Source organism: Megalobrama amblycephala, linkage group LG1, assembly GCF_018812025.1.
Source record: "Megalobrama amblycephala isolate DHTTF-2021 linkage group LG1, ASM1881202v1, whole genome shotgun sequence".
NCBI classification, from domain to species: Eukaryota; Metazoa; Chordata; class Actinopteri; order Cypriniformes; family Xenocyprididae; genus Megalobrama; species Megalobrama amblycephala.
In genome coordinates this window covers 49,945,506-50,515,488 of record NC_063044.1, presented here as the reverse complement: position 1 = coordinate 50,515,488, position 569,983 = coordinate 49,945,506, and the positions used below count along the sequence as shown (strand labels likewise).

General features: G+C 37.1%; 26 protein-coding genes, 3 long non-coding RNA genes, 2 other non-coding genes and 1 pseudogene across 78 annotated transcripts in view; 14 read left to right on the top strand and 18 right to left on the bottom strand.

The window, feature by feature from the left end:
• mpst (mercaptopyruvate sulfurtransferase) overlaps positions 1-2,161 on the bottom strand; it is a 2,860-nt gene extending 699 nt beyond the window's left edge. The window contains exon 1 of the mRNA XM_048199374.1: positions 1,534-2,161. Within this exon, the coding sequence (XP_048055331.1) occupies positions 1,534-2,122 (589 nt within the window). The 5' untranslated portion in view covers positions 2,123-2,161. The remainder of the gene's footprint in view (positions 1-1,533) is intronic.
• Positions 2,162-2,364: 203 nt separating this feature from the next.
• Positions 2,365-2,436, top strand: trnac-gca. The gene has a single exon. It is a non-coding gene; the product is annotated as a tRNA-Cys (tRNA).
• A 1,657-nt stretch (positions 2,437-4,093) lies between these two features.
• si:ch211-256m1.8 lies at positions 4,094-10,827 on the bottom strand. The gene is made up of 3 exons (XM_048199363.1): positions 10,515-10,827; positions 9,993-10,391; positions 4,094-8,530 (listed from the first exon to the last, which is right to left on the bottom strand). Exons 2-3 carry the CDS (start codon positions 10,260-10,262, stop codon positions 4,652-4,654), a joined length of 4,149 nt encoding a protein of 1,382 aa, XP_048055320.1. The 5' UTR covers positions 10,263-10,391; positions 10,515-10,827; the 3' UTR covers positions 4,094-4,651.
• Positions 10,828-16,152: 5,325 nt separating this feature from the next.
• Positions 16,153-18,794, top strand: LOC125273715 (MIEF1 upstream open reading frame protein-like). Of its 2 annotated transcripts, XM_048199350.1 has the most exons (3): positions 16,208-16,297; positions 17,097-17,280; positions 18,538-18,794. In XM_048199350.1, exon 3 carries the CDS (start codon positions 18,582-18,584, stop codon positions 18,792-18,794), a length of 213 nt encoding a protein of 70 aa, XP_048055307.1. In that variant the 5' UTR covers positions 16,208-16,297; positions 17,097-17,280; positions 18,538-18,581. The 2 variants fall into 2 exon arrangements, with proteins under 2 accessions (XP_048055297.1, XP_048055307.1); XM_048199340.1 differs by lacking the exon at positions 17,097-17,280 and having other exon boundaries at positions 16,153-16,297.
• Positions 18,795-20,126: 1,332 nt separating this feature from the next.
• mief1 (mitochondrial elongation factor 1) lies at positions 20,127-23,060 on the top strand. The gene is given in 5 exon segments (XM_048199312.1): positions 20,127-20,273; positions 20,401-20,581; positions 21,294-21,556; positions 21,958-22,240; positions 22,243-23,060. Coding segments are annotated over 5 exon segments (1,407 nt in total). The 3' UTR covers positions 22,776-23,060.
• Positions 23,061-25,447: 2,387 nt separating this feature from the next.
• napsa (napsin A aspartic peptidase) lies at positions 25,448-32,366 on the bottom strand. The gene is made up of 9 exons (XM_048199325.1): positions 32,160-32,366; positions 30,041-30,233; positions 29,825-29,948; positions 29,628-29,746; positions 28,545-28,744; positions 27,881-28,003; positions 27,517-27,661; positions 27,234-27,332; positions 25,448-26,163 (listed from the first exon to the last, which is right to left on the bottom strand). The coding sequence occupies exons 1-9, from the start codon at positions 32,225-32,227 to the stop codon at positions 26,002-26,004; spliced, it is 1,233 nt and encodes a 410-aa protein (XP_048055282.1). The 5' UTR covers positions 32,228-32,366; the 3' UTR covers positions 25,448-26,001.
• A 130-nt stretch (positions 32,367-32,496) lies between these two features.
• On the top strand, positions 32,497-43,632 carry chadla (chondroadherin-like a). Of its 2 annotated transcripts, none has more exons than XM_048199290.1 (10): positions 32,497-32,538; positions 37,600-37,787; positions 39,194-39,388; positions 39,519-39,674; positions 39,896-40,041; positions 40,164-40,402; positions 41,271-41,548; positions 41,702-42,394; positions 42,554-42,720; positions 42,805-43,632. In XM_048199290.1, the coding sequence occupies exons 1-10, from the start codon at positions 32,532-32,534 to the stop codon at positions 43,181-43,183; spliced, it is 2,448 nt and encodes an 815-aa protein (XP_048055247.1). In that variant the 5' UTR covers positions 32,497-32,531; the 3' UTR covers positions 43,184-43,632. The 2 variants fall into 2 exon arrangements, with proteins under 2 accessions (XP_048055247.1, XP_048055256.1); XM_048199299.1 differs by lacking the exon at positions 32,497-32,538 and adding an exon at positions 34,494-34,665.
• Positions 43,633-44,454: 822 nt separating this feature from the next.
• On the top strand, positions 44,455-44,526 carry trnaq-cug. Its single transcript has one exon. It is a non-coding gene; the product is annotated as a tRNA-Gln (tRNA).
• A 135-nt stretch (positions 44,527-44,661) lies between these two features.
• On the top strand, positions 44,662-48,009 carry rbx1 (ring-box 1, E3 ubiquitin protein ligase). Its single transcript, XM_048199276.1, has 5 exons — positions 44,662-44,816; positions 46,865-46,943; positions 47,084-47,154; positions 47,246-47,331; positions 47,795-48,009. Exons 1-5 carry the CDS (start codon positions 44,739-44,741, stop codon positions 47,805-47,807), a joined length of 327 nt encoding a protein of 108 aa, XP_048055233.1. The 5' UTR covers positions 44,662-44,738; the 3' UTR covers positions 47,808-48,009.
• A 1,445-nt stretch (positions 48,010-49,454) lies between these two features.
• st13 (ST13 Hsp70 interacting protein) lies at positions 49,455-62,873 on the bottom strand. The gene is made up of 13 exons (XM_048199262.1): positions 62,714-62,873; positions 62,258-62,409; positions 61,890-61,941; positions 59,106-59,190; positions 58,274-58,347; positions 56,008-56,074; positions 55,807-55,891; positions 55,608-55,718; positions 55,406-55,508; positions 51,465-51,581; positions 51,322-51,379; positions 51,063-51,154; positions 49,455-50,425 (listed from the first exon to the last, which is right to left on the bottom strand). The coding sequence occupies exons 2-13, from the start codon at positions 62,365-62,367 to the stop codon at positions 50,294-50,296; spliced, it is 1,086 nt and encodes a 361-aa protein (XP_048055219.1). The 5' UTR covers positions 62,368-62,409; positions 62,714-62,873; the 3' UTR covers positions 49,455-50,293.
• Positions 62,874-63,697: 824 nt separating this feature from the next.
• Positions 63,698-81,199, top strand: xpnpep3 (X-prolyl aminopeptidase 3, mitochondrial). The gene is made up of 10 exons (XM_048199251.1): positions 63,698-64,006; positions 66,300-66,422; positions 67,394-67,807; positions 67,889-68,070; positions 69,628-69,690; positions 72,858-72,971; positions 73,186-73,271; positions 73,388-73,571; positions 76,655-76,775; positions 80,800-81,199. The coding sequence occupies exons 1-10, from the start codon at positions 63,937-63,939 to the stop codon at positions 80,970-80,972; spliced, it is 1,530 nt and encodes a 509-aa protein (XP_048055208.1). The 5' UTR covers positions 63,698-63,936; the 3' UTR covers positions 80,973-81,199.
• Positions 81,200-85,205: 4,006 nt separating this feature from the next.
• On the top strand, positions 85,206-133,147 carry ep300b (E1A binding protein p300 b). 14 transcript variants are annotated; one of them, XM_048199115.1, is made up of 30 exons: positions 85,206-87,256; positions 89,177-89,760; positions 94,036-94,197; positions 94,866-95,103; positions 95,194-95,307; positions 95,550-95,777; positions 99,226-99,325; positions 99,416-99,547; positions 101,474-101,591; positions 101,876-102,044; positions 102,660-102,758; positions 102,857-102,945; positions 103,036-103,188; positions 104,280-104,738; positions 111,110-111,334; positions 111,466-111,625; positions 115,172-115,323; positions 119,196-119,435; positions 120,255-120,343; positions 123,975-124,085; positions 124,268-124,324; positions 124,441-124,518; positions 124,930-124,997; positions 125,254-125,404; positions 126,579-126,725; positions 126,846-127,125; positions 127,256-127,423; positions 128,466-128,627; positions 128,708-128,989; positions 129,122-133,147. In XM_048199115.1, exons 1-30 carry the CDS (start codon positions 87,163-87,165, stop codon positions 131,987-131,989), a joined length of 7,977 nt encoding a protein of 2,658 aa, XP_048055072.1. In that variant the 5' UTR covers positions 85,206-87,162; the 3' UTR covers positions 131,990-133,147. The 14 variants fall into 14 exon arrangements, with proteins under 14 accessions (XP_048055072.1, XP_048055122.1, XP_048055136.1 ...); XM_048199165.1 differs by having other exon boundaries at positions 85,207-87,256; positions 94,863-95,103; positions 101,876-101,963; XM_048199179.1 differs by having other exon boundaries at positions 85,208-87,256; positions 94,863-95,103; positions 101,876-101,963; positions 102,660-102,737.
• LOC125273663 lies at positions 124,150-125,420 on the bottom strand. The gene is made up of 2 exons (XR_007186117.1): positions 125,283-125,420; positions 124,150-124,489 (listed from the first exon to the last, which is right to left on the bottom strand). It is a non-coding gene; the product is annotated as an uncharacterized LOC125273663 (long non-coding RNA).
• On the bottom strand, positions 132,172-139,132 carry cbx7a (chromobox homolog 7a). The gene is made up of 6 exons (XM_048199219.1): positions 138,819-139,132; positions 137,726-137,769; positions 136,700-136,765; positions 136,515-136,581; positions 135,789-136,140; positions 132,172-135,106 (listed from the first exon to the last, which is right to left on the bottom strand). The coding sequence occupies exons 1-6, from the start codon at positions 138,885-138,887 to the stop codon at positions 134,508-134,510; spliced, it is 1,197 nt and encodes a 398-aa protein (XP_048055176.1). The 5' UTR covers positions 138,888-139,132; the 3' UTR covers positions 132,172-134,507.
• A 4,107-nt stretch (positions 139,133-143,239) lies between these two features.
• desi1a (desumoylating isopeptidase 1a) lies at positions 143,240-149,416 on the top strand. Its single transcript, XM_048199232.1, has 6 exons — positions 143,240-143,607; positions 144,294-144,315; positions 144,571-144,640; positions 144,920-145,029; positions 145,186-145,308; positions 149,046-149,416. Exons 1-6 carry the CDS (start codon positions 143,517-143,519, stop codon positions 149,137-149,139), a joined length of 510 nt encoding a protein of 169 aa, XP_048055189.1. The 5' UTR covers positions 143,240-143,516; the 3' UTR covers positions 149,140-149,416.
• A 31,356-nt stretch (positions 149,417-180,772) lies between these two features.
• Positions 180,773-183,340, bottom strand: LOC125250091. The gene is made up of 3 exons (XR_007180717.1): positions 182,853-183,340; positions 182,089-182,301; positions 180,773-181,971 (listed from the first exon to the last, which is right to left on the bottom strand). It is a non-coding gene; the product is annotated as an uncharacterized LOC125250091 (long non-coding RNA).
• A 4,094-nt stretch (positions 183,341-187,434) lies between these two features.
• LOC125269049 lies at positions 187,435-190,285 on the top strand (annotated as a pseudogene).
• A 10,024-nt stretch (positions 190,286-200,309) lies between these two features.
• Positions 200,310-295,384, top strand: LOC125273580 (protein shisa-9). Of its 2 annotated transcripts, XM_048199079.1 has the most exons (5): positions 200,310-201,061; positions 202,174-203,350; positions 247,636-247,751; positions 281,017-281,127; positions 287,725-295,384. In XM_048199079.1, exons 2-5 carry the CDS (start codon positions 202,806-202,808, stop codon positions 288,189-288,191), a joined length of 1,239 nt encoding a protein of 412 aa, XP_048055036.1. In that variant the 5' UTR covers positions 200,310-201,061; positions 202,174-202,805; the 3' UTR covers positions 288,192-295,384. The 2 variants fall into 2 exon arrangements, with proteins under 2 accessions (XP_048055036.1, XP_048055045.1); XM_048199088.1 differs by lacking the exon at positions 281,017-281,127.
• A 13,229-nt stretch (positions 295,385-308,613) lies between these two features.
• mrtfaa (myocardin related transcription factor Aa) lies at positions 308,614-370,014 on the bottom strand. 9 transcript variants are annotated; one of them, XM_048199049.1, is made up of 19 exons: positions 369,887-370,014; positions 366,898-366,960; positions 360,609-360,779; positions 336,347-336,412; positions 325,880-325,935; positions 325,696-325,771; positions 325,378-325,539; positions 323,030-323,190; positions 319,633-319,770; positions 318,217-318,467; positions 317,235-317,403; positions 316,739-317,113; positions 314,589-315,137; positions 314,043-314,243; positions 313,837-313,953; positions 312,630-312,779; positions 310,517-310,591; positions 310,206-310,263; positions 308,614-310,100 (listed from the first exon to the last, which is right to left on the bottom strand). In XM_048199049.1, exons 3-19 carry the CDS (start codon positions 360,763-360,765, stop codon positions 309,568-309,570), a joined length of 3,294 nt encoding a protein of 1,097 aa, XP_048055006.1. In that variant the 5' UTR covers positions 360,766-360,779; positions 366,898-366,960; positions 369,887-370,014; the 3' UTR covers positions 308,614-309,567. The 9 variants fall into 9 exon arrangements, with proteins under 9 accessions (XP_048055006.1, XP_048055024.1, XP_048054967.1 ...); XM_048199067.1 differs by having other exon boundaries at positions 314,043-314,246; positions 314,589-315,104; XM_048199010.1 differs by having other exon boundaries at positions 314,043-314,246; positions 366,883-366,960; positions 369,887-370,013.
• A 648-nt stretch (positions 370,015-370,662) lies between these two features.
• Positions 370,663-385,268, bottom strand: slc25a17 (solute carrier family 25 member 17). The gene is made up of 9 exons (XM_048198988.1): positions 385,029-385,268; positions 383,640-383,700; positions 383,479-383,545; positions 383,198-383,349; positions 381,401-381,517; positions 381,158-381,306; positions 379,309-379,404; positions 372,586-372,671; positions 370,663-372,418 (listed from the first exon to the last, which is right to left on the bottom strand). Exons 1-9 carry the CDS (start codon positions 385,101-385,103, stop codon positions 372,268-372,270), a joined length of 954 nt encoding a protein of 317 aa, XP_048054945.1. The 5' UTR covers positions 385,104-385,268; the 3' UTR covers positions 370,663-372,267.
• A 172-nt stretch (positions 385,269-385,440) lies between these two features.
• On the top strand, positions 385,441-389,198 carry LOC125273519 (GTPase IMAP family member 9). Its single transcript, XM_048198978.1, has 4 exons — positions 385,441-386,134; positions 386,417-386,540; positions 386,765-386,842; positions 388,208-389,198. Exons 2-4 carry the CDS (start codon positions 386,438-386,440, stop codon positions 389,041-389,043), a joined length of 1,017 nt encoding a protein of 338 aa, XP_048054935.1. The 5' UTR covers positions 385,441-386,134; positions 386,417-386,437; the 3' UTR covers positions 389,044-389,198.
• Positions 389,199-393,399: 4,201 nt separating this feature from the next.
• Positions 393,400-397,490, top strand: zmp:0000001062 (GTPase IMAP family member 7). Its single transcript, XM_048198965.1, has 4 exons — positions 393,400-393,638; positions 393,769-393,854; positions 393,973-394,032; positions 396,101-397,490. Exons 2-4 carry the CDS (start codon positions 393,773-393,775, stop codon positions 396,952-396,954), a joined length of 996 nt encoding a protein of 331 aa, XP_048054922.1. The 5' UTR covers positions 393,400-393,638; positions 393,769-393,772; the 3' UTR covers positions 396,955-397,490.
• An 886-nt stretch (positions 397,491-398,376) lies between these two features.
• zmp:0000000912 (interferon-induced very large GTPase 1) lies at positions 398,377-408,033 on the bottom strand. 4 transcript variants are annotated; one of them, XM_048198928.1, is made up of 5 exons: positions 407,734-408,033; positions 404,974-405,041; positions 404,712-404,786; positions 403,911-403,942; positions 398,377-403,472 (listed from the first exon to the last, which is right to left on the bottom strand). In XM_048198928.1, exons 3-5 carry the CDS (start codon positions 404,749-404,751, stop codon positions 398,739-398,741), a joined length of 4,806 nt encoding a protein of 1,601 aa, XP_048054885.1. In that variant the 5' UTR covers positions 404,752-404,786; positions 404,974-405,041; positions 407,734-408,033; the 3' UTR covers positions 398,377-398,738. The 4 variants fall into 4 exon arrangements, with proteins under 4 accessions (XP_048054885.1, XP_048054909.1, XP_048054902.1 ...); XM_048198952.1 differs by having other exon boundaries at positions 398,377-403,469; XM_048198945.1 differs by lacking the exon at positions 407,734-408,033 and adding an exon at positions 405,170-406,685.
• A 2,633-nt stretch (positions 408,034-410,666) lies between these two features.
• Positions 410,667-420,435, bottom strand: LOC125273429 (nuclear body protein SP140-like protein). 6 transcript variants are annotated; one of them, XM_048198801.1, is made up of 13 exons: positions 420,145-420,435; positions 419,901-419,999; positions 419,626-419,774; positions 419,289-419,342; positions 418,303-418,336; positions 418,003-418,152; positions 414,978-415,111; positions 411,791-411,859; positions 411,544-411,659; positions 411,361-411,460; positions 411,150-411,209; positions 410,910-411,050; positions 410,667-410,794 (listed from the first exon to the last, which is right to left on the bottom strand). In XM_048198801.1, exons 1-13 carry the CDS (start codon positions 420,242-420,244, stop codon positions 410,726-410,728), a joined length of 1,275 nt encoding a protein of 424 aa, XP_048054758.1. In that variant the 5' UTR covers positions 420,245-420,435; the 3' UTR covers positions 410,667-410,725. The 6 variants fall into 6 exon arrangements, with proteins under 6 accessions (XP_048054758.1, XP_048054751.1, XP_048054735.1 ...); XM_048198794.1 differs by having other exon boundaries at positions 411,544-411,662; positions 420,145-420,434; XM_048198778.1 differs by having other exon boundaries at positions 411,361-411,463; positions 411,544-411,662; positions 420,145-420,433.
• A 9,580-nt stretch (positions 420,436-430,015) lies between these two features.
• Positions 430,016-450,837, bottom strand: LOC125268982 (dentin sialophosphoprotein-like). Its single transcript, XM_048191689.1, has 26 exons — positions 450,589-450,837; positions 447,327-447,541; positions 447,063-447,167; positions 446,839-446,972; positions 446,545-446,592; positions 446,374-446,424; positions 446,215-446,245; positions 443,694-443,942; positions 442,322-442,368; positions 440,714-440,795; positions 440,149-440,501; positions 438,476-438,537; positions 437,796-438,040; positions 437,523-437,618; positions 437,261-437,394; positions 437,017-437,064; positions 436,849-436,899; positions 436,703-436,733; positions 436,439-436,591; positions 434,608-434,741; positions 434,421-434,489; positions 434,172-434,287; positions 433,988-434,087; positions 431,817-431,876; positions 431,573-431,716; positions 430,016-431,452 (listed from the first exon to the last, which is right to left on the bottom strand). Exons 1-26 carry the CDS (start codon positions 450,600-450,602, stop codon positions 431,372-431,374), a joined length of 2,853 nt encoding a protein of 950 aa, XP_048047646.1. The 5' UTR covers positions 450,603-450,837; the 3' UTR covers positions 430,016-431,371.
• On the top strand, positions 448,057-448,956 carry LOC125273488. The gene is made up of 2 exons (XR_007186080.1): positions 448,057-448,281; positions 448,821-448,956. It is a non-coding gene; the product is annotated as an uncharacterized LOC125273488 (long non-coding RNA).
• A 502-nt stretch (positions 450,838-451,339) lies between the features above and the next one.
• On the bottom strand, positions 451,340-459,674 carry LOC125273458 (nuclear body protein SP140-like). Of its 4 annotated transcripts, none has more exons than XM_048198844.1 (13): positions 459,377-459,674; positions 459,150-459,248; positions 458,864-458,997; positions 458,592-458,645; positions 458,438-458,471; positions 458,151-458,291; positions 456,900-457,033; positions 456,737-456,805; positions 456,524-456,639; positions 456,339-456,438; positions 452,101-452,160; positions 451,857-452,000; positions 451,340-451,736 (listed from the first exon to the last, which is right to left on the bottom strand). In XM_048198844.1, exons 1-13 carry the CDS (start codon positions 459,471-459,473, stop codon positions 451,656-451,658), a joined length of 1,263 nt encoding a protein of 420 aa, XP_048054801.1. In that variant the 5' UTR covers positions 459,474-459,674; the 3' UTR covers positions 451,340-451,655. The 4 variants fall into 4 exon arrangements, with proteins under 4 accessions (XP_048054801.1, XP_048054790.1, XP_048054819.1 ...); XM_048198833.1 differs by having other exon boundaries at positions 456,339-456,441; positions 459,377-459,672; XM_048198862.1 differs by having other exon boundaries at positions 456,339-456,441; positions 459,146-459,248; positions 459,377-459,391.
• Positions 459,675-462,014: 2,340 nt separating this feature from the next.
• Positions 462,015-472,790, bottom strand: si:dkey-68o6.8. 3 transcript variants are annotated; one of them, XM_048198906.1, is made up of 8 exons: positions 472,122-472,790; positions 471,320-471,473; positions 464,327-464,489; positions 464,081-464,246; positions 463,758-463,946; positions 463,153-463,260; positions 462,417-462,553; positions 462,015-462,149 (listed from the first exon to the last, which is right to left on the bottom strand). In XM_048198906.1, the coding sequence occupies exons 2-8, from the start codon at positions 471,460-471,462 to the stop codon at positions 462,096-462,098; spliced, it is 960 nt and encodes a 319-aa protein (XP_048054863.1). In that variant the 5' UTR covers positions 471,463-471,473; positions 472,122-472,790; the 3' UTR covers positions 462,015-462,095. The 3 variants fall into 3 exon arrangements, with proteins under 3 accessions (XP_048054863.1, XP_048054855.1, XP_048054846.1); XM_048198898.1 differs by having other exon boundaries at positions 464,327-464,492; positions 472,148-472,790; XM_048198889.1 differs by having other exon boundaries at positions 464,327-464,492; positions 472,122-472,789.
• Positions 472,791-485,082: 12,292 nt separating this feature from the next.
• LOC125273390 lies at positions 485,083-505,862 on the bottom strand. 10 transcript variants are annotated; one of them, XM_048198758.1, is made up of 24 exons: positions 505,711-505,862; positions 505,078-505,239; positions 504,771-504,872; positions 504,494-504,627; positions 504,232-504,279; positions 503,878-503,928; positions 501,745-501,795; positions 501,627-501,651; positions 501,358-501,549; positions 500,726-500,859; positions 500,561-500,629; positions 500,348-500,466; positions 500,165-500,267; positions 498,392-498,451; positions 498,148-498,291; positions 497,956-498,027; positions 487,531-487,657; positions 487,274-487,413; positions 487,117-487,185; positions 486,682-486,809; positions 486,471-486,579; positions 486,271-486,345; positions 485,932-486,075; positions 485,083-485,722 (listed from the first exon to the last, which is right to left on the bottom strand). In XM_048198758.1, the coding sequence occupies exons 2-24, from the start codon at positions 505,214-505,216 to the stop codon at positions 485,642-485,644; spliced, it is 2,316 nt and encodes a 771-aa protein (XP_048054715.1). In that variant the 5' UTR covers positions 505,217-505,239; positions 505,711-505,862; the 3' UTR covers positions 485,083-485,641. The 10 variants fall into 10 exon arrangements, with proteins under 10 accessions (XP_048054715.1, XP_048054696.1, XP_048054660.1 ...); XM_048198739.1 differs by having other exon boundaries at positions 485,084-485,722; positions 500,165-500,264; positions 501,745-501,807; XM_048198703.1 differs by lacking the exon at positions 505,711-505,862 and adding an exon at positions 505,524-505,619 and having other exon boundaries at positions 485,084-485,722; positions 501,745-501,807.
• Positions 505,863-506,900: 1,038 nt separating this feature from the next.
• si:dkey-68o6.5 lies at positions 506,901-515,561 on the bottom strand. Its single transcript, XM_048198876.1, has 9 exons — positions 515,387-515,561; positions 511,847-512,025; positions 511,495-511,593; positions 511,156-511,307; positions 511,000-511,047; positions 510,591-510,774; positions 508,485-508,531; positions 507,944-508,025; positions 506,901-507,425 (listed from the first exon to the last, which is right to left on the bottom strand). The coding sequence occupies exons 2-9, from the start codon at positions 512,010-512,012 to the stop codon at positions 507,070-507,072; spliced, it is 1,134 nt and encodes a 377-aa protein (XP_048054833.1). The 5' UTR covers positions 512,013-512,025; positions 515,387-515,561; the 3' UTR covers positions 506,901-507,069.
• Positions 515,562-521,097: 5,536 nt separating this feature from the next.
• Positions 521,098-533,934, bottom strand: LOC125273382 (nuclear body protein SP140-like protein). 2 transcript variants are annotated; one of them, XM_048198663.1, is made up of 16 exons: positions 533,777-533,934; positions 533,405-533,578; positions 531,915-532,089; positions 531,459-531,659; positions 531,250-531,369; positions 531,029-531,162; positions 527,043-527,099; positions 526,911-526,959; positions 526,620-526,832; positions 526,363-526,502; positions 526,206-526,274; positions 523,106-523,233; positions 522,899-523,007; positions 522,697-522,771; positions 522,356-522,499; positions 521,098-522,098 (listed from the first exon to the last, which is right to left on the bottom strand). In XM_048198663.1, the coding sequence occupies exons 2-16, from the start codon at positions 533,564-533,566 to the stop codon at positions 522,018-522,020; spliced, it is 1,857 nt and encodes a 618-aa protein (XP_048054620.1). In that variant the 5' UTR covers positions 533,567-533,578; positions 533,777-533,934; the 3' UTR covers positions 521,098-522,017. The 2 variants fall into 2 exon arrangements, with proteins under 2 accessions (XP_048054620.1, XP_048054629.1); XM_048198672.1 differs by having other exon boundaries at positions 526,620-526,826.
• Positions 533,935-553,041: 19,107 nt separating this feature from the next.
• On the bottom strand, positions 553,042-559,288 carry dnal4a (dynein, axonemal, light chain 4a). The gene is made up of 4 exons (XM_048198650.1): positions 559,137-559,288; positions 557,346-557,428; positions 553,697-553,780; positions 553,042-553,486 (listed from the first exon to the last, which is right to left on the bottom strand). The coding sequence occupies exons 2-4, from the start codon at positions 557,415-557,417 to the stop codon at positions 553,322-553,324; spliced, it is 321 nt and encodes a 106-aa protein (XP_048054607.1). The 5' UTR covers positions 557,418-557,428; positions 559,137-559,288; the 3' UTR covers positions 553,042-553,321.
• Between the last annotated feature and the right edge of the window lie 10,695 nt (positions 559,289-569,983).

Here is a 569,983-nt window from a genome sequence, read left to right as displayed (position 1 = left end):
TTGCAAAGAGTAAAAGTGATAACGTGCATGCATGCATTCATAGACTGAAAGCATCTGCCTTAATTTTCATAACTCCATTCTTCTGTTTTGAGCCAAAATATACTTTTGTAATGTCATACAGTGGTACATAAAATATCTAAACATTCTTAAATCAAGATATTACTTGAGAAGCAGAATGACTTAATATATTAAAGGTGCAATATGTAATATTTTTGCAGTAAAATATCCAAAAACCACTAGGCCAGTGTTATATATTTTGTTCACTTGAGTACTTACAATATCCCAAATGTTTCCAATTATTTGTAAATCGTGAGAAAATTGCAATTTTAACAACGGCTCTGGGACGTGTGAGGAGTCGCCTGTCAATTGCGTCATACCCGCGTTACTCTCAGTTTCCTGTTTTATTTTGTAGAAACCATGGAAACACCAAAGACGCCTTTATATTTACATGTTTTAAAAGACAAGGGAACAACTGTTTACATTTATAGACAGAAAACAAATTGTTGTTATATAGCTCAACACGTTTAGTCTTATTGTTTAAATCTAATTTTCTTAATTTTTTGCGAGTACCATGCTTTACCATGCCTCAGAGAAAAAGCTTTTTTGTGAAGTAGCTAACATAGCATAATCAGATGCAGCTTTAATTTTAGTAACAATAATACAGCATTTTCTCCATCATACAATATGTTTTAAAATTAATTGCATGCCATTTATCAACACAAGCCATCCAGCATTTAATATGATATTCTAAAATCGATCTGTCTTACTGCAGTGTGAAACAAGTGTCTGGTAGCAGGCGCCGAACGTTATAGTAACGTTATAACATTTTCAACACACTCAAATGTATCTAATATGATAAACAGAGCTGTTACCTCATACTCATGACCGGAAAAGTGGAAGCAGCGCCAGCGACTGTGGCATAATAAAAGTCCCGCTGCTCGTGAGGCGTGTGTTGAGCAATCGCTCCAGCGGCCTCGTTCAGCTCCCACAACACTCAGTCCTGCTCTGCTTCATACTACAGTAACGTTAATAATCGCATCCATGAACATGATTTCTTCCCGAGTCCAATCCATATTCTTTTGCACCGGCTGTGAGGTGAAGACCACATGTCCCAAGATTCCGCGCTCAAACTTGGCGTCATCAAGCTACGCCTTTGTTTTGAATAGGCCTCTAGCGGACAGAAAATCTTACATATTGCACCTTTAAGTCTAATTAACTGAAAAATGTAGCAAAATTAAGTGAGTTTATGCTTAAAACTAGAAAAAATAGCTGCCAACGGGGTGAGAAAGATACACTTAATTCAAAGGGAAAACAAGATTATTTGTCTTACCCTATTTGCAGTTTTTTTTTTTCTTTTTTTAAGCATAAACTTACAATTTTGATACATTTTTCAGAAAACAAGACTTAATATTTTGTCATTTTCATGACGTCATTTTTATTTCTCCTCAAGTAAACATATCTTAATTTAATAATGTTTAGATATTAGTACTGGGAAATAATTGTCTAACATGACAACTAACAATCCATACTTACTTGGCCTTGGCTCTGGTTCAACACCACGAAATCGTCCATTGGCTCTGGCGTCGACTACTTGAAATGCATTGGTTTTAATGTTGTTCAAAACGTCTTCATAAGTTTTGACCCAGGACTTGTTAAAGGACGATTTGAAGTCGGCACGCGCTGGTTTACTATATTGGTCGGTAACGGGATGACCCTCCCTTAACCAGTTCTTTAACCCCCCGTCCAGAACCGACACGGAATTGTGCCCAAACACCCTAAACATCCACCACACCCGTGGCGCAGAGAACGAGCCAAAGTCGCTGGCATCGTAAACAACGACATGAGTGTTGTTCCCTATTCCCAGATTACCCACATAGTCTGCAAACTCGCCCTCGGGAGGAAGCATGTGATCAAACTCTGAGCTTTTGTCACAACACTCGTCGATGTCGAAAAACGAAGCTCCGGGAATGTGAGTTTGTTCGAACTCGGCCCTGGGGTTGCGTTTCATTTTAGGTAAATACCAAGATGCATCTAATATCCGCAGATTTGGTCCCACTCGGTTGCTTTTGACAGCGTCCGCGAGCCATCGCGCCGCTACGAGAGCTCGAGTTTGAGCAGCCATGTCACTCGCGCGCACCCCTACAGTACAACCTCTCGACGGCAGTCTATGCCAACATAGCGAGCAATGAATCAGGGCTCAAATATAACCATGGTGTGATATTTTGTTGACTGGAAAAGGGAGAATCTAAAAAATTAATTTCTTACTCATTTAACTTCATATTTACAATCTTTTTTGGGTTTTATTTGAAATATGACAAACAGCAACGCGAATATATGGTAGAGAAATCCTTTGCTGAACCGCAAGGGGGTATAGCTCAGTGGTAGAGCATTTGACTGCAGATCAAGAGGTCCCCGGTTCAAATCCGGGTGCCCCCTGGTAAAGTTTTTGTTTTTTTCTGTTTTGTCTTTTTGTATCTTCAGTGATCAATGCATTTAGTAATTAAACACAAAATATCCACCATTAGCAGCTATCTGACCTAAACTGGGTTCTAATTGGTTCATTGTATCTAAACTTAATTGGCAATCACTTGTTGACGCTATTAAGGTGTGCTGAAAATCTTTTACAAACCTGGGCCAAGTTTAAACCAGTAACCAGGCATCACAGCTGGCAAAGGGGCATGTCTGACTTTGACATGTATATATTGCCATTATTATGTAATCAAAATAAAAATTATTATTGCTGGTCTTCAATGATAATGTCAAGTTACTTTAATGTATTTGCACCAAAAATGATAAGGATTTATGCTGATATTATCCAAAACCACAATTTGCCAGGGGTGTTTCCAAACTTTTGGAGGGCAGTGTACATTGTAATGCCATTTAGTAAAAACACTTAAGCCGCGCACACACTTAACGATTGTAAGGCCGATTATGAATGTAAATTGATACTTATGACTGATCGCGCTCAAACGCGTCCAGTCAGAGCCAGTTGCGTTCAGTCGGCGATTACAGTCGGTGTTCAAATTCCATGTGTAAGTATTTAAATCTGCTTCAGTCGCAGGAAACAATCGCTGTATGTTGAGCACAGTCTTAAGAATGTTTTAGCTAGTCGTTAAATGTGTGCCCGGCTTTAGTATTAAATATTTGATTGCATAGAATTAAGTGATTTGATTTTTTTTTTTTTTTTAAGTTTGTAAGTTTTATTTCTTTTCCTTTTTTCTTTTTTTTTGACAAATGCATGACTGGATGTCAAAAAAGTTAACTCCATTCGAAAGATAAATATTCTTCTTTTCTTAACAGTATAGAAATGCAAGAAGCACATCAGAAATACAACAATGTTGGAAAGAATTAAGTGCAAGTGATGTTTTAATGGATGCAAAGGGTTAATAGTGCAAGGTTTATGAAACATATGAACTTCAAATGCCTGCACTGTGATGATTGTAGAATATAATGGTTTAGCTCTCAGTAGAAGAGGGGTGACAGACAGTTAAGCTTTTCTAACCAACCTATTTCATTCATTTGTTTTATCTCGATTTAGCTGTGTCATGTCCCAATATTTTTCAAATGAGGATGCTTCAAGCTATATATTGTAGAATAATCTTTAATTAGATTTTTTTTGTTTTGTTGTTTATGCTTACTTCCCTTATGTGACATCTGTGAGTTGGAGAAAGAAGCGCTGTTTTCTTTCACTGAGTGTTGTCAGTTTGTGAAAGACTTTTTTTTTTTAGCTTGTCACAAGGTATGCAGTTCAGTGGGAGTCATGAGAATAAAATTACATAGTCAGTTTTGAAGGTTTTAGCACTTCTCTAATCCTTTTAGATACTGATCAAAATGAACTGTTTAGTGGTTTTCATGCTTTTGAGGTTTCAGTAGAATTATCAGTCTGCATTTGATTACTATAGTGTTTAATGTGCTCTCTTGCTTATCAGTCAAGTGTTAAAATATTTCATTTAAAATATTTGACCAGCTACATGACAAGAATTGAAGTTATATCACATATTTTGTATGGCCATGACAAGCTTATTCTTGTTTTTGGTTTAATGAGCTAAGAGTTTAATGATAAAACAAATAAAATACAATAAGGATGATTTATCTGCATTTTATTATTATACATTGAAAGAATGTTATAAGAGTTTTATAATACAATTTTTATAAATCAGTAAGCCAGTTTGTAATGCATTCATATAATATTTTAGGAAAGTATTAAATCAGAAAAGAGAAGCAAAGATGATACAGAGATAGAGATAAAAAAAAATGAAATGCAGTGTTTTAATATGTAAGTATGGTATTTAAAATTCTGAAATACTCTGAAAGGTACATCAGTTCTTGCAAACAAACATTTAATCTTAGCTAAAACAAAGTCTGTAAATACAATAAGTATAGCAGAAACTGATTTACACCAAAAAATATGTAAATCAAACAATGAATCAAGGCCAGCTCCACATAAAATATTCTGTTGTCAGAAAACAATCTGTAATGTATTGTAGTTATAGTATAACTTTTATTTCAAGATTTCATATCTTTATTCTTGCTAAAATTCTTAAGAGTATATTTGGCATTGATTCCATACATTATATGTCAAGCTAAAACCCTGTAACTGTCAATATAAATACTGAGTATCCTGTGTTTGTAGAAAGTCCATATATACCATTTATGGCATAAACTTTTTGGCTTTCAGTCTGGGTATGATTTGCATGTCCCTGACATCATTGTGCTGCAGAAGCCAGCACAGGTATCTCTCTGTGCCCATACCCCATCCACTCGTTAGAAGTGGGATGACTTGACGCATGTTGATGTACCATTTGTATGAGTCCTCTGGTACGGCATGGTGTTGTAAGGCCTCTCGTACCATTTCAGGTGTAGAGTGACGTTCCCCAAGCCCTACTGTCTCTCCTAACCCCAAGAGAAGGTCAGCTGCCTTGGCTTTGCTCCTCCCTGAACCTTCAATATATGCTTGGTAGAAGGGCACTCCAAGATGGTCCATTTCTGTCAGCCAAACAGCTCCTCCATACTTTTTAATTAGGACTTTTTCTCCCTTTCGTGTTAGCTTCCTGCCAAACTGTGGTTGTCCCTCCTGAACCCACTCAAGGCAATCAGAGGATGGCATAATGCTAATGGCTTGATCCAAGGGTACTCTTGGAAGAGGTTTTTCTAAGTTCTTCAGTAGTTCTTTGGCATGAGATAGTGTTCCAGCTGTGTTTAAGATAATGTCAGAATGTTCCTTTACCATTGCCTGAGTCAAATGGGCAACATAGCCTTCAGCTACACTCATGGCAACATCCATGTCACCCAGAAGCTCGCATTCCACATGGTAGAACTGGTTGAGATGTGTAGCGTCTGGATCTTCCCCTCTGAAACTGGGGGACACGTAGTAAGCACCAGGAAGACCATCATGAAACCTCATATAGTACTCTAAAACAAACTGCATAGAGTCTGCCAGATATACATCTTGGCCCAACATGTTGACAAACACAGGCTCAGAATCTGACCCCAGACCCATTGGAGAGGAAATTGTGTCAGTTGTGATAGGTGTCAGTGCATAAGCATACTTGCATTTCTTGTTGAAGTACTCAACTGTGCTGTGAAATAGGGTGTTTTGGATTTGAAAGAGATTGCGATACCATTTGCTCTTGATGGCTAATGCAGCATGAGTTTGGGGGTCTTCCCAGGACTGAGGTGGAGTAGTCCTTGTTATCTTGGTGTGGATCTCTGTAAGGTCCTCTTTGTTAGCTGGAGGACCATCTATGGATGTTACATATCCTGTGTAAGTTGGGCAGAACTGAGAAGCCACGACAGGGTGTTTGGGGGCATTAGGTTGAGGAACTAATGGAATCAGTTTGGCATGGGCATAATCAAATTCAAACCCTTCAAATATGAGAGCTACACCATGGCCATTCATTCCTTCTTGCACAAGATGAGCAACTTTTCGTGTTGCCACAAGTAGGGCTGTATAGTCACTCTCATTCAGACGGAAGATGTCACTGGTAAGAGGTTTTCTTGGCACTAGAACTGTAAGGCCTGGTGTATTTGGAAAAGGAGTAAGGAAGGCTACATGTTCATTATCTTCCCAGACACGCCACTGTTGCTCTTCACCACGGATAATGCGAGGGAAAAGGCCGGTATCAGAAGGATCCCCGTGAAAGTCAAAGCAAGAAGGGGCATTGGGTGTCGGGAGTCGAGAGCGAATCTTTGCCTGCACCTGGTCAAGAATGGTATCTTCACATCGTGGACCACTTTTGGAGCTACAGTATCCAGGGTCATAAGGATTGAACTCCATTTCCTCAGCTAATTGAGGTTTCCATTTTGGTTCTAGGTCATGGAGAGGCAAGACTTTGATGTAAGCTGGCTTGTCAAGTTCTGGCATGGACACAAGGGCACAACGATGCACACCAAGTTTCTCGCAAAGGAGATTGGCAACAGTCTGTGCCCCCTGCATCATCGCTATGTAGTCAGGTAACACTAACTGAAAGATGCTACTCGGTCCATTAATAGTCTTCCGAGTGAGAACAGTGGCTCCTGGGGTCCAAGGATTAGGCTGTAGTTGAGCTACGAATTCATCAGTCTCCCAAATCACATTCATAAACTCCTTCTTAGGTCTTAAAACCTCAATTCGAGGAATGCCATTGACCAGTGAACCAACAAACATGACCCCAGCATTGGTTTCAATAACGGCTTCACCGTGATGGTCTACAGCAATAATTCCTGCACACTTTTCTTCCAGGTCGTTGTGGATAACTTCTCGACAAGCCTGTCTGAGACTGTAACCTTTGAGGTTGTATAAGCTGGCTACTTTGTGAGCAACTGTTTGGCGTAAGAAGGCATCACCATCACCAGAGCATGTCACGGCAAGTATCTCATCAGCATAAATTCCAGCCCCAACTATAGCAGTGTCACCGACTCTGCCTTTCCACTTGCCAACTAAACCTCCGGTGGATGTGGCTGCTGCTAACTTACCCCACTTATCCAGCGCAACTGCACCTACAGTTTGAGGATGGTTATTCTTGCTATAACCTAACTTCATAAGCAACTCCTTGTATCTTATGTCGGTGTCAAAGTACTCAGATTTCAATGTTGTTTCTTTCTCTCCAAGACTGTCTACAAACTCTTCAGCACCTTCTCCAATCAGCAACGAGTGCACACTCTTTTCCATAACACAGCGGGCTGCTTTTATTGGGTTTTTCACTCTTCGCAGGCAAGCCACAGATCCAGAGTTCTTCCCATGTCCATCCACAATGGTGGCTTCCATTTCATGCTCCCCATCTCGGTTATATACTGATCCCTTACCAGCATTAAACAAGAAACAGTCCTCCAACGCAACTACGCTTCTTTGTACTGCATCCAGACTACTACCTCCATGAAAAAGCACTTTTGCTCCAAGAGTTAGAGCTGTTTGAAGGGCAAATTCGATGGCCCCAATCACCTTCTGATTTAACATCATTTCCTCTCCTGCCCCACCGTGGATCACTAAAGTGAAATCTGGCTTCATGGTTTTGTTGTGTCCTTTTTGCTCCACAGCACTGACTGCATCATCCGCTGAAGATCCATTTACTAGTTTTTCTTCATTGTCTTGCAGGAGACATTCAATGGCTCCCATCTGCCCTGCAATGGCATACCTTAGTGCCAGAAGCATTACTAGTTTTAGATTGAACTCAAGTCTTCCTTTGAGATTTCCCAGGACATTGGCAAAAGTACCCTTCCCATTCAGGACTAGACGTACTTTGTCTTTCCTGCCTAGATACGTGACGGCCAGCTGGTCTGTAGCATAGACGTTACCTACAGCACACTCAACTCCCTCCATTAGATCTGATCCTGTCAAGTAAATCGAAGGGCATCCAAAAGGTTCAAGAAACTTCTTGAGTGGGTTATCTTGAGACATAGATCTGCGCAGGGCTGCCAGATGAGGCCCCACTCCAAGGCCAAGTTTTGTAGCTTTGATGAGGTTTTTATGCTCTAAAAAGGCAAGGTGAAAGAGATGGAAAAGCTCATTTGTGTACTGGGGAACATTGTCGGGGCCAATGCAGGATGCCAGTGCTGTAACAAGCTGGTGAGATCTCATAGTTGTGGAGTATGTGGGATCACAGCGGCCGTGTTTGAAGTGACGCATGTGAGTAGGTGTAACCATGATAAGGCTAGTAGCTGTATCCCCAAGTGTTTGCCTCAAGGACAGCTGCAAAGTGAAATTAATCCATGCATCATATAGACCTCTGTGACCCCTTAAGGTGGTGAACACATCTGGGTAAGATGAAATTTCAAAAGTCATGACGGACTGGCTAGCTTGTAGAAGACTAGGAACAGACTGATTCGGCACAGTAATGCCTTTCAATGGCACTTTCAGAGGTTTAGGGAGAAGAGTACCAGCATTTGAGGATGTACCTAACCCATTGGTTTGGGTGTTTATTATTTCTATGTTTTCAGATTCCGAGAGCTGCCACAGACGTTCAACGACAAGTCCAGCTACCATTCCATCTAGGGCACAATGCTCAAACAACATGCCTGCTTGGCCATCTTTAAAAACCACCAAGTTCACCACCTGTTGATGAAGATGGTAAATAGTTATGTCATTCTTCCATTCATATCTAAACATTACAGCCATTTGAGTCTGATTTAGCATTACAATAGGAAATCATTTAACCCATTAATTTCAATAGTACTTGATTTTATCTTTTAAAGGTGCCCTAGAACGTGTTTTCACAAGATGTAATATAAGTCTAAGGTGTCCCCTGAATGTGTCTGTGAAGTTTCAGCTCAAAATACCCCATAGATTTTTTTAAATTAATTTTTTTAACTGCCTATTTTGGGGCATCATTATAAATGCGCCGATTCAGGCTGCTGCCCCTTTAATTCCTCGCGCTCCCTGCCCCTGAGCTCGCGACTGCCTTAAACAGCATAAGCAAAGTTCACACGGATAATATAACCCTCAAAATGGATCTTTACAAAATGTTCATCATGCATGCTGCATGCATGCATCGGATCGTGTGAGTAAAGTATTTATTTGGATGTTTACATTTGATTCTGAATGAGTTTAAGGCTGTGCTCTGTGGCTAAAGCTAACATTACACACTGTTGGAGAGATTTATAAAGAATGAAGTTGTGTTTATGAATTATACAGACCGCAAGTGTTTAATAATGAAAATAGCGACGGCTCTTGTCTCCGGGAATACAGTAGAAAACAATGGTAACTTTAACCACATTTAACAGTACATTAGCAACATGCTAACGAAACATTTAAAAAGACAATTTACACATATCACTAAATATATCACGATATAATGGATCATGTCAGTTATTATTTGCTCCATCTGCCATTTTTCGCTATTGTTCTTGCTTGCTTACCTAGTCTGATGATTCTGCTGTGCACAGATCCAGACGTCCTGCCCTTGTCTAATGCCTTGAACATGGGCTGGCATATGCAAATATTTGGGGTGTACATATTAATGATCCCGACTGTTACGTAACAGTCGGTGTTATGTTGAGATTCGCCTGTTCTTTGGAGGTCTTTTAAACAAATGAGATTTACATAATAAGGAGGAAACAATGGAGTTGTTCTCACTGTATGTCATTTCCATGTACTGAACTTTTGTTATTCAACTATTCCAAGGTAAATTCAATTTTCGATTCTATGGCACCTTTAAAAACGTTTAAACATTTAAATACGTTTTAAAAAAAATTAAATTAGCAGCAGGGTTGTGCATTATTCAGAACTGATTTGCATGGTCGAAGGGCACATAATTATTAATGCACAATTTGTGTTTCTTTGAAGAGCAGAAAAGTACATTTGTGTCATTTTAATAAAAATTCCAATTCAACTTCATGTTGGACACCAATCCAATTAAAATTCCAAAACATGGAATTTAAAAAGTGATGGAATTCTTCATTTCTGAAATTTGTCAAATACCAATTAGCATAGGAAATTATGATTACTGCAAAACAGTACTAATTATAAGGTTCTATTTGTATAAACATCCTTTTTTTTTTTTTTTTTTTTTACATACCTTATCATAGTATCTCAAACATCTGCCATCTTTCTCCCCTAGTCGGACTGTATTAAGTATTTCTGCAAGATCAGCTGGAGCTGGGCGGTCTTCCAGGGAAACAGCCAGAATGGCACTCTCCATCATTTCAAGTGAAACTGCTGCTTCACCCCCTGCCTTTAAGATATCCATTCTCACAGAATGCCAGGTTTGGCGATGAAGAGAAGACAGACCACATATAGTGCAGGAGTCTTGTTCTGGGGCCGCTTCTGGGTGACTCATTGCATGCATAAGTTGGGCGTAGATGTCATTGAGAGGCAAAGGAGAAAGAGATTCCCTTGAACTTTGTTTCCATAAAATTTGAATCGGAAATATACCCCCTTGACAGGTCAATATGGCGTGAAGACTGTCTGGGTATGTCTGGAACATTAAGGCCAAGAAAATTAAACATTTAGATGAGTGAAATATGTAATTAATATAAGTTTTACTTTTTTAATGTAACTGAAAATAGTAAAAGTCGGAGGTTAATTGAAAAAAAAATACCTTTAGCTCATCCTGGCCCTTGCCTGGTAGGCGGCTAGCTGCAAAAACCTGTGACTGTTGCGTTCGCTCAGTTGGTACATCCCCTTCCACCAGCCATGGTTCACTGTACAGCTTAGCAGCTGCCCACAGCAGGGCCGTAGCCCGCTCTATCTGCGCGAACTCCCCCTTTAGCTTAGAGGAGGGCAGGACAGAAGGAATAGCAGTGGAAGTAGGCAGGGGATCGTAGCAGGAGAGCAGCCTCTTTTTGAATTCCTCAGTTACCCAGTTCTCACGTCCAAATGCATGTTCCTTCAGGTGTTTTTGGACTTCCTGGAGTGCATCTCTCTGCTGAAAGAGGGCAGTTTTATAGTGTTGGTACTGGTCAGGATTTAAGGTGAGCTGAAGCACCCGGCTAGCTTCCTGGAGAGTAACATCCAGTTCTGGAATTGGATAATCAGGTAACGCCATCCTGCAGAGTAGAGGATAAAACATAAAACTTTATACCACATGCTTAAGTTGTGTCATGTGATTTAAATTTGATACCATGTTTGTATGATTACACCCAGTGTATTTTCTCAGGGTACATGTAACACATGACTTTTTTTGTAATGTGTAATTCAATAATTTCATTACATGGCTTAATAAATTGTCTTATTTACAGCACAAAAGTCTCAGTGTGGTTTGGTAATGTACTTTAACTCTACAAATGTTTCAAAGGCAAACAACACATTTAAAGATGAATGTACATGATGACTTGATGGCATTTACACATTCTAAACATAGATACTCCAAATTAACTTCTGTCAGGATACTTTTTGGTCATTTGGCCATGATGGGAATAGGATGCTATTTGTATAGCCAGTTGTCATGGGAATATGTCTCATGCTGCATGTTCCTAGTTGTTTAATTCAATTTTGGCTGATTTAATCACGCTCCGTCTCTTTTTGTAACTCTTGTAATGCTGCCTTTCTTTTTTCCATTTATGGACCCTGGTGACATGGAAGTTCACTCTAGGTGACCTTGATCACGTCATGTGATTGATTACTACTGAATTCATTCACTTTAAATCAGAACAACACCCATGTAAGTACGATTTTGAGACAGCTGTATTTTCTGCAAGAAAAACTACATTTCATGACTTTTTCTCTGCCGTATATACAGGGAGTGCAGAATTATTAGGCAAGTTGATTTTCTGATCATATTTTTTTCCCAAGCACATTTTACCAATTCCAATCCACATCAATCTTAATAACTACTATTAATATTGTTTTTAATCATTTATAAGTGATATATAATTGTTCATGAAGGCTGGAAATGAAAAATGCCTTATATTCAGGTGTGCAGAATTATTAGGCAAGTTTTCTTTTACAGGCAAAATGAGCCAAAAAAGAGATTTAACTCAGACTGAAAAGTCAAAAATTATTAAATACTCATGAGAAGGACGCAATACTAATGCAATACTAGAAATTGCAAAGTTAAAGCATGACCAAGGGACAGCAAAATGCTCATTGGGTCAGCGGGGTCAGACAACAACAGGTGGAAAAGAAAAGACACATGTTAACTGCAAAATAATTAAGAATTAAGGTGAAGAATTAAGTGTGAAACCATCAGGAACCCTTTAGTCTCCAGCGCCACCATTTTCCAGAGCTGCAACCTACCTGGAGTCTCCAGAAGTGCAAGGTGTTAGGATCTCAGAGACTTAGGTTAGCTAAAGAATCCTAAAAAATGACCTGCACTTGATAAGAATCACAAGCTGAAGTGTTATAAAATACATGAAGACTGGGTTTTAATAGGGCTTATAGACAGACAGATTGAGAGTGACTCCTGAAGGACCAGCACCACATCCTCTTGTACCACTGTTTGAAGAATTTATCCAGAATCTGGCAGTAAGGTGTGGGAGTTTACTTTTAGTCCATCTAACTTATCCATCTCTAGTCTCTGAGATCCTGAGACCTTGCACTTCTGGAGACTCCAGGTAGGTTGCAGTTCTGGAAAATGGTGGCGCTGGAGACTAAAGGGTTCCTGATGGTTTCACACATAATTCTTAATTATTTTGCAGTTAACGTGTCTTTTCTTTTCCACCTGTTTTTGTCTGACCCCGCTGACCCAATGAGCATTTTGCTGTCCCTTGGTCATGCTTTAACTTTGCAATTTCTAGTATTGCATTAGTATTGCGTCCTTCTCATGAGTATTTAATAATTTTTGACTTTTCAGTCTGAGTTAAATCTCTTTTTTGGCTCATTTTGCCTGTAAAAGAAAACTTGCCTAATAATTCTGCACACCTGAATATAAGGCATTTTTCATTTCCAGCCTTCATGAACAATTATATATCACTTATAAATGATTAAAAACAATATTAATAGTAGTTATTAAGATTGATGTGGATTGGAATTGGTAAAATGTGCTTGGGAAAAAAATATATATATATATATATATATATATATATATATATATATACACACATTATTTTTAATAAAATCTACATTTACATACTCCTTATTCAAAAAAGAATTATACAATATTCTTATAAAAGTAATTGCCTGCAAAACATGGCACTGTCTTGCTTAAAACAGCTTGAACCATCCTATACCAGGCCAGGTTGTGAAATTTGATAAATTAAGCCAGTTAAGACAAACCAAACAAGATAGTTTGTTGAAGATTTTTTTTTTTTTTTTTTTTTTTTGCAAGGAACTTAATACTTTTTACATACAGATTTGTTATTCTAATGTATGCATGTATGTTTTTTTTTTTTTTTTTTTTTTTTTTTCCAGTATTTCTCAAAATATTTTTCAATCACAAATGAAGCCAGGATATATTTGTATACATTTTCTAAAAGAAAAAAAGATTTTGTTTGTTTTGTGGCTGTCCAAACAAATACTAAACAAACTAACTAACTAACTAACTAACTAACTAACTAACAAATAAACAAAACAAAAAAAAAACATCAAACCACTGATCTTGAAAGAAAAAAATCCAACAACATTTAAGCTGTATATTGCAAGTAAGTTGATGTCTGTTTTTAGAAGAAAAAAAAGCAAGAAAGTAAAATCATGACCTCACAATGCATAATTACAGAATTGTGAGGGCAAATGAATGAGCTTCCAGATTGAGCTTCCATCTACCATTCATTTATTGATTTAAAACACAACTGGCTCTGTGTACATCAGTTTTTAAATGTTCAGATGTATTATTGAATAATATACATTTTTATATATAGTACACTAACAAATCATTGCACATAGTGGTTTAAAGTTTGGTTGACACCATTTTCTGATTTTCAGTGCAAAGTTATTTAAATTTTCTTTCCAACAAACTTTTGTATTTTAATATCTGAAAAGAAACATTAAGCAAAAAACAATATATGAACATTTAACTCACCTCAGAGCAGTAAAGACTTCCAAAGTATATGTCGACTAGTCAATGCGATGAGAGCTAGTGTGCAACAACCTTTTGTCGCAGTGAACAAACAAGAAGAGGACCGTAATCTGAACCTAGTGATTCCAATTAAGGAATTTAATTTCCTGTCTCCCAATAGACATGGTCAGTATAACAGGAATATTGTCACACTGACATTCCTTTTCTTTATATGCAATAAAAGAGTATCAGCCTTATTTATAATTTCTACAACTGAAAACCATTTTTGATACTACAGTTTTATTCTGACTCCAGCTGAAGCTATTTTAAAGTCAAGTCTATATAAATTGACCTTTCTAGATTTTCTGTGTGGATGATCTTTATTAGTATGCATGCTTTAAACAGATTTGCTACTGTATATACAGGTGTGTTGATTTGTTGTGTGGTGTTTTGATGTAATGTAATATTTGTTTTTATATCCATTTACATTTTTTTCATGATTGGTCAGCACTTTGAGCTATGAAGTAGTTGTAAAGTGCTTTATAAATAGAGGAAATGAAAGGAATGAAATGTAACGGTGTGTTCAATGACAGTCTTGTTCTCTGTAGATTATTAATCTGATGCCCTATGCACACATATCATTTTCTTTCTGCATTCACATCCTGCCGTCATTCAGAATAACCTGCAAAATGTGATTAGACTTTAAGTTGAATTAGCTCAGTCTTACTTTATATTCTCATTCATCAGTTTTAGGATATCATATTATGACAGTAATATAATCTGGACATTTAGGTAACTTTTGCACACTGTAATCAGGTTGTCTGTAAAGGACATTGAAGTTTCATTATCTCACTAAAAGACATCAGATGGTAGATGAAGGATTAGGAGTTCCTAACAGACATGGAAGCCTAAAACATGTCATGTGATGTGCTGTGTGGTGATGATTTCTGTTGTGTGCGAGTGTCTCCTGCTATCTGAACAAAGAATGTATTGAGCGAGTAATCTTGTGTGTCTCACGTGAGGAAGGCCAAATTATTTTTTAGTGAAATTGCAGGTGCCCTTTGTTATCAGACATCCAGATAATGAACAACTGTGACATTCAGGCTGAACACGTCCTGATCAGGCATACCTTGAAAAATTGTGCTATATTATTATGTTGTTACATTATTCCTCTTTTAGTGTTTCTTGAATTTGAAGATTGGGTTCCTGAGTGCTTCCTGTGAATCTTAGAACACACTTTCACTCGTTTTTGTTTGTTTGTTTTAACTTGTCAACTAACAAAGTCCATTAATCGTTTGTACAGATTCTGTATTTAATATAGCATGTTACATTTTTGGAAGAAAAAAAAAATCTTATTCATTTGTTTTGGTAAGGCTAGTTTCATAAGCAATCTAAATGATAATGCATAATTTGACACAATTATAGTCTGTTTAGAAAGGAACAATAAAAAATATTTTTGATATTTACCTCTTTTGTTTTTCACACATGAAATTTTATATTTCACTTTGATTGTTTGGCATGATCGTTTGACAACTTTTGATAAAACTTCAGGTCAGAATTATTCTTTGTTGACTGTGTTGTAATATAAAGACTCAAATATGTAATTTCACACAGTAAATATTGAAATGTTTTGTTTATAATTACTCTTTTCATAATAGAGATTCAATATTTAAGATTTAATGTCTGGATAAGAGTAAAATAAAACACATAAAAAGCATTTTAAAGTTTCACACAATAAATAATGAAGTGTTTTATGTTTATAATTACTATTTTCATAATAGAGATTTATTATTTAAGATTTAAAGTCTGGATACCCAGGCGAAAAAATACTATAGTAAAGTACTTGAATTAATTTGTTGTGGTAATTCTATAGTTGCTGTTAATATAACAACTATAGTAATAAAAACAAACTACTTTACCCAATACTGTACTAAATTTTCTACAACTAAAGGGTATATTATACTACAATGAATACACTACAGTTTACTGTAGTAAAACTAAAGTATACTACAGTATTTTTTACAGTTTATCAGTTCACTATAGTTTATGCTGCAGTATGCTGTAGCGTTCATTAATAAAGTGTTGTAAATACTATTATGTATACAGTATTCTTCAATTTACTATAGTATGGTTCAAAAACACTATAGTATTTACTATAAATGACTATAGTATTTTTTCACCTGGATAAGGGTAAAATAAAAGCATTTTAAAGGTATTAAAAAACAATATTTTATTTTTAAAAACCCATGATACATTGTAGAAAGTCCCGAAATACACTGGTAATGCCAACTAAATAGTCAGCACACTATTTTTGAGCCACAGCCCCTGTTACAAACCGGAAGTATTCACTAATTATCTTCTTCCGGAGCGGCATTTGGTCGACCCTTCACTGAATGCTGATCTCCTCCACCCTTGACAAGCCAAACATTAATTTCCTGTCTAATTCAAACGTGAGTAAAAGTTTCTGTTGTCTCCGGATATGAGTTTATAGAACATGTGATACCTGAGCGGTTAAGATTATTGGCACATTTACACAGTTAAAGAAGGTCACTGGAGATGAGGCTAGCTAACGGTAGCGTGCAAAATAACTGCAGCTCTGCTTGTAAACGTCTCGTTTTCATACACAGTTACCCGGAGATATCGTTATTACTGTACAAACTATTGTTTTTATTTTCACCTGATATTCCTGAATATTAAGTGTGGAGCAGGTTTTATTGCACTGGGAATCGCAGTAGTTAAAAGGCGATAGTTCAGTCAGCTTATTCAGGTATCAATCAAGGCATTCAAATGTGATGCATATATTTTTAAAAACACCAACATTTTATGATCATAAGTGACTAGTGCTGTGATGTTGCACGCTTCGTTACAGGGTCATATGACTGATAATGTGGTCAAGAAGCCGCACGCGCCAGCACTGGTCTGGTACAATAATAATGTGTTTTGTTTTGAGTTTGAAGAAGAGCGCTGAATTGTGGTCATTTGAATGCGGTTTGGGTGTGTCAGCTGTTTATTACTGAATCTCTGATAGCATTATGACCGCATTTACCACAACACTTTGGTGTGTTCAGTGACCTGTTGTCGTCCATCCAAAGGGTGGTATTAAAGTCACCATGAAATTGAATTAAATTCTTGTTTTTTATGGAATATTGCAGTGTTTATTCTAACTGATTTAACTGTGCACATCATTATTTTATTAAATTCTCGTGCCCTCATAATCCTTAATCAAAATAATTTCCCTCCCTCTTTCAGTGACATCTCTTCTCTGATGATGTGTTTACTGGCGTGAGGGCGGGGCAACCTGTCACTCACATGACATCACAGCAATAGCAAACCACAACCACAAAATCAAGTCTCTCCTTACATTGTTTTCTTATTCAAGAAGCCGTTTCACTTGGATATACGTCTAGGGTTGCAAAGGGGCAGAAAGTTTCCGGTAAATTCCACGAGAATTTTGGAAATATTCCAATTTGGAAACTTAACAGGAATTTATGGGAATTTACGGGAATTAATTGGAAATTGGGAAATTTATATATCGTATACAAACATAAATAACATAAATTTATATAATATACAAACATAAATATAAACATTTTGTTTGGTCATAACATTAATTAATTCTAATTTAGTAAATATGTAAAATAAATATTTTTATTGCAGCAATTGTTATGTGTTTATTTCAGTGTCACATGATCCTTCAGAAATCATTCTAATATGCTGATTTGATACTCAGTTATTATCAGTGTTGTAAACAGTTGCGCTGCTTAATTTTTTTTGGAACCTGTAATACTTTTTTTTAGGATTCATTGATGAATAAAAAGTTAAAAAGAACAGCATTTATTCAAAATAGAAATCTTTTCTAACAATATCACTTTAATATCACTTTTTGTTTTATCAATTTCACACATCCTTGCTGAATAAAAGTATTAATTTCTTTCAAAAAAAAAAAAAAAAATTACTGACCCCAAAATGTTGACTGGTAGTTTATATTGTTACAAAATATTTTTATTTTAAATAAATGCTGTTCTTTACATTTTTATTTATCAAAGAATCCTGAAAAAAGTATCACAGGTTATAAAAAATATTAAGCAGCACAACTGTTTCCAACATTGATAATTGAGTATCTAATCATCATATTTGACTGATTTCTGAAGGATCATGTGACACTGAAGACTGGAGTAATGATGCTGAAAATTCAGCTTTGCATCACAGAAATAAATTACATTTTAATGTATAATAAAATAGAAAACCATTATTTTAAATTGTAGTTATGTTTCACAATATTACTGTTTTTTTCTGTATTTTTGATCAAATGTGCATGTTATGGACTGGGGGAATGCCCTATGGGGAATGCACAGTGCGTGCAGGGGGTGTGGCCTCAATAGCCTTGCAGAAAATAGTGTGCTGTGTGAATGTCAGGGTAAAAATTCAACTGAAATTGCATTAAATCTGGTTGTTTTAACCAAAATTATGCTGCAAGATGTTTTTTTTTCAACTACATTTAAGTACCCTGTTATAGGCTAACCTGTAATTTTGCAAATTCCCTGTTTATTCCAATGAATTCCCATATATTCCCGTTAATTCCCATGGAAAGTTTACAGCTTTGAAAACCTATATACTTCAGAATAGGGAAGAAAAGGCTATTGCAACTTCCGTTTCATGCCGGCTTTAAAGTGTGCATCTTCTTTTCCAGGTGCGTGTGAGACATCTGTCTCTGCCCGCTCTGAACCCTCCCTGATGGGCGGCTGGTCCCGCAGTGCCGTGCTGCAGCTGTACCGAGCTCTGCTCCGTGCAGGTCAACACCTACAGTACACCGACCGCGATTACTACCGGCGTGCAGTGACCCGAGAGTTCAGACGCTGTCAGACCCTCAACGCCCCAGCAGAGAGGGAGGACGCGCTGAAGAGAGGCCAGTTCTTCCTCAACAGCAGGCTGGGCGGCTTGGTGTAGAAGAAGTGGCCCATCAGCACCAGACAGTCTGCCTGAAAGCCGGTAAAATGAGCATTTCTGCATTTGAAACATTGTTGGCAGCTTGCAGCCGCAGGAGGTGAATGTCTATACTGGGGTTGTTATCATTAACTACAACTGTTAAAAACATTTTTGTTAATTGGAATGAGGCTGAAATAAAATATGAATATTAGGTGAAAAACTGAAATGAATTCAAAATTAGAAATATTGCATTGGCACCTGAATTGAAGCACTAAAATTGCTCCCTGGAAATAAATAAAAGATCAAATAAAAATACCTAAATAGACATATTTAATCATGACAAAGGCACATAACAACATTGCTAAAAAATTAAACTGAAATTAAAATGAAAACTGAAAAAAATAAAAACAAAAGCTAATTTAAAATATTAATAAAACTTTAAAAAAAAAGAGCTTAATGTTAAGGATTTTTTCTGGTTCAGATTTTTACTGGCCCAGCTAGTGAATAAAAATAGTTAATTGTTTTTATTTTTAACCCACGTAACCTCTTATTTGAATATATACAGTTATGACAACAAAACTAGACTGGTATAATTTTACAATTCCTGATATTACAGCAAAAACTGCTAGCATATCTAATATGAAGTTCAAACATTATGAAAGACAAGTAAACAGTCAGTAATAAAAGAACAAATAAACAAATTACAAGCGATGGCACAAATAAAGTAAAGCAATGAAATAAACAGTGCTTTAAGATTTTCAGGTAGGTCTAACAGTAGTGTTCATGTAAGAAATATTACAGAAATGGAATAATCAAATGTAAAATAACACTGGATACAGTCTTCATTGTATAAATTAAATATTAATCCTTATTAAAGCTACAAAAGTGATTCAATGAAGAGCAGTGAGTGATTTTTCTTTTTCTTTTGGTGTTTGATTAACATTAAGGACACAGGGATATTTGGCTGCTGTCACTTTAAGACCTCATGCACCTCTACTGTATATTGATGCACATCTGGTTTCTATCAGCTGTTAACATTTTTAATATATTTAACATATTTCACAATTGACCAATTACAAATTCCCAAACTGCCCCGATTGTCTTTCACGCTGGCCATCAGGCAGTCCTTATTGTCGCCATACTGTGTCTAAACTTCTGACCAATAACAACACAAGCTATTTTTTGACATAACTGGAACATGTCATGTGACATTGTGACTCACGTGATGTCACCACTAAGTAAACTGCATGTAAGCTCTGCATCTTACACAACTTATAGTTGATGAAAAAATCCATTTCTTGTCTTTTCTTTTCCTGCTTTCTTGCTCCATCTCAGAGAGAGAGGGAAAGATCGATGGCAGGAGTGAACGGGGATCGGAAGGGGAAGAAAGACGACAATGGGCTTGGGACAGCGATCGACTTTGTGCTCTCAAACGCAAAGCTGGTGCTGGGAGTCGGGGGAGCAGCCATGCTCGGGATCGCCACACTGGCGGTCAAAAGAGTGAGTACAGGAACATGATGTAATGCTGTCCTAAGGAATCACATTTCCTGTGATCTTCATGTGTATATGATGATATTGTTATTATTATAATTATTATAGGTTTATAATTAAGTTTGGTTTGTCTCAGATGTACGATCGGGCTCTCAGTGCCCCATCCAGTCCCACTAAAGCCGAACCGTCAGGACGGAGAAGCTGGGAGGAGCCGAGCTGGCTGGGGTCGTCGCCACGGACGTTGAACCATGACATGAAACAGAACATCAGCCGCTCTCTACAGACGCTCCCTACCTCCTCCAGCTCCTTCAAGCCAGGTAATAAATCTCTTCAATGCAAAGACCATGAGACAACTTGTGCCTTTCAATTCCCTGATGACCTCAAAATGTCAGTTACCCCTTATTTTAAATTTAATTCTGTTTTATTTCATATTATTGAATTAAGAATTTTCATAGATTTGAGGAAAGTTATTTTTTCATTTTCATTCTTTTGAATGTTTAATTTATTTATTTTTAATCCTGGGCCACCATGGACATGGTTTATCCCTAGTTTATCCTATCCTAACCTGTATCCTTATTGTTTACCAGGCTTGTACATAACGGAGTGTCTTCTCTACTTGCTCAGTGGGTATTTAAACCCTTCCTTAACTAACACACTGTAGGTTTCTGTAGCCCCTTTATTCGTTTTCTGGGCGTTAAGGATGTGCATAATCATTTTGACTAATTGGTGAGTTATCAATGAATTATCAATGTCAAGTAAGCAATGGAAATATTCAGAATCTACCTCACTAATCAGTCAGCTGTTGAATGATTAGTTCACCATCCTGTGCCATCTCTCCTCCATCATAGCCCAAGCCTAGTATCAATCTGTGTGTGAAAAACTAAAGATTGTGTTGTTTTAGGCTGTGTGTTGTGATTGAGTAGAATGAATCTACCAGGTGTTGACCTTTGGAAGGTGTTTGATTAATTAAATATGCTAGATCAATGCCATTTAAGTCTGTTTTATGTTTTCTTCTGCTTTTTATTTTAGATTCTTTACATCGTGTTATGGGTCGTGGTGGCGGCAGCTCTGGTAAGGCTGAACTCCAGAGGGCACGGCTGCGTCTCTCACTGCAGGAACACCTCTGGGCCTTTTTTCATGAGCGAGTGGCGATCCCCTCGGACGAGCAGGCCGTAGCTCGCCGTGCCGCGTTGGATATCTGTGCGGAGCTCCGAGTGTTCCTCCATGCCAAACTACCTGATATGCCATTACGAGAAATGTACCTGAGCGGCAGTCTGTATGACGACCTCCAGGTGAGAACAGAGGGGAAACATTCAGAAGGGTTTTTCACACTGCATTTAACCCTGGGTTATCGTTGTTCTAAACACCGCTTTTAACCCAGGGTAAAGGAACGTTTCACACTTGTAATTTAGAGGTTTGGGTTAGCACCGGGGTTATGAAATCCTGCTCCGGAGCAGGGTTAGCACCGCTTTTGTGGTGTCAAACTTGTAGAGTGTGAAACGATACAGCGTTAGAATGTTACAGCTAGACGCTTAGCAACCGACTAATCGAGTACTCGTATTTACCTGCTTTGTTCATTTACGGAAACACTGTGCGTTGTATATAAACAGTAAATTCAGCGTTTCAGAGGGAAAATGTCAAATGCTGACAATTTTTGTGTAAGCAGTGACATGTTTTTTCATTTTATTTTTAGGTGGTGACTGCTGATCACGCCCAGCTGATGGTACCCATGATCCTTGAGAAGAATCTCTGGTCACCCATTCCTGGTGAGGACACCATCATGAACGTTCCAGGCTTCTGGCTGGTTCGTCGGGAAAACCTTGAGTACTTCCCGCGTGGAAGCAGTTACTGGGACCGTTGCATGGTGGGTGGTTACCTTTCCCCAAAGAGCGTCCTAGAAGTTTTCGAGAAGCTCGTCGCCGGCTCCATCAACTGGCCCGCCATCGGTAGCGTTTTAGATTACGTCATTCGACCCGTGTCCCATCGGAAACGCTTACGCTAGAAGTGCAGTACGAAATGGACCGTCGCCTTTACGTGGACTTCCTCCCGTTGCTTGTTATGGAGGACGGTGTCTCGCTGATCGCCAAACCGCATCGATTGGCTGCCGAACGGCACGAGAACCTGTGGCGGCAAAGTTTTCGCGTGGCGGAAACGGCAAAGTTACGTGCCCTCGATCAGGAAGATGGCGGGTGCCGTTGCGCATGTCTTAAAGTTGTTAAAGCCGTGTGTAAACTGAATCCAGCGTTAACACGATTAAATGCAAGCCAGCTTACTAACGCAATCCTCCTTCTGAGCGAACAGGAGGGTGATTGGACTCAGGAAGCACTTGCTGACCGTTTTATGCAGCTGCTTCGTGCACTAGTGGGACACCTAGAGGCTGGGAGGCTACCTAGCATCTTAAATCTCAAAGTCAATCTGTTCTGTGAGCTAACGCCACAGGAAATAGACGAACTGGGATACACGCTTTACTGCGCATTGTCCGACCCAGAGAGCCTTTTGAGAACTGTTTAACAACTCATGCACAAACACTACCACAGTTTGGTCCACAGTTCATACACAAACCAAAACAATGGCAATGTTTTCACGTGTGTCCTGTTCTGAGTAGATCAGTAACCTCAGTTGTTTTTCTATTATACCATCAGCAGTTATTTTCAGGTACTATGAACTCATCTGTTGGTCATATTTTATATGGCCCTTCATATATCATTTAGGTGTTTTTTAGCTTTCTTAATGCACAGTGAAGTGGCATGAAGGCTATATATCTAGTGGAGGATCCGATTCGAACTTCATTGATCAGTATGTGATATTCATTATGAATTCGGGCACTGTCATCCCATGTTTCCGTTAAATGCTTTGAAATTCCATGGAGGTAATTTGGCATGTTACATTGATAAATTCATGGTTTTATGTTCTCTTGTTTTTTTGTTATGTGGCACATGGTTCAGTATTTCCTTGCTTTGTTCATGAATGCTTACAGATTATTTCTGTCCATTATTCAAAATTAATTGCAAAGAAAAACAAAGTAAAAAAAAAAAAAAAAAGCAATTTATAGTGTTGTCAGAAGTATCGACTGCGATACCAAGTCGGTAATGAAATTTTAAAAATGTGACGCTTTGAGCGCTGAGCAGCGGATTCGTAAACACCTCTGATTGGCCTTTGTTTTGATGCGCTCATCAGACATGTCTGTGATTGGCTACACTGATCAGCGTTGATCATTGTAGCCAATCACATACATATCTGATGAGCACATGAACACAATGGCCAATCAGAGGTGTTTACGAATCCACTCAACAGCGCTCAAAGCGCCATATTTGTAAAATTTCATTACCGACTTTGTATTGCGGTTGGTTCTTTTGACAGCACATTTTACTAGTATTATAAGCAGTGCTAATGGAGTAATGTTATGTAAGCATTTTCATTTGTTGGTAATGTAGCATACATTGCTTTTCTTCATACTCTTAAAGGTCGCTCATAGAAATGTGATGAAACGGGTTATTAGACACTGCTGAAATGAGAAGCTAAACACCTGAATTAATCATCAAAAAATTTTTTAAATGACTTTAGAATGGCTAAACAAAGAGCAGATGTGATTTTTATTGTATTGAAGCTGCCTGATAAACCAAGACAACCCATGCAGACCTCCTTAAATCTGTAGAATCATTTAAAAGATTTAGGAAAACAGAAATGGAAGGATGTTTCCCCTCTTGTCTATATATTGTATGAGGATGTGTGGGCTATAAGGAATGTTTGGATGAACCGAAAGGTATTGTGTGCAAAAGATGTACAATAGCCTAATAAAACAGAGACATTTTAGTATTTTTGTACTGATTGTACAGATGTAACCAAAAATAGGTGTGAAACTATTTATGTATGTCTTGTTATGATCATACTTTGTGCTTGGAGCGTGTCGTTTGATAGAACAAAATATAAAATAGGCTACATCTCTGCTATGAAACGCCAAAACTCACAGCCAGGAGATCACGTGTACCGAAGTATTTATTTTGCTTGTGTAACCGGAGCACCTGTGTCAACCTGTGTAATGTAGCAGATAGACATTTATCTAGCGAAATGATATGAAAGAGCAGCACCGAATCCAAAGTATATCTGCTAGTGGAGTTCAGTTCAGCCTAGAACTTTGCATGTGATGCTTCTGTACTTGTTTCTTTATTTCCTGATGATTTTTATTTTTATTAAACAGCACTTTGTATCATTTATTCTGTAGGAGTGATTTGTGCCTCTGGTCTCTGTGCTGCAATACAGAGAAAAGGATGAAAATAAAAAAAATAAAATGGAGTAAAACTGTTTTACAGTGTTATTGTGATATTTGTTCAAGTCTTTAATTCAATGAGTTCAGTTATTCCAATAGCTGATATACAGCACTGCGCTGATGTTTGGGGGTTTGGGGGCTGATCTTTTTTTTTTTTAATGAAATTAATACTTTTATTCAGCAAGGATGCATTAAATTGATCAAATTAACAGGGAATATTTTTATTTTTATTTATATATTTATTTTTAAAAAGCATACAGGATTTCAAAAATGTAAAAAAAAAAATTGTACTGACCCCAAACTTGGTAGTGTATGTTCACAATCACATACAGTTTTCATGACTTTGAAATTAGATCTGTTGAAGGGAAATCAAATTAACTTCAGTGGAATGACAGAAGTTCAGCCTAAGGTAAGAATTATAAAACAACATTTGTTGCGGTTGTTCATGTTAGAGATTGATATGGTGGCACATCAGACTGTCAAATTGAATGTCCCATGTGTCATATGATGGACATTTTGCCTGTCTCTCTTTCTGTAGGGTTAGAGATGCAATCAAATGAAATCAGCTTTAGAAATATCTTGTTTATATATATATATATATAAAAACTCCAGTTTGTAATCAGCCATTTCTAAATCTAATTTTATTATTTATATAAAGCTATTTGAGGAACTTCTACAAATAAAGATCTGGAAAAAAACCCTGCTTGTACTGGTTTTCCCCCACATTGGATTCAACAAATCACATTCTAGCAATTTAGTTCAGTTCTCAGACAACTTGTTTATGGCAATGACCACTTTATGACATTTCCCTGTGTCTTTACAAGACATTAACTTCCTTGAACTTACTTTGAAAACTTTAACAGTTGACAGCCATCGAAATACAATGTTTGAGCTAAACACAAACCAAACAAGCAACTACAAACAAAAACAAACTTTATTTAACTCCACATTTGGAAGACGTTTTGCAGCAATTTGTAGTTCAATGATTAGACAAAGCTGACCAACACTACTTGGTTTCTTAATTAACTAGAAAGTTCACTTCAGTTTGAGTAATCGAGTATGATATACCAGTGTCAACATTATCAAAATGATACACATACAGAAGTCAACTGACAAAAGAAAACTCAAATACACAAGTTACAAAACTAGAACTCTACCAGCAATTTAATCCATCTTTATTAAATTTACTACAAAATTATTAATAGCTGAAGTATAAAAATAAAAATGCATAGTTTGTCTCCATCTATTGAAATTTAGTGCAAAATAAAAACACAATAAGGCTTCAAGGGGAAGTAGAGAGACCCTAGCTAATCAAGTTTCAATCTTGAAAAAGTACAAACATTTGTTAATGTCCTCACGTTGATGCTGCAGATTTCAAATGGCAATACATTTTTAAACAAAACAGTGGTTTCAGTATAGCTAATGGTCCATTAGATCCAGTACAATGCCATAATGTCATTCCCTCTCTGTTCACTTGGCAGGAGCAAAGGCCACGCGGTCCGCCTCCCTGTCAAACACAGTGTAGTAGCGGCCGATGAACACGTCTCCCAGAATCCACAGCGGCCCGGCGGGAGGCGGGATATCCATGGCCATAAAGCCAGACAGACAAACACTCATACCAAAATGAGTCACCTGCGAAGAGAGAGAAATAAGCTAAATTGATTTCAATTATTCACTTGAAATGTAACTTGCTGATTTTTCCACTTTGTATTGTTACAATGTCAGTAGTATATGTAAATGAACAATTTTTACTCATCCTCAATGTTGCCTAGAATCAGAGAAATTGTCATTTATTTGTCAGCAAAAGTCCACCGGATGACACGTTTTGATGACTTTTGACAGCTTCAGGGCTTTCATGAACACTACAGATTATACTTAAGCATTTTTGTATCCCCGACCACCAGTGTGGAGTATAATGCATTACTAAGTAATTAATTACAGGAATTTAATTACTTTTTTTTTAAATGGTGAAAATGGTACACTATGACAACAGCTTTCTTACCTGTACACGGCGGTGTTTTACTTCAGGCAGAACTGACAGAATGTCAAAACTTTTAGTTTTCCACTCCCCTTAGCCTAAAACACTGTGTTCATGGTCATTCAGTTTGAAATGTTAACTACAAACACTGACGTTTTTCAGATTTCCAGTTGTGGCTTTCTCTCCGTATTTACGATTCTTTTCAGCCTTTTCCCACTGCCTAAATACAACGAGCTGAATCCTTCACTGGAAACCAAAGTAACTCACTCCCACTAAACATTTACTCCTCGAATTCTTGCACCCGGGAACAATGCAAGTCGACTGCGACTCCATTATGACTTAAAGTTTACTAAGAAGTACTTCCTACTAAAGCAAGGCAGTATTTGACTCTGGTCAAGCGTATCCATAGCAGACTGGTGGGAGTGGCCTTGGACGGCAACATGTCCAGTGCATTATGGGTGTTGCAGTTTTCCTACCTATTTGGGATACAACAGCCATTTTCCCCCCTTTGTTTTCTCTAGTCCAGTAGCACAGATTTCAAAAACGTTTCCGCCTTTCTACTGTATAAGCAACAAAGTTTTATTGAAAGCCCATTTTGCCAGGGGTGAAGTACCCCTTTAATGTTGCATTAATTTCAGAAGTAGTAGTAATCTAGAATGTCCCATTTCTAACCTCAGCAGACTAAAAGGAAACCCCAGCAGATTCTGTAAAGAGGGGGACGTACCTGCAGAACATAGTCCTTTCCAGTTAAGTTGAACATCTGCCCTCCCAGGCTCAAGGAAACAACGGGAAGTGATGGAATCTTCTTACAGTCAATCCAGTACTACAGAGGAGGAAACACATCAAAATCTTTACATTTGTCCCACTATGTGCAAAAATAAACACATAAAATAAATCATTCAAAATATTAAGTGTCATTGACAAATATATCTTCTTCTTCTAGACTTTTTAAAACCCACAGGAACCCTGTATATATGTTTTGATATTTTAGCTGGAGTTCTCCTCACCTCTCCCATAAGCAGTGGTATGGCTCCGATAGCTTTCTGCAGGGCCCGCACCTCTTGAACCGGCCCTGTAATCATTGACGTTCCTGTGTCAACAATTGCCTGGCATCCACTTTTGCAGAGGGTAAGAGTGCCACCCACCTTAACCCTGCAGGACAATGACCAATATATGCAACGAGTTACTACTACAAATACAATTTGTCTCAGTTTCCAACCATCATAGAGATTGAACCCCAAAATATTGTTGATAATCTGGTAAACCAAAATCAATCAAGTCTCTCCGTCTAAAATGAGGGCTCATCCTTGAGCACAATCTTTGAAAAGCCACAGTCTTGGCTGTTGAAACACAGTAATGGTGATCACATACTCATCCATCTTTATCTGCCAGTAGGCTTTTCGCGTGACATTGACGTAATGCAGATCGCCATCGAAATACTGCTTGTCAAAACCTCCCAGCATCAGCTCACCTCCAACCTCACCGGCAGGGTCCCTGCACACAACATTTATTAATAAGATTTACCATCTTCATTATGCCATTGCGACGACTTTTAGTTTTTACACACATTCAAAGACATTTGGTCACCAAAATGTCACAAAATGTCACACGTTTGTCACAAATCATTCAGTTAGTAAAAGAAGCTTTTTATACAGACAGAACAATCCACTATTGTGTGATAAATTGGCCATAACATGCACATGCGTTTTGGAAACTAAGGAGGGGGTGGCACTGCTATGCAAACCGTAATGAGAGTCATGAGTTACCGTTTAACAAGAATAAATACAATTCTTTCATGCACAAGGTCAAAATATCAGTCTACATTTACGGTCACATTCTTCAACACTATGAAACTAAAATGGAGAAGAAAATAGAGGAACCTCAGATATGGGAAACAAGGTCATTTCTGAGTTCCTTCCCAAACTGTCCTATTACGATATTAAATGTCCACCGATTGGCTAAAAGATCTGAAAAACAAGTAAAACGAAACTTGAAATTGAGTACTGTGACCCAAGAGCAGAAGAGAGAGCCTTACCGGTTGATATAAAAAGAGAAGATATTCTGGGGCAGGATTTTGGCAGCCATGGCCGTGTCAAACACTGGCGTAATCCCATCTACAGAAATGGCGGGGTATGCCATTCCCAGGACGCCATCAAAACGTGCCACCGCGAACACAATCCCAGGCTGTTTAACCGCCTCTGCAAACTGCTGGTCTGGCACCTTCAGCCCTGCCAACTACAGACAGAAACAAATTCACTGATGGTCAAAAGTTTTAAAATGTAATTATTCCTGTGTTGTCAAGTCTTCAGTGTCACATGATCCTTCAAATATTATTCTAATATTCTGAATTGATGCTCAAGAAACATTTCTGATTATTATCAATGTTGAAAACAGTTGTGCTGCACCAATAATAATCAGGCACTAAATCAGCATATTAGAATGATTTCTGAAGGATCATGTGACACTAAAGACTGGAGTAATGATGCTGAAAATTCAGCTTGAACATCAATGGAATAAATTACATTTTAAAATATTTATTAAACTAGAAAATAGTTATTTTAAAATGTAATAATATTTCACAATATCACCGTTTTTACTGTGTTTTTGATCAAATAAATTTAGCTTTGGTGAGCAGAAGAGACTAATGCAAAATTGTTTTAATTATTTCAAACTTTTGACCGCCAGTGTAAATATTAGATGAAAAACCTAAACTTAAAAGAAAATTAAAAATGCTTCTTTGGAAGTGAAAAACTGGAGAACCAAAAAAAAATAAAAAAATAAATCAAGTTCAAACTATTAAAAATAGAAAATATTAAAAAGAAAGCATTAAAATGAAAACTGAAAATATAAAAATAAAAGCCAAGATATTAATAAATACTAGAATATTAAATAAATGATACTAAAAATAAGACTGGCGTCAGCAATGGCAACATTATTGGTTCATTTCTAAACAAGTTCAAAAGAAGACAACTTGAATTTTAATAAGTTTCTTACATAAAGCTATCAGATTTCTTTGAAGACCTGTAATATAGCATTGGAGTCAGTTTTATGATGCTTTTATGGTGCTTTCCTTGTTATTTTGAAGCTATTACAGCTTTCATGAACTGTCTTTACTCACAGTGACTGTATCCTGACTGATGAAGCCAGAGAGACTCCCTCTGCCGTACTGGATCGAGAACGCTGTGCCATTCTGGACGTACGTGCTTGACTTCTTAGAGTTGTAGCGATGGTGCAACCCTGACAGACAGTGAAAGAACAAAGTTACTAAAGAAAAATCAAATACAGATCAATACAATCATTCAAAACATCACTCACAGCACGCTATATCCAGGTAGGAGCAATGGATAGATGGAACCCAGAGGTTGGATGATCCAGTGTCAAACAGCACAGTGAAGTCCTGAGGAGGGGTTCCAATACTGATCACTCCAAAATACTGGGCCTGAAGAGGGAGAAAGGACAACCGGACTAGTTATATGCCTTATGCAAGAACCAAAAGCATAAAACAAGAGATACAATACCACATTCTCTTACATCCATGAAGTTGGTGAGTTTCTCTACAGGTGGTGGTAGTTGTGTTGTTGTTGGTGGTGGTCGTGTTGTTGTGTTAGGGGCTGTAAATTTGACTTTGGAGGTTTTCTCTCTGGCCATGGATTTGATCTCATCAATAGTCCTCCCATTGTCTGCCAACATGCGGCGCACAGTGCGCGTCTTGTACAGAGGAATTCTAGAGATACAGCAGCGAGAAAGCAAATAAGCATCCGAGCGTGTGCACCTGCTTCCAGTTGTATCTATAAAACTGTCACAAAATGATTTCCATCATTACAAAGGCGTTGCTATGTTTTTGCTATGGTGTCGAAGTAATTATTCCAGATAACAAAAATATGTTCCAAAGAATGTTTTGCTAACATTCCCATCAGGTTATAAAAACCTTATTTCAGAACGTCCTCTAACCATCTAAATGTTTTAAAAACATTTTTTCTTGGTTATGCGAACAATATGGGAACATTCCCTTTTATACATTTGCAAACATTATGGGAATGTTATAATTGAATGTTCTCTGAAAGCAAGTAGTAACATTTAAAAAAAAAAAAAAAAAAAAAAGTTAAACTTTAAAAGGATTAATTCACTTTCAAATAAAATTTTCCTGATAATTTACTCACCCCCATGTCATCCAAGATGTTCATGTCTTTCTTTCTTCAGTCAAAAAGAAATGAAGGTTTTTGATGAAAACATTCCAGGATTTTTCTCCTTATAGTGGACTTCAATGGTCTCCAAACGGTTGAAGGTCAAAATTACAGTTTCAGTGCAGCTTCAAAGGGCTTTAAGTGATACCAGACGAGGAATATGGGTCTTATCTAGCGAAACGATCGGTCACTTTCTAAAAAAAATAAAAAAAAATAATAAAAAATATATATATATATACACTTTTTAACCACAAATGCTCGTCTTGCACTGCTCTGCGTCACGCATTACATAATCACATGGAAAGGTCACGTGTGGCGTAGGTGGAAGTACCGCGGTAGGGCGAAAAACTCATTTTCTCCTCCAACTTCAAAACTGTCTAAATTTTTTGTAAAGGCCGTTTGACTTAGTCCTTGCACGTTTGCTTTGTAAACACTGGATCGGTACTTTCACCTACGTCATGCGTGACCTTTCCAACGTGATTACATCATGCGTGGCAGATCGCAGTGCAAGACAAGCATTTGTGGTTTTATATATATATATATATATTTTAGAAAGTGACCGATCGTTTTGCTAGATAAGACCCTTATTCCTCGTCTGGTATCATTTAAAGCCATTTGAAGCTGCACTGAAACTGTAATTTTGACTTTCAACCGTTTGGAGTCCATTGAAGTCCACTATAAGGAGAAAAATCCTGGAATGTTTTCATCAAAAACCTTAATTTCTTTTCGACTGAAGAAAGAAAGACATGAACATCTTGGATGACATGGGGGCGAGTAAATTATCAGGAAATTTTCATTCAGAAGTGAGCTAATCCTTTCATTGAACGCCCAACTAAAACGTTTTGTTCATAACTTTGAGTGAACCTTGCCAGAACTTTAGTTGCGCTTACCAATTCATGAATCGTTCAGACTGATTTTGTGAACTTCATTAAAAAGATCCGAATCTTGAAAATGACTCGTTCGTGAATCGGACATGGCTACGTCAAAATAATATAACGCTTCGATTGTAATCAAAGAAACTATCAAAACTGTGATGCCAGATTATTTTATTATAAATAAGCGTTTCAGTTTGTTGCGTCGCTCGTTTGCATTAGACCAAGTTACACAATGTCGCACTGCAGTTCACACATCTAACTGTTCACTCGCTCGTGTTAGTTCAACTTCCTGATCCAGAGCACCAGTTGATGCTATAGTAAGCTTTTACACAAAACGTCCCAAGCAGCACTGTTTATTGCAGCATGACTAATATTAAGAAATATAATACGTCGAATTTGTTGATTTAAGACTTTAATTTTATTGCAATACAGACAAAATTAAAATACAGCGAAAGTTAATGTGCATATTCATCATGGTGCTGTTTAAGATTTAGAAAGTAAACTCTTTCATGAATAGTTACGTATTTATGTAAATAAGTGCAAGAAACACAAAACGCGCTTCCATCGATAATAAATAAGAGAATGCATTACCTGAATATTGCTTGGCTGTCCCCAATTAACAGCCAAATTAAAAACGCGAACAGGTGAAAGTGATTCATTCTCTGATCTTTAAAATAAATAAACAGTTTTACTTCTTCAGATCAAAAACAAAATTCAGGTTTGTTTGCAGAAGCAATTCTGAGGTACGTTTTGCACCGCCGCCCCTTGAGAGCAACTTATATATCCGCAAGTTCCTCTCGGAGAGCTTCGTGCAAGTTCGGGGCTTTCCGTTCATTCTTAGACCTGATTGGCTAGCAGCACTGATGTAACACTACTATTGGGTCAAATACAAATCAGTCAAATTCAATTTCACACCCGCTTCATCAACATCTGACTGCTGAAATGTGGTAAAACTGGTTTACAATGACAGGTGTGTTTATGATTTAGTATATTTAAATGTGTGCCTAGATCTCAAGCAAACACGACAAATTTCAACAATCAGTGCATTTCTCTGTTTACAATCCAAGTAGGCCTATGTAAATGATGATGACAAAGAAATATGCTTCCTCTTTTTCGTTGCGGATTATGGCAGTAACCAAAGGAGGAAGTGAAGTAGGCCTAACCAACAAAACCTAAACGCAATTTTTTTCTCCCTCAGTTATTTTAACAAATGATAGGCCTAGCCTACTACATTACAAACGACTGCATTTTGTTTTTCTTGACTTGTAATGATAATATGGCCCCTGCTGGTAGATGCCAGAACTACACCTTCATTTCACGAGCAACTTTCTTCAGTCATTCAAATGTTTAATTGATGGAATTAAATTTATATAAAAAAAAAAATTTCATTTCCTTACTTTTTCTTTTTTTTTCAGGGAGGTTTTAAAAGTGATGTATAAAGAATGTGTGAATGCCGTAAAACAGTTAGCAATTATGCTGTAATAAAGGTCTGTTGGTTAACATTTTTTTCTGTACCCTAAATATTATATTTTCGAGTATGTTTTGTAATTTGCGGTCAGCTGAAATATTTCTGAAAGCATGAAAAAATATGCATGGGGGAGAGCAGGGACGAAAGTACCATTTTTCACAAAAATGTAATTTTAAAATGTAATGTTTTAGACAGCAATATATTTTTGCTGTGGTCAATAACTACAAGTGTGGTCTATCAATACCAGGTGATATTTTGTACAAATGTAGAACGGCTTCAGTATAATTTCACTTTGAGCATAAATTGCACATTGTTACTTTCGACCCGGTCAGGTGGGTCAATAACACAACAATACAAGCTAGATTTTTTGTGTAAGTCTTGTTTTTATTAAATATAGCTACCTGACTATGACCTTGTTAATATGTAACTGCAAACATAGTTTGTCTTTTATCTTTGCAAAAAACAAAAAAACAAAACAAAAAAAAACCCATATATATATATATATATATATATATATATATATATATATATATATATATATTTATATTTATAAAATTACATTTTCATTTTTTAATTGAGAATTTCAGGGGGGGCAATGTCAATTTATTTTTTGTTGAAAACATTTTTTCAACAGTGTGAAAAATGAAAATTAAATTAAATTAGAATAATATAAATTCTCAACATAATGTAGCAGTAGTCATGTTTCCAATCCAGCTGTTTTTATGCATACATTCAAAATATGCATAAAAACATCTGAATAGAAACACTGCAAATTCAGAGGTGGGTGTGCAAAAGCTAAGGAATGGCTAAAAACTAAATGTGACTATGGTAAATGTAAACAGTTTGAGTGAATAAATGGTGAGAAATCAGCAACAGAATATGTCCAGAAACGTCCTCTCATGAACATCCGGCTGAATCAGACCTCTGTCTGTCTTTCTGACCCTCACTTTTGACATATTCTGCTAGTATAATATGACACATACATGTTTTAATAAATGCTGCAACGCAGAGAAAGTCACCACACTTGCAGTGGGACAAAAGAAACACTTGTTGCACTGCATCGGGAGAAAAAAAAGTGTTACTTTCATCCCGACAGGAACTCCTGATATTTAAACCCTATTTACTTACTGAAAAACTTTAGGATGTGTTACTCATTATAACTTATTATTGTGACACGTGAAATGAAAAACACAACTTATTTTCTGGACCGTGGGGGATAACCAAATGATAGCTATTTGCAGCTCCGTCAACGGTTTCGTGCTGAACTATGGAATGCACATCAGGTAGACACGGGCTTGGAGGAAGAATGCAGGAATGCATGGACTAAACCTGGGGAAAGAGCTGTCTATGGGAAAGAGGCGTGCCTGTGTAAGAGGCCAGCGCTGTACAGCCAATCATCACTATCTGACGCCATGCGTTTAACAGACGCACCTCCCAGTCCCAGCCTATATCTATATCACAGGCTATAGATGCAGATGCAGACCCTAACGCCAAGTTTAGTTGCAAAAACCTGTAATGGAAAGTAACACAAGAAAATATTTCCTCAGTAACAGCAAATGATCCCTGAACTTTTACCATTCTGTGATTATATATAACTCTCAAGGATTTGGGGAAAGTGTTGCATCAGAGGTGAGTTTTTTCTCCATTCATTTCTACATCTCTGAAATAATAATATTTTTTTTTATTTACAATTTAATATCAGTCCACTTAAAATGTTTTCCATCTCATCAAGACATAGGCTACCACAATTATTGGTTAAAGGTTCACATTCATTATTAATGAAATCCTCTGAATTAGCATAAGATTTTAAAAATGGAAATGAGTAAAACAGTTCTTTGTCTTTCTCTATCCATTCACTAAAGGTTGGAGACACTGTGAAATGTGGTACCACTGTGTTAATTTGAACAGAGCAGAATGGGATCAGAGGTCAAAATGCAAGAATTTATCAATGTCGTTTAAAAACCAAAAAATCAGCCTATATATATTGTGTTTGGGTTGAAATAAGAATAAAACCTGTAAAATAATTCAAAGGACTGTAAAACTGTTCTCATGTTAATTTTGTTGATCACTCAAAGGCTTGGGGTCAGTAATTTTTAAAAAGAAATTAATAGGTATACTTTTAATTAGCAAAGATGAATTAAATTGTGACAGAAATTCTATTTTAAAAAAAAATGCTGTTCTTTTGAACTTTCCTTATTTCGTCAGTCATGCGCGCTAACCACTCTGTCACAGGCAGGAAGATCTTTAATTTCAGTCATCATGTTTTCAGGTCTTTTCAAGTTTGATTTTGACTAGCGTATTCGTACTGTTCGTAACGGTTCACGGGGCAAATTCTAAATGGAATGTCCTTCTTCCGAAGTGCATGACGTGCAAAGGAAGCGGCGTGATTATCTTTAGCTATCTTTAGCTAGCTGCGTCAGTTTGCGCACTCACATTGGCAGCCTTTGTTTTGTTTTTTTTCTCTAAAGAGACTCTGCCTCCCTTGCCTTGACTGATGGCAGAAGCCGTACAACACACAAACATCAGAAATTCAAAGAAATTAAATGTTTTATTTTATTTTAAATTTTATTTAGTACAATTTGTATAACCATGGATGGACCTATATATACATATAAAAATGATTATGCAATTTAGCTTATTGGGTTCATATTCTATTCACATCTGCTTGCTGGTATATAATATGCATTATCAATTATTTAAAAAAAAAATTCTAGTAGTTTACAGCAGAAACAGCAACAAACGATCGTGCACAGTAAAATCCACAGAGTTAAATCAGCTCTGCTCAGATAACATTTGGTCCCTCTCTGAATAGTGTTAAAATAACACTGAAGCAGAGTTAAAGTTAATGAGATAATTAAGCTATTAATTCAGGGATGATTTCAATTAAATGGTTTTTGCTAAAGTCACTTGTAGTTCTTGTGTTTCTCTTTTCTTCAGTTATTCTGCTTGTTAACAGCAGGTGTTCATCATTAATCTTCAATCATCCCTGAATTAATAGCTTAATTATCTCATTAACTTTAACTCTGCTTCAGTGTTATTTTAACACTATTCAAAGAGGGACCAAATGTTATCTGAGCAGAGTTGATTTAACTCTGTGGATGGCACCTGGCACAAATGCTGGCAGCTGATACATAAAAATGTATAATAATAATAATAGTAACTCTTTACTTTAGGGTCTTTTTAACTAGTTGCTTATTAGCATGCATATTACTAGAATATTGGCTATTTATGAGTACTTGTTAAGCACATATTATTCTGCATGACCTTATTCTACATTCTTAATCCAATACCTAAACTTAACAACTACCTTATTAACTATTAATAAGCAGTAAATTAGGATTTTATTGAGGGAAAAATCGTAGTTAATAGTTTATATGTGTTCCATATACTAAAGTGTTACCATAATAATAATATTAATATTAATAATAATACAATTATGGCAACTTAGCCTCATCATTTTAAAACACCAACGCACGCCACTGAGAACAGAGTAGTTTTTACGAGCAAACAGCAGAAATGACGAAAAAGACAGTGGCAGCTGTCATGAACTCTAGCATGACTGGGGATGCCACCGGAAGTGGCATTGTGACCTGCCGCTGCCAGTAAGAGTGCCAGCCCCTGCTGAAAAAGTATCAGCAGCACAACTGTTTTCAACATTGATAATAATTAGAACAGTTTCTTGAGCATCAAATCAGTATATTAGAATGATTTCTGAAAGATCATGTGACACTGAAGACTGGAGTAATGATGCTGCAACTGTATATGGTATTCTGTTCTTTACACAACTTGAGTCATTTAAAGACATTATCTTTGACACACTTTGTCCTATATAAGAAACTTCCGGAAGGTCTCTTCTCATCTGCAACGCTGTTGAATTTTCCTGTGGACTATTCTTTTGGCAGGGTCACTTGTGTCTCATAATAATAACTTATAATAACTCATAATAAACACTTCTACACATGATTCACTGTCATAGTTTATAGTGATAGTACTAAGTATGCGTATGCGCTAGTGGATATTTGATGTATTGTTGACCTTCATGACCTTAGACACAGCAGAATAAATGCATAAGAATAAAGTTAAACCTGACTAATTCTTTCTCTACAAAAGTAAGTAACTATGATTTCATAGTCATTATATAATACAAGAGGGATTGCAAATCCACCCCCTTTAAAGTAATAAAAAAAGTATATTTCATCAGTATATTTACATCAGTATATTTTTTACATATTTGTCAAATAAATGCAGACTTGTAGCCTTGGCAAGCATACTTCTTTCAAAACTCGTACTAGCCCCAATATTTTTAATAGTAGTGTAATTTTTCATTTTTATAAAATGTATTACTTTGAGAATGTTTATGTACATATAAATAAATGGACAGGCTAAATTCTTTACATGTGAAAGAATATGCCTACTGCACCTGTATAGAAAATGTAAAAATAACAACCACAAAAAAGCATTTAAGTCTTTGAATATGTATTTAAAACAACTTTTCTATTATCTTGTCATATTTTGTTCTTTCCATTATGTTCAAATGCAAATAATAATCTGTTCCCATTGCAGTCGTACAGTTGGAGGAGGTCGCTGCCATGACACTGATAGTAGCATCATGTCTGCTTCTGTTTCTAATGACCTCTGTGCCTGCGGGTCAGGCTGCGAAGTGTCCGCGCGTCTGCGTTTGTGACAACACAAAGCTCACTGTGACGTGTGCAGGGAAGAATCTCACACATATTCCACCTACTATAAACGAGGTGAGTGTGACTTTCCACATTTATTAAAGAAACCACATGAAAACAATGCTTGTTTCTTAAAATCTTTTTCATAGTTCATTGAATGATCTCTTAGAAGTTTGGTTTTGCAGAAGTCTGCATAGTCTCCACCATTAAAACAACCAGAAGATGCATGAAACTACATGAGACATGCACACTGAGCATTCAAATGGATTCAGGAGGAATAAAGAAATGTTTGAATTTATTTATTTTATATCTTGCCATCCTGGAACACAGGAACACAACCAACAATACTCAGCGAACACAACAACGTATAATGCAAATGAGGCTGAACTCTGAACAAAGGAACCTAAGGACTTAAAGGGATATTTCACTCAAAAATGAAAATTATGCCATGACTTACTCACCCTCAAGCCATCCTAGGTGTATATGACTACCTTCTTTCAGACAAAAATAATCAGAGATATATTTATAAATATCTTGGCTTTTCCGAGCATTATAATGGTAGTGAATGGAGGCATAATTTTAATTTTTGGGTGAACTATACTATCCTATTCGCATACACTGCCCTCCAAAAGTTTGGAAACACCCCTGGCAAAGTGTGGTTTTGGACAATATCTGCATAAATCCTTATCATTTTTTGGTGCAAATACATTACAGTAACTTGACAATATCATTGAAGACCAGCAATAATAATTTTCATTTTGATTACATAATAATGGCAATATATACATGTCAAAGTCAGACATGCCCCTTTGCCAGCTGTGATGCCTGGTTACTGGTTTAAACTTGGCCCAGGTTTGTAAAAGATTTTGGGGTCAGCACACCTTAATAGCTTCAACAATTGATTGCCAATTAAGTTTAGATACAATGAACCAATTAGAACCCAGTTTAGGTCAGATAGCTGCTAATGGTGGATATTTTGATGAATCGAAAATTTAAGTTTTTTCTATGTATAAACTGTTTATATAATAAAATATGTTTTCGTAGTTTGTTGTCCCTTAAATGTACAAAATTATCACAAATTAAAAAGGATTCATGCCAATATTGTCCAAAACCCCACTTTTCTAGGGCTTTTCCAAACTTTTGGAGGGTATGGGTGAACTACACATATGGTTAGATAATGAACTGGTCAGAACCCTTCAGAACTTCTGTTAAGGAAACAGTAAACATTGAAGCTCCCTGGTTTTCACGGTGCATTGTGGGACCTTTTAGAGAGTGAATGGTTCAGTTGACTGGAAGGATTTTGTGATTGGGACAGCTCTTAAAACGGCCAACTCCCTGATCAGTGCCCTGACTACTGAACTAGGGAGCTGATTGAGATTTACTCTAAACATGTCTGTGACACATATAGGATCTGTTAGCATTATTATGAGCATGGGGATCAACATCTTCATATGCAGTATTTGTAAATGTCTTTATTTCAGATCACAGTGAAACTGGACCTGAAGAGGAATAATCTTGGGGAACTGGCTAAAAGTGCCTTCAAACACACCCCCTATCTGACCCACCTGAACCTGCAGGGGTGCAGTATCCAGTCTGTACGAGAGGGGGCGTTCCGGGGACTTTCTCGTTTGGTGCAGCTTGACCTCACTAACAACAACATTGCCATCCTCTACCAGGTTTGTGGTGCTGGTATCTTCTTTGAAATGTGTTAATTTTAGATGAATGGCGTTATTATTGTTCTAAACCTGACTGTTAGACTATTTGTGTGTGTTTTTATCAATGTTTGTACTCTCTCCCCTCCTGTAGGAATCATTTGATGGTTTATCATCACTGAAGCAGTTGTATTTAGACCGGAACCGGATTGAAGAGATCCACCCTGGAGCGTTTGCTGCGTTAAACTCTTTAAACCTGCTCTCCCTCACTCATAACCAGCTAGTCTACATCCCTAACATGGCATTCCAGGTAATAATAATAAAATGAGCATCAAATCAGCATATTAGAATAATTTCTGAATGATCATGTGACACTGAAGACTGGAGTAATGATGCTGATCTGAGTAATGAGTAATAAATAATGATCTGAATTTATACTGATTTTGATGGTTTGGTTTGAAAGGTTAATGTGATTTTTGACATGTAAATCATTTTCTAACTGAATAATTCCCACAAATCTGTGTCCCCCAGGGTATGTTAAATATCCAGTTGTTGCGTTTGAGTTATAACTCCCTAAATAATCTTGCGACAGAAGCCTTTGCTGGTCTTCTTGCACTTACGCACTTAAACCTGGACCATAATGAACTCCAGTACTTTCCTACCAAAACAATGACCAGGTAACACCCTCAACCACTGAATTTTATTTTATTTTGGCACAGAAATTGGCAAACAATGTTAAATACTGTTGATGATGTTAGATATACTCTGGTATTCTCACTGTTATCTCTCTTTGTCTCAGATTGGTGGAGTTGACTCATCTAGAGCTGAGTTTTAACCCCATGACATATCTGGTGGAGGAGAGCGTGTCGATGCCAAAACTCACACATCTGTCTTTGAACCACATGGCCCTACAGGACCTGTCTGAGTCGGCTCTGTCTCTGTCTCCCTTTATCTCTCATGTGGACCTGAGCTACAACCAGCTCCCTTACATACAGGCCCTCACAGGGTCCTCACAGCTAACCAGCCTTAACCTCACCGGTAACCATGAATAGTCAAGTCACCTTTATTTATATATCGCTTTTTACAATGCAGATTGTGTCAAAGCAGCTTTACATTGATAACTGGTACATAATTTTTGCTGCACAGCAGCTCTTAAAGAATAGTGTCAATGCAGGCAGATCAAAGCACTGTTGAATAAATGTCAAGAATACTGTTGAATATCCAATGTCAAGTCAAATGTCAAGTGTCCCCAACTAAGCAAGCCAAAGGCGACAGCGGCAAGGAACCCAAACTCCAACAGGTGACATCAGGTGGCAAACAGGTGGCAAACAAGTGGCAAATAGGTGTAAAATGGAGAAAAAAAAAACCTTGGGAGAAACCAGGCTTAGTCGGGGGGCCAGTTCTCCTCTGGTGAACAGTGCTTTGTTACGAATCAGGTTGCTATCATAAGTCTGATAGGATCGCAACAATCAAAGTATTTATTTCAGTTCCATCCAGTTGAGGATCTTATTCATCATACAGCATTGCCAGTGTTCTCTCAGTATTTAGTTAACAACACCACTGCTTTGGCTCTGAGGGCCCAATATACTCATCTTTGATAACTATTTTGACTGTTTGTTTGGGATTTTTCTTTTTTTTCTTTTTTTTTTTTCTTTTTTTTGCAAAGTACTAATGCTACCCAGATGGAAATTATAACTATTCCAAAAAACAATTGTCCGGACCTTAGCTGGGAAGGAAATATAGAGACCGGATCTCTTGGAATTCTAATTAAATACCCCTGTTGTATATTGTTTTTTCTTACATTTCAATTGCTATAATTCTGAAGAGTATGTGATTTTATTAATTTAAAATATCTCATAATTCATAGATTTCAAAATAAGACTGTGAAGTGATCTCTCTCCTTCAGGGAACCCCATCAGATGCACATGTTTACTGCAAGGGCTGAAGAAATGGGCGCTGAGCTCAGGAATCAAGCTCTATGGGGCCTGTGCTTGGCCGCCACATCTCTCAGATGAACCTTTAGAAAATGTTCAAGAACAAGATCTCCGCTGCAGACCACAGGATGAGTTGATGCCGGATGTGAATGATAAAGAAGGAAAAGAAGAAGATGGAGTGCGAGAAAAGACCGTGCCAACAGCCAAGCCACAGAAAAAGAGCAAATGCCCAAAGAATTGCCAGTGTGAGGTAAGAAAAGGTTGGAGAAGTGTGAAGGGAATCTTAGTTATTTATTCGTAATTTACTAGATTTCTTATTCTGGTCTGTTAATGTAAAAACAAACGTATTCTAAATGTCCGTCTCATCCCATTTTCTGTTCTCCTTACTCTCATCACTATCAAGTCTGCAGCTCAGCACGCTACATGTGAAGACCGTGGTCACACTAAAGTGCCCACTGGTTTTCCTGGCAACACTCTTCTGCTTGACATGCGTGGCAACCATTTCCATTATCTACCTAGCAACAGTTTTCCTGGTGTCCCCAAGGTGGTGTCCCTTCACCTGGATGGCTGTAAGATTCATGAGATTGAGGGTGGAGCTTTCCAGGGCATGAAGGGGTTAATGTACCTCTACCTGTCCGACAACCAACTGTCCTCCCTGGACGCAAAAGCCTTTGAAGGTGCCCATGAGATCATGTACCTTCACCTAGAAGGCAATAAGCTCGCTCAGTTTCCTTCTTCAGCTGCACTAGCTCGCATTCCCAAACTCCTCGAGCTGCATCTGGAGAGAAACCTCATAGCTAAACTAGAGCCTTCAGGGCTCCTTTCCACAGTCCCTCAGCTGACAGGCCTCTACCTCAACAATAACGCCATCGCAACCATAGTGCCAAAAGCTCTGGATCCAGCACCCAAGCTGGACGTTCTTCATCTCAAAGCTAATGTGCTAACGGAAGTGCCGAGTGATGCGCTAGGCCACGCCCCTCTTTTATCCGAGATCCACCTCTCAGGGAATCTGATTCGCTGGATTGGGCCAAAAGCATTCCAGGTGGTGGCTGGAAGTCTAAAGCACCTGCACATTGATAAAATGGGTCTTCAAAAGGTAGAGGAAATGCTGTGCTGTTTTTAATGACAAACTACACAAGATATTTTATTGCATGCATTATTGAATGCTAAAGAATCAACAGTTAATCCTTGCTTTTACTCATCTCTGTAATGGACAATGTTCTCTCTCTTTCTTCTTTTTAATTTGTGGTTGTAGATGAGTGCGAGGTCTCTGGCAGGGTTTGGTCCTGGTCTGCTGTCTTTGTCTCTGGAAGAGAATCAGTTAGAGGAGTTGCCTGACCTTTCACCTCTTACTGGCCTTCAAAGCCTCACGCTCAACAAAAATCCACTAATGTGTGACTGCAAATTGCTACCTTTTTATAGGTGAGATGCATACCAGTGAAATTCATATTCATCCATCCATCCATCCATCCATCCATCCATCCATCCAAACTCTCTTTCTTTCAGATGGTTGGAGAATGCAAGCCTGAAGGTTGAGGCTGTGTGCGGTTACCCCCCTGAGCTGCGAGGTCAGGCCGTGATAGACGCGGTCATCTTTAAGAACTGCTCTAAAGAAAATACTCATTCCTTCAATGAGACCTCTATCCCCACCAAAGCCCCTAAACCCAACAAGCCCAAACCCATGCAGACCACAGCAAAGGCCAGACCCATACCATCTGAATCTAACCCTAAACCAACAAAGATAGCAGCGCCAAAGAAAAATGAGTCCAACGAACTCAAACCAGTGCGAGTCCCGAAGAGAACCAGGCCAAACAAAAAAAAAAAAGAGGAAGGCAACCAAGGATTAAATTATCATGGAAATGAGCCGTTGAGTTTTTTTATTTAAACTAAATATTTTACTGTGTGCAGAGGTGGGTAGTAACAAAGTACATTTACTTTGTTACATTTACTTGAGTACATTTTTGGAAAATTTTTACTTTTTAGAGTAGATTTAAATGTGGGTAATTTTACTTGAGTACATTTCTAATGAAAAATCTATAGTTTTACTTCGCTACAATGCACATTTTATCATTGTTTTTATTCAGATGTTCAGCGGTTATGAGCGCAAGCACATGTAAAAAGTTTAAAAACTTTTCTTTCAAATGTAGCTGAATACGTTATTATTATACAAGAATGATATTTGGGCTACAGATGCCAGAAATAATGCTAGTCTCTATTGTGTAATATTGTGAAATAAACAGTAATATTGTGAAATATTATTACAATTTAAAATAACCATTTTCTATTTGAATATATTTTACAAAGTAATTTATTCCTGTGATGGTAAAGCTGAATTTTCAGCATCATTACTCCAGTCTTCAGTGTCACATGATCCTTCAGAAATCATTCTAATATGATGATTTGCTGATGAGACATTTCTGATTATTATCAATGTTGATTCCTTGACGAATAGAAAGTTCAAAAGAACAGCATTTATCTGAAATACAAAGCTTTTGAAACATTATACATTTGATTATACCATTCAACAGTAATGTTACGTTATCTAATAAAAAAAAAGAAAAAAAAAAAGAACGCCAACGGATACAATAGGTGCCTCCGCATCTTCGGTGCTTGGCCCCTAAATATAGCTGCAAGCAGCAATTACGGGGCCAAGCACAAAAACGACACAAGAAGCCAGCCAACATACAGTAACGTTAACTATTAAGATTATTACTTCTACAAATATTTCTACAAGTACTTGTACACTTTTACTCGAGTAGTTTTTGGATACTCTAACCTTACCCACCTCTGACTGTGTGGTAGTATTGCTGTTGATTTGGTTATGAGTAAAGCTAATAAAGATATAGTCACCACCACTATATTCTGTGTTTACATCCACTGATCATAAATTGTGCAATTTATTTTAGGGCAAAACAAAAATAATAATCTGTGAACCATTCCAGCAAAAGCTGTTTAGGCACATGTCTTTATTCATAAATATGACTTTTCATAATATCAAGTGTGTGTATATTCAAATAAATCATATATTTAAAAAAAGTGTTCTGAATTTCCTTACAGATCTATTTAGACGACATCTTAATTTAAAATACGACGAAATGACTATTTCAGCAGCTTAGTTTGTTTAAATACGGACATATTCAACGCAGATGTCCATCTGGTTCCATGGTGTAATGGTTAGCACTCTGGACTCTGAATCCAGCGATCCGAGTTCAAATCTCGGTGGAACCTAATGTTTTCCATTTACACACAAAACAGTATAGTCTACTTTACTTTAGATATGTTGAGAAAAGTAACTTTTGGATATAGCAATATGGTTTAATATAAGCAGAATCCGATAAAGACGCAGTATTGCTTTATTTTAATGATAACCTATCGCTGATTACTAAACTGAGGAACGATGCGATCTCCCTAACTCTCGCGAGATCAGACCCTTAGCAAACATGGCGGCTGCGATGGATGTGGACACCCCAAGTGGAGCCAACAGTGGAGCCAGTAAGAAGCGTTTTGAAGTGAAAAAGGTAACGAATTGAGAAGACAGTGTTAAGAATTGATCATAAGTATAAATACATTTTATTAAAGTCTAGTTAACATTTAAACTCTCCCATGTTGGCGTGTTCTTAATCCCCGGTTAGCATTAGCGGCGCTGCTCTTACACATCACCGCATCATTTTCTGTCAGTGACTGTGTGCTTTTTTTATTATTACAAACAGCTTTTAATATGACCCGAGAATATGTAGAATCCGATATCAAGCAGGCACATGTAACGCGGGGGTTCCTCACGCTTCTTATTTGAATTCTAGTAAAGTCTGCAGCGTAATCCGAGAGATTATTAAACCAGGCCACTAGAAAGGAAGCATTGGTGGGGAATTTAGCGAGCTGCCCTCCGAGACATAGGCATGTTCCAAACGTTCTGTCGTAGACTCATCATGGAATCGAATGGGACGTTCGATTCGATCCTTTTTACATCATAGGCGCCTTCCGAACGTTCAGTTCAAACGGTTGTGGTCTTCGTCTGAACACTTTTTGAACTTGTACCAGAGTAGTTCCGTGCTATTATTTTAAGTACAATGGACATGTTAACCATTCAGTACCATGGTGTATATTAAAGTATCATGATATCGCCATTCAAATTCTCTCAGTTTTGTCATGTATTTCCTGATCTTTGTGTATAGATTGCTGATCTGTGATAGTAGTTTTATTTCCTGATTAATTAACATTTACATATAGAGATCCAACATGGTCTCCTGGGAAAACTTAAAGGGTTAGTTCAGCCAAAAATGAAAATTCTGTGTTTAATTACTCACCCTCATGTCGTTCCACATCCGTAGGACCTTCGTTAATCTTCAGAACACAAATTAAGATATTTTTGATAAAATCCGATGATTCAGTGAGGCCTGCATTGACAGCAAGATAATTAACACTTTCAATGCCCAGAAAGCTACTAAAGACATATTAAAACAGTTCATGTAACTACAGTGGTTCAACTTTAATATTATGAAGCGACGAGAATAGTTTTTGTACACCAAAACAAAATAACGACTTTATTCAACAATATCTAGTGATAAGTGATTTCAAAACACCGCTTCATGAAGCTTCGAAGCTTTATGAATCTGTTTCGAATCAGTGGTTCGGAGTGTGTTTCAAACTGCCAAATTCACGTGAACCATTAAAGTTTAAAAACACAACGTAACGAAGCCTCATTTACCGAAATCATGTGACTTTGATGCTCTGAACCACTGATTTGAAATAAATGGTTTGTAAAGCTTCGAAGCTTCATGAAGCAGGGTTTTGAAATCACCCATCATTAGATACTGTGAAATAAAGTCGCTATTTTTATTTTTTTTTGGAGCACAAAATGTATTCTCGTCGCTTCATAACATTAAGATTGAACCACTGTAGTCACATGAACTGTTTTAAATACGTCTTTAGTAGCTTTCTGGACATTAAAAGTGTTAATTATCTTGCTGTCAATGCAGGCCTCACTGAGCCATCGATTTTATCAAAAATATCTTAATTTATGTTCTGAAGATGAACGAAGGTCTTACGGGTGTGGAATAGCATGAGGGTGAGTAATTAATGACAGCATTTTTGGCTGAACTAACTCTTTTAGGAGGTGGTGATTTAAATTGTGCAACAAAAAAAAAAAGTATGAGAGCTTTTTTTCCACCACAGATTCCACCAGTTGTCTTTTTATCTCACAATTTTGAATTTTTCTCAGAATTTTGAGCTAATTTCTTGCAATTTCAAGTTTATAGTTCTGACTTTTTAGGTATGAACTCGGAATTGCGAGAAAAAAACGTAGAATTGCGAGTTTATATTTTTACAATTCTGAGTTTTTTCCTCACAATTGTGAGATATAAATTTGGAATAGTGAGAGGAAAAAAATCACAATTGCCTGTTGTTATTCTGTGGCAAAAGCAAGCCTCCATAAAAAACATATAGGTCCACCAGTAATCCCATCCCTAAACATAACTAGGGCATTACAAATATATACAAATGAGATAAAATTCACCAAAATGGAAAAGTAGTCAGGAATTTTAACACCATTGTTCTGTTTCTCTTGTAGTGGAATGCGGTGGCTCTGTGGGCTTGGGACATTGTGGTGGACAACTGTGCCATTTGTAGAAATCACATTATGGACCTCTGTAAGTACCAACTCACATTTGGTCTTTGTGATTTCATCTCATTCTTTTTGTTTCTTGTTTAACACACTATAAACTGCTATTAAGTCAGTGGCCATGGTCATTTAAGTCCAGTTCATTTTTATCACTTGTATTTCCTTCAGGTATAGAGTGTCAGGCCAATCAGGCTTCAGCTACATCAGAGGAGTGTACAGTGGCCTGGGGAGTCTGCAATGTGAGTATTAACACTAAAACACACACACACACACAGCTTGAGCTCTAGGTCTGTTCATTTTGGTTCTAACGGTGTGCTTTTGGTTCTGCAGCACGCGTTTCATTTCCACTGCATCTCTCGCTGGCTGAAGACCAGACAGGTGTGTCCCCTGGACAACAGAGAGTGGGAGTTTCAGAAGTAAGTGATTTAGTTTCTTCCTTAAAATAGTGGCAGTCCAAGGAAGTGTATTAATAGAGAGTCCCAGTTGACTTTAAAGCCATGAAACAGAAGGTGCAATAGTCTTTTCTCCTCTGTGACATATATTTGAGTGAAATGGCTTCTCGAACAAGGAAAAAATGTAGGGCGGGACTTGATTTCGTCCATGGGGGATTGATTGGATGGGTGTGGTTTGCTATTGCTGTGATGTCATGTGAGTTGTCCCGCCCTCACGTCAGTAAAACAAGTCATCAGAGAAGAGATGTCGCTGACAGAGGAGGGGAAGGTATTTTGATTAAAGGTTACACAAGGGCTTTTAAATTCCCCCATTATTATTATCATCACTGGAAAGTGATAATGCATTGGTGTTCCTGACATGTCTTTTGTTGGTTGTAAATGTTGACACTTGTGTTATTGCTGATCTAATGCTGCTCTGTTTTTACAGGTATGGCCATTAGAAGCATCTGGTGTAGCAGCCCAGTGTTTGTGTTTCAGATCCAGGAATTTTCTTCAGATGCATTTTTGTTTAGATGTCATCATTCTCTCCATATTAAAGACCGACTGGTCAACATTGGAATTATTATGCTTGATGTTTTTTTATTTCTGTGCTGTGTGCACCATTTGAAGCTGTAAATTGTCAATAAAGTCCCTCTAAATACAGCTCTGTCAGTTATAATATTTCTATAATGCAGGTGCATCCTATTCGAACACATAACTTAGATATTTCTATGCTGTTATTTAAATGATGGCTTGATGTAAGAGATTTGAAAAACCCAGCTGCTTCATCTCTTGTGCAAAATAATAATAAAAATAATGTGGATAGAATTATCAGATTATGAGTTCTGATCTGATAAATTGAAGTGATGGAAGCAGGCTCTAGATCGGTGCACAAGTGAATAGATCCCGATATAATTCTGTATCTATTACATGTGTAAATATACCGTATATTACTGAACACTAAAGGTCCGTTTACATTAAGGACTATAACAATAAAGATACAGTTCTACAAATGATTGAAATTCCACACACCACAACTAAAACGATAGCGCTAGAATCACTTTCAGAACGATTCTTCCAGCTGATGAACTTTTAAAACATGAGAATCCGCCCTGCTTTAAAGAGCTCATGCTTTTTAAAGCAACAGACGACATAATTGCAGCGCAGGTTTATAATAAACAGAGCAATATCATCTGCTGGTGTGGATGATAATATAGTTATATCGTTATAGTTATCTTTCTTGTGTAAATGGGCCTTAAAGGATTAGTTCACTTCAAAATTAAAATTACCCCAAGCTTTACTCACCCTCAAGCCATCCTGGTAAATGACTTTCTACTTTCTGATGAACACAATCGGAGAAATATTAATATCCTGATTCGTCCAAGCTTTAAAATGGCTGTGAATGTGGGCAGTGAAAGATTGAAGCTGAAGAAAGTGCATCCATCCAAAGCAGAATGTACTCCACACGGCTCCGGGGGGTTAATAAAATCCTTCTGAAGCAAAGCGATGCATTTGTGTAAGAAAAATATCCACATTTAACAAGTTATGAAGTAAAATATCTAGCTTCCGCCAGACCGCAAATTACGAAAAAAGTGTAACTGAAGTCGCGTCGGTTACGCTTTTTTTCGCAAGTCATACGGAAGGCGTAGGACGTAGCGTAAGTGTTTTGAACTGCAAGAGGCATTACACTTGTTACACTACTTAATAACTTGTTAATCTTTCATTTTAAAGTGAACTTATCCTTTAAAGCAGGGATTCCTAATTGTGCCCTGTCTTCTCGATCTGTGCAAGAAAATATTTGGCTTATTATAAATGTGCCTTTTAACATTAGCACACAATATAAGCATCAGGAAAAAAAATAGCGTTCATTTCAACAAACCTTACATTTAGTCACAAATATTTGTGCATCCATCCCACTGAGCGAAAGTAAGCATCAATAATCATCTTACCTGGATAGTTCACCCAAAATGAAAACTCTGTCATTATTTCATCAACTCGTCGCTTCAAACCTGTTTGACTTTATTTCTTAAATAAATTAGCCTGCTGACTTCCTTTATATGAAAAAAAAAATCTTAATCTAAAATTTCAAGGCAGTAAATAAACACATCTTAGATTTGCAACAACCAAAATGTTTATTGAATTAAATCATCATGAAATTCCACACAAGATGCAAATTTGTCACAATAATAAAGTTGTTCATAATTGAATTTTCACTTCTTTTTTTTTTTAATTGATGAGAGACAGAAAGCAATGCCAGGTGATATTGAGGGTGAGGAGAATGAATGAAAAAATAAAGAACAAAAACATTATTCAAAAACATTTGAAAGGAACACCCATGATATCTAAACAGGACATGACTGACTGATTGCTTTGGAGAGGAAATAAGTATGAATATAGTCAAGACCCCAAGAATGTTATGAAACCAGATCTCCAGTCCGCCAGATAAGACCACAAACAAACTATCTACCAAACTGAACGAATAAAGGTGATGATAATAAGACTAAATCCCTGGAATGATTAGCTGCAGAATGGACATGTTTGTTAAATCCGCTTTGTCTATGCAGCTAGAATAGTCTCTCAAATCCAGAATCTGTGATGATCTGAAGACCAGGATCGTAAGTGCTAAATATGTTAGCCTCTGTGAAGAGCACAAAATAGTTTATCCCCAAAGCGTTTCAAGAATAAACCCAATTCTTAAAGTTCATGCTTCACTCACGCAACCCCCGCCCCCCACCCCCCAAAAAAGCGCCCCATCTCTCTGATCTTGTTCCGATACTCTTTCATAGTTTCTTCTGCTTTCATCAGCACAGTCCAGACTCATCTAAAACCAGTAACTCTAGTTCAACGGCTCCTAAGTTAAGTACTGTTGGTAATTTATGGCAAGAAACCCAGTGAGAAAAAGCTACAGCAGAGTATTGGAACTGGACACGAACTCTTTGGGCCCTTTTTAGGGCTGCTGGCCACCAAACTTGGAGCTGAGTTTGTTGATCAGGGCCATGATCTTGGGGTTGCCCTGGTACTTGGCGATGTTGGCGGGGTTCTGCGCCACATCCTGGAACGCTGCCATCACTTCTGGGTCCTGGAAAATGAGAATGCATTAACAATTTACCATCATGTAAACAAATATAGTCAGCTGAGATGCTCAGGAATGTCAGACACATGAGAGGTTATTATGGACACTTATGAATCAGATCCAATACTATATGGCTGGCCCAAGTAACCCAAAGTATGAGTAATAGTGATTAACCACATTCACATTTTCCAAAGTGTTATACAAATAACAAGTTCATCAGATAAACAATCTTAATGGTTACACTGAGTTGAACAATGTCAATTTATTAAAAGTGACAGCAATAGAAATAAAATTGTTCACTCAGCAGTGAAATAAGAATCAATTTACACCCTTGTTCAAAAGTTTGGGATCAGATTTTTCTTTCTCTTCATAAGAGCAATACCTAGCCAATCAAATATTTAACAGCTGAGCTTCACAAGAAAAGTGTCTATCAAACTTTCCATGACTTCTAAACTTTTGTAGTTTGAGATGACTTCTCCAGGCCTGGAAAATTTTTTTTTTAATCCCCTGATAATTCAATGTTTTGTGGCATAGTGATTAATAAGGAAACTTAAAAATGGCACTTCCTGCTGTAGTCTATGCAATTGTTAAAATGTTTTAAACCTCACTGTCCTGCTGCTCAGCAGTATGTGGTTCATTTTACCTGCATGGCCATGAGAACCTCAGGGTCATTAAATAGCTCGTTAAGTCCAGGCATTCCAAACGGAGGAGCTCCACCTGGGAAACCAGCACCTCCTGAAGGATCAGAACAAATGGCAACATCAATCCATAGATTTTCAAATGATGTAACAGAACCATTCAGTGCGTAAGAGGAGAGAGAGAAGTGCTGAATTATTTTAATAGTGCAGTTTTCTGAATAAAACATGGTTTATTATATAAATAAATAGTTTAATGGAAGATACCTGGGAATCCTGGGAATCCTCCATGTGCCCCTCCGGCTTGTTGTCTGGCTTCCTCTTCCTGCACACACAGACGCACTTTAACAGGACCAACTCTGCAGGAAATGATGATTCAGTGGATTGATGCAAATCTATTCATTTCTTACCCTCTGTGCTCTCTCATGCTCCTCCCTCGCTTTCTTCACTCGTTCTTGCCGCGCTCTGATCTCCCGTTCCTCTCGTTTGCGTTCGTATTTGCGCCGGTGCTCAATGATTTTGTTGGCCTGTGAGCGAGAGGTGGGATCAAATGAGACACACTGAAGTTTTTTTTTCCCAGTAGGATTTTTTTAAAGAAAACAAAATTACTATTACTTACATAAGTGATTTAAAAAAAATGCTATTTAAATGCTATGATCTATTCATTTTTTTAAATATTAAAAGTGGAATTCAATAATTTTCTTTGTCATGTGACAAGAAAATTGTAAAACAAGAAACTGTATTACACAAAAGACCCCTGTGGTCCATCATGACTATATTAAGATTAAGAAATCTCTTAAAAATACTAAATAATTTGACAATATTACACAAGTTTAGTTCATGAACATTTTTAAAAACACTATGATGTATTTAGAGTCATTAAATAAAATCTTAAAACTGAAACTATTACTTAAGTAATAGTTACTTAATTATTTAAAAAAGACAAAACAAGCATGTAAAATAGCCAAAACAACAACAAAAAAAAAAAAAAAAAAATCAAGATACTTATTATTTGGTTATTTTTTATAACAAATGTACAGGGTTTGGACAATGAAACTGAAACACTGGCTAATATAGTGTTGGAGGAATCACACCTATATGGTCAATCTTCACTGATCACACATTCCATCAGTAAGAGCAGATTGTGAAGGTTGAATTAGCAGAGCGACAGCACAGCTGCACATAAAATATTGCAATACACACAACATCATGAGAGACATATCAGAGTTCAGAAGAGGACAAATTGTTGGTGCGCATCTTGCTGACTCATCTGAGACCAGGAGTGCATTTCCCGTACAATGACGTAACTCACTGCTTTGCTACCACAGTTCGATGCATCGTTGAACAAATCAACTAGTCACGACTGTTTCCCGAAACAGTTTGTCGTCATTTATCCTAACCCTAACCCTGTCGTTCAGCCATGTTGGTGAATGATGTAATTATTTATTTAACCCTTGTGCGGTCTTCGTTTGGGAAGTACACTCAGGGTCTTCGGGGTCTCCACAGACCCCAGGCAACAAAATGCTAGTTTTTTTTAAACAAATGTAATTTTACTCTGTTTATTAATGTTTTTACTCCATGTTTGTGCAGTTTTTGGAGTATTTACCTTATTTTTTAAATTTATATAAATAAATTTAAAAAATATTTTTTTTAAATAGGTTTTTATACAAAAACAGCTTTTTATGTAAAATTCACTTTATAAAAGACCCACATTTCTAAATTTCATTCATGTGGATAACATGGATAATTTGACATGGTTTAGTGTAAGATTTTTGCCCATCTTTTGGAAAATGCAGTTATAAAAGTAAAAAAAAAACTATCATTTTTAGATGGTAGATGGCTGCAGAGCTCCACTATTTGCTATGTGCTATTTGACTGATTGAAAGACATCAAGTATTCTTCAGTTGGATTCATATCTAAATATTCTGAAATCACCATTATAACAATAAAGGCTACTTTTTGTCAAAGTTTAGTATTTTTTGTAATGAAAAAAATCAGTTTTTCAATATTGTTACATTATGATGAGACCCCGCTTAGAAATTGGACAAAATTCATCCTCAAAATCAACATTTTTGAAAAACTTTTTTTTTTTCAGTACAAAAAAATGCTAAACTTTGACAAAAAGTAATTTTTATTGTCTTTTATTGTCATAATTGTGATTTCATAATATTTAGATATAAATCCAACTGAAAAAAACTTGTGAAAAGATGTCTTTCAGTCAGTCAAATAACACATAGCAAATAGTGGAGCTCTGCAGCCATCTACTGGTAAAAGTGATATTTTTTTTACTTTTAAAACTGCATTTTCCAAAAAATGGGCAAAAATCTTACACTAAACCACGTCACATTATCCCTGTTATTCCCATGAATGAAAATGTGGGTCTCTTATAAAGTGAATTTTACATAATAAGCTGTTTTTGTATAAAAAAATATTTATTTATTTATTTTTATACATTTAAAAGATATGACAAATCCTCCAAAAACTGCACAAATATGAAGTAAAAACATTAATAAACAGAGTAAAATTACATTTGTTTTTTAAAAAACATTTTGTTGCCTGGGGTCTGTGGAGACCCCGAAGACCCTGAGTGTGACCCTTTTTTTACACTAACATAAAAACAAGATATCACTAGAAAGTCTAGATCTAGAAAGTGTTAACAACTGTACAAAGTTTCATGTCATTTGGACAAAGAGAACTTTTTTTTTATATAAGCAAACGTCGTTTGGGGTCTGTGCAGACCCCAAAGACCCTATAAGGGTTAAATTAATCCGTTTGAGATCGAATTAATGCTAGATTTTTTTTTTATAAATTAAGGACATGGCATCTGAGAACTAATTCTCATTTATTTTGCTTTATTTCCTGATTCATAGGCTCGTTCTTACGTACCAGAGCACGTACACACGTGCACTCTTCAAAAACGGTGCTTAAAATCTCTTGACAAACTAAATTATGTAAATGACATTTGTATATATTCAAAATAAAAGATATATATTGTACTTAATGTCAGCTTGCTTATTTTGCTCAAGATAACGATTTATTAAGTCCACATGTCATAAAAACAAGAAACTATGCTTCTAACCACATCTCGAGAGCTGTTGTTCCAACCACACAAGTTTGCGATGCAGTTTGCGAATATTCATTTAAATAATGGTATCAGGAAACACCAAAGCATTGAACTATGTTAGTAATGACGGAACTTGCGATGTTAGTTGGCTAATGATGCTTTTGGAAAACGTACCCCAGGACATCAAGTCTTTCTGGTGGTGTATGGATGCTATGGTGTCCAAATCACTGCAGAATGAAATGTGCACCTCGAGTCTCCTGTTTCCACTAAAACTGTTCATCTGGAGCTCCACAGGGTCAGTATTCATGGTCGGGCTGCTACAGCCAAACCTTTGGCCACTCGTGCCAGTGCCAAATGTAGGTTTCATTAATGCCAACAGAGCAAATCTTGTGAAACATGTATTGTTCTCTGATGAGTCCACCTTCACTGTCTTTCTCACTTCCGTGATAGCAATGTGTGGAGAAGCCCCAAAGAAACTGAACACCCGGACTGTTGCTGCCCAGAGTGAAGCATGGAGGTGGATCAGTGATGGTTTTGGCTGCAATATCAAGGAATTCCCTAAGGTGCTTGATGGGCGCGTCACTGCCAAGGACTATCGAACCATTCTGGAGGATGGTGTGCACCTAATGGTTCAAACATTGTATTTTGAGGTATTTTGGAGGAGCAAGTCAGAAAATGTTTTCCTCCAACAGCATCACACCTGGCCATTGTTCTGGAAGAGGAATGGCTCAAAATCCCTCTGGCCATGATGAAAGTCTTGTGTCTGTCATTCCCAAGACGAATTGACGCTGTATTGGAGGCCCTACACCGGGGTGGCGAACGTCGGTCCTGGAGAGCCCCAGTCCTGCAGATTTTGCTTCAACCCTAATCAAACCCACCTGAACAAGCTAATCAAGGTCTGAAGGGATACTAGGAAGCTACAGGCAGGCGAGTTTTTATCAGGGTTGGAGCTGAACTCTATAGGACTGTGGCTCTCCAGGACTGGAGTTCGCCACCCCTGCCCTACACAATACTAATAAATTATTGTGGTCTAAAACTAGGTGTTTCAGTTTCATCGTCTAACCCCTGTACATCTTTCTAGTTATGCCAAGCTATAAAATATTTTATCTGGTAGAAATAAGGGTTGGGGGTTGCCTTCAAATATTGTTGTATTCAATGGGGAGCCTTGAAATTAAAAAGGATAGAGGGTTCTCTAGATGGCAGTTACCACAACTGTTCTCCAAAAAATAGTAACACCAGCTTAATGTCTCTGTGGAAGAATCATAAACAAGAGTTCGGCACAGATACCTTTGGTTGGACTTCTTTCAGCATGGAACTGGCCTCATCATCATAGTCCAGCTTACAGGCCATCGCCAGGTCTCGAGCGGCTTCCTCCCAATGGCCAAGCAACCTGCAAGAATGAGAGATCTTCATCAACACTGAGCACAACAAGTGAAGTGTCAAGCCAGAAATTATGTCTCTTGCATGAAAATGTACTGCAGCGTGTTACCTGTGTGCCTTCCCCCGCCATTTATAAGGCTGGGCTGAGTCTGGGTTGATGTCGATGGCTCTGTCACAGTCTCTGATGGCAGCGTTGGGTTTCTGCATCTTCACATAAACACTGAAAGACACGAACAAATACAGGCAATTAGCACCACAGCCAATCACAAATCAGGACCGTAAAAACCAAAGCATCGATTGGTTGATACCTGGCTCTTTTGGCGTACAAAATGGCCAATTTTGGGTTGAGTTTGATGGCCTCCGTGAAGAGGTCTAGAGCTTTCTGTAGGTCACCTAAAAAGGTTTGCATGTTTTGTTGAACCCCATGATTTTATCATGAATTATTACCACAACTAAGGAAATGTACACTATGATTACATTATTATAATTTCAAGTAAGAGGCAGCTCACCATCTCCCAGCACTCCGATGGCTTCCATCTTCTTCTCATTGGCCTGGTCAATCATCTCATCTGTGACCTGAGATTAAAGAAAGCGGTTCCATCATCCCGTTTGTTTAATTTCACTTTAGACTAAGAGCATGATTAAAGCCTTTAACAATCTTTGATCACAAGCAGATACAGTAAATAATCTGTCATTTACAACAACATTTTTGAAAGAGCAACCCAACACAAAAGTCTTGGCATCAATGGTTGTCTACAATGAATAAGGGAACATTTACAACCTCACAATGTTTAAACAGCTTTGCCATTAATTTAAGGGGCTCTCATCCAGTCAAATTATAATGTTAGTCAAGGCTTGCTTAAAAACTCATTTAGTTTCTCATGACCATTTTCTTCCCTCTATTTGTCCCATTTTGTGCTACAGAACCTTTAAATGTAGGGTAGGCATTTTTTTTTTTAGAAACACTTTTTTGTTATTCTGGTTAAAACTCTATTCACATCCTGATAGCAATCAAAAAGAGAAGTGGCTTAAATACTAAAACTGGTGCCACTAAGTTCTACAGAAGTTGGCGCCTGCACTTGATTTAGTTACACTGTTTGTTTTTTTTAAATCATAAAAAGGTAATTTAATCATATTACTATTGTTTTGCATTAACAAGTGCAGATAAAATTAACTTATTAACAGTAATGTGCAAAAACATTTTTATAAACATTCTACTCTTATTAAATGTTCCATACTGAACTGACCGACAGCTTCAGTGATTATAAAAGGAGAGCTCTTTACTTGCTTTCTGTGCAATTCAGTCACACTTTGAAGAAGTTTATGTTTTTCATAAACTGCTTACGGAAAAAATGGAACTGATGCTAAGTTCATTCCGTAATAGAATAAGGAAGGCGTAGGACATACTGCGTAAACTTTTTGCAGAATACGAAAGTGTGGTTTTGGCAAAAGCACTTGGAAGGCGATAATTTGTTTATATAAAGCATATACATTTACATTTTTTTTTTTCGAAAATAGTTTCACTAGATAAGACCCTTATTCCTCGTCTGGTATCGTTTAAAGCCCTTTGAAGCTGCACTGAAATTGTAATTTTGACCTTCAACCATTTGGTGCCCATTGAAGTCCACTATAAGGAGAAAATCCTGGAATGTTTTCATCAAAAACCTTAATTTCTTTTCGACTGAAGAAAGAAAGACATGAACATCTTGGATGACATGGGGGTGAGTAAATTATCAAGAAAATTTTATTTGAAAGAGAACCAATCCTTTAAAAAGTCCTTGAAAAGTTTGCATGAACCCTGAAATTAATAATGTAAAAGCATTTGAGTATTTCTGCCACAATACCATGTTTTCAGTAAGCGTTACTACATTAATCCATGGTGATCTGTGGACTGGAGCTCGCTATTGCCAGCCTCTCTAAAATTGTCTTCCCTAGCTTTAAGACTTCTATGTAAACACCTTTGCATGTGAAATGAGTAACTGTGGTTTGCTGCACTGCTAACTAATCCAGAAAACCGTGACTCAAGTTTCTGAACACAAAAGGTTCTGTTGAGGTGTAAATGTGGGCGGTCACATGTTCATGTACTTATCCGTCAAAGTCAAAACACTGCATTTATCAGTTCATCAGGTCTTTTTTCTGATTTCTGTAACCTAAAATGACTGAATTTGCAGCAGCTTGTCCTAAATATTGCAGCAATAATTGTATATTTTGTCTATTTTTTTTGGGATTAGAAATGCACCAATAATCAGTATGTATTTATGTAGTTAGTGTTAGTAATAGTAAGAGCAATTACTGAAATAATGCACAAAGCAAGTGGTGAAACAAACTTTGCTGACAATACATAATTGTGCTACACACAGATGCTTGTACAATGTAACTAATTGCAAATTATACATTTCAAATGTTTTATATTAGTATTTTAATGTTTTGGCATTTAACACATATTATAGTTGTGATATTGATTTTGCAATTTTTAGAAAATTGTATAATTGTTTAGATAATATTACTTCCCCCCTCCCCCCTCAGATTAACTTTTTTTCAGAAACAAGGAAAAATGCAAGCTGCCACAAATAATTCAGCGATTGCTTGAATTTGCATTAATTGCATTAATTGCAAGATCACAAAATCCTGGAGGGACTGACTTTGAGTTTGGCACATATAGTATCATAGCACAAATAACTCCCATCTCAAAGGATAATGGAAATGTATATTTTTCATAATACGAGCCCTGTATTGCTACAAATAAAATGCCCATTGTGCACTCATTGCATTTACCTCTAGGTTCTCGTAATCGCCCATCTCCTGAGGAACATCTGTGTCAGGCTCAATCACTCCTTCATTTTCGATTTCTGGAGAAATTAATACCAGTTCATGTTCACATAACAGCTTAATGTAACAATAAGAAACAGTTGTTACAAAAAAAAAGCATATTTTCCATCATTGCACCATAATAAATAAATACACACATAAAGAACTACTTTTATTTAGCAAGAATACATTAAATTGATCAAAAATGACAGTAAAGACGTTTATGTTACAAAAGATTTCAAATAAATGATGTTCTATTGAACTTTCTATTCATCAAACGTATCACGGTTTCCAAAAAATATTAAGCTGTTTTCAACATTTATAGTAATCAGAAATGTTTCTTGAGCATCTAATCGCATATTAGAATGATTTAAACGGTTACTAATCAAAACATCAGTGACTATTGCGACTAGAGTGTCTTCTAACAGGTTCTTTACCTTCAGAAGTTTAGATATTACATTACCTCTACAGTCAAAAATTCTCATGCTCTATTTTAAGGCTCCATGATACTGCAAACAGGCTTTGATGTGGCTTTAAAGGTTAATTTTAGAGCCTGGACATCAACATCACGTCAAACTCTGCTGGCATCTGTTTCGTTGTCTACTAATTGCCCTAGACTGAATATCAAAAAACAAGGCTGATGCTGCCATAGAGTGAAAAATCGTGGTGACATCAGCAATAACTAAAAAAAGTTTAGAGCCATTACCAAGCCATAAAAAAAGACCAGAGCGATGACATATCAAGATGGCATATGAGGAGCAAACAAAAGATATTAAAGGAGATATTAGAGTCAACATACCCACTTCACTCTCTTCAGTCTCAGATGGCGGGGCAGGTTCGGGTTCTGAAGCTGATTTGGGGGCCCCATCACATGGACAGCTTCCCTAGAAGCAAATGAAAACGCAGACAACGGCAATCTTTTAGTAGATTAACTTCATAAAACAGCCCTGCCACAGTAGGAGCACAAATCAATGACAGCATCACATATGATTTCTTGTAATAAATTTGATCCCTGCAATACTAAATATATACCGTAAAAGGTGCACCAGATCATTTTTTGTTTACACTTTGCATCTATTATTCATCATCCAAGGACCAAAACTGATCTTGAAATTTATACGAACACATTTCCAGTGGATGCGTACAATTCCCCCCCAACTGAACTGCAAGACATGACTCTCTCTCTCTCTCTCTCTCTCTCTCTCTCTCTCTCTCACACACACACACACACACATTGTATATATACATATATATATATATATATATATATATATACACACACAAACTCGATTCCAAAAAAGTTGGGACATTGTACAAATTGTGAATAAAAAAGGAATGCAATAATTTACAAATCTCATAAGCTTATATTTTATTCACAATAGAATATAGATAACATATCAAATGTTGAAAGTGAGACATTTTTAAATGTCATGCCAAATATTGGCTCATTTTGGATTTCATGAGAGCTACACATTCCAAAAAAGTTGGGACAGGTAGAAATAAGAGGCCGGAAAAATTAAATGTACATAAGGAACAGCTGGAGGACCAATTTGCAACTTATTAGGTCAATTGGCAACATGATTGGGTATAAAAAGAGCCTCTCAGAGTGGCAGTGTCTCTCAGAAGTCAAGATGGGCAGAGGATCACCAATTCCCCCAATGCTGTGGCGAAAAATAGTGGAGCAATATCAGAAAGGAGTTTCTCAGAGAAAAATTGCAAAGAGTTTAAAGTTATCATCATCTACAGTGCATAATATCATCCAAAGATTCAGAGAATCTGGATCAATCTCTGTGCGTAAGGGTCAAGGCCGGAAAACCATACTGGATGCCCGTGATCTTCGGGCCCTTAGACGGCACTGCATCACATACAGGAATGCTACTCTAATGAAAATCACAACATGGGCTCAGAAATACTTCCAGAAAACATTGTCGGTGAACACAATCCACCGTGCCATTCGCTGTTGCCGGCTAAAACTCTATAGGTCAAAAAAGAAGCCATATCTAAACATGATCCAGAAGCGCAGACGTTTTCTCTGGGCCAAGGCTCATTTAAAATGGACTGTGGCAAAGTGGAAAACTGTTCTGTGGTCAGACGAATCAAAATTTGAAGTTCTTTTTGGAAAACTGGGAGGCCATGTCATCCGGACTAAAGAGGACAAGGACAACCCAAGTTGTCATCAGCGCTCAGTTCAGAAGCCTGCATCTCTGATGGTATGGGGTTGCATGAGTGCGTGTGGCATGGGCAGCTTACACATCTGGAAAGGCACCATCAATGCTGAAAGGTATATTCAAGTTCTAGAACAACATATGCTCCCATCCAGACGTCATCTCTTTCAGGGAAGACCTTGCATTTTCCAACATGACAATGCCAGACCACATACTGCATCAATTACAACATCATGACTGTGTAGAAGAAGTATCCAGGTACTGAAATGGCCAGCCTGCAGTCCAGATCTTTCACCCATAGAAAACATTTGGCGCATCATAAAGAGGAAGATGCGACAAAGAAGACCTAAGACAGTTGAGCAACTAGAAGCCTGTATTAGACAAGAATGGGACAACATTCCTATTCCTAAACTTCAGCAACTTGTCTCCTCAGTCCCCAGACGTTTGCAGACTGTTATAACAAGAAGAGGGGATTTAAAATCAACTTATTTTTCCCTTAAAATGATACATTTTCTCAGTTTAAACATTTGATATGTCATCTATGTTGTATTCTGAATAAAATATTGAAATGTGACACTTCCACATCATTGCATTCTGTTTTTATTCAGAATATGTATAGTGTCCCAACGTTTTTGGAATTGGGTTTATATATATGAATATAATATGAGTCATTCCACGAAACCAGTATGATTTGAGTCCCTCTGACCTTTTTCAGTGTATTATCTATTGGGTCACCAAAATATATTTTTAAAAGCTTTTTATATTAATTGAAATGTCTCCTTTAGTAATGTTTAAAAACCATGACATACATTTTATCTCGATATTAGAGATTATTTTGTTTTTTGTCAGTTGACACCACCTATTTTGTCATGTCCCTCAAGGCCTTCTATGAAAGTGTACTTGGGATATGAATAATAAGATGAGAAATAAAGTCCATACATTTTGCCATTCCCATAAATATCCATCTGTGCTTTTTTGCTGGTAATGTTTTTTTTTCTAAGTAAATTCATGATTATTCATTAAAATCACATTATTTAGTTCTGTGCCTCAGTAACCCCTCAACCCTGTTACACAAACCATTCTTCAAGACATGACTCTCTCGCTCTCTCTCTCTCACACACACACACATAATATATCATATTATATATTATATGTATATATATGTATGTATGTATGTATATATATATATATATATATATATATATATATATATATATATATATATATATATATATATATATATATATATATATATATATATATATATGAATGAATATAATATAGGTTATTTCATTACTTCAATTTTTCTTTCATTAAATCATTTCATTATTTCCATCCTCATGCTGTTTATTGTTTATTTTATTTATTTATTTGAAGGCGAGTAATAATGCCAGTGAATTATTGATTTCTTTTCCTACCTTGCATGATGAGCTGTCATTCTTTGATGGTATTGGTACGTTTGCTCCCATTCTATAATAAAGTAACATACTTGCATTTTATTATTGTCATACAGGGATCATGCTTTATGTGTCTGTGTGCTCCAATAAAAGGGATAAAGCTGGAACTTTCTGGGAGCCACATGTCATGCAGGATGTGGGTGTGACTGCTCACACACAAGCATTAAACTTTGGCATAGAAACCTACATTATTACACAATGTATTTCGTGCTTTATCATTATTATCATCATGAAAAACATAACATTTGGATTCAATTCTGAATGCAAAACTATAAACAACAACACACACACACAAACAAACAAACAACTCAGATGCATAAGTCACTGACCCCTGCAGCCAGGTCTTAAAGAAGCTCATCTCTGGCAGATGCAGGATAGATGGGTTCTCTTTGCACAGCTGCACGAAGGCCTTTAACTCCGACACTTTCCGTGAGTCCATATTTCACAACAGGATTCCAACACAAGCAGAGAAATCAATGTGCTGGAAAACAAGGAAGCGTGCATTATTATTCCCGTCATTTGACGTGTCCGATCATCGCCAGAGCTTAATACATTATGCGTAGTCCCAAAGCCAAAAACGCCAAGGAGCTGTCTAATGCAACAGTGCAGTAAATAACCAGTAATTAGCGGTGTACGGGATTAACGCACGCGCTGCATAGAAGCTTCTGGAAATAATTCGCGAGGAAGCGCGATTTGTTAAACAAGCGTGGTATTTTAATCATTCTTTTATTCAGCTGTCTTAATAAACGTTGATTTAAGAATAAAATAAAACATTAATGCTGTACCTGAAAGAGCAAAGTGCCTAAAACGCGCTTCCCCGAGAGCGATTTTGAGGGTCGCGAGATTGAACTCGCTCTGCACGCGCCAGTCAGTGAACGCGAGACTCTGAATTTTGAGCAGGCGCGAATTAAACCACCTACTACTACGACAAAACCAAAACAACAGGGGTCCTTCTGGCATCGCGTTCATTTTTGAGTAAAATATGCAACATGTTCAAGACTCACTTTACTGCTGTGGGTCATGAATGCGAAAATAAAAATGATATTTATTTTGTAAACCTTATTTTTGTCCTTATTTTTCAAATATCACATTCATAAATGTAAATTTTCAAAGCGCAAACCTTTTTTTAAGATTTAAACATGAGATGAAAATGTATTTTGACTAAAAACCTGAAAGCTTTAAGCACTTAATCTGGACTGAAAAACTGTTGTACTCTGGCATATTGTTTTATTGTTATACGACAATGATGACAAGTGTTGTTACTGTTTTTTTCTTTCAAGCATTTAATAATAATAAAAACTTTACTGCTGTGGGTAAATGTACTCCTTATCTTAAAAACTGTTTTAATTAATAATATTTGACTAAATTCTATACATTTACTAATCGCAAATGAATTTGTCATCAAAACTCATCTGAATAAAACCCCATCAACACCCTTTCGTTTTGCTTTTTAATGTATGGTTTCCATAATTATGTCCCAATGTCATTAATATCATGTGATTCAAATGTTACCTATTTCATATACACAAAAATACATAAATATATATTTAGCGAGAATAAAATGTATTTTTTAATTTCTAAAACTAAATTGCAACAAAACAACAATAAACTTGAAACCAAATAAATAAATGTGTAACCACGTAATGTTTGTCTCCTAATGTAACGCTACTTAGAAGGGTCTTCCTTCATTCAGAGGCGCAGATTGTAGCTGTCATGACAGAGCTGTCCAATCAGAGCGGTGGAGCCGCTCCCAATCCACCAATACGCGCTCAGAGACTTACATGAGCAGTGACACTAATGTCACCTTCCACGCGATCATGCTCACATGTGGATGAGTGAATGTGAAAAAGAGTTACATGTTACACGCATTGCTCCTTCAGTATGTTACCTTTCGGTTAACAGTCCGAAGTCACTTCGGTTCCTGTCTTTGTAATGCACACGGTTGCGCGAAGGTGTTCTCTCTCATGGTGAAAGCTGAGCTGGTCAGGAATCTCGTGCACTCGCGACAATGTTGTATTCCAGCAGCGGTGCAGTGAGAGCCGCCGTCCTGTGCGTTACCCGCTCTCACTGGAGTCCAGGTAATGCACTACACTCATACTTAGATCTGTTGTCCATTAAAATGTGTTGTTTTAATTCATATAGCTGGGTGTTGAGAACATGGCAGGAACATTGCTGCTGTGTGTGTGAAGTCATTCATTGTGCATAAACATTTTCAGTTTTCTTTCTCCACATCTAAAACCCAAATTAATATGTTTATGAATAGGCACAAAAGTATAAATTACACACTGGAAATCACCACCTCCTAGACCTCTAATACAGATTCTGTAGGGCACTTTTGTTCCTCAACAGATCTTCAATTAGTAGTAGTTCATGTTAAAGGATTAGTCCACTTTCAAATAAAATTTTCCTGATAATTTACTCACCCCCATGTCATCCAAGATGTTCATGTCTGTCTTTCTTCAGTCGAAAAGAAATTAAAGTTTTTGATGAAAACATTCCAGGATTTTTCTTCTTATAGTGGACTTCAATGGACTCCAAACGGTTGAAGGTCAAAATTACAGTTTCAGTGCAGCTTCAAAGGGCTTTAAGTGATACCAGACGAGGAATAAGGGTCTTATCTAGTGAAACGATCAGTCATTTTTAAAAAAAAATCCAAATGTATATGCTTTATAAACACAATTCCGCCATTCCGCCTTCCATATTCTTCAAAAAGCTTACGCTGTATATCCTACGCCTTCCCTATTCAACTTACGGAAAAAATTAAACTGGCGCCGCGTTCGTTCCGTAAGTAGAATAGGGAAGGCGTAGGACATTCAGCGTACGCTTTTTGAAGAATTCGGAAAGCGGAAGCACGTGCAAGGCAATCATTTGTGTTTATAAAGTATATACAGTTGTATTTTTTTTAGAAAATGAGCGATCGTTTCGCTAGATAAGACCCTTATTCCTCGTCTGGTATCGTTTAAAACCCTTTGAAGCTGCACTGAAACTGTAATTTTGACCTTCAACCGTTTGGAGTCCATTGAAGTCCACTATAAGAAGAAAAATCCTGGAATGTTTTCATCAAAAACTTTAATTTCTTTTCGACTGAAGAAAGACAGACATGAACATCTTGGATGACATGGGGGTGAGTAAATTATCAGGAAAATTTTATTTGAAAGTGAACTAATCCTTTAAATGTCAAAGTCAATGTTACATCAAAGTTGACCCTGTTTATTGTCTTATTATCTTAATGTTAACTGGTATGAATAATTGTGAACAATAAATAAGTGCATGCATGGTATTCCAAAGAAAACATAAGCGTTTGTAAACCTTTTATAAAAGTATAGTAATTTGCTTTACTTTTGAAACAACTTTCCTTTTTGACTGATGTTGATGTTCATTTGAAAGACAGACATTTCTCTTATTTTTTTAACACCTCAGCTCTCATATGTGACCCTGGACCACATAACCGTAAGCTCCAGTCCATAAATAATCTTTTCATTGATGTATGGTTTGTTAGGATAGGACAATATTTGGCCGAGATATAACTATTTGAAAATCTGTAATCTGAGGGTGTAAAAAATCAAAATATTGAGAAAATCGCTCTTAAAGTTGTCCAAATGAAGTCCTTAGCAATGCATATCCACTCACAAAAATACATTTTTGATATATTTAAGGTAGGAAATTTACAAAATATCTTCATGGAACATGATTTTTACTTAATATTCTATTGATTTTTGGCATAAAAGAAAAATCAATAATTTTGACCCATACAATGTATTGTTGGCTATTGCTACAAATATACGTGTGATTTATGACTGGTCCAGGGTCACAAATAGGGAAATCTCTTCACAATCATTAATACTTAAATTAATACTTTTATTAAGCAAGGATTCATTGAATTGATCGAAAGTGGCAGTTAATATTTTCTGTGTGAATTCAAATGAATGAAATTTCATCATAGAATCCTGATGAAAAACTATTACGGTTTCCACAAAAATATTAAGCATCTGTTTTCAACATTGATAATAATAATAATAAATGTTTCTTGAGCATCAAATCATTGTATTAGAATGATTTCTGAAGGATCATGTGACACTGAAGACTGGAGTAAATTCAGCTTTCATTACAGGAATAAATTAAATTGTAAAATATTTTCAGTGTCAAATAGACAACAGTTATTTTAAATTGTAATAATGCTTCACAACATTACTGTTTTTTTACTGTATTTATTATCAAATATATAATGCAACCTTGGTGAGCATAAAAGACTTCTTTTAAAAACAAAAAATTTAACCGATCCCAAAATTTTGAACAGAAGTGTACATCAAATTACAGAAGTAAAATAGGTTGCAAACTGTGTTTTTTTTTTGGTTTTGTTTTGTTGTACAGGGTCTGTGTGGTGTTCATGCAGGAGTGTGTCTGTGAAAACAGGGGGATGGAAAACCAAGAAAGTTCCTCAGAGATACCTGGGACAGCCAAGCCCGTACACACACCCTCACCTCATCAAACATGGTGAGAAAAAACAAGTTTGGTCTCCATTTCAACTCTTTTCATTTGAAGTCAAAATCTTATGACTTTCTTAATGTTTGTTCTTGGTCTTATCATTAATGATTATCTTTACACATTATTCCAAAGAAGAAAAAGTTTAACATCTTGCTCCACCTCTGAAACCTTTGGTTGATGTCACTTAGACCATGCAGGCAATTGGTTTATAGAGTCAAATAGCTATTTAGCCCTTGTTTTAGGTTGTTTTAGCCCTTTGTTTTAATGTTCTAGGTAATACAGCCTTTACAAATAGAGATATATCGGCCTATAATCGGTATCGGCAGATAAAAGCCAATTTTCACACTATCTGTTATCGGCGGAAAGTTTAAAAATAGCCGATAGTCAGGGCCGATATATATCCTGTCAATCAAAAGAGGGCAAGAAAATGCACTGAATTTGTGCAGAAAATGCTAAGAAACCAGTCTGATGTTCAATATTAATAGTAATTATATGAATTTATAACATTTAAAAAGTAATCTTCAGAATTTAGTTAATGTGTGTTAATATTAATTTTAGTAATGTGTTTGTTCATAACTGATACCAGTTACTCTGAAACAAGTTGATGAAATGGAGAGAATAAAGTTTTTATTTGCATTTCTTTCAAAATATAATAATAAAAAATATAATGATTAATTATTAAATTAAATTATCATTAATTTAAAAGACCTCAAACTATCGGTATCTTTATCTGTATCGGCAGATAACGCTCTGAATAATCGGTATTGGTGGAAGAAATTTAGTAATTTAGTATCTGTGCATCTCTATTTACAAATTTTTTAATTTAAGTAACTCAATGTAGATTAACATTAATTAATAAAACACAATTTTTTATTTTTTTTTGTCATCGAATATTCTGTTTCACTTAGAAATACACTACTGTTAAAAAGTTTGGGGTCAGTAAGATTTTTTTTAAGACCTTGCAAATGTTCCTCTCATAGGTGAGGTGACGCCAGGTCTCACCCAGACGGAGTTTGAGTTCCGCCGGCAGCGCTTGGCGTCTCTGATTGAGATGCAGGCAGAGCGACTAACAGGTTCTGGAGCCTCTTCAAACTCCTCCCACATTGTCATCGTCCTATCGCATCCCATTCGCTACATGACCAATGACATCCCTTACCCGTTCCACCAGCACCAGGACTTCCTGTACCTGACAGGAATTATGGAGCCGGACAGCGCGCTGGTGATGTACGGATCGGGTAAGCCGGACCAGGCTGTGTTGTTTGTGCCACGGCGAGACCCGGCCCGAGAGCTTTGGGACGGGCCTCGCTCGGGGAAAGATGGAGCAGCTGCTTTAACGGGTCTAGAGCGGGTTCACAGCACAGAGGAACTGGGTGTATTGCTAAAAAGCATAAAAGGTAAAAGAAAACAGGTGTACATTTACATGCTTTCAAGGTTTACATTTGCATCAGTAGCTTACTCTTTTCTCTTTCTCTTAGGAGGAACTATATGGTACGACAGCTCTCAGCCTTGCCATCCTCGGTTACACCAAAGTCATGTGCACCCCCTATTGGAAGGACAGCTGACGAAGTCTCTCCGACCTCTCACTCATTCCCTCAGAGCCATTAAGAGCCCAGCAGAGGTCGCTCTGATGAAGGAGGCAGGACGGATCACTGCCCAGGTCATAAATCCTTAATAACAGTACTGTATGTTGTGGCAAATTAAAGGGTTAGTTCACCCAAAAATGAAAATTCTGTCATTAATTACTCACCCTCATGCCGTTCCACACCCGTAAGACCTTCATTAATCTTCAGAACACAAATTAAGATATTTTTGATGAAATCTGATGGCTCAGTGAGGCCTGCATAGCCAGCAATGACACTTCCTCTCTCAAGATCCATTAATTTACTAAAAACATAAAAACAAAACATAACATAAAAACAAAATAATGACTTATATAGTGATGGCCGATTTCAAAACACTGCTGCAGATCGTTATGAATCATCGCGTCGAATCATGATTCAGATCGTGTGTCAAACTGCTGAAATCATGTGACTTTGGCGATCCGAACAGCTGATTTGATACACTGATTCATAACGCTCCGATGCTTCATGAAGCATTGTTTTGAAATCGGCCATCACTATATAAGTCGTTATTTTGTTTTTTTTGGCGCTCCAAAAATATTCTCGTCGCTTTATAATATTAATATTGAACCACTGTACTCACATGAACTGATTTAAATATGTTTTTAGTACATTAATGGATCTTGAGAGAGGAAATGTCATTGCTCCCTATGCAGGCCTCACGGAGCCATCGGATTTCAACAAAAATGTCTTAATTTGTGTTCTGAAGATTAACGAAGGTCTTACGGGTGTGAAACGGCATGAGGGTGAGTAATAAATGACATTATTTTCATTTTTGGGTGAACTAACCCTTTAATAAGAAAAATAAGTTGTTTGTGTAAAGATTGATCATTTCGGTTATGAGAGACTTGATGAAAGTATTTAAAGGGTTAGTTCACCCAAAAATGAAAATTCTGTCATTTATTACTCACCCTCATGTCGTTCCACACCCATAAGACCTTTGTTCATCTTCGGAAATGAAGATATCTTTGATGAAATCTGAGAGCTTTTTGTCTCTCCATTGACAGTTTGCACAACTACCACTTTCAAGCTCAAATTAGTCCATAAGTAATCCATGTGACCCAAGTGGTTTAACCTCGATTTTATGAAATGACATGAGTACTTTGTTTGCAAAAAAACATAATTCACCATTTTATTTACAAAATATTATTCTCCAACGCATGTTCACAAGAGCACCATGTCACAAGTGTGTTGTGTTGAATCGAGAGCAGACATTTTTGCATAAACGAGTGTTGGAGATTAATATTTTGTAAATAAAGTGATAAATTAAGCTTTTTTTTGCGCAAAGTACTTGCGTCACTTCATAAAACTGAGGTTAAACCACTGGAGTCACATGGATTACTTTAATGATGTCTTTACTACCTGTCTGGGGCTTAAAAGTAGTAGTTGCGTAGGCTGTCAATGGAGGGACAGAAAGCTCTCAGATTTCATTAAAAATATCTTCATTTGTGTTCTTAAGATGAACGAAAGTCTTACAGGTTTGGAATGATATGAGGATGAGTAATTGACAGAAATTTCATTTTTGGGTCAACTAACCCTTTAAATTTGCCTGAGGAGACAAAACGTGCTATATTGAGCTATGTGTTTATCTTCAGGCATTTAAGAAGACGATGGCCATGTCAAGAGGAGACATTGATGAGGCTGTTCTCTATGCAAAGGTGAGCCGAGGGACTAAATGCATGAATGCACACACAAACAGTCAATTTGAACAAAATATTCTAATGTGTTTTGCAACCTGTACCCTGTTATATGGGTGTTTCATAAACTTTCAGCATTTTTCTGTCCCTGGGTAGGCCTGTCATGATCGTGAATTCTGTTTTGACAATTAATTGTCATACAAATAATTGTGATTAACAATATGTTTTTTTTTTTTTACTTGCGTATACACGTAGAATCGCATATAATACAGTGATGCAAATTTTATAAAACATGCCCATATGGTTTACTTTAATGCTGTGAAATATAATATAATATAATATAACAATGTAACATAATATAATGCTATCTAATTAAATCCACAAATGTTCATTTTGTATGAAAAAAGACCTTTACAGGTGCTGGTCATATAATTAGAATATCATCAAAAAGTTGATTTATTTCACTAATTCCATTCAAAAAGTGAAACTTGTATATTATATTCATTCATTACACACAGACTGATATATTTCAAATGTTTATTTCTTTTAATTTTGATGATTATAACTGACAACTAAGGAAAATCCCAAATTCAGTATCTCAGAAAATTAGAATATTACTTAAGACCAATACAAAGAAAGGATTTTTAGAAATCTTGGCCAACTGAAAAGTATGAACATGAAAAGTATGAGCATGTACAGCACTCAATACTTGTTGGGGCTCCTTTTGCCTGAATTACTGCAGCAATGCGGCGTGGCATGGAGTCGATCAGTCTGTGGCACTGCTCAGGTGTTATGAGAGCCCAGGTTGCTCTAATAGTGGCCTTCTGCATTGTTGGGTCTGGCATATCGCATCTTCCTCTTCACAATACCCCAAAGATTTTCTATGGGGTTAAGGTCAGGCAAGTTTGCTGGCCAAGTAAGAACAGGGATACCATGGTCCTTAAACCAGGTACTGGTAGCTTTGGCACTGTGTGCAGGTGCCAAGTCCTGTTGGAAAATGAAATCTGCATCTCCATAAAGTTGGTCAGCAGCAGGAAGCATGAAGTGCTTGAAAACTTCCTGGTATACGGCTGCGTTGACCTTGGACCTCAGAAAACACAGTGGACCAACACCAGCAGATGACATGGCACCCCAAACCATCACTGACTGTGGAAACTTTACACTGGACCTCAAGCAACGTGGATTGTGTGCCTCTCCTCTCTTCCTTCAGACTCTGGGACCCTGATTTCCAAAGGAAATGCAAAATTTACTTTCATCAGAGAACAAAACTTTGGACCACTCAGCAGCAGTCCAGTCCTTTTTGTCTTTAGCCGCTTCTGACGCTGTCTGTTGTTCAAGAGTGGCTTGACACAAGGAATGCGACAGCTGAAACCCATGTCTTGCATACGTCTGTGCGTAGTGGTTCTTGAAGCACTGACTCCAGCTGCAGTCCACTCTTTGTAAATCTCCCCCACATTTTTGAATGGGTTTTGTTTCACAATCCTCTCCAGGGTGCGGTTATCCCTTAGCCTGGTAATACCAGACTCTGCTACTTCACTTTGCTTCGTAGACAGAGTCTGGAATGGCATAATAGAGAAGTGTTTTCTCTCTCGCTAGGGGACGCTTGTCTGAAGTTTAAAATCATTGGTTACCCGTAAGCCAATCAGATACGTTTAGTTATGACGTATGTTATCCGCCTGTACAGCCGCATCGAAGCACAGACATCATGCATCGAACTCAAATCTATGATTGAACTTCCACTGTAAACCTGTTGTAAACACATGATGATGTGAGCGAAATACCGGAGTGAACATGGCTGTAAACGACTTTTGCAGATTATGCGAAGTTAATGCATCCCGAAGTTTGCATCCCGTGTCTCGTTTCCCATTTCCGCGGTCGTTTCGGTTTTCGATTTCTCTAACCTACAATGTAAAACTCGGCGCTTAGCATCTACGTCACGGCTCTCAGCCCGCCCTCTGTTCGTTGATTGGCCCGGCTGTTTCCAGACCGGTGGCAAACACAAAGCTCTGACGCTGTATCAGACTGAGTACAGAAGCGAAATGAAATTGAGCGGAAGTAGGAAGTCTGACGTAGTCAGGCTAGTTATCCCTATTGCTTGTACACTTTTTTTTCTACCACATCTTTTCCTTCCCTTCGCCTCTCTATTAATGTGCTTGGACACAGAGCTCTGTGAACAGCAAGCCTCTTTTGCAATGACCTTTTGTGTCTTGCCCTCCTTGTGGAACGTGTCAATGGTCATCTTTTGGACAACTGTCAAGTCAGCAGTCTTCCCCATGATTGTGTAGCCTACAGAACTAGACTGAGAGACCATTTAAAGGCCTTTGCAGGTGTTTTGAGTTAATTAGCTGATTAGAGTGTGGCACCAGCTGTCTTCAATATTGAACCTTTTCACAATATTCTAATTTTCTGAGATACTGAATTTGGGATTTTCCTTAGTTGTCAGTTATAATCATCAAAATTAAAAGAAATAAACATTTTAAATATATCAGTCTGTGTGTAATGAATTAATATAATATACAAGTTTCACTTTTTGAATGGAATTAGTGAAATAAATCAACTTTTTGACAATATTCTAATTATATGACCAGCACCTGTATATACTATAACTGTCTTTTTTTTAAATATTCTTTGGTAAAATGTCATACAAAATAAATGGCACAATTATTGCAGTTATCTAAAGTAATTGTGATTAGACTGAATAACCATGATCAGGGGCTGCATTCACAAAACATCTTAAGACTAAAACTAGCTCCCAACTTGCCAATTTAGGAGAAACTCTTAAAAATAATGGCCGTGTCAGTCGTAAATTTTTGCTCTTAGAGCATTTCACAGAGTGTTTTAGTGCTAAAACTAGCTCCTAAATCAGTGAAGAGTTAGGAGTAGTCAAGACTCAAGAGGCCAGTATAAGTATATTTGTGTTATTTATTTTTAAGCCTTTCAGAAGTTTTTGTAGCTCTGAAATGTTGGGGTAGAATTACTTTGTAAAGTTGCCATTGTTTGGCCATTGTGCAGCACAGAGGTAATGGAGCGTCTGAGAACTGAAAATGTACCACAGAAACACAAATGACGTCAGCGAGCTCTTGGAGAGTCAAATCTTAGTGTACTCTGTGTCCAGCGCACATGCTGACTAACATCTCTGCCTTCTCTCTTCCTTTCTCTTCTGTTTCTCTTTTTGGCTTTCCGTATAGTTTGATTATGAATGCCGTGCTCATGGCGCGAACTTCCTGGCATATCCGCCTGTGGTTGCTGGTGGAAACCGAGCCAACACACTTCATTACATCAACAACAATCAAATAGTGAAGGTGAAGTGCCAAACACACTCATAATCATTAATGGAGCGGGAGGGAGAGTCTACAACTGATTCATAAGATAAACAAGGATGAAACTTGAAGTCTCTCTTCCTTATTTCTCTTGTTCTATATAAGCTTTGTGTGCATGTTTAGTTTTCACAAGGCAAATGTACGATACACACGACAAAATATTATCACAATATTGAACTAACTCTTTCTTTCTCAGGATGGAGAAATGGTCTTGCTGGATGGGGGCTGTGAATATTTCGGTTATGTGAGCGACATCACACGCACTTGGCCGGTGAATGGAAAGTAAGTCTGACTTTCAACAGAACTCTCATTGTCTCAGACGTAACGTGGCTTTAATTTCATGCTATTAGTAAGTAATCAATCAGCGCTCCAGTCCTTGCTCCATGTGCCGTCTCCAGGTTCAGTCCTGCTCAGAGAGAGCTGTATGAGGCCGTGCTGGAGGTGCAGTTGGCCTGTCTGTCTCAGTGCAATCCTGGCGTCAGTCTGGACTATATTTATTCCACCATGCTCGCGCTGTTGGCCCGGCAGCTCAAAGAGCTCGGGATCGTCCCACAAAGCACCAGTGATACAGACACACTGAAGGTACCCTGACTTAGGGAAAGTTCACCCCAAAATTAATTTTTGGATGTTATTTACTCAAATCAAATATCAGCAGATACCATCTTAAATTAAATATTAGCAAAATCACACATTAAATCATGATTAAAATGTAATTTGTGATGGCCAGGACTACTTGAGCAACAACTTGGGGCTTGAGGGCTTTTTTTTACTAAGCAAAAGGTTTGGGGTAGGACAATATACTTTTTAAATTTAACTTTAATCAATTATTTTTAATATATTCAGTTGATCAAAAGTGAAAATAAAGTCATTTATAATCTTACAAAAGATTTCTATTTCAGATAATCAAAGGATCTTTAAAAAATGTATGATGGTTTCCACAAATATATGAAGCAGCACAGCTGTTTTCAACATTGATAATATTAATAAATAATCAAATCATCATATTTGAATGATTTCTGAAGGATCATGTGACACTGAAGACTGGAGTAATGATGCTGAAAATTCCGTCGCAAGAAGAAATTACATTTTAAAATATATTCAAATAGAAAACATTTATTTTAAATTGTAATAATATTTCAGAACTGTACTGTATTACAATATTACAATTAAATGCAGCTTTGGTGAGCATAAGAGACTTCTTTCTTTCAAAAACTGACACCAAACGTTTGTATATTTTTAGTGTCGGTGCTTAAGATAGAGTTTTTCCTTGCTGAAGGTATTACAATAACAGTCAACACTAAAAGTTCCAAGATTTTGCGGATTTCATTCATTTTTTAATAGAACCAAAGCCATTTTACAGACATTAAAGGTGCCATCGAACGTTTTTTTTAAAAGATGTAATATAAGTCTAAGGTGTCCCCTGAATGTGTCTGTGAAGTTTCAGCTCAAAATACCCCATAGATTTTTTTTAATAAATTTTTTTAACTGCCTATTTTGCGGCATCATTAAATATGAGCCGATTTATGCTGTGCGGCCCCTTTAAATCTCGTGCTCTCCGCCCACAGAGCTCACGCTTGCCTTAAACAGTGCATAAACAAAGTTCACACAGCTAATATAACCCTCAAATGGATCTTTACAAAGTGTCCGTCATGCATGCAGCATGTATGCGTCGGATCATGCGAGTATAGTATTTATTTGGATGTTTACACATTTGATTCTGAATGAATTTGAGGCTGTGCTCTGTGGCTAAAGCTAACATTACACACTGTTGGAGAGATTTATAAAGAATGAAGTTGTTTATGAATTATACATACTGCAAGTCTTTAATAATGAAAATAGCGACGGCTCTTGTCTCCGTGAATACAGTAATAAACGATGGTAACTTTAACCACATTTAACAGTACATTAGCAACATGCTAACGAAACATTTAGAAAGACAATTCACAAATATCTCTAAAAATATCATGTAATCATGGATCATGTCAGTTATTATTGCTCCATCTGCCATTTTTCATCATGGGCTGGCATATGCAAATATTGGGGGCGTACATATTAATGATCCGACTGTTACGTAACAGTCAGTGTTATGTTGAGATTCACCTGTTCTTCGGAGGTCTTTTAAACAAATGAGATTTATATAAGAAGGAGGAAACAATGGAGTTTGAGACTCACTGTATGTCTTTTCCATGTACTGAACTCTTGTTATTTAACTATGCCAAGATAAATTCAATTTTTAATTCTAGGGCACCTTTAAAGCAGTTCTTTTCTAACGAATTTGCCCACTTTCAACTAGACATTTTAAGAAAATGAATATGATAATTTTATGCAAAAACAAAACAAAAAACAATTAAATATTTAGCCTGTTTATTTGTTGAATATCTGTGATTTTAAAAGTCTGTGCTTTTAAAAAAAAAAATCTGTGTATAGATGTAAATGGACATCTTTTGTTGTTTGAGTATCATATCTTACATGCTTTATTTTGTTTGGTCAATCCAGCTTTTTTGAACACAAAAATGCATCCTATGTAAACATCATCCAATGCCCAAAGTAGATTTTGGTTTGCATTAACATAATATGTTGCATTAACATAATATACGTGTGTACTGTGTGTTTTTATTATGTATATATAAATACAAACACATTCATGTATATATTTAAGAAATATTTACATGTGTATATATATTTATATGTATATATAATTTATATATTTAATATATAAATTCTATACATTTTTGTTAAATATATGCATGCATGTGTATTTATATATACATGATAAACATACACAGTACACGCGTATATTATGTTAACACAAACTTTTATTTTGGATGCAAATAATTGGATTAATTGTTTGACAGCACTAGTTTTTATGCACATATCTCCATGACATGAATTTCATCATCAGCACAGTAGGTGCGTACTTAACATGCACAGACAGATTTTCTCTGTAGTTTGCAAGTGCTCATTTGAATGTTTTGCCAATAATTAGTTTGTCCACAAGGTTGAAAGACCGGAAGAACAACAACAAAAAATTACTGGAGATGGCAACAACAATAGACACACATTAACAAGGATTTAAGAGAAACTCACAACTCTATTTTAAACGAGAACTTTTTTTTCAGTCATAATTTTTTGAGAGAAAATAGCGCAGACAATAATGAAACTTTCTAGTGTGCACGTGTCGACCGCATACGATTGATTCTTGTTTGTCTTATAATCGGTTGTGATTCTTCAAAGTATGTATTAACATATACTGAAAAATGTGTCACGGGACCAACCTTATACCAACCTGAGATTCAGGTTCACAGCACTGAACACCAGGAATTCGAGGCGTTCTTTATTTATTTAAATGAACTTCCTTAAAGCTCCGTGGTCAGGAAATGACTATAAGTCTTCCTGCCCAATTTAAATGCCAAAGATCTGCACCACTTACAATGTCTGTAAAGCACCATACTGCTATGAAAGCTTAATTTCACTTAATGCTGTTTATGAGGCCAACAAACCAACATGTTGGTCAGTTAAGCCTGTTGCGACTGTGACTGTGTGCGCTTATTTCAGTTTAAATCAGTTTTCCAGTTCAGAGTTTTGTGACTGATCACATTACATGCTCTCAATTTTGTTGTTTTTCTCAATGGATGTCTGCTCTCTTCTTTTTTTTCCTCTTCCAGGCTGCACGGCAGTTTTGCCCCCATCACGTGGGTCACTATCTGGGAATGGACGTTCATGACACCCCTGAGCTGTCCCGTTCACAACCGCTGCAGCCTGGCATGGTGATCACAATAGAGCCAGGTAGAGTTTACTTTTAATAAAAACAGTGGTAACAAGTGGAGGAAAATGGAGATATCCACAGAATAAGAGAAAAAATGTCTTGTTGTGCATTTGAATGTCAGAATCGGAATGCAAAAAATCGAAGGCGGCCTTTAAAGATGTTTATAGTTGCAAGTCATTAAACGGGCAGAATGGACTGATGAATCCTGTGATGATTACCCTACTTTTAAACAGTTAGTTCACCCAAAAATTAAAATTATGTCACTTATTACTCACCCTCATGTCGTTCCACACCTGTAAGACCTTCGTTCATCTTCGGAACACAAATTAAGATATTTTTGATGAAATCTGATGGCTCAGTGAGGCTTCTATTGAGAGCAAAGCCAATTTGTAACTCTCAAGATCCATAAAGGTACTAAAAACATATTTGAAACAGTTTATGTGAATTCAGTGGTTCAATATTAATATTATAAAGCGACAAGATTACTTTTTGTGCGTCAATAACCCCCCCGAAATAACGACTTTTCAACAATATCTATGGGCCGATTTAAAACACTGCTTCATGAAGCTTCTGAGCTTTATGAATCTTTTGTGTCGAATCAGTGATTCGGATCTCCTATCAAACGGCTAAACTGAAGAAATCACGTGACTTTGGCGCTCCGATTCACTGATTCGATTCGTAAAGCTCTGAAGCATTGTTTTGAAATTGGCCCATAAAGATATTGTTGAAAAGTCTTTATTTTGTATTTTTGGCACACAAAAAGTATTCTTGTCGCTTTATAATATTAAGATAGAACCACTGTACTCACATGAACTGATTTAAATATGTTTTTAGTACTTTTGTGGATCTTGAGAGTTTGAATGGCTTTGCTCTCAATAGAGGCCCCACTGAGCCATCGGATTTCATCAACAATATCTTAAATTGTGTTCTGAAGATGAACAAAGGTCTTACGGGTGTAGAACGACATGAGGGTGAGTAATAAATGACAGAATTTTGGGTGAACTAACCCTTTAAAGCACGAATTTGAAATAAACAGTAGATCTACATAATGTTCACATGCAGTTCATAGGGGACATAATGTATTTGCCCTACACTTACAGCATGAAAAAAGTCAGAAAGGTGGGATATACAGGTGCTGGTCATATAATTAGAATATCGTGAAAAAGTGCTTTTTTTTTTTTTATTGTAAATTATTTTAAAAAATGAAACTTTCATTTATTCTAGATTCCCTACATGTAAAGTAAAACATTTCAAATGTTTTTTTTTTTTGTTTGTTTTTGTTTTTGTTTTTTTGTTTTTTGTTGATTAGAGCGTACAGCTCATGAAAGTCCAAAATCCAGCATCTCAAAATATTAGAATATTTACATTTGAGTTTCATTAAATGACCATCCCTACAGTATAAATTCCGGGTATCTCTTGTTCTTTGAAACCACACTAATGGGGAAGACTGCTGACTTGGCAATCATTGACACCCTCCACAAAGAGAGTAAGTCACAGAAGGTCATTACTGAATGGGGTGGCTGTTTACAGAGTGAAATATCAAAGCATATCGAATGCAAAGTTGACTAGAAGGAAGAAATTGGGTAGGCAAAGGTGCACAAGCAACAGGGATGACCACAAGCTTGAGAATACTGTCAAGTAAAGCCGATTCAAACACTTGAGAGAGCTTCACAATGAGTCAAATGAAGCCGGAGTCAGCGCATCAAGAGTCACCACACTCAGACATCTTCAGGAAAAGGACTACCATGCCACTTCTGAAACAGAAACAACGTCAGAAGCATCTTACCTGGGCTAAGGAGAAAAAGAGCTGGACAGTGAACAGTGGTCGAAAGTCCTCTTTTCAGATAAAAGTAAATTTTGCATTTCATGTTGAAATCATGGTCCCAGAGTCTGAAGGAAGACTGGAGAGGCACAGAATCCAAGCTGCTTGAAGTCTAGTGTGAAGTTTCTAAAGTCAGTAATGATTTGGGGGGGCCGTGACGTCTGCTGGTGTTGGTCCATTGTGTTTTATCAAGTGCAAAGTCCATGCAGCCATCTTCCAGGAGATTTTGGAGCACTTTATGCTTCCATCTGCTGACAAGCTTTATGGAGATGCTGATTTCCTTTTCCAGCAGGACTTTAGCACCTGCCCACAGTGCAAAAACCACTTCCAAGTGGTTTGCTGACCATGATATTACTGTGCTTTATTGGCCAGCCAACATGCCTGACCCCTGAATCTATGGGATATTTTCAAGAGAAAGATGAGAAACAGTCGATCCAACAATATACAGATGATCTGAAGGCTCAATAGTGCCTCAGCAGTGCCACAGGCTGATCACTTCCATGCCACACTTCACTGATGCTGTAATTTGTGCTAGGAGCAAGTTATTTGCTGTAATATGTGCTGCTGACCAAGTATTGAGTGCACAAATGAACATACTTTAAAGAACTTGAACTTTTCTGTTTTGAAAACCCATTTTTTGATTGATCTTAGGAAATATTCTAATATTTTGAGATACTGGATTTTGGACTTTAATGAGCTGTACGCTCTAATCATCAAAATTTAAAAAAAAAAAAACTTTTGAAATGTTTTACTTTACATGTAGGGAATCTTGAATATATGAAAGTTTCATTTTTAAAAATAATTTACAATAAAAAAATGAACTTTTTGATGATATTCTAATTATATGACCAGCACCTGTATACTCGGCATTCTGAGGAAAAAAGGCAATTCAGATTTTTCTTCTTAGAATCGTGAGGTAAAAATCTCGGAATTGGGAGGGGAAAAAAGTCCGAATTATGAGATATACACTCGAAATGAATACTGTTAAACTGTCATTTTCTGCCATCAGGTAGGCTCCACCCCCAAAAAACACATAATCACTGTTTGCAAACATCCAAATGTTCATCATCTGTTCATCAACGAATGCTTTCTAGCAGTCAGTTTATTAAGATAATTGGGTGAAGTTTCATTTCATGCTTTCTGCTACACCTCCTAGGCGTGATTGATTTGTAGCACCTCAAACTTGCATTCATCCATCCACAATAATTATTTACCATTCAGTCTTTGTTTTTTTGCCCATAATTCTACCCTTTTCATTTTACTTGCCTGTGTCAGATGTGGCTTTTTCTTGCATGGAGTAACCTTCATCCCTCAAAACAACAACAGACTGATGCGTTTCTAGAAAATTAGTTTCTTTTGCCAATTTTTAAAACCAAATTTACTTGTGACTTGTAATGCAAGTTTATTGATGAACTGTGGAAATGACAATACAGTTACTGAAGTATTTCCAGTAACTGTAGTGTCATTTCCACAGTTCATCGAGCAGCACAATCATTTTCAACTGAGCTTTCAATAATAAGAAAAGTTTCTCAAGTAGCAAATTTGAACATTTTTAGAATGATTTCTTAAGGACAAGGTCGAGGTAACAGTGTTTTCAAAATAATGGCTTCTGAAAATGAGGCTTTGCCATCGGAAATTAAAATAATAATAATAAAAATATCAAATAAAAAAGGCATTCTCTCCAGTGTTGTTATTGTTTACTAAAACTGTTTTTAATTGAGATAAAGCTGAAATAAAATACAAGTATTAGATGAAAACCTTAAACCTAAAAAACTAAAAACGAAAATTACAACTTTTGAAGGTTGAAGTACACTGTAAAAAAGAATTGTTGGTTTAACTTGGAAAAAGTAAGTTTCCTGGTTGTCTTAAAATTTTGAGTTCATTGAAATTAAAAATTTGAGTTAATACAATGAAGGCGATTGGTTTAATCAACAGAAACTCAAAATATTATGTTATCTGAACTACATTAATTATCTAACTTTGAACATAAGTGTATATATAACAAATAAAATTAATAGTAAATCAATAATAACAGTAAAGGGTAATAATACGGATAAATCGCAGGTATGTATCTTGAATGCACTGTAATGACTGTTGAACTTTCACATACTAGTCAAAGTAACATTCAACTTCTTAGCATTTGAGCTCTACTGCACACACACAAAAAAAAAAGTTAGTGAAACATAAGCTCTAAACTCTCTTCTCTTGCTCCCATAACCCAGGACTGTACATCAGCGAGGACGACAGCTCATGTCCAGAGCGATTCCGGGGTCTCGGGGTACGAATCGAGGATGACGTGGTGATCCGAGACCATGGGGGACCCCTCATCCTGTCTGCACACACCCCGAAATCCATCGCTGAGGTGGAGAGAGCTTGCGCACAAGGAGAGGACTGAAAGGAAAGAGTAAAAGATAGCAAATCCTTCCAGAATGAGTCTGTTTCTCTCATTTTTCATTAATACCAAACTCAGGAGGTCTGGATCTCACAGAACTTGCTCCAGTTATGTATTGAATCTGGAGGATTAAAGGGATAGTTCACCCAAAAATGAAAATGCTGTCATCATATACTCCCTTTGAATACCATAGTAGGAAAAAAATACTATGTCAATGTCAATGGGGGGGTGATATCTGCTTGGTTACAAACATTCTTCCAAATATCTTCCTTTGTGTTCAACAGAACAAAGAGATTTATACAGGTTTGGAACAACTTGAAGGGGAATAAATGATGACAGAATTTTCATTTTTGGGTGAACTACCTCTTTAAGAGCCGAATGTGTCTTGGACTGCGTGCAACGTCTCCCTGATAGCCAGTTCACTCCTACGCTAGCTAATTGGTTCTGATGGGTCATGTTTTTGTATTTGCACACCTATGTTCTAGGATGAGGGCTTATAGGAGACTTAATGAGGTCAGATGGAGAAACAAACAGATGACTGTGATTTAATGAGCATGGTAAACCATTTATGTTTGTGAGAGAACTGATCTGTTTCAATGTGAGATTCTGTACTTGTGATTGAGTATGACTTGAGTATGTTTGTCTGCTGTGGTTTTTATTGTTATGTATGTGCTTTTTTACTGTTGTCAAAATAAATTTATAGTTATTGATTGTTGCTGTAGTTTGTAAAGCCACCTTTATTGCTATAGTGTTGTGTACAGTGGAGATTGTTTCAAAGCAGTGATAAACATGAAAATAACAGAATTGATGAACAAACCAACAAGAATCAAACTTCATCAAATATGAGACATTCAAAAAGACAACAGTGTCTTTATTCAGTTCAGTTCAATAACTGTAAAGTTTATCAATTATGAAATTAGTTCAATTCATAAGCAGTGTTGGGGTAACACATTACAAGTAACTTTAGTTAAGTAATCAGATTACTTTTTCAAGTAACTAGTAAAGTAATGCATTACTTTTTCAATTTACAACAAAATATCTAAGTTACTTTTTCACATTTATTGACTGACAGCTCTCCTTTCACCATGTTGAGAAATAAAGAGCAGCGGTGTTGTGTGCGCTGTGTAAATATGATGGTTATTGTAGTTCTAGATTAAATGTGAGCATGCATTTACTCATCTCACTTGCACGAAAACATTCAGTATTCCTCAAAATGAAATAAAAACAGTGAAATGCAATCTCAGATTTATATGCAAACCTGTAATAATTAACTATATTAAATTACACAAATATACTTTATGTATTTAATCTCACTTTATGAACCAATGTCTTTGCTGCAGACCTTCAATGATCTAATTCAACCAACATAAAGTATAAATTACTTTATATTAAATTTAGAAATGAAAGAGTTCAACTTCTTCCTGTATCCTATTCCTCTTTAATCCAGAATGGCAGCACAGCTGAAAGGTTTGTTTGAGCTGCGCCCTCTACTGTACAGGTGTAAATATGCATTTCCTCCATCCCAAGGCTTATTTATTTCACTTTTGGTTTGAAAGAGCCTTTACATTTGCCAGAAATAGAACTTTTTTGTTATTAAAAAACAAACAAGCAAGCCCAGCCCAGGAGAGAATGAGTAACGCAAAAATAATGTAACATACTTTTCATAACAAGTAACTAAGTAACGCAATTAGTTACCTTTTAGGGAGTAATGCAATATTGCAATGCATTACTTTTAAAAAAGTAACTTTCCCCAACACTGGCTATAAGCAGCTGTACAGAAGACAACGGTCATTATTCAGCTCGAGTCCGTTCAATGTTGATTCAGGTCAGATGTGGCAAAATTCATCAATTATGAAACGAATTCCATTTCACTAGTCAATTACATAATTACTCACTGAATAGATTCTTCGCAAAAATAGGACATTTTTGATTCAGCACATATTCTAAATTCAGTTGAAAGTTTTAATAACTCCATAACATTTCTGGTGTAGCCAATAGTTATAGTTATATACTAACATTACTTGGTTTTAAGGCAGAGTAGTTTACTATTAAAAGTCAAAGTAAAAGTTATGAAGAATGAAGTCTAAAATATGTATAGTGCTGTTCACAATACATACACATATCCTCAGTAAGGTTGGAAATGGGAAAAACTCCATAAGAACATCAGAATTTGTTTTGGGCTGCTGTATTTTTGTGAATCTGACCAAATAATACATGTTGCAGATTCTAGCAAGCGTGAATCAGAATCTAGAGAGTTAATAACATCACCAGAAACTAGGGTGATCTAAACAGCATATTTTAAATTATGAATAAGCATGTTCTGATTCAGCTGAACTTGTTTGAGCTTAGCTGACTCATAATGCCCACTGTCTAAGTGGGCTTTGTGATGCTCTAAAAAAGCCGCTCAATGGGTGTATAAGTTTTTGAACAGAAGTGATTTTGAATGCTGTCTAGGCAGGCAGCTCATTGAGTTTTGGAGTTTTTTTTACTCTAAACATGCTAAGATGCACCAAAATGTGGTCTATATTTTGAGTTTTCTGAACTAAGCTGACTCAGAATGTGTAGATGACGCCCAAAAAGTAGGTCTAGGTAGGCATCGCACTAGGTTTTTGACAAAAATGCATTAATGCCTGGGTAAGCAAATGAGGCCCGGAAATGCGGTCTAGGTAGGCCACTCACTAGATATTGAGGTTTTTGAGCTGAATTGACTCTTAATAGGCTTATGATGCCCCAAAAATGCTGTCTAGTTAAGCAATGTCTCCGAGCTGAGTGGACTATGAAGGTTTCCTTGAGATCCAAAAATGCATTCTAGGTAGGCAGCTCACTGTGTTTTGGAGTTTTTGAGCTGGATTGACTGAGCATGCTTATGATGCCCCAGAATGTTCCTAGGTTTTCAGATTTTTGAGCTGAGCTCAGTCAGAATGTGCAGAAAGTTCTCAAAAAGTATGTCTAGGTGGGGAGCTCACTAGGTTGTGAGACACAACTCTCAGCTGAGATGACTTGCAATCAGTTTATGCCCAGAAAATGCTGAGTAAGTAACTTTTTGAGCTAAATTCACTATGAATTGAATATGCATATGATGCCCAAAATGATGGCTACATAGTCAGTTCCCTTGATTTTAAGACACAATCTCTCAGCTTGCGCTCGTAATGCGCTCATGCCCAAAAATGTGGTATAGGTAATCAACGTTCGAGCTAAGCCGAATCCGCTTATGACATCAAAAATGCTGTCTAGGTTTGAAGACCACAAGGTTTTTTGCGAAACAGCCCTTGAACTCAAATGACTAGTATGATGTCCAGCAACGCTGCTGTTTTTAGACACAAAATGCATCCCAATTTGTGTACCTGTGCACTATTCTGTCATCTTGTAGTATTAATAGTTTTTCTATTCATAGTTTTTCAGTGTTTTCACACTGAAAATCCCCCCACCCCCCCAAAGGGAGCCCAATAAATACCCAGGTGATGCACTTAATTAACCAAAAAAAAAAAAAAGTAAGTGTGGAACCTTGGACACTTCATGCACTCAACTGTTGTAGCTTTACTATCAGACTATGATGCTGAATTACAAAATAACCATGTATACACACAGTTTAGTAGTGCAAAGTATATAATGCATGATTTGGGACACACTCAGCTGAGATGATTCGCAGTATGGCCAAAAACGCTGTCTAGGTTGAAAGCCCATGCAAGATTTTTAACATGAATTGACTTTGAACTCATTTATAATGCTGTCTACATAGACAAGTCTCTATGTTTTTGAGTGTTTTGAGCTGAGCTCAATCAGACCACACCAAAGGAGCCCCTAATGCTGGGTATGCAACTTGAAATGTTTGAGCTGAACTGACTCAGAACACGACGATGCCCAAAATGCTGGTTGCATATTCAGTTCCCCTGGTTGTGGGACACAATCCTTCAACTGAGATGATTCGTAATGTGGTCATGCCCAAAAAAAGCTGTCTAGTTTTTGAACTAAGCTGACTATGAATGTGCTTATGATGTCCAAAAATACCATCTAGGTTGGAAGCTTACTAGGCTTAGCGAGAAAGCCTCTGAACTGAGACCATTGCTTGTTCTCTATTGCACTTCATTAGGGCACTTGACCCCTGGGCTTCACTGTCCCTCCTCCAGGTAGAATGCCAAGTCGAGTAATATGTTTCTGCTGAACAAGTCATTTCACTGTTAGTGACTCCATCATCTGACGATGCTTGGACGCCGTCTTGCACCCGCCCAGAAAAGTCGCAACTCCGAAACAGTACGGAAGCAGCACTGTCCGGGAAATCCCGATCGCCATCTCCCCCTCCACCCCCCTTTACTAATGTTACCGCACCTCCAACCTTCCCTCCCCCCAGCCAGAGGAGTAGAAACAACAAGCCGCCATTTTGTTTGTGCGGAGAGAGTGAAGGAGGCAGGAGCGACCGAAAAAAAAAGCCACTCGAGCGCCGACCACTGCGACTCTGAGCGCCGCCGGCTCCGTCCTCGCGGATCCAAACCGGATAAAACACAACCCGGGTGATTAGCGGAGGAAACGGAGGGAGATTATAGATTCTTCAGTGTGGAAATAAAAAAAGCAGACCGGGTTTGCCTTTCTTTTTCTGTTCTTTTTTTTTAAACGAGGCGGAAGAGGGCAATACATTTAAACGAAGGGAAGCTCGTCAGGGGGAAAAGGAAAATAACAGCGTCACGAAGTGGGAATATCTGTGAAATTACATCGCCGGTTGCTGGTGGACGACAGCGAAAGTGGGAAAAATTGCAGGAACTGTGCAAAAGAAGGGAGAAATTTAAAAGGGATGAACGCGCAGGGGGGTTCACAGCATCACAAAGCCTATGAAAGGGGTTTGAGGACCCCCAGATTTTGGGGGGTGCAGCTGGCAATATCACCCGGATCGGCAGATGCTTCAGACCCGAAATATTACTGAAGTCCACCTCGGTTCGGTTCATTCTATTTTCGACCCACTGCTGTTCCTCTCGCTCTTTCTTTAATGCTCCGCAAGGCTCTTCGTGCAGTGACAAATTATTCTTATTTGCTCGATGTGACAGTGCATTGAAATACAAGCAAATGCATTGACCAACTTCACTTGATTCCCATTCTTTAGTTCGTGGCGTGCACACAGCGAACTGCGAGACAACATCTTCTTGCACTTCAGACGAATTGCATACATGTTCTGTCCATCAGACAGCCACTTTTGAAATCATTTCTTTGCATTTTTTTGCATGCACGAGCTGTGCGCAGTGCAGGGTGGTCTCGTGAAGCAATGGTCAGAGATTTCCTGCAAACACTTTTAACTCGTGCAGTGGACACATTCACACAGAGGGCGCACGAGCCATATTCAGATGTGAATGCACAATAAACCATTTAACTTGACACTTTGAAGTGTTGTTGCAAAATACTAAGACATGGACACTTAAATATGCAAGTTGTCTGGAATCCTCTGAAGTGGTAGCTCGTGCATTCAAACTCAAGTCATTTCAGTCCTTGGATGCACATTTCTCGTGTTATTTATTCTGCAAAGAGGAGGAAACTTTTACATTCATATGATTGCTTAATTCTATTACGATTTTCAAGTATTTATTTGTTCTCTCTATCCAACTTGATTACTTGGGAGGAAATAAAGACGTCGGCGAAGGAGATTCATGTCAATTTTAAGGAGCTCGATGGACTTTTAATCAAAGTAAAGTGATGCTGTTTGAGAATTGCACATGCTACAATGCAAAGCGAGAAGGAATTCTGAATCTTATTGTTTGCTTATAAGCATTGCATGAAGTCGCACCGGAGTGAGTTCGCTTTCTCGTACACAACGCCTTAAAAAAAACCCCAACACTTCAGTTCGCCGCCGACAATGGCGGAAAAGACGGATGCAAGCAGCGAGGATAAATCTTGGGAAAATTGCTCAGTCGCCGAGGAGGCTACGTGAGTTTGCGGCGAGCTTGCATGACCGTCTGTCCCTCCCTTCACCTCCTCCATTCGGAAATATACTTTGAGGAACTAAAGACTAGAAAATCTTAAAAGGGAGCATTAAAGGTGGACTGAACATTGAAGCATTGCATTGCATGCATGTATCGTCCCATGAAAGGGAAACGGGAATACGTCCGGAGCTCGTGAACGAGGAGATTTCATTCGCACATCGGCTCGCGACTGCACAGGAAGGGCTATCCTACGCGGGATATATGCATTAACACTAAACCGGAGGAAAACTATGGCCGATAATGTGCTGGACTCCGGTCCGCCTTCAGCTAAGAGGCCTAAATTGTCTTCCCCGGCTCTGTCGGTCTCCGCGAGCGATGGAAACGGTAAATAATAATGTTCACGCGCTGCGGTGTGCGGCGTATCTCGCGCCTGCACACCGCCGCCGTTCGCGTGCATGTATGAATAAACACACGCGACGTGTGTTTTTAAGAGCTTTCTTTGCTTGTATTTGTTTGTTTGCATCATCCTCGGTATTTAAATAACTTCGCAGCATAGCTAGCAGGCTAATTTGCCCAGTGGTTTCATTTGAAGTTGATGAGGTGCGTTACAAAACTGTTTGTGCTCGATCGTCTGAGTGTGCAAAATAGTAGGCAGTGTTTTTCCGGGTATACGTTACACAAACTTTTGGCGTTGTGCGATGTCGAGAGTTGGGGTTGGTGTCAAAGGTTTATGAGGTGATGCATTTTGAGCTTGTCAGGAAAGGAAAACTCGACATACACGCGTTATAAATCACGTCGCTTTACTGACACACGGTTGGGAACGACGTCGAGATCACTTCTTATCAAGTTGCTTCACATTTAGTGTGTACTAAGTAGTTGACAAACCAGTGTTTGCGAGTTTCTAATAAACACTAAGCGGTAGATGCTGCCTCATCTAACTGGTTTTTCTATATCTTAAACTAGCTTAAGGTGGTTTGCTGGTCTTCCTGTCTGACCAGAGGACCACCCTAGGCTGGTTTAAGCAGTTTTTCTAGCAGAGTTTAATGTCTAGAAATCAAAGTTTGGTCATATTGTCTTATGCACTGTAGAGATCCACAATACAGTGTTTTAATGGTTGCTGTTATGCTTTTATATATATTTACTAATATCAAATAAGGTGAATTTGAGTCAACATTATATAAAAAAAGAAGCTTTTGATAACTGAAAATAAGTTTGGGATGTTTGGGGTAAGTTGTGCCACTGTTTATGTTGTCTTGTATGCACTGAGAAATGAGATGTTATGCAAAATGAATACTTGGGATTTTATTCCAGAGTTATTTTATTGCTGTCTATCCACCGTTTCTTAAAGATACCCATAAACCAGCCATAAATAGGTTATTTTAATATTCAGAATATTCATATTTCATTTTTAGAAATTTTAAATTCTATAGATTTTTTTTTTTCTTTTCTCCTATGCATTTCTTGAAATAATCATGCATTAAAAAAAAACATTTTTAAATATAAGGTGACATGACAAATTAAGACTTTTAGATTAAGGGGTTAACATATTACCTTACTCTTACCTATCCCATCCATTAAAAGGGTTATCCGTAGATTTTAAAACAGACTGATGACCTTAACAGAAGTGTTTTTTAACGTTTTTGTCTATGATGATAATCTCAAAACTCAAATCTAAATATTGTATAATTACTTGGCTGATAAATTAATCTATCATTATTGTCGAGACTGCATTCAAGAGTTTTCTTGCTTCTTATATAGAGTATGTTGCATGTGCAAGTTGTTAGTGCGTTGCTGTTATCAGGACTTGCCATTATGTAGGAAAAGGCCCCCATTTTGTCCCACTTGTCCATTGTTGTGCCATGCCATGTGTTTTTTATTAGTATGAACCATTAGGACATGCACACACCGGCTCTACTATATGAGGCGATAATCTCAGTTTTTTTTCTCGTCACGAGAGCTGTCATAATCTTGCAGTTTTCTCACCATCAGCTGAGATTCGTTAAATTTCACTGGTCAGTTTGTGTAGATTTCTTGCTGTGTGGTGTCTGATAGACCGAGATACTGAGCAGTCTAACTTTACATTAGAGACGTTGTCCATTTATTGTGTAGTATTATTTAATCTCATCAGGTTAATCTCAGTCTGCAAACTCACAACTTGGGTAAAATATGTTTTCTTTTGCTGTGGCTTTGCTGAAAAGGTCTCATTTTTTGGGCACACTATAATTATTCTCTAATGGATCTAATTATGAGTGATTTTTCTGTGAGCGACAACCTGGTTAAAGTCTGTTTTTCTCCATCTTTTAGATTTCGGCTCTCTATTTGACCTGGAGCATGACCTCCCAGATGAGCTCATTAACTCCTCCGACCTGGGCCTTCCTAACGGGATGGACCCCAGCCAGTTGCACACCAGTCTGGGAGGCGGAGGGATGTCAGGTCCTCTGGGCGGCTCGGGCCAGGACACTGCGGCCAAACACAAGCACCTGTCTGAGCTCCTCCGCCCTGGCGCCCCTCCATCCACCTCCACAGCCACCAGCAGCCCCGGTAACGCGGCCTCCCTGGGGATGATGGGAGGTCTGGGCGGCGGCCCGGTTACTCAGGGACTGGGTGGCCCTCAACAGCAGCAGCCTGGCATGATGCAGCAGCCTGGCATGGTGTCGGGAATGAACCGGGGCATGATGGGCACCCAGAAAGGGAACGGACAGCCGCAGAGCATGATGGGAGGGCAGATGATGAATGGTGCACCCAGAATGGGCTACGCCAATGTGAACATGAATGCGGGCATGGCTGGTAACGGGAACATGTTGCCCGACTCTCTGCAGCAGCAGAACGCAGGGCAGCAGATGGCGCAGGCAGCAATGAGACCGCAGCAACCAGGAACAGTGAACAAGGTAACCTGTGAACAATACTATAGTGAGACAAGTATGCATCCATGCACTTCAGACAGTGGAGTGCACACAAAACTTTAAAGCTAACTCATTACACTTCTGTAATCCGACATGTTTCTGAATGAAAGATCTATATTTTCCACTAGGTGTCAATATCTGTATCTTTATCTGTTAAAATATCAAAATAATCTGTATTTGGAAAAACAGAAAGTGAGCAGGGTCTAAACTGGAAGTTCGTAAAATTACATGAAGCTTGTTTTAATTCTGTTCCCTTTATAGTTTTATTTAACAAATATGTCTTGTATAATAAATATTTTTATTACAAATATCTTCTGATTAAAACAATAACATTAAAAGTTGTATAAAAGGGCAGTGTTGGGGGTAATGCTATTGACTGACAGCTCTCCTGTCCCCATGTTGAGAGAAATCGGGAGTAAGTGCAGAGGCGTTGTGTGCTCTGTGTAAATATGATGGTTATTCTAGACTAAATGTGAGCGTACATTTACTCATTTATTCGTCTGTAATCCAGAATGGCAGCACAGCTGAAAGGCTTGTTTGTATGAACTGCGCCCTCCACTGTACAGGCGTGAATTTCATTTCCTTCAGCCTGAGGCTTATTCATGTCACTGTTGGTGTGAATGGGCCTTAAAGTTATCACGCATATTACTGGACTTGTGGTGAACAATTCATCCGTGCAAGTTAATACACCGAAAAAAAATTGTTTGTCGTGGTAATCTTTAATCAAAATCTGAAAAGTTACTTCCGGTCTGGAATGGCGTTCCTTCCCTGATGATGCCAGTTTGACGGCTTGGGTTGAAAACGTATAAACCACTCCCCTCCAACCATTAGTCTGCTATGAGCGAGAGATGGAGAGGAGGAGCGCTAAAGTAAAACCCTGCCCTCTATTCAATATTTCATTTCACTTGGTAATACGTCGCAACACTGGAGAAAAATTGTTTGCAACTTCTGGTTCACGGGGACTTTAAAATTAGCCTTTTTGTTGTTGTTATAAAAACAAACAAACCGCGCAGCCGAGATGAGGAAAAAGTAACGCAAAAGTAATTCATTACTTTCCATAAAAAGAAACTAAGTAACACAAATGGTTACTTTTTTAGGGAGTAACGCAAAAGTAACTTTCCCCAACACTGTAAAAGGGTACAAAATTCCAGAGGAATGTTGTGTACAGAGTTATATCAGGACAATCATCCCCAACCTCAAATAAGAGGATTCTAAATAAACTAGATAAGAGAACATGGAAGTTGAAAGAAAATATTCAGTGGTTGAAAATTGCTAAAACAACTATTACTATTTATACAAATGCAAATCTGAACAAAGTATAAAGAATACAAAATTCTTACTGGCTCCGGGAGAGAGTGAGACGGAGAAACTTGTATCACCTCGTACAAGATTTAAAACCTTTTAAAAAGACATGTCAAGTAGTAGAAAATGTGTATGATTCAGTATCTAAAGGCTGGAATACACTGCTCGACTTTAAAACGCTAGTCATTTTACACTTGCCGACTTTGTAAATAGTTACAGAGGAAAAACTGGGCATCATACGCTAAACGACATGTAGGATCACACACTATCAGACTTTCAAGACATTACGAACAACACACACTCGCGCAGAAACGCGTCTTGTTGCTAGGCGACACGTGACAAATGACAATATCTGTTCTAAAATTGGCTCAGGCCCTTTTTACGCTAGTGCTTTTTCGTTTTGAAATGACGTTTTAAAATGAAAAGATCCTTGTCTATACTTCAGTTTCAGAAACAATCTCCGTCTACACTACTCGACCGAAAACGCATGTCACGTGATCTTTAATGCACACTGGGCATGCGCATACTAGAGTTGTCAAAAGTACCGACTTCGGTACCAATCGGTACTGAAATTTAAAAAATGTGACGCTTTGAGCGCTGTTGAGCGGATTCGTAAACACCCCTGATTGGCCGTTGTGTTGACGCGCTCATCGGATATGCCTGTGATTGGCTACAATGATCAACGCATGGGAGCGTTTGAAAGCACACGGAAGTGTTTGAATTTGAAAGCGTTTTGAAAGTGGGAGCGCGAGCGATTGAAAGCAGGTGTCTAACAGTGGACCGATTCATGATAGACGCCTGCTTTGAAACGCTCCCGTGTGTATCTGTGTAAGCGCTTAGTGAAGAGATTTATTGATGACTATTTACAACGTTTTTACAGCGTTGATCATTGAAGCCAATCACAGACATATCCGATGAGCCGTGAAAACCACAGCCAATCAGAGATGTTTACGAATCCACTCAACAGCGCTCAAAGCGTCACATTTTTTAAATTTCAGTACCGACTAGGTACCGAAGTCGGTACTTTTGACAACTCTAGCGCGTACAAGTGTAAACAGTTGCGTCTTGCACATCTAGGCAGCTGCGATATTATGAAATGCAGAGTTTAACTGCACAATGGCTACTAAAAAGGACCACAAAGTCAGCAAAGCATGCAATTCCATCTCCATGTTATTGTTTACACGGTCATCGAGGCTGATACGTTACAGAGCCGCTGAGAGAGACGACTCTGGGCTGCGTTTCCACAAAGTATTGAAAGTTGATCATATAGCCACCAACGGTCTCTCTCTGCGATCAATTTAGGCTTGTGATGCTTTTGGGAAACGATCTGTTATTGTTGTGTTCTGGTAGCAGAATGTGGGCCTTCATCAGTCACGCCTTCATTGTCAAAAATCTCGATGAAGGCGATGAAGCATGTCGACAGGCGTAACTGTAGTAAAAAATTATTTGTTTCAAAACGAAAACGCACTAGTGTGAACAGGGTCTCAAAATATCAAACATGTTTGATATCTTCCGACTGGATGGAATCAATTTAAAGCAAGTCTTTCACCATCATACACTACACGATTTTCTGTAAGATCTGTCAACTCAAATCTGCAACTGGCTCTGACTTTTGCCAACTAGCGTCAGGTTCTCCAGACTGTAAATCAGGGAAAAGTCGTGTAGTGTATTCCAGCCTTTAGTTGATATTACTCTTGTCGTGCTTTTATTTCTGAGAGGCGCACAGAGATGGCGATGTGGCTATTTGATTTGCGATCATGCTGCTCTCATTTCATTAGTGTACAATCATTTGTGTTTCATATTGTAGATTTTAAAACATTGAAATAGACATATGAAATAGTAGTAGTATACCTTACTCCTGGCAGGCTCTTATTTCTGAGAGACACACCGAAACGGCAATGCAGCTATTTGCGATCATTATGCTGAAAATTCAGCTTTTCCGTCACAGAAATAAATGACATTTTAAAATATATTAAAATAAAAAGCAGTTGTTTATTTATTAATTTTTACATCAACATGAGTGTTACTGTCCATCAGATGAATTAAAGACCCAGTGAAATCAATATCAATAAACCATCTATTGGGTATTTTTAAATTAAAATTTTTTAAAGCCCTTCTACGTTTGGTCCCAACTTCCTGTTTTAACAGTTGTTGAACTGTTTTATGGAACAAAAAGTGCAATGCTCTGGTTCTGTCACACACCTATCAGTCCTGTGGACCTAAGCTTTATGGTTAATTTGCTTTGGATGGAAGTAAATATCAAATATTAAAGGTCAAAAAAAGGATCTATGACTTTTAAAGGCCAAGTTTTCTTATTTTCAAACTTTGACTTGAAGACTCATTTAGTGTTTGCTCACTTGAAAACTCAAGTTGTTTTTCAAAAACTAAATTCACAGATCTGATTAGTTATGTTCTTGTTACAGCACTGTATTCCCCTCTTTTTTTTTTTTTTTTTTTTTTTTGTCTAGTAACACTTAGAAATCAGGTAGTGAAATAGACTATTCAAGTGGATAAATAAAGATCTTGTGGTGTTTCTTTGATTTGGACGAGACGTTCAGTGATGTGATCCTTGAACACATCTGAAACTCCTCAGTTTGAAAAACCTTCTCTGCTCCCTCATACGAGGAACTGCGCACCATTTTGTGGATTCACAGGCGATTGCACAACCTGGGCCACAGGAAATGGGTGGAAAAAAAGAGGGAATGACATTTTCTTTGTTTTGCTTTGCTCTTTTAGAAATTTTAGCAACTGTTTGAGGTTTGTTTTACGGAATTGATACCGCAGTGTCACTAGCATTATATGTATGAAGTGAGTAGACAATATGAACATTAAACATGCTGATGAATCTACTGATGTTTGTTTTCTTGTTTATGACTGAAACACCAGCTCATTTTTATTCTTGATGAAGCTTTTCCTCTTTTTTTTTTTTTTCCCCCCCCCCCTCTTTCTGTCTCTCAGATGGGAATGATGGCTGCTCCGGGCCCCTACGGCGGTTCGTACGGTCAGTGTGGAGGACAGTCCCTTGGGCCTCAGCTCCAAAACAAAGCGGGTCAACCCAACAGCATTAACCAGTTCAACATGGACAAGAAACCTCAGCATGGGCAGAATATGGGTGGCATGGTGAGAGACCTATATAGAAAATATCATAGTGAACCACATCCACGCATTCACTTAGCCTCTCTGACTGAAAGGATGACCAGCCATCCGTTTGTCCGTCCGTCCATCCATGCCACACTCCCCATCATTTTTTTTAAAAGATATTATGTTTATTCAGCAAGGATGCATTAAATTGATCGAAAATGTCAGTAGAAACATTTATAATGCCACAAAACATAAATGCTGTACTTTCGATTTATCAAAGAATCCTGAAAACACTATCATAGTTTCTTCAAAACTATTAAGCAGCACAACTGTTTTCAACATTGATAATGAGAAGAACTGTTTATTGAACGGCGAATCAGCATATATCTGGATGGTCATGTGACACTAAAGAAAAATTCAGCTTTGCCTTGACAGGAATAAATTACAATGTAAAATACATTCAAATAGAAAACTGTTGTTTTAAATTGTAATAATATATCACATTATAACTCCACTGAATTGTTGACTAAATAAATGCAGCCTTGATTATGACTATAAAAAACTTTACCGACCCCAAACTTGAACGGTATATGCTGCCATCATTGCTAACGGACACTCCAGTCTTCCCTGGTCCTTAAATATGTAAATCACTTTGAGCTGCAGGAACATGAAATCCTGACCCTTGGAAACCCTTCTGTTTCTAGCAGAGCTCAGGTGTGGTGGGTGGCGTCTCGGGCCCGGTTGGGGCAGTAGCGCCCCCTGCGGCGGACCCGGAGAAGCGTAAACTCATTCAGCAGCAGTTGGTGCTGTTACTGCATGCTCACAAGTGCCATCGCAGAGAGCAGGCCAACGGAGAGGTCCGCCAGTGCAACCTGCCCCACTGCAGAACCATGAAGAACGTCCTTAATCACATGACCCACTGTCAGGCCGGCAAATCCTGCCAGGGTGAGTGGAGCTAATCTTTCATTCCTATTTTATCTTCCCCGCACATAAAAAAAGATAGCACCTTACTTGCGTGCTTGTGTTCCCCGACAGTGGCTCACTGCGCGTCCTCCAGGCAGATCATCTCTCACTGGAAGAACTGCACGCGGCATGACTGTCCCGTCTGCCTGCCGCTCAAGAGCGCCGGAGACAAAAGAAACCAGCAATGTGAGCTAATATGCACAAATGCTACTCATCCTCAAGTTGTTCAAAATCTGTATAACTTTCTTTCTTTTGTGGAACACAAAGAATATATTTGGATGAATGTTTCAAGTCAATGGGGTCCAAAACAACACTGGATTCCATTGGTTTAATACTTTGTTTAAAATATCTACTATTACTCAACATATTCTAGTATTTGAAAGGATTGTTCAATCACTCATCCTTCATCTCTGTCTATCTTTCTCTAGCTCTGCTGGGAGGTGCTGGGATGGGCATGGGTGGTCCATTAGGTGGGTCATTACCTGGCGGCCAGCCTTCAGCCCCAAACTTAAACCCACCCAGTCAGATTGACCCAAGCTCCATCGAAAGGGCGTATGCCGCTCTTGGACTCACCTACCAGGGCAACCAGGCATCCAGTCAGAATCAGCAGACCTCGGTACCTTCTCAACCCGGCATGAGGACACTCAACAACATAGGTAAGAGTTTCCGTAACCTTTTGTTTTTGGGCTCGTCCATATACCCACGACAGGAAGTAAGTGCGCAAGACCATCCCTAGTCTGAAACATGCTGAAGTGCAGTACTCTTAACACATACTGAATCCACACTATCTCTAATACCGCTTCAGAGCGGGCTTTGAGACTATGCGTATCATTCATCACATTCAGGAACTTGCATGCCCTGATTTCGCATTATGTGTAGGAAAACTTATCAGTGTAAGGTAAATTAATTAAATGTCACACATAATTTGGTTGTGAAACATTATCCCCCGGTTTCACAGACCAGGCTTAAGCTAGTCCTAGACTAAAATGCGTGTTTGAGCTGTTTTAACTGAAAGCAACTTGTACTGGCATATCTTAAAATATGTCAGTGCCACTGTTTTGACTCGAGATGTAACACCAGTAATGTTTTTTTTTTTTTTCTAGTGTATGTTTATAAAAGCTACTTAAATATCCTAATTGAACTAAGGTCTAATCCTGGCTTAGGCACTGTCTGTGAAACCGGGCCAAAGTGTTGCACATTATATTGGTGCAGAGACTGCAGAGATTTGTATGTATTTTGTAAAACGTTTGAAAAATAAAATAAATAAACAAAGCACCACAGTCACACAGTGATTAAGTATGTCCCATTGAGTAAACAAAAATCTTAAAACGCAGACTTCACGCCCACTTGAACACTTTCGCCAAACTCCGGAAATTCGTCATGTAAATAGACGAGTGGTCAAGTGCAAAAACAATTACAAGCCCTGGACAAGCCCTGTGATTAAATGCTTCTCCACTAATGTGATTCGATGATCTTTTATACGTCTATATTGTTGTAGAACTAGAAATGTATATACTTAACTAATAGATCAGATTGATAAAATGCATCTGATTTAACCCAAAAAATGTCAGTAATTCAATACAACATACATGAAAAATAGAATGTTTTTGAAAAATAATATAATGAATAATAATAATTATTATTTTATTTTATATTAATTACAATACTAATATTTATCGCTGTCTTAATTTCTTCATTTTTAAACCATCAAAGCCCTTAAAGCTTCACTTTTGTCAATTGCTTCTCATAATGATGAGATGATTGGTGCATGCTGCGTTCCCAAATGCGTTAAAATGATTCAAACTCGGAGCAGATGCAGAGATTGTTTGCAGAGAGTTTTTGTGGAGCAGCATTTACTGTAAACCGAGCTGCTCTGAGCCGCTGCAAACTGCGGGAGATAATGAGCCGCTCATGCGTATAAACACTTTGAAACATGCAGCGCATATATTTATTTAATTCAATTGAAGCGTTTATTTTTAACTGCACTAAGCCATATCACGATTTTGTTTTTCTTTCGATTTTATGCTTACTGCAAAAAAAAAAAGATTTTCTTAGTCAGTATTTTTGTCTTGTTTTCCAGTATCTGATCATTCTTAAATCAAGATTCATTTACTCCAGATATTAATTCATGTTGTCTCGAGAGTAAAAAAAAAAATGCTTAAAACAAGAATAGTATTTGCCAATGGGTTAAAGGGATAGTTCACCCCAAAATTCTAAATTCTAAAATTCTATCATTTATTACTCACCCTCTTGTGGCTCCAAACCTGTAAGACCTCCGTTCATCTTCGGAACACAAATGAAGGTCTTTTTTATGAAATCTGAGAGATTGACACCCTACACAACTACCACTTTCAAGCCCCAGAAAAGTAGTAAAGACATCATAAAAGTAATCCATGTGACTCCAGTGGTGTAAGCTCAATTTTATGAAGTGACGCGAGTGCTTTATTTGCACAACCCCCCCCCCCCCCCCTTAATTTACCACTTTATTTACAGAATATTAATCTCCAGTGCGCATTCACGCAACATCTGCTCTCGCGTCAACAGAACGCGCATGTTTTGTGGTGCTCTCCGATTTCATTAAAACTATCTTAATTTGTGTTCCTAAGATGAACGAATGTCTTACAGGCTTGGAACGACATAAGGGGAATTAATGAGTAATTAATGACAGAATTTTTTAAATGAACTATCCCTTTAAAGGGCACCTATTATGCAAAATTCACTTTTACATGGTGTTTGACCATAAATGTGTGTTGGCAGTGTGTGAGCAAAACCACCCTAGAATGAGAAAAATCCACCCAGTGGTTTTTTTACAATCTCAATAATTCATAAGCACTGTCTCAGAACGCCCTGTTCTAAGATTGCTCTCACTGTGACGTAGAATTGCGCTAAGCCCCACCCACGTGGTTTGATTGACAATCTGGTTTTGGCATAGACCCCGCCCTCGGTGATCTGTCAACCATCCTCGATTGTTTCAACGACAGCCGGTAATGTCTCCTAAGAAACATAAGTGTTCTGTTGTGGGATGTAATAATGAACATAGTAGTTTTCACTTACTTCCGACATCAGAGCCACTGAAAACGCAGTGGATGGATTTTATTTACGAAGGAAAGGCGCCACTCAAAATTCCAAAATACGTTTATGTTTGCGCGAATCATTTTTTGACTGACTGTTTTGAGAACGAGGGTCAATTCAAAGCAGGTCTTGCTTCAAAGTTAATCCTCAAGTGTGGATCGTTGCCTACTGTTCGCGATCCAACGTCACCTCCAGAAGAAGTAAGTGTATTTAATGTTTTTTGAGCAAATAGTCATTTCAGTCGATGTCAGCCAATTCAATAACAAATGCGTCTAAAGTTGTTGTCGTCGTCGTCGTAGAATGTCTGTGTATATAATTTAAACCTTGTTTGTATAGTGTGTATCCACACGTGTATATATATATATTTTTTTAAAGATATTGTATTCAAAACTGTGTATGTTTACTTAGCAAACGTTATCACAGTATTTGTGTTTGTAGTTTCAAAAAATTGCGCGAACGTTATCACAGTGTGTGTGTGTGTGTGTGTTGCACATCCATAATTGCAAAGGGGACGCGATTAAAACTCTATAAGTACATAAATGTATCAAATAGCCATTCAGAGACGTCCTGCTCCATTCTCAATTGTGTTTCTTCTGCCGGAGTCTCTTCATCATCTGGGTCTGATTCCAGTTCAAACATGTACGGCTGAATGCCATACAAAACAGCGGGTCTCTCACTCTCAGCCATTCTGCTTCTACCAACTGTTTATTGCCATAGGTATGCAAGTTACGCCCTCATCCAAAGGCAGGGCGGGGATATGCAGCTCATTTATATTTAAGGTGGTATACACCAAAACAGCTCTTTTTAAAACAGGCCCCAAAAATGACATTTTCAAATGGTTATAATAAATTAACTGTGGGGTATTTTGTGCTGAAACTTCACAAATACATTCTGGGGACATCCAAGACCAATATTACATCTTGTAAAAAGGGGCATAATATGTGCCCTTTAAGAAAAAATAAATTTGTTTTCTCTTTGAATTAAGTTTATTTAGCATGTATTACCTATAATGCCTTATACTGTGTGCCCCAGCAGGTGGGAACTCAATGGGAGTGAACGGTGGAGTCGGGGGTCCGATGACGAACCAGCATCCGGGAATGCTGCCTGACGGCATGTTGCACAGGAACATGAGGTACTGAACATCACTGCGGTTCACTGGTTTAAATATGTTGGTCAATGAAAGCTTAATGTTGATGTTTGATGGTTTGTCTCTCTCTTGCAGTCTGATGAATGACACCTCTGGTGTTGGTAACATGAGTTCTGTAGCGACTGCCACGCCCCCCTCTGCAGGAATGAGGAAGAGCTGGCATGAAGACATCACACAGGACCTCCGGAATCACCTCGTACACAAACTGTGAGTGATACACACACGCACACTATCGACTGTCATTTTATGTACCCATAGTTAGAAATGGATGTAGAAAAGCTAGAGATATATTTTTTAATTTTAAAATTGTGACAAATTAATAAAAAATAAAGGGGTGTTAATGCTAAATTAATAACGATACGCTCAGGTCATGATACGGTACATATCTCGATACTGAGTTCATGATACGATACGTATCACGATATTTTGAAAAAAATGAAACAAATTCAAAGAAGATTTATTTAAAAAACATTAACAAATTTCAATAATTTCCTTGTTGTACATACAAGATCAGATTTCAAGGTTTAATAAAAACCTTCTGTATTCAAATTAACAGCTGAATAGGTCTGCGTCACTGAAAAAAAAAAAAAGTTAAATTTAACATGAACTTAGAATTAAGAATCCTAGGGGACCGTTCACATATCGCGTCTAAAAACGTGTGGAAGTTGCGGCCGCACCGCTTCTTTCCAAAGCGCTTGCGCTCCCGTGGCGTCGGTCGTTGCTATGCAACCATAAACTGCGCTCTCCAAGAGGAGTGGGAAGTTTCAGCAAAGGATAAATTGATTTCTAGCCCTTGCATTACCTTTTACTACTAGATATATTTATGGAGATAAGGTATAAAAACCACCCTGTAAAGCTATGATCAGCTGTTCGGCTGAGATTTTAATGTTTTGTTTCGGAAAGGCCATAGCTGATTGGTTGGTTCTTGTCACATGGCCTGCGGTGCGCTTGCGGCATTTTGAAAAGTTTAGAATTTTTCATCTCGATGCACCTGGAAAACGCACCGCATGCGTGTCGTGACCGCGTTGCTTCCATTATGAGCGCGCCTGCCGCCCGGCTACATTTGAAATGACTGACTTGCATGCGGAAAAGACGCAATATGTGAATGGCTCCTAAGACATCGCAAGCATCTTTTGCTTTTCTGTGAGCACAGCTGTTGCTGTGGCACTGCGGTGAAAGAAAGCCACGCCTTTTCTCACGCGACCAAGCCAGAGACTGATGCGAGAAACATTTAAACCTGCTTGCAAGATTCGATGTGTGCGTGAAACACTTACTGAACTAAAGAGCTGATTGAGACACACCCTTAATATGCGGTGACAGCCCGGCTTCTCTCACTGCCACCTCCATGTTGCAGAGTAGGTCACGTCGGACTCGGCAGCTAAACCAATAAGATTAGACTGCCATGTATCGGCATCACTCTACGATACATATCGTAACATTTTTGCATCGCGAAATATTGTACTGCGATATATCGTTATACACCTAATCTCAGAGTGTCTGTGCTGTTAGTTACTAGTAGCAATCATGCTTGACCTCTGTATTGAGCTGAATTAGTGGCAGATCACGTCCTGCACTCTCATTGGCTGTCAGCAAATTGTACTGCTACATAAAGTCTGCTAAAACAGTCCCTGTTGCTCATGTCATCAAAAACACCAACTGTCATTGAACATAAATGACTTCAGGTCGCTCCACCACCGCAACTGGCAGCCCATGCGACGTTTAAGAATCACACAGATTTTTTTATTATATAAAAATATTTTTTATTGTATATACGTTGCTGTTTTTTTATGTTTTTGAAAGAAGCCTCTTTTGTTCACCAAAGAGACATTTATTTGATCAAAATACAATCAAAACGGTAATATTGTGAAATATTATTACATTTTAAAATAATTCTCTCTCTATTTGAATATATTTTAAAATGCAGTTTATTTCTGTGACGTTAAAGCTGAATTTTCAGCATCATTGCTCCAGTCTTCAGTGTCACATGATCCTTCAGAAATCATACTAATATGCTGATTTCCTGCTCAAAATCCTTATCTACTAATCACACACAACTGGAAAGTCACACATAAGGTGCTGTTTAATTCTATGAGCTCGCTCTCAGTCACATGTGTCGTTTTTGTGTGTGAGTAGTGTGCAGGCTATCTTCCCCACTCCGGACCCTGCAGCACTGAAGGATCGTCGTATGGAGAATCTTGTAGCTTACGCACGCAAAGTGGAGGGTGACATGTACGAATCTGCCAACAGCAGGGTAAGAAAACGCTTGCACAGTCTCATGTCTGTGGATTATATTTGGCGAATATCTGAGTGAATTGACAGGATCACTTGTTTCTTCACTTTTTACCCATGACACAGCTGTCACAGTCTAGTGCTGGACAGAACACTGGAAAAACCATCCTAACCAGGCACAAATACGTCCACAAATTTTTCTGTCTTCACTAAAAGTGCATGAAAAAGACTTTGAACTGAATTGTTGTACATGTTTTAAACCGATTTGTAAGAATGATTGTCTTCATGAATGTTTATCTTTTCCAGGCGGAGTATTACCACTTGTTGGCGGAGAAGATTTATAAGATTCAGAAGGAGCTGGAGGAGAAGAGGAGAACCAGACTGCAGAAGCAGGGTATGATGCCAGCTCAGCCTGGCATGCCCAACAGTGCTCTACCTCAAGCACCAGCTGGCATGAATCAGGCACAGCTGCCCAGTACGTACACATACACACCTGCATACATCCGTGAACGGCTACCCGTCAAAATAAAAGCTCGATGCATGAAACGGAAGTTGAGAAATACTTATCTTCCATTTTGTGAGGTATATTCGGCTTCTCAATCAACAAAAAAAAGTAGCGCGGGACTTGATTTTGTCCATCAGGATTTGGATGGGTGCGGTTTGCTATTGGTCGATACCATGTGAGTGACAGGTTGTCCCGCCCTCGGGTCAGTAAACATATCATCAGCGAAGAAAACAAATGATACTGCAAGAGGGAGGGGAAGTTATTTTGATCAAAAGTTACAAGAGGTTTATTTATTTATTTATTTAAAATAATGTTAGGGCTGCACGATATATCGCATGAGATTGTCACGCGCATTCCGTCAGTAAAGCCGTTTCCCTGATTACCGCAAAATCGGCATCACCTGCTTTCAAATGGAGCGGCATTTAATAGACAGAACCGTAGATCACTGAAAAGCCACGCAATATCATGTTCATTATCGCAGATGAATCGCCTTCGCCAATACTGTGTAGCCCTATCACAATCAGATGCTGATGTTTGTTATTGATTGCGTCGAGTGGTTGTAATGGATGATCTGGTCTCTCCTAGATGGTCCTCATTCAGATCCGTCCTTAGTTCAAGCCACTGGACCCAATCAGATGGTCAACCGCATGCAGAATCCTGCTGGTATGGCACACTCACTAAATGGTCTGTAGTTGAAGAACAGTTTCTTGAACATCCTTAAATAAATCCATATTTTTGTGTTTGTCTTTTCTTGTAACTTTGATTCTCGCTCACCTTTGCAGGTATGAATCAGTTTGCCCAGGTGGGGATGCAGCAGCCAATGGGTCAAAGGGCAACGCCGCCCCTGCCGATGGGAGCAAACCTTAATCAGGTAAATTGACTTGTGACCTGAAGGGGGATGACTTATTCAACTTAAAATGATTTAAGTTTTATTTTGTTGTCTTTATTGTGTATTTTTTAGATGAGTATGCAGGGAACACCTCGAATGGCTCAACCCAATGTACCCCAGTTACAAAATCAGTACATGCAGAACCAGTTTCCAGGGACGGGTGCTGGACTGGGCCAGGGTGTGGTTGGCCTGAACCAACCTGCAGGGCAGGGAGCCATACCACAGGTCTGCTATTAAAGCACATTCATACCATATTAGTCAGTACATTTTGATGTATCTAATGTATCTAATACGATTCGTCTTTTGGTGGTTATAAGAGTGTATAACAGTTTTTCTGTCATAATCTCTTATAAAAGACAATATAAACTGACACATGCTAAATTTTTAAGAAAAATGACTTTCATTGAGATTTAAGCATAACTTGAGATTATTAGGTTAGAATTGCCTTATTGAAACCTCTTTTGTTTCATGTTTTACCTCTTGTGTTTAGTTATGTTGTGTGTGATTTAGTGTTACTTGAGTGTATTCATAAAACTTAATGTTAGGATGTAAATGAGGATGGATGATTTAGCATTTACATCATTAAAAAAACCTGTTTATACACTTATTATTTAGCAAGGACACATAAAATTGATCAAAAGGATAGTAAAGAAATTTATAATGGTAAAAAGATTCATATTTCAAATAAAATGCTGTTCTTTTCAACTTTCTAGAGAAAAAAAAGTTAAAATCTTTTCAACAAAGAATCCTGAAAAAGATTGCACAAAAATGTTAAGCAGCTGATTTCAGTATTGAATATTTCACAATATTACTGTTTTTTTACTGTGTTTGTTGATCTAAATAATGCAGCCATGCATAAACAAAGTTTAGCAACTCAAACTCTTCATATAATATTTTCAACAAAATTATTTGGACCAAGCAGCCATTGTTGCTAAATAGATTGTAAATGTTTAATGCAAAAACTAAAATACATTTTAAAAATCTAGTTAAGATTAACAGCATGTTTTTCACAGATGGTTCTTTACTGCAGAAACTCAAAGTAATTTGTTCATATTTATATGTACCAATATACATAGTAATACACAAAAACACAAACATTTTAAAACATGAGGTGAGACTCCAGTGAATCAGTTTTTGAACAGATTCAGGAAACTTGCACAAACTTGTGATCATTGCAGTATTGATGATGTGTGGTGTTATATCACCAACAAAACTATCGGGAATGTGTTAAATAATAAATGCATCGCGCAGACATTGATGTGTAGTAATACCACCCAGTTAACTCTCACCTCTTTGTTGTCTTTTTCCTCTCTCAGAATCAGATGCCCACTCCACCGTCGCTGGCAGTCAGTAGTCCAGTAGCTCAAACTCAGTCTGCGGTCTCTGGCTCTGGAGCCTCTGTTGGCCCTCAGGGGCCTCCGTCCAACCTCCACCAACCTGCTCCACAGTCAGGATTGCACACGCACTGTCCTCCCTTACTCCAGAACTCCCCTTCTCCCGCACGCAGCCTCACCCCTACCCCTGCACCGCACCAAACGCCCCCGCAGTTGCCGGGCAACCAGACTCCCCAGCCCCACACCCCCACTTCTTCGACCACTATGGCCCCACCTGCAACGCAGCTGCCCCCGATGGCACAGGGGGTAGGCTCAGAAAAAGCCAGTCAGCTACAGCAGCAGTCACATGGGGGCGGAGCCACCGGAGGCCCCCAAACAGGGCTAGCGTCATCTGTGCCTTCCCAGAATACCCACGGGCTTTGTGCACACCCACACACTCCTGTGAGTATCCCAATCGAGAATGTGTTTGTTTAGGGTGCTTTTGCTTGTACCTTCACATCTTCTCATAAGTTGACTCGAATGTCAATGAAGAGCCTCCATTTATTGTTTTTGTTTAGATCTGCTGTGAATTTAGGGATTTTCGTGACGTGGAAAATGCGGACAAAATCGTGGAATCCAGTCATAAAAATGGATTTTACTGTATAACTTGAAATGTCATGGAAATTTGGCGAAATTTGGATGAATAGATCAAAAATAGGATAGGGCTTGAGAATAATATTAAAGCTCAAAAAGACTGCTGTTGAAATATGAAGTCTGCATGTTCTGCGTGTCTCTTGTGTGAATGAGTGCCGCAGTTTTGTCTCTTACACTCATACTCAAGCACGCATGAGGCTCGTGGTGTTTTCAGCATCTGCCATTTCGTTATATGAGGACAGACCACTTAAACTTCATCATCAGATACAAAGAAACACAAAAGCCTTCACTACGACTCAGCAAAACAAAGGTTTTTGAAACCTGAAAAAATTTGAACAGAAATTTATTACTATTGTGGAATATACTTCTCAAAGTAATAATATAGTTTGGTCCCACTTTATATTAAGAGGCCTTAACTACTGTGTACTTACATTTAAATTAATAATTTGATACAATGCACTTATTGTGTACATACATGTTTCTACATTGTACTTATATTTTAAAAACACCTGCATGTAATTACATCTGTAATTAATTTCTGTAATTACATTTATAATTACACTGTTGACCCATCCCTTACACCTTACCCCTACCCTTAAACCTACCCATACCACCAAACCTGTCCCTAACCTTGCCCATATCCCACCTCAATAGCAGCAAGTGTTTTGCAATACAATATGAACCCAATAAGTACACTGTACTTATTTTTGATCTAAGTACATAGTAGTTAAGGCCATCTAATATAAAGTGGGACCTATACTTTTTAAAACATTTTTTAAATGTACTTTTTTTGTCCAAGTTTTAATTTAAACTGTAAACTTCTGTTGTGCAACACTTAGTTTGCAAAACTGAAAGGAATTGTTCAAGTTTCATTTTAAAAGATTAAGTTTAAGACCCGTTCACACCAAAAATGATAACTATAAATATAACTACAATGATAATTAAAATGATAACTATATTAGCATCCCAATATCGTCTGCCACTTTAAATGCTCGAGCTCTTAAAGCAGGATGGATTCTGTCAATATTTTTATCGCTCATCAGCTGGAAACAAAATCGTTCTGAAAGTGATTCCGATGATACAGTTTCTCTGTGCCATTATCATCATTAAAGGGATAGTTCACCTAAAAATGAAAATTATCCCATGGTTTACTCACCCTCAAGCCATCCTAGGTGTATAAGACTATCTTCTTTCAGACGGACACAGTCGGAGATATATTTAAAAATATCCTTAGTCCTTCAAGGTTTATAATGGTTGTGAATGGGGGACTGAGTTTTGAAGACAAAAATAATGCATCCATCCATAAAAAAAGTAATACATACCACTCCTGGGGATTAATAAAGGCCTTCTGAAGTGAAGCAATGTGTTTTTGTAAGAAAAATATCCATATTTAAAGGTGCCCTAGAACTTTTTTTTTAAAAGATGTAATATAAGTCTAAGGTGTCCCCTGAATGTGTCTGAAGTTTCAGCTCAAAGTACCCCATAGATTTTTTTAAATTCATTTTTTTTAACTGCCTATTTTGGGGCATCATTAACTATGCACCGATATAGGTTGTGGCCCCTTTAATTCTCATGCTCCCCCTCCCCCGGAGCTCGCGCTTGCCTTAAACAGCATAAACAAAGTTCACACAGCTAATATAACCCTCAAAATGGATCTTTACAAGATGTTCGTCATGCATGCTGCATGCATACATCGGATCGTGTGAGTATAGTATTTATTTGGATGTTTACATTTGATTCTGAATGAGTTTGAGGCTATATGCTCTGTGGCTTAAGCTAACATTACACACTGTTGGAGAGATTTATAAAGAATGAAGTTGTGTTTATGCATTATACAGACTGCTACCTAGTCTGATGATTCAGCTGTGCACATCCAGACGTTAATACTGGCTGCCCTTGTCTAATGGCTCGATCATGGGCTGGCATATGCAAATATTGGGGGCGTACATATTAATGATCCTGACTGTTACGTAACAGTCGGTGTTATGTTGAGATTCGCCTGTTCTTCTGAGGTCTTTTAAACAAATGAGATTTATATAAGAAGGAGGAAGCAATGGAGTTTGAGACTCACTGTATGTCTTTTCCATGTACTGAACTCTTGTTATTCAACTATGCCAAAGTAAATTCAATATTTAATTCTAGGGCACCTTTAAAATCTTATAAATTCAAATACTAGATTCCGGCGGACGACTATAAGAAGAATGCACAAGAAGAATGTGCAAATCATGGGATAATTTTCATTTTTGGGTGAACTACCCCTTTAATGGGGGTGTAGAGACTGGTGTTTGTTTAAATTTAGAGTGATTTTTAGAACTATGTCTTCATCATTATAGTTATCATCCTTGGTGTGAATGGGCCTTTAAAGTTGTATGCATTAATTTGATTAATAAATGAAACATAGGGCCCTGTGAATTCCTTGTTGTGGTTGCAGTTCACTGTTTCTCTTTGGATGTTGCATCTCGAATGTTTGACTCTTCCTTATGTCTTAAGGTATACTTCATTTTCCACGTTCTGATCCTTTTCGAAGTACTCTTGAATGCGGAAAGACGCGTTTGACACGTTAGTGGACTTTGTTTCAAGCGCTCAAGTAACACCCACATGTGGTGTTGTACGAGCCAAAATTGGGCTGCGGTGTGCGCGGATGTCCACGGACCCTCCTTGTTACGAAAATTACGTAGCTCAAACAATGCATGGACCTTCGTGAAACGCGGACGGCCGAAGTTTACTTTGGGCTTTAGTGTCTCTTATGTTTGTTCTCTCTCATTCTGCTGTTCAGCAGTTCCTTTTGTCTGATCCTTCTTTTGTTTGTCATTGGCTGTTCTCTCTTAGGGGGTTTTCACACTGAAGTTTAGTTCAAAACAGAGCACGGTTCACAAATTGTTAAGCTGTCATGCGGACCAGGGAGCGCACTGAAGTACCGAACCCAAGACTACCTGTTGAAGATGATCTGAGTTCAGTTGCAATGAACCTGTGGCATGATTCATGTGAATGTAAAAGCAACTCGAACTCTGGTCCGCACTTCCCGTTTAGGAAGTAACATGCTCATGCATTTTAGCTGATGACGACGCCATTAATTCAAACACGTGTAGGGGATAACAGTGGTGTACCTTTGATATGACAGTGATTTACCTTTGATATGAGCGACAGTGAGCATGCAGAGTGAATGAATGTGACCCGCAATCAGCTCTCTCCTCCTCAAACAAGATTGTTTGTGCGCAGCAGAGAAGCCGCCGTCATGCATCACACAGTCACAAGTATCATTCATTTTTCTGCGCATAATAGCGCCAAATTAAATAACACAGTATATTGACCCCGCATTGTTTTTTTTTTTCTGTCATGCGCGCTGTCAGGGCTGTCCTTAGGGCGGTGCGACCGCTCCGGGCCCCGTGCTTGAGGGGTCCCTGCGGCAAACAGACAGAGGGCACATTGTGATGATGCAAGATGACCGCAAATGCATTGGGGTTTGATAGAACTAAGTAAGTGTGAAACCAGAGGCTCCAGAACAATTGCATTCAGATCCGGTCCGCCACGGCTGACGAGCCCAGTGTGAAACCCCCCTTAATCTGCTGTTTGTTTTGGCTTTTCCTTTATACTCTTGATTCTCATTGCTTTTCTTTGTTGACTGTTGCTTATGGGTCTTGTTTTTTTTTATTTGCTTGTTCTCTTACTGTATTGTTCTGCAATGGCTGTTCCTTCTGATGTTCGTTTTTGTTTGTCATTGGCTGTTCTTGCATACTCGATTATTCTTTGACTTGTTCTGACATTTGTTTCTCTTTTTGCTCGTGCAGTACTTATTTTTAAAATAAATTTTATTTATCTATTTTTTTAGTTTGCCGTTCATTCTGACTTTTGTTTGCCATTGGCTGTCCTTACTTGCTGTACTGTTGCCATTTTTCTATTTACTCCTGTGCTGCTGTATTTTAATTGGCTGTTCCTTCCAACTTTTGTTTGCCATTGGCTGTTTTTTTTTTTGTTACTCTACTATTCTTTATTGACTTGTTCTTGGACATTTCTATTGGACATTTCTATTAGCTCTTATTCTACTTTTTAATTAGCTGTGCCTTCTGACTTTTGTTTTCTTTTGGGTCATTCTGTATCAACTCAACCAGAGGTCCCTGGCTCAAATTTTTAATTTTACATTTTTTTTTTCTGTAGAAAGACAAACATTAATAGTGATGAAAGCCAAAATATTAAATGTCACAGATGTATATTTACTGAGTAATGCACTATTTTGTAGAGGGGGGTCAAAATGACAATTTTCACCTGAGATTTGGAGCCAAATTAGAGGGGTGTAAAAATGACTTTAGAAAGATGGCAACATCGTTATTTTATTTTTACAGAGTTTGGTAGGTCTGTTAGTACAATCCGTTGACTTTAACAATCTTTGTTTCATTATAAGCCAATGGTGACAGTTCAGAAATGGCAAAAAGCACTTCTTGTGTTTTTTGCCTCAAGTTTGCATGCCTGTAACTCAAGAAGTATTAAAGATATCTTAATATCCTTTTAAAATTCTGGTTCTTAACAAACTTTCCTTTTGGTAATCTGCATTTTAAAGGCCTTCAATAGTTCAATCCCAGAGAAACGGAGATCTTAAATTGGTAAATTGTACACATTTTCAGTGGTCAAAAACCAAATGTGGGTCACTTTGCATATAGCTGATACTTTCTTTTCTTTTAAAGAGGAATATCTTAAGAACAAATAATGTTAAAACTAGAAATTTATCTCGTGTTTTTTCTATCAACACAATTTTAAGAACATACCTGTCTGAGTGCCATAAATATTATTTTTCTAGTTGTTATACCTGTAACTCTGAAAGTATTAAAAATATCTTAATATACTTCTAGATTCTCATTCTTTGGAATCTTAATTTTTCAGTCCCATAGATATGGAGATCTGTTTGTCTTTGTACAGAAAAAATATTAAAGGGTTAGTTCACCCAAAAATTAAAATTCTGTCATTTATTACTCAACCTCATGTCGTTCCACACCCGTAAGAACTTCGTTAATCTTCAGAGCACAAATTAAGATATTTTTGATTAAATATCAATCCATCTGATCCACACATAGACAGCAACATCATTGCACCTTTGGATATCCAGAAAGGTGTTAAAGACCTCGATAAAATAGTCAATGTGACTACAAGGTTCAACCTTAATATTATGAAGCGACGAGAATATTTTTTTGTGCACAAAAATAAAACAAAAATAATGACTTTATTAAACAATTTGAACCGTTGTCATACGTAGTGAACTCAGTGTAGGCTTCCTTGTTTACGTCCGAACGCCAACTCAGTATTGGCCGAAGTTGAACACGTGAGCAGCACAACGCATGCATGTGATGCTGACACAGGATCTGGCCAATAATGAGCCGGCATTCGGACGTAAACAAGGAAGCCTGCACTGAGTTCACTGTGTTTGACAACGGTTCAAATTGTTTAATAAAGTTATTTTTGTTTTGTTTTTGCGCACAAAAATATTCGTTGTCGCTTCATAACAAGGTTGAACCACTGTAGTCACGTGGACAATTTTAGTCATGTTTTTAAACGTCAAAAAGGTGTAATGACGTTGCTGCCTATGTGTGGATCAGATACCCTCGGATTTCATAAAAAATATCTTAATTTATGTTCTGAAGATGAACGAAGGTCTTATGGGTGTGGAACGACATGAGGGTAAGTAATTAATGACAGAATTTTCATTTTTGGCTGAACTAACCCTTTAACAAAACCACATTTTGGAAACTTCCCCAGCTCAAATTTTTGATTGATTTGACATGAAATGACCCTATTTGGCTGTTTTCCTGTACTCTATTTTGTTTATTTGCTGTTCCTTCTGATTTTTGTTTGCTATTGTCTGTTTTTGCTTTCTCTACTATACTTTATTGACTTGTTCTAACATTTGTTTCTCTTTTCATCCCTAAGCTATTTTTTTATTTGCTGTTTCTACTGACTTTTGTTTGCCATTGACTGTTCTCTCTTTCCTCCTGATTCGCTTCTTATTTGACTGTTTGCTTTTACTCCTTTCTGTTGTTTCTCATTGTCTGATCTCTCTATTTGCTGTTCCTCCATAATTCTGTTTGTTGTTTGCTATTCTCTCTTAATCTGCTGTTCTATTCTTTCTGTTCCTCCTCATTTCTGTTTGCCATTGGTTGTTCTCCTAATCAGCTGTTTTGTCGCACCCTCAGCTGTCTCAGAAGTCGTCTCTTACTGCGGACGGTCAGGCCTCAACTCCTGCCTCGGTCAGCAGTGCTGACCCTAGCTCGCAACTGACATCGTCTGAGCCCACCGCCCCACTCGACCCCAAAACTGAGGTCAAGCAGGAAGAAGAGGATGAGAATGAGACGGAAGATAAGGCCTCAGGGAAAATGGCCGCCATGCAAACTGAGATAAAGTCTGAGGAGAAACCAGAGGTGAGCAGGAAAAGACAAATGACATATAAAGTCACTAAAACAAAAATACACTTTTGTCATCTGTTAAATCTGAGACATGCAAATGACTGATTGCTTCCCTAACCTTATATTAATTGGTCTGCTACATAAAGAAGGAGGAGCCTGCAGGTGATGAATGCAAGACGGAACCAATGGAAACATCGACTGGGTCGACAGATGAGGATAAGAAGCCGGAGGTCAAAACCGAACCCAAAGAGGAAGAGACTGCAGGGACAAACAGCACTCCCGCAAACACACAAAGCAAGAAGAAAGGTAAAACAAACTCGTCCACACAATCTTTCATCCTTAAAGGTGATGTTTTTTCAATGTTAGAATACTTTTGCAAGTACACTGCTTTCCAAATTATTATGCAAGTGACATATCAGTAAGATTTCAGTAGAATAAACATTCAGATTTTAGTTTTTCTAAGAAAATGTGTGTTTGTTTATTTATCCATGTCTTTTTAGATAACTGGTATCAATCTCAGACAAAATAATTTGCCAGATCTATGGAAACCCTACTTAAAGAGGTTGTTCCACATTATTAAGCAAGTCACAGTTCTCATGCAATATGGAGAGGAAGAAAGATCTTTCTGAAGATGAAAAGCATGAAATGGTGCAATGTTGTGCAAAAGGCATGAAAACAACTAATATTGTGTGAAACTAAATGGAGATTATCAAATTATCATAAGATTTGTGAGTGATTTAGAGCACAGCAGAACTCGGTCAGATAAAGGCTTATTAAGGAAAGTTCCTGTCAAAAAAATGAATTTTATTATAAGGGCAGCTATAAAAAAAGCCAGTGTTGAGCAGCAAACAGGTATTTGAAGCTGCTGGTGTTTCTGGAGTCTCAAGAAGCTCTCCATGCAGGCTGGCAGTAAAGATGCATTTTAGACACCACTAACCAAACTTCACAAAGAGAAACATTTACAGTGGGTGTACAAATAAATTTTCAAACAGTTTTATTGCTGTGGTGTTTTTTGCAGCATGGGATAGTACACAGTGCATTGTATTTCAGAAGGCACTATCCTCCTTTTTATACCATAGCTGAAAATGGCCAGTTATGAACTTCACATATCTTCCAAAAGTCATGGGGACCTTCCATCTCACTTCCCAATATTCCAGCCCAAATCATCACCCGTCAGCTCCTTGCTGACGTCGCAGTCTTGTTGGAACGTGGTGGCCATTCACCAACCATCCAGAAATCCATCCATCTGACCAAGTTCTGCTGTGCTCTAAATCACTCACAAATCTTATGATAATTTGATAATCTCCATTCAGTTTCACACAATATTAGTTGTTTTCATGCCTTTTGCACAACATTGCACCATTTCATGCTTTTCATCTTCAGAAAGATCTTTCTTCCTCCCCATATTGCATGAGAACTGTGACTTGCTTAATAATGTGGAACAACCTCTAAGTAGGGTTTCCATAGATTATATAAATTATTTTGTCTGAGATTGATGCCAGTTATCTAAAAAGACATGGATAAATAAACAAACAAACATTTTATTAGAAAAACTAAAATCTGAATGTTTGTTGTACTCAAATCTTACTGATATGTCACTTGCATAATAATGTGTATAGTGTATAATGTGCTGAGAAAACTATATGCAAGCCATAGGTGGACTGTAAATGTGGTGCTTTCATAACATTATTTATATATATAAAATGTGTGTGCGTGTATATATATATATATATAAATTTTAAATCAATAGTTTGTTCATTTGCCATTCACAATGCTTCATGGGATTGTAGTTCTTTCCCTCTTTAAAACCATCAAGTGCATAGTGTTGTACCTGTCTTTTTGTCTGCTTTAAATCAAAGTAATGTTGTGATAGCTGGTTAATTTGGTTTATTGCTTATATCTTTTAAATGAAGACTTTTGCGTCTGGATCCAAAGTCTTTAAAAAAATGGACAGGCACTGTTGCGCTCTATGGTGTGAGTTTGGGGTGTTACTTTTTGTTTCTTGACTTATTGTCATACAGGGGGCTATTTGAGAAATCTATTTGAGGAAAAAAAATATATTTTTATTCTGTTTGCTGAAACTAGTGGCACAGAAATCATATGCTTTCACCTTTAAGGATCCTACAGACGTTCTTATATAATTTGCATAAATTCATTAACCAAAGCAACTTACAAAAAGGAAAAACACCATACAAGAAGGTCCGTGTACTTTTGTGTCCATTCCTTTTTCGTTTTTTAACCACGTCAAGAAAAACAAAAAACGAACCGTTTTTATTTTTAAATGCTATGGTGAATACCAAAATTTAAATTAAAACTGAATGCACAAATTTAATGTGCACAAAATAAATATTGACTTCTTTTCAGATTTTTTGTTTATTACGTTTTGCATCTTTATAAACCAAAATTAAAAATGGACAGATTAAAGTCGAAGATATGTCAATTTACAAGTTTTCTTTTGTAAAATTGTTGTTTCTCCCATACTTTCGAGAGCCATGTCTTTGAAACATGATAATAATTGACTTGATTTCCACCCCATTCTCACTCACGGTGGGGTCCAGAGAACGCTATACTGCTGGCAAACGCGTCCAGCGAAGCGGGACATTCTAAGTGCTTCACGTAAAAAATGCTTAATGTGGCTTAATGTAGGTGATATTGGAGGAGCAAATTCACTACACCTTATAAGCAGCCCACTATGAACACAATTAATAACACGTTAAGCTTTTTCCTTGAAAATAAAACACGGGTATGAAGAAAACGCTTAATGCATTAAGACACTGATATTAAATGACCAATAAAGATATGCAGACAAGCAGGTCAGGCCGAATATGAAGACAACGCGCTTTCAACGTTCAGCGTTTTCCACTTACAGAAAACCATTATAAACGCTCAACATAAAAATATTGTCCTTCCACTTCGTTGTCTTAGCCTTTGATGCTGTTGATGACAAGAAAATAGTTTTTCCCTGGTTGTTGTTTTATTAGGATTAAGCCACGTAAAGCGTTAATGTCCAGCGACGCGGCCGCAACGCATTGCTTTCAATGAGAATTGAGAAATATTTCATGTCAAACCTCCACTGAGGCAAAGGACATGGGAATTTTGTCTTCATGAAAATCACATATTGAGGTATAATTTTGTCATCATAACAAATGTTGGTATATTTTCAATTTGAAAAGCATGGCATAGCTAAGTAAGTGACTCCTAATCCCAATCAATTGCTCAATAGAAAACAATATAAAACACCTAACTGAGCCAGACGAAAAAGTCACAGTAATGTAGATGTCGTTTTGGCCTTTATTCATTTATACATGCAGGCTCTTGAAGAGAGTCATTCTGTTGACGCCAGAGGAAAAGCCACTAGAGGGCGCTTTAGCGTCTGTGTGTGTATGACGCAAAACACTGGAAATTAAATTTAGCATTTTTACATATTAAGAAACAGGTTGTATATCATTTATATTATTTTTCACAAAATAATAATCTTGCATAAAGAAAAATAGCCTGTATCTGCTAATTCTATTCATCAGTGTTAAAATAAAAAACAAAGAAATTTTCGCATTTTCCATATTTAATTTCTGGTTTAAAAAAGGAAAAACGAATGGACGCAAAAGTACACGGACCCAAGAATTACTTTTGTAATTCATTTTATATGGTGTTAAAACTAAGGAAAAACATCAGGTCTCATTGCATGAAATCTACTAATTCTGTTCTAGTATCAGCAGGTGCTTGTTCATATTCCTTTCCGCAGTTTAATATGAAGGACAAACACTGCTTTGAAATCAGTACTCATGATTTTCATATGAATATGTACCTGATTCCTGACTCTGCTGCTTCCTTCATTTCCTTCCTCTCCATCAGTCTTTAAGCCCGACGAGCTCCGCCAGGCTTTAATGCCCACTCTGGAAGCTCTGTACAGACAGGACCCAGAGTCGCTGCCCTTCCGGCAGCCGGTGGACCCCCAGTTACTGGGAATACCCGTACGTATTCGAACTAGTAACAAAACTAACCTGGTAAGGGCCTGCGCTGGCACGCATTATGCTACAAACAACCTAGCACTTTTCAGTTCTAGTCTCATTACTTTTTTTTTTTTTTTTTTTACCTTTACTTTTTTTTTTTTTTTTTTTTTTTTTACCTCTCTTCCTCTTCTGCCTGCTGTTGTGTGTTTTGTATATGGATGTGAGAGAGACGTTGCAAGCTTGCTTCTGTAGCGTTTCTGTCAGAAAAGAAGAGCGAAAATAAGGCAGCACAGACTATGAACATCTGTTCTTGCGGTCAATATGTCTTCATCCCATCAAAAAAGACAGAAAATTATGTTAGACACAATGCACATCAGGAGAATTTAAAAACTTAAAGCTGATGTTTGTAGTTCTTTTGACATTAAAATATAAGATGAATGTGCTGAGATGACCAAAAGCCTTTTTTTTGACCAGTCCAACACTGCAACTGTGAGTTTGGGGTGGGACTACCTACTAATTTTTTTGGGAATACTACTATTTTTTTTTTTTTTTTTTTAATCCAATGGTGATGTTAATGCTGCAGAGATTACAGACTTAAGCTTTAAGCTTGTTTTATTTACACAATTTTCTTAAACTGAGGAATGTAGTTTTAAGATATATATAGATTTGGGATATGAAACAAGAACATTTTAGTTAATGATAAATCAATGATTTGGTGAAAATGAACTGGCACTTTGAACTAGTTCGTTTTCAATCTTCAATTGGCAGTAAGTCTTGCTGGTTGTTTGCCATCAACAAAATGAAACTGCTGTGAATGATCCCATAGCCTGTGCTGGCCTTATTTTCTTTGTTCGTTTAGTATAGTTTTTTTTGCTGTCATCTGCTTAAACTCCATGTAATTCATTATTTTTAACCTGAGCTTTAATCCATCACATTTGTTTCATTTTGCCACATAAAAAGCCTCAAGTTTACCATCAATCCCCAGAGTTATGGCCAATATTTTTTAGCTGTAACCAGCATAGCAGATTAAAATTTACAGATTGATCAATGCATCACATTTATGCAAAGTGGCCACAAATGTTTAGTGTCATATGTTGCATGATGGGATCAGTTGATTGAAAATGACTTTCCTGCTATTCTGGTTATTTTGCTGCTTTAGCAGTGATTTGATTAAATGATGCACTGGCCCCACTTAAAGGGTTAGTTCACCCAAAAATGAAATTTCTGTCATTAATTACTCACCCTCATGTCGTTCCACACCCGTAAGACCGTAAGAGTAATTAATGACAGAAATGTAATTTTTGGGTGAACTAACCCTTTAGGTATGACAAGCAAACATTACAAACAAAAAGAGAGATGTTTGACCTAAAAATTTAACTTTTGGCGCCATCTTGCTGATAGCCATCCCACTGCTGCCACCGAATGTGCAGGGTGTAATTTATTGACGGCACCGAAAACCCAAAAACGCAAAGTAAATTTGAACAAAATGTCTATAACAATCCTCATCCAGTTATCACAGATGACTCAAAAAGTCAGACATTTATTTGGTCAAAAGGTGTGGGAACCCTAAAGAAAAAATAACTAAATTATCATGTGTAACTTTGGAGTGCTTATAATGATTCTGGGTTTATACACTCTCGTCACTGGTCTCAGATCAGTGTTTGTTAATGTATGTTTGTTTGAAATGCCTCAGATTGTCATGGCATTGGTGTCGTTCCCATTGCATCTGTTTAAAGGACTCGTATGGTTGTGTGGGCATAGATCAGGTGACTATTGTAAATACTGTAATTTGTAATATTTAAATAGATTGTACTGCAGCACTGTCAGATGCTGCTGGTGGTTACAGGAACCCTGCAGTCTCTAGACTTTTGATGTGAACCAAAAGTAAAACTTGGTGCTGAAAAACTCATCATAAGTCTGTTTTAAAGAAAATCAACTCTCTATGGCACACAACCTGAATATTATGGGGTCGACACCTGAAGGAATGTATTTTTACTGTGTCTTTTGATGATTTGTGATGTTGGACTTTAAAGAAGGGAGTCCAGCTGTGCTTTGTGGTGTAAACGCTCATAGCTGCGCTGATGTAATTGAATGTGTCTGTGACGATATCACCCTGCTTGTACTCACCTCAGCTTACTGTACCCTAAACGCTAACCTTGCCAACATCACCCTAGAAAGCCTGTTTATTTGGCGAAATGATTCATTTTGCATCCAGGCTGTCCTCCAGATGTGAAATGAATCCACCAAACCTGGATTTAAAATTAGTAAATGTTTTCTTAAAGCTTAAAATGATGACAGAGCAATGAATACATTCCTAATGGTTACAGGGTGAAGAAATGCCAGGATCTTATTTCTCCCCAAAATCAAAAGAAAAATGCTAAATTATATTTAGCATAAAGTAAATAAAGTTTGTTTTTAGGACTGTTATTTTTATTTTTTGCAATGTAGCTTTATTGTGGCAATTAAGCACAAATAATCTCTTCATTTTGTACCTATATTATTAAAAAATAAAAATATTTATTGTTATAATAATAATTAATAATAATAATAATAATATTTATTATTATTATTATTATTATCATTATTATTATTTAAAATCATCATAAATGTATTACTAATACTTATATATTGTATACTTACAATTTAAGTTATATATCATTACTGCTGAGGGAGGGTTAGTTCACCCAAAAATGAAAATTCTCTCATTAATTATTCACCCTCATGTCGTTCCACACCCATAAGACCTTTGTTCATCTTCAGAACACAAATTAAGATATTTTTGATGAAATCTGAGGGTATCTGATACACAAATAGGCAGCAACATCCTTGCATTTTTCAAGTCCCAGAAAGATACTAAAGACATTGTTAAAGTAGTCCACACGACTACAGTGGTTCAACCTTAATGTTATGAAGCGACAAGAATACTTTTTGTGCACCAAAACAAAACAAAAAATAACTTTTCTCAACAATTTCTTCTCTTCAAAGCCAGTCTTCAATGCTGACGCAGAAGCCGGCCAATAGTGAGACGACATTATGGCGTAAAACCTGGAAGCGCTTCAGTGTCTCTACAATGTAAACAGCATTGGAGACTGACATGGAGGAGAAGAAATTGTTGAATAAAGTCGTAATTTTTGTTCTGTTTTTGTGCACACAAAGATTTGAAGACTGAGGTTGAACCACTGTAGTCGCGTTGACATTTTTAACAATGTCTTTAGTACCTTTCTGGGCCTTGAAAAGTGCAATGACATTGCTGCTCATGTGTGGTTCAGAAACCTCTCGGATTTCATCAAAAATATCTTAATTTGTGTTCTGAAGATGACAGAAGGTCTTACAGGTGTGGAACGACATGAGGGTGAGTAATAAATGACAGACATTGCATTTTTAGGTGAACTAACCCTTTGTGATTTTAATAAAGCCAATTAAACGGTCATTTAATTGCCATGAAAATAAAGACAATGCAAAAATCTTACAGGTCTTAAAAATTTGCTTAATTTTCTTTACGCAAAATATAATTTTCCAGGCATTTCTTGACATTTTGAATGAATTTCAGACTACTATCTGATAATATCTTTGCCCATCCCAGTTCGTCTGCCGTCATTGGCGCTGGCCCAAAGATTTGTGTGTTTTGTTTGTGTGTATGGGAGAACAGGAGAGAAATAGGGTACAGATTTGAGTGAGGCAGTGGGAGTCTGTTACGTTTTTCTCTGTTTGTGCATGTGAACCTCTTCTACAGCGCTCAACATTGTCCCCCTGCACCCTCTTCTCTCCCCCTGATTCTCAACCCGCCGGGCCACCATCCATCGCTCCTTCTGACTGGAACTTCATTTCATCTCATGATGATGATGATGATGATGATGATGATGATGGTGACAATGATGGCCTTCATCCTTCATCCTGCTTACTGTGCTCTGGACTCCGTCCTCCAGGACTACTTTGACATAGTAAAAAACCCCATGGACTTGTCCACTATCAAGCGTAAGCTGGACACGGGTCAGTACCAGGAGCCCTGGCAGTACGTGGACGACGTGTGGCTGATGTTCAATAACGCCTGGCTGTATAACAGGAAGACGTCACGGGTGTATAAATACTGCTCCAAACTGGCTGAGGTGTTTGAACAGGAAATAGACCCCGTTATGCAGGAAATGGGGTACTGCTGTGGAAGGAAGGTGAGCTGTGTGTGTGTGTCTGTGCATCACATCTTTTATTTAGGTTTGTGTTTGATTATTTGTTTTTGTGTGGATTGTGTTTGTATGGATTTTGTAAAAAGACGTGGCTCAATCAATCAGTTTTCATTAGTCAGAATATTATCAAACATATTTGCTAATATAACTATCATTAGTAATATCATTGTTTTTTTTATTATTATTAACAGTAATTCTTCCAGCAAGCAAAATGGTAATGCATTAAATGTTAAATTAAATATTATTATTACTATATTAATATACTACCATTTAATACCAAATATAATAACTATTATTGTTATGAAATATAAAATGATTCTTCCAGCAAGCACTAGTTAATACTTGCCTTAAATGTGTTAAAATGCATTATAATATAAATACTTATTGTTCTTATTTGTTAATAAGAATTATAATATACTATCATATAATACCAAACCTATTTAATAATAGAACTATTATTATTAGTAGTATTAAATATATAATAATTCTTCCAGCAAGCAATATATTTAATATTTGCCCTGAATTTATGTTAAATGTTATATTTTTTATAAATTCATACTATTATTATTATTATTTTATTAAATAACAAGAAATGTCATCTTTTGTCATATTATTATTTCCATGAACAAAAGCACTACACCACTTATTACAGTGTTTTCACCATGGGTACGTTGTGATTTTTGTCACATTGTGAGGTGGATTGTGGTTTATTGCTTTAATATCATTATCTGGCCTAAAATAATGGGATATTGCTACCCCACTTCTTTCTTTTAATGCCTTTATCCCTCTTTTTCCATCTCTCAGTTGGAGTTTTCTCCTCAAACTCTGTGCTGCTATGGCAAACAGCTGTGTACTATCCCTCGCGATGCTGCGTACTTCAGTTACCAAAACAGGTCAGTATTACACACACTATACACCATCACTCACACCCTTATCTTAATACTATTCAGTGTAGCCATTAAAATATTGAGTTATAAATTGCATTAGAGTAAGAATAACCACTTGAAAGTTCAAAGCGACTTAAATTGGGTCTATATTTATGCATACAAACTCAAGCAAGTTATTATATTCATAAGAATAGTTATATCATAGTGAATGTGGCCTGATGGGTAATTGACTGACCTCATCAGGCATATCATCACACATTTGCATTTCAGCCTAAAATCTATTTCATGTTGCCTGGCAGCATTAAAACTGCTGCTGTGAAGCAGCCCAGCGGTAGAATGAAATTATGAAAGTATTATGAAAGCTGTTGGTTTTCTGAACACTTAAAGACAAACATATTCAGATTTGATAGACATTGTGTATTTGTATGATAAAATTCAGGTGAGTATTTTTAAATTGGTAAGAGTTGTTTTCGTGTGCTTTGTAAAAATGTAAGCGCTGTTCTGCTGTGAGCACATATTTCCCACATCAGGGTGTTGTTGAATTTCAGGCCTGTTGATTTGACTTTCGGTGGCAAAATAGACCACATTTCACATCTCTGCTCTTTTTCTGATTTTAAATGGCCATTTTAAAGAGGGTCTGCATTTTTGTCTCTAATTCTGTTTTGAGGTTTTTGTTGATGTTCTTACAGTTAACTGTATTGGCAGGTGTGTTGGCAAGTATTTGTGTTGATTACCTCAGTTGGTAGCTATGAACACACACACACAAAAAAACAAGTGCTAATAAGAAGGAAGCACCAAAACTATTGCAGTGCACTTCCTCTAATGTCTTAGTGAAAATCATTGCCAATTTTAAACGGAGTTAAATCATGCTAGTATTTGCCAGGCGACGTGAAAGAGTTTTGCTGCATCTTTCACCAGAATCCGAGGTTTCGGTATAAACACAGAAAAGCTTTTGTATTCATTTGGCTACATTAGTTAATATGGTCCTTACTTTTGTTGTATAAAAATGCTACTTATGTTAATGCTACTATAGTGTAATATTATATATATATACAGTACAGTCCAAAAGTTTGGAACCACTAAGATTTTTAATGTTTTTAAAAAGTTTCGTCTGCTCACCAAGGCTACATTTATTTAATTAAAAATACAGTAAAAAACAGTAATATTGTGAAATTATTACAATTTAAAATAACTGTGTACTATTTAAATATATTTGACAAAGTAATTTATTCCTGTGATGCAAAGCTGAATTTTCAGCATCATTACTCCAGTCTTCAGTGTCACATGATCCTTCAGAAATCATTCTAATATGCTGATCTGCTGCTCAATAAACATTTATGATTATTTTCAATGTTGAAAACAGTTGTGTACTTTTTTTTTCAGGATTCCTTGATGAATAGAAAGTTCAAAAGAACAGCATTTATCTGAAATACAAAGCTTCTGTAGCATTATACACTACCGTTCAAAAGTTTGGGGTCAGTAAGAATTTTTATTTTTATTTTTTTGAAAAGAAATTAAAGAAATGAATACTTTTATTCAGCAAGGATGCATTAAATCAATCAAAAGTGGCAGTAAAGACATTTATAATGTTACAAAAGATTAGATTTCAGATAAACACTGTTCTTTTGAACTTTCTATTCATCAAATAATCCTGAAAAAAAATATTGTACACAAATATTTTGTACAATTGTACACATTAAATGTTTCTTGAGCAGCAGATCAGCATATTAGAATGATTTCTGAAGGATCATGTGACACTGAAGACTGGAGTAATGATGCTGAAAATTCAGCTTTGCCATCACAGGAATAAATTACTTTGTGAAATATATTCAAATAGAAAACAGTTATTTTAAATTGTAATAATATTTCACAATATTTCTGTTTTTTACTGTATTTTTAATTAAATAAATGTAGCCTTGGTGAGCATACGAAACTTCTTTTAAAAACATTAAAAATCTTAGTGGTTCCAAACTTTTGGACTGTACTGTATATATTTGTCTTTATGTGGATTTAAATAACAAATATCTCAATGTCTCAATATCACCAATGATAATAAAATTGTATTATTATTAAAACATTGAAAATAAAAAGTTATATTATAACATAACATTGCATTATTTTATATTATAACATTTTATTTCTAATGTTGTAGTAATGACATTGACATTAATCAAAATAATGTAATTTAACAACATTATTTTATATTATTTTGACAATTTTTAAATGTGTATTAAAAACAAAAGGTTATAACAAAACAAGATAGTGTTATGCAATTATTTTATTATTTTGATAATTAAAAGTCTATTAAAAATAAAAGTTATAACATAAAACAAGATAGTGTTATGCTATATATTTTTATTATATTTTAGTAAAACATTAAAAAAGTTATCTTATAACAATTACATTGTGTTGTTTTAAACTTTTATTTTTTAATAACAATAATCAAAATGTAAATTAACATTTAATTATTAAATTTGGATTGTTTATTAAAATATATTAAAAATAAAAGGCAAATAAAAAAGGCAAATGTCAAATAAGATTTGATCTTAATGGTCTTTATGCAAAATATCCTCCTTTTTTAATTATTGATTTTTGGGGCATCATGTCTCCTGGATATGTTTTGTGAAATTCACCCAAAAAGTACAATATGTCAATTTCTGAAAAATTGCTTTTTTTTATTGGAATATACAAAGAAAACAACAATATTAATGAATCTCTACATTACTTTTCTGTTTTTCTTTTAACAACTACTAAGGGTGGACACAAAATTGAACAATCACAACCCTCAGTGAGCCCTAAACCCCCAACCACCCCCAAGGAGGAGAATAAAAATTAAGTACATTTTCAGAAAAATAAATAAATAAAAATAAGACAATTATACACATTTGCATAAACAAATGACTCCATAGAATAATTAAAAATATATATTACAAATCAACAAAGACCACAGTTTTTATAAAATGTTTCAGTGGAACCTATTAATGCAAACTTAATTTTTCACAAGAGTTCATGCTGCCAACTTCAGGGTGTACTAACTGTTCATCTGTCACACATTTTGTTTTGGTAATGAATCTTGAGACCCTCTTTAAAATGCACTGGAAGGATGATGGGTCTCTGTTGCTCCTGTTCTCATTCTTCTCATTCACTCCGTCCATTGTTGTCCCTCGCTCCTCTGGGCGTCACGGTTGTTTTGGAGCTCAGTGGACGTGAGGGAGCCCGTCTGTGCTTTGCCTCGGCTTCCTGCTCTCTCTCTTTTAGTTTCATTTTCTTCTTCTACATCTGACCCACCCCTCCACCTGTCCAACACTTAGCTCTTTGTCCCTCATAACAGTTTTGTTTCTCACACTTTTTTAAAATATTCATTCTGCCCTCCTCCTCCCCCCTTTCTCTCCCTCCTTTTTTAACGCTTGTGATGTCTGCATTGGCCTGCTTTGATGTGACCAATCATCCGCTCCGAAATTTACACGCAACCAATCAATCAATCTGCCCACACAAAAACCCTGCTTCATGATTGGCTGCTCCCGGCGACGAACCTGCCTTCTCCTGTGTGCCTGTCTCCTGGCCTGTCCTGCCCTGATTGGTGGCTGCTTCCACGTGCCCTCACTGTGATTGGCTGTGCTCTTGGCGAACGGTCTAGTTCACCCAAATATGGGCTTCTTGCTGACAGGTACCACTTCTGTGAGAAGTGTTTCAACGAAATCCAGGGGGAGAATGTGTCCCTGGGGGACGATCCAACCCAGCCTCAAACGTGAGTAACCCGTCTACACATTTGTGTTTTCATCTTCTGCTTCATTGTTATTGCCGTGATGTTATTCCTCAGTATCTGATACCGTTGAGTGTTCGTTCATTGATTCTCATGACTCACTCGATTGGGCGGCCTCCTCTTCTCTCTCTCTCTCTCTCTCTCTCTCTCTCAATTTCTCTCCTCAGGTCCATCAATAAAGATCAGTTTCAACGGAAGAAGAACGACACCCTCGACCCCGAACTGTATGTGTACTTTTTCACATATTTGCTCACTCTGATTGTCTCATTTCAGTTTGCTTGTAGTCACGGCTTGGATTTGTTGTCGTCATCTGACCTTTGTTTCCACCCTTCTTCCTCAGACTGCTGGAATGTGCCGACTGTGGTCGAAAAATGCATCAGATATGCGTTCTGCACAATGAGACAATATGGCCGTCAGGGTAAACTTGTTTTATTTGAGCACACTTTTATTTGACACTTTTCACTGCAAAACAGAGCTTAAAAACTTTTAGAAGTTAGTCTTTTTTCTATTTATCTTTATTTTATATGAGCATTGCATGGGTTTTATCCTATTAAATGCAGTTTAAAACTGTCAGTTTTAAGCAAGACATTTTAAATGATTTTTTATTTTTATTGGTCATATTAAAAAATCTATGCAAACATGGAAGATGTAGAACGACTTGATGTCCTTTGTAATTACTAGTTTCATCTAGTACTTTTTAAGCTATTTAAATCTTTCAGCTGTATGATTGATTTTATGATTTTTATTATTACGTATTTTATCTATAGAGCCAAGTTACACAGTTTTCTGTTTCCAAATATTCCTCTCTGTCTTAATCCCATCCATTCAGGTTTGTTTGTGGGGGCTGTCTGAAAAAAGCCAATGCAACAAGGAAGGAGAATAAATACTCTGCAAAGAGTAAGTGGGAGCTTTTAAGAGCTTTACAATTTTGCTATACTCATAAATTGCATTTGCTTATAGAATGCCTTGCTTAACCAATCAGAATCAAGTATTCCATTGAGCCAAGTAATAAAAAAAATATATTGGCAGATCTTGAGTGTGACACTATGTGTCAGTATTGTACTGTTTTATACTAATGAATTGCCATGCTGTGTTGTAAAATGCCATATTTGTATTATTTTAAACTCCCTGCTCTTCTTTCTCTTTATCCCAGGGCTTCCGCAGACAAAGCTTGGTAACTACCTGGAGACACGAGTGAATGAGTATCTGAAGCGTCAGAGTCATCCAGAATCTGGTGATGTCACCGTCCGTGTGGTCCACGTCTCTGATAAAGTGGTGGAGGTCAAACCTGGCATGAAGTCCAGGTGAGGGACAGTGCAGAATTTTATGTTGTTGGTTCCAAAATCCAAAACCTTAAAAGAAATATTTGCTTTATTTCTTGTGATTTGAAGTATTATTGTGATTTATTATGAAACACAACAATGTTCCATAAGCTTACATGCAGTAATACACTTGTTCACACAATGATTTTGTCATTGAAGGTCATCAAGTTGCTGCATTGTTGGTTGTAGTAGGTATTTATACTACTGAATGCCCTAACCAGTGTTATTTTAGTATAATTTACTGTATATACTATTAAAGTATTTATTTATATTTTGAATTGGATTTTTAAATTTCCAGTTTTAGTCATTTTGTTCTATGCTTTTGTTTTTGTTGTTCATTTTATTCGTCTTTTTTTTAAAATAATATTTCTGTTTAGTTTTAATTTTTTTTTTTTTTATTATTATTATTTCAGGCAACATTTCTTTTTAAGTTTATTTTTTTAATATTTATATTTTATTTCAGTTTTATTTTAATTAACAAAACATTTTAATTTTTTTTGTAGTTAACAATAACAATTGTGCATCTTTGAAATATTATTGGACTGCCATAGCTTTTGAAAATCTAGTCATATGAATTGCCTGTGGAGAAGGAAAAAAAAGCTTTGTTTTAGCAAGAAATAAGTTGGAGGGGAAATTGTTTGTAAAACAAACAAAAAAATTGCAGCACTGCATCATGAAGAACATGAACGATTATCAATGCATGAATCAAACTCTTGTAATACCAATGATTTTTCCATACTAAACATTAACATCTTTGTCTTGCTTGGACTCAACTACAGTGTCTCAGAGAAGGCAGCTCACTGTCACACAACTCTTTTTACTCACTTTAACTTGGACACAACTACATTGCATTGCCTTCATTGAAAATGAATGACTTCAGGATGCTTTGACACTGCAAAACACTTCCAGTGCAGAAAGCCTTTAGGCAGATAAAAAAAACACACACTTGCAATACCCAAGTTTGTGTAATATATTGATAGAAAGTGGATTAATGCATAGATCTTTGATTCTATAACTGTAAAAAATGATAAATATTCATACTTGCTTAATTACAATTTTAAAGACCTCATTCCTTTTATAGTAGGCTTTTTGAGAAGTGGTCTTTTTAATGTTCACCGTGAAACAATCTGAAAAATGTACTGTCTTTCTATCACAGGTTTGTTGATAGCGGCGAGATGTCAGAGTCATTCCCGTACAGGACAAAAGCTCTGTTTGCATTTGAGGATATTGACGGAACAGATGTCTGCTTTTTTGGAATGCATGTGCAAGAATACGGTTCCGACTGCCCTCTGCCCAATCAAAGGTTAAAAATAACAAAGACGCAGTCACACACGTGCACGTGGATGGCATTACAAAGGGGTCTGAGAAACTCAAGTAACTAGCGATATCCTCTGTCTCTCTCCCTCTTTCTCTTTCCATGCAGACGTGTGTACATCTCCTACCTAGACAGTGTGCACTTTTTCCAACCCCGTCACCTGAGAACAGGAGTCTATCATGAGATCCTCATTGGATACTTGGAGTACGTTAAAAAAATGGGGTTTGTCACTGGACACATCTGGGCTTGCCCACCAAGTGAGGGTGACGACTACATCTTCCATTGCCACCCGTCGGATCAGAAGATTCCCAAACCTAAACGCTTACAAGAGTGGTACAAGAAAATGCTTGACAAAGCAGTAGCTGAGAGAATTGTACATGACTACAAGGTACTGCGACAGCTGCACTTATGATTGACAATAATAGAAGTTTAGACTTGAGTCAGCATACTGCACAATAGTCTTTTTTCCTTGGTACTTCTAGTACTTTACTAACTATTGCATGCTTCTTTTCATCCAGGACATTTTTAAGCAGGCAACAGAAGATCGTCTGACCAGCGCAAAGGAGCTCCCATATTTTGAGGGTGATTTTTGGCCTAATGTGTTGGAGGAGAGTATTAAAGAGCTGGAACAGGAGGAGGAAGAACGGAAGAGAGAGGAGAACAACACCTCTAGTGAAAGCATTGATGTAAGTGATGGACCAAATTTGTAACGTACTCAAGTGCCAGAGGAAAACATTTGTTGGGCATAACATTTCAAAATTTAATCAGCAAACTAAGTAACTTTTAGGGCGTTTTTCACAACTGGCATATTTGGAGCGTTTGTTTCAGAACCTGATGTGTTTCAACCCTTAGTTGGTTCATTTAGGTATATATGAACACTGCAATCGTGCTCGAATCTACAAAACAATTGCTCCAAGATTGCCTGAACGAAATGGTCTCGGCCCAATTGAAAATGAACTCTGAAGCGTTTTGGTTTAGGTCAGAAAGCAATCTGATCCAGCGAACCAAGCAGTGTCATAATTCATAATGGAAAATGTGTTATATAAAAAGCTGCAGTGTCAGATTCTGTGAGTTTTTGTGGTTGAAAACCAAAGAGCACCTCTTCATCTTAAAATGTTGTGTAATTGCTCTTCTCCATGCATTGCACGATTGCTGCCTTGATTCTCACTCTAACTAAATTTTTTATATATATATATATATATATATATATATATATATATATATATAATATATATCTCAAATTTTAAATCAGAGCGTGATTTAAGGGTACATTCGTTTAAAGCCACAATAAGCCAGCGGAGTGAACTTGTCAATCCATCTTGATGGATGACAACGCAGCAGAACGTAAACAGGTGAACTCTGATCAATAAGAGGACAGTTTTTTACTCACATGTGACTTGCATAAACACGTTTTGGTATGCTTTGAAACATTGCCTTGTGAAAGTGAACTGAACCAAGAAGTAAATGCAACATTGTAACAAATTATGTCCCTGTTTTGGAACAAAGCAAACAATCTATAGGTGTGAAAACACCCTTAAAAGTACATCTTGAGAAACTGAGCACATCCTTTGGGTATTTAGCCTTTGGGTATTTAGCCAGCTACTGTCCTCACTTGTATTTAACTAGATTGTAGAGTTCGTTAAGGTGCAGCTGCTTTAATACTTAACATTTATTCTTAAAACTTTATTATAACTTAATGATTAAGGTTAATGTGTTTTGACCATCTAGGCGACCAATGGTGACAGCAAGAATGCCAAAAAAAAGAACAGCAAGAAGACTAGCAAAAACAAAAGCAGCTTGAGCCGGGCCAATAAAAAGAAACCAGGCATGCCAAATGTCTCCAATGATCTATCCCAGAAACTCTATGCCACGATGGAGAAACACAAAGAGGTATGTAGCTCCCAAAAAGCATTTTGTCATTACATGTTTGGGCCGAACTCACAAATGTCAACATATTGCTTAATTTCAAGGTTTTCTTTGTTATTCGTCTCATCGCTGGCCCTTCTGCCAATTCCCTTCCACCCATTTTGGACCCTGATCCCCTGATGGCCTGTGATCTAATGGATGGACGAGATGCTTTCCTAACACTTGCACGAGACAAGCACCTTGAATTCAGCTCGCTGAGGCGGGCCAAATGGAGCTCCATGTGTATGCTAGTAGAACTGCACAATCAGAGCCAGGACCGCTTTGTCTACACGTGCAATGAATGCAAGCATCACGTTGAGACACGCTTTCACTGCACTGTTTGTGAGGTAAGAAATGTCCATTGGGATGTATGATACTTTGATTGTCAGTAGAGATGTTTTAAAAAATACTGTATTGTGGGGTTTGATGTTGGATAAAACACCACATTTTTTAAAAATCTTTTTCCCCTCCTCTTGTAGGATTATGATCTTTGCATCACTTGCTACAACACCAAGGGCCATGAACATAAGATGGAGAAACTTGGACTGGGTCTTGATGATGAGAGCAACAACCAAGCTGCAGCTTCCACTCAGAACCCTGGTGACTCGCGTCGTCTCAGTATCCAGCGCTGCATCCAGTCTCTGGTGCATGCGTGCCAGTGTCGCAATGCTAATTGCTCTCTGCCATCTTGCCAGAAGATGAAGAGAGTGGTGCAACATACTAAGGGCTGCAAGCGCAAGACCAATGGTGGATGTCCCATCTGTAAACAACTCATTGCACTATGTTGCTATCATGCCAAGCACTGCCAGGAAAACAAGTGTCCCGTGCCCTTCTGTCTCAACATCAAGCACAAGCTTCGTCAGCAGCAGCTGCAACACAGGCTTCAGCAAGCTCAAATGCTGCGTAGACGTATGGCCACCATGCAGCGTGCAGGACAGCCACCACCGTGTGGTGGTGGGCCTCCTGGAGGTCTTCCATCACCTGGTAACAACGGGGCCACAGGTCCTAGCACACCAACGTCGGTCGGTACGCAGCCTGCAACACCTCAGACACCCACACAGCTGACACCGAACCTTACATCTCTGCCCCAGCCTGGTGTGGGTGGAGTCCCAGCTGGAGCTCCCCAGCAGCCTCCTCAGCATCCCGTCCACCACCAGTTTCAGCAGATGCCAGGTGCAGGCGGGATGATGACCTCACCACAGCACCAAATGGTTCCTCAGCAACCTTTGGGGCAAGTCCCACATCCACACAATCAATATGGTCCCCATTCCACAGGTCCCTCCCCAAATCCACAGTCCCAGGGTAAACCAGGCCTTGGTCATGCGACTCCTCCACAACTCCCTAGCAACCCAGGCACAGCATCCATGTCCCAGCAACAGCAACCTTCAGGTCCTCCGCCTGCAGCTGTGGAGATAGCCATGAAGATTCAGCAAGTGGCAGATGCACAGCGAAAGATGGCACAGGTTCAGTTGCTACAAAGGCAGGCTGCGCAAGCTGGCATGATGCCTCAGCACCAACAGCCACAGGGACAAATGGGAGTAGCCCACCCTGGTATTGGCATGGTAGGGCCACAAGGGTTAGCCCCGCAGGCACAAACATCAGCGAACAGGGTGCAGATGGAGCAGCAGCAAGGACCTCAGGGAATGATGGTAGGAGCTGGGCCCATGCAGCAGCAGCATCAGCCGCAGCCTCAACAGGCAGGTGTGCAAGGGCAGATGGCACCACAAATGCATCTACAGCAGCCGAGAATGAACCCACCACTTCAGCCTCAGCAGCAACAGTGGGCAGGGCAGGGTATGCCAGCCCAGCAGAGACCTGCCATGATGGCTCAGCCGGGAATGGTTGCAATGCAGCCCCAACCGCAGCAGCAACAACAACAAATGCAACAGCAAGCATCCCAAATGCCAAATCGAAATGCCTTGATGAGTATGGTGCAGGCTGGTCTGCAAAGTGGTGTAGCAAGCGGGGCAGCAGCTGGCAATCTGCCCCAGGGAGCCCTGCAGGAACTTTTGCGGACCTTGCATTCTCCAAGCTCTCCCCTACAACAGCAGCAAGTCCTCAACATTCTTCGGTCTAATCCACAACTAATGGCAGCATTTATCAAGCAACGGGTTCAGAAGTATAAAGGAGGCACAGGTGGCCCTGCTGGACCTCAGGGAGGACCAGGACCTATGGGAGGTCAACCAGTGGGTGTCACTACTGGGGTGCCCCAACCTGGCATGCACCTTGGACAGGGTGTTAACATGCAGACTCAACTTTCTCAGCTCCAACAGCAGCAGCAAATGCAACAGCGGCCGCTATTGCAACAGCAGCAGCAGCAGCAAGTCACTGCTTTGCAGCAGCAGCAACAACAACAACAACAGCAGCAGCAGCAACAGCAGCAGCAAGGTATTCAGGGTCAGGGGGCTCCAAACATGGCCAACATAAATCCACAGTTTAGAGAGCTGGTCATGAGAAGGCAACAGCAACTACAGTTTCAGCAGCAGCAGCAACAACAACAACAACAGCAACAACAACAACAGCAGCAGCAGCAGCAACAAATGAGCAATCATGCCGCATTTCAACAGCAGCAAGCGTACATAGGCCAGCAGGGTAACATGCAAATCCCACCAGGAGGCCAACCACTACAAGGGGTGCAACCCGGCCAGCAGCAGAGTTTTCCAGGCAACCATGCACAACAGCAAGCTGCAGCTGCAGCTGCCTTGCAACAGAGACTTGCACAGCAACACCAGCTACAGATGCAACAGCAGCAGAATGTGGCATCACAAGGTGCCGACATGGGGCCCGGAGGAGGTCCACAGCCCACACAAGGAGGTCCCGGTCTTCAGACATCACAGGCATTATTGCAACAGGCCTTGCATCAGCGTATGCTTCAGCAGCAACATCATCTCAGTGGCACCTCACCGGCACAGCAAAACAACCCCATGAGCCCGCAGCAGCAACAGATGTCTCAGTCGCCCCACTTGCAGGGCCAACAGCTCCCATCCTCCCTCAGCAACCAGGTTTGTTCCCCTCAGCCTTCCCCACGACCCCAGTCCCAGCCACCTCACTCAAGTCCGTCCCCACGCCTGCAACCACAGCCCTCGCCCCACCACATCTCGCCTCAGACCCAAACGGGTTCACCGCATCCTAGCCACCTTCAGCAGCATCACTCAGGCATGGCGCCACCTCCTCCACCTCCCCAACAGCCACAGCACAACTCTAAAGACCCAGGCGGATTTGGTGCAGATCAGAATGCCATGCTTTCTCAGCTCAGTGGCATGGCAGGACTCCATGGACCTGGAGCTAATGATATGCTTCCACCTAGTAGCCAGGACCTTGGCATTAACATGAATCTAACCCTTTAGACTTCAGATAGTTATTACGAAATTTACAAAACCTCACCAGAGACAGTGTTAGCTTTTTTATATACTGCAAAGATGAATTTAGTGTTTTTCCAGCATAAATGAAGATGGACCCTCCTATGAGAAATAGCAACTATTTGACAAATAAGTATGGGGTGTTTTTTTTTTTTTCTTTTCTTTTGCCATTTGTGTACAAATTGAGGATTGTTTCTCAGCCTCAGAGAACAAACCACAAATATTTTCAACGTCAGGTCCAGGGGAGTACTTTTCCTTTTTCAAGAGATATTTTTTAAGATTTTAAAAGTGGTATAAAATTAAAGTGCAAATGATTAAGGACTTTTTTTTATATATTTGACCATGTACCAGTCTCTGTTATGTGTTTTACAGTCATATGGAACATTTCAAACGTTGTGATGCCTAAATTGTTATTATAATTATCTGAACATCATGCATATCTTCCTTGTAAATTGAGTTTTGCATTTTATTTATTCTAGCTTTTTCATTTTTTTTTTTTTTGTCTTGATGGATTTTGTTCATGTGTGTTCCCAGAGACTGCTACAGTTCACATAGAATATATTTTTGTTAATACCTATTAAAATGGGGAGCTATTCCTTTACTCTAGCTGGAGATTTAGGTTGAGTATAATATAAATTACAGTGTTGGGGGATCGGGTTTGGTGTGCGCTCTGCTGCCCAATGGATCTTATTTCATGCCATATTGGAAATTCCATTGGACATCACTGCTTCTGCAACAGGACAAGTTCTTGGACGCACACACCTGCCCTCAGAATGTGTGCGCACTCCTTAAAAAGACTTACTGGATAGTGGAGGTGTCTGTACAGGTTGGATGAAAGTTTATGTGTGTATGTGTGAATGTGTATGTGTGTATTGGATGTGGTGCTGGAATTCATCTGCTCGCGCCGATGTCATATTGAGCAGCGTTTCACATATGAACTGTATGGTGCAGTGAAACGGCGGTGAAGAAGCGACGGGCCACTGATCTCACAATTTTCATCTTCAGTACCACTCCTACTTTTTCTCCACTTCCAGAATTTTCTTTGCTCTGAACTTTGGGAGTTTAATTTGAATATTTTGTACTGTACAAAGGAAACACAAACTGTGGACTTCTTACTTTTTTTTAATAAAATGAAGATAAATTTAATTTATTGGTCACTTATTATTGGGGATTATTTGAAGATTACAGTTTTTAGCCACTTACCTTTCTGCTTAAATCGTTCTCTTTATATGGCTCAAACAGATACTCTTTCTTTTGGCAGAATGGCAGTGCTCTTGGATTTGGTTTTGTTTTGTTAAGCGCCGTTAGGCTGGTCACAGTTGACTCATCAGCCAGCTGTCATTGCTAGTTGACGTTCAGGCCGATGCTAAAGAACCTGTTGCTTCCTGCAAATGATTATAAGGTGATAAAAAGAACTGTTGAGATTTTCTGGCAAAACTGTGGCTTTCTGGGTGGTTAATATTAAATGGACTTGATGAAAGTTGCCATAAAAAAGCAGCTTTATGTCTTACAATTGTGACATTCTCATAATTGCAAATTTATTTCTCATAATATCTCGCAATTGCGACTTTATAAATCACAATGTGACTTCCACCTTGTGATCTCACAGCGAGACTTTTGCAATAGCAACTTATTTTGCTGTAATTGCAACTTTGTTTCTGGACTTGACTGCATATCCCGCAATTGCGACCTTGTATCTCAGCCTGAGTATATATCTCACAATGTAACTATTTTTCACTCCGAGGCAGAAATGGGCTTAAACACACACAAAGTGTTACTCACAAATTAATTAAAATCACCCACAACTTTATTTTTCCATTTATTTGCTGTAAATACAAGCAAAAAACAGTGTAGTCGTCACACGTGAGAGCAACAACAGAGCTGACAAGCCATGTTCAACTATCACGACCAAAACATGTAATTTAGGCTCAGCTTTGATTTCTGCCATGCTAAAAGCACACCTAAAACACGTGTTCAAATGAACAGGATCTACCCCTACAAAAGCGTCCACTGTAGCAGTTGTGAATGTAAACCAATACTGTCTCTTTAAAAATGCACAAAGGCCTCCGAACAGAGTGAAGAGAGCTCAGGCGCAGATATGGAAACAAAGGAGGGTGGCCTTTCCTTTTCCCACCTGGTTGGTTACAGGACAAAAGAGGCAATGTAACAGTAGTTTTGTCTTCGATTCGGAACTTAAAAACGGTTTCTTTTCACTGTAGTGCAATGACTGCTGCTGATGGAAAAGTAGTGGTACAGATATTAAGATTCGCTTTACATGCTTAAAATCTTCGCATACAGCATCACTGAGTATAATCAGAAATGTCGTCCTTCAACGATTATTTTACCACAATGACACAAGGACTAACTTAAGAAAACAATGCCTTGTAGGTGTCTTTACCTTGCTTAGACAATATCTGCTTCACTACTGCGAACTGTGTTATTCACTTGGTCCTGACTAAATGTACATTAATCTATTGTAATGTTGTTCTCGTGTTCCTTTGTCAGTTTAGACCTCAAGCTCACAGCTGCTGAAAAAGCCTTCTGCAGTCATGGCCTCTTTAAATGTCACGGTCAAGGAATTTATTGTCACCTGAGTCACAATGACTTTCTCAGGATGCACTGTGGTGGAAGAAGTCTGCGACTGGTCAACTGGGACATGTAATGTTGTTGTGCATTCTGCTGTGACATCAGTATCCATCATTTCCATTTCTTTGGCCTCTGAACTGTCTACCTCACCTGTTTCTCTTACCTCTTCCTGTCCATATCTAGCGCTCAAATGTACCTCGATAACCGAAGGTCTGTTCTGTATTTTGTCAAACACACCTTTCTCGGCTCCTGACTTGGTACTGTTGTGTAGTAATTGGTCAGTGTTTGTTGTGTCATGTGATACCCGTACAGAGTCCTCACCCCCTGCAGTGTTTGTGACTGGCTCGTTCTTTTGTGTGTCGGTGATTGTACTGTTTTCTGTTTCTTCTAAAACTGGACAGGTATCCTCGCTTGGCTTCTCAGCATGGTCAAAAATGGAAGAGCAGTTCTCAGTTTCTTTGATGGTAATCTCAGATTCCTGTTCTGTCGAAGAGCTGTACCCCTCAGACATCTCTTTACCTGGCAGAAAACGACAGAAACTCAGAATAAACTTTCAAGGAACGATTAGTGTAACTGAATGCTTAGTCATTATTTAGTCACCCTCAAGTCGTTCCGAAGACATGCGACTTTCTTTCGTGTTGCCTAAAGATATGTCATTCCAGGTTTGATGTCAGTGATCTTCATGGAGTTAAAAACCTGCCGTGATGCATCTTCAACAGCAAGTTTAACTGTACCCGATTGCGAAAGGGATTCGAAATCTATTGCAGTGTGTAAGATTTTTGATGAGTTTCCTCACACACATATACAGTTCAACTTGAGAAGAATTGGAATATAGTGTCCGAGTCGGATGGACTACTTTGTGAAATTTGTTATTTTATAAAAAAAACCTGGGTTGTGTTTCCCAAAAGCATCGTATAGCTCGTAGAAACTATTTGCTCCAATGGTCTGTACAATCTACTTAAGCTTACGATACTTTTGCGTCTTTTGAGTTTTACGGCCTATCGTATATCTTGTCATTTTTTGGTGAACTACTTCACCGTTGAGCATTTCTCTAAATCACATCAAACATGTGTTTGTTAGTTGTCACTGTGATTCAGAAAGATCTGGCAATATTTTTCAGAATGGCCCTCATGACCCCTGAATATGTTCCATGCAGAGTATCTTAGCAACAGTTGCTGTATCGATGCCACACAACACCTACCACTTGGAATGTCCTGGTGCACTTCTGTTGTGTTTTCTTCATTTTTTCTCATCTTCTTGACCTTTTTCTCCTGCTCATCTTCCTCGTCTCCATTCCACTCTTTCTCTGAAGAGTCTTTTGATGAAAGTGGATGTCTGGTTAGTTGCTGGGATAGTTTGACGTCTTCTATGAGCTTGGACCTGCACTGCCTGTTCTTGCGCTTTTCTATACGACGGTAGCCAACGCCTTCTCTACAGCGCCGCCCATTCTGGTCTATTTCTGTCCCCATGGAACGGGTGAGCGACAGGCGGATTCTCGGGGTTGGTTTATCTGGAGCCTTGTGTGCACTTCGTAGGTCCATAGGGTAGATGTTCTGTTAGGAGGTTGAGATTATGCTGTATTTATCAAATGTTACAAATACTGAAATACTGAAGTGTCTGCGCAAATGCTGTGATACATTATCTTGAAATCTGGATGGCTCTGTTGATGCATTTACAAAAAAATGTATTGGACCAGGTCAGGAAGTAAATCTCTGTGGATGCTATGCCAAATTTGGACACTGTAACCAATAATGGACACAGACACCAAAATTCACATCCTCCAGCACATCTGGGACACTTTAATAAATCAGATTTCTTTTATGTGTATCTGATTTTGTGCATTATGGTAAAAAAAAAAAATCATCATAATCACTTAAATTTCATATGAACTGCAACTGGACTTGAAAATAATGAAGCTAACTCATACCCTCAGGATAACTCGACGTGGTCTCAGACCTTTCCTCTTATAAGCCAGAGCTCTGTCCTTCTCCTCTCTGTTAAAAAGAGAGAGATATGCTAAGGAATGGGGAGATGGAAAGGAAAAAACATCTCATTGCCTCCAGCCTATTCATTTCCACATCAGTAACTAAAGGTTCCCAGATTGTGACTTACTTTTCTTCGTAGGCAAGGACAAGACGAGGGTCCAGTATGTTGTCCTCTGGTTCCCAGGTGCTGTACCTGACATTCACACAGACAAATCATTGGAGCAGAACATGGCCGAAACAGTTTAAAACACAAATTATTATTTTTTGCTCAGAATTAAAATGTAAAATCTACAGTCATTTTGTCTGATAATGTTCAGTTAAAATAGTTCAGGGCTACGTTTTATTTGAAAAACCAATAAATTACTTTAAACACAGCATCCCGTTGTCTTCTCTTGTGTGATATCTTTTATGGCATAGGTGAATTTCATGGAACTTGTCAAGAACATACTTTGGTCGTATTTCACCCAAAACTCAAAAGAAAGAAATAAGCATTGCAACATTTTCTTTCTTTGATTTTGGTGTTAAATAATCAGGTCTTCTTCTTGACAAGTTTCGAGAGATTCAGTGATTAAAATATGTCACATGAGAGAAAATAATATGATGCTGTGTTTTATCCAAAACCTAATTTTCTAATTTATAATTTAATCTTTTTAGGGGTGAAATGTAATGAAAGCTTGTTTCCGCCACTGAATAAAAAAAATAAAAAGGTAACTGCAACTTTTTATCTCGCAATTGCGAGGTTATATCTCACAATTCTGAGAAAAGAAGTCAGAATTGCAGGATATAAACCCACAATTGTAAGAAAATGTTAGAATTGTGAGCTGACTTTTTTCCTCAAAATTGGACTTTATAACTCATAATTGCGCGTTTATCTCAATTCTGAGAAAAGAAGTCGGAATTTCGAGATATAAACTCATGATTGTGAATTATAAAGTCAAAATTGCAAGATATAAACTCGCAATTCTGAGAAAAATGGAATTGCGAGATGAGATAAATCGCAATTATCTTTTACTTTTTTTTTTTTTTTTTTAATTCCGTGGCAGAAACAAGCTTCCATAGAAATGTGTCCTTGACATGTTGTGGGATTCACGCACATATTGTGACAGTTTTAAGTCATATTGTCTTGGATAAAATTACCAATATGAGAACTTACTTAGGCGACCATCCTTGCCACTTTAGCAGATATTCCACATTTCCCTAAAATGAGAGAGAACGAAAAGGAGTCACATTCAGTTTTAAAGTTCAGAGGAAGATATACGTCACCATTCTGTTCACAATCCATGATAGAAACATCCCACAGATTTTTGAAAAAGCATGCCTGTCTCTTTAAGATGTCAACACTCAGTAGTATTTTGACATGTAAGATTATGCAGGATGAAAACGGCGCCGCGCGCTCGCTACTGTTACGCTGCGTGATGTCACCGAGGGGTGAGCTCGTGAGTTCCATTAAAAAAAAAAAAAAGAGTTTCAGGAACATTCATGGGATGGAAATAGGTGGGGCCATGGAAACGCGTAAACAACTCGTTTTGTGCAACGTGTGGAGCGGTGAAGGTCTTTCCCCCGTCATGCTCGAGCATATGAAACGAAACCCGCGTGCACATAGAGCGTTAGTCATCACCATCACTAGCTATTACTGTACATTACAACATCTCCACGTATACTACACAAAATAGTAATAAAAAAACACATACCAAATAGATACTTGCTCGTGCGTGCTCTATTAATAAACATGACCTATTTTATTTATCGCTATTTAAATATATTTAATCTTGTTTATTCTGCAGTTGTTCTTAACTGGTCCGATTATTTTGACAACTGCACTGATGTTAGACGTATCATCCTTGACCCTGCACCCGTATAAATAAACTGCGTAGCTCCGAAACGCGGCGATTTTCTGAGCGAAACGCGCATTGATGGCGATGATGATGACACGCGCGCTGTTCTCACACACCCCCCTCCATCTATAGCGCTCGCAATTCAAGAGCGAGACGTTATAAACATCCACAAACTTTTAACCGCAATGTTTTGCACACGAAAAGTCATGCAACGAAAAAGTTCCGAAATGTTATGCAAGCTTAGATGTGTTGTTCACTCATGAGTCATTCCAGAACTGGCAACAGAAGAAACTGTGCGGACTTTGGGGGGTATTAATCATTTCAAAACAGAAAGTAAATAGTGCGTGCAGAATATATTGCATTAAAGCAACTGAACGAAATGCATGTTTAAACGCACAGGAACGTCCTTACCTTTCTTACCCTCTTCTTCGTTATTGCCTCCACAGCAAACACTTGCTCTCCTATTGATGACAGCTCCATGTTAATGAGATCATCCAGTGCAGCAAATATAGTTTCTGATCTCTCCTGTTTTTCTTCTTCAGGGGTTAAAATGACGCTTAACTATACTGCGTAGACTCGGAGAGTGTTTTTTTTTTTAGGATGTAAACCCACTGGTACTCTCGGTGCACCCTCAGGTCCGCCGCTGTTCCAGCTCTTTCTGAGTTTTAAAATCTGCGACACATGTACGCACTGGCTTGGCTTGGCGCGTGCACGCTCTACGCGCGCGCACCCACCCACTTCTCCGTCTGGCAAGCAGCATTAACATTTATTCTTCTAACAATTAAACTTTTTTAGTATTAAATATTTTAGTATTTAAAAAAATCTAATTAGCAATTAACAGTGGCTTGTCTCACTGTCAGTTTTACAAGGTTATGTTCATTAGTTAGCAGTAGGCTACATATTTCTTGTTACTGGTAACTATTAGATAGATACTAGTTCTAATATTACAGTAGTTTCAATGGCTTTTTTACTTGTCACATGTAATGAGTAGACTTGAGGAGACTTTATTTCAGATTATAAAAATTTACTACAAAGATGTTTTTACTAAAAACTGGTATGCATTATATTGTCTAATAAAGGTAGGCTACTATAGTTTATTCAACTGGAAAACTTACCTAACTAGTTACTAATTCAACTGGAAGAGGTACCAGCAACTATCGTATACATACTAAATAATTGACGTCTGAACCACAGATCCCCATAGAATGCAATAGCAAAAAATTGGCATTTTATTACCAATAACAACAGAATAGATATTGGAATAAGGAAATTAGTAAACAAGTAACATGTTTAGTTAAGTAAAGTCATCACATGTCATTCCAAACCTTAAGATTTTCATTCATCTTCGAAACACAAATGAAGATATTTTAAATGAAATCTGAGAGATTTTTGTCCCTCCATTGACAGTCCACGCAGCTTGTTGCTTCCAGAAGTTCAAAAAGAGATTGTAAAACTAATCCATATGAATCGTCCAAATTTTATGAAGAAACTTGATCACTTTATATGATGAACAGACTGAATTTAAGCCTTTATTCACATATAAACATTGATCAGTAAACATAAACAGAAGCTCAACCATATTTGCTCGACGCATGAGAACAAACCTCATTGGTTCTTATATAAGCTCAAACGTGCTGCGTAACACGAGAATGAACCTCATTGGTTCTTGCTGAAGCTCAAACGTGCTGCATAACACAAGAATGAACCTCATTGGTTCTTATATAAGCTCAAACGTGCTGCGTAACACGAGAATGAACCTCATTGGTTCTCGCACTTCAAGCAAGCATACTTAGCTTCTGTTTATCATTTCCGATGTGTGCGTTGATGAATGTTTATATGTGAATAAAAGCCTAAATTCAATCTATTGATCATATAAAGCGATCATGTATCTTCCAAAAATTTGGACTAAACTGCTTAATTCATGACGTTCATTTTACGTTCTCTTTATGAACTTTTTAAATCAAGTTTTTAATGTTGTTTATATGTCTATGTGGTGTTTGTAATATTCTTTCAGACAAACCATGTGCAAATTCATATGTCAACACCATTGCTGAGTATTTTATCTTTAAAACTGCAGTGAAAAAAGACAGTCTCAAACCCGCGGTTTGAAATCGTGTCTGTGATGTCACAAACTACCTTGTAACCAATCACAACAATGTGCCGGCGGGCTTTAGCATATCATTAACTAGGGAGTCTCAAAAGAAGGTTATCCCGGTATATTTTTCTGTTGATATGAAAAATCGTGTAGATTTAGCAATATGGCGGGTGTATGATGTATATTACGATGTTATGATGAAATATATGCCTTTCTCCACTGACGTTCTGAGTTGTTCAAAGCGTTTTTAAGGATACTGATTGTTAGAAGGCAGCTATCTGACTCTGACATGGCAAACGGGATCATGGTTTGTGTAACATTAGCAACACATTATTAGCTGTTTGATAACATTGTCAAGAGTAACGCTAATCATATTAATTATCGTTTTGTGTCCGATGTTGTAAAGAGCGATACCATTGTGCAGTGTTTACCTCAGTAAATTGAGCGAATTCATCTCTGAGCTGTGGAGGCGGGGCTGTGATTTTTTTTTTTTTTTTTTCACGGGAAAAAATGTTTGAATATGTCATTTTGGGGGTCAAAGATGAATTTTAAGGGATACAATTATTGACTACAGGGGGACTTTAAAATGGCAAAGTGGTAGTTGCATGGACTGTAAATGGGGGGACAGAAATCTCTCAGATTTCATTAAAATATCTTCATTTGTGTTTCAAAAATGAATGAAAGTCTTACGTGTTTGGAACAACTCGAGGGTCAGCAAATGACAGAATTTCCATTTTTGGGCGAACCCTTTAAAGAATAGGCTTAAATGTTAACATGGCTTGCCAAACTCCGTTCGTCCCTTTAGCTCTGCACCGAGCGCGAGTCGCCACGAGAGTTCGCGCGCGTTGAGGAAGGAGCGCGACTGTTTTTGCCAAGAAATGGAAATGAAAGACGGGAAAAGGTGGTCTCTCTCTGAGCGATAAAAACGTATTAGTACGATGAGTCACTTTTGAGCTACACGAGAATACCGGGTCATTGCAGAGGCTGATGTAAAGCCCTGTATATGAAATGTGATCTACACACATACACCTAGAACATAATGAAAGTACTTTAATAGTGTTTTCCGAGAAACGCGCTGAATAACAGCGATAATGAGTCCTTCCCGGAATCTGCGCCAGCAGAATTCCACAGAAAGTTCCGCAGATTTCCAGAGAATTCCAGCGCCCATCATTTACAGTTCTACACACCTCCCACCCCTTGCGCGCTGAAATCACTGTTTTGGTTTATTCGATGTATTTAGCGTTTTTAAATCAAATCGACAGAATTCCGTTAATATTCCCAAACAATCAACGCAGAAAAAGTGAGAATGTGTAATTGATGCACAGTGACAGTGAAAGTGAAGGATAAATTCAGCATAGGCTACAACTTATATTTGCAGGCAAGCAGACAAGCCCAGAATATAAAAGCAGCGCCCAAAGTTATACGTTAAACATTTTCCCTCAGCAAAGCGTTATTTAGAGGACGCTTAATATATTAAGACAGTATCGGAGAACCGAATTCATTATGGCTACATCTTGTTGATGATGCGTTATAGTGTATACAGGAAAGCAGATGAGCACAGAATACAAACGCATTCTCGGTCCTTCAATATCTCTGTCTTTGTATTAAGCAACGTTTTCTTTATAATGGGTTTCTATCGGGGGAAAGCGTAGCGTGTAACTTTTTTTCGCGTTGCGTTCATATTGGGTTTACCTGTTTGCCTGTGTTATAAATAAGTTGTGTAGTCTACTGAATTTGGTCCTGAATTCAAAACCATGAAGACATACAGATATGCCAAATTTTGGTTCCCACACAGAATTTCATTTCAAAATTACTTTTTAATCTCATTTTTGGATATTCGTCTTTTCAAATTGAATGATGCTCAATAAGATGCAACTCCTTTGGGTGGATAGATAGATAGATAGATAGATAGATAGATAGATAGATAGATAGATAGATAGATAGAAATAACAGACAGATAGAAAGAAAGAAAGAAAGAAAGAAAGAAAGAAAGAAAGAAAGAGAAAGAAATTGTCAGATAGAAAGAAAGAAAGAAAGAAAGAAAGAAAGAAAGAAAGAAATGGTCAGATAGATAGAAATGGTCAGATAGATAAATAGATAGATAGATAGATAGATAGATAGATAGATAGAAAGAGAGAGTCAGATAGATAGAAATAAAGAAAGAAAGGGTCAGATAGATAGAAAGAAAGAAAGAAAGAAAGAAAGAAAGAAAGAAAGAAAGAAAGAAAGAAAGAAAGAAGGAAAGAAAGAAATGGTCAGATAGATAGATAGAAATGGTCAGATAGAAATGGTCAGATAGATAGATAGAAATGGTCAGATAGATAGAAAGAAAGAAAGAAAGAAAGAAAGAATGAAAGAAAGAGTCAGATAGATAGAAAAAAAGAAAGAAATTGTCAGATAGATAGACTTTTTTTTTTAAATCTCTCGTTACGAGTTTTTTCTAGAGGTTTTGGGTCTTTTATTCTGATCTTTTCAACTTCAACAGTCATGAAGAATAAAACAGTAACGATTTGTTAAGCTGAACGCATACAAACAATAAGAAGTGTAAAAACTTACTTGCATCGTCTTCGTGAGTCTCATTTTGTAACTCATATGGATGAAGAAATTCAGTAATGAAAGGAATGAGGTGATAGAAGTGCCAACCAAGTGACTTTTATAATGGTAAAACCAATTTTTAGGTAGAGTCGATTTATTTTTCGGCGGCATATGGTTATGTCGTGAGGTGATCGCCTGCACATACAATAGATGGCGCTGTCGTGCCGTTGGATTAATACGCTTCTTCATTGGCGACTTGGAAGGACATAACCTATTTATCTTGCTATCCCTTTGAATGTTTTTTTTACTCAAACCCTCCTAATGCCATTAATTCTCAAAAAGTCCGATATAGCTACAGTATTTCAAAAAATTCTAAACTCAGATATCAGACTGTCGTGACCATTTGAGAGTCTCAAGGCCGAGAGCTGCAGGACACCCGCAGACAGGCTAGTCAGCCGCATTTAGCCACCATCACAAACATGGATCAGCACAACTCGACGTTTGGAGTGCAGCTTTTCATTTATGATTTGTCGAGGGGAATGGCCAGACAGCTCAGTCCGATAATGTTGGGTGAGTGATGTAGTATATCTTTACCGTTACATTGGTGAGGGCCGACAAATTTCCAATCCTACCATGAAGAAGGGTTCGCTCATATATATTTCTTCTGTCTTGCTTCGCTGCCTGGTCACCATCCAATGAGAAATCTTGGCTAATGAATATTAATTAGGTTATGCCGCCGTTACCTGGTAACCTTCCAATGGCGAAGACTTAGTGTTTGATTATTAATGATGTGATACTGACGTCGCGGTTTTACCATCCAATGGTAATGCTTTGCTTATAAATATTTAAGAGAAGCCTTCGCTGTTCTAGGATATATAAAATCGCGTTACAGATGGTCAATGAAAACACTTTTATCAACAAAATCTTTTATTCAACCATATAACCTTAAGAGCTATATTCACAGCGAGACCCGCTGATCAGTTTATCTCAGTTATCTAGCATTGTTTATTAATAACAAAAAGAACAAACTGTTCTGGAACATGATGTTCTTTATGTTAATTAATCGTGTCACATGCTAGAGCACTGGTTAGTTAAGGTTCTTTAGATTGAAAATAAATCTTTAAATGGGTCAAACCATAACAGTCCTACTATTATATTTTAATAATATAAATATAATAAAAAATTTAACTGTATTATGAGGAACAAATCTAATAAAACTAATATAAATGATTTCTAAAACATATTCTTTCTTACAGGAAAACAGCTTGATGGGATTTGGTAAGTGTATTATTCTCCCTATAAAAGATTATGGTTAAAATCCTTTATCTATAAATAAGTTAAACATATAATTATATAATATTTATGTAATATCTTTTTAAAATTAGAATTTGTTTTTATGCTTGTGAAGTGCTTTGAGCTGCATTTCATGAATGATGCCATACAAATGCCATACAAATAAATATTATTATCTAAAATCTATAACATTAATATGTTTTAACCATATGCATTTCCTGTTATATTATGTCAACACAGGCACACATCTATAGTGGTCTACGGAGAGGAATTTTTCTATGGTGGTGCTGGGATCTCTAGTTGCCCACCGGTAAAATCACAGCCCACTGCAACACTTTTAGTACTCAAGATAGGACAAGCACTTAAACATCACCCGCAAATATGCTTAATGTACTCTATATTGTGCTGTTTGTGAGCCCTCACTTTACATGATCATGGTCCATGTGGAGCTTTGAACAGCACATTGTTTTTGTCCGTTTATTTTTGGGTTGTTGAGATTAAATGGCCTTGGAACATAATTGTTCTCAAGAGGTACATTTGTTCTGGGGGCGGCTGCAGTATGTGCCATAGTGTATGCATGTGTTTACAGGGCGGGACGATGCTCGGACCTCCAGACACAGTGGTGGAACTGGGAAATACAGAGGTGACAGAGGAGATCTTTATGGATTACCTGTCCTCACTTGGAGAGACAACATACAGGTGTGTTTTTGACTATTGTTTATTATTGAAAATAAAACAAGGAATTCCTTACTTCCAGTTTAAAGTCCTTATAAAGTCTTTGTGGTGCATAAACATGCTTTACATGCATTGCTTGAATTCATAAGCCTCTTTTTCTGGTTTGGTCTCTCTCTACAGTGGTGACAAGTACAGATTGTTTGAACACAACTGTAACACGTTCACTAATGAGGTGGCCCAGTTTCTCACTGGCAATAAAATTCCCTCCTATATCACAGATCTACCCTCTGAAGTGCTCTCCACGTGAGTATGCTAAACATAAAGTCGCTCAGACATGCTTACATATTTCAAGATTTTCAGGGTTATTTTTATTTCCACTTCCACCATGGGAAAGTATTCAGGAACTACATATAGTACAGGGAATAAATAAACAGCTTGAGATCTGTCTTTATTGTCTAAGGGAAAATAAAATACAGTTTAACAAAAGTATAAACAATAAAAGTAAAATGTTTGGATGCAGTATGGAAAGTAATGAAATTTGATTCATTAATAAAAATTTGAGGTAAAAACGCTTAAAGGGTTTAGGTCACTCAAAAATGAAAATTCTGTCATTAATTACTCACCCTGATGTCGTTCACAAATTAAGATACACACATTAAGATATTTTTGATGAAATCTGTGAGCTTTTTGCCTCCGATAAGACTGCAACGAAAATAGTCCATGTGACTACAGTGGTGCAACCTTAATGTTATGAAGCGACGAGAATACTTTTTGTGTGCAAAACAAAAATAATGACTTTATTTATTAAAGTTGACTTTACTAAACTTTATTTATTATAGACGCCTTATTACTTTATTTTAGCCGGCATTCTGACATAGAACCCAGAAGTGCTACTACATAAACAGCGCAGGAGACTGACATGGAAGAAATTGTTGAATAAAGTCGTTATTTTTATTTTTTGCACACAAAAAGTATTTTTGAATGAAGGTCTTACAGGTTTGGAACGACATGAGGGTGAGTAATTAATGACAGAATTTTCATTTTCACTCTTTAAATGTACAGAAAATATGGCAATAAAGTGTCTATTTACACTAAGTGCAAATAGTGCCCCTTTTGTTGGCAAACGCTGTTTACACTAGTTCTGCCCACCAATGTCTGGTTGGGCCACTCATGTTTAAAAAGGACGCACAGTATTCAAAGTCTTCAATGGGCAGCAGCAGTGTTGGGCACGTTACTTTAAAAAAGTAATTAGTTATAGTTACTAGTTACTTCTCACAAATAGTAACGGAGTTAGTAACTGAGGTACATCATTATAAAAGTAACTAATTACCAGGGAAAGTAACTATTGCGTTACTTTAAAAAAATAATAATAATACAAATAAAAATATGCCAAATAAATTGAATGCCCCCAATATTACATATAAGTCTAAGAATAAATTATTCTAGATGCGACTCCTGACTCATGATCCGCTCTTGCTCACGACATGAAATTTCTCTGTACTGTGTTGGTAGCCATTAGAGAAAACATAGTTTCATATTTATGTTTAAATAGTCCTATGTTATGTTTTAAATCCATTTATTCGATTATGAAAAGTGAACAGCGTGAGTAAGATGGATCATAAGATGCGCAAATATATCGGGAGACATGGAGTGGGTCAGACATGATTTTAAACACTTCATTAAGTTTTGCTTTATAGAAAGCCTCTCTTTAAAGTGAATTTCGTTTTGTAAAAATTGTATCTTAATTTTAATCAATGTTTCATCAACCAATTGCTTGGATTTAATATATAACAAGCAAATATAGCAGACAATAAAATCATGACATGGAGGCGCGGGCGCGATCACTGGCGCGTGAACTGGAGCGCGTCTTATAGGCTAAATGAACCGAAACTCAGAGGCTGCTTGCCTCGCAGACATGAGAAATATATCTATAGAATGCTTGAAATATCTACTTTAACGAAAATGAAGTAATTAAACACGAAAAGAAAGAGGCTACTCTGATTATATAGCCTAATCCGAATGAAATGTGCGTTATCTCTCTAGGCGCGTCCATATGAGCAGATGATCAGCAATTTCAACTTCATCTTTGCAGCCGACACTGATTCAGAAAACATTACTTTATTAATAAACAATTAAAATGTCTCCTTGCTGTTTTTGTCACACTCATAATCATTACTTTTGCCGGTTCTTTATGGCAATTATGCGTGCCCTTGAGCGCTATAGCCTATATTATGTAAACGCTCCTTATTATGGTTTATTCTCTCCAGTATTTAAGAAATTAAATTAATATAAATGTGATTAGTCAACTAATAGCTTAAATGAACAACTACTAGTCGACTAGAAAAAAACTCATTTCACATATTTTCGCATATAAAACCGCTTCAGTGAGCTCAATTATAGTAACGCGGCATTTTTTTTGTCAGTAACGCTAATGGTGTTGTAACGGGAGAAAAAGTAATTCGTTTGATTACTCGTTACTGAAAAAAGTAACGGCGTTAGTAACGCGCGTTATTTATAACGCCGTTATTCCCATCACTGGGCAGCAGTAGCGAGTAAGGCTCGCAGACAAGGGTTCGAATCCACCTTTTGCCAAGCTCTTGTTTATTTTCAATAAAAATGAAAATAATGTTCTAAAAGTGGAAATGAACTGCAAACGAGCATTCACTTAGTAAATAGCATCTATTGCCAAAAATTAAAGAGACACTCTCTATCATTTCAAAGATGTATGATTTTTATTCTGTTAGCTGTCACTGGCCCACCGGTGGGCCCACAGCCATTACATATTTAATATACATACTGATTTTCGCAGTAATTTATCAATTTGCAACAAGCATATTTTCATACTCATAAGGCATGTTCAGACCTTTATTTTGAAATAGTGATGAACATGAAAAATCATTTAAGATTGGTTGAAACATGTTTGTTTTTATGCCAAGAGTTCAAAAGATAACATCCATTCAATGTTTTGCGAAAAAAAGGTCTGAAAATGTTTTTAATAGAAAAAATATATACATTTATGATTGTGGCGGCGAACTATAGCCCACATACATGTTGTTTTTATGTTTAATAGAGGCTGAATTCATATCAAATTCTGCCAAACTTCACATGCTACTTCTATACAGGATGTCTACTTAATAAATAGTATGAAAATAATGGAAATGTATGGTTCAGATCACTCAAACCATATATGGAAATGGAGGCACCTTTATATGGTCAGTAATGGAGCTTGATTGTCATCTAGTGAAAAAGTGTGGTACTGCGCCCAAACAAAATCTTACTGAATGCTAATTTTTTCAGATATCAACCTGAAATTTGGAACACAACTTGTTCAGATTTTTGGCTTTGATTTCCTTGCAGTTTTAGAGTAAAACTTGTTTTGTAAAACATATATTTTATATAAAATATAATATTTTTACATTTTACATTTTCAAAAACTTAAACTTCTATAACTTTATTTTTGTGTCACTTATATAAGTTATTTCACTTCTACAATAATCTTTAATTAAAACAAGACCAGCCTTATGTCTATATTCCAAAGTATTCCTGAATTACCACCATTTAAGTTTGGATAGTGCATTTACATGTCTAAAAAAAAAAAGTGGGGATGACAGTTAACAGGTTATTCTGTGAAACACAACCAATATATCGAATAATGTTTTTGTCCATACGATTGTCAAAAAAAAAAAAAAATGACATTGGATTCCACTGACTTTAATTGTATGGACAAAAAGTCATTTTTCAAAATGCATTTTCTTTTTATATTTCAAAGAAAAACATTTTGGATCTCAAATGATAAAATGTTTATTTTTGGGTGTAGTAGCCATTAAATGGTCCTAAAGATAGTCTTCAATTTCAATTTGATTTTGTAGTGAAATGTGACCTGGACCATGTTTTTGTGAGATTCTCCCATTTGTGATTGTATAAGTGTGATGTTCTCTCATTTTCAACTGTCACATTTTCAGTGCTGAAAATTTATGTAAGAAGATCTGTGTTGTTTTCACAGTTTTCACAGAACTAAATGCTCTCTCTTTCTCTCTCAGGCCATTTGGTCAGGTGTTGCGGCCAATCCTGGACTCGATACATATTGCCCCTCCAGGCGGAAACGTGATCAGCAGCCAAAATAATCATAGTTAGATCATCTTTGTAATCTCATACACACACATACACATGCAATAATTCTCAGACAGGCTTGTTTATACACACACATTTGCCCTGTTGTAAATGAGGTTTGGCTCAAAAATCCACATCACTTCTGATCCATATTCACAGTTGCCCAAATATTTTGAGACAGTTTTGCTTAAAGTGTTTCAAGCACAAGGTCTTGGTTCATCCTTCCAGATCACAGATGGTTCATATTTTTCTTGGTTTCTATGGTTTTTTTCATTATATAGCTTTATTTTGTATCTCTACAGCCCACCACGTGCAAAGGTCATTTGTTATTTGTTGATGACAATCCAACTTTTCCCCTCTTGCTAGTTTTGATTCGTTCCACATATGAAGAGTTTCGTTGCAAAACGAGATAACTCCGTTTTTAACATTTTTGTCAAAACATGTTTATTATTATGTTATCATGTTATTATTTTGTTTTATGGTGCTACTTAGCTGTATTTTTTAAGTTATGAAGGTTTAAATCAAAACAAACCAACTGCAGTTAAATTGATATTAATTGGAATGTTAATGTTATTATACTTGGTTATCTCGTTTTGCAACGAAACTCTTCATATATTTCATGCTGTTTTTTTTTTCCCTCCAATATGTGTTCATACATATTAATATTGGAAAACCAAAAAGTATTTTCAACATTTATTTATTTATTGTGTGTTACTTTGTGGCAAAGAAGCACATATGCTATAATATGACTTGCATTAGTTTTTGTCTGAAGATTTTATTGAATGTGAACAGATGGACCATGATACATGTAGCTCAGATTCACAAAGAAATATATGTATCTATGCCTTTGTCATGGCAGCTTGGGCACAAGTAACTATGTAAAGTACAAATGATTTCTACATGTTATGCTTAATGTAGATTTGGTCCCCTCTATTTATTTACCCAGCTAAATGCCTTTATATATGCTTATTTTATTTTCACTAAAGGAAGGTTTGCTGCTGTTGTCAGTGTTATATAGCTGAACGTGTGTCTTTGTTGTTGGTATTTATTAACATGTATGTATTTTGAATCTGTTTATTTATTCAGCTCACACATGATGTATGTAACATTCAGAGATGTTTGATGAAAGACTACCTTTTTTATTTTGTTTTCATGCTGTTGTTCTCATTGTCAAAATGTTGCTAAAAACCCTAAACTGCATTGATTGCTTTGAACTTTATCCTCATGTTTTAATGGAAGTCACCTCATTAAAGAACCAGCAATGAGTCTACATAAAGAGTGTTTATGTGTACTATCCAAACATAGACATAGTACATGGCACTACATGTAAGAATGTATATTCCACACATAGGGGAGGTGGGGTAATTTGTGCCAGGGGGAAGTAGTTCCACCCATTGTTTCTGGAAAATTATATAAGAAATTGGTCATGTGACCACATAATTTTGAAAAGCCATCCATTTTACTCATCCTCAAAAGAACAGAGAGACATGGCATGAGAGGAAAGCACATTTTAGCTCAAAAAACTTTTTTTTTCCCTTTCAAAGTAAAATTTCTATGATCAAGGTTTTTTGATTGTAGTGTCTGAACAATTATAGACAACTTTGAAAAGGTTTCAGTGCTTTAGCAGGCTACACAATGAGTCTATACAGTTAGCATGATGTCAGCTCTTAACTGCTGGATCATGCTAGTTTTTCAAACTTGTGGGTCCGGGGTGATTTGTGCCAAAGGGCCTGGGTTAAGTTGTAAACCTCCACTTTATTATTATTTTCAACATATTAATAATTTGTAATTGTACATTGTAGCACTATGTGACATTCTTGATTTTAGACCAAAACCCATCATGTCACACACTTATAAAAGGAAGACAGACAGGGCTTCAACTCCTCTTGTGGAGTTGGACAGAGCAGTGAAAGAGGTGCAACAGGGAAAGACCATACGTCAGGTGGCAAGGGAGATGAAGATCTGCAGGATGACCTTGAAAAGATTCAAGGAGAAGAAAAAGATAGAAGTAACAAAGATGGGGTATAAGAGAACAGGACTTGTCAACCAAGTTGAGTTTGCAATATGTTATTAAAGAGAAGTTTTATTTAGTTTTTAAGTGGCCTAAGTCACAATAGAATGTTTAGAAATTAGCCTAGTCACTTTACACCTCGTTCCAAATTATTATGCAAGTGACATATCAGTAAGATTTCAGTAGAATAAACATTCAGATTTTAGTTTTTCTAAGAAAATGTTTGTTTATTTATCCATGTCTTTTTAGATAACTGGTATCAATCTCAGACAAAATAATTTGCCAGGTAAATGGAAACCCTACTTAAAGAGGTTGTTCCACATTATTAAGCAAGTCACAGTTCTCATGCAATATGGGGAGGAAGAAAGATCTTTCTGAAGATGAAAAGCATGAAATGTGCAAAAGGCATGAAAACAACTAATATTTTGTGAAAACTGAATGGAGATTATCGAATTATCATAAGATTTTTGAGTGATTTAGAGCACAGCAGAACTCTGTCAGATAAAGGCTTATTGTATACGTATTGTATTAAAAGGGCAGCTATAAAAAAAGCCAGTGTTGAGCAGCAAACAGGTATTTTCATCTTCAGAAAGATCTTTCTTCCTCCCCATATTGCATGAGAACTGTGACTTGCTTAATAATGTGGAACAACCTCTAAGTAGGGTTTCCATAGATCTGGCAAATTATTTTGTCTGAGATTGATACCAGTTATCTAAAAAGACATGGATAAATAAACAAACAAACATTTTCTTAGAAAAACTAAAATCTGAATGTTTATTCTACAGAAATCTTACTGATATGTCACTTGCATAATAATTTGGAACGTGGTGTATTCTTATATGTTACATAATTGACAGACAGCGTTCTATGTATGTCAACAGGCATCTATTGCCAAAGCCTTTTGCCTGAAATGATTCACAAATATCATATATTGTGTATTTAAGTTTTTTGTGTTTTCCCAAAAACTACAAAATATGACTTATTCCAACAGTTTATTAGGGTGACAATATCTAAATAAACCTTAAATTAGTAATTTTGTATTGAATTTGTCTTGTTTTACTTCAGAAATGACTGGCACAATTTACCCCGACGTATTCTCCCCAAAGGCACAAGGGCAAGTTGTGCCACGAGACCACTTTTTTTTTTTTTCAAAAGCTATATTTCTGAAAAAATGTATTTCAGATCCAAAGTTATTGTTCTCAGGGATGCACCACATCCTTAAATATATGTACATTCTTAAGTTGACGGCATTACTGCCATGGCCTCACTTTAAAGTCACTTTGAGTAAAAACTGGCACAACTCACCCCACTTTCCCCTACATTTTTAGCATGGCTTAGAAATTACATTCACAGTTCTGAATTAATTAAAAAAAAACAAACAGAACTAACGGTCGACTGACAAAGATGTTTGAATATTTTTAAGATTATCCTACTGCTTATTAAACATTCACTTCTAGGCTTAAGAGACAAAACCAGTTTAGATGGAAAGGATGTGAAGACATCCAAAAAAGAAACAAAACAAAACAAAACAAAACAAAACAAAACAAAACAAAACAAAACAAAACAAAACAAAACAAAAAAAACAAAACAACAACAGGTGATTCCCGGAGGTTTGAGATTTAGTTGCATGTCAGCACATATCAACCTTTCTCGCTCGTGACAACTAACCTATGCCACTCCCACAACATACACACGTCAAAGTAACCGGAGCAACTCTATTTCCTGTGAAAACCATCCCTTGGTTTAAAATATAACACATAATAGACTTAGCATGGTGAATCAGGCTGACAAAAACATGTTTTGGAAGAAGGATTGATGATGTATTGATTATTAAAATGAAACTTTTTAGATTAAAAAATCTAAAAACAATAAAATCTGAATAGGCCTACAAATAGTTAAAATGTGTATTGATCAAGTAAATAAATATAATAGCTTACAACATGGTCATTTTATTTACTCCTTTAAAACCCCCCAGAATTTTCTCTACTTTGTACAATCAAAATGACTCTAATCAGAGAACATCTCTTATCACGGGCAGAAAGACAGATATTTTATTTAGATTATGCAGATACAATGATTATCCTTGTCATGTGACGTATACATCTGAGAACAGGAGAAAAGGGAGACATTTTTAAAGGTGTACTACCCTAGAAAAACTCAAGATGGAGATGTTACATAAGGCAACACTGTTGTCTTTCGGCTCGCTGTTACTTTCCTCCAGAATGGAATAAAATCAACACAGTGAGGCAGATAGCGTGGGACACTTCTGATCAATAGTGCAATCTCCTTTGCGAGGCAAGATAAGACAGATAACAGGTCCTTCACCTGTTCTGAACTAGAAGATACATAAATGGCAGCACCTCAGAACTTAATTTTTCTGCAAAATACCGCATTTATTTTTAGTTTCAAATAACATGTTGCCATGTTACTTTTAAATAAAAATACTGAGTTTATTCCAGAGCTTTTATACCAAGTTACTTGACCTGAGTAGTTGAATGGAGCCCATATTTGAGGGTCACAAAAACACCTACACTTCCTCAAAGGACATCTTTCTTATCCATTTCTGTAGTACTTGAGGACAATGTCCATTTGTAGCATTGCGATGAATGCATCACTAGAGAAGGGACGCCTGTGTTCCCCCCTGAAGTCAACCCCGTTACACTCATTCACTGACTCATTCTCTCGTCGACTCTCCAGCTAACACTGTCACTGCGGGAGGTGTGACCTCTGCGGAGACGTCGCCAATCCTGTCACATACTTGCGGTCACAAGAGTGTGTGTGTTTTTGTATTATGACTGTGACAGACCCTCGATCTGACAACCCACTGTCTTGGTGCACACGTAAACATGACCCAGAAAGGTTCTGAAAGTACATCTCAGAATAGAAATAAGCAGTTTAACCCAAACTTAATCCCCACATAGAGACCTATGATGGATTCTCTTGGTACTCCATCCTGTTCTATTAAATGCTCTGTCATTTATGTGAAAAGTCAATGGTGGAGCATTATAATAGAGGAAACACTTCCAGCAAACAGCAACACATACAAAAATAATATCTATCTAAACAATTCTCATGTCATTAGCAGTTTGCATCCAAAGTTGAGAATTTAAAGGGGACATATCATGTAAATCTGACTTTTTCCATGTTTAAGTGCTATATAATCGGGTCCTTGGTGCATCTACCAACCCAGTAACTTTGTTTTGGCAAGCCTTTTGCTGGAAGCATGTGAAAAAACAAGCCACTCAGATTTCGCTCCCCTTGTGACGTAGGAAGGGATCTTATTATAATAATACTGTCATGATCACCAGTTGGAGTGCCCCGGTTGGTCACTAGAGGGCACTCCAACCCGGACTGTTCCTCACCACACTTTTGGACTGCATTTCCCATAACCCACTTCCCGGACTCATTATCCTGTTCATTGCACCCAGCTGTTTTGTGTTTGTTCATTAGTGTCTGTCTATTTATACCTGGTTTGTTTCTGCTTTTGTTATGGTAGTTTCATGTATGGTAGTTTCATGTCAGGTTACTGGTTTCTCCGTTCTGGTTTTCTTTGTTTTGTTTGGACTGTTCTCTGGATTTTGACCCTTGCCTGTTTTGGATTACGTTTTTGGATTACCCCATTAAAAAGCTGCATTTGGATCTAACCTTTCTTGTTTCTGTGCCATACGTGACAAATACCGCCCCTTAATCTGCACGTTTCCACCCATGGCGCCATCATTTTGTTTTTGCAAGCGAAAACGGTGTACTAGTTTTAGGGCCAGGGCAAAAGTTTGAGCAAAGCATGGTAATTGTTCTGATGTTGGCTGCACATGAACACTATTTAGAGTCTCGTTAGCTTGGATAGCCTGCAAGCTGACCCTGGCCAGCTCAATTGCTAAAAAGAAGCGTTTCTGTCCAAGCGATATTTTGGAAAAAATATTAGATCATTCACAGCATTTGATGGCAATCATAAACGTTAGCCTGGTGTGTATGTCTCTGTTTGGCAAACAGGCACGCTATGTATAGTGGGCGTCCATATGGGTTTTGCACAAAAGATTAACATGACGGCACATGCTAGTCGATGAGTTGGATCAACTCCACAGCAACTACATAAATTTATCCACTAACCGTTCAGAAACGTCCAGTTTCATTCTATCGCTCCATCAGTGTCCGACAACAATGTAAGGCTGAACACCATTACTGACAATCGTCATTTTGGCTGCGTGAGATTCTCCAGTTTTGTTGTTGTTGAGCAACCGAAGCTTGAGCTGTTAAAGCTCCACCCTTTTTTTGAAAGCAGGCAGGGAGCAGCAGCTCATTTGCATTTAAAGGGACACACACAAAAACGGCGTGTTTTTGCTCACACCCAAATAGGGGCAAATTTGACAAGCTATAATAAATGATCTGTGGGGTATTTTGAGCTGACTCTTCACAGACACATTCTGGGGACACCTGAGACTTGTGAAAAGGGGCAAAATAATTTATGCACAAATGCACTGTATTATCGCATTTGCGAATAAAGAACCTTTTTCAAGAGAAGAAAATAATCACTTCCTGGGAAATTGGTGCAAAATATCTGCAACAAAAATGGAAGTTGCTACAATCAGGGAAGAAACTCTTTTTTCCTCCATCATAAATGACTTGTGCCTCAGAGCGTGCAAAGTGCAACAAATGCTGTCATGTTATCTTGCATTCGGAGGCCTGGTTTTTGTGAACGCAATCATGTGAGACGCTTCTGGGAGGTCATTATACCAAATCATTCTGATGACAGACTTTGGCTCAGGAGTTTCAGAATGATCAAAGCAACATTTGAGATGCTGTGCAATGAAACTGGTCGCTGCTTAGTTCAGTTATCCAATCATAGGCACTGTTGAGGAAAAGTCACGTGAGTTTTTTGTTGTTGTTGTTGTGCATTGAGGGATTTGTTGAGTAAATGTGTTTCAATTGTAGTTCATGTGCACGTCTTATCAGATAAAAAAAATCGATTTGCCTCAATTGAGCGCATACATTTTTTTACTTGCATTTTTAGAATTTAAGCACATTGTAGCATTTCCATCCATCCGATGTCCCAAAATTCATCATCATAATTTCATGTTTAATTCAAAGTTGCTTGGTGTTTCTTTTCACTTTACACAAAACCTTTTTTTAAAAAACAATTTTAACTTTTAAATGGCAAAAAATTTTAATTGCAAGACTTGGAAAATAGAGCAAAAGGCATATAAACTACTTTTAAGGCGCTTTTTTTTCCAGTTTGACAACCATGGCTTTATTCTATGGGAACATGTAGCATTCACATTGTTTAAAACATCTCATTCTGTGTGCCACAGTAGAAAGATCACAATCATAGACATTTGAATGACATGACAGTGAGTAAATGAGTGACTTTTCAAATTACAACTGTTCCTTTAATTTGAGGTGATTATGATGTCATAGAGCCGGTTTTAGCTCCCGCTCAGCCGTTCCCAGAGACTCTTTTGGTGTTTCATCATAATGTCCAGACATGATGTCTCACACTCGCTCTTACTGCATGTGATGTCCCATCTTAAGTGGGTCGACTCTCAGACAAAAGCAGAACTAAGCTTCTCGAAGGGTTTAATTCCAGCTTTATCTGGAGATCTCGTGTCTGGCTGTCGGTAAAAATATTTCTGAGAACATTCAAACCCTCTCTGTCTCTCTGCCACTGTCATAAATGAACTGAATAAAGTGAAACGAGAGCGAGAGTCTCATGCTTGAGTGCATGTACCCGTGTCTCTTCCACTTTGGCTTCTAATATCTCTCCATCCATTTCTCTCATCTCTTCTTCCTCACAACAATCTCTCATGACTTGTCAGATTCTTGAGCTCACTTTCACAACATAACAAGCATCTTTTTCAATATATTGTTTCATTTTCTCTTTCAACCTCTCTCTCTTTTCATTTTCTGTCCAGTTCTTAGAGAGCATAGGTTTTCTAACAAAAAAAAACAAAAAAAACAATTGACCATGAATGACCATAAAACAGCACTTTTGCACTATATAAAACAGCACGTCACTAAAAACAATAACTTTATAATAAAATGAAAATAAAATAAAGCTAGTTTTTTAAATTAAATGTTAAAATTAAATGAGTTTTTAACCCAAGTTTTTAAAAAACGTAATTTGTAAAACATCTCCACACAATTAATTTAAGTTTATAAAACAAACAAGTTCAATCAAACAAAAAGTGCTTTTTGCAGAAAGTTAATTGAAGTTCCTCTGGAGTATAAATCAAATCAATCAGTTAAACTAATGCAGCATATATTAGAATGCAAAACAAAGTTTTTTTTTTACTGAACATCAAGTATGATATAATAAAAAGTGATTTGCCAGTAGCCGCCCACAACCTAAGCTCAAGCTACACTCTTCTGCTCAATGCTAACCACAAAATCGTCAACATAACCTAAAACTAAACACTTTCCTATTACTTAAAAACACATATATTAAGACTTATTTTCAACATTTACTCTCCCAATCCAGTCTAATGCCAAGCATGCTGGGAATTACAAATCTACCATTGTTAACAGTAAGGATTCATGTAGTCACAACCCAGGATTAAGGAATAATTTAAGTTTGAAATATTCAAAAATTGTGTTGCTTTTAATTTAATTACATTTTTGAGAATTTGTGACTTTAATACAACATGAGGGTCTGTTTAGTTTATTTGTTCAGAATGCATCAAATCTCTTTCGGTTCAGCATGATTCTATTTTCCATGAACGTTTAATTTGTCCTTCTGTTCACTACTTTGTCTTTTGTAAACTTTTGTGACATTGACCCGAGGGGGACCACTGCAGGGCAGGAGCCATATGTTTCTCCTGAGATTGGCATGACCCACCTCAGTCAGGGCCAACCAGATAAACACACATACGCACACAGAGGACAGAGTTTGTTCACGCATATGTGACTTTGTAGTAGAAAAAGTACTGCATGTACATTTGCCTGAAAGAGCAGGAACACTGTGACCATTGTTACTTTAATGTCCCCATGTATGCATACAAGTAAACACACAAGCTCATTCTCACATATGCAGTATATCAAACTCATTAAGACCTAACACATATAACCCATGTAACACATGATTTACTACTGACATCATAAAAACATTTTAATTATTTGGTTTAATTTGATTTTAGCTTTTTATGTGGACAGTGGTTCCATACATTTTAATTGAGTTTTCATAACATAAAATTACCATGTTGACTCAACTCACACTGTAAAAAGTATTTTTTTGAAGTTGCAAATAAAACAAACATTATAGGAGTAGGCTTTACAAGAAAATACTATTTCAGCTATTGCTTCAAAATTTATTCAATGTGTTACTTGCACTGTAAACCCTAACAAGTTGTCAGAACTCAAAAAAGTTGAATGAGAATTTTTAAGTTAAGAACCTCAAAGTTTTAAACTAAATTAAATTAAAGTTTCTATTTTGTATTGTTCATAACTTTAAATATTTGAGTACACTATTTTATACATTTAACTTAAAATTATCAGGTTCTCTCATGTAAATACTCAACGTAAATATTTTGCTAGCTATAACAAACTATTTCAGAAAAAGCCAACTTGCTAATTTGGTAACATGTTAACAAAAGTTTGGTATAGCACTTACCTGCTCTTAAACCAAGCAGCATTAAACCCATACAGAAACTCTTCTAAATTAGCATAACAAACCATTAATCACTACTAAATCTCCCTTACCATTAATCTTGCACAAAAAAACAAACATTATATAACACTTCATTTTAGCATTTACTCTCCCTTTTGAGTGCCATGGGCAAAGTATGCTGGGAAATAAACAAATCCAAGCCCAGTTTCAGTTAAACTTAAGTTTGTCTAAATGAAAAGAAATTAGTTCATACAACTCAAATCAATGAAACTGTTTACTTGAAATATGTCAGTGCTGTGAACTCAAAAGAAAAAGAAAGTTCTAAACACTCATAACAGTTAATTTAACTGAACTAATTTCTTTAATTTAAGTTTGTCCTTCTCAAACCAATTAAGCATTTTGAGCGTTAGGATTTACAGTGTGCCATTTCTTTGTTTTTAGCCCTCAGCGATGTTCGGGTCATTTTGACCTGGAGATTTTCTTTTTCCCGAAAATACTAGTTAATGTATTAATGCATTGGACTGAAACTTCATGAATTTGTTCACACAGGGTATAACTAATTCTCAATTTTTATTTATTTATTTATTTATTGTTTTTGATCATTTTCGTACTTTTTTTTTTTACCTTGTCACACTTGTGGTGTTCCCGGTCAAAAATGACCGGCTTACAAAAAATTGCTTATAAATCTCTCATTATGCAATATTATCACCAAATATTGGATTCAATCTTTTTGGCAACTTGTTTTCTTTCATTTAGTACTGGTTTTGTATTTCTTTTTGCATCTTAATCATAGGCCTCATTTATCTGAGAGTAGGCACCTCAGTTTTTAAGTGAAAAAAGTGGTTTTTGTGGATAATTTTGTCAATTTTACAAAAAATATGAAAAAAAATGCATTGTTTATCACACTAGTGTGCTTTAATATTTAAGCAGGAAATGTGTTTTTAAATGTTTTTATTTATTACAAAAAGGCATAAAAATCACTCTACCAAAATAGCTTATAAATCACTTGTTACACTATTTTATCACCAAATATTGGATTCAATCTTTAGGCCTCATTGATCTGAGCTTATATTGGTCAAAAATAACCGCCCATTGAAAATGAATGGGGGAGTCGAAAATCAGAGAAATAATTAGTGTTCAGGAGCGTGTTCATCATGTTCGTGTTCACATATATACATGTGGGCGAGCAAAAATAAAGGCCTCAGACCTCTGCATGTGTGGATACATGCATACTCGTGCATCCGCGCACACACACACACACGTTCATACACAAACAAACTATTTTGAGTATTGCAGGCTTCTCAAATCAGTGAAGCTCAGATCGATGAGGCCTACGATCAATTACTCACCCTCATGTTGTTCCACACCCACAAGACCTTTGTTCACCTTCAGAACACAAATTAAGATATTTTTGATGAACACTGAATGTGGTAATTTTGTTGGTTTCAATGGAGGATAAAAAAAAACCTCTTGGATTTCATCAAAATATCTTAATTTGTGTTCTGAAGATGAACAAAGGTGTGGAACGACATGAGGGTGAGTAATAAATGACAGAAATTTCATTTTTGGGTGAACTTTATTGTGGAATTTACTTTAAATTTCTGAGTGAAAATTGTTTCTATACCAGTTTTCTTTCAGTGCACTGTACCTTGTGTTATGGAAATTAAACTGAGTAACTCCCAATCAAATTAGAAGTATTAAATACAAATACACTATACACTGAACAAACCACTCAACTAAACAATCCACAGGTTATAATGATCAAACAATGAGTAACCAAGGAAACAAACTACAAACAGAAACAGAACCAAACATACGCAAAATCCACCCACAACAGAAACTAACACAGTTACCTGTAACACTATAAGTATTATTTACATTTTGTGTACTTTGTAAGAATTTAAGAAAGAACAATTATACATAAAAATAGTAACATTTCTCTTTCAAATACCATGTTACAGTCAAAAGATGTTTTGTTGCTGAAGGTCAGAGAAAATAGTCTTTAAGGGTGCTTTCACACCTGCCTTATTTAGTTCAGTTGAATCGCACTAGAGTTGGTTCTCCCCCTTGTGTGGTTCGTTTGGGCATGAATGCAGCAATCGCACTCGGGTGCGCACCAAAAGCCAAACAAGCAACCAAACAAGCTTTCAAGTGAACTCTGGAGTGGTTCGATAACATTCATATATGCTTTATTAACATTCATATATGGTCTCGACACGGTTAGCCTACTAGACAGCGCTGGGACAGTCAGAGAGAGTGCATTTGAATTTGCCACAGTCTATGAATGTAGTATATAATTTAACAGCGGGAATGACGGCGACATTTGTAAAGTTATTGCGTGTCTCGACAGTTACAAATAAAGCCACAATAAGCTCATGGAGCGAACTCTGACCAATAAGAGGACAGTTGTACTCGCATGTGACTTGCATAAACACATTTTGGTACGCTTTGAAATGTTGCTTTGTGAAAGTGAACCGAACCAAGAAGAAAATGCAACATTGTAACAAATTTGGTCCCTGTTTTGGAACAAAAAAATGATCCAATATGTGTGAAAACAATCTCAGAGGATCAGCCTTTGAAAAACTTAGTTAACTAATGATATATGAACATATCGTTTTGGTCACCCAATGTCACAGTCGACATAAAAAAGTTAAAACCCCCACCACCTGCAATCTGTGAGTTTTGATTCTTTAAATTGTGAGTAGTGTTTTTCCCTACATCTAACAGCAGATCAATAAAAAAGCTTTTCACTACAGATGCAGCTGTTAAATTCAAATGGTTTCAGATGGCATTCAATTGCACATCTCTCTGTGTGCGCTATTGAAAAAGCATCAACTACTGGGTTACCAGATGACAAAATGGTTTAGAACGCACAAACGCACACACTCACAATGTCCAATGCTATTTCCTATATGTGTGTGTGTGTGTGTTCGAGAGGGATATGGAGTGAATTTGTTATCTGTGACATTTTCCCTGTGGTTGCAAAGGCAAAAGAAATTCTATTATTCCACTGGTGAGTGACCAGGAACAGTAGATTTCAAGCGCTGCTCATAACTTACCTTTAATACTGACGTTGCTGATTCCATTCGACTTTAAACAGTGATTCAGAATATGAGAGTTGATATCACAGCAACATACATTGACAGTGAATATTGACTCATCTAAGCAGTTATTGCCTGGGGGCAGGACAGACAGTTACTTAGTCCGACACATGGATGCCCATGATGTAACTGGACTTGCTGGGGTTGTACATTTTACTAGCACGCAGCATCTGGACAACAGTGCAGAAAAGTACCATGAAAGTTATTCAGAGTGTTGTGTACACTTGTTTAACCAATACAGTAGACACAGTAAACGCTTTGAAAAATGTACTTTATTGCAGAAAGTGTGATTCATAGACCACCGTGACATGCAGTAAGCCTATGGCTAAACTCTAAAGATAATTTCTCACTCCCATCTATTTGTTTTTTCCCCTTCTCGTGGTTTGTATAAATGAAAAGGGCAAAAAGAATCACTGTCATTTATAGCAAAAAAAAAAAATGAGTTATTTAAATGTATGGAGACAGAGGTAATTCATAACCCTCAGAAAAAAGCACTCAACTTTTCTTCTATTACTTTGAAATTGGCTTTGTTTTAAAGCACATGTTTGATTCCCAAACCCTCTTGGTTATGAACTCTATTTAGTGGCGTAAAAGAGGACGCATCCCCCTACAATATTTGCATGGTTGACCAAAGTGGGTTTTTTAAGGAATGATTCTTAAAATCTTACCCTCCCCTTCCTTTCAGTATTGGTTATTTGGTTACATACAGTGCTTGCATCAAGCCACCTGTGGGTCACAGTCACCAACTTGCCATTCAGTTAAGTGATGATCTGTAATCAATAGGCTACAAAAGCTACAGCATGCGTGAAATATTTATTTCAGTTTTCAATATCATGTTGCAAAGCTTTATTTTTGTTTTGTCCTGATCCTGTTCCTCATTCTTCTGCCCATTATATACTATATTGTCTTTACTTTAAATGTAGTTCCAAACGTAGGTTCGGGAGGAGCCTAAACATTCAGTCCTGTCAATCATCATTACGAGCGTATAAGCAGCAGTCACCCAGCGATAATTCTTCCAGCATCCCTTGTCCTCCCATCTCCTCCTTTATTTCTCTTATTCTCCCTGCACAGTAATGTTGGGTTTTAGCTCAGAGTTGTATTTTTTTAGAAAATGACCGATCGTTTCGCTAGATAAGACCCTTTATTCCTCGCCTGGTATCGGTTAAAGCCCTTTGAAGCTGCACTGAAACTGTAATTTTGACCTTCAACCGTCTGGAGTCCATTGAAGTCCACTATAAGGAGAATAATCCTGCAATGTTTTCATCAAAAACCTTAATTTCTTTTCGACTGAAGAAAGAAAGACATGAACATCTTGGATGACATGGGGGTGAGTAAATTATCAGGAAAATTTTATTTGAAAGTGGACTAATCCTTTAAACTATGCCAGAGCACGTACACACCTCACACACCGGATGCCGTGCGTAAGGCGGTTGGACATAGTGGTGTATTAGAGGTAAAAAATGATATAAATACTGTTTGGTTTCTCACACAAACCGATCGTTTAGTGTCTTAGAACATCAAAGTGTGGTCATGAGCCGCATGGTTTAATTTGGTTTTGTCTGTGCATGTTTTTTTGACTCTTATAGATTCTATCTTATAGATAGTTCCCATTGACACACATTATTTGACTGACAGACTGCAACGGTTGGAGTTAAAAATCATCATTTGTGTTCTACTGAAGAAACAAATTCACCTACATCTTGCCCTGGGGGTAAGCAGATAAACATCAAATTTTCATTTTTAGGTGAACATATATATATACATATATATATATATATATATATATATATATATATATATATATTGTGGGTACGGAAAGTATTCAGACCCCCTTAAATTTTTCACTCTTTGTTATATTGCAGCCATTTGCTAAAATCATTTCAGTTGATTTTTCTCATTAATGTACACACAGCACCCCATATTGACAGAAAAACACAGAATTGTTGACATTTTTGCAGATTTATTAAAAAAGAAAAACTGAAATATCACATGGTCCTAAGTATTCAGACCCTTTGCTCAGTATTTAGTAAAAGCACCCTTTTGATCTAATACAGCCATGAGTCTTTTTGGGAAAGATGCAACAAGTTTTTCACACCTGGATTTGGGGATCCTCTGCCATTCCTCCTGGAAGACGTTTGGGACGACCAGAACCCTTCCTAGAGCTGGCCGTCCGGCCAAACTGAGCTATCGGGGGAGAAGAGCCTTGATGAGAGAGGTAAAGAAGAACCCAAAGATCACTGTGGCTGAGCTCCAGAGATGCAGTCGGGAGATGGGAGAAAGTTGTAGAAAGTCAACCATCACTGCAGCCCTCCACCAGTCGGGGCTTTATGGCAGAGTGGCCCGACGGAAGCCTCTCCTCAGTGCAAGACGCATGAAAGCCTGCATGGAGTTTGCTAAAAAACACCTGAAGGACTCCAAGATGGTGAGAAATAAGATTCTCTGGTCTGATGAGACCAAGACAGAACTTTTTGGCCTTAATTCTAAGCAGTATGTGTGGAGAAAACCAGGCACTGCTCATCACCTGTCCAATACAGTCCCAACAGTGAAGCATGGTGGTGGCAGCATCATGCTGTGGGGGTGTTTTTCAGCTGCAGGGACAGGACAACTGGTTGCAATCGAGGGAAAGATGAATGCGGCCAAGTACAGGGATATCCTGGACGAAAACCTTAGTTTTACGATCTCTTTATAAACTTTTTGAAGCATCAAAGTTTAAATTGCAAAGGCAGTCAATGGAGAGACAGACATCTCTCAGATTTCATCAAAAAGATCTTCATTTGTGTTCCAAAAATGAATGAACGTCTTAGGGGTTTGGAACGACATGTGGGTATTTAATGACAGAATTTTCATTTTTGGGTGAACTAACTCTTTAAGCTAACAGTAACTCAGTTACTACACCCAATAAAATTTTAGAGTTCAGGGATCAGAATTATGAGTGACTCTAGCTTAGCAACTGCATAGCAAATCAAAGTCCACTCACAACCCCTCACAACATCTTGCTTAGCAACTGCACAGCAGCATTCCTCCCACCACCCAGAAAACTTTAGTAATGAGACATCAAATTTTGCACACACAAGCACTGCTGGTTTGGACATTTTTTTTTTTTTTTTTGCATTTCCATTTGGTGCCACTAGAGGCACAGAAATGACACACAGCAGCGACATGTTCTCTCTTTCACTCTGTGAATCTCCATGATTGCACCTTACTTAGTGTGCACACACAAGCATGCATGCATTCTCAAGCTGCACAATTATCTGGCCTTCAGGTGAAATTTTCACTTAAGTGTGAATTATGTTTACATCAAATAAATATATATTTCCTCAACTTAAGGAACTTTTATGTCTCAGGGGTTGTTTAAAAATATAACATATTTTAACTATTAACTATTCTTTATTGTTACTTTTATTGTTTTACAGTTGTATAAGAATATCAATATTTTCGTGACAATTATTTCAAAAATACAGTATTTTCTGTAATAAAAGTCAAGTCTTTTTAATCATCTGAAACAAGCTGCAACGTCTATTCCAAAAAGACTTACTTAATACAATTAACGTTCAATCGAAGGAAGTGCACACGAATGACTGAGGTATACATGAGCCCAAATTTATTTGTATAGCACATTTCCCACACACCACCAGTTTCGCTTTTGTTTAGGCTTGGTGCTTATAATAAATGTTGTTTATAATAAATGACACTATCATTGTTTTATACTTATATGTTTAGTTCTGAATACCCTTAATTCTAAAGGCCTGCATTCACAGCAATGACACTTCTTCTCTCAAGATCCATAAAGGTACTAAAAACATATTTAAATCAGTTCATGCAAGTTCAGTAGTTCTACCTTAATATTATAAAGCGACAAGAATACTTTCTGAGCACCAAAAAAAAAACAAAATAACGATTAAAATAAAATTAAGTTCTACCTTAATATTATAAAGCGACAAGAATACTTTCTGAGCACCAAAAAAAACCAAAATAACGACTTTTCAACTATACAGTGATGGGCTGATTTCAAAACACTGCTTCAGAGCTTTATGAATCGAATTAGTTGATATAAATATGATTTAAATATGTTTTTAGTACCTTTATGGACCTTGAGAGTGGAAGTGTCATTGCTGTGAATGCAGACCTCATCTTAATTTGTGTTCCGAAGATGAATGAAAGCCTTACGGGTGTGGAACGACATGAGGGTGAGTAATAAATGACATTATTTTCATTTTTGGGTGAACCAACCCTTTAAACAGTAGACAAATTAAATTAATGAGAGTTTGCACATTGTCCTCAGGGCCAAAAGTACCCATAAACTCTTAAAAATAAAGGATCCAAAAGGGTTTTTTCAAAGCAATGTTTCCCAAAGAACTGCAGTTCTTCAAAGAACCATTTTGTCTTAGTGTAAAGAACATATTAAAATCTAAAGAACCATTTTCCAATATAAAGAAACTTTTGTGGGATGTTAAAGAACCATCAATGCCAATAAAGAACCTTTATTTTTAAGAGTGTAAAGGAACACTCATAAAACACTGCGGCAATGCACAAGCAGACTTTTGAACCTCGGGACATATCCATAATCAGCATCATTCTCTCTGCCTTCTCTGCTGTTTTCGCCTTTGCTGTTCCCTCCAGATCTACGATAAACTGACGTTTCTTTGCTGATATGCACATTTCCCCAATCACCCCATCTCTAGTCCTTCACACACGCACACACACACACAATCTGTATCTGGATCCGCCAGAAATTCTCTTGCTTCACGCCGGATGCCGTGTTGCCTCAGTGAATTCTTTGATGTTATAGGCCGTCACGGCGGGGGAGCCAGCTCAGGCTTTGTAAGGCGAGGTGGTGACGTCACAGCATGTAAACTCAAAACCCAAACATAAACAGGGCTCACTGCAGTGCAGCTCTGCAGGATTATAACACTCCAGTCACGCAGGCCTCTGATGGATATATCAGTGCGAAGAAGCAACATTAAAAGAATGTTTCGGGCTCGATACCAGTTAACATTCCGCCTGTGTGGCATCCTGCTGAAAATATGACTCAGTTTGTAAAATCTTGTGTACAATAGTGCACTTACTTACAGTGGTGCTGTTCACATGCCCCATAGGTTTTCATTGCAAGTGCAGTGCTTCCCACACATAGACTTTACTTGGGCGTGCCGCCCAGGTATATTAACAGCCGCCTAGGTATATTTGGAGACACGTTTTTGCTTTTATTATTTTTTATCCTCATACTTTTTTATCCGCCCGAGATAATGAAATCACCCGCGATCGAATAACTAATGGAAAATCTCCTCGCCCTACACGTTTTGTACCTGCTTGTTCTGTGTGCATGAGAACAGTACCTTTTACTACGGAGCCCCGCACATGACATGCAGGAAAATAATAGTAGGCTAAATCGTGCGCACGCTTTACGAAGTCGTTCCCTCGATTTATAAATTGTGCGCACGATTTACTAATTTGTTCCCTCGATTTATAAATTGTGCGTACGATTTACTAATTCGTTCCCTCGATTTATAAATTGTGCGCACGATTTACTAATTCGTTCCGTCGATTTATAAATTGTTTGCACGATTTAATAATTCGTTCCCTCGATTTAAAAATTTTGTGCACGATTTACTAATTCGTTCCCTCGATTTAAAAGTTGTGCGCACGATTTACTAATTCATTCCCTCGATTTTTAAATTGTGCGCATGATTTACTAATTCGTTCCGTCGATTTAAAAGTTGTGCGCACGATTTACTAATTTGTTCCCTCGATTTAAAAGTTGTGCGCACGATTTACTAATTCGTTCCCTCGATTTAAAAGTTGTGCGCACGATTTACTAATTTGTTCCCTCGATTTAAAAGTTGTGCGCACGATTTACTAATTCATTCCCTCGATTTTTAAATTGTGCGCATGATTTACTAATTTGTTCCCTCGATTTATAAATTGTTTGCACGATTTACTAATTTGTTCCCTCGATTTTTAAATTGTGCGCATGATTTACTAATTCATTCCCTCGATTTATAAATTGTTTGCACGATTTACTAATTCGTTCCCTCGATTTAAAAATTGTGTGCACGATTTACTAATTCATTCCCTCGATTTACTAAATCGTGCACACGATTTAGCTAATCGAGGGAATGACTTAGTAAAGCATGCGCATGATTTAGCCTACTATTTTTTTCCTGCATGTCATGTGCGGGGCTCCGTAGTTTACTCCTGCTGACATAGTGACATTCCCACGTGCACTGCAGAGACGGGGTGGATATGTCACAAAGGTGGCGCTATTGCGCATTCTACAGGCAATAGCACTTCAGACTGCTTCAAAGTGATTCCCAATCAATGGATAGCGCACATTTATGACAAGCGATTGCTAACAACCTCAAGTTGATGAATTATAACAATGTCTACTTTATGGCATTTATACAATATGTTTTGTAGACAGTTATAAGAAAGCATATTTTATCTCTTTCATGTGAAGAATCAGCCTCTAATAGTATACACATTTCAAAATAAGAGTCCCTGTGTATTTTGGGCTTGTTTATAGTTAAAAGTCACACATTAAGTTTTTTTTTTTTCTTCTGGGCATTATTGGTATTTGGTAAATGGTATTTAATTTGATTTCCATTTAATTCATAGTAAATTATTGTAGTCTCTGGCTGGTATGCTCCCCCACAGTAAAATATGTGTCCCATTCACTGAGAGACACACTATATGATAAAGCAAGGAGAACTCTACCATTTAAATGCTGTAATTTTACATAATAATTTACAATGCATAATAACGCATAATCTTAGTATGTAATTAAATGTAATTGTAGCCTATGTAATTAAAATGAATTTCAACAAATAAAAATATTGTTAAAAGTCACACATTATTTGTTGTTTGTCACATATAGTAGACCATTTTTGTGCCGTGGGTAGTAGTTTTTTCACCTGGCTGCCACCGCAAGTATATTTCAAACCTGTGGGAAGCACTGAAGTGTGCTACTGTAAATGTGTTTTCCCTTCATTTTTACAAATTGAGGGATTTATTTGAATTATTGTCTGTGGTAATCAACACAGATTTAGTCAATAGTGATTATAGCTTATAAAAATATTAAAATATATTCTTTTAAATACAATTATTTAATAATATATATTAAAAATATAATATGCATTTATAAAATAAATATAAATAAATATAATTGTATATATTACACTTATATTTACTTTAAATATCACTATAAATATAATAAACTTAAGTGCCATTATATTTATAATAATGTTTAAAATATATCAGTGTATATATATATATATATATATATATATATATATATATATCAGACATAACATTATGAGTACTGACAGGTGAAGTGAATGACATGATTATCTCTTCATCACGGCACCTGTTAGTGGGTGGGATATATTAGGCAGCAAGTGAACATTTTGTCCTCAAAGTTGATGTGTTAGAAGCAGGAAAAATGGGCAAACGTAAGGATTTGAGCGAGTTTGACGAGGGCCAAATTGTGATGGCTAGACGACTGGGTCAGAGCATCTCCAAAACTGCAGCTCTTGTGGGGTGTTCCCGGTCTGCAGTGGTCAGTATCTATCAAAAGTGGTTCAAGGAAGGAACAGTGGTGAACCGGCGACAGGGTCATGAGTGGTCAAGGCTCATTGATGCACGTGGGGAGCGAAGGCTGGCCCGTGTGGTCCGATCCAACAGACGAGCTACTGTAGCTCAAATTACTCAAGAAGTTAATGCTGGTTCTGATAGAAAGGTGTCAGAATACACAGTGAATTACAATTTGTTGTGTATGGGGCTGAATAGCCGCAGACCAGTCAGGGTGCCCATGCTGACCCCTGTCCACCGCTGAAAGCGCCAACAGTGGGCACGTGAGCATCAGAACTGGACCACGGAGCAATGGAAGAAGGCCTGGTCTGATGAATCACGTTTTCTTTTACATTACGTGGCCGGGATGCACTAAGGGGAGAAGGCAAGCTGGCAGAGGCAGTATGATGCTTTGGGCAATGTTCTGCTGGGAAACCTTGGGTCCTGCCATCCATGTGGATGTTACTTTGACATGTACCACCTACCTAAGCATTATCGCAGACCATGTACACCCTTTCATGGAAACGGTATTCCCTGGTGGCTGTGACCTCTTTCAGCAGGATAATGGACCCTGCCAAGGAGCAAAAATGGTTCAGAAATGGTTTGAGGAGCACAACAATGAGTTTGAGGTGTTGACTTGGCCTCCAAATTCCCCAGATCTCAATCCAATCGAGCATCTGTGGGATGTGCTGAACAAACAAGTCCGATCCATGGAGGCTCCACCTCACAACTTACAGGGCTTAAAGGATCTTGTGCTAACATCTTGGTGCAGATACCACAGCACACCTTCAGGGGTCTAGAGGAGTCCATGCCTCGACGGGTCAGGGCTGTGTAAGCAGCAAATGGGGAACCAACACAATATTAGGAAGGTGGTCATAATATTATGCCTGATTGGTATATATACACACATGTTTTAGATTTTATAATATTTTATAATTTGTTTCATAATTTACAATATTTTAAATAAAACAAATACAAATACATACATATATATATATATATATATATATATATATATATATATATATATATATTTCTGTCATGACAACTCTCTGAGTGTTTTGCAAGGTAATGGGTAATACATATGACAATGTATGTTTCATCTTGGCGGAATAAATCTGCTGTGCTGCTGCTTTTATTGCTGCTGCTGCAGAGCAAGTACAGGACTTGCTACTGTCAGTACATACACAACACGCTGCTGTGAGCAAGATGCTGCTGCTGTACAATATAGTCCACATGAATTACCCGTACAGGTGGAGCTGGGGAAGGTGTAGGGTTTCTGAAGCGAGCTGCACTGCTAAGGCAATGCTACCAAAGTATTCTGAAGGTTGAGCACACAAGCTCACTGGCTACTGATACAGCAGGAACCAATCAACTGTGCCCTATAGATAATGATGGATCACAAGCAGGTTGACCTATAAAGGACCTATTAGCCTGCACCATCTAGAGTTTCATGACAGAATATATATATAGGATTTTACATAATTATTTTTAATCAGCAGCACCAGGCTCTGTAAAAGATTTAACTGTCCTTGTTGACTGGATCTCTTGAATATATATAAATTTTTTTTTTAGATGACATGATTGACAGCAGACATGCCAGCAGCAAACACAGAAACACATGATGCAATTCCACCTAGTTTATCAGTCTTACAAAAAAAATGTATTCTATCAGGACTTGGCTTTGCCAGCACCTACTTTCTCTCTTTCTCTCTCTCTGTCTGTGTTACCAGAGCAGCCAGGCAGGAACTGAATGAGCTGAAAATAGCTGTGCTCCTGTTAGTGTTAAGAATACCTGCTTGTCTCGCAGATGAATGTGTGTGTGTGTGTTTAAGAAGTGAAATTTCCCTCCTCTCTAATTACCAGTGTACTAAAATTAATTAACAACAAGTGATATATGCAGGAAAGGAGCACATAGCTCAGAAGAGAAGACCTGAGAATTGTGTAATTCTCAGGTTGCTGAAATAATGAAGCAAAGACTGAATTTGAGTTGTTAAATGTGTCAGGAATGTGTGTTCAGTGTGTGAGTGTGAGTGATGTAAACCAGGCCCTTCTGTTCTGGGGTTTAATGGGCGGGAGAGTTTGGGAATTTTCAGAATTCGCTGCAGTCAAACTTTCAATGAAATCCAGTGTGTTGTAAGCAGCCATAGTGTTTGTAATGTGGGTCAGTAGCTTTGGAAGGGGTGGCACTTTTGTGACAATCGCCTGAGAGTCCACAGTCAAATAATAGCTAATACACACAACTGAATTTATCTGGGTCAGCCCAGTGGTGAAGACAGTGACCCTTAGACAAAGAAATAAAATGAGTTTGACTGCTGTTTAGTTCTGCAAATGTGTGTAAGTGGGTTCAAACTGAGGAAAAAGGCCTTTACATGATTTCACCCATCTACAGGTATTGGTCGTCATCCTCGGGTAAAGACTCAGAAAACTCTGATAAAAACACAGAATAACAAATATGAGGTAACTTAGAGGAAAGGAGGTCAAACGCTCAAGAATGAGTCAAAGAGAGAACTGGATGGATGTTTACATTTTCTAATGTGAGAGGTGCTTGCATGTGCAAAATTTGGGAGGGATGGAAGGATGGATGGATGGACAGTCAAATAGATGGATAGACAGAGAGATAGACACATGATGGATGGATGAATGGATGGTAGACAGACAGACAGACAGACAGACAGACAGATAGATAGATAGATAGATAGATAGATAGATAGATAGATAGATAGATAGATAGATAGATAAATTACTTTCATGTGGTCTTTGTGTCTGAGATCTTTCCGAAGGCTTTGGCTCAATCAAAATATTGCCAGTAGAGGGTTTTCTGGTTCAGACTTGGATTCTCTCTTTAAACGTCAAACTTAATCTCAAACTACACATTTAGCACGCCTAAAAGAAAGTATGTGCAAGAGAAAGAGACTGCAAGCAGACCGAAGTGTGCGCTTGTGCGTGTGTAGGAAGGACACAGGGAGCTAGAAGAGAAAATAACAAGATCTGAATGGACACTAAAGGGATCACAGAGAAACCAAATCTTAAATGTGGGGTGTTCGCTCCTCTGCTTGCTTTTGGCGAGTTTTCTGCAGACAGATCCAGCCTAAACCAGACAGACAAGTGAGCCTCAAACTAGGCACAAATATCAGAAACTCTTTTCTGCATTGACAAGATTCCAGCTAGAAATCATTTGTTTGTCCACAATGAGAGTGTAATTACTCAGAGTGTAATTTTGGACCAATAAGACTGTGGGTGGAGATACCTAGTGCAATGCAGCAGAAATAGAATCCTAAGTGATTTACAAAATGTCTTTAGTAACATCCTTGATTAGGTCACAGTCTAAGACATTCAAACTTTGCTAGGTAGTTGCCAGGGCAATGCTGTGTGGATTGCTAGATAAATCAACATGTCTGTACTAGTAACTTATAGACATGTTTCTTGTTTCATGTCCTGAATAAATCCACTGTAATTGAAGGTTTTATCTTGAGGGTTCAAATTGCACAATGCCAAATTAAGACAATAAGCTCTAAGATTCGGTTTTAGAGTATCTGTATCTCAGCTGTTCTTGTTCTCAGTTACGCATGACCTCTGCTGAGGTTCAATCACTGATGTTTTCACAACCCCCGGCGTGAAATTATGCTTTAAGGAAAGTGAGCTTTGAGCATATTAACACTGGATAACACGCCTGCAGATAAAAACTGTGCCTCTGTAGGAGCCGGCGGCGTTTCGCTCATGACATGCTGCGTAATAGAATTTATGAGGCTGTGAAACTGTTGCAAACCACTGCTCCAATGTAGTGTTAGGATGCAGTTAGCCACGGAAATAGAGAATTATGCATAAAGCAATTTAAAGAGTAGAAATTGGATTATACACAATCAAGGGTTTGATCACATCAATACAATTATGCATATTTGCAAATGTATATTGATAGTAAAAGTGTGTAGTTATGGAAGTGGGTGTTTGCTGTCTAAGCTAAAATTTTAAACTATTTAAGAGCAAGCTAAAGCAATAGAGTGAATCCTCCAAACACACACAAATATTTCCTAATCATAATTAACCTCAATGTCAAAACAAAGAAAATGCATTTGGTAAAAAGAAAATGAAGCATATCTTTAAGACCATTCAAACATTTTGCATAGTTTTCATAACAATTAAGCATATTTAATGAAATACAAAAAAGTATATATATTATATAAATATACATTTTAAGTTAATTCCTTTTTTGTGCAGTTTATTCATTTCTTAACTAAAATACATTATTTAATTAAATCCAGTAATGAGAATTTGTGGGGAAACATGTGCTTAATTGCCATAAATAATATTACAATGCAAAAATTCCTAATGGTCCTAAAAATAGGCCTTATTTTCAGTATGCAAATGTTTTAGTTTATTCTTGAGGTAAAATGTGACCTAGACATGTTTTCATGAGATTCACAAAATCAGCTACTAATACATTAATATAGATGTATGTATTTGATACATTACTATATAAAATATTCATATAGATTTCAGCTACTGTTACCAGCTATTTTACAACTTACCCAATCAATTTTATAATTTCATATTTATTGACACTGGTGACTGCACTTTGTCATACTGCATGTATAATATAGCCCCACATATACTACATTATACACACTGTATTGTAAGTGCTGGTTTATAAAGGAATTTTATAAAGGAAATCTTTCATTTCTGTTTTAACATCATATGTATATGAAGAGTTCAGATGCAAAAGCCTCTAAGTGCCATCTGAAATTTTCTTCTAAAATGAGCATTTTATCAAGCTTGTATGTTTATGTTCAGTTATTTCACTTTAATTGCAATGAAAATTACCTTTTAATTGACATTAAAGTGAAATTACTGAACCTAAACATACAAGCTTGATAAAAATGCTCATTTTAGAAGAAAATTTCAGACGGCACTTAGAGGCTTTTGCATCTGAAGTCTTCATATATTAAATGGGTACCTCAAATGGGCTAGATAAAACTGAAAAAAGTGTCTGTTGTTCCCTTTTGCAAAATAGGTAGGAAAACTTCAACACCTATAATGCACTGGGCATGTTGCCATCCAAGGCCACTTCCACCAGTGTTGCCAGACGTATGATAATTATCATATTTGTACCATAATTTTGACCTCTGTACGATCAATAATGAGAAAAATCCCATAATGTACGATAATTTCAGAATTTTGTAACACTTCAAATTTTGGTCTTTGTAATCATAGGGCATCTATACTCATTGATCTAGCTGTGGATCCTACATCTAGCATCATGATTGTGAGGAGAATGTGAACATGGTGCGTCTTCTCAGCCAATCATCGTGGAGAATGACTCTCTCTCACGAACACAAGTTAATGTTCCTGCCGCGGTGCTTAGGTCAGTTGTTTCCAAGCTGAGGTTGATTTATTTAACAATAAAGTATAGAAAATGAGTGCTGAAAAGGAAGGTGAGGACAGGGGAGAGGTGAAGGTTGTGTCAAAAAGTTGTTGGTCTAGATAAATAGCTATATTCTGTACATTGTACGATAATTTTCTTCCAAATACGATAATTTTGAGCTTCTATACGAAAACTCAGACATTTCCAATATGGCAACACTGACTCCCACCGGTCTGCTATGGATCCGCTTGACCAGAGTCAAACACTGCCTTGCTTTAGTAGGAAATACTTCTTGGCAAACTTTTAGTCATAATGGAGTCTTGTATTGTTGTATTGTTCCCAGGTGCAAAAATTCAAAGAGTAAACATTTAGCAGGTGTGAGTTACTTTCGGTTTCCCAGTGAAGGATTCAGCTCATTGTAGGCAGCGCCTAAAGGCTGCAAAAAGTCGTAGATGAGCTGAATGACCATGAACAGTGTTTTGGGCCAAACGGAGGGGAAAAACTGAAAGAAACTATCGTTCTGTCAGTTCCCCCCGAAGCAAAACAGCATTACATACAGGTAAGAAATCTGTTGCCATTGTAGTGAATTAACTCAAAGGGGGAATATTAATAATTATTAATAACTCATTATGATTATTAATTATGATTAATTATGAAAATGTGAATCAGTTAATCGGATTAACTCGATGTAGCTACATTAAAATTTATATTTCAATCAATTAACCTGTTTGTCCAGTGAACACTCAGTGTTAATTGTTTATTAATTCTAAGAAAAGTTCATTTCCAGGTTATGGAAAGCAACATTCTTATTGCACTGTACTACTCAGAGCATGTAGTCAAGATCTAAATCATTTAAGAGGCAATTTATTAGCAGACGGAGTCAGAACCAAACATGTATTGTGCACAAGCTTTATTAACTAACTCACAAACACATAACTAAACTAACAAACACAAAACATACAAGCAGGTCACACTCATATGTAGGTAAAAATGAACAATGATAGAGTTGAACCGGAAGTGGGACCGGAAATGGAGCTATGGGAAAAAGTCAAAGACAATCTGGAAAAGAATCATCAGTTTCCTCAGTAATAAAGCGCCTTAGCTCACACAGGTGGTTTGCAAATTATTACTAAATTGGCGTTTAGTGTTCAAATGTACGATACTTGCAAAATGCCTTTAGGCTGAGGAGCGTCGGATCTGCCGGCTACGAAAGGATCCTTGATGATTCGGTCCGGAGTTGTAACCAATACCTTCTGCATTGGTCGAAGACATATGAAACAACTTGAGCTGTTAATTGGACTCTTAGTGGGAAAAAGTTCTCCCTCTCCTAGTCAAGCACATGGTTGGGGGCAGGGCAGGCCCAGGCCCAAATGCCCACAGGCAGCCCCTGCAGTCGCTGTGTTGTCGGAGAAGTAAGAGAGTGGGCACTGCGTACTGGCTTTAAGCTCTGGGAGAAGTCACACCCCTAAGGGTTGACCTGACCAATGAAATGGGTAGGATCTCCAAGCGGCAAAATTCCTCTGTGGGGGCTTTTATGACCGAGCGTGAGTTAAAATGGCTGAGTTGTTGAAAAGGAACTATTAAAGATTCTTGTAATACTGATGTATCAACATATTGTATACACAAGCATTTAAATCTTCTCGATACGAACCCATAGACACTAAACATGGCATAATTAAAGTTACCTTAAATGTATCATAAAACATGTGAATACACTGTGAGTACAATACAACAACAGTAATAATGGATACCATTTCCTGGGGATGTGCATGTTCATTTATAGAACAGTCTGTCTATAAATTAATACAGGAAAGTCTGTGTTCTGTGGGAAAAATGCAGGAAAGATGCAGGTTTTCTGTGTCTCTTTGTCTCTGTTTCTCCATGTGCAACACACACATACTTCAGGGCAATAAAACTAAGGCTGGTCTTCTCGGGGGATGGGGACAGATAATTATTTGTTTAATATAACAAATAATTGTGTCTGATTTGTCTCAGTCGTTACACCATAGTATTTTACCACAATGCTGTTTAAAGTGTAGACAGTAAAATTCAGTTTTCAATGATAAACCTACTCTGAAAATAACTGTTCCGTTAATAACCCTCTTTCGATCCGACTGTCCGTGGGTGGGATAAAAAAATGCGGAAGTATAATGTATAGTTTTCATGAAAGCCCTGTAGCTGTCAAAGCTTTTGCTGACAAATAAATGTGAATTTCTCGGTCCAGGGGTCCATTCTTCATAACTCGCTTAATATATCTGAGATGATTTGACAGATGCCAGATCTTCTAATCATGAAAACTGAACTCTGTCTAATTTGGTTCTTCAAATGAATTTGCAGATTTGAAAATATCTGTCTTTCTGGCATTCATATGTTCATTAGAGAGGGCAGATATATAGATATTCAAAACCATGATCAGCAATTAATGCACAGCTTTGACTAATTGTACATCATGTGTTTAAGACTCCAATTAAATTATTAGGTAATTATTCCCTCATGAATAAATCTCTCAATGAGTAAAACTGACTGTGTCTATGTTATGATAGACTAAATATATAATAAATATATAATTTATAATAATAATAATAAAACTTATTAATCATTTAGTACCAACACATTTTTCACTATAAACAAGAACACAGCCAACATTTTTTTCTTTGCTTTACTTTCACCCGAGTCTGTAATTCCTGTACTAACAGTCTTCCTTGCCTAATATTAAACCTCAAGGATTTTTTTTGTTTCTTTTCATCTTAATCACACTTCCTCCCTCACATCCTCTTCTCTCCACTATCTGTCTCACACATCTTAAATGATCTGATCTAAATATTTAGTCTTGTAAATAAAACCATGATTGACATTTTTAAATACACTTGTGAAAGTCTTTTGAAGCCCATCTTCCTTGCAAGATAAAACATTTAAATCCTAATACAACATTAAAGATGTGTTGCCGTTCCTCATGCTATGATAAGGTCTCTGCAATTCCCACTGAGATGGGCTGAGCAACCTCAGTAAAGCCTAAAAGTTTCTCTTCCAAAAACACATCTTTTGCAGAGTTATGAGACGGTAGCCAATCTTAACGCCAAACAGAAATTGCGTTGACACAGTGCTCATCAGAAACAAATCCCATACTGTTTGCCAGAACATATTTTCTTGGTCTGCCATTTAACATGTTAATTTAGTGCAATTACTTTTTTTTTTTTTTAAATGAGTAAAAAGTAAAGCATGCAATGGCTTAGAATTATGTTTAATTTGAGGCTTTTTCTTTCGGAAATATATGTGATGAATTAATCAGCATAACATGTAGTTAATTCTATTCAACTTTTTATTTGATGCGAACATCAACTATTGAGCTTGCCAACTATTGTCCATGTCTTACAGCACAACCACACTTGGATAAAGCAGCTATACTGGAAACAATTTGTAAATCTCAGAGAAAATCAAAGAAATTCAATATGATTTGCAGTGCAAGCATGCTATATTATACTATCACAGCGCTGACTGTGTCCTATCAGCACTACACAGACACATTACTGTCATCTAGAGTATAGCGCTACACTTGATTGACTGCTCTAGGTATTTTCTTGTTCATGTGCTGTACTTTTATCTGTTTTAGCTAATCTTCTAGCTGGTAGTCCACTATAAATTATTTTTTATTACAGGTAAAGTTGGATTCACCCTTATAAAACAAAGACAACATGGTTTAAACACCTTACCAGAGTGAATGCCCCAAGGATATAGTGGTGCAAACAGCACAAATGTGTCCAGTAATCAGCCAAGATGACAGCCAACAACACTGCTTATACTCCATCTGCCTATATAAGGACCACATGACCTTCTCCTGCCAATGGATCAGATGCATGACCCACAACAGCCAAGATTTGCTGTCATCTGGGACAAATTGTTGTCATCCAGTTGTAACAAGCCTCTACCAGGCTGCTCTGCTCTTGAACTTGTTCATCGCCCACAATTTATGGATTTTTATGTTCTTTTTAATCATATAAGGAAAGTACCTACTTCTATATCTTGCTGTATTGTATTGGGTAGACAGTTTTTCCTGATTGCTAACACACAATAACTGATTCATTTGGCTCAATTTCCCAAATCATTGATTCATTTCTTAAAGGGATAATTCACCCAAAAATTAAAATTTTGTCATCATTTACTCACCCACTGTTGAACACAAAAGAAGATATTTTGAAGAATGTTGGTAACCAGACAGTTGACGGAAACCACTAACTTCCATAGTAGGAAAAAAAAATACTATGGAAGTCAATGGGTGCCATCAACTGTCTGGTTTTCTTCAAAATATCTTCTTTTGTGTTCAACAGAAAGAAACTCATGCAGATTTGGAACCACTTGAGGGTGAGTAAATGATGACATTTTTTTTTTATTTTTGGGTGAACTATCCCTTTAATACAAGTTCTATTACAAAACATAATTCTGCAAAACTTTGCACACAAAAATAACCTATTTTTTGATGTTCTCATTTAGAAGATAAATAACTCAAGCTGTCACAATATGAACTCAAATAACACACATTTATCTTGTGACACACTAATCAGAATCTTAATATAAATGGAGCCAAAAGTGATTACATTTCAATACTGGTGAGAAAGCTGGAAAAAGGTGGGAGAGAGAGGAAGAGGAAAATGAGAGGAAACTAAAGGGAAGGGGAATCGAAGAACATTTGTTCCTGATGAAATATGAAGCACTCTAGTTGATCATGTTCTTGTGCACGGAATGACCATGAGGAAAGCTGATATACAGGGTTTTATCTACTACTTACTCATACAGTATCATTACAGTATCAGTACAGTACTTTAGATGAGACAAGTATAGTATTTATTTGGATGTTTACATTTGATTCTGACTGAGTTTGATAGTGCTCTGTGGCTAAAGCTAACATTACACACCGTTGGAGAGATTTATAAAGAATGAAGTTGTGTTTATGAATTATACAGACTGCAAGTGTTTAATAATGAAAATAACGACGTCTCTTGTCTCCCTGAATACAGTAAGAAACGATGGTAACTTTAACCACATTTAACAGTACATTAGCAACATGCTAACGAAACATTTAGAAAGACAATTTACAAATATCACTAAAAATATCATGTAATCATGGATCATGTCAATTATTATCGCTCCATCTGCCATTTTTCGCTATTGACCTTGCTTGCTTCCCTAGTCTGCTGTGCTGCTCCAGACGTTAATACTGGCTTGTGTAATGCCTTGAACATGGGCTGGCATATGCAAAAGTTGGGGGCGTACATATTAATGATCCCAACTGTTACGTAACAGTCAGTGTTATGTTGAGATTCGTCTGTTCTTCTGAGGTCTTTTAAACAAATCAAATTTACATAAGAAGGAGACTCACTGTATGTCATTTCCATGTACAGAACTCTAATTATTTAACTATGCCGAGATAAATTCAATTTTCAATTCTAGGGCACCTTTAAAGCTCGTTGTATTTTGCTGTATCTGCTGCAGTCCATTTATGTAGTAAACAGTAACAGACAATGACCTACATGATTCCTGATTCCCAATTAGAGGTTTTTGTAATAGTGTTTTGAATTGATTTCTTCAGTATTTGTTAGGTTTGTGTGTCATCTGAGGCCAAAGTTTGATTTTGACAGAAGAGAATATGTTTTTGACTGAAATATTTGAGTCCGACAAATTGTTGTGTAGTTACGAAAATGTGTTTATATACTGTAAAAAATGTTTTTGTTGTTTCAACTTAAAAAATTAAGTGTGACGCTGCCTTAAAACTTCAAGTTTAGTCAACTCAAATATCCAAGCTCTCACTTAGTACATTTTCATATTTCAAGTTGACTAAACTTAAAAATGTAAGGCAGCGCAAACACTTTTTAAGTTTTTGAAGTTGAAAATTTTTTTATAGTGTAGTTGTGAGAAAATGGTGAATTGTTTCATGAATTGTGTGTAAGCAACATAGACAGAGAAAAAATATGGACTGTGACATCACCTGTAGGTTTCTGAAGAGCAGTTTTTTTGTCTCTAGAGGCCAGTCTATGAATTGCAGTTTAAGTCACTTCCGTAATGGCTTCAAGAGAAAAGGAGGGAGGTTTCCACAAGAAAACCTCTGATTTAGATAAAACTAACACAACATATTGAAATTTAATACTTTTCAATGTTTATTCTACTTTAGAGTATTCAATTATGCATCCTGTTTGCTACATCAAATTAAGAAATTGAAATTAAAAATCATACTCAATTAAAAAATTGTAATCATGATTGACAAAGGTTGACCTTGCTGATTAAGCTAGTTAAAAAGCTTATTAAGGACAAAAGCATCCGATGCGGATTGACTCATGCAATCCCAAATCCTCATACTCCACCAGTAAAGCGGAGTGACTTGAACCAAACATTTCCAATAATACACTGGCACTAAAACAAATAACAGCAAGCACTCAGGCAATAAAACAAATAAAAGGCCGCAAATTACAGAGCCCAATCAAAAAGAACAGATTCAGAGGAGAAACAGCATGACACAAGCAGTAGAAAGGAAATAAAAGCTGTATTTTGGGAGCAATGTTATTTATATTATAATGAGCTGAAGAGAAAGTGAGAGACTGTCTAATTGCACAATAACAGTAGCTGAAACAGTAAATCTTTGGGACGTTACCATGACTGTCAGTCTCTTTGCCGCTTTTCAACCATAATTAATTCAAGCTTCTGTTACTAATTAATTTGGCTCAGCTAATTAAACAAAAGAGGCACCTTGGGTTCCTATCTTTCTTTCTCTTTTTTCCTCTGTCCTCTGTCGTTGTTCTGCTTTTTTCCTTGGATTTTTTTTTGCAATTCAAGCAACAAAGTCTTAAAATTTGTTCTCTTCATCATACTGATGTTATTATTTCTTGTATTATGCCTGTTTGCCTTTATATGTTATTTAAGGTCCTAGTATAATCTAACTAAAATATAAACATAAACTAACTAAAATATGCACCATAGAAATTATTATACAATATATTATGTATAAAGGGCAAGCTATATATGTATATTTCAGGATCATCTTGGGTAATTGCAAAAAAACAGATGCTGTGAATGGTGCATCATAATAGAAAACACCTAGACCTCAGCTTCAATTGTCAGGGGATGATACAAAAGGAGGTTGGCATCTCAATAAGGTGAGAAATGACTCCGGTGACACTTACATGTCTCTCCAGTTGTAACAGGAAGCAACTGAACAGCATCACCTAACCTCCTTCTGCTTGTTGACAAAGAAAGAAGCACAACCTACGCATCAGATCACCCACACTTAGTATGCACATTTAGTATGCATTTAGTAAAAAACCCCTTTAGGTTTAATAATCATCTACTTTACCTGTTATTTTTCTTGCTGCAGTGACGTAGAATGAGGTTTTGTATGTGTCACCATGGCTAATATACTTTTTTCCAGCAGCACATCACAAAACAACAGGTATGGAAAAGGATAGCAGGAAAACATGGAAGACTTCCTTCATGCATGCTGAGGTCATCGCCTACTGCAGGGGTTTAAACAGGGGTCCAGAAACCCTAAGGGGGCCGCAAGGGAGTGCTAAAAAGTGTAAAAAAAAACTACAATAAAATAAAAATATAAAATAAATAAATCTGATTGAAATAAACAAGAAAATTTGATTAAAAAAAAAAATTATATAAATTTGATTAAATAAATAAATAATAACAGTACAGTACTATAGTGAGAAGAAAAAGACATAAGTGTTTTGTCCATAGTGCAATAAGGCATAAACTTTTCAGAAGTACCAAGTCTATGCCTAACTAATACATACTTCATAAATAATCATAGTACATAATGACGCATCAAGCCATGGTCCAGCATTTACCTCTCCAAATGGGTGTTTTTATCAGGGGTTAATTATCTATCTATAAGCATGGCAATTACACAGGTGCAATAACTGTGGGGAAATGACATTGGGATTGTAAAGGGCTACTAGAAACACTGACAGCTACCATATTCCAAAGCAAGCTTCACTTCTACTCTGGATCTCACACTACTGGCAAGGTCACTTTTCGCCCACAGTGAAGGGAAAGACCTTATGGCCAGCTTAATGCATGTTGCAGCCTCACTAATGCTAAGCATCTGCTTACCTAGATGACGTTGTTGTTCACCTTGAGAGTTGAGGTGCTGAACATCTGTTGCGACTCTGAGGACCTTTGCAGGGCTGGAAAGAGAAGTGCTGGCAATAAACTTGGTCTTGTAGCCGCTTTATCACCTTCTGGGCAGCACTTTTTCCTCATCAAAAACCATGCAGTGGATTGCAAAGGTAGGCTAACGTAACTAACTCGCGCTGTCAAATATCGAGTAGTACAATGGCTAAAATAGTTACAAAAATAAAATTTTTCGTCAATAATGTAACGTCTAGTCGACATTGGTGACAGTTATAACAGTTTTCCGGGTGTAAATATGTGATATCTTTAGATTAATCTCTTCACAGCACGCGCCGGTGTTTACCGTAAAAACAACGAACACCGTGATGCATGATTCACGAACTAGTGACTTTTATGATCATGTTCTTTTTAACGACTCAGTGCGATGATTTAAAGGTATAGTTCACCCAAAAATGAAAAATCTGTCATCATTTACTCATCCTCAAGTTGTTCCAGACCTGTATGAATTTCTTCTGCTGAACACAAAATAAGATATTTTGAAGAATGTGAGTAACCAAACAGTTGATGGACCCCACTGACTTCCATAGTATGAAAAAAAAAAAACTATGGAAGTCAATAGCTATGTTTCCATCCACCTATTTTTATGCACATTTTGGGATATTGCATAAAAGAAAACGCTGGAACGCCAAGATGCGCATAAATTCTAAAAACGCGCATATAAAACCTATGCGCTCAAATGAGTAGGATAAATATTTTATGCGACACGAAAACATAGGCAAAAACTACAATGGAAACTCTTTTACTGAATAAATTCCTTGATGCACATAAAAAAATACATGTGACTTTGACATTGTGTAATGCCTGAGCAAAGTCTGTCATTAAAGTGGTTCGATTTAACTGAACCTTCGCCGGGAGTTTGATTGACAAGCGATCTAACGAATCATAACGCAGAATCCGCCATTTTGTCCGACAAAGCAGTCAGGAGTTAGAAGGATAACCTCGGTGGACTTGAACTTGAAAAATGGTGTGTACTGACAACTTTTCTTCTGATGTTCATTCATGTTTATTATTTGATGCTATAAATTAACTAGAAGGAAGAGATGATCGGTTCACGAGCCGCTTGAGCTGAGGCGCTACAGCGATCTGTCACGACACATTAAAGAGCCACAAAATGGTTTTTATTGTTTGAATTTCTTAAAAAAAATGACACAATTTGAAAGCTGGGACTTTAATATCGTTCTCTGTCCAGTATGTCGGTGTGTTGTCAGTGTCCTCTTTGCTCCGTGATGTATTTTTCACTCTGTGTGGCGTCACAGCGCCACGGCTTGTCGGACAAAGCAACAGTAACTAAGGGGTGCAGGTCTTTGCGAAGGGTCAGTTCCCTCCCAGAAGTGCCTCACACAATTGCATTCACAAATACCAGGCATTTGAGTGCAAGATAACATGACAGCCTTTATTGGGTTTCATCTGCATGCTCTGAGGTGCAAATAATTTATTATATATGAAAATTATTATATTCATTGGATTCTATTGCAGAAACTTCATTTTTCTTAGTGATATTTAGCATCAGTGTATCAGGAAGTGACGTTTTTGTTCTCTTTGACTCACTGGATGGAGAAACTGCTTTATTCGCAAATGTTTTATGCAATATTCAAAATTTGCGCATAAGTTAAATACGCAACTTTGGATGGAAACGTAACTAATGGGGTCCCATCAGCTGTTTGGTTTCCGACATTTTTCAAAATATCTTCTTTTGTGTTCAGCAGAAGAAAGAAATTCATACAGGTCTGGAACATCATGGGGGTGTGTAAATGATGACAAAATTTTCATTGTTGAGTGAACTATCCCTTTAAGAAACTATAAATGTTAATTTGGTTGCAGTACTAAATTACTGTAATTGAAATAAAAATAAATTAATATAGAAATATATATTAAAAATAGCCTATAAAAAACGAATATAATTTTTAATAATTAGTAGGCTATGTAAAAAATGCTAAAACACTGCTGTGTCGGCAACATATCGGAACCATATATGACCTTAAAAAAAACCAAAACAAAACAAAAAACAGAAGGAAACATAAACAAAACAGAGTGATAATTATATGACAAATAGCCTACAGCATGTAATAGGAACTAAACCATTTTTGAACAACTATCTTTATCGAGCAATTCTGTAGTTTGTACAACAAATTTCATTTGTCTATAATATGTTTAATCTCTCTGTCCTAAATATTCTGCTATAGTATTCACTTAGTTTATTTTTGTTTGTTTTTTGCATTGTTAAACTGACATTTACATTCTCTAAGAGATTTTGTAACAGTGTGAATCACAATGCTGACGCATTGTTCCAGAAATAACAACAGCAGCAAACATATCCATGATCTTCACAGTTATATTACTGCTGTCATAGTGACATATGTTTAAGAGTTCTGCAATTGATTTAGCCACAAAGTGGGTTCAATGATTTCTATAGTTTGTTTAGAGATTTTGTTACTCTATGGTTAAACATCACTAAGGGGATCAAGCAAGGTTGTTCTGGCCCCCAGGGGCCTCTGGTATCTATGGTGATGTACTTAATTGATGAATTGATTGCCTTGATTAATGGGGAGCAAGAGCAAAGACAGATGTTCGATTCTGTTGAGCAAACCGACGGCCTCACACGCTGCTCACAATCATGTGGGATGAGCACCTTCATGAATGTAAAGTGATGTAGGCCTGCTTCATAGCACTCTTGTTATGTCAACGTGTCAACTTGTGTTAACCTCGCAATTCATTTTGAAGACATATAGCTGATTGCATTTCAGGTTCTGTTTTCAATTTCTGACTGATGTGCTGGTCAGTCGTAGTAGAAAAGCTAGAGTATGTTTTAATAGCTTTCTCACCGCAAAAATTGTTATTATTTCTCAATAATTGCACAGTAGCACTGACCGTTCGCAAAGACCCGCCCCCTTTAGTTACTGTTGCCATGTCTGACAAGCCATGCCGATCTCTCGCAACACATCATGTTCTCACAGAGTGAAAAATACATCGCGAAGCAAAGAGGATACTGACAACGCGTCGACAGACAAGATAGAGCAGGTTACTTTTGCTATGAAACTTTTGCTTTTGAAATTTCAAATTTTGTCATTTCTAAAGAAATTTAAACAATAAATACCATTTTGTGGCTCTTAAATGTGTCGTGACAAATCGCTGTAGCACCTTGTGAACCGATCATCTCTTCTTAGTAGTTCATTTATAGCATCAAATAAACATGAATGAACATCATAAGGAATGTTGTTTCAATTTTTCAAGTTCAAGTCCACCGACGTTAATCTACTAACTCCCCTGACTGCTTTGTTGGACAAAATGGCGGATTCGGCGTTATGATTGGTTAGATCGCCTGTCAATCAAACTCCTGGCAAAGGGTCAATTGTAATTTAACATGTACTAACGATGAACAATACTTCTACAGCATTTATTACTCTTAGGTAATGTTAATTTTACCATTTACTAATACATTTTAATATCAAAATGTTAATGTTTATGTTAGTATGTAATGTTAGTTAATGCACTGTGAAGTAACAAACAATTAACAGTTTTATTTTTATAAACTACAATAAGAACGAAAAAAATTACTCATTGTTAGTTCATGTTAGCCAATGCATGAGACAGATGAGACATACAACAGTAATATTGTGAAATATTATTACAATTTAAAATAACTGTTTTCTATTTGAATATATTTCACAAAGTAATTTATTCCTGTGATGGCAAAGCTGAATTTTCAGCATCATTACTCCAGTCTTCAGTGTCACATATCCTTCAGAAATCATTCTAATATGCTGATCTGCTGCTCAAGAAACATTTAATGTGTACAATTGTACAAAATATTTGTGTACAATATTTTTTTTTCAGGATTATTTGATGAATAGAAAGTTCAAAAGAACAGTGTTTATCTGAAATCTAATCTTTTGTAACATTATAAATGTCTTTACTGCCACTTTTGATTGATTTAATGCATCCTTGCTGAATAAAAGTATTCATTTCTTTAATTTCTTTTCAAAAAAATAAAAATAAAAATTCTTACTGACCCCAAACTTTTGAACGGTAGTGTATAATGCTACAGAAGCTTTGTATTTCAGATAAATGCTGTTCTTTTGAACTTTCTATTCATCAAGGAATCCTGAAAAAAAAGTACACAACTGTTTTCAACATTGAAAATAATCATAAATGTTTACTGAGCAGCAAATCAGCATATTAGAATGATCTCTGAAGGATCTTGTGACACTGAAGACTGGAGTAACGATGATGAAAATTCAGCTTTGCATCACAGGAATAAATTACTTTGTCAAATATATTTAAATAGTACACAGTTATTTTAAATTGTAATAATATTTCACAATATTACTGTTTTTTACTGTATTTTTAATTAAATAAATGTAGCCTTGGTGAGCAGACGAAACTTCTTTTAAAAACATTAAAACATCTTAGTGGTTCCAAACTTTTGGACTGTACTGTACATATATATATATATATATATATATATATATATATATATATATATATATATATATATATATATATTAAGTCCCTTAAGAAGCAGCACAAGGAAGCCAGTGAGGAGCAACGCCCCCCCCTGGAGGAGTTGAGAGCTGTCTTGAGGAAAAGGCTGATGACCTTGCGCAGGGCAGAATGACACCGAAGGCGCCGAGATAGGAGAGATCCAGGAAGAGAGCTTCGTTTATTGCCAACCCCTTTGGCTTTACTAAACAGCTCCTGGGACAGAAGTGTGATGGAAAGTTGCTATGTTCAAAAGAGGAAATTTACCAGCATCTGCGCAGCACTTATAGCGACCCTCACCGGGAGGAAGAGTTGGGTCAGTGTAGCATTCTTGTAAATCCACCCCCCCCACCAAGGAGTTTGACAGCAGGGAACCACTGTTAAAAGAAGTCCAGGAGGTTGTGCGCAAGGCACGATCTAGCTCTGCCCCTGGACCAAGTGGGATCCCTTACAAGGTCTACAAGAACTGCCCCTTGCTACTCAGGCGACTCTGGAAAATCATTCGAGTCATTTGGAGAAGAGGAAAGGTGGCACAGCAGTGGAGATTTGCTGAGGGAGTCTGGATCCCCAAAGAAAAAGATTCCAAGAAGATCAATCAATTTAGAATAATCTCATTGCTGAACGTGGAAGGAAAGATCTTCTTCAGTATAGTAGCAAGGCGTCTGAGCAACTTCCTCTTAGCTAACAACTACATAGACCCATCTGTGCAAAAGGGAGGAATTGCTGGTGTCCCAGGCTGCTTAGAACACACTGGAGTGGTAACTCAGCTCATCCGGGAAGCTCGGGATCATAAGGGAGACCTTACGGTACTGTGGTTAGACCTAGCCAATGCATATGGCTCTATCCCCCACAAGCTGGTCCAGACCACCTTGACCAAGCACCATGTGCCACATCACATTGCAGATCTGATCTTGGACTATTACAACCATTTCAGGATGCGAGTCTCTGCAGGAGGTGTGACATCAGATTGGCACAAACTGGAGGTGGGAATAATCACAGGCTGCACCATCTCAGTGATTCTATTTGCGGTGGCGATGAATATGATTGTCAAATCGGCTGAGCCTGAGTGTCGAGGGCCCCAAAGTAGAGGAGGGGTCCGCCAACCGCCAATTAGAGCATTTATGGATGACTTGACAGTCACCACAGAGTCAGTGCCAGGAGGAAGGTGGATACTCCAAGGACTGGAAAAGCTCATCCGGTGGGCACGGATGGAGTTCAAACCAACCAAGTCCCGTTCGCTAGTGCTGAAGAAAGGCAAGGTCACGGAGAAGTTCCATTTCAGCATCAAAGGGGCAAAGATACCATCACTGTCAGAACAGCCAGTGAAAAGCTTGGGCAAGGTTTTTGACAGCAGCCTCAGAGACTCCACATCAGTCCAGTCAACCTGCCAGGAGCTGGGCAGCTGGTTAAGAGCAATAGACCGTTCTGGCCTCCCCGGCAAGTTTAAAGCATGGATTTACCAACATGGTGTCCTGCCAAGAATACTCTGGCCGCTACTTGTGTATGAGGTTCCCATTTCTACGGTGGAGACCTTGGAAAGAAAGGTCAGCAGCTGTCTCAGGAGATGGTTAGGGTTGCCCAGGAGCCTCAGCAACATTGCCCTCTATGGAAATACCACAATGCTCCGGTTGCCTCTGAAATCCCTGGAAGAGGAGTTTAAAGTGACTCGGGCACGCGAGGTGGTGATGTATAGAGACTCCAACGACCCAAAGGTGGCCCAGGCAGGAGTGCTGGTGAGGACAGGGAGAAAGTGGAGCGCCCAAGCCGCTGTGCTGGATGCACAGGCACGTCTGAGGCACAAAGAGCTTGTGGGAGTGGTGGCCCGAGGCAGAGCAGGCTTGGGGATGTTCCCAACACCTCCTCGACTTAAAGAATTGAAGGGGAAGGAGAAACGCAGTCGAATACAGGAAGAGGTCAGAGCTGCTGTGGAGGAAGGAAGGATGAGTAGAGCAGCTGGAATGGGGCAACAGGGGGCCTGGACAAGGTGGGAGCAGGCCATGGACCGCAAGGTCACCTGGACGGAGCTCTGGCAAAGCGAGCCACACCGCATAACCTTCCTGATTCGGGCAGTGTACGACGTCCTGCCTAGTCCAGCAAACCTCTGTACGTGGGGAAAAGCAGACACACCAACTTGCCAATTGTGCCCAGCTCGGGGAACACTGGAGCACATTCTGAGTTCCTGCCCAACAGCGCTCGGCCAGGGTCGGTACACTTGGCGTCACAACCAGGTGCTGAAATCTATTGCAGACACCATCAGCAAAGAGATCAGCAAAGGCGGCTGAGGGAGCAACACCAATTGCTCAATCGCATTTGTTAGGGCAGGAGAACAGCCAAAAGCAGGGAGGAAGGCACCAGCAGGGATCCTGGCATCAGCCAAGGACTGGAAACTCTCTGTGGATTTGGAGAAGCAGCTGAAATTCCCCCAGCACATTGTGAGCACAACTATGAGGCCAGATATCATCCTAGTCTCAGAGAGCACCAAGAGCATAATCATCATGGAACTGACTGTGCCATGGGAGGACCGCTTGGGAGAAGCCCATGAAAGAAAGATGACCAAATATGAACATCTGGTCACAGACTGTCGAGCACAGGGCTGGAAGGCGAGATGCATGCCTATCGAGGTTGGCTGCAGAGGATTTGTGGGGCGCTCCCTTTACAAAGCCTTTACTGCGCTGGGCATTACAGGAACAACAAGGAGCAGGGCCATTAAGAACATCACCGACGCAGCCGAGAAAGCCTCGAGATGGCTCTGGATCCGCAGAGGAGCACCATGGGGGCAAGCGAGTGCTACCTGAACACAAGTCGCGGTCTGATCAGCCGCGGCTGGGTCGCCTGGGCGAGGGTGTCTGATGTTGAAAGACCCGAAACATCCGAGGACCCCTGGTAACATCACTGATGATGTGTTCAGGTGCATCTGAAGATGTGTTTCAAGAAAAAAAAAAAAAAAAAAAAAAAAAAAAAATAAAATATATATATATATATATATATATATATTTATATATATATACATATATAGTTCCTGAATATTATTTATAAAAAATACAAAAATCCATGTCAAATTTATTCGTGTAGTGAAATTCACAATATGCATTGAGCAGCAGAGCAGCTTCACAGGAAAATATTGCTTTAATATGATATTCAAGTTATGAGAACACAGTGTTATTTTTTTTTTAGTGCTTTGTTTCCATATTTCAACTCAATCTTTTTTATTCTTCTGTCAAATAATGCATATACTTCAGCTTCCTTCCTGTTTAATATTAATTTGCATCGTTGGAGGGCATTTACTCTGTGCAGCTGTGTTCCAGATGTGCGTCATTATGTCTGCAGCAGCTGCTGACACGCAAATTACTGGAGAAAGAAGGTGCTACAAATTTATTCATTTTTTTTAAGTGTGTAAATATGACTTAATCAGTCGCCCTCCACATGTTCTCCCTCTCTCTCTCGGTCTCTCTATCCTGCTGTCTCTCTGTTCTCCAGGTAATCTAGGCACTAAAATAGAGCTCATAATTTCAGAATAAGACAGACTTAAACAGCCTCTGACAGCCATTTCCAGCATCTTTTCCCAAGATGCTTTGCTTCACACGTAAATGGCCTCTCTCTGACATTTACTGCCATTTACTCGCCTGTATGAAATGCGAATGGGTCGATCTCTCTTCGTGAACCAGTGACAACCACAGCAAGAAGTAAACCTTGTTTTGGAAACCAAAGACAGGAAATAGGACTCTTTCAGAGCCCGACAGACAGTCTGTATATTTAACCTAGTTTAACGAGTCTGCTCCCAGAACAAAAAATATGTTATTTACAGATATTTCGACACATATTACAGTGCTACATAGGAAATGTGGCATCTTCATACGTAAATGAGATCAAATAAATGTGTTTTTGTCTGTGTATTTGTGTGTAGGCAATACAGAATTATTATCTCTTGTAAATCAAGAGCATTGTCGTGTTTTATGACCACACTACAGTGCCGTAAGATGTTTTTCTTCTCGTCTTCTTGTTTCTAGGTCACTGTCTCATTGGTTGTTGCTATTCCAGCTATTAGGAGGTAGGAATATCATAAAGGGTTTGATACTTCCTGCTGACATGGAAATCTCTCTCTCTCCATGAGTTAAGTCCTCCTTTTCCCCTTCCTCTCTAACTCCTCCACCTCTGTGACGTCTGAAACGTGAGCTGTAATTTCATCCGTGAGTTTGAGCAAATCTCAGGGATGAGGAGCACCTCCTGTGACTTTTTTTTTTGTTTTCTTTTTCTCTGAGTTAAAGTTAAAGAGTCATATTACCATTCGAAGGTTTGCGGTCAGTAAGATTTTTTTGTTAAATAATTAATACTTTTTTAAAAAGTACTTTTAGAAATTAATCATTTTATTCAGCAAAGATGCATTAAATTGACCAAAAGTGACATTAAAGACATTTATATTTTATATTGTTACAAAAGATTTCTATTTCAGATAAATTAGTTCTATTCCTTAAAGAATCCTTACATATATATATATATATATATATATATATATATATATATATATATATATATATATACACACAGTGCTGCTTGAAAGTTTATGAACCCCTTGCAGAATCAGTGAAAATGTGAATAATTTTAACAAAATAAGAGGGATAAGAGGGATGCATGTCATTTTTTATTTAGTACTGTCCTGAATAAGTTATTTTACATAAATGATGTTTACATAAATTCCACAAGACAAAAAAATGAATTTATAAATATGACCCAATTCAAAAGTTTACAAACCCTTTATTCTTAATACTGTGTGTGGTTACCTGGATGATCTACGAATGTTTTTTATGTTTTGTGATGGTTGTTCATGAGTCTCTTGTTTGTTCTGAGCTCTGTTCTTCAGAAAAATCCTCCTGGTCCCAAAAATTCTTCAGATTTCCTGCATCTTTTGTGTATTTGAATCCTTTCCAGCAGTGACTGATTTTGAGATCCATCTTTTCACACTGAGGACAACTGAGGGACTCAAACTCAACTATTAAAAAAGGTTCAAACATTCACTGATGCTCCAGAAGGAAACACGATGCATTAAGAGCCGAGGGGTGAAAACTTTTGAATTTGAAGATCAAGGAATATTGTACTTAATTTGTCTTCTGGCAAACATTTAAGTATCTTCTGTTGCTTCCGAAGGGCAGAACCAATGAAAAAAAAAAAAAAAGATATTTAAACAAAATGAGAAAAATTTGGACATCTTTTATCCTGTTCAAAAGTTTTCACCCCCCGGCTCTTAATGCATCGTGTTTCCTTCTGGAGCATCAGTGAAGGTTTGAACCTTTTTTAATAGTTGTGTTTGAGTCCCTCATTTGTCCTCAGTGTGAAAACACAGATCTCAAAATCATACAGTCACCTCTGGAAAGGGTTCAAATACACAAAAGATGCTGGAAAACTGAAGATTTTTCAGGACCAGGAGGATTTTTTTGAAGAATATTGGGCAGTTTAACTGTTCAGGATAAACAAGGAGCTCATGAACAACCACAAAACAAAAAAAAACAGTCGTGGATCATCCAGGTAACCACACATTAAGAATCAAGGGTTCACAAAATTTTGAGCGGGACGTTTTTATAAATTCAGCAATTTTTTGTCTTGTGTACCATATGTAAACATTTTTATGAAAAATATCTTACTCAGGACAGTACTAAACAAAAATAAAAAAATAACATGCATATTGTTTTACCCCTCTTATTTTGTTATTTTTTTCACATCTTTATATATATATATATATATATATATATATATATACACACACACAATTTTTTTCATGATATTTTTCCTCTGAGGTCAGTGTACAATGTTTTAGTGCCAAATCCAGTCATAGTTTTCCACACTCTCTCTCTGTCTGACCTTTACAATTGAACAGACTGTTATTTGTGACTGCGCCTTCAAGATGTCTATGTCTTTTACATGCAAAATGAGTAATAGAGCCTTGTTGCATTGATTAAAAAAGTAGATTAGGTAGGTAAATATAGTTACATTGTTAATTATAAAAGTAAATTAGTAAAAAAGGTTAGTTCAGAGTTGACTTTAAGGACAGCTTCAGCCATGTGATGCTGCCTTGGAAACATTCAAGAGTAAAATGCCTCACAACCATGACTCCCTTCTCCTTCAAAGGGCAAAAATTCAGTCTACAAAATTGTACCTTTAGGGGTACAACAGCTTGTCACTGGGGCAGTAACCTTAAAAGGCCAACTTTGTACCTTATCTACACCTAAAATGTGTATGTTAATACCTTAATACGTACCCTTAAAGTACTGCTATGAACTTTTACAGGTAAACATTTTACAATTTTACAGTGTAGCGGGTTCACAAACAGGGAAGAAGAGCTGAAAATATTAGTTTTTTTGTACCTCAAACTTTGTAACTTGCTTATTACCTTGTGGAGTTGCTGAACATTGATAAATACAAAAACTGTCTGCTTCTCAGTGTACAGTGCGTACATCTGCAACAATAAAACATTTAAATGTGGGTTTTTTTTGTTTGTTTTGTTTCAAAAGTTTTAGTTATCTATAAGTTGTATATAAAGCAATGTCTTCATGAACAGCGTCATGTCTCTCTTCAAACCCAAATACATTGTGAATTATCCAGGCTACAACATCTACCAGGAAAAGACAATACCAAAACAATCCCATTGATTCAGTGTTCACAAGCCTACTGTAATTGAATTATTACAAACATTTCTGGCTGCCTTACTGGCTTTTAAAAAGCTAAATTTGCTCTTTTAATAATGAATAAGTCTGTCTTAGATAAATATTTTAATGATCTTAATAAATTATCAGGCTGATCAAAGAGCCACGGAATGCTCAAGTGTCCCAAAATGTCTGTTCATCCCTGTTTCTCAGATGATGAAGGTGAGGAAAGACAGTAAAAGTAAGTGAGAGAAAAATAGCAAGAGTACATCAGGTTAGAAAGAAAGAGTGATGAGAGAATAGAGGTATAAAGTAATTGGGGAGTTGAGCTGATGGAAATGGAGGGATCAGGAGAGAGAGATGAGCTCATTTGGCGGCGAGAAAGAGGGAGGAGTTTGATTACAGAGACATTTTCCACCCTCTCTCTCTCTCTCTCTGCATCTATCCATCCATCTCACACACTTGTACTCTGCCAAGGGAGCTGAACAGACGTATCTGGGAAAACAAACATGAGGGATTATATGCCACAGAAACACACACGCACAAACACAAATCAAAACAAACAAACCGAAAAGAGTTTTCCTGATGGAGAAGGAACAGGAAATGGATGCAGAAATTATGCACAATGTGGAAAGACTGAAATATAAATGCAAAGCTGCCAAGGACAACAGGTGGATAGACACATAGCATCCTTGATTCATAGTTAAAGAGTTTGAAAGTCTCAAATGATCAGTATCACACTAACATGATCAGCTTTTCTCTCTCTTTTCTTTTAGTCCTGTAAAATAACACCAACAGCCCCCTCCCCCCTTTCCGCCCTCTCTCCTTCTGGACCCGGAGTCAAAAGTAATTTATACTGACTGACAGCTCCTGACAAACAGAGTGAGAGAGAAAGACAGAGAGAACAACAAAAAGAGGGGGAGGCTTGGTGGAGGTGAGGAGATGAAATATCGGTGTTGTTTGGTCACAATAAGAGATTAGGAATATATGAGAGAGGGCTGCCTACATTCTGATTGGATGAGTCATGTTTAAAGCAGTGTTGCTATTGGGAACTAAAACAATTGAAATAAAGCTGAAATAAAATATAGATATTAGATGAAAAACTAAAAAAAAAGCTTAAATGAAAAATATTAATGTCGCCTTGGAAACAAACAGAAATTAATTAAGTTCAAGTATTAAAATGACTAAAACTAAACTGAAATTAAATGGAAACTGAAAAAGCTAATAAATTCTACATAAATAAAACTTCATGTACACCCACCTGTGACTGCACATCTTTGAAAATTCTGTTATATAAAGTTTCTCATTTTGCAAGGGAATGCACAGTTGTAATTTGCGAGAGAACACAAAAGCACTGACAAATAATTTCTCCTCCATCTCATATTTTTTTCATTCATCATGTCCCATTAGGGGCTCTGTAGTAAGAGCACATCGTTCAAAATAAAAGTTGCGCATCAAAAGAAAACATAGAATTACATTTGTTGTTGTTGTTTCTTCTTTTGTTCTCTTCTTTCTGCACACTCCAGTTGAGAATCACTGGTTTAAATGATAAATGAAGTTTAAATGAAGTTTGAGGCATTTAGTTACATTTGCATCTAGCTGCAGTCCGTAACTTTTTTTTGTTCGAAATGATTCAAAATCATTTTTTGAGCAAGTACATTACCAGCCAGTGTTCAAAACTATCTCCTTACCTTAGCCTGATTCACAACGGTAAGCTTGTAATAATGTTTTATAATTCGGATGGTACTGGTGGTTAAATTCGAGCATGCATCCATTCGTCTTTGTTCCATTACGTCACGTCTGTTTACATGAAGAAGGAGTCCCAACTAGTAGGTTGTATGGCATGTTGGTCAGAACAAAAGTGGCAGATTTGTTACTTACTTGTTCAGATGACATTTTCCGGTGAAAATTCTTATTTTCGTCATACTTCCAAGACTACAATCTGTGATTCCGAAGTACAGTATCCACACCGGTGCGGCGACTGACAGCAAACATTAGATTAATCCGCGCTGAGGAGCCGTGTAGATGATAATTCCGCAAATAATTGCAATTGCAGGTTTCGAACAGAGATGGCGACAAAGAGGCAAAACTTACGGACTGCAGCTTTAAACAATAATAAAAATGCTTATTTGGATTATTAGTAAGATCATGTTTTTTTTTTTAATGATCTGTTGCCATTGTTTTATAAAAGTTGTGCATTACAGTGATTTTACCACAGTTAACATTGCTCCACATCATGCCTAATGACACTTCTAAACTGTGGTAAAATCACAATAACAGTACACTGAAAAATGTTTGGTTCTAGAAACAATTTTTACTCAGAAATTGCTAGTAAATTTAACAAACAATTACAAAGAAACAAAAAGTAATACGTTGAAGTAAATATGAAATTTTGAAGTAGAAAAAATGAAAAAGTATTTTCTTGTAAAACACACTCCAATAATCTTTTATTTACAACTTCAAAAACCACTGCCCCTCATGGCTTATATGCTAAATGCCAGTAAACCCTCTTGCATGGAAGATCACAGACCTGCAGAATTCAGATCCTGGAAGAGATGAACTGAACAGACAGATAAACACAAAACAAATGAGTACATGGGTTTATCCAAGGCCACTTGCCTCCATTTAGAAGAGAAATGGCATGATCAGGCGGGAGAGAGAGAGAGTATCTGAAATGATTAAAGATAAGTTACCCCCGGCCTGAGCGCTCATTGCCCCTTACTTCTCCCACAAGACCTCTGGACTCATCCGTTCCTTCCCTGTGGAGCCGAGAGCCACTGCTGCATCACAGCAATAATTCAAAAACACAGACCCGGAGACTCATTTTGAGTACAAAGATACTATGCGTGCAGGAAGAAACACAGGGAAACAAATGCCATGGGTTCAGTTCACAGAGAACACCTTGAATGCACCGTAAAAGTGATAGACTGTAAATGTGGATATGTAAGTGATCAAAAGCAGTAAGACTGGATTGTGTGAGATGAGTCCCCGTGACCAGTTGAAGGCTAAGCTTCCCCCACCCCAGTCTCTATTGGCCCCGGCCCATTTTCTGAAACATCAGTGCTGTAGATCAGCCTGTTTAAATGAGTTAGAAATATTTAACAGCAATCAAAGCTCACAGAGCCACCGGCAACCAAAACACTCAACAAAAACATTATCATATATGCAGATTATTCTCCCTCTGTTCCTCTTGTTCTTTCCTTGACCTCGTTTTTTTTCTTGTCTCTGCTGCTTTTTATCAACTCTCAGTGGGTGAATCTCACGAAAGCAGTCGGGAAAGTATTGTTGTAACCTTTACGATTTGTTCCATTGTGACAATATTTTCATGATAGTTAAATGGGTACTTCACTGCTTGCAAAATGGGCTTTTTTATAAAACTTGGCTGCCTATACAGTAGAAAAGGTGATTTTTTTTTATGTCTGTGCTACCTGACTAGATAAAACGGAAAAAAGGCTGTTGTTCCCTTTTGCCAAATAGGTAGGAAAACTCCAAGGCCACTTCCACCAGTCTGCTATGGATACACTTGTCCAGAGTCAAATTCTGCCTTGCTTTAGTAGGAAATTCTTTTTAGCAAACTTTTAGTCATAATGGAGTCGACTTGTATTGTTCCTGGAAATTCAAAGAGTAATTGTTTAGTGGGAGTGAGTTACCTTCGGTTTCCAGTGAAGGATCCAGAGTGTTGTAGGCAGTGGCTACAGCCTGCAAAGAAATATAAATATGTAGTGAACACCACAACAGGAAATCTGAAAAACCTCCATGTTTATAGTCAAAATTTCAAACTGAATGATCATGAACACAGTGTTTTTGGCCAAACAGAGGGGAAAACTGAAAGAAAAACTGCTGTTCTGTCAGTTTCACCCAATGCAAAATGCTGTCGCATACAGGTAAGAAAGCTGCTGCCTTTTACCAAAATGTTGTTTAAAGAGTAGACAGTACAATTTTCAGTAATAAACCTACCCTTACAGTTACTGTTCGCTTAAAGTACACATGAAATCAAAATTGACCTTATTTATTTTGTTAGCTCAAATTGCTAGTTTTGTGGTGAACAATTCATCCGTGCAAGTCAATCCACACAAAAAAAATAGTTTGGCTTCGTAATATTTAATCAAAATCTGAAAATGCTCCTCCCCTCTGCAACGGTGCCCCTTCTCTAATGACATCAGTTTGACGGCTTGGGTTGTAAACGCTTAAACCACTCCCTTCCAACGGTTAGTCTGCTATGAGCGAGAGATGGAGAGGAGGAGCACTAAAATAAAACTCTGCTCTCTATTCAATATTCCGTTTCACTTGGAAATACGTCACAGCACTGGACAAAAGTCGTTTGCAACTTCCGGTTTACGCGGACTTTAATAACCCTCTGTCGACCTGACTGTCCATGGGCGGAAATTCAAAAATGCGGAAGTATAGCCCTGGAGCTGTCAAAATTCCGCTGGATGATGTGTTTTGCATCATCCAGCAAATTTTTGCTGACAAATAAACGTGAATTTCTCGGTCCAGGTAACAAGGAGAATGAATAAACCCCACTTCCCCAAATGCAGTTGCAACACAGGCTCACTGGAAATACTAAGAATGTAATGGTGTTAAAATTTGCTATCATGTTCTGCATTGTTTTCTTTTGAATCTGTATTTGATATTCGAGATATGAGATAAAAAGAACATTATTTCTTTAAATTAAAATAAATCATATTTAATTTCATGACAATTAAGCATATAGTAACATAATGCAAAAAATCGCTGAACAAAATTTTAAAATTTTTCGGAATTTTTAAAAATGTGTTGGCTGATTCTATAGACTAGAGTCATAAAATAAAAATAAAATAAATAAATACATATTTCTCAAACTACTACAGCAAAGTTGAGTGAGTTCGACCACACACATACAGCACCTGCACTAATACATGTAGCATTTCTATAAATTGCTTTGAATAAATTTCTGCAATTTGGAAATTATTTTTTCATTGTTTTTTAGATTAAAATATTCTACATTAGATTCACACATATTTTTACTTTTACAAGAGAAATAAGACCCATCGTTCCTTTAAACCTTTAAATTTATTCTCTCCTCAGTCCATATTTCTCGCTCCTCTCTTCCATCATTCCTTCCTCTCCATGATCCCTCTGTTCCGTTAATCTCCTGCTGCTTCCTGCCCATCATCTCAGCCAAACCCCAAAAGAGTGCTGCACACATGCCACACATTCACACTTACACACACACAGATCTGTGACCTGCTGTCTTAGTAAACACTGCTGCAGTCATCTGTTGAACCACAAGATTTTGAGAGAGAGAGAGAGAGAGACAGAAAGAAAAAGAAGCAATGGATAATTAACACCAAGGGCATAGAATTTATAGGGACTCATGTTCCTAATTTCCAGTAACTACTGAATAGTCCCTAGAAATTTTGACCAAATTTATCTAACGATTGTTGTTTTAATTTTGGCCGCATCTGAAATGATTCATACAATTGACATTACCCGAGTTAAATTGGCATGAAACAGAAGTTGCAATAATATTTCTCCACAATGATTAAGAAGCCCCTTAAAGACAAGAGTGTATTAGCATAAAGTCACCACGATATCAAAATTCGTATTATTTTATGGAATATTGCAGTATTTATTATAAATGATTTATCCGTGCACATCATTATTTCTTTAAAAATTCATGTGTACTGATAATTTTGAAGCAAAGTAACTTCCCCTCTCTCTTCTCTGATGATGTGTTTACTGGCGTGAGGGCGGGGCGTCCTGTCACTCACATGACATCACAGCAATAGCAAACCACAACCATCCAATCAATTCCCGATTGACAAAATCAAGTCCCGCCCTACATTTTTAATTGTTCGGGAAGCTATTTCACTTAGATAAACATCACAATAGGGAAGAAAAGACTATCACAACTTCCGTTTCATGGTGACTTTAAAGGCTTTATTTGACATGAAATTGTGGTCATAAACACAAAAAAGGTTGGCCTGAACTGCTTTTATGTCCCCATTCATGTCAAAATCAAACCTACGCACTTGACTGACGCACTAAAAAAAAAAAAAAAGAATTTTCTGAGAACTATCAGATTGGACTTCGTTCAGAGGGAGATGAGAGATCACGCATCATGTTAGTTTTCTTTATTTTACAAAAAGCACAACATTTTGTTTTTACTCTGAGTGTATACAAATAAAAGGAGATATTCTATAGTTTCAATTGATGTATTACTTATGTCTCTATGACAAAAAATGACAGAGTATTTTAAGTCTGTTTTGCTGCAATGTGAAAAAAAACCTGCAAAACGCGCCGGCGCGTTTTTAGACCTCAAAGTGTTAAAGGCTTTATTTGACATGAAATTGTGGTCATAAACACAAAAAAGGTTGGCCTGAACTGCTTTTATATCCCCATTCATGTCAAAATCAAACCTACGCACTTGACTGACGCACTAAAAAAAAAAAAAAAGAAAGAAAAAAAACGGAAAGCAGGTTGTGGAGACAGTGAGAGCAGGTAAACATATGGCAAAGAGGAGGCAGGAACAGACAGAAACAGGGGGAAATGACAGGAATATTTTTGAACAGTGAGAACAAAACATGGGACAAAGGAGGGAGAAGGTGTCAATGACAGAGAAAAAAAAAAGGAAGGGTGGGGGGGGGCGAGTCAGCAAACGAGATACGCTCATTCGCTCACGAGACAAACTGAGTGAGAGAGAGAGAGAGAGAGGGAGGGAGAGGGAGAGCGCAAGCCACTATCATTCGTTCCTGACTCCACACGGGAACACACCATCCCTGGAACACGGAATCAGGCAGGCTGGGAACGGAGAAACAGGAATGCACTGGGACGAAAAAACTGAGGAGAATAAAGATTACCTGCCATCTGTTGGTCTGCCTCACTCATCTGTCATCCACTGTCACTTTTTCTTTTTCTGAGGAGAACTTCTTCAGAGCCTCCAGTGAAAACACATACATATAGAGATATATCTATAACAATCCTATACATATATCAATATACAGTATGCCTGTTTTCATAAACAGCGTATGGGTAAGCCGATGGATTCAGATTCTACGCTTCAGAAGCATTTCCTCCGTTGTAGGAAGCTGATCTGTTGCATTCTGAGACGTGTGCATCTGCACCGTGCATTTTGCCTCATCCACATGGAGAAAGACAGACACAGAGAGAGGGAGCTTAGAGCAGGTGCTTTGGAAGCTGGATTAGGTGTGCTGTTGAGACTTTTAGTGTGTGTGTGTGTGTGAGCGTTTTGTGTTTTGTGTGGGGTTTCTAAGTGAAGAAACCGAGGAGCTGTAATGCTGAGACCCTCTTTTTCATTCTCTCTCTCTCTCTCTCTCTCTCTGTGTGTGTGTGTGTGGTAGATTCAGAAGGACAGCAAAGGAAATAGAGCTGCAAAATGATAGAAAAAACTAAGAAGAGGCCCCAAAGAAGCCACACAAACCAAGAGGAAAATGTGTCGATGTTGCTCAGAGGTTGCTCTTTCATAGCTCAGGAGACTTCTCGCTGTTTGTTTGAGTAGCAACTTCGTCAAAGATGTTTCTGTTAAAATTTCTTTGAAGAAATGAAAGTTAAACGTAATGCGAATAGTGTAGATTTTGACTACGAATGAGTTTGAGCTCATATTGAAATTGCAGACTTTGGTGTCTTGGTGGAATCAGAGCACAGTTTGAGACAATGTTGCCATCTCTTTTGAAACTCTCCTCAGGAGAAGCATCTGGGTCCTCCCTTTAATGGAGACTGTGGTCTAGGAGAAAGAATGGAGATGTTAAAAGAGATCTCATTTGTGATTTCTCTTTGGGGACGGCAAGTATGTTTGTGAGCGAGAGAGAAGCAGAGAGAGAATATCTGATCAAAAGTGCCCAATGTGAGATACAGCTGCATGTTCACAGAGTTCTGCAGATCAGATCAGCCCTGTTATTTTGAGATAAAATGTTATATTTATATATTTAGACCTATAACTATATATTCTGATGAACATTTACGTTTTCACACTTAGCATAAGGTGAAATATATTTGGGATGGAATATATTTGTATATATATTCAGAATTATAACATTATATTAGGAGAAATCTTTAATATTTTTCTCCTTTTTTTTCAACTAGAGTCTAAAAACTATGACAATATGTTTGGTGTTTTGTCACAGGGGACAGAACTGAGCAGAAGGAAGACACCTTGATTGTGAAAACAAAAGCATCAGGAGGACCAAAGAACAACAGATATTCCTTTGAGGGAACAGAACGGTGGAAAACACAGAATGACTTGTAGATTACCTACGAACTGTAGCGTGAGGCATCTCTTCCTCGCTGGCATCATGCAATGTTCGGTAGGACAAAGATCACGGATAAGGCTCGATTCCAACGCCGTGATTCCTTCAGGCTTCTGAATTGGAATTCTACCAAGTGCTGTTTTGTTTTTTTTCTCTCGGGCCACGAAACAGTTTTTCTCAAGGTGAGATCCTTGAATCTGGAGTCTCTCCAAAGGGGAGGAATCTTGCTCGCTCTCGCTCTCTCCCTGTAGTGATGACAACAGCGAGCATGTTGTGTGCTGAAGTGGAGTGGAAAGCTCTCCGTCTTGTTCACTGATGAGGGCTGCTTTCCCTGTATCAGCTTGCCGGACAACAAGTCAGCAATAAACCTGCTCTAAACTTGGAGACATAACTCTTTGCTCAGCAAACTTGCTTTTTTGGTTCACATTAACTACACTCCACTAGCCTAATTGTCCCCAGTGGCGCTGTTGCATTTTTGGATACGCATTGTGGGATTACTAAAGAGGACCATGGCTGCCTCACACCTGTTTTTGAATGTGTTAACTGCTATTTTGCTGTTGAGCTACGTTTCTTACGGTCAAAAAGCCAACACTGCCAGCACAGGTGTGCAAGCCACCAATCGGACGGCTGCTCCGTCGGGTGCTCCGGAGGTCACTCTTGCGACCCCGGGGTCAGACGCAGAGGAAATCCCGTCAGTCGGGAGCCGTTGTTGGGGTTACTATGACGTGATGGGGCAATGGGATCCTCCGTTTAACTGTAACGCGGGAATCTACCTGTTCTGCTGCGGCTCCTGCTTCTATCGATTTTGCTGCCAGTTCAAGGTCCACAGCCTGGACCAGACGTCTTGTTCCAACTACGACACGCCGGTGTGGGCCAACACTGGCAAGCCGGCAGCTCCGGTGACGGATGTCCAGGAGGAACCGGATCGAGACCGCACTCACATGATCGTGTACATAATATGTGGAGTGGTGGCCATCATGGTGCTGGTTGGGATCTTCACCAAACTGGGCCTGGAAAAAAGTCAAGGAGGACAGACGGACATGACAAACTCCAGGTGAGTGGGTGTAAGGATGACTTCATAGCTCAGAGGTTGTTCGTTAATGAAGTTCTCTGATATGTCTCATTTAAGTATCAACTTTGCATTAGATGTTGCATCTGAAATTACTTATAAGCTATAAAAATGTTGACATGCAGTCAAAATACAGAGCTGTAAAGATCAAACATATTGATCTTGGTATACTGAAATCTCTGACTTTCTATTGTAGACTTTTGCAACTTGGCAAATCTGAGCACAGTTTGAGGTGTCTTCTTAAACTGTAGAGGAAGCACATGTGAGGTTGTTTTTCTCAGCAGAAAAAATCTGAGAAGGAGATTCTCCATGCGTTCTCTATGCAGATGAGCTGTGTACATAGGAGAACCATTTTGAGTTTCATAAAGAACTTTTGGTAGCACTTTATTTTAGGGTCTTTCAACTAGTTGCTTATTAGCATGCATATTATTAGAATATTGCTATTTATGAGTACTTATTAAGCACATATTAATGCCTTATTCTGCATGATCTTATTCTACATTCTTAATCCTACCCAATACCTAAACTTAACAACTTCCTTAATAACTATTAATAAGCAGTAAATTAGGAATATCGTTAATGTAGTTAATAGTTTATATGTGTTCCTTATACTAAAGTGTTACCAGACTTTTGATCATCTTCACTCTTAAAAGTAAAGGTTCTTTACTTCCATTCATGAAGAACCACTGAACAACAGTTTTGTGTTGGCACATAGGAGCTTATTGAGATTATTACAATATTTCTATGGTATCACTGTGAAAAACCCCATTTGGAACATTTATTTTTTTAAGAGTGTTGGTCTTTAGAAAACTCTCTATATACTAGTACTCAAGCCAACACGCCAATCTAAAAGACATGTAATGTAACATCAAGAATTTTTTTTAACCTCAAAGAACCATAAAGCCAGTTCAATATATAGTTTTCAGAACCTTATATTATTCTTGATAAGACAATAGATCTTTCTTGAATATTAAGATTCTGCAAAGAACCAAGGAACAACCACAGAGAGGATCAAACATCTGAGACCACTAGTGAAAAAGCTTCTATTTTGGAAATACAAATGTTTTTCATTACAACTTATATTGTTAGCGTAACAATTTGAGTTAAAACCTGAAAAAATGTCTTAATATTTTGGATATGCTTTAAAGACAGCAGCTCTTGAGTTGCATAAATTCTACAAGTTTGTATAAAATCTGATATTCATGTCTCCTGCATAATTTAAGATGATTCAAAGAGTATATTCGTGCTTTAGTGGAAGCAAGAACATCTGACTGTCTGTACAAAGTCACATGCTCAGTGTCACAAATTTGCCTATTTGATTAGTGAATAATCTGAAATATTATTACATCCTTTTACATCATAACTTTTCATTGTCTTACATATTTCAAAATAATTTTCAGTGTGGTCTCAGACATTTGCACCCAGAGTATTTCTAAGATCATACGTTCATGTTTATTTCTCAGACCTCAGCTTTTGTTTGAGTGAAACTATACAGTACTTGCTGCAATCAGTTCAAAAGAAGCACAATGAAAAATTTAAATGGTTCTACTCCTCTATTATGTGTTCTGACTAAATCATGCATGTAAAAAAAAAAAAGAAAGAAATAATTATTTTAAAGCACTCGACACCATCATAATGTAAATAAAGTTGACACTTTGGTCTTTTCGGCACGAGGGGAAGCGGAGCGCTGTCCTCCGGGGATGGGAAGAGTGGGACGTCAGTCCAGCTATCTGTCTCTCATCTGTAATGTGGCATGGCAGACAGACACCACCATGATTTAATGAGGGCTATTGATAAGGGCTGGAAGCATGCCATGCCCGAGATAGAAAGTGTACGCGAGAGAGAATGGATGATAGATTATCTGCTGTTTGATGATTTTAGGGGGTGGGTAAAAACACATCTTTTACGGTTTGTGATGGAATAAAAAAGTCACATGGCACAGACATTTCTGAATGTATTAAAGTTTATGAGAATTTCTCTTGGTAAGGGCGTACTTGGGTTTCAGTACACACAGGAATTGTAAATGTGTGTGTGAGATGTGCACAATGACACAGACAGTGTTGGAAGGGCAAGCTAGCGACGTGTTGTAATTTAACACGATTTATCATAGAAAAGCTTAATGAGGCTCGATAAATGGGTGGCAAAAGTAGCAAATATAGTGTGTGTGTGTGTGTCATAATGGCACAACTAAACGTATATAGTGTGTGTTGGGACGAAATACAAAGGCACATCGAGGAGAGTGAGAGAGTGATTCTATTGACCAGCTCTGAAAATCCAATGAGGCCAACATGACTGGATTCATCCAACACAAACATCAGCCAGTATAGAGCCCAACATGCTCACAAACACACATCCACAAAGCCCATCCTATGCCACTGACCTTATAAAATTGCAGGGTCAGAACAGTGACTAATGACTGGTGAAATGTCTAGAAACCGAAATGATGTGCTTCATTTGGGTGTGCGAATGCACGTGTGCTCTGAGCAAACAGACCGTGCCGGATTGAGTCCTTCAGGCTTTACGTTTTTATGCATAATCTGACCTTTGATAATTACCTTCAGTGTATTTGAAGGGCGTATCATATGCAAGTACGCTTGCAAACTGCGTGTTCGCTGCTGTGGGTTTGTTTTTCATGTGTAAAATCAGTCCAATTCAGCATGAAATGACGAGTGATGGTTGGACTGTACTGCACAAACGCGCTGCTTTCTACTTGTATTATTTTTATGTGCGTGCTTGACAAGTCTCTTGGTCGGACATGCCGAGTTTTACCAAGACAGAGCTAGTAAAACAGAGGCCGAGAGAATGTTTGTGTGTTTACCAAGTAAACACTGAGCGCTGAGTGCTTCCGTATTACATGATCATCCCGGCAATAATGGACGTGGCTCCTTAATGTTTTTTTAATGTCTAAAATGTGTGAACATGCAAATAAAGAATCACATTAAGAGGTTGGGAGAAAAGAAAGAGCATGAGAAAGGACAAAATTAAGGTCAGAAACTAAGTTTTTAATGAGCGTGTCCTCAGTAAACACACACATTGTACCAAGATGCCTGATTTAAATTTTAAAGTCGGCATCAGATTGGACCTTATTTTACGGAAGAGGATCAATAAAAAAATAATAAAACCATCTCGAGATTAAAGTTGTTAAATTTTGAGAAAAAACTCGTTAAATTTCAAGAAAAAAGTCGAGATAAAATGTTGAGAATAAACTCGTTAAATTACAAGAAAAACTCTCATTAAATTTCGAGAAAAAAGTTGAGATAAAATGTTGAGAATAAACTCGTTAAATTACGAGAAAAAACTTGTTTAATTTCAACAAAAAAGTCGAGATAAAATGTTGAGAATAAAGTCATTAAATTACGAGAAAAAAGTCGTTAAATTACGACAAGAAATTTGTTAAATTATGAGAAAAATGTCGTTAAATTTCAAGAAAAAAGTCGAGATAAAATGTTGAGAATAAAGTCATTAAATTACGAGAAAAAAGTCGTTAGATTATGAGAACAAATTCGTTAAATTATGAGAAAAAAAGTCGTTAAATTTCGAGAAAATAAGTCGAGATAAAATGTTGAGAATAAACTCGTTAAATTATGAGAAAAAAATCATTCAATTTCAAGAAAAAAGTCGAGATAAAATGTTGAGAATAAAGTCATTAAATTACGAGAAAAAAGTCGTTAGATTACGACAAGAAATTCGTTAAATTATGAGAAAAATGTAGTTAAATTTCGAGAAAAAAGTCAAGATAAAATGTTGAGAATAAAGTCATTAAATTACGAGAAAAAAGTCGTTAGATTATGAGAACAAATTTGTTAAATTATGAGAAAAAAAGTCGTTAAATTTCGAGAAAATAAGTCGAGATAAAATGTTGAGAATAAAGTCATTAAATTACGAGAAAAAAGTCGTTAAATTTCGAGAAAAAAGTCGAGATAAAATGTTGAGAATAAACTCGTTAAATTACGAGAAAAAACGTGTTAAATTTCGAGAAAAAAGTCGAGATAAAATGTTGAGAATAAACTCGTTAAATTATGAGAAAAAAATCATTACATTTCAAGAAAAAAGTCGAGATAAAATGTTGAGAATAAAGTCATTAAATTACGAGAAAAAAGTCGTTAGATTACGACAAGAAATTCGTTAAATTATGAGAAAAAAAGTTAAATTTAGAGAAAAAAAGTCGAGATAAAATGTTGAGAATAAACTCGTTAAATTACTAGAAAAAAGTTGTTAAATTACGACAAGAAATTCGTTAAATTATGAGAAAAATGTCGTTAAATTTCAAGAAAAAAGTCGAGATAAAATGTTGAGAATAAAGTCATTAAATTACGAGAAAAAAGTCGTTAGATTATGAGAACAAATTCGTTAAATTACGAGAAAAAAGTCGTTAAATTACGACAAGAAATTCGTTAAATTATGAGAAAAATGTTGTTAAATTTCAAGAAAAAAGTCGAGATAAAATGTTGAGAATAAAGTCATTAAATTATGAGAACAAATTCGTAATTTAACGAGTTTTTTCTCGCAATTTAACGAGTTTATTCTCGAAATTTAACAACTTTAATCTCGAGATGGTTTTATTTTTTTATTATTGCTTGGCCCTAATCCTCTTCCGTATTATTTACTTTCTTCATACATGTAGTGGTTACAGTTTATTTCAACAGTTCACTTTAGACATTCTTCTAACTGTAAGTGTAACTTTGCAACTTTGTCAACTAACATTAATTTGCAACTGTGCATGCCAACTAATTTTGTAAGGTAGTTGACATAGTTGCAAAGTTACTTATAGGTAGTAGAATCGAATGTCTAAAGTGGACCATCGAAATAAAGTGTAACCCATGTAGCTACCAATTTACCAGGAGTTAGCCATAATAGCAAATATTGGTGAACTTGAAAAAATAGTTACCATCGGCTATGATGCTCTCAAGGACTAACTTCACCTTCAGGCTCCATGTCCTGGTCAAAATTTCTGTTTTCAGCAGGCGGAGGTGAACGGGTCAAGGATTGTCTGGTTAGCATGGTCCAGTTAACCCCTGGTGGTTGATGTGGTAACTACACCATCTGGTTCAACAGGGCATCTTTCACCAGTGATGTCTGATATTTCATGCTATGATATTTAATTACATTATTGTATATAGTTTTTCCACTAGCCAGTTTTTTGGAAGGCTCCTAAAAGTGTGAAATGGCTTGTCATGTGCCAATCAATTCCTGATGGTTTCAAATGGTGAATGTCATTGTAAACTCTTAAAACTGTCACATTCATATGAACAACACATTAAAGATCTTCCAGATGGAAATACACACTGAATGTCTTACGCACATGTACATTGGAGGACCTTGTGGTTCATTTTACGGATAAAACTCAATACAGATTTCTCTTTCTCTCATTTCATAGAGTTTTTTTGCTAGTCTATATTTAGCTTTACTGACCAACAAACTTGGGCCACAGAATACAGTTGTGTCGCATTAAAAATGCATTACTACGTCTGATAGAGATGATTCCCAAAGCTGGCCCTGGAACTATGAATGCACTAGACAAACAAACTCCTCAGTGAGGCAGAAACCAGCGGGAGATGTCTCACAGGTCCTTCCTTACAAACCTCATGAATACAGTGAAACCTGCTGCACTTTATTTACCCACAAGTCAAAAACTCCAGGGTGTTTTTCACAGCTTTTCAGAAGGGAAGAAAGGACAAAAATCACTCTTGACACATTTGGCAGTGTAATGAGGAAGAAATTAATGTTGAAGTACAAAAAACAAAAAGCAATTCAAGTTGGACTAGAAAAAAAAAAAAGGAATTTCATCTATAAAATTGTTACATATTTACTTCCTTTGAGAAACTAAAATTGTCCAAATGGTAAAATTACTGCAATATGTATAAATAAAATTCTGAAGACTTAACTCCTTGATTCTTTCATTATCTGTAACGGTAAACATATTTCCGCCTCCTGGGGAGTTAATTACCCTGCCCACTCGTAAATTTCCATCAACAACAAATCATGGATATGCTAATATGTCTTGTACTCTTGTTTACCCTTTTTATGAACATTCTAGTAAAGCAATTGTGTGTTTGTAGGCCTACAATAAACCTTATTGCTCTACTTAAAGGATTAGTCCACTTTTAAATAAAATTTTCCTGATAATTTACTCACCCCCATGTCATCCAAGATGTTCATGTCTTTCTTTCTTCAGTCGAAATGAAATGAAGGTTTTTGATGAAAACATTCCAGGATTATTCTCCTTATAGTGGACTTCAATGGCCTCCAAACTGTTGAAGGTCAAAAATACAGTTTCAGTGCAGCTTCAAAGGGCTTTAAACGATACCAGTCGAGGAATAAGGGTCTTATCTAGCGAAACGATCGGTCATTTTCTAAAAAAAATGCAACTGTATATACTTTATAAACACAAATAATCGCCTTGCACGTGCGTCCGCTTTCCGTATTCTTCAAAACGCTTACGCTGTATGTCCTACGCCTTCCCTTTCCTAATTGCTTGTGTAATAAAAAAAAGTTGTGTATAGGGCTGTTCAACGATAATTGTGATTATCGTGTACAAAATAAGAGTCTGTGTTTACGTAAAATATATGTGTGTTTGTTTTGTGTATAATTATTATGTATATATAAATACACACACATACATGTATATATTTAAGAAAAATATCTTATATTTCTATAAAAATATGTACATTTATATATAATTTAAATATCTAAAAATATAAATATATTTATATACTTATACATACATGCATATATTACTTAAATATATACATGTATGTGTGTGTATTTATATATACATAAAGTATACACAAAACAAACACACTTATATATTACGTAAACACAGATTACACGATTATCATTGAACAGCCTAGTCCCAGTTGAAAAAAAGTACACTTCTATAATGTACTTAAAATGCTCTATTTTCATGCACTAATTTTGTACTTAATATACTAAAAAATCTTCTTTAGTACTTCTTAAGATCATCTTAAGAACATCTAAGTGTACTCAACTGTGCTATTTTGAGTCAGCATGAAATATGAACTAAAATGTGATTTTAATATACTATATCTGTATTTAAAAAAATTATTTAGATACTTCTTATAGTACATTTGAACCCATAGTGTACTACAAGGGTGGTAGCTAAATATATTTTTTAAATGCAGAGATAGTACATTAAAAGCACATTTAAGGTCATATTTCATGCTGACTCAAAATAGCACAGTTGAGGACACTTAGATGTCATTAAGATGATCTTAAGATGTACTAAAGAAGAATTTTTAGTATATCAAGTACAAAATTAGTGCGCGAAAATAGAGCACTTTAAGTACATTATAGAAGTGTACTTTTTTTCACCTGGGCTCCCCTAGTTGAACTTCACTGTTAGCATGTTAACGCTAACAAGTAGACTATTATAATGATGTGTTTGGCTTTGAAATCCTGCTCACTGAAAACATTTCATAGCGAACAATAATGTCCTTACCAGTAATTAGCTTCCCAATTAACTGTAGCGTAGCCTCATCAGTGTCATTGTGATATTGTTTCCTAGCTCAGGCCATGAGAGTATAGTTTGATTAGTTATTGTCTTTATAAGCATCTAGAGAGAGAGAGAGAAAAAAATAGTTTAAGTTGAAGCAATAAAGTTACTAACTGGAATAAATAAACTTAAAATAATAAAATAAATAGTAATATTAAAAAAAAAAACTAAAAATAAAACAAATAATCTAGTAAATTTGTTAGAAAATGTTATAAAAACCATAATATATAAATAAATATAATATAAATATAAAAACTATAATATATAAATATATATTCCTTTCAGGGGGATTTTTAGTAAATGTAAGGTTGAGGCAGACTGATTGCATGTAATTTCTTCAATTACAATATGTGCTAAAACAAAATTTGTATGGTTTGATATTTTTGTGCATCATAATGTTAACATTTTGCTATGAAGATATTAAATAGCCTATAAGCAATTCCCACTGTTAAAAGATACCCCATGTATGTGACAACATGCCCCGCTAATGTGTTCATTAATGTGTTCTGGCCAATAATAGTGGCAATGTTCTTTTTGTGGCCGAGACTTTAAAGTCTTTGTCTATACAGAAACTGACAGTCAAATATCCTCTAAAATATTCAGTGAAGTGTGACAACTAGCCCTGGTCGCCTTTACTGTTCCTCTACAGAATGTCCTGTTGGTTGAAGACGTGACCTGTCAGTTTCTATTCATGACTGGACATATTAAGCCGTGGTGCTCATGCGGGTGACAGAAAATGGCAAAATCTCATCTCCTCATAATTTCCTGTCAATTTTATTGACTCTATCTATCATTAACAACTGCACCCTATAACCCCACTTCGGCGCCCCTGACACACCAATACCCCATCACACGGACAGATACGCGTGTTCACACACACATGTCCTGTTCTGCTTCACTGAAGATTGAGAGGGTTCAGAGGGCTCTTTGGCAGCCCGAGGCTCGAGCAATCAGAGCCCTTTGAGATTTGCAGTTTCACTGCATGTACCTGTCTATCAATGCCTCGGTGAAGAAGCTGAACTGCACGATACACACGGACGGACATCACTCCGGCTATAAAGGTGACCGTCTTGTAAAACTACTAAATGGACCATTGCGCCCATGATTGTTGCAATTCCTCTAGGAAACTGCCTCCCTGAGCTCAAGAGCAAAGATGTCAGTGACGGATGCTGCCACTACGGATGGATTAGACACCGATTACAGAGCTTCACCGCAGGATACTGCTCTGCCCCAGATTTCATTTTGACTAAAATACCATGAGGAGTAAAAGGCTAAAAGCAAAAAATGATGTATTTTGCTGGGGCGACATAAAAAAATAATGTCAGAAGGCAAACTATTCTAACAGCAGAGAGACATTACTTAAAGGGACACAAATTAAAATTGTGCCATAGTTTACTCACACTCATGTCATTTTATAACTGTATGACTTTGATCTCCTATAAAACTACTGAAAAAAAAAAAAAAAACATAACATCCTGGCCACTCTTTTTGATATAAAGAAAGTAAATGGAGACTTGACAACCCTAGTCTCACGTAGCTAGACCTTCAGACTGACGGCTGAAGGTCTGAACTCTATTGCAGCTTTCATTGACCAAGGACAGAGGACATTTGACATGTAACGCAACCAGTCAAAGTTTGTTTTGTACTGCGTCATGTTTAGGGTGTGAAATGTAAAGTCGATGTACCTACAAGAACAGACAGACGTGCATCTAATAAATTATTCATTCAAGAACGTTGTGCAAGTTTACTGCAACAATAGAGCTGCGAACTTCACAAACTTTTAAAAATCCAGCAGTTGATCCTGGAAAGTGATTGTTGTCACAGTTGTAAACATGACGCCGTTCTTTTTCCATGAGGGGGTTTGGCATCACGGCATTTGTTTCCAGGTGGACCGTTAAAGAACGCGACACACACGTCTCCCAGACATCCTGTAGAATTCAACCAACCAGATGACGACTTTATGACGTGCATCAGACGTTCAGCCAACGGTCCGTGGGTGTGACGTCTGAGGCTGAGACTAGGACAACACAGGCTCATTGAGAAAAACATACCAGTGATGACATTTCTGCGAAATGACACTATGTTGCTTCTTGCATGTTGCTTTCACAGCATTTTAAAAGTGAAATGTCCAGTGAGTGGCACTAAAAGCATGTTCAAAACCTCTAAAACGAATGTGGCAGCAATTTTACATTGGTTTTTGTGAGTACCGTGGCAGTTCGGTAATGAAATGTCCAGTAAGTTTGCTCTATTGCTACATTAAACTCTAGCCTGAACCTAATTAATGGTGTTAAGAAAAGCAAACGTGAGATAAAAACACATTTGCTGAAGCAGTCATTCTATACAAGTCTTTGAGCTCTTTTATAGTAGGCTAATTCGTGTTTCACGGGACTTGTTCCCGAGCGCTCTGAATCTCAAGTGCAACGCTGTACCAGATGAGCAACCAAGCAAGTTTACCACATCAGAAAAGCCATAAGGAGCTGGTTATGTGATGCAGATGTCGAATTGGAAAATCTATTCACAATGGTTAAAGTGTTTTGCATATTTTGCAATGAACAACAAAACGAACAATAAAAACTAGTTTTTATTAATTGATAATGTGCCCCTGTAATCATAATTTGTGTGAAAAGTAATAAAAGTTATTGATGTCTTACATCCAGTGTTCATTTCAGCTGGAAACTGCAGTGAATTGTATATATAGGTATGTTTTTAGAGTTTTGCAAGCACTTTTTTTTTTTTTCAAATGAGCCTATGTTGGGACAAAAAAAAAAAAAAAAAAAAATCATAAAGGTGCTTTATTCAACTCAAGCGCAATATTCTAAAAGTCTTCTAAAACCACAGTAGATCTCTGTAAGAAACAAACCACATAATATCATTATTTACTATTAATATTTGCCTCCAAAGCTTTTAAAATGGACTGAAAATGAAAAAAAAAAACCAATGGTATATTGATGACACTGATAACGAACAATGACATTGGTTCTTATATGTCTTATGACCAAGACTTGGAATATTGTGCGCAGGTCATATTGCTGCTTTTTTTTGTTGTTGTAATTTTAAAGCTTTACAGCCTCAGTCCCTTTTCACTTTATGGAAAAGAGTTGATAGGATATTCTTAACAAAACAAACAATCAACCTTTTTTTCTGAGAAAGAAAGTCATTGTGGTTTGGAATGACATGAGGGTGAATAAATAAGAAAGAATTTTAATTTTTGGGTGAACTGTCTTTTTAGACATTTCTTTTCAATCAAATATGTGATCTGAACAATAATAATAAAATACCATATAAGCTGATTCAGGAGGTTTTTTGGCTCCTCAATCTAAAACTGTTTGGCTTCAAAATCTAAATCTCCTTTTTTACGCACAACCATAAAATGGACACACTGAACCATACCGACTTCAGTTTAAAAAGCCGTAGATGCCTGTGGTGCGTGTGCGTGTGTTCTGTTTTCGGCTTCCGCCGCATGCAGAGCATATTTGTGGTCCCCAACTGTTTAACGGTAACACACACACAACACATACAGCCATTTTGCAGCATTACATAACATGGGGTGATATTGAATACACCCCGGGCACAGCGTGTGACATCACTTAAATGCATCTCATTTCCTACCCTTGTAATATAGCTAATGAACAGCAAACTTTACTCACATACACACACACAGTATTCATACAAGCTCTGTTGCAAAGCCTAGTGAACTGCCGTGCTGTCTACATAATGAGCAGTGAAATGGAACTTCACAATGGTGCTCTAGGCTAGCATACATGTACCACACAAATCGAAGTGCATGGGAGATCCAACTTACACTCCAATAGAGTTACACATTAGCATTAGCAGCTAACAGGGAACATTCTCAGAACTTTGGCTAATGTTCTGGAAAAAGTTCTCTGAAAGTTATGAACAAATCTTCTTCTAGTAACATTAATAGAATGTTCATTCAATGTTATCTAGTCTTTAATAATGTTCTCAAAACGTTAGCACAAAAATGTTATTTGTGTATCATCCATGACACGTTTTTTTCTAAAATGTCTTAGTTGGACATTTTTTAAATTTTTGTTTTAAATGTTTTAAAACATTTAAAAAACTGGCCATTTTTCAGAACTTTCAGAAATAATGCTTTAATGGGAATGTTAGCAAAACAGTCTTAGAACTGATTATTTTTCTTAGCTGGGATGCTAATGCTGCTATATTCAGAAAAAAGTAAATAGGTAAAAAAATTGCATTGCATTCTGGTACTGCCAGAATTATAAACATGCATTTTGAATTGAGGTATCTTACAAGTCAGCATAATGTTGTTGCCTAATAGAGTTTGACATTAGCATGTAGCTTAGCTAATGCTGCTATACTCAAAAAGAGGAAAAAAGAGGGAAAAGATAGGTGAATAACACCAATAGAAGCACCTAACCCTGGTTGTAAACCTAAACTGTAAACTTGTTCCTCAAATCTGATTGGTTGATCCAGGAACATGTTGTATTTGGTGAAACCATGTTCACCAGCTACACATATGTAGCTTTAAGTTTGTATTTAAGTGGATTTAAAGAGAAAACATTAAACCTATAGTGTGTGAGGGATGTATTATGTTACATTACCTCCTAAATATTTATGTTTGGTGGTCACATGTATTAGAGTAACTTCCTTGGGCTACTCGTGAACTTCATACCTCAAACGTCTGCAGACAGAGAAACAAAACAGAAGGATCAAAAGCTGAAGGGGTGCTTGGTTTGCTATACACCATGTTTTTAATGATATAAAAATTTTTCTTTACAGTAAAACTTACTGTATTTGCGCTTCTAGAGCCAATGAATAGTTTGTACGCATTGTCATAACCAGGTACGACAAGCTATTTTCAGAGTTTATCCGAGTTTTTCTCCAACCAGCCATGACTGCAACATGACATTTTGGTCTGTATGCCTGTGGCGTTGGGCTACACAGTAAGAAATGTTTTGTCTGGTAACATAAACTGTCTTGTATAATTCTGTTTTACATAACTGGATAAAAGTTTTATTTATTTATTTATTACCTAAAACCAGTTTATTGGAGTTTTTAAACTGATAAAAATCTCTGCGCATTACCAACTTATGGTAAAAAGATCCATAAATATTAATAATTACAATCAAAACATACGGTCCCACTTTATATTAAGTGGCCTTAACTACTATGCACTTACATTTAAATTAATCATTTGATACAATGCACTTATTGTGTACATACATGTTTTTACATTGTACTTATATTTTAAAAACACCTGCTTGTAATTACATCTGTAATTAATTTCTGTAATTACATTTATAATTACACTGTTGACCCATCCCTTACACCTTACCCCTACACTGTAAAAAATGACCTTGATTTTAACAGTAAAAGACTGTAAAAATGCTGCGGTGAAAAACTGTCAATTGGTTTACAGAAAGTTTCCGTACTAGATACGGTGAATAACTGTAATAGATCTAACGGATCTTTATGGTAAAATACCATTAAATTCACAGTTTTTGGAAGTGAAAAATAACAATTCATTGTAAAAATTTACAGTGAAAAAACGTAAATTGACATTCCCACAATTCCCTGCGTGACACTTCACATTTGATATATTTTCGTTGAAATAACTCCGTTTCTTCTTAGTTTTTCTCATTTTTTTCTAATCAGTTATGTACATTAGGGTTTTATGTTACATCTAATGTTGTTAAATTAATGTTTATTGCATTTTTAAAATTTCATGCATGTTACCATGATGGTGTTTAGTGTGTGTGTGAATGACACTGTGTGCACCTTCTATTTATTAGTGTTGTCCTTCTCAGCTTGTGGAAAAGCTGCTTGTGATGAACTTTGATTCATCATGTGACTCTCATCACCACTGTGTTTGGTGACTGTCAGTGTATTATAAAGGTACAAAACAGATATTAGTACTTCATTAGGTTGGTAAATTAACATTATATCAGTTAATGAAATACATTATTTTACCGTAAATTTAACATTTTTTTTTTTTTTTACGTCGCTACTGTATTTTTTACGGTAAAGTTCTGGCAACCACAGCTGCTGGTTTTTTACCGTAAATTTTACTGGGATTTTTTTTTTACAGTGTACCCTTAAACCTACCCATACCACCAAAGCTTTCCCTAACCTTACCCGTACCCCACCTCAATAGCAGCAAAAGTGTTTTGCAATTCAATATGAACCCAATAAGTACACTGTACTTATTTTTTGATGTACGTACATAGTAGTTAAGACCACTTAATATAAAGTGGGACCAAACATACTTCTTGGTACTTATATGTTAGTGATTAAAGTCTATGCTCCAATGGAGCAAACCTGAGCAAAAATGTTATGTTAATGAAAAAAGAATAAAATTATGATTTTCGCTAAGGTTTGCATGCACAGATGTTAAGTACCCTGAAAAGGCAAAATGGTCAAACAGTCAGGTTTGACTCAGCTATGCTCAGATAATGTAAAAAGAAAAATGATGTGAAATTGATCAAAAGCTCAGCATGCAACTGGTTTTAAGTAAAAAACAAAGACTATTTAATATGACTGAATCAACCTGACATATAGGATCACATCTAAAAATAGTTAATTATAATAAAAATGCATGTCATGACTTTTTCCAGTGTGTGTAACTCAAGCGTGCCACACAAGTCCTGAAAAGTGAAGCCAAAGTGTCTCGATCGCCCTCAGGTGGTTCCAAAGATGGTTTCTGCCATTTTAGGCAGTTTTTATCACGCTTATGTTAGTTAAAGTGTTCGTTCTTTAAATAAGTTTAAGTTAGTTATTTGATGCTACAAAAATGCGGGTTTTGACGTCATGATTGACAGCTGAGATTGACAGCTTCTCTGAGCGAAGTCATCACTGAAGCACCAACAGACTTTTCTCTGGATCTTCGGGAGGAGATTGGAGCTTTAACTTTAATTGCTACATTTCCAGAACTGTTAATTTCACACCAACATAATGTTGTTCAGCAGTATTAACAACCAATTTTGCGGGAGTGTGGGCGGGACCTTGATATCGCGGCTCCACTACTGCGCAGACTCGGGCTCCAAGTTCACTATGCGCAGACTCGAGACTCAAGATGTCAGCGCCATATTGACACACTGGTGGCTTCAGTTCCTACAATGGAAGAGAGGGAAGGTGCATTGTCTATCTTTTTGGTGAAGCTCCATCTCCACTGAAATTGATCTAAAATTGGTCTGCAAATATGTTCAAGTTGTTGTGTCGTGCAGTAATTTTGCTTTCAATTTGATCGACTGGAAAACTGCCCCGTCAGACCTGGATAAATGACTACTTTTGCAGGGCTCACAAGAAATTCTTGATTTGCAGTAGAAAATGATCCAAACAGATGTACTTTTTAGAATGTAAAACAGTACATGTGTGTTTGGCCTTCACAGTGAGTTGTGTGTTTGTACATGTGCTTTGTGCCTTAATCACATTGATGGAAAGTCGATGGCTAATTTGCAATTTGTTACAGCAATTGAGTACCTTCTCTCTCTCTCTCTTACCTTGATCCTGAATTACTGCTGCACAGTTTCCAGTTAATCCTCCATAAAAAAAAAGAATGTGAAAACACAAAACAGCGCAGTGATAAGTATCACCAATGAGCTGTTCAGAGCCGAAGCCCTGCGGGAGGAACAATTCTCTCCCTCTCCGCGTCTCATCCCTCATTTTAGAAGCTCAGCGCTGCTCACTCATCCTGAACGGACTTGTTCCAGGAAGGGATGGCAGGATGGGGGCTTTGTCAAGGCCGAGTGTCAAAAAGAGGACCTGATTGAGACCAGGGGGTGTGGGGTAGGGATTGTACAGATATTTATCTTGATCTCTGTCCTGTCAATCAAGCTACACACACTGGAGACAGTCGATGGGAAGATGAGGGAGATAGCGTGAGTGGAGGAAGGACAGAGTGTGAGAAGTGAGAGGGAAATGTATATTGTTCATTTGACTGATGAATCAAGTAGAATCAAATAATGAAGGTTCATTCTGACAAACAAAATGGGCTATTAATACACCACCTCAAAAACTAAAAGTTTATGGTGCGTAATGCTGAAAAGAAAAATCATTCTGATACATAGAGTATTTACAAATACCAGCAATTAATAATAATGATGATAATAATAACATTGCCCGTCCTTCTCAACCCTGCACTGTAAAAAAATTATTTTCATGACTTTATCAGAACTTTTTTCTTTTGTTAAATCAACTTAGATAATTAATGTAGTTCAAATAACATAATATTTTGAGTTTCTGTTGATTAAACCAATCACCTCATCGTATTAACTCAAATTTTTCATTTCAATGAACTCAACAAGGCAGCCACTAGGTAACTTACTTTTTTAAGTTAAACCAACAATTCTTTTTTTTTCAGTGACTACTTAATAATGTGTTGCTTACTTTTTTTAGCTGACAAAAATTTTCAAATTACACATCCCTAACAGTGTTGTTATTGTTAACTAAAACTAAAATTATTAAAATGTGTTAATTTAAATAAAGACGAAATAAAATAAAATATAATTATTAGATGAAAAACGTTTAAGTTGAACTAATAAAGTTACCAAAACTGGTTGATTACTTAAGTTGAAGTAAAAAAAACCCCTAAAAAATTACTACCAAAATAAAAATGAAAACTGAAAATATTATTAAATATTATAATAAAAGCAATTAAAAATATTAATAAATGCTATAATAGTAGATATACAGTGCCCTCCACAATTATTGGCACCCTTAGTAATTATGAGCAAAGGCGGCTGTGAAAGTAAATCTGCATTGTTTATCCTTTTGATCTTTCATTCAAAAAATTCACAAAATTATAACCTTTCATTTAAGGAAAACAGTTGAAAGTAGGGGGAAACTCACATTATGAAATAAATATTTTTCTCCAATACATGTTGGCCACAATTATTGGCACCCCTAGAAATTATTATGAGTAAAATATCTCTGAAGTATATTCCCATTCATATTTACATTTTACACCAGGGTGATCATGAACAGCCATGACTTCCTGCTCCACAGGAGAATAAACATGAGGAAACACAGAGGCCAAATTTCCTTAATCATTCATCACAATGAGTAAAACCAAAGAATATAGTTCTGATGTGCAGCAAAAGATTGTTGAGCTTCACAAAATAGAAAGTGGCTGTAAGAAAATAGCTGAAGCATTGAAAATCCCCATTTCCACCATCAGGGCAATAATTAAGAAGTTCCAATCAACTAAAGATGTTACAAATCTGCCTGGAAGAGGACGTGTGTCTAAATCATCCTAATGCGTGGTGAGGAGGAGAGTTTGAGTGGCCAAAGACTCTTCAAGGATCACAGCTGGAGAATTGCAGAGATTAGTTGAGTCTTGAGTCTCAGAAAGACCGTCTTCTATGGTCAGATGAAACTAAAAAAAGAGCTTTTTGGCAGCAAACCCACCAGATGGGTTTGGTGCACACATGGATAAAACATACCCCATGCCCACGGTTAAATATACTGCTGTATCTTTAATGTTGTGGGCCTATTTTTCTGCTGGAGGTCCTGCACATCTTGTTCTGATACATGGTATCATGGATTCTATCAAATACCAACAGATGAAAAATCAAAACCTGACCACTTCTGCTAGAAATCCAATAATGGGCCATGGTTGGATCTTCCATCAGGACAATGATCCAAAACAAACATCAAAACCAAGACAAAAATGGGTCACTGAGCACAAAATGAAGCTTCTGCCATGGCTATCTCAGTCCCCTGACCTGAACCCTAAAGAAAATGAGTGGAGTGAACTGAAGAGAAGACGCACCAACATGGAGCTGGAATCTGAAGGATCTGGAGAGATTCTGCATGAAGGAATGACCTCTGATCTCTCCTCAGGTGTTCTCCAAACTCATCAGGCATTATAGGTGAAGACTCAGAGCTGTTATCTTGGCAAAAGGAGGTTGCAAAAAGTTTTGAATAAAAGGGTGCCAATAATTGTGGCCAACGTGTTTTGGAGAAAAACATTTATTTCATAATGTGAGTTTCCCCCGTACTTTAAATTATTTTCCTTAAATGAAAGGTTATAATTTTGTGAATTTTTTGAATGAAAGATCAAAAGGATAAACAATGCAGATTTATTTTCACAGCTGCTTTTGCTCATAATTACTAAGGGTGCCAATAATTGTGGAGGGCACTGTAAATAACTCTCTGGATGACTCAAGAATATTAACAAATATTAATTGCAACTATAAAAGATAGATTTTTGTTTTGAACAGCCACATTAACCACAATAACCCCTGCAGACAGGGTTCATATCTCCTCTACAAAGCATGCAGGTACAGTCTGACCTTTACAGAAGGAGGTGCAGGTCCACATGGAGGTTCAGGTCATTCATCTTGGAGGTGGAGAGCGGTTTTCGCTCATTTCAGAGAAGGGGCAGTTGGTGCAGTGGTGCAGGATTGATGTTTTTATAAACCTTCACTCAGCAAAGGTGCTAGTGGTTCATCATTTTCCCCTAATTGCACCGTCTTGAACTGTGGTGTGTGCACCAGTTAAGTCAGCCGATGTGTGTGTGAAAGAGAGAGCGTTTTTTTTTTCTTTTTTCCAAGTGGATTAAATACCTATGTGAAGCATTTATCCTCATAAGGGAGTGATAAATGCGTGCGTATGTGGATTTATTTTCTCTCTTTAAACCCCTCATCACATTCAGCCACTCAGTTCACTGAACCTGGTCTAACAACATTCTGGTCCCTCAATACCAAGAACAAAAACCCTTTGGTGTTTCTTCCACAAGCACATTAGTTCGAGAACAGCTGACCCAAATTGAAGTGCTTGGCTGAAACCACATGTCCATTGTGGATGCGTTTGGAATTCTCTGTGCGGCCGTATCCCAAATGGCTGTTGGTTTTCAGACAGTAGAGCAGATTAAGTTGATTTAGAATTGAATTGCTTGCACAAAATTTAATTTACTGCATACATCTGGCTGAAGAGCCCACATCACAAGCGAACACACACAGATTCTGTTTGATGTGCAGTGTTATCTGTTTAGAGAAAGTGACAATTTTCAACAATGATAATAAAAATGTTTCTTGAGCAGCAAATAATCATAATATTAGAATGATTTCTGAAAGATCATGTGACACTGAAGACTGGAGTAATAATGCTGAAAATACAGCTTTCAAATCACAGGAATAAATATTTAGTAACACTTGACTTAAAACCTTTATATATAATGCATTATAACAATATTTTTAATGCATTATTAATGCTTTGTAATGGACCTTGCAATGCATTGTATGGTCTAATAATGCATTATATAATACAAACCTTTATAAAGTATATTGCATTAGAACACATGACAAATTATCTGCAATTATTATAATGTGTTTTAACTTTGGTTACAGGTATTTACGAAAACATATAATAATTATAATGTACTTTATGAATACCTTTATAATGCATTATACATAAAGGCTTTAAGTAAAGTGTTACCAAATATTTTTGTGGCACACACACACACACACACACACACACACACACACACACACACACACACACACACACACTTGACATTTGACTTGACATTTGATATTCAACAGCATTCTTGACATTTATTCAACAGTGCTTCTGATCTGCCTGCATTGACACTATTCTTTAAGAGCTGATGTATAGCCAAAATTTACGTACCAGTTATCAATGTAAAGCTGCTTTGACACAATCTGCATTGTAAAAAGCGCTATATAAATAAAGGTAACTTGACTTGACTTGACTTGACACCCCCCCCCCCCCAACACACACACACACACACACACACACACACACACAATACATATAAAAACTAAATTGCCCCCACAGTAAAATGTCAGTAGTCCAAAATATTAAAGGGTTAGTTCACCGAAAAATGAAAATAATGTAAATTATTATCCTCATGTCGTTCCACACCTTCGTTCATCTTCAGAACACAAATTAAGATATTTTTGATGAATTCCGATGGCACAGTGGGGCCTCTATTGAGAGCAAAGCCATTCAAACTCTCAAGATCCATAAATGTACTAAAAAAATATTTAAATCAGTTCATGTGACTTAAGTGGTTCTAATATTATAAAGCGACAAGAATACTTTTTGTGCGCCAAAAAACAAAATAACGACTTTTCAACAATATCTAGTGATGGACGATTTCAAAACACTGCTTCATGAAGCTTTACGAATCGAATCAGTGAATCAGTGAATCAGTGAGTGCACGTGATTTCATCAGTTTAGCCGTTTGATAGGAGATCCGAATCACTGATTTGACACAAAAGATTCATAAAGCTCAGAAGCTTCATGAAGCAGTGTTTTGAAATCGGCCCATCACTAGATATTGTTGAAAAGTTGTTATTTTGTTTTGGCAGATACTATTTGCACCTCAGTATTTTTGTACATTAAGAGGATGCAATAATATCGTGCCATAAAGTGTAAATGATTATATTTATTACAAATATTAAATGGATGCTACCTTATTGGGAGAGTAAAATCCCTAACCCTACCCAATAAATACTTTTATTAAACACTCGTTAGGCAGTGTGTGATACGTGATGGGAAAATGCACAAGAACAAGCTCGGCAAAAGGCGGATAAGAACCCGTGTCGATCGCGTTAAAAGCCAAGTATGCGAGCCTTACTCGCTACTACCTTACTCGCTATATTGCGCCACTGAATTCCGCGCATCTGTTTTTAAACTTGAGTGGCCCAACCAGACATTGGTGGGCGGAGCTAGTGTAAATAGCGTTTGCCAACAAGGGACGCTATTTGCACTTAGTGTAAATAGACACTCCGAAAAGGAAGAGATAAACTGTAATATAATTACAGATGACACTTGGAATGTATTTTGTAATTATTTGAAAAGGTTAAATAAACAGATGCCACATTTACATTTATCGCTACTACGTCAAGTGGCTAAAATTAGAATCAAGTGGAAACTAGTAGAACATCATTAAAAAAAAGGTGTTTGGTCATAAGCTTTGAAATGCATCAAAAGAGCCTTTTGAAGGTTGTTGAGACTTCTCCAAACTGATGCATTGTTGTTGTTCTTTAAATTATATCACCTTCACTCATAAATATGTCCAGAATGAGTTCAATAAGACCATGTTGAAAAAGGACAAACCTTTTCACTGTGGGTACTTTTTCACAGCACTAAATTGAATTGAATTCTTTCTTGAATCTGCTTACAGCCTATTAGTTCTCACTTTAAAAAAAACAAATGCATGCCTCTTCTGGCTCTCTGTTTTAAAAATATCCCAGAATTCTCTCTCCACCCTTTTACCTAACACTTTAATTTCAATTCACACGCACACATTCTCAAATCTCTTGTGCGTTCAGACTAAAAGCTCTGTCTCCCCTCAGTAAATACTCTCAAATCGCTCATGGATTTTATCTGAATCTAGCGTTTCTCACCTCTCTCTGACATCTCGTAGGAAAGTGTGAGTATGTGTGTGTGTTAGACATCCACAGGCACATAAAGCAGTGCTCGATTTAGCTCAGTCAGCTCTACAGATATTAACACAATTTACACAGTTATAGCAATGCAACCACTAGGATCAACGTGAAGCAACCACAGAAGGACACAGAGTCACACACACACATTCATAAAAAGCGAGAGCATGTGCCCTTGAGTGAAGTGCAGTATATAAACCCAATATTCCCGCTGGCCCAGTTTAAAAACAGGCAATCAATGAAAACTGACCTGTTCATTTGAAAGCGAGGAGGTATGACCCAGCATTTTGCCCTCTGAGTGTGTGAATCTCTCTCTCCATCTCCTTCTTGATAAGGCCATAATGAAACGTGCCGTTATAAAACAAAACGAGTTGGTCCAGAGGAGAGAAAATGAGTTCTTTGATGGAGTTCCACAGGGGCGAGATCATAGGACGTCTATATGAGAAAGATCAGATAACAACCTCAGCAAAGCACAGAAAGAGACATGAGGAGGAGAAATGAAGCTCTTTAATGTGCAGTTTTCTGTGTCGGTCAAAAAAGTTTCTTTTTGCAGAATCATACTGGTTGTACTTTTGCACATCCAATTACAATGAATGGGGACAAAAGTAATAAGGCACTATAAAAGTATCATAAATGTAGTATGCACAATACTCAAAATCTTCTGAAGCCCATACTGCAGCTTTGTGAAAAAGACACACATTTAAAGGGATAGTTCACCCAAAAATGAAAATTTGATGTTTATCTGCTTACCCCTAGGTCATCCAAGATGTAGGTGACTTTGTTTCTTCAGTAGAACACAAATGATGATTTTAAACTCCAACCGTTGCCGCCTGTCAGTCATATAATGCATGTCAATGGGAACTTCGTCTATAAGAGTAAAAAAAAAACATGCACAGACAAATCCAAATTAAACCCTGTGGCTCGTGACGACACATTGATGTCCTAAGACACGAAACGATCGGTTTTTGTGCGAGAAACCATACAGTATTTATATCATTTTTACCTCTAAAACACCACTATGTCCAACTGCACTGCACATCCGGTGTGTGAGGTCTGAACGCACTCTGACAACGGAAGTGATCTCTCGCACTCATTGATGTATACGGGCGCGGTTTCCAAGAATTTGCTTTATCTGTGAACAACTCTAAAGTGAAATTAACTCCTTAAAAGAGCTCAGAGTACAGTTTGCTGTGTGCACTTAAAATGTGCATTGTGAATGCAAAGGGTGCAAAGTTCACATAAAAAATAGCGATTACATCAAAAACAGTAAAATGACAGAATGAGGGATAACTTTTTCAATGATCACCAAATACACAAAGAAAACTGAATGTCATCCTTTTGTGCTAAAATGATGACTGTATGGTTAAATGCAATTCTAACTGACTGTCATGAGTGGTTACAATAAACCAAAATACAAGCACAAAGGAGAATTAGGTGAACTTTGAAGATTAAACAAACTACTAACGAGAACAGACAAAGAACAACTGAAACTGAGGACTATATACACACAGAATAACTGAGGAAGGAAACAAGAGACAGGTGGTGCTAATCAATCAAACAATGAGTAACTATGACAACAAATGCAAAAACAGGAAACATTGAGAAACAAAATAACACTGTCACTGCAGTGTTAATTTTGGCAGCCATTTTTGATTTACACTCTCTACACTTTCTCGTGGTTGCCAGATAGCAATGATTAAGTAAAAAGTGTTCTTTTAACAGAAAAGCTCTGATAGGGGTTTAAATTCTGGAAATCTGGCAACCGTAAGCGTGACCGCTCGTAAAGACAGTCTGTAATGTTTTGTGTCCTTTATTCGACAAAAACAAAAAGTGATTTCCAAAGTGATTGGTCTTTTAGCCACATTTCAGTCTCGTCTTTTTTCGTCGTTTCGTCTTTTTTCATCGTAGTTTTAGTCACGTTATAGTTAAATAAAATTGGTGTCGTCTCTCATCGTCTCGTCTTAGTCATGGAAAAAAGGTCGTCAACGAACATTTTTCGTCATAGTTTTCGTTAACGAAATCAACACTTGTGTCACTGTGCCCAAAATCAAATACTTCCTTATGCTACTATATAGTATGCGAAAAAGTATGCCAAAAGAGTAGTATGTCCGAATACATAGTATTAAAAAAAAATGTAAATGAAAAGTACTAGAAGACCTACTATTTCCAGCGAGATTTTTAAGGGTGCATTCGATGGACAATTTACTATCCTATGAGGCCATGGGAAGGGATTTCATGAATGGTTTTTTCGTGGCACATGGCACTGCTTGTGTCTGATGTAGACACTGTGTAAGGGGTCGTTTACACAACACTGTTTTCAACTAAAAATGGAAAACTTTTTAAGCATTTACATGACAACAGTGTTTTGAGGGCCTGAAAAAGCATACTTCTGAAAATGGATTTAAACACTCTAAAAAATGTTGGGTTAAACATGGACAAAACCAGGGATTGGGTTATTTTCACCCAACCATTTTTTTCAACCAATTTTGGATTTATTTTTTTAGTCAGCAATATAGTAATATAGTAAAAGGCATGTTTTTGCTCACCCCCAAATAGGGGCAAATTTGTGGGGTATTTTAAGCTGAAACTTGACCAGACCAGAGACTTATATTACATCTTGTTAAAGAGGGCATAATAGGTGCCCTTTAACCCAACCTGCTGGGTTTGTCTATATTTAACCCAACTTGGGTTGTTTTTAGCCCAGCATTTTTTAGAGTGAAATTGCAAGTTTTTGAAAATTATACTGTTATCGTCTTCGTGTAAACTACAAAAACGAGTATTTGTGAAAATGTTGATGACACGCGCATTCAGTATTACATGTTCAGTCTATAGGCACGTAGTTTTTCTTTACAAATATCGCCAACTACTGGCCTGGCATGAATAATACAGCATATGTGAAAAAAAAAAGGCGCAAAGGAAAACTTTCCCATTTTTACTACATTGTTGTTGCATGACTATACCCTAAAACAATAACTGAACGTGACATTAATATTTTGAAATATTACAATATAAAATAACTATTTTAAAATGTTATTTATTCATGTGACGTAAAGCTGAATTTTCACATGATCCTTCAGAAGTCATTCTAATATGCTGATTTGCTGCTCAAGAAACATTTCTTATTATTCTCAGTGTTGAAAACACTTAAAATGGACCAAAAAAATGAATGCGCTCTTTGTTTGACTCAGTCCCATTTAAGTGGACTCAACTCTTAAAATTTCAGGGGAGGATTTTAAAATGTGTTGAAAGCACATGACTCATATTACTGAGCCCAAAATATGTCTCATGGTGTATTTGTTTAATTTAAACGGCCCCATTTGCTCAATTTCATGAAGAGTGCCAATACGTCTTAAGTTGCCTTTAGACTTCATTAATCTGCATTAATCTGACGGCAGACTGTTGAAAGAGAGAGCGAGAGAGAGAAAGAAATAGAGAGAGAGAGAGAGAGAACTGCCTTAGGGTCTGACGTCTTGCTAGTACAGCTTCAATCTGTTCTTTATTCTGATTGCTACATGAATTTGCTAGTGCATGTTTGTGTAATAGGTACGACATTTCAGGATGAGATACAAGACGTTTCTCTTCTTTTTTTGTATCAGCCGACTCGTACAATCACTTACAGCGTTTTCAAAGTGCTTACATGTGATGTACAGGTGTCTTAGGCATAAATCATACTCAGTGCAAGTATTTGAACACAGATACACAATAATATAAACATGTCACTGCAAGAGTTATTGTGATTAAAGACTGAAAGGGCACATTAATAAAAAAAAAAAGATGTGCACAGGTAAATAATTTATAATAAATACTGCAATATTCCATTAAAAACAAGAATTATCAGTTTTGATATCATGGTGACTAAGTAAATGGGTTGCAAACATGTACTCTGATACCATCATGATGCTCTGGTCAAGCATTTGTGTCTACATTTGCATTCTGACGCAGTATCTCTTTGGCCCTAGATTGTCTGTGCTTGTGTGAGACAGCGAGATTTTAAAGGCTTAAAGCGTCAGTCAAAGAATGTAAATGCACAGCCAAAAAGCATCTATAAATGTGTATCTGTGTGTGCGTGTGTATGTGTGAATCACAGGGCATTTTGTTATAATACAGCTTTACAGACCTGATATGAGCTGACAGGTGTAGCTAAGTGCAGCTAAACGGCACGTATAACACAGGGACAGCAAGAAAGAGAATTGCATAAACACAGACATTTTATGCAGTGCGCATAGTCTTTTGATTAATGCAGGGTATGTGCGTGAGTCATTATTCAGTAGCAGCATGTTAGTGACATGGTCATGTGATCACAGGAGGTCATTACGATGCTGGGACGTAGATTTAGATATTCTGAATTCCACAGCAGAGATCCAATCAATAGCCATGAACTGTTAGTAGGTCGCCACCCCTCTGATCAGCATTCAGTACAAGATGCAGCTGCAACGAGGAAATAAGAGAGAGGATGCATCTCACAGAAGAGGATGCATCTCACATATATATATATATATATATATTTTTTTTTTTTTTTTCATTGGCTCATTATATACATGACAATCAAGTAGTTCTTATTATCTATGTTTTATTCCTCCTAGGCCTTTCAATCCACCAAACTCTGCCCAGTCCTTCAGGCTGTTCTGATATGCTTTCTTTTTTCTAACTGATTGAATCTATGTTTTTTTTAAGCACCCAATAACACCATTACGCACTATTGCACTACTCAACAATACAGAACAGTATTTTCAAGTTTACTTAAAAACACTATAATATTTTCAAGGGGCAGTCGTGGCCTAATGCAAACCTGAAGGTTGCAGGCTCGATTCTCAATTGACTGAAGTGCCCTTGAGCAAAGCACCAAACCTCCAGTCGCTCCCTGGGCGCCACAGCAAAATGGCTGCCCACTGCTCCTGGTGTGTGTGTTCACGGTTTGCAGTGTGTGTGTTCACTACTTCTAATGTGTGTGGATTGCACACATGCAGAGGACAAATTCCGAGTATACCATACTTCACCTGGCACTTTCACTTTTTATTCGATGTATTGTTTACATAAATAAAAAAAAAAAATTTACAATCTTTTACATTACAGCCAGTCAAGTAAGCCATTAACAGTCCTAGATATATAGATGCGTGACCCTTTAGAATGCAAAAGAACAATATTAATGAATTACATTATTAATAATACATAATTTAATAATTTATAAATTAATTTGTGACCCTGGACCACAAAACCAGTCATAAGTCACACGATATATTTGTATCAATAGCCAACAATACATTTTATGGGTCAAAAATAACGATTTTTCTGCCAAAAATCATTAGGATGTTAAGTAAAGATCATGTTCCATGAATATATTTTGTAAATTTTCGTGAGTGGATATGTATAGCTAAAGACTTTATTTGGACAACTTTAAAGGCGATTTTCTCATTTTTTTCATTTTTTCAAATCGTTGTATCTCGACCAAATATCGTCTTATCCTAACAAACCATACATCAATGGAAAGCTTATTTATTCAACTTTCAGATGATTTATAAATCTCAATTTCAAAAAATTGACCCTTATGACTGGTTTTGTGGTCCAGGGTCACATTTTTAAAGCACACTCTATTATTATTATTACTGTAGTGTAGTCTATTTATTAATAACGGAGACTGTATTAATAATGTTTGTGTGTGTACGTGTGTCGTTGCTGTCGGGTGGAAACCTTGTAACAAAATGCTACAAAATATGCTACTTCAGGAAAATGGAAGCGAGCGAATTTAAGACATACATGTTTTGTCCATCAGTAGTAAGGCAGTAAGTGCATCACATTACGTTAACAACGTACAAAGCCAAAATCTCATGTTACTGAAGATGCAGTGCTACGCACAGGCTATTTTTATACAGCTTTGGCTATGACTCGACAGCAAATGCTTAGACACTTCTCCACTCCTCAAATACATAAAACATTGACCTTTACATAGTGTTTCTTGAGTAAAGAAAATGCTGAAATTATTCATAGAACCAGTTATTTATTTACCCTTTGCGTTGCAAACAATCAGTCCAAACTGTGCGCACTTCATTCATGATAGATGTGGGTGGAGTTATTAGATTTTACTGACAGTTTGAAGAGCCAATAGAGTTACAAGGTTAGGTCACAAGCTTTTTTAAATACTTTTCATTGGTTCAACCCACAGACAGACCCTGCAGTCCAATGTGCATACTATCCACCCTAAATAGTATTGAATAATACTAGTGTCACATAATATTTAGGATGGATAGTATGCACATTGAGACGCAGGCACACATAAAGGGTGACTAACAGTAATGATTTAGGGAGAAAAAAAACGTAAAAGGTATACATATTTTTATGACAGTAATTTTTTTTTTCAAAATGTATAAAAAAAAATGTATGTATATATAGCCTATGTAATGTAAATATGTATATATTGATCTCTAAATTCTTTTATTGATAAAGCATTCCAAATATTAGAATGCTTTACATTTTCATCATGCCTTGAAACCATTTTTAAACTTTCAGGCAAAGCTTCACCACACCAACATTTTTCTAGTTTGTCTAGTTCTATCATACTAAACCAGAGAAGATTCGAATGACAACATGTCTCGCACATACACCAAATACAGTTATATTTATAGTACGCCACATCTGCTGGAAACTCTACTGTATTTCGCTAAAAGCACTTCATCTCTGACCACATGTGCCTGACTTCAAGCAGTGTGTGATGGGGTGTCTCGAGTGTAATCACATCAAACACAAACACACTTGATCTGTTCCCTGCGGTCTGGGTATTTTGATATTTCAAAACACACTGTGCTCTTTGGTGTGAACCGTCCTATTTTGTCTGTGTGTGTGATTATTTAGCATCCATATTTACTTGTTTAAGTGTGAATATATACACACAAGCTCTACTTTACAGCATATGTCCACATGCTGACCGTGTGTGTGTGTGTGAGTGTGTTTGATGCATCACACTGACGTCAGTCATTTAGTTTTGCCCTGAAGCTTCATCTGTTCTGGAAAGTGTGTGTGTGTGTGTGTGTGTGTGTTTGCAGCCCCGGTGACATTTACAGAGTGTGTGGCAGTATGGGGGAAGCCTTTTGTGATGTTTTCATTCAGATAATGATGAGAGATGAAATCCAGAAATCTGATATAGGGATAGATTTACAAATCTGACCACACTGAAGGCAGCAATAAGAAATTGAATCGAACACATTCTAGTTTTAATTTCATATTTTTAACAGGTCACATGCCACATCAATCTGTTTATGACGACAAAGGCCTAAAACGAATATGTGAACACAGCTTCTAGCAAACTCGAAATCACATATTGCTGCGTTCAGAAATGTGTCTGAATGCAATCCATAATCCATTAGTTGAACTGTTGACATGTTTATAACCAGAAAGCATGCTAAACATATAACCTACACTGTAAAACCGAACAGTGAAATTAACTAAATTAAATGAGTTTGTTTCACTCAAATAATAATGAAGGTTCATTGTACTGTAGAAAAAAGTTGCATGAACTCAAAATTTCATTGTAGTAAGCTGAACTTAATATGATTGAGTTGAGCTGCAGCAGATTTCTAATTCCCAGCATGCTTTGCGTCAGACCATATAAATAACTGTTGAAATTAAGTGTTATTTTGTGTGTTTTTGCACAAGATTAACATATGAAGATATAAGTTAATGTTTAATGTTGTGTTATGTTGGGATTCAGGGGGGTTCTGTTATGTTAGTTTTAGGGCTACCACTGTGGTGAAGAGAAGAGCCTGTGGTTAGGTTGAGGATGTGCTGCAAAACATTCAAGACCACATATGTTGTTTGATTACATATATGCAAGTGTGTAATGACAGTCTCACTGATAGTTATAATAGCATGTGTTATTTGCTATGTAACATTTAACCAAGATCTGAATGTGATCTTTATGTAAATTAACTGTATGTAATTAACATTATGGTGAGTTGGGATAGGGATGCTGGTGACGGGATTGTTAGTGAGAGACACCTGTGCACCACACTGGCCTTGATCCGCTTCCATGGCTCTCAGCCCCGCCCCACTTGTCACAAAAATTTTAAGTTCTACCAACTTTAAAAAAATGAGTTAGTTTACTTAAATGTTTTGAGGTAATAAGTTTCCTCAAATGTTTTGAGTATTGGGTTTTACAGTGTACTTAAAGCACCCCTGTGGTGAAAATCAAGTTTTTTGTTGTTTATATGTTTTTTTTTTTTTTTTTTGCAAATTCATAAATCAACACCGTTGCTGAGTATTTTCTCTTTAAAACTGCAGTGAGCTACAGGTTCAAAAACACAGTTTGAAGTCGCTGGTGTTTCTTACGGTCATAAACTATCTTGAAAGTAGCTAAAACTGGTAGTTAAATGTCACTAGATGTTCACTGATCTATATAAACATGAATATAGATCAGTGGGCAAAATAAGAATCTAGATAAGGTTTGTCCAAGAATTTGCTAGATTTGTCTCTAAACTTTTTAAAAAAAAAAGTCTCAAAAGGGGCGGTGAAGTCACTAAATCTAGTGACAAAATCACTAAATTGGCTGCAAAATCATGTTATGATTTATATAATTTAAAATGCGTTATAATGACCATTAATGTCTTTTAAATTACATGTTTCATATACCATGTAGTATATAACTGAAGCTACAGGTTGTGAAATCAAGCATTTCTTGTTCTTACTATTTTTTAGTTAATTTACATTCTTGCATAGCATACATCTACCTGATTAGCCTGCTATAGCTTAGCTTTTATTATATTAGGTATGTTTTTTGCTTCCAATATAGTTCCTAATTACATGTTTCAAATTAATGATGTTTGTGTGTACTTAGCATGACAATTAATTTATTAAAATCTATAATAGTAATATTATATAATAGCCTATACCACATGTTTCCAGTTTGTTTTATTAGGCAATGCATTCGTAATCGTTTAATACTATTTCAAGCATGTTGTTTGTGCACTTAATGTAATGAACATCATACAGTAGTGAAATAGATTATAATTAGTCAAGACATCACGATCAGGCATTACCGCCTGGGTCCTAAAGGAGACCTGATTCCTGGGGGGACTCGATTTCTCATGACACCCACCGGCAGGCTTTAACATATCATTAACTACGACCGCTCTGAAGCAAGGGAGTCTCAAGGTTATCCTGGTATATTTTTCTGTTAATATGAAAAATTGGGTAGATTTAACAATATGGCAGGTGTATGATGTATATTATTATCTTATGATGAACTATATGCACTTCTCCACTGATGTTCTGAGTTGTTCAAAGCGTTTGTAAGGATACTGATTGTTAGAAGGCAGCTGTCTGACTCTGACATGGTTTGTGTAACATTAGCAACACATTATTAGCTATTTGATAACATACACTCTAAAAAATGCTGGGTTAAAAACAACCCAAGTTGGGTTGAAAATGGACAAACCCAGCGATTGGGTTGTTTTAACCCAGTGGTTGGGTTAAATGTTTGCCCAACATGCTGGGCAGTTTTATTTAAACCAACTATTGTTTAAAAATTACTATATGGCTGGCTTAAAATGAACCCAAAATAGCTGGTTTATTTTTAAAATTAAAAACCAGATGCAATTAGAGGCAACAATAATAATCAAAAGGTGAACATTTATTAATAAGCAATTTAATAAATGTTTATTGTTTAATAATTATTCATTGAACATTAATAAATGTTCATTTCCAACATACTTTGGATTAATTTTAATTAAGCAATACAGTAATTTTTAAACAATAGTTGAGTTAAATAAAACTAATCAGCAGGTTGGGCAAACATTTAACCCTACCGCTGGGTTAAAATAACCCAATTGCTGGGTTTGTCCATTTTTAACCCAACTTGGGTTGTTTTTAACCCAGCATTTTTTAGAGTGCAGTCAAGCAAAAGGATAATCATATTAATTATCGTTATGTGTACGATGTTGTAAAGAGCGATACCATTGTGCAGCGTTTACCTTAGTAAGTTGACCGAGTGGATCTCTGAGTTCGTGCGAGCGAGTGGAGGCGGGGCTAATTAGCATATTATTCATAGATCTGTGTATACTAAATGAAGCAAGGGTGTAGAGTTACATTCAAGCTATTTTAGGCTTGAAGAATTTTTTTTCACAGGAACGTCATTTTGGTGATCAAAGATGAATTTTAATGGATAAATTTATTGACTACAGGGGGACTTTAACAGCAGGACTGCATGCTTGCAACATTTGTTTTAGCTACGTATTAGTGTGGAGTCTTTTTGCATCACATACAGCAAATTGCATGGTGATTACAATAAAAAAAAATAACAAAAAAATTCTTGCAAAACTATTGTGTTCCCCCAAGAAACTTATACTGAAATAATTTTCCCTACCACCTCATATTATTTCCAATATTTCCAATCCCATATTAAACACAAAAGCATTGATTTTTTTCCTCCCATGTATTGGGCTCCATACTTTTCATATTTTGCAAATAGGAATATAAATGGAAGAGCTTCAACCTGTGTAAACAGGTAAACAGGAATATTGTTTTATTTATAATAGGATCAATAGTGTTTGCAGTGCTTATAAACCCTGGTTGCTGTCACACACACACACACACATACACACACAAAATCACACGTAGATACACCTCCTTCTGCGTTTCGGGACTGTACTTGGCAGCTGTCAGGTTCATTAGAATTCAAGAGAGGGATCATAGATGGAAAGGGATCCTTTTTTTTCAGAAGAAGAATGACAAGAGAGTACAATAGATTGCATTCATGTGCAGATGACAGCAGAAAGACAGACACAGAGAGGCGAGGACGGAAAACAGACCTATGATCATGACCTATGATCTGTTTGCTGAACTGTGAGTGTGTGGATGTGCAATTAAAATGTCTGTGTCAATTCCAATAGGTGATCAATATCAGTTCATCCATCAAAATATCCACACAAACACCCCCCAGGGACAAAACTTTGTGTGTGCAAGTTTAAAAAATAGTCATGTGTTTTCAAGGTATTCCTCAGCTGGGCAACTTGAAAAGACAGAAAAAACAATGTGCGTTAAATTGCGATTGTGTCTCAGTGTAAAGAATATCAAGGACAAAAGCACAAATGAAGTTGGTTGCGTTAAGAAACGTGTACATTTATTGTATGGTTAGGTGGTTTTCAAAATTCTTTGTATTCAGCTTCAACATGTAACTTTGCCCATGTTTATGCTACAGATTTAAAATGATACCTCAGCTTGTTGAGGATTTTCAAATAAATTCAGTGAAAAAATCTCATATGCTAACATCAAAGAAGTCATATCTAGAGACCAGAAAATCAGGCTTGAGCCAGAAGGAAATCACCCAGAAACCACATGGAATACCCACAGCACACTGGCATTATTATTATTATTTTATTCAGAAAATATATGGGTCACTGACAAACAAAGCTTCAAAAACGGTGCTTAAAAATCTTTTCAAAACTGATGTAATGCAAATTTTGGATTCATGAACTCAAACGGTTGTATGTATATAGTTGTACCACCTGACATGGAAAGTGTACCAACCTACACATACTTGAAATGAGCCGTTTTTACCAGTATTTGAGAGAGATCTACAAACTTTTTCACTTCACAAGGATCAGTTAGGGTCCTCTGGATGATGTATCGTCATGTTTACTGTTATTGTAGTTGTGCCACCCTGACATTTGAGAATATACAATTGCTGGTAACAACAGCTGTAAAAAAATAACGTTTATAAAATTTGTTTCAAAATGATGACACAGTATTTATTTTTTTAATTTTGTATTATTATTCACTGTAAAAAAAATCCCAGTAAAATTTACGGTAAAAAAACGGCAGCTGTGGTTGCCAGAACTTTACCGTAAAAAATACAGTAGCAACGTAAAAAAAAATCTGTTAAATTTACGGTAAAATAACGTATTTCATTAACTGATATAATGTTAATTTACCAACCTAATGAAGTACTAATATCTGTTTTGTACCTTTATAATACACTGACAGTCACCAAACACAGTGGTGATGAGAGTCACATGATGAATCAAAGTTCATCACAAGCTGAGAAGCACAATACTAATATATAGAAGGTGCACACAGTGTCATTCACACACACACTAAACACCATCGTGGTAACATGCATGAAATTTAAAAAATGCAATAAACATTAATTTAACAACATTAGATGTAAAATAAAACCCTAATGTACATAACTGATTAGAAAAAAATGAGAAAAACTAAGAAGAAACAGAGTTATTTCAACGAAAATATATCAAATGTGAAGTGTCACGCAGGGAATTGTGGGAATGTCAATTTACGTTTTTTCACTGTAAATTTTTACAATGAATTGTTATTTTTCACTTCCAAAAACTGTATTTTACCGTAAAATTACATTAAATGTACCGTTAGATCTATTACAGTTATTCACTGTATATAGTACGGAAACTTTCTGTAAACCAATTGACAGTTTTTCACCGCAGCATTTTTACAGTCTTTTACTGTTAAAATCATGGTCATTTTTTACAGTGTTTATTTGTTTGGACAGTTGCACCACCTGACATTTCGATAAGAAAACATAAAATAATATGTATTATTCAAATGTACTAAAAATTAATTCAAACTAAATAGGTTTTATAGAATAAAGTGATATATGTCATGAATTTATCTAATTATTTCAAAAGGAAATAATGCACCTGGACACAAAAATATGCAGTTATGTAACGGACCCATATATATATATATATATATATATATATATATATATATATATATATATATATATATATATATATATATATATATATTAGTTATATTATATTATAGTATATTCTCAAATGTCAGGGTGGCACAACTGCAATAACAGTAATGATGACAATGCATCATCCAGAGGACCCTAACTGATCCTTGCGGCAGAGTGAAAAGGTTGGTACACTTTCCATGTCAGGTGGTACAACTACAGTATATATACACCGATATAACATTTCCCAACAATGCTCTTGTCTCAGGTTTAGTTAATAAGCAGAGAGTATATAAATTCCAGGAGTCAGCAGAGAGAATCTGCTGCTGTCAGATGTTATTGACTACAGAAAATCAGTCAGAAGGGGAAGGATGTCAAACTTCATTGCTTTTCCGTTACCCAGCAAATCCTCCCTTCCCGCCAAACAGATACATGCACTTACATCTGAATGATTTATATCCCAGCATACAAACTTGAACAAGATCACATAATTTCTCATGTAAATGATGCGGAGGGGGAGGGGGGGACTAAAAGGTCTCTATTACGCAGATTAGTGCGCAAAGACACACACACACACACACACACATAGTCTGTAGTTTGCTGCTAACCACATCTGAGGCTTTTTGTAGTGTGTCAGGCACATCAGGGCCAAATATTTCCCCTACTGTGATATCGCTAATGGCTAATGCACCAGAAACACACAGAGGCACACATATTCCACACAGACAAACATACACATACAGTCTGTCCCACTGGGACAGCATTAGCCCTGCGGCTAACCGGGCCAATATGAACCATCTGCCTCACCAGCTCAAAGTTTGAACTAACTGATTCCCAATGCATGACGAGATGTAAAAAACTCTCTAGTGAAATATATTATGATGTTATGGGTGCTCCAAACTTCAATGAAACTGTGGTTGTATGTCAGGCTAACCAAGCTAAACCCTGCTGAAAAAAATAGCACAGACCAAATACGCAGGTTTAGTCAAGCTTAAATGACCAAGTTAAATGACCAGCTGCAACCATATTATTGCATAATAATGTAAAAAGAATGTTTTGGCCACTTGCATGCCTCATTTTTGCATGGCTGCACTATTCAAACTGGTACAATAAGCAGCTTAAGCTGGTGCCATTGCCTGTCTACTACTGCATCAAGGTCATTACTGACAAAAATGCTTACTGACGGAATTTTTTGCCAAAAAGACCAAAAAGATGCATCATGACGATAACTACATTATTGTAATTATCAACGAAAACCATCTAATTAAAGAAAATTGTTGGGGATTGAGTCTGAAAGAGCTGAGCACTGGCCGAACCTCTATGCTAGCTGGTTAATTAGCTGAAATGAAAGCAAATGCACAGGTGAAGTTGAACAGTTACATGCTAGTCAGAATGCATAATTACTGTTTATATGCCATTGCAGAAGCAAAGTGCTACACATGATGCAATATCCTAAACATTAATTCAAATGAATTAAAAGAATGGTTAATTCACAACATGTTATCTTCTACAGGGTCAATGCTTCATTGTACTCAGTATATGCTATTATTATCACAACAAGGGCAGTTTTCACATTCGTTTGTATGCTTTTATATCCTTCCTGTTAAAAGAGGCAAACACCTCAGGTTGATTTGTAGGTTGTACCCCATAAAAAGTTCTCTGTATTTTCATATATATATTTTTATTATTTCCTATTAATTTCTATGACGGTAATTTATGACTGCGAGGAGTACAATTGTGACAATTTTTTGGACCATTTAAAGGTGCCGTAGAACGTTTTTTTAAAAGATGTAATATAAGTCTAAGGTGTCCCCTGAATGTGTCTGTGAAGTTTCATACCCTATAGATTTTTTTTTATTCATTTTTTTAACTGCCTATTTTGGGGCATCATTAAATATGAGCCGATTCAGGCTGCGGCCCCATTAAATGCTCACGCTCCCCACCCACAGAGCTTGCGCTTGCCTTTAACAGCATAAACAAAGCATTACACACTGTTGGAGAGATTTATAAAGAATGAAGTTGTGTTTATGAATTATACATACTGCAAGTGTTAAAAAATGAAAATAGCGATGACTTTTGTCTCCGTGAATACAGTAAGAAACGATGGTAACCACATTTAACAGTACATTAGCAACATGCTAACGAAACATTTAGAAAGACAATTTACAAATATCACTAAAAATATCATGTTATCATGGATCATGTCAGTTATTATTGCTCCATCTACCATTTTTCGCTGTTGTCCTTGCTTGCTTACCTAGTCTGATGATTCAGCTGTGCACATCCAGACGTTAATACTGGCTGCCCTTGTCTAATGCCTTGAACATGGGCTGGCATATGCAAATATTGGGGGCGTACATATTAATGATCCAGACTGTTTCGTAACAGTCGGTGTTATGTTGAGATTCGCCTGTTTTCCGGAGGTCTTTTAAACAAATGAGATTTACATAAGAAGGAGGAAACAATGGTGTTTGAGACTCACTGTATGTCATTTCCATGTACTGAACTCTTGTTATTCAACTATGCCGAGGTAAATTCAATTTTCAATTCTAGGGCACCTTTAACCTTTTCGAATCATGTCCACAATTTTTTTTGTTTACACTGCAAATGCCACAAAAGTCATCAAGTAAAGCCATTCCTATAAAGTAAAAAAAAAAAAAAAAAAAAAAAAATGTTTTACTCAAAAGTTACCAAAGAGCACCAGGGGGTCAAAAAAAAAAAACATTTTAATTAATAAAAGATTATTTATTTTTTAAAACATCTGTGGAAAATGTGGGTGAAAGTTGGTCTGTTACATTTTGACATTCTCATAAACAGTGTTGGGGTAACGCATTACAAGTAACTTGAGTTACGTAATCAGATTACTTGTTTTCAAGTAACTAGTAATGTAACACATTACTTTTAAATTTACAACAAAATATCTGAGTTTCCTATTCCCATTTATTGACTGACAGCTCTCCTGTCCTTATGTTGAGAGAAATCGTAAATAAGTGCAGAGGTGTTGTGTGCGCTGTGTATTGTAATGTAAGAATAAACGTGAGAAAAAAAAAAAACCTTATTGCATATTACTCAAAATGAATAAAACCAGTGAAATGCAATCTCAGACTATTATGCAAACCTGCAATAATTAAATATATTGAATTACACAAATATACTTTATGTGTTTAATCTCACTTTATTAACCAATGTCTTTGCTGCTGACCTTCGATGATCCACTTCAACCATACTATTAAGCAAAAATGACTTTAGATAAACATCACGTGTTGTTTTTACTGTTGAAGTAAGAGTGTTGAACTTTCTTCTGCATCTTATTCTTCTTCAATCCAGAATGGCAGCACAGCTGAAAGTTTTTTTTAAACTGTGCCCTCTACTGTACAAGCATGATTTTGCATTTCTTTCAGCCTTATTCATTTCATTGTTGGTGTGAAAGGGCCTTTACATTTTCCAAAAATAGAAGGTTTTTGTTGTTGTTGTTATTAAAAACAAACAAGCAAGCTCAGCCCAGGTGAGAAAAAGTAACGCAAAAGTAATGTAAGGCATTACTTTTCATAAAAAGTAACTAAGTAACGCAATTAGTTACTTTTTTAGGGAGTAACACAATATTGTAATGCATTACTTTTAAAAGTAACTTTCCCCAACACTGATCATAAACTAAAATGTTTTCTCCCCCATTACGGAAGTGACTATATCGATTAGGAGGGAATCTATAGATTACTATAGTTGAGGCCTACGAGTTCCTGTTCAAGTGCCCCAACCGAGTCTTTAAGTGAGTTTAGGAGCCAGTTGGGGGCAATTAAGACTGATTTGGGACGCCTGCAGTTAGTGTTTCCACCTGTGATTACCACTAGAGCGTCTTAATAAGAATTTTGCTGAAAAGTAACAGTTTAATTAAAGACCACATGTTTCTGTAATGAAAAGGGAACATGCTGAGAAAATAACAGCATGACTGGAAATCTCTCACATAATTTCACCTAATACACACTCACGCGATCCAATCCAGCATATGTACGGCCAATCAGAAATTCATTCATCACACACATTAACAACCGCGAAAGTTAAGACCATCATCATGATTAACGATCATTTTCTATCAATAAATGACTGAATGATGGTTGATTGCTGCTCTGTTCTGAAGTACGGCCGTAGGTGACACAGACTGAGCCGTTTAAAATATTTAATTGCTGAACAGAAAAGCGGGTGAACAGAGATATTCTTATTGAACACAGCTGGGAGCAGATGAATGGAGCATGTGTGTAGATGTTTCTCAGATTCCATGTTGACATGCTCTGTACATGACAACATTCTCCTGAGAGCAACGGCGAAAGTGAGACCTGAACACAAGCTCTGAGGTGCATTTAAAGATCATGTCGCCACATTCTTACAACCCTGATCCATCAGAGATCAATCGAAGTGTTTAGTTTAGGTTTAGCACAGTCCAGATTCAAGATCAATATAACTGGCATGTCAGTTTAATCAATTATCATGTCAGGTTTTGTTTTAAATACATTGTATTGACATATTTCTACCTAAATTTCCCAATGACAATCAGCACGAATCTCTACACTAAGAGCAAATTGTCCTCTAACTGCCTCTGTTCTGGCTCACAGATCAGTTTTAATCATTTAAACTTGGTTAAATAGAAAATACTTTTTATGCCAAATTTACACTGCAAATGTGGCACAGAAGTGCTTCTGAAGTGGCATTTAGGTGTCTTTACACAGACGTTTTAATGCTGCGCAATTTCTACAGTTGACGTTCAAGGCGATATTTTGTTTATAAAGCATAAACGGTTGTATTTTTTTCGAAAATGACCGATCGATTCGCTAGATAAGACCCTTATTACTCGTCTGGTATCGTTTAAAGCCCTTGAAGCTGCACTGAAACTGTAATTTTGACCTTCAATCTGTTGGTAGCCATTGAAATCCACTGTAAGGAGAATAATCCTGGAATGTTTTCCTCAAAAACCTTCATTTCTTTTCGACTGATGAAAGAAAGACATGGACATCTTGGATGACATGGTGAGTACATTTATCAGGAAAAGTGTATTTAAAAGTGGACTAATCCTTTAAAGGGTTAGTTCACCCAAAAATGAAAATAATGTCATTTATTACTCACGCTCATGCCATTCCACACCAGTAAGACCTTCGTTCCTCTCCAGAACACAAATTAAGATATTTTTGATGAAATCCGATGGCTTAGTGAGGCCTGCATAGCCAGCAATGACATTTCCTCTCTCAAGATCCATAAAAGTACTAAAAACATATTTAAATCAGTTCATGTGTTCAAATATTCTCGTCGCTTTATAATATTAATATTGAAGCACTGTAGGCTACTCACATGAACTGATTTAAAAATGTTTTTAGTACATTAATGGATCTTGAGAGAGGAAATGTCATTGCTGGCTATGCAGGCCTCACGGAGCCATCGGATTTCAACAAAAATATCTTAATTTGTGTTCTAAACAGTAATAAATTACATTATTTTAATTTTGGGGTGAACTAACCCTTTAAATCTGCTGTGTAAAGAGGCCTAAGATAGGCCCTTAGACAACCAATTTTGTAGTTGAAAGAGAATTTTCTAAGCTGACATTAATGTTTAATTACTTTGCAGTTTGTAAAATGTCTCCTAAATATGTGAAATTGATAAAAAATAAACTGAAACTATCTGTCAGGGAGAAAGGTTATTTTCTTTTTAATTTAACCAATCAGCATTTGATGTTGTTATTTTCTTTTTAATTTAACCAATCAGAACATATCTGTTGAAGATCAAATTTCACTTTGAAAAGTAAACTTATTTTAAGGATTTTTAAACTGTAAAAAGTGATATATTTTTGTCTTATTTTCCTGTTAAAATATCTCAAAACTATAAATTTACTTGAGAAGCAACACTGCATTATAAATTTAGATGAGAAGCAACACTGCATAAAACATTCTGACACAAAATAATAACACACACATACAACATTGTACGACACACACAGATACAAGATAAAGACATCAGTAAACATAGGTAGAGAATATTCAATAAGATGGTATTTTGTCTTACTGCACTGGCAGATTTCATGTTTTAATTATGAATACATTTAAACAAGTGGGAAAAAAATGTGCCAGTGCAGTAAGACAAAATACCATCTTATTGAAGATACCATCTATGTATCAAATTTCACTTTGAAAAGTAAACTTATTTTAAGGATTTCTATTAACATGAAAAAAAAATACATTTTAAACTTTTGATCAATTCAGTGCATCCTTGCTGAATAAAACTACTAATTTCTTTCTTAAAAAAAGTCTTATTGACCCCAAACTTTTAAACTGTTCTGTATCTATCCATTTTAACATACCTTACCTTCACAATCACCTTAGTGTAAAATAAGCCATCTTCAGGCTCACCAAAGGACTGAATATTATACGGCTCACTGGAGGGGCAGGAAGTTTGTGGACAGCCATCTTCCCGTGTGGCCTATACTGGCTTTGAGGAGACAGTACAAGTGATTCACAAGGCAGCACATCAGTCACGCATACAGCAGAGAGCTGGCCTGAGCGAAGTGGTTCATTCTCCTGGTCGTTATCATGAAAGACACAGACCCTTCTCGTATTCCTCAGCCCAGGGTTCCTGGCAACTGTTGCTTTAGAAATGTCCCAAGGTTCCATCCTGCCCTGAATCTCAGCCTGTGGAACAGAGAATGTTGAGACAATGATGCCACAAGGGAAATAACGGAACCTTGAAGAGCAGCCGACCACAAGTATTTTCAATTGCACTGGAATCAGGTCACGCTTACTCTTCCTGCACACCTACACAATTTTAATGCAACCACTGAAGCACTTGCCATTAGGGATGGGTGAATTGAGAGGGTTGGTTGTTAGTTAAGTGTTAGTGAGATGTTGTGACAGCACTGAGAGTTCAAAGATGGCTCAGTCCTGGACGATCGGTGAAGGTTACGATCAATGATTCTCCCAGTGAGGGATCTGTTTGGATGCTAAAGGTGCAAACAGAAGGAACTGAAAAAAGGACGGTTGGAGCAGTGATTGAAACATTCTGTGAAAGCATAAAGATAAAATGACACAAGAGGTATGGGAATAAAATAAAGAATTGAATTGAAATACAGAATAATTATTAATGAGACTACATATAGAAATGCACAAAAAGATGGTAGATTCATGAGAAGAAGTACATAAAATATTAAAGACTAATATAAAAAATAAACCAGTATGGTGTGTGGTGACACTCAATTCTGTTAGTTGTAACAGCATCCATTTTTAGAGTTCTTATACTATTCCTGTTTAATAATGGAATATGATATGTAAGGGATAATGTTCATCCAGCCGTTCGTTATCGCAAAATACACCCCAACAGCATAAGTAAATAATTACACACAAAATATTGATTTGAGTTGAAACATTTTATTAGCTTATTAAATGCTTCCGCAAACAGTTCTTAGCAAGCAGCTTGGAGCCTATTTGAACAAACAAGTTCAAACAAGATGGACATTTAAGGGATAATGTACAGTCCTATCACTTATTACAAAGCTTTTTACCACATGCATGAAAGACGAGGACATGAAACACTGATTTGAGAGGAAATCATTTTAAAATCCTACCTGTTTATTATTTTGTAATCCATTAGTGTACAAAACAATCGTTCTAGCACTTCAGCAATATTATCGTATATAGGCCTAGTATTAAAGGGTTAGTTCACCCAAAAATGAAAATTATGTCATTTATTACTTACCCTCATGCCGTTCCACACCCGTAAGACCTTCATTAATGTTCGGAACACAAATTAAGATATTTTAGTTGAAATCCGATGGCTCGGTGAGGCCTTCATAGGGAGCAATGACACTTCCTCTCTCAAGATCCATTAATGTACTAAAAACATATTTAAATCAGTTCATGAGAGTACAGTGGTTCAATATTAATGTTATAAAGCGACATGAATATTTTTGGTGCGCCAAAAAAACAAAATAACGACTTATTTAGTGATGGCCGATTTCAAAACACTGCTTCAGGAAGATTCGGAGCACAAATGAATCAGTGTATGGAATCTGCTGTTCGGAGCGCCAAAGTCATGTGATTTCAGTTTGACACGCGATCTGAATCATGATTCGATACACTGATTCATTTGTGCTCCGAATCTTCCTGAAGCAGTGTTTTGAAATCGGCCATCACTAAATAAGTCTTTATTTTGTTTTTTTTGCCGCACCAAAAATATTCTAGTCACTTTATAACATTAATATTGAACCACTGTACTCACATGAACTCATTTAAATATGTTTTAGTACATTAATGGATCTTGAGAGAGGAAGTGTCATTGCTCCCTATGGAGGCCTCACAGAGCCATCGGATTTCAACTAAAATATCTTAATTTGTGTTCCGAAGATTAATGGTCTTACGGGTGTGAAACGGCATGAGGGTGAGTAATAAATGACAGAATTTTCATATTTGGGTGAACTAACCCTTTAATACTATTAATAATAAGTACTTTGGTTTTATTTGGATAGTAAATACTGTTGATAACTGAGCATTTGAAAGACATGAAAGAAGTGTTAACCTCAAATGCCGCAATGAGGAGACATTATACATCATTGCTATTGATGACAATCATCATAACTGACCACAGAACGTCACGAATGACCAATCAGAATCAAGCAATTAAGAGAGCCTTGTAATAAAATGGAATGGGGTGCTTCTCAAACGGAAGGCTGCATCCTAGTGAGGATTTCCTTCCCAGTCCTTCAGAAGCTTGTAGGCTAAAGTCCTCCTCAGCAATAAACGCTGGAATGAGACGGTCTAGTAAGTGTGCATGGCTACATCACACATGTTCCTGCCCCCATGGTCATGGCACAAAAATACTATTGAAACATAATTTTGAAAACATACTTATTCAAAATCTGTCTTTTTATTAATGCAATCCAGTGAATGACAACCAGTTTAGTGTTAAGTGATTAATTTACACCAAAACAAAAGATACCATGTATGTCTTCATCTCCAAAAACATTATTTTTCTCTTATATTTCATAATGAACTCAGACAATCTCAGTGCTGATTCAGTTCTTTTTCATGAATTGGAACGTGTGCAAAAGATTGTTGATGTGAAGGACACACTTGATGCATCCTTCAAAATGAGCTGAATTAAGGACACAAAACAAAGGCTGCCTTCCAAAGATCCTTCAAATTGAGGCCTTCAGTGGCGCTTAATGACATGGCAGCCAAGATATGCGGCCTTACAAGGACGTAGCTTTTCATTTGAGAAACACCCATATACTCTTTCGCTAAGTCCCTCTTTAAAGGGCTATATGTAGAATTCAAAAACCTTTGTTATTAGTGACACCGGTGGCCATTAAGTGAACTGCAGCCAACAACTTACTGCTTGTGCTTGCACTCGTAATGTACAAAAGACTGAATGCGATTCAATGCCCCGTAGTTCACTGACAAGCTACGCAATATCGCGTTCATTATCGAAGGCGATTCATCTGCGATATGAACGCGATATTGCGTAGCTTGTCAGTGATCTACGGTTCTGTCTATTAAATGCCGCTCCATTTGAAAGCAGCTGATGGCGATTTAGCGGTAATCAGGGAACCAGCTTTACTGACCAAATGCGCGTGACAATCGCATGCGATATATCGCCCAGCCCTAATGCCCCGATATACTCACAGCGAATTTGTGGAATTACCTGTAGAAGCTGAAAATACCTTCTCAGCATTATACTGTTAACAAACAATTCACAGGCATCATGTCGACAGATTAGGTGATTAAAATTAGACTGTTATTATTGTTTGATTATAAAGTATATGTGAGACTACAGACTATATAGTTGTGGTTATGTGAGACTATAGTTTGAATGAATACCTTTTCTTTGCATAAAACATTGACATTACAGTACAGAATAGCTCGTTCGGCATTATCCTGAACATTGTATAAAGCATTCGTTTCATGTGTCATAGAATGGAAGAGAGGCTCTCGAGAGCGCATGTAAACATCATTCTTTCGATTTTCCCAGTAAAAACGTCCTGAGTCCTTAACATAAAAATCAGTCTACAGGCTTTCATAGACAACCTAGGAAGTTGAGGAAGTGTTTGTGCTTTTTTTATTTTTATAAAGGATCTGTATGTTCTGGATTTTCTAAACAATTTTATGCAAATGATTCACTTGCAATGTTTACATAAACATTGATTCAGGTCATTGCAGTGTTGAAAGTGAAAGGTTTGCAGAAACTTTAGTGAATGTGATCAACTATAATCACTTTCAAATAAAGTTCTTCTCATTTTAATTGACTGTAAGAAGTATTTGCCTCAACTTCAATTTGCCGTCTCTGCAGTTTTTAATCACATTACTAAATAATTTCAAAATTTATTTACAGAAAACGTATAAAAATACATCCCAGTGTCATAATTCTTTCCTAAAATAAATCTTCAGCACTTTATGAGCATGGTTACTAAAAATCACACCGTTCATGAAAATCTCATGTTCATTCCTCACCTCAAGACACGTCTTGCCAGGTTTCTAAGACTTGAAGACAAATGACTTGAGTAAGTGAGACGTGACTTGGACCGAAAGCAAAACTCTGGTGTGGAATCATGTCTGGTTTGTATCGCTCGCCCTTGTTTGCCAAGTGCCCTGCTGAGAAACTGATGGTGTACAAACCTGTCTCTTTTTAGGGCCCTGACAGAACTGCTGAAACAGCCAGGCGAGGCCGGGGGCGTGGACAGAGGAGGAGGCCACCACCCAATCGGATCCAATGGCATCTCTGGCAGGTCAATGCGCACCAACAACGGTGAGTCAGAGCTCCAGACATATACTATAGAGTGTAGAGTCTCTGCTGAGCTCAATCACAGGGACTCAAAGACGAAATTGAACGTCAAATGAAATACAATGAACATCAAACATTCAATGCTGGGGGAAAAAGGGACCTTGACAGGTTGCTTGCATTTCTGCTTCCGTCACCAATTCTCAGATATGAGCTCTGCAGATTTTGGCACATGAATGTGAATTATTGATCATGTAACTATTTAAATATGTGAGTTTAAATACTTTCTCTATCCCGGCTTAATATGCTGCTTAATGTACTTTATGTTTATCCAGTCAGACTTATGTTTTTAATTCTTTTGACTTGTACCAAAGCCCCTTTCAGGCAAGTCATTTCACTCGGCGACCATGTTTGAAATGCCTCTTGGGCAGCTATTTCAGTCATGCAAGTACAGCTCCTATCGCTTTGAATGGGGAAACATCAAATTCTCCAAAGCTGTTGGCCAAGCTTATGATTAAATTTCATATTTGAAATCACCAATGAAATCTGACAACAACTGTCTCATAAATTATACACAACAGCTTAAATAAAGCATAAAATTAATGGAAAACAAATGTCATCATTGTAAAAAACATACCTTGACAAAGGCTTTGTGCCGAAACGTTGGCTAATAAAAACTTTTTGCAAGTCAGTGTGTGGTCAAACCTCATGTATATTTAGCCATGTCATCATTTAACATCATTCTCGCACAATCACGATCCATTAAATGATTGTCAGATACACATTGGCCAACAACATTATTGATGAGACCTCAGCAAAAGCACTGAGGCTTTAAAGGCTATCACCTTTTGACCCTGTGAGGGTAATGAACTGGAATGAGGGAGTAATTAAATTTGCGGATATGAGAGATCCTACTGCTGCTCCCTCTCAGCCTTGGAAAAGGAAGTGGCTTAACGAAGCAACTGTGCTAATTAAGGCATAATTAAGAAACTTCAGCCAAGACCTGCTGATCAAGAACACACTGTCCTTCTGTCTGAGTATTAGGGACCCATTTATCTCTCTATCTCACACACGCACTTCATCACAGGTGTGAGTATTTCTTGAGAGTGTGAGAATTTCCACTGTGTCAGTGTTTCTGCTCGTTCTTCTTTTATCTTCTTCCTTTTCTAAATCCACCCCTTCATTGAGTGTTTAATTAAGTGCTCATTAAACCAGCTTGATCACACAAAGGGTCACAAGGGTTTAAGAACGATCCATCTGCATACACACACACACACACACACACACAACCAAAGAGTCGTGACAGGTAAACCCATGTTGACACAGGTGGTCAGGAAGGACGGATGAATGGAAATGAGAGCACCAACATTAAATTAATTTCTTGATAAATATAATCATAACGGCATTGAATAATTATGTTGATATTATTGTGTGATAAAGTCTAATTTCAGTTGGTTCATTATCTTAAAGGGTTAGTTCACCCAAAAATGAAAATTCTGTCATTAATTACTCATCCTCGTGCTGTTTTACACCCGTGAGATCTTCGGAACACAAATTAAGATATTTTTGTTGAAATCCGATGGCTCGGTGAGGCCTGCATAGGGAGCAATGACATTTCCTCTCTCAAGATCCATTAATGTACTAAAAACATATTTAAATCAGTTCATGTGAGTACAGTGGTTCAATATTAATATTATAAAGCGACGAGAATATTTTTGGAGCGCCAAAAAAAACAAAATAACGACTTATTTAGTGATGGCCGATTTCAAAACACTGCTTCAGGAAGCTTCGTTATGATTCTTTTGTGTCGAATCATGATTCGGATCGTGTGTCAAACCGCCAACGGCTGAAATCACATGACTTTCGTGCTCCGAACCGCTGATTCATTTGTGCTCTGATGCTTCCTGAAGCAGTGTTTTGAAATCGGCCATCACTAAATAAGTCATTATTTTGTTTTTTTTAATATTAATATTGAACCACTGTACTCACATGAACTGATTTAAATATGTTTTTAGTTCATTAATGGATCTTGAGAGAGGAAATGTCATTGCTCTCTATGAAGGCCTCACAGAGCCATCGGATTTCAACAAAAATATCTCAATTATAAAATAATTTCCATTTTTGGGTGAACTAACCCTTTAACATAGCAATCTAGTTCATTTTAACAAAACAAAAGAGCAGTGTGGAAACATTAGGCATAGAAAAATATATAATAAATGTATATAAATAAAACAACAAATTATATATAATTATACTATGGAGCTGCTGAATGCTTGAAGAATGTTCTAAGGTTTTCAGGGAATGCACGGCTAAAGTAGTTCCAGGCAGGTCTTGATCGCATTAAGGGCCCTATAATACACCCGGCGCAATGCGACGCAAGGCGCAGCGCAAGTGTGTTTGCTAGTTTGCGTCCGGCGCCGTTTGCATTTTCCCGTTCAGCGCCACGTCCTTAAATTAGTAAATGCATTTGCGCCAGTTAGTGCGCCCATGGGTGTGCTGGTCTAAAAAAGAGGTGTGTTCAGGCGCATTGCTATTTTAAGGAGCTGAAAATAGACTGCGCCATAGACCAACTCAAACCTGGTGTAAAGTCTAAAGTCAATGGCGCAATATTTTTTTGTTAGAGCGCATTGGTAGAAACTGCGCCTCTGGGCGCGTCCACAGTGCGCATTGACTTTGCTTATTACACACAGGGATGCGCATCACACAAACATGCCAAATATTAAAAACAAAAGGATTACAGTGTAAAAGAATATTATTGTGTAGGCTACATAAATATAAAAGCGTTCAGCTTTTCCGCCAACAAATTCCGCCATGTAAATAGCAATCTGCCATGGCGCGAGCGCATCTCGCTCTTAAAGGGAATGGGAGATGACACTCTGATCGGTTTATTGAATGTTACGGCCATTACTCATTAAGAGAATAGGGACAACCCATTTCTAAAATGCGCCCCGGCGCACGGACCGTTTTTCCGTCGTTAAAATAGCAAAAGTGGATTTGGACACACCCTGAGTGCACCTGCACCGTGCGCTTTACACTTTGCGTTTAGATCGTTAAAATAGGGCCCCATATGTCCATATCACTTTGCCAAATGATTTCAGTTATTTCAAAGGTCCTTACAGCCTACAACAGCTAAGAACCAAAACCCACGATGACACTGACCAATCAAATATAGTAAGCAATAGGATAAAAATGGTAAATTATTGTCATGTTTTTTTGCCACAAAATTATGTACACTCACACAGAAGCATGTTGTCAGCGCTGCTCTGACAATTTTATCAGTAAAATAGTTTAGCAGCTTAAAAGCTGCATGACATTTCTCATTAGCGAGATATTAACGTCGCTGTTCTTGAAGCTTATAAACTTACAGTTTCGCTATTAGTAGAGACACTGCTGCCGAACACTGTTTTGAGAGATGCACAGACTCAGTTAATTCACACACGCTTAATCTCTCTCTCTAATAACTGCTATAGTTATTATAAACTCTAATAGTCTGCTATCAATGGCTCAAGCCTCCGTTACTAGCTCTAAAATGACGCTTCAAAATTAGCAACGGAAGCGTGGGATGAGATGGGATTAGTCCTACACACAAGAGCGTTTGAAGGACAAAAACCTGAAAATGTCTTAAAATACAACATCTGAACAGTCTTGAGGTGTGGTAACCGAAGTATAAGTGAAATAATTGACTCTGGTCCATTGAATTATTATAAAATACCTCACACCACCACGGGTGTGCATTATTTTCTAATAATTCAATGGCCTGTCATCAATTATTCCTTACATAACCCTAAATTTTGGATTTTAAAGTAGTCCGCAATCTCAAGTCCACCACCTGAAAAAAGTTTGAGAACCACTTTCCTTGAGGAAAGAAATGACATTTGAGGAATCAAGAAAACCAATAGGTGAGGGAACCTGGCAGAGAAAAATAGAAGGAAAATGAGACAGAGTTTGAATGAATAAATAGTGAGAGAGAGATGGGAGGGAAGGGAAAAGACCTAAGGGGAGGAATAAAGAAAAAGAGAATGAGACAAGAGGAAAGATGAATGAGTGTGGGAGAGGAATGGTGTGGGTGTGATAGGCTGTCGAATGGAAGGAGAATTAGAGTGATGTTTATAGAGGAGAATGAGAACTGAATGAAAGAACTGTCTCTCCCTCTTTCATCATCCTTCCATCCCAGCTCATCAACTCTCGGAAATCCTAGGGTCATGACGTTCTCCCGAAGCATATGCTTTCAATAAGTACCATTATGAATTTTATAGTTCCGATTATGATTGTCGTTAGGGATGTTTGCGACGAATAACAATTTAATCATATCTAAGTTTTGTATAAACACAATGCATTAAATTCAGGTGTGTGGCTCAACCCACAGTGATTGTGCTACGGACAATTGATCGGTTGAGGAGAGGTGCATTACATTTTCAAACTTGTGAATGAAAAATGGGGGAAAACATCCCATAGAATTACATTGAAGGAGTGGCTTGAGCCATACCTAGAGACTCGGGTCAGGTCTTTTGACCTCAACCACCCAGAGCAATCACATGACAATGCCCTTGCAATCACCCACAAATACCCTAGCATCATAGTGGCAAGTTTTGCACTTTTCTTTGGTCAGGATTGAAAGGAAAATGGATGCTGCCAAGTATATCCAAATTCTTGAGGAAAACATACATCCCTCTGCTAGACAGCTGAAGATGGGCAGGTCATTCAGCTTACAACATGACAATGATCCTAAAATACTGCCAAAAGAACAACGCAATAGCTTAAGGACAGAAAGGTAAATATCCTCGAGGAACAGGACTTTCCGCTAACCTTAAATCCGACTGGATGGAATTGAAGAGAACAGTCGATTGCTGCTCACCACAGAATTTGACTGAACTTGAGTAATTCTGCAAGGAAGAATGGGCAAATATTCCCCAATCTAGGTGTGCAAAGCTAGTACAGACATATCCAAAAAGATTAATGGCTGTGATTAAAGCAAAAGGTGGATCAATGAAGTATTAAATCAGGGGACTGATGACTTTCCCAACCCTGTTATTCTAGTTTTTCAGTTTTTTATTAATTTTCAGAACTGTTGCTTTTTCTTTCATTAGTTTAATGTTGTAAGGCAAGATTTGTAAATAAAGCTAGAAAAAGTTTTTTTTTTTTTTTTGGAATTGGTTTTGATTTCAGGCTGTACGACATTTAACTGTTTCAAAGGGGTTTGATGATTTTCTATGGGCACTGTAAGTATCTTAGCTTTCTTGTAGTCAGCTTTTGAACACAGCACAAAGACTTTAATTTGAGCTACACATTTCAGAAAATGAGTATGTGTGATTGACAGATTGCCTGTGACAGGTGGAGAGATGTTCTTGTTCATTGTACAGTAAACCTTACAGTTCATCTTTGCTGTCTGACCGAGCAGTCAGACGCCTCTGGAAACGCCTTTAGGCAAAAACACTTCCATTTTTTTTTTTCACCTGCTCTGGAGAGATGCATCTCTTAAGCAGATGATTTTACTGCTGAAATAAGCATGTTTTAACTGCATTTCTAAAGATACAGATCTCACGGGTCTGGCTGAGTGCAAAATGCTTCATATGTGCAGCTAATGAGTGCAACAGCATGAGTTGTCACACTGTTTGCATTTGATGATGAGACATTGCGTTGTTTGTGTGCGCGTAAGAGAGAAAGACTCTGTGCCATATGTGCCAATCATGTTCTTGGCAGACAGCATGTGTGTGTCAGTGTGTGTGTGTGTGTGTGTGTGGGCCGAGGCGGATTGTACTACAGACCACCCATGAAAAACAAATCCATCACATCAAAAATGTGTGTGTGTGTTGAGGGTGACGTGTGTGTCCATATGTCTGGGAGTATATTTTTATCAGTGTTGCTACTATACATGCAGTCTAGCACTGGTTGTATGAATAATGTTTCATAAATAGGATACATCTGAACAGGAATGGCAGCAGGTTGAAGAAAAAAAGAAAAAGACATTTTTCTGAATTAAAAATGCAAATTTGTGTGAAAAATTACTATAATACTATATGTCTGTTGATTGACTCAGAACATTAAGGATGTAAACACAGTATATATTATATATTCTTTACACACTCACACACATAAAAATATTTTTAACGTCCTAGAAAACACCAAGAACAAGATATAGCCTATATACATTATAGATGCTCTGAAATTTTAGCTACCGAAAATGTTCGGCCAAAACAGCTTCTCCGATGGCATGTTTTGACTGTGTTTGGAATCTGTTTCATGCACACAACGTGGATAAGCTACAACAGTTAAACATGTCAGCTGTGTGGACATTAACTCTGGATTGACAATATTAATTTCTAAATCTAATCTAAAATCTTTTCATCTGTGCTATTTTCTGTTGATACGTGAACAAAACTTCATTCAACATTTGTAGTGTGCCTGCCATCCAATAATTGCAAAAAAGCTGTCAATTTCATTGTGAAATTCAAACAACAAAACATTGTTTTAATTACCTTTAATACGGCATGACAGATCACTAGCCGTCTCATTTCAAGTGGCAGCACAGATCCTCTTTACTACTATATAAATTATAATACATTTTGGTTATGTATATATATTCAAAATCTATGTTGAGCATTTATATTTCAGAAAATATATATATATATATATATATATATATATATATTTTTTTTTTTTTCCCTATAATATAAATGCTTGATATAGATTTAATATTTTTCACATATGCCCTTGAGAATCTGCACCATTGTGACTGACCAGACATTTACTGTGCCTGCATCATGTGTGTAAAGTGTAATGAAGTGGAAGTTTGATCACACCCTCTCTTACCAACCAGTTCCAGCGGCCTTCCGCTGACCCCAGCAGCTGTGGGCACCACACACACACACACACACACACACACACACACACACACACACACACACACACACACACACACACACACGCACACATTTCAGTCTCAGATGTACTGAACAAACAGCAGGACATTATCCCAATCTTCCAATCTTCCACAGCAGGACAGAGCATTCATTTCATCGCTGCATGTCTTCATAACAGGGTTAAACTGATCTGAGGCCTGTTCTAATGCTCACTGATCTAAGCTCTTTTGATGTTTCCAGAGAGCAGAGGTGATTTCTGCACTGAGCCTGAAGCTAAACTGGCTGCAGAACCAGTAATCAGGATCCGTTAGCAGCCATGATGCTCTCTCTTGGAGAATCACTGCAAAAATACAGTTCTTAACACTTATGTTTCAGACAAAATATCTAAAAATATTTAAAACAACATAAATGTACTTGAGAAGCAACAGTGCATAAGATATTAAGACTTGTTTTCAGAGAAAGTATCTTTAATGACTGCATTTTGTCTTGCTGCTTTCATGTTTTTTTAAAGTTAAAACAAGTGAAAAAAATCTGCCAGTGCAGTAAGACATAATGCACTTATTTTCATGATGCAAACTATGAAAACAAGTCTTAATATTTTATGCAGTGTGGCTTCTTAAGTACATGTATCTTGATTCAAATCATTTTAGATATTTTGACTAAAATATAAGACAAAAATAACCAAACATATTAAGATATTTTTACACGAAACTAATTCAAAAAGACTTCTATGAACATGAATGTCAAATCATGTAAGTTGTTGAGGAGAGGTACTAATACTTTTCTAAGGAATTGCCAAAAAAATAAATATAAAATTGAGATTCTTTTTTGTTGCTAGTACAAACCCGATTCCAAAAAAGTTGGGACACTATACAAATTGTGAATAAAAAAGGAATGCAATAATTTACAAATCTCATAAACTTATATTTTATTCACAATAGAATATAGATAACATATCAAATGTTGAAATTGAGACATTTTGAAATGTCATGCCAAATATTGGCTCATTTTGGATTTCATGAGAGCTACACATTCCAAAAAAGTTGGAACAGGTAGCAATAAGAGGCCAGAAAAGTTAAATGTACATATAAGGAACAGCTGGAGGACCAATTTGCAACTTATTAGGTCATTTGGCAACATGATTGGGTATAAAAAGAGCCTCTCAGAGTGGCAGTGTCTCTCAGAAGTCAAGATGGGCAGAGGATCACCAATTCCCCCAATGCTGCGGCGAAAAATAGTGGAGAAATATCAGAAAGGAGTTCGTCAGAGAAAAATTGCAAAGAGTGTGAAGTTATCATCATCTACAGTGCATAATATCATCCAAAGATTCAGAGAATCTGGAACAATCTCTGTGCGTAAGGGTCAAGGCCGGAAAAACACACTGGATGCCCGTGATCTTCGGGCCCTTAGACGGCACTGCATCACATAGAGGAATGCTACTGTGATCACAAGATGGGCTCAGGAATACTTCCAGAAAACATTGTCGGTGAACACAATCCACCGTGCCATTCGCCGTTGCCGGCTAAAACTCTATAGGTCAAAAAAGAAGCCATATCTAAACATGATCCAGAAGCGCAGACGTTTTCTCTGGGCCAAGGCTCATTTAAAATGGACCGTGACAAAGTGGAAAACTGTTCTGTGGTCAGACGAATCAAAATTTCTTTTTGGAAAACTGGGACGCCATGTCATCCGGACTAAAGAGGACAAGGACGACCCAAGTTGTTATCAGCGCTCAGTTCAGAAGCCTGCATCTCTGATGGTATGGGGTTGCATGAGTGCGTGTGGCATGGGCAGCTTACACATCTGGAAAGGCACCATCAATGCTGAAAGGTATATCCAAGTTCTAGAACAACATATGCTCCCATCCAGACGTCGTCTCTTTCAGGGAAGACCTTGCATTTTCCAACATGACAATGCCAGACCACATACTGCATCAATTACAACATCATGGCTGCGCAGAAGAAGGATCCGGGTACTGAAATGACCAGCCAGCAGTCCAGATCTTTCACCCATAGAAAACATTTGGTGCATCATAAAGAGGAAGATGCAACAAAGAAGACCTAAGACAGTTGAGCAACTAGAAGCCTGTATTAGACAAGAATGGGACAACATTCCTATTCCCGAACTTGATCAACTTGTCTCCTCAGTCCCCAGACGTTTGCAGACTGTTATAAAAAGAAGAGGGGATGCCACACAGTGGTAAACATGGCCTTGTCCCAACTTTTTTGAGATGTGTTGATGCCATTAAATTTAAAATTAACTTATTTTTCCCTTAAAATGATACATTTTCTCAGTTTAAACATTTGATATGTCATCTATGTTGTATTCCGAATAAAATATTGAAATTTGAAACTTCCACATCATTGCATTGTTTTTATTCACAATTTGTACAGAGTCCCAACTTTTTTGGAATCGGGTTTGTAAACAATCACCCAGAATACCATAGGAACTAGATAGCAATGTGGCAAACACCACTTCAAAACATGTAAATGTCTACTGTAAGTAGGGTAGGATGTTAATAATTCTTTCCTGTGATGTTCTGCAGGATCTCAAAGCCCTTTGTATTTCTCCTAATTAAGAAGATTATTACAGCGTGACCTTCTGCATACAGCCTGTTACCGCTGAAAGGTCATCTTAGAAAAGGTGGAATCTCAAGAAAGACAAAAATCACAAGTGCTTCAGAAAAAAAAAAAATCAAATAGAATGTTTGAAGATGTCTTGATGGTCAGAAATATTTGGAATGGGCTGTTTGTGTTGTAGTAGGACAATATTTGAAATCAATGCTTTAAATAAAGGTCATTGCACAACAAAAATAGTTAGGGTTAGCTGTGGAAGTTCCCTCCCCTTACATTCACACAAGATATGTGCCAACCACTAAATACATTAAAATGGGCTTTACTGAATAAATAAAACAATAAAAGGATTAAAAGTTACTTTCCAATAGACCGTATAGACATAATAGTGATGCACAATTTAAAGTGATGATTCACATCAAGGTCAAACAAAACAAAAATGTGTAAAAAAAAAAAAAAGAAGAAATTCTCTCCAAACTCATTCTCTCCAATCTTTTTCCAAAGCTAACAAAGCAACATACTGTACTGTGGTCAGACCCATAATCATCTGGTGCAAGTGTGCAATTCAGTTAAAGTTACTTCACTGCACTTTGAAAGGATCGATGTCGGCATGTCGCCATGGCAATTTAACAACAGGAAGCTTCCTGCAAATGCACCAATCATAAAGCTGTCATAGAATATGTCAATCAAACATGCATTGATGTCTGTGTGAAAGGAGTATGATTAAAGGGGAAAGAGAAAAGTACAATGTGAGAGTAAGCGAGAGGGAGAAAGAACGAGGGATCAAGTTGAGATATGCTTTTTAGGAAATGGAGTGGAAAGCCTGAAAATACGAAAAACTCAGAACAGTGGAAAATGTTGCCCTTTCAACCCCTCTCCTTCCATCTGAAAGAGGTTTAAATGTCACAAGGCAGATGGTACATGTGGTCTGAGCAGAAACACCGAAATGTCAAGCATAGACGGATGACGTATTTATGCATTTCTGTTAATACATGACTTTAACCCTAGAATGCTTACGTGGCGAGTTCTTTTTTTGCGGCGTTTTTCGCATTTCATCCAAAATGTAGTTAGATATATGGGTTTAAAGTCACATTCATGTCCTTCCAAACCATCCGTGGAACACAAAAGCCTGTCACTCTTTTCCATGCAATCACAATGAATGAGGAACTGAGATTTTAAAGCCTCAAAAAGGACACAAAAGCATCATAAAAGTCTTCTTGAAGTAGTGTGTTCAATTGAGAAATAGTGATGCCTGACTTATAAATAAATCAATGGAATTCAATGGAATGAAAAGTTTCGATTCATTGATTGATTTGAATCACAATGCCTGGAAGAGAAGATTATCAGCAAATAAGTTAAATCTTATTTGGTTTCTTGCACAAACTTATTTGAAATATAGTGCATGAGTCATGGATTTCTTTTGTTATGCTTTTTGAAGCTAGACGGCATTTGAACAATATGAGGGTGAATAAATGATGACAAAAATTTGTGTGAACTATCCCTTTAAGGTGTCCTTGATCATTTGTTTTCATATTTAGTTTGCTATTTAACATTTAAAGGAAGTTTGTAGTAATACCCCTAGTTTCTATACAGTATGTTCCTATGGAATTCAATGCAATGGATTGAAAAATGTGTGCATGAGTGTGTTTGAGCTGAAAACTAATCTGGTATTTGACTTTCCAAAAATTTTATGTATTAAGATAGACAAGCTGTAGGCGGGATGTGTGTGTGTGCGAGACTCATCTAGTTTGACCTTCGTATATGTGACAGATGTTTTCAGATGTCCTCAAATCCAACTGTTTTTCATTGCTCTGTGGAAAACGGATGGTCAAATCCTGCAAAAGCTGTGTCAGAAGAAATGCTCTGATTTAGATTTATGTGCATGAAAAAGAGCATGACAAGATTAAGTATTTCTAAACCTTTCTAAATTTCAAAGAAAAAAAATGAAAATGTATCATTTACAAAGCCTCATGTCATCACTCCAAACTATACAACTTTATGTCATAAAAGTGGTCTGTACGAATTCCGTCCTTCAAAAAACTTGGAATATTATGGAGCCCAAGGGGACATGGTGATGGGGAAAAAGAAAATATGAGATGGAAGGTGTTGTAAAATTACATTTCAATGCTTCTGCGTTCTCTCACAACTTTTGTTGTGTTTTCTTGCAAATGTATTGCGCTCCCTTGAGAAACTTTGCGTTCTCTTGCAAAACTATTATAGTTATAGCAAACTCAAAGACTCTCAAGGGAACTCAAATGCATTAAACTGAATTTTTTCCTTCAATCAATTTTTTTTTTAACCATCACCATGTCCTCTTATGGGTCTGTAGAATATACAGCCACGTGGACTACTTTCATGGGGTATTTGTGTCCTTTTTGAAGCTTGAAAGCTAGTCTTGCTTCATAGTAATTGAATGGAAAAAGACATGGAATCTTCAAAAATTGTTCCACAGAAGAAAGAAAGTCATACAGTGAGGAAACAATGACAGAATTGTAATTTTTGTCTGAACAATCCCTTTAACGCACTACATCCTTGTAACTAAACACATACCCACCAGTTTCTCTCTAAATAACCACAACGAACAACCCTATGACATAGACACTTCTTTTAAAACATGCATTCGCAGTGACAGCATCAGCACATCATGAGAGAGAGAGGCATAAGAAAAGAGGAAAAAAGAGTGAGGGTTATTTAGTGTGACAGTAGAGCAGCTGGTCTTTATGTTAGACATCATACATGCCTTCTTCTCTCCCTCCGTCCTGTCTATTCTCATCCCTGTCTTTTTTCCCTTTCATTCATCGCCCTTCTCCCAAAACACAAGTAACTGCATGAATAACTCAAATGTGATTCAAAAGGCCTTCAAAAACCTCTCATCTTCCCTTTGTCATTCGATTTCTGCCATTTTCAACAATATTTGCTGCTCTTTCATTCTGGTTCTTCTATGCAGTCCAATTAGAGAGCTGTATGAGTGTTGGTGAACACCCCTTCTCTAAAGGTACATTGACCTAGCCCGACTGTGCTCTGATAGGGGCGGAACAGGGTCGTACCATCTGAAGAGCAGAGAGAGGGGGGACGGGTATTGGAGGTGGTTTGAAGGTCAGAAAGCTGCCGGTGTGTGTAAGAGCATCAATCAGGTTTAACTGAGCGCGTTCAGCCAAACACACACACACTCACACACACACACAAACTCACAATTGCTTTGCAAGCACTTTGTAGAGATTGGGTCAGGCTGTGCTGCTGAGTGAATGAATTGCATTGTACTGCATGCACACCGATCTCTTTAACACACACACACACAGACTGCACGTATGAATCGTGTTGGTCCATCAACGTTATAAATGGCTGGGCTGTACTTACCGCTGATTGCTGTATCTGCTACACGGGATCTGATGACACACACGCATGAAGTCTGGGGAGATTTGCTAATGTCCTGTGCTAATTATTTTAGTGTGTGTATGTTAGGTTTTTGTACGTGGCTTGTGGATCAAGTGGAATATGTGTCATTAAATTAGTTTCAGTCCATTGAGAAGCAGAAAAATAAAACCTTATTGGCTCTGGCAGAGCTCTCGCATGTGCACTGTGTGTGTGTGTGTGTGTGTGTGTGTTTAACAATCTACTAAATTTACCCTTGGGGATCAATAAAGTGTTTGTCTATCTATCTATCAACACTAATAAAAAAACTACCATGGTATTACCATGGTTTTAGACATACCCTGTTTTTTAGGTATTACATACTTTACCTCTTTTACGGTGGCCAAGAGAGTTCAGTGTGCTGCAACTGAAGAAAACACAAATAGAAAAAAAAAAAACACCAGCAAATGCTATTTATCCCTTTGACGCGTACGATCACACCGGTGTGATTAGAACGTTCAGCGCATCACGTGATCAACTGCCAAATTCAAATGTGAGTGCGCGCTTTGGCTGGCGCTAAACCAGAGACAGACGCGCGCAGCGCTTTTTATATATTACATATATGCAGTGTTTTCAACCAAATAATGTTCACTTTAGGTTTCAGACATTTAAATACACATGAGTACTAACAAAACAATATATTTAGAGTTTGTAAAATACCCAATGATGTCTATAGAAGCGGAAATAACAACCCTTTCCATTATAATTAGATGACACGTTTTATTCATATCAGATACACAGTGTGAAAGTAACTTTAAAGCTTACTTTATTCTTCCCCAGTTCACCGACTCACTTACTTTCATGTATTTCGGGAGAAAGTGGATAAATTCACGGGTTGTAAATCCAACAGATCCGATTCTCTGTGCGGCGCAAACTAACATGGCGGCGCCCATCACGCATATGGCTCAACTAACATGATCGTTATAAAGGTGTTTAAACAGCAAAGCACATCCACTTGCACATATTTGGCAATCGGAATATTAGATATTTCATGCTATAGTTAACAAATTTGTGAATATTTTGAATAAAAAAGGAAAAATTAAATGAAAGCAGATCATCATTCATACAGTGCTGCGGTGTGCCACGTAACAAGCAATGACGCGTTACCATGGAAACCATAAAGTGATACGTTCTAAATAACGGTCGCCTTGAAAAACGCATGCTGGGGGGTCAGCCAGAATATTTGAAACTTACCTGCGAAAGGGTTAATAACACATGCTGCAAATACTTACAACGCAACCAAATACAGAAACATGCTGCGTTTTTTTTCTGGCTGTTATACGGTGGGGGGCGCTATGACACATCTTCTGAAAGAGTACAGGATCTCCGGATCAAAACACAAGTGAAGAAGCAGCAGAAACAAGCGATAGAAGCATTCCTTACAGACATGAAATCTAATGTGATCATCAGACACTAAACAGCATATCGACGTGATCTACTTCATCTATGTTTTGATCATTGTTCTGAATCTGATCCGGACTAAAACATGATTTTCTCAGCATTTTGTTCAAAATGTTGCTTTTTTTTAAAATGAAATTTACCCACATTCAAGTGTTATTTAATAAAGAATGCATGAAGCTAAAATGTTTTTTTAAAGCAAAAGCTCAGTTCTTTTTTTATATATTGTATACTCAGATATTCAAATAACAAAATATTCTGGGGGCATGAAGATTTTGTGAAAAAATTATAAAAAACTGGCTGGCACTGGCTGGCAACTTTTAAAAAACAAACACTGGCAGGTAAAGAGTTAAGAATGGTACCAGAGTATACTTACAAAAAAGGACTATAGTACGGTGATGGCATCAGATGGTAATACCAGGGCACTCAGAAATATACCATGAAACTGAAATTCACAAGACCATAGTATTTACAAGGTATTTCAGAGAATACCATGGTAGATACTTTTTGCTTTATGGTTGCTTAATGGTTTAATCATGATACCATGGTAATATTTTTAAGCCATGTCCATGATTTTTGGCAAATGTAAAAATAATCTCGTACCATAAAGTACCTTAAAATAAATAAATATAATAATAAACATATAATACAAATAACTATCAAAAGGTTTTTTTTTTTAAATAAATTAATACTTTTATTCAGTAAATTAATCAAAAGTTAAAGACTTTTATATTGTTACAAAATATATCTATATCAAAAAAATGCTGTTCTTTTGAATTTGTTTATAAAATCATTCTGAAAAAAGAAACACAGTTTCCACAAAAAAATATTAAGCAGCACAACTGTTTTAAACACTGATAATAATAATAAATGTTTCTTGATCATCAAATCATCATATTAGAATGATTTCTAAAGGATCATGTGACAGGGAAGACTGATGCTGAAAATTCAGCTTTGACCACATGAATAAATTATATTTTAATATATATTCAAATAGAAAACAGTTATTTTAAATTGTAATAATATTCCACAATATTACTGTTTTACTGTATTTTTGATCAAATAAATGCAGCACTGATGAGCATAAAAAAACAACAAAAAAAACAACAACTTTTTAATCTTTGACTTTTGAATGGGTTTATATTCATCCAACCAATTCTTTGAGTAACTTGCATCAAGAGACCACATACTGATGCAAACACATACACTTCCTCTTGCGCTGTCAGTTACGTACTTCAGTCTGTGTTGTAAATCCCCAGATGTGCATTACAGCATCTCACTGAAGCCCTTATGCTCAAGAATATGGAAAATATCAGCTAGAAATATGCTAATAATGCAAACATCTGCATACAACCTTGTCCCAATTGATCTGTCCTGCTTGATTTTGTTCCATATTGTTCAAGCTCAAGTCAGTGTGCCTTAATGCGCATTTTCCTCTTACTCTCCCACACTAACAAAGAAACTGTTCATGATTAACTAATGATAAGACGAGAAATTAAACAGGGATAAATGTTTAGATTTTCTTAAGAAAATGTGAGTGGTGCTTGTCCATGCAAAACTCACCGCTACACGGTGCTAGAGTGTTCTGGCTGGTTTCCAGGGTGTTGCTATGCAGTTGGTGGTGTGGTCTGGGTGGTTACCAGGGTGTTGCTAGTGCAAGTAGCACTATTTAGGAAAAGACCATTTAAATTAAAGGCACAAATAATTGCAAAGAATTTGCCTTTGAAAGCCTCTGAACATTGCAAAATTATATTGAATATAAACAAAAAATTTGCCTGGTGCTCATGATATTCTTCAATATTCTATTATAGTGTAATATTAAGCAAAGTAAGCTAAAATTAAATCAGTGTGTGTGTATATATATATATATATATATATATATATATATATATATATATATACAGGGAGTGCAGAATTATTAGGCAAGTTGATTTTCTGATCATATTTTTTTCCCAAGCACATTTTACCAATTCCAATCCACATCAATCTTAATAACTACTATTAATATTGTTTTTAATCATTTATAAGTGATATATAATTGTTCATGAAGGCTGGAAATGAAAAATGCCTTATATTCAGGTGTGCAGAATTATTAGGCAAGTTTTCTTTTACAGGCAAAATGAGCCAAAAAAGAGATTTAACTCAGACTGAAAAGTCAAAAATTATTAAATACTCATGAGAAGGACGCAATACTAATGCAATACTAGAAATTGCAAAGTTAAAGCATGACCAAGGGACAGCAAAATGCTCATTGGGTCAGCGGGGTCAGACAAAAACAGGTGGAAAAGAAAAGACACGTTAACTGCAAAATAATTAAGAATTATGTGTGAAACCATCAGGAACCCTTTAGTCTCCAGCGCCACCATTTTCCAGAACTGCAACCTACCTGGAGTCTCCAGAAGTGCAAGGTCTCAGGATCTCAGAGACTTAGGTTAGCTAAAGAATCCTAAAAAATGACCCGCACTTGATAAGAATCACAAGCTGAAGTGTTATAAAATACATGAAGACTGGGTTTTTATAGGCCTTATAAACAGACAGCTTGAGAGTGACTCCTGAAGGACCAGCACCACATCCTCTTGTATCACTGTTTGAAGAATTTATCTTCCAGAATCTGGCAGTAAGTTTTGGAAGATCATTTTTAGTCCATCTCTGCAAGACAGACATTTCAGGATAAGAGATGGACTAAAAGTGAACTCAAACACCTTACTGCCAGATTCTGGATAAATTCTTCAAACAGTGGTACAAGAGGATGTGGTGCTGGTCCATCAGGAGTCATTCTCAAGCTGTCTGTCTATAAGCCCTATTAAAACCCAGTCTTCATGTATTTTATAACACTTCAGCTTGTGATTCTTATCAAGTGCGGGTCATTTTTTAGGATTCTTTAGCTAACCTAAGTCTCTGAGATCCTAACACCTTGCACTTCTGGAGACTCCAGGTAGGTTGCAGCTCTGGAAAATGGTGGCGCTGGAGACTAAAGGGTTCCTGATGGTTTCACACTTAATTCTTCACCTTAATTCTTAATTATTTTGCAGTTAACATGTGTCTTTTCTTTTCCACCTGTTTTTGTCTGACCCGCTGACCCAATGAGCATTTTGCTGTCCCTTGGTCATGCTTTAACTTTGCAATTTCTAGTATTGCATTAGTATTGCGTCCTTCTCATGAGTATTTAATAATTTTTGACTTTTCAGTCTGAGTTAAATCTCTTTTTTGGCTCATTTTGCCTGTAAAAGAAAACTTGCCTAATAATTCTGCACACCTGAATATAAGGCATTTTTCATTTCCAGCCTTCATGAACAATTATATATCACTTATAAATGATTAAAAACAATATTAATAGTAGTTATTAAGATTGATGTGGATTGGAATTGGTAAAATGTGCTTGGGAAAAAAATATGATCAGAAAATCAACTTGCCTAATAATTCTGCACTCCCTGTATATATATATATATATATATATATATATATATATATATATATATATATATATATACACATTTGTGTATATATATATGACAAAATGGCAAAAGTTTTCTGTGATGGAGAGATTTAGGGTTAGGAGATAGTTTGTACAGTATAAAAACCATTACACCAATAGAGAGTCCCCGTAAACCACATATTCAAGTATAAGTGTGTGTGTGTGTGTGTGTGCGCGCATGTTTTTGTGACATATCAGGACACAAATTTGTATAATGACATGGGTATGACATAGGTATTACAAGGAGAGGGTGACTTATGAGGACATTACCCAATGTCCCCAATTTTCAAAAGGCGTATAAATCATACACAATTAATTTTTGTGAGAAAGTAAAAGTGTGCACAGTTTCCTGTGATGGGTAGGTTTAGGGGTAGGGGTAGTGTAGGGGGATAGTGTAGGGGGGTGTCCCCACAATTCACAAAAACAAACCTGTGTGTGTGTAACTAAATGCACGTTGACAGCAGTAAACTGTGTCAGGTTGTGTGTTGTGGCATAGATCTGGGGCCAAATGTATTTGTTTGACAGAAAAAGGTGTGTGTGTGTGTGTGTGTGAGAGAGAGAGAGAGAGAGAGAGAGAGAGAGCCAGTAGAGTCACACAAGCCATCACTGTCACTACTCATTATTCGTCAAATTATATCAGAGCCAATTCAAGTAAATTCTAAGTGTGTACTTGGAGAGGTGTGACAAAAGAGCTGATCTTACACACACACACACGCACACACACACAACCGCACAAACTCAATTCCACTTCTGAAGCGATAAAGCAAGGCAATGTGGCCTTGTCTTACTCTCTCTTTTCCTTGTGGCAGTCAATATTTCTTTTGCATATTAGGTTATTTTACCCTTCCTTTATCTTTTTTTCCCCCCTGTCTTGCTCTCTCGTTCTCTCTCATCCTTGCTGTAAATGCTCTTCAAAGCCTAAAAAGGGCTGGACAGTAATATTTAAAAAGCTAAATGAATATGCATGTTGATTGCTCTTTCTTCCTGAGTGGGATTATGCATTATTAATGAGAAGTACTGCGTTTTCTGTGGCGAGCCTTGTGTGTTTGATTGAATTCTATCCCGAGGGACCGCTTGCCCTCAGAGAACAGAATTCTCCAACTCCAATGGAGCAGATCCAAGGATGGATATCAAACGCTTTTCCTGCCGTACACATTGTTCTTCAGTGAGAAATCGCTCTACAAAGTATTGTAAAGTCTGTCTCAAAAAGTTAAGATGAACCTCCTGTGGATGCTCAAGAACAGCAGGAAAACTCCTTCTATATACAGTAAATGAAAATGATTTAATCTGTAAGGTTCAACATACAGTACTTCTTTATGTCTCTTCAGTGTGATTCTCCATTGATACCTGACCTTTACTTTCAGAAAACACTACAAGTTTTATCTGCCAAACGCTCAACTGTGATTTCTTTTGCGGTTCCAATGTGACAGTATATTTATATATATTTATATTATATATTACTTCCTACTCAGTATATTACTTTGCTTTCTACTTTGTCGAAACAGAAGCACATGGTGAATGGTATACAGAGATGGTGTAACCTAAATAATTTGCATAACGCAATTGTTTGATATATTGTTTGGATCCTAGCTCGACTTTTTAAAAATCTGCATATCAGTTATCAGACACTTCATATAAAATAATCTATCAGAAAAAAGCTATATCATATGTTCGCTAGAAAATAAAACCGGTTTTACCCTATGACAAGCTCCATTGTGGCTCTTTTTGTGACTATATTGTAGGCATGGATCGGTACACAAAACTGACGGTTCGGGACGTACCTCAGTTTTTAAGTCACATTTTGGTATGGTGCGGTTTGGTGCAGGAGGGGGAGAAAAAGCAACAAAATTGCTTTTTTTTAGTTAAACAGTGGTTTACTGAACAAATTGTATCTCTGTCATTAAATGAATTCAATTATAATTAAAAGTTTCTTAAGGATAAAAATGTAGCTCTGCTAATGCTGTAATCTATAGCCTTACTTGCACATTACTATAATATTAAAGGATTAGTCCACTTTTAAATACACTTTTCCTGATAAATTTACTCACCCCCATGTCATCCAAGATGTTCATGTCTTTCTTTCGTCAGTCAAAAAGTGGATTAGGGAAGGCGTAGGACATTCAGCGTAAGCGTTATGAAGAATGCGGAAGCGGAAAGTACGTTCAAGGCGATATTTTGTTTATAAACCATAAACGGTTGTATTTTTTTCGAAAATGACTGATCGATTCGCTAGATAAGACCCTTATTACTCGTCTGGTATCGTTTAAAGCCCTTGAAGCTGCACTGAAACTGTAATTTTGACCTTCAATCTGTTGGTAGCCATTGAAATCCACTTTTCGACTGACGAAAGAAAGACATGAACATCTTGGATGACATGGGGGTGAGTAAATTTATCAGGAAAAGTGTATTTAAAAGTGGACTAATCCTTTAAACGTTAACAACAGATCCCTAACTATTTGCCTAAATTCAGTTGCCATTTATTTAAATATAATAATCAACACTCAAATAACAAGTTGTATGCAAACATGTAAACTGCACATAAGGCAGTTTTTGCATTAACTTCTAAATCTAATTATAAAATTATGTTTTTACTTCAATTCGTTGTTGAAATATAATCATTTACACAGTGGCTGTCATTTTCATGAAAGATTTATTTAAACATACATTAAATAATCAAGACATCACTAACAAGTTAAGAAAATATAATGAATATATAGGCTAATATAGTGAATAAATTTAGCGAAAGAGTTCATTTCTCTGGCGAACTAACAAGCTGTGTGGACTCGCCTGAGATAAATGACACAGTGTTTACAAACTGTTTTATTGACATCTTTCCGCCACTGAAACACTGATTGAGCGATTACACAAGATATTACACTTTCAGTAAGTTAAACTGTGTCTTTCAACATACCTTCAGATGTCCATTCATGTTTATTCTGTAACTAGTATTAAAGAGGAAGAGATGATCACATTCACTCGTGCTCCGCGCTGACGCATGAACTGAGGTGCCTGTACAGAGATCTGTCACGGCACATTAAAGAGCATCAAAATGGCATTTTTTGTTTGAATTTCATGATAAAATGGACAGAATTTGAAAGATGACACTTTGTTTCTTATCAAAAGTAACAAACATGGAGCTTATTGCGATTATTGGTGGTTAATGGTGGTTAGGCTACGCTGTATTCATTATGTAGATCCAATGGGACAGAGCTGGGCGGGGCAGCAGGGGGCACATTCGGTACGCCATGAGAGTATCGCGGTACATACCGTGGGTGGTGAATCACGGTTTTTCAGTTCGGTTTGAATATTGTTACACCCCTTCTATATTGTGAACTGTGTATCATTGTGAATCTATTGTAAATCCACTGGAATTCTATTGTAATATCATTGTTAACCATTTTGACTCTATTCCATTTTGTCTCTGTTTTACTTCCATTATGACCAGTGTTGGGTGTAACAAGTTAAGTATTTAGTTACTGTAATTCAATTACTTTTCCTTTGGAAAAGTTTTTATGTATCCTTCTCACTTTAAATACTTTGGTGAGTACATAAGAATAATGGTAACACTTTAGTTTAGTGTCCAATTCTCACTATTATCTAGTTGGTTATTAGCATGAATATTAATGGGATGTTGGCTATTTATTAGTATTTAAATAGCACATACTAATGCCTTATTCTGCAATACCTTATTCGGTCCCACTTTATATTAAGTGGTCTTAACTACTATGTACTAACATAAAAAAATAAGTACGATGTACTTATTGGGTTCATATTGAATTGCAAAATTCACATTTGCAGCTATTGAGGTGGGATACGGGTAAGGTTAGGGAAAGCTTTGGTGGTATGGGTAGGTTTAAGGGTAGGGGTAAGGGTTAAGGGATGGGTCAACAGTGTAATTATAAATGTAATTACAGAAATTAATTACAGATGTAATTACATGCAGGTGTTTTTAAAATATAAGTACAATGTAAAAACATGTATGTACACAATAAGTGCATTGTATCAAATGATTAATTTAAATGTAAATACATAGTAGTTAAGGCCACTTAATATAAAGTGGGACCCCTTATTCTACATCCTTAATCCTACCCAATACTTAAACTTAAAGGTGCTCTAAGTGATGTCACGCATTTTTAGGCCAAAACATTTTTTGTCACATACAGCAAACATCTCCTCACTATCCGCTAGCTGTCTGTCCCCTGAACACACTGTAAAAAAACGCGGTCTCTGTAGTCGCCACAAGCTCCAAAAACGGCAACAAAAACAAACTGGTGCAGCCTGGACCACGAATCATAATAAACATGCTCCAGCCAATAACCGACAAGAATGATTTTAAATGCGCGTTCATGACTGTTTCAGGAAGCACGGATGGGAGGGGGAGGAGGAGGAGGAGGGAGGGTCTAGCTAGCCTCTGTTTTGTTTGACAACACTTCGAACGTCAACAGGAAGTTACTCCACCCAGGATCGCTTAGAGAACCTTTAACAACTACTTAACCAAGTATTAATAAGCAGTAATTAGGAGTTTATTGAGGCAAAAGTTAATAGTTAGTTAATAGTGAGAATTGGACCCTAATCTAAAGTGTGACCAGAATAATTAATGTAGTTTTATATTATTTATTTGAAAGAATTAAAAGAGCCATTTCATGTCTATCCTTGTATTATTTATTAACTCGTTGAGGTTGATATAGGACTTAGAAAGTAACTAGTAATAAGTAATTAAATACTTTTTGGAGAGAGTAATTTGTACAGTAATCTCATTACACTATTGAATATGTAATTAGTAACTTGTAAATAATTACTTTTTTAGAGTAACTTACCCAACACTGATTATAACATCATCGTGACTCCATACTTTGACTTCACGCTTTAACTCTACATTGTGACTCTTGATTTAAATTTCTTACCGAACTCATTCCTTATCCAAGCATAATGATATTCCCTCATGTACCTTCTCTAAGCCAGCCATTAAAAAGGAGTGGAATGAATGTGGTGTGCTTTAGTCACTGAAGAACAATTTGTGAACTGATTTATACCCCAACCCTGACGGACATTGATCAACAGCTCTCAAAAAAGAGAAAATAATAACAGGGTTGAAGCAACAAGCAGCCAAAACCAATCTAACCATTTCAACAATCCTTAAGCAGCAAAATCTAATCAGCAAAATCTAATCAGTAATCTAAAACAAACAATTATTCTCCCCTATTTGTCCTCACTAGGTCAGAGTCCGCACCTCACCAGGGTACCAGATCCCTGCAGTTATCGTCATGCGGTTATTATTAATTATTACGCGAACGTCAGACTCCCATTGGGAAAAGGGGCCGTGACAGGGAACTATTTCAATTGCCATTTAGCAGTTCGTTAAGTTACGCATCTCCAGACTGAGAGGAGCGCAGGTTGCCCACCCATCACCCAATCATCTACAATGAGGAACAAACAATGGAGTGCAGTGAGAATATAGAGGCAAGCAATATATTTTTAACCTTTAACATGTCACATGATGTCATTAAGAAATAGTGTCCCCACCCCCCAAAATTTTGTAGTATCAGATGGATTGAGTTGTGATCTTTAATTCTTCATTTCTTGCTTATTAATTTCACAGTAATCAGTGGAGAGAATGAAAGAATAATATGCAAACAAATCAAGAAAAGAAAGAGAGTGAGAGGTTGGGGTGAGGGGCAGAGACAGTGTGAGACACTATACTGTATGTCTGATTTCATCAGAGTCTGATGCGTGTAATGGAGTTTACATTATTAGATTACAACTTCAGCCTGACCGCAGAAATATCGCTCAGAGCCTCGTGCTCGAAATGTCAATCCACCAGCGCTAGAACTTGGAACAGCATGGACTTCCAGGCATTGTGCACTGACAGACCAGGAATTCTCTCTTCTGGCAGAAAATTTACCCTCACAGCCGATTTCAGACCAGTCTGTAATAGCAGCCTATCAACAACCGTCATCAACAGCTACCGTACATAGACTAAAAGGAAAAAATAATATATGCTTTGTAAAGTTCAAAGTTTAAATATAGCTGCAAGCAGTGATGACGGGCCCAAACCCTGGTGCCATCCTGGTGGCTTAAGAAAACCTGTGCATGATGGGCAACATACAATCTTAATTTAAAACAAACAATGATTTTACATGATATGAGACACTTCTTGGTTCTCTTTTTTTGTCATTTAATCCCTCACCATAGCAACACTGTTCAAAATATCCTATAATCATTTGCAATTTAGCATCTTCAGTGTCTTTGTTTTATGTTGACCAAGTTTGGTGGTGATTGCATGAATCTCCTACAAAGAGTACTTAAAAACTCAGAGCCTTATTACTCAAAATATCCTCATTCAAACCAAAATATCTGACTTCATGTTGGTCGTGTTCGCTGTTTCGGGGCTTGGGCCTTGATAACAGGTGAAGATGAAGTTTTAGCAGATATATGCATTTAAAACTTAAAATATTTTCTTCTCAGGAAAAAGACCAAAAATATTGATGACTTATCCTGCACTACTCATTTTTGTCCAATCAAATGCTATCTAGAATGAAAATGTGTGTGTTTAGACTTCTGAGAAAAGGTGCTTTTTGTTAACACCGTTATTGTACTTTAAACATCCAAAAAATTACATTTTCAAATGCACATTAAAATTAAGGAGGCCAACCTACAGAGTTTAGCTCCAACCGTTATTAAACACATAATCAAGGTCTTCATGATCATTAGATCTTTCCAGGCAGATATTTTGGAACAGGATTGGACACTCCTGCATTGGAGTATCACTTCACATGCAAGAGGGAGGAGGATCCTCTGACCAATCTCAATTACAAACTGACATTCTTTTTTAAGCCATTGAACGGAAGATTGGCAAATCTGGGCTGTTAATTAAAGGATCTCTCTGCGTGATTGATATATTATCCGTTTTTCCAAACATTACCACAGTCTGTTTTACCCATTCTCTTTCACAACATAGCCTAATGAACAGAGAAAAAAAACCAAGAATCAGAAGGAACGGAGAAAGAATGCTGTTGCAATTATTTGGAGTCTGACACTTCTATTCTAGAACAAGCCTCTGGAGAGAAACACTAGATTGGTGTGGAGTGTTAGAGATATCTTATTTTATATGTCCTTAAAGAACACAATCCGCCCAGAGAAGAATGATGCAAGAATCTAGTTACAGCAAATGATACGATCCAGAAAGAGACAAAGAGAGAAATGCATGTCTATTAAATTTATATATTTAAGTATATTGTGGTATTAGTCAAAGGCACCAAATTCTACCCTTTTATAGCAGTTTTTAAAATATATATATATATTTTTTTTTTTCACCAAAACATAATTCATAACATAGTTTTATATACTCATGGCTGTGATGATAAATGGTGTTTTTGTGTTATGAAGGCTAGAGTACTGTAAGTCATTCGTTAAAAAAGTCATTTCAGGTGAGCATTACAGAACTACATCTGAGAATTTAGTTTGAAACTTTTGCTTGTGAGTGAATGAAGGACTGAAACGGAGAGAGAGAGAGAGAGAGAGAGAGAGAGAGATGAAAGAGATGAAAGAGAATTAAAGTGGAGGAATAGACAGAAATCTCCTGTTGTGAATGAGATTGGGTTGGCCTGGAGTTTGACAGAACATGGTCTAAATCAGCCAGGTTTTACTGCAAAGACTGAAACTGGAGAGAGACCAGAAGAAATGTGTCTTTTAGTTGCATAAAACATGATATAGCCTATATAAAATATATAAAGTATTTTAAAACACATAACACTAGTGCTGAATGCTTATTGGACAATACAATGCTGCAGCTGCATACACAAGCTGTGTATATTCAAAAGCTGTGACTATATTCAAAATATTTAGCTATATTTAGCTGTGACTATATTCAAAATATTTAGCTATATTTAGCTGTGACTATATTCAAAATAAATGAATGCATCAGCCAGGTCCTGGAAATAAAAATCTCATTCATTTTCACCATAGAGAATTTGATAAAAAAAAAAAAAAAAAAAAAATAAATAAATAATTAATTAATCAATGGTATATGCTTCTGTAGAAGTCATCAGCATTTTTTCAACTTAAAAAAAAAAAAAATCTTATTTAATAGGAAAATTCCAGGTGATGAACAAATCTCAAAAGAGAACAATCCACCAAAGAATCAACACAAACACATCAAGACAAAAGAGTTCAGAAACTACACTACCATTCAAGTTTGGGGTTGGAAATTTTGGACCCATTTTATATTAAGTGGCCTTAACTACTACGTACTTACATTTAAATTAATCATTTGATACAATGCACTTATTGTGTACATACATGTTTTTACATTGTACTTATATTTTAAAAACACCTGCATGTAATTACATCTGTAATTAATTTCTGTAATTACATTTATAATTACACTGTTGACCCATCCCTTACACCTTACCCCTACCCTTAAACCTACCCATACCACCAAAGCTTTCCCTAACCTTACCCGTATCCCACCTCAATAGCAGCAAAAGTGTTTTGCAATTCAATATGAACCCAATAAGTACATTGTACTTATTTTTTAATGTAAGTGCATATTAGTTAAGGCCACTTAATATAAAGTGGGACCGAAATTTTTTATGTCTTTGAGAGAAGTCTCTTATGCTCACCACCACGGCTGCATTTATTTATCAAAAATACAGTAAAAGCAGTAATATTTTGAAATACTGTTACAATTCAGGGTACGTTAATTATACGACAATGATGCACTAAAAATGTTTTTCCTTTGCATTTGAGAGTGTCATGTACAGACAACAACAATGTCAAAATAATTTCTGTTCACACTGATCCGCGAAAATGACTAAAAATGCTGTATTATGATGCCAGGCCAGTAGTTGGCGGTCACTTTGTAAACACTACGCGCCTATAGACTGAACGCGTAATACGCATGCGCAGGACATCACTGTTCTCACGCTGTTCTCACACAAATTCGTGTTTTTGTAGTTTACACAGAGACAATGTTATCGTTTTCTAAAACTTGCAAAAGTTTGCATTTTCAGACCCCCAAAATGCTTTTGTTGTGAATTGAAGATAAATGCAAATTTGTTTTCATTTGAAAACAGTACTGTGTAAATGGCCCTTAAGAATAACTTTTTTATGTTTCAATAAAATGTAATTTATTTTGATGGCAAAGCAAAATTTTTGAATTCTCAAAAGAACAGAATTTATATGAAATAGCAATCTTTCGTTAAAATGTAAGTCTTTACTGTCACTTTTGATGAATAAAAGTATTAATTTCTTTAAACAAAAATTCTTAATGACCCTAAACTTTAGATGGTAGTGTGTATGTGTATATACTGTTTATAAAAATACATTGAAGGGGAATTTACAATTAAATACCCAAAGTCCAGATATGATGAATGAAGCCCCGGAGTCAGAATTAAATAAATAAATAAATAAATTGAAGAAATTTTTATTTAAAGGGTTAATTCACCCAAAAATGAAAATAATGTCATTAATTACTCACCCTCATGCCGTACTACACCCGTAAGACCTTCGTTCATCTTCAGAACACAAATTAAGATATTTTTTATTAAATCCGATGGCTCCATGAGGCCTCCATAGGGAGCAATGACATTTCCTCTCTCAAGATCCATAAAGGTACTAAAAACGTATTTAAATCAGTTCATGTGAGTACAGTGGTTCTATCTTAATATTATAAAGCAATAAGAATATTTTTTGTGTGCCAAAAAAACAAAATAACGACTTTTTAACAATATCTAGTGATGGCCGATTTCATAACACTGCTTCTTGAAGCGTTGGAGCTTTACGAATCAAATAAGTGGATTGGAGCGCCAAAGTCATGTGGTTTCAGCAGTTTGGCGGTTTGATACGCAATCCAAATCACTGATTCGACTCAAAAGATTCATAACGCTCTGAAGCAGTGTTTTGAAATCGCCATCACTAGATATTGTTAAAAAGTCGCTTTTGTTTTTGTTTGGCGCACAAAGAATATTCTCATCGCTTTATAATATTAAGATAGTACCACTGTACTCACATGAACTGATTTAAATATGTTTTTAGTAGGCAGGCCTCACTGAGCCATCAGATTTCAACAAAAATATGTTAATTTATGTTCCGAAGATGAACGAAGGTCTTACGGGTGTGGAACGACATGAGGGTGAGTAATTAATGACATTATTTTCATTTTTGGCGAACTAACCCTTTAAGGATAGTTTGCAGTTTCATTAGCAGAAGTCAGCTTCAATACTCAGGAAGGAGTTCATAGACCGCTCTGCGTACACATTCAATTCAGCAGCAATTATACTCTACCTGAGTCCACTAACTACGTTATTACTTCAAGTTGAATGATTCTGATTGGTTAAGAAATAGACAAAGTTAGAAATTGTCCACAGATGGATTGATAGACAGAAATGCATGTCTCCATAGATTATACAGATGACAACAAAACCCTGGTTTAGGCCTGAGAGTGACTCTCCAAGGTCATAGAACTGCTCTTCTTGGTGCCAATTTGTCAGGAAAAACAAGTCATTCCATCATCCAGGGTGCAAATTGTAACAAGGGATACTAGCGCACATACACAGATACATAGATAACTTCAGCCAAGGCTGAAGTCGGTTGAACCCGATACCCCGGTAGAGGTACAGACAATATTCATCATTATTCTCTAGTGTTTGAAGATGCTTCAATATTTAGAAGAATAAATATTGGTTAATAACTTGATTATAAATCACTTAAAAAGTTATATATTAAAGCAGCAGTGGATTCCAGAATCCACCCCTTCAATAGACTGCCTATAAATTGATAGTTTTATATTGTACCAATATTTTTTATTTGATTGCATCATTCATAATGCTTCATGGGATTGTAGTTTAATCATTACAAAAGACTTATTTTTCCTGATTTTAATATACTCTTTAGTTTCAAATCAAAGTGTGTAATGTTATGATTTATTTTGGAGATTGTTGGTTTGATCCCTTGCTTTGAACTTTTACTGAAGAATTGTGTGTAATCCCTGTGGAGAAAATGAATGGGAAAAGCACTTTCAGAACCAAAATAAATGTCAGTGCTGTACTTTACATATCATTAGCCTTTAGTGCTGCAATATTTAATTGTCATTTTCAAAATGACCAGAATTCATCAGGTTGTGAAAAGTAAACAAACAAACACACAAATATATACAGAAATCACATTTGAAAGCATATTTGGACTGCAAAATAGAAACATACTTTTTATAACTCTATGTGTGATTGCATACGCACAATTACCCCTTTTAAAATGTGCCAGACAGTGTCAATAAACACAATGCCTATGACATGTGCACATGAACTATTGTTCGTGACCATTTGCTGTGCTATAACCTGGGGATTTAATTGTAACTGGACTGCGTGTATGTGAGTTTTGGTGTATGTGGAGTAACGATCAGTCCTGCCACACTAAAAGCACACATATGCAATTACACTAACATACATACGTTAAGTGCATATACACACACAAGCACATAGTGATCTGACAGAATTGGGTCAGTGTCCACACATCTCCGCCCAAAGGGGAGGACACAGGAGGTGTGTCCTAAATAACCTTTAGTGACCTCTGCACAGCATATAGACCGCAGATAATCGTGTATACAGCAGTCTAACAAACATCCGCCTCAGAAATGGACATAAATTGCATGCATTAACAAACATGCCCATAGGAAAGAAAGAAATATGATCTCAGTTGTTTCTAATAGACATCAATGGCTTTACATTTTTTCATAAGAAAAAGATGTGTATGATGCTCACATGTCTCCTTCAGTTTCAGAAGAGTTTCAGTTTCACATTAAGCTTGACTTAATCAAAATTGTCTATCTACATTCTCAATAAACATTTATATTTTCCATTTTTTCAATTGTCTGTAAAGATGCTTTTGAATAGTAAAGCAGCATTTCCACTGGAACTTTCCCCAGGAACAAGGGACTTTGGGTTGGTTCTCGGTGTGTTTCGACCACAGGAACCAGGGTCTAAATTAAGTTCCGGGTAAATATTTTCCCCTCAGAAAGTCCCTGCTCACAAGGTAGTACTTTTTCAAAGTTCAGGAACTTTCGGGGGTGGGACTTGGGCGCTGAACATGCTGACTGGTTGAGTTCACACAGCATTTTGATTGTTTGTCTCTGAAGCATTTCAACCATCATTTTTAAAAGTCTGTTGCACCGCGTGCAGTAAGAGTTGTTTGCTATTCGAATCAACAATGGGTGGATTCTAATGTCTTTTTTTATACTTATAGTCAGTAGTCTTTTATTAAACAGTCATTTCTGATTTGATGTAATTACTTTATATCATGCAATACTTTATATCATAATTAGTTCGTTCCCACATTAAAAGATGTTAAGTACACAGACATGTACCTTTTTATTTTCTTTCTTGTGATTTATATTGGAGCTGGCTGGTTTTGCTTTAAAGGGGACCTACTTTGCAAAATTCATCTTTGAATAATTAGCATCGCACACCTGTAGGTAATAGATAGGTGCGTAGGAAAAAAGACTGGTACACTCTAAAAATGCTGGGTTAAAAACAACCCAAGTTGGGTTGAAAATGGACTAACCCAGCGGTAGGGTTAAATGTTTGCCCAACCTGCTGGGTAGTTTTATTTAACTCAACTATTGTTTAAAAATTACTGTATTGCTTAATTAAAATTAACCCAAAGTATGTTGGAAATTAACATTTATTAATGTTCAATGAATTATTATTAAACAATAAACATTTATTAAATTGCTTATTAATAAATTTATATTAATAAACTATTAAACTATTAAATTTATATTAATAAAATATTAAAGCTTATTAATAAACATTCACCTTTTGTCTATTATTGTTGCCTCTAATTGCATCTGGTTTTTAATTTCCCAACTATTTTGGGTTCATTTTAAGCTAGCCATATAGCAATTTTTAAACAATAGTTGGTTTAAATAAAACTACCCAGCAGGTTGGGCAAACATTTAACCCAATCGCTGGGTTTGTCCATTTTCAACCCAACTTGGGTTGTTTTTAACTCAGCATTTTTTAGAGTGTATAGTCGAAATATGAAAAAACAAAAAAATGCGGGATTTTCTTGTTTTTGCAAAATTCATCTTTACATATAATGATAAAAATGTATCCACTCCTTTTTTAATCCCCATAAATCATAAGCAGTGTCTCAGAACAAGCCGTTTGCAGATTCTCTACAAAATGACATCACTTTGCACAGGCCCCACCCACAACTGTTGACGGACACTGCCGTATTAGCATAGACCCCGCCTTGAGTGAGTTGTACACTGTCCGCCGTTTTTCTCGACGCCGGAGCAGCTGTATCAACAAGGATGTCTAGTAAGCAGTTGAGGTGTTTTGTTGTTGGATGTAAGAGTGAACATAACAGTCTTTATTAACTTCCGACACCTGAGACGCTGCAGACGCAGTGGATTTGTTTAATTTTTGAAGAGAATGCACTACAGATCTAACATACACATGCAATTTCTGTCCCTGCTGTTTACATTCGCAGACATAACTGACTGTGTTTATGTGAACTTTATAGGTATGTTTTTAACAACTGTATGTTTTTGAAAACCTTTTGTGTATTTGACAGTTTAAGCACAATAAAACATAAAAGAGAACTTAGTTTAATACTCAAGACGTGTGCTTCAGATGTGTGCGCTCAGAAAACGATAAATTAGAAGTTTAAACTTATAAAGCTTTAAAACACATGCAGATAATAAACTTTCATGATGAAAGTTCTTGTTAGTATTGTTGAGGGGATTCGAAAACACCTCTGATTGGCCATTGTGTTCACGTGCTCATCAGACATGTCTGTGATTAGCTACAATGATCAACACACGAAAGCACATGGAAGTGTTTGCATTTGAAAGAGTTTTGAAAGCGGGAGCGTTTGAAAAAAGGCGTCTATCAGTGGACTGGTCCGCGATAGATGCCTGCTTTCAAACGCTCCTGTACCTGTGTAAGCGCTCGGTGAAGAGCGTCATTGATGACTATTTACAACGTTTGAAATGTTGATCATTGTAGCCAATCACAGACATATCAGATGAGCATGTCAACACAATGGCCAATCAGAGGTATTTACGAATCGCTCAAAGCGTCACATTTTTTCAATTTCAGTACTGACGTGGTACCAAAGTCGCCAGTTTTGACAACTCTAAGCAGCTCATTTGCATTTAAAGACACATGCACAAAAACAGCATGTTTGTTAGCACTCAAAAATGGGTATTTACAACATGGTATAATAAATTATCTGTGGGGTATTTTGAGCTGAAACTTCACAGACACAATCTGTGGACACTTGAGACTTACATTACATCTTATAAAAAGGGGGATAATAGGGACAAAACTCTTTTTTGAAATGCCTTTGAAGAAAATAAATGGGGGAAAAAACATGCAGAACCAAAACTGCTAAAAAAAAGTGGGTGGATGTTCACTGTTGTCCTTTATATGAACTCACATACATTTCTCATCAAATTCCTCCAAGACTAACTGATCTGAGCTTTGTTGTCCACATCTATTTTACAGTTCAGTTTATCAGAGACAACATTAATGCACCAGACAAGACTAAACGTTTTTTGTTTTTTTGTGCAGTTTAAAATATCTAGAAAAACAAGGTTTGTTTATTTGAGAACTGACATTGCATAAGACAGGCTTGTTTTGAATATATTTGTATTTTGTCTTATTGTACTGGTAGATTTTTTCACTTTTTTTTTTTTTTAACTTGATAATACTTAAAACAGTGCATCAAACCAAAATACACTTTAACTGTAAAGCCTGACAAAATGGAATATGTTATTGAATTTAGACAATCTAAAAAAAAATTGGATATGTGTTTTTTGTTGATTATCATATTTGATCAGGCTTTTATGGCTCATATAGCATGATATAAGAGAATATGGAGTTTGAGGAGGAAACTGAGCAAAAGTATGCAATTTGGTGCAGTTGCTGATATTTATATGGCAGACATTCCCATAGCTTTATGAAATTATAATAAATTCTAAAAACTCATTCAGCAAAGCTTTGATCATGTTGATAATTTAGAGGCCTTGGAAATTTGCATATCAAATATTATACAGTAGGCTTTATAGGGTAAAAGAGACTGTATATTCTCTGAAAACTTGTCTTAATATCTTATGCATTGCTGCTTAAACAGATCTTGTTTTAAGGATTTTTAGTATTTTAACTGTCATCAATTTTTGCAGTATACTTACATAAAACATTAAGATAACCTTATGCAAGAGCAGCCTGCATTTACATTTATACAAAAGACACTTTTATTAAGTGAATAGAAGTACATCCATGGCATTAGTTCACATGTTCCCTGAGAACTGAACCCATGATTTTGGCGTTGCTAGCGCTGTGCTCTACAGGAACCTCTGAGCTATAAGATCTTCCTCTGGCTATGCATGTCCTACGTTCCCCTTTACTCACTTAAATTAATGGCAGAGTTTCTCCTATCACATGCACTCGTCTGTCTATAAATGTGCTGATTTCCCATTTACTAACGCACCCCTCCTCCTTGTGTCCCCTTCTCTCCTCTTCGCTTCCTTTCCTCCTTCTCCATGCTCCTTTGCGCTTTCTCTCTTCCTTCAGAGCATAACCACCTGAATAACGTCACGTTTCCTCCTTTGAGTCCTGCAATGGCTCTGTCCCAGCCACACAACAACCTGGGCTACAACAAATACTCCTCTCTCAAGACTATGGGTAAGACACACACACACACACACACACACAATCCACACAAACAGCTGTCACATCTTGTAATGTACACCATAAACGCCACGCATGTTCATCAAGGTCACTTTACCCATAACCACTGATTACCATTGCAAATGATTCTCAGTGTCATTGACTGCAGGGAAAACACACAACCTTGCATATATTAGGACTATAATCACATAAGCAAATATCACCTCTCAGATCAAGAGGAAAAACCCCTCTGACATGTTGTTAATATAACAGCGCTATTAATGTCTCGCGGATGATCTTAGGAGTGCGTAGAGTACATATACGGATATGCTAATGGACACAGACACAAACACACATTTAGTAGTGTGGCTTTATCAATCACAGAAGGGGCAAATTCACAAAACAATGAATATTAAAAATAAAGATAATAAAAAAAATTAAAAAAAATCACACACCTGGAAACCAAACCCCTCGTGGAAGAAGAACGCCCTTGTGTTTACAACTGTGACAATGAGCGTTTATCAGGATCAACTAAACGCTGGATTTAAAAGTATGTGTAGTTTGCGGCTCCATTGTTGCAGTAGACTTGCACAAATTAATAATTTATTAGATGCACGCTGGTCTGTTATTGTAGGGACATCGACGTTACATTTTCACACCCCTAAACATGACGCGAAACAAAGCGAACTGTGAGTGGTTGTGTTACATGTCAGTCAAACGTCCTCTTGGGGCGGTCCTTGGCCAATGAAAGCTGCGATAGAGTCCAGACCTTCTGCAGTGCCAACAGTCTGAAGGTCTGGCTATGCGAGACTACTGTGCCAGTACCATAGACTGTAAAAAAGTACCCTTAAAGGGACTACTTTGTATCTTATTTGCCCTGAAAAGCTACATAGTAGTAACTTAAGGGTAAATATTACTAAAGGTACTATGTTGAGAACCATAGACATACTGTATACATCAAATTCTACTGCAAAACTTTCTATCTTAACATTAATGTAAGAATGAATGTATTCCCCTTGTGATCTGCTCACCATCTCAGCTGATTTGGCCCTTCTGACAGTCAAATTGTGGCCTTTTCAGATCACAACAATTATATATTCATTCACAACACAGGTTGAGAAAGCTGTTTCTTAAAGCATCTGCTGCTAGGACTGTGTTGATAAGGACACATTTACAATTCAATGCTTTTCAAACTACATATGTGACACATACACACAAGCACACACTCACTGGATGTCAATGTGTTTGTGTCAGAATGCAAGTCACTTGGCACAGCAGGCTGGCACACATGACCAGCAATGGTGATGACAGCAGTGCACAGGCCACACACACACACGTTTAATAGGGACTTTCCATAGACAATGATTTTTATACTGTACAAACTGTATGTATCCCCTAATCCTAAACACACAAAACCCTCTGCAATTTAACATTTTCAAAAAAAAAAAAAAAAAAAAAAAAAAAAAAAAAAAAGATTTATGAGCTGTTTTCCTGTTTCCTGTACCTATATACTGTACCTGAACCTCACAGACCAAAGCTTGTTATTTAAAAGCAGAGTATGTGATTTTTCCAAGTTTAAAATATTTTTTTCAGTCACAGTTTAATGTCTGGAGTCAAGTTTAAAATGTGTCCTTTTTTAAACCAGAAAGATGCAGAAAAATTAATTCATGCTCTTATCTCAAGTAGACTTGATTACTGTAAAGCACTTTTTACTGGTCTCCCACAAAAATCAATGAACAGACTCCAGCTTATCCAAAACTCTGCAGTTCAGTTGTTAACTCGAACCAAAAAAGAGAACAGTGCTCAGCGTAAATGTGTACACCCCCTTTGAAAAGTAACATTTTAAACAATATCTCAATGAACACAAAAACAATTTCCAAAATGTTGACAAGACTAAGTTTAATATAACATCTGTTTAACTTATAACATGAAAGTAAGGTTAATAATATAACTTGGAGAACACATTTTTCAGTTTTACTCAAATTAGGGTGATGCAAAAATGAGTACACCCCACAACAAAAACTACTACAACAACTTTGTTTGGCCTCCATGATTTTTAATGACAGCACCAAGTCTAGGCATTGAATGAACAAATCTGTGACATTTTGCAAGATCTATTTTTTTCCATTCTTCAAGAATGACCTCTTTTAGAGACTGGATGCTGGATGGAGAGAGATGCTCAACTTGTCTCTTCAGAATTCCCCATAGGTGTTCGATTGGGTTCAGATCAGGAGCCACTGAATTACTTTCACCCTGTTCTTCTTCAGAAATCCAACATCCACCTTAGATGTGTGTTTAGGATCATTGTCATGTTGGAAAAGTGCATGACGCCCAAGGGCACGGAGTGATGGTAGCATCTTCTCTTTCAGTATAGAGCAGTACATCTGTGAATTCATGATGCCATCAATGAAATGCAGCTCCCTGACACCAGCAGCACTCATGCAGCCCCACATAAGGACACTGCCACCACCATGTTTCACTGTAGGCACCATGCATTTTTCTTTGTATTCCTCACCCTTGCGACGCCATACAGTTTTGAAGCCATCAGTTCCAAAAGCATTTACCTTGGTCTCATCACTCCAGAGAGTCCCAGGAGTCTTCATCTTTGTCAGCATGGACCCTGGCAAACTCTAGGCGGGCTTTTTTGTGCCTGGGCTTTAGGAGAGGCTTCTTTCATGGATGGCACCCATGTATGCCATTCCTCTTCAGTGAACGCCGTATTGTGTCACGGGAAATAGTCACCCCAGTTTGGCTTTCTACTACTTTAGATAACTGCACTTGCATGCCAATTTTCTTCAACCCTTCTCATCAGAAGACGCTCCTGTCAAGGTGTTAACTTCTGTGGACGACCTGGACGTCTCTGTGAGATGGTTGAAAAACTTCTGCTACAGTATTCTGACTGATAATAGCCTTCACCTTTCTGGTGTAAAGAAATTATTTTCTTTCTCAGGTCTTGTGACATTTCTCTTCCATGTGGTGCCATTGCTGACAGCATGAAATGGGAAGGGGTTTTAACACCCTTTTATAGTCAACTGTCTGCTGGACACCTGTGTAATGAATAATTAGACTCACCTGTGATTGAATTCTTGTTAAATTAGACATTTGTAGTCTAAAATTTAGACTACAAATGGGGTGTACTCATTTTTGCATCACCCAAATTTGAGTAAAACTGAAAATTTTGATCTCTAAGTTATATTATTAACCTTACTTTCATGTTATAAGTTGAACAGATGTTATGTAAAACTTAGTCTTATCAACATTTTGGAAATTGCTCATTTACGCTGAGCACTGTATAACACCACTCCATTGGCTTCCTATAAAATTTAAAGACTGACATGCAAAATAAATATATGCTTTCTTCTCACCAAGTTCTGAATGTTCTCTTATGCAAAAAAATAATATAAGACAAAGCCCATTTGATTTTATTTCTGTATAGCTATTGTGGGATCTTACTGATTCAAAACATATTGCAGGCTAAATATGTGAAACAGGAACATCAAAGAGATAGGAGAGGATAAAACACAAAGATGGAGAGGGATTTATTTTTCCCCCTTCAAACGCTGTGCAGTTATACAGTTCGTCCGCACACATGCGCATGCAGTCCCTGGCACGGTGTCTTCTGTTGGATTATTGCATTTGGAAAGCTTGCGGTGGATCAGCCCTGACTGCGCTGGCAAAGAGATCGGATGGGGAGAGTTCAGCAGGGCAAGTGGAGGAAAAGATGAAAGGATGATGGGAGAAAAGGAGGGGGAACATGCGCATGGGGAGGGGGTGTAATGAATAGGGTTGAAGCCAACTTGTGGCAGGTGCCTAAGAAAGCTTCCCAGCATCATCTTAATTAAAGAATAACGATTGGAAAGAGATGGACAGATATAGAGAGAGTTGTGAAGAAGGAAACAAAGATAGAGGCAGAAAAAGAGATATAAGAGAGAGGAGAAATGATATATCTGGTAAAGAAGGGAAGAGACAGTAAGAAAAAAAAAAACAGAAATGGACATAGAGGCTGTCGGTACATTTACCGTCTGTTCATTAGTTTGATACATATGCTCACTCTCTGAGCACTTCCTGTGTCTGACATCATCAGGCGGTTATGTCACATTCTCTCCTGTTGCAGCCTGAATGTTTCTGAGGACCAAACACACACACACAACTATCATGGTGCTGACTTTCCATTGACGACGACTGCATTTATACCTAGCTAATGATCTGTTCAATATATTAAACCAAACCAAACTTTTTTGAATTTTTACATTTTATTACAACATTATTTGGTATGTCTAAATAGACTGCAGCAATTAACATGTTGTCAAAACCTCTAGTAAATTACTGTACATGTTATTTTGTTTAATTGTCTGTATAGAATCAGGGGAGAATGGTAATCTCTATTTTAAACAAACAAACAAAAAAAATTCTCAGTTGATCCAGAATTGTGCTCTACTATTAAGGTGCTTTCCTCATGGTGTCCCAAAAAATAAGGCAAAACCCAAACACATCTAAATGAAAACATACCATAGACTTCTACTGTTTAAAGGTAATTACTACAGACTAATCATAACCCTAACCTTAGGACTAAAATAACACTTCTTGCAGTGATAAAGTTAAAATTATACATAATTTATAATTCCAAGTCAGGATGTCCCTAGAGATCCAAAAAGACGTTTTGTCAGATTTATCAAACCTTACTATTATGCAAAGGCTGCAAAAATAAAACTTGAATGAAGGAATAAATGAATGAATGAATGCTGTTGTTGTCTATGCATATTCAAAATTCTCAATTTTCCAGCCTATAATTTAAAGTGTGTGTGCAGTTGTGTAGCTGTGCAGTACTCTTTTTCAAGCTATGGCATAACTGTGTACGTATGCATGTTAATTCTGTTCTTCTTTTGCTCATTATCAGTGTAATATATCTTAGGGTCCTTCTCTTTAAACACACTTCCTAAATAATTCATGCCTACTCAACGCACACTGCCCACATTACCTATTCATTGGTCCTTCGCTGGAAGTCGACTGAATTGTGATTCTTTAGCTCCTCTCTTCTCCTTCAAATTCAAATCAAAACACTCCTAAATTTAAAAGCACACGAATGTGCTAATGGATGTGCATGAAATAATATGAGCTAATCTACATGTCTAACCACATTAGCAAATTACTGCTTGATTTACTATCCACAGGAAAAAATTAACATCCTCATTTGGGTAAATTGTGTCATATTTCTAAACACAGATTTTGTCACTTCTTCAATCACTTAAGATGTTCAGTGCTGAGACATGGCTTTGGCCCACAGCATGCGCCATTGTCTCTAAAACCCCTTCAGGTTTCATTTTGACCTTCTTAGCTGATTGTAATAGTAACCGACATTCGCTCATGCACAGCTACAAACAGTGAGCTCGTCCATACTGATGCGGTCAAAACTAATCATAACAGTGGTGGCTAATGCCAAGTTACCAGTTTTACTGACTACAGTATTTTGGCAGAAACAATGATTACCATCGGGCCAGGATATATGTTTGAGAGCACACATGCATTGAAATTAAGCTATGTTTGTGTGCCTTGCCGGCAGCTGTTTGCCTCATGCATTAGCTATGACTTAATCGATAACGAGAAGGGACAGTATAAGAAGGATGGAAAATGAGAAAATGAGAGAAAAATGACAAAACAGTAAAGCAAGGTTGTTTATGTCAGAAGGCAGTGAAGCTAGAGACCCTGTCTATAGCTTGCAGTGCTCAACGGAGATGGGCTAATTTGACGAGACAGGCTAAAAGGCTAACCCTCTGCTGTCAACTGTTGCTAACATGCTAACCCACTTCAACCTGACAAAGAATAAAATAATCAGCCATTAATATACTGTTCCAAACCCTAACTTGTTTCCATTTCATAAGCAGCTAACTTTTACCAAGCCACTTTAAATATCACTAAATAAAATATTACACACGACAATGAATAATAATTATAGCTCACCTGCAGTTTTTGTAGTGAGACTTTAGTAAACACCAGGTAAAGCCATGGATGGTTCCTCCCAGCAAGTACAAAACATTCAACATTGTTGCTTTTTGGTTGCAGTTTGGTAATGTTGCAGTACAAACATTCTTAAAAACCTGCATCATAGATTGTCTTTGTGCCTCAAAATGTCAATATAACATTTTTACCATACAATCAAAACCAGACCAAACTGCAAACTGATCTACTTTCAGCTATGTTCATCAGTACCTCTTCACTTGAAATTTCTTGTATTGATTCTTTCAAAAAGTGTCTGGCCTCAGGACACATATATTCATTTTTCATCATGACCATGATGTGTACAGCCATAGCTCCCTCAAATGAATGCATGTGCGTGCCTGCATATGTGTGGCGTGATGCAAAAGCGCTAAGGGCATCCTCATGTCACATTTGATGACCCTCTGCTCCAGGTGTTTTACTCATTAGATCCTCTGAGCACTAAATATAGCAACTATAGTCTGTGACAAATACATTAGGTTTGTACACTATATACTGTAGGTTATGTGAGTGTAGAAGCAACACTATTAAACAAATCTATTGCATATTTGTCACAATGCTATGTTGTATTTCAGCCTCTATCTCTCTAACTCTTTTCCCTGCCCTTTTTCCCTGCAGACACTACAGCAAGGGATTACTACCCCAAGAGCTACCCTATGATGGATTACACACACCGCCAATCCTCGCCTGCAACCTTCCAGCCCATTGCTTTCCACCCAAAAGATAAACCCTTCCTTCCACCTCCAGACATCCATACTCCTTTGGCCATCACCATTACATCGGCCCAAGTTCCCAAGCCCAAGATCTCCAAGACCAATACCCACCCACTCACCTCAACCTCGGCCTTCAAAGTCTGGGACCCCAACAAGAGTCATGTCCAACATCAGGTCCCTCTCATGGCACAGTCACAGCCACCACTGTCCCAACCTAACTGTCGGCGCCAGGCTTTCACCAACAAGCGGCAGTTTAGTATTGAGACTCTTCCAGAGTTGTTCACCCAGCCTCTGGGGTACGGACAGTCTCCACACCTTCACCCGAAACACAAGGGACTGCCCACGAACAGCAAAACGGAAGTGACGGTCTGAGGGGAAAGTCTAGAAAGGACACAACCACAAGAAAGCATGATTTTGATTAGACACTGCAACTGGATGGATGTGAAAGCCTTTGCACATGTGTTTCAGTTATATTTGTAGTATATTCCCTACTTGTACATGTTTTGGACTAGATTTATATTCATTGTTCTATAATATAGAGAACTGAAGGGAAAAATGTTGCATGGTCTAGATTCTGATTCGTGATGGGCCTCAAATCCCTAGTGATCCAACTTCCCCCTAACATTCTGGCCTTGTACTGCTGGTCTTCAGATGTCTCTTGTGGCCCTGACCCATGTGTCCGATAGCAAAAGGCAGGAGCCCTCACCTCAGGAGCTTCACACCCTTTCAGACAAGGCCATTGTGCTGTCAACTTCTATCAGCCAAGAGCTTCCACACAGTGAGCTATTATTCAGACAATTCTAGACCACTGAGGACAAAGAACAGCGAGGAAGCATAAGGAAGAGGACAGTGAAGAAATCAAGGTGTCCTGTGAGAGAGAAGGAGAGAGAAAGAGAGTTTATGATGTCTAAGGGTTTGTTATTTCAGTCAATGGATAAGGGACTAGGTGAAATTGGCAAAGTCCAACATCCCTAGGACTCTTTACCTCAACACCTTCATCAAAGGATGCATTCCAGCACTTGTTTAGGGAGCAGAACACCAACATCACTTCAAGTCATAGCTATTCTGGCTGCTTCTATTTCAAACTCTTGTTCGAGAGGTAAAGACAAGGTCAATGAGCAAGTCTCTATTACCGACAGACCTCAAGAGAGACTTTTCAGGGGACAAAAGTCGCCCGCAGAGATAAGGTGCCATAGTGACGGAGGAGCACACAACTAGGTGAACAAGTCCGGCAATGTCATATGTAGCACTGCCAAAACAACTTTCCTAAAATGACCAATGTGTATTCTTTGCAATATCTGTCAAACAGCCTGCTTCCTCTGAATACTTCCAAATGTAAATAATTACACTTTTGGTGAAAGCAAGAACGTATTTTACCGATCGTTTGGTGGCCAAATCTAGCATGTAGCGGCAATACCTACACCCTATTGTAGCACCCTAATGCACACGGCATGGAAAACCATTAAATCTGGTGCTGGGCATCGGTTTCAGAGTGAAGAGTTTAGGTGTCTCTGGAATTGCTCAAGAGACCAGGAAAAATGGTAGCAATGCTAGGCCTATCTGTCCTCTCCCGCCTGGGGCCAAATGACTGATGGATACAGCTGTCAAACTCACTCACTTTCTGCTCTTCCAAGCTGTTCCCAGCCAGGCGTTTGGCTGCCACACTGCCACAGAACAGCAGGGGGCGCTGTAATTGATGATGGCCTGCTTCTAATACAGCAGATTCGAAAATATGTTCTCCAGTGCTTTCTGTAGACTTGTTCTTTTCTTGTCTGTTTTGTCTTTTTCATCCACAATGGATCTGAATGGAGATTTAGCATTCTTCCTCGAAGACAAATGCAAGGTGACAAAACAAAATTTAATTATGCACCAATTTAAAGGAGACCTGCAGAAATGTGTGATGGTGACCTCTTGCTTCTTTACATGACAATAAAGCATCTGTGTACTGAGCAAACAGATGTGTCTAAAAAGTAGCACACTTTGTTTGAACAGCCTTGTGAGATTTTACGGGCCAATGACAACTAATGTACAAGCCACCTAGGGACTTATTCAAGAGTGTGAAATGTTCAGAGTTCAACGAAACTGCTCCTTTGGGCTGCTTGCAAATAAAACGGCAAGAGGCAGAGATGGATTATTGAACTCGGAACGAGAACACTAGATTCCATTATACTCATTGCAGTACACTTTACAGCAATTGAGCTTGTAATGAACTATAAAAAGGGACAAAAAAGGAAGTTCTCTCTCTCTATTCTCACCAGATTCATTTTGGAGTTAATTTCAACTTCTGGACCAACTCCAGGGACAGCAGCTCCAAAAATATGACAGCAAATACAGTTACAGCATGTTCCTGGATGGCTATTTTCAACCGTTGAATTGATGTGAGGATGTATCAACATGCTCTCATGGGTCAGCGTCGAGTCAAACTATCCTGAGCTACAGTGATGCTTCATTTTGTCTCAGTGGCAATTTTCTCCAGAGTGTCATTGGGTTTCAGGGGCAAACCCTGGAGGACAGACACGTCTGGCACAGAGATGTCAAGCGATGCCAAGGTGAGCCAGCTACACAACCCTCTGCCTGGAACGGAGCCACTTTGTGTGCCAGGAGGTCATGAAGTCTGTCTTTGAGGAATGCTCGAGAAGAGCAGAGTAGATTTATCTGTCAATAAAACCACAGTGACAAAGATCAGCTTAAAACCTGAATCAAATGAGGAATAACTTCCTGGAATAAACTTTGTACAAATCAAGTAAAGCACTGGATTGGTCAGGTTACTTCTTTAATTCTGCAGGTTAAAGACTAAAAAGTGAAATCAAGTGATGGTGTGTGCATTCACATCTGTCACAAAGAAACACAAGGTGTAAATATCTTCTTCCGAATTCCTTCGGTGTGAAGACTCGTTTCCAGTGGTTATTTTAAACCACCCAAATAAGCTGAATGACTGTTGTTTCTGAGTTCTTCTTAACATACAAGTGTTCTACCTGTGATGTGAATGCCACCGGGTAGCATTTTATCTTTAGCAATATATGATGTACTTTTTACTGTTTATGTACTATTTGCAATGTTGTTTTTTTGTACCGTAAGCGTAAACGGAATCAGAGTCGAGCCTGCCGCAGTTGACAACCATTTGACGGAGATGAAGTGCTTCCGAATTTTAACACCCTTCTCACTTTCCTTACTAACTTAAAAGATGTCTTGCCATATTTTAAGCTTGCGCTATATGTATAAAGCATATGCTTTATTTAATCATTTTTAAAAGATGTATTATAACCAATGCTTGAATGACATCTTAGTTGCCAGTCCAGAGACATGTAATATGTATATTAGAGAATCACATTGTTCCCATTTGTTTGATGGCTCCATTCGTTTGGTGGTATGTTTGACCAATCTAATCTTATGCACTATTCTAAGCTGTACCTTTTGTCGATGTATAATTAGGATGAATTCTACTAAGGGCTTTTAAAGAGGCGTGTGCTCTTAAGAGGAGTTGCCCGTATTCAACATGGAAAGGGTTAGTTTTTCCCAATGCAATGAGGAGTACATTTGCTTGTGTTGAGTGGACAGAGCTTACTTTGGTGAATTCTGTTTTGTGATCAAAAGTTGAGAAAGTTTCTAGCTATAACACACTCATGGGTTGTGTAATACCATCCATCGCCAAGCAAAAAATGTTCCCTTCTTAAGAAAACAGGAATGTTCTTGTTTGAACCCAGAAAAGATATGCAAAAATGTGTTAAAGGTATATGAGAGCTTATTACAGGCATGGAAAAAGACAACTGCTCTAAGATTGAACTTACCAGCATTAAAGGAAATCCAAAGCCAGCTACAGCACTGCAGGTTGATCCTAATTAAAAGTCACTGGTTAAATCATCGATAAAAAGGACGTCAGGAAGACTAATTAGGCTTGTCTGTTAACTTAAACAAGGCCAGGTTTTTTTTTACCGCAGCACTAGCATTGAGAAATTTCTCCTGTCACATTTGTGTTTTACATGTTTACTGATTATATACGCCCGTTTATTCATACATCAGGTTTAAAAGAGCAAAAAGTTTAATATATATATATAAATAATGTGTAAAAATGTATGTATATGATGTGAATATAATGCAGCATTAGTTTACAGCCTTTCACAAATACACACACACTCTAGAGCTGAGGATTTGAGATTGTAAACACAGTGTTTTGTGCGTGTAAACTTTTCAAATGCTTTTCTGGGTGCAGCCAGCTGATGTTACATCATGTCCTGAGATGTGACACGACACGTTTATAAGTAATTTATTTGTCCAAAATACCATGCAAACACTGCAACAGTGACTGGTTTCTGGAAGTATTATTTCCAAATGATATTTCAGTGAACCAAGCCAATGGCTCTGAGATCAATCATTCAATCAACATTTAAGAAAAAAGTATTTTGAATTTAAAAAAGGGAAAAAGAGACAAAAGCATAAGACTATACTGAGCATTTTTTGATGAAGTGATGAAGTTCTCAAACCAAAAAGCACTGCAAATGATGTAAAATGTAAAATGATTCATTATCAAAGTCATTGATTATCAGAAATAGTATTGAGTATAATGTTTGAAAATATTCAAACATAAAACTTTAATTATACCATTAGCAGTGCTTTATGGGATCAATGGGGATTTTACTTCCTGTTGTGCTCTAGCAAGCAGGATTTTGGACCAATAAGATTTCACCGTGGGCGGGGCTACCCAACACAATGCTATAATAGTCATGTCTGGTTAGGACACAGGTTCCCTTGCTGAGATAAACAACACAGTATACTCTTTCCCTTCCTTTAGCTCGGTGTCATCAGCATTCACTCTCTCTTTTCCACTCATCCTAGCTTCCTCTTCTAACTCCTCAAGGCTCAATGGACGTTCACATTAAATTCGATTAAATTGTTGGGGGTCACAGAGTCTATCCTGTCTGCATTCTTAATGGCAGTCACCATATTACATGGTAGTTTATTTGCATAAAATTGAACCTACATTAACTTTGGGGATCTTGTCGCTTGTGTCACCCAGTTAATTGTCATCCCTCGATAAAAATGGCAAATCACCGTCAGTGTGAACGTCCAGTCATCATCCATCTTCAAAATGACATAAATGTAAACAGGACCTGTAGACAGGGGTGTAAGAAATACTGAGAAAATATACTCTTGTATGGGTACTGTGTCGATCAATATCACGATTTTTGATCATGGTGAGACTTCAAAAAATTCGACATCAAACCCTTGAACTGTAGTGTAATTGTACATAGCTTTTAAAACAAATGAAATCATTTTGGCATTTCAGACTTTGTTTGGTAAAGTAACTTTGATGCAAAGCATATTTAACCGTATTTGTCTTCAATGTCCCGAATATATAAGACTCTAGGACACTAAAATGCGTTTAGTGCTAAACTGAAATTAATAATGCATTGTGCAGATCGAACATGTTTGAGTCAAATTCATTTTCAACAATGGTTACAATATGTTGTGGTGATTGATGAGATGTCTTTTAACAAGGATGAATGACTATACTTTGACCAATTACAGTACATTTTACATTGATTTTACTGCTTGTTTCTTTGGATTCCGGGACCAGTGTTGCCAAGTCTGCGGCTTTCCGGTGGAACTACTTTTACACTGTTGCCACGTGTTGTTTTTCATGTCCGCGGACTGAATCAACCCAAAATAATGTTATATTTAGCGCATTAAATGCGATTTTACCAGGGGAGCCCCGCCAAAAACTTGAATTTTCACCCCCGGAAAGCAATTTTTACCGTGGGGCCCCCCCTAAAATGCAATTGGGCTAATTTCGGGCAAGTTTTGAGGAGCAATTGGGCGGGTTTTGTTGTGAAAACCTGGCAACCCTGTGCGGGACCTTGATATGCCTTTTTTAGTTAAATAAGGCTAACAAAATTATATATTTTTAATAAAAGAATAGAAAAGAATTTCCAGAACGCAACATTTTCAAGTACCTTATACCCTTGCCTACAGGAACCCGAGCAGCCAGAACTTCAACTACTGCACCATCTCACACTTGGACAGTTTCATTGATTATAATCTAGTTTTGTCGTATCACTCACTTGCAGTGTAGACCTCATATTACAGTAGTCTCTCTCTCCTTCCTTCTCTCTCTGTCACTGTCTCGTTTGTGTTTGTTCCTCCGTCTCTCATCGGAACAGTGGGAGGCGTAAGTCTCAGCTGTCGGTGATATCTAAGTTAATATGGGTCTCCTGAGGCTGGGGAGAGAGAGAAATGGAGGATAATACAGTACATGATGATGAAGAACTGTGGGTGGAGAGAGGAGATCTGTCATCCTCTCCTCTCGTTTCCATGTACTCCATCTCTTTTGCTTGTCTAATGCCCCATTTCCATATCTGCCATGCTTTTTTTCTCTTTAAGTCTGGTTGCACTTTGAGGAGATGTTGAATAATTCAGAGAAATAAAAATTTACAGGATGGTAAAAGAGAGAGACAGTCAGAGAAACACAGCTGTAGAAAGCACATGAAAAACTGGCAATTCAAAAGTGAAGCCGGAATGCACCTATTTGAGTTGAACCACAATTTATTGTCGTATAAGTGTGTAAGTTGTACGTTTTTAGAAGACATTTATGGACTGTTATGATGTCTGGGAAGGTTTGGCTTGACTATTAAGGAATATCCTAGGTTCGAAACAAGGTTAAGACCCCGTGAATTCGCTTGATTAGCACCATTTTGTGCCCTGTGTTGACATTTTCTATTAAAACAGGAAGTTTGAGTGGGAAACATTAAAATCTCATCCCTTTCTTTTCTTTTCTTTACTTTTTTTTTTTTTTTTTTTAAAGTAGCCAACAGGAATGAATCATGATTTGCTACAGGTGGTATCAAGGGGCGGGACATTCTCATTCTACAGATCTGATTGGACAAAAATCCATTCAGTGCAGGATGATTCATCAATATTTCTGTCTGTCTAAGAAACATTTTGTTTTTAAATGGAAAGTTGTGAATGTGCAATATGTGCTAGATATTTTTAACAACTTTTAGGAATACATTAGCCTATAGGTTGTTTCAAAAGCTGTCTGACATGGGCTAAAAGCAACAAAAACTATTTTCATTGGGACTTGAAGCTATCATCAAAAACATCTGTAAGCTGCTGTCAGTAACCTTAGAAAATATTGTAATTACAACCTAAAACAATTTAATGCATTTACAATGGAATATAATAGCATAAACATCACCATTTCAAAATTATAAATGCTAAGATTATGTGTGTTAAAATGTTTGATAATATTTCTTACTAACCTTGTCTGTGAAGTTATATCCAAATGAACTGCTGACAGACTTTAAACTTGTTTTGAGCTAGTATATTCCTTAAAGGATTTACAGAACACTGACTACTAAAACTGTCTAATAATACAAACTACAAATCCCATGATTTAATGCAACAATTGTTGTAACCATCAGGTAGAAAGATGTTTGTAAATTCTTTCTGTTAGGTCAGCATGAGATCTACCTTATTCAATAAATAATGATTATTAATATGAAACCAATTTTCTACTTAGCAATGAAACAACTGAACATATGGTAGAGGAAATGTGATGTTAATGATAACAAGAGCACTGATGATGATGATGATGGCAACAGTAATCATGCCTACACAACAGCAAAGAAAATGCCAATTGTTTCTACGACACTAGTTGCAGTTTATAAGGAACATACGGACATGGTCCAACTGATTTAATGGCTTTTTAAACATCTCTTTATAACAGAAACATTGTTAAGTGTTCTTTGTATAAACTTGTTTAAAAAATAAAAGGCAGAGTGAAACACTCCTCTGGACTGAGTCTGATTAATGATGTCGGGGAAGGTCACCCAGTGATCTATCTATTTCTGGGAATATCTACTTAAAATCAACATTTACTGATTGACAGAGAAAGTATAGGGGAGAGTGGGGTAAGATGAGACATTTTTTACTCAAGATAAGGGAAAATGAAGCAGAAGTATAATGAAAGTATCTTAAGTAATTTCAGGATGTTCCCTATCATTTTAAATGATTAGAATACGTCTATGACAAAGGGTTCTAAAAATATGGCTTCTTATATAAAGTGTTCCTGTGGCTCAATTTACCCCACGTTAGGGGTAAGTTGTCAGAGTTGTCAGAGTAGGTGTAAACTGACCATCTAAAATCCAAATCAAACATGTGAAACTGTAAAGATAATTTACCTCTTTTAAAAACTAATATATTCTGTTTACAAATATCCATATTTCTTTTCTTAAAGTTAACTTAAACAACATAAAACCAACAAAATGAAGTTGAAATTTCAATTTCTTTTATTGTTTGCATTTCTGAAACAATATGTTGAACACCAAAGTTATAACCTTCCCCAAAACAGACTAAACAGAGTGCTTGTTAAATATAAACCAAATTAGAATGAATATATGTCACTGAAACTAATAAACATTTTAGTCAAAAGGTTCTTGACATGGTAGTTTTTCTGCAATGTCGATTAGGGACTACAGGTGGAAAGATATATATGATTAAGCGTCTTCTGGTTCATATCAGAGAAGGATTTGGTGTACTTGTACACTGTTCCTATTAAATAAACTCGGAGAAAAAAAGACAAAATAACAGTTGCGTAATATTACAATGAAATTATACTAGTTCAGTGTTTCTCAAACTGGGGTACGCGTATGAGTACTTGCGGAGTAGCTAATTTAACTCTACCATACCTTAAAATAATATTAAAACTGAGCATGTATTTCTAACTGGCAAAATGCCGTAAATCCAGTACATTTAATCAAATTACCTCATGTTTTGGAGTCTAAAATGACTGCATCCACACAAGCAGCATATATGATAGATTGCGTGCCGAATCTGCTGCCTTAAATCGCGCTAAATTACTGCCGTTCTCGACAATGCACCTTTGTAAAAGTGGAGATTTAGCACTTACTCGCATGAAGAACAAATATAGACACAGATAGTGGATTTATATCAATTTAAGACTCAAACTTTCTTCGATACAAAAACATACCTTGTGTGAGTTCTTGTATTTAATGTTGATAATGAGGAAGACGTATCCATGATCAAATATCCACATGACTGCAAACGTGACATTATTATACAATAGGTCAAAAAACAAAACGTACATTTTAAACACAGTCCTGTCAGTATTTATTTTGCAACGAAAACATATTTCTAACGAAAACCAAAGCAGAACTACAACACACGAATGCGGCTTTGAATGAATCGTGAGAGTCAATGATTCAATGATTCATTCACAGCCACTTCGTTACTGAATGAATGACTCGATGACTCACTCATAAAAACAGTGACTTGCTGCCACCTACTGCCAGTTTTAGTTTAATATTTAAAAGTATCACTTCGTTTTACCATCATTGCATATTTCTCTATTAAACATTTTTATTTAAAACATTATTTATTTTATAAAGTTATTCATAAACGTAAAAATATGCACTGGAAAATCAATTTCGGGGGCAAATATTGTCCCTTAATGGAAAAGGTGTGACTGCAGTCGAAGTGGAAGAGAGGGGGTACGCAGAAGGATGGGAATCCCTTCAGGGGGTAGTTTGTAAACACAGTTTGAGAACCACTGTACTAGTTTATACTTCAGAGATTTAACTTAACTTCAGTGCCTTATGGTGGGGTAAGTTAAAACACTTACCCCACAGCATTTGGCTTACTTAGCCCCATAGCTGCCATTTTGGGAAAAACAAGCTAGTTTACCAAATTAGGCTAATATTTAGCTAAATGACTTGCATGGTTTTATATGTTGCTAAATCACCAATATGCATCATAAATATTTTTAGACCTGGACAAATTTGCTTTGATGAATTAGAAGATTCACTGGCATGCCTATTGTTTTTAGTAGCCTAAGAAATGAATAATTTGGAAAGAGGTACCACAAAGCCGTCTATCACAGCAGTTTAATTGGAAAGAAACTCGAGGAACAAAGACATCTTCACTCACTCATTCACATTAGAGGTGCTGGAATCAGGAGGGGCAACGACCTCCTGCGAGTTTTGCTCACATTAAGCTGGCTGATTTTAAAATATACTTTCTGTTGGATGTGCACTGAAAATAAACTATTTACAGTAGTTTCAGAAACCCAATATTATTTCAAACAGATAAAAGTGGCCAATGTGTCAACACAATGATGGTATAGAACCATATAACTCAAGCAAATACATGAATTTTCCCAATTTTTCTGTTTAATTCAGCTCTAGAAACAATAGAGCACTGCAGTGATCATGTATTTTTGTAGGCTGGCCTAGAATTTACCATCACCCTGGTACACACAACAAAAACCCAATAGGTTTTTCCCATTGCATTTGAATTACTGCAGAAAATAAGCTCTGTGACCAACAAAATATTTCAGGCATTTAACCAAAAACCCATTAAAAAAAACCCCAAAAACATTGACTTGAGGACTACAGATCCATGCTAATTTGTTTCCAGGTTTTGGCCTACAAAAATATGTCATCCCTGCAGCTCTCTATGTCAGCATCATGAGTTAAGTCAGTGCCATTGATTATGACTTGTTATGACTATTATGCATTACCCTCAACACTGCTATTAAAATACAACATTTGAGACATTTGTGCCAGCTGACATCTCTGAGAGTGTGTGCTTTTGTTCAGAATTTCCTGAACTTATGCAATTCAAAACCAATGAAATGTCATTATTCACAATGAGACTGAGGAATTCGCAGCCTAAATGAATGATTTAACCTGTCATTAATGATTTCACACCAACATTTGCACATCAAGACATGGAATTAAACCTCAGCGTGTTTCCACTGACAGACTTCTACCTGCAGATCCCAAAAGATGATAAAGTTTTTCTAGTGGCGTCAGATCAGATGTCTCATCCTTCTTTCTGAACATCTGTCTCTCACTCTGGGCCTGTAGATGGAGAAATACACATGCAATATCTGCAACAACAACTGCAGAACAAAACCAAAAGTAGAAATAAACTGTGTTCCAAAACTTACTCATGCTGCCTTCATTTCCTGGGTAAAAATTGCACATGAACACTCTTTGAACTTGAATGCAATGAGCTCGTAATCATGACTTAAAGGTGCTAAAGAGGATGTTTTGTTTTATACATTTTTGCAATATTACTTGAAACTGTCTTTACTAACTGATAAAAGACTATTTATTAGGTGCACTGAAAGGAATAATATTAATATACATCATCTGTGCACGAGGTAGGGCCTTAAAAACATCAGCCAATCGTTTACGCGATCATCACGTAAACGATTGGCCCTCTGGCTTGTCAATCACTGCCATGACGTTCCTTGTTAGAGACGAGCGCGGCTGCGCGCTCCAGTAACTTTCCACACTCCACAGGCGCCGCATGCAATGTTTTTGTCAGGAGACAGGAGTAACAACTGCAGATTATGAGTTACCTGCGGTGAGTCCGACATAATGAATCCACTAACATGACACAGCGAATGCCGGTGGTAAACACTCGTGTTCCAATACTCGTGCACGAGTTTTGGGAGGCATTCCCTCGAAATGAGCTGTGAATGAGTTGTTCTTACGCATGCGCTCATTTCAAAAACTCACTAACAGTCTTTGGTTTCTCAGTCGACGAAAAGATCCTCTTTAGCACCTGTAAGCACGTGAATAGCAAGTGAAGGCAGCATTAGTGACAACAATCATGAAAGCTTGGCCAAATGCTAAGGCATCATCACATGTATCTTTTGCAGAGAAGACAATCCCAGAATGCATTGCCAAAACATAAACCAAGATGGAAGACGAGGTGGGAGAAGTCTTTTATTTAGTACCAAGAATTATGCATAGGTAATTCTAAATAAAATTCACTATTTTACCCAATATTTGCTTGCTGTGCATTGTGTATTTTATGCTTAGTAGGATATCTATTATGTAGCTTTTTTTTATTTTGTGGAATGAATTAATACTTTTAAGGCATCTTTACACAGCCGATTTATGGCTGTTCTGAAGCGGGTCTGTTCCTGCTCAGTATTCAGTGTAAAGACGCAATGCCGTGTTAAAGAAGACCCTAAATACGCCGGGTCTGACCCACCTCAGCCCCTAGTATCAAAGGCGAGTCTGATACTGTTCTGGTTCAGTGTAAATGAACACGGAATATAGCCGCTCTAAACTACGTCATTGTCATGACAACCAAAAGCATTCCAGTCAACTCAGGCGGCGCGAGATTCAAGAAGCAGGAGACGAAACATATAACTTAGGGCAAATAATAAAAATAATGTCTTCCAACAAGGGGCATTGAAGTAAAAGAGTCCTGTACTCACATCGTGAAGCAAAACCACCAAAATAACAGCAGAGAATCGTCGTGTGTCATCAATTGGCTTTCGCCGTTTGTAATCTTCCCATGAAGAGACTGTCGGATACACGCGCTGCTACATTTCTCTCAGATAAGGTAAATGCTTAACACAATCGGCGTCACTGTGATTGTGTACTGTTATATTATATTCCAAAAATCATCTCTTTGAGGACGATATTTCACCCACACACGACGGTCTATCTGGTGATCTGCTGCTGCCTGATACACGCAAATGCTAGCATCATTTGTTGTTTCTGTCTCTTTGAAAAAAAAAAAAAAAAAAAATGTTCGACCTCTTTTAATCCTGTTGTGAACTACCCGGTGTAATAATGTATAATTTTTTGTTGCATCGTTCAATTTTTATTATGACAAACATCAAAGCGTGAGATATAGCACGCAGTTTAGGCCTACTAACAGTTACTTTAAATTTTCGCATTTTTTTTTTTTTCGAATTATATTTCATTGTTTATTATTTAATTATTTTTAAATTCATTTTGTTAAAACTGTTAGTTTTGAAATACTTATGTTCAAAGCATTGTTTCCCGCGATTTTAATTCCTGTGTAAATGCATTTATGCCGCTTCAGGGGAGCATTAAACAGTCTGTGTAAATGCACATTTTTGTGATTTTATGCCGCTTCAGAGTTGGTTTCTGTGCCGCTTTTTCTGTGTAAAGATGCCTTTATTCAGCAAGGATGGGTTTAATTGATCAAAAATGACAGTATAGATATTTATAAAATGTATAAGATTTCTCTTTCCAATATATACTGTTTTTTTTAACTTTCTATTAATCAAAGAAGCCTGAAAAAAATGTATCAGAGTTTTCATAAAAATATTAATCAGCACAACTGTTTTAAAAATCAATAATAACATTAATTATTATTATTTTTTTTTTTTAAATATTAGTGGCTGAAAGATGTCTGACAAAAGTGATGTCAAACTTTATATTAAATATTTAATAAATATTTCATATGCATATTGTGAAGTTGTGCCTGGAGTGTTAAACTAATGTAAGCGTTCCACATTTCAGCTGTATCTTTTGTCATGTATTAGCTATATTATTAGATGATATTTTGTGGGTTTTAGTGAAAATAACCAGATGGAAGGAGCTGTCGTCCTCAGCAACCAAGGAGGATATTGTTAAAATAGCTAAATCTGAATATTGCTCATGTGCTGGATGTGAATGGTCACAATCAAGTAACTAATGTAATGCATTACTTTTAAATTGACAAAAAATATCTGAGTTATTTTTTCAAATAAGTAAGTTTCTTTGTTTTTCTTTTTATTGACTGTTCTGGACTAACCATGAGCATTTACTCATCTCACTTGCACAAAAAACAGATTCAGTTTTTCTTAAAATGAATGTGAAACAGTGAAATGCAAACTTAAAACATTACACAAACTTCAAATAAATGGTAGATAATAAAATATACTTTATTTATTTAATCTCACTTTATTAACCAATGTCTTTGCTGATTTCTCCCAAGGTTTTTTTTTTTCTTTCTCCATTTTAACACCTATTTGGCACTTGTTTGCCACCTGATGTCACCTGTTGGAGTTTGGGTTCCTTGCCGCTGTCGCCTTTGGCTTGCTTAGTTGGGGACACTTGACATTTGACTTGACATTTGATATTCAACAGTATTCTTGACATTTATTCAACAGTGCTTCTGATCTGCCTGCATTGACACTATTATTTAAGAGCTGCTGTGCAGCCAAATTATGTACCAGTTATCAATGTAAAGCTGCTTTGACACAATCTGCATTGTAAAAAGCGCTATATAAATAAAGGTGACTTGACTTGACTGATGACTTTCAATTATTTAATTCAACCATAAGCAAAAATGACTTTAGATAAACATCACATTTGCATTTCTTTCTTTTTTTTTTAATTTCTGAAGAGTGTTAAACTTTCTTCTCCAGCGTCCTGTTCTTTTTCATTCCAGAATATTTTTTACGCGTATGCGAGCGAAGTTTGCAGGAGTACACGCGTACTCTTCTGATGAACTCTGCATCAAACGCAGTGTACACGTTTCACTTTTGGTGTGAAAGGACCTTTACATTTGCCAAAAATAGAACTTTTTTTATTATTATTAAAAAACAAACAAGAAAGCCCAGGGCAGGTGGAAAAAAGTAACATAAACATGACGCTACGGATTACAAGTTACGCATTTAGTTACTTTTTGGGAGTAACACAAAATTGTAACACATTAATTTAATTTTAAACCGCGAATGTAACAAAGTTGCACACAATGAAAGTATTCATGCTCAGCATTTTAAAGTCTTCAAGTGGTCTCCTCAGTCCCCTGACCTTAAAGTTTTTGAAAACCTTTGTGAAATTATAAACCTGAATTTTGATGCAGGTCTTCCAATGAAGCTCAACTTTAAAACTTTAAAAACTTAAGGAGGGTTAGAAAGAAGTTAAGCATGACACATGCACAAAGTTTAGTGACTCAATGCCCAGGAAAGGCTGCTGTAATCAAAAACAAGGGAGAACCAACAAAATATTAATAACTGATTACATTGTAGTCAGCATTTCCTGTGAGCTTTTTGTTTTACTATGCCTTTACAATAAAAATATGCATAATACAATAAAACCCATATTTAATTATATGCTGGAGTTCGTCTTTCATGCCAAATAATGTTGTAATTTTAATACCTTAGCCAAGTTTAGTGTATTATTTATCCCAATATAACATACTCCTCAAATTTTGATTGTTTTATAACCATAGTTGTCCTCAATGTACCATTTTCAAAAACATAAAAAAAAAATCTTACCAACCCTATACTTTTAAACTGTTGTGTAAAAGTATGTGACTTTAGGATTGTTCCAGGTAGTGTGTTTATGTGATAAATAAATGTCTGAAATGGGTCATGTCTCTCTCACACTGCAGCAAGATGAACCTTAAACACACTGAGAGACGCAGAGATGATGAAATAACTGGGAAGGATTGCCAAAAGAAAGAGGAAAATTGCTTGCAAAAAAAGAGAAGCTTTTTTTTTGTTTTTAAATCAATAGAAGTAAACAACAGGGAGAGACACTCACAAGAGCACACACACTTTCTCATCTGTATCCATGTCTGCGGAGAATGGAGGCCATCACACTCCTCCCTATAGTCAGACATAAACACACACACTGCTCCTGCAAACCCCCAACCCTTTTTGTTACCCAGTTAAAACACAGAGTCAGCTATAGCTCCATCAATCATTTGTGTGAGAGCGAGAAGAGGGTGAACACATGACAATAGTCACACAAAAGATAAATGTTGGACTCATACGGACAAGAGGTCTACAGAACATGGTCACAGCAAGCTCCGGTTCTACAAGCACTATATCTGCATGTGTTCTACAACGTCGACCTGTCAATCACAGCGTTACTGTCACTACATGGGTCACCTGGGAAGGGTTGCACCAGCCATTCATCAAGTCTTTCCTAAACTGGAACATAAAGTTCACACTAGGAGCTTAGTGACTACTAGTTTACTTTACTACTTTAACCAAGTCTGCTCTTAATTTGGTTGTACCATTTTTATCTTAAAGTTGGGATGTAACAGAAGTAGCAACAGATCTTTTCTTCTGTATTGTGACATACATCCAAGTGAAACACATTTAACGAAGGGGATTTGGTTCTATGCATCAGTTGATGGATGGATGGAAGCAGATCTGATTGCGAGCTTGTAGTTGATTGTAAGGAAGAGATGGAGTTTAAGCAGAGTAAATAGTTGGAGAAGACTAAATTAAAAAAATTAAAAACATGCATGTATGAATCGTTAAAGGGTTAGTTCGCACAAAAATTTTAATTCTGTCATTAATTACTCACCCTCACGTCGTTCCACACTCGTAAGACCTTCGTTCATCTTCAGAACACAAATTAAGATATTTTTGATGAAATCAGATGGCTCAGTGAGGCCTCCATTGACAGCAAGATAATTAACACTTTCAATGCCCAGAAAGCTACTAAAGACGTACATTAAAACAGTTCATGTAACTACAGTGGTTCAAACTTAATGTTGTGAAGCAACAAGAATACTTTTTGTGTGCCAAAATAATAAAACAAAATAATGGCTTTACGAATCTTTTGTTTCGAAACAGTGGTTCGGAGCGTGTATCGAACTGCCAAAGTCACGTGATTTCAGTAAACAAGGATTCGTTATGTCATAAGCATTTCGAAATTTGAATGGTTCACCACTGGGGGGGCGTGACTTTGGCAGTTTGATACACAATTTGAACCACTGATTCAAAACAAAAGATTTGTAAAGCTTCAAAGCTTCATGAAGCAGTGTTTTGAAATCGCCCATCACTAGATATTGATGAATAAAGTCATTATTATTATTTTTTTTTTTTTGGCACACAAAATGTATTCTCGTTGCTTCATAACATTAAAGGGTTCGTTCACCCAAAAATGAAAACAATGTCATTTATTACTTCATTAAGCTTCGGAACGTTATGAATCTTTTGTGTCGAATCATGACTCGGATCGCGTGTCAAACCACCAAACTGAAATCACATGACTTTGGCGCTCCGAACCGCTGATTCGACACACTGATTCATTTGTGCTCCGAAGCTTCCTGAAGCAGTGTTTTGAAATCGGCCATCACTATATAAGTCGTTATTTTGTTTTTTTGGCACACCAAAAATATTTATAATACTCAATAATAAATAATACTCACATGAACTGATTTAAGTATGTCTTTAGTAGCTTTCTGGGCATTGAAAGTTTTAATTATCTTGCTGGCAATGCAGGTCTCACTGAACCATCGTATTTTATCAGAAATATCTTAATTTGTGTTCTGAAGATGAACGAAGGTCTCACGGGCGTGGAACGACATGAGGGCGAGTAACTAATGACAGAATTTTCTTTTTTGGGTGAACTAACACTTTAACATGCATTTAGAAAAATAGCGATTTTTTTTTTTTTTATTTCATGACAAATTTAGGCAGATTTTCACTCAAATAATTATAATTTGAGGTTTACCCTTACTGATCCTTTAACAAGCCTCCAAATCTTGTCTTTAAAAATCTTGTCCAGTTGAATTTTGGTTATGTCTTAATGGTTCAACACTTAAATATTCAGTGATGCACAAACTAGAAGTTGCCATTTACGCCATAATCGTGCAAAGTTTTAACTTACACACAACTGGAGAACCTGACCCGTTCTTGGAGAAAGCAATAAACTGACATGATGCATTTCAAGGATGTAGAGAAAAACTAAAGTGTGATACTTTTAGTGCAACGCTCATAGACATCCATTAATCAATGAGAATTTCAGACAAATTTGCCCTAATTTGCTGTATTCCTGCTTTGTTTCAAACTCAAAACACACCTTATACATGTGTCAAAAGCTTTCTTTACTCTTCAAGTACCCTTTAATAAATGACCTCAGGTCTAAAAGTCATGAGGAAGCACCAATGAAATGGGTCACCAGATGGCTCATAACTGCTGAGGAGAAACCTGCCCTATACTGAAAATGAAGAGATGCAAGACCCCCATAGTTTCTTTCGTCCATCAGGTTTTGACCTGCTCAGCTGAATCACCTTATTGTGTTGAATAAATTACATATGATGCTCTATCAATTGAGCAATACAACGACAAGCCCTTCCGTCTGCACAAGCCATTATTTAATTAATTCGGGTCGTTAAGAGAGGGGCTGTCTGGGAAAGGGGTTGGGTCAGCAGTCCATTACGGCTGATTGATTTCTGCATCTCTGTAAATTGATTAAACAATGTGATGAATGGACACTGAAACACTCAGCCAGGAGGAAAACACACGGGACAGGGGCGATGATGTCATCGGGGAGGGCATGGAACGTGGGAACAGACTGTTCCATTAGAATTTGAGAATCCTGGAAGGCTGCAGTTGCAGTGATTTATTATCTTGAATCGCTCATCCTAAGGTCAAGATACAATCAAATAGGTTCATCAATGGGTGCATTCGACGCCAGGGTGTGAATTAGTAATTTACGGGCAGGGGAGGCGCTCTTATACTCATCTCGCCAGAGGAAAGTTATGAATTTATAATCATGCCCGCACCATCTAATCTAACAAGCTGCCTGGAAACGCAAGGCTCACTGAACATGCATGAAATAGAGTAAATTTTCTGCTCGAGAGTCTGCTTTCACACTAAAAAAATACGAATGAATGAAAAATGTCACTCAGAAGGTTCAGCAAGGCATCACGAGTGTGCCAAACCTCCACATTAAGAAAGAATAAAGTAATGTGTATTACATTGTCAAGTGTCGAAAGTTCAAATTGTAAACTACATTTAGGTTCAAATACAATTTCGATAGTTTTGTGCTGAAATGTAATCATTGTTCACACACTTGCTCATTTTTGAACTGTCTCTTTAATGAAGCCCTCTTTAAATAGACCGGTTTACGGTCACATCCACCAGACACATTTGCAAGGAATATATGGATGTCAAGTGCTAGTTGACCATTTTGACCCAAACCTAGTGCATAATTTTTACCCCAACCACAATAATAACAATATAATTTGTTAACCAAGACTGTACTTTCCATCCTGGAAAGCACAAAACACATTTATTTTTATTTGTAACATTTAATCCCCCTATTAAAGATATTAAGCCCTGAGAGGCTCTGAAGCCCCACAAAAGACGACATTCAGCCAGTGAAGCATTGAGGAGTTTGATTCTCCAGCATACAGCAGGGGACGGTGGACTGGGGACCATGTGGACATGAAGTTCAATTTGGGCTCAACCACAGGAAGCACCAGCCAAAATTCTGTAAGTGCAATTTTCAAACAGATGGAGAGCGTGAATACTGCGGACAGTAATGCTGTTCCCACAAACAACGTCACATATGCCACACACACTCGCACACGACACAATTCATTCCTGAGCTCATGTACAATATGCCGAAACACTGAAAATCGCACATTCAAGCAATGCATAAAGAGAACAATATAAGTGCGTTTAAAGGTCCTTGAAATTTGAATTTTGCTTATTGATAAAATGCGATTATGCCTTGTTTATATGCGATTAGAATCTTCTATACACAAAAATATATACATTCAAATCATCTTAGAAACATTCATTATCTCTTAGGCTCATATTCCTTTATCAAAACTTCAGCCTGCAGACAGAAGTATTGATAAAATACAGTGCAGTATGTACAGTACGCTGTGTACTGTGATAGGCATATACAACATTTCAGTTCATATACAGTGCAGAATATTTACAGTAAAACATTTAAAAATTCTCACTCAGAGCTATAAGTAATGTTTTTGAAAGAAACAGGCATGTTTGATTTTTTAAGAACGTTAACATTAATGCAGCTTAATGTAATAAAGTAATTTCCCAGCACTTACCGCATCTTGTATATAACATGCGCAGTTTGAGCAAAATATATAGGATTATTTACTGGGCCTGAAACGTATGAAGCAGTAATACTTCTTTTAAGTTTGCCAAAATGTGATAAAAATGTGTCTTTTGGTGGTTATTGATAATGTAAACCTGGCAAGGAAAAGGAGTAATAAGGCTAATATTTGTACTCTCAACTTCAGAGCTCACTATGTTAAGCAATCTGAATTAATTTGTACTATTAACATAAGCAATCAAAACTTCAGCTGGCAGCTCTCATCGGATGGCGATGCTAGCAGGCTAGCAAAAACAAGGTTTGAATGGCTTGTCTTTCCATATTGAAAAAGATAACTAAAGTAGAATAGTCCATTTGTATTATAATTCAATCAAATTTTGAATAGCTTACTGGCTATCTATGTAGCCATAAAATAATATTTTTGGCACCTCTACAAAATGTTTAACAGATAATGTTGTGAATAGTAGCTACACAGATACACACACGTTGAGTCTCTTGTACTAATGAATAATAATAATATTAATAACAATAATAAAAGCAATACACCGTAAAAAAATCTATGTGATCAAGAAGTCATGGCAACATACTTTTCTATTACCTTAACTCATCAAAATAATTTAAAGGGATAGTTCACCCAAAAATGAAAATTTGATGTTTATCTGCTTACCCCCAGCGCATCCAAGATGTAGGTGTCTTTGTTTCTTCAGTTGAACACAAATGATGATTTTTAACTGCAACCGCTGCCGTCTGTCAGTGGTATAATGCAAGTCAGCGGGAACTTGGACTATAAGAGCAGACAAATCCAAATTAAACCCTGCGGCTCGTGACGACACATTGATGTCCTAAGACACGAAACGATCGGTTTGTGTGAGAAACCGAACAGTATTTATATCATTTTTTACCTCTAATACACCACTATGTCCAACTGCATTCATCACTCGATTCGTTTGGTCTGATCGCGCTCTGACAGCGGCAGTGATGTCTCGCGCATATACTTCAATGAGAGCGAGACATCACTGCCGTTGTCAGAGCGCGATCAGACCAAACGAATCGAGTGATGAATGCAGTTGGACATAGTGGTCCAAGTTATAGTATAGTCCAAGTTCCCAAGTTCCCGCTGACTTGCATTATACCACTGACAGACGGCAGCGGTTGCAGTTAAAAATCATCATTTGTGTTCTACTGAAAAAACAAAGACACCTACATCTTGGATGCTCTTTGGGTAAGCAGATAAACATCAAATTTTCATTTTTGGGTGAACTATCCCTTTAACCAATTTCAACCTTTAAATTAGAAGATTCAACTCAATTTTTTAAAGTCTATTTAAATTAGTTGAAATGACTTGTAACGCCAATTTGATTATATTTAAAAATAAGGTGTAGGTAGAAATGTTTACAGTGTAATATTAATAATAATAGTAATAATACTAATACTAACAATTATTATTAGAAGTAGTAGTAATAGCAGTATTACTAAAATGCTTATGCTAAAATACAAATGTCAATACTAACAAAATGTAACGAAATCTGTTGGCTTATGCTATAATTTTTTTTTTTAGCAACATTAGCTCAACACTATAAATAGGTGCATATTCTGTAGCTCTATGATAAATAACCAGTATGCACAAGTTGACCAGTTATATTTGGTAAAGCAATTTCGAAAAACTATTTGTTTACTGCCACATATTCAAATTTAAATTCAAAATGTGCACTCAGTTAATGAATTTGCTAAAATTGAGGCAAAAACTGGATATATACTGCTTTTCTGTACGCCTACTTCCATAAGCACATGTATGTCACTAAAACATTTGAGCAAATGCATCATCTAGAAAGCATCTTGTTTTGAGTGTCATATTATAAGAACAATTCACATATTTTAATTGATGAAAGCACAGAAACATCTTGTTCTCTTCGTTTCCAAATTTGGAAAGGTTTAGATGTGTTTCAGATAAGCAAATGCTCAAAAAACAATATATCAGATAGACTGCTCTGTAGGGGGGTAACATAATGTAACAATATGTAACATAATCCAAGTTAAATTAGTATTATGAGAATCCAAACTTGTTGAATCCAAACTGGAAAAGTCACCGGTGGAAACGAAAATAAAAGCGGTACTGTGCGAAGGAAGCTAATCCACTATAAACTGGACCAATTCAGATCAGAAGTGTCCAGAAAGTCGGCAGAAAATAAGCTAGAGGAGTCATGTCCATTCATAGGTACCATCCCTGGCCCCTCCTCTCCGGTCCCGCCCATTCCGAGCTCCAGCCAATCCATAGGATCAGGGGCGGAGTCTACCAAATCTGAAACTGAGTGATTGGAAAAACTCATGTCACAAGTATCCATCGGGGAACGTGGGTGGTCTAGGATACTCGGTGTGCTGAGCATTTGGTTGTGGAGGTCGACGATTAGCGTTGTCGGTCCCCCTGGCTCCACTCCCAGCAATGGTTTGCCAGTAGTGCTTTCCAAGAAATCTTCAAGACGCCCACCTCCTGTGTCACAATTGCTGTGAGCCTTAATGGAAGGAGGTTGAGGGTCTAAAATCGATGTTTTGACGGGCATATCAGAGGGAGGGGAAATATTGAGAGGGGAGGAGTTTGAGAAAAGGGGCGTGTTTGGCCGAAGCCTTTCGAGAACAGGATCAGGGCTGGCTTTGAAATTCTCTGAGATTTCTGTAGGACATAGGAAACAAAGCATGAGTGTGAGCAACTATATACTTTTCCCATTTAAATGACTTTGGATGACAATAAATATTAAAATAAATCATCAAAAATCACCTCCACGCTGAATTAGGATGTCAAACAGGTCGTCAACTTGCTGATGGCAGCCATTTTCCTGCAAGAACAACAACATCATTAGATACGCCAACATGGAGAGCTACTGGGATCTCATTCAGTAATCAGATCTTGGATCCGCTCCCCGAAATCCATTAAATCATTCAGTAAACAAATGAAATGGGAAAACAATCCTAAATCTGCACCATGTGGTGACAAATCATGGATTGCAGCACAAATTAACGTTCAGAAAAATTATTATGAAAAGAAAGGAACAACAGAAATTCGACAGCAGATTGAGTACAAGACAGTACCTGATGGCAAAGAGCTATGGGTGAACACAAGGTGGAAGGAGAGCGCAAAGCATGCTGGTCCAAACACATCTTCTCCTGAAAGACAGATATGGGTGCATATTACAGGACTCGTTCTGTCATTATTTACTCATCCACACGTTACTCCAAGTCATTTTCCCATGGAACACTAACAGAGGAATTCTGAGGAATGTTCATGCGGTTCATCTCCATAAACAAGTTTACAGGACAAAAACACCAAAATGTGACATTTGCACCATAAAAGTTGCCTATTGGACTTGTGCGTTATATTCCAAGTCAAACAATAGCTTTACTTGTAGTAGTCTATATGATTTTAATAGTCGTTTGAACCATATTTGTGGTGTTTATTTGATGTCTTTGTCGTTTTTGTAGATAGCGTACAAGTTTGGAATGATGCGAGGGTGATAAAATGACAGAGTGTGGTGGGAAGAAATAAAAGGTATGAATGTGGTTAAAAGAGAATTTAGAGTAAGATTAAGTAGAGTTGGTGAGGTTCATGATGCCATGCCAAACTATCAAAATAGTTAACATGCATGTTGCAATAAAGATGTGAGCTTTATTTATATCACAGACCTACAGCATAAATCTGTACTCCACTAACAGAATCTGTGCCATAGTCTAGACAAAACTGCAGTTCGACTGAAGTTCCTATTAGAATTCCTGCCTCGTATGACACAGATTTTGTTATTTAGCTGTAGAAAAGAGTCTTGCTGGCCTCAAGACAGTCTTTACATAGAGTACAGACACAAACATGAGCTCTGCTCCAAAATCCTTTTTTGTAACTCTTTCCAGCTTTACACAGTCAACAATTCTTAATCTTAGGTGTTCTGAGATCTCTTTTGCTCAAGGCATGCTTTATATGAGGCAATACTTCTTGTGAAGAGCAAACTCGAAACATATATATATTTTTTGACTAGAGTCCAGGTTAGCTGAATCATGACTCCAGTTAGCTTCTAGTGAAGATTTTAGACTAAGGGAATCACATTTTTACGTTTATACAGGATTGCTTTGCTTGTCTATTATTGTGACTAAACCGAAGATCTGATTTAAAGGATTAGTTCACTTCAGAATGAAAACTTCCTGATAATTTACTCACCCCCATGTCAACCAAGATGTTTACGTCTTTCTTTCTTAAGTCAAAAAGAAGGTTTTTGATTAAATCATTCCAGGATTTTTCTCCATAAAGTGGACTTCACTGGCGTTCAACAGGTTGAAGGTTAAATGCACCTTCAAAGGGCTCTACACGACCCCAGACGAGGAATAATGGTCTTATATAGTGAAACGATTGGTCATTTTCTTTAAAAAAATAAAAATTATGTAATTTTAAACCACAAATGCTCATCTTGCACTAGCTTTCTGATGCACCAAGCATTACGTAATGACGTTGGAAAGGCGATGTACTGTATGACGTAGGTGAAAGAAACAGTGTCTGCAATGTGCAAAGACTAAGACAAAACGGCCTTTATATAAAAAAAAAAAAAAAAAAAAAAAAAGGTAAAACAATGTCGGACAATTTTTGTCGGAGTTAGGAGGAGAAAATAAGAAGGAGCTCTTATTCCAATGTGATTACGTAATGTGTGGCCCAGAACAGAGCAGTGCAAGACGAGCATTTGTGGTTAAAATTATACAATTTTTATTTATTTTTTTTAGAAAATGACCTATCATTTCGCTAGATAAGACCCTTTTTCCTTATCTGGGATGGCGTAGAGCCCTTTGAAGCTGCAATTTGGACCTTCAACCTATTGGTAGCCGCTGAAGTCCACTATAAGGAGAAAAATCCTAGAATGTTTTCCTCAAAAACCTTCATTTCTTTTCGACTGAAGGAAGAAAGACATGATGAACATCTTGGATGACATGGGGGTGAGTAAATTATCAGGAAATTTTAATTCTGAAGTGAACTAATCCTCTAATGCATAAATCCAGTTAAACCCAAAGGGTTCACATTCTTTTTTTTCATACTGTACATGCAATGCTACATTTGAATTTAGTTAAAACAACATATATTAGAAGGCACCATAATGTAAACAGCATCTAGATAGGCATCAAACAAGGTTTTGAAACAGATCTTTGGTGCCTACACAAACAAAACACTTACATTGTTGTTGTTGGGAGATGAGGGGACGGGCTCGGTGTCGTTCATGGAATCCACTGAAGAGAAGAACTGTTGGAGATTGGCTGGTGCTGAGATGGATGTAGAGCTTGATGTTCTGTAATTGCTCGTCATGTTCAGGTCTGGCTTTAGTGCCTGTCAAAGTAAAAACATGCATCTCAATTAGTCTCGATGTTAATGGGCTAATAGCCCATGCCTGCAGCCCTCATTTGAACACCAGTGAAAGTGATTAGTCATTAACATTTTAATAAGCGAGTTTAAAAGCCTCATAATTGTGTTCAATGACTTGTCAGGAATAAGTGATGCTGCTTTATACATATCATTAATTTATATGAAGGAAAGCTGACCATTTTTGGCAAAAGTCCTTCCCTATTAACTATCATAGACTCTCAATTACACTGACATCTTAAAGAAGGAATGCTATTATTCAGAATAGCATTCTAGCACAATACGAGTACGAGATTTAAATACGAGATTTTAAAAGTATGTAACATACTGTGTGTAGTATGCACATTTTCTATATGCATATAATTCCCCTTTCAATGTGAGAAAACATGCAGCATACCAAGTCGGTACTGAAATTTAAAAAATGTGATGCTTTGAGCGCTGTTGAGCGGATTCGTAATCACCTCTGATTGGCCATTGTGTTCACAAGCTCAACAGATATGTCTGTGATTGGCTACAATGATTAACGCACGGGAACGTTTGAAAGCACACGGAAGTGTTTGAATTTGAAAGTGGGAGCGTTTGAAAGCAGGAGTCTATCAGTGGACTGCTCCGCGATATACACTTGCTTTCAAACGCTCCCATGTGTATCTGTGCAAGTGCTTGGTGAAGAGCGTCACTGATGACTATTTACAACGTTTTTGAAGCGCTGATCATTGAATCCAATCACAGACGTATCCGATGAGCACGTCAACACAATGGCCAATAATGAATAACAAATCCGCTCAACAGAGATCAAAGTGTCAAGTTTTTAAAATTTCAGTTCTGACTTGGTCCCAAAGTCAGTACTTTTGACAACTCCAACCCACAATGCAATGTCATCTGTGACTTATCTTTTTCTCATTTAATTGATCAGACTGACAAAAGTTAATATTTTTACACAAAATCATGTGACCATGTATGTGTTTTGCAGAATTATTTGATTCCAAGAAGCACAATGCATAAAAAAAAGTGGTTTTGAACAAACCTTTTTGATTGGCTGTTTCAAGATGACAGTTTGTATGGGCTGTTCAGATTGGATGTTATTGTTAGGCAGTTCAGTCACTGATTGGTTGGGTAACGTTGTGGATGTAGATTGTAGTCTCTGAAAATGACATAAACATCAATCATTACATAATAATTTAACAGATTTTGACAACTTTAACCATTGATACTCAACTCCTTGAGTATTACCTGTAGTTTGATCTGATTGGTTACTTTGCCCTGGGGGCGGCGGCCTCTGGCCGGTGTGTCTGTGTTTTGATTTGACAGTGTTAGCAGGAACTGGTTGCCATTGCAGTCGGTCACTATCGTAGGGGTGGAGTTTGAGTTATGTCCGTCCACTGGGAATGAAGAAACTGGATTTGACTGCTGGTTGGTAAGTGCTTGAGGCAACTGCTGGAAAAAATAGAAAAGACACGATTTTCCATTACAATAAGTGTCTGACTACTGCTGTGCTGCAAACATAACCCCAGGGGGACGCAATGAAGAGCTAGGGTGTCAGGGGAAATGTTCAGGGAAAAACAGTGTAAAAACATGTAGTACGATAATAATAAAAGCAATAATAACATAAAATATGTACGGTTTACCAAACGTGACATTCTTTCTGTTTCATACTGCTTTCTAAAAACAGTTTCTTTTTTCAGTTCTTTTAATTACTCTGCTAGATAACAATGTAAACGTGATCATATGACTAATCTCAAAAAGGGAAATGTCACGCCGTAGAAACACTGTACTGACTTGTTTCTGTTGGTTGTGCTGTTGTTTTTGTGTTTTCCTCTTCCTCTGATGTGCTTGTTGCTGCAGGTTACGCTGATTCTGTTGCATTACGAGCTGCTGTTGCTGCCGTTCCTGCTCCAGCTCTGCTGCTTCCAGCATCCTTTGCTGCTGCATCTGCTCTGCCTGTGGGAACACCTGCGGCTCTGTTACCATCTCACTCTCCTCCATCACCTCTATGACCTCTTCCTTTATGGTCGCCCTGACCGCCTCCATAGTGACACCAAGAAGTTCCTCTTTGACTCGGATGGGCACGCCCACCCGTTTGCCCTCCAGCTGTGAGCGCAGCGTTTCGACCAGCTGCTGCTTCTGCAGCAGCATGCGTGTGAGTTCCTGAATGCGCCGGTCTTTCTCCTGCAGCATCTGGTCTTTGTCTATAGGGGGCGCAGCAGACTGGGATACCAGGCAGCAGGAGGAAGGAGATGTCCGGCTGCCAGGCTCCTCTTTAATGCAGATTGCTGTGGGGAGAGGGGAAGAAGGCTGCAAGGACAGCTGGGTAAGAGGAGAGGTCACCTAAAATGGACATACATAAATATTATGAGCTCTTATACAAAATATGACTAATTAAAACAATTCAAAATACTTGTTGTATATAATTGTATACATTCTTGGGGAACCGACACAAGTATAATCAACAGAAGAATCTACGCTGGAAGCGGCTGATATATTGCAATGTGCAATTAGTTGATGAACGCACTGTGTGATTTCTGACTTCGCAGCACAGCTACTTTACTATCAAATAATAATAACATTTTATTTGTTTTTATATGTCTTATGTGTGTTAAGAAATAAATGATTGCCATGGACTTTTTGTTAAAGTGCCCCTATTATTAGTTTTGTTTTGGAGGTCTCTTACAACATGCATCCAAGGTCAAAAAAAACTTTCATTTTCTCATAATATACAGTGTACACCTCATTTCTCAAAAAGTCTAAAAACGGCTTGTTCGTAGATTCAGTCTCTCAGTCTGACCAATCAGCTACTCTGCTCTGATTGGTCAGACAGCCCATTCTGTTGCGATTGGTCTACTGCTTACAGCGCATGTCAGAAACGAAATGCCTATTACCATCTACATTTCAGCTCCAGAGGCTTCTTCAACACTTGATGCACAGTGGTACAAATGATGGCATTGGTTTTTCTGTGCGAGTCAGTACGAGTCCTCATCCTTTTGAAGACAATAACTTCATTTGTAGTGCACTTTGATCTTTAAAGTATGCAGACATTTTACATTCACACACGGCTGTATTACACAGTGCATGAAAGGTACTATTCGAAAAAGCATAATAGGGACACTTTAAGTACGTTCTGATCGTTACAAGCCAGTATGATGTTTCTGTCGTTCTAATGTAGATTGACATTTATTAACCAAATAATTAAATAAATGAATGAATAAATAGAACAAATACAATTCATAACAAATCAATTGTATATACATATGATACACAGATATAAATAATTACTAAATTATATTATTTTATTATTATTTTGAAACGAATTATTTAAATTATTATTAATTAAATCAATTTTTATGATATCAATTATTATATAAAAGATATATTTCATTAAAAATTTAAATTTTTATTTTCATTTTACTGTTGCTAACATCTAGCCTAATTATTATTTTATTAAATAAAATAAATTACTTAAATTATTATTAATAAAATTGATGATCATATTATTATAAATTATATAACCAACAGATATATTTTTATTTTACCACCGCTGAAGTCTAGCCTAATTATTATTTTGAAATAATCTAAATGATTATCAACAAAAATATATTACAATATTACTATCAATTATATAACCAAAAATTTTCATTAAAAATAAAGTAGGATTTTATTTTCATTTTACTGTTGCTGAAGTCTAGCCTCAAGCTCACATCTGATTGGTTTGTGGTGAGTCGACATTCGGAGGTGTCATGCAGCTTTCACACTAGACAGCCTCGGGCTCTAGCTGTTGTGGTGCAATGCTTCACTAGGCGCTTCCAGTGCAGACACAGTGTAAAGTTATCTGTAAATGTCACTTTGTACACGCTTAGTAACGTTTCACAATCGCTAATCCAGAAGTTACCCGTTTTTATTTATCTGAAAGCTAGTGGTAGGAGAGCATTTACCATTTCCCCAAAAGCATCCCCATTACAGCTTGTTTCATCTGGGCTCAATCCAGTTGATGAGCGCTCTGAGTGGGCGGGGGAAACCGGAGGGGAGGAGCCAGTGCTGCCAAACTGCATTATCTGTGGTGCCGTCTTCTGAGCTCCACCCCTTTCAGCAGTTGCAACAAATGGGAAGGAAGCGACCACCATGCTCCTGTCTGTTAACTGGTAGAGAGAAGAGTCTCCTCCTGCTGAGTGTGTGCTGGTTTTAGAAGATGTTGGTGCAGTGGTGCCACCATGCTGCTCCTGAAAATTCTTCAGCCGTTCAATAAGGTCATTTTTGGTGCCCGAGACAGTTAAGCCACGCAGTTTTAACTCCTGCTTCAGCTCTGCCACCTGCAGGAAATGAAGAAAACGACAGGATGTGACAGGAGTCCATTTGATTAAATGCAATTTGAATAGCCAGTCAGTGATCAATACTGTAATTAAGAATGACAAGCATAGCACGTGATTCGACCTTTAGCTCCTCCAGGTTGGGAGGCAGAGGCCCTATATTAATCCCGCCTCCATTTGCAGTGGTCTGTTGATTTTGACCAGTCAGATTAGTAGATATTGATTGAGGTTGCGTGTCATTCCTGGATGGTGATGGGCCATTGGCTGAGGCAAGCTGCTGATCAGCAGGAGGCCTAAATAAAGTGTAAAAAAAAAAAAAAAAAAACATATAATTACCACAATAATAATGTGTACAAGTTTTTTTTTTTCAAAGTAACGATGCATTAAATTGATCAAAAGTGACAGTAAAGACATTTATATTGAGAATCTTGAGAATTGAATATTAGAATGATTTCTGAAAGATCATGTGACACAGAAGACATGAGTAATTGCTGCAGAAAATTCTGCTTTACCATCAAAAGAAATCAAATAATAAATCTAATATTATGAAACTGAAATTTGAAACTACAATAATATTCCACAATATTACTGTTTTTACTTTTTTTGATCGAATAAAGGTATATAGTTTTAATTTTTTTAACAGCCTTTTGGCATAGGTTTTATGCCGGATGCCCTTTCTGACACTATCCTGCACTGAGTGCATAATTTAATATATAATTTAAAGGTGCTCTAAGCGATCCTGGGTGGAGTAACTTCCTGTTGACGTTCGAAGTGTTGTCAAACAAAACAGAGGATAGCTAGACCCTCCCTCCTCCTCCTCCTCCCCCTCCCCTCAGTGCTTCCTGAAACAGTCATGAATGCGCATTTAAAATCATTCTTGTCGGTTATTGGCTGGAGCATGTTTATTATGATTCGTGGTCCAGGCTGCACCAGTTTGTTTTTATTGGCGGCTACAGAGACCGTGTTTTTTTACAGTGTGTTCAGGGGACAGGCAGCTAGCGGATAGTGAGCAGATGTTTGCTGTATGTGACAAAAAATGTTTTGGCCTAAAAACGCGTGACATCACTTAGAGCACCTTTAATATACAAATATATGGTGTATCTTACTTGGGAGGAGCAGGTAAGATGGTGTGGTAGTTGTAGTTTTGTTGCTGTTGGTTTATGATCTGAAGCTGGAGGAAGAGCTGCTGCTGATAGAGGAGTTTGGCGTAGGAGGAGTCGAGCAGAGGCGGAGGCTCACGCTCGGCTTTCTGGTCCGGAGGAACATACTGGTGATATTTCAGCTTCTTTACTTTTGGTTTATTGTCTCTCACCTTCTTAGAGCGCTGAGCAGGTCGCTCACTACTCACTTTACCACCCTAAAGAAGACAGAAAGAGATTATGATTAAGCATTAACAACATGTTAGTTATTCAGACTAATCACCATCCCAAGTCAAAGTGACAATAATCTTTAAACTGGTGGGGGAATGTCACCTTTTGACCAATGACATTTGATGATCATGACCTTTCCAGTCATTCATAATAACTGGATACGTTTTATTTCATATTACAATACATAATGTATTTTCAATAGGCTGTAACGGTACTTGTATTCGTCCCAAACCATCACGGAGCGGTGCATACAGTCAGACGACGAATACAGGCGATTCACACTCCAATCCAGAATGGGGCATGCATGGTAACGCAACGCTGTTTGCTTACCGCCACAAGAAGAGGAGACGATATATGCACCAACCCAAAACAAGAATGGTGAGTTCAGATCACTCAAGAGCCTATATGCTGAGTTTCGATTAATTTTTGTGACACGCTCTACAAACTTCACAGAAAGGAAACTGGGACAGCAAAAAGCAGCATGCTGTTTGTTTTCTTTATTTTACAAAAGCACATTGTTTTGTTTTATTGTGAGTGTACACAAACAAAAACTAGACTAGTTTTGAATGATGCATTATTCTTATGTATGACCATATATGATGGAGTATTCTAAGCTGTTTTTGCTGTTATAACGAGACAAAATCATTTGGCATTGTGCCGATTTGTGGCATGGAAGTCTCACAACTACAGTCAAGTGATGAAATTTGCATGTCCTGAAAATGGGAAGCCTCAGGTGCCGCTTCACTGGCTGTCTCTGCTTTGTTTACTGCTTAGTGCTTAATACTCTAAAGGGGGCTGTGCTATGTACCAACCACCTCAGGGAGGACTAAATGCTGCTAGGGGGAACAAACTGTACTTTGCTCTAATGTCTGTTCAAAACAAATGAAAAGGAACCTAGCATTAGGGATTTGTTGCCTTTTTCCTGTTGTAATGAACTCGTATTGAACCCCAGAACTGAGGTATGTGTATCGTTACAACCCTATTATTCAACAAGTAATAAAAAAAAAAATGCAGGGTGACTTAATAGTGTCAAAAAACTAAGATTAGCATGGAAGAGGATTGTGGCATTATTGCACTTTGCATGATAGGACACGTGTGCAAGACATTAAAATTGTAATTACAGCTGTCCTGGGTTATAAGAGGAACCATCACCTTTTGTAGTGCAGGAGCTTGCTTGTGGCCTGTTGTTCCATTGGCTAGTTTCTGCTGAGGGGCGAGGCCAGCTGCATTTGGCAGCGGAGGTGGTGGAGGAGGAGGAGGAGGAGGAGGAGGAGGGGGAGGGGGTGGGACCTAAGAGAAAAAGGAGGAGCACATGAACTTAAGGAACTCTATCATGATTGTGTGACTTTATTCAGTCATGTGTGTACAAATGTGACTACAGGACCAAAACATTAATGTGTGTAGATGATCAAGAGCGATTACACGCATTCTTGTTAGAATAAGTGTGTGCGAAAGTCTCTGTGTGGATGTTTAATGAGCTGAATGAAGATGGTGAGCGTTGCAAATAATTCAGAGCTCTAGAGAGCTGACTGAGCATGAGGAGCTACACGAAGACTTCAAAGTGTGTGTGTGATATTCTGATGATGATAGATTATTACTTTATAAACCTTAAGGCAGGAACACACCAAGCCGACGCCGACGAACTAGTAGCGACGAAAGCAGACTGAGGGGTTGGCTCATGTCAGCAGTGTGCCAAGTTGGCCTGACACACCAAACCAACGCTCGACATCCGAGAGCCAAGTAGCACGTCCGTGAAATGCCTTTCCATACCAGCAGGTGGCAGTAGCTGCCAATCAGAATGATCAGATGGCCCCACGAGCTCCGACGCCGATTCAACATGTCGTCAAAAAACTAAGATTAGCATGGAAGAGGATTGTGGCATTATTGCACTTTGCATGATAGGACACGTGTGGAAAACATGATGAATCGGCAAAAAAAAAAAAGCCGTCGAGGACCAACTTCAACCGATGATGAGGAACACAATGAGAAAACTTAGTCGGCCGACGAACAAACACTGCCCAACGGTTGGCCGTCAGCTTGGTGTGTTCCTGCCTTAGAAGGGGATTTACTGAAACTGCCAAGATTAACGCAGGCTTAATGGAAAACAAATTGAGACTACCTGTATGTGTTTGAGACACTCAATTCATATACTATGCCCTTAAAGTATATACGTCACTGGTGATGACAAAGTATATACTTTTGGCATACTTTTACATACCACTAATATACATACATTACACTAATATACATACAATTATATAACACTAATAACCCTTATCACACATCATTTGCAGTTTTATTTTAGTCTTATTTATATTCTATTATAGTATTTATTAGGGGTGTGACGAGACGGGTATCTCACGAGACGAGACGAGACGAGACTGAGAATGAGTTCATGAGATGAGACAAGACTTTTACACACTATTTTTAAGAAATCCTCAGTGGCGAAATACAACAATACTCAAGCACTGTAAAAGGTTTTGCCACTAACTCAACTGACTGACTTCTCTTCTGTATGATTTCAGTCTCTTCAGATCTTACTGTACATGATTTATGAGCTTCTACAACTTTTGACCCTCCTAACTGAACTACTTTCCACAAACTGATCATAGAAATAAAAAATAAAAATGTTAACACTTTATAATAAGGTCTCATTTATTAACATTAATTAGCAAACATCAACTAACAATGAGCAATATATTTGCTACAGTATTTATTAACCTTTGTTTATGTTAGTTAATAAAAATAGTCATTCATTGTTAGTTCATGATAGTTCACAGTGCATTAACTAATGTTAACAAATGAAACCTTATGTTTGTGCTTAATAAGATTAAGAGAAAGCTGTTATTCATTTATATGGTAACACTTTACAATAAGTGCAACGATAACCGCACTCTCTCAATATTCAAAGTGCAAATAAGACCAAATGTTTCTTTGATACAGAGCTGAGAGATGGTTACAACTACACTGCCCAGCCTAAAATAGCTTTCATATTGAGAGATATCTGTATTCATCAGGGAGCAGCTTTCAAAATGCGGGTATTGAAATCGCGTTTGAATGCGCGCTCGCGTTTACTTTCACTTTCAGCGATTGCGCGTAACTCTGTAAATATGGAGCGGGGGCGACCGTTATCCAACTGAATTAAATGTTTTTTATTTCTATAAAAAGCAAAACGACAGTGGAGCCGTAATGTAAACGTAGCGGTGCCATATTCCTTCATAATCATCCTAACACTCTGTCATGGCAATATCACGAGACTACTTTTCGCCTCGACGAGAAATCTCGTCACATTTTAGTCTCGCAAGATCTCGTGACACGAGATCTCGTCACACCCCTAGTATTAATATTTTGAATTAGCCTTTATTTTTATATTTTCAGATTTTAATTTTGTTATATGCTTTTGTCATTTTAAAATATAATATTTAATATTTTCTTTATAAAAATATTTAATGAAATTAATGCAGCATCCATTTTTTCTTGGCCTGCTTTGGCTAGTGTTAAGGTCGTTGCACACTGAGTCAGAAATTTTCGTATGCATTTTTTCATATTCGTCATCTTAAAAATTTGTTGTTACACACAGAAACCTTGCAAATGAATCCGTTGCGAAAACAATTAGCAAAATCCCGAGCGATTCAAAGTTTACTTCAGGATGTCAGAGGCTCAGTTTGATGCTTTGCTAGCGATACTGGAGCCACAAATTAAAAAGACGACCACCAATATATATGTATTTCACACTTTGTTTGCCATACAGTACTTTGTGCTGCGAATCAACTTGCCAGACACCATTCTGGATTTTGGCGTTCGCTTGTATGGTGGCTCTGAATTGTCAAAACACCTCTCAAAATGCTTGCTACGGATGAGAAAAACACCGAAAATTTAACCCGATCCAAATTTTTTTATGATGGCCGAAAGTTTCGGAGGCAGTGTGTAAACGTGAATGACATAATATGAGGTCGCATTTATTTTTTAATGTGCAAAAATTTCGGATGAAAATTTCAGACTCGGTGTGTATGATCATCACACTATCTGGATTCCACTCGCCAGCTCCATGAAGTGAGAGAGAACGGCCGGCCTTTGTTTGCACGTAGGCCTATCCTATGATCGGCCAATCATTCATTCAAGTGTTTTTAAACTATTCAAGTGTGATAAGATGTAAAAGAGAACTCAGTTCGGTACTGGTGCACTGTCTGTGTAGCAGATCTCAGCACCGATTTCAGTTCTCTTTTATCAAAACACACAAAAATTGTCAAAATGTCTGTTTTTGGCAAGTATCTTCATAAGCACAGTCTTAAATGAGTTAATGCTTCACGTTGGTGCTGCAATAATACCATGGATGTGCATTATACAGTATTTCTAATAATTCAGTGGCTTGTTGTCAATTACTCCTTAATTAACTGACATTTTTATTTCAGCTTTATTTCAAATAACAGAAAAGATCTGTAATAGTTTTAGTTAACAATAACAACACTGAATGTTTGAATGTTAAGCCCAAAATATACTTCGATCACTTTGAGGTATAATTTTATGTATGCAAATTAAGATATGGCACCTGTTTTGGTGTTGTTTCATTGGCTGGTATCTCAGGTGGAGAAGGTATGTGGGTGTGGCCAAGGGGAGAGTCCTGACAGAGTAGCTGCTCCGGTGAGAACGCATCACTGCTTTCCTCATCAAACGAAGAGTTCTCTGCTTCTACTTTTGGAAACTCCGTCTCTGATGGTGAGACAGCGAAAAAAGAACGGTTAGAGTAGAACATACAAGATTTTTACTTTTTCTAAAGAAGACATCAGTGGCGTTTACCAACACAAAACTCACTGCCACAATGCCAAGGTGTTGCTATGTGGTTATATAAAAAAAATACATATTTTAGCAATAGAAATAGTCAGCGATCTTAAATAAGAAAAAGAATGCATTTGATAAAACAACATGAAAGAAACCTCTGATCTTAGTGCACTATTTCCCTGTTTCACACTGCACTGATATTGTCCCAGAGTGAATAATAAAACCTTTAAACTTCACTGGATGATTTAATTTGAGCATGCTCTGAGAGTGTGGTATTATGTCGATAATCATTAACTCTCTAATTAGGGTATTTAGGGATTAAAACAGTTTAAGTCATTCTGTGCAAACGTCTTTCAGTGTTCCTTCTCTGTGCTGCATTGTGTGACGCTGCATAAACTTCATGGTTAATCGACTCTTGCCACCACAGAGTGGCATATACTGTATGAACATTAATGTAAATTCCCCTCTAATTAATTTAACTTGGTGTTTGATGCACACCGATCTCATTACCATAACTCCGCATTAAATTATCGCCCTCTGCACCGCTGCAGGAACGTGGCGGAATATAAATATGAAGAATGGAATGAGCAGTGGAGTGCCTGTGTATGGATATGCTGTAGACTGAGGAAAAAAGGGAATGATCCCGCAGAAATGTTGAGTGAGAGGAATATAAATGTGAATGTTAGCTTCGATGGGAGAATTATCCAAATCGTGAAAATAGAGCTTTGCTTCACAAAAACAGCGAATAAAGAGAAAGATGGAAGGACTGAAAAGGGCACATAGATAAAAGATAAAGATTTAGACAGAATGAGGATGAAAGAGAGTCTGAAAGTTGTAACTGCTATCTTAAAGTTTCATTTTTTGATATTATGGCAATATATATATATAAGATTGCAACAACTAATCAACAAATTTCTAATTTCTTAGACAATTAACAGTAGGCTTGTTCTTTGTTTTCCTTAAATATTATTTATTTAGTTTACACTGAATATAATTAATATTCCTTCTAGCTATTTAAACTTGCAAAAGAAAAGAAAAAATCAGTTTGAAAGCAGTTTATATAGTAATTGCACATAATGTATTGCATATACACTGCCCTCCAAACGTTTGGAAACACCCCTGGCAAAGTGTGGTTTTGGACGAGATCAACATAAATCCTTATCATTTTTTGGTGCAAATACATTACAGTAACTTGACATTATCATTGAAGACCAGCAATAATAATTTTCATTTTGATTACATAATAATGGCAATATATACATGTCAAAATCAGACATGCCCCTTTGCCAGCTGTGATGCCTGGTTACTGGTTTAAACTTGGCCCAGGTTTGTATTTATTTTTGGGTCAGCACACCTTAATAGCTTCAACAATTGATTTCCAATTAAGTTTAGATACAATGAACCAATTAGAACCCAGTTTAGGTCAGATAGCTGCTAATGGTGCATATTTTGATGTATAAACTGTTTATATAATAAAATATGTTTTCATAGTTTGTGTTGTCCCTCATCAGTGCAAAATTATCACAAATTAAAAAGGATTCACGCCAATATTGTCCAAAACCCCACTTTTCTAGGGCGTTTCCAAACTTTTGGAGGGCAGTGTACATGCATATATAAATAAAGAATATATATGATAATATATAAGAATATTACAAAAATAAATAATAATAATATTTATATTAAATAACTGACAGATTATCAGCCTAATTGTTATTTGTAGTCCTAGCTATATTATAAAAATATAATGAAAATAATATAAACGAAAATGAGACATACATACATAATAGTTTAAATTAAGTACCAATTACTACATGTTAAATGGCTGACTGTTTTTGTTGTAACGGTTTGTATATTGGTCTATAACTAGATAAAGCTTTTACTGAACTGCGTGTTTACATTAGTAGTGTTGATAAAAGACTCCTGTGTGTTTTTGAAATGTTGATTATTGTAGCCAATCACAGACATATCTGATGAGTGTGTCAACCCAATGGCCATTCAGAGGCATTTACAAATCTGGTCAAAGCATCACATTTTAAAAATTTCAGCACCAGCTTGGTACTAAAGTCAGTACTTTTGACAGCACTACACATTATTGTGTTTCTGGCTTTACTTTAGTACCTATGATGACTTGTTTGAGGCTGCTGTCAACTGGAAGGATATTTTTGTGAATGAGCTCCATCGGACCAGGCCGCTGGGAGATTTTATCGTTCAGGTCGTCAGCTAGACGAGCTCGTTTCAGCAGAAGCTGCCTGGCCTGAAGAGATGGCTCCGCTGACGTCTCTATATGCAGGAAATACATACAGTTAAACATTCTGTATATAATCCAGTCATATTTTTTTAAACGTTTGGACGCCTCTGTATATGTCTTAACCTCTGGACTCTCTATGAGGTGTGTTTCTGTGTTTGAACTGGAAGGGGTGTTAATAAAATGCTCACCTTCAAGAATGTGCATCCTGACCAGCTCTGACCTCTCTGGGCGACTGCGGATCTTTCTCTTCAGGTAGTCCTCAGTCTAAGATACAGGAGGAAAGTATGAGAAATAAAGTGAGAGTGTGTTTATTTTGGCTTCACTGAGAAGAGATGATTAAAAAAAAAAAAAAAAACTGGTTGGAGGACTTACCCTAGCTCGTTCTAAACTTCGTCTCTGCTCATGAAAGGACGCAGAACTTTTCAGTGCTACAAAGTAAAAAGACAGAAAGGGAAAAGACTATTAAATCCAAGTTGACATAAAAATGGATAAAGTTTCTATTTTTAAAAAAAGAAAAGAGCTGTGAGAATGGAAAACATTGTTCAATAAATGAGAAAAATCGTAAATAGCAAACTTGTTATCTACACTGTGCAGATTGCAAGAAACGTTTTTGCTTCAGTGTGGTGCAAATACTTTTCATAGTTTTTTTTTGGGATCAGGTGAAAATTTTACTTTTATATAAATGAAAAAAAGTGCTTGTAGAAGACCTTGATACAGGAACAACTTATTACACCACATCTCTTTATACCAGGCACACATACGCATTTGTACATGCAAAATCTAAAAATATTAAATCGTAACAGGCACATCTGAGAGACAGTTTAATCCTGCAGATTCACAGTCTGAGTGTGCGTGTGTGTGTGTGTGTCTGTCCCATATTTAATACACTTTGAAACAGAGCTTCTCCTCCTGGTTCACAGTTGTCAGCACAACGTTTCTACAGAGACTGAAAGCAAAGCCCGGCTGGTGATACAGAGAACTAGAGATTAATGAAGAAAAAGGTGAATGGTTCTTGCGCATGCAAAAATTCTCGGTGGTTTGCTGGACGTTTTAAAGTGGCTAACCTCTCTCTGAGAAGTTGCCTCAAATATTATCCCCTCTCAAAAGAACTGAACATATTATTACACACACTCACACACACACACACACACATATATATATATATATATATATATATATATATATATATATATATATATATATATATATATATAGATATATATATACACACACACACACAGTATATACAGTATATACAGTACAGTCCAAAAGTTTGGAACCACTAAGATTTTTAATGTTTTTAAAAGAAGTTTCGTCTGCTCACCAAGGCTACATTTATTTAATTAAAAATACAGTAAAAAACAGTAATATTGAGAAATATTATTACAATTTAAAATAACTGTTTTCTATTTAAATTTATTTCACAAAGTAATTTATTCCTGTGATGCAAAGCTGAATTTTCAGCATCATTACTCCAGTCTTCAGTGTCACATGATCCTTCAGAAATCATTCTAATATGCTGATTTGCTGCTCAAGAAACATTTAATGTGTACAATTGTACAAAATATTTGTGTGCAATATTTTTTTCAGGATTATTTGATGAATAGAAAGTTCAAAAGAACAGTGTTTATCTGAAATCTAATCTTTTGTAACATTATAAATGTCTTTACTGCCACTTTTGATTGATTTAATGCATCCTTGCTGAATAAAAGTATTCATTTCTTTAATTTCTTTTCAAAAAAATAAAAATAAAAATTCTTACTGACCCCAAACTTTTGAACGGTAGTGTATAATGCTACAGAAGCTTTGTATTTCAGATAAATGCTGTTCTTTTGAACTTTCTATTCATCAAGGAATCCTGAAAAAAAAAGTACACAACTGTTTTCAACATTGAAAATAATCATAAATGTTTATTGAGCAGCAGATCAGCATATTAGAATGATTTCTGAAGGATCATGTGACACTGAAGACTGGAGTAACGATGCTGAAAATTCAGCTTTGCATCACAGGAATAAATTACTTTGTCAAATATATTTAAATAGTACACAGTTATTTTAAATTGTAATAATATTTCTCAATATTACTGTTTTTTACTGTATTTTTAATTAAATAAATGTAGCCTTGGTGAGCAGAAGAAAATTCTCACACACATACACAAACAACAGTTCTTTCTTGTTCTCGATTCTCATTGGCTGATAGCCGTGCAATATTTTAGTGATAACAGCACTCCTACCTTTTCACCGTTTGTATCACTATGCTTGAAGCGACATGTCGGCCAAGCAAATCCACCATTTTTTTTAATACAAATACTACATTTCTTGTACCACAAACTGTAGTTTTAAGAGTTTTTTAGGTGATTATGTAGTTATTTAGACCTGGAATATGTAACTTAATCATAGCGCCTATTTTACAATTTGCTTAGACGTTTTCGGAGATGCGAGCTCCAGGCCAGTGCTCGTGTACCCGCCGAGAACAGCTTCATCTCGGCCAGTGCTTCAAGAATTTGCCGCTGTCTCTTACAGTGGTTAAACATGAGATATAATTGATTTTGGGTACATAAAACAGTGATCTTTGGTCTTATTAATCTATTACTTGCTCCTGAGCAAATCGAATTGGGCTATGTTAAATTTACTTTTAGAGACTTTTAAATTGAAAGGGACTTTTGTAAACAAAGGATGTTGTTTTAGCGCTGTATGTTATAGAAAATTCCCTTAGCTATAAAAAGGACAAATACAAAGATTGCTTTCCTCAGTGGACATTCAAACTGATTTTTATAATGGATATAATATTATGGACATTGACCTGAAGAATAAATGATTTATCAGACACAGGTCTCTTTCTCTCTCGCTTTCTAATACTGTACAAAATACAATGAGTCTCAATGGAGGGACTCAACATTCCTTCGTCACTAGTTCTAAAGTGACGTTTTAGAATTTTTAGAAATGGAGGCTTGGTCAAACTGTCAACTTGAGATTTGAATCAGTCCACAATGAATCAGACACTTGGTTGTTATTTCTTATTTATTTACACACTCGTGCCATCAAACTGTTGTATAAACGCAATATCACACTTGTAGCCATGAGATAAGGCTGTATATCAGCACGCTGTGATTACCTACAGCACTCAGCCTGCAAATCACAGCCGTGCTGATATACAGCCATATTGCACGGCTATGAATGCGATACTGCTCATAATATATATTATTGCAACATAATAATACATAACATTTACAGCAACATTTAATTTAAAAGAACATTTTCAATCTAAAACAACTGAAAATGATTTTTGTTCCTATTTTCCCATTAGACTTTAGATTGTTTTCGTTATGTTTTGTCTCTTCCCTTTTCATAATGTTACAGGAATTCAATCTTTCGTTTTGATGTTTATGATATATTGCACCCTGCATACAATGAATGAGAATTACAAAGCCACAAACACAGAAAAATAAAAAACAATATATAATCTTAGAGATAAATGCAATGACAGCATGAGGAAAGAAAGAAAAAGAGTGGGCTGGAATAAAGCAAGAAAAATAAGAGGAGTACTGGTTGTTGTTTGTTGAGAGATTCTGGTCTGTGAGGTCAAAGTGGTTCATGCACTGCCCACAGCAACACACAGACACACAAATACACACACAATGCCCTTTAACCCTGACCAGCAAAAATGCAATTATCTGCCCGAAGAGAGAAAAGTGTGTGAGAGAGAAATTATGAGGTTAGTGTGAAAAACCACTTCTTCTGTGTGAATTCTCATCATCATTTTCAGCTCTAACACCCCATCAAATGCTACGTCACCCAACCGCCATCTTGATATTAGTGATTCATTGCATAATTCAAATAAGGTTGCTTTATCTGACATCAAAATCTTAGACAGACCAATTACTAAATCTGATTATGAGTCAAATGAGGGTCCTATGAGGGTCATCTACAAATGAGAAATTACTAAGACTGAAAAAGTGAAAGTTAAGGCTCAAACACAATTAATTTGTGTTGTAAAACCTTTAGAACTGCATTTGTAGATACCTGTTGAGGCTTTATGCAGTATCCCTATCACACACCTGGCAGAATGCGGCGGCAGGCGTAGTTTCAGCCCAACGCAGTTATCATTTTCACACCCTGCGCCACATTGTTTAAATGGCAAAGGCATTTGCTCCCATGGGCATGCTGGTCTGAAAACGAGGTGTGGTTGGCGCATTACTATTTTGAGGCAAATGAAATAGACTGCACCATTGACCAACTGAAACCTAGTCTAAAGTCAATGGTGCAGTATTTGTTTTGTTATTTAAAGAGCGTGTTAGTAAAATGCCTATATGCGGGTGCACAACGCGCGTACACTCTGCTTATTACACACAGGGACACACAGCAGCACACAAACATGCCAAATATTAAAAATAAAAGGATTACAATATAAAAGATGTGTTTATATGTTTATATGGGATTATTATGTGCATAAAGATAAAAATGCTTTGGTGGAATCTGGCTTGTCCTGTAGATGGTCTGCTTGCGCGCTTCCGTTTCCACACTAGAGAAGCGTTCAGTTTTTCCGCTTGCAAATTCCGCCATGTAAACAGTGAATCCGCCATGGCGTGAGCGCAACTGGCTTTTAAAGGGAATGGGAGATGAGAGAGGTTGGTTTATTGCACGATACGCCCATAACACACCCATTACTCATTAAGAGACTAGGGACAACCCTTTAAAGGATTAGTCCACTTTTAAATACACTTTTCCTGATAAATTTACTCACCCCCATGTCATCCAAGATGTTCATGTCTTTCTTTCGTCAGTCGAAAAGAAATGAAGGTTTTTGAGGAAAACATTCCAGGATTTTTCTCCTTACAGTGGATTTCAATGGCTACCAACAGGTTGAAGGTCAAAATGACAGTTTCAGTGCAGCTTCAAGGGCTTTAAACGATACCAGACGAGTAATAAGGGTCTTATCTAGCGAATCGATCGGTCATTTTCGGAAAAAATACAACCGTTTATGCTTTATAAACAAAATATCGCCTTGAACGTACTTTCCGCTTCCGCATTCTTCATAACGCTTACGCTGAATGTCCTACGCCTTCCCTATTCAAGTTACGGAAAAAAACGAAACTGGCGCCGCGTTCGTTCCGTAACTTGAATAGGGAAGGCGTAGAACATTGAACACAAGCTGCACTGAAACTGTCATTTTGACCTTCAACCTGTTGGTAGCCATTGAAATCCACTGTAAGGAGAAAAATCCTGGACTGTTTTCCTCAAAAACCTTCATTTCTTTTCGACTGACGAAAGAAAGACATGAACATCTTGGATGACATGGGGGTGAGTAAATTATCAGGAAAAGTGTATTTAAAAGTGGACTAATCCTTTAAGACCATGTGCCAAGGGCGCTGACCATTTTTAACTAGCAAAAGTGGATTCAGACATGCTTTAGCGCACTTGCGCCATGCGCTTTAGACCATGCACTTAGATCGCTAAAATAGGGCCCTAAATGTTTTTTTTAGGTTATGTAATCAGAATTTTAAGCAGAAAGTCCCTGTAACCACATCCACGTCAAAACTTAGGCTCAAATCTTCAGGTTTCCTTTCTGAACTGCATCCTGGATATGTGATTCACTGTGCTGACAACACAGATTGTCTCTCAACAGATTGTTTCTCAACTTTAACTTCTCCTGTGACTAAATCAATTACCTTTTATAAGCATCATTAACGTAAACAAACAAAATGCATGAAAACTTTTTTTAACTTCTGAAAAAAAAAAAAAAAACCTAATATAAATGCAAAAACCTTTTCAGATAATACAATTTAAAGAAATATATAAAATCGGCCACAAATTGTTCTTAGTTTTAGTTTTTGATGCAGAATAGTCAATATAGCATCATATTTCAAATTATTTTATAACATGACTTCTATAGACAGTCGTGATCATTTAGTACAAACATACATAAACACAGCCTAAAGTGTTTATACTTTATTTCATTAGTCCACTTTAGTCAATCTACGAACCATAAGTAACTTTTAAACTACATGTCAACTAACACTTATTAGAGTATAAGTAGACTGTTAGGGTTTGGGTTAGTAGAATACGTTGACATATACAGTAGTTGCAAAGTCACTTATAGTCAGCAGAATGTCTATCAAAATAATAACCCTAAAACTAAATCCAAAAAGAACTAAATTTAAACTAATTTTATATTTATATATATATATATATATATATATATATATATATATATATATATATATATATATATATATATATATATATATATATATATATATATATATATATATACTAAAGTTGGAGTGAAAATGTAAAAATAATCTAAATTAAAAAGGACAAACTGAAAATAATCAGGAATAAACATTAAAATCAAAACTATAATAATCACTGTTAAATAATGATTTTTAAAATTAGAAAAACTAAATTTACAATCTGGCCTGATGGTTCTGATGCGTCAAAGGTCAAATTGTACTTATTTCTGGAAGTTGTATTAATAGGTTTTAATAGGGGAAGCATTAACTTGAAAGTAGGAGATGTTGACTCAGTAATCAGGGTGATCAGAAAAGGCAGATAAGAGCGAATGAGGGCATTCAAGTTGACAGGAAGTGCAGACATACACAGGAAGTGAAAGGGAGAAGACAGTGAAAGTAGTGCTTAGGAATATTCTAAAAGAGCCGATACACATTTGCACATTTGCTGGTGGCTTTTCTTTCCCCCTGGGATCCATATTTAGATCCAGACAGTTATTGGGTGAGAGCTGTAAAGATCCCCCTTAGGTTGCCATCTGCTGTCATTGCTGTTTATTTCTATTCTGGAAAGACCATTTCCATCCAAACGACTTTCTATATTCTCTCCACAAAGTATGTAGTTTGCTTCGTATAATCAAAAGGATTAGGAAAGCAAATGGAAAGCGAATGGCTTTGATGGTTATAACAGGCGTCTGACCTTTTACTAACAGATATAATGGGAAACATGGCATGGATTTAAATACACTGCTTATCACCTGCTCACTAGCTCAACCGAGTATGTGTGTGTCTGTGTGTGTGTGTGTGTGTGTGTGTGTGTGTGTGTGTGTGTGTGACTCACTCAAATGAAGAGCATGGCTAGTCATGCACTCACTATGAGTAGGACCGCACAAAATATCTTTAACTTGGACTCATGTGTAAGTGTGCTAATGTGTATTCGACATGCTTCATGTCTGCAATACAAATAACAGCAGATCTACTGCGACTAAAACTTTTAGATTAAAAGCTAATTCTGAGGGCTTCTTCAGACTTTTCTAGTCAACTAGTTGTCATTCTTTCAAGCTATTGGCTGACTAGTTGCTTGTTTATGATACGAATTTAATTACACACATATTATATATATATATATATATAAACAAACAAACTAGTGTTTTCTGAGTCAATGTCACCAACAAAAATGAAGTTAACAATGCTGATTCTCATCTCTGCAGTATAGTGGATGCGTCTATAGAGAGAAATACGTAAGCACTGTACTAAGTTAGCTTCCAGACTCCGCACGAACACTTGGATTTGCGCACATTTTTCATTTTAACAGTTTAACATTAATGTTAGAGCGATCTGCCATGTAGAGTGGCTAACGTTAAGCTAGCTACTGACAAGTTTTAGGTGAAAATTGGATTTCCTGCCTGACATAATTACCAAATGGACCAGCAATGTGAACAATCTGTCCATTAGACTGCGTGACTTCGCCAATTCCTTTGGAGTTTGTTTTTTCTGTGACTAATTAAAATTTGGTTGACTAAGCCTCTTCTCACCTACTAACAATTAGTCAACTATTAGGGGGCAGCCCTGGTAGTGTATGAATTTTACTGAATGAACTATTTATACTACCAAACGTCATAGAATAGTGCATAAGCATGCAAATTCAGACGCACCTTAGAATCCTGGGATAGATTTGCAATGACTGTTTTCAAACAGGTTTCTCAAACCTTCTTTTTTTTTTGATTATCTTTACACATGGTATTAAAAAAATAAATGTAAAAATTAAATAAATTAATAATAAATAAAAAATAAAATTGCAGGTAATTAAGGAAATCACAAAGAAATTGCTTCTTAGTGTGTTCTATGGCATCATTGTTGATGGTTGAACAGTTGACAGCCCAGTCAATGTGCCAAGCAAAATGCTGATATCAGCAGACACTGGGTTTAAATTGGATCACAGATGCTGGAAGATAATATGGGACCAGTATGAAGCATTACATAAAACTACTAAAGGGAAGTGTCACCTAGTCTGAACTCTCTGCTTCTTCTTTTCTGGTTTTCATTTCTTTTTCTTTTAAAGACAATTCTAAGAAGAGATCTTAAGCAAGCGTTTGGTGGTTCCACCATTGACACGCCTTCTTAAAGGGCCAGTCACACAATCAAGATTTAATACAAAACAAACATAAATTGACATCAAATTTCATATTGGGTGCATGCTTTAATAAGGAATGTGCATTTAATATATCTGTAATCATATCATAATTAGAGTATTGTAGGTTAAACTGGCACATATTGGACATTTTTTTCCCTAATTCAAACAGTAAACTAAAATACTTAACTGTTATATTTCCTACTGTAAATTCAAATGGAAAAAAAGAGACACATATGCAAAGTACATATGCGAAATTAGACCAGATCTCTGGAGACAAAATGAGATGGTTGCAGGGTATCTACAGATTTGAGAGAATGAAATTTAAGACCTTTAAATAAATACTCAAAATGCAAACTAATATTCAGATGCAAATGAAGGGCCAGAGCAATGGAAACATCACATCAGTCCGATCATTTGGATTATATAACTAGATATGCTCCAGAATAACTAGTCTAGTCTATTCCCCAGATATCCTCAGAAGTTTATAATGTTTTGTATAGGAGTAGAGCCAGAGATGAATGCTACTGGTGGTAAGTTTGTCATGTACATGATTAGCAGTGTTGGAAACTTGGAAACAAAATGAGACAGATTCTGTAATTGGTTTTGTAAATGCAGTGGTTAAAATAAAATAAAATATTTACTGCTCCTCTGTCCTTCTCTTAAAAACATTGTATGGAAACACTGCTTGTGTTATTTGTGCAATAATGTGATATTCAGTCATTCACATGAATTAAATTTGCAAACATAGCTAGTTAGACATTTAAATCATACCCTACAATATAAAAAGACTTTCAGTGCTATACAACCATAATAGAAGTACATCGGAATAACCCATAACAGCTCATACAACAGCGTTTAGAATATTTTTGAAGGCTGATAAATGGATCACATTTATATTAAGATCTTTTAGGTGTCTAAAAGAGTTGCATTTTTTAAACCGTGCTTCCTGTGTGAGCCAAGTTTAGTGTTAAAGTCTCAGCTATGTGTGAACAAGACGCTTAACATAAAGGTCTCAGACACATCACCAATCTAGAATGACGCGACTCAAACTTCTCACCTGGCTACACTTGACAACCACTAAAAAACTTGTAAGCATAACCGAACCATCCTGAACATGGCAGCTTATGTGCACTGATACAAAAATGTCTTTAAAATAACAAAAGTCCCTAATTACATCAGCAGACCGAATGCTAAATGTCAAAAATTCTGCTTGCACAACATCTTAGCTACTGTATGAGATGTACCTCGAGTAATTAAAGGATTAGTTCACTTTAAAATGAAAATTACCCCAAACTTAACTCACCCTCAAGCCATCCTAGGTCTCGAGCCAATATCTAGCTTCCGCCAGAACGGCTTCCGTATTCTACTTACGTATTCAACTGTAACGCCTCTCGTAGTTCGTCCTACACCTTCCGTATTGAACTTACGGAAAAAAGGGTAACTGACGTTGCATGAGTTACGCTTTTTCCGTAAGTTCAATACGGAAGGTGGTCTTGGCGGAAGCTAGATATTTTGTTAACTTGATAACTTGTTAAATATGGATTTATTTTTTTTACACAAAAACCATCGCTTCGCTTCAAAAGGCCTTTATTAACCCCCCGGCGCCGTGCGGAGTATGTTCATGATGGATGGATGTGGATGGAGACACTTTCTTCAGCTCATACTCGTTGATCCAACTCCAATTGCGTTCATCAGAAAGAAGAAAGTCATATACACCTAGGATGGCTTGAGGGTGAGTAAAGCTTGGGGTAATTTTCATTTTAAAGTGAACTAATCCTTTAAATATAATTTGATAATTCTTCTATGAGATACTTGGTGAAGTAGAACATGTAAAAAAGGAAAAGTGTGAGAGATATGTTGAGTTATTCAGGCTAAGCTACTTTAAAGTTTTGACCTCAAAAAGAGCTTGTTCAAACATACATTGGGATCTATGTGTGGTTGAGACCTCTGGGTACTCGTTTTACTCATCATTACGCATTCAAATCATCATGTAAACTATCTTTTAACTATACATCTCCAGACAACACAAGATGGAAACATTTTTGCCAAAATCGAGTGCGTAGGCTAGGCATCATCAGAATACTGATGACCCGACAGTTAAGCAGAGAAATCATAGTTTTGAGATGAATGGGCCAACCTTTCTTGCTCGGTGAAACCACAACGCAAAAGGAAATGAGTTCGACTATGTTTACCAAACCAAATCAGCTTCTTACACAGGATGAGAGAGACTAGCTATACCTGCTAGGTTTAACCACAAGATAAAGCTACATTTTACTTAGATTCAAAAACGGATTTAAACCGTACGCCAGGTGTGGGACGAAACTTGTGCAAAAGAAGGAAAAATATCTTCAAGATACAAATCAAGAGAACATTCGGGATGAACTACAAAACGTCAGTGGAACAAAAGATCCACTAACAGAACCGCATAATATGACAGATTATTAACTAGTACTACTAGGAGAGTGTGAGTGGTTCTTACGTGGCATGATCCCCTGGCTAACCAGTTCTTCTCGAGTCCGTCTCTGCTGAAGTTTTAGTTGGAGCACTAGAAGAGAAAAAGTCAAAGATGAAGACATATATCATATATATTATTATCAAGGACGCAAAATGACTCCAAATCAATTCTGAGTTAGACAACAGGTTAACTAAGAGGGTTAAAAGTACTCATTTAACTAATTTAATGAATTATTGGGATATGATGTACCACTGTTACACAATGAAAAGATTGACAAACTGTACATTTAGATTCAGATAAGCATTATCAACCATATATGTCAAAAGTGCAGACAAAACTATACATATATACACAAAATGAAACATTTCATAGACTGAAACTTAGTAAAAAAAGCTAAAAGAGTGCTAGCTAGATGCTAACAGGCAGGTCTTGTGCAATAAAAACATTTGAAACTCTCAAAACAGAAACACAACTGAACTGAAAAAAAAAGTTACTCTGTACAAAATGATTCAATGTATTTCATTACTATTATAATGCCTCAATATGTGAATGTTTATGAGACAGCACGCTATAAATGTAAGGAAATACATCATGACAGAAGACACACAAGTTGATAAAATACCCGGCGAGTAGCTCGATCTGTCTCCTTCATCCTCCCCTCGAACAAGCTCTTCCTGACAGCCGGCAGAGAGCTTATCAGTCAGAGAGGAGAGAGTACAGACTACAACATACTTCCTCTTCCTGTTTCTACATTCAATTAAAAACAGAAGCAAGTGTGTGAGATGTTTCTACGGCTTACCACAGGAAGACAGACTGTCAATTCCATGAAAATGCAATGAAGAGTGTTTGAAACTACATTACACCTAGAAGCTTGTATTAAAATGATCATGGCACATCTACCATGAATAATACAATATAGACGCTAGAGTTATGGACATGTATACTTCTTAAAGCAAACATCTTCACAGGTTATCTGGGGTTGGACTGAAACCTCAAAGATACAGTCACAACAACAACAAAAATGTGCTTGATCAAGCGATTTACCAGTAAAGCGACAAGACATGAGGTAAAATAATCAGACAGAGCACAAGGTTCTTGCTCATTGGCTCATATTTGGATTAACCAAAGTTTGTCAACAGCATTAAAGTATAATTATTTACAAATGTCCACCATTGCAAATCCAAAAGTCAAGCATCCATCTCCTTCATTAGAAGAAACATCAACAGTAGTGCAATTAAAAAAAAAAAGTTTTATCTGAAACATCAGGTGGTTAAAAACTTAAAGCATCTATGAGAATGCATAACCAAGTCGTTCATGTAACAAACATGCAACTAAACACCACCATGAGGGAACGGGCTCCTCTGTGTTAGATTAATAACATGATATGAGGCTAAATCGAGCCATCTCTCGCTGTGGTTTTACTTCTCGCATCTGACATTTTTACACATTTGCTCCCTGGTTTTGTCATTAACCATGTGGTGGTTTAGAGTGAACATGCATGTATCTAGATGTTAGTGGAAATACAGTAAGAGCTGCCAAAACAGGCAGAAAAAAGCATTCCGTGAGCAATATTAACAAAGTATGATAGATACAAAATGTTTATTAAATATTATTACATTTTCATTAAAGGATTAGTTCACCCAAAAATCTTCAAAACACAAAAGATATTTTAAATGTAATGTTCTGTCCCTCCAATAAAAGTGTATTTTGAGCTTACACAAGAACGTTGATGTCCATTTTCATGTGTTACGCAGCACGTTTGAGCTTCCGCAAGAACCAGTGAGGTTCATTATCGTGTTACACGTGTGTTTGTGCTCGAAAATGAGGTTCATTCTCATGTGTTATGCAGCATGTTTGGGCTTCCACAAGAACCAGTGAGGTTAATTATCATGTGTTACGCAGCATGTTTGGGCTTCCGCAAGAACCAGTGAGGTTCATTATCATGTGTTACGCAGCATGTTTGGGCTTCCTCAAGAACCAGTGTGGTTCATTCTTGTGCGTTACGCAGCGCGTTTGAGCTTCCTCAAGAACCAATGAGGATCATTCTCGTGTTACGCAGCACATCTGAGCTTCCTCAAGAACCAATGAAGTTCATTCTTGTGTGTTACGCAGCACATCTGAGCTTCCGCAAGAACCAATGAGGTTCATTCTCATGTGTGTTTCGCAGCACGTTTGAGCTTCCGCAAGAACCAATGAGGTTCATTCTCGTGTTACACAGAACATCTGAGCTTCCTCAAGAACCAATGAGGTTCATTCTCGTGTTACGCAGAACATCTGAGCTTCCTCAAGAACCAATGAGGTTCATTCTCGTGTTACGCAGCACGTTTGAGCTTCCTCAAGAACCAATGAGGTTCATTCTTGTGTTACGCAGCATGTTTGAGCTTCCTTAAGAACCAGTGAGGTTCATTCTCGTGTTACACAGCACATCTGAGCTTCCTCAAGAACCAGTGAGGTTCATTCTCGTGTTACGCAGCACATTTGAGCTTCCTCAAGAACCAATGAGGTTCATTCTTGTGTTACGCAGCACGTTTGAGCTTCCTTAAGAACCAGTGAGGTTCATTCTCGTGTTACGCAGCACGTTTGAGCTTCCTCAAGAACCAGTGAGGTTCATTCTCTTGTTACGCAGCACATTTGAGCTTCCTTAAGAACCAGGGAGGTTCATTCTCATGTGTGTTACGCAGCACGTCTGAGCTTCCTTAAGAACCAGTGAGGTTCATTCTCGTGTTACACAGCACATCTGAGCTTCCTCAAGAACCAGTGAGGTTCATTCTTGTGTTACGCAGCACATTTGAGCTTCCTCAAGAACCAATGAGGTTCATTCTTGTGTTACGCAGCACGTTTGAGCTTCCTTAAGAACCAGTGAGGTTCATTCTCGTGTTACACAGCACATCTGAGCTTCCTTAAGAACCAGGGAGGTTCATTCTCATGTGTGTTACACAGCACATCTGAGCTTCCTCAAGAACCAATGAGGTTCATTCTCGTGTTACACAGAACATCTGAGCTTCCTCAAGAACCAGTGAGGTTCATTCTCGTGTTACGCAGCACATTTGAGCTTCCTTAAGAACCAGGGAGGTTCATTCTCATGTGTGTTACACAGCACATCTGAGCTTCCTCAAGAACCAATGAGGTTCCTTCTTGTGTTACGCAGCACGTTTGAGCTTCCTCAAGAACCAATGAGGTTCATTCTTGTGTTACGCAGCACGTTTGAGCTTCCTTAAGAACCAGTGAGGTTCATTCTCGTGTTACACAGCACATCTGAGCTTCCTCAAGAACCAGTGAGGTTCATTCTCGTGTTACGCAGCACATTTGAGCTTCCTCAAGAACCAATGAGGTTCATTCTTGTGTTACGCAGCACGTTTGAGCTTCCTCAAGAACCAATGAGGTTCCTTCTTGTGTTACGCAGCACGTTTGAGCTTCCTTAAGAACCAGGGAGGTTCATTCTCATGTGTGTTACGCAGCACGTTTCAGCTTCCTTAAGAACCAGTGAGGTTCATTCTCGTGTTACACAGCACATCTGAGCTTCCTCAAGAACCAGTGAGGTTCATTCTCGTGTTACACAGCACATTTGAGCTTCCTCAAGAACCAATGAGGTTCATTCTTGTGTTACGCAGCACGTTTGAGCTTTCTTAAGAACCAGTGAGGTTCATTCTCGTGTTACACAGCACATCTGAGCTTCCTCAAGAACCAGTGAGGTTCATTTTCGTGTTACGCAGCACATTTGAGCTTCCTCAAGAACCAATGAGGTTCATTCTCGTGTTACGCAGCACGTTTGAGCTTCCTTAAGAACCAGTGAGGTTCATTCTCGTGTTACACAGCACATCTGAGCTTCCTCAAGAACCAATAAGGTTCATTCTAGTGTTACGCAGCACATTTGAGCTTCCTCAAGAACCAATGAGGTTCATTCTTGTGTTACGCAGCACATCTGAGCTTCCTCAAGAACCAGTGAGGTTCATTTTCGTGTTACGCAGCACATTTGAGCTTCCTCAAGAACCAATGAGGTTCATTCTCGTGTTACGCAGCACGTTTGAGCTTCCTCAAGAACCAATAAGGTTCATTCTAGTGTTACGCAGCACATTTGAGCTTCCTCAAGAACCAATGAGGTTCATTCTTGTGTTACGCAGCACATCTGAGCTTCCTCAAGAACCAGTGAGGTTCATTTTCGTGTTACGCAGCACATTTGAGCTTCCTCAAGAACCAATGAGGTTCATTCTCGTGTTACACAGCACATCTGAGCTTCCTCAAGAACCAATAAGGTTCATTCTAGTGTTACGCAGCACATTTGAGCTTCCTCAAGAACCAATAAGGTTCATTCTTGTGTTACGCAGCACGTTTGAGCTTCCTCAAGAACCAATGAGGTTCATTCTCGTGTTACGCAGCACATCTGAGCTTCCTCAAGAACCAGTGAGGTTCATTCTCGTGTTACGCAGCACATCTGAGCTTCCTCAAGAACCAGTGAGGTTCATTCTCATGTGTGTTACGCAGCACGTTTGAGCTTCCTCAAGAACCAATGAGGTTCATTCTCATGTGTTACGCAGCACATCTGAGCTTCCTCAAGAACCAGTGAGGTTCATTCTCATGTGTGTTACGCAGCATGTTTGAGCTTCCGCAAGAACCAATAAGGTTCATTCTCATGTGTGTTACGCAGCACGTTTGAGCTTCCTCAAGAACCAATAAGGTTCATTCTAGTGTTACGCAGCACATTTGAGCTTCCTCAAGAACCAATGAGGTTCATTCTTGTGTTACGCAGCACATCTGAGCTTCCTCAAGAACCAGTGAGGTTCATTTTCGTGTTACGCAGCACATTTGAGCTTCCTCAAGAACCAATGAGGTTCATTCTCGTGTTACACAGCACATCTGAGCTTCCTCAAGAACCAATAAGGTTCATTCTAGTGTTACGCAGCACATTTGAGCTTCCTCAAGAACCAATAAGGTTCATTCTTGTGTTACGCAGCACGTTTGAGCTTCCTCAAGAACCAATGAGGTTCATTCTCGTGTTACGCAGCACATCTGAGCTTCCTCAAGAACCAGTGAGGTTCATTCTCGTGTTACGCAGCACATCTGAGCTTCCTCAAGAACCAGTGAGGTTCATTCTCATGTGTGTTACGCAGCACGTTTGAGCTTCCTCAAGAACCAATGAGGTTCATTCTCATGTGTTACGCAGCACATCTGAGCTTCCTCAAGAACCAGTGAGGTTCATTCTCATGTGTGTTACGCAGCACGTTTGAGCTTCCGCAAGAACCAATAAGGTTCATTCTCATGTGTGTTACGCAGCACGTTTGAGCTTCCGCAAGAACCAATGAGGTTCATTCTCGTGTTACGCAGCACGTTTGAGCTTCCTCAAGAACCAGTGAAGTTCATTCTCGTGTTATGCGTGTGTTTGAGCTCAAGAACCAATGAGTTTCATTCTCATGTTACGCAGCACATCTGAGCTTCCGCAAGAACCAATGAGGCTTGTTCTCATGTGCTACACAGCACGTTTAAGCTTCCACAAGAACCTTTGAGGCTCATTCTCGTGTGTTACGTGTGTTTGAGCTTCCTCAAGAACCACTGAGGCTTGGTCTCATGTGTTACACAGCACGTTTGAGCTTCATCAAGAACCATTGAGGTTCATTCTCGTGTGTTACGCAGCATGTTTGAGCTTCTGCAAGAACCAATGAGGTTTTCTCCTGCATCAATGAAGTATGTTTGAGCTTCTGTTTACTATATTTGAGTACTTTATGAATGTTCGCTGATCAGTGTTTATAAAAGCCCAATTTAAACTTGTTCATCATGTAAAGTGATTGTGTCTCTTCAGAAGACTTTAAAGGCAGGGTAGGTAAGAAATTTTGTTCCAAATTTGTTTAAACTTTCTATATATATACATGCATAATTAAAATGTAAGAACTCTGATAAAAAGAGTATAAAAATCGAGTGACTCTAGACCGTTTAATCTGTATTAAACACAGCTCATTATTTCCATCCGGGACGAAACATAGGATTGGCTTAGGCGGCTGTCACTCTCTCGCAACCATGGCAACCACCCTTTTGCCACACATGACCTGCCCACTTGCGCGCGCACGTTTGATTTGGGGAATCCAAGAGGCATGGATCCTAGGAATACCAAAACAATGGCAGAGAAACAGCAAGCTAAATTCACAGTATCGGCCTATGCAGTTAGTGAAGGCAAACCAGGCAAAAAAAGGAAGACAGTAACAGTACAAGAAAAGGCAATGAACAAAAAGTCTTTGGATAAACAAAGAAATAAAACGCGAGTTAATATCGGCGTGGCTTTCCAGCGATGGCGAGAACTGAGGGAACTCAAGGGGCTGAAAAGTGACTCCTTGATGGCTTTATTTCTGCTGGACAGGTAAATCTTTCTTTTTGTATTTTGATCATACGTATTTTTTTGTTTATTTTTTCATGAAGCATGTGTCATTAGCACACTTAGCTGCGTAATATAGCTAACATAACATTACTTAGCGAGCCGTAGTAGAGACGATAAATAATGATAGCTATAGTGTTGAATTGTGCATAATTTTACCCTCTGTCTAACTCTTTTACCATGTTCACCTGTAAGTTTACCTGCACGTTTTTTTTCGCCTGTTTTGTTTTTATATTCTCTACCTATGTTTACTGATGTCTTTATCTTGTATCTGTGTGTGTCGTACACACTTTGTTGTATGTGTGTGTTATTATTTTGTGTCTGCAATGCAGTTGTGAGTTGATATTTGAGTGTATGTTACTCTGTTGATCTGTAGAACAACGTATATGTTATGAATCTTACACGAAATTCATCTTCATCACAGTGTAAATGATGGTAATGGAAAAACGTGTATCATGCAACCTGTTTTTAGCTTTGCCTTATAGATAACTAGCTCGTTAGCGAATCAAAAAATATATATTTTAAACTTTACCACTATCAATATGCTAGCTTGATAGTGAGTACTAAAATACATCTTGTTTGTTTATCTTCATAATTATAAAGTTATTTTTATTACATGTGATTCTGACATGATGTCACTACATGCACTGTGCTCCTTCCTCTCCGCTCGTCTCAGGTAAATAACGCGTCTTCCAGCTCAGTGGTCGGAGTCGCACGTTCATGCGTTTTGGGGGCGTGGCTTTGGAAGGAGCCCAGAAGGGAGGGGGTGGAGTGAATGGAAATAATGAGCTGTCTTTAAAACAGTCGTGAGAGGTCTACAGACACTCGATTTTTATACTTTCTTTTTCAGAGTACTTACATTTTAATTATGTATTGATATATAAATAAAGTTTAAACAAATTTTGAAAAAAAAATTTTTATACATTTTTTTGCCTACCCTGCCTTTAAATGAGCATTTTGATGCATTAGAATTTTGAATGAAGAGACTTTCAATGGAGTGACAGAAATATCTCAGATTTCAATAAAAGATATCTTCATTTGTGTTTCGAAAATGAACAAAAGTTTGGAACGACATGAGATTGAGTAATTCCTCACGGAATTTTCATTTTTGGGTAAACTATCCCTTTAAATAAATTGTATATATTTTATAAAATACAGTACATATCACACACACAAAATTACCATAGGTAGCATAGTTTGTAACAAATTTATTTTATCATTCATTTGATAACCATGAAAGCCTGAAGATATGTTTTTAACATGGCTTGGGATCAGAACCTGTCAGTACTGCTATATTTATTAACCAAGTGCCTATAGCACCTGTTTGTGTTGTGGAATAGAGTCAGTGACGCACCTGTTGTGCAGTTAAATTGTGATCTGGCAGTGGCATCACAACAGCTGACGGGCTGCTGAATTTTGATCTGGCATGAGGTCACTAAAGATGCTCAGGAGGTGAAATCGAGATGGCTGACAGGAGTCGTGTGCAAAAGTTTCACGAGGACAACGGTGCTAACAGACATTAAACCTCAATATTGCGAGTTAATGATTGTCACACCCACCGTAAGCAAGATAATTGAGGCCTATGACTCATAGCATTAGGAATCGAATGCTAGTCTGGGAAGATTGTGTGTATGATGTGATGTGCGAGAGAATTCCTTCAGTGTCAGAGTGAGTTGTTTCAGCACAAACTGCAGCACAAAAAAAACAACAACAACAAAAATCTGTATTGATGTGGAAAATATAATGTCAAAATCAGAGACCCGAAGAGTGTGAACAAATAAGAATAAAGGGATACAGATCCTAACTAGACTGTACAGTGTACACAAGCCCAACAAACATCTGCTCTATTGTGGATTTGTAATTTATTCTAATCCCCTGATGACGGTGCTTCTAAATAATCCATGGCACATTTACTTATAGTTTAACAGTTACAATGTTTTTTTAATCATATATAAAACAATTTATTTTTAATTATTATTTTTTATTAAAATGGTAATATGTAAATAGTAATGTAGATTAAAAGCAAAAATGTAGATGAAATACTGTATTATAGCCTATATGTAATTGTGTCGCATGTGTCACAAACTGCTCTGACACACACAGGTCAAGGATCCAAGTGCATTAGTCGTAACCGTAATTCTAATAACAGGCAAGAGATAAAAAATAAAAAAAAACAAGACAAACAATCCACACCATGACAGTCCAAATCTCAGGCAAACAGGGAAATCCAAGAAACCAGGCAAATGATTAGAATTGTAACACAGGAAACCAAAGAGAGAGCTCTCAGAACTGCAGTGTAACACTTACAAGACTTTGCAAACAATAACTGAAAACACAGGGCTCATAAAAGGCAGAGTTAACAAATTACATGGCTCAAAGTAATGAAGAACAGTGTTGGGGATAACGCATTACAAGTAACTTGAGTTACGCAATCAGATTACTTTTTCAAGTAACTAGCAAAGTAATGCATTACTTTTTCAATTTACAACAAAATATCGAAGTTACTCTTTCAAATAAATAAGTTACTTTTTTCACATTTATTGACTGACAGCTCTTCTGTCCCCATGTTGAGAGAAATAAGGTGTTGTGTGCGCTGTATAAACATGGGGGTTATTATATAGTTCTATCTAGACTAAATGTGAACAACATGCATTTACTCATCACACTTGCACTAAAACATTCAGTATTGCTCAAAATGAATAAAAAGTGAAATGCAAACTCAGATTTTTACGCAAACGTGTAATAATATATTACACAAATATACTTTATGTATTTAATCTCACTTTATTAACCAATGTCTTTGCTGCTGACCTTCAATGATCCAATAATTCAACCATACTAATAAGCACAATTTTCTTTAGATTAGATTTAGAAATAAGAGTGTTGAACTTTCTTCTCCTGTTTCCTATTCCTCTTTAATCCAGAATGGCAGCACAGCTGAAAGGTGTGTTTGAGCTGCGCCCTCTACTGTACAAGCATAAATATGCATTTCCTTCAGCCTGAGACTTATTCATTTCACTTCTGGTGTGAAAGGGCCTTAACATTTGCCAAAAATTGAACCTTTTTTGTTGTTATTAAAACAAACAAACAAGCCAGCCCAGCCCAGGCGAGAAAAAGCAATGGAAAAGTAATGTAACGCATTACTTTTCATAAAAAGTAACTATGTAATGCAATTAGTTACTTTTTTAGGGAGTAACGCAATATTGTAATGCATTACTTTTAAAAGTAACTTTCCCCAACACTGATGAAGAATAATAAGCCAAAGGGTTATGGAAAATGCAGTTCATGAAACAAAGGCAATAGACTAGGAAGCAGTGCCCTCTGGTGGAGATCAAGGGCACTCCAGCTGGTGGATGTGACACCATGAATACATTTGGTTAAATGGTGAAACTTAATATTTAAGTGATATGAATATATGAAAGTAAAAATTTAAATTACCATTTAATTGAGCAGCATATTTTTCTTGAACTGAATAATGCTAAAATAAACATAACTAGATTGCGAATCCCCCCAACCCCCTAGATTATCATGACATTTTATGTTAATTTATAATCCTGGAACTATATAGCCACGTAGTTAAAGAAAATTAATCAATATCCCGCAACATCCGTCAAACAATCAGAATCAAGGATTCAACAATGGCAGAATATAAACTGATCTAACCCCTCTAAAGGAGTTGCTTTACTTATGTTCTTACCAAATTTTCAGTTAAGCTCACAATGCAAGACTTATAGTAGTTGTTTAGAATCTCTCCATCTATCTCAGTAGCTTGCTCTCCATATGTTTCTATTTGTGTCTTGACAGTTATTCTGTACCTGACACTCAATCTGTGTGACAGGCCGCTGAGCTGCCGCTGAGTTATTGAGGATATCATTGTGAATTACGCCTCATGTCTCCAATTGCAACCTGCAGGACACTTAAATGTGCTGTTAAAGCATGTGCATGTGTGTGTGCGTGTACATCAGCTGATGCTTCTTCATCCTGGAACTAGGGGAATGTCATCGCTCCGGTTCCCTTATCACCCTTAGCACAGCACAGCACGCACAATCACACAAACACGTGCAAAAAGCTCAGTGGATCACGCCTGCTGTCTACATGTCTCACTAATAAAATATTCAATAATACAACATCACAGCTCACATTTGATCTTATTAGATCTCATTGCTAATCCACAGCCAATTTATAAACTAGAAGATGCACACATTTTGAGGCTTATAAACACCTAATTACGTGTTTGTTGTACTTTTTAAAAGCATTTTTAGTTGACTGACAGATTAATGGATGTAAAACAGGCTCAGAAGAAAGATACTGGGTTTTGAAAAAAATATTTTTATTTGGTAATTTAAATAAAGCTGAAATAAAGTAAAATATAAATATTTCATGAAAAAATTAACCATCCTAATGCATTAAAAAAGACTGGGTCTGTTTGGACCCTGTGGAACATAAGCTTATAAAACAATCATAACTTAAAAAGTTCGGTAAAACTTTATTTTACAGTGTCATAGTTACACGTTACTACATGTACTTACTATAGTAATAATAGTAAAATTATGTATAATTACAAGTAACTAACCCTAAACCAAACCCTAACCCTAACTGTAACTCTATAGTAAGTACATGTAGTTAATTAATAGTACTCAGTACTTATTTAAGTAATTACAATGCAACTATGGCACTGTAAAATAAAGTGTAACCAAAAAATTCTTCTAAAACAGTATCAGTAGCTTCTCATTAATGAATGCCGAAAAGTTTTGAATGTTACCATGTTTTTACCATACTATTACTTCATTTACCCCTTTTTATTAACTAAAAATTGAGAAATTCATTGAAATATAAAATGTTACAAGAACTGCAGCAAAAACTAGTGTGATGCAAGAAAATATATATCAATATTTATGAGAAATTTTATTTGAATATCATTCTATGAAATTTAAAAGAACATATAATATGAGAATCACCAGTAAACTCCATTGATTTCAAGGGATTTAATTAAATTTCTTTGAACTTAAAACTCATGACTGCTCAAAACAGTCTACATTTATGAATGTTTTCAAACAAAATATATTCATTTTACTTGCATAAACTTTTACTTTCAGATGAAAAAAAGATGATAAACAGCTTGAATCTCTTTTTTCATGCTGCAATGGTTCATCAATAGGTGGCAGTAGAGTGAAATAGAGACTTCTTTTTCGACACCTTTCCTTTTTCAAATTTAGACAATTTGGTCGATAAAACTGATCTACAAACAGACATTTAACTTGTCATTTTATTTTAAGGATGTTAACATAACATAACATAAAAAATTCTATCCAAGTGAGAAGGAAAAAATGTGTTTAAAAGGTGCAAAATGTAAAATCTGAGAGGATCTATTGACAGAAATGCAATATAATATACATAACGTCTCGGTTACAAAGGTAACCCTCGTTCCCTGAAGGAGGGAACGGAGACGTACGTCGGACAGACCGACGAATAGGAATCTCGCTAGAGAGGCCAATCTACTTCGAGTGTAACTAAAACGAGCCAATGCACATTGGCATGCAATCATATGCATCAGCTGCTCGCCTCGCAGCGCGGGTATATAATGAGCAGCAGGTGCGTTGCATCTTCAGGTTTTCGCTGAGGAGCCAAACCGGATAGGCAGCAGCATCAGCGGGGTACAGCGACTGTGGCGACGGGACGTACGTCTCCGTTCCCTCCTTCAGGGAACGAGGGTTACCTTTGTAACCGAGACGTTCCCATTCAGTCGGTCACGTTCGACGTACGTCGGACAGACCGACGAATAGGAATCCCTACCAAAGCGCCACAGGAGCTGCCCCCTTCCAGCGCTCTGTAGTAAGCCACCTGAACCCCCTTGCCTGAGGATGGAGGGACAGGGCTAACACAGAGAGAGTCGATCACTGCTGTTCCCCAAAACCCATTCAGTGAGACTTTTGGATAACGCTGGGAAAGCGTACCCTTTCGCTGGGAAAGGAACGCTGCGGAAGCCACATCCTTCCCCGAAGGAGTTATGTGGAGAAGTACATATGGACTAACCCTGTAGGGCTGTGCTACATATGGAAGAGCTGGGGTGACTCCAACCCGATGAAGGGTAGGTTCTCCCAGAGGGAAAGACACGGGCTTCGTTTAGGAGCAACCATGGAACCAACCACATGGGATCCCCGTAGGGTCACACATATGGAACCCAGCCTAAACCCGGTTCTCAAGGATACAACGGAGTATAGGCCTGGCGCCAGACGCTCCGCCACGTCGGCTGCCGAAGGGATATCGGAGGACTCGACAGGGTCTGCCTTGTAGGGACTCTCTGGAGAAAAGAAGCGCATGTAGCGCAGCAAGCCGACACTAAGCCGGGGCCTCTCCGTGCCTCTGACCTGTGGCGAGAACACGGGAGGAGACCGGCTGGACACGAAGGCTATAGTATCTAGCGAACGTGTAGGTGTCGCCCAGCCCGCAGCTCTACAAATGTCTGTCAGTGAGGCGCCACGAGCCAGCGCCCAGGAGGATGCGACACCTCTCGTGGAGTGAGCATGCAACCTGAGCGGGCAGGGCACGCCCTGAGCTTGGTAAGCCAGGGCGATGGCATCCACTATCCAGTGGGCCATCCTCTGCTTGGAGACAGCCTTTCCCTTCTGCTGGCCTCCATAACAGACAAAGAGCTGGTCTGAGGTCCTGAGGCTTTGGTTCTGTCTATGTACTGTCGCAAAGCGCGAACTGGACAGAGCAAAGCCAGGGCTGGGTCTGCCTCCTCCGAGGGCAGCGCTTGCAGGCTCACCACCTGGTCCCTGAAGGGAATGGTAGGAACCTTGGGCACATAGCCAGGCCGGGGTCTTAGTACCACGTGGCTATCACCCGGCCCGAACTCCAGGCACGATACGTCGACCGAAAATGACTGCAGGTCCCCTACCCTCTTGATGGAGGCCAATGCAACCAGCAGCAAAGTCTTCATAGACAGAATCTTTAAGTCTGCCGATTGCAAAGGCTCAAAGGGAGCAATCTGAAGTGCTCTTAGCACCAGAGTGAGGTCCCAAGAGGGTATGGAGGGGGGACGAGGAGGATTTAACCGTCTCGCCCCCCTAAGGAACCTGACGACCAGGTCGTGCTGACCAACAGATTTGCCATCTATGTGGTCGTGGTAAGCGGAGATAGCAGCAGTATGGACTTTGAGGGTGGAGGGGGACAGCCTACGCTCCAACCCTTGCTGCAAGAAGGAAAGCACGACTCCGATCGAGCATCCTCGGGGGTCTTCTCGGCGAGAAGAGCACCACTCGACGAACAGGTTCCACTTCGAGGCGTAAGCACGTCTCGTAGACAGTGCAAGTGCCGAAGTGATGGTGTTAAGTACCTCAGGGGGTAAGTCACCTAGAACCTCCGCGTCCCATCCAGGGACCAGACATGGAGTTTCCAGAGGTCTGGATGCGGGTGCCAAAGAGTGCCCCGTCTCTGAGAAGAAGGTCCTTCCTCAGAGGAATGGGCCAGGGAGGGCTGTCGCAAGGAGTGAAAGTTCTGGGAACCAGGTCTGGTCGGGCCAATAGGGCGCAACTAAGAGGACCTGCTCCTCGTCCTCCCTGACTTTGCACAGGGTCTGTGCAAGTAGGCTCACTGGGGGAAACGCATATTTGCGAAGGCCCCGGGGCCAGCTGAGTGCCAGTGCGTCTGTCCCGAGTGTTCCCTCGGACAGGGGGTAAAACAACTGGCAGTGGGAGGTTTCCGGTGAGGCAAACAGGTCTACCTGAGCCTCTCCAAACTCTCTCCAGATCAGCTGGACCACCTGGGGGTGGAGTCGCCACTCTCCTGGCAGCTCAGCTCGTGATAGCTCGTCGGCCACATGGCTGAGCACACCAGGGACAAGAATGGCATGAAGCGACCTCAGACGCTTCTGACTCCAGAGGAGGAGATGGCGGGCGAGTTGCGACATGCGACGGGAGCGTAGACCACCTTGATGGTTGATGTACGCAACGGTCGCAGTGTTGTCCGTACGGACCAGTACATGCTTGCCCCGTAGCGGCCCTTTGAGGCGGCTCAGAGCAAGACGTACTGCTAGCAACTCGAGGCAATTGATGTGCCAATGCAGATGGGGTCCCGTCCAAACCCCTGACACTGCATGCCCGTTGTACGTGGCACCCCAGCCGGTGGCAGGAGCATCTGTGAATACCACAGCATGCCGGGACACTTGTTCTAGGGGCACTCCTGCCCGGAGAACAAAGGGTCCGACCACGGACTGAAGGCTTGGCGGCACTCCTGAGTGATTAGCACCCGGAACGTGCCGCGTTGCCACGCCCATCTCGGGACTCGGCCGTGAAGCCAGTGTTGAAGCAGTCTCATATGAAGCAGACCAAGCGGGGTTACTGCCGCCGCGGCCGCCATATGCCCCAGGAGCCTCTGAAAGAATTTCAGTGGGACCGCTGTCCTGCCATTGAACGTATTCAGGCAGTTCAACACCGACTGAGCACGTTCCTCTGTGAGGCGTGCTATCTGTTCGACCGAATCCAGCTCCATACCGAGAAAAGAGATCCTCTGCACAGGGGAGAGTTTGCTCTTTTCCCAGTTGACCTGAAGACCCAACTGGCTGAGGTGTCTGAGCACCAAATCCTTGTGTTCGCACAACTAACCCCGGGACTGTGCTAGAATGAGCCAGTCGAGGTAGTTGAGAATGCGAACACCCTGTTCTCTCATGGGAACAAGGGCTCCCCCTACGACTTTCGTAAAGACGCGGGGAGACAGGGCCAGCCCGAAGGGTAGGACTCTGTACTGATATGCTCGACCTTCGAGCGCAAAGCGCAGGAATGGCCTGTGTTGCGGAAGAAACGAGACATGGAAGTACGCGTCCTTCAGGTCGATCGCTGCAAACCAATCTCGGGGACGGATGCACTCAAAAATGCGCTTCTGCGTCAGCATTTTGAACGGTAGCTTGTACAGGCTCCGATTCAAAACTCGCAGGTCCAAGATCGGTCATAACCCACTGCTCTTTTTGGGTACAATGAAGTAGGGACTGTAGAACCCTGACCTCATATCGGCTGGAGGGGCCGGCTCCATCGCGTCCTCCGCCAGTAGGACTGCGATCTCCGCACGCAAGACAGGGGCAACGACATCTTTCACTGTAGTGAAGAGGACGTCCCTGAACTTGGGGGGGATGCCGGGCGAACTGAATCGCATAGCCGAGCCTGATGGTCCGAATGAGCCAGCGAGACGGACTGGGGAGCGCTAACCGGGCTCGCAGAGACCGTACAAGCGGGACCAAAGAGACCACCGGCGTACCCGCAGCGGGGCAGCGAGGTGGAACACAGGGACGCGGCTCGGGGGGCTCTCTTTGTGAGGCGGCCCGAAGCGGCGTCACAGTGTGCTAGGCAACACTTACCTGGTTCCACGGATGGACAGAGGGAGCAGTCGAGGCTTTGGCTGCCCGCTGCTTGCTGCTGTCCGCTGGCGACAGAAGAGGGGGATGACAGTGGTGAGGTTTTTCTCCTCCCACTGCTCTCCAAACCCTCTTCAGACCTGGAAATGGAGGAACTGCTCTTTTAATTTTGGGTACCACTGCCTCTTGGGTCAGTGGCGGAACAGAAACAAACCCAATAAAAGGATTTACCACCCGGCCCTCCTCCAGGGGTGGAAGAGCAGCCCCACCCATTTCTGGGTCGCCCGTCTCAGGGGTGATTCTCACCAACCACTTAACAGCTGCAGAGACGGGAGGCGTCATCTCCCCGCAATGGACACAGCAGAGCCTGCTGGGCCAGAGTTTCTTGCAGGGGACGACACCCTTGGCGACGAGCAGACTGAGGGGCGGCCCAAGAGGAACTCAATGGTTTGTCATGGGAAGCTCCCCGATCCGCTACTAACTGAGGAGAACCGCTGGGCTCAGTCCTCGACAGTGTCACCGAAAAGGACACCTCGTAAGATGGGAGCATTGAGAAAGCATTTAGCTTGACAACCTCTCGCACCTCACAAGGTAAGCCAGGGGGCACTTCTGGACCACTGAGGTGGACATCGTCTGGCTGAGGGCCTGCGCCGTGACTTTGATCACGGTTAGTCAACAAGCGCAGCTCAACCCCAGCACAGAACTACCCTCATGCAAAAAGAGTGCCTTGGCCTCACATGCAGGGTGGGTGTGGTCTGTGTACAGCCACCCCAACCAAGAGGGTAGTGAGAGAGGAAAAACTTATGCAGATTTTGGCACTTTCGGCATTCCATATTTATGGCACCAACATACCCCCATACTGCCAAGTTTTCCATGCACATCTGGAAGACCCAGGAAAGCATGGCTGTAAACTCCGAATCTGAGTCAGCATAAGCACACACCATTACAGTGGGCAGCGTCACCCTCATTTCCAGAGCATAACAGCACTCTCTCCGATGCTGCAATCGACGTCTGTCCCTCAGCTGGAGCTCTGAATGAAATGCTAGGTTCCCCTATGAGTAGGACCAGCAATCCAATCCAGAAACTGCACAGCTTGCAATGCGCTAGAGAGGGAGGGGCCCTAGGGGGTTGGTTCCCCGAAGGAACCCCTCAACCTCATGTCACCCAAGCCATATCAGCAAAGTAGACCTCTTCTGGTGCACCAGAGAGGGCGCTACAATGGAGATTATGCAAGGGAACCGCGCATCTAGAGCGCCGAGCGAGCGCTGGGTTGCCGTGACAACCCGCGCTGCAGCCCGGCAGCTCGACGGCACACGACACGCAGAGGAGCGAGAGGTTTGCTCTCGCTGATCTCCACGGTCTTCCCAGAGTGTCGGGCAGACCCGCGGCTGTGCTTTTACACACAAGCGGCAGCTGGCCAACAACAGAGGGGACTCAAGCTTCCCGGAGAAAGAAGAGTCACGACCGGCGTGTCGACGTGATCATGTTCTCATATGAAAACATGAAACACCCACGAACATCATTTCAACACGCGCCCAGACATGTGAAACAGTGATCGTGGCCGTCAGTGAGGACAGGAACGACCGCATCCAGAAACACAAGTAGGATGTCATCTTTAAAAAGACGCGAATCTACTTGTGTAAGCTCTTTCAGGGACTTTACTCTTTTAAAAGTGCTGAAGCACGCAGGGGAACGGCCGCCGCAACACAGACAGGGATTGTGTGCAGCCTGTCGTGTGCTCTCTCTCTCTCTCTTTGAAGGCGCTCACTCTTACCAGCCGTAAAAACGGCTTTTCAGCGCTCAAAAGCGCACCGTACCGGCCGTGAGAACAGCCTTCCGACGCTGTCAAAACAGCTATTTGCTCAAAAACGGCAAACGAAACAAAAACAGAAAAAGAGAGGACTTCAACCCTGCTGCTGTGCTGTTCGCCTGCACTCGGAAAAAAAAGAGAAGTTCAACCAAAAAGCTTGACTCGTCTTCTAGCAGACACTCGCTTGCAGAGAACAGGAACAAACACCGTTCGGCTCCGAAGCGAAAAGCTGAAGATGCAACGCACCTGCTGCTCATTATATACCCGCGCTGCGAGGCGAGCAGCTGATGCATATGATTGCATGCCAATGTGCATTGGCTCGTTTTAGTTACACTCGAAGTAGATTGGCCTCTCTAGCGAGATTCCTATTCGTCGGTCTGTCCGACGTACGTCGAACGTGACCGACTGAATGGGAACTATGTTTTCAGTGGTACATAAAGACCTTACATAATGAACCGTTATGTTTTTATCACCATAGAATGAGCCATTTACATCTCATACACCACAGGTCCCCTTACATATCAAGTCGCTCTTTGTGCCGGCATGTTTCTACAGCAGCCCTAAATGGACAAACTGCTCTACAGAGCGCGTCTCATCACTATGTTGTTCTTCTAAATCATTCGTGTTTTTAGAGGCAGCTTGCATCATCGCTACGTGAATACGCACAAAGTAGTACTAGTAGTAATAGTAGTAGTTGTCTGGTTTATTAGAAGCAGAGACCGGCCAGATGGCCACCATAGCTTCTCTGAAAGGGAGGGTGCGAAGGGTGTGCGCCCTTAGTTGCAGTTCGCAACCTCACCGCTAGATGCTGCTAAAATTTACACACTGCACCTTTAAAGGTCCCGTTCTTCGTGATCCCATGTTTCAAACTTTAGTTAGTGTGTAATGTTGTTGTTAGAGTATAAATAAAATCTGTAAAATTTTAAAGCTCAAAGTTCAATGCCAAGCGAGATATTTTATTTAACAGAAGTCGCCTACATCGAACGGCCAGTTTGGACTACATCCCTCTACTTCCTTCTTTAATGACATCACTAAAACAGTTTTTTGACTAACCTCCGCCCACAGGAATACACAAGAGTTGCGTTTGTAGAGTGTGTTTGTCGCCATGTCGTCGAAACGCTGTTATTTTCATCCCGCAGTCCAATCACCGGGTCTGATTCCGGCTCAAATTGATAGGGTAAAATTAAAGACATGTTTACAATAACACTGAGCGCGTGCATCTCCACGTTATGGTAAGAGGCGTGACCTTTCCGGGCAAGATGCGCTAAGCTGCTGTCGAATCACAACACAGGAACCGCTGGCACAATCAGACCTCGTTACGTATTTCTGAAGGAGGGACTTCATAGAACAAGGAGGTCATCAGCCCGTTTTTATGACAGTGGAAACAGCGGTATACAGATAAGTAAATTATGTGAAAAATACTGTGTTTTTTTACACGCGAAACATGAACACATATTATATTGCACACTATAAACACAATCAAAGCTTCAAAAAACCACGAAAAACGGGACCTTTAATAGAAGTATTTTGACTCTTAGCACATATCCTAAGTTTCATTCTCATAATAAACACTATGGATTTAAAAAAAAAAAAAAAAATATTGGGTCAAAACAGGCACAAATGCAACAGGAGGGTTAAACTATATATATATATTGTATTGTACATGTTCTGAACATTATTATAGTGTTCTGGGTGGTTGTTTAATTTTTTTGCCTATTTTTATCATCCTCCAGGCTAATATTGCAAGTCCAATTGCTTAAAACAGTAATAGTACCCCACAGTTCATGTCTGTAGCACAGGATTGATCTAAGCAGGAAAATTTGAATAGAGTTAAGGCCCTGTTCAAATACCTGCTACAGGCTTTAAATCTGTTTGTTGGTCTGAATGCACATGCAACACGACTCCACACCTTCTCTCAGACTCAGGCAGGCACGCCGCTCACGGTCCAATCGGACAACTCGTTTCCTCATGACACGGCTGACTGAAGCAGATCCAAAAGAGGCGGGGCCGGGCAAGAGCCAAGAGCTGGTGTCCAGCATGGTGGTCATGTTTTCAAAAGTTAAATGAATCTTTCTGCAGCAAAAAGACGTGCTTCACTGCTTTTCCTTCAAAGAGACGTTCAAGTTTTTGACTCAAAAACTTAATTCAGCCTTTGTGTCTTTCATATTTCATCTGTTTCAGTCATTCACGTTGAACAGCCAAACTGCTGATCTGCTCACAGGAATCCGGATGAGGAAAAAAAAAAAAAAAAAAGAGAGCAGAAGATGACGGAAAGCAAAGAAATAAAAAATAAAGAAGGGAGATATCTGATGAGTAGAAACAGCCACATCAAAGATCCAGAGCTCCTGCTGTTGCAGTAGCAGCATTGAGACTGAAGTTATCCGCAGGGAAAGGTGTGCGTTTGTGTGTGTGTGTGACAGCACTACCGCACAACCGCAGCTGTTCCTCAAGTCATTCAGTCTACATATACACACACACACATTTGTGCTGAGTAGTGTGTGTTTTATTAAAGCAGCCCACTCTGCACTCAATGACCTCTCTCTGCCAACAAAATGACACACAGAAACGTACATTCACAGAAGTGTGTTTCTCAGTACGAATGAATATATGGCTGAAATTAAAATCTGAGAAATAGGACTTCCTAAAAACGACTTTCTGGCGTCTATACACAGAACATCACAATTGTCTGGTGCAGCTATTTAAGGCTGCAGAATTTATGGAAATGCATCTTAAGTCTGTCTGACAGCCACACCTCGCAGCAGAGGTGTAAAGTCGCTCTGTTCGGCAGGTGTTTTAGGAGCTGTTTTTAGCAAACGTGCTGCAGACTCTTTCCTGAACCGCATGTGATTTTACACGCTGAAGTGTGAGGGTGTTAAATATCGAGACGAATCAAGAAAGATGCATGCACTTTATTGATAAACTTAGCACTTAAGAAAATGTGATGGGCTCAAGGGTAAAAGAAATGAAACTGAAAAATTGTAACTGAATAAAATGTGTGTATATGAGTGCATCATGGAATACTAAAGTATTCAATTTAAATTATTTATCCATGTACATCATTATTATTTTTTAAATTCATATGCTCTTATAATTTTTAATAAAAATAACTTCCCCTCCCTCTTGCAGTGACAGCTCTTCTCTTCTGTGATGACGTGTTTACTGGCATGAGGGCGGGGCAACCTGTCACTCACATGACATCACAGCAATAGCAAACCACAACCATCCAATCAATTTCACAAGGACAAAAATCAAGTCCCGCCCTACATTTTGTCTTGTTTGGAAAGCTGTCTCACTCAGATATACGTCACAATAGGGGAGAAAAGACTATCACAACTTCTTTCAGGCAGACTTTATGTAAAACTAAAAATGGTTTTCATTAATCTAAATAAAGCTAAAATTAAATAAAAAGAAAAACTTAACATTGAAAATTAGAAATTTTGCCTTGCCAACTAACCGAAATATGTTGACATTGAAGTACTAAAATTACTAAAAGTGAAATAAAAATAATTCCTAAAAAAAAAAAAATAATACAAATAAAAAAAGCACATGAAATTAAAATGATGAAACTTAAAATGCAAAAATAACAGCTAACTCAAAATTGTAATAAATACTATAGTATATAAATAATATCTCATCCCGTCTGAGATATATGGTCTCTCATCCCGTGTGATGTTTAAAACATAATCTGGTATGCAATGTGTCCAAATAAACACACATTCGCCACAAAAATTATTCAGACACCTGCTGAAAGTTACAGTATACAATAAATGACTTTGGATAAGAGAACAAAACATTAAAGTGTTTCAAAGCACAGAACGCACACTAACCATGTCCACTGAAACACATATCAATATAAGTGTCAAAAACTCACAACATTATGCAACTTATTTCCAGTTCCTGTACAGAGAGTGCAAGTGACATTGGAGCAGACAGAGTAGAGTGCATGTCTGCGGCCAGACCCTTCTCGCTAGGGCCGATCCATTAGCCTGAATGAGGCACTTAAAATCAGGTCACTCAGGGTTGGTTAAAAGCATCTGCTAAATGACTACTCTCTTGCCAGACTGTGTATATAAAGGGGTTGGAAAATAAAACTGAAACACCTGGTTTTAGACCACAATAATTTATTAGTATGGTGTAGGGCCTCCTTTTGCAGCCAAAACAACAACAATCCATCATGGGAATGACAGATACAAGATACAGTCTTCTTCTGAACTCTGACATATCTCCTATTATGTTGTGTGTATTGCAATATTTTATGTGCAGCTGATGGAATGTAAATCGGTGAAGATTTGCCACCAGGCCACGCATATATAGGCGTGAAACCTCCAGCACTATATTGGCCAGTGTTTCAGTTTCATTGTCCAATCTCTGTCATGTACAGTTAGTGATTTCAGGCTGTCCAAAACTTTTCCAGGATAAAAATAAACAGACCAAATTGCTGATAAGATCCACTAGATGGCAGTCGTGAAACCTCACAGATAACAGTTCCTATAACCTGATTTTCACCCTGAACATATTCAGAGACTGTGGGATGTGAGTGTGGGTGTTTACAAAGATAAGTAATGCAAAATAAACCTAGAAACCATTATTAGCCAGGGGCCGGTCACCATATTCTAAACATGTCACTGCTATGAAGCAAAATATGAGAGCATGTCACATTTCCACCATGTGCATGTATGCAGATCATAACATTAGGCTTATAATATCAATATAACATTATGTTATTGTGCAGTTGTATACGTACATGTCAGTGGAAGCACATTTTTGTCCCGTTTATGATTTTGGTAACAATTTACATTAGGTTTCCATTAGTTAACACATTAACTAAGAGTGGGAAATACATTGATACTGCATTTGATCATCTTTGTTAACGTCAGTTACACAACTGTTCATCATTAGTTTATGTTAGCTCAGGTTCATTAAATAATATTAAAAGATACAACTTTTGATTTTAATAATGTTTTAGTACTGTAAATGTTGAAATTAGCATTAACTGATGTTAATAAAATCTTTACAAGTTTATTTTTCGTTGTTAGCTTCTGTTATAGAAGTTAACTCATGTTAACAAATGGAACCATTTTGTAAAGTGTTACCATACTTTTATATTTGATTATTGTGACTCAAGCTACTTATTAAAAGAAAAAAAATTCTGTGATCGCACATAGAGGGTCCAAAATCAGCATCCGATGAGTGCTAAATGAGAATAAAATTCCCTGCCATTTGGCTGCTAGATTTACAAATGACCTGCAACTCTAAACTTTGTCTAAAACGAATCGTACCTTCCCACTTTAACATCTTTGGTGGAAAATTTACCATCAGAAGTTCATCTAGGATAAACTCGATGTGGTGACAGTGACACTGCCATTTTTGTGAAATATTCTTCTCATTAAGGCAACCAGACAAAAATATGAGGGACAAAAACTGTCTAGGTATTGAGAGATGGTGCCTTTTCACAGGTTATTTTAAAATAACTATTTTTTGTCTGAAATGTGTCACTGGTTTTCAGTGGCTTTGCATAGGTTGTAAGTATACATTAAAGGTGCAACATTTCTGATATGATATTATGATTTATCTTTGTTTAATTTTTTAAATTACAAAAAAACAGTTGTTTTAAAGCTGCAGTCCGCAACTTTTTTTGTGTTAAAAATTTACAAAAATTATATAATGAGAATATACAACATGAATCCATTTTCCACACCGTGTTTTTGTCTTATCCTGAATCATTATGGTACACTTATAATAAGTGTTTATATTCTGACTATTTCAGACCGGACTGGTAAGACTCGCCGCAGAGTATCACAGTAACTGCGTGACTCGCCATAGACATACATGGAGAAAAGTAGCTCCGGCTACAATGTTCCTCCGCAAGACGCGTGCAGTTCTGTTTATTAACCGCTAGAGGGCCAAAAATCGCAGACAGCAGCTTTAAAGAGGCCATATAATGCCCTTTTACAAAATTTTGATTTTGTTTTCAGGGTATTCTAGAATAGGTTTTCATGCTGGACTGTTCAAAAATTACATTAATTTTCACGTATTTTACATTGTTGCAGCACCTCTCTTCCCAGTCTGTCAGTGACCCTCTGTTTAGTTCTGGTCTCTAATATATGAAGCCCCTCCTTCTGAAATGCACAATGTGCTCTAATTGGTTGGCTGGACTAATGTGTTGTGATTGGTCAACCGTTTCGAACGAGTTTCAGAAATGCCACCCCGTAACCAGACTTTGAACACACACTACAAATGCAACTCAATGCCTAGTCCCTTTTTTGCATGTATGCCTTGGGCGAAAAATATTTAGCCAAAATTAGGAATATTGTGACTCATACGCTCTCGGAAGAAAATTTAAGACTGCAATCAAGGCGTTTCAGGGAGAAACAGTGCTTACTGTTATAGAGAATAACCAACTCCCTTCAGAGTGACTTTGTAGTTTGTAACTTTGCAGATCTTTTTCATGCTCAAACAGCAATATTACACACTAAAGAAATTTGAAAATGTAAAAAAAGCATAATACGACCCCCTTAAAGAATTCCAGTGTGACTCAAAAATAATTTGAGTGAGATATTTATATCAGATAAATTGCCTGTCATGGGCTTGTGTGGCAAAAAATTACATTTGGACCATCAACTTTACTCTATATATATGCAAGCTGCTTGATAACAATAAACAGAGTTCAGTGCAATCACAAAGGCTGCAGTCTGAATTATTCAAGTTTCTATGTTTTTAGATTAAGTAATTCGATGTAATTGTTTTGGCATTATGATAAGCCTACCATTCTTTCTCTCGTGAATAGGAAGCAAGTTGGGGGCGGGCTGAAGAGACAGTTCTTGCAGCTCATTGGCTACTGCTTCACTCTGTGGACTGGAGGCGGAGCCTGCAACAGCAGGGGCGGTGACACTGGGACTTGACTCCTCCCCCACAGTTGCCATGGTCAAAAACAGCCCTACAAGGAAAAAAAAGAGAACGCAGCATTACTAAAAGTAATTACATTAGTGCTTCATTGTTAACCTACTTTTTCTTTAATTTGTTAGTAGGCAAACTACTAGTAGTAAGAAACTATATAAACAAAAGTTTTACAGAATATGTACAAGGATATTTTCCATGAAAAAGTACAAAATTGTGAATATGACCTTTAGTTACATAAAGAAATGAGCTCATAAAGGGTGTGTGTGTGTGTGGTAAAGAGATATATGATCTCACTGCAACAAAAAAAGACAGTGGTAACAAACTCTGCTGCAAGCATTTTAAGCAGATGACAAACACCATCACCATGGTAACATGTTCTAACACTTCACATGCAGAAAGCAGCATCTTTGCACTGACAGGTTGCGAAGGTATCCAACACACATAAACACATGCCATCATCCCAACACTGAGTCAGAAAATCCGTCATGGCCACATCTGCTAATGAGGTCACGCTTTCCAACCATAAATGTCCAATGTTAGAAAGCTTGAAAGATTATTTGAAAATTGAGAGCATGTCTGCTCTGACCTTTACATATTCTGTGTCATGGGGAAATGTCTTGGCAAACCTGAAGAGCTCACATTACACTTTTTACACTCAATTACAGAACCTGAAAGATGGTTTAATGTGCTGAATGTGACAAGATCGATTTTTAAATGTTCAAAAACAGAATTTTAGAATGTCCGCAACATCTATAACATTGTAGATATTGAAAAAAAAAAAACATTTTAGAATGTCTGCAACATTTTAATTAAACTTTTTTTTTTTCAATGTCTGCATTCTCTGCAACATAGATAACATTAGAATTTTAGAATGCCAGAAACATCAAGAACATTCAAAAATGTGATTTTTATAATGTCTGCATCATCTACTATATTGGAATATTCAAAAACAGAAATTTAGAATGTTTTCAACATATAGAACACTTAAAAGTTCAAAAACAGAATTTTAGAATGTCTGTATCTAAAACTTTGGAATGTTCAAAAACAGAATTTTAGCATGTCTGCACCATCTAAAATACTTAAATGATGAAAAATTCTATTTTGAACATTTAACACATTTAAAATGCTCAAAAACAAAATTTTAGAATGGTTAATGTAATAATGTGTTACAGAATTGTGTACATTTTGGATCTATCAATGTGGAACATTGAAATGTCCTGAATAATCTTGTAATTGTAATTGCTACAAGTAAGATCTGGATCATTTATTTAAAAAAATAAATAAATAAATATTCTAGACTGTTTGACTGTGTTGTTGCACACAATTCACTCTTTTGAAAGAACTATGATACTGTAATATTATCATTACATTTCAAAAGACAGATTTCCCTTTTTCGGTGGAATTTCAATAATAACCTCTCGAGTTCCTCAGTAAAATGGAGTCTGCTTCCATCAAAACTGATCTCAAGTTACAAAATCCCCCCTTCAGAAAAAAAGATCATTGTCAGATCCTATTACCTCGCTTTGAATAATAGGGAAATAACATTGTTAATTCAGCTAGTTTACTGCGAAGTAGCAAGCATCATCAAAGCCACATATAAAGTATGTACTTGGTAAAACAAATTAATAATGGAGCAATATTTAATGAAGAGTTTTTTCTTAGTTTGAGCCCAATTAGGTGAAAAAATAAATAAAAAAAATGTATACATTTCAATACAGTCAATACATTTCACTGATGTAGTAAGGCTTCTCACTGAGCTCTTGGTGATTTGATGGTGTTATTTGTCCTGTATAAGCTGAAAAAATATGATTCTGATTTTGTGGAACAAAAAAAGTCATACAGATCAGACAATCTCTCTGCACAGAGGGTTATCAGAAACTGAAACACTTTGCTGCAGAACAAGAGAATTGGTTCTGATAGGAGTGTCAGGTGTTTTCAGAAATGCATTTCTCTCTACAGGGTTCGAGTACAGAGATAAAGAGAAGAACAGATAACAGCTTAGTCATGTGCCGAGTGAGTCACACAAACGCACACACTTCATTCTCATCAGACCATCTGAGCAAAACAGTGCTGCTGGAATCTATCGCCATGGTGATGAATGATGTCACGATGGGAAAACATGATTGACAGGTGCATTCTGTTTACATCTCAGTTTTTCAGCACTGCAGTAAAATTGCTTTGCAAACTCGCTTTGCATATTTTTCTGTAATGTGTTTCTTTTTCTTCCCTTCTGTTGGTTTACAGAACATTTCTGTGAAGTAATACTAAAAATGTGAGTAGGAGTATTTGTGGTAAGTGAAATGTGCTGAGAGCGACGATGAACACAGGGAAGTGTTGGGAAAAGGGACTGCAAGACACCAGATGTACTGTTTGGGTCAGACTTTGTGGGTGTATAGATATAGAAAGAGATGTATAGAGATTTACAGTACATTTACATACTGTAATTAGCACCAAATCATGATCATGTGACACTAAAGACTGGAGTGATGATGCTGAAAATTCAGCTTTGCCATCACAAGAATAAATTATTCAATTTATATTTATTTGTATAGCGCTTTTCACAATACATATCATTTCAAAGCAGCTTTACCGAAAATGCACGGGTCAATGACATGACGGGTCATTTTTTTGTCCAAAGGCCTTAATAATAATAAAAAACAAAGATATGACATCCAAAGTATGTAAGGTAGTACAACTAAATCTCTTTTATTGAATCCAAAAGGTTTTAATTACATTTTGCTACATATAAAAGGTATTTTAACCGTCAAAAGGCCAATACAGCCATTTTATTTGTGATTAAAACATCTTAAAATGTAATAAATGTATATATTTTTTATTCTGGCATGATTTTATAACAGCATTTATCAACAGCGCAAAATGGTATTAAAATGCTGTGTAGAAGTCGTTGCTTTGTAATGAGAAAGAAAGACTGGAAAAATGAATTTCATTGATGTCATTTGGAGTAACCAATATAAAGGGACCATTTTGGATCAAGTCATGTGGTCAATATCATGTGACAGGATGTGACATCATTCAGACACCTGCAAAGGACCACATGGTCATGAAACAAAGTAACTAACTCTCTCTTAACTATTTGAAAAATTCATGTTTTCACTTGCTCATACGCATGTCCCGAAACATCAGGTCATTCTGTACAACCGCTATAAAACATGGAAAATGTTGTAATATCTTAAAAACTTGTACTAAATATTAAATGTTTGATTGTCCTTTTGAGCTAGATATCAGTCTGTTAGCATTGTTAAAATATTGTCATTCGGTATAACCAAAAGTGTCATTCGGTAAAACTGAAATTTTGGTTAAACCAAATGACTTTTTTGGGGGGAAATTTTGTCCATCCTTAAAAAAAAAAAAAAGCAGTGTTAATTGATTATAAAAATCACATAATCTCCTTGTTAACACTTAATAAAACTACACTTTTAAAAACTGCATGTCAACATTACAATTTAGGGTAATCTGTTATCAGAGGTGACTGTGTTCAAATTATGTAATTTCAGAAATGTATATATACAAAACACGCAGTTAGCTAACAATGTATTAATTTAAGCACTGTATTAATTTAGGGCAGAAACAATGAGCTCATGGGAAAAAAAAAATGAAAACATGCTAACAATGATTAGGATATATAACAAAATTTGGAATGGTGTATGTTGATCCAGAGTTTACGCCATCTTAAGTCCTCGCAAAATTATGTTTAAAAATATATTAAAATACAAAATGTTTATTTTAAATCATAATAATATTCCACAATATTACCGTTTTTGTAGTTTTGATCAAATAAATGCAGTCTTGAGCATAAGGGATGGATGGATGGATGGATGGATGGATGGATGGATGGATGGATGGATGGATGGATGGATGGATGGATGGATGGATGGATGGATGGATGGATGGATGGATGGATGGATGGATGGATGGATGGATGGATGGATGGATGGATGGATGGATGGATGGATGGATGGATGGATGTTAAAACATGCTCTCTGACATCCTGACTGTGCTGCCGGACACACTCATGCTAATTACACTACACACTTACACTAAATGTATATGATTTATTGATCTTTATGGGAAACTGATGCTCAACTGCTGGGAACATATTGCACTTGCTGACATCACTAATCGTACATTGCTATTACTAATACACTATGCAGAAGTTATAGTCTTTCCGATACACTGTTTTACTACCTCCCAGCAAAAAGACAGTCCAATTAAAGCCAATGCACAAACAAATTCTGGGAGTTCTGGCTACTTTCATGGGTGGTGGAATGGGATATGACTTAAACCCAGGCCTCCAGCACTAGCAAAGTTTCCCTCAGGTCTTTGAATTGTAAAACTGTGGTCAGGTTTCTTATTTTGGCTTTGGTGGTCAGGCCGTTTGCTTTTGCAAAATGCAAAACACCATTCCCTCTGGGATGAACTGTCCCTCCACAAATGCTCTCTGGCGTTATGATCAGCAGGCAGTTGGATGGTTGTTTTTACTGTTTACCAAGCTAAACAAGTAGGGCATAGACAAGTCAACATTTTAAGACTACACACATCACCCAAAAGATGAGGTCACTGGGTCAGAAATGTCATGCCGTGTGCCTGATGCCTCTGCAAAGTGGCAGCTGGCTAATCCATGCCAGGAACGGCCGGGCCAACAGCTTGGTACTAAAGTGGCCCCCAATGCCAAGTGACTTTAAGTCATTTGTTTTCTTTTCTGAGATGCATCAGATTACAGAAACAAAATGGGTTGTGTATGGCATTTCATATTGACTTTTACTTCTAGGATATTTGGCTACCGAACTAGCGCTGGGTACTGACACAAATTTCACGATTCGATTTCGATACACAAGCTTGTGATTTGATTCACCTCAATTCTAGGGCTGCTTTTACACTGCAAGTCTTAATGCACAGATCCGATCTTTTGACCATATCGTTTTTTTTTGGCCAGCGTGTTTACATTCACTTCAGATGCGACTGGTATCCGATATCTGTGTTTACATTACTTCCTGCCCCAAAATGATTGTCATTGATAGTTTTACATGCACATAGCAGACCCTCTGGTTTTGAATGGCCGTGCTATTAAAATTATTTATATATTTCATGTCGAGTGGCCATGATTAGACTACCTGTCAGAATGGATAAGTTAACAGATGTTAGTGTCATGGAAGTATTGCAGCACGAATTCTGAACGGATACAGACCGGAAAATAAAGGTAATTTGCGTTTGATATTTTATCTACAGTTATGTTTTAGAATTCCATTTTTTTCCATTTCTCTCCGAGAGAGAGAAAGAGTAGCTACAGTGAAGCTTTTGGCTTATAAGAAAAACAACAACACAGCCGTCTCTTTTAAATTAACCGGGCAAAGGGCAATTTCTTTCTAGAAAAATGGATAATGTTAGACTTATAAAGTTCCCACCTCAATAATAAAGCTGTGAAGTTTTAGTGCGAGTGCATACAAGCACATCTGCTTCATAATACAACATAAAAGCTATCTTTTAGTGAGCAAACGTGCCGCCCTCGCCTTGTGATGGCTTGGAATTCCAATGGGAATCGGATATGCGTGTTTAGACATAGGTCGCATGTCCAGAGATCGAATATGTATCGGATATAAAACCACATTTGGAAGTGGCTCAGATCGAATGCGAAAAAAATCGGATCTCGCATGGATTTTTGTGTTTACACGTGTGCAACTAATTCCGATCTGTGTCAGATGTGAGCAAAAGATCGGGGTCAGTGTAAACGCAGCCTAATTTCATTTAAATTCAATACAATATTGATTCATTTGGATGTATATCAGGTAGAGTACACGTCAAACTTTCTCAAGGAAAACAATATCTGTCAGCTAATGCTGTAAACTATACAGGGAAGCCTGCCAATTGGTGCATGAATATTAAAGGTTCAAATTAACTGATTTGTGTACAAACATTTAAATTACACAATAAAGGAAGAATATAACATTTTGAATTATATAATTATATTTCTACTCCAATTCGTTTTTTAAATATAAACATTTAAAGGGTGACTGTCATAAAAACCTGTTTTCATGACAGATTTATTTAAACATACATGAAATATTGTAGAACAGGTTAAGTAAAAATACCCATAATACCCCAAGGTGTTTACGTTTACTTGCCTGTGATTCAGTTACCTGATTTATTCCCTGTTCAAAAGAGTCTGGAGTAATTCCATGTCAGGTTTGAGGCACCACCAACTAAAAGAAAGAAAAATAGGAAAAGAAAGAGCGAAAGATTAGCTAATAAAAAACATCTAAGAGATCTGTTTACATTAGGGGAATTAGGTAACAAGATCATCAGGATTCAACAATAATGATTGTTTTGCCAGTAGTTTCATTTAATAAATATTTTAATAAAGTATTTTAAATATTTATTTTAGAAATATTCATATTTTTCTAAACAAAAATTATTTTTTTCTTTAGAACTACAAAACAACAAGCTGGAAATTATACAGCTTTAATTTAACTCCATAAATTTCATGAACTTCTTCTGGAAAACAATGCATACATGTACAAGGCAAAACAGTACTAACAGGTTTGTAGTTATCAACATATATCACAAGTCATTTTTGTAGTTTCCACAAAACCTCATCCGTGTCAGCAAGCTAGATAACGCTGCTGTTGCAAATTTTGCTGATTTGTCACCAAGATATTTTGAAAAAGAAAAAACAATTATATATATATATATATATATATATATATATATATATATATATATATATAAACAGGATATATATATATATATATATATATATATATATATATATATATATATATATATATATATATAAACAGGATATATATATATATATATATATATATATATATATATATATATATATATATATATATATATATATATATATATATATATATATATATATATATATATATATATATATATATATATATATATATATATATATATATATAAACAGAATATATAAGCAAAACGTTTGAAAGTTAGCAAAGAATAGAAATGCATGTGTTTTGTACAAGTTCAAAGAACCCAAGATTTTCAGTATTTTACAATACAGTATTATTTATATACCATAGTATTAATATGTTCATATTAACTTGATTTTAGTTTAAGATTTAGTAATTTAGTATTTTATTTTAGGTTTTGTTTTTATTTCAGTTTTAGTCTGTTTAGTACTTCACCTTAAATTTGTTTATTTAAGGCACATTTCTAGTTTTTCAAGTTTAAGTTTAACCTTATAACTATATTTTATTTCAGCTTTATTTCAATTACAGAACATAATTTTTAATAGTAGAACAGAGCTTGAGAATTTAAAGAGACAGACAACAAAACTGCAGTGCGTGCTTATAATAAACAGAATGATAACATATGCTGGTGTGGACGTTAATATTGTTATCGTTATAGTTATCGTTCTTGGTGCATACGGGCCTTTACACTGGCCCTCGGCCTATATGTACACACAGTATATATACTGTAGGCATATATTTTTACTTTTTATAATGCATAAGGTTTTGTTGCACAGAGGAATGTTCTGAGTTCAATCAGCTCCATCAACAGCATGCCACAGAAAATCATTTTGACTCGTCATCCCTCAGTACCAACATGGTCCGCACAGAGACGGAAATCCACACGCTAGAATTAAGGCGGTAACCCATAACCAAAAGTCTTTCCACCTAAAACAGCAGTTCCACAACTAAAAGGACAAATTAGACAATCTCACGGCTCAAATAACACATATTAGCAGAAGAACCAATATAAGTGCTTTATCTAAAGTGCAAGCTGTACATTTTTGCTGTTGATAAGGTTGAACTTGAACCTGGAACATTCCTTGAAACCTGAGCTGCAAGACAAAAGCACAAAAGTAAATGTGCAAAAAAAAAAAATGCAGGCATGCGAGATATATTACACAAATAAGTGAAGATTGTTGTTTTACAATGTTTAACTGGTTTGTCTCAAAGTCTCTATATAGTGTGAAATGAAGCAGAAATTGGAGTTTCTGTCCCACTTTATTTAGTCACTATGAATCATCAGCTGACCTAGTTTATACATACACAACGTGTGAAGCAGAAGTCATGCTTGTTGATCATAAACTGTGGTATTATTGTGTATATGCTGAATATTGTATACTCCTGTTTCCAACCTGCAGTTAAAATGCTGATGTGACAGAAAGATCAAGAAGTCTTTTGCATCATGCAATACATCCCAAGACACTTAACAGAAACTTGAACCCATTTTATTGTAATAAATAAAAATATGTATATTTTAGAAATATAGATTTTCATAAACACTTAATATATTTTATATTAATAAATAATTTTAAAAAACCTTTCAAACCATCTAAAAATCATTTGAATTAACAAACCAACAAAATTAATGCAAAACAGGATATTAAACTATTGCTTATAAAGGAATAATACAGTTCAAATGCATCTTTATGACCATCAGCTTCAACCTGACTTTAGCTGGTAAAGTGTCTAAATGATTTTAAAACAAAAATGTATACTTTCATACACCTTGGAACTTGATAACCACCTTCATACAATCTGGTATTACACATGCTATTATAATAGCATAATGCCAGAATAAACATGGGCAGTATCACATTACATGTGCAGAAAAACAAATTATTTACCATAATATCGTGTACAAAAATATATGATAAAACCATAGTACTTTTGAACCAATACAGGTAAAACAACAGACTTTAAAAGCTTTAAATAACACGTTATAAGAGCTGTCACAATACGCAAACTCACCTAAGGACAGATGCATGCATTCAAAGAATAAAGACAACATGTCATGATGCGTGTTACATAACAGTCCCACCTTCACAGCATCAGGACCACAGGCACCCTCCTGTGCCCACTGTGGCCAAGGTGACCCGTATCCCTAATATTCTTCAGTCACACGTATGACAGCCCCCCAAAAAAGATGCTGTCTCATCCAGCAAACATATGGCACAGACTGTAACCTGACAAGCAAACTCAGACCATGTGCTTGCTGTTCCCAACTACACAATGCAACTTCCAGAAGCTCATAATGCAATATAAACACCCTGGACGTATTCGAACAAAAGATTGCGCATGCGCAGCGGTAGCATGTCAAAACAAGGCTTAAACATGAGAAGTTTAACAGTTGTCTTACTTTACAATGGTTGACACATCTCATCTATTGGTATTCCACTGGACTGGACTTCACTAATCGTTTCCGATATCCAGAAAACTTAAACCGGAACCCCGCCCGTTTTTAAGATCCATCCAATAGTGGGCGAGCACTTTGAAGACTGGCATTGCAAATAACCAATAGGCTCATGTAAATGACTTCCGCGAAGGGGACGAACGATCGACTGTGTTGAACGATGACCGACTAAACCAATCACATCGCTGCTCACTGTTCTCGGTGGAACCAGAGGGCCAATTGGAATCCTCACCGGTTTCGGTTTGAGGCTCAGCGTTGAGATTTTACAACGGGAATAGAATAACATTTTTGTACAATGGAACTTAGCATGACGTACGTTATTGTTTATATATTCAAAAAAATAAATTAAATTGTATATAAAAAATATTCAAATATTTTAAATACTATGCGTACAAGTATTAGTACTAAGTGTACATCTCCAATAAAAAAAAAAATAAAAAAAAAAAAAATATATATATATATATATATATATATTTTTTTTTTTTAATAGAGGATTCGGCTTTGCCTTAGTTTCTAAGCAAACAAATCAATAATAATATTTTAGTACAAATATTTTTATAATTAAAATATTTTAATTATTAGAAAAAAAAATGATTAGTCACTAAAATCATGAGGACTTGAAAAACTTCTTTCCACGGACACTGGGGTGAAGACCAGCGCAAAAAGAGCGACTTTACTGCCTCCTGGAGGCCAATTTATGAAATTGTCTGTTTGTCTGACCCTGTTAAAATGTAGGTTGTTTCCCTTGAAAAGCAAAAAGCAAAACAATGCATATACCACATAATCATGGATCAATTATTTTATTGTAGAAAAAATATTACACAAATTTTATGTGATATCAATTATAAAATCTAAGAGGTCATTAATGAGTATAATCTCCTAAATTATTTATAATCTGAATAAGTCTGACTAAAATCACATTCATAAATAACTGTAACTGCATGCTGATGATTCAACTTACATTTCAGTACAGAGTGAACATCAGCACTGAGATTGATTTTTGAAATGCTTTTACTAAGTGCATCGTAATCTCAGTATGGATTCCCATCCCATCAGTCTGCCAATAAAGCATGTACATAAGCCTACATTTCTGCATGCAACATTCAGAGTTCAGATGAGGTGATTCTGACTCACTAACTGGTTAAATAAGATATTTTAAAGTTCAGACTATAGACTTTTTAGCTTAAAGGTCTGTTACAGTCTCAGTGGCTTTGTGTTGTCAAGTAGAATCAAGTATCACTTACACAGAACCAGAAAAACCAGCCTGGTTTCCATATGGTATATCAATGCAGGAAAGCTGATCTGAGATCAGGGTCCATTGTTGACAGCAATGATCTTTGTCGCAAAACAGATCCGTCACAATCATTATTTTCATTTCGACACTTTGTAAACCAGTCCAGATCTGCTGTTATTCATAAACAGTTAGTTCAGAACACTACATAAAAGAGTGACCTATTAAGGCAATTTTGCATCAATGAGCACAGTCAATTAATTACTTAAGTAGGTTTGATTTCAGTAAATTTGCATGCATCCTATTTGTCATCTTTACTTTGTTTTACTACACTATCAGTCAAAAGTTCGGACACACTCCTTGTTACTATTTGCCACATTCTTGAAATAAAAGTCATTAAACTATGAAATAACACCATTGAAAGTAAAACCAAAAAATGTTTCAAAAAAAAAAAAAAATGTCTTATATTTAATCTTCTTCAAAAGTTAGCCACACTTTATATCTAGTTTATACTTTAAACCTAGTCATCGACCAATCAGTGTTATTTTAGTATTATTTACTACAGCATTTATCAATAATTTGAATTAGCTTTTATTTTATATTTTGATTTTAGTTTTTATTATAGTAATTGCTTTGTTAAACATTTGAAAACAAAACTGTTCGCTCCTATGACAAATTGCTTGTGATGTTTCTTATTTTCGAATAATAAAAGCGTCTGTTAAACGAATAAATGTAAACGTCTAAATCATATCTGGATATTTTCGCAAACAAAGAGGTGCATCCTGGGATAGGAGGAGTTTCAATGAACCCTACAACCTGGCTGAATTTCCTTCACTATCCAGTCTAACTTCATATGTAGGCAAAGCGTACCTTTGCCTTCACAGTTTATATCAAACATGTAAGCATAAGCCTATAAATCAAAAGATCATGAGAAACAAACTGAGGCAAGTGCGTCTAAACTTTTGACTGGTACTGTATATTTCGTCCATTTGTAAAAACAAACAAAAAAACACACGTTATTTGACCACTGCTCATAACACAAGCACCCATGTCAGCCCATGAAGTTCCTTTGACATCAGAGAGCTGCTAAACACCCTCAGTGGGACGTCACTGCGCGTTTGACCCCCATGACCCTGAAGGTGGTGTTGGCGATCTTCTCGTACAGCAAGAACATCAGCGCGGCAGTGAGGACCGTCTGAAGCAGCTTCGCCTCCAGGCCTTTAAACAATCCCAGCATGCCCCACTTCCTGCAGTAAATCAATCAACAAACGTTTGACAGGAGGAGTTCGGATGTCATAAGCAGCCAATAAATCACTTGACAACAACTTGTGTGACAGCTCAGCTACTAAAAATGAACAGCAGAGTGGAATATTTGCACTACACAGGCACACGAGTGAAATGTGTGTTATTGTACCTGACTCTATTGATGAGCAGATACATGACAGATCTCAGGCTGTTCAGGAGTTTGGACTGATCTGCCGGCTGCCCGTGCTGTCCGAACTGAACACAGATGAGGATGACACAGTTTAAACAGACCATATTATCATATCAGTACACAAACAAAATAAAAACTTAGAAAAGGTGTGATTCCCTGATGTCCAACAGTGGTTGTGAACTGGTGTGCGGCAGATCCGTTCTGATAGGGACAGCAGAGGTAAATCATGCTAAATGAATGCAAGCAAATGAAACTAACCATATATAACTGTGCATAGTTAAAGGGTTAGTTCACCCAAAAAAAAAAAAAAAAATTCTGTCATTAATTACTCATCCTCATGTTGTTCCAGATCTGTAAGGCTTTTCATCTTCGTAACACAAAGATTTTTTTTGATGAAATCTGAGAGATTTCTGTCCCTCCATTGACAGCTATGCAACCGAAACTTTGACACTTCAAAAAGTTCATAAAGAGATCGTAAAACTAATCCATATGAATTGAGCGGTTTAGTGCAAATTTACTGAAGAGACTTGATCGCTTTATATAATGAACAGATTGAATTTAGGTTTTTATTCACATATAAACATTGATCAGCAAACATAAGCCATGATCTTTCTCTATCAGTGCAAGTTGTGAAGTTAGTTTATATAGTTAGCAATATAGACTCAAACATACAAGGTCACATGTCATATTTACATGTAGTATATTTACACCTTATTTATATTACATATGATCTGTATATATTAATATTCATTGAAGCTAAATGCTTAATAACAACTGTTAAACTAAACGTGCTTGTGTGTAATGGATTAATAGAAATATAGATCATATACTTGTACAAATCATATATAAATCATAAAATTATTTTAAGTAATTATCATTAAAACCACACAATTTCATTGTTATATATTTGTTTTTACTATATAATGACCTTTAATTTGGAGGAAGAGAAACTGGGGGAGTGACTTTATTGCGTTGGGTGTGTCAGCGTCTCTTAGCTTACATTGGTTGGTATAATTTCAGTTTGAGATCTCTAACCCAGAACATAACCTGCCCCGGAGCAGGTTAGCCGTGGAGCGTAAGTTACCATGGCGATGAACACCGCTAAAAGCCAAGTCACTTTCATGGTACCTAAAACCCAGGATTGGCGCAAACTAATCTGAAACTTACCTGGCAAGCCAGCTAATCCAGCTTCATGGTACAGGCCCCTGATGTGTGAGCTGATGAATGTTTAATATGAGTAAAATCTAAATAGGTCACTGCTGCAGCGCGAAATGCGGCTGGAGGGCAAGGAAGTTTTTTTTCTATATAGGAATCCTATCACAAACTCAAAATTCTTATGTTTTGTGTCATTTATGGTTGCTCAAATCTGTCAAACCGAGCGTTTTGTGACTGATGATATGAAATGAATATGGATATACTTGCTTATCTTTTTTGTTTTTGACTTGGTTAAATATTCACATTCTTCATGGTATCGTTTGCCGGGAAGAGAAGCTATTTTAACCTATTGAATGATCATTTGGTGTTTTCACTTCAGTTTTGTAGAATTCCGTTCACAATGTTGATCTGGTTACCATGAGAACAGTGTCACGCGCTGCTGTTTCAGCCATCATATGGTAGAAAACTAAATAAATAAATAAAAATAAATAAATGTGTTCAACAAGCTGACAGAAGTCAATCTACACCGCGTTCCAAATTATTATGCAAGTGACATATCAGTAAGATTTCAGTAGAATAAACATTCAGATTTTAGTTTTTCTAATAAAATGTTTGTTTGTTTATTTATCCATGTCTTTTTAGATAACAGGTATCAATCTCAGACAAAATAATTTGCCAGATCTATGGAAACCCTACTTAGAGGTTGTTCCACATTATTAAGCAAGTCACAGTTCTCATGCAATATGGAGAGGAAGAAAGATCTTTCTGAAGATGAAAAGCATGAAATGGTGCAATGTTGTGCAAAAGGCATGAAAACAACTAATATTGTGTGAAACTGAATGGAGATTATCGAATTATCATAAGATTTGTGAGTGATTTAGAGCACAGCAGAACTCGGTCAGATAAAGGCTTATTAATAAAAGTTCCTGTCAAAAAAATTTATTGTATTAAAAGGGCAGCTATATAAAAAAGCCAGTGTTGAGCAGCAAACAGGTATTTGAAGCTGCTGGTGCCTCTGGAGTCTCAAGAAGCTCTCCATGCAGGCTGGCACTTGTGTGTAAAGATGCATTTTAACCACTTCAAACCAAACCTCACAAAGAGAAACATTTACAGTGGGTGTAGAAATACATGAAGACTCATTTTTTAAGTAGTTTTATTCACTGACTAATTCTGTACTACAATGGATGGTCTAAACGGATGGATTTCTGGATGGTTGGTGAATGGCCACCACATTCCAACAAGACTGCAACGTCAGCAAGGAGCTGGCGGGTGATGATTTGGGCTGGAATATTGGGAAGTGAGATGGAGGGTATTAAAATGACTTTTGCAAGATATGTGAAGTTCATAACTGGCCATTTTCAGCTATGGTATAAAAAGGAGGATAGTGCCTTCTGAAATGCAATGCACTATGCACTATCCCATGCTGCAAAAAAACACCACAGCAATAAAACTGTTTGAAAATGTATTTGTACACCCACTGTAAATGTTTCTCTTTGTGAGGTTTGGTTAGTGGTGTCTAAAATGCATCTTTACACACAACTGCCAGCCTGCATGGAGAGCTTCTTGAGACTCCAGAGACACCAGGAGCTTCAAATACCTGTTTGCTGCTCAACACTGGCTTTTTTATAGCTGCCCTTTTAATACAATTAATTTTTTGACAGGAACTTTCATTAATAAGCCTTTATCTGACCGAGTTCTGCTGTGCTCTAAATCACTCACAAATCTTATGATAATTCGATAATCTCCATTCAGTTTCACACAATATTAGTTGTTTTCATGCCTTTTGCACAACATTGCACCATTTCATGCTTTTCATCTTCAGAAAGATCTTTCTTCCTCCCCATATTGCATGAGAACTGTGACTTGCTTAATAATGTGGAACAACCTCTTTAAGTAGAGTTTCTATAGATCTGGCAAATTATTTTGTCTGAGATTGATACCTGTTATCTAAAAAGACATGGATAAATAAACAAACAAACATTTTCTTAGAAAAACTAAAATCTGAATGTTTATTCTACTGAAATCTTACTGATATGTCACTTGCATAATAATTTGGAAAGCAGTGTATTTCTTTGTTGGAAGGGTGAATACGGAAAAAGGCGTAGCGCTAGATCACAGTCCAAACAAAGACTTATACATACAGTTTCTGATGGTGCGTAGATCCAAAGATAACTCCAAAAGCCAAAATAATGAAAGATCCACACACTCTGCACTTGCACTTTTTGTGACCTCTGGACAATAAATTTGTGGGAGCTTTTGTGACTTCATTCTCGTGTGCGGATCTTTCATTATTTTGTTGGAAGGGTGTAAATGTAACTGTAATTTTAATGTTGTCTTTGTAAACATTCACTTTCCCATATGACCACGGAGGAGAATCAGAGGGTCACATTCAGCGGACAAACATTGACACACTATTTTTTTGTATTTATTTAAAAAAATGTCAACCAAAATCAAACCCATAGAAGCTCATGAACAGGTTTGAAGTGGCTGTGTGCAAGTTATGCTCATTCACAAGCGGGATGAGAGTTATACTTGCAAATGTAATGTTAATTATTAAATCAAACAATATACAACACTTTCAGAAACACTAAGATATGTGATTATTTTATTGAGTGATAGGGAGTGGGTTCAATCAGTGACATTATTAGATTTGCTATACGGCGTCTTCCCGTCACCTCCTCAACCTTCTTCCCTTAGTGTTTTTACGTAGAAAAGGCGAAAATTGTATTACACCGTCCATTTTTTCCCTGAACGATGATGTGAGCTCCTGTTGCAATTCTCAATTCAGACCTACAATGGTGACATTTTTCACAATCACGACAGAAAAGCAAAACACTGCCCTTAAAGGGATAGTTCACCCAAAAATGAAAATTTGATGTTTATCTGCTTACCCCCAGCGCATCCAAGATGTAGGTGACTTTGTTTCTTCAGTCGAACACAAATGATGATTTTTAACTCCAACCGTTGCCATCTGTCAGTCAAATAATGCTAGTGGATGGGAACTTCTACTATAAGAGTAGCTCAGAGATAGCTCTCATTGAAGTATAAGCGCAAGACATCACTGCTGCTGTCAGAGCGCGATCAGACCTCACTAAGTGATTGCTGAATGCAGTTGGACATAGTGGTGTATTAGAGTTAAAAAATTATATAAATACTGTTCGGTTTATCAAACAAACCGATCATTTCGTGTCTTAGGACATCAATGTGTCGTCACGAGCCGCAGGGTTTAATTTGGACTTGTCTATGCAAGTTTTATTTACTCTTATAGTAGAAGTTCCCATCCACTAGCATTATTTGACTGACAGACGGCAACGGTTGGAGTTAAAAATCATCATTTGTGTTCGACTGAAGAAACAAAGTCACCTACATCTTGGATGCGCTGGGGGTAAACAGATAAACATCAAATTTTCATTTTTAGGTGAACTATCTAGCCTGACTTCGTCATACTCATATTCTAGGCAGAATGTGAGTCTGATACCGCTCCATTGCACTTGAATTATGGGGCGTGTCTTAACCGAACCAGTAAAAAAAAAAAAACTCTGCACTCAATTGGATAGACCTACAACCAATCAGAGCAACGCAGTAAGTGACGTATGTTGAACTTGTACTTAAACTTTTGCCGAATCCCGTTGGAAGGACGGCAAACACATCTTTCCCATCGACAAATGCCTTGATTGCGGTTCTTTGTTCGTCTTTTAAAATTAATGCGCTGTCGATTTCTTTTATTACAGACGTGATAGCGGAATCTAAACATCTTACTTCTCCAGCTGCAGTCATCGTTGGTGAAAACCAATTCAACCCAAGCGCTCTTTGATGACGTGGGTGGTTACGTAACCGCAGATAGCCTGTCCATCATCGATTAAAGCCCGCCCTGGCAATTTGATTGGCTCTGCCTTCTGGGAGCCGAGCATAATTACTCCACAATGGATCGAGTCCAGACCGAACTTCCCGTCCAAAAAATTTTGTGGGCGGGGTTCGGGCTGGCACCCAGGCTATGAACTATCCCTTTAAAGGGATAGTTTCACCATTATCTATCAAGGGATAGTTTCATCATTTACTTACTCTCAAGTTGTTCCAAACCTGTATAAATGTCTTTGTTCTGTTGAACACAAAGGAAGATATTTTGAAGAATGTGTTAAACTGAACAGTTTTAGGGCACCACTGACTGCCACAGTATTTCTTTTCCTACTATGGAAGTCAATGGTGCCCCAAAGTGGCCTGGTTACAAACTTTCAGCAAAATATCTTCCTTTGTGCTCAGAAGAACAACGAAATTTATACCAGTTTGGAACAACTTGAGGGTGAGTAAATGATGACAGAATTTTCATTTTTGGGTGAACTATCCCTTTAACGTTACTAGCAGAAAGGCAGCGTGATATAAACAAACCAGGCTAGAACTGAACACTGCATGACGGCAGCTTCATATTCTTTATATCTACATCCTCGATGGCAGGCAAGTCTTTCAATTCAGTAGAAAAATCGCTCCTCTTCATAACATAAGAATCACGTCCAACATATGTTGTGATTTTCTGTTTATGCCTTTCTAAACCAGCACAGTACAGACTTTTCTCCATCTCTTCCATTCTAATTTTCACTTCTTGCCCTACCTGAATTTTGCGCGTCACCAAAACCACGTGATTGCAAACAACCTATTCAATTTGTTCATCATATAAAATGATCAAGTCTCTTCAGAAAATGTGGACTAAACCGCTCAATTCATATGGATTAGTTTTACGATCTCTTTATGAACTTTTTGAAGCGTCAAAGTGGTAGTTGTGTGGACTGTCAATGGAGGGACAGAAAGTTCTCAGATTTCATCAAAAAGATCTTCATTTATGTTTCGAAGAAGAACGAAAGTCTTACAGGTTTGGAACGACATGAGGGTGAGTAATTAATGACAGAAATTTCATTTTTGGGTGAACTATCTCAAGACAGCTAAATAAATTAAAAGGGTGGCGACAAGGCTTCCCTCACTTATCTTTTGGTATTGACGTCGGTGGTCACGTGTCCAAACAAACTGTACAGGATTTTGGTGCAAATTCATCTATATATACATGGTTTGATTGAACACATGACCACTTTTTTATTTAGCCTTTATTACCAATGTTATTAAAATGTAATTTATTCCTGTGATCAAAGCTGAATTTTCAGCATCATTACTCCAGTCTTCAGTGTCACATGATCCTCCAGAAATCATTCTAATATGATGATTTGCTGCTTATGATGCTTATGCTTGATTATTATCAATGTTAAAAAAAAACAGTTGTGCTGCTTAATATTTTTGTGAAAAACATAATTTTTTTCTATGGTGAATAGAAATTTCTTAAGAACAGCTATTTTTTTATAACAATGTAAAATCAATTCATTGCTGAATAAAAGTATTTGTCACTTTGTCGTATGGACTACTTCCCCATGACCCTAATGGATATCTTTCAAAGAATAACATTTCTTTTGAAAAAGTATTATTTTATTTCAAAATGTATTTCTTAGTGATCCCATATATGAGACCTGCTGGGGTAAATATAATACAAAAGTATTGTGGTCTTACCCGTAGAACAGACTGAACCGTCTGTAGTGGGTAGGTTATGGTGGTTGCTATGGCTTTAGCAATGGCTCCAATAAGAAACACCTCCACCGAGGACAGCTATTAACAGAATCATAGTGAAACATATTAATTCATTAAAGAGATAGTTTACCCTAAAATGAAAATTAAGCCATAATTTATTCACCCTGGTGTTGTTCTAATGCCCTTCTTTCTTTTATGGACCACAAAAGGAGAATTTTTAAAAAATGTCCCGCTCGTGCTTGTCCATATAATGACAGTGAATAGCGACCAGCATTAAGCTTTTTAAAAAAGATGCAAAAGTATCAAAGAATGATCCCATGCGACACGCACCATATATTCCAAGTGTTCTGGGGGTATACAATATGGATCGTAATGTATTTAACGAAAATCCAGACCTTGGCTGTTGGATTTCTCTGCATGGTGACATGATGTGTGCGTTCATAAGACCCTGTTAGCACCCCAGTTCACTCCGTATCACCCAGAAAAAGCACACAAGCTCTGAGAAAACAAGATTAACAAAAGCGCGACACAAAATACAACTAAAAATCCCCAAAAAAGTATCCATCTCAGTTTGTCTGATGACATGAGAATGACAGTTGACAGATGTGAACGCAATAATATTCACCTGAGAGAAGAAGGTACATGGATTGTATTTCACTTTGCGCTATTTCACTTTTCGGCCAAGGTCAAGAATTTAGTTAAACAATACATTACTTTTCATATCGTAAACACCCAGAACACTTGGAAAATATGGCGCGTGTCGCATGGGATCATTCTGTGATCATTTTGCGTCTTTTTTAAAAAGCTTGATGCTGGTCGCTATTCACTGTCATTATATGGACAAGCACAAGCGGGACATTTTTTAAAAATTCTCCTTTTGTGGTCCATAAAAGAAAGAAGGGCATTAGAACAACACCAGGGGGAGTAAATGATGACTTCATTTTCATTTTAGGGTAAACCATTCCTTTAAATGTAAAGGTTAGTTTAACAAAAATGACAATTCTGTCTTTTTTCAAGGAAACCAAACATGTGCGCCTCGCCTAGTTTGAATATGTGATAGTGTGAAATGTGAACAAGATTTAAGGTTATTATGGAGAAGAATTTTGAGCCTGTTCCTCCCACAAAGGCTTTAGAAGACCTGAATAGTGCACAAAATCTTTTATGTAGCTGTTCTGTACTTATTGAAGCTTGTCAAACCGTGGTCACTGTACACTTTATTCATATGTAAAAGAGCTGCGAGTGCACACATTTTTCATTTCATTTCCACAGAAGAAAGAAAGTCAAGGGTTTGGACATGACATGTGTGGGTAATTTAATACACTGCACATTTAACACAGAGGAAACAGTACATTAAATTTAAACCAAAAAGCCTGATTTGTATTTAAACTGCAATGGAACTTCAATGGAATCTGAATGTTCTGTGACATCATGCATGGTTGCCAAGGAGTTGCATAATCTTATTGCTAGGTTACTATGGAAATAATGCACGTCTAAAGCCATGTGTGGAGTCGTTTACTCATACTCGACAGATGCTCGCTCATGAGTGCTGATCTGAATGGGCAAATCCACTCTAACATTTCTAATCATCATCTCCACGCTCTATAATATCAGAAATGCTGCAGTTACTGTTTCCCAGGAAACAGAGATCTTGTGAATAGACTCGTCTGTTTATTCATATGCTGTCATTATTGGGTCTGCTGAGAAAAGCTTCTAAATGAAGATAATTCAAAGTTGTAAGATTACTGCATTAGCATTAAAATTGTATCTAAAACTGTTTCAGACTATGAACATTAAAAACCCAAAAAGTCTGTTTTTGAATAAGCAGTCAAACCTCTCTGTTCACGCCCCTCAGGAGATGCCTTTTCAGACCCTCATAGATCATGAACTGCACAGCTGGATTGAGCACCAGCAGCAGGGAGGGAAACGTCCCATTCCATAACGCTCCCACTCCTTCCTGCTGCATGATCTGTACAAACGCATCTAAAGAGAGACAGATCAACTAATGATATCACTGGACACACATTTTACTTAAAGGGAATTAAATTAATATCATGTCTGATACTGTATCTTTTACCCATAATTCCTTTGTAGTGTGTGGGCTGTATGTCCTCATTTCTGAATTTCGCCCCCTGCAGTTTCAGTCTGGTATTGACGACCCAGAGTGGAGTGGTCACAAGAACATTCACTACACCTGAAGGCAGACAGTTAGCTTCATTTTAGTCCAAGCACAAGCTACATGCATACATGAAAACATGAAAAAAATCTGATGTTCACCACTGCCAGCAGACGTGTATATGTTCTGCCATAAAAAAAAATTAAATGTAAAAATGCAAAAATTATTTAAATATATACTGGTCTAAAGTTTGAAATAATTAAGATTAATTAATATATTTAAAATAATTTTAATTAATATCATTAAAATAACTATTGTAATATATTTTAAAATGTAATTTATTCCTGTGATGGTAAAGCTGAATTTTCAGCATCATTACTCCAGTCTTCAGTGTCACATGATCCTTCAGAAATCATTCTGAGATGATGAATTGATGCTCAAGAAACATTTCTAATTATTATCAATGTTAAAAACAGCTGTTCTGCTTAATATTTAGGTGGCCGAAATGCAACGGCCTTATATGTCGGCGTGCTGCCCACGAGGCTATCGGCACCAACAGAAAACAGTTATTTTAAATGCTAATAATATTTCATAATAAAACTGTTTTTACTGTAATTTTGATCAACTAAATGCAGTCTTGGTGAGCATATAAGACTTTTTTCAAAAACATTAAAAAATCTTAATTATTCCAAACTTTTGACCGCTAGTGTACAGGGGCCGGTTGCACCAGCTGTGTGTAAGTTACAACGTAACCTAGTTTTGATGTAAATGGGCACTAAGTTACAACTTACGCACTACTAAATATTTTTGTGTTACACCATTAAACTTAGTTGAAGCATAACTCATACGTATACACTAAATATTTACAGAAGCCTCCAGTCAGGAGTAACGGTTGGAATAAAATATCAGACTGACTGAACTGCATCAATAAGCTCTTGTTTTACCTGACAGATTTCATTCTTTACACATATATGATGCTGCTGACATTTACACTCTCTTACATTTTAAGAGAGAAAACATTATGTGAACAAATTTCTGTTAGCCACTTTCCAACGCGAACCCGTCCTAAACAGCATGCCGTTGTGTGCATCGGTCCCATCACTCTGTGTTGTGCATGTCAAATAAAATCAGTCATAATCAATAAATTTCATTTCTTATGTTTTTTTGTATCAGTATTTATTTATTGATCCTTATTAATTTAGTTTCAAATAAAGTTTCTGAATGTTATTTACATATAAAAACATATTCATGATTAAGTAGGCTATTGTATTTAACGGAAACTTATTTTTACTGTTAGCTACGTGAGGCAAAATAAGTCAGAATGAAGGATAAACTGAAATTCACAGCATTTCAACAACTTCTGCTAAGGTATTTGAAGGATCACTGAGGGTAAACGTTATATTATGCTACTACGCATTACTTTACGGAGAATTACAAGCTACTAGCTACATTCTGCCTTAAGAACAAATGGTGCAACCGAATAAAGTACAGAGTTAGTTACAAACTAGCTAGTAGTTACTAAGCCGCTAGTGAGGAATTTACGTTCCAATTTAAGAAAGAACTTATGAACGGCTGGTGCAACACTACCCAGGTGTGTATGCATCATAATTGACTAAATAATATAAGAAAAAAAATAAAATATATATATATATATATATATATATATATATATATATATATATATATATATATATATATATTTACATATTTATTTATTTATTTATTAAATATTTATAACTATTTTTCAAATAAGCAAACCTGCAGCAATGCCAATGACGAGGTCTCGCCCTGGCGTTGACCTCTGACCTTGCAGCCAGGTGGCCTTCAGACTATGGAAACAATAGAAGTAGACGAAGTTTGAGCAACAGAGGCTGCAGATTACTGGAAACCAGCCTCTATATGGAGCTAACCTGGAGAGAGAGAGAGAGAGAGAGTTAAAAAAAAGTTTTGTCACTGGTTATGCTTGCAACCTGAAATGAAAAAGACTGTGGCTTAGATGATGGCACAAAAAACAAACCAATGCATGTGAAATAACTTACAGACCCTCCTCCTTGATGATCTCTGACAGAATGGCTGGAGTAGATTTGGCTTTCCGCTTGTCATCAACTGCACAGAAACAGAAAGAAATGTGGTCACGTGTTTTAACAGAACAGAAGGGGAAAAAAGAAAATCAAACAAACTCATGTGTTTCACTTTTTACCTTGCAGCCGGAGCCGAGCTGTGTCGAGAGGAAAGAAAACAGTCATTGCTGTAACACTGCCCTGCAAACAAATACTTGTATTATTTTAATTGTATTATATATATATATATATATATATATATATATATATATGTACAGTACAGTCCAAAAGTTTGGAACCACTAAGATTTTTAATGTTTTTAAAAGAAGTTTCGTCTGCTCACCAAGGCTACATTTATTTAATTAAAAATACAGTAAAAAACAGTAATATTGTGAAATATTATTACAATTTAAAATAACTGTGTACTATTTAAATATATTTGACAAAGTAATTTATTCCTGTGATGCAAAGCTGAATTTTCAGCATCGTTACTCCAGTCTTCAGTGTCACATGATCCTTCAGAAATCATTCTAATATGCTGATCTGCTGCTCAATAAACATTTATGATTATTTTCAATGTTGAAAACAGTTGTGTACTTTTTTTTTCAGGATTCCTTGATGAATAGAAAGTTCAAAAGAACAGCATTTATCTGAAATACAAAGCTTCTGTAGCATTATACACTACCGTTCAAAAGTTTGGGGTCAGTAAGAATTTTTATTTTTATTTTTTTGAAAAGAAATTAAAGAAATGAATACTTTTATTCAGCAAGGATGCATTAAATCAATCAAAAGTGGCAGTAAAGACATTTATAATGTTACAAAAGATTAGATTTCAGATAAACACTGTTCTTTTGAACTTTCTATTCATCAAATAATCCTGAAAAAAAATATTGTACACAAATATTTTGTACAATTGTACACATTAAATGTTTCTTGAGCAGCAGATCAGCATATTAGAATGATTTCTGAAGGATCATGTGACACTGAAGACTGGAGTAACGATGCTGAAAATTCAGCTTTGCATCACAGGAATAAATTACTTTGTCAAACATATTCAAATAGAAAACAGTTATTTTAAATTGTAATAATATTTCACAATATTACTGTTTTTTACTGTATTTTTAATTAAATAAATGTAGCCTTGGTGAGCAGACGAAACTTCTTTTAAAAACATTAAAAATCTTAGTGGTTCCAAACTTTTGGACTGTACTGTATATATATCCTACTATATTCATAAGTGTAAATTCACCATATTATTACCATATTCACCATATTTTGCCACATTTAATATGCTGACTTTAAAGGTACAAAGCAAAAAAGCCACATTTTATGAGGACTTATTGATTGCTTTATAATTATTTCAATGTATTTACTTTTCCTCGAATTGTTTTTACTGCTGTCATGCAGCAGGTGGAGGTCAGAAAAGCAGATAAAAGTGCGATAACTCCACATGTGTCATAATTCAAAAAGCCGTCAGTCATATAAGAACCCCACAGACATAACGTGATCAAGTAAAGCTGTGTTTTTACCATCGCACCGGCGACTGCATGCACGAGACTCTCGTATGAAAAAACATCCATGAGTTTCATATCTTTAGATCCCATCCTCGCAGACTACAAGGTGCAACTGCAAGGATACTTTCTTTTTATTGCTTATTTAGATTACAAACAATGAATATGATTTCTGAGTTCAAAATTGGGAAATGATACACAGCTCCAGAGAAGATTTCCCTGTCAACATCAAGCTGATCAACTTCCGGGTCCGTTTGAGCCAATGAAAAAGCTTATAGATATTTCCTAAACGATGATTGGACAAAAGTTGTTCTTGACCTCGTGTTGTGTAGACAATCACAAACGCAAACGCTCCCTCAGGTTTAAATAAAAGGGAACTGTAAGGGATTTTTATTTAGTTCTGCTGAATACACACTTTCTAGGGGAAATATGACTGTCTCAGATATGATTAAATGGGTTTCTCTTTCAAATCAGTCAAAAACATTCATACAAAATTCTCATATTGACCTTCTTTATTGCAATATGCATTATGAAATTGACCTTATTTATTGTGTTATGAAGTTCAGTTTACAGCTGCTGACAGTAGAGGTGAATCTGTACCATGTGCCAGAGCAAAATTTAGCCTAGCCTACATAATGTATAATGCAACTCACTAGTTCACAACATCTGTTAAGAATGGATGTATTTTGAAATGCAACCACACAACTCAGACTAAATAAAGTAAAATAGTGAATAAGGTATCTTGACTTTCCACACAGGTGTGTGCTCAAATATAGTGAGTTTAACCTTTTACTCAGGTTAAAATCTAAATTCCACTTTCAAGACTGGAGGGTCATTTTGCATTCTTCTCTTGCCAAAGGCACTCTATATACCTGACTAACATGTTGAACGAGTCCTCGTTCGTCAATGAAACGCTTGTTGAGTGAAGTGATTGCATCCTTCAACAAGACCAGCCCCTTTACTAAAGTCGAAACCTGTGTGAATTATTTTACACATCTTCCACAACAAACTCAGCATAGACGAAACCAGCATATTTAATAGAGACTCGTCACATGTAAGTGTGGAGGTGCTGATCGGTGCATGTAAACAGGTTTAACACCGCTGTACCAACTTTACCAGCTGTGGTAAGTCACTTTCTCATCTCTTTATACTTTGATGATCCAGAATAAACAGAGTTTTGTTTTAAGAGTCTTGTTTTAAGCATAAATCTTAGAAAAGTTAAAGAGGTTTATGCTTAAAACAAGAAAAAAAAAAAACATGCTAATGAGGTGACAAAGCATTATTTTCTCTTAAAATATCTCATCTCTAAATGTATTAATATTCTTACTGGAAAACAAGACAAAAATACTGGATAAGAAAATGGTATTCTGCAGTGTGATGCTTGAAATGATCTTTTTTTACATCAGAAAAGGACTTTTCAGGGTAAGATGGACATCAAGAAGCCAGATGAAGAGATAGATGAGTCTGAGGAAGATGGGATTGACTCTGAGGAAGATGAGAATGATTCAGCATTGGACTCATCAACGAGCTGTGAGTCACAGATTTAAACAAAAATTACATCTTATTACATTAAAAAAAAGTCCAAACTATTATAGTAACAGTTCGATACAATGTTCCAACAGACTATCAGCAAGATCAGGAAGATCAATGTCTATCCTTTAAAATAAATAAATAAAAATGGAAGATTACACAAAAAATGGTCTGTCAACATGAAATGTGTTTTATTCAGAGAACTTATTCAACTTTATTCACAGATGCAACATCTGAAAAACTGTATGAAAATGTGCATAATGTAGAGGAAACCAGTTTAACTGCATCAACAAACTTTCACGGTAAGACATTTTATGGCATCCATATTTTCACATTTTAAACATTTGTTTTTAATCAGTTAGAAAACGTCATGTGTCAACCTTGTGCATTTTTCAAGGTATTAAAGTCAGCATGAAACGGTTGCGACAGTCTTTTCTTCCCTATTGTGACGTATATCTGAGTGAAACGGCTTCTCAAACAAGAAAAAATGTAGGGCGGGATTTGACTTTGTCCATGGGGAATTGATTGGATGGGTGCGATTTGCTATTGCTGTGATGTTATGTGAGTGACAGGTTGTCCCACCCTTGTGCCAGTAAACACATCATCAGAGAAGAGATATATGGAAGCTTGTTATAAATTCGCAAGTACGAGAAAAAAGTCAGAATTGCAAGTTTACATATCACAATTGCGAGAAAGTCCGAATTGTGAGATCAGAGATCTGACTTTATTTCTTGCAATTGTGAGTTAGTAACTTAATAACCTTTTTCTCAGAAAGAATACAAACTTGCAACTGACCCGTCACCAGGAGTTTGATTGACAGGCGATCTAACCAATCATAATGCCAAATCCGCCATTTTGTCCGACAAAGCAGTCAGGGGAGTTAGCAGATTAACGTAGGTGGACTTGAACTTGAAAAATGGTGTGTACTGACGTCTTTCCGTGATTTAAACAACATTCCTTCTGATGTTCATTCATGTTTATTTGATGCTATAAATGAACTAGTAGGAAGAGATGATTGGTTCATGAGCCGCTTGAGCTGAGGCACTACAGCGATCTGTCACGACACATTAAAGAGCCACAAAACGGTATTTATTGTTTAAATTCTTTAAAAATGACAAAATTTGAAATTTGAGACTTTTCATATCAAAAGTAACCTGCACTGTCTTGTCTGTCCACGCGTTGTCAGCGTCCTCTTTGCTCCGCGATGTATTTTTCACTGTGTGAGAACATGATGTGTGGCGAGAGATCGGCATGGCTTGTCGGACATAGCAACAGTAACTAAAGTGGGTGGGTCTTTGCGAACGGTCAATTGTGAGAAAGTCAGATTTGTGAGATAAAAAGTCTTGATTAGTTTTGTTTTTTACATTTATTTTTTATTGTGTGGTGGAAACAAACTTCCATAGATGTCCTTGCAAGAGGGAGGGGAAGTTATTTTGATTAAAGATTATGAAGGCATATGATTTTTTCTTTTTTTTTTTTTTTTTAAATATTGATGTGCATGGATAAATCATTTATAATAAATGCTGCAAAATTCCATTAAAAAGAAAAAAAAGTAGAATTGTCCATTTTGATTTCATGGCTTGACTTTAAAATGATCTTGGAGGGCTAAGCAGTTATATTAAGGTCTTATTTTGTATGATTAAAACCTTTATTTTTCACGATTTTAGCAGAGGAATTGCGCATCATGTTACTGGGGGCGAGAGGGTCTGGAAAAAGCTCAACTGGAAACACCATCCTCAGGTTCAGCGCTTTTAAATCGGACATGCAGCTAAACAGAATCACACAGTTCTGTGAAAGAGCATCTGGAAACATCAACGGCCGGCCCGTGGCCATAATCGACACGCCGGGACTGAACAGGATCGGCCGTACAGAGAGGGAAGTGACCCGAGAGATCCTAAAGTCCATCTCTCTCTATACTCCAGGACCGCATGTGTTTCTGCTGGTTATGCCTGTTGGGAACTTAACAAATGATGACAAAAGCATGCATAAGCTGATTGAGAGCATGTTTGGGGAGAGCATCTGGAGGTACACTATCATTGTGTTCACTCACGGTGATCGTCTGGAAGGGAAGACGGCGAATGATGTTATCGCATACTCAGACAAGGAACTACGCAGTTTTATTCATAAGTGCAGCGGTGGGTTTCTGTTTTTCAATAACAAGGACATGACAAACTATGAGTCCGTGACAGAACTCCTAAAGAAAGTCGAGACCCTCGTGGCCATCAATGGAAGGAGCTGCTACACGTTGTCTTTCTACCCGGCCGCTGAGAGAAAGATCAGGAAGAAAATGGAGAAAGTTTTAGAGATGAGAAAAGACCAGATTGCACAGAAAGAGAGAGAGCTGCTGATACACTGCAACACTGAGCAGGAGGTGGAGAGAAAAAGGCAGGAACTCTGGAGAATGGAAGAAAATGATGCAAGAAAATTGGCTGAGAATCCAGCCAAACAAAAACTGTCCATCAAACTAGCCAAACGGCACCAAGACCGAAAGTCTTCCGTCTAGAAACTTGTCCGATTATTTGACAATGCTTGTGTTTTTATTTGTCCTGCTTGCATAAGATAGAAATGGACGATCCAAATTCTTCTAATGTATTTTTTGTTTGACGGAGCAAAATTATGCTATTTAATACCATTAAAGGTGCACTATGTAACTTTTTGTTTTCTTCAAAATTAACCCAATTTAAATAATGAGTCAATACACCATTTAAATAATGAGTCAATACACCATCAGTCTTACTTCCAGAATGTGTTTGTCTTACCCTGATTCATTATAAGCCAAGCCCATTATAAGTGTTTATATTTTAGACCTAGCAGGATGATTTTTTAAAATTTATTTATTTATTTTATTTTGCGGGAAATTGCATAAGTTGCTCCGGCTACTTTGAAGTGTGTATAATGTGGGAGTGGAAAGGATAGTTGTCATAAGCGAGAAAGGTTGACATGGAGCAGCTAAATTTCGAAACACCAGAGGCCTGTTGCATGAAGGTAGTTAAACAAACTCTGAGTTTCAGAGTATGTTTAGAGTTGACAATTCCATATAAATCCAGCCTGGTTTAGATCAGGCTCACAGCGGTATAAACGTTCTCTGTCAACTCGTGTTTAATCCAGAGTTTGCGATTATCTCTGAAGCTCATGTACCTGAAAGTGTGACACGTGCCACAAACAGCCAATCACACGGCCCATGGAGAGCCTCAGTTTGATTAAAGGTGCCCTAGAATAAAAAATTTAATTTACCTTGGCATAGTTGAATAACAAGAGTTCAGTACATGGAAATGACATACAGTGAGTCTCAAACTCCATTGTTTCCTCCTTCTTATGTAAATTTGATTTGTTTAAAAGACCTTTGAAGAACAGGCGAATCTCAACATACGTTACGTAACAGTTGGGATCATTAACATGTACGCCCCCAATATTTGCATATGCCAGCCCATGTTCAAGCATTACACAAGGGCAGGGAAAAATGGCAGATGGAGCAATAACAACTGACATGATCCATGATAACATGATATTTTTAGTGATATTTGTGAATTGTCTTTCTAAATGTTTCGTTAGCATGTTGCTAATGTACTGTTAAATGTGGTTAAAGTTACCATCGTTTCTTACTGTATTCACGGAGACAAGACTGTCGTTATTTTAATTTTTTAAACACTTGCAGTCTGTATAATTCATAAACACAACTTCATTCTTTATAAATCTCTCCAACAGTGTGTAATGTTAGCTTTAGCCACGGAGCACAGCCTCAAACTCTTTCAGAATCAAATGTAAACATCCAAATAAATACTGTACTTACGCGATTAGACATGCTGCATGACGAATACTTTGTAAAGATCCATTTTGAGGGTTATATTAGCTGTGTGAACTTTGTTTATGCACTGTTTAAGGCAAGCGTGAGCTCCGGGGGCGGGGAGCGCGAGCATTTAAAGGGGTCGCAGCCTAAATCGGCTCATATCTAATGATGCCCCAAAAATAGAAAGTTAAAAAAATTAATAAAAAAAAATCTATGGGGTATTTTGAGCTGAAACTTCACAGACACATTCAGGGGACACCTTAGACTTATATTACATCTTTTAAAAAGACATTCTATGGCACCTTTAACTTCTCTTCTGAAGATTAAAGTATTAGTTCACCCAAAAATTGAATTTCTGATATTAATTACTCATCCTCATGTCGTTCCACACCTTTGTGTTTGTTCATCTTCAGAACACAAATTAAAATATTTTTGATGAAATCCGAGAGGTTTTTTACCTCCCATAGAAAGCAACAAAATTACCACATTCGAGGTCCAGAGAAGTAGTAAAGACATCATTAAAATAGTCAACGTGACTACAGTGGTTCAATCTTAATGTTATGAAGTGACGAGAATACTTTTTGTGCACAAAAACAAAACAAAAATAACAATTTTTCCATTTAAATTTTTTGAACAGTGTCCATCTTGGCCCACTTTTGGAGTGTATTGTAACCAGAGCAGAGGCTCCTCGGGGTACAAAGCTAAATCAAATCACTAAATCAAATCACATTTAATAATATAGGCTAATAATAATAACCATCTGAATGATTCGACCCAACCAGGTTATGATGAATAACCTGATATTTGAAACATATCTTCCCTTTTACTGCACCACAAATCTCCTTCACTTTATAACACATAAAACTTGATATTAAATGTGAAATTCAAATATCACTATTATCCAATGCAGAAAAATTCAATCTAACCTCAATAATGTTCCAGTGAAATAAATCTGAATGTCAAAATAAAAAAGCAAAGCTTTACATAAGTCTTTGAATTCTGGTCAGGTATGATTATCTCAACTGATCTGTTGTAGGTTTTTACTTATTGACCTGGAAAAATATATAATGTCATTATTATAAACACAACAATTAAAAATGAGCCATGTTATCTACTGTCTGTACCATTCTTAAATGTGATACATAGAACACTAGTGTAAAAATAAATTCTATTCAGGATAAAGATAGTTAGTTAGTAAAATATGTTAAAGTGTTTCTTTTAACAAACCAAAACCTAATTATTTTGCTGGACAGTTTCCAATATACAGTAACCGCAAAAACACTCTTGTGTTTTACTTTGATGTGTCATTTTCTTCCGTCAGAAATTCTTTATTTCTTTTGAACTTCATGAAGTTGATGTTTACACAACACACCAGGGTAACATGCTTGACTACATGCTCAGATTATTCCATCATCATGGGGATCGTCTCAGTGCTGCCCCCCACTGGTTACTAAAATACAACAGTAAAGTACCTACTGCAAGTGTGCCTTTCAAAGAGTCAGATTTTTTTATTTTCCCATTTTAATGTCAAATTTTTTAAATGTCAAATTGTCAGTTTTCCATTTGTGTATTCATCCTAAGTAACCTACAGTATACTCATGTCTTGTAAATAATAATTTTCAAGCATTTAATCTAGGGTTCTTGTCTCAATTTTAAAGAACGCTTCATGCCAGAAAGGTTATATATAAAGATAAATGAATGCATCAGTGTTGGGAAAAGTTACTTTTAAAAGTAATGTGTTACAATATTGTGTTACTCCCTAAAAAATAAGCAAATTGAGATATTTAGTTACTTTTAAGTAATGAATTACGTTACTTTTCTCACATGGGCTGGACTTTGTTTCTATTTTTGGCAAATGTAAAAGCCCTTTCATACCGAAAGTGAAGGAAATGCAAAAAATCACGCCTGTCCATTAAAAAGCACAGCTCAAACCTTTCAGCTCTGCTGCCATTCTGGATTGCGGAACAATGGGATGCAGGAGAAGAAAGTTCAACACTCTTACTTCAGAAAACAAAAAAAAAAAAAAAAATGAAACAAATGTGATGTTTATCAAAGCCATTTTTGTTTATTAGTATGGTTGAAATGGGTCATCGAATGTCAGCAGCAAAGACCTGATTTCTCTCAACAAGGGGACAGGAGAGGTGTTTTTATTTGAAAAATGAATAGATATTTTGTTATAAATGTAAAATTAATGTGTTACTTTACTCAATACTTGAAAAAGTTAATCTGATTATGTATCTCGCATTACTTGTAATCCATTATCCCCAAAACTAGACTGCATATACTTTCATGTTTAATGGGTTATTTAGTTTTTTTTCTGCCTATGATCTGCTTAATTTGTAAAATTTAATACAAATTAAATATCAATTCAGACAAAATGTATTAAAACTAATTGCATAAAATAAATGCCTAAAAGACATATATATGAAGTGCCTGAAAGAAGGTTCCACATCTTTTCTTCTTAGAGTTTTCTGATTTGAATTTACCTATGCTTAAGTTAGATGATGAAAAACATATCTGAAAATAGCAACAGATGGCACCCAGAGATAACACCGTTTTTTAATGGGTTTCTTTGTTGTTGAGTTGAGCTCACAGGTGTTTTCTCAGTATGCACTTCCTGACAACAAATCACACATCACATCCTGATACATCATAAGACAAAACTCTTAACATGATCATTATCATATAAAAACCTCCAAATAGGACTGTTTTGCATTCAACTTGTTGTGTGAATATTTAAAAACTGCAAAAGTCATCTTAAAATTTAATTTTAACCCCATTTTTACCCAAGCAGGAAAATATTTTGAACAATATTTATAGTTTATATCAAAAGAGAAACTATTAAATGCAGTAAAATGAAATCTTTTGGATGCTTTCACAATATTTTTGAATTCAGTTGACAATTACTTCATTTATGTATTTTTTTGTAATTCAAACTAAAAACAGGTCATCAAAGCTTCATTCCTAATTAAAAAACCTCATTCCAATCACATCAGCTCAGCATACCTTAGAAATGTATCAGATAGCAAACGGGGGAGTCTGGATGAAATCCTTCAGTAGAGCTCAGTACGATCAGCCCTCCCATGCTTGAAACTACTGAAATTGTTTGCGTATCTGAAAGATGTTTAGCTCATTTTCTTATCATAAATGCCTGTTAGAAGACAGATAGAAGACTTCTCATTGGGTTTGTGCAAGCCTTAAAGACACTGGTCAAACAGGATTCCCAGTCATTCATAGTGGCGAAGGAACTCAGATTCAAGCACTTTACACTGTCTGTGGATCCAGAATCATAAACATCTGCTCTGAACATTGTGAGTATTTTCTTGAATATATACATATTTTATATATACATATATGCTAGAAAGATGTAAAGACACTAAACTGTTGAAATAAAATATTGAGGGCAGATATTCATTCATTAAGTTATTTTCTATTAAACAGAGTGATGACTTCAGAGGAGAAGTTGTGGGACAGTCTGAAGGCTGAAACAGAGAAAGAAACCTTTGAACTGGAATCATCACTGAGCTGTGAGTTACTCATTCAATATAAGTCTGAACCAATTCATTCAAATCAAATAATTCATATAATCTTTTACTGAAAAATATACATTGTCTATGAAATAATTAATATTAATATCTTATGTAGCTGAGATTGATGAACTATACGAAAACGTAAGAACAAACTCAGATTCACCAAGCCTCAAAGGTAAGCAAAATTGTGAGGACAAATCTTTAAACACACACACTGTATATTAATCTGTGCTTAAGACTCAAAAGCAAATTCAAAATCACCCTCCTTGAACGGTAAGCATGATATTAATTACCATTGGCACTAGATATAAATGAATGAATGAATGTACTAAGCAGGTTCAGCTGGCTTATTGTCTTCTAGTGCTTGAGTCTGAAGAAGCAGACAATGGTCATTGCACATGAAATCACGCCAATCTTTGCTGTAAATCAAGGAGAACAAAAACAAGATAAAGAATCAAACACATCAGATCAGAATACCAAGAATGCTCAGAACTGAAACTAAAGAAGGATTTGCAAAGTCATATGTGCTCTTCCAAACGGGTAAACAAATAGCATTTTAGGCATAAGAACATTTATGACACAGTGAAACCCTTTTTTAAGCAGATCTTAAAGAATCGCTGAATGCCTTGCAATGAGCTTTATGAACATTTTCCAGAATGACAATTTGAAATATGTTTCAGTTTAATTGGGAATTAACTATTTCACCCAATATTTGAGAGTGCTGTGTTTATTAAGTCTATTAGTCTATTAAGCCAACATGCTAACATCTAACATGAATGGTAAATTTTGTTTAGGAAGCTCCCTTACAAGGCTGCATATGTAGAAAGTTGACACCGAGGGAGCTTCTTTCATTGTATATACTGAATTTGATTACTTCTCAATATCAACCATTGGTGAAGTACATTTTGCGTTCAGTGGCCGGACATACTCCCCCGGTTTCACAAACAAGGCTTAAGCTAGTCCTAGACTAAAATGCATGTTTGAGCTGTTTTAACTGAAAGCAAGTAGTATTGGCATATCTTAAAATTTGTCAGAGCCATTGTTTTGTCTCAAGATGCACACCAGTAATGTTATTTTCTAGGGTATGTTCATAAAAGTTACTTAAATATCCTAATTGAACTAAGGCCTAATCCTGGCTTAGGCTAAGCCCTGTCTGTGAAACCGGGCCATAATGTTTGATATGTTGCCATTGTTCTTTAACTCAGGCATTCTTTGACCTTCAAATTCAACATTTTACTTGAAGGGTTAGTTCACCCAAAAATGAAAATTCTGTCATTAATTACTCACCCTCATGTCGCCCCAAACCCGTAAGCACTTTGTTTGTCGTCGGAACACAAAGTAAGATATTTTTGATGAAATCCAAAGGATATCTGTTCCCCACATGGGCAGCAACGACATTGCACCTTTTGAGGTCCAGAAAGGTATTACAGACATCGATAAAATTGTCAACGTGACTAGGTTCAACCTTAATGTTATGAAGCGATGAGAATACGACTATATAACGACTTTATTCAACAAATTCGTCTGTCCCGTCATACTGCTACGCTATTTTCGTTGCAGTTTACGTCCGAGTGGCGGATATTTTTGATGAAATCCGATGGTAACTACATGAGCTCACACATGACACACAATAGATGTTTTGAAAAAACAATTAATTCCATGTCAAACCCTATCTTTACACACAAATATACAAGTCAAAGGGTTAGTTCACCCAAAAATGAAAATTCTGTCATTTATTACTCACCCTCATGTCATTCCACACCCGTAAGACTTTCGTTTGTAGTCAGAAAACAAATTAAGATATTTTTTGATAAAATCCGATGGTATCTGATCCACACATAGGGTGCAATGTCGTTGCTGCCTATGTGTGGATCAGATAGGTGTCATATACACCTATACGATGGCTTGACGGTGAGTAAATCATGGGGTATTTTTCATTTTAAAGTGAACTAATCCTTTAAAAGGATGGTTCACCCAAAAATGAAAATTCTGTCATCATTTACTCACCTACATTTTGTTCCAACCTTTTTGATTTTCTTTTGTGGATCACAAAAAATATATTTTGTTATTTTAAAAAATGTTCCAAATTATGCTTTGTGTTCCACAAAAGAAGAAATGCACACAGGTTTGGAAAGACGTATGGGTGAGTAAATGGGTGATTTTCATTTTTGGGTGAACTGCTGTACCAAGCTACCAAGTTTAAAATCGCAACATATTGAAATGTATGCATAATCTTTTTCCAGCAGAGGCAGAGGAATTGCGCATCATGTTACTGGGGGCAAGGGGGTCTGGAAAAAGCTCAACTGGAAACACCATCCTCAGGTGGAACGCCTTCAACACGGACATGCAACTGAGCAGAGTCACACAGTTCTGTGAAAGAGCATCCGGAAACATCAACGGCCGGCCCGTGGCCATAATCGACACGCCGGGACTGAATAAGATCAATCGAATAGAGAAGGAGGTGGTCAGGGAGATCATGAAATCTGTCACGCTCTATAAACCAGGACCACATGTGTTTCTGCTGGTTCTGCCGGTGGGAAATTTAACCAATGAGGACAAGAACATGCATAAGCTGATTCAGGACATGTTCGGAAAGAATGTTTGGAATTACACAGTTGTTCTGTTTACACATGGAGATCGACTAGAAGGGAAGATGCCGAATGACATTATTGCCAGCTCAGATAAAGACCTTAGAGACTTTATTCGCACTTGCAGTGGTGGATTTGTGTTCTTCAATAACAAGAACACAGGAAACTTTAAGCAAGTGACTAAACTTCTGGAGAAGATTGATACTTTGGTGGCCATCAATGGCAGAGGCTGCTATACAAATTCGTTTTACCCGACTTCAGAGAGAAAGATACGTGAAAAACAAGAGAAGATTCTGGAGGAGAGACAGGAGGAGATAGCACGAAAAGAGAGAGAGCTGGAAGAGAATTATGAAGATGAGGAGGAGTTAGAGAAGAAAAAGCGTGAGCTCTGGAGAGAGGAAGAGGAAGATGCACGGAAACTAGCTGAGAATCCACAAAAACGCAAAAGTCTGACAGTGAAACTCACCAAAGCCCCCACATCTGTAACAAAATCACAGACCATTCATTAATTTAACTGATCTAACTGTATGGGAACTATCTGAAGATTAATGGAGATAATGTAATATTGTCTGTAGATGATCATCTATAATCTGCATTATTGAGGTTTTACATTGTTGCTGCATATTGTTGTTGTGTTGTTTTATTTAGGTGCCTCATTAACTGTGTATGTAATAACACTTCATTGACACTGAATAACCTCTGCTTCCACATGTAAAAAAAAGTAAGAATCTTAAATTGAAAATACCATGATACTATTATGAACATTTTTAAATTATGAAACAATTCAACTGGCAGTAATCTCCAGTGCTATAAAAAACTGGATTATTCCTACTGTATTCCATGAGCAGTTCTGTTTCTGACATTCACTCTTACTGATTTTCATGATTTAATGCTGCCCTCTTCTGGTAATGACTGTTAGCAAGTGCAAATTTGGCTTGAAGGGGAAAAATTACCTATAGACCACTTTGGAGAAGACGTCACAATGACGTCACTTGCAGCTGCGCGCGCATACTGGTTGCAGAAAAATAGTTGAAGCTATTGAAGAAAAATGAGAAAAAATCCACAGAATAAAGAGAAAAATGTTTTGTTGTGCCTCTGGATGTTGGAATCGGAATGCAAAAAATATAGTCTTCATTTTTAAAGAAAACCATCGTTGAAAACGTAATTTGAAGATAAACAGAGACGTTTCACAGACTGGATTGATGACACCTGCAAGGATTAGTCTACTATTAAAGCAGGAATTTGATGTAAACAGTAAGTCTCTACATAATATTCACATATGCAGTTCAGACGACATACATAAATACAGCATGAAACAATTATAATTTAAATAATTTAAACCTATAATATTTTACATAGATAACTTTTAAACATAATAATTTTTATTTCACAATTCTGACTTTTTTTTCTCTTGCATTTGCGTGTTTATTACTCCCAGTTCGGACTTTATAACTCGCAATTGTGAGTTTATTTCACAATTCTGAGGGGGGAAAAGTCAGAATTGCGGGATAAATTGCAATTCAGAAAAGACAGAATAACGAGTATATCTCACAATTCTGTTTTATTTTGTAAGAAATGTGATATGTAAACTCAGATTTGCGAGAAATAAAAGTCAGAATTGTGAGATATAAACTCGAAATTAACTTTTTTTATTCTTTTATTTCGTGGCTTCCATAGACTTCTACTGCTCAACTGTCATTTTCTGCAACCAGCTAGGCTCCGCCCACAAAAAACGTCATCGCTGTTTGCAAACACCAAATTGGTCTATACATTTCAAAATAATGTACAGTCAGCCAGTTATTATAGCAAAAAAACAAAACAATCTCCCAGCTTGCAAACAAAATTTCCTAAATCATACTTTCTTACCTCAAAATTGTTTTTGTCCTGCAAATATTTTACTCTAAGGAACATTATTTACATTAAGAAAAAGCTCAAGGGAAATAAAGTTTTATTAAAATTATTTTTGTAAAAAGTACAGTATAATTGTATTGGAATCCTAAGAATATGATGGTAAATTTAACAATGTTACTAAAAACTTCAGTCACAAAAAGTAGACTTAAAAACGTTTTTACAAATTATGTAATTAAAACCAAATACCAATCAAAAACCCTGAACATCAAAGAAAACCAATGGTACACATGATAATTTCTATATAAAATAATAAAAAATCTGACATAAATTTATTTATAATGACATCTTTCATAAAAAGGCCTTTAGAAAGTGGTGAGAACAACAGCTTATTGGAAATAAACTCTATTGGTTCCACTTTAAAAATTTAAGGCATCAATTAAACTTACAGGTATTTCTCCAAACTCTCCAAAGCTTGCTTTTTTGTGAATGAACTCCATTCTTTTGGAATCTCACCATAACCACTGAAAGTTTTGTTATAATGCTTTTCTAAATCATTCTTAAATCGACACACAAACCACTTCCAGAATGGCAGCTGTGAGACATCAGGCGTGATGCTCCATTTCTCAAAATCGGGACCTGCTGTTCTATACTCCTTCCATAAAACTGTCTCATCCGAGTCAGATGTTGGGTAAAAGGATTGGCTGTCACTTGCCACTGAAGATGTGCAGAATTCCAAGCAAAGATTATCTGTACCTCTGTAAATCATCCCTCTCATCCCACAGTTACGATGGAAGGGAGCAATGTGATCTCCAAGATGGTCCTCCATTGTGTTAACACAGACGACACCACAGAAGGGACACTGAACCCAGCAGCATTGGCAGAAGTGTTCAATCAAAATGTCATCTGGTGGTTCTCTGAACATTTTCATTTCAATATCAGAGGGCTTTTTTAAGTATTTGTTTGACTCTTCTGTGATGGGCTGAAGTTCTTCTTTCACAACCTCATTTAGAAGTTCAAAGTTAGTGATGTCCTCACAGCAGATACCAGTGAGATGTTCTTTACTGTATTCAAGCTCGTCTTTCAGACAGTCTGAGAATATCTCCAGCCACATATTGGCATCTCCATGTTTCATTGAGACTTCAGATGTTGCTTTTTCAGCAGCCGTGATGACGCATTGCCCCTTGTTCTTGATGTTCCCATTAATCATTGCAAGAGCTGAGGAGTTCTCCCCTGTTATATATGCTTTCACTTCAGCTTTGATAAAATCTTCAAAGTGGCTCCTTGGTAAATGTATGTACTGAATGAACTTTTGAAAGTCCTCCTCCTCTGCTAGTGCTTTCAGAATGTGTTTCTCTAGGTTTGACCTGTTGCCTTTGAATGCTGGAATATTTGTCCGCATCTCTCCAGCAAGATCATTTGCAGCCTTGTTGTAGGCACTCTGGAGTATCGGGTTTTTCAGCTCACTACAAATCAAGGCTCCAAAAATTGCAGCAGATTTTGCTCCTTTGCAGAATCCCTGGAACACACTGAAGTATTCTGGTTTCTTTCTCTCTAAATAAATCGAAGGATCATTGTTGTTTCTGAACACCTGATGAAGCACTGCAAACTTGTCACCTGCCCACTTACATGCACTGATCGTCAGATCAACTGTGAACTCTTTCTTGAATTCATACTGTGCTTTTTTGCACTTGTGGTTTCCTACATTCATTTTTACAAGTTGTGCAATTTCTTGAATGTAGCTTGGGTTGTAGCCTGTGTTTGCAACTGATTTTGACTTCACCTGGTTCACAGTTTCACGACCAATAGTGTACACCAATTGTTGTATTGACTCTTGTTCTTCTGGTGGAAGGCCAAACAGTCTGTTTTTCCAGAATTTTCCGATGAGATTTACATATGTAGTGAAATCAGTGATTTGATGTATGCGTTCAAATTTATTTAATCTGTCAAGCACAAGCGCTTTTTCATGAATTTCAGATATTATTGTAATTATGTCACTAACTACGTTAAGTTCTTCAAAAGGTTGAACATTCCCTGCCAACTCAGAGACCCACTTTTCCCACACTATATCAAATTGTGCCTTCAGCTCATTCTCCTCAAGACCTTTTTGTTTGAGCCTGAATGCAAACTCTTTGCTTTTCTCAAGGAGTTTTCGCTCAAGCAGAGTTTTCTCTCCATCCAGTTTGGTGAGAGCTTTCTTTTGATAGATAATGTTCTCTAGTTTTCTTTTTGCATCTCTTACAAGCTCCCAATGAAGGTGGTTGATTTTCTCTTGAAATTTCAATTTCCACTGAATCAGCATCTCCTTTTCTTTGTGTTCTTCAAAGTAAAGCTTCATGGACTGTTTCACCTCTTCATTGGTCTCTGCCATCTCCTTTTCCAAGTCTCTACTCTCAACTTTATGTAGTTGCTTGTTATTGATTCTGTTGTGCAATTTGTCTTCAATCTCCAGCATGGCACTTCTGAGACTCCAGGTCCACTTTGCATACTCCTCTTCTAATTTTCTGTATGTTGCAATTTCCAAAGTATTCTTAAAACTGAAAACAAAGTTTTCATTCAGAAGAGCGTTCCAGAGGTCTCCAATACGATCTTTGAATTGTGCCAGTGTCACACAATTATATTGTGAGGCACGGGATAGGATTGTGTTCTTAAGCTCCTGCACATTTTCACTGTAACCTGGATTGGGTGGAGCCATTGGTGGGCTGCCTTCCCAGAGTTGGGCAAAGTACCTCACATCAGTCTTTATATCAAATCCAATGACGTCACTGAAACATTCTGCACCACAGACCTCTTCTTTAGCAGCTAGTTGAGTCATCTCATCTAGTTTCTCCTGTAAGCGCCTTTTCCCTACCATGTTCTTCTCGCCCGCTGTGATGTCTCCAACATTCTGATGCACAAACATGCAGCTGGGATTCAGTCGCACCTTCTTCATCCTCAAGAAGGCCTGAACAACAATCTGAAGAATGTCCTGCATCTCAGCTGGATTCTCACCAAAGATGTTGATCAAAGTCATGCTTCCAAGACCGACTACAAATGTTGCCATTTCATTATCATGATGTCTTGTTGACCTGCCAGCCAACTCTAGAGCATGAAGTCCCTCAGTATCGACAACAATGATGTAGTCAAAGTTTAACTGGGTTTTCAGTTCTTCGGACACCTTGATCAGCTGCATGAAGGCTCCTCTGGTACACCTCCCAGCACTTACAGCAAACTGAAGTCCAAACATGGCATTCAGCATGGTGGATTTTCCAGTGCTCTGAATCCCCAAAACTGACAACACAAAGACTTTTTGGTCTCCCAGCATTCTGATGAGTTCATCTAGAACCGCTTGAACCCAAATCAGAGGAACATGAGCTGCATCACCATCCATCAGCTCCAGTGGGTATCCACAGATCATGAGCTCTGCAGCAAACTGTGGGAGAGAATCTAGTTTACATCCAGATCTTTTATTCTTTCTCACAGATACGTGTGACTCATATATCTGGGCAATCTCTCTTAATATGTGCTCCAAGCCAAATGATGTTAAATTCAGTTTTTCAGATAGCTTCTCTAGCTGTGACTGTTCTTCTGTCAGTTGCGCAGATTTATCATGTTCCTTTTTCAAATCCAGCACTTTTGACCATGTTTCATAATACTCATGATGAAGCTTGCAGAGATCTTTTGAAGTATATTCGTCCAGGAAGATCCCCAACCATTTAAGGGAATACATCTTCTCAGCTCTATTTATGGAATTTTGTTTTTCAATAAACAATTTTAAGAATTCACTGAGGCCAATTTTTTTCTGCTGCTCACGGATTTTGTGCATTTCTGTTTGTTTTTGGCTGTTATGCATTTCAATGTTGTTCCCTTGAGGTCGATGTAGTTCTTTGTTCTTTAGACACCAGTTGTGCCACAGTTTTCCCTGACAAGGCAGAAATGTTTCTTTGATTTTGGACATTTCCTTGGTCTCAAGTAGTCTCATCATCTTCTCTGCTGCCTCTTTTCCTCTCCTGCAGTCATCATCATTCTCATCAACTTTGATTCCTGAATGTTCACCCATATTCTCAAGTTTGAAAACTGACAGTGGTTTTGAGAGGCACTCATTGATGGTTCTTCTAAGCTCCTCTGATATATCTGATCTATTTCTTTCTTTCAGGCCAATTGTATATTTGCCTTGCTTTATCTTGGAAACACCTGAGTCATCTTCAGTCAGAAGGCAAATGAGTGGCTTTGAGCCGTTGAAAAGTTCTTCCACTATTTTCATACTTTTGTCACTCCTATCAAGATTTGGCAAAAGCACTACATTTACTGAGGACTTATCAGTCAATATTTGTAGCTGTGTGTCATTAGCTTGTGCATCACCATGAAGATTACAGAAGGCAACACAATCCGTGAATTTATCAGTTTTCTCTCCAGAAGGGCAGTACCAGGCGATCTCAACCACTCCATCCATCAGCAGGCGGGATTTGCTGCTTCCACGGCAGTGTCTGTGAAAGAAAGTTTCATGCCGTTCATTGATCAGGTTGTTCATTAATTCAGATTTGGATGAAGAAACTGCTGAAAATCTAAAAAAGGCAACCATAGGTGTCTCAGCCTTGTAGATTGTCTGGTTTTTACTGATGTTTTCTTCATGGGACTTCCAGCTTTTCTTAAATTGCCTGAAGGTCCACAGGGGAAATTCAATCTCCTTGGTAAATATATTAGGCACAAGCAGAGGAAGAGCATACTGACATTGTGAGAGTTTTGTTACCATGAGCTGACGAAGGAAATTATCTGCACAGAGAAACACTGCCATCTGAATGTCCATTGGGTGAATGGGATGTCCTTTGCTCGTATCAACATACACAGACCTCTTGAAAATGCTTTCAAAGGCATTACCCTCTTGCACATCAGAAACCATGGTGCCTTTTGCATTAAGCACCTCACTTTTTTCTTCTTCCATTGGAATGTATCTTGCTGTGTAATCTGCCATCAGGAGTCCTTGTATATATGTTTGAACCAAATTCTTCTCATTACAAGGTTCATGCCTTTGTTGTGGAGGAGTTACCTGCAGAAAGTCTCTTGACAGTTTGTAAGAGTTTTCACGACTGAGTTCGAGTCTATTAAAGAGCTTGTTGATGTTTTCCAATTTGATCTGATCCTTGTCTTCACATTGGGATGGTTCTTTTCCCGATTCTCTTTTCTCACTGTCTTCTCTCTGCTAAATCAGTAAAGGGCATTTTAACTGTTAATCCCTTGAGTAAATTTAATTTAGATTTTATGGATGTTTACATATTTTTAACAGAAAACTAGACAAAGATACTTATTAAACTAATGTTAATGATTCAATGCATGTTATATGGCATTTACTATTATATGACAGTTATACTAATAACATTACATGTATAATGTTTAAGTCTTGTAGCTATATTTTTGAAAGTATGATTTCATTATCATTGCTTTGCTGTGTACAGTACTTCCACAGTAAATGTATTAGTTAGTGATACAATTTTAGCTTTTTTTTACAGAATACAGTAAAGTTTTGTGATAATTAATATAATGCCACACATGCTATCAATAAGCTGTATGCTTTATGTAATTCATTATGCTGAAAATACGTAATATATGATTATGCCTGCACTGAAATGCATTACCTTACCTTGCAATCGTGTTGCAGCTGAAGAATGTTGCCTAAAAATAAAGATAAAAATAATCTACATCATGCAGCATTTTACATTATTCTTCCATAAATATGAATGATTTGTTTAACATGATTTTTTACAATAAAAACATTAGCAGCTTTAAAGAAAAAAAGAACTGTCAGACATATTAGAGCTTACAGACTTTCAATGGAGAGATAGAAACCTCTCAGGTTTTATTAAAAATATCTTAATATATGTTTTGAAGATTGACCAAAGTCTTATGGGTTTGGAATTATCTCTTTAATATTGTTTTCCAATCTGACAGAGTTCCCTGTATAGCTTTCAGCATTAATTTAGAGATTGTGTTCCTTAAGAAAAAATTATATGTACTATGCAAATATATCAATATTGAATCAAACTGGGTAACACTTCAGTATAGTGAACAATTATCATTTTTAACTAGTTGCTTATTAACCTGCATTTTTGTTGTTTATTAGTACTTATGAAGCACATATTAATGTCTTATATTCTACATCCCTTAATCCTATCCAAATACCTGAACTTAGCCACTACAACAACTAACTAACTAACTATTAATAAGCAGTAAACTTGGAGTTTATTGAAGGAAAAGTCATAGTTAATAGTGAATATGTGTTCCCCATACTAAAGTGTTACCTTGAATCAAGAGCTTATGAATCAGAATCAGATTGATTTGTGAAAGAATGGAATGGCTACTTTTAACACTGAAAAATATTCTCAAGGTATGTCTAATCAACAAATCAAGAAAGCTCAATTGCACTTATATTTAAGTAACTTGCCATGTTTTTCCTTTTTTCCAGGTTCCTGCCCAGTTGCCATGTTGTCTTTATGCTCAGCCACTGACTGGTGTGTATCTTACAAGAAAACATAATTATCTTGCATGTTTGAGGTAACATACTGTGGGAAAATGTCAGTTACTTGTCCAACACTATTCCTTTCTCTCTCTCTCTCTCTCTACACACACACACACACACACATACAACATTTTAATTTTTGTGTTACATGGATTTGATAGTGATAAGAATGGGTTTGTTTGCTCACCCAAATGTTCTCTTTTTGCCACTCAAGTCACAATAGTTGTGTCATTATTACACAAGAGAACACTGTAGCTGTTGAAACAAAACATACTTATTGTGTGGACAATGCATATTTTTAAGATTTTCAAAAGCAAAAATCTATATGGCTTTTTTCCCGTTTGACAAAACATTTTTCCACCAACTCTTTTAATAGCACTGACCAGTAGCTTTTGTGGTGCAGTCACTACTGAGAAGAGACCGTAATGGCCAAGTTCCAGTGAGAGAAGAATCAAGGCTACTTCATTCATAAAGAAGAATTCAGAATGATGGGAATGATAAAGAGATGAGTATGTGGACCCAGGGAGATAAAAAAAAAAAAAATTGTGGCCGCAAGTCAAAAGATGGATATACTCTGCTTGAGAGAGAAGACCAAAACAGATCTATACATGCAACTAGGTCAGCATTCATTGCAAACACACACAACTCAAAACAGTGGCAGCAAACACCATACCGCAAATATCTGTCTGCGGTACAAACCATTACATGATTCCATAAACTCTGGAGGACTACGAGTGGCACTTAAAAATAAAATGAAGGAATGAGTTATCAACTTACTAATTCAAACATAAAGACATGCAGACACTCTTTTGGCAGAGGCGTCCTTGTGTCAGAATACTCTGATAAAGTACAGATTGTTGAAAAATGTAATGTACACAACAGTTGTATTGAGTTATAGTTGTAACTTTTATGTAGATAAAGTTATACTTATATAGCACCTTTTAAAAACAGTGTTTACAAAGTGTTTTACAGAAGAGAAATTCAGAAGCAGCCAGACTGGCTAAATGGAGCATCTGCTAGCCACCTCACATCACAGAAATCAGATAAACCCCAACACATATCTCTTTCACCTAGATATCATAATATAGAGACTGTGATACATACCAGCATGAAACGTTAACACACAACAAAGAACAGACGAAGGCTACATTAAGCAGCTGACTTGTTGTCTTGCTGACCAGGCAATGATCTTGCAGGCAGCGTGAAGGACGAGAGAGGACCAGGCCTGGACTAATTATGTTTTGTGTGCGGCTGTCGTCCGTGAGGGGCTGCGGGTTTTACTTTAGTTTTGGGTGTTTATTTTATGATTATTAAAGTGTATTAAACATTCACTGGTTCCTGCCTCATTCCTCCCGGGTTTTGGCACCAGTGTAACGAGATCAATGAAGAAGGTGGCAAATGTTCAAACACTTTAATAAATATACAAACACAAAACGTAAGTGAAACACATAAACAAAACATCCCAGGTGAAAAAAAGTACATTTCTATAGTGTACTTAAAGTGCTCTATTTTCACACACTAATTTTGTACTTAATATACTAAAAATTCTTCTTTAGTACTACTTAAGATCATCTTAAGAACATCTAAGTGTACTCAACTGTGCCATTTTGAGACAACATGAAATATGTACTTAAATGTGCTTTTAATATTCTATCTCTGTATTTAAAAAATGTATTTAGATACTACTTATAGTACATTTGAACCCATAGTGTACTACTAGGGGCTGAGGTGGGTCAGACCCGGTGTATTTTAGGTCTTCTTTAATGCGGCATTGCGTCTTTACACTGAATTCTGAGCAGATACAGACCCGCAGAGCAGCCATAAATTGGCTGTGTAAAGATGCCTTAAAGGGATAGTTCACCCAAAAATGAAAATTTGATCTTTATCTGCTTACCCCCAGCGCATGCAAGATGTAGGTGACTTTGTTTCTTCAGTAGAACACAAATGATTTTTAACTCCAACCGCTGCCATCTGTCAGTCTAATAATGCGCGTGAATGGTAACACTCACGTTGTTACCATTATAAGAGTCTAAAAATATGCATAGACAAATACAAATTAAACCTTGCAGCTCGTGACGACACACTGATGTCCTAAGACATGAAACGATCGGTTTGTGCGAGAAACCGAACATTATTTATATCATTTTTTACCTCTAATACACCATTATGTCCAACTGCGTTCAGCACTCGCTTAGTGAGGTCTGATCGCGCTCTAGCAAAGGCAGTGATGTCTAGCACTCATTAAAGTATATGTGCGAGACATCACTGCCGTTGTCAGAGCGCGATCAGACATCACTAACCGAGTGCTGAACGCAGTGTGCCGTCAATGTGCTGTCATGAGCCGCAGGGTTTAATTTGGATTTGTCTATGCATATTTTTTGACTCCTATAAATTGTGTTACCATTCACTCGCATTATAAGACTGTCAGACGGTAACGGTTAGAGTTAAAAATCATCATTTGTGTTCTACTGAAGAAAAAAGTCACCTACATCTTGGATGCCCTGGGGGTAAGCAGATAAACATCACATTTTCATTTTTGGGTGAACTATCCCTTTAAGATTCTGCATGATAAAACACACACCATTAACTGTGAGTTTCAGTGAAATGCTACCATCGGGAAAGAGATTAAGAATTGCCAAGATGTAGATTAAACCGGTTTAAAAACTCGTTTAATTCCTTGTGCATTCGTGCTCAGAACCTACTTTTTCAAAGGTCATGGGGTAAATTTAATTTCAAATAGCCTACCTACTCAACAGTACGAGATTTCGGACGCAGCTTGACTTTTTAATGCAAGATAGGCTAACAAAGATAATGTTATAAATATTATGTTGTTGTTTTTTTGATAAAAAATAATCAAAAACTTTCGTAGATTTACTATGTTAATCATTGCAGAAATTATGCCATAGCATCTTGTTATTGGATACATGCAATAAATGCATTGCTTTACCTTACAGCATCGGGTTTCTGTCTTGCAATCTCACCCACAGATGAAAATGAAAGAAAAACTGCTAAGAGGTGTTGTACCAATCTCACTCCCGGGCATATCGTCAGGGTTGCCAGGTTTTTACAACAAAGTTTTTTACCCAGTATAAAAATCGCGTTTCGGGGGTAAAATCCGCGTTTTTGGCTGGTACCCCCGGTAAAATTTGCATTCCAGGGGCTAAATATAATGTTATTTGGGGTCGCTTCAACCCGCGGACTTGAAAAACAACCCGTGGCAACAGTGTAAAAGTAGCCCAATTCCGCGGACTTGGCAACACTGCATATCGTTCTCCCCTTCGCGTGCACGCGCCTCATCAACACGTGGTGCAGCGACTGTGCAGTTTAAAACCACGTCACTAAGCATATCCGTTTATAGATCGATTTTTCTCACAGAACGCATCAAGAACGAACATGAAGCTTTTACACTTAAATAAATAAGCAGACATTGAAATATTGTGGCTAACGGACCATGCAAAAAAACCTTAGAATTTTTTCTAAACTCATTGCTATGCTTTTATTTGTTTGTTTGTTTGTTTGTTTGTTTCATTTTTACATCTTGCATAGTTTGAATCTATAACCGGAGCAATTGCTTTACAACCAGGAGCCCTTTTTAAAAAGAAAAACTGCTGCCATGTTACAATAAATAAAGAGTGATAAGTGCATTAAAGACTTATTGTTCATTTAACTGTTGTATAAAATAAATATCACATTTGCAATCGTGCTGATATTTGGGGGAAAACTTTTGATATTGTAATAACGTTTATATCATGTTGGCTAATATAGCCTAAATAAAAACCCATCTGGGCAAAAATACCCATAGGCCTATATTCAGTATAACTGCAAACCTATATCACGCAGTAATCGTGAGTGACACACTTGATGTCAGCTTGCACATCATTAAAACAATGACGTACTCGGTTACTAACGTAACCTCGGTTCCCTTAGATACGGAATGCATACTGTGTCATAAGCCGTTTAGGCTAAAGTCCGGGATACACTGCACGATTTTAGCAGTCCTATAGACTTTATTTACCAGAGAAACAAGCGCGCCGCCATCTTTAGAAAATTGTCTTTGAACTTCCGTTTTTGCGGTAGCCCTGTACAGTTCTATGGCATCGCTGTTGAAGAATAATTAGCTGGTGAAATGGATTTACCTGTTGTAGAATTAATGAACGTTATCATGAGCATTGTAATGTTTAAAGCAGATGTCTTAACAAATGTCAGTAGACCTGGAAGATTTTAAAATGAGCAGTTCATACTACATAAATAAGAAATATCGCTGTGGAAATACAAACCGGAAGTCAAAAGACAACGAGCGCAGCGCTGAAAAGGGGCGGAGCTAAGGTCTATAAGATCATTACAAATTACACTGTGCGATGTGGATCTTCTAAACTTGGGTACAACATGCATGTAGACTGTACTATCATGACACCTATTGACTCGTAGGGTATGATGCAAGTTTCTATAGAAGAATAAAACGTCATCAGCCTGCACTTGTGGTAAACAAAACACCATGCTGAATCACACTTTGGCAATTTTATGTGTGCTGAAAAAAAAAGGAAGCGGCGAAAAACAAGGGAAAAGAGCTTGAGGTAAGCAGTTTTAAGTTTTAGCGCCATGTCTCGTTGATTTCATGTCGCATTTTTATTGGTTGGTCAGTAGACGACAGATACACTGTGCTATCTTTGGTCGCAAGACCGGAAAACGGCCGTCTTTGAATCTCACTGTACGACATAGGACGACCGATTAAGAGCCACAATCACAGAAATAGCCACGATTGTTTCACGATGACAATCTTTTGTCTGGGACAGCCAAAAAATGCGCAGTGTATCACTGGCTTTAGATGAGGGAGACATGCAAAATGTGCAGTAGTGGAGTCCCCAGGACAGGTTTGAGAGCCACTGAACTAGGCTACTATGTCATCACAGACGAGACATATTGTTCATATAAGTATGAACATACAACTGAATTTACATGGCCGATTTCAAAACACTGCTTCAGGAAGCATCGGAGCGTTATGAATCTTTTGTGTTGAATCAGCTGTTCGAAGCACCAAAGTCACGTGATTTCAGCAGTTTGGCCATGAGTTTGGCTGTTTGACACGTGATCCGAATCATGATTCGATACGCTGATTCATAACGCTCCGAAGCTTCATGAAGCAGTGTTTTGAAATGCTTTTTAATATCAATATTGAACCACTGTACTCACATGAACTGATTTAAATATGTTTTTAGTACATTAATGGATCTTGAGAGAGGAAATGTCATTGCTCCCTATGCAGGCCTCACTGAGCCATTGGATTTCAACAAAAATATCTTAATTTGTGTTCCGAAGATTAACAAAGGTCTTACGGGTGTGGAACGGCATGAGGATAAGTAATAAATGACAGAATTTTCATTTTTGGGTGAACTAACCCTTTAAGACCTCTCATAAGTAAAAATAAGACTTTTTAAGACTTTTATGGCCTTAAATTTTAAAAATCTAATACTTTTTAAGACCTTTATGTCCTTAAATTTTAAAGATCTAATTTAATACTTTAAGACTTTTTAAGTATCCGTGGTTTATAAATGTGTATCATAGACTGTAGAAAAGAAATTATTTGAAGTGTAATTGGATTTTTTATTTTTTTTTTAGTTTAGATCGCGTCCCATTCAATTACTAGCCTAGAGTGGGTTTATGACCTATACTGGACCCAGCCACCAAGGAGCAATTGAAATGCTTTGGCTTCACTTTTCAGAACTTGTGCAAGTTTCAAAACTCTTTATTTCTCCCATCACTAGTGTCTTCTTCTGTTGGATTGCATCTGGGAGGGCTGTCTTGGGCTACAGCGCACCACTAGTCAAATCACATTATTGCAGGCCCTTAAAACGGGTCATATGACATCAAACAACAACAAAAAATTGTTGACAGTTTTTTATTGTCTGAGTTGTTGATAATGTCAGCTTGTCGTTTCAGTCCTATATGAGCTTAAAGATGGTTTCAAACATTTCCTTCAGCCTAGAGGTCATTCTACTGAAGTCACTGTCCTACAGAGAAGAGAAAGAAAGAAAAATCAGAATTCAGTCAATGTAAATAGGACAATATGCAAATTTGTAAGACTCCTGTCATTACATAACATTTGCAAGCCCGAGTGAAACTCACCCTTTTGGATGTGTAGTGGTGAAAAACGTATTCAATATCTGAGACAAACTCTTGCACTGTTTGATAATCGTTATTCTCCAGGTTCAGCTTCACTCGGCCCAGCATCATGGGACCACAAAGGTTTTCACTGTGTCCTGGAACCTGAACACCAGCAGTGCAGACGTCACATACATGTATATTTACCTCCCAGCATTAAATAATCTAAAACAGACAGATGAAGCCGCTAAAGATGATATTTACATTGGTGCAGGGGTCAGTCATGTTCTCACGTAGCAAGTGTAACAGCAAACACTGGCAGTGCTGAAAGAGAAAAAAGAAACAAACATACCTGTAAGTGTTAGTTCACACAAAAAGTTGATTTTTTTTGTTTTTGTTTATACGGTAAAATAAATGTTATTTAGGAACCCATTGACTTCCATTGTAAGGACAAAAAGCTTTGCACAAAACTTACCAGTGTGTACTGAGAGACTGGACTGCTCAAAACTTCCTGTTGGGTCTTTTGACTGGAATCTTCCCTATTCTTCATCACACAGAATGTGCAGCTCCACTTGCTTCTGTACAGACAAAACACACAATATTACACAAAGTCAACTGTTTAGTTTGTCTAAACCAGCATGATTTCTCTCTCTCTCACCCAAGTGAGTCTCCGTCTGCAGCTGGTAGATGACAGTGTGAATGAAAAGCTCGTGGACACTCGTCACAACACACAAGATCTCCCTCAGAGTTACAAACGAAACACACGTCATCATTCTGCTGAGACAAGAGTTCATAAGGAAATGACAAAGCACATTTTAGAAATAATTTCAAATTTTTGTGATGAATTTCGATGGTCATGCTGATGTTTGGACATGACTGCGTAATTGCAAGCGATTATGTCTTACTAGGTATTGATCCAGTTCTTGGCAGATCTCACAATCACAGTTGACTGCATGTGGTTCCAAAATGCCTTTCTGGAAAGAATGTGAGAACATCAGTATTGTTTATACAAAAACACTGACAGCAATCCAGACAAACTGACCGTCTTAATTTGTGATTCTTTTTGCATCATTACAAGAATTCTTCATGTCAGAATTTGGAGGAAGTCCAATGTTAAGAAGTTAGAAGTCTTTGTGCAAGGCCCTCTCTTTCTATTCATCAAATATCCTCTGACTCAAACTGGTTCTCTCTCATCAAGACACTTCAGCAAAGATCAACAGAAGCCTCCACAAATTGCATTAGTGGTTCAGAGCATGTATGTTAAATAATTTCTCTTTTTTGGGGGGCTTCACTTTTTGACTTTCTTTGTGTTTTGGGATTTTTTCCATTGTGCACATCATGTAAAAACAAGAAGTAGTCGTCCTTGGACACACTGACACTCTTACATGTAACCAGAAGTTGAACACACACACATATTTACGCACATACATTTCTTATTTGTTATTATATTTCTTGAAATGCCATACATGGTAAGGTTTGATTCTTAAGTCATATGATTGGATGCTCAAGCTATCCTGGAGATTGTTGTTTGACCTCTGTCTATAAATATGACCCTTCTTCATGAATAAATATGAGAATGCTTTGTACCACACTTGATCTGTGTCTGCTTGGTCATTCTCCCGAGATCTCGTGCTGCTGCTGCCACACATCACAGGTGTTGAGGCGCCTGTTTCTAAACTGATGACTGAAACTACAAATATTCTACCTATGATTTGAGATTTTAATCTAACAGTGTATCAAACTGCCAAAGTCACGTGAACCACTGAAATTTCGAAATGTTTCAAAACACTTATGACGTAACGAAGCCTTGTTTACTGAAATCACGTGACTTTGGCAGTTTGATACACGCTCCGAACCACTGATTCGAAACAAAAGATTCGTAAAGCTTCAAAGCTTCATGAAGCAGTGTTTTGAAATCACTTATCACTAGATATTGTTAAATAAAGTCGTTATTTTGTTTTTTTGGTGCATGTCACTTCATAACGACAAGGTCGAACCACTGTAGTCACATGAACTGTTTTAAATATGTCTTTAGTAGCTTTCTGGGCATTGAAAGTGTTAATTATCTTGCTGTCAATGCAGGCCTCACTGAGCCATTGGATTTGATCAAAAATACCTTAATTTGTGTTCCGAAGATGAAAGAAGGTCTTACAGGTGTGGAATGACATGAGGGTGAGTAATAAATGACAGAATTTTCATTTTCATTTTTGGTGAACTAACCCTTCAATAGATGCTCATTAGACATAATGCTAAAAAAGTGATAGTAAAACAGTTTTTAGTAGAGGAGTTTATTCAAAGAGGCCTAATCATCAATAGTGAAGGTTCCTCTCTCTCTATTAAATTATTAATTTCCAATGAAATTTCAATTAAGTCTGCCCTTCGTTTAATGGCTTTTACCATAAGTCCTAACAACCACGTTCCCATTGTTTATCAAATTCACCATTATTAACCGCAGAGATCCAATGATTATGGAAAACTCAGATTTCAAGTCTTCATAATTTAGCAGTGAATTATTGATCTTTCAGTATCCTCTAATAATTCTATGCTTATGCATAATGAAACTTTAAGACTTATAACTGTATGGTCAGTTAAAGCAGCAGGCAATATATCTCAAATAAAAGGTTCTAAGTGTGAAGAAATCAACCAAAAGGTCAATATGTGACTGTAATTAGAAATTTTTGTTGCTCCAAGTAAACTGCTTATTTGAGAGTTTTTTTTAAAATATCACAAATATCAGTCAAGACAAGACTGTAACTTAAATGTAAAAGATTGGATTCACTGTTTGCTTTAGGATGGCATCTGTCCATGGAACCATTCATGACCAAATAAAGTCTCCAACAATGATTCATTTAGCATTAGGGTTATTTCTCATGGTTGACGCTTTTCAATTTCACCTAATTTCAATGTGTTTGCATCTTTCAAAAACTACCCTTAAACATTAACAATAATGCATTTTCAATCATTTACATCAATCAGCAGTATTATCCGATGACCTTTAGAGTTGCCCTTGCTCCACACACATTTTCTTTGGAAATTATGTGACAAAACTATAACTCCAGCTGAGTGATTTGAGCCATGAGCTAACCACATCTCAATTTATTTTTCTCACCTCAACCTCAATTGTTTTTCCTAAAATTAAAATCCTCAGGGCAAAAACGAAAATTAAGTCACTTTTGCATTCTTTGCAGAAAAGAAAAAATGTTCCTCAAACCTCTGGCATTAATAGAACATAACTTTAAAAAAAGGTAGGCCTACCATAAAAAGCTCTGCTTTTCTCCTTCTAAATTTGAAAATAGTTTGTTTGCCCATGTAATCTTTATGCTATTAAGGTTAAGCGTATTTGGCTTGCTGTCCACAGTGGAAGTCTCTTACCCAGCACAGTGCTAAGTGGATGATAGACACTTGCTCAACCCGACACTGGCTTGCCTAATCTGTGAGCTACATCCACCGCCTCACTCATTGTTTCTGCAAGGTCAGGTACCTCCTTTGCGGATCTCTGTCACTTTGACCTTGACATTTTCATTATCCATTTCTGGATAGACCCAATATAGTCCGGCTCTTCTAGCCAAAACAACCTTGAATTTGGTTGCATGTTGTTTTAGCCTAGACGTCAGGGCTGTGTTTGGGTCAAAACAACAAAAACAATAACCATTTACTAACTTACTAACTTTATTGTATTAACAAATTTAGTTTGGGACTGCTATTTAATAGTCTTACCTTATTCTGTTTATTAATCTGTGTTAGTGATATTATTACATTTTATGTGTGTGTTTAGTAAATTGGGACGGTATACTTGGGTGTCTGTCAATCATTTTTGAGATTTGAGTCTGTTAATGACCATGAGAAAATGTGAGCGCTGTGGCCAAACTAGTTGAGAACCACTGGCCTACATGACTACTCTCAAGCTTCAAAAAGATTAAAAAGTATAGTCACTATGCTTTGTTTTCTGTATCACATATTAAGTCTTCTGAAGCCATAAAATAGCTTTGCGTGAGGAACGGGTGATGAAAGCTACTGTTTATTTCTCGGAATTTCTCCATTTAAATCAGAATTTTTAAATGTTCTTTTTTCCTATTTAACATTTTCTTTTACCGTTATAAGTTTCCCAAGAGGCATTCCATGGGACACAATATCTTTCCTCCATGTTCCATCCCGTTTGTTCAATTTGATGAAATCCTCAGGGCTCAGCCAGAAGTTCTCTGTTCTTATGCATCTCCCACAATGCCCTGATAAATACAAAACTGAGTGAAGAGTCTTGTACCACTACAGTCAAGCACTGTATTTATATGCATTGTCAATATGTACACTGTAAAAAAATGATTTTATGGCTAAGTAAATAAAACAGGAAAAATCATGCATCTTTTGCTAAGAATAATCTTGTAAAAATGAAAACTCTAGAATATTAAGTAAAATCTAAATACATACTCAATTTTTACTAGCAAATATTAGACACCCAACAGACAAGTACATTTTACTTGTGATTCTCTGACATATTTACACGTATTAATAAAGTACTTGAAGCAAATTTAAAAAATCGTGTAAAATGTACGTCTTGAATCAAGGAATCTGCGCATGTGCGGAAAGAACCTGCTCCAACGGATGCTCCAAACTCCATTCCATCTGCTTTCGACAGGTAAGCAACAGTAAAAACTGCATTATATTACGATTTTTTTATTTAATTTATTCAGTAAATGTAATTTCATTCGAAGATTGTGTTGTAATCACTTAATTTTGCACATTTAGACTTCTTAATGACGAGTTAGCTTCGTAAAACGTTAGCCTTATAGTTTTAAACTTTAAGTATATATATATATATATATATATATATATATATATATATATATATATATATATATATATATATATATATATATATATATACGGCTAAAACCTTGTATAGGTTACTCAAATCGTGATCTTTTTTGTTTAATTTTTGTTATTTTGCGGCCACAAATTAACGATAACATCACGTGAGCAGGTTTATGTTTCCTCATTTTAAATAACATTAAGTCGTGCACGATATAATTCATTCTCTATTAAATAGTTTCTCAAGATTTACTAAAGGAAAGGGAACGAATTATTAATTTGTGGTCACGATATATTTATCTGCATGATGTGTGCCACATGCTAGCATTAATGTGAGGAAATGGAGACGAGAACTTGCAGTCTTGCAGGATGTTTTAATGTGTTTGATTTGATTTGGTGGCCTACGTTATAGCAAAGTCCCTTTAAGATGTTATTCTATAGTATTTGGTTATGACGTTTCGTTGTTGAGTTTCTTTTAATCACTTCATTTAACAAACGTTTTGTGTGATCTCATTCTGGGCGAAAGGCTGAACAGTGAAAACTAATACTCAGATGCTCCCGGGGTTGTTTTTATGTTAGTCTCCATTTCAACAAAATTCCCTGTTTGTTTCATTATAAAATGAGTGAAATGAATAATGTTGATGCAAATACTATTCATTTAAAAATATTTTCTGTTTTTTTTTTTTTTTTTTGTCTGTTTTCTGAATTTCAGAATCCTTTGTGCCTTCTTTGCTGTAAACTGGTTGAGAGGGACAGAAGAGAGAGACTGAACTCAATGAATTATTGCCCTTAAAGGGTTATTTCTGTCATTAATTACTCACCCTCATATTATTCCACACCTGTAAGACCTAACTTCATTTTCAGAACACAAATTAAGATATTTTTGATGAAATCTGAGAGGTATATGACTAGTCCAGACAGCAGTACAATCAACGCTTTCAAGGTCCAGAAAAGTACTAAAGACATCGTTAAAACAGTCATGTGACTACAGTGGTTCAACCTTAATGTCATGTAGAGACGAGAATACATTTAGTGCGCAAAAACAACAACAAAAATAACGACTTTATTCAACAATATCTTCAGTTCTGTGTCATTATGCTCTTTACGTCCAGCAGTTCCAGGTTCTACGTCCGAATGCCGGCTCAGTATTGACCAAAGCTGATCATGTGATCAGCACGACGTATGCATGTGATGCTAATGCAGGAGCTGGCCAATAATGAGTCAGCATTCTGACGATGAACCTGGAAGAGCTGGATGTAAACAACGAATGAGAATGACACAGAAGAGAATAGATTGTTGAATAAAGTCCTTATTTTTGTTTTGTTTTTGCACTCTTCATAACATTAAGGTTGAACCACTGTACTCAGATACACTATTTTAATGATGTCTTTAGTACCTTTCTGGACCTTGAAAGTGTTGGTTATATTGCTGTCTATGGACGAGTCATATACCTCTCAGATTTCATCAAAAATATCTTGATTTGTGTTCTGAAGATGAACGAAGGTCTTACGGGTGTGGAACGACATTAGGGTGAGTAATTAATTCCAGCAGTGTAAACTCTGCTAAGTGTATTACTGCCCTCCACAGGTCAAAGTTTGAAGTAATTGTTATATACTTGCACTAGCATAATTGTATATGACAATTTAGTTCAAACTTTGACCTGCGGAGGGCAGTAATACACTTAGAAGTGTCTACACTGCTGGAATTCTAATAGAGAAGAAGTAGAAGAAAGCTAGTTCAAGATGAGCATTTATGGTTATGAAATTTTTTTTTTTTTTTTAGAAAATGAGTGATGGTTTCTCTAGATAAGACCCTTATTCCTCGCCTGGTATCGTTTAAAGCCCTTTGAAAGCTGCACTGAAACTGTAATTTTGACCTTCAACCGTTTGGAGTCCATTGAAGTCAACCTTCATTTCTTTTCGACTGAAGAGAGGACGACATCTTGGATGACATGGGGGTGAGTAAATTATCAGGAAATTTGAAAGTGAACTAATCCTTTAATTATATTAATTATTATCAGATTTTTAAGTAAAAATTACTGAGTATAATTTAACAGGCCAAGTTAAATGTACTTGTTCACTTTGTTAATTTTACTCAGCTTAGTTAAGTAGATTTACTTCATTTCCATGTGTGTGAAATTTACTTAAAAAATATTCGTGCAAAAACTTGCAAAATAAAAATTGAGTAAATTCTACTTGTTTCTTACAGTGTAGGAGGAAAAAAAACGATAACTTATCTTAAGAAACACTTTAGATTTTATAGTTAGTTCATATTCATAATAATTATTATGAAAGCATTCCCACTCACACACCTTTGGCAAAGCGACATTTGTGTAGGATGCCGGAGTCAGAACCACAAGTAACAGGTAGGGTTGGACCTTCAAACACGCTCATGTCAATAGCATCGTCTTCATCATTATCATCATCAATATCTTGACTGTCATTGATCTTTTCATCTGATTCTACAACAAATACACAAACACTCAGGAAACAGAATATTTTATTATCTCTATTCTGAATAAAAGTTGTAAGATCTAAAGGAATATTTATTTTCTATTTAAAAACAAACAAACAAACATTTTTTTTATTTTTTTTTTTATTCATTTACTCACCTTGTTGTTCCAAACAAACAGGGCTTTTTTTCTTCTGCAGAACATAAAAGGAGAAATTTTGATGAACATCATGGTCACTCTTAAAGGCACAATATGTAATTTGTTGCCGCCAGAGGTCGCCTATTCAAAACAAAGGCGTAGCTTGATGGCACCGAGATTGGGAGTTGTCGTCTTCACCTCACAGCCGGTGGAAAAGAATCCGACGGGAATCATATATAGCAATTTAGCGCAAATTTTATGGCACGTGATTTGGCAAAGGCTGCGATTATTTTATACACAGCTTGTCAGAGCTGTACGGCTCTGTGATCAGTAGTAAACGCTTCTCCATCTGAAAGCCGTAGGGCTTTCAGAAACTGCAAATATGCCCTGCTGCCGAAGTAGAACACGCGTCATTCCAGGAAATCCCATACTATCACTGTATCTGAATAAACAGAAGATTGAAATGCTTTGATTGATTAAACATTACAAATAAACACACGACTGCCTTATTCTGTGTAAGCCACATCATCTCACAGAAGGACACTCAACTGTCATTATGAAGTGAGTTTGGAGTAAAAGCATGTTATTAAATGTTGTCTTTTGTTGGAGAAGATGTTGATGATGCTTCTCATGTCTGGAAAGATGTTTAACGCATGTTGCTTTTCAAATGCACATTATAAGCGATTCAAACTCTCTGTGCTTTCAGATGGATTAGCATTTGGAGCCATACTTCATTGACAAGCTGCGCATAAAAAAACAATCGCAGCCTTTGCGATTTCATAATCGCGCTAAGAATCGCTTTTGTTGACTGAGAATTGAAGAATCAATACAGCCCTAGTAAGTACACAAGACAACAAAATATTTAACACTGTTCTAGTGGTTTTTGGATATTTGAATTTAAAAAAATCTTACATATTGTGCCTTTAACTTATTTCATATTTGAAAGCTTCAGTCTAGAAAGGTTAATTCCTACATCAAATCTGAAAAGCATCCAAAAGCAGCCAAACCTGTGCATCCTGAACCTTGCTTTTCTGAAAGCTTTTAGATAAAAGAAAGCCATCCTATGAATAGAAAAGAGCACAAAGTAAGAATATGTCATAAATGTATTTTAAAATGTCATCATTAGTGTTATGTTATCTCCACACTGTCCATTTTTATATCAAGGAACTGGTATTTAACTTTAATTTCTCAAATGAGTTCCAACTCCCCAATCACAAAGGCCATGTTTTATGTTTTTTGTTGTTGTTGTTGTTGTTGTTGTTGTTTAAAATGCTAATTATAATTGCACACAAGAGCATTAATCAATATTAACAGTTTCAACTAATTATTGAAATGGTCTTGCACCTCTATGAGTTTCTGGAGTGGAATGCCTTTGCAAAGGATGCTGGTTCTCCACTTTTTGTTCCTGTCCTTCATCCCAAACCTCTCAAACTCAGTGGGCTTGAACCACTGGCCTTCACTGAAGATGCACTTCTGTTCTAAGGTCAGAAAAACTGTTTATTCAGCCACTATTGAAATGACTTGATTTAGAGCTTCGGGATGTTATTTGAGACATTCAACAGCTTAGCTCCTCATAAACTACTAAACTCTTTAACAAATAGAAAAGTTTCTGCACCTACTGTTATTATATTTCTTCAAATGCAAGATGCCCTCTTTATGACCACATGTAACAGGAAGTTGAGATTTATTTTGAGAGTGTTTGTGTCCTGCAGATGACTCTGAAACAAGTACAATTAAATCAGTTCAGTGAAAAAAAAAAAAACGTATTAGAAGATTTAAATATGCACCTCTTCACATTTTAAAGAACATACATGTTCATTACTTCTTCATTACATTTTGTTAGTAAAAATACTTTTGACTCACTGGGGCAGTTTTGTCTCGTGGCTTGTTTCTTCTTCTTTCTGAGTTTGCAGAGGGAGGACAGCTCCGTCTCTTGTCTCTTCTTACAGCTTTGTTTCTTCATCCTCCTCTTTTTATTTTTTGCTGTCCTTTATGCTGTTCTCACTCAGCCATTCAGATACTGGAACACTTTGAAATAATCATTTTATGAAGGAGGCTGTCGTATTATCTGCATTATTTGAACAGCAGGAAGTGGACGGGTTCCACCATGTTGAGTTGTTTGTGGTGCAAAACTTCCCCTCCCACTTTCAGAGAAAGGAAACTGAATGCTGCCAGTGGTTGTTATGTATCAAAAAATAAAAAACAACGTATAAGAAAGGACATGCTTTTTTTTGCTTGTCCACATGCAAATAGTTTTCAGAACATTTTAATGGAACTGGATTTTCAGAGCAATATTGTACTTGAAAAGAGATTTCAATAACATGTTGACATTATTAACCAGTTTACTGTTATCCTCTTTCACACAGAGACAAACATAAACAAACAACATCAATATTCCTTTCCAATTTTGAAGTTGAAATGTGGTAAAGAAAAAAGTTCATGATGCCTAAAACTTTTGTAAAGTGTTACCATGACTTGTCTATAAATAGTACAAAAATATAAACAAACATTTTTTCTTTTTATTTGTGTGACATGGTGGACATGCATGCTTGACAAATCTTGTCATAAAAAATTCATAAAAAATTATGAATGTTACATGAAAATAGAACTTGCCAACATTTGAACATGGCTCACAGATGTCACTTCCTCTCGATTGTGGAATTTGCAGATCATATTATTTTAAGGTAATAGTAAGTAAATTTTACATTTTTTTTATATAAATGTGATTTATCTAGTGTGAATGGGAAAACTAGACATTTTATAATGGTGAAGTTGTGGTGTAAATAGATTTTTGTTAGAAAATGTATTTTATTTATTTAAATTGATTTAAAAACAGTATTTTTGGCCTACGGTGCTGGCTAGAGTGATTGGCCTCCTCCATTGCCCACTTTCTATCATTTTTATGATAAATTGCCAGAAACAAGTGCCCAATTTCTGTATGGTACACCTAATGTAAAGAGCAATTGTATTTAGGTAATATTTATCAATTAACCATACTTTAACAATACAGTATACAATATTTTGAAACATTCAATACACTAAAACAAAGTATAGCAAAGTGCACTGTCAGAGGGAAGCTCTCATTTAGTACCTTTTGATATTATAATCAGACATAAGTCATATATTGCTGTCTTTATCTCACTCTAGACTATCTGTTATGCTGTGTGTAGTAGACTGAACACATATGATACTGTATTTATAACTCTCCTTCACTTTCTGCGCTGAGACAGTGCTGCCCTCTTCATGTAAAGGTAACAATGTAATTTAATAGGCAAGCTTTATTTCACACTACAACACCCCATTCATTGACTGACTTTATTGAAAGTGGAACAAAATTAGTCGATTTATGAGCTCAGTATATTGAGACACAGAAAATGCTGAATAAATGGTGCACGGCACATCATTTACGAAGGGTAAATTTTCCGTTAACTTTAGGTATCTTCAAAATTTCCATCTGAAGAAAAAACACAGAGAAAATAAAGTTCTTTTTTTAAAGAAGATAATTTAAGTCACAGAATTGTAAGGATACTGTTTCATATTTTGACTAAATGTATTAAAGTACTGAAGCTAATGTGCTGATCTCTTCCTGTTCTTACCTCCATGAGACTCTTGAGGGGTTTGCCTTGGCATAATATACTTGTTTTCCAGCACTTGCTTGATTCTTTTCCACCCCTTTGCTCAAATTGTAGAGGGGAGATCATTTCTCCATCATGTTTAAGGCAATCCCTTTTTCCTGAGAATAGAAGCAAATTTTGATACAGTATGTGTATGTGGTAGGTACGTGTAAGTGCAAATGGATAGTATAAATCAGGGGCCGTATTCACAAAACATTTTATCTTACCACTAAGAGTTCTCCTAAATAGCAGTAAAAGTTCTTAGCTAAGAGTTTTCTCTTAAAACCTATTCACAAATCTGCTGAGACAAGCTAAGAGTAAGGGCGGGGTTGACCTCATTGCTATGGATGATGTCAACACACTCACTAACTATGCCCACAATGATTGGCTGATGGGGGAGAAGTCTCTGTCAGTGATTTAATCATAGGGATATTGTAGAACGAGATATCATGTTTCCATATTCAAATAAAGGTTTTAAAATACAAATGTTGCCATATTCAAAGAACGTTTTTTTCGTAAAAATGTTGCCATATTGAAATAAAGATTTTAAAACGTAGGCTAAGTGTCACAAATTAAACTAGTTCAGTTAATTGTCCGCCTCTTACATGTCTGCGTCTCGAGAGATTGCAGAATTCAAGTGACAAATGATGCTTTATAAATAAAGTTTTGGAGGAGCGCGTTCAAACGGTCTATCTAATCAGCCCGAGGGAGTTTTCTGCATCCCTCTGCCAAACCGCTCCTCACTCTCGGCTGGGATATGGGGTGAACTCTGGGTTTGGGCTAAACCAATTCCAAGCTCGGAGTTTGGGCAAAATAAATTCCAAGATCGGAGCCCTCGATCCCCTTGGACAGCACGCCAAATACGCTTATAAATATATAAATAAATATATATATATATATACTCTATTCGATCATTTATAAGTGTGAATCCGTGAAAACAACTGCCACAGGTAATAGTACATTATTTATATATTTATTTATTTATTGAAGATTTATTTTAGGCATTTTATTGTATTCCATAAATCAAAATATGTATTGTATTTATGAAGAAAAGGTGCAGCACCCAGCTTTATCGCTATTGCCTCAGTGGTGTACAATGTCTTTGGGTGGATTAGGATTGTTTGTGATTTGGTCTTAGTGACTTAGGAGTCCTCTTGACTACTCCTAACGTTTCACAGCTTTATGAGCTAGTTTTAGCGCTAAAATACTTTGTGAAATACTCTTAGAGAAAAAATTTAGGAGTCCTAAATTTAGGACTGACACGCCCATTATTTTTAAGAGTTTCTCCTAAATCTGTAAGTTAGGAGCTACTTTTAGCCTTAAAGGTGCTAAAGAGGATCTTTTCGTCGACTGAGAATCCAAAGACTGTTACTGAGTTTTTTAAATGAGCGCAAGAACAACCCCCCTCCTTCGAAGGAACGCCTCCCAAAACTCGTAAACATTCGTATTGGAACACGAGTGTTTACCACCGGCATTCGCTGTGTTGTGTTAGTGGATTCATTATGTCGGACTCACCGCAGGTAACTCATAATCTGCAGTTGTTACTCCTGTCTCCTGACAAAAACATTGCATGCGGCACCTGTGGAGTGTGGAAAGTTACTGGAGTGCACAGCCGCGCACGTCTCTCACAAGGAACGTCATGGCAGTGATTGACAAGCCAGAGGGCCAATCGTTTACGCGATGATCGCGTAAACGATTGGCTGATGTTTTTAAGGCCCTACCTCGTGCACAGATGATGTATATTCAGGGTTGGGGAGTAACGAAATACATGTAACTTAGTTACGTATTTAAAATACAAAATTTGAGTAACTGTATTTCATTACAGTTACATTTTAAATGGGTGGTAATCAAATTACAGTTACATCCACAAAGTATTTTAGATTACCAAAGTAATTATTTTGAATTTTAATGTCATTTATTTCTCTGTGATAAATGATTCTCTGACTCTGACAGTCTACAAAAGCATCCTAAGCTACATTTCTGCTCATAAGGTTCATACCCCTTTCAGAACATGCAAGATTTTAAAAATTTTAACAAAGAGGATTCATAAAACTTGCATGTTATATTTATTTAGTACTGTCCTGAGTAAGCTATTTAACATAACAGATGTTTACACTCAACAAATGACTGAATTTATAAAAATTACAAATTCCTAAATTTAAATACCCATGAATCTTAAATGTCCTGTCATTACCTGAATGATCCACGACTGTTTTCATGCTTTGCAATAGTAGTTTGTGAGTTTTTATCTCACAATTCTGATTTGTTTTCCTTCCAAATGCGAGTTTGCATCTCACAATTCTGACTTTTTTTTTTCTCAGAATTGCAAGATTTAAACTCACAATTGTTTTTAGAGATATAGGCCCGGTTTCACAGACAGGGCTTAGATTAAGCCAGGATTAGCCCTTAGTTCAATTAGGAAGTAGCTTTTATAAACGTACCCTAGAAAAAAAAACCATTACTGGTGTACATCTTGAGACAAATCAATGGAACTGATATATTTTAAGATATATCGATACAAGATGCTTTCAGTTAAAACAGCTCAAACATGCATTTTAGTCTAGGACTTGGTTAAGCCTAAATCTGTGAAACCGGGGGATTAACTCACAATTGCAAGTTATAAAGTCAGAATTGCGTGACTTTTTTTCTGGAAAATTGTGAGTTTACATCTCACAATTCTGACTTATTTTCTCAAAATGGAGAGTTTATATTTCAGAATTCTGACTTCTTTTCTCAATATTGGGAATTTATGTCTCACAATTCTGACTTTATAACTCGCAATTGCAAAAAAGTCAGAATTGAGATAAAAACTCGCAATTACCTTTTTTGTGTTACATACTTAATAGTATTCCAAAAGTATTCTAAAGTATTTAGATTAAGTTACAAAACTTGGGTAATCTAACAAAATACGTTACAAATTACTTTTTAAAGCATGTATTTTGTAATCTGTAGTGAAATACATTTTAAAAGTAACCTACCCAGCCCTGTGTATATTAATATTATTCCTTTCAGTGCACCTAATAAATGTCAATAAAAAATGATATTTTGTAAAAATGATATAAATGTCTTTTATCAGTTAGTAAAGACAGTTTCAAGTAATATTGCAAAAATGTATAAAACAAAACATCCTCTTTAGCACCTTTAAGATGTTTTGTGAATACGGCCCCAGTTTCATATTATAAATTAGATACATTTTTCAGAAATAATAATAATAAAAGAAAATGGCTGTATATTGGTCTGGCCTGGCATAGACTACACAAGAAACTGAAAGTCAACAGAACACATTGTAACAATATGCTGTTAATATGTGTGTTCTCGAAACGTTCTTAGTTAAGTATACCTTCTGTAAGTCATTTCGTTCATAAGGTTGGTCTGGACCACTCATAGCTATACTTGATCACTGCTGACAGTTTACTCCACTAGTGGCCATCACTGTGCAAAAAGTTTTACTACATCTTTAGTTCTGAAGTTGTAATAAACCAAAGTTTTTTCATGCAAAGAATAAAATTGTCATTACACTGATGGCTGTTAGCTTTTTAATTGTATAAATGTACATACTACATCAGCTGGCAAACCATTAGGCAGTAAAGGCATATGAGTCTATTTAAAGGGAATGATTGTGGTAGGGAGTTTGGTCAAACTATGGCATAAATACAGAGAATAGTTGTGCTAAATCAAAGACGGCACCATTTAGTGTATGTGCACTATTTCATCTGTGAAAACTTTAGTCCCCTGGCTACCATGTTAAAAGCTGCAATTCAATTAAAAAAAAAAAAAAAAAAAAAAAAGCAGCAAATTCAGCAGCTTTTAAATCTTGTTGGTCCAACTCAGGCCCAGCGTCATGAGGGGCAAAATGGGCATTGCCCCCTGAGATCTGATTTGTCCCCCCTCCACCCCCGAAACAGGGTCGATTTTAACCCTTTGATGCATACGATCAGAACGTTAAAATGTTAGTTCACCCAAAAATGATATAAATGATGTAATTTATTACTCACCCTCATGTCATTCTACGTAACCAACCTTTGTTCATCTTTGGAACACAAATTAAGATATTTTTGATGAAATCCGATGGCTCAGTGAGGCCTCTATTGAGAGCAAAGCCATTCAAACTCCATAAAGGTCCATAAAGGTACTAAAAACATATTTGAAACAGTTCATGTGAGTACAGTTGTTCTATCTTAATATTATATTATAAAGCGACAAGAATACTTTTTGTGCGCCAAAAAAACAAAATAATGACTTTTTAACAATATCTAGTGATGGCCGATTTCAAAACACTGCTTCGGAGCTTTACGAATCAAATCAGTGAATCGGAGTGCCAAAGTCACGTGATTTCAGCAGTTTAGCCGTTTGATAGGAGATCCGAATTACTGATTTGACACCTCAGAAGCTTCATGAAGCAGTGCTTTGAAATCGGCCCATATGGATAAAAACTCATAAAGATAATCTTTGCCGCCATCTATTGGCTATTAATAATGTAACTTATTTAGCTGTTCACTGTCAGAGACTATTTATTCCAGTGGAAGGAAGGCTTTTAGTGATTTTACTTCATGAAAGTTACATTGATACATATTTTTTGTCTTTAATATTTGTATTGTGTGATAACCGTTTTATAAAAGGAATAAGCCCTGTGAAGGCGTGGTTTACAGTGAATATATAACAGCTAAGGGGTGTTGTTAGGCACGACGTGGAGCGGAGTGCTATTTAAAAAAAAGACATTTATAGTTTGTTAAATTCAAATTCCATGTCTATGGAAGCCGCAATAATAATTATTTCAATTATATCATTTGACTAAATGTTTTATTCATATCAGATACACATTGTGTATGAAACAATAAAATGTATTCTTCTCCCAGTTCATCGGCCACTTACTTTTATGTACTGCTACACTATTTTCATTGCAGAGCTTCAGTGTAATATTGGTCGGCTCTGGTCACGTGAGCAGCACGATGCATGCGTGTGATACTGACGCAGGAGCCGGCCAATACTGAGCCCACGTTCAGACATAAACACTGAAGCTCTGCAATGAAAATAGCATAGCAATATGACAGAGGACAGATGAATTTGTTGAATTAATTTGCGCACACAAAAAGTATTCTTGTTGCTTCATAATATTAAGGTTGAACCACTGTAGTCACGTCGACAGTTTTAACGATGTCTTTAGTACCTTTCTGGACCTCAAAAGGTACAATGACATTGCTGCCTATATGTGGATCAGATACCCTCGGATTTCATCAAAAATATCTTATTTTGTGTTCCAAAGACAAACGATGGTCCTACGGGTTTGGGAGGACATGAGGTATAATGTTCAGAGAGTGCCGTGAGTCAGAAGGTGATGCTGCTTTAAAACATTTAAACAGTGAGAGTAACTTACTTTTATATAGTAAGTCTCTGTCCAGTAAGGCCTTTTTGTTCCCACATGTGACAGGAAGCCATCGCTTGTGTTTAGGCTTGTCCCAGAGATTCACTTCTTCCTCTTGGGTAATGAGCATAAAAACCACAATTAAAATTATTAAAATGAAAAAATCTGACACTATATGTCCAGCAAATGTAATGTGCTTTACGTACTTAAGGATGGGTGGGAAAAAGACTCAGATTCCGTGGTGGAGTCTGGAGAATTCTGAAGATCTGAAGAATCTTTAGAAGTACAAAACAGTATGGTAGCAGACCTCAAACTACTTTAGACAAAAATACATAATGGTCAATCAGTTAACTGAATCTCACCTCTCTCCACATGTTCAGCTTTCTTCTTCTGGCTGTTTGTGCTTTGTGATGACGTACCAGCTTGGTTACTCACAGAGCTGCTCTCTATCCTCCTCTTTTTAACCTCTTTTTCTCTTATTTTTCTGTCTTGCTCTCTCTTAAGAGCTGAGGAATTAAAAGCAAGAATTAGGAAATAAATCAGCAATGCTGCTGACCTCAATGTGATAAGTCACAGACAGACAGACGGATAGCTAAACAGATGATTTCTCACAGTTCTTCAGAGTTGTAGTGATTTCAGAGAGTTGGGGGTAACGCTGTAAAATGTGCTCCTGGTCCACACATTTCCAGAACTTTCTAACCCTCTTCGCTCCACGGTTGTGAATATACTCCAATGCATCATACACAACATCATCATCACTACATTTCTGAAGTTTTTGCTTAAAAAAAAAGAGAAGAAAAATCTTAAATATTAAATCTTTTTGTATTTTTATATTGACATTTTGTATTTTTATATTAGTTTGAAATGTATGGAGCCCCTAAGGCAGTGTCCTGCAGAGTTTATCTCCATCCCTGATAAAAACTCACTTGCCTATAACTTTCTACTAATCCTAAAGACCTTGATTATCTGGTTCAGGTGTGTTTGATTAGGGTTGGAGCTAAACTCTGCTGAGCAGTGGCCCTCCCGGACCGGAGTTGCCCATCCCTGCCCTAAGGTGACATGCTGGTAGATAAAAAAATATGAGATAGAAGGCAAAATATTAAGTCAATGCTTTTGTGTTCCCTATAGCAAATGTTTGCGTTCCCCTGAGAAACTGCATTCACTCACAAAACCTTTGCATTCACTCCCAAAAACGTTTGCGTTCTTTGTGAGTGAACGCAAAGTTTCTCAGGGGAACGCAAATTATTTGCGAAAGAGCGCAAAAGCATTGCCAAATAATTTTTCATCCCATCTCATATATTTTTTTTCTTCACCATTACCCTTTTGGGGCTCCTTATACTGTTAAGATCAACACTGTAAAAAATCCTGTAATTTTTATGAAAACAACAACAACAACAACAGGCAGCTGGTTGCCAGAATGTAAACATATTTACAAAAATCATAAATTTTAAAATGTAAAATCCAACAACCCTTTTCTGCTCTATTAGTAAGGAAACTGTTAACCAAGTAACTGGTTTTTGCTATAGCATTTTTACCATCTTTTACAGTTAAAATTACAATCATCTTACATAAAGCTCATCTGTAATGAGTGTATTGTCTTTGAGATGGCGAAGAAACATTTGCGGCTTTTCTATTGTAGATATTTTTGTCTTGTTTTGGCAGAAAACTTCAAATAATTTTTCATCTGTGAAAAATCCATAGTCCATAGTGAGTTTTTTATTTTATTTATTTTTTTAATATGGTTGATTCTGCAAAAGAGAACAGATTGTGCATTATTACATTTGTGAATTATACCAATAAATTTGGCAATTCTGCTCAAATAATCATTTATCATGTGATATCTTCAGACATCCAATCAAACCTTCAGTGACTCATTGTAATGCAGTTATAACTTCACATACAGTAGTAGCCTACCTTTAAACACTTTTTAGAAAATATCAACATTTATAGTTTTACAAGCACTATATTGTGCAATCAAAAATCCTGTCAATAAAACAGGCAAAAAAAAAAAAAAAAGCTTCTATTGATATCTGTTGTAATGTTTACAGGCGTTTCTTCATATTGTGTGTCTGAGAAGGACTTTGACCAAACATACAATTTCAGTCTGCTCGTGTTAGCTGTTGAACGCACTGGATAATTTGAGATTCAAATGCCTTCTTTTACATAGGATTTTTATGATAATGAAATCCTGAAAATTACAGGAAACAGATGCTATGCTCAGTATGATCTAAATGTGAGCACTATTTAATAAACAATAAAATAATTTAAAATCAGTTCTGGAAAATTACAAGATCCTTTAAGTTACAAATTTTTCCCATTCATATTTTTAAGTTTAATGTCTCTGATTCTCTCTAATAATCAGACAGTAATAATATTTTTTTTTTTCACAATAAAATTAGTTTATTACTGCATGCAGTAACAGTACCAGGCCACTCACTCTGACACAGAAACAAAACTGAAAGTTGCTTCCTGTACTGTTATTGTGGAATATGAATGATAAAACTGAAAGAAAACAATACATCAGAAAAACAACTTTGAAACTGGAATTACTAATAATTAATGTACTCACCTTGCCGTCTTTTTTTCTAGTTCCCTCTCTCTTTTATGCACAGACGAGTATGCACGCACAAACAAGGTCTAGTCTCTTTTCCTTGATCCATGTAAACCACACCTTTCAGTAGACCTGCCAACACCCACCTGATCACTTACCATTTCAAAAAAACTTTACAAAGAAAGACAATTAAAAAAAAATTAAAAAGAGTAACATTTTATTTTGATGGTCCCTTTTGAATATTCTGTTGATTATATGTAACTTTGCAACTCCAAGTCGAGTATTAGTAGACTGTCTGCTTAATATCTGATAGCTCTTTATTGTCATGCTTCACATATTACTAACAGTAAGTAACTACAAGTCAACTTATTATTAGTCTACTAATACTCTACTAACACACTAATGAGAGTATGGTGACATGTAGGTGCAGTATACTTATAGTCAACAGAATGAAGTTAAACAATAATTAAAAAAAAAATAAAAATAACACTCCTCACATTTTAACAGTTTGTGTTAGTTGTGGTGAGCATATTGTGAAATACTGACTCAGCCAGGCAAAATTCAAACAAACAACCCTATACTGGCAGTGGAATCTAATCATAGAAAAGTCCTGGTTTGAAGAGCAAGACTTTTAATTCTGAATGGTTTAACTCTCATGACAGTTAAACTTGATCGATTCATCATTTCATAACATCACTTCTTTCATAATTCCACTTTCGCAATTACTGTTCACTTCATATTTGGATATTTATATATACATAATATTTATATATACAGTTTTAAAGGCTATGAGCATAGATTATATACTTCCACTGTAATGGGAGTTTATACACATTTATAATTGCAATTTAGTACATTTAAAACTGAAGCAATATTTGCTTCTTGGACTGTTTATTTTGGCATAAAACAATGGAAAGAGAAATATTCAATAAAAGGAGATAATATTTTGCTTACCCAAACATTTCATTGTGAGTGGTATTTTAATTAACATACACAATATGTTATTTGTTCTCACCTGTCATCATTGTGAGCACTTAAAGACTATTATTATTATACTTTACAATATTTACACAAAATGTTTTTGAAGAATTTCTAAATGTAAAAAATATTTTCAAATATTTATTTCCACATTTTTTTTACATAATGGTATCAGTTATATAAAAAAAATCTGCAGAATAATAAATGTTATTTTTAAACAATGTGTAAAAAAAAAAGAAAAAAAAAAAAAAAAAAAAAAAAAGAAGAATTGTAAACATGTTCATTAAGATTCAGATCTTAAACTTCAACCAATACTGTGAGTTTGGAGCAGGGCTCCCATAACACAATGGAAGATGAACAATAGAAGACATGTTTAGGAAACCCACTTTGTGTTAAGGGCACAAAAAATGACACTTTTCCCCTTTAAGGTACATTGACACGGACAGGCTAACCATGGTTGACCATGGTTGCTGTCATTCAAATCATCAACTCTCAGTTATTAAAATGAATGTCCTCTTTAAATATAAAAAAACTAATTGTAACTTTTGTATTGACATACTGGCATAATCACCCCACAGCATGATGTTATAGGAGCTTAAAGACAGTTTCAAACTCCTTCTTGAATGCTTCCTTCAGCCTAGAGGTCATTCTACTGGAGTCATTATCCTACAGAGAAAAGAGAGGAGGAGAGAAAAAGGCAGAATTTAGTATATAAAATGAGATGGTAAACAGTTAAGATTCTTGCAACACTGGAAAAAAGTTGCATAAAGTTTAAATAAAACTCACTCCGTTGGAGGTGCAGCAGTTGTTGAAAATCTGTTCAATATCGGAGACAAACTCTTGCACTGTTTGATAATCATTATTCTCCAGGTTCAGCTTCACTCTGCCCAGCATCATGGGACTACAAATATTCTTACTGTATCCTGAAACCTGAACACCAGCAGTACAGACGTCACATACATGTACACCACATATAAGAGCTGTAAATAATGACAAAGAGGAAGATGAAGCTGCTGAAGATGAGATTTACATTAGTGCAGGGCTCAGTCATGCTCTCATGTAGCAGGTGTAACAGCAGGTACTGACAGTGCTGAAACAGAATCAAACACAGAGAGAAACAGACTGTAAAACAGTGTAGTGTGTGTGCCTCATCTGTCACTGGGTCATCGGATCATGATCACACTTGACAACAATAAAAGCCAGGTGTGAATGCACTCAAAACCCACTAAATTAGATCACAAGAAACAGATTCTGGCCACATTTGATTAAAGTATACATGCAAATGTGTTTTCATTATCTGCATTCGGCTACTCAATTAATATTTAATGAGGTTATGCTTTACTTTTTCTGCTCCCAAAACTGCGTTATGATAGTTTGCTCACCTGTTTGCTCACCAAAATTTGATTATTTATTGAAATATTTCACTGGACTACACTTGGAATCTAGTTTTTCTCCCATTTCTCTCCCCAAACACAGTGCTTTAAAATCTTTTTTCCTCTTTTCTTAAATTGTAATCTTACTAATTATCCTTAACTGAGGGGTTTGTAATGAAAAATGACAAAAAAGTATTTTGAGCTATCTTTTAAAAGTTGATCAATGACATTGCATCCTCACATGATACTGTATGTAAGTAGCAATTGCATTCTGCGCGGGTAAGTCAGATTGGATCTCTAAACGATCACACAGGAGTCAATATAGTGTTGGAGGATTCATGTCTATATCTTCACTGATCGCACATTCCATCCACATAAAATATTGCAATCCACACAACATAATGGGAGACTTATCAGAGTTCGAAAGAGGACAAACTGTTGGAGCACATCTCACTGACTTTTGTGGTGTATGGACAGCTATGGTATCCAGGGTATTGTGGGCATACCACCACATAGGACGAACCACATCCAACAGGAGTAACTGTCGACGCAAGAGGAAGTGTCTGAAAGGGTTGTCCAAGTACTAACCCAGATTGTATCCAAAAAACATAAAACAACTGCACAAGTCACTGCAGAATTAATTGTGCACCTCAACTCTCCTGTTTCCACCAAAACTGTTCATCTGGAGCTCCACAGGGTCAGTATTCATGGTCGGGCTGCTACAGCCAAACTAAACATGTATTGTTCCCTGATGAGTCCACCTTCACTTGTCTTTCCCAAATCCGTGGGAGATGTGGTGTGGAGAAGCCCCAAAGAGGCTCAACACCCAGAGTGAAGCACGGGGGTGGATCATTGATGATTTGGGCTGAAATATCATGGCATTACCTATGGGTGCGTAATTGCCTGGGACTACCGAAGCATTCTGGAGGACCATAGGAGTATAGAAGCTAATGGTTCAAGCATTGTACCCTGAATGGGGTTCCATGTATCAGGCGAAAATGCCTTGTTGAAGCCAGAGGTCAGAGGAGAATGGACTGGTTCTAGCTAATACAAAGGCAAAAGCAACTCAAATAACCACTCTTTACAACCGAGGTCTGCAGAGGAGCATCTCTGAACACACAACACGTTGAACTTTGAAGCAGATGGGCTACAGCAGCAGAAGACACACTGGTTTCACTCCTGTCAGCTAACAACAGGAAACTGAGGCTACAATTCACACTGGCTCACCAAACCTGGACAATTGGAAAAACTGTGCCTGGTCTGATGAATCTCGATTTCTGCTGCAACATTCAGAATTTGGTGTAAACAACACAAAAGCATGGATCAGTCCTGCTTTGTATCAACGGTTCAGGCTGATAGTGGTGGTGTAATGCTGTGGGGGACCAACCGGAATATTGTTGCTGACCATGTCCATCCCTTCATGACCACAGTGTACACATCTTCTGATGGCTACTTCCAGCAGTAAAATGCACCAGTCACAAAACTCAAATCATCTCAAACTGGTTTCTTGAACATGACAATGAGTTCACTATACTCAAATGAGCTCCACAGTCACCAGATCTAAAACCAACAGAGCACCTTTGGTTTTTAGTGGAACGAGAGATTCACATCATGGATGCAGTCGACAAATCTGCAGCAACTGTGTGATGCTATCATGTCAGTATGGGCCAAAATCTCTGAGAAATGTTCCACCACCTTGTTGAATCTATGCCACAAAGAATTAAGGCAGTTCTTAAGGCAAAAGGGGGTCCAACCCGGTACTAGCAAGGCGTACCTAATAAAGTGGCCGGTGTATAAATATCATCGTGAATATGCACTGTGAATTTACCAGTGTGTACTGAGAGACTGGACTGCTCAAAACTTCCTGTTGGGTCTTTTGACTGGAATCTTTCATATTCTTCATCACACAGAATGTGCAGCTCCACTTGGCTTCTGTACAGACAAAACACACAATATTACACAAAGTCAACTGTTTAGTTTGTCTAAACCAGCATGATTTCTCTCTCTCTCACCCAAGTGAGTCTCCGTCTGCAGCTGGTAGATGACAGTGTGAATGAAAAGCTCGTGGACATTCGTCACAACACACAAGATCCCCCTCAGAGTTACACACGAAACACACGTCATCATTCTGTAGGGACATAAAGAAATTAATAAAGACAAATTAATTTCATAAAGAAATTAAACATTTAAAGAACTCTGAAATGTTTGGTGGTCATGTTGACGTTCTGACGTGGCTGTAATTGTAAGTGATGATATCTTACTTGATATTGATCTTCTTCTTCACAAATCTCACAGTAACAGTTTATCATATGCGGTTCCAAAACTCTTTTCTGGAAAGAATGTGAGAACAGTTTTATAAGTGTCAAATGATTTCAAAGAGCTTTAACTATGAATTTCATCCAAAAAAGTATATTTTATTTTTATTCTTTGACAATGACTAGTTTTTACCATTATAAGTTTTCCTAAAGGTATCTCATTGGTCACAATGTCTTTCCTCCATGTTCCATTTGGTTTGTTCAGTTTGATGAAATCCTCAGGGCTCAGCCAGGAGTCTTCTGTCCTTATGCATCTCCCACAATGCCCTGGGATAACAACATTGGAGCTTTATACCATAGTTTAATAATCTCTTATAGTTATGCATTAGCTCAGGAAGTAATTCTTAATACACTTAAGTCTCTCATTTAAATGAATGTCATTGCAGCAGATGTAAAACATCAAACCAAGCTGCATGTGCAGTTAAATGCTGCCAGAGCTTTTGACTAAATTAACTTCACTTTTCTTCTTTGTTGCCTAGCAGAGTAACCACTGTACACTCTTAGAAGAAAAGGTTCTATATAGAACTGTAAAGGGTTCTTTTGAGCATTTCATACAGTATACAGAACCTTTTAGAGGTTCCCATCATGGGATTTTATGGATTTGGCTTTAATTAGTTTTAATTAAATATTATTAAGCAGCTTATAAACATACTTTAGCACTAAAATATAAACCATTAAACATGAAAGTATTAACACATTTCTCCTTATATAGAACATTCTTGGCATAAAGTGTTCTTTAAAATTGAATCAAGAACACTAGGGTTCTACTGTATATAGAACCCAGCTGAACCTTTTTTCTAAGTGTGTAGTTCATCACATGAACAACAGAAATGTTCTATTGTTTTATCATTTAAATATAAATCATTTTTGTAGCATTTTGTGCTTAAAGTAAGCACGTGCTATATAACTTTCTTAAAGTTGGCATGAACTGGAAGTTGTGACATCTTCCCTAAATGAAACAACTTCCTGAACAAGAACATTATTTTGTCCATAGGGAAGTTATTGGATGATTGTGGTTTGCTATTGCTATGATGTCATGTGATTGACAGGTTGTCCTGCCCTTGCACCAGTAAAGAAGAGAAGAGATGTCACTGCAAGAGAGAGATTATTTTGCTTAAAGGAACACTCCACTTTTTTTGAAAATAGGCTTATTTTCCAACTCCCCTAGAGTTAAACAGTTGAGTTTTACCGTTTTCAAATCCATTCAGGCGATCTCCGGGTCTGGCGGTACCACTTTTAGCATAGCTTAGCATAGTTCATTGAATCTGAAAGACCAATAGCATCTCGCTCAAAAATGACCAAAGAGTTTCGATATTTTTCCTATTAAAACTTGCGCCTGCTGCACTCATGGTACGGCAGGAAACTTCCTTGATTATTACGCCGGCATGAGAATATAGTTCCTAGCCATATCGGCCTAGAAAATTGCGACTTTTCATTTTCCGTCAGTCTTAGTACACAATGTAACTACAAAAGAGTCAAGTTCTAAATAGGAAAAATATAAAAACTCTTTGGTCATTTTTGAGCGAGATGCTAACGGTCTAATCAGATTCAATGAACTATGCTAAGCTATGCTAAAAGTGGTACCGCCAGACCCGGAGATCGTCTGAATGGATTTTAAAACAGTAAAACTCAACTGTTTAACTCTTGGGGAGTTGGAAAATTAGCCTTTTTTTTTTTCAAAAAAAGTGGAGTGTTCTTTTAAAGATGACAGGGGAACATGAATTTTAAATAAATATTGGGCACAAATAAATCTTTTTTAATAAATACTGCAATAATTTTGATTTCATGATGACTTTGGTTTGATATTTTGCATCTGCAATGACATTCATACATTTTTAGGTATGTTTAAAGTGTTCAAATAAGTTTTGGGCCACTGTTGTTATGAATGTAAAACATATTTGACCAACACACAGTATATTACATATGTAGTAATTAATTTTTAAAAAACGTGTCCACTCACACACCTTTAGCAAAGCGACATTTGTGTAGGATGCCAGACTTAGAGCCGCAGGTAACAGGTAGGGTTGGACCTTCAAACACAGTCATGTCAACATCATCATCACCGTCATCGTCATCAACATCATTGCCATCGTCACCATTGTCCATATCATTTGATTCTACGACAAATGCACAAACACTCAGGAAACAGAATATAAAGAATACTGAAATTTACTTAAAAATATTAATGAGCATATTGTCTGATTACAGCGGGTCACTATCATACTGACCAGAGGTGGAGGGGTGTAGCTGTTCCATGCTCTGTGAAAATTGAACAGATGCAGGCATGTCAATGATGAGGAACATGGGAAAGATCCATCACTGAGATTCTGTGTTCTAAATATATATATGTAAAGTCATCATATCAGAATATAACCTTTGTTTTTCTGAGCCTGCCAGAAACAGGTGAGGATTCAGGAGAGTCAATCTGTGCAACAGACAGAAGTTGTGTGAATATATGAGAACATATACCTGTTGTTTCACAAAGTATATCAATAATGCTTGGGGGTTATTTGTGTGCTAGATGGTATAAAAGCAGTCAAACCTGTTCATTCTGAACCAGTCTTTTCTTAAAGGGTAAAAGAACTCTATCCTAGAAGAAGAAGACAAAAATAGATGTCTATAACAATATATTATTAAGGCTATTCAAGTATAATTTATTTTATTTTAGTTTAGTTAATTTTGTATTTCATTTTTGTTAACTTTATTTCAGGGAACTGTTCACTAATTCAAACTCTGAATGCTAATAATTGCTCTTGAGAGTGTAGGGTGCATTCGTTGAAACTCACGTCTATGAGTTTCCGGAGCTGAATACCGTCGCAAAAGATGCTTTTTGTCGAATTTTTGCACCTTTCCTTTCCTCCAAACTGCTCAAACTCATTGGGCTTGAACCACTGGCCTTCACTTAAAATGCACTTCTGCTCTGCAGACAGAGAAGTTGATGTCCAGTTATTCAATCACTAAACTGGATGTTATGAACATATCTAGGTGCTCCAGAATAATTCTCCAACAAGAGACTAATAATTGCATTCTGTACGTGTCTGCACCTACTGTAATTATATTTCTCCACATAGAGGACACCTTTTTTATCCCCACATGTAACAGGAAGTTTGTTTTCATATTTTTGACTCAAATACTGGCTGGTGTCTGAAACAAAGGACACATGTCAGGCATGAACGGAGCTTCAAATCAAACACATTACAGACAGAGCAGTGTTAACCTCTGTTTACCTCTTATCCTTTTAATGAACTTCTTCTGAAATAATCTGTTTTGTAATGGTTGAAATACTTTGGAAAGCTCACTTGGGTCCTTTGGGGTCTGTACCTGTGGCTGGCCTCTTCTTGTTGGGTGTACTGAGGGAGTGCGGCCCTGTCTGTTTACAGCTTCGTTTCCTCATCTTCCTTTTCTTCTCTTGTTTTCCTTTCTTTTCTCTGTCATTATCACTTGGACTGTCAGATCCTGTGCTTCTCTCCGGATCCCATTTGCATTCAGATTCAGATTCAGACTCAGACTCAGACGTTAAGTCTATGACTGAGTTGCTTTCCATGTTCTGTGTTTTCTGAAACACACTTAACATTAAATATACACTTTACAATCATATTACAGTTAATTATACAATTTACAATCAATGTTGTTTTTGCACTTGTTAACATGATGATAGGAACATTTAATAATTATAAGGTTTTTACTGTAGGATTTTTATATTCATTAAAATAATAATACTGTGCATAATAAGTAGTGTGATTGCACAACTCATTTAAAACTGTCAATATTCATATCCTCCATGCTGTTTTGGTTGCAGAAAAGTCGCCCAAGGTCATAAAAGGGATACTAGATACACCAAATATGCAAACTTACTCTCAAACAAACAAAACTGAATGTTACTTCCTGGATTGGTGTTTTAGAACTTGAGTGACAGAAAGTTAAAAAAGGAAACAACAGAACAGAAAAAAAAACCTCACTACATTAAAACTGTTTACTCCTAATAAAACAAATGTACTTACCTTGCTGTGTCCTCGATTTGCCGTTTTTCTAGTTTCCTCTCTTTCTTACACACAGACAATTTCTGTATGTATCCACACACTTCTGATCTTCTTTTCTTTTATGTGCTCCACTAAACCACACCTTTCACCAGATATGGCAAGCCATTTTAACATTTATTCTTTAAAACGTATCTATTTTAATGCTACTAGTATTTGTTTACATACCAGTATCTGTTCTAGGGCTGTCTCCGACTAAAGATTTTTCTAGTTGACTATTAGTCATTCATCTTAGCCATTAGTTGACTAATCGCATGTTTATATAAATTGAATTACTTAAATATATTGAGGAGTATACTAATCCATAATGAGCGTTTAATATGTAATATAGCCTATTACACACTCAAGCGCATGCATAAAGCTTGCTGCAAAGCACCAGCAAAAGAAATGATTATGAATGTACCAGGAAAAAAATAGCAAGCAACATTTTAATTATTTATTAATAAACTAGTGTTTTTTGAGACAGTGTCAGCTGTGCCTTGCCATCTCCGCATTATAGTCATATGGATTACATAAACAGAGAGAACTTCTTTTCCATTTGAATTGATTTGTTTAAAGACATTTCAATATTATATATATACAGTACGGTCCAAAAGTTTGGAACCAATAAGATTTTTAATGTTTTTAAAAGAAGTTTCGTCTGCTCACCAAGGCTACATTTATTTAATTAAAAATACAGTAAAAAAACAGTAATATTGTGAAATATTATTACAATTTAAAATAACTGTTTTCTATTTGAATATATTTCACAAAGTAATTTATTCCTGTGATGCAAAGCTGAATTTTCAGCATCATTACTCCAGTCTTCAGTGTCACATGATCCTTCAGAAATCATTCTAATATGATGATTTGCTGCTCAAGAAACATTTAATGTGTACAATTGTACAAAATATTTGTGTACAATATTTTTTTTCAGGATTATTTGATGAATAGAAAGTTCAAAAGAACAGTGTTTATCTGAAATCTAATCTTTTGTAACATTATAAATGTCTTTACTGCCACTTTTGATTGATTTAATGCATCCTTGCTGAATAAAAGTATTAATTTCTTTAATTTCTTTTCAAAAAAAAAATAAATAAAAATTCTTACTGACCCCAAACTTTTGAACGGTAGTGTATAATGCTACAGAAGCTTTGTATTTCAGATAAATGCTGTTCTTTTGAACTTTCTATTCATCAAATAATCCTGAAAAAAAATATTGTACACAAATATTTTGTACAATTGTACACATTAAATGTTTCTTGAGCAGCAGATCAGCATATTAGAATGATTTCTGAAGGATCATGTGACACTGAAGACTGGAGTAACGATGCTGAAAATTCAGCTTTGCATCACAGGAATAAATTACTTTGTCAAATATATTTAAATAGTACACAGTTATTTTAAATTGTAATAATATTTCACAATATAACTGTTTTTTACTGTATTTTTAATTAAATAAATGTAGCCTTGGTGAGCAGACGAAACTTCTTTTAAAAACATTAAAAATCTTAGTGGTTCCAAACTTTTGGACTGTACTGTATATATAAAACTTAGACCACATCTCCCCTTTCATAGGATACTGACCCTGTTTTTGTTTAACCTCAAATCTTAGTCTTCTACTCATCATGTTTTTAATGTTTTTAATCATGTAATTACAAATTCAGTGACTCCTGCTTGACTAAGGCAAGAATCTTAGAATTTTCACCAGGAGTTATACGGATATATTGTGACAGTGTGTCATGTGACTGCTTTTCCACCAGCTTCTTTAAAGACAAATCAATTGATTGCAGTGTGTTATTGATGGTATTAAACTGTTTTGCCAGAAATTCATATAATTGCAGCTGCCTTGTTTCCTGAGTCTCTTCAGAAACAACAGGGTTCTGCCTTTCAGGGGAAGCGCTGAAGCTGAGCTGTGCTGCTCCCGTTGGGTCATCTGTGGTTTGGACGGCCTCCTCTATGACAGGAGAGACTCCAGGTTCTGAAGCATCAACAGGACGTGCAGGTGAATCTTGGTTTGGGGAAGCACAAAGAGTGTGAACAAACAAACAACAAAGTCAGAAAAAACAAAAAAGTCTGCCATCCAAAAATACAAAAAAAGAAGCAGAAAAAAGAAAAGTGAAAGAATGTGTTTCAGACCTTCATAGTCTAATAAAAAATCAAGCAATTCTAAGAATAAGGATTATAATAACGGAAATAGGTGAAATTAAAGAGCTCACTAACCTCTGTCACTGGCAGTAGATCCTACTGGTTCTGTGATCTGTTTACTGACAGCTTCAGTTGAATTCACAGATTCTCCCCTGTTCTGTGATGAAATTATAAGAATTACCTTATAATTGTTAATATTTAGTCATTAATACAGTTTTCAGTGTCACATGATCCTTCAGAAATCATTCTAATCTGCTGCTCAAGAAACATTTATTATTATCAATGTTGAAAACAGTTGTGATGCTTCACATTTTTGCATCCTAATGTGGATTATCAGTAAACGAACCTTGTTCAATGTTAAACTATTATGCTTTTTTAGCTATTACCTTTCATGCAGTGTATAATATAGCTGTTTGTGAATGTGAAAGGTCTGGAAAGTTTTAAAGATCAAAGTGCATGACAAGTAAAGTTATTATCTCCTAAAAGAAACAATTGATTCTAAACCTAAACAAGTCATCAGTAATTCCAGTCTTACTTCAAAAACATTCATACAAAACAATGTCACAAATTTGCAAAATGCCCACCCTTTGACCCGTCCTAAAACGCTGCAGCTGCTTCGCATTGTGTACATGTCGAAAAAAGACGCTGTTTACTGCTCTGCAATAGCAAATTCTCTTTGTATACATTTTGAAATGATGAGAATGTGAAGAGTCAGTGATTAAAATTACCACAGTGATACAACAGCAGTATAACATTTTGTTGTGTACCCGTCATTTTACTGACGACAGTACAACTTTTTTTTGGACTGACTTGTTCCTCTGAATCACAACCTGTAAGTATAATTAATTATTGATGTATATATTTTCTACTGAGTTTTCTAGCTAACTAATGTCTTACTAAAATAGTTCCGCTAATCAGCTTTGGGCCACTATTACATAAAATTGTGCCAATTATGCAGATTGTCTGTCGTTCTTACTACTATGAGTAATGATAAAGGATGGAGCAACATTTGTTTTACAAACTGTAATGTTACATCAGTCATTCACATTAGTGCTCGGCTAACTTATGCACCGTTGATACAGTTAATAATACAGTTCCCACATGTGCACCTCAATAAATTAGAAATATTCACATTGGTTTGTTGATGGATATACACTTGTTAATGCTGGTAGAGGTATCTCACGATGTACTACAATCTGAGTAAAAACTTGAAAATGTCAAAGTTTTCTCTCTGAGAAATGTCCTGCTCAAGTTGTCCTTGCAATGGAGGTTTGAGTTGAATATCTACTTTCAACGTTTCATCTCTCTCCTTACAGTGTGTACAATCGCTGAGGATTTACGAAGCCTCTGCAGCTGAAATTCAGTTATGGTTATGGTTTCAGGGGTGTTTCCGGTTTTCTGGGGTGTTTAGTTTCTGACACGCGCTAAGTGGTAGACCAATCACAACAGAATAAGCAGAGCAGGCTCACAGAAAGGAGGGGTTCAGAGAGACTAAATCTTTGGACGAGTCATTTTCGAGTCTGTGAGAAATTAAGTGCAATTTATATTATGAGAAAATGAAAGTGTTTTTTGACCTTTGATGCATGTAAACCTAGGTGACCTTCAAAACTAAATTATAACCTTTAAAATACCATAATAGTGGCACTTTAATAAATTTTTCATTACCAGGTAGCTGAATCTTACCAGTTTGTCTCTTTCAGCAACAGATATGGACTCATCTGAAGAACTGTCTGTATGTGGTAGAAAACATTCATTTTATTTTAAGGGTTGGTTAATGTAGATGACCACATTAAAAACAAACAAACAAACAAAATGAAACAGTAGCTACATTTACATGGACACTTTTTGTTTCAATCAGCATTAAATTCCAATTAATGGAACATTGGAACATACTGTTTACATAATTCCTAAATAAAGTGATCAGGTTGATATGCGTGTTTCATGGGTCCATGTAAACGCAGCTACTGACAAACAGAACAAAGAATACAGGATGTTTGGTTGGTTAAGTTTGGTAACCCTCATTCCCTTTCTGTCATTTGCTACAACGTGTGTCGTAACAACAGAATGGGTATCGTCCTTAAGAGACCCAATCACCTCTGAATATATCAGAAAAGGCCAATGAAATGCGAATGAAGTTGGCGTGCAAAATTTGCATGCGAGGCCACACCCATACATACGGGTATTTAAGGCCAGCTGCATGCAAATGCACACCAGTTTTGTTCTGAGGAGCCAAGGTAGCATCTCGGTCATATCAGTGATCAGTACAGAGTTGTGGCCTGAGGGACACACGTCTCTGTTCCCTCCATCAGGGAACAAGGGTTACCAAACATATCTGAGACTTTCCTTTTCTTTCGTTCATGAGGGAAAGTGGTGCAAATAACAAATGCAGTAGTGCTGACTCGTAACCTTCCAACGCGCAGGGTAAATAACCTCAGGCCTCCTGATAAGGAGTGCTACTCGTCTAAAATAGGCCACTGAAGCTGTGGCCTCTTCTGATTCTTTTAAGTAAAGCTGAAGCATACAGCTTTTGAAATAAACAGCCACGTTATGACCTGGTAGTTGGGAAGCATTCTCTTTCCCAGAAAGATAGGAATGCTACGGAGACCACATCCTACCCGAAGGGAGGCATCATGTGGTCAGTACACCTAAGGACTCACCAGAGGGGAGTACCACCTAGGGAAGATCTCTGTGGTGGGCTCCACCAAAAAAGGGGGAGACTACCTATCCCACAGTGACCGGTGACAGAGCTAGCTCTGTCGAGGGAAAGACCCTGGGTTCGCTGAGAGGGAAACTGAACAGTGGAAGAATATTGTTTGGGGTGAACATCCGGGCAACCACTGCAAACCGAGCACTGAAAGGGGAAGCAGCATGAGTAACAGGCTCGGCAGCGAGTTCTTCCGCCAAACTCATCTGTCGAAATAGTCCTAAGATAATGGAAAGGTAGTCTAGGGTTCACCATTCCTGGGTAACTGAACTAGACAAAAATATCACATATTGTCACCTTGGAACAGGTGCAAATGCAAGCACTACACCTAACCAGTTTGTCGAGGCTTACCCAATATTACCGAAAACTCAAGACTAAACTGGTTCAATTCGTCAGCACCATTATCATTGTCGTCATCGTCATCATCATCGTCGTTGTCGTCGCCGTCATTGTTGTCGTCGTCGTTGTCGTCGTCATCGTCATCATCATTGTCATCGCCATCGTTGTCGTCGTCTTCTTCGTTGTCATTGTCGTCGTCGTTGTCGTCATCATCGTCGTCATCATCATCATCGTCGTCGTCTTCATCTCTCCCATCTGAATCTATAACAAATGCAGGAACCAGAGGTCCCCGGTTCAAATTTTTGATTTTCTTAATATATTTTTCTGTAGAAAGACAAACATTAATAGTGATGAAAGCTAAAATATTAAATGTCATAAATATATATTTACTAAGTAATGCACTATTTTTTTAGAAGGGAGTCAAAATGACAATTTTCACTTGAGATCGAAGACAATTTATAGGGGTGTAAAAATGACTTTAGAAAGATAGCAGCATCATTATTTTATTTTTACACAGAGATTGGTAGGTCTATTAGTAAAATCTGTTGACTTTAGCAATCTTTGTTTCATTATATGCCAATGGTGACAGTTCAAAAATGGTAAAAAGCACTTTGTGTGTTTTTTGCCTTAAGTTTGCATGCCTGTAACTCAAGATGTATTAAATATATCTTAATATCCTTTTAGATTCTGGTTCTTAAACTTTCATTTTGGTATCTTCATTTTAAAGGCCCTCAAATGGTTCAATCCCAGAGAAATGGAGATCTTAATGCAGATCCATTAGTAAATTGGTCAAATGTACACATTTTCAGTGGTCAAAAACCAAATGTGAGTTTTCTTTTAAAGAGGAATATCTAAAGAACAAATAGTGCTAAAAATCTAGAAATGTATCTTGTTTTTCTAGTCACCTGAAATGCATAGAACATATCTGAGTGCCATAAATACTTTTTTTCTAAAGTTGTCATGCCTGTAACTCTAAAGGTATTAAAGATATCTTAATATCCTTGTAGATTCTCATTCTTAATAAACGTTTCTTTTGAAATCTTTATTTTTAAGGCCCCGTAGATATTGGGACCCCAATGTGACTCCATGTTCAAATTGTTGAATTTTATCCATTTTCAATGGCCACAAACCAAATGTATGTAACTTTTTAAACAGACTGAAATATATAGGGCCTTGAAAATGAAGATTTCAAAAGGAAAGTTTATTAAGAATGAGAATCTAGAAGGATATTAAGATATCTTGAATACTTTTAGAGTTACAGGCATGCAAATTTTGGAAAAAGAATATTTATGGCACTCAGGTATTGTCATGAATATGGTCTCTGTGGCTTCCTCCGATCACCACCAGAGGGCTCCCTCACCTGAGTACTAACTTCATCACAGACTTCATTTCCCATAACCCCGTACCTGGTCCTAATTACCCACACACCTGGTTCCCATCTCCTGGACTAGCACACTCACCCAATGTGAAGTCTTGTTTTGCACTGGCTGACACTACTGAGTGGTTTTCCCTGTGATCTGTATTCTTGTGTTTGACCTTGGACAGTATATTCTCTTTGTGATTGTTTGCCTCCTACCCTGTTGATTCTCTGCCTGGATATCTGGATTTACCCTGCCTTGTCTGCCACCTGCCCTGACCCTTTGCCTGTCCCTGTTTACGATTCTGCTCTGTCTTGGACATTGTTATTGCTGGTGTTTGACTACGATTGTTTAATAAAGCTGCACATGGATCCTATCAAGTCTGACTCCCCGCTACTGGTATGTTCTATGCAATTGTGTTGATTGAAAAACACGAGATACATTTCTAGTTTCAACATTATTTGTTCTTTAGATATTCCTCTTTAAAATAAAAATTTAAAAAAAGTATCAGCTGTATGAAAATTGACCCACATTTGGTTTTTGACCACTGAAAATGTGTACAATTTACTAATGGATCTGCATTAAGATCTGAATTTTCTCTGGGATTGAACCGAGGGCCTTTAAAATGAAGATGCCAAAAGGAAAGTTTAAGAATCAGAATCTAAAAGGATATTAAGATATCTTTAATACTTCTTGAGTTACAGGGATGCAAACTTGAAGCAAAAAAAAAAAAACGAAGAGCTTTTCCCCATTTTTGAACTGTCACTGTTTGCATATAATGAAACAAAGATTGCTAAAGTCAACAGATTTTACTAATAGACCTACCAATCTCTGTGTAAAAATAAAATAATGATGCTGCATTCTTTCCAAAGTCATTTTACACCCCTGTAAATCGGCTCCAAATCTCAGGTGAAAATTGTCATTTTGACCCCCCCTCTACAAAATAGTGGATTACTCAGTAAATATCTGTGACACACATTTTGGCTTTCATCACTATTAAGGTTTGTCTTTCTACAGAAAAAAAATATTAAGAAAATCCAAAAATTTGAGTCGAGGACCTCTGGTTGATTTGACACTGAATGACCCAAAAGGTAAATAAAAAAAAAAAAAAAAAAAAAAAAACTCTATACTATTTACATTGATAAGCATATTGTCTGGTTAAGGGTCATACTGACCTGAGCTGGAGAAGATCACCTGTCTCCTACACTGTGAAAACAAAAAAATGCAGGTACATCATATTGTAAAACATGTGGAAAGATATTTCAACCATGTTTAGCTGAGATTCTGTTTATAAATGGTTTTTGAGCTATATGTGAATCTCAATCAGGACCAACCTGTCTTCTTCTGAGCCGGCCAGAAAGGGGTGAGGATCCAGGAGAATGTTCCTAAGCAACAGATAAACACTGATTGAAAAAAGGAGAAAAAGATCTAATGTCTGTTATTAACCTATATACCAGTTATGTTTTGGGTTATTTTTGTGCTATTGAGTGCAAAAACAACCAAACCTGTTCAGTCTGAACCCTCCTTTTCTTAATGGATGAAAGACGTCCATTCTATTAATGAAATGAAAAGACAAAGACACAAGATCTGCTCAGATCGAATTATATTAATATTTAGGTATCAACTTATTTTATTTCTGTTCACTTTATTTCAGGGAACTGTTACACATTTCACTAGAATGCACACAGAAATGTGGATTTACTAACAATTCAATCATAAAATCAGGCTCTGTAAAACGATAAGTGAATACTAAATATAATTGCACTTGAGTGTGCATTAGTCGAAACTGCTCTGATCACCTCTATGAGTTTCTGGAGTGAAATACCATCACAACAGATGCTAATCTTCCACTTTTTGTTCCTCTCTTTTCCTCCAAACCTCTCAAATTCAGTTGGCTTGAACCACTGGTCTTCACTGAAGATGCATTTCTCAACTAAAGACAGAAAAGTTGATACAGTTTATTTAACCACTGCCAATGTTTTTAAGACATTCTTCAAGAAAGGACTTCACAGATATATCAAACCTGCACCTGTACTGTCATTAAATTTCTCCACATACAGGACACCTTCTTTATCCCCACATGTGACAACAAGTTCAGATTGGTTTTGACTCAAATACTGGCTGGATTCTGAAACAATGGACAGGAGCATCAGATCAAAAATATTACAGACAGAGCAGTTACATGTACAACTCATCTTTGTAATGAACATCTTCTTAATTTATCTAATTGTTTTGTAATGTTAGTGTTCAAATACATTTGAAAAGCTCACTCAGGGTCTTTGGCTACCTTTGGCTCGTCGCTTCTTGCTAGGTGTATAGAGAGTGGACGGACCTGGCTGCTTACAGCTTTGTTTTTTCTTTGTTTTTTTTCCCTGTTTTTTCCATCTTTTTTCTGTGTCGTTCTCACTCAGACTCTCAGATCCTGTGCTGCTCAATGTAACTGCTGATTCTGATTCAGACTCAGTGTCTGTGACCGACTCTTCTTCCATGTCCTGTGGTTCTCTGAAATATGCTTAACATTTATTATACATTTCTCATAGAGGTTACAATCATGACCATGGTCTTTGCAAGAATACAATTAAGTGTCTTAATTTATAGGTACATTGGGCTGTTAGTAACCTGACCAAGAGATATAACTGGAACATGACTATACAGTTTACTAATGGAATTTGTATAATGAAATATGGAATAATTAAGGGAAAATGCAGAATTCTAATTGTGGTATTCACTGCAATTTAGTGTTATTAAAATATTTTTATTTAATAATTTTATGCAATTTTACAGCAAGATTACATTTATTGTATTTAAATCAGTTACAGTATGAATTACACTCTTTCATTAACCCTATAAAGGGTTAACCCTAAAATGAGTAAAAGACCCTAAAGAGACATCAGAAAATTAATTTATTGCTATTTTCCATCTTCTTAGGACACAAATAATACAATTCCATGATTTTTTTTTTTTTTTTTTTTTTTTTTTTTTTTTAAACATGACTTTTATTTTTGATTTTAATGTTTGTATCACCCATGTCATGTTGCCCGTTTAGGGGTATAAATTAGTGTTGGCGAGATGAAGCCTCATGAAGCATTGAAGCTTTTCAGCCAAGTGGTCCACAAAAGGGTTCATTTCTCGAGGCTTCATTTGCTCACAATACCACCTGGTGGTCAAAGAGTGTAAAACAAGCGATACATTACAGATGACCTGATGTGATCTGTGATGCACTTCATTTTGCGGCAGTTAAAGTGCTAAAGAGGATGTTTTGTTTTATACATTTTTGCAATATTACTTGAAACTGTCTTTACTAACTGATAAAAGACTATTTATTAGGTGCACTAAAAGTAATAATATTAATATACATCATCTGTGCACGAGGTAGGGCCTTAAAAACATCAGCCAATCGTTTACGCGATCATCGCGTAAACGATTGGCCCTCTGGCTTGTCAATCACTGCCGTGACGTTCCTTGTGAGAGACGAGCGCGGCTGCGCGCTCCAGTAACTTTCCACACTCCACAGGCGCTGCATGCAATGTTTTTGTCAGGAGACAGGAGTAACAACTGCAGATTATGAGTTACCTGCGGTGAGTCCGACATAATGAATCCAAAAAACACGACACAGCGAATGCCGGTGGTAAACACTCGTGTACCAATACTCGTGCACGAGTTTTGGGAGGCGTTCCTTTGAAATGAGGGGGGCTTTTCTTACGCATGCGCTCATTTCAAAAACTCAGTAACAGTCTTTGGATTCTCAGTCGACGAAAAAATCCTCTCTATCACCTTTAAGACTTAGAAATAACGGTGAAGAAAAAATCAATTTCCACAAAGACTAATATATTTTTATGAATGTAATGTGTATTTACTAGTTGTATGTAATGATTGTATAATATAACTGTGTAATAAAGGTATTGGCTTCAAATGAATGGAGCTATTAAATGTGTGTAATAAATTCTTTGGTCATAATAGGCAGGAGATATTATTATTCTAAAACCACACATTCTGAGGGGATCCCATGGGTTTATATATCTGTCAAAATGTCGCGCCAAGATTCGAACCACATCCAGTCGAACCAGAAGGCTTCGAACGTCATAAATGACGTAATTGATCTAAAGCGATACAAGCCTCGATACGCGCTTCACTGAAAGCTTCCGGGATTTCTCGACACACGCTCCGAAGCCTCAGCACAGACCGTAACATCACTAGTATAAATCCACTGAAAACAGAATGCATGGTTGGCAATGCATGTTATAACATTTTAGCCACATTTTTAAAAACATTTATTCTCTCATAACTTAAACTAAACATTCTTTGTAAAATTCTGTTGAACAATAAGTATAATGCCTATTTATGAATATATTGTATAATGCTGTATAATATTTAATACGCAAATTTCTAGGTCCTATAAATATACAATATGACCAAAACTTTGCTGAAAAACCTGTTACACAATCTACTTCAAGAGCAAAAAGGACTTGATACTTGATAAGAAAAGTATGAACTATCAATCAGAGGACATAAGGAATGAAGTAGATTGTGTACAACAGGTTTTTCAGCAAAGTTTTGGTCATATTGTATATTTATAGTAGATTGTGTACAACAGGTTTTTCAGCAAAGTTTTGGTCATATTGTATATTTATAGGCCCTAGAAATTTGTGTTTGTTACAAAGAATGTTTAGTTTCAGTTATGAGAGAATGAATGTTTAAAAAATATGGCTATAATGTTATAACATGCTTTGCCAAACAAGCATTCTGTTTTCAGCTGATTTATACCCCTAAACGGGCAACGTGACATGGGTGATACAAACATTTACAGACTAATTATGAAAAATGTAAAAATTAAATTCATAAAATTTCAACATAAACGTAATAAGCTAACACTCAACAACAACTTTTTAAACATGTAAGTCCCCTCCAAATATTGTAAATATGTGAAATGTATCAACTTTTATCAGAAAGTTAATAGATTTCCCACTACAGGTGGTCATAACCAGGTTTCTTCATGTTTTTAAATGCTGCCCATGAGCTAAACAATACATTTATGAACAAAGTCAATTTATCTTAAACACCCTATCAACATGAAACCAAGAAATGAGACCCAAACTTTCCCTGACTCTCCCCACAACCTCTGAAATGTTTGTATCACCCACGTCACGACGCCCCTTTTAGGGTTAAAAATGTCCTTTTACAGTACAGAAATGACCTGACTGCAGAACCATGTAAAGCTAAAAAATATTCATTCTGTGATAGTCAAGAGTTATTTTATGACAGACATCATTATATTCTCTCCATTATTTCAGCTTTATGAACTGGAATTAATAATCCATGCTATATTGTTTGCAGAAAAGTTGTTCAAATCATATAGAAAAAAATAAATAAAAAATAGATTCACATTAAACATTATGAAACTGAGATCTAATGAATGACACTAAAACAAAACTGAAAGTGGCTTCCTCATCTGCTGTTTTGATATTTGAGTGAAAGTTTGAAAAAAGAAAACAAATCTTAAAATACAACATTAAAATTGGAGTTAGTAATAATTCAATTTATGTGCTCACCTTGGTGTGTCCATGACTTGCTGTTTTTGTTTCTTCTCTCTTTCTCACAGATAGTGACGTATGGCTCTGTCTAACCTCTTTTCCTTTTCAAGCTCCTTCTAACCACACCTTTCAGTAGGCTAGGTCTGCATTCCTAATGATTAACTAAGTTTCAGTTGCACTTGATCATTTACTTAAAAAGTGAACTTAAGGTGAAGACAAAAACTGGATAATTCAGAACTGAACTGAAAATTCCTTTTAAATTACAAGTTAATTCATGAATTTAAATTGAGTTAAATTTGAATTCATATTATGAATGTTAAATGTAAGAAAATAAAATTAAAATAAACAGGACTTCAAAGAAATTCATAACTCGTTTTAACTAGAAAAGCAATGGTTTTCAAGACAAAAATTAAGTTTTGAAAAGTATGAAGGTTTATAGGCCAAAAACGGAATGATAGATAAATTATATTAAAATATATTCTCTTTAAATTCTGACCTATTGTATTTGCCTCAAGCACACAGTGACACAAAAAAGAAAACAAAATGTCAAGTATGTACTGTAGTATGTACCACACGGACAATTCTCCTTTCCCTTTGCTTGCTTCGCCTAAACCACACCTTTCAGTAGTTCTGCCTTCCTAATTCTCACCTTATCACTTACTATTGTACTTGTACATTGTACATTTCATGTGTACTTTTTTACATTGAAATTCGTTCTTTAATCCCAGCTTAATATGTAGAGTCAACTATATAAATAAAGCATTTTGGGTTCATTTAAACAGTACAGTGTTTATTTCAGTGGTCAAACAACTTCAACCAATACTGTGAGTTTGGAGCAGGGCTGTGGAAGATGAACAAAAGAAGACATAATGACTGTTTAGGAAACCCACTTTGTGCTAAGGACACAAAAAATGACACACTTCACCTTTAAGGTACATTGATATGGACAGGCTAAATGACTGGAGGTTGACCATGGTTGCTGTCATTTAAAAACTTATTAAAATGAATGTGCTCTTGTTGCTTTAAATATAAAAACCCTATAGTAACTTCTGTATTGACATCAACAATCAACCCACAGCATGATGTTATAGGAGCTTAAAGACAGTTTCAAACTCCTTCTTGAATGCTTCCTTCAGCCTAGAGGTCATTCTACTGGAGTCATTATCCTACAGAGAAAAGAGAGAAGGAGAGAAAAAGGCAGAATTTAGTATATAAAATGAGATGGTAAACAGTTAAGATTCTTGCAACACTGGAAAACATTTGCATAAAGTTTAAATTAAACTCACTCCGTTGGAGGTGCAGCAGTTGTTGAAAATCTGTTCAATATCGGAGACAAACTCTTGCACTGTTTGATAATCGTTATTCTCCAGGTTCAGCTTCACTCTGCCCAGCATCATGGGACTACAAATATTCTTACTGTATCCTGAAACCTGAACACCAGCAGTGCAGACGTCACATACATGTACACCACATATAAGAGCTGTAAATAATGACAAAGAGGCAGATGAAGCTGCTGAAGATGAGATTTACATTAGTGCAGGGCTCAGTCATGCTCTCATGTAGCAGGTGTAACAGCAGGTACTGACAGTGCTGAAACAGAATCAAACACAGAGAGAAACAGACTGTAAAACAGTGTAGTGTGTGTGCCTCATCTAATGAAGGTGTAAAAGCAGATGTGCTTTTATCTCCATTCAGCAACACAAGTAATATGTAATGGGGTTATGCTTTTTTTTCTTCCGAAACTGCATTATGATGTTTGCACACCTGATCAACAAAATTATTGAATTATTTCACTGGATTACACTTGGAATCTTGTTTTTCTCATTTCTCTCACCAAACACAGCACTGTTTTCAGACATGTTTCACTTAATGCAATCTTATGTAATATGTAAGTGGCAATTTGCATTTTGCCAGGACATGTGTGATCAGGGGCTGTATTCACAAAACATTTTATCTTACCACTAAGAGTTCTCCTAAATAGCAGTAAAAGTTTTTAGCTAAGAGTTTTCTCTTAAAGGTGCCTAGATTATGTTTTTAAAAGATGTAATGTAAGTCTAAGGTGTCCCCTGAATGTGTCTGTGAAGTTTCAGCTCAAAATACCCCATAGATTTTTTTTTATTAATTTTTTTAACCCTTTGAGCGGTACGGTCCCACATATGGGATTTTTATTTCTGTGCCCCTGGGCGTACGGTCCCACATATGGGATTTTTATTTCTGTGCCCCTGGGCGTACGGTCCCACATATGGGATTTCGAACGTTCAGCGACGTCACATAACTGCCAGATTCAAACTGCTCTTTCGCGCTCTGGCTGTGAGACGGACGCGCGCAGCTCTTGTCATATATCACATGCAGTGTTTTCAGCCACATAACGTTTCTTTTAAGGTTTCAGACATTTAAATACACATAAGCACCATTAAAACAATATATTTAGAGTTTATAAAATACACACTTATGTCAGACATCAGTGGAAGGAACAATAACAATCCATTCAAATACAATTTGCCGACATTTATTCATATCAGACACACATAATGGGCCCAAGTAACTACAAAGTTTACTCTATTATTCTTCCAGTTCACCAGCCACTTACTTGCATATATTTCGGGAGAAAATGATGAATTCACTTGCTGTAAATCCGACTGACAGGGCTCGGCGAACTGTGGGGCAAACTAAGATGGCGGCGCCCATCTCGCGTTATAGATCAAGATAAAGATCATTTATAAAGGCTTTTAAATGACAAAACACACTCACTTACACATATTTGAGGATCGGAATATCAGATAGTTGATAACATGGTAAGCAAAGTTTGTGAATATTTTAAATAAACAAGGAAAAACAAAATAATAGCGATCCACCTGTCATACAGTGTTATTGTGGCTGCGTTCAGCGCTCGTGACACGCATGACGCGTCGCTATGGAAACATTAAAGGCAAACGTTCTAAAATAACGGTCGCCTTAAAAAAACTCACTCTGGGGGGACAGTTAGAATATTTTAAACTCACGCTCGAAAGGGTTAACTGCCTATTTTGGGGCATCATTATAAACGCGCCGATTTTATGCTGCGGCCCCTTTAAATCCCGTGCTCTCCGCCCACAGAGCTTGCGCTTGCCTTAAACAGTGCCTTAACAAAGTTTACACAGCTAATATAACCCTCAAAATGGATCTTTACAAAGTGTTCGTCATGCATGCGGCATGCACGCGTCGGATTATGTGAGTATTGTATACTGTTATATTGTTTACTTCTGATTTTGAATGAGTTTGATAGTGCTCCGTGACTAACGGCTAATGCTACTCTGTTGGAGAGATTTATAAAGAATGAAGTTGTGTTTATGAATTATACAGACTGCAAGTGTTTAAAAATGAAAATAGCGACGACTCTCGTCTCCGTGAATACAGTAAGAAACGATGGTAACTTTAACCACATTTAACAATACATTAGCAACATGCTAACGAAACATTTAGAAAGACAATTTACAAATATCACTAAAAATATCATGTTATCATGGATCATGTAAGTTATTATTGCTCCATCTGCCTTTTTTCGCTATTGTTCTTGCTTGCTTACCTAGTCTGATGATTCAGCTGTGCACAGATCCAGACGTTAATACTGGCTGCCCTTGTCTAATGCCTTTTATAATGTTGGAAACGTGGGCTGGCATATGCAAATATTGGGGGCGTACATATTAATGATCCCGACTGTTACGTAACAGTCGGTGTTATGTTGAGATTCGCCTGTTCTTCTGAGGTCTTTTAAACAAATGAGATTTATATAAGAAGGAGGAAACAATGGAGTTTGAGACTCACTGTATGTAATTTCCATGTACTGAACTCTTGTTATTTAACTATGCTGAGGTAAATTCAATTTTTCATTCGAGGGCACCTTTAAAACCTATTCACAAAGCTGCTGAGACCAACTTTTACTAAGGAATAGACTGAAGTCTTAAGCTAAGAGTAAGGGCGGGGTTGACCTCGTTGCCATGGAGTAAACACACAGTGATTGGCTGATGGGGGAGGAGTCAGCGATTTAATCATAGAAATATTGTAGAATGTGTCATGTTGCCATATTCAAATAAAGGTTTTAAAATGTAGGTTAAATGTCACTAAAACTAATTAAAGTATATACAATTAAATGTCCATCTCTTGGATGTCTGCATCTCAAGAGAATGCAAAATGCAAGCGACAAATGATATTTTATAAACAAAGTTTGGGAGAAACACATTCAAACGGTCTTTCTAATCAGCTCCAGAGGAGGAATATATACACAGACGAGAGCCGACTCGCCTGTAGTTACTTCAACAGTTTTCTGTATCCCTCCGCCAACCCGTCCCTCACTCTCGGCTGGGGATACGGGGAGAACTTTGGGTTTGGGCTAAATTCCAAGCTCGGAGCCCTTGATCCCCTTGGACAGCACACCAAATACGCTTATTAATTTTTTTTTTTTTTTACTCTATTCAATCATTTGTAAATGTGAACTCATGAAAACCACTGCCACATGTAATCAGACAATATTTATTTATTTGTAAAAGATTTATTTTTGGCATCTCAAAATCTATATTCAAATCTATAAATCAAAATGTATTGCATTTATGAAGAAAAGGTTCAGCACCCAAGGCTCTATCGCTATTGACTCAATGGTGTTCAGTGTCTTTGGGTGGATTAGGATGGTTTGTGATTTGGTCTTAGTGACTTAGGAGTCCTCTTGACTACTCCTAACGTTTCACAGATTTAGGAGCTAGTTTTAGCACTAAAATACTTGAAATACTCTTAGAGCAAAAATTTAGGACTCCTAAAATTAGGACTGACACACCCATTATTTTTAAGAGTTTCTCCTAAATCGGCAAGTTGGGAGCTACTTTTAGCCTTAAGATGTTTTGTGAATACGGCCCCTGGTCTCTAAACTATCTAGTCACACAGGAGTCAAACTGGATGAAGGTGAAAATGGCAACTGGTAAACTTTCACTTGTTCGACGAACCATAAACAATTTTTGCACATGCACCTGTGGAACAGTCCTAAAGACACTAACAGTGTACAGGCAGAAGATAATTTAGGTCACATTTACAATAACTTAAAGGTACACTGTGTAACTTTCTTTTGTTTGAAATTAACTAAATTTAAATGATAGGTTAGTTTGTCACAATGAGCGAGAAAGGTTGACTTATAGCAGCTAAATCTCCAACCTCCAGGGAATCACCTGAATCTGAACTGTTGTTAAAGCAAAACGGAGATGGCATTTTTATTACTCAACAGGTGAATAGTGTATTTTGTAATGTATAACAGATAAATTCTCTCTAAGAGAGTTCACTGTAAAGCATTATCTATTATGAAGGGTCATTTCATGATGGTTGTTGTAGAGCTGTGCTGGAATTTATTTTCAAGCAAGTATTGTGTCTATTAATGGATGTAGCTACAGTAACGTCTTCAGCTAGTCAGCTTGAGATCCTTTCCATCTAAACTGGTTACATCTCTTAAGCTTAGAAGTAAATAATTTTATGAGCAGTGGGATAATCTCTCTATATTTTAATTATGAGAAAGAACCGTATTCATCCACACACAGAGCTGAAGCACAACCAAAACAATGTTCTGCTGCAAAATACATGCAGTTTCGTTTTTTAACTGCTACAGAGGCCAAAAGTTACACAGTGTACCTTTAAGGATGCTAAAGAGACCTTTCTAACTCTGAAAACAACACAAGAAGAAGAAAGATGCCCAGTGAGACCTTGCAAGTGCCTTGGTGGAAGAGTAAAGTGTGTGATATATATGAATTTACCAGTGTGTACTGAGAGACTGGACTGCTCAAAACTTCCTGTTGGGTCTTTTGACTGGAATCTTTCATATTCTTCATCACACAGAATGTGCAGCTCCACTTGCTTCTGTACAGACAAAACACACAATATTACACAAAGTCAACTGTTTAGTTTGTCTAAACCAGCATGATTTCTCTCTTTCTCTCACCCAAGTGAGTCTCCGTCTGCAGCTGGTAGATGACAGTGTGAATGAAAAGCTCGTGGACACTCGTCACAACACACAAGATCTCCCTCAGAGTTACACACGAAACACACGTCATCATTCTGTAGGGACAAGAGTTCATAAAGAAATTAAACATTTAAAGCATTCAATGGTCATTTTGATGTTCTGACGTGGTCATTGTAAGTGATGATATCTTACTTGGTATTGATCTTCTTCTTCACAAATCTCACAGTAACAGTTTATCATATGCGGTTCCAAAACTCTTTTCTGGAAAGAATGTGAGAACACAGAGTTTTAATAGTCAAATTATTTCAAAGAGCTTTAAATGTGAACTTTCTGACACAATGACAAATTTTTTTACCATTATAAGTTTTCCTAAAGGTATCTCATTGGTCACAATGTCTTTCCTCCATGTTCCATCTGGTTTGTTCAGTTTGATGAAATCCTCAGGTGTGAGCCAGAAGTTCTCTGTTCTTATGCATCTCCCACGATGCCCTGGGACAACAACATTGAACCATATTCTGAGTCTGGACCATAGTTTAACAATCTCTAAGAGTTATACGTCATCCCAAAAAGTATTTAAAATGTCTGAATGTCTTTGCAATAGACACAAAATATCAAACCAGTGGCACCTGCAATTAAATGTAGCCAGTAATTGTCTTCACGTACTCAGCTCAGAGACTTTTAATCAGCTGGCATCTTGGTGATTTTTAGTGTTTATATACAATCTACCATAGGTGTAGTAAATATGGACGTTTTTACTAAACATTTGTTATTGTCTGAAGTACATGTCTATTGCTTTTCTCTTAAAAATAAACAAACTATTTTTGAGGCATTTTTTTTTTCAAAGTATATTTGTGCTCTATCTTTTTTTTTTTTTTTTTTAAATAAATGACACTTGGTTTGATATTTGTATCTAATGCAGTGACAATCAGACATTTTTAGGTGTGCCTAAAGTTTCCAGATACTTTTTGGAGCCGCTAAATGTAAAACATATTTGACCATCATGCAATATGTTAAAGGTCCTAAAGAGGATGTTTTGTTTTATACATTTTTGCAATATTACTTGAAACTGTCTTTACTTACTGATAAAAGACTATTTATTAGGTGCACTGAAAGTAATAATATTAATATACATCATCTGTGCACGAGGTAGGGCCTTAAAAACATCAGCCAATCGTTTACGCGATCATCGAGTAAACGATTGGCCCTCTGGCTTGTCAATCACTGCCGTGACGTTCCTTGTGAGAGACGAGGGTGGCTGCGCGCTCCAGTAACTTTCCACACTCCACAGGCGCCGCATGTGATGTTTTTGTCCGGAGACAGGAGTAACAACTGCAGATTATGAGTTACCTGCGGTGAGTCCGACATAATGAATCCACTAACACGACACAGCGAATGCCGGTGGTAAACACTCGTGTACCAATGCTCGTGCATGAGTTTTGGGAGGCGTTCCTTTGAAATGAGCTGTGAAGGAGGGGGGTTGTTTTTACGCATGCGCTTATTTCAAAAACTCAGTAACAGTCTTTGGTTTCTCAGTCGACGAAAAGATCCTCTTTAGCACCTTTAATATATGTAGTAATTAATTTAAAAAATGTGCCCACTCACACACCTTTGGCAAAGCGACATTTGTGTAGGATGCCAGATTCAGAACCACAAGTAACAGGTAGGGTTGGACCTTCAAACATGCTCAAGTCAATAACATCATCTTCATCATCAATATCTTGACTATCACTGGCGATCTCATCTGATTCTATAACAAATACACAAACATTCATGAAACAGAATAATTTATCAAATATCTTTCTGAATAACTGTTGTAAAATCTTATTTAAAGGAATATTTATTTTCTATTTTAAAACAATATAATATTACTAATAATATTCATAATTTACTCACCCAGTTTTTCCAAACCCACAGGGCTTTTTTTCTTCTGCAGAACATAAAAGGAGAAATACTGAAGAACGTCTTGGTCACACTTAACTTAAGTCACATTTGAAAGCTTCAGTCTAGAAAGGTTAATTCCTCCATCATATCTTAAAAGCAGCCAAACCTGTGCATCCTGAACCTTGCTTTTCTGAAAGTTTGTAGATGAAAGAAAGCCATCCTATGAATAGAAAAGAGCAAAAGTTAGAATATGTCATAAACTTATTTAAATATGTCATCATTAGTGTTATGTTATCTCCACACTGTCCATTTTTATATCAGGGAACTGTTATTTAACTTCAATTTTTCTAATTAGTTCCATGTTTTAAAAACAAAATTGCACTCAAGAGCATTAGTTGAAACTGTTAGTATTGATTAATTATTGAAATGGTCTTGCACCTCTATGAGCTTCTGGAGTGGAATGCCTGTGCAAAGGATGCTGGTTCTCCACTTTTTGTTCCTGTCCTTCATCCCAAACCTCTCAAACTCAGTGGGCTTGAACCACTGGCCTTCACTGAAGATGCACTTCTGTTCTATGGTCAGAAAAACTGTTTATTCAGCCACTCTTGAAATGACTAGATTTAGAGCTTCTGGATGTTAAATGTTAATTACTTGAGAAATTAAACAGCTTAGCTCATAGACATTACTGAATTCTTTTAACAAATAGAAAAGTTTCTGCACCTACTGTTATTATATTTCTTCAAATGCAAGATGCCCTCTTTATGACCACATGTAACAGGAAGTTGAGATTTATTTTGAGAGTGTTTGTGTCCTGCAGATGTCTCTGAAACAAGTACATCAGTTCAGTGAAAATGTATTAGAAGTTTTAAATGTGCACCCCTTCATATTTTAAAGAATATACGTGTTCATCACTGTTCTGTCATTTTGTTAGTAAAAATACTTTTGACTCACTGGGGCAGTGTTGTCTCGTGGCTTGTTTCTTCTTCTTGGGTTTGCAGAGGGAGGACAGCTCCGTCTCTTGTCTCTTCTTACAGCTTTGTTTCTTCATCCTCCTCTTTTTATCCCTTGCTGTCCTTTATTTCTAATTCTGTTTTCACTCAGCCAGTCAGATACTGGAACGCTCAGAATGAGTCATTTCATGAAGGAGGCTGTTTTATCATCTGCATTATTTAAACAGCAGGCAGTGGACGGGTTCCTCCATGTTGAGTTGTCTGTGTTGTAATACTTCCCCTCCTACTCTCACAGAAACGAAACTGAAAGCAGATTCTTGGTCCACTTCCTGGAAAGCTGGTTTGCATCCAAATGATTGAACATTTCTCAACATATAGGAATATATTTTTAAGTTGTGCAAATTATTAACATTATTATTGTAACATTAGTAAATAATAATAAAAAAAAACTAATACACTTTATCATGGCAAAGTCATGTGGTGTTATTAGTTTTGTTAGAAAGTATTTTATTAAACAGGTAGGGCTTCGGAACACAAATCCATACATATTTAATTGAATCAGCCATATTCTTTAGGGTTTTTCAAGCTAGGTTGCAGTCTTTTAGGCTCACTTGCTTAGTAAAAGCTTAGATCCGAAGGTGTTTTATTGCCTTGGTGTTCCTGCCCACCCTTTGGCTGATCATCATCTTTATATCATGTATCTCAAATTGGTATGAGGCATCTTGCATAGAACATTTGTATTTACGTAATATTTATTTATCAACTAAACATTCAATAACAAACAATAACAACCAGAGACGTTAAATATGTTTTTCAACGGCTCTGATAACAACAAAGCAATACACTATCAGAGTACACCTCTCATTTAGTACTGATATTATAGCTGTGTGCATCTCTGCTTCACTGAACCTTGTCTGTTACAGTGGATGACTGCATTTAAATGCTGTGTGTGGCTGAGCACAATCTGAACATACAGGTGCTGGTCATATAATTAGAATATCGTGAAAAAGTTCATTTTTTTTATTGTAAATTATTTTTAAAAATGAAACTTTCATATATTCTAGATTCCCTACATGTAAAGTAAAACATTTCAAAAATTTTTTTTTTTTTTTTTTTTTTTTTAATTTTGATGATTAGAGCGTACAGCTCATGAAAGTCCAAAATCCAGTATCTCAAAATATTAGAATATTTCCTAAGATCAATCAAAAAATGGATTTTCAAAACAGAAAAGTTCAAGTTCTTTAAAGTATGTTCATTTGTGCACTCAATACTTGGTCGGCAGCACATATTACAGCAAATGACTTGCTCCTAGCACAAATTACAGCATCAGTGAAGTGTGGCATGGAAGTGATCAGCCTGTGGCACTGCTGAGGCACTATTGAGCCTTCAGATCATCTGTATATTGTTGGATCGACTGTTTCTCATCTTTCTCTTGAAAATATCCCATAGATTCAGGGGTCAGGCATGTTGGCTGGCCAATAAAGCACAGTAATATCATGGTCAGCAAACCACTTGGAAGTGGTTTTTGCACTGTGGGCAGATGCTAAAGTCCTGCTGGAAAAGGAAATCAGCATCTCCATAAAGCTTGTCAGCAGATGGAAGCATAAAGTGCGCCAAAATCTCCTGGAAGATGGCTGCATTGACTTTGCACTTGATAAAACACAATGGACCAACACCAGCAGACGTCACGGCCCCCCAAATCATTACTGACTTTAGAAACTTCCCACTAGACTTCAAGCAGCTTGGATTCTGTGCTTCTCCAGTTTTCCTTCAGACTCTGGGACCATGATTTCAACATGAAATGCAAAATTTACTTTTATCTGAAAAGAGGACTTTCGACCACTGTTCACTGTCCAGTTCTTTTTCTCCTTAGCCCAGGTAAGTTGCTTCTGACGTTGTTTCTGTTTCAGAAGTGGCTTGGTAGTCCTTTTCCTGGAGATGTCTGAGTGTGGTGACTCTTGATGCGCTGACTCCGGCTTCATTCGACTCAATGTGAAGCTCTCTCAAGTGTTTGAATCGGCTTTACTTGACAGTATTCTCAAGCTTGTGGTCATTCCTGTTGCTTGTGCACCTTTGCCTACCCAATTTCTTCCTTCTAGTCAACTTTGCATTTAATATGCTTTGATACATCACTCTGTAAACAGCCACCCCATTCAGTAATGACCTTCTGTGACTTACTCTCTTTGTGGAGGGTGTCAATGATTGTCTCCTGCACCATTGCCAAGTCAGCAGTCTTCCCCATTAGTGTGGTTTCAAAGAACAAGAGATACCCGGAATTTATACAGTAAGGATGGTCATTTAATGAAACTCAAAAGTAAATATTCTAATATTTTGAGATACTGGATTTTGGACTTTCATTAGCTATATGCGCTAATCAACAAATTAAAAAAAAAAAAAAAAAAAAACTTTTGAAATGTTTTACTTTACATGTAGGGAATCTAGAATATATGAAAGTTTCATTTTTAAAAATAATTTACAATAAAAAAATGAACTTTTTCACAATATTATAATTATATGACCAGCACCTGTATAAAGATGTTGTATTTATAACTGACCTGCACTGAACTTTTCATGTAATAGTGCTACCCTATAATATTAAGAAAACAGAAATGCTTCATTTCAAGAATCACACTAAAACAGTCAATTCAATGTTGGATTTTATTAAAAGAGAAAAAAACTGGTGTTTTTATGAAACCAATGTTGTGACTCTTTATGGTACATCATTCACGGTAAGTATTCCTTCTCTTAGTTTTCGGCATTTCCAAAATACCCTCCTGAAAAGAAAATGAAATCATGTTAAAGATGCACAGAGGAAAAAAAGTACTATTTTAATGTTGTTATTTAAAGACAAACAACTGAAAGTATATTGTTTCACATTTTGGCGAAATGTATCAAAGTAGGCCTACTGAGTTAGTAAACCCATGTGGAAGAAAGTGCCCGAAACACCAGAAAGCTATGAGCAGGTCATGTGTCTGTTTGCCAATTAATCAGTAATTATTAATAGATTGATCCCAGGATGGATAAACTCATCCTGTTCTCACCTCTAGAAGATCCTTGAGTTTTTTGTCTTGGCATAATATACTTGTTTTCCAGTTCTTCCATGTTCCTCTCCCAGCCATTTCCTCAAATTGATAAGGGGCGATCATTTCTTTGCGATATTTAATGCATTTCTTGTTTCCTGAGAGGAAGGGACATTCTTTTTGGTAAAACTTCATTTCAATGGTCTACTTTAGACATTTTACTGACTATTAGTAACTTTGCAACTCCATGTCAGCTAGCAACACTTTTTGAGGCTCCCTAACAGACATTCTTTGCAACTACATGTCAAATTATTCTACTAACCCTAACCCTAACACCTACCTCTAACTTAACTTATACCCTAATGAGAGTTAGTTGACGTAGTAGATGATGTTACATAAAAATCGTTTCAGAAAAAAAAAAGAATTGAATATTGTTCTAGCTTAGTACACATGAACCTGAAAAACAATATAAGTGAAAAGTAAAGTTTCTGTTCACAAACCCCTAACCTTGTTGTGTCAACCTGTGAATTGTTTGTTAATTAAGATCTGTGTGTGTGTGCATTTATGTGTATTATTATATCAAGCATGTGGATTTTATATATTCAGTGGTGTCTACTTTTCCCAAATAAATCAAAGTTCACCATTCATAATAAAGAACAATATTAATTTTTCACACAAAAGGATATTAATGCAGAACTTTTATAATTTATAGTTTAGCTATGTTTAGCTAAACATTTAAATAATTAGGGCCACTTACTGTCATATCTACGAAGTACTTCTCTGTCAAGAAGGGCTTCTTTTTCCCCACATGTGACAGGAAGCCATTTCTTGTGTTTAGGCATATCCCAGAGGTCCTTTTCTTCCTCTTGGGTCAAGAAGATAAAAAGGGTAAAAATTAAAATGAACAAATAGTTTTAGCAGTGTTTCAAGTTGCGTTCAATGCGGAGGCACTTCTGAAAGAGTTTGAAGCCACAGGCAGTCGCAGAGCATGTCCACTGGTGTGAAATGAGCAGAGTGTTTCAATTAATCCATATAGGCCTTTGTCAGGGTAGTGCCATGTTTAATTTTGACAAGAACTTCAAAAATTAAAGGCTGTGAGGGATAGAAGTACAGTACATTCAGTGGATTGGGCGGACGAAATGTCTTCCCGAGAAATTAAAAACATTCAGCAGCTAAAATTCCGAAAAACATTTTTTATAGTTGTAAAAATTAAGTGATGTAGTCTATCCCTCATTGCCTTGTTTTCATCCATGTGAAATTCAATATGCAGTCTAACCTGACTAAGGTCAATATGGGAGACGAGCTACACGTGCGTGGGGAATTGTGGAATTGACAGCAGATTGGAGAAAGCATTCTCCTCACCATTTTTCAGAGAACCTTTCTCCACATGTTCAAATTTCTTCCTCTGGTTTTTAGTGCTTTGTGATGATGGGCCAGCTTGGTTACTCACAGAGTTGCTTTCTGTCTTCCTCTTTTTAATATCTCTTTCCCTTCCTGTGTCTCTATCTTCAGATCTCTCTCGTGTTTTTTTGCTTGGCTCACTCTTGAGAGCTGAGGAATTAGAAACAAGAATTAGGAAATAAATCAGCAGTGCTGCAGATCTCATTGAGATATTACAATAAAACCACTGTCAGTCACAGACAGAGAAATAGATAAATAGATATGATAGCTAAACAGATTCTCACAGTTCTTCAGAGTTGTAGTGATATCAGAAAGTTGCGGGTAACGCTGTAAAATGTGCTCCTGGTCCACGCATTTCCAGAACTTTTTAACCTCCTCCTGTCCACACTTTTGAATACACTCCAATGCATGATACATGTCATTATCATCATTGCTGTTCTCAAGCTTTTGCTTCAAAAGTAAAAGTATACAAATGTTAGATGAGATTATTTTTATTTCTCATATTGATATGCTCTGAAATTCAAGCTTACATAAAGCTCATCTGTAATGAGTTTATTGTCCTTGAGATGGCGGAGAAACATCAATGGCTTTTCTATTGTAGATATCTTTGTTTTGTTTTCACAGAAGCAATCATACAACTCTTCAACTGTGAAAAATTCAAAGTCCACAGGGTTGCAGTTTTTATTGCCATTGCTTCTGCCAAAGAGAACAGATTTTGAATTATTGATGCTGTGTAGTGTGCCCATAATTACAGTAATTCTGTTCCAAAAACCATCTGTCACCTTTTATAATAATTTTGGTAACACTTCAGTATGGGGAACAATACTAAGCGGAACTGGGGAATGACACTAATGCCAAGTTCACACTACAGGACTTTAAACGTCGGCAGATCACTGGCTGACTACATGACCTGCTGTGGCGTCTTGAAGTCGTTGTGGTGTTTACACTACGTGACACTACGTAAATGATCTGCAACAGGGGCTCACACACACCACAGGAGCTGACAACAACTCTGTCACCCAATGACTTTATTTTAAAATGGACATTGGGAAGAAATTAGATTACATTTTGAATTAAATTTAATTAAAATTAAATTAATTCACACATAAGTTAAAAATATTCTGACTGACCTCCTAGAGTTAAGGCAACCATTATTTTAGAACATTTCCCTTTATTGTTTCCATGACAACGTGTCATGCTTGTCACGTGACACTGTATGACAGATGTATCGCTTTGCTCACCATGTCTGTTTGGGGAAATGAACCCAGCGCTATGACTGGTCGAACTTTTTTCTTTTGCTTGATTTGAGTACTACATGTGCACAGAGCCAGGTTTTTGCATTGTTTAGAGAGACAAATCGTACCAGCGTACACGAGTCGGCCGACAGCTCTAGATATTTAGCATGCTAGATATTTGACATTTATAGACATTTATAGTCTGGCGTCAGTGAGCCTCTTTGATGCGTCGTTGAGTAGATCACACAAAGATTTTTTGCAAATTGGGCTTAAATCAATGACTTTGTTGTCTCTGTGGGGCCTGCAAACCCTGACCCAATCTGCGTCCTGTATGTCAGGGACCTTAACATGTGCTGAGAGATCGAAATTCTGCTTTATCCGCCTCTGCTGGTGAGCAACAGAGGCCCTGACCCTTGGTAGTGGTCCCTGAGGCAGTGCAGGGCTGAGCCTGTTGAGGGGAAGGTGGAGCTCATGGCCAAGCACGAGGAAAGCTGGAGACCCCTGTCATGGAATGTTGGGTGGCCCTGTAGTGCAGCAGTGTGTGACGAATGGCCTGTGAGAAGGTCCATCCCTGGAACAAGTGTGGCCTGAGACTGTTTTTCAGTGACTGGTGGAAGCATTCAACGCCAACGATAGCTTGAGGGTTATAGTATGCTGTGCGGATGCGAATACCCTTGTTTTTGAAGTATGTGGTGAACTCAGCCGAGATCAACTGCGGGCCATTGTCAGTAGTGATAGTATTTGGAAGGCCCCAGCAGGAAAATAGAGAGTGCAGAAAGTTAATTATGACCTGAGAGGTCACAGAGCCAATGGCAATGAGCCCGGGCCATTTCGAGTGCAAGTCATAGACAACCACTAGGAAGCGTTGGTGATGTGGGACTCCCTGTATCTCACCACATATGTCCAGCTACAGGTCGTCCCAGGGCTGCGATGGCCAGGCAAGAGGTTGCAAGGGTGGGGGGCCTGGTGACCAGTCTTAGCGCTTAAGAGACAGGCGGCACAGTCACCAGGGCCTTGATGTCTTTATCTATCCCTGGCCAACAAACATGGTCTCTGCAGTGCTGCTTCAATTTCACAATTCCCAGGTGGCCCTCGTGAGCCATTGCCAAGACACATGCACGTAGGGTGCTGGGGATGACACGTGCCACACAGGACAGCAGGACAGCTCCTGCTTTTTTCTGGAAAATGCTGCCAGCCCCTCTGGTACCTCCAGAGGCCAGCCGTTCAGAATATAGACACGGAGCTGAGAAAGGACCGGGTCCTGTTCCGATGCCTCCCTCAGTTCTTGTAGCGATACGATGGCCTAGAGGGGTGTGTGTAACATCGGGACAATGTCCTGTTCCACACGGTTCATGTCGGAGTGTGTATGTGTGGCAGGGTGAGGTGGAGAAGAGCGGGACTGTAAATCAGCTACAACATTGTCTCTGCCAGGGGTGAGCTTCAGGTCAGATTTATATTGGCAAAGACAGTGCCACCTCTCGCAGGCCCAGATGCAGGCTAATGCTTCACGTTCCCCCACAGAGTACCACTGCTCCGTCTGAGGGCCCGTGACGCAAAGGCAATGAACTTCTCCATGCCCCGCTGGGTCTATGATAGCACTGCTCCTATGGCTGCTCCTATCATGCTCAAGAAGGAGCCCACCTGCGCAGCTGAGCTGGGTTCGGGAATTGCAGGTATGGCGTGTTCATTTGACTTAAGTGGTGTGACGCTAGCCGCCGACAGCCGGAAACCCACATACTCAGTGGTCGGTGCAGAGAAAACACATTTTTCAGCATTGACGGTTAGTTTGTGTTCGGCCAGCGCTGCAAAGACCAGAGGTGGGGGACTCCAGTCACATGACTTAACTCAAGTCAGACTTAAGTCGCAAATTTTAGGACTTGAGACTTTCTTGACAAATAAAAAAACTTGACTTTGACATGACATTCATCTTTTGAGACTTGACTCGAACTTGAGTTAAATGACATGAAATTACGTGTGTTTTGTTTAATAAATATCTGTTTTTGAACGCACCACATCCTAACCACGTGACGCAGCAGGCAAGCAGAGAGAGCTAAAGTAAGAGCGTGGACAGCCGTGACTGAACATGTAAGGTGCTACGCCAAGAATAATTAAGTGGAAAAAAAAATAACGTTTTGGACATGTTTAGAGTTGACTTTAAATTGGTTTTGCGTTCATTAAACAGAAAATTGGGTTAAAATCAGTGCTGTCAACGTTAGTGCGTTAACGCATTTTTCCAGTTTAACATTAAAAATATTTAACGCAATTAACGCAGCATCCGTTTTTCTGTCATCCTTTGGCTAGCATTACAACATATGATCACGCTCTTATTCATGCAAATGCTTTTAAACCATTTAAGCGCGCTAACAGAGAAAAAGAGAATGCGCTCTCTGTGAATGTCCTGTCACAAACACACAACGCACAGAAAGACGTGCACCAGAATGTCACGCTTGAACGAACAATAACACACCCAATAATGCCAAAAGTGTCTGTTTTGTCGAGTATCCTAATTAGAGCAGCCTTGAATGAGTTAAATAAAGTCTTAAACAAAAGTAAAGAGTTGTGAGAAAGTGGGATGCTTGCGAGATCTGCGTTATGTGCAGCAGTGGCAGATCTTAAAATGACATCAACCAATGCTGTATGTCATTGAAGATAATCAAAGATCAAAGGTAACAGAGAAAATGATCACATTTAATTTTTTGCAAGTGCAATGCATTGTTAATGGTTATTCACTGTTTATAAGGACATTTTTTTTGCAGTATCACTTAATATATGCATGTGTATAGTGTGTAATAATTGGTCTTGTGTTAGACTTTGAGTGAAAAGCCTATGATTAGTTAATGGGGATACACATAAATATATTGTATACACATAAACGCACACAAAGAAAAAAAATCATACAGACTTGCAAACCCAACCATGCATACACAAAAAAAAAAAAAAAAAAATGAAATTTGCAACAATACACTTTTCACTCATACACACGAACACACATTCATTTATTTAGTTTTCATTTTTAGATTTTTATTGTATTAACAGCTCAGCTGTATGTGGACACCTTTTGAGTAGAAATGCATATTGCAATTTTTTTTGTTGCAAATAAAACTCCCATAGTCCAACTACTGTAGTTTTAACTTATTTTAACATAAATTCAGTTAAATCATCAAACATTTGTATGACTCGCTTGACCCAAGCTACGACTTGAATTGCTTGACATAAAGCAGTGACTTGACTTTGACTTGCTTGAAGGTTAAGACTTGAGACTTACTGTGACTTGCACATGTGTGACTTAAGCCCCGGGTATACTTCAGCCGTCCGCGTTCGTGTACCGTCCGCATGACGTAATTTTTGTCATGCGGAGGGCTCGTGGCCGGCCGCACACCCCGTCCGTGTGCAGCCCAAATTTCGAGGCTGTGCAGAAGTTGCACGTGCAACAGCACATGCGCAAGCAGGAAAGAAGAGTCCACTAGGTGGCAATATGCACAGTACTGAGCACAATGTGCAGACGTCGAAGAAGAGTGTGTGAAGAGTGATTCAAAAATAAGACACGTAAACTCAAAAGTATGCCTTCTCCATCGTTCTTGATTCCTGTTCTCTTGGTGTATCTAACTATGCTGCAATGGTGGATGCACTATTTTTCTTCTCCGATCCTGCCCAGCGAATATCCGGTTGATGACACGATGTCTGGTAATAGTATAGAAAAAAATTGCACTGCGCATGTGTCAAACACGGTCATCCACGCGAATCCATGTTTTAGTATACTTTGAAAGATGCGCGGACGCAACTGCACGCGTTACGCGTCTGAGCGCGGAAAGTGAAGTATACACGGGGCTTTACTCCCACCTCTGGCAAAGACTCTGCTGAGGCGTTCATTGTGGCTCTCGGTGGTGGGCCACATAACCACATCATCCAGGTAAATAGCCACCCCCAGTATACCAGCCAACTCTGACACCATGATTATTTGGAAACAGCTGGGGACGGAGCTAAGTCCGAATGGCATGCGCGTGTAGCGAAACACACCTGCATGGGTCATGAAGACTGTGAGGTTTCTGCTGCTGGGGTGGAGAGGCACTTGTAGGTAGCCCTATCTGAGATCCAGTTTAGAGAACACTGTTGAGCCACTGAACTGAGCAATGAGCTCTTCCGAGGTAGGCAATGGGAACCTGTCCGGGATCAATGCCTTATTCACTACTCGCAGGTCGACACACACCCGTAGGGATCCTGATTTCTTCTGAGCCACCACTAGGTTCAAGACCCAGGGCGATGCATCCACTGGTTCGATAATGTCAGCGTCCAGCAGCTGCATAAGTTCAGCTGAGACACTATCACGGAAAGCCAGGGGAATGCGGTGGAGTGGTTGGATGACCGGTTTAATGGCAGGGTCCAGGAGAGGTTGGTGGGCAAAAGCAGTAAGGCAACCTAAGCCTTCAAACAGGGATGGCTACTTTTGCTGTCAAGGCGTAGAGACTATCAGGATCACAGAATCCCAGAGCCGAGAACAAATCCAGACCCATCAGTTTGGCCTTGCGAGGGGCAACATGGAAGGTGAAGCTGGGTACCATCTTGTTGCCATACCCAAAAGTCACTTGCAGGGAACCCACTAAGTCAATCTTTGAGTCGCCATAGCCACAGAGTGAAGCAGAGGGTGCTGAAAGTGGCAGCGCTTTGAAAAAAAAATTATGTGTGCATGTTCAGGAGAGACACACTGGCACCAGTGTCCAAAAACAGTGGGATACACACATCATTTAGGCCCACTGAGCATGCTTTAAATGAGACTGGTCCAGAATAGACACTCTGTGGGGCCGTAAAGTGTAAGGTCAGTAGTTCCACGGCTGTGTCATATTTGCTTGTGGTGCCCAACTCAAGCGTTCCCAGCACACGCTGACCCTCAGCAATGCAATAACAACGCCTTTTTGCGGGCTGCACTCATGTCAATCATCCCCACTGCCAAGTTGAAAGTCTCAAAGGACTGTAACCAGCGAGTCCAGGGAATCAGAGGCTCACCAGGTAGAGCAAGGAAAGGAGCAGTAGGTGGTAGTGTGAAATCAGCCATCCTCGTCGTCAAATGTTATATTTGGTAAGGATCACACAGATTATGTGTGTATATATATATATATATATATATATATATATATATATATATATACACATATACATACATACATACATACACACACATGGGAACAAGGTAAACAATATTCATTGTCATGGGAACACACAAGGGTAACCAAGGGCCTGTTTACACCTGGTTACTTCATGCGTTTTCTCTGATCAGATAGCTATCCAATCGTGAAAAGACCAGGTCTAAATGCCCTCCGAAATGCATTCGAGACGGATTTAAATCAATCGCTCAAACCACTTCAGGAGGTGGTCTGGGACACATTCCAGTCAAAACTGAACAGGTCTAAATGCATCTGGCTGTTGAAACCACATATGTAAATTTAAATCCTCCCAAAAATACTAAAAAATAAATATCTGAGAGCGTTATAGGCTAAATAACATGTTATAGCCAGATATGACAGCGCTACTGCAGCACGCATCGCCGCATTAGAGTAGCTGAGTATCTATTCAGCAAGACAAAGCGCAAACTGCCGCAAATCAAAATGAAAGTAAGTTGCAGGCGCTCAAAACACAATCATCTTCATTAAAAGTAATGAGACTAAATGATCTTACCAGTGCTGTTGCCACGCTCTCCTGTTGCGGTCTTTGATTTTGAAATTAGCTGATGATCAATAAAATGCAGCTCATATTTGTTGCTTTCGGTGACGTGAACAACATGAAATCTGCATAGTGCGGGAATTGAAGATCAGATTTATATCAGTTTTGCGGAGACACATTTATGTCGCCGAGTGTAAATGCAATCGTTTTTATAAATCAGATAGCTAATTGATCAGAGAAAATGCATGAAGTGACTAGGTGTAAACAGGCCCCAAGGGAACTGACAAGGCACACCTTGGGAGACTAATGAACATTAAACCTACAATGAACAATAAAACATGTCACAAGACAGAAATTAACCAAAAGTCCTCAGACAAGACAGGGGAACACAGGCTGGGATTGTGACATAATGATGTACAAATGCTGTCTAATCACTTTTCCTTTTCTATGCTCCACCAAACCACACCTTTCAGTAGGTCTGCAAACGGGTCACTATGAGACTATTCCACTTACTATTACAAAAACCTTCATATAAATATAATAAATAAATAAAAATGAACACACCTTACATTTTAACATAAAATATTAATCAAATATACATGCTAGAAGATATAATTGCAAGAAAGTACTCACCTCTTTGGATTGAATTGGTCGGGAAATGACCATGCGTTGTTACTCCCCCTGGAGCATCTTTGTTTTCCCTTTTTTCTCCTTCTCTCATCTTCACTAAAACCAGTTTCTGAGCTGCTTTCCTCCGATTCATTATCAGCATTCATTTTCTTCAGGTCTTTGGGAGGCAAATGTCATATTACATTTAATTTGCTTGTCTAGATCTCCAAATGAAAGTGGTTACACTTTATTTTGACAGTCTACTTTACACATTTCTAGTAATTATACGATTTTTTAATGGTTTTATTTTAAATAAATAGACATCCCTAGTGAAAAAAAGTATGCTAAGTATACTTACAGCAAGACTAATTATTAGTACATTTCAAGTGTGTTAATGACTAGTTAACTTAAAGTATGCTATTTTGAAACAACTAATTTTGTACTAAGTATATTTTAGTTGTAATTAAGTTGTATAAAAACACAACCTTAAGTATATTTAGTGTACTTTTGTGTGCTAAATTGGAACAACTTCAAGTATACATAGTACACTTTAAGTATATGCCTGTGTAGGGACTAATTACATGCTTGATTAAGTGATATTAAAGTGTACTTAATTTGTGTTATAAGTATACTTTAATTGTGGTATAAGTACACTTTGTGTTATAAGTACACTTTATTTGTGATTTAATAATTAATTAAAAATAATTACGAGTGTCTTCAGAACACACAAGCAATATACAATGAATATATTATTTTACAGTAGTACTGTATGCCTACCATGTTATCTTAAGGCCAACTTGCTGACAGAAAAAAAAGCCAAACTTACCTGTAAAACAGAGAAAAAGTATTAACCTGCTTGTACTTCAAATGGTCACCGTACTAAAGAGACTGAAAATCCGGAAGCGGACTGGATTGTCCAGGTGTGATATCTTCCTCCCCCACACTTTGATCAAAGATTAATCTCCGTCACTGCGGCCAGTACGATCTCGCCACGCGGAAATCTCTTACAGTCGGAGAAATACGGAATCCGTGCAATCACCCATACTGTTATCTGTGGAAGAATGGCGTTTCCAACTCATATCAGGGGCGTGGCTTTTACAGTCTATGGGCCACAAGGATGGCACAGGTGTCCCTGCCAGAATCTGATTCCCCTTGCGTGCACGCGCAAGACGTCAATCGATGCCGCCAGTTGCGAAAACAGACAGGCATTAGACGGCGTAAGTAATGCAATACATTTTGTGTAGGCTACTGATCTCTGATCATGTATTTATTTGTGTATTTGTCTTTGATCATGTATTTAACTGAACTCGATTTACAACTTGAACTGTCTAGCTGTGCCTTTATTGTTTGTATTGTTTTACTACAGTAAAAACAAAAGTGGGTTTTTGTTTGTTTGTTTGTTTGTTTTTCCCCTAAAACAATGGTTTAGTTTCGTGAGGGTAGACTACACCTAAATCTGAACATCATTACTAAAAAGATGCAGACAAATTTGTCATTCGACTTCACTGCCCGCACATTTTCACTATTGTAATATTCCTTATCATGAAACAGGATGTGTTTATTAGGGAGCAGAACAATTTCAGCAGTTTTGTTAAAGCTGCCTAAATTACTCTGCCCTTATGCTGATAACACTGAAAAGCTGTGTCCTGAAGACATTGTGCTTATAGTTTTACATTAAGCATATCAAATTCCATATGAAAACAGCAGTGCTACCAAAATCATACTCTCCCATATTAAATACTTATTATTGTAACACTTGTGCTTTTTTGCAGGTATTGTACAGGATAAGATGTGCCACCCAGGCACGTGCACACATAGACATAAAAGGGGGCTTGAGCCCTTGCCCTTTTTCTTCCTCGAGAGAAAGTGCCCCTTTTTTTTCAATAAACCAGGGACGTGCACAGACATTTTGTAATAATTATTTATTTAAAAAAAAAAAAAAAACAACAACAATCCTTAAATATATTAAGACAACTCTGACTGTATTAATAACGGCGCGTTAATAGTTTGACCACCGTCAACGCCTTTGCCTGATTTGATACTAATGCAATTTATGTCATATTATAATTTCAATTATTTTAATTTTTAAAGGTTTTTTTTTTTTTTTAATAATTATGAGAAGTGCCCTTTTTTCCACTTGAGCCCCTGCCCCCCAAAATGTCTGTGCACGTCCCTGGTGCCACCAGAATGAGTTTTATGGGTTTCTGACCCAGCTACCTTGATACTTATTAATTGAATAAATACTTATTATTGAATAAGTGCTGCCAAATATGTTGACATGTACACTACCGGTCAAAAGTTTGGAAACATTACTATATATATATATATTTTTTTTTTTTAACAAAGTCTCTTATGCTCATTAAGGCTGCATTTATTTAATAATAAATACAGAAAAAAACAATTATATTGTGAAATATTATTACAATTTAAAATTATGGTTTTCTATTTTAATAAACTTTTAAATGTAATTTATTTCTGTGATCAAAGCTGAATTGTCAGCATCATTACTCCAGTCTTCAGTGTCACATGATCCTTCAGAAATGATTCTAATATGCTGATTTATTATTAATGTTGGAAACAGTTGTGCTGCTTAATATTATTTTATAAACTGTGTTTTCCTGTGTAATCCTACTTTTTCAGGATTCTTTGATGAATAAAAAGTTAAAAAATATCAGCATTTATTTAAAATAAAAATCTTTTGTAACAATATACACTACCGTTCAAAAGTTTGGGGTCAGTATTTTTTTTTTTAAAGAAATTAATATTTTATTCAGCACGGATGTGTTAAATTGATAAAAAGTGATAGTAAAGATTTATATTGTTAGAAAAGATTTATATTTTGAATAAATGCTGTTCTTTTTAACCTTTTATTCATCAATGAATCCTGAAAAAAGTATCACAGGTTCCAAAAAACTATTAAGCAACACAACTGTTTTTCAACACAATATTGATAATAACTGAGTATCTAATCATCATAGGCCTTATTAGAATGATTGCTGAAGGATCATGTGACACTGAAGACTGGAGTAATGATGCTGGAAATTCAGCTTTGATCACAGGAATAAATTATATTTTAAAGTATATTAAAATAGAAAACCATAATTTTAAATTGTAATATTATTTCTCAATATTATTGTTTTTTCTGTATTTATTATGAAATAAACGCAGCCTTAATGAGCATAAGAGACTTTGTTCAAAAACATTAAAAATAGTAATGTTTCCAAACTTTTGACCAGTAGTGTATTTCAGGAAAGTTATATTCTGTTCTGCTGTATGAAGCACACATGTGCACACTTGTCACACAGAGACCCACCACAGATGGAGACGACGACCCTGCCGTGACGTCAGAGCCCGCGCCAGGAGGAGCGACCGAGCTTGACATCATCCCGGAGCCTGAGGTATTTCCAGCAGAGGAGAAGTTCGAGTCGGGGGTCCCATACAGCGTTGAGGGAGTAGGTGTCGGAGACGACAAGCAGGACCAAAGCCCCGCCCACCCACCCGTCACTGAGAGTGAGTCCACCGACAACAATGCCACTTCCCAGCTGTTTGAAAACTTTATATTGGACTCTTCAATTCCTACCAGCCTCTCTCTGCCACATCCTTTACTGGATTTATCTACGGAATCTCCATCTCTGCCTTCTTCCCTGACCCCAACCAAGTCTGCTGTCCTGTCCGAGTTGTCACCTATCAGTCCCGCTACACCACCATAACCTCCTTTCAGTGACGTGGTTACATCGCGGGACTACTGTGAGCTAGGGCTGCAACAAATGATTTTAATCTGATAATCGATTAATCTACCGATTATTAGAACGATTAATCGACTAATCGTCGATTATTTTGATGACTAATCAGTACATTTTGAATGATTATTCAGCTTTTTCAATTAATTAAAACATTGCGTTATACATATTCTAACTACTAAAGAAAAAAGAAAATCACTTCAGCTTTTGAAATAGTTGTTTTAATGAACTTTGAGCCAACTAAACAGGTCATTCTCTTAAGTTTTCAGATTTCTGTCCAACTCAAATCACACACAAATGCTCTCTAAGCATTGTTTAAATATTCTGTTCTCTTTCAATAGAAAAAACAAACAAAAAAAAAATGATCAGCAGCATTAAAGACAAAAAATATGTTTGAACATAAACATCTCTTGTCAGCAATATTAAGAGCTTCATTTCTAAAAGTTTAATGAAAAGGAGTAACTAACAGTGTCCTTTCTGCACTGGCCTGATTTTCAAATAAGTGCTGAATTAAAATGAAGAAACGTCAGCATATCAACATGTTCACGTGACAAGCTTGCTCTTTTTTGTGAGCAAATGTTTCCTGCGGCAGAGAAGATCCGTTCTGCTGGAGTGGATGTGGCAGGGATGCAAAGAAAAGATCTTGCAAGCTTTGATAGGTTAGGGAACCGTCCCTCATTTTCCTTCCACCAACCTAAAGGATCTTCTTGTTTGGCTATTTGTGATTCCGAGAAATACATTTGTACTTCCTTTCTCACCACCTGAATCTTTTGTTCCTCACGCGACTCCTCCTCTTCACTGAGGCTGTCAGTGTCAGACTGGAGGAGGTTTTCAAGCACTGACTCTTCCCCTTTCCTTGGAGCAGTGACACTGTGACACTGAAGCTGCCCTTCTTCTGTAGGTTTCCAGAGCTCTTTTCCTGCTTTAATAGCAAGGACTTCGACAGTGCTTTGAACCTCTATCCTCTGTTCAGCAGGCATAAACTTGAGTTTTCTAAATCTTGGATCTAGGGCTGCTGACAGAAGAACTATGTTGTCTTTCTCCTTGCAGAAAGTGCTGATTTCCCCCCACCTCTCTGTTAACTCTTTAGAGGCTTTGGCTAAAAAAGCTTTTCCAGGTGTTGTTTCAAAGTTGATTTGGGATTTTCAAAGGGATTGTTGCACAGACCTCTGTAGCCCTTTTGCAAGCTGAGGAAGGCATGACAATGTTGCATACTCTTGGCCACTAAGAAACTCAGTGGCACATTGAAAAGGCTGCAGGCCCTGGGTCAGCTCTTCAAGCAATGACCACTGATCAGGCTTCAAGTCAAAGTAATGTTTGCCCCTTGGTGTCACTTCAGGATCAGAAAGTGTGGCAGTAATGGGCCAGCGCTTCTCCAGCAGTCTCTCCAGCATAAAGTAGGTGCTATTCCACCGGGTTGTCACATCTTCCGCCTTGCATGTATTGCACACAACAGCATTCTTAGTTTGAAGTTTTGTGAAACTTTCCCACACCTTGCTCCTTCGGATTCGTTTGCACTCCATCATAATCCTCCTTGTATGGTCGTCGCTGTGGCTCCGTCGCGGTCGCCTAGGTCATCAGCATAGAACCGCTCCATCTGCCTTCCGTCTACACCGTGGGTTCCTCTTCCATCGCCGCGGCTGCCTTCGCTCGACCCCAAGGTGGCGCTGAGATCTTCGCCACCATGGCTCCTCCCTTCAGCATCGCCGATGTCTATCATTCTGGTTGGGGACTGGGCCTCCATCCGGCTCATCCTCCAGCTTCACCGCCCTCCTCCTGAACCCCCTCCGTCCCTCCCCTTTGGATATTCCTCTTCGGCGTGAGGACGCGCCTTGCTGGAGGAGGGAAGTACTGTCACAGTCACCAGTTCCAGCACTATGTTTCCCAGCATCCCTTCTGTCCTGCACCTGCACGTCATCATTACCTGCACCTGAAGTCACTCATCATGATTTTCACTCATCTGGACTCCCTTTATAAACAGTCACCTTGCTCACTAGTGTTGTCCATTATCTTACGTTGTTAGTGTGTGTATCCTGTATTCCTGTATGCTCCATTGAATTGCCTAGTAAAGTCTTGCTCTTATATTCCTCGTCGTGAGTGTTCCTACACAGCTACCTGTAACAACACTATCTGTGTTTTTTATTGTACTGTGTAATAGGCTTAATGTACTGCTGTTGTTGTTTCTGTGTACTGGAAAGCTCCTTTTGTTACAACAAATTATTTTTCTGTGCAAACATACTTGGCAATAAAGGTCTTTCTGTTACCTCTGACCATAGATTATAGTGTGATGACCCTGTGCCTTAAGGTAAATTTATATTATTTAGAACAGTGTTAGTGGCAAATTAAAATAGTGTTGGCCTGAAATTAGATACTGTCCTTCACAGACCCATATACACAACCCCAAATCATGTCATGTTTCTTATGGAAGCACATGTGTAGCAATATTCAATTTAAAATGTAATATGCAAAATGGCAATACCGTTCTGTATTTAAATTTACATTTTCCATACTATATGTGCAATGATGCAAAATGATAAATGTTTAGATTAATAATATATACATTCCCCATTCATTTTACAATCTGCTGAGGCAGACAAAAAGGTATGATTCTCTGGCCAGAGAGGTGTGCAAGTGTGTGAAAGTGTGTGTGAAGGATGGAGAGATTGTGTTTGGTGAGACACCAAAGACAAACAAATCATTCCAGTCAAAACAGCTGTATCTAAATTTATTAAGTGGACCCACAGGGCAGAATAAAATAAAATAATGCCCAATAAAATAATGGCCATGGATGAATTTGGCTTAATATTCTGGCCTGTGTTATTTCTGTGGCAGGAATAAAACAGTGCCATGTCTTGGGAAGGCAGAGAGTAAGCAAGCTTGCCCTGTCCACACCATACAGAACTTTTTCCTTTTGCAGCATGATGTCATGATGAATTTCATCAAACTGCTTTTGTTCCAAATGTATAAAATATTGTCATGTTTCTGTTAAAGACCCCCTGTGGTGAAAATCAAGTTTTTAATGTTGTTTATACGTCTATGTAGTGTTTTTAATATGCTTTAAGACAAAGCAAATTCATAAGTCAGCACCATTGCTGAGTATTTTATGTTTGAAACTGCAGTAAACCAAAAACCCGCGGTTTGAAATTGTGGGTGTTTGTGACGTCACAGACTACCTTGTAACCAATCACAATAACATGCCAGCAGGCTTTAGCATATCATTAACTATGGCTGCTCTGAAGCAGGAAAGTCTCGAGAGAAGCCAGGTTATCCCGGTAAATTTTCTGTTGATATGAAAAATTGTGTAGATTTATCTACAGTATATCGAGTCTATTACGATGTTATGATGAACTATAAGCCTTTCTCCACTGACACTCTGAGTTGTTCAAAGTGTTTGTAAGGATACTGATTGTTAGACGGCAGCTGAACTTACCTGATAAGTTCAAGTAAATACGCTGGAAATCCATGCTCATTCAAGGATGTGCATTTATTTCATATAGCCTATCCACAATACAAACAACAAAGTGCTTGTCACTGCAGCAACAGTATACTCTCTGAGCTGGCATGATTGAGTGGAGGCGGGGCTAATTTGCATATTCATTGATCTGTGTATATTAACAAGACTTATATCATTAAAGATTTTTTTCTCTTCTTGTGACTTGGATTTTTTATTTATAACTGAAACGTGGCTTTCTGCTGGGGATTTAAGTCCGTTTTCTGAACTGCTACCATTAAACAGTTTGTTTTTCAATACCCCTCGTTTGACTGGTCCAGGTGGAGGATTGGCCTCCATTTACAAAGACGCGTTTTCTTGCCGCTCTATTGGGTCAACTGAGTATAGCAGTTTTGAATTGCAGCTGTTTACGTTGGAACTACATGAGCCTATTTTGATTGCAGTGATATATCGTCCTCCTAAACACAACAAGGATTTTTTAACTGAGTTTGGAGATTCCTGGGTGAATACATACCGAATTATGACAAACTTGTTACATATTTGTTGCGCTGCTGACCTGTTAGCTAAGGAATTTTTAAATTTACTAAATGCATTTGATTTGGTTCTTCACGTCAATGTTCCCACTCATCAACATGGACGTACTCTAGATCTAGTACTATCTCATGGTTTTTCCCTCTGTAATCTTGAGGTGTGTGAAAACGTTTTTTCTGATCATAAATGATCATTTTCTTCTGATTCCTCAATTCCCCCTTGTTGTTCTGCTGTTTTAATCAGTTTAACCCTATTACTTGCACTCAGCTCCAAGAAATAGTAGATCACCTTAAGCCTTCAGGCTCCTGTATTGATGTTATCCCTCCTTTCTTCCTTAAACAAGTCTTCGATGCTGTTGGTTCTCATCTTCTGATCATGTTAATTCGCTGTTTAGAATCTGGTATCATACCTGATTCGCTTAAACACCACCCACTGCTCAAAAAACAGAACTTAGACCCCACAGTGTTAGCCAGTTTTAGACCTATTTCAAATTTGTCTTTTATTTCTAAGATCTTGGAGAAAATAGTCCTCCAACAACTACAAAGTTTCCTAGCTGATAATGCAATTTTTTAAATTTTTCAATCTGATTTTAGAAAACATCACTCCACAGAGACTGCTTTGTTGAGGGTTTTAATGATATACTAATGACCTGTGATTCAGGTGACTATGGTGTTCTTGTGCTTTTAGATCTAACTGCTGCTTTTGATACAGTAGATCATGCTGTTCTTATTGCCCGGTCGGAACAGTGTGCAGGCATCACAGGCAGTGTACTTGAGTGGTTTAAATCGTATTTTACCAACAGAAGTTTTTCAGTGAAGATCGGACAACATACCTCTAGTAATGCTGTGTTATCTTGTGAGGTCCCTCAAGGGTCCATTCTGGCCCCCATTCTTTTTTCTTTAGACATGCTTCCACTTGGTTCTATTTTTAGAAAACATGGGCTGTCATTCCATTGTTACGCTGATGACACACAAATTTATCTGCCTTTAAAACTTAAATTGTTATTGTTTGAATACTCTCATGACCTGTTTGACTGATGTAAAGGCCTGGCTGTCTTCAAACTTTCTGAATTTCAATGAGAGTAAAAGAGAAATTATCATTTTTGGACCCTCTGATTCCTCTACTATTCCTAAATTAAATTTTGGTGGTTTGTCCACTTGCGTGAAGCCCTTGATGAGAAATTTGGGTGTTATGTTTGATGAATCTCTGAAATTTGATAAGCAGATAAATTCAGTTGTGAAATCGTGCTTTTTCCAGCTCAGACTTTTATCTGCTCTGACAGCGGCAGTGATGTCTCGCTCTCATTGAAGTATATGCGCGAGACATCACTGCCGCTGTCAGAGCGCGATCAGACCAAACGAATCGAGTGATGAATGCCGTTGGACATAGTGGTGTATTAGAGGTAAAAAATGATATAAAGACTGTTCGGTTTCTCGCACAAACCGATCGTTTCGTGTCTTAAGACATCAATGTGTTGTCACGAGCCACAGGGTTTAATTTGGATTTGTCTGTCGTGTTTTATTTACTCTTATAGTCCAAGTTCCCGCTGACTTGCATTATACCACTGACAGACGGCAGCGGTTGCGGTTAAAAATCATCATTTGTGTTCTACTGAAGAAACAAAGACACCTACATCTTGGATGCGCTGGGGGTAAGCAGATAAACATCACATTTTCATTTTTGGGTGAACTATCCCTTTAACGCTGAAGCACCAATTTTAGTCTATTTTTATGGTATGTTTTTACAATTTCTCTATTTATGTGTTTTATTGCTTAATAATTTTTTGTCTTTTTACTTATTGTGTTTTTCTGTGTTTTTAGCTATTGTAAAGCACATTGGACAACATAGATTGTATTTTTATTGTGCTATATAAATAAACTGCCATTGCCATTGCCATAGTAGGATGACTGGAGAGGAGAAGTTTAGGTACTTCTGCCTCAGTGAGGGGAGAGAAGCAAGAGAGATTTGTGGCCGTGGATGTAGTTGGTCCGAGTTCGTGTGTGATTGGAGCTGAGAATTGGCTTCTGATGGTTGATGTTTTGCCAGTAAAGAAATTAGTAACATCATCAGCAGTTAAAGAGGTGGTGGGTGGTGGTGGAGGTGGACAGAGGAGAGAGTTGAATGTTTTGAAAAGTGTTTGTGTGTTTGAAGTGGTGTTGATGCTGTGGAAATATGAATATTTAGCACCATGGACATTATCAAAAAAGAATGAGACCTACCTAGGTCGGATGGATCTTTGGATTTGCTCCATTTTCTCTCTGCTGCCGTAAGTTTGGTCTGGTGTTCACGAAGAACATCAGATAACCAGGGGTTAGAGGGGAGTAGCACGTGCTGGCCTGGATGAGAGAGAAGTTCTGTCTAGAGAAGAAGTTAAAGTGGAGCATAAAGTGTCTGTTGTGGTATTCACATCTAGAGATGAGAATTGTGTGGGTGAGGAAAGTGAGCATGATACAACAGAGTAAAGATGAGAAGGAGAAAGAAAGCGCAGGTTTCGTCTGAAGGTAGAGGGATTGATGTGAGTTGAAGTAGTGAGTTGTAGATTAAAAGTGATGATGAAATGATCAGAAATGTGCAAGGGTTTCACCAAAATGTTGTCTGTGATACAGTTGCATGTGTAAATTAGGTCAAGATGGTTGCCAGATTTGTGTGTACTTTGACTATGGCAACAGACAAGACAAAGAGAAACTGGCAAAAAGAAAACAATGAGGACTGAACAACTAGACAGTACATAACCCTGACAACAACTCGCTGAGGGCGGAAACTATGGCAATGCAGGACTGTCAGTTAAGCCGCGCACACACTTAACGATTGTAAGGCCGATTATGAATGTAAATTGATACTTATGACTGATCGCGCTCAAACGCGTCCAGTCAGAGCCAGTTGCGTTCAGTCTGCGATTACAGTCGGTGTTCAAATTCCATGTGTAAGTATTTAAATCTGCTTCAGTCGAAGGAAACAATCGGTATGTGTGTTCAGTTCAGTCTTAGAAATGTTTCAGCTAATCGTTAGGTGTGTCCCCGGCTTTAGCGGTCATGGGCGGGGCCTAAGCAGTGTGACGTCACATTGCTCAGAGAATCAAAATGGCATGTCTAATGAGACTGATTTGATTTAATGAGGATTAAAAAAAAAGAAAGGAGTGGATTTTTTTTACATAATTGTAGGGTGGTTGTGTTCACGCACTGCCAACACACATTTATGTCCAAACACCATGTAAAAGTGAATTTTGCATAATATGTGCCCTTTAATTCTGGGAAGTAAAAATACAGTAGCATATGTGACGTCTGCACTGCTGGTGTTCAGGTTTCAGGATACAGAACATTTGTGGTCCCATAATACTGGGCAGAGTGAAGCTGAACCTGGAGAATAACGATTATCATTCAGTGCAAGATACTGAACTCATAGTGAGCTTCTTTATTACTGCCACTGTCTCCTGTTATGTGTGTACAAGTAGGACATTCAGAGAGTTTTCCTGAGCTTTCCAGAATAGTTCTGCTTAGCCACTTTCAGATCTCCTTTGTCAGCGTGTATTTGTTCCATTTAAAGACTCTCTCCCTATTCCTGTAGGCATCTTCTTTGGCCTGATGAAGTTGTCTGAGCTCTGCAGTGAACCTCTGTTTGTCATTGTTGTATGTTAAATAAGTCCTGGTAGGAATGCACATATCCTCAACTGATATGATGTTACAGAATCTGTGAGCTTGTCTAGGTCGGTGGCAGCAGTCTTAAAAACACTGCAATCAGTGCACTCAAAGCAGGCTTGTAAATCCTGCTCTGCTTCATTAGTCCATCTTTTAACAGTCCATTTAGCCGATTTCAGTTTCTGCCTATAGGTCAGTGTACGATGAACCAAAAAGTAAACAAGAGAGCCCCAAATCTGCCCTTGGGACACAGTGATATGCATCCTTTATAGTATCACCAGAAATCCTGCCCTGCAGATAATTTCATTGGTTAAAGTGTTAGTTCACCCAAAAATGAAATTTATGTCATTAATTACTCACCCTCATGTCGACCTTTGTTCATCTTCAGAAAACAAGTTAAGATATTTTTTGATGAAATCCAAGAGGTATCTGAACCACACATAGGCAGCAATGTCATTGCACCTTTTAAGGCCCAGAAAGGTAGTAAAGACATCGTTAAAGGTGCCCTAGATTCAAAAATTGAATTTACCTCGGCATAGTTAAATAACAAGAGTTCAGTACATGGAAAAGACATACAGTGAGTCTCAAACTCCATTGTTTCCTCCTTCTTATATAAATCTCATTTGTTTAAAAGACCTCCGAAGAACAGGCGAATCTCAACATAACACCGACTGTTACGTAACAGTCGGGGTGTACGCCCCAATATTTGCATATGCCAGCCCATGTTCCCAACATTATGAAAGGCATTAGACAAGGGCAGAACGTCTGGATCTGTGCACAGCTGAATCATCAGACTAGGTAAGCAAGCAAGAACAACAGCGAAAAATGGCAGATGGAGCAATAATAACTGACATGATCCATGATTACATGATATTTTTAGTGATATTTGTGAATTGTCTTTCTAAATGTTTTGTTAGCATGTTGCTAATGTACTGTTAAATGTGGTTAAAGTTACCATCGTTTCTTACTGTATTCACAGAGACAAGAGCCGTTGTTATTTTCATTTTTAAACACTTGCAGTCTGTATAATTCATAAACACAACTTCATTCTTTATAAATCTCTCCAATAGTGTGTAATGTTAGCTTTAGCCACAGAGCACTAGCCTCAAACTCATTCAGAATCAATGTAAACATCAAAATAAACACTGTACTTACGCGATTAGACATACTGCATGACGAACACTTTGTAAAAAAGATCCATTTTGAGGGTTATATTAGCTGTTTGAACTTTTTTTTTATGTTGTTTAAGGCAAGCGCGAGCTCCGTGGGCGTGGAGCACGAGATTTAAAGGGCCACACACCCTGAATCGGCTCATTTCTAATTATGCCCCAAAATAGGCAGTTAAAAAAAAATGAATTTAAAAAAAATCTATGGGGTATTTTGAGCTGAAACTTCACAGACACATTCAGTTGACACCTTAGACTTATATTACATCTTGTAAAAAAAAGTTCTAGGGCACCTTTAAATTAGTCAACATGACTACAGTGGTTTTGTGTGCAAAAACAAAACAAAAATAACCACTTTATTCAACAATTTTCTTCTCATCTATGTCGGTCTCCTACGCTGTTTTATGCTGTAAAGAAACTGCAGCGCTTCGGTTTCTACATCAGAACACCATTTTTCTAAGTTGATGAAAAACTAACGATTTATTAAATCATAAAAATGTAAAGTTAAAATGAATAAATTATTTGAAAATAAAATGATTAATATTTTATTTGTTTACCTGCATGTCAATGTGGTCATTATCCAACATCAGAGAACTGTGAACATGCAAATATGTTAAATTATTGAAAAATTTAAAATCTTAAAATCTCAGGGGACTCCAAGTAAATATTTTAGGTTGTCAAGAGAAATGGAGTGTTCTCTTCCAAACAATTAGATATAACATAAAAACACACACACACACACACACACAGTGCACTCAAATGTATACCACATCCTGTAAAGATGAAGTAGGTTGCATTAGGTATGTGGGTAAACATGGGTTCTGGGGGACAGAAGCATTGTTACAGTATGTGTAACTGCCAAAAAAGGAAGACAGTTAGGAATTAAATGTCTAACAAGGTAAAAATATGATAAAATGCACAATAAAATGTGTTTATTGCTAATGACATTGATGCAAACATGAAAAAGACTGACACAAGTAAATAAAGCAATTGACGCAAGTAATGTAACAATTAAATGCATGTGGGAAATATGTTAACGCAAGTAGAAGCAACATGTGAAATGTAGAGATAATGTGCATCAATAGAAAGTATATAAAAAGGGGGTCTTTTGGGGTGGAAGATCTTTTGGAGAGAGAGAGAGCATACAAACAAGCAACAAGTGACAGCCAGCTACAGACCACAATCCTCAGAAGTTCAAAGAGACACTTGATGACAGATTTTCTTAGAAAAAAAAAAAAAAAAAAAAAAAAAAAGAGTAAAACAATTGAAAGTGTGTGTGTGTGTGTGTGTGTTTGTGTGTGTGTGTGTGTGTGTGTGTGTGTGGATTCAAGGATCACAGCTGGAGAATTACAGAAATGATTATAGTCTTGGGGTCAGAAAGAAAAAAAAACACATCACCACAAGTTGTTTGGGAGTGTTTCAAGAAAAATCATCCTCACTCTCATCCTCAATCATCCTCTGTCACTAAGCACAAAATGAAGCTTCTGCCATGGTCTTCCCAGTCCTCTGACCTGAACCCTAAAGAAAATGAGTGGAGTGAACTGAAGAGAAGAAGCACCAACATGGAACTGGAATCTGAAGGATCTGGACAGATTCTGTATGAAGGAATGACCTCTGATCTCTCCTCAGGTGTTCTCCAAACTCATCAGGCATTATAGGAGACGACTCAGAGCCGTTATCTTGGCAAAATGACTTTTTTATTTTTAATACAATGGTGCCAATAATTTTGGCCAACGTGTTTTGGAGAAAACGTGTGTGTGTTTTTCCCCACATTTTAAATTTTTTACTGCAATGAACGGTTCAATTTTTGTGATATTTGGCTGTTATTGGATCGTGAAGATTTTCTGGAACTCCTTCTCAAACATTTCCTTCAGCCTGGCACGCATTTTCCCAAACTTATTGTCCTTTAGAGAGCAAAAGAGAACAAAATATAAAACAAATGTCAAAACACAGTCAAAAAACAAGCATCTTCTTTTCATGTCAATCATCACAATATCATGTTAATAAAACAAAAAAATCATCAATAATGTCAAAGATATCTGTCCATATATGACATTGATTTTTTTTTTTGCCACTTTAATAATTATGTCCCATCTGTTTCGGTAAATTTTACCTTGTTGAATGTGCTGCAATTGCTGAAAATGAGCCGAAAGTCAGAGACAAATGCTCCAACCGTCTGATACTCGTCACTTTCCAACTTTAGCTTTATTCTGTCCAGCCACATTGGCTGAGAAATGAACTGAGAGTATCTGGACACCTGGAAGTAAAAAAAAAATCTGGTTAATCTTTTTTTTTTTTTTTTAATTTTAAATGTAAATTTCACCAACCTGAATTCCCTATTATTATATTTATAATCAAATTATGATTAAATTAAATTAATTTACGGCATGAGAAGAACATTTTTTTGAAGTGTATGTAAAAGAGTGCAGGTTGACAAAAGAGACACTCTTACTGTTTTGCGTGGATCCTCTACAAACACCCTCTGAGTGTCCTCCTTGTACACACATAACAGGAGATAGTGGCAGTGCTAAAGACAAACAACACACAAAAAATTAGGCCCATAAATAATTGTTGTGTTTCTAAAACATGTGAGCAGTTTAAATATTTGTGGTTATCTTCTATATTAAGGTGCCAATTTGTGTGTTTGTTTACCAATCTGTATTGCGACACTGGAGCGTTGAAAGCTTCTTGTTCAGTCATGCTACTGGAGTCACGCCATTGATGACTGGTTTTTAACATGCAAAAGGTACAAATCCATTCCCTACAAACAAACAAACAAACACACATATACAGAATGATGAATGTACAACACACATACTTGTTGATTTAATGATATTATTTGTTGTTTCTCTCTCTCTCTCACCCAGGTGAGTCTCCGTCCACAGCTGGTAGGTGACAGTGTGAATGAAAAGCTCGTGGACATTCGTCACAACACACGAGATCTCCTCCAGACTCACACACGTAGCAAACATCGTCATTTGTCTGTGCCATCTAGTTATAGGACGACACAACATGATATAACATGTTCATTACCACAGAAATAAGCTCAAAGGCATTTCGCTGATGTGTCATTTTTTTAAATCACAAAATTGAAAATAAAAAAGATTATTTTGGATAAAGATAAATAAGCTAATGTAAGTTTTTGTTTGTTTGTTTGTTTGTTTATTTTACATTGTTATGGCAATTAATAATTATTTCCCAAATTCTCAACATTTGTAATGCTTCTGGAAATACCTTTTGTAATGTGTCATGATGACTGATTATGTACAGACATGCCAGTTTTGGAGATATTTCTTACCAGGTCTTCTAGTTGATGACTGCATTTCACACATTCACACAGAAGAGGATGGATGCGTAGGATCTTTTTCTAAAAATGACAGTAATAAATAAACAAATACATAAATAATCATGATTTTTCTCTTTTGTATCATTCAATGTTCTATCCAGTTTGATACCTTGAGTAAAAAGTTAAGAGTTTTTCCATGGCACAGTATATCCTTTTTCCAGTGTCCATCAGTGAGAGTTTGTTCCTGGTTCACAAATTCCTCCGGAGTGAACCAGCTTTCCTCGGTCCTTATACACTTCCCACGACTCCCTGCAACATGAAGTAAACATAAACACTTCCCACTCAAACCTTTGATACAGACAAAACAAATTGCATACCGAGTTCTGCACAGACTGCTGCAGTACACATATCAGTGCAGTAACGCACCTGTTGCAAACCTGTATTTGTGTAGAGTCCCAGTAAGTGAAACACAGGTGACTGGTAAAGAGGGAGCCTGGAAAACTGACAGATCTGTCATCTCTTTATTTGGGGCACATATCCTATTTCTCTTCTCCTGAAAGGCACACAGGAAACAAAAACCTTGAAACCCCGCCAAATCACAAAGATGCTGATTCGCACAGGACTAATATTATCACAGGACCTCGGTGTTCTGCAAAATATAGTAGGTCATTTGCGGGGGAATTTTTACTTTACAAATCATCCCCTTGGAATTATAAGATTCTGCATTCTGAGCAGTTTTGAGATATTGAGCTTCAATTTTTTTTGCATTCCATTTGACTGTGTAGATAGAACCTTTTGTAGATAGAACCTTTTTTATTTAGACATTTAAAATGTCTAAATAAAAAGTGCCAAAATGTACACAACGTCTATGCAATCAAAGAAATCAGAACAGAAGTGATTGAATGTGGACAGAAGAGACGGATTAAAACACCAGGAGTAGACGTTTAAGTGCATCTCGTCCACTCGTGATCTGATCGACCAAAACAAATCTTAATGCCAGGTGTAAGCAGGGCCTAGCAAAACATTAAGGAAAATATAAGTATGGTCAGGCGTCACTGTGCTTTTACACAACAGCTTTTAAAAATTACAGTGGATGTACCACTGTAAAGTGATGTTAAAGTGATGATATTCATTACAGTTCAAAGGTTTGGGGCCAGTAAGATTTTTTTTATTATTTTAATTTTTTGAAAGAAGTCTCTTATGCTTACCAAGGCTGCATTTATTTGAACAAAAATACAGTAAAAACAGTAACGTTCTGAAATCAATTTAAAATAACAGTTTTCTATAATACTGGAGGTTAAAGCTGCCCTAGAACTTCTTTTTACAAGATGTAATATAAGTCTAAGGTGTCCACTGAATGTGTCTGTGAAGTTTCAGCTCAAAATACCCCATAGATTTTTTTTTTATTCATTTTTTTAACAATGTATGTATTTTCCATGTACTGAACTCTTGTTATTCAACTATGCCAATATAAATTCAATATTTAATTCTAGGGCACCTTTAAATGTAATTTATTCCTGTGATGGTAAAGCTGAATTTTAAGCATCATTACTCCAGTCTCATGATCACGTCACATGATCCTTCAGAAATAATTCTAAAATGCTGTTTTGATGCTTAAGAAACATTTATTATTATACTTATTTATTAGCTATCAACATTGAAGATAGCTATTTTATGGAATCTGAGATATGGATTTCTTATTTCATCTGAAATTTAAAAAAAAAAAAATTGTAACAAATGTTTTTACTGTCACTTTTTTTTTAATCAATTTAATGGCTCTCTGCTTAATTAAAATATTAATTTCTTAAAAAAACAAACAAACAAAACAAAACAAAAAAATTACCGACCCCAAATTTTTGTTATGGTATGCCTACTGTACAGAGGCTATGTATGTACATAGTGTTGTTTTAGATGTGCAAAAACAGTATTATTGCAGAACAACGACCAAAACAGTACTGCCATAGTACATGCCTTTAAAACATGGTATTATGGCTGAATGTCCAGAAACAGTACTATTATTGTGCCATGTCCAAAAAGCATGCATTTGCCATACATGATCAAAAATTATCATGTTCATAAAACGATGGTACTGGAGCGTTTTGCTAGTTCTAGCAATAACACGAATGACTATAAAAGAGATGCATGGGTGTATGTAGAGTGGGCGTGTTCCTGCCTCAAAGAGTTTCTCCGGCATCAGGTCGTGGTCGCGCAGCTGAGTGAGAAATGCGTGCGGTTGCTCTATGCACGAAATCTTCTTACGGCGAAGAAAAAGTAGCAACTGCTCATTCGTTAGAAAGTCGGGGTCCAATTGGCCGCTGACTCCCATTAATTCACAGATCTACAGTGTGACAAAGTACTTTTTTTTTAGCAACTTTACAACAGCATGCAGAATAATACAATACACCTGGTAAAAAAAAAAAAAAAGTATACTTTATAGACGGGTTTCTTGTATACAACAATACTGGATGCACGCGCATTCAGGCCAGGGGGCAAAACCGCTAACAGTTATGCCGAGTTCTGCATGCACCTCACGGGATTTAACAGTCAATTTATGCTGAGAAAAGAGGTGAATGCAGATCTCGGCAGGTAGCCTACGGGTATCTGTTCTGCCGAATTATTTATCACCTTTGATGAACCCCACAAAGAATATTATATCGTTTTTAAACAGTACTTGGAGGTATCGTTATGCAGAACTCGGAATAACACCTGTAGAAGACTGTAACGTTAATCAATCATTGTAATTAACGTAGATGTTGACTCAGTAATAAACTGCCATTTCAGAGTTGGACCTGTTTGTTTGTGTTTCATTTGCATATTAATATAACATTGCGTAAAACATTAGCTAACAACAGTTGACTAGTTATACAAGTTATAACGTTAGTCATCAGGTCTTTGAATGAAACTGTCCAACTAAGTTTGCTAATCATAAAAACCTGACATACCCTATGAATTTATGAACTTACCTGGTTTTGTTGGTTGTTGAGCCTTTCTTTCCTGAATGTATACGTCACGATATATATTTATGCTTTTACCTGTTTTCACAATACAACTTTTAACATTTAAAATAAATGTAAATTTTAAATAATTGTAATCCATATATTTTAGAAAAATATACTTAAAATGAACGTTCTGTGTATTTTTTAATTTTTTTTTAAAGTGTACTTATTTGTACATTACTTTAAAATATATTTTAGGTATATTTTAAAATGTATGCTCAAAATAGTCATTGTAACAATGCACTGAAAGTATATAAATAAATTACTAAATTATTTAATATCCTGAAGTTGTAGTGTATTGTAGTGAAGTATGTAGTGTATCAGATTTTGTTGCTTACTGCCTTCAGCCAATCAGAGCTGCAGACGTCATGGTACTCATCTGAATCCCCCTCGCTCACTCACAGGAGGCTTGCAGGTGAAGTACAATGTCGCAATGCATTATTTATTTAATAAAACATTGAAAGCAAAATACGTCGCTCAATCTTTGGACCAGTTCAATCAAGTGACATCGCAGCCTGACTGAGTATTCCTGACATTTTATTCCTGCCAGGAATAAAATGGCCTTCACGATCCAGGAAAGAACCAGAGAAAAAGTCCTGCTATTTGGAGGTAAAGTTGTACTCTACCAGTTATTTCCAATTTCTAAATTCTTTTCAATCTCACAAACGAAAACTGTCAATATCATATATCTTTTGTACTGTGGGTATGGAAAGTATTCAGACCCCCTTACATTTTTCACTCTTTGTTATTGCAGCCATTTGCTAAAATCATTTAAGTTCATTTTTTCCTCATTAATGTACACACAGCACCCCATTTTGACAGAAAAACACAGAATTGTTGACATTTTTGCAGATTTATTAAAAAAGAAAAACTGAAATATCACATGGTCCTAAGTATTCAGACCCTTTGCTCAGTATTTAGTAGAAGCACCCTTATGATCTAATACAGCCATGAGTCTTTTTGGGAAAGATGCAACAAGTTTTTCACACCTGGATCTGGGGATCCTCTGCCATTCCTCTTTGCAGATCCTCTCCAGTTCTGTCAGGTTGGATGGTAAACGTTGGTGGACAGCCATTTTTAGGTCTCTCCAGAGATGCTCAATTGGGTTTAAGTCAGGACTCTGGCTGGGCCATTCAAGAACAGTCACGGAGTTGCTGTGAAGCCGCTATTTTAGCTGTGTGCTTAGGGTCATTGTCTTGTTGGAAGGTAAACCTTCAGCCCAGTCTGAGGTCCTGAGCACTCCGGAGAAGGTTTTCGTCCAGGATATCCCTGTACTTGGCTGCATTCATCTTTCCCTCGATTGCAACCAGTTGTCCTGTCCCTGCAGCTGAAAAACACCCCACAGCATGATGCTGCCACCACAATGCTTCACTGTTGGGACTGTATTGGACAGGTGATGAGCAGTGCCTGGTTTTCTCCACACATACTGCTTAGAATTAAGGCCAAAAAGTTCTGTCTTGGTCTCATCAGACCAGAGAATCTTATTTCTCACCATCTTGGAGTCCTTCAGGTGTTTTTTAGCAAACTCCATGCAGGCTTTCATGCGTCTTGCACTGAGGAGAGGCTTCCGTCGGGCCACTCCGCCATAGAGCCCCGACTGGTGGATGGCTGCAGTGATGGTTGACTTTCTACAACTTTCTCCCATCTCCTGACTGCATCTCTGGAGCTCAGCCACAGTGATCTTTGGGTTCTTCTTTACCTCTCTCACCAAGGCTCTTCTCCCCCGATAGCTCAGTTTGGCCAGACGGCCAGCTCTAGGAAGGGTTCTGGTCGTCCCAAACGTCTTCCATTTAAGGATTATGGAGGCCACTGTGCTCTTAGGAACCTTAAGTGCAGCAGAAATTTTTTTGTAACCTTGGCCAGATCTGTGCCTTGCCACAATTCTGTCTCTGAGCTCCTCAGGCAGTTCCTTTGACCTCATGATTCTCATTTGCTCTGACATGCACTATGAGCTGTAAGGTCTTATATAGACAGGTGTGTGGCTTTCCTAATCAAGTCCAAACAGTATAATCAAACACAGCTGGACTCAAATGAAGGTGTAGAACCATCTCAAGGATGATCAGAAGAAATGGACAGCACCTGAGTTAAATATATGAAGGTCTGAATACTTAGGACCATGTGATATTTCAGTTTTTCTTTTTTAATAAATCTGCAAAAATGTCAACAATTCTGTGTTTTTCTGTCAATATGGGGTGCTGTGTGTACATTAATGAGGAAAAAAAACTGAACTTAAATAATTTTAGCAAATGGCTGCAATATAACAAAGAGTGAAAAATTTAAGGGGGTCTGAATACTTTCCGTACCCACTGTATATTGTGTTAACAGATGCTGTTCTTCACAAGTTTCTGCAGTCAACTGCCTCTGATGTGTAAGCGGCCATCAGACTCAAGTGTAATAATGAGCAGCTCATCAGAACATGGATTATAATATGTAATTTATTTGCGAGCTGGGTAGTAACGGATTACATGTAATCTGGATTACGTAATCAGATTCCAAAAATCAAGTACTTGTAATTAGAGTAAACTACTTTTTAAAATACTCGTAATCAGACTACAGTTACTTTTTTATGGATTACATGATTACATAGTTACACAATGGCAGTAAGTTGTTCACAAAATTCTTTGATTAAGTTTATATTTTTTTCATAATAAACCTGCCTCTTACATACGTTCAAGATTCTGAGTTTTTCCGCCGGTGAGGGGGAGGGGTGTGGAATCATGCACAGAAATCAGAAACAACAAGTATATTTGTTTTTGTAATGTTGCCGTTTTCTAAATTTACTTAATTTCAAGTAAACATGTTTTAAGTAAAATCTTAAAATGTGATTTTGTTTTATTAAGTGTTACTATCAGCAACCACTAACAGGTACATTAGTTATAGTATTTTGAAGTATTAACTGTCCATACATTGCACTTTAAGAAGAATCTGTTGTTGGTGAATAGAATATATTTTTTCTTTGTATCTGTCAAAATAGTACAAGATTATCCTACAATATATGTGACATAAAATAAGGGTTAGCAGAAAAGTAATCTAAATGTAATCCAAAAGAAGTCAAATTACGTTACCAAAAATGTGTAATCTAAGAGATTATATTACTGATTACAAATTTTGTCATGTAATTTGTAATCAGTAACTGATTACAATTCATAAGTAATCTACCCAGCTCTGTTTATTTGTGTATGGAGGGTCAGTAAAAAAGTTAATCAAAGATTAAGGTTTTAGGACAACTTTGATGAAAGGTTTTGATCTACTTCAAATGTAGACTACTATATATTGTACAAAGTATAGCTAAGTAATAACAAAGTATATTATTATTGACTACAAAGTGTGTAATTTGTAGTATTTGGAATAAGCCAAAGGTACTGAGTATATAGTAGCCTATACTACCTGTAAAATAATATAGCCTATTCATAGAATATTGCTTGTGTGTTCGGAAGACACTCGTAATTAATTTGATGTACTTAAATCACAAATAAAGTATACTTATGACACAAATAAAGTATACTTATAACACAAAGTATATTTATAACACAAATAAAATATACTTACAACACAAATAAAGTATACTTATAACACAAATAAAGTACACTTTAATATCATTAATCAAGCATGTAATATGTCCCTACACAGGCACTAAAAGTGTAGTTAGCCTACTATTTGAAGTTGTTCCAATTTAGCACACAAAAGTAAACTAAATATACTTCAAGTTATACTTTAATACAACTTAATTACAACTAAAATATACTTAACACAAAATTGGTTGTTTCAAAATAGCACACTTCAAGTTAACTAATCATTAACACACTTGTGAAGTATACTGATAATTAGTCTGGCTGCAAGTATACTTGGCATACTTTTTTTTCACCAGGGACAACAGACACTTCTGTATCAAATTCGTAATAATGATGTCTCACACTTCTTTAACAGACAAGTTATATACAGATTTTGCTGGCGTCCCTGCTGAAAAAAACAGCATATGCTGGTAAGGTAGGTTTTGAAGCTGGTATGCTGGTTTGAGCTGGTTTATGCTTCAAAACCTACCTTACCAGCATATGCTGTTTTTTTTTCAGCAGGGATATTAAATGCAACATTTTGCATAATTGACTCTTGCATACCTGACGATGGACCCCTAGTGAAAAAAAAGTATACTTTATTGTATTTTAAATATATTCCCTTTTTCTATAGTACATTGCAAATATACTAACAAAAATTTACTATCTTTAAATATATAAAAAGTATATTAGTATCATATTTTCACAATACAACTTTTAACACACTTTAAAATAATTGTACTTTAGTATATTTTCTAAAAATATATATTTTAGAAAAATATACTTGAAGTGTAAGTTCAGTTTATTTTTAAAAGTGTATTTATTTGCACTTTATAAAAATATATTTGAGGTATATTTTAACTGTGTACTGAAAATGATCATTGTAACAATGCACTGAAAGTATATTTAAAAAATAAATTTTTAATATCCTGAAATTGTAGTGTATCTAAAGTTAAATTTGTGTATATTTTTTAAGTTTACTTATTCATCCTTGGAATGAATGCTTATGAATGCTTTCAGTATGACTAATGCATCATTGTAACAATTGTTGCAATGATGCATTAGTCATACTGAAACATAAGCACAAGTAAAGCCCATTTAATATATGCAGTGTAGCCTATAATTTCCAAATATGAGTAAATATGTTTAATAAGTTTACACTGGCAGAATCATTTTACAATCGTATACACAATTCTATATTGAACAACACACCACCACCAGCACAAGTAACGTTGCATGCGGAAAAAAAAATATGTTGAGTGGTTGAATTTAAGGACTTTGTTCGGAATTCAAATGTCTCTTCAACATGGTCTGTGACCAATCAGATTTTGTTGCTCACTGCTTTCAGCCAATCAAAGCTGCTGACTTCACGGTCCTCGTCTGAATTCCCCTCGCTCAGTCACTCAGGGGCTTTCAGGTGAATTATATGTCGCAAAGTATAATTTATTTAATAAAACAATGAAAGCGCAATACATCGCTCAATCTTGGGAATTCTGACCAGTTCAATCAAGTGACATCGCAGACTGACAGATGACGACGACAACCGGCTAGGAATTTAATGGCGATCCTGAAAGAACCAGAGAAAAGTGCTGCTATTTGGAGGTAACTTTAAGTTGTAGTCTAACAGTTACCAACGGAGAGCGAGATTTCGGCTTGAAATCTTCTTTTTGAGTTTGTGTGTGGTGGTTTATGGCACATGTTTGTATGATTGGTCAAATGGCCTTGAAAACAAATGTATTCAACTTTGGGAAAATGTGTTAAACTGTATTTAAATAGTAGCACAACTGTATTGTGTGAGATTATGTAATTCAAAGTACAGTTAGTCAACATTTGAAGTGGATCAAAAAAGTTAAGCAAAGTTTTCATAAGAAGAAGGTTTTAGGACAACTTTGATGAAAGATGATTTTTGATCCACTTTACATGCTGACTATATTAAACAAAGTATAAGTAATAAAGTATATTGTTGTTGACTGCAAAGTGTGTATTTTTTAGTATTTGGAATAAGCCAAAGGTACTGAGCATACAGTACTACTGTAAAATAATGTATTCATTGTATATTGCTTGTGTGTTCGGAAGACACTCGTAATTATTTTGTAATGTACTTAAATCACAAAGTGTACTTATAACACATAAAAGGATACTTATAACACAAATTAAGTACACTTTAATATCACTAATCAAGCATGTAATTAGTCCCTACACAGGCATATACTTAAAGTGTACTAAGTATACTTGAAGTTGTTCCAATTTAGCACACAAAAGTACACTAAATATACTTAAAGTTGTGTTTTAATACAACTTAATTTCAACTAAAATATACTTAGTACAAAATTAGTTGTTTCAAAATAGCACACTTTAAGTTAACTAAACATTAACACAATTGAAATATACTAATAATTAGTCTTGCTGCAAGTATACTTAGTATACTTTTTTTTTCACTAGGGACGATCTGCCTGGAAGGATTTGTATATTTCTGTAGGCTATCCCACTTAACAGGAGCAGTACAGTCTCCCGCCTGTATGGGACAATTTGGCTCTTAAACTCGTAAATTATACGGAAGTGATGTTGGGAAAGCGAATGTTGGTACAGCGAAAAAAGAAAAAAAAATTGTCAGCTGGCAGCCGACACCTGCCAGTAAAAAACTGACTGCCATTCACATAGACCAGGTTCAGTTAGTACAGGGATACAGTTGAAACACCTTAAATAACTTGCGTACACAACAAGTCTGATCTGTGAAATTTGCTTTGCACATGCGTATTAGCGTCCTCTTCGATCGTAGGAAATTTGAAGTATATGCACTTCTCCAGTCTGAAGATATTGGCAAAAGTTTTTTCACTTCACCACATCCCTTCCACATTGAATAGCTTCTAATCCTTATATGACTGTTAAAGTTAACTTACATTTTCCTAAACCTTAATCTGTGCTCTAAACACTGACATATTGCATGACTTTGTGTCATACAAGGTCATCGTAAAATCTAGAGAAATGTTCGAGGTGGTCAGCGGGGTACAGTTGAGACACAGTGTATCAAATGTACCCGCACTATGGAATCCTATTGCAGCACATGCAGTTTAGTTGCACTATGTAAGATCACAAATTAATAGATTTCATCTGTTTTATTATTGCTGTTTGCAATTGTTCAACTTCGACTTCAGAAGTGGGAATGATCAAATTTCCGATAGCACAAGAGGGAAGCGTTGATAGTGGTGCCATTGAAATGCATAATTCCCAGGCAAAGCACGTGAACAACTCTGAATATAATGTCACGTGCTGTCATCTCAAGATTCCGGTAAATACGAGGTGGCGTGCCGTGAACTCAGCATGAATCAGTGGCGTGAGGGTGGGGGTTCCCCCTCGAAAGAAAAAAATTGCGTTTCCGTGGGGGCGGAAGAAATGGGAACGCGGGGCGATGCGACCGCAAAGGGCACTTTCACTTTGCCACTGCTCATAATTGTGATTCTCTTTCATATTATAGCTACTTTAGTAGTAGTGCCACTTAGAAAAAACAAAAACAAAGAATCAATTAATTAATTTAATAATTCAAACATAAAAATGTATATTTATGAATCAATTTTTATATGGGCAAATTAATAGACATATTTAAAGTCGTTTATTTAATTCCTGTTTTTAAATGTAATTTATAATAAAACAATAAAACAGTAAATTTAAAAAAAAAAATCTTTTTTGAATATATAAATAAATAGACAAATTTGAAATGCGTTATTTAATTCATTTTTTAAAATGTAGATCAATAAAACAATAAAAAGTACATTAGTAAATCATTTTAAATGCGCATTTAAATCGCTTTTTTAAAAAGAATTTGGCAAATGCTTTTTTCTCTCTATTTACCAATTGCTTTTCTTTGGCCACGTTCACACAGTCATTTTATGGGATTGACAACCGCATTTACTTAACAGGTGTGAGTCTTGAAATGTCTCGTTCACACAGCAACTTTCAGTAGCGTCTGGAACACTGTCTGTATGAACGTGCAGCGAGTGTCGAGCCTGTATTCTCTTACTAGTAACCATGACGACAGTGATCAACGTAATATTAAAGATGGCGACGTCTATAAAACCGAAAAGTATTATCTCTTTTGACATGACAAGAGACTAACTGAACCTCGAGTTCATCCATCAAAACTTCATTAACCAACAGCAGCATGTAAACACGAGCTAGCTGGAGTCTTTAACCGCTGCACACGGGTCACGTCCTTTGCAACATCTCAAGCATGACATGGCATTTGAAAAACTGATATTAACTTTTTGACACATTGACAATCAACACACAGCATGATGTTATAAGACCTTAAAGACAGTTTCAAACTCCTTCTTGAATGCTTCCTTCAGCCTAGAGGTCATTCTACTGGAGTCATTATCCTACAGAGAAAAGAGAGAAGGAGAGAAAAAGGCAGAATTTAGTATATAAAATGAGATGGTAAACAATTAAGATTCTTGCAACACTGGAAAACATTTGCATAAAGTTTAAATTAAACTCACTCCGTTGGAGGTGCAACAGTAGTTGAAAATCTGTTCAATATCGGAGACAAACTCTTGCACTGTTTGATAATCGTTATTCTCCAGGTTCAGCTTCACTCGGCCCAGCATCATGGGACTACAAATATTCTTACTGTATCCTGAAACCTGAACACCAGCAGTGCAGACGTCACATACATGTACACCACATATAAGAGCTGTAAATAATGACAAAGAGGCAGATGAAGCTGCTGAAGATGAGATTTACATTAGTGCAGGGCTCAGTCATGCTCTCATGTAGCAGGTGTAACAGCAGGTACTGACAGTGCTGAAACAGAATCAAACACAGAGAGAAACAGACTGTAAAACAGTGTAGTGTGTGTGCCTCATCTAATGAAGGTGTAAAAGCAGATGTGCTTTTATCTCCATTCAGCAACACAAGTAATATGTAATGATGTTATGCTTTTTTTTCTGCTTCTGAAACTGCATTATGATGTTTGCTCACCTGATCAACAAAATTATTGAATTATTTCACTGGATTACACTTGGAATCTTGTTTTTCTCATTTCTCTCACCAAACACAGCACTGTTTTCAGACATGTTTCACTTAATGCAATCTTATGTAATATGTAAGTGGCAATTTGCATTTTGCCAGGATATGTGTGATCAGATCTCTAAACGATCACACAGGAGTCAAACTGGATGAAGGTGTAAATGCCAACTGATAAACTTTAATGCTTGATCGACGAACCATAAACAATTTTTGCACATGCACCTGTGGAACAGTCCTTAAAGGTGCCCTAGAACACTTTTTCACAAGATGTAATATAAGTCTAAGGTGTCCCCTGAATGTGTCTGTGAAGTTTCAGCTCAAAATACATTTTTTTAACTGCCTATTTTGGGGCATTATTAAAGATGCATTGATTCAGCGTGCTTCCCCTTTAAATGCTTGCGCTCCCTGCCCCCAAGCTCTATAATACATTGCATAAACAAAGTTCACACAGCTAATATAACCCTCAAAATGGATTTTTACAAAGTGTTCGTCATGCAGCATACCCGATTATGTAAGTATAGTATTTATTTGGATGTTTACATTTGATTCTGAATGAGTTTGATAGTGCTCATGGTTAAAGCTAACATTACACACTGTTGGACAGATTTATAAAGAATGAAGTTGTGTTTATGAATTATACAGACTCCAAGTGTTTAATAATGAAAATAACAACATTACTCTGATCTCCGTGAATATAGTAAGAAACGATGGTAACTTTAACCACATTTAACAGTACATTAGCAACATGCTAACGAAACATTTAGAAAGACATTTCTTATTATGTAACTTTCTTTTGTTTGAAATCAACTAAATTTAAATGATACAGTGGCATAGGTTACTTGTCACAACGGGCGAGAAAGGTTGACTTATAGCAGCTAAATCTCCAACCTCCAGGGAATCACCTGAATCTGAACTGTTGTTAAAGCAAAACGGAGATGGCATTTTTATTACTCAACAGGTGAATAATGTATTTTGTAATGTATAACAGATAAATTGCCATATGTAGCTCTCTAACAGAGTTCGTTGTAAAGCATTATCTATTATGAAGGGTCATTTCATGATGGTTGTTGTAGAGCTGTGCTGGAGTTTATTTTCAAGCAAGTCCCGTGTCTATTAATGGATGTAGCTACAGTAACGTCTTCAGCTAGTCAGCTTGAGATCCTTTCCATCTAAACTGGTTACATCTCTTAAGCTTAGAAGTAAATAATTTTATGAGCAGTGGGATAATCTCTCTATATTTTAATTATGAGAAAGAACCGTATTAATCCACACACAGAGCTGAAGCACAACCAAAACAATGTTCTGCTGCAAAATGCATGCAGTTTTGTTTTTTAACTGCTACAGAGGCCAAAAGTTACACAGTGTACCTTTAAGGATGCTAAAGAGACCTTTCTAACTCTGAAAAAACACAAGAAGAAGAAAGATGCCCAGTGAGACCTTGCAAGTGCCTTGGTGGAAGAGTGGAGTGTGTGATATATATGAATTTACCAGTGTGTACTGAGAGACTGGACTGCTCAAAACTTCCTGTTGGGTCTTTTGACTGGAATCTTTCATATTCTTCATCACACAGAATGTGCAGCTCCACTGGCTTCTGTACAGACAAAACACACAATATTACACAAAGTCAACTGTTTAGTTTGTCTAAACCAGCATGATTTCTCTCTCTCTCACCCAAGTGAGTCTCCGTCTGCAGCTGGTAGATGACAGTGTGAATGAAAAGCTCGTGGACACTCGTCACAACACACAAGATCTCCCTCAGAGTTACACACGAAACACACGTCATCATTCTGCTGGGACAAGAGTTCATAAAGAAATTAAACATTTAAAGCATTCAATGGTCATTTTGATGTTCTGACGTGGTAATTGTAAGTGATGATATCTTACTTGATATTGATCTTGTTCTTCACAAATCTCACAGTAACAGTTTATCATATGCGGTTCCAAAACTCTTTTCTGGAAAGAATGTGAGAACACAGAGTTTTATAAGTGTCAAATTATTTCAAAGAGCTTTAAATGTGAACTTTATGACACAACGACTCATTTTTTTACCATTATAAGTTTTCCTAGAGGTATCTCATTGGTCACAATATCTTTCCTCCATGTTCCTTCTGGTTTGTTCAGTTTGATGAAATTCTCAGGTGTGAGCCAGAAGTTCTCTGTTCTTATGCATCTCCCACGATGCCCTGGGACAACAACATTGAACCATACTCTGAGTCTGGACCATAGTTCAAATCAGCATATTATAATGATTTCTGAAGGATCATGTGACACTGAAGACTGGAGTAATGATGCATCACAGGAATAAATTACTTTGTCAAATATATTTAAATAGTACACAGTTGTTTTAAATTGTAATAATATTTCACAATATTACTGTTTTTTACTGTATTTTTAATTAAATAAATGTAGCCTTGGTGAGCAGACGAAACTTAAAAACATTAAAAATCTTAGTGGTTCCAAACTTTTGGACTGTACTGTACATCTATTGCTTTTCTCTTAAAAATAGACAAACTATTTTTTTCAAAGTATATTTGTGCTCTATATTTTTTTAAAATAAATGACACTTGGTTTGCCTGAAGTTTCCATATACTTTTTGGAGCCGCTAAATATAAAACATATTTCAAATCACACAATATATTAATATGTAGTAATTAATTTAAAAAATGTGCCCACTCACTCACCTTTGGCAAAGCGATATTTATGTAGGATGCCAGATTCAGAACCACAAGTAACAGGTAGGGTTGGACCTTCAAACATGCTCAAGTCAATAACATCATCATCATCATCATCATCAAGATCCAAAACTTCATTGACATCATTGTTGTCACTGTCACCATCACCATCTTCACTGCCATTAATCGACTCCTTGGGTTCTACAACAAATGCACAAACACTCAGGAAACACTGAAATACATACATACATATGGGTTTGGATCATTACTATACTGACCAGAGTGGAACGGCTGTCTCCTGCACTGTGAAAATAGAAAAGATGCATGTCAGAGATGTGGAACATGAGTACAGCTGTAAAATTCCCTCAATGTAAAGTCATCATATCAGGAACTAACCTTTCTTTTTCTGAGCCTGACAGTCACAGATGAGGATTCAGGAGAGCCAATCTGTGCAACATACTGTCATTTAGAGGAAATGGAAATATATATATATATCAGTGGTGTGCAGTGGTGTTTTAAAATGAGGCATTGTCCTCATTTATGTCCCTTTTACATAATTTTCCTGGTTAAGTTAACATTACATTAAAAGAGACACCAAAATAAGATTCTGTTTAGTATTTTTACACTACGTAATGTTTTATTTATAAAAACCAAGTATAAATTTCATCAAGTTAGTGTTTTTACGCATTTTACATTTATTCAAAAATAATAACTGAAAGCAGTAACAAATTAAACAATATATATTATTTATAAACTAATATTCAGCTTTTCTTTTTAATAGTCAATTTATTTTCAGCAGTCGTCAAGCTTGTACACACTGGTCACTCAGACACAAAGATGTATCTTTAATTTCACCACGCTGATTGCTCACTAAAAACCGCCGCAGTCATCATGTTTTCAGGCCATTTCGAGTCTGATTTTGACATTAAATAAAGCGGGGATATCTAAGTGACAGTTGTGTACTTACTTTTTAATTAGTCTTCCCATTAACGGCATCACTGTCTTCATCAGGCCGATTCGACGAGAACGCACACGAAAACAAGAGCCCAGATTTATCGCACCAACCAATCATGTCTTATCGTAACCGATCGTGCCTCCTAGTATAAAGTGCCTATATTTAGTGCCTACGGAAAGTATTCGGACCCCCTTAAATTTTTCACTCTTTGTTATATTGCAGCCATTTGCTAAAATCATTTAAGTTCATTTTTTTCCCTCATTAATGTACACACAGCACCCCATATTGACAGAAAAACACAGAATTGTTGACATTTTTGCAGATTTATAAAAAAGAAAAACTGAAATATCACATGGTCCTAAGTATTCATAAAATGCTCATAAAATGGCCTACTCCCTGATCAGTGCCGTGACTACTGAACTAGGGAGCTGATTGACTAAGTACACCCTTACGTCTTCCAATAAGAGGGTAAGTAGCAGTAAGTGCTGCTAATCAAAGGCATTTGATTAACTGATCATCAGCAAGTGTGATCACCTCTATAAGGCAAAGGTTTGGGCAGTTTGCTGGTCTAGAGCATTCAGGTGTGTGTTAACACAATGCCAAGGAGGCATTGCTGCCCATCAATCTGGGAAGGGTTATAAGGCCATTTCCAAACAATTTGAAGTCTGTCATTCTACAGTGAGGAAGATTATTCACAAGTGGAAAACATTCAAGACAGTTGCAAATCTTCCCAGGAGTGGACATCCCAACAAATTCACCCCAAGATCAGATGGTGCAATGCTCAGAGAAACTGCAAAAAAACTAAGAGCTACATCTCAGACTCTAGAGGCCTCAGTTAACATGTTCTGGAACAAAGTCCTTTGGACAGAGGAGACCAAAGTGGAGATGTTCGGCCATAATGCACAGCACCAAGTTTGGTGAAAACTAAACACAGCATATCAGCACAAACACATCATACCAAATATCAAGCACATTGAATCGACCATGAACTCCTCTTCACACCAAAGTATTCTAGACTCAAATGTGAGACCATCTGACCAACAGTTAAAGCTTGGATGAAATTGGATCATGCAACAGGACTATGATCCCAAGAACACCAGCAAATCTACAACAAAATGACTAAGAAAAGTAAAGAATCAAGGTGTTGCAATGGCCCAGTCAAAGTCAACCCAAATGAAATGTTGTGGCGTGACTTTGAGAGCTGTACATAAACAGATATGTTCAAACCTCAGTGAATTGAAGCAATGTTGTAAAGAAGAGTGAGCAAAAATTCATTCACAATGATGCGAGACTGCTAAAGTCAGAAAACGATTCAAGTTATTGTTGCTAAAGGTGGTTCTACAAGCAACTGAATCATAAGGTGTACTTAGTTTGTCACACATGGCTTCTCTATTTTGGCTTTATTTTAAGTTAAATAAATAATAACAGTGTAATATGTCATGTGGTATTATTCATCTGAGGTTGTATTTGCCTAATTTTAAGACCTGCTAACAACCAGACAATTTTTCAAAAGGGTGTACTTTCTTTTTCACATGACTGTATAAAAAAACATAATATATAATGTAGCATCTAACCTTCCTTTTTCTGAGCCGGTCAGTAACTGGTGAGGATTCAGGAGAGTCATTCTGCAACAGACAGACATTAAGTGAAAATATATACAGGATATAATATCTGTTATTTCAAAACATATATGTATCAGATTTAGGGGTTAGTTTTGTGCTAGGGTTGTGGAAAAATTCTTCTCCTCTTTGCATCAAGACAGGGAGTTCCAGATGCCAAAACTTAGACTTTATTGGTGGAGACAACAAAGCTGGGATGCATACAGTTCATAACTAATGATCTCAGTCACAGGTGTTGCTTTTGTTGGTTTCATTCATATCATCATGCAGGCTATTCTACAAACATATCTCAAAACAAAACATCCAAACCTGTTTATTCTGAACTCCATATTTCTTAAAGGGTAAAAGAAGTCCATCCTATTAACAGAAAGAAAAACAAAGATAGAACATCAACACAATGATATGTGTTATTAATGTTTCAATTTAAATGACACTCAAACATTTGGATTTACTAATAATTCGCTAAAAATAAATAAATTATGGGCATATTAACAATGACTAAATGGTAATTATAACTGTACATAGGTGTGCATTAGTTGAGACTGTTAGCAATGAAGCTGTTCTTATGCACCCTTATGAGTTCCTGGAGTGGAATGTCATTGTAAACGATGCTGTTCCTCCACTTTTTGCTCCTTGCCTTTCCTCCAAATCTCTCAAAGTCAATCGGCTTGAACCACTGGCCTTCACTGAAGATGCATGCCTGCACTGAAGACAGAGAAGTTCAGCTACAGTTTATTCAACCACTATACTGGACTTGTTTTAGAGCATCTGGGTGTTCTGAACATCCAGAACAATGTTTGCCTTCAACAAGAGACTCATAATTGCTTTCTTTTAGCGTCTGTACTTACTGTCATTATATTTCTCCACATAAAGGACACCATCTTTAGCTCCACATTTGACAGGAAGTTCGAGTTGGTTTTCAATTGTTTGCCTCAAATTCTGGCTGGAGTCTGAAATACAGGGCAGATGTCAGGCATGAATGAGCTTCACATCAGTGTTAAATGTATGTCTCAAATCTTTTTAATTTATCTCTCCTCAGTTCATCTAATTGTTTAGTAATGTAATGTATCTTGGAAAGCTCAGTTTGGCCGTTTCTTTTGGTACGTTTGGCTTGGATCATGTTGGTCCATAAGGAAGTTGGTCCTGTTTGCTTACACTTTCGTTTCCTTTTCCCCCCTCGTTTTCCTTTCTTTTCTCTGTCGTTCTCACTCAGACTGTCATATTCTGTGCTGCTCTCTGGATCCCATTCGGATTCTGTTTCAGACTCGGTGTCTGTGATCGACTCTCCTTCCATGTCCTGTGGTTCTCTGAAACACTCTTAACATTGATTTGACATGTTTTAATAGAGGAAATCGTTGATTTTGTTCATAAAATGTATCGTCTTTTTGACAATAATGAAATCTACATCATAATAAATTGCTTTTAATTATCGGTAGTAGCTAATTTTACACTACTTTAACAGTAAGATTACATTTATTGTCTTTTGAAATCGAGAAGTATGGTATGGTTACATTATTTTAATGTAGCCTACAACTGAATCCTCCAAACTGTTTTGTTTGCTGAAAAGTTACCCAATTCATGTAAGAAATATTAGACCTTACAGATTATAATGAGACTGAGATCTAATGAATGTTCAAAGCGAGTCTTGACACTGAAACGAAACTAAAAGTTGCTTCCTGGACTCTTGTTTTGGAAATTGAGTGACAAAGTTCAAAATAAGAGAAAATATAAGACCAGAAAATACAACATTAAAATTGGAATTACTACTAATTACATTAATGTACTCACCTTGCGATGTCCACGACTTTCTGTATTTTTCTATTTCCCCCTCTCTCTCTCTCTCTCCTACACACGCAATGACGTACACACTGTCTCATCTCTTTTCAGTTTCCATGATTCACCTAACGACACCTTTCAGTAGGTCTGCCTTTTTATGTTCCTGAGTGACTAATCCACCTGATTACTTGCTAAAGGGAACAACAAAAAATAAAATGAAATGAAAGTGAAAACAAACACCTGTGCATCATTCAGAACTGAATTGCAAATTTCTTTTAAATCCAAAGTCAGTTGCTGAGTTTGAATCGAGTCAGCATGCAGAATGAATGAATCAAAATTATAGTAGAATTAAAATTAAATTAAAAATAACTTCTACTAATAACTAATTAACTAGAAAAGCAATGTTTGTCATGACAAAATTTGAACGGCAACTTGGAAAAGCTTTAAAGGATTAGTCCACTTTTAAATAAAATATTTCTGATAATTTACTCAGCCCCATGTCATCCAAGATGTTCATGTCTTTCTTTTGTCAGTCGAAAAGAAATTAAGGTTTTTGATAAAAACATTCCAGGATTATTCACCTTATAGTGGACTTCAATGGCCTCCAGATGGTTGAAGGTCAAAATTTCAGCAGTTTCAGTGCAGCTTCAAAGGGCTTTGAACAATACCAGACGAGGAATAAGGGTCTTGTCTAGCGAAACGATTGGTTATTTTCTACAAAAATACAACTGTATATGCTTTATAAACACAAAATATCGCCTTGCAACGTGCTTCCGCTTTCCATATTCTTCAAAAAGCTTACATTACATTACATTCAACTTATGGAACGAACGCGGCGCCAGTTTGTTTTTTTTTTCCCGTAAGTAGAACAGGGAAGGCGTAGGACATAAGACATAAGCTTTTATTAAGGAGGATAATTCATCAAAAACCTTCATTTCTTTTCAACTGACGAAAGAAAGACATGAACATCTTGGATGACATGGGGGTGAGTAAATGATCAGGAAAAGTTTATTTGAAAGTGGACTATTCCTTACAATTTTTGAAAAGAAAGTCTGAAGGTTTACTGGCCATAAACAGAGAGAAGAATAAACAAAATGATAAATAAACAGACTTTTACCTAGTGCATTCACATTAAGCAGTGACAGAAAAAAAAGTTTTGTCTTCTGTGTTTTCATGTTGTAATATGTGACAAAAACAGCAAATGATTATCAAAAGAGATGTTTATTTCTTGGCTCTTGCACATTAAAAAGAAAAGGATGTATTAGTTACCTAGCTAAGATATATACATGTTTAATCATCAGACTGTTGTTGACTAATCTCAAACCATCATTTCCACCACAATCACAAACAAGTCGTTACAACATCCGTGACTTACTCTTGTTTGACTAAGGAGTGAATCTGAGGATTTTCTATAACAGCAGAAGTTACACTGATGTATTGAGGCAGTGAGTCATGTGACTGCTTTTCCACTAGCTTCTTTAAAGACAAATCAATTGATTGCAGTGTGTTATTGATGGTATTAAACTCTTTTGCCAGAAATTCATATAATTGCAGCTGCCTTGTTTCCTCCTGAGTCTCTTCAGAAGCAACAGGGTTCTGCCATTCAGCAGGAGAAGCGCTGAAGCTGAGCTGTGCTGCTCCCGTTGGGTCATTTGTGGTTTGGACGGCCTCCTCTACGACAGGAGAGACACCAGGTTCTGAGGTATCAACAGGACGTGCAGGTGAATCTTGGTTTGGGGAAGCACAAATAGTGTGAATTAAAACCATTTCATTGTGGTATGATTCATGTAACAATACAAACACAATTAATTATCAGTTACCCAGCTCTTTAATATCAGCAGAAACTCAAACTTAAGTCAACACTGCTGTACAATTGATCAAATATTTTAAAAGCTTAAATTGGCACAAGCTACTATTAAATACATATATACCAATAGTTCTTATATTCATATCATCAACAGATATGAATTAAATCATCTGATTGAGATAAATCATGAGGATGAGTAGCACAAACAAATCGATTAGACAAAGTCTGAACTTTGAAAATACATTTAAGTAAAAAAAAACAGGAAGGCAGTTGGGCAATACTTAAATATTCTTATTGTAATGAGAAGCAGAAACAAGAGATGTGAAAGTGACCAAAGTCACAGACCTTCATAGTCTAATAAAGGGGATTTTAAGAATCAAAGTAATAATATAATATGAAATATATATCATGATATAAAGAGATAAGAAGCTCACTAACCTCTGTCACTGGAAGTAGATCCTACTGGTTCTGTGGTCTTTTTACTGACAGTTTCAGTTGAATTCACAGATTCTCTCCTTTTCTGTTGTGAAAAAGAAAGAATATTTAAATTATGTTTTAAGTCTGTTTGTTAATGGGAGATATGTGGGCAAAATAACTGGGTACATTTCAGTAACTGAGGGAGAAGGTAAATGGTAAAGTTAAAGTTAGTTATTTGGGATATAATGACTACCTCAAAAATTGAGCTGGATTACCCTTATATTGCTTATATTGTTGTTATTTTATAGATTAATTATTATAATTTATATAGTTGTTGATTCAACTATAGGCGATTAAGCAGAGTCTACTGCTGTTATGACATCCCTTCAATATTATTATTATTAATAATAATATTAATAATTAATAATATCTCCTAATAATATTTTAGATAATACATCATCATCATCATTTATATGTTAAACTCATATACAATATATTATAATGCATTACATATACAATAATATTGTTTTTCAATTTATCAGTAAATTAATACAAATCTCACCATTTTCACTCTTTCGGCAACAGATACGGATTCATCCGAAGAACTGTCTGTTTGTGGTAGAAAAACAAAAGCCATATCATTTTTAGGGGCAGTTAACGCAGATGACCACATAAAATATAAATATAAAACATTGACACTTTAACTTTCAGACATTCCACGGCCCAACAAATGCTGATTCATCATGTTCAATCGCCGAAAACAAGAGCCAACCAACGCTGACAAAGGTAAAAGACTGATCAGACAAAACCCGATGAAGTCGCTTTTTGCCGTCCGTCGGCGCAGTGTTAATGGGCCTCTAAAATAACAGAAGTGATGACAGTGATCAAGGACTATAAGTCAAGATGTGTGTAACTGTCACAGGGGGAAGCTGTAATCTGCTGAGTGGTCAGTTTGAATGTCTCTCGTTTTTAGTCACATAATCAAGGAACGAATCAATGAAAATTGTAACTGTTGCTCGGTTTGTTTTCTTTGGCTCTTTTTCTTGGGTCTTTGCTCTTTCTTGCTACCTGAGCTCTGCCTTCCTGGAAAACTGGATTGAAGGCCATAAGCCAGACTCCTCAATGGCATTTCTCTTTGGCCCTGTAGTGTTTACACCAGATATCAAGATGCATTTTGGTCGTTCGGATCACAAGTAGACAAGGGAGACACATACCCGTTTACACCTGGTGTTTTAATCCATCTCTTTTGTCCACTTTTTCAGATCTTACGATCTAATGGACAAAAGAAGCTCACGCAATTCACATACGAATGTTAAAGGAGATGACGGAAAACGTTTGGAGTGCAGCAGCTTTTGTTTCTGCTCTGATAGCCGCAAGACCGGACGAACACGGTGAGCGTAATAGAAATCCGGAATGGTAAGAGAGATTATTTATTGTGCTTGGTACAATTTCTTCTCCCAACGAAACATGGGTCTTCAGCCGAGAAAGTTTAAATCCTGTCTGGCTAGCGTGCTTCCCACGATTACGCATTAGGTCAGTAGGCAGAGAGTAGGCGGTCTTTTGAAGCTAACATGTGCGTTTACACTACGAAAGCAATCCAGTCGAATGCGTTTTTGACTAACCTCTGGAAGTGGTCCAAAGTGGACAAACTCAATGTTTTAGAACCCATTTACACCTGTATTTTGTGTCGTCCACTTGTGATCCGATCGACTAAATGCACCTTAATACCAGGTGTAAGCAGGGCCTTTCTCTTTTCCTTTATAAACTTAGACTTTGTCTCTTAGACTTAGACTATTAACTGTATGTTTTATCTTATACATCTATTTTGTAATCAATCCATGTGTAACCATTACCAAATACTGTTATTAAACCCTTTCAATTATAAATTGTGTGCTAACTAGTTTTGATTCAGCATTAAAGGTAGGGTAGGCAATTTTGGAGCGGCTAGCAATAGCAAGCTAGTTTTGAAAGTATAAGATCACTTCAGAGCCCTCAACAAAGCCACGCCTCCTCCTAAACACATGACAAGAAGAGCAGATTCAGCAAGGCATCATAAGAGACAGAGTTAAATGACCTTATGTCTCAAAGCACATAACATTACAATAATAATGAACATAAACAACTTAGAGAGCTCTTGTACCACATGACTGCTGCTGCAGAATCATTTCAGCGTTGATCTTGTTGACATAGAAACGTATAAATTCGAGTCTGAAGACGTGAACAGCTCTGAGTAGATCATGACGGGTTGCCTTCTCTATGGTTACAACATGGCACGAAAGCAGCATAAGCTCAATGTTTTTGTACAGGAGGAACTATAAAAGGTGGCTGCTGTTTGTTTGTGGTCCAATCATTGCATTCAGACCGAATGCAATAACTGGACGAACATTTTTTGGTCCCAAGACTTCCACAGACGATATATGTATATATTTTTTTTATTTTTAGACCACTTCTGTTATTAATTACTATCAGGATGTGAAGAGAGTTTCAACCAGAATAACAAAAAGTTTATTAAAAAAAATTAAATTGAAGCATTTCCTATTGCAATTCAATATAGTCACACCACAGCAATGCTCTCCCATATATTTTGCTACTCTAACTGCACTTATTTCTTATTAAGTAGCAGTGGGTGGTAAAAGACAAGGAATGTACAATACTAATTCAAATTCACCTGGGTGGATTGTTTCCTTCTGCAGTGTCTTCTCTTCAATTCCACACACAGGTATTGAAACAGTCTTGGAAAACAATCTTTTCCAGGACTCTGGAAAACCTTTTAAGGCATTCATTAATTCACTCCTCCTCATCATATTTTGCACTGCCTTTGAGTTTGCACTGCCTTTGTCCGTCTGCGTCACCTAGGGTAAAATAAAGTGGTAGTGATATTAAAACATGCCATACCTTAATGGGTCATTATTGTCAAAAGTCATCTATAAACCAAAAAAAAAAGTCAAAAATATCAAAAAATTTGCATATTAAAAATAATAATGCTGACAGTTTGAACTACAACATAATATAAAGATGGTTTGTTTAATGGCTTATGGGCTTATTACTTTTGTTTTGTTACTGTATATACAATATACCTGTTTAAATGACTCCCTCGGGTGTCCAAACTCTGGAAGAACCCCGCTCTAAGAAAAACAGGAGAGTTAATTTAAACCAGATGAGGACCAGTAAAATGAGATTCAAATATGTTCATAAAATGTAACAAATTGTATACATCCAGACTACATACATACCTTTATGAGTTCAAGTAGTTGCACTTGCTGAAAGCCATTTGATGGCATGTAATAGATGCTAAACTTCCACTTCTTGTTTTGCCTCTTTCCTCCAATCGCCTCAAACTGCGTGGGACTATACCACTTCCCTCTACATAAAATACAATTCTCTCCTTAAAAGACAGAGAAACACGATACAGAACATGTGAATGGGTGCGCATGTATGTTTGTTAAAACATTGGATCACAGTAGACTAGCATTCAGGTACATATTAAAAAAATATGGTGTATTATTCAGACAACAAACATGCAATTGAATTTGATCTCATAATGTAAAAAAATAAAGCTTCCTAAAACATACCAATGTCATACTTCATTCTGTGAAGACAACCTGCCATTTTCCCACAACGAACAGCCAGTTGTTTCTTATCTCTGACCTCTTGAAAAACCTCTCTTAGGTCTTAAAAGAAATAGAATAAAAAATTAAAATTACTCTTCAGATCCATGATGATCAGTTTCTGAGCAGTTTTCCTTCACATTCAGGCTTAGTCTGCTTCGTAACTGATGCAACATTGATCTTCATCAGGTCTACAAGAGGCAAATGTTGTGTCATATTTACTTTACTTGATTGGATTTGTGAATGAGCCTCAACTTATTTCATCTTTATTGAAAGTTTAAAATAGGAATTCTATATATCATTTGTTTATGCTTACCTGGAAGGCTGGAGTATTTACTTCTGAATTTTTTCTTCTTGTTACCATTTTTTTGATTCATCTTTCTTTTTTCCCTTTGTTTTCCTTTACTTTTTTCCATCTCGCTCAGCCAGCGAGATTCTGAATTCCTGCCCAAATCCAGCTCTGAATCTCTGAATAAATCCATGTCCAGTGGGTCTCTAAAACACAGCCATCATTTAGTCGTGAATATTCAGAATTGGTTGTTATTGGGTGGGATATATTAGGCAGCAAGTGAACATTTTGTCTTTAAAGTTAATGTGTTAGAAGCAGGAAAAATGGACAAGCGTAAGGATTTGAGTTTGACAAGGGCCAAATTGTGATGGCTAGACGACTGGGTCAAAGCATCTCCAAAACTGCAGCTCTTGTTAATGATGGGCAAATGAAGCCTCATGAAGCACTGAGGCTTTCCCCTCATTGTTCTGGGAAAAGATTTAAAGCTTCGAGAGTCGAAAACAGCGCCATCTGGTGTTTAGTAAAAAATAAAGCAGCCAAACCCTGTGAAAGAAGCTTCGTCGGATGAAGCAGCCACCACACATTCCATAGATAGTTTCATGTTAAGCTCAAATAAAAGCCTAACGGTGCATGTGTGTGTTGTGTGTATTGAATTTCTCTCTGTGATAAATTCATTTACCCATTAAACTGTGGCTTTTAATGTCAGTATGAATATCAATATGATGTAATAGAAAAATAATGTACACACAGCCTATATGAATTGCATATGGAAAATATTTTATTTTCCAGAAAAATATATTGTATTCTAAACTACTTGTATGACTGGGTCTGAATGAAAACCTACTAAAATAAGATCTGGGGGTTCGAACTTTCCAACATGCAAAGTGAATCGCACACGTGATTGGACAGAAAGTGAGGTTTTGTTTGACATTGGTCATGTGATTTCTACGTTACCAACACAAGCCTCCAATCGAGCGCGTTCAGACCTCACTAACCGGATGTGGAGGGCAGTTGGACATAGTGGTGTCTTAGAGGTAAAAAATGATAAAAAATACTGTTCAGTTTCTCGCACAAACCGATCGTTTTGTGTCTTAGGACATCAATGTGTCGTCACAAGCCACAGGGTTTAATTTGGATTTGTCTGTGCATGTTTTTTTTTACTCTTATAGACAAAGTTCCCATTGACATGCATTATACAACTGACAGACCGCAATGTTTGGAGTTAAAAATCATCATTTGTGTTCTACTGAAGAAACAAAGTCACCTACATCTTGGATGACCTGGGGGTAAGCAGATAAACATCAAATTTTCATTTTTGGGTGAACTATCCCTTTAAAGGATCTGCTGCTAACATCTTGGTGCCAGATACCACAGCACACCTTCAGGGGTCTAGTGGAGTCCATGCCTCGATGGGTCAGGGCTGTTTTGGCAGCAAAAGGGGGACCAACACAATATTGGGAAGGTGTTCACAATGTTATGCCTGATTGGTGTATATTTGGTTCTCACAGTCTTGAATAAATACCTGAATATAATGATAGCCTTGTTATGAATGCGTAATTTCTAGACCTAGAAAAGCCATGGGTTTCAAAACCTAACAACTTTATTCAATAATTTCTTCTCTCCCGTCATAACATTAAGGATGAACCACTGTAGTCACGTTGACTATTTTAACGATGTCTTTACTACTTTTCTGGACCTTGAAAGTGGTAATTACGTTGCTTTCTCTTGGTGAACAGAAACCTCTCAGATTTCATCAAAGATATCTTAATTTTTGTTACGAAGATGAATGAAGGTCTTAGGGGTTTGGGACGGCATGAGGGTGAGTAATTAATGACAGAAATTTCATTTTTGGGTGAACTAACCCTTTAAATTAATGTGTAGCAATTTGTACAAGAGACTTTTTTGTGAATACAAATGTTTTCTTTTGTATACTGTATCAGAATTCGTGCATGCAACAAAGAAGATGTGCATTTGTGGATCAGGTGACACGTGTGCATTCATTAATGTCTTTTCTAAGTCAATTTCATTTGATTCATTTGGATTTTGAGACTTTCTTCTCATGGTTTTCAAGCATTTCACGACTTACAACAACCAATGAATAAGCCTGGCGCTAATTATTAGCACAATGAATCGGTGTATCGAATCATGATTCACATCACGTGTCAAACCGCCAAACTGCTGAAAACATGTGACTTTGGCGCTCCGAACCGCTGATTTGATACACTGATTCATAACGCTCCGATGCTTCCTGAAGCAGTGTTTTGAAATCGGCCATCACAATGTAAGTCGTTATTTTGTTTTTTTTGGAGCTCCAAAAATATTCTCGTCGCTTTATAATATTAATATTGAGCCACTGTACTCACATGAACTCATTTAAATATGTTTTTAGTACATTCATGGATCTTGAGAGAGGAAGTGTCATTGCTCCCTATGAAGGCCTCACTGAGCCATCGGATTTCAACTAAAATATCTTAATTTGTGTTCCGAAGATTAACGAAGGTCTTACGGGTGTGGAATGGCATGAGGGTGAGTAATAAATGACAGAATTTTAATTTTTGGGTGAACTAACCCTTTAAATAGGGCACTATTTGACATAGCCATTTGTAGTGGTGTCCGAAACCAGTAGACATTACCAAGTGCACTCGTTCAATCCCATAATGCACCGCAATAACGAGTGTACAACCGATGAACATTCAATGGCTAGAGAATACCCAAAATAATGCAATATGAGAGTCGCTCCGCGCGCCGAATGGATTCCCGCGTCTGACCAGAAGATGGCGCCCGCAACTGAATCATCCATCCACTTCCCAGTGTGGCTTCAGGTATAAATTCAGTTTTGCTTGATTATTAAATTGTTTAATTAAGGTTTATACATGCTAGTTTTCATGACAGAGTTAGTGAATAATGAATGAGGGTATGCATTTCGAAAACAGCACAGAACGACGCGACCAGGTAATCGGTGTGGACGTAAGCCCCCTCTGTTGGTGAAAATAATTACTATATGATTGCTCTGGTACCGACAGGCCAAGGCACTAAACCGGAAATGTCTGATCACGCTACCTTGGAATTTCTCGAGGCGCGTTTTTTTTTTTTTTTTTTTTTTTTGAAAGTTGAACAAATTTAATTTGTGCGCCGCGATGCTACAACACCGTGTCATGAGCCAAACGCTGCAAAGACGCGAGATGCTCGTCTAGCACGTGCTATACGTGGAAAAACAACGGAAAAGCACCGCAGAGAAATGCAAAGATAAGTTCTGTGTTAACGACCCCTAACATAAACAGAGCAGACACTTGCATCTTGGACTGTTTGTTTTGGGAAAAGTATAATGGAAAAACCCCTGAAATATTCACTTACAAATAGGTAATATTTGTGCTTTCTTGATTTTGTTGCAAAAGCTACAAACGATACTTGCATTGGAAGAGATCAGCAAGCGTTCTTTTAGCATTTAACAAGATATCATAATAGTCTTTTTAGATATCATTATAGTCCAGTAACTTGGAAAACGGGATGCCCTTTTCAACAAAACACAAATTCAAATACAGCAACAAGCATTAGCTTGATATTTACCTCAAACTCCACAGCTACAGCGGAGTATTCTGAAGTATCGTATGACTGCTGCACACGAGAGGAATCCAGGCTGGGAGTGGGAGCAGGAGAAGCATGGAGGGGGGCGTGTATAGAGGGAATGCATCGACATCACTTTCCTGCCGGAACGCGCTCCCTCAGCTGGACTGAGTGGCAAAAGAACCTGCTGCATGACTGGATTTAATAGAGGAAACTGCGAAAACGTGTGTAAAACAAACGACTACACTAAAGGTTAGACTCGAAAGTGTTCCTTAATGACATGTCAAAGAAACCTGATTTCGACGTTGGGGAAATCCGCATAAAGCAAATCTGCCTGTAAACACTTTATATAACTACAATATATAGGTCTAAATCGTGATCATTTATATCAGTTATATATTTCGTCATATCGTCCAGCCCTAAAACTTGTATTGTTTTTGTCAGCGCTTATTTAAAAACACCCAATTATGCAGAATATTGTAATTATTTAATTGATGAGTTATCACACAGTAGGCTATATAAAAATACAATATAAGGTATTATTTTACCTCAAAATCCAACATTTTAACACAAAATAATAACTGCAAATCCATGTTTCTCTGCGTGGTCAGGCTGGTAGCTGGTCTCCCAGCCTGGTCATAGCTGGTTTTAGAGGGGTTTTGACTTTTGACCAGCTTAAACCAGCTGAACACCTGCTAACCCAGGCTGGGAGACCAGCTTGGCCAGCTAAGCCAGGCTGGGAGACAAGCTAAAACCAGCTACTTCCAGATTAAACCAGCTAAGACCAGTCAACCAGCTTAGGCTGGTTTTAGCTGGATTTTTCAGCAGGGGTGTAACAGGATTGTATTTAGTTTTATTGTGAATTCTTATAAATTCAGCAGCGGTTAATTTCACGTTACTGGTGCCCTCATGTGGGTTGTGTGAGATCTGCAGGCAAAAATGTTCGATAAGACGGGAGATGACGCAACACAGCAGTTACCATGTTTACTGCACGCTATGGGTGGGTAAACTTATGCTCCGTCTCAATTTAGTTAAATATATTCGATTATAATGCAACATAAGTTGAGTTTTTAAGTATTTTATGTTTATGATTTAGTTAGGGTAACATTTTGACCATTTCATTTGACTATTAACATATATTTTATAAGTTATTTGGCCTTTTGTCAACTCTAGTAAGGCCACGGTTAATGTTTTATTTCATTTATGCCTGCAGCAATACATCCACTAAAGGGTGATTTATTTCATTCTACAGTCTGCAGTAAAAAGAAGAAATACACCAAACGTGCATTTATTGTTCGGCCAGAGACTGATTCGTGGGTTCTGATTGGCTACATGTTTGGCGCCGTTTTCATACCAACTGTGGTTCCCCTCCCCAACGCCAATGACATTTTCCTGAATTAGGATTTGAAGATAAATGATCAAAACATTTTAAAATCTGCACAGCAACTCAGCGAAATGGCAAACGCCATCTTGTCAGCAACAGCCACCTAGAACAAACACTTCTGATGTGGCTGGTGCCACAGATGATGAAATGAGACGTCTGATTTCTCCTTCAAGAGGTGCGGCAAGTAACGTTAACTTTCCAAGTACAAGCTTTAGCACTGACAGTGTCAGCGATACACCACGCTTCACAACACGACAGTATTTTTCATCCTGGGCTTCAAAACCAAGCAAAAGGTAAGTTCGATTTTTCTAAGCATTACTGGCTAAATTAATAACCAGAAAAATGACTATTTGCGTCATTTGATTCCTTAATTTTGAATTAATCTTTTATATGACTCACTGAGTCATCTTTAAATTCGCTCATTTTGTGTTGTCTGTGCATGCGCATTTGCGCAACATCATTCTTCAGTAACAGGAAACATAATTGATTAGTTTGCCTTCCGAATTTCTTACGTTAATTTTTCCTTTATAAACGTATTTTGACAATTCTAATTTATAAAAAGAGTACAAACAGAGAGTAGCGGCCACGCAACAAATGAACGAGTCAGGCAGGAGGAGATTAGGGACTCGGGAGGTGAACGATTCATTTCTAGTTTTCTCATTTTGTAGGCTGCGTCCTCGGCAGGATGCTGTATACACTGTCCTTACCCTAGAATTAAACAAGAAGGCCTTAGTTGTATTTTCTATTCTAAACATCTCTTCAGAATTTCATTTTTGGAAATCAAATGTTGATCAAAAATAAACAGGAGAACATAACAAACATCTGCTTCATTAACAATTCATTATGCAAACTTACATCTATGGTCATTCACCATTTTGGCCTACTAGGATTGTTGAAAACTAGTAAGTTGTACAAACAAGTTTATACCATGGTTACCGTCATCATGAAGAGGGTTCACTGTTCGACTTTGCAGTGGTGTCATTTACATGGAATTTCAACGTTGTTGTTAGTGTCTAACACAGGAAGAGGGCCATCATCTTCAACTCCAAAGTCCCCATCAATTTGGAAAACCACATCAATAGCAGGGTTAGGAAACCCTGCAGTACTGAGAACACTTGTCTGCCACAGTTGCAGGGGTGTCTGTCCTGTCTGAGGAGATTAGACATGGTTGTTCCATTGAGCTCTAAACTCAGCAGCAGCTCTCTGAATCCTTGGCAAGTAAATGAGATGTAAGCAAAACATAGGAAACTCATTGGTGGAATCTAGAACACCATGGTTCTCCATGAATGTAAATGGATTACTAAAATGAAACGACACAACAGGATTAAGTTCTGCCCACAGTCTCTCAATTCTCTGATCGTGTACACTACGACCAGTGATGACACTATGTCTGTTAAGCCCCCTTCTCTCCAACATGTATCGAGCCACTTCTGTGTTTTCCATACCATGATCACAGCAAACTCTTGATGGTAAACCAAAATTAGCCACACCCTCACAAAAAAGTTCTAAGACACTTGATGCTCTGTTGTTCAGACAGTGTAAGTAGATGATGGTTCGACTAAAACCATCCACACATCCATGAAAAACCATCCTCCATCTGACAAGCTTGTAGTTTCCGTCGATATGCCTGTTTAAAAAATAATCATTAGTCTGCAAGTTCAAGGTAAAGCCAAATCTTTGTAGTTTAAAGAAATAATTGGATTTCCTCTGATTGCCTCCATGCCACGCCGCATTGAAGCAGTCATTTCTGCAAAAGGATTCCCGACCAAGTATTGAGTGCATAACTGAACATAATTATTTGAAGGTTGACTTTTTTTGTATTAAAAACACTTTTCTTTTATTGGTCGGATGAAATATGCTAATTTTTTGAGATAGGAATTTTGGGTTTTCATGAGCTGTATGCCAAAATCATCAGTATTAAAACAATAAAAGACCTGAAATATTTCAGTTGGTGTGCAATGAATCTAAAATATATGAAAGTTTAATTTTTATCATTACATTATGGAAAATAATGAACTTTTATCACAATATGCTAATTTTTTGAGAAGGACCTGTATATATTTTTAAAAAACATTATTCAAAATAACTTCTTTTGTGTTTAACAGAAGAAAGAAACTCATACAGGTTGGAACAAATTGAAGTAGTGAGTAATTGTTCATTTACAGGTGAACTATCCTTTTAAAGTTTTAGATAGTAAAATGTTTTTCATGAACAAAAAACAAAAATACATCAAGTGGACATGAGAGAGTGATATTATGAAAGCTATAACATGCCACCTTTAATGCAATGAAGCTTATGCCACGTTCCAGGCAACCCGTAACCCGTGTTTTTCCAACCTTCTACCCGTGAAAGTGCACTGGAACAGCAGTCAAAGCCGTGACTTCCCACCCATGAACGCGTACTAGATCAATGTGCTCCCAGTTACGGGTTCTGACGTCATATAGCCCGCGAAACAACAATGGCAGCCCCTATGGATGTGGTGTTTATGCAAGTTCACGGTAAAATAAAAGGTATAACAGTTCTCTTGCCGTTTTCTTCCTCTGTTTCCCTCAAATAAGCAAGGAGTAAGCACCTTTGGTGATAGAAATAATTGTAAATGAGCATTACGGTCCGCCATGTTGGTTTATTTACACTTTTACGCAGTTTGGCGTGATTTTCCTGGAACGCTACCATGAGTCGTGACTTACAGGCTCAAAAACCTGCCTGGAACGCAGCATTAGCCTACCATAATTCATTGGAGGTTTGAACACTGTAAACACGTCAGAGAATTGCGTGACGACGTCTGAAAGAACATCCGATTGGGCCAAGCTGTTGCAGACATTGTCGGACACGCCAACGCTGTATTCGGACCTGACGTGACCGTAGGCTTCCCAGAACATACCGTTCACCTACATTTGGGGTAGTATAGTGGATTTTGGAAACCAACATATTCAGTTCATTATCTGAAATCGTTGAGTATTCATGTGGTGGAATCTCAAGCCGTAATCTGTGTCAGTAGAGTGTTCACGTGCTGACTCCCAAACACGACGCAATTCTCTGCCAGCTCATGCCAAGTGATGAGCAATGGGCTATTTGCTGATGAGACAAATCCAAGGATGACCAGAATGTCCACTAAAAACTGTAGGTGGCAACGGGCTGTTATGGTATTCTTGAACACGGTGTCGATTTTCTAAGGTTGTAAGGATGGCGTCGAAACATGAATAAAGTTCCTCCAATGCTCTACACTCTCCACTGGCTGCCTCTGACTGACCAATTCTGGAGAGAATAAAAGAAACTGTCCTTGTGTGGTCACGTAGTTCCCCATCTAACCTTTCCAACGCCATGCTGTTTGATCCCGATCCAGAACCAATCTCATTCTGAATGCTTTGTACGCAACTTAAAGCAAAAAACCCCGCAACATCATCGCTTCCCCTTATCCCCACAACCAAGAATGATGAAAAGCCGAAACATTATCAAAACAGTATTTGGAATACACATGTATTACTTTAGTGAAGACAGCACAGTGATGATTGGCCTACTGTATTTGAACTTGACTGATTTTTTTATTTTTTATTTTGTCGTTCAGCCAATCACATAAAGCATCACTCGCTCATTCACACACACTAGCACAATTGTGAATGAGTGTAGTGCCTGCAAGAGAGTTTGATAGTGCGTATAAATGAGTTTGGTAGTGTGTGAGAGAAAGTTGATAGTGAGCTCGTGATTAAAGATGATGATACACAGAGCAACTTTTTGAGATTTTAGATCGAAATTTGTTGCCCGTTATCAGTAGGAAAGTGCCCAAGCATCATCGCTCACCAACATTGCCTGGCAACATTGCTCAAAAAGTTGCCCCCTGTATCATCACCTTAAGTTTGAAATATGTCTTGAATGGCCTCTCATAAATTGCAGTGATCCATTTGCTTCTTTTTTTTCCCATTTGCTTTCGGTTGTCTGTAAAAATTTACCTCAGATTTTGTGTCAAAGTTGTTTGTACAGTCAATTGCAAAGGTCTCTCCTGTTTTGTATGTGTTTTGTATGTTTTTCGTGGCATGCACGGTGAAAACCAATGCTGCCATTCAGTCTTTCTGTCACTCAGTGAACGAGTCACGTGACGTCACGTGCATACCCTCTATTGCTAGCAATTTTGGGCTCTATGAAAGAATATGAGGTTGGGCACCCTACCGCACACATTCCGCACCAAACATACAAACCAACCTAGCTATCCAAAATCCAAAGATACCCTACACTGTAAAAAGTTATATGATCCATAAGTCATGACATGTTTTTTACATTAACTCAAAGTAAGAATTTTTTAAGACTTTCTAAACATGAAAAAATATTCTCCAGCTTTTTACATAAAGACATTAGTTTATTTATAAAAACAAACAAACAGCAAATGATTAAAATCACACATAACACTGAAATGTATATATATAAAAATATTTGACTTAACTGTGAACATGCTGATCATTATTAATGCAATTACAGAAGTGGCACGCTTCACCTTAGGTACATGGTCACCGACAGTGAATAAGGTCTGTATAAAGGCGGGTGCACACTGTGTGATTTTGGCCACGGTTTGGTCGTCTGAGACAAATTTTGAGAATCCTTTGATCGCTAGTTTGACATGTTCAACGACAGCCGATTAATGACCGTTGCAGTGTGACTTTTCCTACGACAAACGTCAAATTGTCTTTGTCGTTTTTCAAGACAAGCTGTGATCAAAATTAACGCTAGAGATGTCTTTGAAAGCCACCATTTCAGTCCCGTGTGTAATGCAGCTCACAGTCACAGAATGTGTGTGGGTTGATGATGTAAATCTCCGGACAAGTTTTTAAGCATGCATCCATTTTTAACACGTCCTGACTGTTGTACAGTCTGACATAAATGAGAGCTGAGATCCCACAGTGTGACATGAGGATCATGTTCGTACAGTCTGACAAGCAACCATCGTAAAGGACTATCATAAATCGCACAGTGTGCACCTGGCTTAAGGAGGAAGAGAAAAAGCTAATAGTAGCAGATCTTTTGTACTGACATAATTAAACTCCCATCCGTTACCCATGATATGAATGACATAATACCTTGCTGCAATGAAAAGATGGCATTACAGAAAAAAAAAAGATGTGTGGTCATATACGAAATTTTCCATCCATCCAATTTCTATCCCGCTTTTCCTATGAAGGGCTGCGGGATAAGAAATATTATATATCTGATATACATTATAATGAGATCTAATGCATGTTCAAAGCTACACAGATCAAGTTGTTACTGGATAGTGAAGATTTTCTGGAACTCCTTCTCAAACATTTCCTTCAGCTTGGCACCCATTTGCCCAAACTCATTGTCCTTTCGGGAGCAAAAGAGAACAAAAAATGAAACAAATGTCAAAACACAGTCAAACAACAACAAAAACAAGCGTCCTCTCTTCATGCATCATGTTAATCATCCCAATATCATGTTGATCAAACTAAAATCATCAATAATGTCCAAGATATATGTCCATATATAAGACATTGCAGAACAACTACATTTTAATGAGCGTTTGATCTGTTTTTTTTTTGGTGCTTTAATAATTTTGTCCTGTGTGTTTCAGTAAATCTTACCTTGTTGAATGTGCTACAATTGCTGAAAATGAGCTGAAAGTCAGAGACAAATGCTTCAACCGTCTGATACTCGTCACTTTCCAACTTTAGCTTTATTCTGTCCAGCCACATTGGCTGAGAAATGAACTGAGAGTATCTGGAGACCTGGAAATAATAATAAAAAAAAAATCTGGTTAATCTTTTATTTATTCATTTTAAATTTAAATTTCACCAACCTAAATTCCCTATTATTCTATTTATAATCAAATAATAATTATATTAAATTAATTTAAGGCATGAGAAGAAATTTTTTTTGAAGTGTATGTAAAAGAGTGCAGGTTGACAGAAAGAGACACTCTTACTGTTTTGCGTGGATCCTCTACAAACACCCTCTGAGTGTCCTCCTTGTACACACATAACAGGAGATAGTGGCAGTGCTAAAGACAAACAACACACACACAAAATTAGGCTCATAAATAATTGTTGTGTTTCTAAACCTAGTGAGCAGTTTAAATATTTGTGGTTATCTTCTATATTAAGGTGCCAATTTGTGTGTTTGTTTACCAATCTGTATTGCGACACTGGAGCGTTGAAAGCTTCTTGTTCAGTCATGCTACTGGAGTCACGCCATTGCTGACTGGTTTTTAACACGCAGAAGGTACAAATCCATTCCCTACAAACAAACACACACACATTCACAGAAGAATGAATGTACAACACACATACTTGTTGATTTAATGATTTTATTTGTTGTTTCTCTCTCTCTCTCACCCAGGTGAGTCTTCGTCCACAGCTGGTAGGTGACAGTGTGAATGAAAAGCTCGTGGACATTCGTCACAACACACGAGACCTCCCCCAGAGTGACACACGTAACAAACATCGTCATTGTTCTGTGCCATCTAGTTATAGGATGACACAACATGATATAACATGTTAACAGTACCACAGAAATAAGCTCAAAGGCATTTTGCTGATGTGTCATTTTTTTATCCCAAAAGTGAAAGAAAAAAAGAAATTTCATTTTGGATAAAGAAAACTAAGCTAAACGTTAGTCGACTAAAAGAGGCTTAGTCGACCAAGATTTTAATAGTTCGTTAGTCACAGAAAGAAAAAAAAATGCCACAGGAAATAGCGAAGTCACGCAGTTCGTGAAGGACAGATCGTTAACGGCGGTTCCTTGTGGTATTACAGTATGTCTGGCATGAAATACAAACATTTTGCTTATCCATCAACCTCAAATATGGCTTATCATTCAAAACATCTAAGTAGTAGATGTCAAAAGCTTGAGAGCTAAGCGGGAAGGCCTGAAAACAGATGTGGAGGCTGCTTTGATCCCACTCATGTGGGTAACACTGGGTTTTGATTGACTGGAGCTGCTATGCTGTTTGCGACTAATAATGAACACTTTGTATTTACTCTTGTGTACTGTATGTTCAATTTTTTGTGATTCCTTGATGTTCGTTCATCATCTGCCCTTTATTTTTCGTGAAGCATTTTGTTGCGTGTCAGCTGTGATAGTGAGAGTTTTGCTGTTAAAGCACTGCACACTAGAGAATGAGGTGTTTAGGATCATTGATAGTGCATTCGCCTCACATGCCAGCAGTGATCGCGCCGGGGTTCGAGACTGACTCAGAGCAGCTTGGTTAGTATTGGAGTGTGAGTTTTGGAGGCAGAGCAATAAAGAGAGGGGTGGATCTACTTACAGCACCTTCAACCTAGATAAATGTGCACTATTATATATATATATATATCCAAGTGTTCGTGCAGGGTGTGGAAGGCAGCTAAAATGCAGCATGCCTTATTGGAAGCGCCGGCGTGATCACTTGCATTTTTTCAACTTAAAATACTCCATTTTTTGTCATAGACATAAAAGTGATACATCATTCCGAACTGTAAAGGGTCTACTTTTATTTGTGTAAACTCACAATAACAACATAATGTTGTGCTTTTGTAAAATAAAGAAAACAAACAGGATGCGCTTTTTTGCCGTCTTAGTCTCCCTGAAGAGCAGCTCATCACATAAATGATTTGCCTCACATACATGGGAAATATATCTATAGAAAGCTTGAAATGTCTACTTTTAAATAAACCAAATCGAAAACAAATACTGATAATGTAATCCATATGAAAAGTGCATTTCTCTCTGTAGGTGCATTACGAGACAGCTTCATCTTTGCAGTCAACACTAAGAAAGCACTAGTTTATTAATAAACAATTAAAATTGTTATTTCATAATAATAAACTTAGGCTATAGACCTCTTTGGAGCAGACGTCACAATTACGTCACTTGCAGCTGCGCGCGCATAGTGGTTGCAGAAAAATAGCGGTAGCAATTGGAGGAAAATGTGCAAAATCCACAGAATAAGAGAAAAACGTTTTGTTGTGCCTCTGGATGTTGGAATCGGAATGCAAAAAAAAAAATAGTCTTCATTTTTAAAGAAAACCATCGTTGAAAACGTCCTTTGAAGCTAAATGGAGACGTTTCACAGACTGGACTGATGACACCTGCAAGGATTAGTCTACTATTAAAGCAGGAATTTGATGTGAACAGTAAGTCTACATAATATTCACATATGCAGTTCAGAGGACATACATACATAGCAGTTACAGCATGAAATAATATTTAAACCTATAACATTTTACATAGATAACTTTTAAACATAGTCCATAAAATTTTTATTTCACAATTCTGACTTTTTTTCTTGCATTTGCGTGTTTATGACTCCTAGTTCGGCCATTATAACTCGCAATTGTGAGTTTATTTCACAATTCTGAGGGGAAAAAAGTCAGAATTGCGGGATAAATTGCAATTCAGAAAAGACAGAATAACGAGTATATCTCACAATTCTGTTTTTCTTTGTAAGAAATGTGAGGTAAAACTCAGGTTTGCGAGAAATAAAAGTCATAATTGTGAGATATAAACTCGAAATTAACATTTTTTTATTTCGTGGCTTCCATATACTGCAACTGCTCAACTGTCATTTTCTGCAACCAGGTAGGCTCCGCCCATAAAAAACGTCATCGCTGTTTGCAAACACCAAATTGGTCTATATAAACTATTTTTTCCAGCACATTCATAATCATTACTTTTACCAGTGCGGCAGGCTTTATGCGTGCACTTCAGCACGAGGCATATATTCCACCCCCCAGTATATTTCAGTAATTCATTTAACATAAATGTGCGATTAGTCGACTACTGGCTGAAATGAACGACTACTAGTCGACTAGAAAAATCTTAAGTCAGGAGCAGCCCTAATAATCTCCCTGCCTTTATCCCTGGCAACATTCAAAGGACAGCTGAAAACTCATCTCTTTCGTGAGCACTTAACCTCGTCATAAAAAAGAGAAAAAAATCGATGCTTTCACTTCCTTTAATCCCTCCCTATTCTACTTTACGTCTGAAACTTTGTATTGTGCGCACTTCTTGTGTTTATTTGCCTCTTCACGATGAATCGCTTGCTGTATTCCTCACTTGTAAGTCGCTTTGGATAAAAGCGTCTGCAAAATCAATAAATGTAAACGTCTTACCAGCGCTGATGCCGCTCTTTCTATTGCGGTCTTTGATCTTGAAATTAGATGATGATAAAACGCAGCTCATATCTGTTGCTTTCATTGACGTGAACTAAAATGTAAGTTGACATTAAATTTGCATATAGCACAGGAATTGAAGCTCAGATTTATAGTCGTTTTGCTGAGACACATTTATGTGGCCAAGTGTAAAGGGAAAGTTTTATAAAAAAATCAGATAACTATCCGATCAGTAAAAACGCATGAAGTGACCAGGTGTAAACAGGCCCCATGTTAATGTCATTAATTATTTTTATGAGGACTGATTATGTACAAACATGCCAGTTTTGGAGATATTTCTTACCAGGTCTTTTGGTTGACAACTGCAATTCACACATATACACAGAAGAGAATCGATGGACAGGATCTCTTTCTAAAAATGACAGTAATAAACAAACAAATACATAAATAATCATGATTTTTCTCTTTTGTATCATTCTATGTTCTATCCAGTTTGATACCTTGAGTAAAAAGTTAAGAGTTTTTCCATGGCACAGTATATCTTTTTTCCAGTGTCCATCAGTGAGAGTTTGTTCCTGGTTCACAAATTCCTCCGGAGTGAACCAGCTTTCCTCGGTCCTTATACACTTCCCACGACTCCCTGCAACATGAAGTAAACATAAACACTTCCCACTCAAACCTTTGATACAGACAAAACAATCTGCAAACTGAGTTCTGCACAGACTGCTGCAGTACACATATCAGTGCAGTAACGTACCTGATGCAAACCTGTATTTGTATAGAGTCCCAGTAAGTGAAACACAGGTGACTGGTAAAGAGGGAGCCTGGAAAACTGACAGATCTGTCATCTCTTCTTCCTCCTCCTCATCCCCAACCCTCCCTCTAAACTCTGTTCCTCCTCCTCTCCCTGTCTGTTCCTCGAAATCTTCAGCATCACTTTCCTCATCCAAAGTGATGCTGGTTTCTGAGTCTTGAGGAATAAAACACATCGCTGCATTCAGACAGACAGCAGAGAGTGTGTGAATGAGCGTGGATGATCGGTGCTCACCTGCACTGGAGCTCTCAGCTGAGATGACAGGAAACTGCTCTTTCATGTTCTGCAGGAAGGAACATAGCCACTTAATGAATGTCAAAGGAAAAACAAAACCTGACATTGTACAGACAGAGAGAGATAAAGTACTTTTGGGGCACATTTCCTCTTTCTCCTCTCCATCGGTGGACACTGAAGATGGTTCTCCTGAAAGAATGAGAAGTGATGTCAGATCGCACATTTATCTGCGGGGTTTGCTGTATTTAATGTAAATACATGTGATAGCGATGTCAACATGGTGAATTCATGTGACCAACTTGAACACAATTTGAAATCTGCATAGGGAAATCTTTCACCCTCACGTGAGATTCCAAATTACATGGATTCCTATTGAAATGGCTGGATTTTCACCTGCAATAATTCGCTGAACAATGACAATTTGTGACTGCACCTTAAGAAAGAAATCCTTTAAAGGTGCCATTGAATTGAAAACTGAATTTACCTTGGCATAGTTGAATAACAAGAGATCAGTACATGGAAATGACATACAGTGAGTCTCAAACTCCATTGTTTCCTCCTTATATAAATCTCATTTGTTTAAAAGACCTCCGAAGAACAGGCGAATCTCAACATAACACCGACTGTTACGTAACAGTCGGGATCATTAATATGTACGCACCCAATATTTGCCATGATCGAGGAATTACACAAGGGCAGCCAGCATTAACATCTGGATCTGTGCAGAGCCGAATCATCAGACTAGGTAAGCAAGCAAGGACCACAGCGAAAAATAGCAGATGGAGCAATAATAACTGACATGATCCATGATATCATATTTTTAGTGATATTTGTAAATTGTCTTTCTAAATGTTTCGTTAGCATGTTGCTAATGTACTGTTAAATGTGGTTAAAGTTACCATCGTTTCTTACTGTATTCACGGAGACAAGAGCCGTCGCTATTTTCATTTTTAAACACTTGCAGTCTGTATAATGCATAAACACAACTTCATTCTTTATAAATCTCTCCAACAGTGTGTAATGTTAGCTTTAGCCACAGAGCATCATCAAACTCATTCATAATCAAATGTAAACATCCAAATAAATACCATACTTGCACAATTAGTCATGTTGCATGACGAACACTTTGTAAAGATCCATTTTGAGGGTTATATTAGCTGTGTGAACTTTGTTTATGCACTGTTTAAGGCAAGCGCAAGCTCCGTGGGCGGGGAGTGTGAGCATTTAAAGGGGCCGCAGCCTAAATCGGCTCATATTTAATGATGCCCCAAAATAGGCAGTTAAAAAAAAATTAATTAAAAAAAAAAATCTATGGGGTATTTTGAGCTGAAACTTAACAGACACATTCAGGGGACACCTTAGACTTATATTACATCTTTTTAAAAAGACGTTCTACGGCACCTTTAAAACAATGGTGGGTGTATGGATGAAGTAACAGAAAAAATGCCACTAAAAAGTTAATTTGTGCATGTATATTTATATATTCATATCTACTGTATATTGTGGGATGCATAAACATAGAAATATTAGCTAATAAATATAGCAACCAAAAATATTTATATCTTAAATTATATTAATACTATATATGAAACACAAGATAATATAGTGTAAAAATAAAACAATAAAGAAATGCTAATAAACAATTTATTTGTATTAGACAAACTAGAAATAATATGGGTTCCCATGATCATTTTGCAATTATATATTGGCTTAAAGGAGCTGTATGTAGGATTGTGGCCTAAACTGGTACTGCAATCACTATAAAAATACTGTAGAGCGGTGTATCCCCTCCCCCTACCCCCTGACTCGAGGTTGCCAGATGAGCTGCAGGATTCAGCAGAAACGTAGGCTGCTTCAATGAGCTTCCAATGGCAAGTGACGAACAGACGTACACAGTAAGTTTTTTTTCTGTTAATTCTGTTTATGCTTCATGAGAGATATTTTGATAAGTAATTATGTATTTAAAAAATGTACTAATTGTCATTAGTTAAATATAATCGTAAAGATTTATGCTCGTATGTGACAGTATAATCGTAAAGATTTATGCTCGTATGTGACAGACAGAACGGTAACGTAACCGTTAGTCTAACTTGTAACGTTATTTATCTGTCATTAATGTAAGTACAAGCACAAGCCTATGTCACTATGTGTAACCAATATCAAAGATACAGCTATTCATTTAGCTGATGCTATAAGTGAAAGTGGCCAGCTGTATTTTTTTACTTACCCTGCAGCACACGTCCATAACGCTAAAATATGTGATGTGAAAGATTACATGACATTCTATTATTTATCACAGGGTTGTTTTCAGTTCCATCAGAAAATATTGTTAGAGTAACTAAATTACATTAGCAATGGTCATACAGGTCAACTTGCAGCATGTGTAACTTAGTCCACGATATACGTGAAGAACAAATGACGAATCATTTTTACTGAGGTAACATTAGGCTACTGTCTCAATTACGTTTCAAATTGCCATAATGGGCGTGCTAATGTTGTTTTCCTCAGCGTCTCAGCATAATGACAGAGCATACGTCCATGTGAGCTAACGTTATCTTACTTTGCACAAACATGCATAACTTTGTTCGACTGTCATGAATATATGAAATGTCCATTGACATCAAGTACAAGTTAGCCAAGCATAGATGAATCTTACCTGTCCAGGAGAAAATTAGCAACGTTGGCGTCTGTGTTCAAATTCTTCTCCGTTTTCAGCCGTCTCCATCTTTCAAAAGCATCTCCAATACAAATTCTGGTTTTATTTCGGACTTTGTCACGACGAATTTCTGAATTATAACGAGGTCTTTTTGATTTAGTAACATTAGACATTTTTATCCGACTGGAGTTAGGGTAGGTTACAGCAAAGCTGGCAACACGGATCCCGAAACACTACTGACTTCGTGATTGGTAGATAGGTGGAGGGAGGCGCGTCAGGCCAAAACACAAAATGACAATATCAACATCAGTTGAGGGCTGCAAGTCCACTTTTTAAATGACAATATCCTGGCCGGACTACTTTTGTCAGTGATATAAGTATTTGAAATGAACATGATTTCTTAATGTCTAGTGACACATCAGGGCCATTTTATGATTAATTGAAATAGATTTCTTACATACAGCTCCTTTAAATATATTGGCCTGTTTTAATTACCAAGGGTGCATTTCCCATACAACAACTTTTATCGTATTATGAGGAAACGTATGATACATTTATAAATATAAATATAAATAGAAACGAATGCACTATTGACAATGTTAAAGGATTAGTTCACCCAAAAATTAAATTTCTGTCATTAACCCTCATGTCGTTCTACACCCGTAAGACTTTTGTTCATCTTCAGAACACAAATTAATATATTTTTGATCAAATCCGATGGCTCAGTGAGGCCTCCATTGACAGCAAGATAATCAAAACTTTCAGATGCCCAGAAAGCTACTAAAGACGTATTTATATAAACAGTTCATGTGACTACAGTGGTTCAACCTTAATGTTATGAAGCGACAAGAATAGATTTTGTGCGCCAAAAAAACAAAATAACGACTTTATTCAACAAAATAGTGATGGGCGATTTCTAAACACTGCTTCATGAAGCTTTGAAGCTTTACGAATCTTTTGTTTCGAATCAGTGGTTCGGAGCGCGCATCAAAGTCACATGAACTATTGAAATTTCAAAACACTTATAATGTAATGAAGCCTCGTTTACTGAAATCACATGACTTTGGTGCTCCAAACCACTGATTTGAAACAAAAGATTTGTGTTTTGAAATCAGCCATCATTAGAAATTGTTGAAAAGTCATTATTTTTGTTTTTTTGGCACACAAAAAGTATTCTCGTTGCTTTATAATATTAAGGTTGAACCACTGCAGTCACATGACCTGTACTAAATATGTATTTAGCACCTTTCTGGGCATTTGAAAGTGTCTTGCTGTCAATGAAGGCCTCACTGAGCCATCAGATTTCAACAAAAATATCTTAATTTGTGTTCTGAAGATGAACAAAGGTCTTACGGGTGTAGAACGACATGAGGGTGAGTAATAAATGACAGAATTTTCATTTTTGGGTGAACTAACCCTTTAATGATTTGGACAATAAAACACATCTGTCTGCATTATTTACCTCTATGAGTTTCTTAAGTGGTGTGTTTCTGCAGCGGATGCTGACTTTCCAATTTTTGCACCTTTCCTTCCCCCCAAATTTCTCAAAAGCAGATGGGGTGAACCAGAGTCCCTTGGACAAAATGCACTTCTCCCCTACAAGATAGCATGCATCCAGACCCATAAAAAGTATGATAAATGCATACTGTAATAAATTATAGCAAAAAATCAAAGATGGTGAACCTTTGGGCAGTTTGTCCCGATAGAGAGTGCCCTCTTCATCCCCACAGTTTACAGGCAGCTGAGTTTTATAAATAGGCCACGTCCACATCTCTGCTTTTTCTCCTTTCTTCACAGGAGTCGCTGAGAAAAGGAGAGAAGAAGATCATACAGGCATAAGACACAAAGTGAACAGAGTGAGAACTTGGACCTGCTGTAGATCAGGGACTCACAGAATGAGGGTTTCCTGGCTCGTTTCTTTTGAGTGGGTGTGGAAGCAGAGGAAGGACCCGGATCATCACTATCCTCAGTACTTCTATCATCATTATTTCTCTTTCTAGTGTTTTTCTTTTTCTTTCCTTTCTCCTCCTTTCCTTCACTCTTCTCCGTCTGTGTCTCAACATCTGGACAATTCTCATAGAATTCGAAGGAGCCTGAAAATAAAAAAGATACTAAAACTGAAACTAAAACCATAAAAAAGCTAGTTTGCTTTTGTGCCAAGCCAACATTTGACATTTTAATTTAGTTTAACTTTATGTACTAAAAGAACTAAAACTAAAATATATAAAAACTATACAGACATTAAAAAACACAACAACATGACTAAAAATGTAAGGAAAATTAAAATATTAAATATCAAAATATTAATAAAAAGTATCTCTAAGCTGATAATAGTGAAAACCCCTGACCGTCCAGCAGGCTGTTTCTGAGCAGTTGTAGTGTCGGGTACAGCTGCAGGATATGATGTTTGAACACACAGTGCCAGAACTTATGCACACACTGGGGTTTCTCTTTCTCCAGCCGGTCCAGAACATCATAGACGCCCTTCTGCTTCTGCTCACGGGTGCGCATCCCTTTCACCTTCTACAGAGAGAAAGACATAAAGGAAAATAGAAGTATGGTCAGATGTCACTGTGCTTAAAATAACATCTGCACAATAATGAAGTGAATTAGGTAAATCTGAAGTGTGTTTTCAACAATGTACCACTGTAAAGTGACGGTAACAGATGATAATACCATGTATTTTGATATTCATTACAGTTCTAAAGTTTGGGGTCAGTAAGATTTTTTTAAAGAAGTGTCATGCTTACGAAAGCTGCATTTATTTGATCAAAAATACAGTAAAAGTTGTGAGATATCTTTTCAATTTAAAATAACTGTTTTCTATTTTAATATATTTTAAAGTGTAATTTATTCCTGTGATCAAAGCTGAATTTTCAGCATCATTACTCCAGTCTTCAGTGTCACATGATCCTTCAGAAATCATTCTAATATGATGATTTGATGTTTAATATTATTAACTATCAATGTTGATCATAGTAATTTTTGTGGAATATGTGATACAATACAAAATTGTAATATTATAAATATTTTTACAGTCACTTTTGATCAATTTAATGGCTCTTTGCTGAATTCAATTGTCAATTTCTTAAAAAAAAAAACTTACTGACAACAAACTTTCAAACAGTAAAAAATTACTAAAAAGTACCATTGTAGTAACTTTTATGTGCAAAAACTTAGTATTTAAACGGTGCAATTACCAAAACAATTACCACACTGCCATCCCACATGAAAAAATACTATAGTAATTTATAGTAAATACTATATATGTTTTTGAACCAGTAAATTGTAGTATACTATATATATATATATATAATAGTATTTACAACACTTTGTTATTGAATGCTACAGCATACTGCAGTATTAACTATAGTGAACTGATAAACTGTAATAAATACTGTAGTATACTTTAATTTTACTACAGTAAACTGTAGTGTATTCATTGTAGTATAATATACACTATAGTTGTAGAAATCTTAGTACAGTATTGGGTAAAGTAGTTTGTTTATATTACTATAGTTGATATATTACCACAGCAACTATAGAATTACCACATCAAATTAATTCAAGTACTTTACTATAGTATAGTTCAAAAACACTTCAGTATTTACTATAAATTACTATAGTATTTTTTCATGTGGGACAGTACATGCCTTTAAAACATGGTATTATGGCTGAATGTATTGTGCCATGTCCAAAAAGCATGCTATTGCCATACATGACCATAACTTATAATGTCCACAAAACCATGGACATGGAGCGTTTCGCTAGTTCTAGCAATAACATGAATGACTATAAAAGAGATGCATGGGTGTATGTAGGGTGGGCGTGTTCCTGCCTCAAAGAGTTTCTCCGGCATCAGGTCGTGGTCGCGCAGCTGAGTGAGAAATGCGTGCGGTTGTTCAATGCACGAAATCTCTGTCTTCTTACGGCGAAGAAAAAGTAGCAACTGCTCATTCGTTAGAAAGTCTAACGGGTCCATTTGGCCGCTGACTCCCATTAATTCACAGATCTACAGTGTGACAAAGTACTTTTTAGCAACTTTACAACAGCATGCAGAATAATACAGCAACACAACAGACACAGTTCTTTATCAAAAACATATTTACGAAGCAATGTCTCACACTTCTCCTACAGAATAGGCCAGACATGTTATATACAGATTTTTGCTGGCATAAACGCAACATTTGCATATTTGACTCTTGCGTACCTGTCGACGGCCGAGCTGTCAGCAAGGATTTGTATATTTCTGTACTTAACACGAGCAGGTCAGAAACAGAAACAGTTGTTTCCAAATCTCCCGCCTGTATGGAACAATCTGGCTCATAAACCTTACTGTATGCGGAAGTGATGTAGGGAAAGCGAATGTTAACCCGTTCAAAGTTCAAAACGTAGGAATGGGCGTCCGACACAGTTCAGATTAGCGCTACACGGTTCTCTCGAGCAGACTCTTGGTTCAACGCCAAGGCGTGTATCAGCCATTAATAAGCATGTTCATATAATTTCATCCGTCACCGTTCTGTTAACTACATATGCGAATCATGCTGAAATTAATTTTCACGTGGATGAAAAAAAAGGAAAATCTTATTAAAACTAAACATGGTTTTATCAACAAAATCTGTCTGTAATACAAATTTCCAGTGCATTTTATTTTATAACATTTCTGCTATATGTTATTCAGGTCATTTTTATTTAAACTTTTTTTGCCCCCTTCTTCAGTCATATCCTCAAATCCTTAGTTTCGATTCAAAAGAACGACTCGTTCACGAATCAGACATCACTCAGACCAGACCAGGGCTGCGCAGCGTTTCTTAAAACGCGTCGTAAGTTTAGATCGTGGAACCACTGCAACAATGGGCAACAATGGTCTCTACGATAAATTTGGCTCACGATGCTTTTGGGAAACGCAGCCCTATCGTACACAGAGAAAGAATATATTATCGATCTGGTGTGGATAACGTGATTAAAATATTTAAATGACAATACCTGTCGGGCAGGGGGTGGTTGTCGTGTGCATTGCTTCGGGCCCCTCCTTATGCCCGAAGCAATGCACAAGACAACCAGAATCTTGTCTGAGGCTTCCTGCACTTAATGGGTGAACTGTAAATTAATGATAAATGCTCTCAAATATTAGTAGGCTATGTGATACTTTACAGTATGTTAGATGATTCACCATCATCGTGTACATGCAAAACTCACACCTAATTGTGACTTTATTACTAGCTGTACATTATTAATCGTCTAACTGAACTTCTTCCTAATAGTTTTAGTTTTTGAGGCATCTGTGCTGATAATAACTTGTATTTGTCCGCCAGAGGGCGCAAATTATCAAGAATAAAAATGTTTCCAAACAGTGAGTTATTAGTAAAAATAAAGCTTAAAAAGGTATAGAAATAAGCGATCTCCTAGTTAGTTTCTCTTGTTATTGTAGGCAACATTGAAGTGTTTATGTTGCCTATTATGTTATTTAGTTAATGTTTACTACATTATTTTGGTGTCATGTTTATTACCTCGATGGTGTTTAACACTGTAATGTTGCTGTAGTAGAAGTTATTTTTGGCTAACTTTAAGTCACCATGTGTCCTTCACCTGAACGTGTGTTATTATCAGTACATTTTACAACAACACATTTTAACCCCTTAGCATTCCTAGGTCTCTTGATACAGTAGGTCGATATAGCCTATATTAAATGTGCCGTAGAACGTCTTTTTAAAAGATGTAATATAAGTCTAAGGTGTCCCCTGAATGTGTCTGAATGTGTTTCAGCTCAAAATACTTTATTAATTTTTTTAACTGCCTATTTTGGGGCATCATTAAATATGCACCGATTCAGGCTGCGGCCCCTTTAAATTCTTGTGCTCCCCGCCCCGGAGCTTGCGACTGCCTTAAACAGCATAAACAAAGTTCACACAGCTAATATAACCCTCAAAATTGATCTTTCGTCGTCATGCAGCATGTTTAAGTATGGTATTTATTTGGATGTTTACATTTGATTCTGAATGAGTTTGATGATGCTCTGTGGCTAAAGCTAACATTACACACTGTTGGAGAGATTTATAAAGAATAAGTTGTGTATGAATTATACAGTGCAAGTGTTTAAAAAATGAAAATAGCGACGGCTCTTGTCTTTGTAATAAACGATGGTAACTTTAACCACATTTAATTCGCACGTGATTCGTGAGTTTTTTGAAGCGACCGTTATGAGTATCACTTTTGTTTCCATGACGCGATGCTTGTTATGTGACACACCGCAGCACTGTATGAATGATAATCTGCTTTCATTTAATTTTTCCTTTGTTATTCAAAATATTAAATTTGTTGCTAACATGAAATATTACGATTGACATGTGCTGTTGGAGTTTAAACACCTTTATAAGATTTAGTTGAGCCAATGCGCGATGGGCGCCGCCATGTTAGTTTGCGCCGCACAGAGATCGGATCTGTTGGATTTACAACCCGTGAATTTATCCACTTTCCCGAAATACATGAATAAGTAGTCGGTGAACTGGGGAAGAATAGAGTAACTTTAAAGTTACTTTCACATGTGTATCTGATATGAATAAAACGTTAGTCTAATTAAATGAAGGGTTGTTATTTCCGCTTCTATAGACACCATTGTGTATTTTACAAACTCTAAATATATTGTTTTGTTAGTACTCGTGTGTATTTAAATGTTGAAATCTACAATAAACATTATTTGGTTGAAAACCGCATATATGTAATAATGAAAAGCGCTGCGCAGTCCGTCTCTGGTTTAGCGCCAGCCACAGCGCGCATCACATTTGAATTTGGCAGTTGATCACGCGATGCACTAACGTTTAATAACCGGTGTGACGTACGCGTTAAAGGGTTAACAGTACATTAGCAACATGCTAATGAAACATTTATAAAGACAATTTACAAATATCACTAAAAATATCATGATATCATGGATCATGTCAGTTATTATTGCTCCATCTGCCATTTTTCGCTATTGTTCTTGCTTGCTTACCTAGTCTGATGATTCAGCTGTGCACAGATCCAGACGTCCTGCCCTTGTCTAATGCCTTGAACATGGGCTGGCATATGCAAATATTGGGGTCATACATATTAATGATCCCGACTGTTACACAACAGTCGGTGTTATGTTGAGATTTGCCTGTTTTTCGGAGGTCTTTTAAACAAATGAGATTTACACAAGAAGGAGGAAACAATGTTGTTTGAGACTCACTGTATGTCATTTCCATGTACTGAACTCTTGTTATTCAACTATGCCGAGGTAAATTCAATTTTTAATTCTAGGGCACCTTTAACATTATGATTTAATAACATGAGCCATAAAAATAAAGTCACTAAAAATCCTATCCTGTAATTCTTGAAAAACCATCGCTATATTTTCACAGGTGATTTCATCTGAGAGTTTCAATACAAAATTATACCTACAGTATTTTGTAGACAATCTCCTGCATCCCAGGATGTCAAGATTTCCTTTTTAAAGGGGAATGCATAAAAAAGGATTTCCTTTTTTATCCATTCTGACTTATTTACACTGTTAAAGAGTTGCATTCTCATGCTAAACATGGCCAAAGTTTCAAAACACAACATGGACGTATAACGGAGTATTTCTGTGCCAAATACACTACTTCCGGTTTCAGAGAGCCTATGTTTCGGATAGTTTTTTTGAGTATGGCCCTGTATCACGTAATAAAGGGCAGAATTCCTTGTATAGGCACTTCTCCCTGATAAGCGTGCACACACACATCACCCAGAGCAAGAGCGAGAGCACGCCCATCAACGCGATTCATTCGGGTTACGGAAGCCGAGAAATTTTTCAACAATGTCACCAAAGGAGTGTGTTTTTGGTTGTGAGGGAAAGATTACCTTTTTTGGCTTCCCAAAGAACCCAGCGTTAAGGGAACAATGGATGAAGTTTGTTTTTCCGGGGCACGGAGTTGTGCATGTATGTTTGTTTGTTCCCAGAATTTCAGGGATGAATGCTTTCTAAACAAGTCCCAGTTCGATGCTGGATTTGCAGATCGCAGGCAACGATCTCTACACAAAAGCTGCGCGCTTGTGACTCTTTAGCTCTGCCCAAGGCAGGCACACCTCCAGGAGCTCGGCTTTTTTCGGAAAGACTCATTACAGCGTATCTTTTATTAATATAATAAAACTAAAGACTTTTTCGGAGATATGAAGGATGCAATACTACTACAGGTACTCAAGATTAACATGAGATTGGCAGAAACTGTGTGTGATACCTACCCTTTAACAACACACAACCTTTGTGTTACTTGTTCATCTCTTTTCATAGAACCCAGAATGGCTGTTTTGGAGAATGACAAACTAAAATATTAAAAATGAAGCAGAGAAAAGTGGCACATCTGAGTCAGTGTCAGTCTCCCTGGAACAGCGTGTTGTTATGTGTGGTGAAGGGGTGGTTACTCACCCTCGTGTCTTTCCAAACCTGCCTGAGTTCTTTCTTCTAACACAAAAGAATAATTTTATGCAAATGAGTGCAATTATACAGAAGCCCAAAATACTTTCCGTCAAAATGAATTTGCCTCAGGAACTTTGAACTCACATGAAACAACAACACATATCAACATGAAAACATTTGTCTCCATGTGAAGATGTGTCCTTTCCCACTCCCTTCAGCTTTAACTTTGAATAGTTAAATGTAAAATACAATGTTCTGTGTGATTTTTCACATTTGTAAAGTCTCAGAAAGACAACTGTGAAATCCCCATAAGTAGACTAAATTATAATAAAGAGTTAAAAGGAATATTTTGCCTGCAGAGGAGGCAAGTCTTTAATAAAAATTACCTTCAGTCCCACAATAAGGTGTAAAGTCCTTTGTCTGGGATCCTTTTAATGCACATTCCAAAAGTTAGTTCATGTCTCCATTTGGAGAATCTTGGTCTGAGTAGCTCAGATAAAGTTTACCAAAATCAAAATATTCTGTGATCACCCTCATATCAATCCAAACCTGTATGCCTTTCTTTCTTGTGGAACACAAAAGAAGAAGAAAAAAATAAATAAATAAATAAATAAAATAAATAAAATACTTAATACAATCGTGTTGATACAATAAAAATACAATAACTGCTTTTATCAATATATTATGAAAGTCAATGGGACCCCAAAACTTTCAAGCTCCAAAGAGAACATCATATATAAGTTTTCTGAGGTGACAAGAACAGATCAAAATCTAAGTTTGTTTGCATGCATTGATAAATGTTTTGATTTGATTCTAAAGTGAATAAAGGCTTAAAATTCATTACAAACTGCACCTGTGTTTAGTCTGCTAGAGAACTGACTTCTAAAAATCACCCTGACACTAGTTTAAAACTCAAGAAATTGGTAATTTGCCACTTTGACAACACATCAGACAGTGTCTGAAGACAGATCTGACAGATGTATGTGGGCTCAATAATAAACGTAATAAAATGTGCAAACAAACACCTTGAATTATGTATACGCAGCTGTGAACAAAACCCATTGTTGGCAGGTGCTGCGTTTTTTTTTTTTTTTAATCTATTTTGTTGTTTATCACTATAAAATTTAAGTTATTCCAATGAACAATTTTTAGTTAATTTTACCCAATGTCTTAACTTAAGTGTAAAAATCTAGTAATCTATACTATTCACATACTATGACTTTGTTACTCAGAAAACCCAAGTTAAGATTAATTGATTGGTTTGAGTACCATTTTATCAAGTAAAAATTATTATTTTTATTTATTTATTTATTTTGTGATGGGGCAGTTCCTAATAGACTTTTCACTCATTTTCCTCTTCTGCAGTTATCTTTCTCTTAATTTGCTTTCACTCATTTTCCAAAGTTATCTTGAATGTTGAATTGTCAACTGAAAATTTTGAGAGAACATCACAAAAGTTGATGTCATAAATTGATGTTGATTTCCTAAAACGGTTTTGCTTGAAGTCATCGTCATGGTGATCAGTATTCAGGACACTTGAAGCTTTATTTATATTACAATTATTCTCTTTCAACTGATGCAGTGATCAAGTTATTTGTGGTTTCAAATTAAGAGAATTAAGGTTGCTTTTAAAAGCTGACCTAACTTCTAACTAGATCATTGACTAGTCTACTTATGTTTACCATGGTGTATATGCTATAGCATCTCTTCTTCTTTTCAAAACAGTGTGAAGATGTCTGGGCATCGAGGTTATGAGTTTCTGGAGTTTTGGTGTTGGAATTTGGTCCCATTCTTGCCTGATATAGGATTCCAGCTGCTGAAGAGTTCGTGGTCGTCTTTGACGTATTTTTCTCTATAGGTGAAAGATCTGGACTGTAGGCAGGCCAATTCAGCACCTGGACTCTTCTATGACGAAGCCATGCTGTTGTAATAGCTGCAGTATGTGGTTTTGCATTGTCCTACTGAAATACACAAGGCCCTCCCTGAAATAGATGTCATCTGAAGGGGAGCATATGTTGCTCTAAAAGCTTTTATATACCTTTCAGCATTCATAGTGCCTTCCAAAACATGTAAGCTGCCCATACTGTATGCACTTATGCACCCCCATACCATCAGAGATGCTGGCTTTTGAACTGAACGCTGATGACACGCTGGAAGGTCTCCCTCCTCTTTAGCCCAAGGACATGGCGTCCATGATTTCCAACAAGAATGTCAAATTTGGACTCATCTGACCATAGAACACTTTTCCACTTTAAAACAGTTCATTTTAAATGAACAACGGTGCTTTTGGACCATGTTCACATATGGCTTCCTTTTTGCATGATAGAGTGTTGGCATCTGCAGATGGCACGGCGGATTGTGTTTACCGACAGTGGTTTCTGGAAGTATTCCTGGCCCTATTTAGTAATGTCATTGACACAATCATGCTGATGAGTGATGCAGTGTCGTCTGAGGGCCCGAAGACCACGAGCATCCAATAAAGGTCTTCAGCCTTGTGTCTTATGCACAGAGTTTTCTCCAGTTTCTCTGAATCTTTTGATGATGTTATGCACTGTAGATGATGAGATCTGCCTTTGCAATTTGTCGGTGAGGAACATTGTTTTTAAAGTATTCCACAATCTTTTTACACTCTCTTTCACAGATTGGAGAGCCTCTGCCCATCTTTACTTCTGAGAGACTCTGCCTCTCTAAAGACATCCCTTTTATAGCTAATCACATTACAGACCTGATATCAGTTAACTTAATTAGTTGACAGATGTTCTCCCAGCTGAATATTTTCAAAAATGTTTGCTTTTTCAGCATTTTTTCCCCCCTGTGCCAACTTTTTTGAGACCTGTAGCAGGCATCAAATTTTAAATGAGCTCATTTAGTGAATAAAAGTGTAAAATTTATCAGTTTAAACATTTGTTATGTTATCTGTGAATAAAATATTGGCTCATGTGATTTGAAAGTCTTTTAGTTTTAATTTTATTCAAATAAAAAAAAAACATCCCATCCAGAATTCGGGTTCTTCTTTTTCTAAACCATTTAAAAACCGATTGAATAATTGATTGATTGATTAAATAATTTCTTAGGCTACATTTCAGTCTGTTCTTCACACAAAGCTATCAAATGATTTTAGAAGGTGTGGAGTAGGCTACAGTGTGCAACTCGTGCAAGAAAGTCATATGTGTCTAGAAAGAAATTATGGTGAGTAGAGGATGAAGGGAAGTCAGTTCATAAAATATCACTGTTCGCGGATGATATATTGCTCTTTATAGAAAATCCATCTCATTCCATTCCTCCACTCATGCAATGTTTGCAGGAGTATGGACTAGTCTCAGGATATAAATTTAACGAAAATCTGAAGCAATGATGATTTCTGGTGTTTGGCCATCCCAGTTAAATGAACAGGTCTCATTTCATTGGTCTAAGCAAGGTTTTAGATATTTAGGAATTATTCTTCCGCCCAATTCCAGCCAGCTTTTTGAAGCAAACTACAAAAAACTAATAAAACAAATACAAAATGATATAGTAAGGTGGGAGATTCTTCCTCTCTCACTACTAGGCAGAATTGAGGTGATAAGAATGAACCTACTACCCAGATTTCTTTTTTTGTTCCAGTCCCTCCCGATAAATGTACCCATTTCGGTTTTTAATATGCTAGATAAATTAATTAGTAAATTTGTATGGCAGAAAAAGAAACCTAGGATAAAATTTAAAACTCTACTTTTATCAAAGGAAAAAGGAGGTCTAGGTTTACCAAATTTAAAATATTACTACTGGGCAGCCCAGATAACTGCAATAGTGGCCTGGATTAAAAATGACAAAGAATCAGGATGGGTTGAAATAGAACAAAGTTCAGTCAAAGAGACACCATTGTCCACTCTACCTTTTATAAACATAAAATCAGGCCCTAAAATTAAAACTGAAAATGAATGGATAAAACATACTCTAAAAATCTGGACAAAAATTTAAAAAATGTTTGGAGGTCCAGAATCTATTTCTAGGGCCATGCCTATAGTAGGTAATATTGAATTTCTACCTTCTGTATGGGACAGTGGATTTAGAACATGGGCTGATAAAGGTCTTAGAACAATAAACCAATTATTCAGTGGAAATGAACTTAAATCCTTTTCACAACTTCAAGAACAATTTAGTATTCCATCTAAAGATATGTATAGGTATTTCCAGATAAGACATTATATCACAAGTCATAAAGAGAAAGACCAGCTCATGAAAGAACCAAACAAAGTAGAAGAATACTTTATTAATATTGCAGAAAAACAATTTCCAACTAAAAGACATGTTTCTCATTTATATAAAAGGCTAATAACTAATATTATACAGGACACAGGAGATAGTAAAGGAAAATGGGAATTGGAACTTAACACTACAATTGAAGATGATATATGGGAAGAATTATGTAAGGGATGCCATAAAGGTATTAATAGTCAATTATGGAAAGAATTTGATTGGAAAGTAAAGATTAGATATTTCAACACACCTCATGTGATCTCTGCATTTGTGAAAGAACCATCTGTAGCGTTGTGTTGGAGAAAATGTGGTAATATAGGAGATCATACGCACATTTTTTGGGATTGCCCAAAAATTCAAGAATTTTGGAAAAGTGTTCAAAAAGAAATAAATAAGATACTAGAGGTAGAGATACCTCTAGATCCAGTGGTATGTTTGTTGGGAGCATTGTCCAAAAAAAAGTATAATGAGGAAAAGAGATATGTATTGCGAATATTGTTATTGATTGCGAAAAAAATGATAACAGTTCATTGGAAGGAAGAAGAACCTCCAAGTTTGGTTCAGTGGACTCAGAGACTGAAACAGGTCTATATAATGGAAAAAATGACCGCATGCCTACAAATGAAGATGGATATATTTTTGCAAAGATGGAGAAGTATTACATTGTATTTAGATATGTAAATAAGATGGGTCATAGAGACTTGTTTGTCAAGTTAATGTAACAAATGTAACCTACTCCTGTAACCTTTTGTACAAAAAGTGTCCTCTGCAAAGAAAAGGCATTGATGACAGTCAATTTTTTTTTTTTTCCTTCTTCTTCTTCTTCACGCCTTTTTTTTTTTTTTTCTTTCTTTCTTTCCCTCAGTTGTAAGGGGTTTGAATGTTGGGATGGGGGATGTTCTGTAAAAAAAAATTCTAAATTACAATAAAAAGAAAGTTTCAAAAAAAAAAAGAAATTATGGTGAGTAACGGATGACAGAATTTTCATATTGAGTGAGCTAGTATCCCTTTAAAATGCAAATATTAATTTCTTCTCAGAGAGTAATGAAAACACATAAGAGCCAAAGCGGAGACATCAGGCACCCTCTCAAAGAAACATGACCACATCAAATGTATGACGTCAGAAATCCTGGAATTAAGAAAACATACGCACATGATCAGATTGCCATACGCAGAACGGCACCAGCCTTAAAGCCAGACCACTGCTTATCTTAAAAGATCCTTTACTTAACATACAGCAGCTGTAAAAGAAGAGACCTGGGAAATCAGCCCTTAAAGCACCGGCCAAATGGCAGGAGCAGATTTGACATGCTTTTATCCCCAAAGTATGGAGCGCCACCGCAGATACGATCCACCGCATCATTAATTCAGAGGCTCACTGCCGTATGCAGAGAGGCTGATCCCCAGTGTAAAATCATTTACGTGTGGCTTTTGCGTCTTCACATACACAACTCAACTCCACTTGCACAACAGATGCACAAGTACCCTAAAGCACAAACAAACCAGATTACCAAGATGTTACTAATTAATATAGTGCACCCTAAATGTATGAAAAAAGTAAGTGAGGCTCTGTTTGAAATACACTATTAAGATTCCTGCATAATATGAACATTTTCTGTAAGCATGAAATAGCTGGATAACCCTCTACATTGATCAAAATGCACAGTAGCCTATGTTTAGAATGAAGTTTATTATTTAAATAATAGGAAATGATGACAAGCAAACTAAAAGTCCATGAAAATAAAAATAAAAAATGACAGTTCATGACAGAATCAAGGTTATTCGTTAACTAAAACTATTTAAAAAATGGTTAGGCTATAAAGTAAAATAATAAAACTGTGAAAAAGAATTTAATGCTTTGGAGTGCAGAGGAATATTGCAGAATGGCTTGCTTCCCAGAAATAAAAAGTTGTTATCTAAAGAGGGGTGATCAGATGTTATTTTTCAACAAGACAAAGTGGCTTGAGTACAAGTCCATCAGGCTCATGTTTTGGACTTAGGTAAAGTTAGTTTTATATTCGCACATTCAGACTTCTGATAAATTCAGACTTTCCAATAAACGTGCAATAAATTAATGTTTGCGAATTTTAAACAGCGACATGATATTGACAACCAACGATTGTCAACTTACAACATTTTTCACAGTCGATCAAAATAGGCAAGTATTGTTTTAATGGCATATTTACTTGTGAATGTCCACTGAATGTCCAATGTGATTAACAAGGCTATTGAATACGGATGTCCGAATGCGCGAATATAAAACCAACTTTACCCAAGTGCTTTCGCCTGATAAGAGTCCAGATTTGAACCCTAATGAATATTTGGTCTCACATTAAACTCAAACTAACTGCATGGGAGAAAGTTTTAACTACTCATGAACTGTTTGAAGCCATCAACATTGATTGGAACAAATAAAAAGCTGTCTACAAGTTGGGGAAGGCCATTCCCTGCTAAGTTACTTTATCTACCACAGTATTTGTGCAATTCTTGCTAGTGCTGATTTGTGATTAAAATTACCCCAAGCTTTACTCCTCAAGCCATCCTAGTATATGACTTTCTTCTTTCTGATGAACACAATCGGAGTTATATTAATAAATATCCTGACGCATCCAAGCTTTATAATGGCTGTGAATGGGACCAACGTGTATGAAGCTGAAGAAAGTGCCTCCATCCACATCCATCCATCATAAACGTACTCCACACAGCTCCAGTGGGTTAATAAAGGCCTTCTGAAGTGATGTGTTTGTGTAAGAAAAACACCCTTATTTAACAAGTTATGAAGTAAAATACATAGCTTTCGCCAGAACGCCAAAGTCCCTTTAAGACAAGTCATTTCACTCGGCGGCCATCTTTGAAACGCCTCTCGGGCATCCTGGGCATCATGCAATCTCTTTGAATGGGGAAATATCAAATTCTCCAAAACTGTTCGCCAACCTTACGATTAAATTTCATATTTGAAATCACCAATGAAATCTAACAACAACCGGCTCATAAATTTAGTTTCTAAACGCTCGAATCATGACAAAAAAAATTATTTTTCAGGCTGGATCAAGCTAATGCGCATGCGCAGACCTAAATGTGTCTGACTGTTTCTATAGAAACCGGTGATTCTAACGGCCGCTGAAGTGACGCGATGACTTTACCAGTCGGCGATTGGCTCTTATTTAGAAGGCGGGGCTTATTCCGCCATATTGCGCGTTTCACTTTCTCCCATTAAAAACAATACGAGTGACACGTCTTGTGTTATTCTATAGTCTTTGATATTACTGTTTTAACTGTTTGTTCATTTAAAAAAAAAAAAAAAATAGCACGTTATTCAGTATATATTGCACCACAATCCAGAAAATTAGTATGTAATTCCATTGCAAACATTGCCAGTGTTGATTATGCATGTATGCAAATAAATAAGAAACAAAATGTCCCGTTAAAATTCACTAACATATGATGCATTTCCAGATTTATCTGTTCTCTAAACCCATTTTTTTGCATATTATTTACCTCAATTCTACAAAGCATCACACTTTACAATCCTATGAAGCATTCAAGAAAACAGCCTGCTGTTTCACTCATAAATACACAAGAGCATCCTGCCATCCTGTTTATTAATACTGTATGTGTCAAGAGGCTAGACGTCAAACTCAAGGACAGATTATTAAATATTCATCCCCTTTTCTCTTTCTTGTGCATTACCTTCCTAATTCTTCTCGTCTGTGAATTTGCAAACTCCACACCTCTAACTCCATCTTTTCATCTTCCACATGGACTGCTGGTCTGTTATTTGGAATTCAGAGGGAACTGCTGCAGTCTGTAGGATGGAGGGTGAGGAAGCTTTGAGTGATGCACTATTTGAGGCATCCAGCAGTCTTCTAATTCCTGTCTGTATAAGAAATTTATGGATGAAAGCTCAACACTCACAAATAAAAAAACACTGTGTGAGTGACATATCTCCACACGTGAAGGAGGGAACATGTTTGAGACACTCTGCTCACTCACACTGCCAAGCAATGAATATTTCATTCAGCCCAGAGTGAGAAACCAAAAGAGCGAGAGAGATGAGAGATTATTAGAGGAGTCACAACTATCGTCAACAGTTATATAACTAAGCAATAAGACCAGTTGGCAGATAGGGACTGTATGGGAGACCTGTTAAATACAGTCATTTTTGCAGTTCAATTTGGTGCCACTAATGGAGCAGAAAGTATACACTTAAGCCACAGATTTGTGTTTCTTGAGCAGCAAATCATCATCTTAGAATGATTTCTGAAGGATCATGTGACACTGAAGACTGGAGTAATGATGCTGAAAATTCAGCTTTACACTTAAATCATCATTTTGACCAAATAAATAAATAAAAAATAAATCTGTAAAATAAATCTGTAAAAGAACAGAAAGTACTGGCAGCTCATTACCCGGACATTATCCAGTAATTATACTGACATTTTGCTTCTCTTGTTGCCCTTCGACTGAAAATTACAACAAAAGCTGCACAATGTGGCATCATATATTATATTCCGAGTTTTATATATATCAGTGGCGTGCAGTGGTGTTCTGAATGTTTTACAAAGAATCTGCCATTATTATAATGCATTTTAACTTTATTTACAATTATTTATGAAAATATATAATGCAGGGGTGTCCAACCCTGCTCCTGGAGGGCCAATGTCCTGCAGAGTTTAGCCCCAACCAGTTAAACACCTGAACTAGCTAATCAAAGTCTTACTAAGCAAACTAGAAACTTCCAAGTAGATGTGTTGAGGCAAGTTGGAGCTAAAGCAGGACAGTGGCCCTCAAGGACAGAGTTTCAAAACCCCTGATATAATGCATTATAATGTACATTGTGAATATCTTTATAATGCATAAGGCTTTAAGTAAAGTGTTACAAAGAATGATCTTAAATCACTATGAAGAAAAGGAATAGGAACTCATTCTGCTAAAAAAGTGGACAGATACACTGTAAAAAAAATCCCGTTGTTTCTACGGAAAAATACCGGCAGCTGTGGTTACCAGAACAATACTGTAAAAATGACATCAAACCGTAAACATACTTACGGAGTTACATGTGAATTTTACATTTTAAATATGTATATTTAACATTGGATTTCAGTACACTGTAAAAAAAATCCCAGTAAAATTTACGGTAAAATAACATATTTCATTAACTGATATAATGTTAATTTACCAACCTAATGAAGTACTAATATCTGTTTTGTATCTTTATAATACACTGACAGTCACCAAACCCAGTGGTGATAAGAGTCACATGAAGAATCAAAGTTCATCAAAAGCAGCTTTTCCACAAGCTGAGGAGGACAATACTAATATATAGAAGGAGCACACAGTGTCATTCACACACACACTAAACACCATCATGGTAACATGCATGAAATTTTAAAAATGTAATAAACATTAATTTAACAACATTAGATGTAACATAAAACCCTAATGTACATAACTGATTAGAAAAAAATGAGAAAAACTAAGAAGAAACAGAGTTATTTCAACAAAAATATATCAAATGTGAAGTGTCACGCAGAGAATTGTGGGAATGTCAATTTACGGTTTTTCACTGTAAATTTTACAATGAATTGTTATTTTTCACTTTCAAAAACTGTGAATTTAACGGTATTTTACCGTAAAATTAAAATAAATGTACCGTTAGATCTATTACAGTTATTCACCGTATATAGTACGGAAACTTTCTGTAAACCAATTAACAGTTTTTAACCGCAGCATTTTTACAGTCTTTTACTGTTAAAATCACGGTCATTTTTTACAGTGTACCACTGTACTCTATAATGTGAAGCCATGCTATAATGTGAATAAAATCACAGCTGTAAAGGCCCTTGTTAGGAATAACACACTTCAGCCGTTACTACTGACAATAACACTAATTCAACTAAAAACAAAAAACTACTGTAGCTTGATCATAAATGTGCATGTATACAAGGCATTGGCCAATCAGCACCTAAAACTGGAAATATGTTGTAAAAAGTAGTATATAGATTGCTGCAAAAAAAAAAAAAGGAGAGAAATCAAAGGAAAAAAGAAAATTGATTTGTATTCATCCCTCAAACTCACTCTTATCCCCTCGCTGATGCTGTCCTCACGTCTCGTTCACTTCTTCATTTCTCTTTCAGCACGCACACACACACACAAAGAGAGAAAGAGAGTTATGTAATCAGTGTAATCCCTCTTCTGCTTCATCTGAACATTTATGATCTACAAATCACTGTGATGATCTTCCCCAACTGCTGCTCTCTCTTTCATCAATCACTCATCTCTCTGTTCAATCTACTCTCTCTCTTTTCTTTTCCAGGAAGGTTCTGCAGCAAATGACAAATTCATTTAAACTCCTTTCTCTTCCATCTTCACCCTCTTGGGGTTTGGTGCATATTTTATTGTATATGAAATCTCAGGAATGATGCATTCTTTCTAACTAATGATCTTGTTTCATTCTGATCTTTGGCTCGCATTCTTCTTCCCGTCGAGTCTCTCTGCAGTATGTTCCTGGTCAGCAAAATGTCAGGCAGATCCTGCAGTCCCCCAGAGAGAGCCAAGCTGTTAATGTGGAGCGTGAGCCAGAGGCACACAGCACCACTCCGCCAACTGATCTGAGCTCAGTTTATCTGAAATACAGAGGGGGAGGAGAAGAGAACAGAAAGAGAAAAGACTGGGAGATGATGCAGTATAAGAGAGGAAACAGCATGTTTGGACAAGAACTCATCGAGAAACAAATAAGAGCATGATGAGGTGGACAGAAGAGGACATGGACTTTAGGAGGAGCTTTTAGATATATAAAGCCTTTAAATATGAAACAAGTAGAAGATGAAAACGCATGGGGGATCCCATTAAACAGCAAGTGTCTGACTTCACACTAAATGCATCTTTTGTGGATTGAAAAGAAGTATTAGGGCCGGTTCACACAGAACCAAGCAAAAACACGAGTGGTGGAATGCAGGTAGTGGAATAGGGGAAATGCAAGGTCTCGAGATGTGTTTTTTAAAAGTTGAACATATTTTAACTTGAGCGTCAACTTGAGTAAAAGACACAAAAGTGCAACGGTCAAACATGTCTGCATGTATTTACATAGAAAAACAATGGAAAATATGTGCCATAACTTAATACTTATTACAATACTTCATGATTAAAATTTATAATAGAAGAGGTTAGTTTTAAAACATACATTAGGGTTTACCACTATTTAACTTTTTTGTAAAAGTCTGCATGAAAAGAAAGATGTGGTAGTCTTTTCTTCCTTATTGTGATGTATATATGAGTAAAACAGCTTCTCAAACAAGAAAAAATGTAGGGTGGGACTTGATTTTGTGGAATTGATTGGATGGTTGTGGTTTGCTATTGCCGTGATGTCATGTGAGTGACAGGCTGCCCCGCCCTCATGTCAGTAAACACATCAGAGAACAGATGATGCTGCAAGAGGAAGGGGAAATTATTTTGATTAAAGATTATGAGGGCACATACATTTAATTAAATGATGTGCATAGATAAATCATTTAATAAATACTGCAATATTCCATAAGAAAATTTCAGTGTTGATTTCATGGTGACTTCAACAGCCAATATTTATGAAAACATCTAAAATCATGCCAAATCAGAGTCAGTCTTCATCCCGAAGGTCACACAGGAAAACACATTTTGTGGGAAGAATGCAGGAGATGCACCCAAACATAGGTGAATACTAAACCTCTTATTAATCCAAAACAATTCCTTTATATAATCAACTTAAAACTCTTTAGTTTTCAATTTTGTCCCAGTACTCATGAATCAGTCAATGGATATTTAAACTCAAATTTACCTCCTAACCATGATTAAAGCACATTCAAAGCATTGTCTGGAGTCTGTCTGGTTATTGATGTGGGTCTACGACAGGTCAGTGGAACACTAGAGACCTTATTCCCAAGTTATAGTGTTCATAGGGGACGAGACATTGTTCGACTCAGAGTGAGACTCTTAGGCATCCAGGGTTACAGATGCAGTCAGTGTAGCTATAGTCTTAGGTGTCTTATGCAATCAAAATATTATTAGGCATCTGTTTTTCCAATGCAGTCAGAGTAGTTATTCTTAGGCGTCAAGGTTTACCGATGTAGTCAGAGTGGGAGTCAACTGAGGATAATAGGAGGAGAGAAATCTACCACAACTCGCATGTCTTTTTGGATGTTTATTTATCTAAAACAGCAATTATTGCACAGTGTTGACATTAAAAATAATGAAACATTGAAAAAAAAGATCAGAATAAAGTCATTAAAGGTTTTTAGGGGTGACTACTGCATTTAAACATTGCAGGTACTTTAGGATGGAACATTCTGAAAAAATCTTGCAGCATTATTATTACCAAAGCTGAAATCAAAAGCACCATTAATTGCATTATAGTTGTTTCTCAGAATGATGTCTGTAACATAATTGCATGCATCCTCTGTGATAAAAGTCATGAATTTGGCAGCAAGTTAGAATTGCAATCTGTTTGAGTGGCCTGACTGGGTTAGACAGAATAACATTGGTTAAACCAATGGTGTGAGTTTGGGGGCATTTGGAAAACCAATGGCAGATGTGGAGTTTCATCAGAATTTTTGCATTTTGTTTGGTGACACTAGTGATGCAGAAATTACACACAGCACATTTCTGTAATGACATAATGTATCTGGTAAAATGTACCACCCTGATAGGGTGGTAAACTATTAAAACAGGATTTAGGTCGTAAAAAATGACAAATTATGACATTTGTAAAATTACAGGCTGTAAAATGGTACAAAAAGAATATTAATCGTATTATTGCACGACTACAGAAACCTTCAGAAGTCAAGTTTAAAAAAATCTGAAAACCTTATATCACATTCAAGTATTCATGCTCTACAAATGCTGGTTACGTAAGAGAGAAAAAGGACAGGGCACAAGATTCCTGGGGTGAGAATGAAAGGATAAGAAAAAAGCAGCAGTGAAAAAGAAAGAGGAATCTGAAACAGGTGGCAGAGCAGCCCACTGAGAGAGACACTGCTGGACAGGAAACAGAAAGAAAGAGACCGAGAGACAGAGAGAAAATGCATTTTTAAAATCACACATGAAATGGAGTGCAGCGACACACATTCTGTTCTGAACAGCCTCGCACAGCAAACACACTCCTACGACAACCTGCCAGACAAATACAACTGAGTATTCTGAGCCTCAAAGAGACAGAAATGCAGACTGACACCTCATTTGTTACAGAGCACATCAGTGTATGTTCAGTCACAAATGCACTGAAACAGATATTGGGATGGAAGCATCTTAGAAGGATCATGTGACACTGAAGACTGGAGTAATGATGTTGACAATTCAGCTTTGCATCACAGGAATAAATTGCATTTTAAAATGTATTAAAATAGAAAACAGTTATTTTAAATTGAAATAATATTTTACAATATTAGTGTTTTCACTGTACTTTCGATCAAATAAATGCAACCTTGGACAACTTTTGAATGGTGTTACATAAGGGGATGAATTAATGAGTTAATGAGCCAGACCACAAAAATGACTAATAGAAATTTGGCTCTTGGTAAACATTATTCAACAGCATGCACAGCCTACATGATGTCAACAGAAAAGGAAAGTTGATGACGGATTTAAAGGCAGATTTTGTTTGGAATTACATATACCACTTTAGAGTTCGACATGAAGTTCGCAACCCAACTGATTCTGTAATACAATGTAATTCTGAATTTAAAATTATATTCAGTAATAAAAAGATGACAGGCGGTTGACCTGGAGGGATTTAAAGGGTTATTTCACCCAAAAATGAAATTTCTGTCATTTATTACTCACCCTCATGTTGTTCCACACCCGTTCGTTCATCTTCAGAACACAAATTAAGATATTTTTGATGAAATCTGATGGCTCAGTGAGGCCTCCATTGCCAGCAAGATAATTAACACTTTCAATGCGCAGAAAGTTAATAAAGACGTATTTAAAAAAGTTCATGTGACTACAGTGGTTCAACCTTGATGTTATGAAGCGACGAGAATACTTTTTGCGCGCCAAAAAAACAAAATAACAACTTTATTCAACAAAATCTAGTGATAAGTGATTTCAAAACACTGCTTCATGAAGCTTCGAAGCTTTACGAATCTTTTGTTTCGAATCAGTGGATTGGAGTTTGTATCAAACTGCCAAATGTGGTATATGTGTGTATCAAACTGTCATGTGATTTCAGTAAACAAGGCTTTGTTTCGAAATTTCAATGGTTCTCCACTGGGGGGTGTGACTTTGGCAGTTTGATACACACTCCGAACCAATGAATCGAAACAAAAGATTCGTAAGGCTTCGAAGCTTCATGAAGCAGTGTTTTGAAATTGCCCATCACTAGATATTTTGAATAAAGTCGTTATTTTGTTTTTTTTTGGCACACAAAAAGTATTCTCAGGTTGAACCACTGTAGTCACATGAACTGTTTTAAATACGTCTTTAGTAGCTTTCCTGGCATCTGAAAGTGTAAATTAACTTGCTGTCAATGCAGGTCTCACTGAGCCATTGGATTTTATCAGAAATCTCAATTTGTGTTCTGAAGATGAACGAAGGTCTTACAGGTGTGGAACGACATGAGGGTGAGTAATTAATGACAGAATTTTCATTTTTGGGTGAACTAACCCTTTAAAAATAAGATGGATTGGCAGCATCAGCTGAAAAGGAAAATCCTTTGTGAGGAGGGCCAAGTTCATAAATTTTTGATGAAATATTTGATGAAAATACAAAAGTTTTCTTTGGAATAACGTGCTATGGTGAAATGCTCATGATAAGACCAGGAATATGATTTAAGCAAGTAAACAGGAAAAGTCTCTTGGTCCTGCAGTCAGTTGCAATAAACTTTATTAAAAATGCTAAAAAAGTTAATTAAACTTATTAAAATCTGTGTGTTAAGCTTAAAATTGAAGCCTATACATTAAGACAGAAAAAGAGTCACCTGGAGAAGTGCAAAGGAATCTGTATCCTTTTTTCTCCTCGTATACAATTTCACACATTTGGGCACACACACGTGTCAAGTCAAATAGGGTTGCATAGTTAAGACGGGTCCGTGAGTATAAATATCTCATAGTGGCAATTGTGTGGGAAGCGACATCAGGAGCATTTCCAAACGCACACAGCCAGACTTCCTCCGAAGAACATGTAGAGCAGGTTCTTGACTTCATGGGTCACCTCGAACCCAAACCCCTCACCGATCACCACATGCCACGAACTGCCAAACTTCTTATCCATGGACTCCTTGATCATTTTGGCAGCACTCTGAAAATAGAGCGAACCAGCGAGAAAGAGAGCGAGATGAAAGCATGTAGGCTAGTAGAGCAGTCCAGATGGCCAGACTGCGAGTGTGTGAACCGTCCTGACTCAGTACTAGACGGAAACACAGAGCCCAACCCTACCTGTGTGACCTGGGGAACACATTTATTTGAAAGCCTGCACTTAATAACACTAAAACATGCAAACATGACTGACCTCATTGTTGGATGCAAATTTCTCACAGGCTGTGACGCAGAGCTCCATGGTCTCCACACGCATCTCCTCTGGCATATCTGTGTGCTGTAGACAAGACCAACAGAACATGTTCTAGTCAAGCTCTTACATGTATAACAAGATTATTTTTTTTTATATTAAAATATATGGCTTGAGCATCAAAATATAAATATATTAAGTATAAAGAATAATATATAAAGTAATATGGAGTATATACATTGCAGTTCAAACGTCTGAGGTCAGTATATATATATATATATATATATATATATATATATATATATATATACTTTTATTCAGCAAACACACATTAAATAGATCAAAAGTGACAGTAAATACTTTCACATTGTTATGAAAAAATATTAAGCAGCACAACTGTTTTCAACATTGATAATAATAAGAATTGCATAAGCATCAAATCATCATATTAGAATGATTTCTGAAGGATCATGTGACACTGAAGACTGGAGTAATGATGCTGAATATTCAGCTTTGACATCACAGGAATAAATTACATTTGAAAATATGTTTAAATAGAAAACAGTTGAATTTTTTAATTTATTGTAATAATATTTCACAATATTACTGTTTAACTTGCATTTTTGATCAAACAAATGCAGCCTTGGTGAGCATGAGAGACTTCTTTCAAAAACATAAAAAAAACTTGCCGACCCCAAACTATTAGACAGCAGTGTATAGAAAAAAGTTATGTTGAGTTGACCAAGGCAGTGCAAAATATTAAAGGCACACTATGTAGTTGTCGCCTCTAGAGGTCGCTATTCAGAACAAAGGCATAGCTTGATGATGCCTGGATTTCACAGAATCATGGGAGGTGTTGTCTTCACGTCAACAGGACTCGGGCAGAAATCATATGCATGGATGAGCTAATGTATTAAAGATTTATTAATATTACTGTAGTATGAAGCAGGGTGTGGCTGAAAGCCGGTGGAGCATAACGAGGCCGCTGGAGTGATTGCTAATGAAAGGACGAGTGCAACACACGACACGGCTCAAGAGCAGTGGAGCTTTTATTATGCTGCAGTCGACCACTTCTGCTTCTTCCGGCTAAGCCAGGGGTCGGCAACCCAATATGTTCAAAGAGCCATATTGGACCAAAAAAACAAAAAACAAATCTGTCTGGAGCTGCAAAAAATTAAAAGCCTTATATAAGCCTTATATGAAGGCAACACAGGCTGTAAGTGTATATTAGCTATATTAGCCTACTATCAAAATGACTAAGTAGGCTACAAATACATAATGAGGTATTCCCGAGGTATATATTTAAAAACTGCTGAAAGCTAAAAAAAAAAAAAAGAAGCAAATGGATCGGTGCAATTCACAGAAACAGCTGGACTCCAGCAGAGAAACATGGATTTGCAGTTATTATTTTGTGTTAAATTGTTGGATTTTGAGGTAAAATCATTCCATATATATTGTATTGTTATATATTATGTTGACAAATCATCTATTAAATATTTTCCATCTTATATTCTGCATAATTGTGTGTTTTAAAATAAACACTGACAAAAACTATACTATAAAACTATATGTTTTAGGGATGGACAATATGACGATATATATAACATTGATATAACGTTAAGTAATTACGCGGATTTAAACCTAAGTAACCTATATTGTAGTTATATAAAATATTCACAGGCAGATTTGCTTTATGTATTTCCTCGGCATCAAATCAGGCACATATAAATGTCAGGAAACACGACTCCTGGCTACATGTCAATATCCATGGATTAGGTTTATTTGACAAGTTGTAAGAAACACTTGAGTCCAACCTTTAGTGTAAGTCGTTTGTTTTTACTCGCGTTTTCGCAGTTTCCTCTATTAAATCCAGTCACGCAGCAGGTTCTTTTGCCAATCAGTCTGAGGGAGCGCGCTTTCGGCGGGAAAGTGACGTCGATGGCTATGACGCAAATCTTCGTTGACAGAAATGTTGAAATTTAATATTTATTATACACATTTTTATAGCATTGAAAAACGTTAAGAATGTTTGTGTCATGTTTGTCCTCCTACAGAAACCATATGAAAACAAAAAATATATATTTTTTCCATTTTAATACATTTTTGAAAAAGCTCCAGGGAGCCACTAGGGGGGCGCTAATGAGCCGCATGCGGCTCTAGAGCCGCGGGTTGCCGACCTCCGGTCTAAGCTTATGTGGAATAAAGCAGCGCTGTTTTATCAAATTAGATACATTTGTGTGTTGAAAGTTGTTATAATGTTACTCGGCAGAGACACTTGTTGCACACTGCAGTAAGCTAAATCGATATTAGTCATGTGCTGCGTCCCAATCCTAAATAGTATTCGAAATAAGAATTAGTATGTCCTAAAGCGTAGTATGTTGAAATGAGTATTCCAAATATTCCCGGATGGTCTACTTTTTCCAGTTAGATTTCGAAGTGCAGGTCCGTGCACACTTCTAATGGCTAATATTGCCCATAATACATTGCGCTGTGGACGAGGATTCGATTAGAACTACAAATACGAATAAAAAGTGTTAAAAAACTACAAACATGACAGATGTGCGAGACCGACGGTTAAGCAGAGCGGTTAAGATAAAGAGGTTTGAATAATTAATAATCAGTATAACCTGACGAAAAGATATTTATTAAATGTTATCCACATTATATTTCATCTGCAACAGCACTGTAAACTTTTATAACGATACGTTTGGTCTTTAACTTTTAAATGCATCATTATGCAAAGATGACCCATGACTGGCAGATTAACGTACGACTACATTTCTCTCCGAAACGGTAGGAAATTAAATTTAATTGAATGTGGAGGATTTTAACTGTGACAAGATGATTGACAGGGCAGTTTAAACAGTTACAGGTTGCGTAACTAAGCGACAGAGCGTCCGTTAAAGACGCAATTATGACGAGGTAGTAACTTATGTCCCAAAGCTTGCATACTCTTCTGCTACACACTCAAAAGTATGTACTTTTTCCTTTACAAAAACAGTACATACAAGTAGGCGAACTGTGAGGCAGCAATGTTGTTTTAAAACATGGTACTCGCTTTAAATCAAGAAAACGAGATTTAAACAATAAGACTTACTGTGTTGAGCTATATAACAATGATTAGTTTGCTATTGATGAATGTATCCAAACAGTTGCTCACCTGTCTAATAAAACACATAATATATTAAAGCGTCTTTGGTGTTTCCATGGTTTCTACAAAATAAAACTGGAAATCAAGTATAGCATGGGTACGATGTCATTGATAGGCGATGCATGGACACAGTCCGTGTCCTGGTTAAAATTGCTTATTTCTCTGGATTTAAACATTCTTTGAAAACACTTGGGATAAAGTACAAGTCAACAAAATATATAACATTGTTCTAGTGGTTTTTGGATATTTTAATCCAACAATCTTACATATTTAAGATTGTAAAAAGTCAAATAACAAAGAAGTGCAAATATTAGGCATGAGAAAATGCATCACATACACATGATGGATTAAGATGTTTAATATCTAATTTTCTTTTTTTTTTTTTTAAAAAACGATGGAAAATGGAGCAGTTTGAGTGATAACCCTAATACAGACAAACGCAGACACATCAATAACTGGTTCTTTCTATCTAGGTCACAGCAGCAGTTGAGCTGCACCCACCCTGATGAGTGGAAAGCTTTGCAGTCTTTTGTAGTCGGCATCCTCTTTTTTACCATCACCAGTTTCTGCCATCCTTTTCTTTACTAAAAAGAGAGAAAGAGAGACAGAGGGATTAGTCCTGTCTGATGAAATGGAAACAGAAACAGAACATTAGCTCAAATCTCTCACCAATTAAGCGCAGTAGGTCATAAATCTTATATTTTCAGCATTTGGAGTGAGAATGAAGATTTTTTTGTGTAAGCAAAATTATAAATTTTGTTTAAGCAAAATGTAAACATTCTCCTGCAGGATGACTGTCCTTATCAAATATTTAAATTTATCAAAAAGAATAATGAGGATAGTAATACTAGTATTTTTAAATATATTGCCATTTCCTAGTTGGGGTCTGCTTTCCAAAAAGACTTTTTATGAGCTTATATAATTATACCTCTTGGGGATCTTTGATAATGATTTTTGAAAATCAGTACACCAACATCGACTAAATTAGAGATTTTATAGCTTTAAAGCTGTGTTAGGAAAAGGGGGTGTTTAATGTCCTCATTTGTAATGTTTATATGTAACTACTTCTGTCATTAAAGTGTGATGCCTCCACATAATAAAACCAGATTATCAGCATTAATGCGCATAACATAAGTTACAGCTTCACTTATTACTGCATTTGCACAATAGAGTTTCACTGAAATCAAAATATCTTAAAACTGGTGTGACATGATTAAACAACCCTTTTTTTCTAATTATATAACTATTATTGTGCAGAGATTTCATGACCTGAGAGATTACATGGAATATTTGTACTTTTATAGACTAATTTGTCACACCACAGAATCATTTAAAACAAACTATTAAGGCAAATTTATCATCATCATCATCAAACGGAAGTTGCGATACTCTTTTATTAACTATTGTGATATATATCCGAGTTAAAAGGCTTCTTGAACAAGAAAAAAAAAATGTAGGATTGTATTTTTTTCATGGGGAATTGATTGGATGGTTGTGGTTTGCTATTGCTGTGATCTCATGTGAGTGACAGGTTGTTGAGCCAGTAAACACTTCATCAGATTTAATATAAATGCAATATTCCATAAAATGAATTGTAGATTTTGATTTCATGGTGACTTTCATTTAAAAAGGACTTGTTGACAAGTTCTACACTTTTTCTAATACAAATGTATGTATTTTAATCTAAAATCTTGATGTTGAAAAAGAAGGTTAAAGTCCATGTCATTAGTCAACTACACCATCATATCAAAACGCATAAACTCTTATTATCATCAAGTGTTTTATGTCATATATCATCGATTAATGTAAAGGCATTGCACAAATACCTTCACACTACAAAACAGTCAACAGACAACTATTATTCAGAATATTAAAACAGCCAGATTTCGAAAGATAGATACTCTTGTTTATCATTCAAATCTGTTTAAAATTAATTATTAGAAAGAATAATGGCAGTGCACGAGACAACTTGCAAACTGAACCAGTCCTACAAAACCAACACTAAGATATCGTACCAATCCAAATAAAATAAAAAACAAGCCATGCAAAATCACATATGTTTTCAGTCTTTAGCGCATCATTATGTAAAAGTAAAAAAAAAAAAAGATAAACACGTGTCGAGTAAGCGTTTGTTTTTAGCATCCCTGAGCTAATGTTAGCTTGCTAGCTCGACTCCATCCCTTAAAACGCTACGACTGATAAATGATTGAAAGCAATGGAGAAATATGAACATTTAAATCATTTAAAGCTCGGAAATAGTTAATTTTATATCACCACAGTTGAATAACCTACCGTTCTGTCGCGCTGTATGCAGACACTTTCCTCCACTAGTGTTGTCATGGATACACACCGGCCTCGGCAACCTCTGGCCCACGTGACCTGCTTATTTCCGCCACCGGCTACTGAATCTTTTTTTCTTTCTTTCTTTCTTTCTTTCTTTCTTTCTTTCTTTCTTTCTTTCTTTCTTAATAGTACCATTATCTTCCAATGGTATTCAAAGACATATCCAAGAAGAATACAGTACTTTTTTGTTAGTTATGGTACAAAAATTGGTCCCACTCAGGGGCGAAGCCAGGGGGTGGCCAGGGGTGGCCGTGGCCACTCTTGGCCTAAGCTTGGCCACCCCGCTCACAATTGCAGTTTCTGTGGACGCGCTGTATAGCTATTATTCACTATAAATAAAGCGCAAAAGAAAGTACGAGCATGCAACGTCGTAGTTCTGTCGTCCATTAAGTCATGAAATAACCAAAAAGGCGATTAAAGCTGCATTAAAACTGTGCATGCATGTATTTGAGAGAGATGTTTATGCATTTAAATGTGATAATTTTTATGCCTGTAATGCCTGTAATTATAATTTTTTTATAATTTTTATGTGATAATTTTTATTATTAATATGCCTGGAGGTGAGGAATGATTTAAAAAAAAAAAGAAGAAAAAAAAAGGTCAAATTCATTCAGCATTCCATGATCTCATTCACTATATGCTATATCACTATATTCATGTCTCTGGACTAAAATATTCTGCTATGTGTGATCACAATATAAGGCAAAAACTGATATGTAATATTTTTAATGCATAAATAAATGTGAGAACTGTGCATTTGTATTAGATGATGCTAATTTTGTTTTGCGTTAATTACTACAAGTACATCAAAAGTACAAACAAAAATTATCACATTTAAATGCATGAAATAATTAATTTTACATTCTGGCATTTATGTGTTGTTGACTTCCGCTTTCACATCAGCCAATGAGAATTCAAAAGACAACACTTTTTTTTTTCTTTGTACTGAGTTTAATTTAGATATGATAGAACTGTTGCAATTATTTATTTTGACAATATAGAAAGTTAAACATTTAGTGTTTACTTTTTTGGTTAGTTTTTGAAACAGACAAACTCAGAATTGTTGAAGTTCATTAATTATACATAAAATTCAATGAAGGTTGAATAATCTTTGAACTACAGTATGTAGTTATCTGCATGTCTCATCCATGGAGATGCAACAATGGAGAACAAGCTATTGGGGGCTTTGAGAAACAGAACTGACTGAACAAGTTGAAATTTAGCTATAGTGTGAGCCCCTTTATTAATATGCCTGGAGGTGAGCAATGATTTTAAAAAGACAAGAAAAAAAAGGTCAAATTCACTCAGCATTCCATGATCTAATTCACTATTTCAATTACAATTAAGTACAAATTAACTGCATTCAGTTGTGTTGTAGGCACAGTCCAGTACATTACAGACAGACTCATTTTTATGTTGAAATAATGAAGATTTCTGTGCCACCCCAGAGTGGTTGCTGGCCCCTGCCTGGCCACCCCTATGAAAAAATCCTGGCTCCGCCCCTGGTCCCACTTTATATTAAGTGGCCTTAACTACTATTTACTTACATCAAAAAATAAGTACAGTGTACTTATTGGGTTCATATTGAATTGCAAAACACTTTTGCTACTATTGAGGTGGGATACGGGTAAGGCTATAGGGACAGATTTTGTGGTATGGTTCGGTTTAAGGGTAGGGGTATAAGGTGTAAGGGATGGGTCAACAGTGTAATTATAAATGTTAATTACAGAAATTAATTACAGATGTTATTACATGCAGGTGTTTTTAAAATATGAGTACAATGTAAAAACATGTATGTACACAATAAGTGCATTGTATCAAATTATTAATTTAAATGTAAGTACATAGGCCACGTATTATAAAGTGTGACCCAAAAATTTAAGTAACAGTAGCAAAAAAGGCTTGAAGGTGTTTTTTTGTGTTAAAATAAGGTCAGCCGGTTGGTGTGCCACACAAATCTGGCAGTAAACCTTTTGTTTTTCGATTATAATGGCATTAAAGCCTTTCACTCGTGAATCGTCTGAGAAAGAGAGGGCAGAGAGGTAATCCCAGTGGGAATTATGACATTTTGGAGATTAAGGAAACTACTATAGGCAATGTGGGCCATCCACATCAGTGTTCTGGCATATTAATCCAACCAAAGTTCTGATCAGGATTGTTGAAAATGGCTTTGACTATTTTTTGTTCCACGTGCAGATGTTATTGAGCAGGCTACCATCAGCACCCACACCAACACAGATAACAGTATTTCATAACAGAGATTAGAGGTTAAAAGACCTCCTACACATCCTTCCCAAGCATCATTCACATCTCCACAGGGTACTCGGTTTGTTGTCGGTTTCAGCACTTTTTACTGCATTACTTTTCAGCACCTTAAACTTGGTTGGCATTTTTAGAGTTGTATAAACCTCAAAGCAGCAAACAGAGCTGGAGATTCCCAGCTAAACACAATAGGATAATATCAGATTAAAAGTCAATCACATGAACATGGCTTACACTCTTAAAAATAAAAGTTCTGAAAGGGTGTTTTCTCAACAACGCCACAGAAGATATTTGGTTCCCCAAAGAACCTTTCAGTGAAAAGTAGCCTTTTGCTTCTTAGTGTGAAGAACATTTTAATAATCCTGTAAAGAACCTAAATGGAAAAGTTCCATTGATGTTTAAGGTTCTACATGGAGCCATTGATGCTAATAAAGAATGTATTATCTGAACATTCTTGGCTTGGAAAAAGGCATCTTAACTGATTTGAAGTATGATGAGGATTCACAAGGATTTCACAAAACACTTCAATCTTCATTTATCCTTAATTCAAGGAACGATTGAAGAACAATGTGGAGAAAAGAGGAAAAAATTGATATCAAAATGAAAAGATGCTTATTTGAGGTTCCCATGTTGGCAGAACCTTTGGAGAACCTCTAGGCCACCTTTTAAAAACACATCCAGAGATAGGCTTATTGGTCTGTATACTTCTCGGGCCTCTGAAGCATGCTGGGATTCTTTTTATATTCTGAGATAGAGAAAATAAAAAAGAGACAGATGCACACATACTCAAGAGAGCTGGGTCAGTTGAATTTGCTGGCAGGGGCACAAATGACGCAAGATGTGTTGCCTAATCCACTCATACAGTGAATACAGTAGAGGACTGCAAGAGACAATACATACAGAAAAATAGTGGAAATGGTTTAACATCAACACAAAAGTAGTACATACTGATAAATGAATATATATATATATATATATATATATATATATATATATATATATATATATATATATATATATATATATATATATATATATATATATTTGGTCAAACAGCAACTATGCTGTTTACAGCAATGGAACATTGACATGTTATTTTTAGCTCAAACTTAGATCTAGCTGTCTCAGTCATACAAAATTAAATTTGTTTTCTCCAAAAGAAATATTGGATTTGGATGGAGATAACAAATCTAGACTGTACACAAAAAGACATGCGATCTGGTGATCGTATGCTTGTCAAGTCAAGTCAAGTCAAATTTATTTATATAGCGCTTTTACAATTGGTAATTGTTTCAAAGCAGCTTTACATATTAGAAGCACAGAAAAAAAGGGAAGTGGTTAAAAATAAGCTGTACAAACAAGCGTGGTAATATGTAACATATACAAGATGGTGCTACATTAAGCCAATGTCGGCTGACTCCCAGGGGTGGAAAAAACCCCCTAGGAGAAAACCCAGCGTGGGAAAAAAGTCCTAGGAGGGAAAAAACCCCTTGGAAGATATATATAATATATGTAAATGGATATGGAGATCAAAATCTGAATTATACATTTTTATTATAGAGATTAAAAATAGATTATATATATATATTTGTAAGCGGATACGGGGATTTAAAAATCTATGCAGCCAGAACTGGATCTGTAGGCCCATTGTCTCCTGGGCTGCATTGTAGTGAGGTCCAGACACAGGTTCTCCATCTGATCTGGATACGGCCTGGATCCAGCACCCGGAAAACCTCGGGATAAGCAGAGAGACAGATATTAGCGTAGATGCCATTCTTATTCTGATGTACAGGTATATCTAGTGTTATAGGAAATGTTCTCGGTTCCGGCCGACCTAATTATTGCAGCGTAACAATCCTTTAACGGATTTGAAAAATGTTAATGTATTGATAATGTGTTATGTGTATGCAAGAGCAAAGAGATGTGTTTTTAGTCTAGATTTAAACTGACAGAGTGTGTCTGCTTCCCGAACAATGCTAGGAAGATTGTTCCAGAGTTTAGGTGCTAAATAGGAAAAGGATCTGCCGCCTTCAGTTGATTTTGATATTCTGGGTATTATCAACTGGCCTGAATTCTGAGATCGCAATAAACGTGAAGGACTATAATGCATTAAGAGCTCACTTAGGTACTGGGGAGCTAAACCATTTAGTGCTTTATAAGTAAGTAGCAAGATTTTAAAATCTATACGATGTTTAATAGGGAGCCAATGTAATGTTGACAGAACTGGGCTAATATGGTCATACTTTCTGGTTCTAGTAAGAACTCTAGCTGCCGCATTTTGGACCAACTGTAGTCTGTTTAAAAGCCGAGCAGAACAACCACCCAGTAGAGCGTTACAATAATCTAGTCTTGAGGTCATGAATGCATGAATCAACTGTTCCGCATTTGTCATTGAGAGCATATGTCGTAATTTAGATATATTTTTTAGATGGAAGAAGGCGGTTTTACAGATACTAGAAACATGACTTTCAAATGAAAGATTGGTATCGAAGAGCACACCCAAGTTCCTAACTGAGGACGAAGATTTAATGGAGCACCCGTCAAGTGTTAGAGAGTATTCAAGGTTTTTTCGTGAGGAAGTTTTTGGTCCAAAGATTAGGATATCAGTTTTTTCTGAATTTAATAATAAGAAATTTCTTGTCATCCAGTTTTTAATGTCAGCTATGCATTCTGTTAGTTTTGTGAATTTGTAGGTTTCGTCAGGGCGCGAGGAAATATAGAGCTGAGTATCGTCAGCGTAGCAGTGAAAACTAACACCATGCTTCCTAATTATCTCTCCTAAGGGCAGCATGTACAGAGTGAAAAGCAACGGTCCTAGTACTGAGCCTTGTGGTACTCCATACTGAACCTGTGATCGATACGACATCTCTTCATTAATTATTACAGACTGATAACGGTCAGATAAGTACGATTTGAACCATGCCAAAGCAATTCCACTAATGCCAATATAGTTTTCAAGTCTTTTTAAAAGAATGTTGTGATCGATAGTGTCAAAAGCAGCACTGAGATCTAATAACACTAATAGAGAAATACAGCCACGATCGGATGATAAGAGTAGATCGTTTGTAACTCTAACGAGAGCAGTCTCAGTACTATGGTACGGTCTAAATCCTGACTGGAAATCCTCACAGATTCCATTTCTTTCTAAAAAGGAACACAGTTGTGATGAAACTGCCTTTTCTAGTATCTTTGACAGAAAAGGTAGATTCGAGATTGGCCTGTAATTTACTAAATCTCTCGGATCTAGTTGAGGTTTTTTAATAAGAGGTTTAATAATAGCCTGCTTAAAGTTTTTGGCACGTATCCTAGTGTTAACGATGAATTAATTATATCAAGAAGTGGACCTACGACCTCTGGAAGCATTTCTTTCAGTAGTTTAGTCGGCATTGGGTCTAACATACATGTCGTTGATTTTGATGATTTGATAAGTTTAGATAATTCTTCCTCTCCTATAGCGGCGAATGATTCTAGTTTTACCTCAGGGACACTACAGTGCACTGTCTGAAGCGAAACTGTAGACGGTTGCATGTTTTTAATTTTCTCTCTAATATTATCAATCTTGCAAGTAAAGAAGTTCATAAAGTCATTACTGCTGTGCTCTATGGAAACGTCAGCAGTTGAATCTCTGTTTCTAGTTAATTTAGCCACTGTGTCAAATAAATACCTAGGATTATGTTTGTTTTCTATTAAGAGATTTGAAAAATAAGTAGATCTAGCATTTCTTATAGCCGTTCTGTACTCAATCATTTTTTCTTTCCACGAAAGGCGAAAAACTTCTAGTTTTGTTTTCTTCCAACTACGTTCAGCTTTTCTAACAGCTCGTTTTAGAGCCCGAGTGTGCTCATCATACCACGGCGTTGGATTAGTTTCCTTAATCTTCTTTAGACGTAAAGGAGCGACTGCATCTAATGTAGGGCTGCACGATTAATCGCATGCTATTCTCACGCGCATTTCGTCAGTAAAGCCGGTTCCCTGATTACCGCTAAATCGCCATCACCTGTTTTTAAACAGAGCGCCTTTTAATAGACGGAGCCGTAGTTCACGGACAAGCCACGCAATATCGCGTTCATTATCGCAGGCGATTCATCTGCGATATGAACGCGATATTGCGTGGCTTTTCAGTGACCTACGGCTCTGTCTATTAAATGCCGCTTCATTTGAAAGCAGGTGATGGCGATTTAGCGGTAATCAGGGAACCGGCTTTACTGACGAAATGCGCGTGAGAATAGCATGCGATTAATCGTGCAGCCCTAATCTAATGTGCTGGAAAAGAGAGAGCCAATAGTTTCTGTTGCAGCATCGAGTTCTTCTAAGTTGTCAGGTATACTAAGGCGATGAAACTGCTCGGGGAGATTATTTATAAAGCAATCTTTAGTGGTAGACGTGATGGTTCTACAATATTTATGGCTGGGTGGTGGTTTTGTAGCCTTGGCTAATTGTATTATACACGAGACTAAATAATGATCTGATATATCATCGCTCTGCGGTAGGATTTCAACAGCATCAATATCAATTCCATGCGACAGTATTAGATCTAAGGTATGATTACGACAATGAGTGGGTCCTGACACGTGTTGTCTAACTCCAATAGAGTTTAAAATGTCTGCAAATGCCAATCCAAATGCGTCTTTATTATTATCTACATGGATATTAAAATCACCAACAACAAGGACTTTATCCGCAGCCAGTACTAACTCTGATAGAAAATCAGCAAATTCTTTGATAAAGTCAGTATGGTGCCCTGGTGGCCTGTATACAGTAGCCAGCACAAATGTCAACTTACATAATGTTACATAAAGCACCATCACTTCAAAGGAATTATATTTGAAATTCTTTTGAATGATTCTGAATATATTACTATAAATTACAGCAACACCTCCCCCTTTGCCTTTCTGTCGAGGATTGTGTCGATAATCATAACCTTGAGGACTAGATTCATTTAAAGTAATGTAATCGTCTGGTTTTAGCCAGGTTTCTGTCAAACACAGCAAGTCTAGTTTATTGTCTGTGATAATTTCATTTACAATAAGTGCTTTTGAAGAAATAGATCTAATATTCAGTAACCCAAGCTTTATCATTTGTTTATCTGATTTATCTGTGATTTTCATTTTTTGAACATCAATTAAATTTTTACCCTTAAAAGGTTTCGGAAGTTTTTTGTATTTACTAGTTCGAGGTACAGACACAGTCTCTATGTGATAATATCTAGGTGAAAGAGTTTCTATGTGCTGTGAATTATCTGAGTTCTGTGACGTGAGGCGGCTAGCAGACGGTCGGTTTAGCCAGTTTGTCTGCGTCCTGATCTGGGCCCTGGTTTGTCATGGTTTAGCTCTAAGACTATTTGCCAAATTTCTAGATAGAAGAGCAGCACCATCCCGGGAGGGATGAATACCATCTCTTTTTTCAACAGATCAGGTCTGCCCCAAAAGCTTTTCCAATTGTCTATGAAACCTATATTATTCTGCGGACACCACTTAGACAGCCAGCCATTGAGTGATGATAACCTGCTAACTATCTCATCACTCCGACGAACAGGAAGAGGGCCAGAACAAATTACTTCTGCTGACATTGAATTTGCGAGTTCACACACCTCTTTAATGTTAATTTTAGTGATCTCCGACTGGCGAAGTCGAACATCATTTGTGCCGACGTGGATAATGATTTTAGAATATTTACGTTTAGCATTAGCCAGCACTTTTAAATTTGCTTTGATGTCAGGTGCTCTGGCCCCCGGCAAACATGTGACTATGGTGGCTGGTGTCTCTATTTTCACGTTCCGTGTAATAGAATCGCCAATAACTAGGGCACTTTCAACAGGATTCTCAGTGGGTGCGTCACTGAGTGGGGAGAACCTGTTTGATGTTCTAATCGGAACGGAAGAGTGGTGTTTGTTCTTGCCATTATGCCGCCTCACAGTCACCCAGTTAGCCTGCTGCGTGGCTTCTACAACCGGAACCGAATGTGCAGTGTTTACTAGGCTAGTCGCATCCAAAGCAGTATCTAAGGCCCTTTCATTCTCACTATCCTCAATTAAAGTTTGGATGCGTGTCTCTAATTCTGAGATTCTCTCTGTCAGCCTGACAATATCCCTGCATTTATCACATGTGTAAGTCTCACTGCTGACAGAAAGAGCTAAGCTGTACATGTTACATTTAATACACATGATAATCGTCGGACATGACTGACCGTGTGTTTGATGAACGCCGTCCGAAAAACTGCAACGCACACGGGACTCGCTGGCTGGATGTCTCGGTCGCTTGCCGGTGCCTGGGGCAAGGGTGATGTGCGGGACGCTGTACCTCGCGGTGGATCGATGAATGCCGGGCAGCAACGTCTCCACAGCTTCCCGATCTGGCGAGGACAGATCAGAATAACATACATCGGATAAATCCGCCATTAAATCGACAAGGAAGGTTGGTTTAGAGGAAAAAAGAAAGTAGACGGTAGCTAGCAGGCTAGCGGGCTATGGCTAACACTAGGTGATTACGCTGGTAGATTACTAGTAATAAATCGTTCCGTTTAGTAATACTATGCAATAGGTAATCTAGTGAAAAATAAGAAAGTTATATTATGTGAATAGGAATAAAGAGAAGGATTTAGGATAATAATAATTATTTAGGATAATTAGCTTGTGTACAATCACATTCAGTCAGTATGTACAAGGATACATACAAAAGATAATAAACATAAATAGTGCACGGCCTTTCAAAATCATTTTACATTAGGATATTTGTGCATCTCCTGCTTTTATAAAAAAAAAAAAGAAAAAAGAAAAAGAAAACACCCAGAGAGAGAGAGAAATGAGAGAGAACACTGTTGTTATTGTGCTATATATTTTAATTCTCATTGTCATATTAGATATTAAAGCATTTGATCTCCATTTCAACACAGACAAAGACACTGACAGAATTCAAGAAATGAACATTAGAGGATAGAAGAAAGATTTGAAAAATATAAATGAGTAAATCCTCAGAGTGTAGAAAAATGTTCAAGCAAAAAGAGAGAACTTTACATCCAACTTCCAAGATATATCTTCATTCAAAAACAAATATATTCCAGAAAAGGTAACAGTATTAAAGAATCATTTGTAAACCACTCTTTCTGAACACAATATAAAGCTTGTTCATGTACATTGAAAGAACTGAACATCACAAAATGACCACTGAAATGCAAACAAACAGGCATTGCACAAACAACAGCAAGTACACAATACATCAGAAAGAAAATATATTTAGTGCTGAAACACTTTTAAAAACACAATTCCCAACCATTATGATGATCTTGTGCAGTTCAATTGTATGGCCACGAAATCTCAAACCACATGCCTATAAAACAACTGTTTGCAACATACACAAAATGAAACCAGTTCTGTGAGTCAGTATATATGATTGCGCATTTGGGACAGCATTCTTGTGTTTGACAAGGCCACAAAACTGGCATTTTTCAGCCTGCTGCATTTTACATATAGACAATACATTGAGTATAATCCACATAAAGCATACCATATGTGCGGTGTAATTTACATAAGCTCTTTATCAAGAGATGAAGAGGGATAGATGGATAGATGGTGGGATACACATATAATGGTGTAAATATTATACATTCAAATACGGAATGTTTGTTGCTTATTTTACAAATATAATTCTGTTGAGGAGATTCTTGTATAAACCTATATAGGCTATATATGCTAATTTCTCAGCATGAGAAGATATTTGTTTGTCTGTAGATATTTGCAGATTACGTTTAACAGGAACGCTGAAAACAGTTCTCAGAAAGCATGTCATTACAGGTGCCATATTATAAAGGGTTTCAAAACCATGGCTTTAAAGGTTAATAGCTATTCGTTGAAATATTGCTGAAGTATTCATCTGGCCGAATGCCTTCTTCAACTGCTCCTTTTTCTGTCCTTCATTCTAATTCGATGTGATTCTGATGATGTTAAAGGGTTTTTAATGGAGGAGAATTCACCCAGGACTGGCCTGACCAATAGGATTCAAGTCTGTTGGAGTGATCACCATAGAAACAGTGTGATTCAAAAACATCTAAAAAAAAAACTTGAATAGAAAAAAAACTAGTATAAAAAACTGCAGACTAAAAGCAAACAAATTCCCAGCTGTTCGAGTGTGTGTGTGTGTGTGTGTGTGTGTGTGTGTGTGTGTGTGTCAAAACTGATTTCAATCAAATAGGCTACACTGTATAAATAACAACAAATCTGAAAGAGTATGCAAACATTTGCTTTGAACTGTGGTAAAAAATAAATCCTTTCATCAAATACTGAGACTGAAGATCCCACATCAAATGATGTTTGCCACTCAGATGTTCAACAAGGTATAGCTAGTAAAAAATGTGAATAATTTAAAACGAGTGATACTTTCTCATGCAGAACTCGCCCCCGTGATGCTACGGTGCCATTGGTTGTTGCCATTGCTATGCTGTTGCTAAGGTGTTTGGAATGGTCTTTAGTATATTGCTAAGGTGATTGCTGGGACATTGATAGATGGTAAAGAGCCTATGATAATGGATACGATATTCTG

Coding starts and splice junctions, on each gene's coding strand:
- desi1a (XM_048199232.1), top strand. CDS start 143,517: ATGGATCAGCACAACTCGACGTTTGGAGTGCAGCTTTTCATTTATGAT. Junction 144,641..144,919: donor GGATCTCTAGTTGCCCACCG/GTAAAATCACAG, acceptor ATGTGTTTACAG/GGCGGGACGATGCTCGGACC. Junction 145,030..145,185: donor CTTGGAGAGACAACATACAG/GTGTGTTTTTGA, acceptor CTCTCTCTACAG/TGGTGACAAGTACAGATTGT.
- LOC125273715 (XM_048199340.1), top strand. CDS start 18,582: ATGGGCGGCTGGTCCCGCAGTGCCGTGCTGCAGCTGTACCGAGCTCTG.
- slc25a17 (XM_048198988.1), bottom strand. CDS start 385,103: ATGGGATCTAAAGATATGAAACTCATGGATGTTTTTTCATACGAGAGT. Junction 383,350..383,478: donor ATCATCAAGGAGGAGGGTCT/GTAAGTTATTTC, acceptor CTCTCTCTCCAG/GTTAGCTCCATATAGAGGCT. Junction 379,405..381,157: donor TGAGGGGCGTGAACAGAGAG/GTTTGACTGCTT, acceptor TTCTGTTAATAG/CTGTCCTCGGTGGAGGTGTT.
- LOC125273429 (XM_048198778.1), bottom strand. CDS start 420,244: ATGAAGAAACAAAGCTGTAAGAAGAGACAAGAGACGGAGCTGTCCTCC. Junction 418,337..419,288: donor GCAAGGTTCAGGATGCACAG/GTTTGGCTGCTT, acceptor TATGTTCTGCAG/AAGAAAAAAAGCCCTGTTTG. Junction 415,112..418,002: donor CAAATGTCGCTTTGCCAAAG/GTGTGTGAGTGG, acceptor TGTATTTATCAG/GGCATTGTGGGAGATGCATA.
- si:dkey-68o6.8 (XM_048198898.1), bottom strand. CDS start 471,462: ATGAATGCTGATAATGAATCGGAGGAAAGCAGCTCAGAAACTGGTTTT. Junction 464,247..464,326: donor TCATTACAGATGAGCTTTAT/GTAAGCTTGAAT, acceptor TTACTTTTGAAG/CAAAAGCTTGAGAACAGCAA. Junction 462,150..462,416: donor AACTCAAGGATCTTCTAGAG/GTGAGAACAGGA, acceptor TTTTCTTTTCAG/GAGGGTATTTTGGAAATGCC.
- ep300b (XM_048199098.1), top strand. CDS start 87,163: ATGGCCGATAATGTGCTGGACTCCGGTCCGCCTTCAGCTAAGAGGCCT. Junction 102,759..102,856: donor TATGGCACACTCACTAAATG/GTCTGTAGTTGA, acceptor TCACCTTTGCAG/GTATGAATCAGTTTGCCCAG. Junction 126,726..126,845: donor TGCCCTCTGCCCAATCAAAG/GTTAAAAATAAC, acceptor CTTTCCATGCAG/ACGTGTGTACATCTCCTACC.
- LOC125273390 (XM_048198685.1), bottom strand. CDS start 505,216: ATGGAAGGAGAGTCGATCACAGACACCGAGTCTGAAACAGAATCCGAA. Junction 498,292..498,391: donor TGACTGAGCCCTGCACTAAT/GTAAATCTCATC, acceptor GCTGGTGTTCAG/GTTTCAGGATACAGTAAGAA. Junction 486,346..486,470: donor CAGTGTCGCAATACAGATTG/GTAAACAAACAC, acceptor GTTTGTCTTTAG/CACTGCCACTATCTCCTGTT.
- LOC125273458 (XM_048198833.1), bottom strand. CDS start 459,473: ATGAAGAAACAAAGCTGTAAGAAGAGACAAGAGACGGAGCTGTCCTCC. Junction 459,249..459,376: donor CACGAGACAACACTGCCCCA/GTGAGTCAAAAG, acceptor TACTTGTTTCAG/AGACATCTGCAGGACACAAA. Junction 456,442..456,523: donor GCAGACGGAGACTCACTTGG/GTGAGAGAAAGA, acceptor TTGTCTGTACAG/AAGCAAGTGGAGCTGCACAT.
- LOC125268982 (XM_048191689.1), bottom strand. Junction 440,502..440,713: donor ATCTACTGCCAGTGACAGAG/GTTAGTGAGCTC, acceptor CCCCAAACCAAG/ATTCACCTGCACGTCCTGTT. Junction 437,619..437,795: donor CAAGAAGAGGCCAGCCACAG/GTACAGACCCCA, acceptor CCTTTGTTTCAG/ACACCAGCCAGTATTTGAGT.
- LOC125273580 (XM_048199079.1), top strand. CDS start 202,806: ATGGCTGCCTCACACCTGTTTTTGAATGTGTTAACTGCTATTTTGCTG. Junction 247,752..281,016: donor GTCAATGCGCACCAACAACG/GTGAGTCAGAGC, acceptor CTCTTCCTTCAG/AGCATAACCACCTGAATAAC. Junction 281,128..287,724: donor CTCCTCTCTCAAGACTATGG/GTAAGACACACA, acceptor TTTTCCCTGCAG/ACACTACAGCAAGGGATTAC.
- cbx7a (XM_048199219.1), bottom strand. CDS start 138,887: ATGGAGCTGTCATCAATAGGAGAGCAAGTGTTTGCTGTGGAGGCAATA. Junction 137,770..138,818: donor CGAAGAAGAGGGTAAGAAAG/GTAAGGACGTTC, acceptor CTCTCATTTTAG/GGAAATGTGGAATATCTGCT. Junction 135,107..135,788: donor GCACCAGGACATTCCAAGTG/GTAGGTGTTGTG, acceptor GTTTTCTGCCAG/GTAAAGAGATGTCTGAGGGG.
- LOC125273382 (XM_048198663.1), bottom strand. CDS start 533,566: ATGGGAGTCAGCGGCCAAATGGACCCGTTAGACTTTCTAACGAATGAG. Junction 526,833..526,910: donor AGCTGAGAGCTCCAGTGCAG/GTGAGCACCGAT, acceptor TTATTCCTCAAG/ACTCAGAAACCAGCATCACT. Junction 522,772..522,898: donor CAGTGTCGCAATACAGATTG/GTAAACAAACAC, acceptor GTTTGTCTTTAG/CACTGCCACTATCTCCTGTT.
- zmp:0000001062 (XM_048198965.1), top strand. CDS start 393,773: ATGACTTCAGAGGAGAAGTTGTGGGACAGTCTGAAGGCTGAAACAGAG. Junction 393,855..393,972: donor ACTGGAATCATCACTGAGCT/GTGAGTTACTCA, acceptor TATCTTATGTAG/CTGAGATTGATGAACTATAC. Junction 394,033..396,100: donor AGATTCACCAAGCCTCAAAG/GTAAGCAAAATT, acceptor ATCTTTTTCCAG/CAGAGGCAGAGGAATTGCGC.
- mrtfaa (XM_048199010.1), bottom strand. CDS start 360,765: ATGGCAACTGTGGGGGAGGAGTCAAGTCCCAGTGTCACCGCCCCTGCT. Junction 325,772..325,879: donor GAAGTTTAGAACGAGCTAGG/GTAAGTCCTCCA, acceptor CCTGTATCTTAG/ACTGAGGACTACCTGAAGAG. Junction 310,592..312,629: donor CATCTCCCAACAACAACAAT/GTAAGTGTTTTG, acceptor TCTGTCTTTCAG/GAGAAGATGTGTTTGGACCA.
- rbx1 (XM_048199276.1), top strand. CDS start 44,739: ATGGCGGCTGCGATGGATGTGGACACCCCAAGTGGAGCCAACAGTGGA. Junction 44,817..46,864: donor AGCGTTTTGAAGTGAAAAAG/GTAACGAATTGA, acceptor TTTCTCTTGTAG/TGGAATGCGGTGGCTCTGTG. Junction 47,155..47,245: donor TGGCCTGGGGAGTCTGCAAT/GTGAGTATTAAC, acceptor TTGGTTCTGCAG/CACGCGTTTCATTTCCACTG.
- zmp:0000000912 (XM_048198928.1), bottom strand. CDS start 404,751: ATGGCAACTGGGCAGGAACCTGGAAAAAAGGAAAAACATG. Junction 403,943..404,711: donor TGGAAAAAAGGAAAAACATG/GCAAGTTACTTA, acceptor CTTTATTTTTAG/GCAACATTCTTCAGCTGCAA. Junction 403,473..403,910: donor AGCTGCAACACGATTGCAAG/GTAAGGTAATGC, acceptor TTACTGATTTAG/CAGAGAGAAGACAGTGAGAA.
- LOC125273519 (XM_048198978.1), top strand. CDS start 386,438: ATGGACATCAAGAAGCCAGATGAAGAGATAGATGAGTCTGAGGAAGAT. Junction 386,541..386,764: donor ATTGGACTCATCAACGAGCT/GTGAGTCACAGA, acceptor CTTTATTCACAG/ATGCAACATCTGAAAAACTG. Junction 386,843..388,207: donor TGCATCAACAAACTTTCACG/GTAAGACATTTT, acceptor TCACGATTTTAG/CAGAGGAATTGCGCATCATG.
- dnal4a (XM_048198650.1), bottom strand. CDS start 557,417: ATGGCAGAAACTGGTGATGGTAAAAAAGAGGATGCCGACTACAAAAGA. Junction 553,781..557,345: donor AAAGCTTTCCACTCATCAGG/GTGGGTGCAGCT, acceptor TCTTGTCTACAG/CACACAGATATGCCAGAGGA. Junction 553,487..553,696: donor AATTTGCATCCAACAATGAG/GTCAGTCATGTT, acceptor CTCTATTTTCAG/AGTGCTGCCAAAATGATCAA.
- chadla (XM_048199290.1), top strand. Junction 37,788..39,193: donor TTCCACCTACTATAAACGAG/GTGAGTGTGACT, acceptor TCTTTATTTCAG/ATCACAGTGAAACTGGACCT. Junction 40,403..41,270: donor AACCAGCCTTAACCTCACCG/GTAACCATGAAT, acceptor TCTCTCCTTCAG/GGAACCCCATCAGATGCACA.
- xpnpep3 (XM_048199251.1), top strand. CDS start 63,937: ATGTTGTATTCCAGCAGCGGTGCAGTGAGAGCCGCCGTCCTGTGCGTT. Junction 67,808..67,888: donor ATTGCTAAAAAGCATAAAAG/GTAAAAGAAAAC, acceptor TCTTTCTCTTAG/GAGGAACTATATGGTACGAC. Junction 73,572..76,654: donor GTGATACAGACACACTGAAG/GTACCCTGACTT, acceptor TTCCTCTTCCAG/GCTGCACGGCAGTTTTGCCC.
- napsa (XM_048199325.1), bottom strand. CDS start 32,227: ATGAATCACTTTCACCTGTTCGCGTTTTTAATTTGGCTGTTAATTGGG. Junction 30,234..32,159: donor GACAGCCAAGCAATATTCAG/GTAATGCATTCT, acceptor CTGTATCTCTAG/AATTCCTCTGTACAAGACGC. Junction 27,333..27,516: donor TACCACTGCTTATGGGAGAG/GTGAGGAGAACT, acceptor CCTCCTCTGTAG/TACTGGATTGACTGTAAGAA.
- st13 (XM_048199262.1), bottom strand. CDS start 62,367: ATGGACTCACGGAAAGTGTCGGAGTTAAAGGCCTTCGTGCAGCTGTGC. Junction 56,075..58,273: donor GCGATTACGAGAACCTAGAG/GTAAATGCAATG, acceptor CTTTAATCTCAG/GTCACAGATGAGATGATTGA. Junction 55,719..55,806: donor TTGTACGCCAAAAGAGCCAG/GTATCAACCAAT, acceptor CGTGTCTTTCAG/TGTTTATGTGAAGATGCAGA.
- si:dkey-68o6.5 (XM_048198876.1), bottom strand. CDS start 512,012: ATGGATTTATTCAGAGATTCAGAGCTGGATTTGGGCAGGAATTCAGAA. Junction 511,048..511,155: donor AACTACTTGAACTCATAAAG/GTATGTATGTAG, acceptor TGTTTTTCTTAG/AGCGGGGTTCTTCCAGAGTT. Junction 508,532..510,590: donor GAAGGAAACAATCCACCCAG/GTGAATTTGAAT, acceptor TACCACAAACAG/ACAGTTCTTCGGATGAATCC.
- si:ch211-256m1.8 (XM_048199363.1), bottom strand. CDS start 10,262: ATGCATGCAATGAGTCACCCAGAAGCGGCCCCAGAACAAGACTCCTGC. Junction 8,531..9,992: donor GTTTGAGATACTATGATAAG/GTATGTAAAAAA, acceptor CTTCATCAACAG/GTGGTGAACTTGGTGGTTTT.